The sequence below is a fragment of the Homo sapiens genome, chromosome 7 (genome assembly GCF_000001405.40).
Source record: "Homo sapiens chromosome 7, GRCh38.p14 Primary Assembly".
Lineage (NCBI taxonomy): Eukaryota > Metazoa > Chordata > Mammalia > Primates > Hominidae > Homo > Homo sapiens.
In genome coordinates, this window is record NC_000007.14 from 13288401 (window position 1) to 13865116 (window position 576716).

Consider the following 576716-nt stretch of genomic DNA (forward strand, 5'->3'; position numbering starts at 1 on the left):
ACTCATATGGGGAAGCTAAAAAAAATGATCCCATGGAGGTAGTGAATAGAATGGTTGTTACTGGGAAAGACAGTGGGGAGGAGGATAAGAAGGAGTTGGTTAATGGGTACAAAAGTACTATCTATGCATACATATATATGTGTGTGCTCATAGTTCACCAGTAAGTGAAATGTTTAAAGAGCTAGATATAGGAAAAAAACAGGCAGGCATATTTAATAGTAATTTCATAGCAAGTTACCCTCAATAGTGCTTTAACATATTTAAGTGTTTATCTTTCCATAATTAAACCATTTCAACATATCCTGATTGCTACTGTCTGAATCATTTGCCTAAATGATGATGTCAGCACTTTATTTAACCACCTTCAATGCCTCCTCACTTATTTTCCAATAAATCCATATTCCATAACTCAAACATTTAGGTTCTTCTTAAGTTTATATTAACCTATATGACCAGCCTTACACTTTCCCAGTACAAATCTTCTGGGAAACTCAAGGTAGCATATCCACAGTTGCAGAACATGACATGCTTTCTTGCTTACTCTGTGCTTATGCTCATATAGTTTTTTCTGCCAGGAGTTCTTTTGCCATCCTCACCTTGGCATTTGGAGTTTTATCCATTTGGCCACCCACAAATGAAGTGACTACTAGCAAAATAACTACTTAATTTACCCCCAGATGATCCTTCACAATTCTGCTGTTTTTGTCAGAAAATCCCAAATGAAGGAGTCTCTGAGCCTACTCTGGCTTAGGAGGCTGCTCTCCCCCCACAAAATAAATCCTCAAACGATACCTTAATTGTCTTAATTTATGTAACTCAGTTTATATGTGGTACCAAAGAGCTTTTTAGAGAATGATACGTAAAAGTTTGAAAAAGAAAAAAATTGGCTGTCCCAAAGCCATAGTCTTTTATTATTTGTGAATACATTTTAGGAGTTTCTTTTATGAATGACATTAGGCCTAGAACTACATAGTATGTGTGCATGCATGCATGTGCACACGCACACATTTGTGTGTGCTTTGTTACATATGTTGGACAAGTATCTCCTAATATTAAATTTTGGAACAAAAATCCTATGTAAAACATCATTAGTAGAAAATAAATATCTTCAGATTGTCTACCCTAACATTTAAAAGATATGCTCAATGATTATTACCACTGTCCTTACTATCCATAATCAACTGGATCCCTACATACCCTGCTTCAGCCATCAGGATTTTCATATCCTACAAAATCTAAGTGTTCTTCCTGGCTGTTGGATCCATGCTCTACTCGTTTAGTGGGGAAGCTCTGGCCATATTGAATGTTAAAGTACCTGAAGGCAGTGAACTCTCCATCACTAAAATTCAAAAACAGTCTTTGGCCGGACACGGTGGCTCACGCCTGTAATCCCAGCATTTTGGGAGGCCAAGGCGGGTGGATCACGAGGTGAGGAGATCAAGACCATCCTGGCTAACATAGTGAAACCTCGTCTCTACTAAAAATACAAAAACAAAAAATTAGCCGGTCGTGGTGGCAGGCACCTGTAGTCCCAGCTACTTGGGAAGCTGAGACGGGAGAACGGCGTGAACTCGGGAGGCAGAACTGGCAGTGAGTTGAGATTGCGCCACTGCACTCCAGCCTGGACGACAGAGCGAGACTCCATCTCAAAAAAAAAAAAAAAAGAAAACCAACAACAAAACAGTCTTTTGTTTCCTAGTAGTTCTATAAAATTAGCTTTTCTTATAACAGTGGCTAAAATGTAGAATTATGAGGAAAATACTGCAAAAGTGAGAGATTCTTGGCCACCTGACAATCAACTTAATTTTGGTGATAAACAAGAGCAGTGGGTCTGGGGGAAATCACCAAAAAAAGACTGTTGCATTGAATCAGTGGCATTCTCATTTCCCCTATGTATAAGAAGCCTCCAATAATCAAGTAACTAGAGATTTTGGTCTATATCAGCACCATCTTTTTGCTAATGAGTTATAATTCTTCTTTCATAATACAAATATTAATTGAGGATCTGTTTGAACTAATTGCTAGACATTAAAGATATTAACATAAAATATTATTTGTGTAGTCCTTGATTTTTAGTCACTAACATTTCAGGGTTGTGTATGTAATTTATATCATTTTTATGATGCCCTAATAATTGGATACATGGAGGCAAGAATTTTCTCTCTCTCTCTCTTTTTTTTTTCGCTCCCAACACGTTTACTGGTGCCTGACGCATGGAAAGCCTTTGATGTGTGTTTATTGAATTGAATTGAGTGGATTCAATGTCTGTTTAACAGGGGGATTAAAATGTTTAAAGAAACAAACTGCTATCTATTGAAATATGTTTCTACAAATCTCTGTCAGTTTTCCATATCTTTGTTAGTGCAACCATAGAGATAGTACTAAAAAGTAGCAGAATTTAATTTTAATTATCATCTTCATATTATAACTAAATCTCTGTCTGTGTGAATATTTTCTTTTGAGGCTAAATTGTGTGTTTATTCTTTTTAAATATATCAGCTCCTAGTATTTGGCCAACTCTTTAATCTGGTTTATTGAAGCTTACTTTATTCCGTATGTGCATTTTCATAAAGACAAAGTAATCACCACTAAGGCACATTTCCTGGTTGACTACTTCAGAGATGCTTGGGGCAGCATGTACACTGAAGTAAAGTGTTTCTCAGAATATGAACATTGTATTTCAAATCAGTTTCCAGCTGTTTTATTGTTTTCTTGTTCATAGCCACATAAGGGAAAGTGAATAATACTGAACCAATTATGAAATCATGTGTCACTCTGCTAGTGATGAAAAATGGGCTAGACACAGAATGTCATCAACTTCCCTAAGTACAGACATTCCATCAACCTTAGAAACTGAGTGAGTATTTCTAGGCAGCCAGACTTGCTTAATGGCTGTCAGGTGTCCACTGAAAATTTGGTACTCCCTTAGGGGATTGGTAATAATCCATCAAGGTTTAAGCTGGCATACCTTTCAACATGCATAGATCATTTGGCAACATCTTCAGCCTGGTACACTATCAGTTGTATATTCAGTGGATTACAATGATTAAGCAAGGCTTTACTTCTGGACTTTATGGGTTGTTGTTTTTTTGGTTTTTTTTTTGTTTTTTTTTTGCACTCATCAAATTTTTTCATAGTGGAACAATTAAAAGAATAAGCAAATGGTTACAGCAGGAACAAAATTATATCATACTCATATGGATAAAAGCCTATAGATACTTAAAATAAAAACACCATCAAAAAGCCTCTATCCCCAGCATAAAAGACAAAAAGATGTCTTTGGAAATGTCTGTGGTATCTAAACTTTAAACTACATTTTAATCCTCATATATCTCTCTGGAAGTCAGAATGCCTTCTTTTTTCCATTTATATCTGGGGGAAAAGAAATGGAGGATTTCAGTTATCAAGGTGAGTAGTAGCAATAGGGAAAGAATTTCAGATCTGGTAACACATGTAATTGTATTTTTAAAATGAAGATAGTGAAATAAACAATGTTTGCAGAAAAGCTTATTCTAATGTGCACATATGCAATAAATATTTGTTGAAAAGCTTATGACAAAATTTGAATTCTGCCTTGATTGTATCTAATCGGTCTGTTTTGTAATTCTTTGTTGCGTATAATCTAAAATTGTAAACCTAAATAGAAAAAATTATCACAGTGACAAACCTATGCAAACATGTAATTTATTAGCAAATCAGTAGTATACATAATAGCAGTTCCTTGAATACATATTATTGTGTTTCAGGCTCTATAACTACTGTCATTATATTTTATATTATTAATTCTCACAATATCTTATGAAATGGATACTGTTTTTATCCCTGTATTTTATGGAAGGAAACTGAGGTTCAGAGGATATAAGTAATTTGCCCAAGTTGTAAAGCCATCTGAGTAAAGATGGATTTTGGACCGCGGTCATGTAAGTTCAGAGGCTCTGCTACATTCTTAAAATATATAAAACATAATTCTACCTTTCTATTTATGTGGAGACACAAAAATTGATGACTGTAAAACAAGTATACATAATCAATTTCTTTTCTTTGAAATAGGGTTAGTATCTATACTAAATTTATGAAGTTTTGCAACTATGATTAAAAAGTGTGTTATTGTTTTTATTTCATACACTCACTTAATAAGTAGTTATTGAATGGAAAGCAATGTAACAAATGTTAGAGAAACACTGATGAAGTAAGCATAGCCCAACAGTCATGAAATCTGATGGGAAGGCAGACAAAAACACAAATTTATATAAGTATTTTACAGAAAAAGATCTTTGAGATAGTGTGGCACTTGAACAAATTTAAATTAAAGGTTCTGCAAGGAAGTCCTCTCTTTCTTTATAATTTAACAAATTCTGTCAATTTATAACATGAAGCTAAAATTTTTCTAATATTATAAAGGTTGAATTGTCCTCATAAAACAGAGTCCAATAAACTGCAGGCAAAATTGGGTACACTGACTATTTTTGTTTTTACAATTTTAAATAGTTATGTTTTAAATATATATTTATCTATATAATATCCTTGATGTTCTCTCTTGTCTTCAGAAGCCTGAAATATTTGCTGTATCATCCTTAAGAAAGAGTTTTATGACTTTGTCTTATTAGTTAATACAAAATTGAGAATTAGAATTCAGCAAACTTTTAGAAGGCTGGTTACAATGACTACTAAAGTCCCTTTTATCTTTCAGTTTATGATTTTTTAATTCACCTTAAATTATATTGGAAGTCTTGTAAATCAAAGTATGAAAGCAACAAGGAAATAGTAATTGTTCTCTAAAGCAGTGGTTCTGAAACTTTCTGCATCATAGATCTTTTTGGAAATCTGGAATTTCTCTGCAGATAAATGCATGTATGTGAGCAAACCCACTGAATTTTCATATATTTCCACCAGAATCTGGCCTCCTGGCTTCCTATCAATGGGTGATGTAGAGATTCAAGAACCACAGATTCAGAACTTCTTTTTCTTTTGCCAAAAGTTTGGTTGTTTACTTAGATTAGCAATGACTCTAAAATCCATAGAGACATAATTTTTCTATTTGCATTATCTGTCTGCATTCCTTTTAGATAGAGGAAATGAGCTGTCCTTGAATAATAAATTGGCTGATAGACATTACTGATGCCCCTCACCACCCCCCCACCCCCTGCTGTTTGACTCTAAAGTTGATTTTGGTTGCTCTTCTTTCTTCAATAGCTAGGAGATGTTTTAAAAAGTAAATTGTAAATACAGGGTGTATAGGAAGCTACATTATGCTATTCCAATTGGATTGCTATCCCTCACCTTTCATTTGGATATTAAGAAAGCAAAATATTCGTGTCAAAGCAAAACTCTTGGTAAAGCTTTTAGGACTTTACTAATGCATTCCAACCTCATAGGTTTGGCTTCATTCTCTGAAGCTGAAAATAGCTAACAAATGGCTTTCCAGTACTGCCTGAGTTGTATCGTATTTCTGTTCTGCTTGTTGGCATACATGATATAGGGAGATGACATCATATATATCAAATCTTTCCCTCATTAAGAAACTTAGTTCAGGTTTTTCTTAGAGATACCTTTGTTTCATTTTATCCACAATGGGGATATTGCAGGATTAAAGTACAAATTAAAATCCCTTCAAAAGTGAAAATAGTAAAAAGGCAAAATATTCTGAATACATGTTTAAAGTCTAATACAGACACATATAGCTGAAGCACAGGAATATGTTGAGATGTATGTGGACATGCCCTGGTGGATATATATGTATGTCTCCCAGTATTAATATCAATTTTAACATCTACCTTAGGGAATGGTGGGAATTCCAGAGGAACCTTCCAAAACAAAATTTACATTGAATCTTCTCTGTCCTGTGGAAGAACTCAGAAAGATGAATTTTTACATGGAATAATGTTCTAGATATGAGAAAAAAAAATCTTCATTTTGCACTACTTTGGACCGGGAGAAATTTGTGGAAACAGGATTTCTGAGAGCCACAAGATGGTTAGTAAACATCAGGCCTGGGTGGAAAGCAGAACAGGAGGCCTGGGGAAGGCACAAGACTGTGCCTCTGTAGGAGTGACCACTCGCTCCCTGTACATTTCAAAATAGCTAGAAGGGAATAATTTTAATATTTCTAGCATAAAGAAAAGATAAATATTTAAGATTATAGATATCCCAATTACCCTGATTTGCTTATATGAATGTATTAAATTATTACATTTACCCTAAATAGGTACATCTAATATGTATCAACAAAAAAAAAGATTAAACAAAAGAAAGCTATTAAATTTTTTTCTCTAAACTTCGGTGCCTTTAATATAAACAGTAAGTGGTTATTGTCGTAGCATGTATCTTATTGTCAAGGTAAAGAACTGCTTATACATATAATTGAAACATTCATGTTGAAAAACAAAGTGCTTTTTGAGCATCAGTGAACATTGAGTGAAGACACATTCCAAACTTGAGGACACCTGTAGTGTTGTCTTCCCAAAAAGCATTTTAAAACTTTTGACTGTTGCTAAGTTTACAGCTTTAGCTGTACCTGAAAAATTGACTTCAGGCTAAAATAAGGTCAGTGTCTTGTCATTATTTAAATACAGTTGTCCTTTTTTTTTTTTTTTTTTGAGATGGAGTCTCGCTCTGTCGCCCAGGCTGGAGTGCAGTGGTGCGATCTTGGCTCACTGCAAGCTCTGCCTCCGGGGTTCACGCCATCCTCCAGTCTCAGCCTCCCAAGTAGCTGGGACTACAACTGCCCGCCACCAAGCCCAGTTAATTTTTTTTTTTTTTTTTTGTATTTTTAGTAGAGATAGAGTTTCACCATGTTAGCCAGGATGGTTTTGATCTCCTAACCTCGTGATCCACCCACCTCAACCTCCCAAAGTGCTGGGATTACAGGTGTGAGTCACCACGCCTGACCCAGATATCATTTTTATAATTGATAAATGTAATTAATAAGTATATAAGATATACTATCTTATAGTAATTAAATAATATATATCAAATAAATACATATGCAGATAAACACATCACGCATTGTTCTTCAGGCTGGCTACAATATTTAGGTACCACAAAAATGTGATGAAGGTATAAACAAATAAAATCTGTGTCTCATTTTTAAAAAGTATTTTTGCAATCATTTATATCTCTTCAAACAGAGCCTTTTTCATTGGCTTCTGCATTTATACTGTGATAAGTATGAGTGTACACAGACACACAACAAGCTCTCAGTAGGCATGTATGTGCCTGTTAAAATGTGATGCTACTTGAATATATTCTATGTGTATATATGTTTTTGATGGAAGAATGTTTGAAAAATCTCAATGGTAAATATCAGTTTTATATAAAAACCAGCATATGTTTAAAAACTACTCTACCCTTCTCAAGTATTTTTCCCTGCAATCCTATCCCCCCCATCTTCTATCTCACTTTTAGATCATCTTAACTAGAAAACAATTTGACAGTTTCTTATAAGCATATATGTACCATATAACCTAGTAATTCCATGCCTGGATATTTACCATAAAGAATGAAAACTTACATTCACACAAAATTTTTCATTGTCCATTGTAATTTTATTTGTAATAGCCCAAAAAAGCAGCTCATATGTTCTTCAATGGGTAAATGAATAAACAAACTGTCCTTTATCCATATAGTGGAATACTGTTGAGCAACAAAAAAGAACAAACAATTGTTAAATGTGACAACTGGGATGGATCTCAAGGGCATTGTGCTGAGTGGAAAAACAATCTCAAAAGGTTTTCTATTGTATAAGTTTATTTATATAACAGTGTTAATAAGAAAAAATTGTAGTAATGAAGAAAAGATGAGTGATTGCCAGGAACTAGGTTGGAGGGTGGTTGCTGGGACTACAAGGGGGAGGTTGAGAAAGTTTTTTTGGGGTGATGGCTCAGTTCTGTGTCCTGGTTTATGGTGGTAGTGTTCACATGAATCTACACATATGATTAAATTCGAATAAACTAGACAACAATTGGTAAAATCTGAATATAGCCCATATTTTAGTTAATAATATTGTGCCAATGCCAGTTTTCGGATTTTAATCATTGTACTTTGGTTATATAAGACATTATCAGTAATGTAGATGGAACAGGAGGTCATTATGTTAAGTGAAATAAGCCAAGAACAAAAAGACAAACATCACATGTTCTCACTCATATGTGGGAAGAAAAAAAAAACAGAATCCCATGAAGATAGAAGATTTGTAGTGCAAATATAAGGTCTGATGGAAGAAATAAGACCTAGTGTTGGATTAATCAGTACTATAACTACAGTTTATAATAACCTATTACGTATTTTAAAATAGAAGAGAATCGTTTAAATGGTTCAGCATAAAGAAAATACATATTTAAGATGATGGATACTGTAAATACATTGATTTGATATTTACAAATTATATGAATGTATTAACTTATTACATGCACTCTGAAACTGCATACACCTATCATGCATCAATAGAAAATAATTAAAAGAATATAAAGCACAGTAAAAAGATTTTTTGGTAACTACTGTGTGATTGTACCATTATTTCAAAATAAAAATATAAAAAATAGAGGTCTTCACATAACACTCTCAAAAGGCTCACTAGAAAGGAAAGGATACTACAAGCCTCCTGACACCTTCACCCATACTAATTTCCTTCTATCCTGCTAAATACAGGAGCACCTCTCCTCCCATCTAAGACCAAACTCGTCAATTAGGTTTTCTAGCCTATCTCTTTACAACTTATCAGCAATCCTATCTATTATTGTAGGTATCTCCTCTATCTCTCAGCTGTGTTCTTTCTATGAGTTTGTAAACTTCCTCAGATTACATGCCATTTTTTAAAAAAAAGTAGTAATTCCTTCCTTTGATCTAATATTCCCTTCTGCCTGCTGCTGTCATTTTTCTTCCCATTCTTAAATCCAAACCTTTCAAAAAGGTGCATATGTATATATACGTACAGAAACCACCTCTTCACCTACTACCTTTACTTCAGCCTACACCAATGCTTTTGGAGAGTTTCAGTGATCATCGGGGGAGGAATTTGTGAAGGGTGATCATCAATAACATTAACCCCACTAAATCCAATGGACTGCTTCACAGTTCTTATCACAGGTCTTTACACTTATTTGTGTGAATATTTGATTAATAGCTATCTCCTCACTAGACTGAGACCAGAGAATAACTTTAAAATTATTGCTCTACTCTTGAACAGAGTGGATGTTCAACTGTGTAAGCCTAAAATTAACAACTGTACATAATCGTTTAAAAATACAATTCTCTAGCTAAGAGGAACTTGTTATTCCGGTGACTTATGTACCATTATTTATTTGAAATAGCCACTTGGTAATCTCAGATGCATCTCCAGATTATCATGTTCAAAACTGAACTCAAGATCTTTTTCCTACAACTTATTTACACCCAGTATTCTCCATTTTAAGAAATGGCACGTCTATGCATTCAGTTATACAAGCCTGAAATGTAGAAGTAATTCTTAACTTTTGTGAACTTTCATATCCAAAACATTCTCCATTTTGCAGATTTTATCTCCCAACTATTACTTGAATGAAACTTCCCTTTCTCTTCTTGAAATGCTAAATACTATCCCACTTATTATCTCTCATTCAAATGGCACATTCCTCGTAATTGGTCTTTATACTTCTACATATTAATATATATAAATATGTAAATACACATATGTATATTAATATAGTATTACATGGCATGTTAGATATATAACTATCATATATCATATATTTAAAAATTGTAAATATTAATATATATTTCTTAATATGATATACTGATGTATTGATATATTAATATAGAAAGAAAAATTATTATTTATAAATACATTGATATATGAACAGTTACCCAAATGAATCCTGAGTTTACTTGGACTCGACACATCCAACGAGCAACAGCAGAGTGCCTATTCTGTGTCAGGCACTCTGAGCTATTTGAGATTCCAAAAATGTCCATGTATGGCTCCTGCCTTCAAGTCTTTCAGTCCTAAACTGTGCTTCAGGTTGTCTGAGTGACCTTGTAGGGAATCGGTAACCAGTTTACTTGCCATTTTCCTTTATCCTGATAATCCTGAAAGTCATTGTTATGAGCAAAATGTTGTCATGTCTCCCTGCAAGACTCCTCAAATTCATATGTTGAAATCCTAACCACCAGTACTTTAGAATGTGACTGCACATGGAAATAGGATCTTTAGAGAGGTAATTAAGTTAAAATGAGGTCATGAGGATGGACCCTAATCCAATATGACAGGTATTCTTATAATACATAGGGATAAGACCCTAATCCTTATGAGAGGTATCCTTATAGGACATAGACAGGTAGACACAGAGGGAAGATCATATGAGGACACAATGAAAGGTGGTCATCTATGAGTTGAGGACAGAGGCCTTACCAACCGTACTAGCACCTCGATCTTGGAATTCTATCCCCAGATCTGTGAAGAAATAAGTTTCTGTTGGTTAAGTCTCCTAGTCTGTGCTACTTTGTTATGGCAGTCCTGGCAAACAGATACTTTCTCCCTTCTCTATAGGTACATACTTTTGAAATCTCAGCATACTTTCCAACAAAGCTGACAAGACTTTTAATAACAATAACTAAAACTTTTATAGGGCTTCAAAATTTAAATAACTGTGTACATGATGCCTTATTTAATCTTTACACCAACCTGAGAGTATCAGTGTTATTTCTCTTTCTAGTTTTTTTTGTGCAATTTACTTCCTCCTAAACTCTCCCTGTAAGTGATAGAGCCTGGATTAAAACCCAGTGTTTTGATTTTCAAGCTTATGGGTGTTTAAACAATTGCCTGAATATTCCACGAACTGTACAATGAGCAATGCAGAATTAACTGTAATTGGCTTTCTTCATAAAAAGTGGTTAACACAATAGGATTCTTTTATCTCTTCTCATCAGGGAGTTCAGATGTGCATGTGTGGAGCTGTGTGTGAGTCTGTAGCCTCTGGTGACTAGCTGAAACATTGACAGTCAATCGGAATCAAACACCTCACAATGGTATTCTCCAAATGATGTTCATTAAGTGAAGCTTTTCTTCTCTCACAACCTAAAATAATCTTGTTTTGCAGAAATAAACAATAACAGTGGCCTGGGGATATTCAGGGAAGATTCCACCACAGAAAACAGAATGTGGAAGTTGTTAGTCTTTTTTGCCTCTATGAGCTGTTATGAAACCTTGTGTTTCAAATCACAGCATGGCAAACTCAGTTTATCAATATCTGGATACTGAATTCAAGATCTTGGTACCTTACTGAGCTGCTATGAAAAGCTATACAGGAATAACTTGAAATTTTTAAATATTCTATTGGTTATTAATGCATTTTTATCTAGTCAGAGCAGGGCTTCTGCTTGGGAATCTACTTAAGTAAAAACTACATTTCTAAGGTATTTTTATATAAGTGGTTTCTTGCTAATTAGTAGAAGATATTCTTTCCAAAGAGAGGCCTTCTTTACTCTTCATCTCTGCATGTTAAGCTGTTTATGAAAAATACTTAATATTTCAAAGATTTCTCAAAGTCTCAGAAATAAAGGTCATCATGAAAATCAACAAAAGTAATTATGGTCCTTATCAAACACATCAAATGTCCGTGCTTGCTTTTTTGTCCATGTTCTGGAATATTAAAAATGTTAGTCGGCTGGGTGCGGTGGCTCACGCCTGTAATCCCAGCACTTTGGGAGGCTGAGGCGAGTGGATCACCTGAGGTCAGGAGTTCGAGACCAGCCTGGCCAACATGGTGAAACCCTGTCTCTACTAAAAATACAAAAATTAGCTGGGCGTGATGGCAGACACCTGTAATCACAGCTACTTGGGAGGCTGAGGCCGGAGAATCTCATGAACCCAGGAGGCGGAAGTGGCAGTGAGCCGAGATCGTGCCATTGCACTCCAGCCTGGGCGTCAAGAGCGAAACTCCGTCTCAAAAAATAAAAAATAAAAAATGTTGGTCAACAATGTCATTATCTATATTTGTTAACAAGTTATGGAGGCATTATCATATGTATTAGGTTTGTTGTGTAGTGGAAAAATGAAGCAGTTCAGCAAGTCCTCAAAGAGCTTATAGTGATTTGAAAAAGCAGAACAGGTATGAGTGTAAATGGTTTGAAATTATTAAATATACCACCTCTGAGGTAAGACAAATAGAGATACTTCTACCTATTGTTTTTTAAATCTATGTCTTTAACTTCATTTATTGTCAAATTTTAATGACTAGTAAATGCAAGATAAGATCAATTGGTAGTAGAGACAATACCATATTGCATTGTTTCTTATTTTACTGGAAATGCCTTTTTTTCTACATTAAATGGAACGTTTACTTACTGCAGGGCTGAGGTATATTTATTATATTATTCTGTTAAGACTTATCAATCAATTCTTATTTAATTCAGGGTTTTTTGACACAAGTGGATGTTGGATTTTGTCAAGCAAAAGGTCTGCTGCTGTAAAAATTATCAGATGGTTTTTCTTGGTTCTATTAATGTGAAAGATTTTATTAAAATACTTTATAATAGAGGATTAATTCTATTAATGTGCTGTTGATTCTTCTTTTTTTTAATATTTGCATAAATATTCATAAGTGGGGTTGGGCTGTAAATATTATTTTTTTGTTTGTTTTTGGTTTTTGTATTGTTGTTTTTTTTCTTTTTTGTTTGTTTTGAGATGGAGTCTTGCTCTGTCGCCCAGACGGATCACTAGGTCAGGACTTTGAGATCAGCTTGGCCAATGTGGTGAAACCCCGTCTCTACTAAAAATGCAAGAAAATTATCTTGGTGTGGTGGCCCAGGGTGGAGTGCACTGGCACAATCTCTGCTCACTGCACCTTCCGCCTCCTGGGTTCAAGCAATTCTCTGCCTCAGACTCCGGAGTAGCTGGGATTACAGGCACCCACCACCATGCCCGGCTAATTTTTGTATTTTTAGCAGAAACAGGGTTTCACCATCTTTGCCAGGCTTGTCTTGAACTCCACCTCATGCAGTGTTGACCAGGCTGGTCTCCAACTCCTGCGTTCAAAGGATGCTCCCACCTCAGCCTCCCAAGTGGCTGGGATTATAGACATGTGCCGCTATGTCTGGCTTCCTCTGTTTTAGTGTCTATGTTGTTGTTACTTCTAAATTTGTATGTTTGTGGTTTTACTTTTTTCCCTTACTTAGCTTATCATGTCAGTTTCGTTGATTTTATTGAAGATCAATATGTGAGATTTATTTGTTGGTTTCATAGCTTTTTGTTGGTTTATTTTTTTGCCTCAATTTTTATTTCTCATCTCTCTACATTTATTTAATTGTACATTTTTGGTTTCAATAATTGTTCTAATTTTTTTTACTTTTATAGTTTTTATTGATATAGGTATTTGATGTTATCAGTCTTACTCTATAACTGCCTTTCTTGTAAGCCAAAATTCTAAAATATCCTGTTTTTAGTAAGATAAAATAAAATGTCCTGTTTTTATTATTATTTAAGCAATTTCATAATTTTGTTTTGTATTTCCCTTTTAACCTGAGATTTATTTAGCACACTTTCAGTTTCTATATTAAAATCTCTTTTGAAAATAATTTTATGATTTCTAGCAGAAAATATTATTTATTAGCATATTTTGTGGGTTAACATATGGCCATATTTTGTACATGCTTCATATTTACTTGAACATAATTTATCCTCTTTTATTGAGGTTCCTACTTGGATATATATCACTGATGAACTTATTGAAAAGTAAAAGGAATGGCAAAAACTGCAATTACTTTTGCACCGACCTAATTATTTGTTAGTTCTTTTACATATTTTCTAACTCTTTATCCACTTAATCAGTCTTGGATTGTAAGAGTTGGGTTAAATTCTACTGTTATTAATATATATCTGCTTATTTCTTTCATAACTATAGTTTTAGCCTCCTAAAATTTGTTGCTGTACAAATATCAATAACTGTTATCATTATAATCTGTAACTTTTAGCATCATGAGATGTCATTTTTGTTTCTTTTATGCTTTCACGACAGTATTTCACCTCATCAAATATCAGCATCAAAATTCTGTCTTTCTTTCTATTTGTGTGTATGTGTGTGTTTTTGGTTTACTTTTTAAGTATAATGGTGCTGAATCTCTTTGTATTATGATGTTTCATGTATAATGTTAAAATTTGATTTTTTAGCCAATCTGAAAAGCTGTGTTTTTAGTAGGTTAAGTTCTCTGATATTTGCTGATATTACCAATATGTTTAGTCTTAGTTTTGTAATATTATTTCATGTTGTATTTATATATACTCAAATACTTCATAATCATCCTTTGTTAGCAAATAATCTGAATTTCAAACATATAAGAACTATTTCAACCTGGCATATGCACCCCTACAAAATCTCTACACTTCCTTAACAGAAAATAAGAAATTTCAAGGAGATATATATATATATCTAGATATATATATATATCTATATATATATATCTAGATATATATATATATAGTAAAACTATTGATATTTGAGGTTAAAAAATTGTGATTCAATGTAATATCATTGATATTCCCATTTGCCATCAATTACCGTATAACTAACTTTGTGAGTCTTCGCAGATTTTTATAAGTCAAACACTTGCTGCTTTGCGCCTGATTATTTTTTAATCTGATTATTCACAGCTTGCTAATTTGTAATTGGGTTTTTACAACTAGAAAACCTCCAGATTTCAGAAAAACTAATTTATTTTTTTCTTTGCTTAATTGTAGTGTTCACACTCAAAACAGTGGAGTGAGATGACTTCTAGTGGGTTTTCTGCAGTGTTCTGGAACCAATAAAATATATTATTGATTGCCTAATGAAAAGCACCATGTTCATACAAATTTACTGAGTCTGGGCAGGGATACAACTGCTACTTTTATTCTGTTTAGAGAATCACCTGCCATTTTACCAGGGTCTATTGCTACATATCAAGTGTGCTTTAAATTAGGTTGGGGTTACCTACAGGGAACTTTGTTAGGTGCTCTTATCCTTTTCCTTTCCTGCAGAGCTACCCATTGCTTCTCATTTAGCCAAAAATCATCAAAATTAATTAAGATTGAGTGGTATAAAAGTTGAAACAAAGTACAAGTTAAGTCCCTTTGAGTCTCTCGAAATTACAGAGTAGAATTTTATATTGTATTTACCACATTACTATGTAAGGTTTAGGCAAACTGACAGGGTGGGCCGATTAAATTTGCTGATTTAAAAATCAGAATTTCAAGAAAACACCTAGAAAAAAGATAGTGCAAAGAGAGCCATGCTTACCAGGATCAAGTGAAAAATTACGAAAATATTTTCATTTCATTAGTCCTTTTGACTAATGTTCTCAAAATATGGTCAATGCAGAGATGTCACAATTGGAAGAATAAAAACAAAGTGAGAAATTTTGTCATTGACTCTCATGAATATATAATCTAGTATGTCTTATATGACATTAGATAGTATCAAGTAATACTGCAAAATAGCATTTGTATTCGTCAGAAAAGTTTATGGTAACAAATATCACCTGAATCTCTGTTCTATTAAACAACAAAGGTTTATTGCTCACCTACACTACACCTTTAATGCATGTTGGCAAGAAGTTATATTCAGATAAAAAGGAGCTCTAGACAGTATTATATGGGCAATTAAATATTCCAGTCTACAAGTGACGCACGTCTCTTCTGCTCACAACTCATTGAAATGGCCATACCCGTAAAGGGCCAGTAATTTCAATCTTTCTATGTGCCAGAAGTTGGGAGAACAATTAATAGTTATCAAAGAACCCTAATGATCACCACAGTACCCAAGAATTAAATTGAGTGGAGCACATAACCGCTATTTGGGAAAAGACATAATAGAAACATTAAAATCTCTAGTCACTTTTCAGCAAACAAACTGATCTGCATCTAAGTTGTCCCAGATACTGCCTTCAAATACCTTAAATGACTAGGAAGAAGATAAAAATAGACATCTATCTATCTATCTGTCTATCTATGCAATTGCAATACAATGTGTCACTTATATTATGGAAACTAAAACACCACAGTATATTGTGCTATTCGTGCCTAGACTAGCTCAGAAGTATTGTTGAAAGTAAAATGATCTTGAATTATAAAACCATAGTGATGCTTTCATGGGCAATGCCATTCACTATTCTAGTCTGTGCTGCCAATAACATATCTCCCCATGCACTAGATTTGGGAAGAAGCACACAAAGAGTTTTGCATAGTTTGATGTCTATCATAAGAGGCTTCTATCATGGATGTGATGAATATGAGAGGGATAAAAATTTAAAAATGAAGTTTCCAGAGAAGAGTTAATTTTTAAAATCTTTTTCTAGCATTACATTGAAAAGTAACATCTGTCATAGAATTCTAACTGGTGAAAACTCAATTGGTGTTTTTTAGAGATCAGCTTGAGAATACATTACACACTATTACAGTTGCTTGACATGTAGTCACTTAGATGTATTGGTGTATATGTTTGTGTATTTGATTGCTTTTAAATAAATAAATGCTATTTTCATCCTCGGGCACAATTCCTTTCAACTGCCACTATCTGGTATTGCAATCAGTGTTCCTCTCTCTCTGTGATCAGTACAGAAGATTTATGGATCTTTGAGCAGTTTTTCAAATTAGCTCATGTTGAAGAGTAGGATAAGGTCTCCAGAGTTGTTGAGACATGAAAAAAGATGAATTTGTGGAAAGTAAAGAAGTAAATGATATGGTTTGGCTGTGTCCCCACCCAAAGCTCATCTTGAATTGTAACTCCCACAATTCCCACATGTCATGGGAGGAACCCGGTGAGAGGTGACTGAATTATGGGGGCAGGTCTTTCCTGAGCTGTTCTAGTAATAGTGAGTGAGTCTCATGAGATCTGATGGTTTTAAAAACAGAAGTTTTGATGTTTTTTTTTTCTTGTAAATTTGTTTAAGTTCCTTGTAGATTCTGGATATTAGACCTTTGTCAGATGGATAGATTGCAAAAATTTTCTCCCATTCTATAAGTTGCCTATTCACTCTGATGATAGTTTCATTGGATGAGCTGAAGCTCTTTAGTTTAATTAGATCCCATTTGTCAATTTTGTCTTTTGTTGTAATTGCTTTTGGTGTTTTAGTCATGAAGTCTTTGCCCATGCCTATGTCCTGAATGGTACTGGCTAGGTTTTCTTCTAGGCTTTTTAGAGTTTTATGTTTTCTGTTTAAATCTTTAATCCATCTTGAGTTAATTTTTGTATAAGGTGTAAAGAAGGGGTCCAGTTTGAGTTTTCTGCATATGGCTAGCCATTTATTAAACAGAGAATCCTTTCCCCATGCTTATTTTTGTCAGGATTGTTGAAGATCAGATGGTTGTAGATGTGTGGCATTATTTCTGAGGCCTCTGTTCTGTTCCATTGGTCTATATTTCTGTTTTGGTACCAGTACCATGCTGTTTTGGTTACTGTAGCATTGTAGTATAGATTGAAGTCAGGTAGCGTGATGCCTCCAGCTTTGTCCTTTTTGCTTAGGATTGTCTTGGCTATATGGGCTCTTTTTGGGTTTCATGAAATTTAAAGTACTTTTTTCTAGTTCAGAAAGTGGGCAAAGGATATGAGCAGACAGTTCTCAAAAGAAGACACTTATGTGCCAACAAACATATGAAAAAAAGCTTATTATCACTGGTCATTAGAGAAATGCAAATCAAAACCACAATGAGATATCATCTCACACCAGTTAGAATGGCAATCATTAAAAAGTCTGGAAATAATAGATGCTGGTGAGGATGCGGAGAAAAAAAGGAATGCTTTTACATTGTTATTGGGAGTGTAAATTAGTTCAACCATTATGGAAGATAGTGTGGTGACTCCTCAAGGATCTAGAACCAGAAATACCATTTGACTCAGCAATCCCATTACTGGGTATATACCCAAAGGATTACAAATCATTCTACCGTAAAGACACATGGGCCAGATGCAGCGGCTCACACCTGTAATCCCAGCATTTTGGGAGGCTGAGGTGGGCGGATCACGAGGTCAGGAGATCGAGACCATCCTGGCTAATATGGTGAAACCCCGTCTCTACTGAAAATACAAAAATATAGCTGGGTGTGGTGGCGGGCGCCTATAGTCGCAGCTACTTGGGAGGCTGAGGCAGGAGAATGGCTTGAACCCAGGAGGCGGAGCTTTCAGTGAGCCAAGATCGCGCCACTGCACTCCAGCCTGGGCGACAGAGCGAGACTCCATCTCAGGAAAAAAAAAAAAAAGACACATGCACCTGTATGTTTACTGCAGCACTATTTACAATAGCAAAGACTTGGAACCAACCCAAATGCCCACCAATGATAGACTGGATAAAGAAAATGTGGCATATATACACCATGGAATAATATACAGCCATAAAAAAGAATGAGTTCATGTCCTTTGCAGGGACATGGATGAAGCTGGAAACCATCATCCTCAGCAAACTAACACAGGAACAGAAAATGAGACACCGCATGTTCTCACTCTTAGGTGGGAACTTATGAGTGAGAACAGGGGGAACACATGGACATAGGGAGGGGAACATCACACAGTGGGGCCAGTTGGGGGATGGGGAGAAGGGGGAGGGAGCGCATTAGAGCAAATACGTAATGCACGTGGGTCTTAAAACCTAGATGACGGGCTGATGGGTGCAGCTAACCACCATGACACATGTATACCTATGTAACAAACCTGCATGTTCAGACATGTATTCCAGCACTTGAAGTAAAATTAAAAAAAAAAAAGTAAAAAAAAGGAAGCTTTTTCTGTACCAGCTCTCTGTTTGCCTGTCACCATTCATGTAAGATATGACTTGCTCCTCCTTCCCTTCTGCCATGATAATTATGAGGGCTCCCCAGCTGTGTGGATTTGCAAGTCCATTAAACCTCTTTCTTTTGTAAATTGCCAAGTCTGGGGTATGTCTTTATCAGCAGCCAGAAAACAAACTATTACAGTAAAGATTTAAAATGGACTGTGATGAGCCAACAATTAAGTTGTGCTACCAAAACCAGTTGTTCCTCTTCCTTCTCTGTTGTCCTTTACCTATGATGCTTAGTACATCTACATAACACCCTAGATCAAGTAAGATTAAAAAGAACTCTATAATGTATGAGAGTTCCAATGGCTTCTGAAATAAAGGAAAAAAGGAAGTCTTCCTGTGTAGTATTGTGGAAGGAAGAGGAGATTTCTATAGGTAGCTGGTGAGGGTATCCTCTCAAATTTCAGGTCCACCTGGAACTTCAGAATGTGATCTTATTTGGAAATAAAGTATTTGCAGATGTAATTAGTTAGAATTAAGTCATAAGAGATTAGAATGTGCCTTAAATCCAGTATGATTGTTGTTTTTATACTAAGAGAAGCTCCAAATATGTAGAGACACACAGGGAAGAATCTTACATGACAAGAGAGGCAAGGATTGGAGTTATATTGCCACAAGCCTGAAATCACCTGAAGCTAGGAAGAGGCAGGGGAGGATTTTTTTCTAGACCATTCAGATGGAGCATGGCTCTGCTAACACCTTGATTTTGGACTTCTGGCCTCTACCACTGTGCGAAATTAAATTCCTACGTTTTAGATTACCTGGTTTAATGGTACCTTGTTATAGCAGTCCTAGGAAACTTAATACAAATAAGTATTTTCTGGTTATATGGTGTGTGCAAATCCATGGCAAATTCTATTTTATAATAATCCCTTTGATTATGTTAACTTTTAAGTTCTAATGCTAATTAGATCCACTTATTGACTTATTGATATAGTAAATGAACTACTACTGTATGTTTGTATTGCCTGTGCATGTGTGAAAAGCAAGGTATGAATTTGCATAGTACATCTAATAAGTGGCTTTATGTATTACTAGGAAACAATCCACGAATGGTACAAATGAAGATTACAAAAATTAAGATTTAAATTCTTAAAAATAAAAGCAGGATGGCATAGCAGAAGAGGTGTAAGGATAAAAATCAAAACACTTGAGTTCCAGTGTTGCTGCTACAATTTAAATGTGCATGACTTTATGCAAGCCATTACATTTTTCTACATCTGTAGTCAGAAAATAAAAATGTCAGACTTCCCATTTCACAGGATTGTTTGAGAAATGAACATACTTATACTACTTTATTAAAGTGTATAGTAATATGAAGTTTATTATATTTGTTAATTAAGAAGGTACTTGAATGAAATGTATATAACTCACATTTGCAAGCCATATGTTCTGGTATAATGGAAAATCACTGTTCATTCAATGTGCTTATCTTAATGGCTTAGAGAGAAGCTTATCAGAGTCAAAATTATTTTCATAATTCAGGTTGTCATTTTTGGAAGGTTATCTAGAGCCATTTTGCAAACCTGAGAACAAGTGGATGAGTGGCATCTGCAATTTGTAACTTTGGCTTTTTAGTGCACAAACACAGGACCAATAATTTACAAAATCTACAAGTCTTTTTTTCACACTTCACAGAAATATTTCTGAAAAGTTTTATGCCAACAATTGGACCTCATCTTTCTAATCAGCTTTTTAGCAAAAATGAAAACAGTGGTGCTGTTATCCAGGGATTTCCTAGAAGAACTGATGAAATGTCAGGCTAGTCATTTGCTTGCTTTGTTGATTGCAGAGAGGACATTTTTTCTTGTTCAGTTTTTGACTTTTATCAGTTAACACAGACAACATGATAAAGGGGAAGAAAGCCAATGATATCTTCGCGCATGCAGAAATAAGAAAAATTTATGAACATTGGTACTTTTCAAAAGATAATTTGTCTTCATTTCCATCATTTTGTGTGTACTACTGGCATTTTGACACCTGCAGATTTTGGCTTGGCCTGTATTGAACAGATGCACACTCCATCACACGTGGGTATGGTTTTTAGGCAATGCATTTTTCCTTCACAAGCATGTCGCCCACCCACCGGAAAGAGCTGAATACCTCCATTGATTCTGTATATTTCTTTCAAATGATACTTTGTATTTTATTTCTGCTCATTAGTATGATAGTTAAAAATCTTATCTTCTGTACCCTACCTTTTAAAAATCTAGGTTTCAATATTATTTACTTCCTTTTTTTTCTCTCAGTTACTTCTTTTTATTTTCATTGGTAAGAAATTGTAAAGTGTAACAGAATGAGTGGAAAATCAATGAATACCCCGTTGGTTAAAATCTCTGTTATGGCTTTTTAATATATTTAATAACATGGGGATAATTAAGTGCCACTTAATGTCAACTGATTTTATTTAAGAAGAAATTGTTTATATTTTTCATAATTTGGTTTTAACTTTGTAGACACCATTTGCTTTATGTTTTATGAATTTTGAGGACATACTTAAAACTAACAATAACATTATTAAAATATGAAAATATTGACACCATTAGCTAAAGCTTATCCACTAGGAGGAGCTGAGTGCTTTATCAAGTATATGTGAAATTTATGTCTAAAAACATTTAGTAAAATATTATCAGTATGTTGAGGTTAATACTGATAAAAGTAACATTAAGCTGAGATAAATTGAATGCCATTATGGTTATATAATAACTTAGAAGCAAAAAGTACAGAGTAAATTTTATTGTATGCTTCCAGCTAATTAGATTACTGAGTGGTTTGAAGTAACTAAAATAAAATTCTACATGTGATTTTTTTAACATCAAAGATCCTTGTAAATTTTTTGTATGTTTACACAATTAAACTGCTTTATAACCAATTTAGTATAAACTAGATCTAAAGGTAGGATATCAAAAAATGCAGGGCAGGGAGTCTGTCTGGATCTGCTGTGATTCTGGGGGCTGCCCAATTCGTGAATCATTCATTGCTCAGTTAAACTCCTTTAAATGTAATTTGATTGAAGTTTCTCTTTTAACAGATGGTGTCAGAAGCGGGGTTCAAAGTAGAGCTTTAATGACCCCCAGAAGTGCTGAGTGAACAAGCAAGGTACCTGCAAGGACCCACTTGTGTCCTTTGATCTCTCAGAGCAGTGGGTAAGTTCTCTCTCAGATTTTGGAGTGCCACAGATTTGTGTTTTGAGCTTTCTGATTTTCTTTGAGCAAATTTCTGTTCTAAACTGGGTTTGGAAGTAACAACAGAAACTGGACTGAGTCCAGGGTCAGATTTGATCTAGTAATTAACTGGCTTGGATCTAGTTAGAGGCCTCTTACATCTGACTGGGTCAGAAAGAAACTGGTAGTAAATGGTAATGTTGTTGGGGTTGTAAAGTTTGGCTTTCGAAAATTTGCAGGGATTTTTGTGTTCTACCCCTTTGTTTCATAGAAAAATCACTGGCTAAGGCAATCAAGGGAACCTGAGAGTAAAGCCAATATTTTAGGTAAAAATGGGATCCTTAATTTCTAAAAGACTGATTTCCTTTCAACTTAAACATTAGGCTCAGGAAGCAACAAAGTCTTACGGAAATGGTGAAGTCTTACCAAAGATAACTTACAGTGGAACACTCTGAATGAACAACGATGTATTGAAGTGAATTTAAAAACGAGGGCTCCCCAAAATTACATCTACTGACTTTTTAGCTTAGTTACTATTCCGATCCAAAGGAAATAGACTGCAACACCAATTGGCTGACTTTGGATAAGTATTGCCGTACATTTCACCTGAGTAAAGGATGGGATTGGGTTAGAGGCCCTCTCCTCAGTAAAGTCCCTCTTGGTTAAAATGGATTAAAGGTGACAGGGCCCAACCAGGGGCAAATTTGACCTTTTCCAGTTCAATATTGGGTGCTAACCAGAGTGGCTAATGTCTATGTTTTGTCACACATATTTTGCTCTGGCCAGAATGGAAAATGTTAATTTGGTTACTACATAAAGCTCCTTGGGCAGCATCTTGCAAAATGAGGAGGATTTTGCCTGTGGTTCCATGATTTTCCATTGTGATGCAGCTTGGTCCCCAGAGGTATGGTATGGCAAACAGGATTGCTAGGGCTGCTCATGGAAGAGGAACCCAGAAACCTGACATGCTGGCAAAAGGGTAAGAATTTCCTACCAGTCAGGCTTCTGGTCTCTCTTTCTCTGTGCAAACCAGTTGAATGAATGACAAAAATCACTGTTTATCTCCTCTGTAAAGTTCTGATTAATGTGAAAAAGGATTCTGAGGCTAGTCTTAAACTGTGGTGAATCTGGTGTATTTTTGCTATGAATTTGTCTTTCTGTGTCATTCTGTCATGAATAGGGGTACCTTAGGATACCTTAGGATACATGGGCTTAGGATCCCATAAGCTCACTATTCAAGGTGGCCCAGCAAGCTGGTCAGTTACAAACTTTGCTGCAGGTCTCTGAAAAAAGCAAAAGAAAAACTGGATGAGGTCTGCATCTTGTTTTATGTCCTTGGGAGCTTAACCTTGTAACCATATGTCAGTACTTTCTTTTGGTTTCTGCCATTTTACAGTGGTGGCCCAGGTTCAATCCTGGCTTAGGAAATGAGTACTTTCTGGTTGGTATCTGTGTGACATTTACCATTTGATAGTTCTCTTCCCCTCCATGAACAACTTCTGTCTTCCCTTCTTGAATTTTTCTGTCTTCAAGCTACCTTCAAAGATTCTATATATTGTAAAAACTACCTGTGTTCTCAGCCCTATTTCTTGAAGGAGGCACCCTAAAGCAAGTAATCCAATTAAGAAACTTCAAAACTGGCAAGTGAAAAATCTTACAACTACCGGATCTTCTTCTGTCTGCCTGTGTAGTTATGTATGTGTTGTGTGTGTGATGTTTATACAAAAGAACTCTAATTAACTGGCTTAAAGAAAAATAAGTGCTTAAATGAGATATTTTGAAAGAAAAATAAAAACTAATTCTTTTTAGTTCACATAACTTTAGTAATCTTTGGGAAATAAAAAGTTTTAAAGATTATTGGTAAAATAAGGACATTTAGTCTAAATTAGGCAGGTCAGATATTAGGTATTCCAAAGACTTTAAGGTCATAAACTGCTGTGACTTTTGAAAATTGTTCAGTTTACCTACCATGAACACATTAGATTCTAGATAAGGCCTTGGGACGTGTTGAATTAGCCATGCCCCCTAGCTATGCCAAGAAGGTTATAAAGAAAAGAGTTTATATAAGAGAGGATCCCATATGGTAAATTCATGTCCTAAATTAAAATAACTGGTTGTTTAAAAAGAGGAATGTTTAGGACAAGCCAGAAAATCCAAGCATGTCGTAGACGGTCTGTGTAAGTCGTGAAATGATTGATGAAAGGAAATTTATGCACCAAAAGTAAAAGTTCCTAAGAGTTACCATTATAACATGAAATTAAGACTACTAAAAAAATAGTTTTATTAATACATGCAAGGTGTATGAGGAGCGTGAAATGTGTTTTTGGTTAAAGATTATAAGAAGGCAGCCAGGCACTATGTCTCAAACCTTAATCCCAGCACTTTGGGAAGCTGAGGTGGGAGGATCACTTGAGGTCAGGAGTTCAAGACTAGCCTGGTCAACAAGGTGAAACCCCATCTCTACAAGAAGTACAAAAATTAGCCCAGTGTGATGGCACACACCTGTAATTCCAGATACTTGGGAGGCTGAGGCAGGAGAATCTCTTGAACTCCGGAGGTGGAGGTTGCAGTGAGCCAAGATTGCACCACTGAACTCCAAGATTGCACCAGTGACATAGTGAGACTCTGTCTTAAAAAAAAAAAAAAAAAAGATTATAGGAAGTCATGGGGAAGTAAATCTTTGCCAGAGGGTTAGAAGATTGTTTTAACTTAGATAAATCTAAAAATTTGAACAAGTTGTGGAAGAGTTGTAAAAATTAACCTTGTAAAAGAAATTCTCTGTGTGGTAATTCTGTCTGGGATAAGTTTCACGTGGTCATGATGTGTAATATTTTTAATATGTTGCTGAGTTTGGGCTGCAAATATTTTGTTGACTTTTTGTCTATACTCAGAGAAATATTGATACGTGGTTTTCTTTTTTGTGATATTTTTGTCTGGAGTTAGCATTGGGGCAACTCACAATGAATTGAAAATTGTTGCAGCTTCTGAAATCTGTAACACTTTATGAATGTTTTATGTCACCTCTTTTTAAAGTACTTGATAGAATTTACCTGTAAAATCACCTGAATCTGAATTTTTCTTTCTTGGAATCATTTTAATTACCAGTTTAACTCCTTTACTTGGTATACATGTATTCACCTTTTCTATTTCTTTTCTTCTCAGTATATATAATTTGTTTTTTTATTTTAATCTTTGTCCATTTATTTAAGTTGTCTAATTTTTCAGCATAAACTTGCTTTTATTCCCTTATGTACATTTTAATTTCTGTAAAATCTATAATAATACACTACTTTTCATTTTGGATTTCAAAAATTTGTGTCTCTTTTTTCTTGTTCAATATATATAAGTTTTTGTCAATTTTGCTAATTTTTCCAGTGAAACTGATTGTGGTTTCATTGATTTCCTCTTTTCTCAGTTTTACTAATTCTGTTCTAATCTTTATTTTTTTCTCTGCTTTGAGTTGATTTTTTTCTCATTTTACTAGTTAAGTCTTAAGGTAGAAATATATTTATTTGAGATTTTATTTAACATTGGCATTTAAAGCTAATTTTTTTTTTTCTAAATACAGCTTTGCCTACGTTGCTTAATTTTTTTTAATGGTGTGATTCAATTTTCAGTCATTTTAAAGTATTCTCTAATTTCCTCTGTAAGTTATCTTTTGGTCCATGGGTTATTTAGTAGTGTGTGGTTTATTTTCTGAAGACTAAAATTTCCATAGTTTTGTTGATTTCTAATTTATTATCTTTGTTTTGATAATATACTTTATTTTATTCTTTTTAAAGCTGATTATTGATTAGTATGTTATGGCCTAGCATACGGTTTATCATAGTATATTTTCCATATGCCCTTGGAAAGAATGTGTATTCTGTTGCTGTTAGATGGACTGTTCCATAGATTTCAGTTAGGTACAGGTCTTTGGGGAACAGGCAAGGATTGTCTGTATTTTTATTCTCATTTTGAAGGGTAGTTTTATTGGTCATTGAATTAATCTTCATTTATTTAGATATATAAGTATGTCACTTCACTGCATTCTAGCCTCCATTAATTCTGAGATGTTAATTTTATTATAATTCCCTTTTATGTGCTAAATAGCTTTTAATCTCATTGGTGGCTTTATTTTTTATTTTTTGATGTTGTTTATTTGTTTGTTTGTTGGTTTTGAGACAGAGTCTCCCTCTGTTGCCCAGGCTGGAGTGCAGTAGCAAGATCTCTGCTTACTGCAACCTCCGACTCCCAGGCTCAGGCGATTCTCCTGCCTCAACCTCCTGAGTAGCTGGGACTATAGGTGCAAGCCACCATGCCCAACCAATTTTTGTGTTTTTAGTAGAGGCAAGGTTTGGCAATGTTGGCCAGGCTGGCCGCAAACGCCTGGCCTCAAGTAATCTGCCCACCTCGACCTCCCAAAGTTCTGGGATTACAGGTATGAGCCACTGGGCCTGGCTTGTTTTTTCTTGTTTGTTTGTTTGTTGTGTTTTTGTTCTTGAGACAGCATCTTGCTCTGTCACCCAGGCTAGAGTGCAGTGACACAATCTTGGCTCACTGCAAACCTCTTTGGCGCACTGCAACCCTGCTGGGTTCAGGTGATTCTCATGGCTCAGCTTCCCAAGTAGCTGGGATTACAGGTGCGCGACACCACGCCTGGCTAATTTTTGGCATTTTTAGTAGGACAGGGTTTCAGCATGTTGGCCAGGCTGGTCTCCCACTCCTGGCCTCTAGTGATCTGACCTCCTTGGCCTCCCAAAGTGCTGGGATTAGAGGTGTGAGCCACTGTGCCTGGCCTCTGCTTAGTTTTGGCTGTCAAAGTTTGACTATGATACATCTACATGCAAATCTTTTTGTATTTATCCAATGTGGAATTTAATGAGCTTAATGGATATATACATAAATGTTTTTCATCAAATTTGACATGTGTTTAGTCATTCCTTACTAACAAATGTTTTCACTCCTTTTATTCTGTCTCCTCTATTCTATGATAGCACATAGTTGAACTAAGCAACTACTCTGCCAGAGACAATCAAGAATGAACTTACATACTTACTGTCATGTGGATTAAGCCAAACTTTAATATGCTTGGTGCTCGTTGATACTTATTAAAGAAGAGTGCTGAAACCTACTGTTAGAAAACTAATAATTTACTCAGAAAAACAAGTGAAAACTACAGAAATTGCAAAGAAAATCCAAGGGACGTAACACATTGACTAAGAGTGAATGAGAGAAATAGAAGAAATCTTCAGTGAGGCAGAATTTCAATAGGAAAACCAATGAAATATTTACATTAAAAAGATACACTATATCTATGACATTTTGTGAAATTCAGACTTATTAAGTACACATAAACGTATATTTGCTTAGGTTCATAATGAGCTTCTCTGATACACAGTATTTTATTAAAAACGTTAATTCTGACGATAGATGTTTACTCCAAACACTAGTTGAAGAGTTTCCAAATTACCCTTTCCTGTTGTAGATTAGAATGTATCATAATCTGAACATTGCCTCATATATATAAATAAGCAGATATACTCTAAATCAGCAGTCCCCAACCTTTTTGGCACCAGGGACCGGTTTTATGGAAGACAAGTTTTCCATCGGCTGGGTTTGGGGGGGTGCTTTCAGGATGATTCAAGCATATTACATTTACTGTGCACATTATTTTTATTATCATTACATTAGAATATATAATAAAATAATTATACAACTCACTGTAATGTAGAATCAGTGGGAGCCGTGAGCTTGTTTTCCTGCAACTAGATGGTCCCATGTGGGGGTGATGGGAGACAATGACACATCATCCGGCATTAGATGCTCATAAGTAGCATGCAACCTCGATTCCTCACATGTGCAGTTCACAATAAGATTCATGCTTCTGTGAAAATCTAATGCCATCACTGATCTGACAGGAGGCAGAACTCAGGTGGTAATGTGAACAATGGGGAGCTGCTGTAAATACAGATGAAGCTTTGCTTGCTTGCCCTCTGCTTAGTTCCTGCTGTGCGGCCTGGTTCCTAAGAGGCCATGGACTGATACCAGTGTATGGCTGGGGGGTTAGGGACCCCTGCTCTAAATAAAAGTATCCATTTATGTGTTTGTACATTATTTTTTTTCTTAAAAGAGCTTCTAAGTTTCACAACGTACTGTCACCTTGGTTCCTGACTATGAGTAGAATTAAAATGTTCCCAGGATCTACTAAAAATGAGGAAGAAATAATTTTTGCACACCTTAGAGATAATGAATCAGTAAGATAACCAGATTCTTAATTTCAATTCAATATATCAGAACATCCTTCTTGATTTTTATTTAGTCTGAAATGTAATTTCACTCTTGGTTATTTGAGAAGTTAATGTTTCTCATCTTAAGGAAACCATATAATAAGCCTTCCCATTCTCTCCCAGTCTTAATGCCACACTGACCTATGTAATTTCAGGTAACAGACAAGCTGTCAAAAGGAATATATTTGCCAAAAATCACAGATTCAGTTTTTAAATGTAGCAAATGCCAAATATAGTTTCCAACTTTGTCAAGTTTTATGAAATTATTATACCCCATTTAACATTTTCTTATGCTTTTAAAAAATGAAATAATTCCTTGACCATGATTACACCAAATCTGACTTATGAACATGAATCAACATGATGTCATAAAGTACTGAGGACTCAAAAGTAGAATGACATAGTATAGGTGTAACATTAGCACTACCTGTTTCAGCTTTCAATATATTATTCCTCTTAACATTTTCCTTTAAGATGAACACATGTTGATTTCAAAAATTAAATGAAAATTCTTATTGACGCTTTGATGTTTATTATGTAGTCCACTGTAGATTTTCAGAATAATGAAACTGGATTCACCCTTGATGGAATGAATCCACCAAACTTATTGTGATTAATTTCTGTCTCAAGAAAATAGAGTGCTGATCATAAATCAAGTTACATCTTAATGAAGTAAACAGAGGAAGGGAGGCAGTTAGATTCAGGTGTTTGATTTGAGCAAAATGGCATTCTAGTTTACTAAACAGAAATGAAGGATGACTTCAAATCTTCCAGAGAAAGATTGCTTACATAAAGATTCAAACTCTACACAACAATATTTGGTTCTGAGGCAAGTGGATGCTTTGAACACTAATACACATAAGCTCCCCTAGGCAGGTTAATTTGTTAAGATGTCTATAGATGTCAAAAGTATGTTTGTAATACCAGGTCTTTCATAATAAATCTTCAAGAGAAGGTCATAAAAGGCATTTAGAAGATATTGTCAGATACAGAAAACCAATTTTACATAAACATCTAATTCTAATAATGTCCTCCAAAAGAGGCTCCAGAAAACTGCTTTTAAAATTCTAGTACTTTGGAAATGTTCTACATTCAATGGTATTGCAAACTACACGGAGGAGAAATCATATCTTTAATTAAATTGATAGACCAGTCATGAAAATTTGGCTTTATAAGGAGGGGACAAGATGTATAAGAATTCAATGAAACAAAATTAATTACATCAGCAACACATAAAATATAGTATCTAGTCTTTTACAAACCAAATCATATTAATATATATGAAGTTTCTCTTAAAAATATACTAGGTGCAGTGATGGGAACACACTGTCACAGCTGCTAAATAATTTTTGATGGCAATCATTCAGATATTAATTTCCATATCTCCAAATTACTATATACTCTAACATACGGTAGGATTAGTAAATATTTATATTAATAGGATGAATTAGTAAACTACTTACTAAAAAAGTTAAAGTATTTTTATCACTCATAGATTAAAAATCCTTCAATAATAATAAGACAAAGTTATTACTAGAGATTCGTACAAATTTTTATAGAATTATATTCATTCATTTATTCACTAATTCAGAGAAAAGTTATTTAACATCTACCATGTGCTAAATTTTGCAGAATTTGTGTGGAAATAAATTATATTTTCCTCTTAAAGGCCTTGGGTTAGCCTATTTAGGCTCATAGTTTACGTCAAACCTGGATTATTTTTATATTTCTTGAGGACAAAATTATTTGTGAGATCTATTTTTAGATTTTCTTCTGATTCCAGTTAATTATTTTGCTAAAGTCATCCTATATTCTGTGTACTAATGATGAGTGATTATGAAAAGTTCAGGTACATCAAATAAATGATAATATCTTAAAGGGATAGAAGCCACGAATGTGCTACATATAGCCATAGGGGAAGTGCTTTAAAATAACAGCAGACTCATAATAAATTTGCCAGGGTTTCCATCACATAATTCCATAGAATAGTCCTTAGCTACAGATTAACATTTAATTCAACACAATTTAATTAAATAAAGAAATATTTTTGTATCTCATGTCTCTCCTTTGTACAGAACCCTCTTCTATATACTGTATGTCACATCTTGCAAAGTCCTTAATGTTGAGCAGTTAAGAAAAACTAACATTATTTGAAAACAAAACTATTATCAAGAACTGTTCTAGATATGTTACCCTTATTATCTCTGAAACCCCACCATAGTCACGAAAGATGAATGCTTTCATCCCTGATTTACAGATGACAATTACTGTTCACTCATTGAGACTCAAATCTAGACTGACTCCAATATCCACCTTCCCAAACCTCATGGAAGCACAAGAATCCTATATAGAACAAACATAATATTTAAAAATCAAATAATAGCAAGAGAAACAAAACATGAGGCAGCATTTTAACAAATAATAAAATGAGTAGTAATTACTGCTATGGAAGAAATCAGTAAAAATTGGTGTGGTCAAGAGACTTCAAGGAAAAATTAATGGAGAAGTATTTAGATTACAGATCGGGATTGGAAATCCGTAAAGTCTAAGCAGGCATGATAATAAGCGTGGATTGTTTGGGATATTGCAAGAGGCTAACTTTTGAGAGTTCAAAAAATGTTGTCGATAGATTTCGTGGACAACTTGAGTGACAGAGCATGGAATTCAGAGTTATTCTTACAGCTAAAGGAAGTTGATTAAGGGTTGTTAAACAAACAACTAAGAGAGTGCTGGCAGCTAATGAGACACTGTTATTTAAAATCATGAAAACTGAGACAGGCAGACCAGTTAGAAGACAACTGCAATACTTCAGGCATGGGTTTGTGAGGGCAGGTTGAGCACACAAAAAAAATTTTAAAAAGAGAAAAATGTCTGTGAAAGGATCAATTGTACTTGGGACTGGGAGTTGGGTGGGAGGAGTATGATATGGTTCAAGATCTGTTCATCTAATGTGGTTATCAGTCCGAAATCTTCCAAAAGGATATTAAATGCTTTTTTTTTTTCACTAATCGGCTATGACATCCTGCCAGGTATTCCCTAGCTAGACAGGAAATCTGCCAAAATTCCTGTCTACTGAAGAAGCATCCATAAATTTGTCCCAGGTGTTGGTGGAGTATGATGGGGAGGGTGTAGAAGTGCATAAAATGTTACCTAGAAATGATCTTTGTGGTTTTAATTTGATAGGAAGCCTTCCTTTGACTGGAAATGGAGTATAATAGATAGAGGTGAACTTCAGCTAAATGCTAGCTGAATGAATGTCCATCAGGGATGCTAAAATATTGTCTAGAATCTATGCCTATATACAGATTCTATTGCTTGAAAGGATGGGAGCAAAGACAAATGTGATTAAATTTCCCCCTCCTTTGCTATGATGATTATTCAGATATTCGGTGTGATTGATGTTGAAGTTAGGAAGATATGCTACTGGGAACTTGATGCACCACTTGTTTGGGTCATCCCTAGGGATGCAGTTATGTTTTCCCTTTTTTCTAATGATGCCATAATGTTCTTATGTGCTTCTGCCTCTGATTTTACGTTCTTGCTCTTTCTCCCCATGCATACACACACACACACACACACACACACAAATAACATACACCATGGAAGACATTATCATATCTAAGAAGGAGATGGTGGAGGTCTTATGTAGCCCATCATGCAGCCTCCACAAGTTATACTAGAACCAGGTGGCTGATGACAATCATTACTCATCATAAGGGCTGGACTAGGGTTCTTTGAGGCCTGACTGCAAGTTAATCAACCTCCTTGCATGTTGAGGTTGGAAATATTTAACTAGTTCTGAAAATTGGTGTTATTCAGTGGAGAATGGCTCCACCCCATGTCATCTACACTTTTGCCTCTCAAAGTGTGATCCATGGACAAGCTGCTTAACATCCTCACATCAAAACTTGTGGAAATCAGAGCCTCAGGCCCCACCCCAGAACTACTACATCAGAATCTACATTTGACATGATCTCTGGTGATTCATGTGCATATTAAAAACAGAGAAATATTCTTTCAGTTACTTTGATCATCACTTTTCATCTTACATATTCAACCAGTTCTGGGTGATATAATTCTAATCCCTAATATAGCTTGCTTCTCACTCACTCAGGACACTTCTTGAGGCAATGTAGACACTTGTATGACAGATGTTATAGCACCATTGCTTGTGGTAAATCCATACTCTCAAGTAAAATGTATTAGCTGCCTTTCTTCACCCCTTAAAAGGTAACCCAAATCACCATGACAAGAAAGAAAACTAGGCACACATGGTATAAGATGTTCAAAAGATTTTACTCGCAAATCCAGATCTTCAACATAGTACATTATCATGGCTATACGGGCAGAAATTTATTTGTCATAACTGCTATTTTTAGTGAAGTCCACCTATGCATTGCTTCAGAAATGTGTCTCAAAGGTGAGACACTTAATCTAAAAATATGTATAAAATATATATTCTTATGGGGCTAGGTGGATATTGATTCTGACCAAATTAAGCCTCTCAACTACTGTGGGAAAAATACTTAAACATTGCTTGTGACATCACATTAACAATGAATAATTCAGCTGAATTCAGTGTAAGAAAGATGTTTAATTTGAAGCTTTTGCCACATGAAATAAAAATATGTGTTAAGAAACTTACTTTCGAGTAGCAAACATCAAACATTATCTTTATCCCTGAATCAAAAACTAGTGGAATTAGAAGAAAATGCATAAGATATTGAACTATATCAAATATTTCATTATACATATCTATTACACATATTTTCCCTGTATAAGCTGTTAAAATGCTTGAGTTTTACATCAAATTGCATGATGAATCAGTGTATAAAGAAATATGTAGGTCACAGAATGACCAACTGTAGAACAAGATTCCAAATTGTAATACCTCACATTTCAAAACCGGCTGCTGATAATTTGACTAGTTTATATTTCTTTGGCATCAGCAGCAGTTCTGCTAAGGCAAAGTAAATGTCATAAAATGTTTTGTTTTCCAGCAGCCATAGGCAAATAATTGGCATCTGTTTTCTGTTGTCTAGCTGCAGTCGTGATTTCTGAAACAGAAGCTTCCATTCCTCATCTAATAACTTGTTGATTTGGGACCCTCAAGGGACCAAAAAACAAATCAAAAAAAAAAAAAAGGAAAAAGGAAACTTGTTTGAGGGAAGAAAAAATCAAACCCTGAAAACATTTGGGTTTCATAGTGCATTCCATCATAGAATGTTTGGACTCATCTGTGTCTCCAAAAATAAATAGGAACAGGAAATAAGTAGCTCTTCTTGTTAAACCTGAAACAATGAAGTTTCTATATTGCAAAGTTTAAAAGAGACAAAAGGTCCTCTTAAAATAATTTCGTTCGAATTCACCTTCAAATACTTCTTGACAAGAACAAAATGTGTTAGTTGTTATAAGAAAAGGAAGAGAGCTAAAGCCTCCAGAGTGGAGAAATTGGGTTTGCCTTGAATTTCAACATTTTTAAAAGCTCAGTTAAGTGGGGGATGTGATTATTTGTAGAGCAGGAAAGGCACTTACAAATGCAACTGTAGGAGGCTCTCTCTTTTTAATGTTTAAGAGCAGATAAAACGCCACTTTCACTGACTTCAGGCGTTCTTCTGGCTCAGGACTAGGCCATTAATAGTCATTAACACTCTTTCAAATGTATTGCCAGAGTGGTAATGAAATCAACACCTTCTCATTTTTATACTGAAGCTCTGCCAAAGAGCATTTGGTCTTGTCACTACATATCGATGTGCTGTGCGATGTGCTTGCTACTTAAGATATCAACATAAACACTGAATAAAAACATAAATCTTTTATGATGTTGGGGCATGTTGCCATTATATTGTAAATCAATGTAGATCAATTATTCAAACCTAGCCCATTGTTTAACGGATGGAGGGCAGACAAGCCAGTTGCAGTGTAAACTGGGTCTATTTTCCTATTCAGAGTTGAACATCAATTTAGGTTTTTCAAACAAATCATTAGCTGAAAAGCTATCCTTAGAAATTTGATTCCATGCCATGTTCCCACCATTTGTCATTTAGGGAAATGTCTCAAAGAATCAGTTAATATGATGAGTACCTTTTTTTTTTCCCATAAAAGAAGACCTAATCTAATCTTAAGTGTTGATGGTCTACAAGTTTTAGTTTAAATTAGATGCACAGGTTTAGCAGTTGCTGCTCCACCTCACCTTCCTTTATAATTATTCAAGATGAATAATTTATGCTGAATTTGGTAATATAGGATACTATTTCTGCAAAGGGAAGGACAGACTGACAGACGATAGAAAGGAAAGAAAGGAGGGAGGGAGGGAGAGAAGAGGAAAGGAAAGAAAGAAAGAAGCCTTCCTTTTAACCTACTTTATTTAGAATTTCATTTTCTTTCCTTTTCTTCCTGATTTTCCTTCATTATTGGAACATATTTGTAGGTTGGAAAAATACGTTCCCTTCCTAAGTCCCCCAAAGCTATAACATGGAAAAAAGAAACAAGTTAGTAAGGGGAGTGAAGACATCTGTGTTCACCCCTTTCCAGCACAGACCACAACTGCTTACTCCATAACCAAGTTGTGGTAAACCTGCCCTACTTAATCTTATTCCTTTCTGGCCTCTTCTTCCTTTGAGCCCTATCATGAGAGAACCATCCACCTCCTTTCAGCCACAAATGTCTAGGAGGTTCCATGTATTTGTGTTGTCCTCAGAAGTATTTTTTATATCTAAACTCTATATGTTTTCAAAACCTAATTATTATAATTTACGAGGGCATCATGCTTTCTCACAGAGGGTCTAAGTATATAATAGAAGAGATTGAGGGGCATGAAATAAACTTTTCTAGCCTAATCTATGATTTATTTTAGCTATTACCAATGGCTTCAAGAGAATTGCTCACTCATTTTATGGGCTAGTAAGATTGAGAAACTCTATGTACTCGTTCTGTTTTGCTTTAGCACAAGAACATAACATATGTATTCTGTTGTTCCTGAGTCCCAAGCAGTACAATAGATACTAGATCAACAGGGAAGAGGCCTTGTCCTGTGGAATTCATGGTTCTAGAGGAACAAAGAAAATGCTTACATAAGCAATAGACTATAATATATTTTGAAATTAAGTGATGTGACATGCGGTATGATTAAAGTACTATAGGAGCAGTAAGAGGTAAAAGGCCTCATTTGGCCAAATGCCATCTACCTATTTTTCTACTGTAGCTATCCAAATACATGCTTATATTGGCAGAGAGAATGCAGATGGAGAGCAGTCAGCTTTAGAGTGGGAAGAAAACTGGTGAATTGGAGACTTAGAGCCAGCATTTTGAGGAATGTCATTTGAGAAAAGCATAGCCTTCCATGCAGAGAATCTGAGGGAGATCCTGAATCACGTGCTGTACTTTGAAAATGTACACAAAGACTCTGCTCCATGAAGCCAGCAACCAAGCCAAGGGGATGTTAAAACCAAGAATTCAAAGAAAGATGATTTTAAGAGTTGCCAGCAACTATTCACTCCAGACAGACTGGAGATGGATGTCAAAAAGCACCCCCTATCTTTACCTCATGGAAAGCCTGCAGTCACTACCATGTGTTGTATATCTTTAGGATTTATCAACTTTGAAACCATGAGTGATTAAATATTAAATATGATATTTCAGGATCTATGCTAAGATGAACTAATTTCCAGATGGATTGCATAAATGACCATAAAATTAATTGGTTAATTAATTTTACTTAAAATTAATTATATAAAATTAATTATATAAGCTCTTAAAATATTATTGACAATATTTGAAGATCTCATATAAAGGTCTGTCCATTTAAACGTTTTCAAAGTCTGTGTCCTCTGGCCATAGATAATATTTGTAAAATCTCTTATACAATTGCCATTTTCATATGAAGAGCTCACATTTTCAGAAACGCTTAGCTTCTCATACTAAAATGTCTTTCATCTTTACTCTGAAAGAAAAATCCCCCCCCCCGAATTTTTCCTTGTTCTGTATAGAAGTGATACACAATGTTTTGCTTTGATTATTAGAGAAGAAAATGGTAATATTTAAAAATAACCTAATTACCGTTAGAGCCTTGCTCGGACACAAAAATTATAAGGGATATGCAGGCAGAAATAATATAATTTACTATATTATGAAATTTTTGTTTCCCTGTTAAATAAAATATATTTGACCTAATGAGCCCTCTTACAGACATTTCTCCTGACTCCTCTTACCTTTGATTTCAAGTATGCACACTCTACCTTGGAGTTCTTCCTTTTCTTGAGCTGCCTAAGTGAACAAATTTCAAAGAAGAGAAGAGTCCTCCAGGGTAATCTTAGAGGATATCTACTTAAGTATGAAAAAGAGAATACGGAAACTCTAAGATGTTTCCTGTAATTATTAATAAATAACTGAAAACTCAAGGATTGGCATAAAGACGCTCCTCGAGTCATAATATTATTGCATGAATATTGGGTATATTGTATAATGAAATGTATATTAAACAGTGTCTGTGGTGAGAAAGCATGTGTATATAACCACTCTGAGTTTTGTATATGTCTGTTTTTCTACAACATTACTTTCTGGGTACATATTAAAATTTGTCAGCAAAAACTGTATTTTAATTTCACAAGCATATTTGCCTTACAGCTTGTCATATTAAAGGGGGTCGTTACAGTGAAAACATTCATTTTTTTTAGAATACACTTAGGTACATTTAGAAAAGACATTTGGGTTTTTAATAATTCCCTGTGAAAGATGTTAAATATTAAGACCTACCTAAACACAGCAATCATGTATCAGAAGCTGATAGTATATTTAAATATAATCAAAATACAAAATAGCTATTTTTCTAAAAAATGTGACTACCAAATTATCCGAGCACAATTTTCTGGGAGGCTCTCTACCCTCATTTTATAGTTAGGAGCATTAAGTGCCAAGAAAGACTGTAGGACTCCCGTGGCCACATAGCCAGTTAATGGGGGGGCGGCAGTAAAACATGGTTTAATGGTTTTCTTTCTACAGCTACCCATCTCTAAATAAATGCTGAGGCTACCAGAAACTACTCATTTCAACATTTATCTTGTATATTAACATACTTAGGCATTTTACAATTTCCATGCAAAATTATTTTTAATAGTATTATAAGCAAAAAAACCCCAGGAAAACTAGGCTGAGGATATTATATAATTTATTAAGAAAATGTATACATCGTGTAAACTAATTAAATATATTAGAATTTTTATACAATATCTGTTGAGTTTTAGGAGTCAATCTAACTTTGAAAATTTCAAGTCTTCTATATGAACTTCTTGGAGCTGATTTTAGTTTTGGTGTCATTATTTCTCATAAAATCCAAGCAGATATGTAATCCTGATAAGTCTGAATAAATTTGAAAGTATAATGGTAATTATGCATGCCATAGAAAAATTAGGGATCTATATCAAATTTTGGTTCCAGAAATAAAAGAATATTTTATGACTAATGCCAGTATTTCTAAGAGAGGGTCTGAGAATTCCACATTTAAAATAGGGTCAGAGACTTTATCAAAATTAGAAAGAAAAGAAAGCTGCTTTTCAATAGTCCTGTTTAAGAAAATGGAAAAGTAACACAGCAACTGGAAAAAAAAATTTGTAATACATATATCTGACAAGACTTAACTAGGATATATAAAGAACTACTACAATGACAACAACAATAAACAGCTCAATAAAAAATAATCAGAGGACTTGAAGAAAAGGTATAGGAATGACCAATAAGCATATCAGAAATGCTCAGTAATATTAGTCAGTATACCAGGGAAATGCAAATTAAAACACAATGCCAAAAAATGCAAATAAAAACCACTGAGCTTATTTTCTCAAAAAGCTAAAACACACCAAAAAAAAAAGACACTATGAAGTGTTGGTGAGGATGTAGAGAAACTGGAACTCTTATAAGTTTCTGCTGGGAACATAATATAGTACAATCACTTTGAAACAAAGGTTTGAGATTTTCTTACATAGTGAAACATAAACCTACCATATGACTCACAAATTTCACTCTTTGGTTTTTACTTAAGATAAATGTTAACATATGTTCACACCAAATACACAGAAATTCACAGTAACTTTATTTGTAATAGTTCCAACTGGGAACAACCTATATGTCTCTCAATGGGTGAATGGATAAATAATGGAATGCCAAATAGTAATAAAAAGAAAAACTACTCTTATGAAGAACATCATAGATGAATCTTAAAAATACTATGTTACATGAAAGAGTACATGCACAGAGTATATGCAAAGAATAGTACAAAAACATACATACTCTATGGTTTAATTTAGATAAGTTTCTAGAACAAATTAAACTGTATGCTAGAAACTAGAACTGTGATTACCTAGAGCTGAAAATAGGAGTGGGGTCACGAGAAAGAGGCACAAGAAAACTTCTTGGGTTGGTAGAAACATTCTATACCTTAACAAGGGTAAATCCATTTATCAAAACTCATTAATCTGTGCACTTATAATCCCAGTATGTAAATTAAACCTCAATGTACTTCCCCCAAAAAAGGAACAGAAATACAATGTAAGAAAAAAAGGTAAAGTCAAAGGAACATTTTGAATATTTTTTTCTGTATGTGTTGATTAGGTTTTAGTAATGGCAAACGCACACTTTTGAAATCGTGACTTCTGTAACTTGTTTGTTGATATTGATATGTAAAATCAAATAGCATTTTTGACACCTAAAAGAGTAATTACAACTTTAATACAGATTTTAAGGTTGTGCTATGATTTATATGGATGTTAGATTTTTTATCTCCTACCTTCTACTTTTGTTTTTTATGTCTTCTCATTCTGCAGGAATTATATGAAATAAGAATGCTGAGGAAAACTAAATGACAATTTTTTTCTTCCCATTTAATGCCCTCATCTCTTCCTGTGATGTTAAGTACAAAGTATTTGATCATATTCCAGAATAAGATACATGCATTCCTTTCAACAGGGTACACATTTACTGAGGCAAATAAGCTAATAGCAAATTATAACCTCATAAGTGATGTGCTCACATTAAATAAAAGATGCTTTGTTGACGGAATGAATTATAAAGCTGATGTCAGAAATTGTAGAGTCACCTGCAAAGCCATGTTGACTAGTAAGGGCTTTATTCTGAGATCGTTGGCAGACTGTTGATGGGTTGTAATTAGAATTTAAGATGATTTAGTGTGTATTTAGAAATATCTCTGCTGTCAACTTGTTAAGAATGAATTGACTGAATCACTACTGCAAGCCAACAATGTGGTGTCCTGGGCAGTTCTCCAGGCATAGATAACAATGGCATGTAGCTATGGTAGTGATAGATAGAGTAGGGAAAAAGAAAAAATAAATGATAAATAGTTTGGATGTGACTTGTGTATATCTGAAATACTTCATCTGGAAAACAAGGATTCTGATACTATGATAAAGGTGTCTTGGGAATGGGCTAACCAAGTATTACTCTATAGACTTAGTTTCTGAGAAAGTACATTCTACCCTTATTGATCTCATCCTCTTTAAAAAAAAATTTAGTGTTAATAGAAATTTACATACCAAATTTCAGGGATTCGAACTTTTTTATAGGAGCAATACATTCCCCAAACATGAGTGTTTTAGCTTAAGATTTTTATAGTCAATGATCCAATTTCACATTTTTATTTAATACTAAACTCAAAGCCTTGGTGGTTGCTTCTCTTAAGTTTTATGGGAAAAAAGCATGAATCATTGGAAATATTGCCTCCAAAAAAAGTAAAGTTCTGTTGCTTTACTGTACAAGAAAGACTTTTTAATGCAGTTTTCTCAGTATTTCTGGAAAACATCTCTTTAAATGCAGTTGTAATTTTACCTAAATGTTATGTTCTAGAAGTCCCACTATATTTTACAGTTTTGAGTATTTCTTTTAAATGTGGTATTTCAGCTTTTTATTTTACTTCAATATTGTATTTTAATTTTTCCACATATTTTCAAGATCTATGAATCTGGGGATTTATAATTTGTTCTTGAATAATAACTTAGGAAGGTTGCATACTTCTTATAACTCTAGAAATATTGTAAACTAAATAGAAATGGAGGGATATGATGCTTAGGATTTTTTTTTCTTTTGGTAGGAAATTCAATGTTTTGTTTTAATTATTTCTTCACTAGATTCAAACCTGATTTATAAATAATATGTTTGACTCTCAAAGGGTCCCCTAATTATCTTTTTCTCAGTATTTTAACCTAAACAACTCCTCTGTACCAGTACTTTAAAACTCAGATAAAATACTTACTGTTTTATAGAATATTTTTCAAATTTGCATACCAATTATTTTTTATTATGTATAATTCATTTGTGTCTCATAAAATAAACTTATTTATTTACCTATTATTTTATTTGCTAATTCAACACACTGCTGGAGCATCTACTATTTGTGAGGCACTGCAATAGGCACTAGCTACATACTGCTGAGTAAAGTAGTGCTTTTGCTTCCAGGCAGCTTATGCTCTTATCTATCACATTTTACTAGAATTCTTTCCTTCTGTTAACAAATATTTATTGAGCGACTTCTATGCACTAGGCTGTTTTGGCACTTTGAATACTTACTGGAAAAAACATGAATATTTTGCCATCACAGGGCTCACATTCTAGCAGAAGGAGACAGTCAATAAACAATAAACAGAATAACACTATAAATTATACTGTGCTACATGGTGATAAGTTCTATGGAATAAAGAAAATGTAGAACAGGTTAGGAGGACTTGAGTGTACCTGGTGATTGGGCAGGAAGAGAGGGCAGGATACTGTATTAAAGTGTAATCAGTGTGCTGGGATAACATTTGAACAGATACTTGAAAGATGTAAGAGAATTGGGAAGTAAATATCTGAGGAAGATCATCCCAGGCAGGGGGAATTACCAGTGCAAAAGTCCTAATAAAGGAACATGTGGCATGTTAAGAGTTACAGCAAGGAAATCATATGCCTGGAAAACAGTAAGCAAGAAAAAGAGCCTGCCAGCAATGTAAAAAACTTATAGGTAAATATGTAACTGCTTCTCCTCTAGAATATTCTAGAAAATTCTAGAATATATCAGGATGACTTGATAGCTGTTATCTCTATGCCTCATGTTCAGCAAAAGTTCTGTCTTACATTGTGTTCTGTGTTCTGTTTTCTCCTTTGTCCTAAATAGATGTGCATAACTAATCTCTTTAAAAATAATATATTTGAATGAATTTCCAAATTTTCTCTGGTCCATAATAAAGTGAGGATATAAAGTCAGCATTCCAATAGTGTATACCTCCTGGGTAAATCAGAGAAAATCAGTAAGAAGGAAATTAAATCCGTATGATTAACTTTTAGTGTTGCTCTAAGGGCAAAATAGATGTTGAGCCTTAGGCTGATCCTGCTGTTTTTGGTGTTTTTTATTTGTTTGTTTGTTTGTTTGATTTTTCCCAGTTCCATGGATCTGTAGAGAGGCTTGCAAAGGACCAGCAGCTTTCAATTAGTTATAAAACAAGGCAGATAATTGCTTTTTAAGACCAATGTCTTTAGATCCTTGCTTTTAGCCTAAGCCAACAGAAAACAGATACAAAAGATATGATCTGGAAACCTAAGTAACTTACTTCTTTTGTTGTGCTTGAGAGAAAATTTAAACTATTTGTGAGAATAAAATAATAATTGTAGACTTGATATTTCTAAAAAACAAAAAGAAAACCAAAACAACAACAACAACAACAAATAACAGGGTCTTGCTCTGTTCCCTGTGCCGTAATGCCATGGTGAGATCTTGGCTCACTGCAACCTCTGTATCCTGGACACACTTATATCTCATACATATACATACACACACACACACACACACACACACACACACACACACACTTACATATATACTTATCTCTCTCTCTCTCTACATATATATGTATATATATCTACATATATATATATCTACATATATATGTATATATATCTACATATATATATATCTACATATATATGTATATATATCTACATATATATATATCTACATATATATGTATATATATCTACATATATATATATCTCTACATAAATATATGTAGAGAGAGAGAGAGTGAGAGAGAGAGAGCGAGAGAGAGATAAAGATAAGAGAGAGATGGGGTCTAGCTATGTTCCTCAGGCTTGTCTTGAATTCCTGGCCTCAAGCAATCATCCTACCTTGGTCTCCCAATGTGCTGGGGTTACAGGTGTGAGCCACTTTGCCCAGCCAATATATTTATTACATTTTTATATAGTATCATTTTCCCTGTAGCTATCAGGAGACCTACTAGCAACAATGCTCATGGATCAAAGCTCTAAGTATATAACCTATTCCCTCTTACATTTAGTAAAGTAGAATAATACACTGGAGAAAATAAAACTGGTTTTCATTCCAAACTCTAAATCTGGCTCTGATTGCCATCAGTTTATGTTTAAGGGTTGACCATGCCTGCTTTTAGTTGTGACTTCCTCATGAACTCTTCAACCTGACTTCTTCTTTTGTGGCATACTGCTATTGTTTTCTGAGTCCCTGGCATTTCCAGTGAGGGTCACTGTATTTATTCAGTGCCAATAACCGAGGAATCAATTATTACGTGTGGGGTAGGGTTGCTACTGTTTTTTTTGCAAATTAACTGACTGAAAATAGTGATAATGTGTTATTATGGTTAAGGTTAAGCAGCTGCTGATTACCTGTAGATGATACAACTGCAGACACACTATTTAAAAGGCCTATTTTGTTGAACTGACTGATAAATGAGCAAAACATTTATGTGCATCATATATTAACACAAGCATGGAATTTTGAGTCAGGTAGAGCTCGTTTAATTTCTGTCTGATTCTTCTGTCTCTCCCCAGAATTAGCTTCACCCTAAGGTTGAGTCTCTGTATTGTTATAGACTGTCTGTCACTTATAATCCACAAGATACACAGCAAGTTACTTTACTTCTGTGAGGCTCGGTCAACTTATTGACACAGTTTGATAGTGTCCATTTGCCATTGCTTACAGGAGAGGTTGCTATTTGAAAGGCTTTTTCCCTATCTGAGATCAAGTGTGATTATTTTCCTGCTATCCTGCGCCATTTGCAAATGATAATCTTTATTCCTTTTCACTATAAGCAAGTAATTATAAAAGATGATCATTAAGTCCTCTTGGTTTAGTCTTAACCAAAATAATATTGTTGCAAGAAGAATACTATCTGTTAAATGTAGTCAAGGTATTACTTGGAAGCTGTCGTGGCCTTCCTTGGATTTTCTATTTTATTGTATTATACATCCATTCACTGATCTATTCCTTGGGAATGCAACACTATAATGGGTTAGATACCTGGTCTTTACCAGGTGAGAAATGTATGCTTCAATTCTCCTCAAAATAGTGACTTTGTGTACTTAGATAAATCCAATTTTATACCTATTGAAAAACTGGCTTGACATTGACACATTCAAAATTGCCAGCAACTCTCATTAACGGGCTGTTTTCAATCCCTGATGCCATTGCTGATCCAATAACTAATGAGCAAATGATTTAAAATCTATGAATGTAAGTGTTAAAAGTGCATGTCTGGCATTGACTAGCAACAGGCTTTAGCAGACCAAGATATAGAAAAGGATACTAGTGATTTAGAAGTATGTGTAAATGTCAATTTGGCTTCCCCATTGTGTAGGAATATTCAGTAGCCTAAGAAGACGCTGGAAGAAAATGTTGTATTTCTGGAAGTAGGCACGATGCCTTAAAGCAAGCAGCAGGTTCCATTCCCTTGGACATAGTCATTTCATCAAGGACCTACGTGGTCCAATGAGGGTGATTCTAGGACTTCGTCCTTGGTATTCTGGGGGTTGTTATTCTTTCTATGAGAACCAAAGAAAAGAATATATAGCTCCAGTCACTATTGGAAGAGAGTCTTAACCAACACAAAAAACCAACATGAGGCAGAAATAAATACTGAGGAAAGCATAAAAAAGATTGGAATGGAAACTGAGTTCCTGATACTTTCTTGAGCCTCTGGATCAGACCAGCTTGAAACATACTAGACTTTGGAATTCCAGCTGGAAAATGTTTTTAAATTGCTTTGCAATATCTGGATGCATTTACCGATGCAAGAAATGTACACCTCTGTGTGTGTATGTGCTTGTTCATGTGTGTGCATGTGCGCGTGTTGAGAGGGTGGAACTACGAAGGTGGAAGGGGCGTGCAGTTTAGATGCTTAAACAGACTTCTCATAAATCTATACTACCCATGGTTTAGGGGGAATCAATTTGGAAAAAGTATGGTGATTCATAGAAATCCCAAATGCTTCTCCTGGAAGTTTCCACATGAAGAGGTACAATGAATCCTAAGAATATTTTACATAATTTTCCAAATCACTGGAGTGATACTATTCACTCAATAGTCATTTAATTCTGATTAACCTATATGGCATCAATGATTATGGTCTTCATTGAAATGCTTATAAAAATAAGTGATTGCTTTGTGGCCCTTTGATTAGAGTCTGTTTTATCAACAAATTTCTTATCCCCAAAATGTAGAGACCATTGTTTAAAAATATTCACCATTAGCTTCCTAAATCTTAGCGCGATGTATGGCATTTACTAAACTCAACATATGTTGAGTGTATTGGGATTGGAAAGGCATATATTGAAGTAGGAGACAGTCAAATGATAAAAAAAAAAAAAATGCCAAAAAGCAAGACTCAAGTGATAGCCACATATCTTAAAACCTGAGTGATTTTTGTTTAGTGATTATTACAAAAGCCAACATTGTAAGGGAATACATTTTAATTCATAATTAGGTACAATTTGGAGGTAGTAAATAAATCCAGTTAATGTATTTAAAAATTTTTAAGCACACTTTTCATGAAGATTCTGGTTTTTTTATTTCATGTGTAAATCACTTCAAATATTGGATCCAGATGGTGCAGTCTCAAAGGTTTCATATTTACACACAGTCCAATATTCTTTTCCAAATCAAATGTGAAAGCAGCATTTCCTACAACCAGTCCTGAAACTGTGAGCAAAAATATGACAGTCCTCTAACACAGAGACTGCCAAGGCTTTTCTTGTTCCTTAGAAAATACACACGGCCTCTAATTCTGTGAATATTTTATCCATCTTGTGAAGGTTCTGTCTTTGTCTCTCCTTCCCTTACCCTCCCATCAGAAAGAGACAAAACTAGATAATGAGATAAAAGGGAAAAGTTTTCTCATACTAATTCATCATTCACTGCCCCCTTGCCCCACCTACACACACACACACACACACACACACACACACACACAGAGAGAGAGAGAAATGTGAAATGAGTTTTGAAATGTGATAAACAATAATCAAAAAATATTTTATTTCTTGTTTTACTCATGGTGATTACTATCTGTGTGCATGAAGTGGTGCTCAAAAAACCAATTAATGTCCAATATTCTTAAAAACACTATACAGAAGAGACTTGCTGTTTGATTTGAGGCAGAAGCTTTTGTTTTGCAGAAGCTATCTTGTGTGCAGTTCTGCTTCTTATACATTTTGGAAGCCCACAGACTTTATTCAAAAAAAGTTACAGCTAATTCCTGACATCCTCATGCCATATTCTCTTGCTACTGTCTTTCTCTTGATACAGTCTGTAGCTGCATTACAGGAAGCTGAATTCTAAAACATCCTTTTGGTTCCAAATTTCACCTAGTCCACTAACTGTCATTACTATTATGTGAGAATGCTCAGCTCCAAATTTTGTATGTTTTTAAAAATAAAATGTTACTTCTACATTTGATTCAAGTGCCTAACCCATTTATATTTATTGTCATATTTTATATGTTTTCTCTTAACTCTGTTAAGACTTTTATTTGTCTAATGTTTCCGTATTGTTTCTTATCCTATCTGTTTTTAATTTAAGTTGGAATAAACAGAGACTTGATTTCTTCAAATAATGAAGGAAATTCATTAGTTCAAGATAAAACAATCTGATGCACTGCAAGATGAGAACAAAAATAGAGAGGGACCTTGCAGATGGTTTTTCAGGGTTCAAGGCAATTCTCAAATATCAGAACTTTGTGACTTCACTTTAGGGTTCCAACATCTATATATTTAAGTGAAAAGAAATTTTCACCCTTATCTGTCATGTCTAATTAATGATCTTACCTGCCGGTTTTCTTTTCTGCTTCTCTTCTCACTACCTATAGGCCTATACTTTCTTTACTCCTGAAATAAGTATTCTGATGGATTCAGCAAATTATTATCATCATGACTTTTTATGTCAGGCCTTTTTATGAGCAGCTGATTAGTATGTGGATTGACTTCTTTTGTGCCTCATCCTCACCCATAACCCAAAGTGCTATAAGCATTTCAGGCTCACGTGGCTTCTTTAGGCTGATCTTTCAGAGAAGATTGTAAACAGGACTTTTTTGCTTGGAATGAACTTTTGCATGATTGACATATCCAGCACAACTGTCTTTGACATGTAGTGTTTAAACCCTTATATCTAAGTATACAATTGCCATGATAATCGAAATAATCCAATTAATAAAAATCAGAAGTGTTAACATTTGTAAAGTGTGTAAAGCTGTTCTCAGCACAGAGCAAATACTATATAAATGTTTGCTAAATAAATAAAACAAATAATGACTAAACCCAAATGCAGAGTATTTGAAAATATTAATGAGATATATAAATACTTATTGATGTTTGTTTTTTTAAAAAGGAGAGAGGAAAACACAAATTTTGGAATATAAAAGTAAACACCTCTAATATAGAGAAGCTTAAATGAATTATTCATGAATATTACTTGCAAACCCATGGTAATTTGAATGCCACAAGGAATTAGCAATTTCTGTTCAAGTGTAAATTATCAATATTGACCTAATAAGAAGTTGAAAATCTGAATGGATCAATTACCACAGTACAAACTGGTGAAAGGCACCAAGATTAGATGGATTTTCAGTTAAGTTCTACTTAAATTTAAAAGACAGGTAATTTTAAATTATTGCAATTATTTCAGGCCCAAGCTAGAAAGTCTTAAATGTATTTTATGAAGGCAATATAACTTAAAATTAGAACCTGATTTAAAAAGAATAAAATAGAAAATGAACCCAATCTCATTACTGATGAAAATATTCAAAATAAAATAAATAGAACTCAACCCGAACATTAAGGTCAATGGGTTTTCTACCAAGAATGGCAAGAGTGGCTCAAAATCAAGACACTGGAGTTACATAAATATTAAGTAACATGCCTAACATTACTCATCTAGTGAGAAATGAAAGAATTCGCACCCTTACTTGTCAACTCATGATAATAATGATAATGAAAATGGCACCATTAAAACAGCTTTTATGAAACTGTTCTGTGTTATGTTTCATTCCTTAGAAGTTAAAAGATGTACCTTATACTTTTGCCATTAAATATTATAATGTAAGATGAAACAGGAATTATCATGTCACAAATGGAGCTATTTTTGAGGTTAAATGTAAAAATTAAACATTTGCTATTGATGTAGAAGAGTAAGTGAGAAACAAAACAAAGAGGCACAGACGTTTTAGATTTTGCCTTCACTAAGTCTAGGTAGGATACTCACGATCTACTCTCTGCAAAAGTTATAGAGGAAGAAAATATACAGAAAAAGGTTTCCTGAAAAGTCAAGGGCTGGGCTAAAGAGAAGCAGAAGTGGCAGTATTATCACTGTGGAAGACGAATGTAGTGGCACTTCTGATTTATTTAGTATTCAGGATTTCAACCTTAATTAGGATTCCTTTGTCACATCATTCATCAAATATACTTGAAGAAATGGAAATTAACCTCAAAGTTTCTGTCGCCTCAGGCATGCTTTTAATACTTATACTCATTTCAGTGTATTGTGAAATACAGTGAGTCGACTTGGAAATATTTTAGTTGGAAAAAGTAACATCCAAATGGAGAAGTCCCACATTATAAGCAATTCTGGCAGGGATATAAAAAAGCAACCATTTAAATGGTTACTAACTGTAACCATTTGTTGTTGGTGTTTCTTTTTTTCTTTCTTTTTTTTTTTGAGACAAAGTCTTGCTCTGTCGCCCAGGCTGGAGTGCAGAGGTTGCTCACTGCAACCTCTGCCTCTACCTGCCGGGTTCAAGCTATTTCCCTGCCTCAGCCTCCCAAGTAGCTGGGACTCAAAATCAAGACACTGGATGCACCACCACTTGCCACTGTGCCCAGCTAATTTGTGTATTTTTAGTGGAGATGGGGTTTCATCATGTTGGCCAGGATGGTCTCAATCTCCTGACCTCGTGATCCGCCCACCTCAGCCTTCCACAGTGCTGAGATTACAGGCGTGAACCACCGCGCCTGGCCTGTTGTTGGTGTTTCTTTCAGCCAGTGCTGAGAACATTATGGGTTTTATTTTTTTCCCAAAATGTTCTCCAAAATCTACCCTGATGATTCAGTTTGCAAAGATCCTTTTAAAAAAATCACTTTAAAAAAGATTTTTGCTTATGATATTTCATATTTGTTAGTAATGTTACTGTACTCCTGAGGGAATCTGTATATTTATGATTATAATTTATCAAGTTGAATATAGAAAATATAGAATTATTAATTCAATAAGTATGTTTAGCATGTGCAGAACTACTCCAGGCACCAAGATATATACCTTTTTCAACTTCATCTTTCTAACAAATTTCCAGCTATAACTCAAAATCTAAAATCTATGCCATACCTTCTTTGATAACTCTGACGCAGGTACCATGGATTATTTTCTCTACTTTGCGCCTGTAGCCCTTGGCACACACACATCACATGAATTATCTATATGCATAAATGTTAATACATACATGCAATGTACATCACTTTATAGAATATAAGCATTTAAAAGACAGCGACAGTGTTTTATATTTTATATGTATGTATATTTGCATTTGCAAAAATTAGAACTCAGGCAATTAAAATATTAGTCTTTTAATTTCGTAAAATAAATACATGAATAAATGAGTAAACTTTAAGTCACAGTTTAATCATTATCAGTTATAGTAACACCATAATTGTTTTATTTGGTAATTGCAAGATCAAATTCTTCGCAAATTTCTCTAAAGTGATATAGAATGTGACATTTTGTTGTTGGTCTTACCATAGATATTCTTGAATTTGTATCCTACTAGTATAATTAATATAATTGCTCTATTTGGATTAAGCACCAGGCTTAGAAACTACTTTGAGCCCCTGCTTTACAACTCACCAGCTGTAGGGGGATCCTGGCTAAGGTTTTAAACTTCTCTACACGTGGTTACCTCATCTGAAAAATGTGAATAATAATGTAATGTTTTTTACAGAACTATTTGATAAATTAAATGAGGTATATTAGTAACATGCTTAAAAATGTCATAGAGAAAGTCCTCAACAACTGTTAGTTGTTACTGTTATTAATATTGTTTGACATATTTATGAAGACTTAGCTAATTCCACTAGGCAGATCCTTCTTTTTCCACCTATATTTTAAAATAAGAAACTGGATTCCTAATGCCTGAATTGAACACATTTTTCGTACTATTTTAGGAATATAGACCCTCTTTCCTTAGTGAATTCCTGTATTTTCCCCAAAATATTAATGTAATCATATGGACAAAGAATTTCATTAACTTTCTTGAAAGAGTTCTATGAGAACATATAGTACTCTTGAAAATAGAATAAAACCTTCCTATACATGAATATTTGGTAAGAAAATCTTTGTGCGTTTCTTGAACCAAATTTGAGTGTTGGCTTAAGAAACTGAGAATATTCTCACTCCTTTGAGAATTTTCTCTGTGTCTTATACTTCAGAGCTGTCAGTCAGTATTTTTGATCATTAGCCATCTGTGATTATTTTAATTTTTGCCAGCAGGAGAAGGAACTCTTTTCCACCCAGGAGCTCTGTTATTACAATATCATTTATATGTAAAGAGCTCATTTCATCAGTGAGAGAAACTTTTACCCATTTTTTTAAGGTTTGAAAGAAATTCATGGCATCTTCTTTTTCTTCTTTCTCCAACTCTATATCCCTGTTTCTCTGTTACATTTATCCTAGTTTCTTTCTATATAAAAATTCTGCAGCAACCAGCTGATGCTTTTAATAACAGGATTGAAATTAAGCTGATATCCATATATTTTAAATACAAAATCTCAAATGTATTGTAGCTGCTATTTTAAAATTTAAAACTCATAGAGAAAAATATAATTTTACATTGCAGTGATGTTTAGTATTGAAGAGGAAGGCTCTATTTGAGGTTTCCATATTAACAGTTTATTAAAATGGCATAATGACATTTTAGCTATAATTATGTAATAAGGGCAAATTTTAAAAGAGGAAAAAAAAGAATTTGAAAATTAAAAAGGCCTTTCTAAGTGACACGGTGATTTAGGACTTAGAGTCATGGAATCACTTTCATACCTCCTCCTACTTCTGCTTCTCATTTCAGTTTGACCTTCAGCAAGTCAAAGGCTCCCCTCAATCACTTACCCTATAATCTAGGATAATAATGTTAACTGAATATAGTTATTGCAAAGATTAATAAATATTGGTCATAAAATGTAATCCATGTATTAAAAGTCTCTTCAGGAAAACAAGACTGAATACCTGAATCATTATTGTAGACTGGTTTGATGAAACGAAATTATTCATCAACTACACAAAATTTGAGATCTTGAACTTTATGAAGCAAGTTTCAAATCTCAGGATAGATGCTCCTAGAAATTAGTGCTTTTCAAGATCCCATGTCATTTCTTGAAGAATCAGAAAATATATTGTTGTTTTCTTTCCTGGAGAACAGGTATATTATATTTTCAGCAGAGTTGGCTTCGGAGGAAATTTCTGTTGATGCAAGGACATTCCCATATTTTTTATTTTTCATTTACTTTCTCCTCTCCCATTCTCTAACCATAATTCTTTCTCTGTCTGTGCTTTCTTTGAGAAAGAAACCTGGAGTTCTTATTCACATAGCTGAAACAGAAGAAGCAAGCAATCTCAATGTGGTAGGAGGAAAACTGAGCAACAGCAGAAACAGCAAACAATAGCACAATACTTTCTCTCTCTGGGTACTTAGCTAGTTTAAAAATAATTCAAAAGTGACATCCTGTGTTTATTTAGACAATTTTTATTGAGACATTTAAAGACGATGCCAAGAATAAATGTAAAAATTTCTTTGTTATTTGCTGTTATCTTGGAGTAGGGATTGGGAAGGAGGGTGTGTAAATACACACACGCACACACATACACACACACACACACAGTGGAGATATGGGGAAAGTTACTTCCTGAAATAATGATCAGCTTGGTGAAGGAGCAGCAGCATATTCTGAGAAACAGCAGGAAAAGTAGCCAAGTGCCCACATAACTCTGAGTCAATATATCTGATCCCATTGAAAACTAACCCAATATGTGTCCAATTTAACATTTCAACTTTTATATTGGCTCTAATCAACCCAGAGTATCTTCTGCATAGAAGACTAGAGATGAGTTACGATATCCAAAAATGTCTGCAGAAATGACAGATAATTGTCACATATACCATCATACAACTTACCTCTTAGAGGTGGTTTCTTAATTAAAAACGAGCATGCATCTGTAGTCCCAGCTACTTGGGAGGCTAAGCGGGGGAGGATTGCTTGAACCCAGGAGATCAAGGCTGCAGTGAGCCAAGATTACACCATTGCACTCCAGCCTGGATGACAGAGTGAGACCCTGTTTACAAAACAAACAAACAGACAACAAAAAAAACCCAAACCAAAAAAATCCAACTCCAAAGCATAGAGCTTTATGATGTAGACACAGTGTGTGTCTATATGGCAATCGTTTTTTAAATTTTTTTTTTATTTCAATAGCTTTTGGGGTACAAGTGGTTTTCGGTTACATGGATGAATTACATAGTAGTGAATTCTCAGATTTTAGTGCACAGGTCACCTGAGTAGTATACACTGTAGCCAATATGCAGTTTTTTTAATCGTACTCCTTCCTGACCATCTCCCCGTTCCGAGTCTCCAAAGTTCATTGCATCACTCTGTATGCCTTTGGGCACTCAAGGCTTAGTCCCTACATAAAAGTGAGAATATATGGTGTTTGGTTTTTGAGTTAATTCACTTAGAATAATAGTTTCCAGCTTCATCCAAACCACTGCAAAAGACATTATTTCATACCTTTTTATGGCTGAGTTATATTTCATGGTTATATTTTTATGGCTGAGTTACATTCCATGGTGTATTTATACCACATTATCTTTGTCCACTCATTGGTGGATGGGCACTTAAGTTAGTTCCCTATCTTTGCAATTATGAATTTGGCTGCAATAAACGTTAAGTGTGCATGTGTCTTTTTCATATAATTACTGGTTTTTTTTTCCTTTAGGTAGATACTCAGTGGTGGGATTGCTGGATCAAATAGTAGATCTACTTTTAGTTCCTTAAGGAATCTCCATGCTGTTTTCTATAGAGTTTGTACTAATTTATATTCCCATCAGCAGTGTATAAAAGCATTCCTCTTTCATCACATCCACACCAACATGTGTTGTTTTTTTGACTTTTTCATACCGGCCATTCTTGCAGGATTAAGGTGGTATCTCACTGTGGTTTGAATTTGCATTTCTCTGATGGTTAGTAATGGTGAACATTTTTTCATATGTATTTTGGCCATTTGTATATCTTCTTTTGAGAAATATCTTTTCATGTCATTTGCACAGTTTTTGATGGGATTATTTGTTGTTTTCTTGCTGATACTGTTTGAGTTCCTTGTAGATTCTGGATACTAGTCCTTTGTCAGATGCAGAGTTTGGAAATATTTTCTCCCATTCTGTGGGTTGTCTGTTTACTCTGATGATTCTTTCTTTTTCCATGCAGAAGCTTTTTAATTTAATCAGGTCCCATTTGTATATTTTTGTTTTTCTTGCATTTGCTTTTGGGTTTTATCCATGAATTCTTTGCCTAGGCCAATATCCAGAAGAGTTTTTCCAAAATTATCTTCTAGAATTTTTATGGTTTTGGGTCTTAGATTTAAGGTTTTGATCTGTCTTGAGTGGATTTTTGTGTAAGGTGAGAGACAGGGATCCAGTTTTATGCTTCTACATGCAGCTAGCAGTTATACCAGCACCATTTAGTAAATTGGATGTCCTTTCCCCAGTTTATGTTTTTGTATATACTTTGTTAGAGGTCAGTTAGTTGTAAGTATTTGTCTTTATTTCTGGGTTCTCTGTACTTTTACACTGGTCTGTGTGCCAACTTTTATACCAGCACCATGGTGTTTTGGTAACTATAGTCTTGTAGTATAACTTGAAATCTGGAAGTGTGATGCCCCCATATTTGTTCTTTTGCTTAGGAATTATTTGGCTATTTGGATTATTTGTTGGTTCCATACAAATTTTCGGAGTCTTTTTTTTCTAATTCTGTGAAAAATAATATTGCTATTTTCATGGAAATTGCATTGAATCTGTAGATTGCTTTGGGCAATATGATCATTTTTATAACACAGTATGGTCAGTTTTACAATAAGCAGTTATTCTGTTTAAGGAGGCTAAAGGTAGGACTCTGATCCATTCTGGATTGTAGGGTTTTTGCTGAGACATCTGCTGTTAGTCTGATAGATTTTCCTTTATAGGTGAATTGATGCTTTTTTTCTCACTGCACTTAGAATAATTTCCTTCATGATGTATTTACATAGTCTGATGACTATATGCCTTGGTGATGACCTTTTTGCAATGAATTTTTCAGGAGATTTTTTATCTTCTTGTATTTGGATATGTAAGTCTCTAGGAAGGCTAAGGCCTCCAAACCATGAGCATGGTATGTGTTTCCATTTGTCCGTATCATCTATGATTTCTTTCAGCAGTGTTTTGTAGTTCTCCTTGTAGAGATCTTTCACCTACTTGGTTAAGTATGTTTCTAAGTATTTTATTTTTTATTATTTGCAGCTGTTGTAAAAGGGGTTTGAGTTCTTGATTTAATTCTCAGCTTGGTGGTTGTTGGTGTATAGCAGTGCTACTGATTTGTGTACATTGATTTTGTAACCTGAGACTTTATGGAATTTTTTTTTATCAAATATAGGAGTCTTTTGGAGGTGCCTAGGGTTTCCTAGGAATACAATCATATCATCAGCAAACAGTGGTAGTTTGACTTCCTCTTTTTTAAAATCTGGATGCCCTTTCTTTCTCTTGCCTCATTGCACTGGCTAGGAATTCCAGTACAATGTTGAATAGAAGTGGTGAAAGTAGGCATCCTTGTCTTGTTTTAGTTCTTAGGGGTAATGCTTTCAACTTTTTCCCATTCAGTATGATGTTGGTGGTGGTTTTGTCATAGATGGCCCTTATTAATTTGAGGTTTGGCCCCTGTACGCCTATTTTTGTTGAAGGGTTTATCATAAAGTGATGCTGGATTTTATTGAATGCTTTTTTGCATCTATTGAGATTATAATATAGTTTTTGTTTTTAATTCTGTTTATGTGATGTACCACATTTATTGACTTGTGTATGCTAAATCATCCCTGCATCCTTGGGATGAAACCCATTTGATCATGGTGTATTATCTTTTTTGATGTGCTGTTGGATTCAGTTAGCTAATATTTTCTTGAGGATTTTTGCATCTATGTTCCTTAGAGATATTGGTCTATATTTTTCTTTATTTGTTATGTTCTTTCATGGTTTCGGTATCACAGTGATACTGTCCTCATAGAATGATTCAGGGAGGATTCCCTCTTTCTCAATCTTTTGGAATAGTTTCTGTAGGATTGGGACAATTTCATCTTTGAATATCTTGTAGAATTCAACTGTGAATCCATTCGGTCCTGGACTGTTTTTTAATTGGCCTTTTTTTTTTATTATTACTGATTCAATCTCGCTGCTTATTATTGGTCTGTTAGGGTTCCTATTTCTTCCTGGTTTAATCTAAGAGGGCTATATGTTTCCAGGAATTTATCCATTTCCTCTAGACTTTCTGGTTTGTGTGCACAGAGGTGTTCATAGTAGTCTCAAACGATCTTTTGTATTTTTGTGGTATCAGTTGTAAATACCTCCAGTTTCATTTCTAATTGAGCTTATTTGAAGCTTCTCTCTTCTCTTCTTGGTTAATCTAGCTAATGGTCTATCAATTTTGTTTATCTTTTCAAAGAATCAGCTTTTTGTTTCATTGACGTTTTGTATTTTTTGTTTCAATTTCAATTAATTCTACTCTGATTCTTGTTATTTCTTTTCTTCTGCTAGCTTTGGGTTAAGTTTGTTCTTGTTTCTCTAGTTTCTTGAGTTATAACATTAAGTTGTCAATTTGTGATCTTTCAAACTTTTTGATGTAGGCATTTTGTGCTATAATCTTTCCCCTTAGAACTGCTTTTGCTTTATCCCAAAGGTGTTGACAACTTGTGTCACAATTATTCATTTCAAAGAATTTTTAAAATTTTTCATCTTAATTTCATTGGTAACCCAAAAATCATTTAGGAGCACATTGCTTAATTTCATTTATTTGTATAGTTTTGGTGGTACCTTTTGGAGTTGATTTCTAGATTTATTCCACTGTGCTCTGAGAAGCTACTTGATATAATTTCAATTTTTTAGAATTAATTGAGACTTGTTTTGTAGCCTATAATATGGTCTATCTTGGAGAATATACCATGTGCTGATGAGAATAATGTATATTCTTCAGTTCTTGGGTAGAACATTCAGTAAATATTTGTTAGTTTATTTGCTCAAGAGTGTAGTTTAAGTCCATTGTTTCTTTTCTTTATTCTTTTCTTTTCTTTTTTTTTTGAGATGGAGTTTAATTCTTGTTGCCCAGGCTGGAATGCAATGGCAGGCACAATCTCAGCTCACTGCAACCTCCACCTCCGAGGTTCAAGCAATTCTCCTGCCTCAGCCTTCCGAGTACCTAGGATTACAGGCGCCCACCACCATGCCTGGCTAATTTTTTTGTTTTGTTTTGTTTTGAAATGGAGTCTCCCTCTGTTGCCCAGGCTGGAGTGCAGTAGTGCAATCACTGCAACCTCTGCTTCCTGGGTTCAAGTGATTCTCCTGCCTCAGCCTCCTGAGTAGCTGAGACCACAGGTGCACACCACCATGCCTGGCTAGTTTGTTTGTTTGTTTGTTTGTTTGTTTTTGTATTTTTAGTAGAAATGGGGTTTTACCATATTGGCCAGGCTGGTCTAGAACTCCTGACCTTGTGACCTTGTGATCTGCCCGCCTCGGCCTCCCAAAGTGCTGGGATTACAGGCATGAGCCACCACGCCTGGCCCAAGTCCATTGTTTCTTTATTGACTTTCTGTCTTGATGATCTGTCTAGTGCTATCAGTGAAGTATTGAACTCCCTCACCATTATTGTGTTGTTATCTCATTTCTTAGGTCAAGTAGTAACTGCTTTATGAATCTGGTCGCTCTAGTGTTAGGTGCAGATAAATTTTGGATTGTAATATCTTCTTGTTGGCTTGAATTTTTTTATAATTATGTAATGAGGTTCTTTGTCATTTTTTTTTACTGTTGTTGCTTTAAAGTCTGTTTTATCTGATACAAGAATAGCTACTCCTGCTTGTTTTTATTTCCATTTTTGTGGAATACCTTTTCCCACCTTTTTACTTTGATTTTATATAAAATATTATGTGTTAGGAGGGTCTCTTGAAGACAGCAGATATTTGATTTGTGACTTTTTATTCATTTTGCCAATCTTTATCATTAAATGGAGCATTTAGCCCACTTGGGTTCAATGTTAGTATTGAGATGTGACATACAGTTCCATTCATCATGTTAATTGTTCCCTATATACTTTGTTTTCTGTTGTTGTATTATTGTTTTATAGGCCCTCTGAGTTTTATATTTTCTAGAAGTTCTATTTTGGTGCTTTTCCAACCTTGATTTCAGGATTTAGAACTTTTAGCATTTCTTGTAGGGTTGGTCTGGTAGTAACCAATTTCCTCAGCAATTGTTTGTCTGAAAATGACTATTTCTTCTTCATTTATGAAACAGTTTTTCTGTATACAACATGCATTGCTGGCAGTTATTCTGTTTAAGGAGGCTAGAGATAGGACCCTAATCCCTTCTGGCTTGTAAGGTTTCTGCTGAGAAGCCTGTTGTTAGTCTGATAGATTTTCCTTTAGAGGTGAATTGATGATTTTTTTTTCACTGCTCTTAAATTTTTTTTTTCATGTTGAATTTAGATAATCTGATGACTATAAGCCTTGGTGATGGCCCTTTTGCAATGAATCTTTTTTTTTTTTGAGACAGGGTCTTGCTCTGTTGCCAGGCTGGAGTATAGTGGCACAATCTCAGCTCATTGCAACCTCCGCCTCCCGGGTTCAAGCAATTCCCCTGCCTCAGCCTTCTGAGTAGCTGGGACTACATGCCTGGCTAATTTTTTATATTTTTTAGTAGAAATGGGGTTTCATCATGTTGGACAGGATGGTCTCGATTTCTTGACCTTGTGATCCTCCCCACTTGGCCTCCCAAAGTGCTGGGATTACAGGCATGAGCCACCACACCTGGCCTTTGCAATCAATCTTTTAGGAGATGTTTTATCTTCTTGTATTTGGATGTCTAAATCTCTAGCAAGGCCAGGGAAGGTTTCCTCAATTAAATTTTCCAAGATTTTTTCTGCTCTCTCTTCTCCCTCAGGAACACTAATTATTCTTAGTTTGGCCCTTTTATATAATCCCATATTTCTTGGAGACTGCTCATTTCTTTAGATTCTTTTTTCTTATTTTTGTCTGGTTGGGTTAATGCAAAAGCCTTGTCTTCAAGTTCTGACATTCTTTCTTCTACGTCTTCAAGTTCGCATTCTTTCTTCTACTTATTCTAGTCTATTGTTGAAAAATTTCACTGTAGTTTAGAATTTCCTAAGTGTGTCTTTTATTACCAGAAGTTCTGACTGATTTTTCTTTAAGATACCTCTTCCTTTAGAAAATTTTGTTCATTGGGTTTTTGTTTTTGTTTTTGTTTTTTACATTTGTTTATGTTGGTTTTACCTTTCTGTGGTATCTCTTTGAGTACCTTAATAATCAGCCTTTTGAATTCTTCTTCTGGTATGTCAACAATTTTATGTTGGTTTGGATCCATTGCTGGAGAGCTAGTGTGATCTTTTGGGGGTGTTTTAGAATCCCATATTGTCATATTACCAGAATTATTTTTCTGGTTCCTTCTAATTTGGTAAGACTAATTATTGTTGAAATTATTTTTGACTGCTTTTTTTTCTTTTCCCCCCTTAAGGATGTGATTTTAATGCTTATGGTTTATTGTAGTCTAATTGAGCTCTTGGTATTTTCAGGAGTGCAGACTGCATGAGTTCCTTGACTATAGAGAGGCTGATTCTGGGGAATATCTGCAAGGAATGCACAGATGTGACCTGTCCACAAGTCTCCCAGCAGTGGGTACTGGCACCAGCTACGTTGGGAATGACAGGGGAGTCACATAGACTCGGAGATTTCTTGGATATAGGTGGTCTTAGTGTATTGGCATTCTCAAATACCAGTTGTGATAGTAATGAACAGTCACATGGACAGACTCAGGACCTCCTGGTTAGCCAGAGTGGTATAGGCGATGGTGATAGCTGAGGTCATGAACAAGTTTTCTCCTTCCTGGGTGCAGTGTTATTTTACCTGAATGCTGTAATGGACTGTGTCAGCTGGCCTCCACCCAGGAGGTGTTGGTTGCAAAACAGCACTAGCTGTGGTAGTAGTAGCAGGATTTGTGCCTGTTTTTTTGCAGTACTCTGGTTTCTCGGGAGATGGATGGGGCCATAAAGCTCCCCAAAGTTTTCATCCATTGTGTTAAGCTACATTTCCCACTCACCCCCTGATTCTGGCCAAGAGAGTTCTTCCCAACTTGAGGTTATATTGCTAAATTCAGTTGGGAGCTTCTTTTAACCTGCCACTGCTGCCTTAGTTGGCAAACTTCCACAAGGGTCCCAGTGAGGCAAAATAAGGAATGACTTCCTTCAGTCCACGCTGTAGACTGAGAATGCACACCAGGCTCCTCCCACTGCCATTCCTAGTTCCTACTTTTCTATTTCTCACTGCTCCCTAAACCAGTTCCAGTGCTGGGTAGGGTTAAGGCCTTCTGCATGGGCTGGATTGCCAGGTTCCCCAGTGGGGATGTATGTCCTAGAGGCAGTGTCTTCCCCTCTCATACTCTCAGTACTTAGAGTTTTTTGCCTGGCTCATGGTATAGCCTGCAGCCTGCTGTTTCTTTCAAAGAATCTGTGGATTTCAGTTTTCCTTTAAGTTTCTGTATTGTTTCTTGAAAATGATGTTCACAGTATGAATCTACACACTATTTTGCCTTTCCAAGTGGGAGAGGCATGCTAAAATTGCCTCCAATCCACCTTCTTGGAGCCAATCATCTTTTTAAAGAATGGTGGGGCTGGGTGCGGTGGCTCACGCCTGCAAATGTCAGCATCTTGGGAGGCTGAGGCAGGTGGATCACGAGGTCAGGCGATCGAGACCATTCTGGCCAACATGGTGAAACCCCATCTTTACTAAAAATACAAAAAGTAGCTGGCCGTGGTGGCACGTGCCTGTAGTCCCAGTTACTCGGGAGGCTGAGGCAATAGAATCACCTGAGTCTGGGAGGCGGAGGTTGCAGTGAGCCGAGATCATGCCACTACACTCCAGCCTGGCGACAGAGCGAGAGTCCATCTCAAAAAAAATAAATAAATAAAAATAAAAAGAAAAGAAAAAGATTGGTGGAGTGTGGTCAATATTCCTTGTAGACACTATATTGTCCCAATATCTAAAGAGTTATTATTTATATTTTTTTAAAAAACTACCACTTACACATTGTAGCTGCTAAAAGATAGAGATAGAGATACTTTTACTAACTCTTACATGAGTTTTTATGTCCCTGTCCAGGTCTGCTGAAATCATATGGTGCTCATAAATATCTAGTTATATAGCCAAGAAACAAAAATTGCTGTCTCTTATAACTTGGGTCTGGAAAGCTATTCCACCTACAAATTGTCAGAATTCTCAGATAACTCTATTAAACCCGTCCTCCTACACAGAGGTAAGATAAATCAGGTAAAATAACAAAAAAACCATAATTAAACTCTGGAAGATTTAAAAAACAAATGATTAATAATTTTATTTTTATGCAAATAACAAATCTTTGGGACAGATCAAATGCATTTTTTACTTCCATGTTGCCAAACTTTGATTTGATTGATACTATATTTATCCCCATGTGGTAGCTGGAGCACTCACTTTAGAGAGAAACTTTCTTAATTCTAGCCTATCAAGGAGAATCTGCAAGTTAAAAACTCACTTTTATCAGCAGGCATTCCAAGAATGGCAGGTGGCAAATAAACCTCTTGGTGGATTATTCTAATTGTGTTTTCTTTGGCCTTCGTAACTTAAAAAGTGGTAAAAGAAGGAAGAGGGAGACTTGCGATGGTTTTGACAGTTGTGTTTACATCTTTTTCTAGTGAACACTGTATGTGAAGTTTTCACTGACTCTAAGTATGAAGCTAGTTTGAGGGGGTCTATAACTTACATAATGGATATATGGAAAGAAGAACTAGGAATAACTGGTTGCATTAAGTATATCAAAGTATTGACTAATGTTATTACTAATTATTTTTATGCCTTTCTCCACTTTTATTAATTTTCACAATTTTTTATGAATTTATTTATGTTGAGAACAAGAGTAAATTACAAAATACTAAAACATAAAATTTAAATAAAAGAATGCAAAAATAAGATAAGGCAAAAATACAAGGTCTAATCTAAATGAAGCCATAATGATATTAATCTGCATTTTTTTTTTTTTTAAGAGACAGTCTTGCTCTGTCACCCAGGCTGGAGTGCAGTGGCACGATCTTGGCTCACTGCAACCTCCATCTCCTGAGTTCTAGCAATTCTCCTGCCTCAGACTCCTGAGTATCTGGGATTATAGGTGCACGCCACCACACCAGGCTAATTTTTTGTATTTTAGTAGAGATGGGGTTTCACTATGTTGCCCAGGCTGGTCTCAAACTCCTGAGCTCAGGCAATCCACCTGCCTCGGCCTCCCAAAGTACTAGGATTACAGGTGTTAGCCACCGCACCCAGCCTGCATCTTCTTTTGATAACAACATCTATTTTAATTATAAATCTAAACCATCAAATATCAGTTTAAACTGTTACTGTATATTTTACAAAATATATCTAAAAGGAATTTTATCACAAATATTAGTTAATTGGTTGAGTATCTGGATATTTCTGATAACCTTGTTTCAATATAACACAATGATAGTATTTTCCTAACAATTTCATTTTTTAGATAATTGAAGCAAAGAATCAAGTTTATTTTAAGTGACAAACTTCACAGTAACTGCCTACTTAGTAAATGTTTTTTTAATTTGGATTTTTTGAAAGGAAATATGCATGTATTGTGTCTTCAGAAATATGCAGACACTTATTTTTCTCACTAGCTGGAAGAACCCATAAAAGAAATGAGTTCATATGAGAGGTCAAAGTAAGAAGTGGAATTCCAGCAAGAACATATACTTCTCACTTGATCTTTCCAACTATCTCACATTGAATTATGTCTTTATATATTTACACTGTCTTCTCAATAGGACACCTTACATTTACTTAGAGTTTCAGCATTCATTTTTCAGCAAAAACCTACCACCTATAGTTGCAGGTTTTAAAAATTTTTTCTTATAATCCTCATGGACATTTATCCAAAACAATATTACTTTTCTTAAAAAGTTACACAGCAAGACTGCTGCAATGGTAATTGTATTAGTCTGTTCTCACATTGCTATAAATAAATAATGAGACGGGATAATTTCTAAAGAAAAGAGAGCTTAGTTGTTGGCTCATGGTTCTGCAGGCTGTACAGGAAGCATGATACTGGCATATGCTCAGCTTCTGGGGAAGCCTCAGGAAACTTATAATCAAGGTGGAAGGTGAAGGGGGAGCACACACATCACATGGGCAGAGTAGGAGCAGGAGAGGAAGTGGGGAGGTGTGACACACTTTTAAACAACCAGATGTCATGAGAACTCACTGTTGCAATGACAGCACCAAAGGGGATGGAGTTAAACCATGAGAAGCTGCTCCTGTGATCCAGTCACCTCCCACCAGGCCCCACTTCTAACACTGGGGATTACAATTCAACATGAGATTTGGGCAGGGACACAGATGCAAACCATATCATTGATAAATACAGAATGTGATGGACATATAAAAAAGAGCTCCCACATCTGTCTGAATGAAGAACAGCTTCCAAAGAGGTTGCATTTTTGCTGAGACTTGATAGTAAATTTAAATGTTGACAGAAAGGCTCATGTGAAAAATATATAGAAAGATGATGAGTATGATATGTTCTGGGAACTATGATTAGTTCTTTATTATTGGATGTACTTTATTTTTTATTATTTTTGAGATGGAGTTTCGCTCTTGTTGCCCAGTCTGGAGTACAATGGCACCATCTCGGCTCACCACAACCTCTGCCTCCCGGGTTCAAGTGATTCTCCTGCCTCAGCCTCCCGAGGAGTTGGGATTACAGGCATGTGCCGCCATGCCTGGCTAATTTTGTATTTTTAGTAGAGACGGGGTTTCTCCATGTTGGTCAGGCTGGTCTCAAACTCCTGACCTCAGGTGATCCGCCCGCCTCAGCCTCCCAAAGCACTGGGATTACAAGCATGAGCCATCGTGCCCGGCCTTGGATGTACTTTAAAATATTCTATTTGTCTTCACTAAGTCTCTTGAAATCTTGCAAAAATGTGTAAGGAAGTTAGTGGCCAGGAGTGAGCTTAAACAGCTAGATAGGAGGTATGTGAAAATGGCCTTGTGTAATTGGTAAAGGGATCTAAATTTGTCTATTCTTGTTTCAGTTCTTTCACTGTATCACTCTATTCTTGTTTCAATTATTTAAATTTTTCCTCATATTTAAAAATTAACAAAGTTTCCCTATCAGTCAAGTCTCATTCAAGTGACTCAAAGTCTGTCTTTTCAACAATTAACTTGTTAAATAAATACGCAATTTTTATTTGCTTCTTTTCTAGACAAATAGCACAATAATTATAATCCTTTAATGTAAATATCAAACCAGTGTTTTTAAATTTATAAACTGCTTTTTTAGATTGCATGTGGGCCAGGTGCGGTGGCACACTTGTAATCCCAGCACTTTGGGAGACTGGGGTGGGAGGATCATTTGAGGCCATGAGTTTGAGACCAGCCTCATGAGGCCATGAGGAAGGATCGTTTGAGCACAGAGATTTGAGGGCTGCAGTGGACTATGATCATGCCACTGCACTCAGGCTTGGGCAGCAGAACGAGATCCCAACTCTCCAAAAAAAAAGAATGCACACGTGCAGATGGTATCATCTAGCTCAAGTCACTAAAACATTTTTCTCCTACTTTAGCTAAGTTTCACCATCATGGGAGATGCCTTTTTATAATCCCAGAGATATCAATTTAGACCTTTCAGACCTATCTCTACAGTATCATGCCTTTTTGGAAGTAATTAATATAAATTTTCAGTAAAATAGGTGCTATTAGGATTGATACATAAAGACCACCTTTCAATACTATTGATTATTATTTTATTTTATTTTATTATTTTATTTTTTGATATGGAGTCTCGCCCTGTTGCCCAGGCTGGAGTGCAGTAGCATGATCTTGGCTCACTGCAACCTCCGTCTCCTGGGTTCAAGCAGTTCTCTGCCTCAGCCTCCCAAGTAGCTGGGATTACAGGCTCCCGCCAACACGCCCGGCTAATTTGTTTTGTATTTTTAGTAGAGACGGGGTTTCACCATCTTGGCCAGGCTGGTCTTGAACTCCTGACCTTGTGATCCACCCGCCTTGGCCTCCCAAAGTGCTGGGATTACAGGCATGAGGCACTGCTCCCGGCCCCATTATTTTCTTCTTAAGGGTACTAAAAAAGCCCCCATACATTATTTGCTATAAGCAGAGGGCAGAAATAACAGAAATTACATGAAATTATCTTGACAGACATCTATCCTCCGAGTGTGCTTGACAGTTTGTGCCATTTGTGTCTGTCTTGTGTGAGTATATTGTTATTAGGACATGTAAAATTCTTAAAGAGAGGCAAGCACCAGTTGGTATTAGTGAAAGATAAGGCAGCACACTGCAACGTCTGGAGTTGGGTGTATGTGTATGGAAAAAAGGAAACTTACAAAGAGGAAACAACATCCTTCCAGCAGGAAAATATGTAGCAGTCCAGGGGATACCTTAAATAGATAACAAAGGAATTGACTAATGTGTGAATATTGCTAGATTCTAAACATAGACCATGAAAGGTGCTAAACTGATTTGATGGGAAAATGAACACAAAGGAGCATATCCCTTCTTCCACCAGTTTTCGAGGCTCTTTCTAGTGCCCTCTATTGACAGAGCCAAAGGGGAGTCTGGTGTCAAAGGAGAAACAGGGTTTTTAGAGTTCCAGCCTTAGCATCACAAAGGAAAGTATAGCTGGGTGGATTGGAAACTGGCATCAAAAGCTTAGTAATTGGCACATCTACCAAATATATAACTGTCTGGTTTTTAAATAAATGACTATGAGTCTAATCATAGTGTGTGTGTGTGTGTATGTGTGCATATATATATATACACACATATATGTGCATATATATATACACATATGCATATATACACACACATATGTATGCATATATACACACACATATATACACATAGCATGTGTGTATATATACACACACACAGTATATATATGTATATGTGTATATATATGTGTATATATATGTGTGCGTGTGTGTATGTATCTATATATACACACTCACATACATAGTGTGTGTGTGTAATCTCAACACTTTAGGAGGCCGAGGAGGGTGGATTGCTTGAGCTCAGTTCAAGACCAGTTCGGGAAACATAATGAAATCCCATCTCTACCAAAAATACAAAATTTAGCTGGGCATAGTGGTGTGTGCCTGTGGTCGCAGCTACTAGGGAGGCTGATGTGGGAGGATTGCTGGAGCCTGAGCAGTAGAGGTTGTAGTAAGTGAGCCCAGGTTGTGCCACTGTACTCCAGCCTGGTGAAAAAGTGAAACCCTGTCTCAAAAAAAAAATGCAGCATGAATTAGAAGGCTCAGTATTATAAAGCTATCAATTTTCTGTAAATTGATCTAAAAATTTACTGTTGTTGCAACCAAATAATTTCAAAATGGTTTACAAAAACGTTTTTTTAAAGTTCAAAAAATTTGTAGGATAAAGAAAAACTTTGATAATTTTTTGAGGAAGAAAACAAGATGGGAAAACTTGCTTTATCAAATATCAAGATATATTTTAAGACAGTTATTAAGATATTATAACATATAAGTAGACAAATAGAACGTAAATTTCAAAATCAGATCCATGCATATTTGAAAAATTGATATATGCCAGAGGGATGATTAAAAATGAGAAGGGAATGGATTTTTTATGAAATAAATGCTATTAGGGCAACTGATTGTTCACATGAGGAAAAACTGAACTTGAATTACTATTTCAGCATATATATAATGACTAGTTTTAGATGGATTAAGGACTAAGTTTGAAATGTACAGTTTTAACACCTTCAATAAAATATTGAATAATATTTTCATGATATCAAATCAAGGGAAAACAAAATTATGTAAAATATTGATGTATTTGATTATATTAGGAGAGAAATTTATTAACACAAATTAACATTAAAGGTTAAAGGTCAAATAATTTTATATTTGAAAAAATGTAATGATATTAATTAAAGAAATACCTTGAATATCAAATAATGACAAAAAAGAATAATCCTATAGATATATAGGCAAAATATATCAACCATAAATACACAGAGGATATAACACATATAGCCACTGTATACATGGAAAGATATTCAATAATTCCATGTCCATGAAACACAGTTTTTAAGAAATAAAGTATTATATATTGCTGACCACGTGCAGTAGTGAAAACTCACATAGCCTCATGGTGAAATGGTAAATTATTACATCCATCTTTGAAAATAATATTCCAATATCAAATACTATTCAGCATATTTATTTATACACTGAAATCCAGACTTTCCATTTTTATGCACATACCATAGACAGACATTGCACATGTGCACAAGAAAACATGCACAGAAACACTGCTTACCACATTTGTATTTACTGAAAAAATTGTAAACAACCTAAATAAGTATTTGTCAATAGGAGGATGAATAAATAAATTGTGGTACAGCAGTACAAAGAAAGCAGTAGGTCTACATATATAAGCATAATTAAATCTCGTTTGTTGACCAAAATAAATGAACATTGCAGAATAACGATGGTGTAATATGACATTGAATCTTAAAGTATGCAAAAGAGTATTTTTTATAAATATATATTTTTATAAAATATTTCTTAAACATTTATTAGAATTGATTAAAAAACAGATTCAGAAAGTAACCATTTCTCAGGGAATGGGATTCATAAGGGAAAATAGTGGTCTCATGCATAATCTGTAAAATATACATCTTTAGTAAATAAAGTCGCTGAAACAGATATTACATGTGGTTAAGAGATGCTAAACCTGGATTGTGAGAATAGGAATTCAGTTATTTGTTATACATGTTTATTCCTTTTTCTCTGTACTTTTGAAAAATTTAACTACCTACTCGATTGAATATTTGTACTGATAAAAATGCAACCCAATCCATACCTCACCCTTAATACAAAAATTAACTTAAAATGTAAATTTTACAATGTAAAACCTAAAAGTATGAAACTTATAGAAAAAGATAGAAGAAAATTATGACTTTAGGTCAAATGTTTCTTACATATGAGACAAAAAAATACATTTTATTAAAGAAAAATGATAAATCAAACTACATAAAATTTATTAATGACAAGTGATTATTAACAGAATACAGATGAGCCACAGGTTAGGAAAGAAGATGTGCAAATCACATATCACGAAAAATCTTATATCCAGAATATAGAAAGAATTCTCAAAACTCAACAGCTAAGAAACAACCCAATAAAATATAGGCAATATTTTAGACAATAGGCATGAATAGACTCTTTACCAAGCAAGAGTTACAGATGATCAATAAATACGTGAAAAGATAGTCAATATCATTAGTCATTAGGTACATGGAAGTACAACTGCAATGAGATACCACTTTGCAACTATTATAACGAAAAAGAAGAAAACTGACAATGCCAAGTGTTGACATGGATGGGGAACAACTGGAGCTTTCATACATTGCTGGTTGGAATGTAAAATGGCACAGCAAAACTTTCACTTTTTATAAAGTTAGGCACATGATTATGATATAATACAATATTCCCTCTCCTAGGTATTTACCTAGGAGACTAGGAGATATGAAAATATTTGTTCACACAAAAACTAGTACAAGTATATTTATAGCAGCTCTATTTTAATCATCAAAAACTAGAAAAAACTTAGATGTCCCTCAATAAATAAAATGATAAATAGTGGAACATACATACGATGGAATATTACTCAGTGATTTAAAAAAAAGCAATTAACTAGGCTTCATCTACATAATATGAACCTTGGTCTCCACAACCCCTTATCTTAACCCAGACACTCCCTTCTATTGATTTCAGGTCTTCAGCTACCTATCCCCTGGAAGCCCCGGCTTCAAGCTGTCCTTCCTTTCCAGATCAAATCAATGTACATCTTACATGTATTGATTGATGTCTTATGTCTTCCTAAAATGTAAGCTGTAGTCTGACCACCTTGGGCACATGTTCTCAGGATCTCCTGGGGCTGTTTCATGAGCCATGGTCACTCATATTTGGCTTAATAAATTTCTTCAAATACTAAAAAACATAATTAACTGTTGATATGTGCAATAACATAAATGAATATCAAGTATACTGTGCTAGGTAAAAGAAGGCTGACTCAAAGGCTACACACTTTACTATTCCCTTTACATGACACTGTGGGAAAGGCAAAATTATGGAAACAGAAAACAGATTAGTGGTGGCCAGGAGCTGAGCAAGAAAGGGGCTTATTTAAAACGAGCAGCAACACAACAGTTTTTTAAGTGGTGATAGACCTCTTTGGAATTGTAATGTTTGTCATGTGTGCCTTTGTCTATACTCAGAACTGAACACCAAAGAGGTAAATGTTATTATTGTGTGTAAAATAAAAATTGACTAAGCAATAATATAAATATATAGGTATATATGCACATATATGTACAAATATATTTTACAAATAATGTAAAACTTCATTTAATAATTTTCAGTACCTGTATTCTGAGTTTCCCTATTACAAAGACTACTTGTCTGCCAATTCAGGGAGAAAAATTATGTTGTGAATAATTGAAATCTGTTAAAATTATTGAGATTTTCAGACAATTTTCAGAATAGAAAAGAAAGAAAATTTGTAAAATTTTCCATATGATTCTCTTGTCTTTATTCTATACTATTTCTAAAATACAGGTTTTTATGGGGCTTTAGGTTCAATGTTTTCAAGCAACCATCACAAAACCCTGGACAATTTTAGAGGTAGGGGTGAAAACAAAGGAAAGTGGTTGTTAACCAAATGGCAGAAGCTAAGCAAGCCATGGAATGGATGAATACTAAATGTTAATGAATAGCTGTTCTATGCCTCCAGACTCTTCTGTTTGTATTAATGAATAGAACTAATTAAAAGTAGATATAATATGATGATGAATTTTTTTAAAAAAGAATACTGCATATTTTTCTTTGTAACATTCCCCATAGTCTACTTTCTTGGAAATGTTACTTTTTATTTGTTCTTTTTTAAAAAACAAACACTGTTTTTGATAGACATTCAAACATCTTTCATAAAAGACAGAGACTACTTCTTCAAATGCAAACCAAAAGGGAATTTGGAATAATTTTCTTGCCCTGTAGGAAGATTTTCCTTAGGGAAAGCTTATTTAATAGAGAAAATGTGTTGATTTCAGTAATCACAGATGTTTATTCCAGTCTATTTATATTTGGCTCTATATTTTTTATGACATAAATAAATTTCTTAAGTTTGGTGCTAATAAGAGTTTGTGATGCTGATAATCCTGACTACAGTTAGGAAAAATGCATATGGCTATTCTCCAGGCTTGTTCACACAGATCTACCCACACACATCTTCATAGCAAATCTGTAATGCCACTGCTACTTAATTACTTGGCATCTATTGTGCAAAGACTGACAACCTTACTACATAGTTGGGAAGAAAGACAAATTTCTATTAAGGAATAGACTGAGGTCACTGTGTTTATAACCTGTTACAGATTTGTTTACTTTCTTTACAAAGGTAAAATGTATCAGTGGCAAGTCATGATTATATTTCTAATGTTGATTTACATCAGATTCCATTATGTGGAATCTGAAAAATTTTAGCTAGAATTGCATAAATCCATTTTAAACCTTGAAATTTCTTAAGCAGCTAAGGCATACATTTTGTAGAAATTTTGAAATGGGAACTCTGATGTGTATGAGTGTGTGTGTGTGTGTATAGTCGTATATAATCATATACATTATAAACCCCTCCCATCACACACACAAACATTCCCTTAAAGGAGTACTAGCATGGAAGACAGAGGAAAGCTAGTATTTATTAAGCATCCATTTAGTAAGACTCTTAGCTGTTATTAATTACTATTATTTTTTATTTCTTTCTTTCTTCCCTTTTTTTTTTTTTCTTTTTGAGACTGGGACTTACTTCTGTGGCCTGGGCTGGAGTGTAGTGACCTGATCTTGGCTCACTGCAACCTCGCCCTCCCAGGTTCAAGTGATTCTCCTGGCTCAGCCTCCCGGGTAGCTGGGACTACAAGCACGCAGCACCATGCCTGACTAATTTTTGTATTTTTAGTAGAGACGAGGTTTCACCATGTTGGTCAGACTGGCCTCCAACTCCTGACCTCGTGATCCACCTGCCTCAGCCTCCCAAAGTGCTGGGATTACAGGCGTGAGCCACTGCATCCAGCCGGCTATGATTATTTTTCTAAGCTTTGATCATAAGAAATCTCTAAGATACATGTTTAAACAGAAAATTGTGTCTTCCTCAAGGCCTACCAAATCAGACCCTAGGAGTAGAGGTCTAGGAATGTGTAATTTAGCAATTGCCAGAGGCGAGTCTTTTGACCAACAGAGTTTGAGAAAAACTGAGAAGAGTTCATTTAAACTTCAAGTTATGCTGTAGACATTGTATCATTTTATAAAGAAACTAAAACAAATATTTATCAATAAACTTGGGCAATGTTGATTTATGATAAATGAGATCTAGAATGTGAAATAAATCTTTGAATTCAAAAGTCTACATTTTCCTACCCTTGCGGTACTTGCTTTTTTCTTTTAACAGCTTTACTGATATGTAACTTACATATCATAAAATTTACCCAGGAATTCGAGGCTGCAGTGAGCTATGATTACACCACTACATTCCAGCCTGGGCAACAAAGTGAGACCATATCTATCTAACTATCAATCAATCAATAAAGCCATCGATTTTTACTATATTCACAAAGCTGTGCAACCATCACTATTAGCACATTGTAGAACACTTTCATTACCCCTAAAATAAACCCAGACACATTAGCAGTTATTCCCCATTTCTTCCTTTCCTCACACCTGGCAATTACTAATTTACTTTTATTTTCTCTGTGGATTTGCCTATTATGAATATTTCTTTTAAATGAAATCACACAGCATGTTGCCTTTTGTGTTTGGCTTCTTAATGTTATAATATTTTCAAGGCTCGTCCACATTGTAGCTTGTATCAGTTCTTCTATACTTTGTGTGAAAGTTTTTCTATGAATATATATTTTCAATTATGTTGAATATGAGTAGAATTGTCAAATGATAAGGTAGCTCTATGTTTAACATTTTGTGGAATTCCCAAATGTTTTTGAAAGTTTTTGTACAATGTTACAATTCCACCACCAACTTTCCTCTATATCTATCAACACTTTTTATTTTTGATCTTGTCATTTTGCCATCTTAATGAGTGCAAAATGCTATCTCATTGTAGGTTTTTTTATTTTATTTTATTTTATTTTTTGAGATGGAATCTTGCACTGTCGCCCAGGCTGGAGTGCAGTGGCGCAATCTCCACTCACTGCAAGCTCCACCTCACCAGTTCACGTCATTCTCCTGCCTTAGCCTCCTGAGTAGCTGGGCTACAGGCGCCAGCCACCAAGCCCGGCTAATTTTTGTGTGTGTGTATTTTTAATAGAGACGGGGTTTCATCGTGTTAGCTGGGATGGTCTCAATCTCCTGACCTCGTGATCTGCCCGCCTCGGCCTGGCAAAGTGCTGGGATTACAGGCTGGGATTATGGCCACGGCACCTGGCCTAGGTTTTTTTTTTTTTTTCTTTTGAGACAGCCTTGCTCTGTCGCCCAGGCTGGAGTGCAATGGTGCCATCTCCTGGGCTCAAGTGATCCTCTTGGCTCAGCCTCCTGAGTAGCTGGGACTCCAGGCACGCACCACCACACTTAGCCAATTGTGTGTTTGAGTGTGCACGCACGCATGTGTTTTGTAGATATGGGTTTTGCCATGTTGCTCAGGCTGGTCTCAAACTCCTGAGGTCAAGCAATCTGCCCACCTCAGCCTCCCAAAGTGCTGGGATTACAGGTATGAGCCAGTGCGCCCGGCCTCATTGTAGTTTTGACCTGCAATTTCTTAATGACTTACGATGATTCCTATCATTTCTTATGCTTACTGGGTATTTATAGATCTGATCTGGAGTTATGTCTGTTTAAATTCTCTGACCATTTTAAAAATCAGTTCGTATTTTTATTAAGTTATAAATATTATTTATTTATTTATTTATTTATTTATTTATTTATTTATTTTTGAGACGGAGTCTTGCTCTGTTGCCAGGCTGGAGTGCGGTGGCGCGATCTCGGCTCACTGCAACCTCCGCCTCCAGGGTTCAAGCAGTTCTCCTGCCTCACACTCCCAAGTAGCTGGGACTACAAGCACACACCACCATGCCCAGCTAATTTTTTGTATTTTTAGTAGAGACGGGGTTTCACCATGTTGGCTAGGATGGTCTCGATCTCTTGACCTCATGATCTGCCCGCCTTGGCCTCCCAAAGTGCTGGGATTACAGGCGTGAGCCACTGCCCCTGGCCTATGTCCTTTATAAATTCTGGCCATAATGCCCTATCAGATATATAATTTGCAAATATTTTCTCTCAATGGATTGCTTTTTCACTTTCTCAGTCATATGCTTTGAAGCATAAAAGTTTTTAATTTTGATAAAGGTCAATTATTTTCTTAGTCACTGTGCTTTTATTGTCATATCTAAGAAACCATTCCCTAATCTAAAGTCTTGATGATTTACTCTTATATTTTCTTCTTAGAGTATTACAGTTTAAATTCTTATTTAAATTAAATCCCCCTGATTCATTTTGAGTTAATTTGTATAAATGGTGTGAGGTAGGGTCCAACTTCATAACTGTGTATGTGTATATCCAGTTGTTCAAATACCATTTGTTCAAAAGACTATTTTACCCCATCAAATTATTTTAACAATTTTATTAAAAATCATTAGAGCATAAATTTATATGTTTATTTCTGGAGTTTCAGTTGTATTCCATTGATCTACATGTCTATCCTATGCCAGTACCACTCTGTCTAATCAATTCTGTGCTGATCACTATAGCTGTGTACAGTACTTACAGAAAATGTGAGTCCTCCAAGTTTGTTTTTCATATTTAATATTGTTTTGACTATTTCAGATCCCTTGCATTTCTATATAAATGTCATAATCAGTTTGTTAAGTTCTACAAAATAGGCATTGTGAAAGGAAAATATCTTGGGCACCCAAAATCACCCAGCTAAAAGGAAAATTCAAACTGGGAATTGCTGAGGGCAAACGTGCCTCCAGTTCTATTCAAAATCATCCATCTGCTCACTGAAATAAATACATATCTGATTGCCCCCTATGGAAAGGCTAATCAGAAACTCAAAAGAATGCAAACATTTGTCTCTCACCTGTGACCTGGAAGCCTCCTCTTGCTTCAAGTTGTCTCCCTTTTGCTTTGAGTTGTCCCACTTTTCCAGACCAAACCAATGTTCATTTTGCATATGTTGATTGAATGTCTCATGTCTTCCTAAAATGTATAAAACCAAACTGCTCTGACCACTTTGAGCACATATCGTCAGGACCTCCTGAGGCTGTGTCACAGGTGCACATCCTCAACCTTGGAAAAATAAACTTTCTAAATTAACTGAGACCTGTCTCAAATTTTGGGGGTCCACCGCATCTAAAATTTTCATGGGGATCTCATTGAATCTATAGATCACCTTGGGAAGTGTTGACACCCTAACATTATTAAGTGGCCAATCAATGAACCTGACTAGTCCTTGCACCCCCTTCATCTTGTTTTACCTTTCTGGGCTGTTACATAGGATTTCTGTCTTTTCATTTTATCCAAAAATACTTGGTTTTAAATTGTCTAATATTCAGTTTATAACACAAGTAGTACAGGCTCACTGTAAAAGATATAAAACAGTTTTAGACATATAAGATATTATAACTTTATAATGAAGAACAGGAATATGCAGTAAAAATCTGGGCGTAAGTCAGGAGTAAAAGCATTATATAATTTAAAATTCATGGTAAGAGCGTTAACATTTATAAAAAATATATTTTGTTGTCTAAAATTCCTAGGTTATTAAAAATCAAAAAATCTACATTTAAAATGAAAATCACTATAACTTATAATAAAAAAGACATTTTTAAAAGATCTTCCATTCTTATGTACTGCATTTGTCCTTTTTAAATATTTATCTTTAAAACTAATCACAAGCCCCAATTTAAAGGGAAAATTAGTCTGGGAAAGATTAAATAATATATACGAGGTTCTATGATTATGAAATGTAGATCTGAAATTTCAATGTAATTCTGATTCAAAGATCACACTCATTTTACTATAACAAGCAATAGTAAAATGAGCATAAAATTAAGAAACGGATGTATGTTTTTGTACTCTCTCTCAAACACTAACTGGTAAATCATTTCATATCCTTGATCTCAATTTTTACTTTTGTGAAATGAGATAAATAATACTTCACAACTGAATATATATTTAAGAAATGTAATGTTGGTTAAACTTTCAAAATTAATAAAAACAGTTATTCACATTAACCAAATAAAGGAGAAAGTCATATACAACATCTTAAGAGATGTAGAAAAAAAATTTCATAAAGCCAATATCTTTCATGCAAAGCCTCTTACTAAACTAGGAATAGAAGGGAACTATAGATAAAAAGGATTTTTAGAGGCCATGTCATCAACATAAATAATTCCAAATTATTGAAATCTTTCCTTTGAGATTAAGCAAAGGGCAACAATATCTGCTATTATCACTTCCATGTAACATTGTATTGGACATGCTACCCAATGTAATATGGCAAGAATAAAGAAAAATAATAATAAAATGGAAAAGGAATAAGCAGGATTGATATCATTTGAATAAAATGCTGTCATTCACATAAAATGCTAAAAGTATCAACAGAGAAAGTACTGAAATTGAGCATATTTATCATAATTGAAGGTTACAAATTCATTATAAAAATATCAATTGAATTTGTATCTACTTGTAACAGAAAATTGCATTAAAAAAATGCATGTTCTCACTCATAGGTGGGAATTGAACAATGAGAACACTTGGACACAGGAAGGGGAACATCACACACTGGGGCCTGTGGTGGGGTGTGGGGGGAGGGGAGGGATAGCATTAGGAGATATACCTAATGTAACTGATGAGTTAATGGGTGCAGCACACCAGCATGTCACATGTATATATATGTAACAAACCTGCATGTTGTGCACATGTACTTAAAGTATAAAAAAAACTAATACTTAAAATAGCATGCAAATATATACTATACATGAAAATTGAATAAATAATACATAAGATATATGAATAAATATATAAAATATTAAGAGTAATAAAGACCCATGTAAGTGATAGAACATGCCATGTTTGTAGATTTAAAGAAGCAATATTGTCTTCAAACATTTTTGAACTTAAGAAGTGAATTTAATATATAGATAGATAGATAGATAGATAGATAAATTAAAATCACTGAGAACACCAAGTTTTTGAACAAAACAAGGTGAGAGGTCTTGATCTATCAAATAACAAAACTTTTTTATTTTATTTTATTTTTTTTGAGACAGAGTCTCACTGTGTCACCAGGCTGGAGTGCAGTGGCGTGATCTCGGCTCACTTCAACCTCTGCCTCCCAGGTTCAAGCAATTCTCCTGCCTCAGCCTCCCAAGTAGCTGGGACTACAGGCATGCACCACCACGGCCCAGCTAATTTTTGTATTTTTAGTAGAGACGGGCTTTCACCATGCTGGCCAGGATGGTCTCCATCTCTTGATTTCGTGATCTGCCCACCTTAGCCTCCCAAAGTGCTGGGATTACAGGCATGAGCCACCACACCCGGCCAAGACTTTTTATAATTACTGTGGTAGGAGTTTTTAAGAAATTATTTTAGGCAGATAAAGAGGAAACGTTTTGGTTTCTTTTAAAGCAGCTCCAAAAACGTTTCTTGTCTAGAAGCAAAGTCCAGGCTCTTAAAGCCATGGAGGCAACCTTTAATAGGCGAATGTCGGCCATTAGAGACTGGGTCCACCCAAAAATGGCAATTCCCATGGCCTTCTTGCCCTTGCCCCACATGTGCCTGGCAACATGGCTGTCCCCACATATCCCCACATATGTAAAACATCATGGTGCCTTGTGTTTGTATATTAAAAGGCTAGGGTGGGAGGGCTAGTTTTTTAGAAGCTATGTGAAAAACAGGCCTGGTCAAAGCAATCCCCTGAGTCCTATGCAAATCCAACACCGCCTCCTCCAGCCTCTTCTTATACCTGGCTGGTATCTGTGGGACGTGGAGTCTCCTCTTTTAGCTTTGGAGCCCCCCTCCCTCTGTGTCTTTATTGGGGAGCCTCTTCCTTTTGCCTTCTCTTTTCTTTCTTGCTTATTAAACTCTGCTCCACTCCACATGTGTCCATGTTGTTTTATCTAAATCGTGCGAGACAAGAACCTGGTGTTCCTCCATTCATTAGAGCTGTATCACTACAACAATAAGGATAATAAAAGATTAGAAAGATAGGTCATGGAAATAGAAGAAAGAGTTTGAAAACAGACCCCAGATATAATCACTTTTGACTTATGACAAAGGTAGTATTGCAGATTAGTGGGGAATTATGGTATTTTCAATATATGCTACTGAAGAATTTGGATATTCATATGAAAAATGTGAAGCATAATCTCTTCTATATATCAGAGAAAATTTAATTATAGTGAGATTGTTAATTACAGTGTGAAAGAAAAAACTAGGTGTCTGGAAGAAAATATAAAATAAAAATTTTTACAAGCTTAATATAGAGAAAGACTTCCAAAATGTAACATAAAAACATTTATCTAAAGGAAAAGACTGATTAATTACATTTCAATAAAGCCAAGAATTTCTGTTCACAATATATACCATTAAAATAATCAAAAGACATACAGCTGACATGCTTAAGATATTGCCAAAATGTATACCTAGCAGAGTATTTTTGTTGAGAATACATGGAAATCACCTACAAATTAATAAGAAAAAGAGGTTAGTCAATGGAAAAATGGCAAAGGTCTTGATCAGACACTTCACAAAAGATGATATCAATATGGACAATAAACATGAGAAGGTTTAACAGCATTAGTTATTAGGAAAATAATAAATAAACTACAATGAAATACTGCAACAGAGTTATTTGAGTGGCTAAATTAATATGCCACAGCATCAGATATTAGAAAACATCTGGCACAAACATAACTGCTCTATCTTTTGGTGGAAGTACAAATAGGCACAGTCACTCTTTAAAATTCTTTTGGTCTCATATATTGAGTATAACATATGCATTCCTTATGCCTAGCAATTCATTTTTATAAACAACAGAAATGTTGTTTATTTGTACCCAAAGACAAGGAGTTTCAAAACTTTATCATTCATAATAATCAAATATTAGAAACAATTTTAAAGTCTGCAAATGGTATAATGGATACTTTATTATATAATATATTCATATAAGAAATTCAGTGAAGCAATTTAAAAAAACAAATTACATCTCCATTAAGTAACATAGCTGTTCTTAAAATATTGGATGAATAAAACCTATACAAAATAATACATATAGTGAGGTGTCAGGTATATAAAATGTGAACAGTGGCAAAATTGAACAGGAGAATACTGTTTAATTTCCATGTGTTTGTATAGTTTCCATAGTGTTTAGAAATGTATATTTTCCTGTAAACCTATAATCTATAGAAAGTTACACAGTATATGATTTATTGGTCTTGGTGGTGGTTCAAAGGTATTCTCCTTGTGAAAATTTATTGAACCATACATTTTATTTTGTTTCCTTTCATTTATGAGTGAAATATTTCATAATAAAAATGTTTTATGAGAAGAAAATTACAGAGTACTAAAATCTTCTTTTTTTCCTGTCTATTTTTATTTTAGGTTCAGAGGGTACATGTGCAGGTTTGTTACATGGGTAAATTGCATGTTGCTGAAGTTTGGTGTACGAATGATCCCTTCACCTAGGTAGTGAGTGAAGTATCCTATAGGCAGTTTCTCAACCTACATTCCTCTCCTACCCTCCCCCATCAAGTAGTCCCCAGTGTCTATGTTCCCATCTTTGTGTCCCTATGTATTCAGTGTTTACTTCCTACTTATAAGTAAGAATTTGCAGTATTCGGTTTTCTGTTTCTGCCTTAGTTCACTTAGGATAACAGCCTCCAGCTGCATCCATGTTGCTGCAAAAGACAAGATTTTGTTCCCTTTTATGGTTGCATCGTATTCCGTGCTGTATATGTGAAATATTAATTTCTAAAATAATAAAATTCAGATATTAAGACAAAAATTATTTTAATTTTATATAGTTTGTATTGCATCTTCATTAATACAATATAAAGTATTTACTTTTTACTTTAGTTTTTCAATTTTTAATTTTTGTGAGTACAGATTTGGAGTTTGGTTTGTTCTTATCTTTCTAATTTTTCAAGATGCATTATTAGCTTATTTGAAGATATTCTACTTTTTTCATGGAGACAGTGCTATAAAATTTCATCTTAGTACTGCTTTTTCTATATCTCCTAGGTTTTGGTATGTTATGTTTCCATTTTCTTTGTTTTAAAAATAATTTTATTTTATTTTTAATTGCTTATTTGACCTGCTGGTCATTCAGGAGCGTATTGTTTAATTTTCCTGTGTTTGTATGGTTTCCAAAGTTCCTCTTGTTATTGATTTCTAGTTTTATTCCATGTGATCAGAGATGATACTTGATATAATTTCATCTTTTAAAATTTTTAAGACTTGTGGCCTAATGTATGGGCTATCTCTGAGAATAATCTATGGGCTGAGGAAAAGAATATGTATACTGTAGACATTGGATGAAATGTTCTGTAAACATCTACTAGGTTCATCTGGTCTGTGCCACAGATTAAGTCTCATGTTTCTTTGTGGATTTTCTGAATGGATGATCTGTCCAGTGCTAAAAGTGGAGTGTTGAAGTCTCCAGCCCTTATTGTATTGAGATCTATTTCTCTTTTTAGCTCTAATAATATTTGCTTTGTATATCTGGGTGCTCCACTGTTGGGTGCATATATATTTACAATTGTAATATCCTCTTGCTTAATTGACCCCTTTATCATTATATAATGCCATTTTTGTCTCTTTTTACACTTTTTGCCTTGAAATCTATTTTGTCTGATATAAGTATAGCTCCTTCTATTCTTTTTTGGCTTACATTTGCATGGAATATCTTTTCCATTCCTTTATTTTCAGTATTTGTGTCTTTATATGTGAAGCATGTTTCTTGTAGACAACAGATCATTGGCCTTGTTTTTAAAAACCCATTCAGCCACTCTGTGTTTTGATTGGAGAGGTTAGTGCGTTTACTTTCAATGTTATTGTTGATAAAGGCTTACTACTGCCATTTTGTTATTTGTTTTCTGGTTGTTTCGCCTTCCTTCCTCTCTCCCTTCCTCCCTCCCACCTTCTCCCCTCCCTCCTTCTCCCCTTCCCCTTCCCTTCCTTCCTTCCTTCCTTCCTTCCTTTCCTTGTCATCCTTCCTTCCTTGTCATCCTTTTTGTGAAGTTTATTTTTTTATGGTGGTATGTTTTAATTTCTTGCTTTTTATTTTTTTGGATATCTGTTGTAGATTTCTTGATTTGAGGTTACCATGAGGCCTGCAAATCACATCTTATAAGCCATTATTTTAAACTGATGTCGACTTAACACTGATTGCAAAAACAAGCAAAGAGAAAACTAATAAAAATGCTACACTTTAACTTCATTTCCCCTTTTTGACTTTTTATTGTTCATATTGATATATTATTGTCTATGCATCGAAATGTTGCTGTAGTTATTCTTTTTGATAGATTCATCTTTTAGTCATTCTACTCAAGATTATGAGTAGTTTACACAGCACAATTACGGTGTTGCAATACTCTGTTTGTACGTATACTTACTATTACCAATGACTTTTGTACCTTCAGATAATTTCTTATTGCTTGTTAACATCCTTTTCTTTCAGACTGAAGAACTCCATTTAGCATTTCTTGCAGGATAGGTCTGGTATTGATGAAATCCCTCAGCTTTTGCTTTTGTTTGTCTGAAAAAGTCATTATTTCTTCTTCATGTTTGAATGACGTTTTCATTGGATATGCTATTCTAGGATAAAACTTTTTTTTCCTTCAACACTTTAAATATGTCATGCCACTCCCTCCTGGCCTGTAAAGTTTCCACTGAGAAGTCTGCTACCACATGTACTGGATCTCTTTGGATGTTATTTGTTTCTTTTTTCTTGCTGCTTTTAGACTCCTTTCTTTATTCTCTTCTTTTGGGAGCTCGTTTATTAAATGTCTTGAAGTTGTCTTACATGGTTTAAATCCTCTGGGTGTTGTATAATCTTCTTGTACTTGAATATTGACATCTTTCTCTAGGTACAGAGAGTTCTCTGTTATCCCTTTGAATAAACTTTCTACCCTGAACTCTCACTCTACCTCCTCTTTAAGGGAGATAACTTAAATTTTCTTGATCTTGTAGGCTTGCTTTATTCTTTTTCTTTTGTCTCCTTCAATTGTATATTTTCAAATAGCCTGTCTTTAAGCTCACTAATTCTTTTTTCTTCTTGATCAATCCTGCTGTTTACTCTGTTGCATTCTTCTATATGTCAATTGTTATGTTTCAGCTCCAGAATTTCGGTTCATTTTTTAAAAAATCATTCATATCTTTATGTTAAATTTATCTGATGGAATTCTGAATTCTTTCTCTATATTGTTTTAAATTTTAAATTTTAATCTATAAAATTAAGAAATTTATAGCTTTCTTAAACCAGCTATTTTGAATTTTCTATCTGAAAAGTCACATATCTCCATCACTCTGGGATTGGCCACTGGTGCCTTATTTAGTTTGTTTAGTGAAGTCATGTTCCTAGATAGTCTTGATACTTGTGGATGTTTTTCAATGCCTGGACATTGAAGAGTTAGGTATTTATTGTAGTCTTTGCAGTCTAGGCTTGTTTGTGCCCATCCTTTTTTAAGAAGGCTTTCCAGGTATTCCAAAGGAATTAAGTGTTGTAATCTAAGTCTTTGATCACTGCAGCTGTATCTGCATCAGGGGGCCCTTCAAACCCAGTAACATTGTTTCTCTTACCCACTCATAGAGATACCACCATGGTGGTCTTTGGTAAGATCTGGAAGAATTCACTGGATTATTACCAAGCAGAATGTCTGGTCTTTTCCCTTACTTTTCGCAGAATAAATGGAGTCTCTCTTTCTGTGCTCAGATGCGTGGAGCTTGGGGAAGGGTGACACAAGCACCCTGTAGCCACCACACTGAGACTTAGCTGGGTCAGGCCTTCCTATCCATATTTTAAAAAGATACTCTTTTCCGATTTTTTTCTGAATATTTTTCCCGGCTGACACTGTGTGTTCTCTATTTACTTATATAAATGTAATTTGATGAGCCCCAAAGAGAAAGATAGATGAAAATTATTTTAGAAAGAATAGAAAAAAGAAAATATGCCTTAAAAGGCCATACTTAAAGATTCATCTTCAATTTATTTGTCATCATATGCAATAGCAGAAAATGTTTACAACATAAACTATGTATTCTAAAAAATTTTACTTTATCATGTGTTGTCAGTAAGACAGTAGGTCAACAGTGGGTGTATTTTTTTCTGCTTTGATTGTATTTTATTTAATTATTAATTTTGGCTTAATAGAGTCTTCCTTTGGCAGGCTGGACAAATGTCATGGCCCCTAGCCCTTTCCAACTCATAATGAAAATAGACCTATTTCCAGCTTCACCTTGCTGATTGCTTCTACCTGCTGCTCAGGATAATTTGTTCAGTGTAAATGAAGACTTCAGTAGTTATTGAAGGAAAAAGGTACAAAAAGAGACTGTTGTGCAGCATCTACATAAAGCGGCTTGTGCAAAACAGTCCTGATTAAATGAAAGTGTCTTAAGATTATGAGATCTTCAGTGTTTCACAATTACAATTAAAGCAGTCATAAATAATTACTGTAAACTAGAAAATCAACCATATCTGGCAAATTAGAATTCATTTAATTTGCCTTACTTAATGTGGTTTTCACTTTCTTCTCTAACTTTATTTATGAAGAAACTATAATGCTATTCATTTTTATGACAACACTGATGATTTTAATGTACTTTTATTTAAAAAAATTCTAAAACTGACCTAAAACTTAAATCAGACGGTTTTTCATTAAGTTAATAAATTCTTGACAGTATCAGAAAAATAATATCAGAATCAGAAAAAGTTGTTAAAGCAGTAAACAGCATATTATTTAGGCAAATTCCATTAAATGTACATCATATGAGCATCATTAAATGTTCATAAATTCATTAAATGTATCATCAGTATCTCAATATGGAAAAGATATTCTCATTCCTTTTTAAAATTTTATATATAATGTATATTATATAATATTTATATTTATATATAATATATATTATATAATATTTATATTTATATGTATTATATATAATATTTATATTTATATTTATATATATTATATATAATATTTATATTTATATATATTATATATAATATTTATATTTATATATATTATATATAATATTTATATTTATATATGTTATATATAATATTTATATTTATATATATTATATATAATATTTATATCTATATATCTTATACATAATATTTATTATTATATGTGATATTTTATATTTATCTATTATATATTGTATTTATATTATATCAATATATTATATAATATCATATATGTGTACATTATATATATATGTATATATAATATATGTATATATATATTATGTATATTAATTTTATGTATATATAGTTATGTGTGTATATAATATATAATTACATATAATATATAATATATGTAATATATGATATATCATATATATAATATTATGTATATATGTATATCATATACATATATATAATATATATGTATATATAATGTATATATAATATATTTATGTATATATAGTTATGTATATATAATATATATTGTATATTATATATAGTATATTCTATATTATATATGATTTTATATATAATATATAATATATAATATGTAATATATAATTTAAAATATATATTATATCATATAATATATAAATATATAATTATATACTATAATCATTATATATAAATATATAATTATATACTATAATCATTTTATAATTATATACTATAATCATTTTACAATTATATACTATATTTTATAATTATATACTATAATCATTTTATAATTATATACTATATTTTATAATTATATACTATAATCATTTTGTAATTATATACTATATTTTATAATTATATACTATAATCATTTTATAATTATATACTATATTTTATAATTATATACTATAATCATTTTATAATTATATACTATAATCATTTTATAATTATATACTATAATCATTTTATAATTATATACTATAATCATTTTATAATTATAAGTATAATATATAATTTTTTCTTCCTTCAACTTTTATTTTAAGTTCTGGGGTACATGTGCCAGATGTGAAGGGTTGTTACATGTGTAAACATGTGCCATGGTCATTTGCTGCACAGATCATCCCATTATCTAGGTATTAAGCCCAGCATCCGTTAGCTATTCTTCCTGATGCTTCTCCTTCCCCATCCCCAACAGGGCCCATTCTGTCTGTCTCTCTTCTCTCTGTGTTTTCCCTCTATTCTCTCTATCTCTATCCTCAGGAAGTAAATAACTGATGATGTGATGAAAACATACATAAAGACATGATTCCAGCATAGAAAATGTTTTTTCAGCCCATAAAACACTACTTAAATGATATTATTTTAAAAGGACAGTTGTGATGTCAATTTGGCTTTCATTTTAGTAATCAATAATATTTAGTATATGAAAAATTAAAAGAAATATAATTTTGAAAAATCATTTTAAATAAAATCAATGTAATCGGAAAGCCAGAAAACATATGCTATCTGGATTGAGTAAATAGTTTAAATTGAGAACTCGTAGGTCCTATATGGAGTTATGCCATCATATTTGAGACCCAATAGAAAGACTAAACTATTCTTAACCTAAATCCACTGACACTGATTGTGAACTTGAAAGTGGGAAGGGTTCTCCTTCACATATACATAATAAATTTTCTACTTAACTCTCAACATATTTGAGTTTATGTGAGAGAGAACATGTAAGTACTTCTTAATAGTGAAGCTGAGGACTATGTAGATTTTTCTTATGCTAAAGAATGTCTTTTCTGATAAAATTAAACTTTTGTCTATGCAGTGCCTCACCAAGAGCACAACTGTGTTATTTTGTCCTGGTGTTTATTTGACTATATGATGAATCAAACATTAAATAGCTAACTTCCTCCCAGTCCCCTGGTTCAGTATCTTTCCTATATTATTTAAAAGACATGACTCAAGCACAATATACTTAATTATTTTTAAAGAAAAAATAATATAGCCATTAATGGGATTTATTTTCTAGTATTATTCGGAATAGTATAGTTATAATGTTTTATAGAAAAATATAATTAACCCAGTGTTAAAACTCAAAAATAGGATATAGTCTTTATCTACTTCTAGGATAGCAAACTTAATGCCTATTGACAGAATGTTTTTAAAGAGCATTTTTTGACTGTACATTATTTTTCCATTTATTCTTGGTTCCTTTTCTGATGTACCATCTCCTCCCATAGTTATCTTGTGTGTGTGTGTATGTGTGTGTGTGTATGGTGAGTTCACAAGATCTACACTTTTGGTAAATTTCAAGTACATAGTATAATATTAACTATGGTTACTCTGCTGTACGTAGATCTCTAGAACTATTCATCCTACGTAATTGAAACTCTGTTCCCCCTTTAGTAACATTTCATCTTTTTTCCCACTCCCACCTGATCACATCTGGTAACTACCATTCTAATTCCTTCTCTTATGATATTGATTTTTTAAGATTCTTATGTTCTTGGCATCAAGCAGTACTTATTTTTTATATGTCTGGCTTATTTCTCTTAGCATAATAAATAATGTCATTTGTTCTCACGAATGAAATGATTTCCTTATTTTTTTAAGGATAAGTAACATTCCATTGTGTAAGTATACCACAATTTCTTCATTCGTTGATAGTCACTTAGGTTGTGTCTATGTTTTTGCTATTGTGAATAATACTGCAATGAACATGAGAGTGCTGACATCTCTTTGACATTCATGTTTTTTGGATATATAGCCATTAATGGGATTGCTGAATCATAATATAGTTTTATTTGAATTTTTTTTAGGAATGCCTATACTGTTTTCCATCATGACTGTACCAATTTACATCCCCACCAACATTGTTCCAGAGTTCCCTTTTCATTACATCCTTGCTAGTAGGTCCAGGGCTTTTTTTTGTTGGGAGGTTTTGGATTATTGTTTCAATTCCCTTTATACTTACTGGTCTTTTCAGGCTTCATATTTCTTCTTGATTGAGTCTTGGTAGGGTGTATGTTTCTAGGAATTGATCCAGTTCTTCTAGGTTTTGCAATTTGTTCACATATATTTGCTTGTAATAATCACTTATGATCTTCTTTCCCCTGAGACACCTATTGATGTCTCTCCTATTTCATTTCTGATTTTATTTGAGTCATCTCTCTTTTTTTCTTAGTCAATTTAAATGTTTTCAATTTTGTGTACTTTTCAAAATACAACTTGTAATTTGGGAATAGTTTGCTCTTCTTTTTCTAGTTTTCTGAAGTGAGAAGTTAGGCTCTTTAATGATATCTTTCTTCTGTTTAATGTAGGCATTTAACACTGTCATTTCCCCCTAAGTACTGTTTTTGCTTTTGGCCACACGTATTGGTATGTTGTGTTTTTGTTTTTATCTTGTTATTTTTAAAATTCTTTTTTGATTTACTATTTGACCTAATGATTGGTCAAGAGTATATTGTTTAGTTTCCATAACAGTTTGAATTTTCTCGTTTTCTTGCTGTTAATGATTTCTAGTTTCATTCCATTGTAGTTAGAACAGGTACTTGGTATGATTTTGATTTTAAATTTGCTAAGACTTGTTTTGTGGCTTACTATCTTAGAGAGTAGTCTATGTGCACTTGAGAAGAATGTATATTCTTCTGCTATTGGGTGGAACGTGCTGTATATGTCTGTTAGATGTATTTGGACTATAGTGTTGTCCACGTTCTTTATTTATTGATTTTCTGCCTGGATGCATTATGCATTATTGAAAGTGGGGTATTGAAATCTCTTACTATTGTTGTATGACTGGCAAGTTCTCCTTTCAGAGCTAACAATATTAGCTTTATATAATTTGATGTTCTAATATTGGGTACATACACACATATGTTTACAATTGTTATATCTTCTGATTGAATTGACACTTTTATCATTATATAATGAGTCTTTTGTCATTAGAGAGAGTTTTTGGCTTAAAGTCTATACTCTCTGATATAAGTATAGCCAATCCTGCTCTCTTTTGTTTACCATTTACCTCTATATCTTTTTCTATCTTTTCACTTTTAGCCTACGTGTGTCCTTGAATCTAAGTGAGGTTTTTGTAAATATCATAGATATTACTTTTTTATCCATTCAGTCACTCTATCCATTTTTTGATTGAGGAGTTTAATCCACTTTCATTAAAAGTGGTTTATGATAGGTAAGGATTTACTACAGGTATTTTGTTAACTGTCTTCTGTTTGGTTTGTTGTTTTGCCTCTCTTTTATTCTCTTGCTAACTTTCTTTGTGTTTTGTTTTTGATTGTATTTATTAACTTTGGTTCATTTATTTTTTTTCTCATGTGTAACTACTGTGGGTGTTTTCTTTATGGTTACCATGGGGCTTGCATAAAATTTCTTATAATTAAAATTGTCTATTTAAGCTGATAAAAATTTAATTTCACTTGCATACAAAAACTCTGTAATCATACATCTCCCTCCTTCACATGATATGCTATGACATCACAATTTACATCTATTTATGTTGTGTACCCTTTAACATAATTTAGTCTTAGTTATTCTAATATTTTTTATGTTTTAATTTTTACACTAAAGTTAACAGCAATTTACCCACCATCATTATAGTAATACAGTATTCTGGTTTTATCTATCTATTTACCTTTACAAAGAGTTTCATACTTCTTATGCTCTTATATTGCTGTTTAACATTTTTTTGTTCCAACTTGAATACTTGCTTTAGCATTTTTGGTAAAGCAGGTCCAGTGGTGATGAAATCATTTAGTTTTTGTTTGGAAAAGCCTTTATGTTTCCTTCATTTTTGAAGAATAGATTTGTTGTGTATAGTATTCTTGGTTGACAGTTTGCTATCGCACTTTGAATATACCATCTCAGTCACTTTTAGCCTGCAAGATTTCTTGGGAAAAATCTGCTGATAGTCTTATAGTCATTTTATTGTATGTAAAAAGTCTCTTTCTCTTGCTTCTTTCATAATTCCATGTATTTAACTTTTGACAATTTGATTATAATGTATCTCAGTGTGGGTTTCTTTAGATTTTTCTTATTTGGCATCATTTGGGCTTACTAGATCTGCCTATGTATTTTCTTCTGCATATTTAGGAAATATTCAGATGTAACTTATTTGAGTAAACTTTTCATCTGTTTTTCTCGTTTTCTTCTGGCATGGTCATTATTCCTATTTCAGTCTTATTGATGGTATCCTATAAAAACTGGGGTATTTTTTAGTGATATATCTTCAAGTTTGATGACTCTCTCTGCTACTTAATCTAGTCTGCGGATTAACCACTTTATTGGTTCGTGTACTTCAGTTATTGTATTCTTTACCTCTATGACTTCTGCTTGGTACTTCTGTTATGTTTTCTGTCTTTTTGTTGAAATCTCACTTTGTTCTAAAATTGTTCTCCTGGCATCTGTGATCATCTTTATGACTGTCATTTTAAATTATTTTTCTAGTAACTTATCTCTTCTGGAGATTTAGTTTGTTTTTTATTTGTACTATATTTCCCTTTTTCTTTATTTTCCTTGGCTCTCTGTATTGGTGTCTGCACATTAAATAAAGCAACCACTTTTCCTGCTCTTCACAGTCTGGTCTTGTGTAGGAGATAAGACTTAACAATGATCCCAGCCAGAGATTCTAGGTGTCTCTCAAACCTTTGTGCTCATTCAGACTGCTGTCTTTGTTCTTAACGGCTCCCAGAAGACTAGAATGTGCCAAATCCCATCAGTGCTCCAAGACTGGAGAGCTTGAAGCCTGTCCCTTGGGTATCAGCTGAAAAAGTTGGATCACTGGATGTGTAGCCCAATTCCTTCTCTCATCAGGGAGAAACTGGGAGCCAGAGTTGTCACCTACTTGTTCTGCACTGATCCAGGGAGAGAAGTTGTGACAAAAGCCTGCACACTCATTCAGAGTGCATGTCATTTTGGATTATTGCTTTGCTCTCCATTACCCATAGATATCTAGAGAATGCTGGGCTTCATCATCTCTCAAAGAGAGGGGGATTAATGGTCAGCCCCTTGAATAGCAGCTAGAAAAGTCAGGGTGCTAGATGTCTAGTCCACCTCCTTCTGAGGGAAATTTGAAGGATTGGTTTTATCACTAGAGAAAGCTGGAGCAGGAGACACAAGAAGAGCTAACATTCAGAAAACCAAATCAGTTCCTAGAGACAGGGAAGTTAGAAGCCAGACCCTTGGGCTGCAGCCAGAAAAGTTGGGAGATTAGATGTGCAATCTAACTCCTTCTGGGGAGAATCTGAGAAGTGTGCTTTATGGCCTGTATTCACTGTTTACTGATCTGAGGGGTAGAGCCATAATGTGCTTGTGTGTCCATTTAAAAACACTTGTTCTCTGTTGTTCCAGGGGACTAGCAAATGCCGGGCCCTATCAGCTCCCCGGGATAGGCAATTTAGGAGGCAGTCCTTCAGGCTGCAGCTATTAAACTTAGGGATCTCCTACCAGGAAGAAGCCGAAGGCTTGTTTTTATCACTGAATCAAACCAGGAAGGAAAAGCCAAGGGAAATGCCCACATACCTGGTCAAGTTCCTAGAGGACTTATGATTGCCTGCTCTTTTAGCTCTGAGTTGCAAGCTAGTTACAAGCCAGACCCTTGGACGGCAGCTGGACATGTTAGGTTAGATGTATAATCTAACCTGTTCCAGGGAGAAGTTGGGAGCTTGCTTTAATTGTTTTAGCTCTGCCCTGAGACAGGGTAAGAGGTGTTGGAATTGCTCAGGTGCCTATTTAAAAATACCTCTTTGTTTTTTTGTGGTCCTGGAGGACTGGCAAATGCAGGTCCCCTTCCACTCCCAGAGACAGGCAAGTTAGGGGCCAATCTTTTCCATAGAAACCATAATAATTGGGGTACCAGACGTATAATCCAAACCATATTGGATCTTCAGAGAAAAGCTGTGAGTTAGGGGTTCTCTCCCAATTTCATAGTACTGTGAGGTGCATGAGGTTTATTGCAAGAGTATGTCAATTTTTTCTACCTGTTTAAATGTGTGCGTTTAATTAGTTTCCTTATGCAGAAATCTCTCAGCTAGTTTCTGGATTTCTCTCGGAAGAAATTGATCTGTGTGTAGCTGTTTATTTGGTGTGTTTGTAGGTGGAGGAAAAGGTTGGGGCCTCCTGATCTACCATCTTGCGGATGTCATTTCTATATGCTTGCTTATTGTTTCATTGTGATTTTGAGGGCCTGCAGATAGGACATATATTTCCAAATATCATATTTTACAGTCCTCTATTACTACACATCTTTTAATTTTTAACCATTGATCTAATCCAACTTCTTCACTGTGAAATTAAAGAAACTAAAGGCAGGGAGATTAAATAATCTATCCAATGCTACACAGGGAGTGGTGATGGTAGAAAAACATCAGTGTCTTACTTCCCCACCAATGTATGTGTCATATAATGAAGAAATAAAGAGAGCAGAAGCAGGCTGGAGGCCCACACACAGTTGGGAAGGCAGGTAGGGGGGAAGGAGTGGACGGACCCTCTTCCGATATTACTTTATCACCACATTTTTCTCATTGACCTTGGCATATTTGCTTTAATAAGTCTCTGCATCTATCTGTTCTTACTCTCCTTCAAAAGACAAAACTAGCTAAGTCTAAATTTATATTAGGATAATATTTACTAAGAATTTCCAATTTGGAGAAAAGAGGTGACTCAAATTTGAAACAATACTTAAATAAGAACAAGTGACTATAATAATAATTTTTTTAGGATTTATGTCACTTTGAATAATCTACTTTAGGAGAAAACAATGAAAAAGTTAGGGTCAGAAATTAATTTGTATGAAAAGAAAAAAAAAGTGGTAAAATATTTGATATGGTTAGGCTGTGTCCCCACCCAAGTCTCATCTTGAATTATAATCCCTATAATCCCCACACGTCAAGGGTGGGGCCAGCTGGAGGTAATTGAATCATGGGAGTGGTTTCCCCCATACTGTTCTGGTGACTGTGAGTGAGTTCTCATGAGATCTGATAGTTTTATAAGCACCTGGCATTTCCCCTCCTGGCACTCATTGTCTCTTCTGCCGCCCTGTGAAGAGGTGCCTTCCACCATGATTGTAAGTTTCCTGAGGCCTCCCCAGCTATGCAGAACTGTGAGTCAATAAACTTTTTTCTTTTTTATAAATTAGTCAGTCTCAGGTGTTTCTTTATGGCAGCATGAAAATGAACTAATACAATATCAACTTTTTTGATTCAACAAAAGGAGTCCATTATAAAGTCTTACTGCACAGTTCAGTATGCTGGCCAGTTGCCACATGGGACATTTTAAATTTTAAGTAATTAAAATTTAATATCTCACACCAGTTAGAATGGCAATCATTAAAAAGTCAGGGAAAAACAGGTGCTGGAGAGGATACGGAGAAATAGGATCACTTTTACACTGTTGGTGGGACTGTAAACTAGTTCAACCATTGTGGAAGTCAGTGTGGCGATTCCTCAGGGATCTAGAACTAGAAATACCATTTGACCCAGCCATCCCATTACTGGATATATACCCAAACGATTATAAATCATGCTGCTATAAAGTCGCATGCACACATTATGTTTATTGCGGCACTATTCACAATAGCAAAGACTTGGAACCAAGCCAAATGTCCAACAATGATAGACTGGATTAAGAAAATGTGGCACATGTACACCATGGAATACTGTGCAGCCATAAAAAAGGATGAGTTCATGTCCTTTGTAGGGACATGGATGAAGCTGGAAACCATCATTCTCAGCAAACTATCGCAAGGACAAAAAAACAAACACCGCATGTTCTCACTCATAGGTGGAAATTGAACAGTGAGAACACATGGACACAGGAAGGGGAACATCACACACCGGGGCCTGTTGTGGGGTGGGGGGAGAGGGGAGGGGGATAGCATTAGGAGATATACCTAACGTAAATGACGAGTTAATGTGTGCAGCCCACCAACATGGCACATGTATACATATGTAACAAACCTGCACGTTGTGCATATGTACCCTAAAACTTAAAGTACAATAAAAAAAAAAAACCATGAAGAAAAAAATATGGCCTTAATGAAATGATGAAATAACAGAAAAAAGAAAAAAAATTTAATAATATTTAAAATGTTATGTTTCCAACACACTGGCCACATTTTAAATGCTTAATAGCTACATATAAGCAGATGCTATCATATCAGGCAGAGCTGAAATGAAGGAACAATCTATTGCAGTGAGCAAACCTAAGGAAGAAAAAATTTAATTGCTTTTTCTTAGCATTGTTAATTCAGGTGTCTAAGGACTTTCTTAGTCTTTTAGCGGCCTATATACTGTGAGAGATAGCAAATAACCAACTGTTCCAAAAGTTTTATTCTATTAACCCTGCTGTTCTTTTGGGTTTTGTGACACATATGGTTTCCCCTATGTATTTTAACAGCCCATGTTCATTTTTGATAAGTAACATATAAACCCACTTTTCTTTTTTATTTTTATCTTCTTAACTAGAGTGCTGAGAATTTGTATGTATTTTGAAAACATTGACACTCATTTTGCTGAAATGTGCCTTTGCTTTAGGTTATTTTTATTTCTTGCTATTCTTTTCAGCATAGGCTTGGCCTGCATAAATTTAATTACAAAATTTCTTCTGTATGTTCATTTTGCAGTCTTCAAAATATCTAAAATACAAGCTTTATTTTTGCAATGCTTCCTGAAGTCATTCCAAATTAAGAAAATTCAACTTCTTTCTAATTTTTCAGTCTTCTCTCATTCAGTTGATGACATTGTCCTGTCTTGTCAAAGGTGTGAGAATAATCCATTCCATCAAGGAAAGACATTTAATCTTATTTCTTCACACAATAGTGTACAGTGATTGGCAGATGGTATAAATTATTAGAATCTCTCCCATTTTAATGAATACCTTTTCTTGTTTGTCCTTCTGGGATTAAGGATTTGCTAAAGTAAGCATTGTCAAGCTTCCTGCAAATGATGTGTTGAAGAATATTTTTATTAATAAATTCATGTGAGATCTATAATTTAATAAATTATATGTTCCAAAAACACAAAATATTGGATCTTCATCCTCAAATTTAAGAACAGTTCTATTTTACCTGATGTGCAGCAAATCTGGAAGATTGTGAAGAATTCTGGAATGACACTGACATCATAAACCTGCATTTTCATTTACAGTGAGTCAATTGGATTTATAGTCTCAACCTAGAGACAATATTTAAAAGTTCAATGTTATTAATTGTTTTAACTGACTGACTTATAGAAAAATGTGGCAATCCAAATTCCTTACTGGCAAAATTATATACATCATTAAACCGAATTATCTGCTAAATCTTATATTTAACATCTTTTTCTGAGAAAAAGTATGAATCAAATTTTAAACTTCCAGAGTTAAGTTTTTGATCTTTCAAGTGGACCTTAATGAGTCAGTTTCCATCACAATGACTCATTTTCTCTTTATCAAAAATATATATAAGTACTTACACAATCTATATCTCGAAATGTGAAAGGACTTTAAAAGCTAACAATATAATAATCTGTTAAAGTACTCTGTGTACTAAAATAAATGACCATTGATGACACACTTTTGGCCTGAAACAATTACTGAACTTTTAAAAGTGTTGTGGGCACATAGTAGGTGTGTATATTTAGGGGTACATGAGATGTTTTGATATAGGCATACGATGTATAATAATCACAACATGAAGAATGGGGCACCCATCCCCTTAAGCATTTACCCTTTTAGTTACTAACAATCCAGTTATTTTCTTTAAGTTATTTTAAAATATACAGTTATGATATTAATGGCTATAGTCACCATATTGTACTACCAAATAGTAAGTCTTACTCATTCTTTCTAATTTTTTTCTTTTTTTGGTAGCCATTAACCATTCCCACCTCCGTCAACCCCACCCCACCATTACCCTTCCCAGCTTCTGGTAATCATCTTTCTACTTTCTATGTCCATGAGTTCAATTGTTTCGATTTTTATATCACACAAATAAATGAGACCATGCGATGTTTGTCTTTTGTGCTTGGCTTATTTATCACTTAAAATAATAATCTCCAGTTCCATCCATGTTGTTGCAAATGACTGAATCTCATTCTTTTTATGGCTTAAGAGTATTTCGTTGTTTATATGTACCACATTTTCTTTATTGATTCATCTGTTGATGGACAGTTAGGTTGCTTCCAAATCTAAACTATTGTAAACAATGCTGCAACAAATATGGGAGTGCAGATATCTCTTCATTATACTTATTTCCTCTCTTTGGGGTATATATCCAGCAGTGGGATTGCTGAATCATATTGTAGTTCAATATTTAGTTTTTTGAGAAACCTGGAAACTGTTCTCCATAGTGGTTGTACTAATTTACATTTCCACCAACAGTGTAGAAGTGTTCCCTTTTCTCCATATCCTCGCCAGCGTTTGTTATTGCCTGTGTTTTGGGTATAGCCATTTTAACTGAGGTGAGATGATATCTCGTTGTAGTTTTGATTTGCATTTCTCTGATGATCATGATGTTGAGCACCTTTTCATATGCCTGTTTACCATTTGTATGTCTTCTTTTGAGAAATGTCTATTCAAATCCTTTGCCAATTTCTTGATCATATTGTTAGATTTTTTTGCTATAGAGTTGTTTGAGCTCCTTATATATTCTGGTTAGTAATCCCTTGTCAGCTGGGTAATTATTGAATTTTATTTAACAAACAGCATAAGTGTTTCCAAACTATTCTAAATAAAAAGTAGACTTTAGATTTTAAAGTGAGGCAATATTTTACAAAAACTCTAATTCATGAGTCACTGTTCTATAAAATCATCCTTCAACTTTGTACCTAATTAATCAAATGATAGACACTAAACCGTTTATTCACTTGAGTATTTCCTTGCTATCAGATCTGGTCACCCAAAGGAGACATAAAGGAGAAAATTTTACTCTAGTAATTTGCAAACAAAGCTTCCTGGGACTAATGATAATAAATGGAGTGTGAGAAGCTACCCTACCCTTTAAGGAGCATCAAGGTTAGGAGTGTGAGCATGGAGGTGGGGAAACAGATATGAACCACATTCCGAGATCCTAACTGATGATACTATCAAGCAAACCAGCAGGGCAAAACACATTTTGAAAGCTTAAAGAACTATTTTACCATCAACTCCAAGTCATTTAAAGCTAGACTTAATCACTGGCTGCAAGTGTAACTAACATAACTAGGCTAATGTCTCCCAATATTTCCAAAGATTCCTTGAATTGCTATGAAGAATGAAAATTGGGAAACATGATTTTTCAAGATAGCATTTTAAAATATCTATACACTGGTCATAAGAGAGAGCCCTCTGAGCTTTGATGATTTTCAGAAGATCTGTAAAGTTGGAGGGTACAATGCTTGAATTTGTTAGCGAAATTCCAATTAGCTTTCAAAGTTAGGGTTGGCTACCTGCTCTGCACACCGTGGTCCATTTTGCTGTACAGTTTCTCATGTTTATAAAATGAAGTTACAATTTTTTATATCAAATATAATCAGTATTTTTTCCTATGAAATGCACATATATATTCTTATGAAAATCCTAAATTGTTATCTAAAATAATGAGAATGTTTTTCTTTATTTTAAAGCAGGGTTTGCTAAACTTTATAAAGAGGCAGATGATAAATACTTTAGACTTTTTGGGCCATATTTTATTTTTATCCATGTTTCTTCTCCTTCTCTTTCCTTTTTCTCTTTTCCTCCTCCTCTTCTTTTTTTTCTTTAACTTTAAAAATCTAGAAACCATTCCCTGCCAATCTCTATTTTAAAGGTTCGGTAAAGGCCTCAGTATGACTGGCTGATTGTCTTCTGTCTACAAATATTTTCAATTCTTATCTCTTAAGAGTTTAACGGATTCTGTATCCAATTGGTAAAATGTATGCATTTGTATAGCCACTAGGTAGACTCTGATTTACGGCATTTCATGTATATTTAAGCACGATATATATATATATATATATATGTGTATATATATATATATACACATATATATATACACATATATATATACACACACACACACACATATGTATATATGTGTGTGTGTATGTATATATGTATATGTGTGTGTGTGTTTGTGTGTATCAAGGATAAATGCCAGTCCATAAATTCAGCTATACCAGAAATACAACACTGAAGTAATGTCATTCATAGTACGTTTTATCTGGGACATGAAAATTATTTAGAAGAACTTGTACAATGTCACAGGACATGGGCAAGGCTTTAGCTCTATTAGGGAAAAAGAAAACTCATAAGGTGAAGTTCAGAAAAACAGAGTTCCATCAAAACTCCAGCCTGTTGTTTTTCATAGGGAGCCAGTCAGACCTAGATCAAGCACGGATTTTGTTCCAAGAATTAGAGTCCTTCACTTTTGCTCTTTTCTCTTTCCTAATGCAAGCATAATAACAACCTTGTTAGTGCAAGAATGATCAGATTGCCACTGCCAGGGTTTGTGTTACCAGGTATTTATAATAGTTGTCTGGAAAAGCTAGTTGCTCTGTATTTGATAAATTTGGGGGAAATTAGAGGTTATTGGATGAAGTGGCACCTCTTCCAGTAGGTGTATGTCATAGGTTCCATGAGAAGCTGAGCTGAAGTGCCTACACCTTCATATGGGAAAAAGGAAAGCATCACTCCCAGGTCCGTCCTCAATCATTTTGCAGAAAACGTGAACTGAGTGCCTAGGGTCATTGCCAGAAAATTTTACTTCTTGCATAACAAGCTTTTTCTTTAAATCTAGTGAAATGGGATTTTGAGCAGCCTCAGATGCTGACAAGTTATTCTGTTTTCACTGAAGCTTCCCTTAGGGTTATGCCAAAGTGTCAGGATATTAGGCAGCGCTGAAAGTCAAGCAGGCTCTTTGGTGGGCAGTTATCAGTAGTTGATGATAAAGTGTCTATCATCACAGTTGAAAATTTTGGTGGCAATGTACCCTAACTGGTTTTTGAGACTATGGTTTATCTCAGGGTTCATCCCCCTTGCTTTATTCTGCCATCTTCTCTGAGTTCTTTCTAATTGCCCAAAGTGCTATGACAGAGTAGAATGTGGTCTTCCCCAATCATGAACACTGGTCCCTGAAAACATTCTCTTGCTTCCTTCTTCAAGGCATATTTTCTCATTACATGTCATTTGCATTCCCGTACACACCAGGTGTGATCTTTTTCATGAGTTTAGGCTTTTATGAAATTAAAACGTATCTTTTTGTAAAATAAACCCTGCAAAATCATCCATAAGGCAAATAAATGCAGAAGGCAGAGCTATCCAGGAAAAACATTTTTGCTTATCTCAATAAAGTATCCTACCACTCATGGAAGCAGGTACCAAGAAGGTCTGAATTGAGAGCTCCATCCTGTACAGAAGCAACTGACCTTTCTTTTCCAAAGAAAATACAACGGTACATAACTATGTTACGTAATAAAGATGTAAAGGTAGAGATAAGAACGGTGTAATAAAAATGGTTATGGATAGCTAAAATCAGTTCTGTTCCCAGGTGTGGTTACCTTAAATTAGTTTTATAGCTTGTCCAGGGAATTCAGAGCTGAGAAAAATGCAGTTTTGAGTTTCACATAGCCATCTAGCAGATGACTGGAATCCAATCTGTTTATAACATCAGGGCATCCAGTCAACATGTGGGTAGGTAAACAAAAGCACAAAAAAACTTTTATTTACTTTTCCTGCTTGTGAAGCTGTTTCTTTTAAGAAATGTATCGTTCAAATGCCATAATTCCTGTGGAGAGTGATATCACATTAAGTACTTAGGTATAGAAAAGTATGTTCAGAGCAAGGAAATGAGGGAAGGAGAAAAACAAAAGAGATGGAGGAAGGAAGAATATAACTAAAAATCAAATAACTACACCTAATTAAGTGATTACATCCAAACAGACTTAACAAATTGTTTCTGTAAATATAGGGGACTTTTATATAGAATCTTTTTTTAAAAAATTAAAAATATAAAAGGAGGGTGGTAAATTTATGAAAACACTTTGTTTCCAAAAGAATAATCAGGGAAGCAAAACTTTAAAGAATTATTTTATTTGTTTTTCACTCAATTTAAAATAGGTAATATACTATAATAAAATAGGTATAGTATATGACTTAAGGATAGTGAGATATTTGAGTAGAAACATCACTAAAAGAAAAAAATAGTTAATCATAAGTTAAAATAGTAATCATTTGCATGTTTTCTGTAGTCAGTTTTTTTTTTCTTTTCAATGTTTATGCTATTGATAAAACAATAAAAATTGACACACAAATATAAAGGTCTAAACCTTCTTAGCTACTCCATTTTCATGAGCTAAATTCTCTTCTTGGATGAGTTTTAAATGTTCCTTTTCAAGTCAGTAGGGGTGATGAATGCCCAGCCAAAGAGTTGGCCCCTTGATTCTACGGTAAAGCAGATGTCCATGTTAGACATCAAGAAAAATAACATTGGTTGGGAATGTTGTAACATTTATATAAATTATATGGGTTAAACATACTGGAAAAAATGAGGCATATAATTTATGTACAGTGTGATTATTGTAAAAGCAGACTATGCATATTTATAGATAGTTAAAAATAAATAATAGCAGAAAAGGAAAAGAATTGAAGAGTCATAGATTAGTGGCATATGTGTAAAGGCCTTATTGGAAGCCAAGACAATGAAATTAGTTGATATTAAAATAGTACCAGAAAATATTTTTGTACCAGTAAAATTTAGCTGCAGTTGATAATTACTGATTAATTTATAAAATGATGTTTCTAAACATTTATTATTCTTTGCTAGAGCTCCTACTAGAATAAAAATGCTACTGGTAGAAGAAGGAAAAAAGAGTTTTAAAGATATTTAAAGGTCATATCACAGCCTCTTATATAAATTAATCTCTACCAGAATCTAATTACCATATAGCAAAATATATTCTATTTGTTCCTTTATCTTATTCTGCTATTGTCAGAAATAGAGAGCAGCCAATTAGTATGGACTGATTAATACTAATCAAGTACAAATTCTTGAATTTAAGCACTTAAATGTTTTTGTACCTTGTTTTTACATGCTGAGATATATTTTAATAAATAATGATTAATGTATAATGTGAGCCATTTGGTATAATTAACTTTGAAAATTTCCAAATAAACAGATTTACAAAGCAAAAAAATAAGAGGATTTATCTAGTAAGATGGTAAATTAAAAAAATTAACTGAAATTGACAAAAGAAAAAATAGAATAATCATAGAAAAGAAAATGCAACTAGGGAAAATATTTGGGTTTTATTCTTACTACAAATCAAAGGAATGTAAATTTAAAAGTTACTCTTTAGGCCTATTGGATGTGTCATATCCCTTCCTGTTTTGTCAGTCTCAGCTGGCTTGTGTCTATTGAAATAAACACTTTCATAATTCACTGATAGGAAGGCTATACACTAATAAAACTCTTTTGCAATGTAATATCATTTTTCCAGAGACCTAAAAATGTTCATCGTTGTTAATTCTATAATTCTGTCTCCAGCACCTAATTAAAAAAATTATATGTGTAAGAGAAGAAGATGATGAAGAAACAGCAGCAGCATTTTGTGAAACTATCTGGGGTCCCTCTACTGAAGTCTGATATCTAGCCAGCTTCTGTGTGTGTTGCTCCATAAGGCAATAAGTCATAGATGATCTATATCTGGTATTGTTCCTGTTGCCATGAGTTTTTCTCAGGAAATGCTATTTCAGAGGGCTTGGTGGACATGTTCTTGGGTCACCTGAACCTTGACAGTTGATACAGCAAGCAGAGTTTCTCTTTTAGCACCAGAGGGTCTTATAAACGTTTACCTACATAACAAACCTGCACATGTACCCCTGAACTTAAAATAAAAGTTAATAAAAATAAAACAATTTGTTCAGAATTGAAAAAAAAGGCTTTGAGGTGATGGATGTGTTAATTAGATTGATTTAATTATCTTACATTGTACTTATAAATTATAACACCATACATATATGCAACTATAATTAAAACATAAAAAACATACAACTATAATTTGTCCATTTACAATTTAAAAATAACCAAAGACAGAACTTCTCGAATGATGGCTTAAGTAGCTCAGTAAATCCTCTCTCAAAAAAGCAACAATTAAAAAAACTGTCACAAGCAGCCATTTCAGGACTCTGGATATTGATCAAAAGCATAGACGTAGCTGAAAAGCATTTATGTAAGAATATCTACTAAACTTCATGTACTAACTATGAGATTTTGTGGGATTTTAGCATAGTGCTATTCCTATTTGCCTCCCCATTCACCCTACCTCTGTGAAGTGCAACAAAATGTACCCTACCCGGTAGGGCAAGCCCTTAATATTAGAACATTACCGCAGAGGGAGTGGATATGATTTTAGGCAAAGCATAGAAAAACCTAGGTATTGTCAGAGCCAGTAGCAATTTCAGCAGCAAATGAACAGAGAAAGCCAATATTACAGGCACTCTGTCACTGAAAACCTTGGTAGGGAAAACCACAAACTGGTAGACCATCTAGACCTTAACCAGGTTATCTGGAAAAGGAGGCCAACAAAGTGGGATTTGATACTTCCCAAATATCTCTAGTGGTCTGGAAAACTATATGGCATACCTAGTAGAGAATGGAGAGGGCCCTAGCTATCCATACATCCCTAGATAAATGTGATACACTCTGCATTTGCATATGAAATATGAAAGAATTCAGTGCAATGTGAAAAGTTGGGAAGACTTGCAAATTGCTTGAACTCTAATTGTGCTCCTCAACTTGCATACAGATTCATCAGCAAAGAGTGAATGCCTGAATATATAAGGATATGTATTTAATACTAATAATAATCCAGGTATTGAACACTAAGCTATGCTGACAGAGGAATAACTCCTGAGAATATAGGCTTAAAACTAAAACTAAGAATAAAAAAAAAAATTGAACAGAGACTTCAGATGCTACACAACATCACAGAGAATTAGTCTAGGCAATTTAGCATAAAACAAACTGAAATAGAAAACAGCTCAACAATCTCCCTGAGCAATCAGAATCTAGAGTTGCTATAATATTTTATATAAAAGTTTCAGTTTTCAAAAAAATATCATAAGACCTATTACAAAGAAGTATATCCTATACCAAGGGAAAAGAGCAAACATAGAAACTGTCTCTGAGTGAACCCAATTGTTAGATTTAGCAAACAAAGATTTCAAAGAAGCTTTTATAAATATGTTCAAGAACTAAAGAAAGTCATTTTTAAGTAATTAAATGAAAGTATGAAAATGAGACATCAAATAGAAAGTCTCAATAAAGGAGTATAAATTATAAAACAAAGTCAAATGCAAACTCGGGAGTACTTTGAATCCAGGAGCTTGAGACAAGCCTGGGCAACAAAGAGAGACTCTGTGTTATAAAATTGCAATAAGGCCCTCACCAGATGTCAGTACCATGCTCTTGGACTTCCCAGCTTCCAGAACTGTAAGAAATAAACCTCTTTTCCTTATTAATTACCCAGTCTCAAGTACTCAGTTACAGCAACAGAAAACAGACTAAGACAACCACCCTGATCATGGTGCCCCTGAGCCTTCTGATGTACTCTATTGAGCAACTCTATCAAATATCCACTAATGAAGCTAACTGATATTAATAGACTCTAGGATCTGTAATTGAATAAGCCATGGAGAACTGTTCTTCCTCTTTTTCCAGGTTCCCTGTACCTCCAGGCTCTCTAGTCATTGAAAGAGGTATTGGAGCAATACTGCATGTCTTGATTAGCACTTTCTTGATCATTGCATTATAGTCATAGTATCAGCCACAGTCAACTCCACACAAAGTTTATACTCACCAGAAGGGAGAATAGCCAATGACATTTTTTTTGTCCTGGGAGGGATAAAATACCCCTCCCAGGCTGCTTTTCTTTCAGCCTAATGTTTAAGACAATCAGTTCCAATGGAATGCTGAGGTGACAGATCAATCTACAGGTCTGCCATGGCAAATAAAACACGGCTTTGGCCCAGTCCTCTGGTATTCCCACAACCAAGAAGGCTAAAGTTGCAGAAAAGACTGGGGGCCAATTTTTTTTAAAGCTTTACATTGCTGTATCTGTACAGATTGGACCTACGTCCCCTGATGAAGGCAGGGGTGAGGATAAGACAAAAACACATGCTGAGGTAGCAGAACATGGCAGCAGTTGGGATTCATTGCGACACAAAGGACTGGTATCCACTACCCCTCTTCCTTCCCCTCCAGTGAGAGAGGAACAAGAAGCCTTGGCTGTGTCAGTTCATAAATTGTTGTCCATGTAAATCTCATCATGATAAGTAAGAAAACAAATACAATATTGAACATGTAATATTTGTTTTGACTGTCCATGTCTCCTTTGCTGTATTGTTCTCTAGGTTCTGATATAAAATAATAAAAGTAATATAAGTGAAAACTGAGACCATTGTTCAATAGAATCTCCAGACGGTTTATTTACCACATGTAATTCCCCATACCATGGAAATCTGACAGAACTTCAGACCAAGATCTCCTCAGAAATACGAGGTTTGACATAGGCTATATAGGTTCCAATCTTGAGATAATTTACCAAGTGTACTCCCAGCATTTCTATGTTAATATTTTAGCCACTTTCACAAAAATGATAAGAGAAGGGTTTGAGCACTCACACATGATCAGGAGCAAGCACTAGCAATCTTCATCTTTTGTCCTAGCAGTTCTCAGATCCCATCTAGCCCCTCTGAACTCTTGTTATCTTAGGATTTTCCAAATGTGTACTTTAATCTTAAGTATCTCAAAAGTTTAAATGGTAGATTTTTTTATACTATTGAGTAGAAAACAGAATTTTTCAACTTTCCCATCATAAGACTTCTTTTTGTAGAGACTTCATCCTATTCTAGTTCTGAAAGGATATTAATCTGAAATGTTTTTATTCAACTAGAAAATGTAAAAGAAAAGATATATAGACCAATGGAACGGAACAGAGGCCTCAGAAATATCGCCACATCTACAACCATCTGATCTTTGACAAACCTGACAAAAAAAAAGCGATGGGGAAAGGATTCCCTATTTAATAAATGGTGTTGGGAAAACTGGCTAGCCATATGTAGAAAGCTGAAACTGGACCCCTTCCTTACACCTTATACAAAAAATAACTCAAGATGGATTAGAGACTTAAACATAAGACCCCAAACTATAAAAACCCTAGAAGAAAACCTAGGCAGTACCATTCAGGACATAGGCATGGGCAACGACTTCATGACTAAAACACCAAAAGCAATAGCAACAAAAGCCAAAATTGGCAAATGAGATCTAATTAAACTAAAGAGCTTCTGCAGAGCAAAAGAAACTAGCATCTGAGTGAACAGGCAACCTACAGAATGGAAGAAAATTTTTGCAATCTACCCATCTGACAAAGGTCTAATATCCAGAATCTATAAGGAACTTAAATTTACAAGAAAAAAAGCAACCCCATCAAAAAGTGGGCAAAGGGTATGAAAAGACATTTCTCAAGAGGACATTTATGTGGACAACAAACATAATGGAAAAAAAGCTGATCATCACTAGTCATTAGAGAAATGCAAATCAAAACCCCAAGGAGATACCACCTCACACCAGTTAGAATGGTGATCATTAAAAAGTCAGGAAACAACAGATGCTGGAGAGGATGTGGACAAATAGGAACGCTTTTACACTGTTGGTGGGACTGTAAATTAGTTCAACCATTGTGGAAGACAGTGTGGCGATTCCTCAAGGATCTAGAACCAGAAATACCATTTGACCTAGCAATCCCATTATTGGGTGTATACCCAAAGGATTATAAATCATTCTATAAAGACACATGCACACGTATGTTTATTGCAGCACTATTCACAATAGCAAAGACTTGGAACCAACCCAAATGCCCATCAATGATAGAATGGATAAAGAAAATGTGACACATATATACCATGAAATATTATGCAGCCATAAAAAAGTATGAGTTCATGTCCTTTGCAGGGACATGGTTCAAGCTGGAAACCATCATTCTCAGCAAACTAACACGGAAACAGAAAACCAAACAGCTCATGTTCTCACTCATAAGTGGGAGTTGAACAGTGAGAGCACACGGACACAGGGAGGGGAACATCACACACCGGGGCCTGTGAGGGGGTGGGGTACTAGGGGAGGGATAGCATTAGGAGAAATACCTAATGTAGATGGTGGATTGATGGGTGCAGCAAATCACCATGGCATGTGTATACCTATGTAACAAACCTGCACATTCTGCACTTGTGCCCCAAAGCTTTAAGTATAATAAAAAAAGAAAATATAAGACTTACAAGATTCAAAAGAAAAAAAAATAAATCTGTGCAGTAGCAGGAAAAACTCTGAAGGAGAACCTTGGGGACAATACATTCGCTCTTACTCTACCTATTAGAATGAGTGATCTTTGTAAGTCACTTGATTCTATAGACACACGTGAAGAAAGGGGGTATTCTTATTTCTTACGGGTTTTGTATGAAGAATAAATAAGTCAAAATGAAAAAAAAAAGAAAATGTAAAACCATTATTCAAATGTACTGTGGTACTCAATGAGGCAGGAAAGTTTAACATTTTCTGCAGCCTGGAATATCTCTGGTAAGTGTAGTTAATATTTAAGCTCTCTATAATTAAACATAATGTAACTCAAACATATAATGAACCTTTGGGTGGGCAGAAAGTAACTATGTAAAAATATCAAGACAAATATGCATAGAAAATAATTAATGGATTAGATATAACAAAAGTGTTAACAGTAATTGCTTTTGTGTGGTCAGAATATAGGCATTTTTTACATTGTATTTCTTTGAATTTTCTAAGTTTTCTACAGTAAGCACACCATATTATTAAGAAATATATTTTGGACTTGATAAGCCATATTTTACAAAGTTTTTATTTTCCACATAGATCATTCTGTGCAATAAGCATTCCAGAAAGTTTGACAAGTAATGAAAGCTCTAAGAGTCACTTCACAAATCTTAACCTACATGATGTTATTTCTACCTTGATTATTGTATTTAGAAAATACATTACACAGTAATACTTCAACTTTCAACTTTGTAAACATTGTATGACGTTTCCCTAGTTGTTTTGTGTTTGCTTTTACTGCTTGTTTTTGGCAGAAATCTCACCTCATGTTATTTTTGGAGTACAGATTCATTTAACAACCTGTACTTATCCTTTGTTTAATTCTTTCATGTGTAGGGCTTCTCTGGAAGGCATAATTCTACTGTGGAGGAAAAAATAACCTATTTTGAGGCAGAGAGAAAAAGGAACATGAAAATATGCTTACTTGGTAGGAGTATGCAGGGGGGGACACCTGCAGCTCGTTTGTAGCATATGTGTGTTCTGATTGCTTGGGAATTCCCTGAGTCCATTAGAAGCAATTTCACAACACTGGGGCTGTCCTGCTCACTTCTAGGTCACTAGTATGATCGTTTTATCTTTATTGTTCTATATAGTTACAATACACTTCTTCACCAAGAACAAGATTTAGTCTATGTTTGGATTTATCAGGTGCAGTGAGCCTAGTAGAGTGTCTGACATAGCAGGAGCCCACTGGTTATTAGAATGATGGAATTTTAAATAGTTCAACATTAAGGCACTACATTTTGGTGCTAGAACTGAAAATCTTGCAATGTAAAAAATGGAGCCCAAATTCTAACTGAGGAGCTAGGTAAGCACAACACTTATGGTAAACACTGTGAAGACATAGGTCAGCTATGTTGTGATAGGAGAATACATGTCATACTACAGGCACGCATACAAACTAATTTACTATAGTCTGTCTCACGAGAGCATGCTTCCCAGGTGAGGTGATACCTCAGCCAAACTGAAGGGTAAGTCAGAGTTGGCCTAAGAAGAAAAGGGAGAAAGCATCAAGGCAAAGGGAATGACATGCATAAAGGATTCCCACTTTAATGCCCCATGACTCCAAACTTGTAACCTTCTCCTAACAACAATAACTTCCATTTATACCAAATTCCATTTCTTCAGGGCACTGATTCAGCTACAAAATGACCGTTAAGTTAGACGTAAAAATAATGACCTGTATCTCCCCACCAGCCCCTCAACCAAATCCTATGAGGTAAAAATGTTTAATTCAATTTCACAGGTGATGAAACTGAAATTAGAAAACTGTCAGAAAGCACTCGTATTATACAAGTCCCCTTTTGGAATTGTTCTGAGAACCTTAGAGGTTTACTTCTAAAATATTTGTAGTAGTTAACTAATATTCATTACTAATATTCATTTTTCAAAATTGAATTTTCTTGAACTATTTAAGATCATTTGCAAAGAATATTCTTTTTTTTTCTTTTTTTTTTTTTTTTAATATGGTGTCTCACTCCGTCGCCCAGGCTGGAGTGCAGTGGCGCAGTCTCGGCTCACTGCAAGCTCCGTCTCCTGGGTTGATGCCATTCTCCTGCCTCAGCCTCCCGAGTAGCTGGGACTACAGGCGCCCGCCACCACGCCTGGCTTATTTTTTTTTTATATTTTTAGTAGAGATGGGCTTTCACCCTGTTAGCCAGGATGGTCTTTATCTCCTGACTTTGTGATCTGCCCGCCTCAGCCTCCCAAAGTGCTGGGATTACAGGCGTGAGCCACTGCGCCCGGCCACAAAGAATATTCTTTATACTCAATTTGATACCTTTAGTATCTCAAGAACAAAGTAAATTTAGTTTGAAAAATTATTAAATTTAAAAATATAACAAAAGACAACATACAGAGATGAGGAAGAAATAAAAGCATTTTGAAGTAAAGTTATTTTATATATTATATGTATAATTTAGAAAAAGTATAAACACATTATATGTGGTACTGCTGCATAAAAATTATGTTTGAAGCAGCTCTGCTGAGACTAACACACAAATTAGCATCATGTATATAAATTTAATAGTGTCCTGTAAGTCTGAAATTATATGTAAATAAAATATCAAAATGTATATATATAGAAAAAGAGAAAATTATAATTTTTGTGTTTTAATTCTGCTCCAAGAAAAGAAGTTGTAGCTTTGGTTTTCTCAACCTTTCATTAATTAAACATCAATATATCAAAATTTACTTTTGTAAAAATTTTCTTATTGCCTTATGATATCTGAAAGGAACTTTCATTATTTAATTAATTCTGTTTTAACCAAATAGCGAAGACGTTAATTCAAATGACCAGTTGCCCATTTATAATTATGCAAGGGCTACATTAATGAGTTACTTAATCATGGATGATATAGAGCAGTGTAGGAGTCACCCTGATTCTCCCAGAAGTTTCTAAATATGTACAATTCTCATTGAGAAACTCCTAAAGAGTAAAAGAGCAACCTCAAAGTCTTGGAAAAGTAAATTAAAATACTCCCATGGAAATTGCTGAGTGTTTTTGAGATTGTATGCCCTATTTTAAGCCTGATGTAATTTTGACATTTTCTGCTACATGCTTTGGCGACTGACACACTGTATGAAATCAGGCTCTTCTATTCTCACATATATTGCCCCAAGAAACACCTTTAAAATTGATGTATCAAATTAACTTAAACTTTAATTCTTCCTCTTCAAACTTCCCTGTTAGCTATTATGAAAATTGGGTCCATTTTTCTTAGGACACTTCTGTTGGCCCTGCACCCCTTTCAGTCTCCTGTCTGCCACAGAATGAATCGTCTCCCTGCTTATAAGCCACTGAGGAAGAGGAAGCAACATAAAGGCTCTAGAAATGCGGTGACGAGAGGTCTCCTACTTCACTGTTACCATAGTCTTCTAGATACCAGTTTCTGACTGGTCACTCTAAAGGGAAAAGCAGAGATGCCAAAATAAATCTTCCTAATCTCATCAGTGGAGGTCACAGGAAACTCCCAGAGGCTTGGCCATGTCCAATTTCTCCTTTCTTAGGGATGACTAAAGTCAGAGTTGCACCAAATTTTTAAAGAGAGGAGGAGTGAAAACAGGACAAGGCTGCACAGAACCTGAGTAATTATTTTATTATAAAACACCACAGGGCTGCCTCAGTCATGAAGAGAACTTTATTACTTATTCACATTATGCATACCTGATGTCCTGTTTGGTGATGGTATTTCAGTAATCCACTTGTGGGCATCATATCTTTGCTAATTTTTATTTTTAATAGTATTTTAAAGATTACCAATAAAATTACCCAGTTTTCCATAAATTTTATTTTCCTCATTCTCCCAAGGTGCATCCCACATTTACACCATGGTTCTGTATATGTTTCTGCAAAATACTGCATATCCCTTGGGATACGTATATCCCAGGTTTATAAGCATGAATCAAGTTAACCCAATTTTGAAGGAGATTTTTCAAATATTTACACATTGATATCTATGACCCCTGTGCTGTTTTCATCCTGCTCTCAGCTTAGCTCCGGTTTTCTTTCTCAGTTAAAATGTGTATTTTTGTTTGTTTGTTTGTTTTTCTGGGAGTGAAAAAGACTTCTTTCCAGAAGCAGTAGGACTAATTTAGTAGAAGCCAAAACATAACATGAAACTTTCCATCCATTCCCATCATAGGACATGGAAATAGCTGGGAAATGAAAGTAAACAGATATACGTCTGGTCACCTTGTGTTTTCTCATCAGTTGAACCAGTTTGTGAAAGATGTATTCCCTTTGCACTGTCAAATTGAAGGACATTTCCTATATGGTTTGACCTCTGCCTCATTATCTGCATGTAAAAGTTGAAGGCCTTAAAGCAAGCTGATTGCTGTTGCTGTTTTTCACAGTACCTGTGCATATTTAGGGGGTGAACATTTGACCATTGTTTAAGAAATGGGCAAAACCAGTAGACAGTTTGCAGGTAGTAGTGTCAGTCAATTCTCAGAAAACACACACAAAATTATATAAAAGAGCCAGTTTTGTGCTATTTTTGGCATAATGTAGCTAGATTAGGTGATAGTAGGAAAGAGAAATAAGAGTAGGAGGAGCTGCTTTAGTGAATAAGTGCGGACCAAATTAGCACAAAAAAATGAAGTAGCGCATGAAGCCTTAAATAATAAATGAATCACCTTTGAAACCAAAATTGGTCTTCTTAAACTAAAGCTAAAACATGGAATGGTTTTGGTGGGCATAGTGCAAAAGAAGGGAGTTGTGAGCAGATTTAGTTGTGGGTCTTTTGTTTTGAGTTATGTTGTTTTGCTTTTTGTAAACTGATCTTCCCAGAAGTCTGTGTTATATATATACTTTAAGTTATGGGATATATGTACAGAACATGCAGGTTTGTTACATAGGTATACATGTGCCATGGTGGTTTGCTGCAGCCATCAACCTGTCATCTACATTAGGTATTTCTCCTAATGAAATCCCTCCCCTAGCCCCCCAACCCCCAACAGGCCCCAGTGTGTGATGTTCCCCTCCCTGTGTCCATGTGATCTCATTGTTCAACTCCCACCTATCAGTGAGAACATATGGTGTTTGATTTTCTGTTCCTGTGTTAGTTTGCTGAGAATGATGTTTTCCAGCTTCATGTGCCTGCAGAGGACATGAACTCATCCTTTTTTATGGCTGCATAGTATTCCATGGTGTATATGTGCCACATTTTCTTTATCTAGTCTATCATGGATGGGCATTTGGGTTAGTTCAAGTCTTTGCTATTGTGAATAGTGCTGCAATCAACAAATGTGTGCATGTTTCTTTATAGTGGAATGATTTATAATCCTTTGGGTATATACCCAGTAATGGGATTGCTGAGTCAAATGGTATTTCTGGTGTTAGATCGTTGAGGAATCACCACACTGTCTTCCACAATGGTTGAACTAATTTACAGTCCCACCAACAGTGTAAAAGCGTTCCTATTTCTCCACATCCTCTCCAACATCTGTTGTTTCCTGATTTTTTAATGATCTCCATTCTAACTGGCATGAGGTGGTATCCCATTGTGGTTTTGAATTGCATTTCTCTAATGACCAGTGATAATGAGCTTTTTTTCATGTTTTTTGGCCACATAAATGTCTTCTTTTCAGAAGTGTCTGTTCATATCTTTTACCCACTTTTTGATGGGGTTGTTTTTTCTTGTAAGTTTGTTTTTTTGTAGGTTCTGGATATTAGCCCTTTGTCTAATGGATAGATTGCAAAAATTTTCTCCCATTCTGTAGGTTGCCTGTTCACTCTGATGATATTTTCTTTTGCTGTGCAGAACCTCTTTACCTAGGAATACAACTTAAAAGGGATATGACGGACCTCTTCAAGGAGAACTACAAACCACTGCTCAAGGAAATAAGAGAGGACACAAACAAATGGGAAAAGATTCCATGCTCATGTATAGGAAGAATCACTATTGTGAAAATGGCCATACTGCCCAAAGTAATGTATAGATTCAATGCTATCCCCATCAAGCTACCATTAACTTTTTTCACAGAATTAGAGAAAACTACTTTAAATTTCATATGGAACCAAAAAAGAGCCCATATACCCAAGACAATCCTAAGCAAAAAGAACAAAGCTGTGGGCATCACACTACCTGACTTCAAAGTATACTACAAGGCTAGAGTAATCAAAACAGCATGGTACTGGTACCAAAACAGATGTGTAGACCAATGGAACATAACAGAAGCCTCAGAAATAACGCCACACATCTACAACCATCTGATCTTTGACAAACCTGACACACACAAGCAATGGGAAAAGGATTCCCTGTTTAATAAATGGTGTTGGGAAAACTGGCTAGCCATATGCAGAAAACTGAAACTGGACCCCTTCCTTACAGACTTATACAAAATTAACTGAAGGTGGATTAAAGACTTAAACGTAAGTCTGTGTTTGTTTTAGGGAACATGGTTCCTCATTGTAGTTATACCTAGAATAAATTCTCGTAGTCTCCACGTCGTAGACATTAACAAGGTGAAAAGACTTTATGCCAAATTCCTCATTTAAAAAAAGTGAGCATGATGAAAAAATAAGATATCATTTTTGTAAATAAAAAACGTATTAAAATCTTAGAATCCATGCAATATATATATTTCTAAGGGGACATACTAAGCTACATACAGGAAGCCTCAAAGGAACATTAAACAAAGAGATTTACTTTAGATGAAGGCATACTCTGAATATTTTTAATACAAACATTTTTTGAACATTTTTTATGAAAGATAAAAGAGGAAATGTAAATACACATTTGCTTTAGTATAATAAATTATCTGATTATTTCTCAGTGTATTTACTTGAGCCCTAAGTACACCACTATACTTGTAAATAATATTGTTATACTTCTGCATTACATTTCCTAATTGACTCTGGTATGTATATACTACAAAAATGCTCTGTTTAAAAATAGGCAGGAGAAAAGGTATGTTACTAAACCAATGCAGAATTTTGATCTCATATGCTTGATAAGATATTGTTTTATTGGAGAATAAAAAATAATTTTCTAATTCATTTTAAAATTGCAATTATTTTTATTATGAGGAACAAAAAATAAGCTATAATAAATTTCAGATAAAAGGAAAAAAAGCCATTTAAGTGAAGAGATTTGAATTCTCTCCGGATTCTGTGATTCCCGAATAACATATTTGAAGAATAAGAAAGATCTTCAGTTCTTTGAGGACACAAGGAGGAATCTAAAGCAGTACCCAAAGTGACTTAAATCTCACCAAGATCAGGTCAAAATTCTTTCAAAGCAAAAAGATCTTTATCTTTCTTTTTCTACCCATGAGTAATTTTTGAACAAGTGTTACTTGCAAGCTAGTGTAGTTAGTGCTTTGGATAAAAATAAAAAATAATAAAAAAGAGTACTTGTCTTCTAGAGAGAAAGAAGATGTAAAAACAGTTTTAAAAATTGAAAATATTTAAAACAGAAAAAAATGATTTGGGATGTAGGTAAAGAAACAAGATAATATAACACATATTTTGAGAGGAGAAGTTTTCAGTGAAAATAGGAAGGTAGCCATATCAAGCTTCAGATAGATTTTGGAGGGTAATGGCTGGAGATTCATTTCCTTTGGTATTTAAGACCTTTAAACTTATTATTAGGACTATAAGCAGCATAAATTTAATAGTTGGTTAGAATACATGAAACTAAAAGCATTAAAGAATGAATAGATAGTGACTAAATAAACATAGTGATTGTAGACATCTTTTAAGGAAAATTTATAAATTAAAAAAGAGCTACCCTTGACATAATGATATCTAGTTAACAGGTCTGCAAATCAGATGCATCAGTTCTACGTATTTTTCATTTTAATCTGACAATTCTGAACAGTTCTAATAGATTTCTTATTACTTGCAGCAATTACGTTGACTTCAACATAAGATTTAAAAAAATAAGCCTCAGGTTTCCCTGTTCACATTACTGAAATTATTTTAAGATCTGATTTTAAAAGGATATTTATTTTAACACATGTATATTAACTCATACTAGTTTGCATTAATTTATATTATATTTACAATTGGCAATTAATTTCTCTTATTTTATAAATATTTTTAAACTAAAAATATTATTCTTGTTATTTTTTTTTTTTTTCTGAGACAAGAGTCTTGCTCTGTCACCCAGGCTGTAGTGCAGTGGTGTGATCTCGGCTCACTGCAACCTCTGCCTCCTGGGTTTAAGCAATTTTCCTGCCTCAGCCTCCCGAGTAGCTGTGATTACAGGCACCCACCACTGTGCCTGGCTAATTTTTGTATTTTTAGTAGAGATGGGATTTCACCATGTTGGCCAGGCTGTTCTCAAACTCCTGACCTTGTGATCCGCCTGCCTTGGCCTCCCAAAGTGCTGGGATTACAGGCATGAGGCACCGTGCCTGGCCAAAAATATTAATTTTTAGAAAATGCTGTGAATTATTGAATTGTGATAAAATATTATATACTTTTATTCTATCTGAAATAAGACATGTAAAGTATTGTGAATTTAACCCTGCATAATGCACTATTTTTTCCTCCATGCAGCACCAGAAACAACACATCATAGGTCATGCCTAGCACTCATTTAAATGCAACCTCAGAGTCACACTGCATGTTACAAATATCTGGGAGCTGTGTGATTAGTTAACATCTTGTGCATAACCCTTAAAATTATAGCAAGTTCTCATGAGATAATTAGCTTACTCTGTTTCTATAATAAAATGAACCATGTTTTAGCAGTGACTCTTAGGAATAGTAGCAGGAAAATATGTTTAAATCAGATAAATTCAAGAATCTCAGAAGAAAAAATGGAAACAAATAAACATATTGTAATCAAAAATGTTCTTTTCCTAATCCAAATGGACTCTAAGGTAGCAGAGAAGCAGACTGTTGAATATGGAACTTGCCCCTCACTGCCACCAATCCATCCATGACTCCACTGCAGTATCTTATGCTCCAAGATGAGAAAGCTAAGAAATACATAAGAGCTTAAATATCTCTTCTCTCTGTGGAACTCAACAAATGTTAGGTTTCTGCATGGGACAGCAACCTCAAAGCTGAATGATGCTTTTAAGTTCACACAAGTTCATTCAAATCAGAATGAAGCAGGATTTCCAGAGAAAACATGCTTCAGGTTTCACTCCATTGCTACATCCTGAGAGCAATCCAGAGACAGTCTTGTTATGAGTTGAAACAATACTTGAAAGTGCAAAGAAAACAGGTGACTATTCACCTGCCATTCTTACCAACATCTTGTGTTGTTAGTTTGGGACTTCAAAATCTCATGACCCAGAAGTCACACACGGCAACAACAACATAAACACACAAAGGAAAAACCAGACAAGTTTTTAATGTGATATATTATGCAAGTACGTATGAAAAGCATGTAAGGCTAAGAGGAGATATTTGTGCATATCTTCTTGGCCTTTGTGACTCAAGAATTTGTGCCTCTTCCTTTTTTCCCAGGTTAAATCCCCTAAAAAAACAGAGTGTTTGGCATAAAATGCATGTATTGAAGGCTGTGTACAATGATTCTTAGTTTAGTTTCTCATTTTTAAATAAGAAGCAAGAATTCATAATACTGTCTTTTAGCATGGGAAGGGTGAATAAAATTTAAACTTAATGGCATAACACACTTGATAGTGTGATGTTTATCCACAACAAACAAGCAAGTAGGCAACGCTAACCTAATGGCTTAAGTTACATGAGAAACCAAGCTACTACTTAGTCTAATTGCAGAAGTCTTATTCAGGGGACAAAATTCTCTGGATACAGGGCACTTAATTTCTAATTAAAAGCATGCTATTTGTTGACCTTCATACTTCCAAAAAGAACTGGGGCTACCTTACTATTAAATATATACCTAATATATGAAAACAAAAGAAAACCAACAACTGCTAGTAAGTAGTTAAGGAAAAAGAAGATAGAACTGTGTCCCCAAACTCAGACTAGAGAAAGTTGTCAATGTGCAGTAAAAATTAACTTTAAACTTCTTAAAAATAAAGGCAAAAACTGACTTTTTTCATGTAAAAAATTGAGAGAAATATTATGACAGAATTTTAAGCATATTGACGCCATAGTAGGCAATGCACTTGATAGTAATTTGATAATAATACACAAGATCCTGCATTATGCAATAAAAAGACTAATTAAAGATTAGTTAAGATTATTCTATAGCTGGCCAGAGTAGTACGTTCATATGCTTAGCTTTCTGATAATGAGGTTTAATAGAAAGAGAACTATTTAAGAATTTTGACCAATGACTATCATGTCCCTTGGTCTGATGTTTTCCCCAGTCATTTAAAGAGTGTGTCTTCATGATCATCTTTTTAATCATCTGCATCATCTGAAAAAAAAATGACAGTTTATTATTTTCTCAAAGTTGTAATCTATTTAAGAGGATATTTTACTTTGAGACTATGACCTAAATAATTTACATTGAAATGTCTTTTTGTTGTTGGATTATGGTGGTAAGAAACCATAATTTTGTTTTTTGTTTGCTTTGTTTTCAAATGTGCCTTCTTGAAAAAACATTGAAGAACACCCCAATTTTATAAGAAGAATAGCATGTGACTTAATTTTACTCAAAAATTGCTTTGGTTGTATTCAAGTATTATATTAATTCTCTATTTAAATTCCAAAATTTAGTTTTATGTGGTAGGAAAACAGTATCTTGATGATTATAAGGTCTTTAAAAGAGTGAAAATTGTTGTTAACATTAGTGATATAAAATTCAATTTTGGACATAACTAAAAAGTAAATAATAATAACAACAACACTTATAATAACAACTTCTCCTTATCTTAGTGACAAATTTAAGTCTTATATAACCAAATGTAAGAACGTATTGGGTGTGTATGTTTAGCATATTTCATCTGAACACTAGGATCTATTTTTCTAAAAGTAGTGCTTTTGGCTTGAATAAAAGTAATGTCTAACTCTCTTTTATAATGTCCCATTATGTTTAGTTGCTTCCTAAGGCTCATTCTAGAATACAGTTTGGAACACATGAAAACATACTTGCTTCTGGGCTGCTATGGACCAGACTAAAAATAACTGCGTAATGTTGGACAAGTGTTGTTTAAACAGTGTAGTAAGAATACTAGGATACTAGCACCATCAGATTATTCCTGAACACCATGATCCTTAGGACAATAATGTAATAACATTATTCCAAAAGAATGTTTAAAGATTCAGATCAATATTGAGATTCCACAACTTGGCTTATGTATAAAGACAAAATCAGTTGAGTAAAAATGGCAGATTTTCAAGTTCTTGAACACTATTTTATTATGTAATACAGACAACAAAAATGGAGAATAATAGTTGAAACTAAAATCTTATTCCTCAAGTAGGATACTTGATTAAAATTCTATGAAATTTAATAAAGATTAAGTTGATACTGAGTTTTAAAGAGTCAGATAAAAGATTGCTGTTTCTACAACTTAAGGTTATGATGCACTACTATTTTGGCTGATGGCTAAAGCCTTGCTTCCATGTCAGACCTCCAAGGGACATGCAAGTGATAAAAGGATTTTGAAAACAATATATTTAAGCTGAGTGAATCCTAAGGCTATTGCTACCCATAATTCCTGATATCAAAATTCCTTTTTCATTGAAATATTCTCCTTTTCCTCAATGATTGGCTTTATCTGTAAACAGTAGAAAAACTGTTTCTTAGAAATCAGAAGGAATGGAAAGTGGTAAATACTCCAGAAGCATCATCAGCGATTAGTGTATTCTGTCTAACAGAAACTTTCAAACTGCTAAATCCACTCATGACCTGTGTTGAAAAATGTAAGGCAGATATAATCTATGATAACTAAGGAACTAAATAATTTATAGTCCAAAACAAACTTTTTTTCAGAGTAAAAGGAGACACTATAAATAATTACACAGGGCAGCAGGCAAAAACCAGGAGTTTCCTAGGCCAACCAACAGTCTAGGTCACTCTATTTGTACTTATTTTTTGATCAGTGAGATGGTGATAATCACAAAATATGCAATTTCTAAACAACAAATTATCCACTAATAATTACTTGGGAAAAAATCATTGTCGGTAAATCAACATTAATTAAGTGAAATGGATGATTTTCAATGAATATACTCCTTTGTATTGTGATTATTCTAAAGGGTATGTTTTCTTAATAAGTCTTGTCCCAAAGAAAAATCTACATAAACAGTGTTTTAACAAGATTATGCGAAATACTAGTATTATGATAGCTAAACTACAAAGATTAATCAAAAGGTATGCAGAATAATTTTTAATAGCCTGCATATTTAGGCAACCAATAACAGCAACTCCTTTTTGGTGTGTAGCCTCAAATGGTCAATAAAATGTGAATGTCCAGTTTGCCCAAATTTTCTTCTTCAGTGTGCAATGAGTAAATATGAATTTAGTAGGATGGTATTTTGAAACATTAACTTTTTTGCCCTTTACATTTGCTTAGTGCTTTTCCCACTTAGGAAGCTAGATCATGAGATATTCACTTTCAGCGAAACTTTTTAGATCTTAGACTATCACAAGTGCTTCTTGTTATCAATAGCTTAGATCCCAGATGATACTCAAAATAAAGAGAATGCATGGTAACTTAGGCACCAGCCTAGATAAAGACTAAGCAAAATGGGTAGAGAAATACAGCCATATGGAATGAAGAGTGAATCCATGAAAAAATTGGGGTTGGATTTCATCCATACTGTAGTAGGGATATAAGACATAAAAACTCAAATAGCAATGAATTTTAACCTGAAGATTACTTGCACTCCAATTTTCTGAGAAAAGCCCAGAAAACTGCCACGACAAAAGAACAATAAAGGTTGCCTGTTGTGTAAAGGCAGATAGCCTGAAACAACATCACATGATTTGTTCATACCCCAGACATGGCATGATAACAGTGAAATACTTTTTATGTGCTGAAGAGTAGCATAGGGGCTCTCATGATGCCCTTAGGATCAAGGATGTGAAAGTGTTTGACTCAGAAAATAGAACATGGGTGGACAATGAGAGAGACTTATAACTGAAGGAGTGCACAGGTTGATGTAACTGGGACCTGTGTGTGAGGTAACTGTAGTAGACTGGTGTAAGGACTGTGATCATGGTCAACAGTCATTGACTGAGGCTAAATATTCCATCCTCATCCCAGTAAGCTGGTACCAAGTAACTTTTACCTACCTCGTAATAATCCTTTGGAAAGATGTTGAGGACCTTTAAGTTGATTGAAATTGAATTTCAGTCATGTGGGAAATGAAGATTTTTAATGAAAATGAGCATCAGTAATAGAAAAAATATTTTTATGGTATAAGATTTATCTGTACCACCTAGGAAATGTAAAATAAAAGAGTGCATATAGAGACAATGATGGTGGCATGATGTCCAGCTAACAGTCATACGTTATAGTCAACTCAGACAGAAGAAAATCACCTAACGGTACAGAAAACCAAAGCCTCCATAATGTATCAGTTATGGGAAGCATCAATTCCAGCTATCAACTAAATGTAGAGACAATAGACATTTTATATTTTTATTTTTAACTATAAAATTTTCCTTGAAATCAACTCTTCAAATTCTCAAATTTACAAGTGCAAAAAGTGAGGCTAACAAATGATGAAAATAACTTACCCTAAAATTAACTTTCAAAGTGTTCAAAGTGGGATACTCATTTTCTAGGCTGCTTTTTAGTTTCTAACAGTATCAGTCACTTACTAGGCTAAATTCAGCAACATTTACACCTCTTGTTTGAAATGAAAAGATAGTTTCTAATGAGTCCCTAATGAGTAAGAAATACCATTATTTATACCTATACAACTTGACAGAAGACTTGGACTTAATCCTGTTTCTGACATGTATTAGCTTTGTGCAAATCTGAGTCTTAACTCATGTTATTAAAATGAGGGAGCTCAAGAATTGTTTGCCCATATTCCATTACTTTCATTCTGAGAACACATAACTAAATATATTTTGTTACATATGGACATTAAATGAACTAAATAAGGAAGTTTATAATAATGCCTTAAAACTTACTTGATGTTCAATAGTTTTTGTTGATCAATTAAGGTGATTAATCATTACCTTTCCCCAAACATGGTTCATCGCTTGATGTATCTGGCCAATGAACTGCCATTCTATGTTCACAAATATATATTGAAAGTATGTTTGGAAGGTTCTAAAAGCAGAAATTTTTAACACATTGAAGAAAAAAATTGAATTAATCATAAAAGTTGGCCTCTTCCATAGCATTTCAAGTTTTAAAGTCTGGCATATTGCCCTATTAAAATTCTTGGCTCTTGTGGTTTAGAGTACATTGCTATATTGTTGCCTTATAAGTGATTTAATGTAAATAAAATATTCAATGCATCAATATACATAGTTTTAGAAAACTAAATTTTTTGGCAATACTATTTATATGCTTGACCTATGTCTTTGTTAAAAAATGCATGCTCACTGATTTACTTCTTCTTATGGCTAATTGTATTTTTAAAAACCAGATAGAAAAGTTTGACATTTGAAGGGTCATTCTTCCCTCAGAATTCATACTTTAGAGTACAGTCTTAATCTATTATTTTGAACCATAATTTTAAAAGAATATCCATGACCAATATTTTACTTTATTTTCTCAAATATCATTTTGTGGCAAACTCTATGTTAAATACTAGCTTACTTTAAATATAAATAAATGTTATTAGAAAACAATAAAAAATTATAGACTTTGCTATGAAAAATAGACCAAACATCTACAAAATGTAATCTTTCTGTTTTTTGTGTTTTCATCCTCATTCCTTCAAAGAAATTTGAGTTGACAACTAATTGGGATAAAAGAGCTATCAATTATTTATTTAAAGGGAAGGCCCAATTTTTACACAGTTGAGTAGAATTGAGAGGTCTTACCTCCCCAATCCCTTGGTAAAATGAATAGGAATTTTAATCCTTCAGTCTATTGCACTGCAACGGTTAACAATGGATCAGTGCAACTGGGTGATTCATCATTTTTTTATTTAGACTTAGGAAATACTTTCGGCAAAAGATTACCTCTCAACAAAATATTTCTGTTGTGTTTGTGTTTGGCGGAGTTTTTCTTTTTTCTTTTTAAATAGGTGAAACATAATTTTAAAATACTGTACAGAAATATATAGGATCATTTCCATGATTATTCTACCCTTGAAATTCCAATTCTCCCACCCTCAAACAGAAAAGCTTTTGATTATGATATGTCGCAGAGTCCATGATCAAAGAGGCTGGGGTTTTGCTAACCTCTGGAAGAGAAATCACATCTGGAAAGAGGCTAATAGTTAAAAGGACAAGACCACTGGGAGAGGGAGAGTGATGGGAAGATGGCAGCACTTTTCCCAGCTAGAAGTTTGATGAGGAAGCCCGCATTCCTTGTAAGAGTAAGATCGGTTTGAATGACTAGTAAAGAATATTCCCGTACATGGCACTCCACTTTTCTCTTATTCACTTTAAGTAAATTGGACTTCATTATTGGGAATGCCATATAAAGTTCTCATTAGAGTTGTTTACATAAATTCTATCCATATGCAAGGAAAACTGTCCCACTCCCAAGATTTCTACTTGTTCAAAGTGTGCTGAGATAATTTTGTGTTTCATTTTGTGGTAAACGTATCACTCACAAGTGTGGTTCACCACATAGAAAAGAACCATAAAGAAGATTGCTTTTTTTTTTTTTTTTTTTGAAAGGAGAATCAGAGATCCTCCCTGAGGTCCAAGGAATAGGTGTCAAGAATCCAGGTAACATAGGTAAATTATTCACTTTCTCCCCTTAAGCATCCAACATTCCCAATCATCAATATTTCCCTTAGTAAGTTATCAAAATTCAAGACAGCCTCCACTTGCTAAGCTTGCTATTACACATTATTTAGAAGCATTTCCATATGCTTTGCATCATTAAATCATTTTACAAACCCCAGGATAAATGCATCATGTTTCCATCTTTAAGTGGCCATAAGAGGAAAAATAGATTGACAACAGTCTGCAAAAACCGGGAATAGTACCAGACAGAGGTAGAACAAGATGCACTGGTCATTGTTAAAAAACTAAATCAAATTCATTAAGAAAAAATAATATGAGAAAAGTCCATACTCATCAATAATACATTCATATGTAAACATTATGCAAATGATTTACTGGTAAACAATGTCTAGTTCTATCACTGATCATTTTGTATTTCTTTGCTGTGATTCTTGTCTCGGAAATGAATTTCAAGACGTTCTGGTCTTTGAATGTATTCCACCCTGTAATCAGCCTCAATGAAGAAAGGAGAAGGAGAATTTGCCCTTTTGTCAGTTTTTTTCTGAACCATGTGACATTTCTTTACTAAGAGGCTTTTGTTTGAAAAAGGACTGGTTGACCCATGTAATCAGAATTCCTTAGTATGTGCTTAAAGCAAAGCAGAGCTGAGATATTCCTAGTGAGGGGTACAAATGCATCTGCTTGTTTTAAAATGCATCCTGATATATTTGTGGCCAAGCCCATTTGGGGAAATATCACTGACCTTTATTTTCTAGATCTGCAAAATCAGTCTAATGGCTTTTCAACATTCACTTTTTAGCCTGTATTGAGGAAGTTGCTTAACTCTTGTCTTCTGTTTTGTTTGTTTGCTTTGTTTTTTAAACGTGTTAAACAGTCATCCCTTACCTCCATTTTTACTTTTAACATTTTAAAATAATGTTTTTGCCTCCCTTACCAAATAAACTTTTTAATTTATGAGGAAAATAGACCATTGGAGGGACTGGGAATCCTGCCCAAATCTATCTATAAGAGTCATACACATTCAGATAAATATTATGGTCATATTTTGTGGTTGAGTATATATAGCTAAAATATCTGGGTAGTTGATTTTTTGACAAATAAAAATGATAAATACTTACTATGTACAACGGGTTGTTTTGAAGTATATATGCATCATGGAATGATTAAATTGAGCTAACATATGTAGTACCTTACATACTTATCATTTTTTTGTGGTGACAAAACTTAAAACTCACTCAGCAATTTTCACAAATACAATATATTGTTATTAACTATAGTCACCATGTGATAGAATAGATATCTGGAATTGATTCCTCTTATATAACCAGAATTTTGTATTTTTTACCATCTGGGTAATTGATATTTAGATTTTCATTGAAGAATGGGTTGTACAGTTATTTAGATTAATATTAAAAATACATATGTTAATCTTTTACCTTGCCCAATGTTCACATGATCGACTAAACTTATGCAAATGGTTTACTGTCCTCAAATCTTTGAATTTTTGAGTAAAAGAGGCCCAGAGATTTTATTCAGCATGTAATAATAACAACTACAATAATAATAAGCACTTGGCATTTACTGATCATTTCCTATATTCCAACCTACTAAGGTACTTTCTTGAACTATCTCTTTCATTTTATTTCAGCAATGGCTAAGTGAATTAGGTTCTATTACTCATTTCCCTAAAATAAAACCAGTTTACATCTATTTAATAATTTGTTCAAGGTCCCATTGTTATGATGACAGTAGCAATTAAAGATTTTACAAAATGGGTTGGAACAAAATTTCTGATCACTGTATTTTGTGGAATAGTGTGGAAATAATTTAATACATATTAGATCTAAAATATTACAGAGAAAGAACTCAAATATTATACATACACATACACAGAGAAAAACACAATATTAAAGGCATGAATGTTTGTTACAAACACTTTAGAAAACAATGCAGCATTACTTTGTCAAGTTGACTATTCACCTACACTGTGAGTCAGGTAATTCATTTGTAGGTATGTACTTTAGTGAAATTGTTGCACGTTTGAACTAAGATATGCATAAAATGTTCATACCAGCACTGGTTATAATTTTTGAAAATCATTAGAAATCTTGAATTTCTATCATAAACAATAGAAAAATAAACTGTGGCACATTAGGACAAGGAAATGTTATGTAGCAGTAAAAATGAATAAACTCTATCTCTATGTAATCACATGAATGAGTCAGATACATAATATTGATGGAAAAAAGTTCAAGAAGACTAATAAAGTATGATAACTTTAAAAATCTCTATAAAGAATTACATATTCTTTATGAGTATTTATACACTAAATAAAATAATAAATACAAGCTTCAAAATAGTGGTTACCTTGGAGGTGAAAGCAGAATGATGGGATATAGGATATAGAAAACCTATAGGATAGGTTTTCTATAGATGGGTAGATGGGTTTTCTATATAGGGTTTTCTATATGGGTTTCTATAGATGGGTAGATGGGTTTTCTATATAGGGTAGATGTAACCCTATCTATAACTGGCCAGCTCTGAAGGTGAATCTTAAATTCAGGGTGATTGTTCTATTTGTCTGATTCATAACTTTTCATCTATTCTTTTTGTGAATCAAACATAATATTGCAAAGTGGGATAGGTGTGCACCAGGACACAAAAATTCTGCAATTTATAGGGAGAAATGTCAAGAAATTTTGGGTAAAAAAGAGACCATGCAAGGAATAAGGGACTTGTTCTGCTGTGTATTAAATATATCATAAATCTTCAGAAATACAAGTTTAAAATATTGGCAGAAAAATAACAAATAGGTGAGAAAAACAAGATAGAGAACTCAGAAACAGATAAATGCATGCATGCGTATGGAATATATGATGATATTTGCATATAAATCTAGTGAGAAATGCATATAATAAGGTGTTGAAAAATTTGTTTATACATTAAATGTATCAAAATATTATGTACCCCATGAACATGTACAACTATTAGTTGTAAAAAAGTCTGAAAAAAATTGCTCTCTATTTAAAAGAATATAAAACTAGATCCCTACTTCTCTATTTTTTTAAATCCAAATGGAGTAAGCCTATAAATATTAAAATGGAAACCATAAAGCATTGAAGAAAATGAAAGTAATAGTTTCATAACCTCCGTGTGGGGGAAGAACTAAGAAATCTAGAAATTTAGCAGCTATTGAAGACAGTAAAATAATTAATTACATAACATTTTAAAAAATTTCTACTGACAAAATAAAAGTCAGAGATGTAGTATAGAGAAGTTTAAGCAAATATTTTTGTTTTAGAAATGAAAACAAATGGCAGAAAATAGCAACTCTAATGAAATATCTCAAAATAATGGCTAATGCAAACTTAGAAGTTTTTTCCTATTAATACATGCATAAGTAAGTTTATTGATCTAATTAATTAATGGGAATTTTAAGCCACAAACAATCATTTTTGGTATTTAGTGGGAACATTTTAGGGTGTGAGAATTTGTCATTTCTACTGATTAGAATGTATAGTTATCTGCAGTTTTATAGATCTAGTCAACTTAGCTTTTAGGGTAGTTTTAAAAATTATGTAATGTACAGCATATCCCAAACTGGGTACCAACTGGATCTGTCATAAAAGAGACCATTTACCAGCAAATAATTATCTGCAATGTTGAGGAAAAGTGTAAGAAAATGAGGATAGATGTCTCATATTAGAATAATGAAAGTTTTCAACTAGAAATTACCACTTGATTTTGGGGGGCAGCATAAGAACAAAGTAAGAAAGTAGACAGTGCCACCATCAGTTCATGCTGTGCTCTGAAAAGGAATACCCAAATTTCTAACACCTTCTTTTTCACATGTCAGCTGTTTAAGAATGAGGATTGAAGTCTTTTACTTACAATGATTTTGCTGTTGTAAATTAATGACCAAAGTGATCTATTATTCAGTTGCTCAACTGCTGCTTTATTTCTGTTGATCTTTGTTTTTCTGCTTAATTTCTATAAATTACTGTACAGTTTCCCATAAGGTATAATTAAGCAGAATTGCTTAAGTTTTAATTATTGTGTATTATAGATGTTGAAAGCAACATTAGCACTTGGCTTTTAAAAATGTGATCGTATATTTATAAGAGAGCATTTATAAACACATTTACATATAGTTAAGATGAAAAAGGTATTTGAATTGCAGTCATTAGCATTTCTTCAAACATATGGCAGAGCAGCGGAGGCCATGGGCCATGCCTTCATTAACTGAACACTGTTTCATCAGTGTTTCAGCTTCCTGCTGTGCCACCCTGTGGCGTCCCCTTCTGTCCCTGAGGTTTCAGTAACAAGGGACAATATGTCCCCAAGGTGAAAATCTGGAAAATATAGCAGATTAGCCCTTAGAGGAGTTCTTATGATTATTTAATCATACTTAGAGAAGAAACACACAGCACTGTTAAACCAGTTTTAATGTTTTCTTGTCAGTTTCCATTTCTCAGTTGCTGTAGCCGGGTTTGTCTGCAATGCACAGTGAACATAAGCGAGGTGAAATGGGACACCTTTATGCTGCCATCGTAAGGCCGATTTGTTACACATTTGCTGGCATAATGGTCGAGGCCGACATAGGTACTTACAAATATCTTAGGTTAATTATAATTTGTTGATTATAATGTTATCAGATAATAGATCAGCAGGAAACTTTCTTTAATGATGTCACATATGATAATTTTACCGTATTCCCTTTTAAAAAATAAACAAGAAAAATGAGTAAGAACATTGTCTTATAAGTAGCATGGCCATGTTTTAATTGTATCCTTCTCTGGTACATGAAGATTATTAAATCTTGGCGACAAAGGCATATGTCTCAAGATGTTAGTCACCTTTATGTTAGTTACATCTGCTAAATACCTCACATTAATATAGAAATAGTACCTATAGTATCGCTGTAATTATATATATGTAAACATTTTTATTAGCTTTTTAGTCTGAGATTAAAATTGTTAATAATAAACTCCTGTGATACCTGAAAAAGATGTATTTAAACATGAACATTTTTGGTCAAATTTTATATAATTAAGTAATTGTCATTAGTTTCTAATAATTGAGATGTGAAATCTTAGAAAAATCTTCAAAGCAGATAAACTAACCAAATATATGATATCTACTTCTCTTTGCTGAATGACTATGGATATTACACTTGGGAGATTCTTGGAAAAATTAAAATAATATCAATAAATGGAATAATTCAGAGGTATTCCAATGGTTGGAGCCATTAAAACAAGAAAAAGAGAAAACGTGTTGATTATTTGACTATGTAGGTTTTTTTAAAACAAGAATTACTACTATATCTAATATTAAATTCAGGAAACTTTTTAGTTCATTTTAATTAATAGTCCCATCAATTGTATATACAGTATATGCAGAACCTCAATGAAATAATAATGTCTTATAGGAAATTATCACATTCTTAAAGGAATTATTAAGTGCTGTTGTTTTGACCTTTTCCTTTTTCTTATACACACTAGCAAATTCGCAATTTTTTTTTTTCTGAATTGTCCTTCAATTTGTAAAATCACTTCCTTACTGTTATGGTCATTGCTCGTATTTAATTTATTTTTTAAGGTAACCACGTTAAGCATTCTGTGTAAGAAACAAAAGAGACAAAAGATATAATCATTTTCTTCAATGAGGTATGTTTTTGTATAAACGAAATATGTATTTGTTGATAGAAGTCAGGCTCTAAAATTACTACTCTGCCTTTCCTTCCACAGATGACTTTTGTGCTTTCTTGTCTCTAGCATAAGAGTTAGAACACAGACTCTAGAGCCAAACCATCTCAGCTTGTAACCCAACTCCACCACAAAGCAGCTCAAAGACCTTGAGAAAGTTTTTTTAAGTTCTTTGTGCCTCAGTTTTCTCACAGAAACAACATAAGCTCCTACCTCAGTGGTTTGTTCAGATGATTAAATAAGTTAACTTATGTAAAGTGCCCAGAAGAGTTCTTGAAAATAGTAAACATTTCATTATTAAAGACCCTTCTCCCATTAAAAAAATTTAAAAATTTCATATCCTTTCCTCCTCTAGTGTCCCCACTATGCATCCTAGTTTTGACCCCATATTCTTCCTCCTTTTCAAAAGCAAAAGTTTTTTTTTTTAATTTTATTATTATTATACTTTAAGTTTTAGGGCACATGTAAAAAAGAAGATTAGTACAATTACATTAACATTTTCATAACATGAAAAATAAAATTATCTTGAAAAAGAAAAATAAAAAGTTTTGACACATGCCACTTAGTGGCTACAGGCAGCATAAAGGAAAGGGAATGTAGAGAGAAAAGTATAGTAATGGACCATTTTCAGCAATAACAAAATCTGTAATATAGGACCAAGTAATAAGGGTGACTTTAGACTCATCAGATGAGAACTTCATAAAAGTCAACTTTTTTTCACAGCACACTCCCAGTCTTTTCATTGCTATAAACTGATCATTGTTGGTATAATTGAGGGTACAGTTACTAGTACTAAGAGACTGCTCTGTCTGCATATACTAGACAAATATAGGGACAACGAAAATGTAAACAACCTTATGATATTGTAAACTACCAGAATTCAAAAAATAAGATCAAGGGCATTGTTAATATTTACCAGAATATGTTTCAATAAAACATTAATTAAATGGGATATATATCTTTGTATGATGGATTAGTAAAATATGGTGTCAAATCATATAAATATATTTGCTTTGGGGAATTCCCTTTTGGACCCTTTTATTTTTTATCATCTCATAGCATATCACAAGTCCCCAGAAATATGCCATGCTAATATTGCCAACTGAGTTTTTCCAAGCAAAGATGACATCAGCCATCTGTCACACAGTACTAATGCTGAGAAGCAAAGCCAACTATAGAGAAAATAAATACCTTTCATATTGATTAGCCAAATATTTATGTTGAGAATGAAATGATTAAAATCTCACTATTCAAGCTAATTACTGTAAGTGAATATTTGCCTCCAAGTGAATGACATACCAGCAGTGTATTTTCTTTATTGCTTTCCTAAAACCAAATTTCATTGTGAACCTGTGTGCTGCATGAGGGGCTTGTGCTAGACTTTGCAAGGTGTTGCAATACACTGCCATAGCGATCTTTCAGCCTGCAGGTGTATCTCCTGCTGCCTTGGTAGATTTGATATACACTGTGCTGCACTGGTTTCCAGATGGCTGCACTCTTGTTCTATTTTAAGTTACTCTGTCTCTTAAAGTCTGTTACACTGGAGCCGGTCATTGCAGGGTCAAACAATCGGTGTTTGCTAACTTTGACTTGATGCTGAAACATCTATTTTTTCTGGAAGTGTTTAAAGATTGGCTAAATAGCTACCTGGCTTGATCACAGTAGATGATTACATTGTTTCCTAAATCAGGTAGCCCTATTCGGAGACATGAGAAGTTTTTCCAAATTCAGTCACGGCTATTGTGGTTACACTGAGTCATTCCATGTCAGTAGGAGAGATGTTGGCTGAACTTGCTATGTCAGCTGTTTTAGAATACAGATCTATATATAATCAGAGGACTGAATTTTTTCTACATTATAGCTAGGTCTATAGAACAACGAGCTATTTTATAATAGTGTTGTATATTTTCTTTCTGGGAAAGAAGTGAAATTTAGAGGTTTATAATTTGATTAAGCAGTAAAAGGTGCTTTGAGCCCTCTTCCAGGTGACTTAAAGGTCATAGTATAGAATGCTTCTGTAAACTCAGGCATTTCCATTTAGTTTGGCTTGGTGCAGCATACTTTTCTAAAATAAATGAAACATGATGATACAAAAATATTTTGGGCAAGTCTGCAGCTTTATATAGTAACCAAAGTCAAAGGGTTATGTAAGCAATCTAAAAGATCAATTACACTTAAATCACTCTAGATGGCTATTCTGTGGGGTTTCCAAGGGAGCCCAAAATACAATTGAAATGAATAAACACATTTTATCTGTTGTTTCTTTCTAAATATCAAATTATCCAGACGTATAAAAAAGTGTGAGCAAATGGATTACCCTTTTAGACATTTGACCTGGTCATTGAAAATTTCAGAGAAAACTTAAGGCCAGGCGCGATGGCTCATGCCTGTAATCCCAGCACTTTAGGAGGCCGAGGCGGGCGGATCACCTGAGGTTGGGAGTTCGAGACCACCCTGACCAACATGGAGAAACCCCGTCTCTACTAAAAATACAAAATTAGCCGGGCGTGGTGGCGCATGCCTGTAATCCCAGATACTCAGGAGGCTGAGGCAGGAGAATCGCTTGAACCCGGGAGGCAGAGGTTGCCATGAGCCAAGATCGTGCCACTGCACTCCAGCCTGAACGACAAGAGCAAAACTCTGTCTCAAAAAAAGATTTTTTAAGACCTATGTAGATATATTTGAAAAATCAGTTTAACAAAATATCATACCACTTTGCCTAGCAGGATACTAATTCTTTTCGTAGCTATGACATTAATCTATCCTAGAACACATCTTCAAACTATGCAATTTTCAGTTATATTATTCTACAATGTTTGTTACAACAAAATAATACATATTTCTGAACCAATTGAGAAAGAAAGTGATATCACAATGGGGGACCATTATTATCATTACAGAATGTGGCTTTTCTATATTGAGCCATCGCACTAGGCAAATCCACCTATGTAGTCATGTGAGTATGACCATAGCAGATTTCCCCACATCCTGCTCTGTTATTCAGAGAAGAGAATCGGCCCTTGCTGTGCAATAGGTAAAGGGGCTGCTGCTGTGAGTCAACAAACTTCAAAGATGGAAAGTGGAAGTGGTCTGGCAAGCCAACCAATTTATTCTCCAGAAAACTTTTATTACATCCCCTAATGTGGAATGAGTAAATAGGAGGCAAAAGAGGGTCCCACAATTTGAGCACTTTTACATAGAAGCAAGGAGCAAAACTGGCCAATAAGCATTTGCTCCTGACATAAAGCTTTTTTTAAAAAAAATAATTTATTCTTCCTTTAATTAACTAGTATAAAATTTGATGTGTTTATTTTCTTCTCCTTCTCCAGGCAAATATAAATTTATATTGTAGCAGCTATCTTTTGCTGCATAATAAACTACACCAAAACTTTGCTGCTTAAATAAATAACCATTTCTATGTTCATAATTCTATGGATTAGCAATTTGGGTAGGAATTGTCTGGGTTAACTCCTCTGTGTATCACGTGATGCTGGATGGCCTCAGTCATGCATTTTTTGATTAGTTGTAACAGCACCTTGAGCCTGATTGTCCTGGATAGCCTCCTGCACATGCCTGGTAAAGCTCTGGGGGCTGTTGGTCAGGTGACCTTGGTTCTCCACCACCTGATTTCTCATAGGCCAAAAGTTGTAATAGGCATCTTTCCATGATGATGGAAGCACTCTAAGAAGGTGAAAACAGAAGCTGCAAAGTCTGTAGGGCCCAATCTTAGAAGTCACATTCTATTATTATGAATTTTATTAGTTATAGGAAGTCACAAAAATCAAGGAATTCGGTGAGAGCCATTATAAAAATTTACTATTCAAATAAATATAAGTAATATAAATGTAAATACACACACACACAGAGAAAGATTGGTATACCACTTAAGATTTGAGATTGCAGACTCTGAAGACACCCTGACAAAGCTTGTGTTTTAGCTCTGATGGTTACTTGATGTATCATATCTTAGACAAGTTATTTAACTTCTCTGTTTTTCAGTATTATTATCAGTAAAGCGATAATAAGAATAGCTATACTGTAGGTTTGTTTTAAGCATAAATAATTAAGGCATGTAAGATTGAGATCAGTACCTAGCATATTGAAATTCATAATAATATCTTTTTTGGATACTTTCAGATATATAAAAAAGGGAATCTTACTGAAGACATTTCTCTAAAACTTGCATTTTTGTCTTAGCAAAATGTAAAGATCAACCCTTACAGTGAAAATATGTTAATCTAACTGTTTTAATGGGCACCTGGTGATCCAGACAAGAAATCTAAACATGGAAGGAGGTACCCAACAATTTTTCTTACTCCCTTTATTTTGAATCCAGGTTTGTGGCTTGCTTCTCTATGTAGAATGTGGTTAATTTCACTTTAAGTCAGAGATGAATTTTCATTTTATAGCCCAGAATTAACATTTTCTAAAGGTACTGCTTCTGAAAGAAAGAAAATGATGAGCTTTGGAAGCCATCAGTCTCTCTTATAAAAGGACAGCCAATAATGAGAGAAGGGAATCAGGTAGATAATATAAGAGCTATAGATGAACCAAAGTAAGCTATGCTAATAAAAAGCATAAGCCCCTGGTAAAGGAACTCATAAGTCTACCCTGAGCATTCTTCTACCCAGGTACCAGGAGCCTCACCATTAACAGATAATCTGGACCAATTCAACTTTCAAATATAAAAAGCAAGTTTCAAATATAAAACTGTAGCATCCATGTAACAATTATTAAAGGAAGAGACAATAATAATAAAATAAATTGGCAGTTGCAATCATATCATGAAGGAAAAGGGAGCAAAAAAAATTCAACATGAGTTAAAATAAATTGATAAGAATTAAAAATGTGAAAGAAATTTATTAAATAAAAATATAAATGAAAAGCAAAGACCAGATAGACAAGTAAGCAGAAAATGAGAAACAAGAAACTATAAAACTCTTGAAAGAAACGACTGCATAATACATTGTAGAATATAGAATTTTCTGAGCAAAGGTTAAGTAAGTTATAGTAAGGAACATAGAAAAGCAAATTGAAACAAGCCAAAATAAAAAGAGAAGTATAAAGAGAAAATATAAATAAAATGACCCACTAAATATAACATTTACTTTTTTCCTGAGTTAGAATATTTGTTTTCATAAATAAGAAAATTAAAACAGTAAAACAGAAGTAACAGTTAACATTAAAAACAAAAACGGACCCAAAAAACCTGAAAAAGCAAACAAACTAAAAAAGTCACTAAAAAAGTCACTAAACTCTCTGCTGATTGAACTGATCAATTCTGCATAGATGTATGGTATAAGTTATACTTGAAAAATTGACCTGGTCAACTTGAGAAATAGTTCAGTAAAATTAGAGTTTGAAGAAAAAGAAAAATCTCCCATGCTTTTAAACATAAAGAGTAAGTCACTTATAAAGCAAGAAAATAATATTTGACATCAAACATTTCTGTAGCAAAATCGAGTTTCAGCAAAGAGTGAAGCACTGGTTTTTTTTTTAAAGATATTCAAGAAAAAAACAAAGTATAGTACCAGGATTTTATACCCAACCAAACTATCACTTCAGTGGTCAGGTGTACACATACACATGACTGTTGAACATGTACCTTTCAAGGAAAATTTTATGCATGAGTATTCTTGAAAAATTTACAAATGACTTCCCAATAAAAAGATGATTGGAAAATTTTACAAAAGACTGGTGGTCTTTTAATTATTAATTACATTTAAAAATAAATGTATTAGTGAACAGTGTTGGCATAAGGATGAGAAGCTATTATTTTTATGCTGTTGACTTCTTAATGTTAAATTATTAAGATAAACCTCTAAAAGAATGTCTGTATATCTTTCAGATGTATGAAAATGAAGAGGTTTTTTAGATATATATGAATTAATGGAGCATGTATGCACATTTAGAGTATGTATTACATATTTTAAAATATTTTATAAGTAATTACAAAAATTGTCAAAAAAAATCTTTTAAAATAGAAATATAATATTTGGTTTTTATGCCAAATAGGCTAAAAGATTTATAAGTTGCTAAAAATCAACACTGTCAGAGATCTATAGCAATTAAATTCTAAAAGGCTGTGGTGAAATCCTCTTCTCTATACAATTTCAAAGAAAGAAAACTATTAAAATGAGAGAAAAGTGGGAGAGAGAGTTTATATTTCTCATAAAAGCCATATAGTACAGCAATATAGAATAGACTAATAACATAATTATTAATTTACCTACTTAAAAAAATTTGACATATTTTATTTAAATAAATTATCTTTTCAATTAATCTAGTTAAATTCCAGTGTCTCACACAGAATAGAGTTCTGATATGTTTTTAATTTTTTTTGTTGTTGTTGTTGTTGAGACGGAGTCTCGCTCCTGGGAGGCGGAGGTTGCAGTGAGCTGAGATCACGCCACTGCACTCCAGCCAGGGCGACAAGAGCAAAACTCTGTCTCAAAAAAAAAAAGAATTTACTCTTAACATAGTATAAACCTCCGCCTCCCGGGTTCACGCCATTCTCCTTCCTCAGCCTCCCAAGTGGCTGGGACTACAGCACACGCCACCACGCCGGCTAATTTTTTGTATTTTTAGTAGAGACGGGGCTCCACCGTGTTAGCCAGGGTGGTCTCGATCTCCTGACCTCGTGATCCGCCCACCTCGGCCTCCCAAAGTGCTGGGATTACAGGCGTGAGCTACTGCGCCCGGCCTGTTTTTTGATTTTTAAAATATGACTCTCAATAGCTAATAAAAATATCTGAACAGTTCTGTATGCCTTTCAGATCCAATATTACTAGGCTATGGTACTTACGTATTCTTAAAGTGAGTATTTAGGACTTTTTCTTTTGCCTTTTCTTTGACTTTGGCTTTTCTTCCTTGATATTCTGAATCTGACTTCAAGAACTGAAAGCCAAGGTAGCAGGCAATGTATTGTCTTATCTAACTTTTACTATCTCGTAAAAGAAAGCAAACATTTTTGCCTGCAAATAAAAACTTTTTCTGTAATTAATCTCAAATAATAATTACAAAGTCCTTACACAAGGAATTATTATGCACAACACATTCCTTTGAAAGAAGTGAATGCATAAAATAGAAAAATCGTGTCTTATGAATTTTTCATTGATCTGTAAAGACAGAGAAATTTATACTAAACTAAGCCTTGGGACACTGAACTAGTCTTCCAGGTACCAAGATAACAGAGTCCCAGGCATTTAGTTTCATAAGAAGAGGAAGAAAAAGCTTGGAAAAGCCAGATATTTTTTACATAGCATATCTTTGTCAACAATGTTTTAAGCCAGTTACTGGATTATGATCTGTTTGTCAATTATTTATATTACAGGTAACTGTAAAATAAACAGTTTATCTTTCTTGGTTAAAATGATTGCTACATATTTTAAATATTATAAGTGGCCAGGCTTTGAATCCAGGTTCTCATTGACGACCTAAAGATAATTACACTACATACCCTCATGGTGATTCTGCTTCCACATCCAAAAAATAGCGATAATTTATTCATTTATTCAATACATTTTTATAGATTATTACATCTGCCAAGATAGGTTGGGTTATGCCATGGTCAGATAAACTCCCTTTCAGTGGCTGCATACCAGAAATTTACTTTCCTGTTGTAAAAATCCATTCTAGGTCTGGGCAGCTCTCCATAACAGTTGTCCTCCAAATGTACACTCAGCATTGCAGGCTGCTTCAATTGTTTGGCACCGCCATATGAACATGAGATTCCAAGATTTTCACACAAGGGGGAAGTGATGGCTGAAAATTTGAGTCAACAATTAGATTCAAGTATCTATAAGTAACATGCAGCATTTTCTCTCCCATTTCTTGAAAAAGTGTGCTATATGTCCACATCTAACTTTAGAATGTTAGGAAAGAACATTGTGTCCAAATAAATTGGCTCTCATTGAGCAGTAAAAGTGCTTACCCAGTCACCATCAAAGTGTCAAGCATTATTCCTAATTGAGCAATTAAAGCAGTAAGCAGAAAATTCCAACTTTCTGGACTTCATGGATCTTAAACTGCAGTGATGGTGATAAGGTGGGTATAGAGACAACAAAAAGGCAGGAAATATATAATACATCATAGAGTGGTAGGTGTTGTTAGGAAAACGGGAATTAGGCTAACTGGAATAGTACATAAAATGATGAAGGTGGCAATAGTTGCTTATGATTTTTTAAAAAATATATTTGGAAAGTGTAGAATATTGTACTGATAAGATGATATTTGAGTAGAAACCTAAAGGAAGTGAGGCAGAAAACTACAGATATTTGGAAGAGGGAACAGCGAATGTGAAGGTCATGAGTCAGGTAAGGGTGTAGCTTAGCATATCAAGAGGCAAGTAGATGAGTGACTTCAGCAAGATGGCAGAATAAGAAGTCCCGGCCCTTGATATTTGACAAAAACACAGATTTAACAATTTTATATGTATCAGAATGCCTTTATGAGAGGTCCAGAATCCAGTTAAGAAGATGTAGTACTCCAGATGGGCACAAAAGTGAGAACGGCCACATTGAAACTGGTAAGAGCAGTTTTGCTTTCCCTGTGTCAGCCCCTCTTCCAAGCTGCCATAGTTCAGCACCTAGAGAAATTGTCTTAGCCTCAAGGCGAAAAACAGAGTGGAGCATGCCTCTAAGTTCCTAGCCTTCTAGTTCGTTGCCCAAGGGGACAGTTTCTGCCTCACTTCACATGTGATGCTAATGGGACTGGTATTGCGCAAATGGCTGGGGGCATTTACAAATAAAGGAAAAGGGGCAGACAGCTTGCTGCAGCCAGCACAGCTCTGTCAGATTGAGAGAAAGTACAAAACCAAAGTCTCCTCCCTTAGGTGGAATGGAGAGAAGCGGAGCATGCTTCCAGTGTCCTGCCATTTCAGTGGACTGTTTAACAGGTTGGCTGCCATTTTTTTCTCACTTAGAATGCTGACAAAACTGGTATAGTTTGGAGGGACAGCTAAGAATGAAGGAAAAAGAACTTGCAGCTTTCTACACCCCGCATGGCTCTGTAAAATTTGGAGAAAGTGCAGAGGTTATATATTCTCCACACAGAAGGAAGGAAAGGAGTGGAGTGTGCTGCCAATGTCTTGACCTACGGTTTACAGTCTCATAAAAGAAGAAGCGAGAGCTTACAGGCCTTTGAAAAAGCAAAGGGCAGCAAATTCCTGTAATTAAGAACCTACACACACAAGTTCAGAGAATACACATCCGTAGGAAAGGTTACAGAACTTCCTAGAATTTCGTTCTGGGTTAATTGGTTAAAGTTTTTCCCCATTAAAGCCAATCTTTACACAGACTGAACAAATTGACCTTTATTAACATGTGCAGAAACCAACACAAGCTACAAGGAACCTGAAGACTCAGGAAACATGACACAATAAAAGGACCAAAATAAATCCCCAGTACCCAGCAACAAAAGAAATGAAGATCTATGAATTTCATGATGAAGAATTCAAAATAATTACTTTTAAAGAATCTCAGTAAATTACAAGAGAACACAGACAGCTGACTGAAATCAGGAAAGTAATATGTGAACCAAAGGAGAATATCAATAAATAAAAATTCTACAAAAAAACCCACAAAAATTCTGGAGCTGAAAAAATACAATAACTTAAGTTAAAAATTCATCAGAGTGCTTTAATATCGGCTCTGAGGAAGACAAAGAATCAGAAAACTCAAAAGCAGGTCATTTGAAATTATTCAGTCAGGGGAGCAAAAAGAAAAAAGAATAAGTAGCACGGGAGAAAGTCTAAGTGAATTATAAAACACTATCAAGAGAAAAATATATATTATGAAAGTCCCAAAAGTGGAAGAGAGAAAGGAAAAGAAATCTTATTTTACAAAAGAATGGCTGAGAAGTTCCCAATCTAAGGAATATAGATATCTAGATACATGAAACTCAAAGACACCTAGTAAGATGAACCCAAAAAAGTATATACTGAGACACATTGTAATCAAATTGTTAAATGTCAAAGATAAAGAATTTTGAAAGCAGCAAAATAAAAGTGACTTGTCGTGTACAGGTGAGATCCAATTAGACTATTCATGGCTATCTCAGCAGAAATTTCGTAGGCCAGAAGACAGTGAAATGATATACTTAAATTGCTACAAGAAAAAAAAAATCTGTCAAACAAGAATATAATGCCTGGGAAAACTGACCTTCAAAATGAAAGAGAGGTAAAGGCTTTCCAAGACATGCAAAAGTTGAGGAAATTTGTCACCACTATACCTACCTTTGTTCTTCAAATTTAACAAAAGGACACTAGGCAGCAACACAAGCATATGAAAGTAAAATACTCACTGGTAAGGGTAAATATATAAACAAATAGTGTGTATCGTACTGTAGTGACAGTGTGTAAATCACTTTTAATTGTAATATAAAAGTTAAAAGACAAAATTATTAGGAATAACTATAACTACAATAATTTGTTAATAGATACACAATATCAAAACATGTAAATTGCAACTTCAATAACATGAAAGTGTGAGTATGGTGAGTAAAAGTGTAGAGTGTTTTGTTTTGAAAATTGGAGTTGTTACCAGCTTAGAGTGTTACGACTATGTTTTATGTAAGCCTCGTGATAATAACAAAATACATATAGAATATACACACACGCACAAAAAGAGAAAGGAATAAAAACATTTCAGTATAAAAAATCCACAAATAAAAAAACAGATAGTAAGAAAGGAAATGAAGATAATAGTTAACAGATTCTGCAAAACAGACAGAAGACAATTAATCAAATGGCAATTGTAAGTTCTTACCTATCAAATTACTTTCAACATGAATAGATTAAACACAGCAATCAAAAGACAAACAGAGTTTGGATTAAAAAAAAAAACAAGATCCAACTACAAACTGTCTACAAGAGACTTAATTTACATTTTAAAGAACAGACATAGACTGAAAGTGAAAGAATAGAAAAAGGTAGAGATACAAATCATAACCAAAAAAGAACAGCAGTGGCTATACTTATATCAAACCAAATAGACATTAAGTCAAAAACTGTCAGAAGAGACACAAAAGGATATTATATAATAAAAATATGTCAGTTTACCAGGAAGATATGACAGTTATAAGTACATATACACCAACTTCAGAGCACCTAAATATGTAAAGCAAATATTGATAATACTGAAAGGAGAAATAGATAGCAATATAGTTATAGCAGAAGACTTTAATATGCCAATTTCAATAATGGCTAGAACATTCTGACAGAAAATCAATAAAGAAACAATGAACTTTAACAATACTGTAGACCAAATAGACATAAGAGACACATATGGAACATTCTACCCAATAGCAGCAGATTACACATTCTTCTCCAGCATACACAAAAATGTCTGCACGATAAATAAATGACACACTAGGTTACAAAACAAATCTTAACAAGAAGTCTTAACATTTCAGTCTTTAAGAAGACTGAAATCACTTCAAATATATTTCCCAATAACAATGGAAAGAAACTAGAAATTAATTACCGAAGAAAAGCTGGGAAATGCACAAATATGTCGAAATTTTAAAAAATATTCTTGAGTAACCAATGGGTCATAAAAGAAATGCAAAGGGAAATTTAAAATTGTTTGAAAACAAAAACACAACATAATAAAAATTACAAGTTGCAACAAAAGCAGTACCAAAATAAAAGTTTACAGCAATAAACATGTACATTAAAAAAGGAAGATCTTAAACAACCTAGCTGTACATATCAAGAAACTAGAAAAAGAGCCACAAAAGCCCAAAATTAGCATGGTGGAGGAAATAATAGAAGATTATAGCAGTAACAAATAAAATAGAGACTAAAAAGACAATATAAATGAATGAGACCTAGACGTTTTCTTCAAAAAATAAACAAAATTGACAACTCCTTGGCTAGAATAGCTATGAAAAAAATGGAAAATGTTTAAAAATCAGAAAGAGAAGGCATTACCACAGGTTACACAGGAATAAAAAAGACTGCTATGAACAATTATACACCAACAATTGGATAATCTAAACTAAATGGATAAATGCCTAAAAACATCCAGCCTACCAAGAATAACTCGTAAGTAAATAGAAAATCTGAATAGAACAATAATGAATAGGAGATTGATTCATAAATCAAAACCTTCCAATAAAACAACAACTACAACAACCCGGGGTTAGATGTCTTCACTGATGAATTTTACCAAACATTACAAAAATAATTAGCACTAATCCTTCTTCATCTCTTTCAACATATACAAAAAGAAAGAATACTTTCAAACTTATTTTATGAGGCCAGCGTTACCCTACTACCAAGTCAGACAATGACACTACAAGAAAAGAGAACTACAAGCCAATATCCCAATGAAAATACATTTAAACATACTCAACAAAATATTAATACTAACAGCCCTAATTCTGAATTGCACAGCAAATTAAAAATATCACACACCATGATAAAGTGGGATTTATCTCTGGGATGAAAGGATGGCTGAACATATGCAAGTCAATTAATGTATACACCACATTAACAGAATGAGAAGGAAAAAAAATCACATAATCTCAATAGATGCAGAAAAAGCATTTGATAAAATTTGACGCCATTTCACAATAGAAAACAAAAACCCTCAACAAACTAAACATAGAAGGAACTCAATTCAACGTAGGAGGGGCCACCTATGAAAAGCCCACAGCTAACATTATAGGCTAAGATTATAAACAAGAGAAGGGTACCTACTCTGTCAATTTCTATCCAAAATAGTATTGCAGTCTTAGCCAGGGTAATTAGGCAAGAAAAAAAAGAAAGACATCCAAATTGAAAGGAAGAAGTAAACTTATCTGTTTGTAGATTACATGATTAAATATGTAGAAAACCCTAAAGACTCCACCAAAAAACTGTTAGAACTAATAAATTCAGCAAAGGTACAGAATAAACTATCAATATATAAAAATTGATTATGTTTTTCTACACTAACAATGAACTATCTGTAAATGAAATAATCTCATTTAAAATAATCTCGAGAAGAATAAAATACTTGGAAACAAACGTAACCAAGAAGATAAAATCCTTATACACTGAAAACTTTAAAACATTGATGAAAGAAATTAAAGAATACACAAATGAGTGAAAATACATTCTGTTCATGTATTGGAAGATTTAAAATTGTTAGAATGTCAACACTACCTAAATAATCTACACTTTCAATGCAATTCCTATCAAAATTCTAACAGCTTTTTTTTTACAGAGATAAAAAATAAACAATCCTAAAATTCATATGGAACCACCAACAACCCCAAATAGCCAAAGCAATTCTGAGAAAGAACAAAGATAAAGTAATCACATTTTCTGATTTCAAAATATATTACCAAGCTATACTAATTAATATGGTTTGATTCTGACATAAAAACAAACATACAGACCAACGAAACAGAAAACGGAGTCCAGAAATAAACTGACACATATAGAGTCAACAGATGTTTAACATAGGTGCCAAGAATCCACAGTCAGAAAAAGTCTGTCCAGCAAATTTACATGAGAAAAACAACCCCATTAAAAAGTGGGCAAAGGACATGAACAGACATTTCTCAAAAGAAGACATACATATGGCCAACCAGCATATGGATAAAAGCTCAATATTACTGATCATCAGAGAAATGCTAATTGAAAGCACAATGAGATACCATCTCACACCAGTCAGAATGCCTATTATTACGCAGTCAAAAAATAGCGGATGCTGGTGAGGTTGTGGAGAAAAAGGAATGCTTATACACTGTTGGTGGGGGTGCGAATCAGTTCAACCATTGTGGAAGACAGTGTGGCAATTCCTCAAAGACCAAAACACAGAAATACCACTCGACTCAGAAATCTCATTACTGGGTATATACGTATATATGCAAAAGAGTATAAATTGTAACACTGTGAAGACACATGTACATGTATGTTCATTGCAACATTATTCACAATAGCAAAGACATGGAATCAACCTAAATGCCCATCAATAATAGACTGGATAAAGAAAATGTGCTACATATACAACATGGAATGCTATGCAGCTGTAAAAAATAATATATCCTTTGCAGGAACATGGATGGTCCTGGAGGCCATTATTTTTAGCTAAATGATGAGAACATATGGAGACATAGAAGGAAACAACACACACTGGGGCCTATCGGAGAGGGAAGTGGGAAGGAGGGAGGGAGTCAGGAAAAATATTTAATGGGTATTAGGCTTAATACCTGGGTGATAAAATAATCTGTACAACAAACCTCCATGACACAAGTTTACCTGTGTAACGAAGCTGCACATGCACCCTTGAACTTAAGATATTAATACAAGTTAAAAAAATAAAATCTGTGATGCACCAAAACAAAGGATGCTCTTTGGTCTCTTAAAACAAGTATCGTCTCATTATAAACTAATTATCCCTAGATTATTTGGTTTGGGATCCTTGGAGAAGACAGGCTTTATTAAAAGTGGTTTTTGAACACTGAGTTTCAGTCCTCTTGGGCTACTGTTGCAAAAGTTTAGATGTGCATTCCAGAAAGTCAGGGATCTTTTAAGTGTCAGCACATACTTCTCTTTCCCCACCAACCACTCCCTTGAGAGTTTTCTATTTTACAAAGCATTTTTTTTAAAAGCAAACTTACACTTCTGGACCAATTCACCTACAATTTACTATACTTCATAGGGCTCAAAGCCTCTATGGGCTTAAACTACTAGGAAAGATTTCTGGATGCATAAATAAAAGTATCTTAATGAACAACAGCTGCAAAGAACGTGGCTTTAAATAAATTGATTCCAAATTAAACAAAAAATGTTAGTTGTATAGATCTCATGTTAAGTGTTCTTACCACAATTTATAAAACAATATATGCATTTTGTATTCAAGTTTTATATTTAACATTATCATACTTTTACATACTATTACTTATTTTAAATAACTGCAAAATGATTTACATATTTCATAAAATAATTTTCTATGTTGGCCATTTAATTGGTATTAATGTGGACAATATAAATTATCTGTCTATAATAATTTCTGTGCACATTGAATTACTAGAAAAGTTCACTAAACATTCACTGAGTTAAGTAAAATACGATCAGAAACAATTGTTTCAAATAATTTTAAATGTGCTTTTTTCAGTACATTTTGTTTAAGCAATATTTGGTATTATTGGGCAATGGAAATTGTTAGCTTTAACTTTAAAGGAGATAGATTTTATTCAGGGAACAGATTGTGGCAATAAAAAATAACTTTGGCACGTAGCTGGTGAATTTTTTTTCTATGTTGGACAAAATATTAGAGTCAAAAGACATCAGTAATTAATGGGATCTGAAAGCTGCTAAATTTTATAAATAATTTGAATGTGTATTACATTTTATGGCTATATATTAACACATTGAAAACTGGAGAGTCTAGGAAATAAATACTGGGAACTCTGAGGAGAAGGAGGAGAAAAAGTGGGAAGAGCAGGAGGAAGAGGTTCAGGAGCAGGAGGAGACAGCGGATGATGTGGCTAAAAGCGAGTGAGTAAGAGAATAAAAGATAGAGGTTAGAGTGTCAGGGAGGAGTTGAGATTTGTATATCCTTCCAGTCCTTGGCAAGTAACATTGCTTTCACTTTAAATATAATGGAGAATTTTGAGTAAAGAAAAGATATTATTTCACTTAAATTTTAAAAGAATCACTCTGGCTGTTCTGTGGAGTATGTATTTTGGGGGCAAAAGTAGAAGCTGGAAGATCAATTAAGAAATTGTAATAACTCAGAGAAGTGATAGAGGGTTATTGTAAGACGTGCAGTGAAAATAGGTGATGGGCAGTGGACTGATTCAGAATTTATTCGGAGGCAATTGACCACAAAATTTCCAGATGCATTGGTGTATTCAAGTAAGCCAATAATGAAAGATGATTCTAAGTCCTGTGATCAAAGAAACTGGGAAAATGAAGTTGTCTTTTATTGAAATGGACAAGACTATAGAAGGAGTAGATTAAGAGGGTTGGAAATAAAAAACATTTGTTTTAGGACGTGTAGTTTGAGATATCTGTTAGATATCAAAATGTAGAATTTGAGTAGGTTGTTGCATTTACAAATCTTAAATTAAAAAGGAAGGTATATGCATGGAAGTCAATAGCATTTTAGGTATGTTTAAAGCCATGAAACTGAACAAGATCACCTAGGAAATGATTGAAAGTAGAGAAAATATTTAGAAGCAAGTTCTTGTACATTTCAATGCATAGGAATAAATATAAGAAAGAAATAGCAGAGAGAGAGACAATATGTTTCCATAAGGAAGGGATGGAATCAACAGATAGTGGCATCTGGAAATCGAATGAAAAAAGCAGTGCTTCAAGAAGGAGATTGTAATCAACGGTGCTAAAATGCTGCTGGATAATTAATATAAAGGCAAACAGAGGTAATCAGTGAAAACAGTGGCCAGTTTATAAATACTCTTGTGGGATAACTGACATGACGTATGCAAACTACTAAGCCTAGTATTTCATTAGAATTCAGTAAGTGTTTATAAATATTAATATTTTGAGGCTATTATTCTGTTGTGAAAGTTAATTCATTAGCTGTGAGTGATCTTAATGACATTCAATTAAATAAGATCCATGGAACTCAACAACTAGTGGAAGAGACAGAAGAAACAAATCCAGAGGGTGTGCCTGTCTCAGCCTGTCATCCAAGTGTTGCAGGTACTTCGAAGGAGAAGAGAAGCTATCCAGTGGTCTTCGATAGAGAACAGATAATGAATAAAGGCATCAAAGATAAGAGAAGACATATATTAAGATCTAAATGGGTTGTTACAACTAAAAGAAAGAAAGGTATATAGTGATGATAGGAGAGGAAGCTAGAATGTTAGGCATGGGCTTTTTTATATGACATCACAAAATATTCCTAAGTTTGTCCTTAATCCAAGGGAAGGCAACTGAAGGATTTTGTGTAAGGGAGAAACATAACCTCTCCCAATTAGTTATTAAAAATTTGCTGTAGTAAAAACATAAAATATGGCTATGAAACAGAAAAAAATGGAATCTAAAAGTTAACTAGAATTTATTCTAATAATCAAGGTTAAAATATTTAGTATTTTAGGTGAATGACAACAAAATTGAAAAAGATAAGAGGAATCAGAAAAATGTTTAATCAATTTGATTTGATTAATTGGATATAGGTTGAATATGAAAAAAGATGAGTCTCAGATAACTTCCACATTTCTAAATGTGACCTGTTCTACTCACTAATACAAAAATACCAGGAGAAATTAGATTTAAAAAGAAGTAGATGAATTTTCTTTCTGGTTTATTGACTTGAAAGAGCCTGGGGCATTGATAGGACACCATTGAAGGCATAGGTTTCAAGTCCAGGAAAACATACAGCTTTGATTATGTAATTAGAAAAACACTTACAGAAAAGTAGTAATTGAAGCCAAATTTTTTGGTAGAGCTTTCCTAGTACACATAGGATGAGAATGGAATAATGCCAGGGATAGACTCCATTGTTAAAGTCTTGGTAAGGCAGGCATGTCAATTTGCATATTACTTATTGACTGACTCAACATCATTCTGAGAAAACAATTTAAATTCTTTTAAAGCTTCTAATAATTCTTAAACAATAATTGAATATTTTACTTAATGAAAGATGGTCAAAAGAAAGGTATTAACATATAAATGCTTTATTTAATTAAAAAGCTGTGTGTAGCATGAAATTTAGGTGAACGATAAATCACCCTACAAATGAATGAGGGTGGGGGGTCTTATTCAAGACGGTATGTTTTAAAATTTGGGAATGTCTTCAAATATAACAATATTCAATTTGTATACAATTATATGAAATTTATCTCTGCAGGAACTAGGAAGCATATTCATATATTTTTCAACACTTGTCTTAGGTATTGATATGCTCATTTTAGATGTATAAAACTGGATGTGTATTTTCTTGTTGGCTAAGGTAGGAAGAGAGGTATTCAATCCGCTGCACAATCATGCTAGATACACAGAGTATCACCAATGTAGGAATAGCTATTTGGGCTTAAAGAATAAGACAGTAACAAATGAGATAACTGTGTTTTTAGCTGTTGTAGTGACTTTTTAAAAATTATATTGAACAGTCACTTTTGGAAATGCAAATATGTAAAAGAGTTTAAAAGAATGTTGAACAGTCGAAGTGCAGTGTATTGGACAATTCTGTCTCTCTCTCTCTCTCTTGCTCTCTCTCTCTTCAAAGCAATAAAAATATTAGTTCATGCAAGAGAGCAAAATATGCCATGAATTAAACCCATGGCACACATTTCTCCAGAATTTTGACTATGATGTAAACATAAAAGAAGCAGTTGCCTTTCAGGTGCAGACCAGTCATCACATATGCAAGTTTCTCATTAAACTGTTGGTTCTATAAAATCATAGTTGTGGTTTAAGCCGACTAAGCTTCCAGATATATACTGTGCCTTGATCTTTTTTTAAGTAAATTGACAATTTATAATTGTATATATTTATAGTGTACAACGTGATGTTATAATTTATGCATACAATGTGGAATAATTAAATGAAGCTAATTAGCATATCCATCATCTCAATAGTTAACATTTTTTTGTGGTGAGAATATTTGAAATTTACTCTCAGCAATTTGAAATGCTCTATTATTAAGTATATTGACCATTTCTTAACTTGGGGTCTAATTAATTTGTGAGCCACCTAAAATCCTACTAAGTTTCCTTTGCTTAAGTTAGTTGGTGTTATTTTCTCTTCTATGGAATTAAGACTTAAAGCTGAAATATTACATAACTATACATTTAAGTTACTTGACATTATTATAAATTAAAATGTTACATAATCTAGTATTAAAAATCATGTTTAAAATTAAATGCATTCTGAAAAATCACATTTCTTAAAATTCCTTTCAGCAAAATTTCCTTCAGTTTAAATATCAGTATCCTGATATGGTTATTTTGCTGTTCTCTAAGAAATTTGGCTAAATTTGCTTCAATGTGGAAAAAACAAAAAGGAAAGGACCCCTTACATTTTGTTATCTAAATAGAGCTTGCTTGTTTATTTTTACCGTTACAGAAAATAAATATGTAATAAAATAAATGGGCTTGCCTTTACTATTCAATTGTGAAGAAGCTATGGTTTCAAAACCAGTATCCTGATATTAATTGTAATTCTACAATTCTCTAGGAAGTTCTGCTTCATTTGGAATGATTTGCATAGCTGAGGTTGTGATTGCTTTGGAGCATCAGAGGTTCCTCGGCTATTTACAGAAGTCTCAGAGTGTTTACCTTGGAAAGCTAGGCAAATTCAGTAAAAAGAATGTATCCAAATCCAAATGACTTTCTACAGACTTTTCAGAACTTTCCCTTTGTACAAGGATTGTTTTCACCATTTTTTTTATAGCTAAAATGAATACAAAGTAATTAAATGGTATTTCATTAGTTGTCACTCCTAGCAGTTGGTTTTAAATTCTGAATATTTCTTATAGAGACAATTAGTTGTTTGGTTTCCTCATAGGTCTCAGATTTAAAAGCTCCAACGATATACTTCATGTTTCTACAGAGAAACTTTTTGCTTTGGTGCCAAGGGAATTTTCTCTCATGTCTTTAAGCTTAAAACTTTTACTTTCTGGGGTGGATTTTGCTGTTTTCACCTGGAAGCAACATTTTTTCACAATGAAGTAAAATGATTACCTTTTTTATCTTCAAGTACAACTAGTAATACTACACCTTTTGGAAACATTTTGTTTTTAAATAGCAAGAATTATTCCACACAGCTTTGGTACTCACATCAGAAAATTGCTAATAGCATCTTATGTGCAATTGAAGATAAGCTTCTTCATTTACTGATTATTCAGAGAATAAAGCTCATCGTAGAGTACACTTAGATCTACATTTAGTTGGAGAAGACAATTCATCCTAAGTCGGAAAGAACTAGTATATACAGAGTTCCTTTCTGCTGTGATAATCAGCGCTCAGTTTGGGCATTCTAGAGAACTTTAGCAGGTATCTGAGCATGAAGGCACTGTATGTGGAGGTCACTTTCGAATGAAACCGTCTTTATTGATAATTGAGAATAAATTTTAAAAATATTTCACCCTTCATTATATTTTTAACTCATGTATTACTTGTGTTTTAATAAAAGTGTGATTTACATACAATTAACTACAATCTGAATGATACTAAAATTAGTCTTTAGATGGTTTATACAATTTGTTAGCTTCTCAAAAATATAAATTTTACCATCCTGAGGTGATTTTTTTGTATATAGTGTAAGGAAGGGGTCCAGTTTCAACCTTCTGCATATGGCAAACCTGCACATGTACCCCTGAACCTAAAATAAAAGTCAGTGTGAGAGTGTGCGTGTGTATATAAACATGTAGAAACATATATAATAGATAATATAAAACTTAATATATAAATATGTGTTATATTTTACATATAAATTATATTTTATTTTATTAAATAAAAATATTTTATGTGTATAAATATATAATATACAAATTATATATTATATCTATAATTAGAAACTTAAATATTATAACCATATAATTATATATTTTAAATTTATATAAAATTTAATTTATATTAATATATAGATTATATTTATTTTAATTTATATATTTAAAAACATTAATCTATATATTAATCAATTTAATATATATTAAATCTATTAATCATATAAATTTTATTTATTTTTATTTTTATATTTTAATTTATATATTAATATATATTTACACATATAAAAGTTAATATATGTATATAAATTTTTTTAACAGCCAAGCCACTGTTTAAATCAGGGTAGCTAGCTGCCACAATTAATTAAATTCTGAAATCTCAGAGGCTCATCTTCTCATTTGAGATGACGTCTAATGTGGTCAACTGGTCCTCCTTCAGCCTTTAGCCATGACATTTGAAACCCGTGTTCTCTAGAGTCACTACAGCAGCAGAAAGGCAAAGGAAGCACAGTAACTCTTTGTTGACTCTGTCCAGTAGTGACACCTATCCCTTCTGCTCACTCCTCATTGGCCAGAAGTACTTATAGGGTTCTAACATAACACTGAGATTGCTGGAAAATACAAGGTTGCAAATACAATTTTTGGTGAGGACACCAGCATTAAGCCAATCTTTCTCTCCACCAAAGCTGTACCATTGATTGAGAAATTTTTATCAAAAAAGCGTTTGGTACGTAAGTCTATAAATGCAACTAAGACATTGTCAATTACTTGGGTAAATATCAGAAATGAAAATATTGAATTCAAAATTTTGAACATATTGCAATGAATAGTTTGTGTACATCAGAGTGGAAGAGCAGTCTTTCAGTCCTTAAAGCCAATACATGACTGCTTATACAAATATCAGTTTATATAACAAAGCTCAGCTCTTTTAGAATTTGACATGCTACCCAATCAGTTACAGACACTATGAAATAAGATAGTAATATTCGGAAACTATTAAAAAAATACTTTGGAAAACTTGGCAAAACTTTGCTTTTTCTTAATATATTTGGCTTCCCTTAGGAAGAAACTATTACCTCCATGCTATGAAATGTATTGCAAATCAGGCTGAAAACAGTGATTTTCCCAAAGCAGGAATTTCATGATTTGGGCAATTTTGATTAATTTGTAATTTGTTGTGTAGACATGGTTCTAATTACCTCCACCTTCTCCAAATACTTCTAATAAAGGAGAGTTAATGAAAATAAATATGTAGAAGTCACAATTTTCTCAAACGGAGAGAAAAACAAACATTTACTGGAGTCTTACTGTATGTTAAGCACAAAACACAAATGTTCTCACATAAACGTCACAGTAACTAGTACTGTTTCCATCATTTTTTTTTATTAATTTTTTTTTTTTTTTGAGACAGAGTCTCACTCTGTCACCCAGGCTAGAGTGCAGTGGCAGGATCTTGGCTCACTGCAACCTCTGTCTCCCAGGTTTAAACGATTCTTCTGCCTCAGCCTCCTGAGTAGCTGGGATTACAGGCACGCGCCACTACACCTGGCTAATTTTTATATTTTTAGTAGAGATGGGGTTTCGCCATTTTGGCCAGGCTGGTCTCAAACTCCTGACCTCAGGTGATCCACCTGCCTCGGCCTCCCAAAGTGCTGGGATTACAGGCGTGAGCCAACACTCCTGGCCCATCTTTTTTTTTTTTTTTTTTGTAAATGAGGAAACTGAGACTTACAGAAATTAAGTAATCTGTCTTGCATCATTTAGTTAATCAGTGAAAGGGCCTGGATTACAACACAAATTATGTTCCAAATTTGGCTCTAAAGTATATTCTCTTTCCACCATAACTTTAAACCAGAAGTTTTCACAGCATATCTATAATGGTAAAAAATAATTTTACTCCAGAATCCTCAATATATATATACTTTCAAATATATATGTATTATAATACATTACATACATTATAAAACAACATAAAAATAGAAACTTTGAAAGGATGAAAAATGCCAGATTTTAAAATTTATTTTTTATTGATACATAATCGTTGTGCACATTTATGTGTTTTTTGGAACATGCGTGCAATATGCAATGATCAAATAAGGATGATAGGAATATCCATCACCTCAAATATTTATTATTTCTTTTTGTTGGAATCATTCTAAATCTTCTAGCTATTTTGAAATACATTATAAGTTACTGTTAACTATAGTCATGCTATTGTACTATTGAACACTAAAACTTATTCCTTCTCTCCAATTTTATTTTTGTGCCCATTCATCAATCTCTCTTCATTATTCCCCCCACCCCCACTTTCTAGCCTCTGGTAACCATCATTCTACTCTCTACCTCCATGAGCTCAATTTCTTTTAGCTCCCACATATGAATAAGAAAATGTGATATTTATCTTTCTGTGCCTGGCTTATTTTACTTAACATAGTGTCCTCCAGTTTCATATGTGTTGCTGCAAATGACAAGATTTTATTCTCTTTTATTGCTGAGTAATATTTCCTTGTGTACAAATAACACATTTTCCTCATCCATTCATCCACTGATGGTCACTTAGGCTGATTCTATATCTTGACTATTGTGAAAAGTGCTGCAATAAATATGGGAGTGCAGATGTCTCTCCAGTATACTGATTTCCTTTCTTTTAGATATATACTCAGAAATGGGATTGCAGAATTATATGTTAGTTCTAGGTTTAATTTTTTGAGGAACCTCTGTGGTGTTTTTCACAGTAGATATACTAATTTATACACTCCATCAACAGTGTACAACTGTTCTCCTTTCTCTGCATCCTAGCTAGCATCTGTTATTTTCTGTCTTTTTAATAATAACCATTTTAGCTGGTGTGAGATATCTCATTGTGGTTTTGATTTGCATTTTCCTGATGATTAGTGATGTTGAGCATTTTTTCATATACCTGGGGGACATTTGTTTGTTGTCTTTGGAGAAATGTCTATTTAGATCTTTGCCCATTTTAAAATCAGATTTTTTTTTTTTTTTGGTGATTGAGTTGTTTGAGTTTTTCACGTATTCTGGTTATTAATCCCTTGTCATCAGATGAATAGTTTAAAAATATTTTCTTCCATTCTGTAAATTGTCTCTTTACTTTGTTGATGGTTTTCTTTTCCGTGCAGAAGCTTTCTAATTTGATGTAATCCCATTTGCCAATGTTTGTTTTTGTTGCATGTGCTTTTGATACAGGGTAGGCAAGTCCCTAAATTGGGTCTTAGCCTGGGAGGGTTGTTGGCTGTGCCCAGGGAAGAATTCAAAGATTAGCTAGTGATGTCAGAAAGCAACTTTTATTAAAGTGGCAGTTTACAGCAGCCGCAGAGGTACTGCTCCTTGCAGAACAGGGCTACCTCATAGGCAATGCGCCCCGAGCAGGAGCTCAGATGCAGTTCTGTCATCATACTTATACCCAATTTTAATTACATACAAATCAAGAGGCAGGTTATTCAGAATTTTCTAGGAAAAGGGTGGTACTTCTGGGTCATTGCTATGGGAAGAGGCAGTAACTTTTTAGATGTTGCTATGACAATGCTCAACTGACATGGCACTGGTGGCTGTGTCTTATAGAGAGGTGCTTTTACCCCTTCCCTGTTTCAGCTAGTCTTCAATCTGGTCCAGAATTTATGTCCCACCTCTGGAGACAAGTCCCACCTTCTACCTTAGAATCTTTAGATTTTTCCAAATATAAGATCGATCATGTTGTCTGCAAATGAGGACAATTTGACTTCTTTCATTACAATTTCAATGCCCTTTATTTCCTTTTCTTGCCTGATTGACCTGGCTAGGACTTCTAGTACTATGCAGAACAAAAGTGGTGAAAGTGGGCATCCTTTTTTTGTTCCAGTTCTTACAGAAAATGCTTTCAGCTTTTCCCTGTTCAGTATGATGTAGGCTGTGGGTTTGTAATTTATGGCTACAACATATCAAAACCTAGAGGATATAGCAAAAACAGTACTAAGGAGAAAGTTTGTAACAATAAACACCTACATCAGAAAAGTAGAAAAACTTCAATTAAACCACATAACCATGCACCTTAAAAAACTAGAAAAGCAAGAACCAACCAAACTCAAAATTAGTAGAAAAAATAATAAAGCTTAGAGCAGAAATAAATGAAAATAAGATGTAAAAATAAGAAAACAAAAAGTTGGTGTTTTAAAAACATAAAAAATTGGCTTATCTTTAGCTAGACTAAATAAAAGGGAGATGACTCAAACAAAATCAGAGATGGCAAAGGAGATACTGCAAATGTTACCATAGAAATACAAAGGATCATTAGAAAATATTATGAACAACTATACGGCAACGAATTGGAAACCCTGGAAGAAATAAATAAGTTCCTGGACATCTACCAAGATTGTACCATAAATAAACAGAAAACCTGAACAAACCAACAATGAGTAATGAGATAGAAGTAATAATAAAAAGTCTCCCATCAGAGAAAAGCCCAAGACCTGATGGCTTTACTCCTCTATTCTACCAAACATTTAAAGACCTAATACCAATCCTACTCAAACTATTCCAAAAAATTGAAGAGGAACGAATACTTCCAAACTCATTCTATGAAGCTAGCATTGCCCTGATACCAAAAACAAAGACACAACAAAAAGAAAACTACAGGCCAATAAAACATAGATGAAATGATCCTCAACAAAATACTAGCAAGCCAAAGTCACCAGCACGTTAAAAAGATCATTCACCATGATCAGTGGGATTCATCCTAGGGATGCAAGGATGGCTCCACATATGCAAATCAATAATCCAGATACATCACATTAACATAATGAAGAACAACCATACGATCATTTCAATAGGTGCTAAAAAAAAAACCTGATAAAATTCAATATCCCTTCATGATAAAAATTCTCAACAAAATGAGTATTTAAGGAACATACCTCAAAATAATAGAAATAGAGATTTTAATTTTTTATGTCATAATGAAACATCTTGTGCACTTTCCATAGAGACACTGTAGGAAAGATCCATTCTTATTTAGACATTTTTATGTTTAAATATTTATAAAGTTACAAGATATAAAAATAGCTGAGAGAGGTTCAACGTACTCTTCATCCAACTTCTTCTAATTTTGTGGTCATACATATCAAAACTAGGAAATGACACTGACACACTAGATTAACTAGACTAGATACTTTACTCAGATTTCCCGAAAAAAAATATAGACTTTTAGGAACAAAATGATCTTATCACTTGGAGAAATAGTAAAATAATCTATGATACATTTGGAAGGTGCTTTTTAATTCACTGAGACCTTTCTGATTCACAAAGTCCCTAACATGCATAAGCAACCAGCAAGTGAAAGTTAACGGCTCAGCTAAGGAGTCAGTAGTTCATAGCGTTTAAGAGCACCTGTTATGACTTGATTTGAAACCCTGTGTCAACATTTAATCTATGCCTCTTATAATGGGCCTAATAACAGTATCTACTTTATGGGATATTAGCTATTCTAAGCTGCATTATTTTCCTAGTTACAGGAAAATAAATATACTTAGTTCAATCTTGACTTACCTGAAGTCAACTTACTAATTTAGCACAAAGTTGGACTTAAATTCAGTTCTTTCTATCCCGATGCTTTTCCTCCCATGTTATGTGTCTCCTATCCAGGGAAGGAGGAGAGAATAGAGAATACTACAGCATGCTGCTCATTGCACACTACTCTGAATGCTTTTAGACCTTCTATTCATAGTTTACTGCTTATTTTTGTTAATTATCCCTATGCCTTGAAAACAACAAGATTTCTTCAATCATTTAAAGATCAATTTAACCTTAGTCAATGATTAATAAAAATGCATTATTGTTAATAGCATCCTGCTGGCCAAAAATCACAGATATTACAGAAATGATCAGATATCGAAAGTGTTTTAGTTTCTGGGACTAATAGTATCACAACACATTTGGTTTTTCCATTGAGGTAAAAGATACCAAACTGTAACTGTAATTTATATTATCATTTGATTTTTTATTCTAATCTTATAAAGACTTCCTGCTAGTCTTTAACAACAATGAAAAATTACACATACAAAAACAAAACATACAAACAAAACACCCTCATTATTATTTATCTAAGGTGTTGCTTAAGGCTGCCAGGGTAATAGTAGATGATAGGTCTCAGCTAAAGACAAATTTGTTGCTACAGATCAACATGTAAACCAGATTATTTAGCACAATTTTTCTTGTACAAATGTACCCAATCCCAGGTTTTAGAAAAACATCCAAATTTAACATAGGCTTGTTCTGTTTAAAGCCATGATGTGAAAGTGCAGCCAATTTCAGCACAACATCACATGTTGAATATTCTTTTCCTGTCATATGGGAAATTTTTATTTAATTTTCTAACTTTTTAAAGTAATCTTCACATGTCCTTCAATAAATGTAAACATTAACTGTTGCTATTATCCTAGTTCTGTTTTAGAAGAATCATATTTACTATACCTATTAATAGTTCACATGAAGCAAGAAACCTAATATTTATATTTTACAATAAATATTATGAATATCTCTCTCAGGGAAAGAAACTGTTTAGATAATCTGCTTTTCACATAGAAAAATCTTGTTTCTAAATCTTAGAGACTACAGTTTTTGTCTTAACTTTCTCATGTTAGAGACAGTTTTTACTGTAAAAGTAAAATAGTGCCTTGTAGCTATAGTTAGCAACCCTTTTTTTGCTTTGTTTTTGCAAAAGGGGGAAATTATGGAAGCTATAAATAAGTAATGATTGCCAAAGATCAGAGGAATTTTACATAAGACCAAAGCAATTTAATCTGGTGCTTTGATACAAGTATTTAATAATTCAGCACAACGACAATAATGGCATCTTGAGAATTTCCAACAACTGATTTCCCCTCCAAGGTATTAGAAGATGATTAGAAATTGAATGGTTCTAAGTCATAAATTAATTTTTGAACCTTTTCTAGATGTGGGGTGAAGTGTATTCTTTTAAATAGTTGCTATCCAATCTCTTTAGTGAAAATACAAAAAAAAAAAAATGTTAATACATTGGTCCTCTGTGTAGTAGAATCCACTAAGCCAGAGGCAGAATAGCATTTTTATTTCCCTAGGTCGAACATTCAAAATCTGTAGATTGAAAAAATATATTTCACACATATCATCTTCATGTAATTTTTCCTCATATCTTTATGAATATGCCTACAGATGTGATCCAAAATGGCCTGATTCTCAGACTAGAGTGAGCCAGTTCTTACTCAGTGGGTCACTTTTGCCTCCTTCTAACCAGTTGCATCTTAGACAGTTTTTTTCTGAGTTTAAATTTTCTCATGGGTAAGATAAAGAAATTGGACTCTGTAATCTCAATAATCTCCTCTAGTTCTGAAGTGTTCTGAGCATGTTACTCTGTAAATAATTCCTAAAAGGAGAAGGCCCTTCATGATTCAGCCTCATCTCATTTGTCCAGCTAGCCATAGTTACTGACAGTTTTGTAAATCCCAGGTTGCTTCATGAGTCCATGTTGATTCTTGTATAAATGGAAAGTCCTTTCTGCCTTACGTTACAAGGAGACACCTATATATTCTTCAACACCATGTTCAATTATCTTTACTCTAAAATGTTCTTTATTTCAGTCTTACAGAGTTCATTATGTTCTCCTTAAGCCATCACTTTTATTGTCATATTTTTCTCTATTTTCATACCAATCATTCTAAATGATAATATTCTTTTAAACATCCATGTCAGTAAATAAACTATGATTTCTTTGAAGATAAGAATCATGTTTTGTGTTTGTGCCTCCACAAGAGATGCATTTTACATTCTGAATACCCAATAAATGAGTGATAAATAAGAGTCAATTAAACAGTTAATAATTCAAGAGTATATTAATGAAAAGAATATTGGGGACATAAGCTTGACATTATGGTATCAATTCTGTTAATTATTAATTTCTCATTCTTGTATGAATCATTTCAATTTACTGAGCCTCTTTGGTCAAGTATCAATAATAATGCAAACATTGTCTTATTGGACAGGTTTTATGATCATATGTTACGGTAATTCATAGCAAGTTACATGAATATATGTTATTAAAATTATATGTAAAGCATCATGTCACACAGCATAAATAGATGCAATTTTGTCTATTAAAATAACTTAAAAATATATGTAAAACTACTTTAAACTACAAAGAGATCTAATTGTAAAGGATTATTGTGTGTTATTAACTACCACAATCCAATATAATAATGAAAATTCCATGTTCTTGATCTATCAGTTATAGGTTTTTTCTTTAATCCTCAAAAATGCCTTTTAAACATCTAGATGGCAACGGCAGATTCAAAGTTCCAGCTAACAGATGAGCCAGAAGTACCTGAAAAACCGTAATAGTTTTCCAAACATCAAAATGTCTTCTACATTGTACTTTCCAGCTGTGTCAATTAACATAGTTTAGTTTTTACTTAAAAAAATCTTCTACACAACACAAAATTGAGCTGTAGAAATACCTGAGTTTACATTACTAATGAGTTTTATGCCATTAACTTTTTAGTTTGTTCCTTTTTTATTTTTATATTTAACTCCAAAAAATGTATTTATATGAGAAAGTGATGCTTTCCTCTGTTACAAAAAGTTGAAGAATATAAAATTTGAACATGATTTCTACAGTTGTCTCACATGAAATAATGAAGCATATACAACTCCACAATAGACTTTCTTGTTAATAGTAAGCAGTAGAAGTGGTCACAATGCCAGTTGCCCAGGAGGTCCAGCCAGAAGACATCTGTGCCTTAGGGTGCAAGACTCACTATGTTGACTAATCATGCAATGTGTTTGCAATTAAAATAGCACCTCTGAAACTCTGCCAGTGTGTTACATACGTGACCTGACAAGTATTTTTAAAAAAGTAATGGTGCTTCATATTGAGGTAAATTGCAAAGATATGTTTAGGACCAAATTAAAATTGTTTCTATATATATATATAAAATGAATTGAACCAGATGATTTTAATACTGTTGTCAGTAAAAATCTTCAAGAAAATATTAATAGCCTGAACTATAAGAACAACTAGAGAGTTACATAAATCCATGTGTTCTGCTGAAAAAGGGAAATATATGCCATTTGGAGGTAATAATTTTCCTCATTCAGATGCAGAATATTATGCAAATTTAAAAAATGCTTCATGGACGTGTAACTTTGTAGCTGATAAAAAAATTCTCATAGTGCTATCTGAGATGAATGTACAAAAACGTTTAACATTCAATTAGGAAATATAGCAGATATGTGCACAAGTATAGATATATAGATAAATTGCTATGCATGTAGACATAGACATAGTTACGGAAATGAATATGGGCATAGACATGCAACCAAGTATGCATTACTAAATCAACACATAACTTTAGAAATAGTAATAAGTGCCAAGCTCCTTCTCTTCTAACACTCTACAGATTCTCAAAAACGTTGTGATTTTCCAGTAATGCCTTCCTACTCAACGTGGGCCTCTGTTTCCACTTCGATTGCACTTGTCTAGTCCCTCATAGACAACACTCTTTATTATATATTCTAGGTCTTCATTTTCTCTAGTATTGTTAAACTAATGGTGGATTATAGCCCAAGAACAGTGTCATTTCTCTTGACTCTGTCTGAAAGCCTATTCAACCTTTATTTTCTTCTTCTTGAAAACTTTTATAGGCTGTGTAGATTTTCTGAATGCCCAGACTTAAGTTCTAAAATTACTACGTGGCCATCTTACTCACTACATAAGAAATGCTGTATGTGAAAGAAAATCACTTTTTTATTTATACTTCACTGAAATTTTACAAGATCTACATTACAACGATAAACTGTTTCAAGGTATTTTTCATCACATCCTGCTATTTCTGTTGATGGTCTGAGAAAACTCCAGGTTTTTTAAAATTTACCTGAGGAGGACATATCCATGCTTATTCTCATTTAATAATAAAACATTTTAACCAACAACACTGTCTATTCTAAATTGTTAAAAAGAATAAAAGCCAGATACAGAACAACAAATGAAAAGACAGTAAATGAATGAAATTGTTTTTAACTTTGTACTCAGTGTATTGTTACAGCAAATTTTGTCTCCCTAATTAGGAACTGCTTGGGTTAAAATTAAGCCCAATTTCTCTCTTTGAGAGGAAACTGACATAGTAGGGGACAACTAATGAAATATACTCATATGCTTTTGAATACCTTATTTGTCATAGAATGTATGTGCATGCACATATGGGATAATAATATTAGGACCATGAGCAGCTAAGCATATGAATCATACATTCATTCCAATCATTTAAAGTCCACAAATAAGAATACATTAGTGTGTGTTTGTGGGTTGGGTGAGGGCAGAGAACACTTTTTCTCTTTTGATAGTTCCCTCGATGTTGTATAAGTTCTCCTTGCTTAATCTTCCAGGTCATCCTCAAGTCTCCTTACTTCCATCTCTCCAGGGAAGGATCTGTGACTTAAAGTGATTGGCTAGTTTGGAAGGAGAAACAAGGATATCAGCCTAGCCTTTTCTTTCTCTCCTTTTTTGCAGAGAGGGCACATATTCTACTCTGCTTTTCCATGTCATCATGCTGGAGAGCCCACGTTAGGCCAGGGTAGATAAGTCTTTCCAGTTCTGTGTTAAGAGTACTGGGAAATTCTGTTGCCTCCAGATATAAACAGCATCTCCCAAGGCCTCACCTTTCCTCTTATCTGCGTTATGTGTTTTCCTTATTTTTCCCAGGTAGCTCAGACTCAGATGTGGAGACGAAGGGTTATAAAAATTATCTCCAAGTTCATTGTTATAACTAAAAGAGGCTTCATTTCTTTTCTAAAAGGACTCTTATTCATTCTGCCACTGATATCAATGTGCCTAACCAACATATCTTACTCTAAAATTGAGACGATTGTGTGGTCTCCCTCTCTCAACCTTATTATATAAAATAAGTATACAAATTCTGCCCATACACTTTGAAAGCCATACAGAATTAAAGACTTAGAGAATAAAAATAAACATAATAACAGTTTTCAATGGTATTTGAAAATAAGAAATTAACAGCACAGAGAAAGAGTACTGGGTGGAGATTGAAAGATCTTGTTTCCAATTCTGATGTTGGTAGAACAATGAGACCTCAAATGAATCACTTTACCTCTGTAGACCTCTTTGAGTTCTATCACTATTTTATAATTTAATTTTGGAGAACTGTAAATGAAGGATTTTAAATACTTACATTTTGTACGGATGTATTGAGCAAAAAATATGTGTGTGTACATATTTAATACAATATTTACTCACATTTAAAAAATATATTGAGCATAACATTATATATGCATGTAGATATGTATATATACACACATACACATATTATGTACCTAGGCAGAAAGGCTGTTTGTGTTTATTTAAAATGAAATAAAAATTTTCATTTTGAAGATTTTTTTAAAAATTTTTTCTTATTAAATTAAATTTTTGTATTATAGAAAAAAATCAGAAAGTAAAAATCACCCATTTTATATACACAGACACACACCCATATATAAAATCACCCATAGTCTTAAAATGTTGGTGCATATCCTGTCATCTCTCTATCGCTTCACTCTCTTCCTCTTTCTCTTCACTCTCTTACTCTTCACCTGTATCTCTATAATTATATAACATAGAATTAATGTTTTATATATTTCCAAAAAATGTTGTTACTGGATATTTTATATAGTTTATTTTAAAAACTGTCTTATTGTCTACCTTGAAAGTATCTGAAAAAACGTTTGTTGATGTGCTCTGTACACCAAAGGCAGCAAATTGGTGTTATTCTTTTTAGTAACCTTAAAGCAATATAATTCAGAGAATGAAGTATATGAAGTACCCTTGACAAATTTTGCTAAAAATCATTCTATATTCAAGGACAAAAAATAATTTGATAAGAAGAAAGATCTCCCCTTCTCATATATTTTTCTAAACAGCAGTATTCACAGTAACTTATAGAATATTGGACTAAGTATTCCTTCCTTGAAATTATAGCCACATTCAAGGTAGACTAAAAAGAATCCAAGCCAAAACAAATAACTACAAGCTCTGCAAGACTACTCTGCACTACAAGGTTTTTATTCTCAATTTAATCAGAATTTTACAGATTGCACTCTGAAACTCACAATCTTATTTTCCAATCACAGCTGCTGGTTACAAATATTTGCAAATTCTTTGATTAGAAATAATTCTCTGTTCATGGAGAAGCTTATAATTTAATCACTACCGAATTTGTAAAAGACCAATGAATTCGAGTTACAAGCAAGGATCCTTTCACTGAGATGCTATAGGTTAATTTGTTCTATTCTCTAATTTTATATTTTCATTTGCATAGAGAATTAAGAAATATTTTAAGCTAAAACTTATAATATTAATCTTGATTAAGTGTCATACAATTTTTTTCTTTGTAAATTTATAAAGAACATGTGTTGATGTAAATGTTTTCTCTGGAAATGCATTTCAACATAATCCTACATGAGTTACAGGAGATTTAGATTGTCGTGTGAACCTGTAGTGCAATCATAGATTTCGGAGATAAACATGATTTCTTAGGTGGTTATTTTCACTATGACATATTTTATATACATAAGTGGACAAATTCAAGTCACTTCCAGGAATCTATAAAGAATTATCCTGTGATATGTTTTAAAGTTTTAAACTAAGTTCATGATGTGTTTAATATTTGGAATGGAGGATACAGGAGATTAATTATAGCACCAAAATCCAAATTCTTGAATGGATATCTTTAAGAACTCAGTGCTAACGCTTGTTATGATTTGCTAAGCCTTTAATAAACCTGTTTTTCATTTTTCAACAGAAAGAGCAATCAGCTTCCAATTACTTAAAAATACATTTTATGTATATTGAGGGTGTACTAGATAGTTTGATTTTGTTTTTTCACTGCTTAGCACATCCTCTAAGGAAAATAAAAGCAGCTGAACTTCACGTCAATCAAACAAATTTTATATGAACATTATCTGTCTGAAGCATTTGCTGCCCAACTGGTAACCCTGTTATTTTGTCTGATTTGCCTGCTTTGCCCAATACGGTATATGATATTTTTCAAAAGCTATCTGGTCAGCCAAACATGATGATGTTTAGAACATAAAAATATAAATTTTTGATCGAAGCAAAAATTAGTTATTCTTCTGTACTGGAAAAAATTATATACATACAGGCTAATCTTTTAATACATTCAGGACTCTTCAGTGTAACAGAGGTACTCATGAAATCATGGGACTGCCCAAAAGAAGATATCCTAAAAGTATGCCATTAACACAGTGCTTACTTCAAGTTGACCTCTTTGACCAGGTCAGACTTCAAAGAGATCTCTTGAAACAGGTACTATATCACACCCGCGTGACTCCTAAATACACATTTTTGTGTTCAATACCCAAATTAATTGAGAACAAAATAAAAGCCTCCCAATTTGGGGGATATAGTAAGAAGAGCAAGGTAGACGAGAGAAAAACAGACATCAAGGAAAGAGAAAAACAGCTGCCAGGAGTTTGGAGTTTTCTAGTTATTCTTCCTACCTTCCATCTCTGCCTCCTACTCTGTCCCCTGTCCACTTTATATACCTGGAGTTGAGGTCAGACAGAAACTGGGAAGTGTTTAGAACCATCCAGGTACATGAAAGCCAAGAAGATCTTGCTCTTTCATGTTTGATCATCTTTTAGGCAATCAGCCTGAGGCATCGCTTGTTAGAAAACCTAGCAAGTAGTAGGGGTGGCAGAAGGAGACATTTTTTGTAGTTTTTTGGGACATCCTTAGTTCTGGTGGGCTTGCACAGAACCCAGATGAAGCTAAATCTGGCTGAAGAGATAGCCAAGAGAGTGTTATATGAGATTTAAGGATTGTTTTGATGGTAGGACACAATATACTGACTTTCAGATAAATGAAAGTCAGAAGTCTTCGTTACTTAACAACGTTGAGCTAGAGAATGCTGCCACGTAGAGGATTGTACTCAGGGACACGGTAACAGTAAACTGGAATTGTGGAAGGCAGCTAACTTATGGCAAATAAGTAGTAACCCTAGATTTCCCAGGATTCCTGTGGCTTGGCTAATTTGAATCATTTTGTGGCTCTGAGACATAATAGGTGTCCCTTTTGTTTGGGATCTGGTCCCAGGGCCACTAGGGCAGGTGCATAGTGGCCTGGAATGCAAGAGCCTCATAACAGAAGTGTTTGGGGTGTGTATTTAATCAACTGCTCAAGATAGGAAACTGATAAGCTTGTAGCCAGGCCTTACAACTGGGTTAAGATGGCACTTCAAAAAACAAAATGAAACAAAATATATTATAATTAACTCCTTGATGGCTTGACATCAGTTTTGAGCTTGATTATTTGGGGTATTTGAGTGGCCCAAGTAGTAGAGGAAATTTTTACGGTGTAGGACTTAAGTTACCCTAAATAACGTAGAAAGAATTTTGTTATGAGAGTAGAAAGGAACGAAAAGTCTAAGGACTCCCTGTAGGCTGGCCCCATATCTAAGGTCCCATATATATGGCATTAGTCAAGAAAACAAATTTAAAATGCTTAGAGTCTCTAACAATATTTTGGTGAGGTTGTAAAGTGTGTTACAGCATTAGTTATTTATGACAATAATATTTTGGTGTACTTATCGAGTCAATTGAAGGTGGCAGGTCCAACAGTTATATTACTGGATTATATGGACTCATAATTCTGTAAGGTATTTAAAAGTGAGTAGTATTTGTTTCTGACCAAGTGGTAGTCATGGTTACAGACACACAGTTCGAGCTTGTGGTGGCACATCAGAAGGGGAAGTAGGAAAACGCTCTGGGGGTAGGAAGTCTAGTTAAATGGTACACCAGTATGAGGCAGTTACCTACTGAAGCAAGCAATAATCTCCATTAATTTTTAGAATGGCAATTATAGTAGTAACCTCCACAAGATTCTCCTTTAGAGACCCCTTGTACACTGTTGGTGGGCGTGTTAGATAGGATAGCCATTTATGGAAAATGGATCAAGGTTCTTCAAAAAACTAAAAATATAACAACCATATGATCCAGCAATCCCACTTCTGGGTATATATCCAAAGGAATTGAAGTCAGTATATAGAAGAGGTATATGTTCTTTCACATTAATTGCAGCATTGTTCACAATAGCCAAGATGTGGAAGCAACCTTAATGTCCAGTGATGCATGAATGGATAAAGAAAATATGGTATATATACTCAATGGAATACTATTCATTCTTTAAAAAAAAAACTATAAAATTCTGTTATTTGAAACAACATGGATGAACCTGGGGAACATTAAGTTAAATAAACCAGGCACCGAAAGATAAATACTGCATGATCGCACTCATATGTGGAATTTTTAAAAGTCAAATGAACAGAAGTTGAGAGTACAATGGTGATTACCAGAGGCTCTCGGTTGGAGCTGGGGATGGGGAGGGGAGAATGGTGAGACGCACTTCCAGTGGCACTAAGTTTTAGTTAGATGGGAGGAATAAGTTTTTGAGATCTTTTACACAACATAATGACCATAGTTAATATAAATGTGTATTTCAAAATTGCCAAGAGAGTAGATTTTAAATGTCTTACCGCAAAATAAATAAATAAATAAGTAAGTAAAGTGCTGGGTATGTTAATCAGCTTGTGTTAACTATTCCACATTGTATACATATATTAAATGATCCCATTGTATCTCACAAATATATACAATTATAGTTTCCCAATTAGAAATTACAATAATAATAACAAAAGGTTTTCCTTTAGTAATGAGAGTGTAGTGATATAAGTCTTGCAGAAAGTAAGAAGTATACTGGCATCATGGGCCAAGCAAATAGCAAGCTCAGGAAATGTAGTAGAATCCCTAATATCAAAGGAACAAAAGCAATAAGTATCCCATGTCTAATTTGCTAGTGCCCTAGGAGGGGCAGTCCATGGACATTGCTGGGGCAGTAGTCTCAGTGTCTGGAGTTAAGCCACATCCAATGCAGCAATGAAAGCATCTCCAACAGCAAAGTCTTGGGCTGAGGTGATGTCATCTGGGAAGTGGATACCCACTTGAGTTGATGTGGGTTATTTTTAGGTGGCTCTATGTTATTTTATGAGGCTGAGCTAGTCATGGAATTTGAAGGCAACACTGGGCATGAGAGATTAACTTGCAAATATTTTTATTTTATTTATTTATTTTTAAATTTTTATTTATTTATTCATTTATTTTTTTGAGATGGAGTCTTGCTCGTCGCCCAGGCTGGAGTGCAGTGGCGCAATCTCGGCTCACTGCAAGCTCCGCTTCCCGGGTTCACGCCATTCTCCTGCCTCAGCCTCCCGAGTAGCTGGGACTACAGATGCACACCACCACGGCCGGCTAATTTTTTGTATTTTTAGTAGAGACCGGGTTTTGCCGCGTTAGCCAGGATGGTCTTGATTTCCTGACCTCGTGATCCGCCTGCCTCGGCCTCCCAAAGTGCTGGGATTACAGGCGTGAGCCACCGCGTCCAGCCTATTTTCATTTTTATTTATGTTTTTTGACATGGAGTCTCGCTGTGTCCCCATGGCTGGAGTGCAGTGGCGCGATCTCGGCTCACTGCAACCTCGGCCTCGCGGGTTCAAGCGATTCTCCTGCCTCAGCTTCCCGAGTAGCTGGGACTACGGGCGCGCGCCACAACGCCCGGCTAATTTTTTGTATTTTTAGTAGAGATGGGGTTTCACCATGTTGGCCAGGATGGTCTCAATCTTCTGACCTCGTGATCCGCCCGCCTCGGCCTCCCAAAGTGCTGGGATTACAGGCATGAGCCACTGCGCCCTGCCCAACTTGCAAATATTTTTATGGTCAGGGGATTTGGTGGGTACAAAGCAAATAAAGATGATGCCAGCATCAATGATACTGCCGTAATTGGACTAAAGCTTCAGAATACTACTGGGACAATGAAAGCTCTAATTAAGGGTTGCCAAATCTAAAAGCTCCTAATAGTCCAAAGTTTTGCCCATGTAGATAATGAGAGGAATTTTGCTAGCAGATAGGTTTTAAATCATATGGCCTGATATGTTGTCAATAGAGTACCAGTTTATTTACCAATTAAAATATCTGTGGCTGAGAGTAGAGTTCCAGCATTAATCTGTAGGCAAGCCCTCCAATTTCACCAATTACTAGGAGCTGTTTGCCTCAGCTGTTGGTTCAGTTGATGACAGACAAGCTATATTAGTCCATTTTCACACTGCTATAAAAAAACTACCCAAGACTGGGTAATTTATAAAAGAAAAAGGTTCAATTTATTTACAGTTCCACATGGCTGAGGAGGCTTCAGGAAACTGACAATCATGGCAGAAGGCGAAGGGAAGGCAAGGCACGTCTTCTCATGGTGGCAGGAGAGAGAGAATGAGCGAAGGGGAAGTGCCACTTTTAAAGCATCAGATCTTGTGAGAATTCACTCACTATCATGAGAGTGAAGGGAAGGCAAGGCATGTCTTCTCATGGTGGCAGGAGAGAGAGAGTGAGCGAAGGGGAAGTGCCACTTTTAAAGCATCAGATCTTGTGAGAACTCACTCACTATCATGAGAACAGCATCGGGGAAATTGCCTCCATGATTCAATCACATCCGACCAGGTCCCTCCCTTGACAGGTAGGAGTTACAATTAGACATGGGATTTGGGTGGGGACACAGAGCCAAACCGTATCACCAGCCATTGAGGTCTTTGGGGTCCCCAGCCTGTATTAGCCCAACTCAGCGAATGCAGGCCTCAAGATTTGCCACATTTGACTGAAAAATGGCCTACTTGGAGGGTTTGGGGCCTCTGGGTTGCAAACAAGTGAACGCACCCAGACCAACAGTAACAAGACCAAGAGTCAACAGAATATTACGTAGATGCATTCAGCAGGTCTTTCTTGTCTGATGTTGATTTTCCTCCACCTTTTATTATTGCCAAGTGAGGGTTTTCTGGTGTCTTCATTATGAGACATAGTGTTGATTTTATTATCTCCAAATGTAATTTTTAATTTACTAAGTGGAGTTTTATATCTCCCTTTTTGGTAGTCCACACTAAGTAGGAATGGCCCTGGACAACTAATGTAGTTTCCTAGAGGAGATTGGAAGGAGAGTCTGGATTAGTTATCCACCCTCTTATAATGCAAATTTTGGGAAGGTTTTCTTGGATGGTAGGAATTCAGGCTCAAATGGGTCCTACACTAGATGAAAAAGTGCCCGGCCCATGGGGCAGTCTATGGTGAATGGGTAGCAGGGAAGTAAATGCCCAATTTGGCTTACCTTTATGGGATGGGGGTAAGTTAAAAATATCCATGAAGATATCAAAAAATATCCATTTGATATGCTTTGGCTCTGTGTCCCCACCCAAACCTAATCTCAAATAGTAATCCCCACGAGTCAGGGGAGGGACTTGGTGGGATGGGATTAGATCATGGGGGCAGCTTCCCCTCTGCTGTTCTTGTGATAGTGAGGGAGTTCTTATGAAATCTGAAGATTTTAAGAATGGCAGTTTCCCTTGTGTGTGCTCTCTCTCTCCTGCCGCCTTGAAAAGGTACTTGCTTTTCCTTTGCCTTCTGCCATGACTGTAAATTTTCTAAGGCCTATTCAGCCACGCAGAACTATGAGTCAGTTAAACCTCTTTTGTTTATAAATTACCCAGCCTCTGGTAGTAGCTTTATAGTACTGTGAAAACAGACAAATAAAACATTTTTAAATGGCCTCATGTATTATGAGTCCTTATATACATGGAGGCAAGACATGTACATAGGAAAGGATGATGGGAAATTTTTTCAAATTTAGTATGAGGTATAAGTCAGCCAAGTGACCTTGAATTAAGAGAGGGTAAGAACTAGGGCAAAATAAAGATGCATTTAGGGGTACCTTGGTCATTTTGTAAAATAAATAGGGGCTCATGGAAGGGCTTCTTAGGTTCTAAATTACACCAGCTGTCTGGAACCTATTGGAGAGGTAAAAGTTCCATTGAATGAGCCCAACACTGGATTCTAAGAGGTGAAGTGTGTTCATTGATCACGACAAGTAGTGTGTAGAACTCGAAAAGGGATAAGGAGTGTCTGGGAAGCCTTTTAGTATGGCATTAATATATGTAGAAATGTCTATGACCTTGATTTATAGTTTGGGTATCCATGAGGCAAACTATTTCCAGAATTCTTTATCCTGAAGGGGACAACTTTTCAGCAATGGCCCAAGAGTTTGTAAAAATGTGCAGATGGAGCCATTTGTAGTTCAGGGCATCCAGTGTTAAGAAGACTGCCTGAAGTTTGGCAATTGTGCTGAACCTTTGGGTCCTACCCTTTATCAGGAGCATCCCAGTTGGCGGATAGAAACCAGCCACATTCCACTGAGTTCCATCACTTATGATGGTGACAGTGTCATCCATGTATAGTCTATGAACTCCCACTGTTACTTTCAGCTCCAAACCAGGGAAGGCCACCACACAAGGTTTGCACCTGAGGACACGGTAACAGAAAACTGGAGCTGTAGGTGACAGTTTATGTGTAGCAAATGGGGTGAGGTTAGCTAGGTTTCCAGGCTCCTTGTGGATTGGCTAATTGGAATTATTTTATGGACTCTGGAGCATAAGGGCTCTCCCTAGTTGTCTGGTATTATTAGCTCAGGTACTTAGTGGCCCACAGTGTGACAGCCCAACAAGAGAACTAGTTGGGATGTATACTTAACTGCTCAAGAAAGGGAACCGACTGGCCTACAGTCAGGGCCCCAAGACTAGGTTAAGACAGTGTTCCAAAAGAAAAATAAACAAAAAATATAGATATATTAAAGGGGGCTACAAAAGAGGAGCTGGAATGGCCTTAGCTGCAGGAGTAGACATCCTAGGACAGACAAATGGAAATCGTGGTCAGACCCCAGGCAGGTATTCAGCACTGGAGTGACTAGTTCACTGTTGATGCTTTTTGGCTGAGTTCATCCTCAAATGCCAACAGAGCAGACAGCACCTGGACTAAAATTGTCCCAATCATGGAGGTGAGAAGAGTCAGACAACACTGCAGAGATGAGAACTGCTACCCAATGTGCCAGAAGATCATATACATTCTACCTTCCTCCTCTCCAGCCCCCAACTGAGACCCAGATTGAGAGGGATATAAGAGAAGGATGAAGAACTCTCGAAAAATATAATTTTATATTAAAAAGCCAAGGAAAGACAAAATTACATAAGACACCTTTTAAATTATTGGATTGAATTGAATTTACAGGTTAGGACTAAATGATGTATTTTTTTTCTACACTCTGTATTGGTGAATTTTGGCCAACCCAAACAAAATAGACAGACAGGCTGATTTGAGTTTGCAGACAGCTGGGTCACATTCAATCTCTGGCTCAATTTATATTCATGAAGTTGATTGTTTTCCAATTGCTTTTAGTCAGTCTCCAGTACTTTCTAGACCCAAAAGATACATGTACACCCACCTGATGCTTCCTCATGGTTGCTAGGTAGACGTAGTTCCTTTAACCTAAATTCTCTGGGACTCACATAGTATAGATGGAGAACTTGTAAATATTGCCTGCAACACTTTGCTAACTACTGTACCTGTTTTGCCTTATCAGCCTTTCCCTCTCCAGTGGATGATATGTCTCATGCTATTGGAAATACCATCCCTTGATGCCATAACTCCCTAGAGTTACAACTACGTTCCTCTGCTCATTCTTAGAGCTGAATTCCATTGAGATTATGTCAATATTTATATCTATGTCTTCAGCTTCTATTATAAACTTATTTTTAAATATATCATCTTATAAATATATGTGCAGAAAGTATGTATAAAGTATGTATATAGCTTGCAGAATAAAATAGGAGAAATGCTAATATACTCACTGTCTAGCCTAAAAACTCAAATATTAGTAGTTGAAGCCTCCTCATACAGTTCTCTCAAATTCATTCTTTTTCCTCTCTCAATTATATTTTTAAACATTCTCTTTTTAACGTTTTCACTTTAGTGCCTACGCATCTACATATTCACTATATTGTTTAGTTGCTTTGTTTTTATTTTCTATAAATTAAATTATGCATATGCTTCTATGACTTGGTTTTGTTATCCAACATTATCCTTTTTGGAAATTCATCCATGCCAGTATGTTTAGTTCATGCCAGTATCTTTAGTTGATTTTTTTTTTTTAATTTGTTCTTACTAGAATAAGACTGCTATAGTAATTAGGATTAAGTTATGCTGAAAGTGACAGAAAACTGTCTGACAGAAAAGTGACAGAAAATAAATTTGCCTAAACAAAATAGAAATTTATGTCTCCTCCATATAAAAACCAAATAGGCAGTTCAGGGCCTATATTGTGCTCCACGTTATCAAGAACCCAGGCTTCCTTTATCATATTGTTTCATCATGTCGGGCCTCCAATCCCAATTTCAGCTTCATATTCACAATTGCACACGCAGTTTCAGCCATCATGTTGGCAGCCCAGCCATCAGGAAGAAAAAAAGGAAAGAGACAGCACACGTCATCCTTTAAAGAACACTAACCAGAAGTTACACACACTACTTCTGCTCAAATCCCACTGCATAAAACTAAGCCTCTCACCATGCCTACCTGTAGTCTTTATTCTGGTTGACTGTGGGCACAGCCAATAATCTGAGGTTTTAGTATTTTAAAAAGAGATGAGAACAGATCATGGGAAACAGCTAAAAATCTCTGCTAACCCTGCTGTGGATATTCTTATACAGGAATTATGGTGAATACATGCAAGGATTTCTCTGAGAGAGGAATGGCTAGGTCAAAGCATATGCACATATTTAAGACTATGGATAGGCCCAGTGCAGTGGCTCACGCCTATAATCCCAGCAGTATGGGAGGCCGAGGCAGGCTTGACCAACATGGTGAAACTCCATCTCTACTAAATACAAAAAATTAGCTGGGCATGGTGGGGTGCACACCTGTAATCCCAGCTACTTAGGAGGATGAGGCAGGAGAATCGCTTGAACCTGCGAGATGGAGGTTGCAGTGAGTCAAGATTGCACCACTGCACACCAGCCTGGGCAGCAAAAGTGAAACTCCATCTTAAAAAAAAACAAAACAAAACAAAAGATGACGGGTAAAGCAAATTTTCTCTACAGTGATTACTTAGTTTATACTTACACTTGAAATGCTCTTTATCTTCCCTGATACGTGGTAATTTGTTTTCTTTCTTCTTTTTTTTGGCAACCTGTTGTGAAATGTTATCAAATTGTAGTTTTAATGGCATCTCCTAATGATTAATGAAGTTGAATATCTTTTTTGTGATTTATGGGTAATTAATGTTTCCTCTTCTAGGTAAATATTTGCTCACATCTTTTGCCCATTTTTCTATTTGTTTGTCTTGTTAAAATTCTTATATTGGAATTATTTATATATTCTCTGTACTAATCCTTTATTGGTTACCTGTGTTACAAATATCTTCTTTTACTTAAGGGCTTTGCTTCTCACCCTTGTCTTGTAATTAAATGTTTGTAATGTCAAATTTTCTAGCTAAAATATCCTTTTTATCAACAGAGTCATAAGGTTATATTTTTAATACTTTAAAATTCTGTGAGGTAGGTGGATCACGAGGTCAGGAGTTCAAGACCAACCTGGCCAGCATGGTGAAACCCGTTCTCTACCAAAAAATAAAAAATACAAAATACAAAAATTAGCCGGGCGTGGTGGCGGACACCTGCAATCCCAGCTACTCGGGAGGCTGAGGTAGGAGAATCACTTGTCCCCAGGAGGTGGAAGTTGCAGTGAGCCGAGATTGTGCCACTGCACTCCAGTCTGGGTGACAGAGTACAAAAAAGAAAAACAAAAACAACAACAACAAAAAAATTCTGGGCTTCATGTTTAAGTCTCTATTGCATCTGAAATTACTTTTATGGCACAATAAAAATTAAGAATACTTTCTCAACATTTTTTTCTTTATGGAAAGCCACTGTCCCACACCATATATTGTACATATCCCTACAGATCAACAATTAGAGCTTTGTTATATTTGTGGGTGTGGGTGTAGGTGTGTGTGGTGTGTGGTGTGTGTGTGTTTGTGTGTGTATGTATGTGTGTGTATGAGAATGAAAGCGAGAGTTTGCTCTGGGTTCCTTGTTTGGTTTCAATGCTCTATTTATCTATCTGCGTCAATACCACATTATCTGAAGACTTCTGTTTGATCCTGATATGGCGTAAAGCAAATTAGCTCTATATGGTTCTTCTTCAGAAGTGTCACTTTTTAATTTTTGGTCCTTTGCTCTTGAATATAAATTTTATAATCAGCATAACGAGTTCCACAAAAAATTTTATTGAAATTGCATCGAGGCCAATTATCTATTGCTTCATAGAAAATTATTCTAAAACTTAGATGTTTAAAATAAGCACTAATTGTATTTTAAGCTCACAATTACGTGGGCCAGGCATTCAAGCAGGACTGAATTAGATGATACATCTGCTCCATGTGGCTTTGACATGCCACCTGTGGTATTCTGCTGTGGATGGACTGGCAGAGCATCCAAGATGGCTTCACTCATGTCAGGCATCTTGGTGGAGATGTCTGAAAGGCTGAATTTAGCCATTACTAAAGTGCCTGTATGGGGCTTCTTCAGCATATGTGTCCCAAGATAGTTGAATTTCTTACATGGCAGATTAGGGTGTATGTCAGACTAGGATACTCACAGGGAATATTTCAAGAGAGTAGCAGTGGAAGCTGTAAGTTTCTTAAGACCTGATCCCAGAAGGATCAGTGTTGCTTCCACCATACCTGATCAGACAAGGCAGCCATAAAGCTGACCCAGATTTAAAGTGAGGGGACATAGTCTTCACCTATCTGTGGAAGGAAAGTCAGAGAATGCATGGCTATCTTTAATCTGCCACAAATCTAAAGATTGAGAATAGACATCCTTGTAACATTGAGTCATCCTATTTAAGAACATATTTCTGCATTCACTAGGTCTTATATAATGTCATTTAAAATAAAGTTAAAAATCATTAATAAGGACCTTTGGCTTTTTCATTTGCTTTATAGATTTGATATCTTATTAGCTCCTCTACAAATAAATGCTCATGTTCTCATCAAAATTAGGGAAACCAGACCAAACCACGAATTTATTCAAATAAGAAACACATTTCCTGATTTCCAAAAAATACTAACTAAAGTTTAATAATTTTTCAAGTTTTATTCCAAATGTTCAATACTAATGAAACAATTTTTAATATACTAAAAATAATAACATTGGTTCATAACAAGAAGCATATATGTGTTTCCCTGATGTGTGTGAAGACTAGAACTAGTGATGATAGTAGCCAATGCACGTGTATTTGAGAGACTGGCCTGTGACGTATAATCTTTTCCACACAGTGTGCATGGGTTTGCAGCTGCAGCTGTTATTTGCAGAGCCTGGCACTATTTATGCCTCTGCTTCGTGTTCTCTTCAGAGCCCTTGTTCTCAAACAGTCACCCACCACTGATTGCCAAATACCAGGTTGAGCTGTCTGCCACTGCTGTTTTTCCTAGCCACTCACATCTTTGCCTTGTCTTTGAAGGCATACTTCAGTGTGCCTTGGAAAAAGTTTTGTCCCTAACCTCGTTTCTGTAGTGACTCTTCAACTCATCATGCAGTGTTTGCCAGATCTTCTTGCTATCATCTGTTCCCTACATTTGTCCAGCCCACTCCAATGAAGTAACAGCATTTTATTTAATATTATATATGGAATAACTATGTCATCCCTTCAGATAGTACGTTATACTGTACAAAGTGTTTTCAAATATATTATTATTTTAGTTGGATTCTTACAAATTTGTAATGTTACTGGGGAGTGGTAAGTTTATTTGTTGTTAACTTTTATTGCATCATAGCCAGATGCTGTGGCAGGTAATTTCTATGTAATATAATATTATATTACATTTAATTTTCCCCATACATTATCCCCCAGTTAACTGATAAAAAGCAAAGATGATAATGAGACTTATCTAAGTTCACACAAGAAGCTGAGACCTAGACATTCTGCCTCCTATTTCAGGGCTTTCCTACTACTCCATACCATCTTCTATGTCCTGTGGGTGATTTGCTTAAATAAGTGAGCTATAAAACTTCTGGCCAGGCATGGTGGCTAACGCCTGTAATCCCAGCACTTTGGGAGGCTGAGGCAGACGGATCATGAGGTCAGGAGTTCGAGACCAGCCTGACCAATATGGTGAAACCTCGCCTCTACTAAAAATACAAAAATTAGCCAGGTGTGGTGGGGCGCACCTGTAATCCCAGCTACTCGGGAGGCTGAGCCAGGAGAATCGCTTGAACCCAGGAGGCAGAGGTTGCAGTGAGCTGAGATCACGCACTCCAGCCTGGGTGACGAAGCGAGACTGTCAAAAAAAAAAAAAACAAAAAAACTTATATCACTGAGTTGTATAGCAATTTGCATGCCTTTTCTGCAGTACTTATCACACCACATAATTGTTATTTTGGGGTAAACCCAGACCCTTATTTGAGTTTAGGAGTATATCATAATTAATATCTTTTATCTGCAGCACTTAGAATGTGCACAATAAATATTTGATGAGTAAATCAAAGGATGAATATGACACTTAGAACAACACAACAACAATGTGTATACTTATTTAGAAATGGCATTTAAAGCCACATTGACATTCTAATTAAAAAAAAATACGTTGTTCTCTGTATTAGTGTAAGTCAAATCAGGAGAGAGAAACCACACAGGAATTTCCATAAGGAAAGTTTAATAAAAATAATTATTGACTAGTGCAGAGGATCGAAATATTGAGAGATTGCCTAGTAAGAAGTAAGGAGAACTCTAAGGAACATAATGAGTGCAGATATAAGAAGACATTTTCCTTAGGAAGAGGCATCTCCCACTCTGCTCCAGGGTTGAAATTAAGACCTTGCTGTGGAGGGCACAGCTGTAGCTCACTGGTGGACAAACCAGTTGTTACAGTGTCCTGCCCACAGAACTTGCTGGAAATCAGCCCTCTCGGATACTGGGAAGTGTTCACAGGAAGGTATTTCACCAGAGGCACTGGGCAACGAAGCCTTCTGAAGATGACCAGGGAAACTTCTGGATGCTGGCATTGCTGGCTGCTATGCACTTCAGGAGCCGGGCTCTGGGGAAGCTGTGGGAGCCAAGGCTGGAGAATCTCCCTACCTTAAAAGAGCTTGGTGTTGGAGAAGCCAAGCTCTGTGGGGCCTTGCTACTGAACACACCAGAGCCAAAAAGAAAACTTTTTTTTTCCCATTAGTGATAAAGCTTAATTCATATTGTGCCAGCTGGTAATAGAAAAATATTTAAAGGGCCCAAATTTATTTTCACAGAGTAGGCAAAAAGGATACATTTGGAGCTGAGAGGCAATAAATTGATCATTTATTCCTGATATCATTTTCAAGTCTCATCACATATTGTTGCTTTAATGGAAGACTGGATGGTTTTCTGTTCTTATAGAAAAAAGAAGAATGAATGATGGGAAAGTCTTCCACTCTATTATCCTAGTCCTAATATAGCTTATTTCATAAAGTGGTAAAAAGAGAAGCTTATGTGATTCAAACTCAAGGAAACACATTTCTTCTTGACTTACTATCTACAATATTTTTGACCCTGTATCAATTAACCTCACTGAATCATAAATAATTTATGTAATGGCTAAAAATGTCCTCATAGTGTGTTGGGAGATTTAAATGAAATAATCTTTATAATGCTCATGGCTAATTCCTGGCACACGTAATATTCTCTTTTCTAAGTGGTTTATACAGGTTAAATATCTTTTATCAGAAATACTTGAGACCAGAATTATTTCAGATATTTGATTTTTTTTTTTAATTTTGGAACATATTTACATTGTATTTACTGGTTCAACATTTGTAATCCAAAAATCCGAAATCCAAAATGCTTCAATGAATGTTTACTTTGGACATCATGTCAGTGCTGTTTCAAATATTGGAGCATTTGGGTTTCGGAATTTTGGATTACAAATGCTCTTACATCATGTTTACAGTATAAGATGGCCAGGCGCAGTCACTCACGCCTGTAATCCCAGCACTTTGGGAGGCAGAGGCGGGTGGATCACCTGAGGTCGGGAGTTCAAGACCAGCCTAACCAACATGGAGAAACCCCATCTCTACTAAAAATAGAAAATTACCCTGGCATGGTGGTACATGCCTGTAATCCCAGCTACTTGGGAGGCTGAGGAAGAAGAATCACTTGAATCTGGGAGGTGGAAGTTGCGGTGAGCCGAGATTACACCCTTGTACTCCAGCCTGGGCAATAAGAGAAACTCCATCTCAAAAAAAAAAAAAAAAAGTACAAGATAAGAGAACTAGTCTTCTGGTTAGTTTTTCAATGACTTTTAAAATCTGCTTGTGCTGTTTACCATGAGGAGTACTCAAGATGCATTTATTACCAAATTGTTATATTCTGCACAAAAATGGATCAACCTAAATTGGATAAACCTAGTTTCTTTCATTCCCTTAGTCATAAGACATAATCAAAGATATTTTGGGATCATGGCTACATCAGGTCAGCCAAATCTGTTAGGTAACTGGCAGTGTTCGCATATTAATAGGCCTATGTGCTCAGTGATTGTACCTCTGAGGTTATGTTGTTCTTTGCACCTTTGTTGTAATTGACATAAAACATGTCTATGATATCACTTTGTTCCCTAAAGTCATATCACAACCACATCAACAGTGGGTGATTTATGCTGCTTAGAAACTCTTCCGGAAGGGAACAAATTGAAATATTTGCAACTAGTAAAAAAAAGGATACAATACTATTTGCGTATGGGTTGGGTCAGATAAATCTGACTTTGAGAAATGTATTTGGAATGAACATGTGACTTTAGAATCTGCTTGCACTCTCTATGTCTGAGCTTTCTCATTTGTAAAATAAGGATAACAATACTACCTCATGGTATCACTATGATATATACATGAAATAACTTGTGTGAGGCATTTGTCGATTGGCTGTCAGGTGATGGCAGTTCAATAAATGGAATTTATATGTGATCTTTCTCTTCTTAGTTTTTAAAATGCTTGAAATTCTCTGTGTGCCTCTCTGTCTGTCTCTTTCTCATTCTCTCTGTCTCCCCCTACATATATATGTATACGTCATCTGTATAAGTATATATTATATAATCATGTAAATTTCATATAAACTGATTACTGCCTATCTCTTTTTATCTCATGTCATCCAACACTCCAAATCACTAATTTTCTCCGGCAATGATATTGACTTCCTGTTGCTTCACAGACCGAATTTATTCTCCCCTTCAAGTCTGTGCTCTTACTGTTCCCTCTGAATCCAATCATCCCCAGATAATCCACAGCTACCTTCTTTTTCAGCTATTCAGATATAAATTCAAAGTTTGCCTCTTCAAAAACACCTCCCCTGACCATGCGAACTTACCTACTTTTTCCTCATTCCCCAACCACCCTAGATTTAGTCACTTTATTTCCTTCATGGAAGTTACCACTATCTGAAATTACCTCAATCTCGTGTTCTTTCATTTTTTAAAATGTCTACCTAACCCACTAAAATGTGACGTCTCATTCACTATGCCTATATCATGTGAAATAAAATCACTGATTGTGTAAAATATCTCAAATGAGTGAAGGATTGGGACATCCTGAAATCTTGTAAAATTTCCTCACAGGCCTTCTAAAAGAGGGCATCTATTTGGACATTTGTGGAGGGTTAGCAATTTATGGGAAGAGATGAGACACATGTGTGCACTGAAAGTTCTGAGCCTCCATATGCTTTCTTTTCTTTTCAGTCTCAGTGTAGTCCCTATACTAGAATGTCTGATCTTGCTGCCTTGTATAGATCATATTCTCATTCTACATGAATAGTTTTGCACATTTAGTTTATGCCACCTGAACTAGATGTTTTTTCCCCCTGTTAATCCTTATAAGGATAAAAACAATCACTAGCCTTTATTGAGTGTTAACCACTTGCCAGCCACTATGCTAACAGCCTTAATGCCTCAGCACCTTTAATCCTTGAAACAACTTTATGAGGTAGGTATTTTATTTTTTCTGTTTTATTGATCAGGAAATTGAGACAAGAGATATTTGATAACTAGTCCAAGGTTAGCCAGCATGCATGTAGCACAGCTAGTGTAAGCTTAGGCAGGACTGTCTCAAAGCCCTTTGTTCTTCCCCACTGTGCTCCCAACTTTCAAAGATCAACCCGAAGCCCACCTTCCCTTTGAAATTTAGTCCACACTAGTATGGTTTCTTTTTTTCATCTTCTTTCCTAGTGCCAAAAGGCTCTGTGTATCTCATAGCCTAAAAATAATCACCCACTTCCTGGGTTATTAATACAATTCTACCAGAGTTGAATCTTGATTCCCACAGCATTTTGTGGGCAAAATTACGAGTCTTGAAGAATCACCTCAAATTTGTGCAAATGTTAACAAGAAAAGTGACAAAGATATATAGATAGACAGAAAAAAAACTTACAGTGTTCGAACATAATGTACTTATTGACTCTCAGTCTTTCTAGTAAAAATTTATAATTCCACGAAGGCAATATAAGAGTAGGAAGAGCCTTCTTGTCACTGGATCCTGATTTAGATGATTTTCCCATAGAGTCTCCATTGTTATTGTGACATAGCATTGTAACATTCAGCATTGCGCTCCCCTGTCAATCCTCTGCAGTGAACTAGAACATTAAAATGTTGTGTAAATTCTATCTTTCATTTTCTTCCCTCTCTATCACTTGGTTGACTGACCTTGAGATTTATTAAATCTGTTTTCATGTGCTTTTCCCATACAGGACTCCTTGGGTTGGCCTCTTATTTGCTTTTGGATGCTTTTCTGGGACTCTTCCCCAGCTTCCACCCCTTTCTGCATGTGCCTTTTATTGCTAGATTCTCACTTGGAACACAACTCTGACATTTCCTCAAGCAGTGCTTAGGAACTTAGCTGGATCAGCAAGATCAGTTCATGTGGGAATCATGAACATATTTTAAGCAAATTTAGGCAGGTGTTAGTTGTCTTTGTATCGTCGTTATTCCTTTACATATCTGTCTCCTAAACTATACTGGAAACCCCTCAAGAATAGGAAAAAAAATCACTTATTTCCCTTTACTTTCTGTACCTGCTACATAATAGGTAAATGCATAATGGCATGAAAAAAACATAGCATAAACTAAAAAATTATTTGTCTTTGTCAGTGCAGTAACAATTATTCCATTGGATTAATAGATTATATTGAAAAAGAAAGAAAACCACTACTTTTTCTAAACCTTCGGTGGAATTGGATTCCTTGTTCAGGCAATCTTTTGAGTTTCCTTTGTTGGAAGTTTTAGAGCATGAGAAGGTCTATTTTCTGCCTTAAATAAATAAATATTTTATGGTTAGCCTACAGGTATTGCCAAAAGTTAAAGAATATTACCAAATATACCAATAAAATAATTTTGAAATACTCGTTTATGTCTATATAAAGAAAATAAAAACAGGGTTTAGCTCAAGAATGATTCTCATATGTCTAAACACTACCCAACATAAGCATTAAAGTATATTAAAGAGTATCGGTTTCTGCAGTCAGAAGTTGGTTTAAATCCTAGCTCCTTCCTTTACTAACTTTATAAATCTGCCTAAGTTATAGGACCTTCTTGTGTCTCTATTTCTGCATAAGAAATGGGTACTAGGCTTAATACCTGGGTGATGAAATAATCTGTACAATAAACCCCGATGACATAAGTTTACCTGTGTAACAAACCAGCACATGTACCCCTGAACTGAAAATAAGTTAAAAAAAAAAAAAGAAATTGAGAGATAATACATCTATCTGAAAGGATGTTATAAAGATCAAATCAGATCTTTACATAAATAAATAAAGCATTTAGCACAATCCTTGGCAAATAATAAGCATTGGTATTGATATTAATGGATATCATTCAAATTAATACTATGTTCCCTCAGATAATTTGACATAAACTTGCCTTTTATAATTCCAGGCACTAGAGGTTGACTTCTAACCCTGACACCTTTTATTTCTGTTCTTTTCCTTTCCAGTCCTGTTGTATATAAGAAGTATCCTATGTCCACTAGCTGACTCTGTTATTAATAGTGAGGACCTGTTCAGCATGGTTTTCCTAAAAGGAAACTATCCAGCTTTCATTTGCATTTATATGACATGGTAGGTCTAATGCTTCTTTCAAATCAAAATGACTGTTTTTTTTCTGTGTAGGGTGTGTGTGTTTTGTTTGTTTCTTTGCTACTTTCAACTGGATTCTTTTCCTAAAAATCTTATGCAACAGTAGATCTGATTTTATCTTAAGTAACTTTGAGAGTAGTTTATGATTTTTGTGTTTGCTCCCTTTCCTTTCCCCCTCCGTGACCATCATCGTGTACAAACCTGCCCTTTGAAGAAAACAGACACCTTTACGTAGCCATACTGTTGGCCCCTCCACCACCAAGATTTTTTGCTAATATTGTGCAGGTAGTCATCACATGTCTGCAACTGTAATGTTATGGAAGTCATTTTAGAAACAATTGAAGAAATGTAAAAATGTAAATATCATTCTTGCTTTTATGGAGGTCACAATCTACTTGAGGTGACAAAATTGACACAGACGATTAATCTTACTGCATATCTGTAGTAATTCTGTGTGGTGGAGTAATTGTGTTCACTAATGCTCTTCTTTGTCATCTTTATGGGAGACAAGTCTCTGCACCCCCAGATGAGGACTGTGAGTATAAATTATTCTCTGATGTCACATGTGCATTAACTTTATATAAATTTATCCATGTATTTATTTAGCAAGTATTTATTGAGCCTTTCTAGGGTTGTTTCAGGAAGACCTTTCTGTCACATCACTTTACGTTTCTTTGATAAGAAGGTTTTTCTGTAACAGCTTTTTTCAATTTCTCACACATTCTGAAGAAAAGTGAAGCCTTCTATAGACTCTAACAAATGTTTACCACCCACCTTTGATGTTATCTTCTCTAGGAACTTTTCCCTAATAGCCGCCTCTACCTTTTTTCAAAGTCTGGATTCGGTTTTTCCACCTGTAAATTCTCACAGCCCCTTACTTGCCTCATGGCACTCTACAGTGAATGTTGCTGATTTATCTTTCTCCTCCACCAGACTTTTACTTTCTTAATGGCAATTTCTGTGTCTATTATCATTGTTTTCCCAGTACTTAGCACAGAGTCCAGAATGTAGTAGGAAACTTCCATAAATGCTTGATAAATTATACTTAGTGATACCTTTATCTTTCTGAAAGTAGATTCTGGGTCGGGCACTACATTTTCTTCCAACTAACAGATAACAGTTAAAGCCAGCATTCATCTCAGCTACATCTGAGGCAACCAAAGAAATTCCAAATGATGGAATGTGGCTGCATAAACTATATTTATGTGTTTAAATTCTACATCTACTTTACCACTTTAAAGCTAATTCCTTGATTTTAGGTTGCATTTTATTTTCTCAGGTTATACTCCAGAATATATATGCTCTTGTAGTTTTTGATAATTTGAAGTGACAGTGACACAAAAGTCTTGTATCTATGTGTCTGAAAGAAATGGTACATTTCTGTCTTTTCTAAACCATAGTTGACCTTGCTAAAGCTTTTGGTCTCATTGATGATTCAAGATAAAAAGCCAACCTATTTTTTGTATGGTTGTGTCTGACAAACTCCTGTATAACCCTCATATTTAGTTAACAAATCAATCAATACTTTAAGTTTTTAGCCTTATATCAATTTTTATGATATTCCTTTTACATATATCTTAAGTGATAAAGAGAAAAAAATGAGCAGTTTTTGAATAATCCTAATGTGCTTTAAAGTTTGCAAATGCTGATCTCGAGGCAGGAAAAAAATCACTTCACACAGACATTTTTTAATTGTTTTTAAAACTTCATCCTCCCCTCTTTTTATTAATCTCAGAGATACTAAAGAGACAAACCTTTTAGGACAAAAAAAGAAAAAACAAAAAAAACCCAAAAACACCTCACGGTTTTTCTCTGAGTTTTGGCTGTGACTTTAGCCATTGCTTTGTTTTATTGTAATCAGATACATTGGCATGAAACTACTTGTAACAGATTCCAAAAGTATATGCTGGGCTTTTTATTGGCATATCAAACAGGGAAGCATTCAGGCCATACATTAGCAAGCAGCCAAGTAATTAATAATAACACACGTGAAAGAAAATGAATATTTTGGTTGAGAATCAGAATGAGAAGTAAGACAAAGGCCTGGGATTCGTGTCCTTGCCCTCAGCAGCAGCAAAAATAATGTTATGAATAGCATTTAACTTGAATTTGCAGCAAACTGCTGCTTTTATCATAAACAATTGCCAGATGGTATACATTATCTTTCTTTTTTCTCCTTTCACAAAAGCAGCATTAATTGCAGAGCAGCCCAGGGCTCCACTCAGCTCATCAGTGTGATAACACTTCATGACCCTGATTAGCCGTCAGTCTACTCAATTAAAAAGATCATTTAGACATTCACCCAATCATTTGCCTATCGAGCCACCTGGGCCTCAACCAGGGGCTCCATTTTTAACATTCTCCTGCCCTCTCTCATCTTGCCTAGCTTTTTTACATATCTCCAAAAGACGTAATTGAATTAAATAAAGCGTCTCAGGGGCAGCTGCAACATCTGCTGTTTGTGGTATGTCAAGCCTTCAGCATTAAAAACAGTTACATATGCTCTAAATTAGCAGGTCGCAGAGATGAAACAGTCGATGATAGTGTTTTTGTGCCAGCGTGAGAAGCAGCTCACAGCTGTGTGCAATTTACAATTAAAGGCTTTATCAGAGCTCAATTGTACTAGTGAATCAAGTGGTGAGAGGTCAGTTAGTGAATTAGACCAATTAGAGCTTGTACAGTTAAATTATCTGTCTTATTACCTACTGATAAACAGCCTTGTCATATCTTTGCTGGAATGATGAAGCTGAATGAGTTTTATGAAGTGATAATACAAGTTCACTGTAGTGGAACTTAGTGATATGTGAATTCAAAATCTATAGCAACAAAATGGTTTTATATAACCTTTTAAAATAGCTATATAACAGGGAACTTTGAATTGGTTAAAACACTTCAGATTAAGTTCATCGTATCTACTTGTGAATGCATCTTCAAGTACAAGACTTTAAAAAAATACTTTGCAGCAGAATGACATGGATCTCCTAACTTTATTTTTACTTAATATCAATTTTTAAGTTTAAGAATTAATTTCAGTTAGAAGAATAGAGCAAAACTATGTCTGGAAAATTTAAGGACCACGCATTTCAAAATAATCCAAGAAAAGCATATAGTTTCATGGATATAGTGTTTTACTTTTTTGGAAAATACAAAATCGTCAGTCATTCTCATAATCAAAAAAAATATGCACAGTTCAGAAGTTGCAAATCCTATATATAGAACAAGCCACACCCGTTTTCATCCTTCTATACATACATGGATGGGAATTGATGAAAAGACTGTGTTTAAACATTCGATAATAAAGTCATTGGTGAATTATTTGTATTACAACTTTCCACTGAATGAATGCTCATTTTTCATTTAAACAGTCTCACGATTAGCAAATAACAAGAGGTATCCATTAGTACAGGTCTCATTGACTAGGCTGATCACCGATACCAATCGGACTAAAAAAGCTACACTCAGAATCATTCCTCAATCACTCATCAGAAAGTAGTATGGAGAATACATCTTAAATAAAGCATATTTAGGTCTCCTAACATACTTTTTCTTAGAGCAAAAATCCAAATTTTTAGTATTAGAAAAAACTCACGACAGAGATTTTAAATAATATTTGTTCATTGATTTACTCTTTATTTAACAATAACGTTTGAGTCCTTGGATTTATTTTATTAACCAAACTTTAGTTTTCTTAGACAGAAACAGTTATATTTCTCAAAAAACTGGGACTATCTTTTGCTTTCTAACAGGTTTCTGTTTGGAAACAAAATTTACTAAATCCAGTATTAAGGACTATAGTGAATCATACTCAATAATATACATGGGTCAAAAATGTACCTCTCTTTATATAAAAGTATTCCAAAGTTATTTAGTAACTAATATCCAATATTCTAGTAGTAAAATATGTTTAGAAAAGCATAATCAATATTCTCCTTTGAGAAGACACAACATTATCACAATATCAGTTTATCTCAAGTAAATGTATAAATATAATACTGGTTAAGATCATCAAAAAATACATTCATGAAATGTATTAGAATAACTTTCAAATGTACCTAGAAGGGGGAAAAAGCTGCAAAAGCATCAAATAAATTTTGAAGAAGATAATTGAGAAGGAACATATCCTGGAAGCTATAAGAATGAAAATAGTATATATATGGCATAGGCACAGATAAAGCAAAAGACTACACTAAGAAGTATATAATTAGATGTAAATTAATTTAAATATTTTATAAAACAATGTGGTCTTCCAAATGGATGGGATAATATGATTTTTATATGGTATTAGAATTAAGGACATTTTTAAAATTAGAATCATAGTCATACCATAGAATTAAGGGCATTTTTAAAGTTAAAATCATATTCATACCAAAAAATGTTTAAGTAGATGACGATTTAAATATTCGTAAGGAAATAACTTACTAGAAAATATGTAGAGAACTTAAATATCTTGGATAGATTAGATGGTGCCTTTCAAGTGTGACAGTAAAGGCACTGTTACACTTACTGTTGTAAGAAAATAGAAGCAGATTTGGCCACATAAAGTATACTCATGCTTTTACACTTAAAATTTTTTAAGTCACAAGGATAATGAAAAACTACACTGCAAAACAATTTTCAATATTATTACATACACAGATGAATTTTAAATCATATATATTTACCATTGGAAAATAAGCTAATGGAAAGAAAAAATTAATTTGAAAGTAAATACATATACAAACACATACAAATAAATATGTAAAACATCCTCAATATTCACAGAAATGCAAATTAAGACAAAGATTAGATGTTATATTTGACATACTAATTTGTCAGAGATTTTAAAAATAATAGTAATACTCGACAAAGGCAGAAAAACAGGAAATTACCTTCCTTCAATAAATGCAGAATCACTTCTGTAAAATAATTTAGTAAAGTTTAACAAACAAAAGGTTTTGATTTTTTGATAACTTATGGTTCAGCGTCCCACTTTTGGTCATTTTTCTTGAGTAAATTATATTAATCATGAGGCAAGAATACATCACATTGTCATAGAGTAGAACTTTGGAAATATCTTGGTCTCCCACAAATTAGAGATCAAGTTTAATAGGTAAGTGTGTAAGTATTTCTATAGCACAAAATTATATCCATACATTGTTATATTTTAAACAAATATGCTAAAATATGGAAAATATTATTGGTAGATATTATCTTTTAAAAGAAAATAGGGTAAGAAAAAAATGTTAAAATATTTAGACTATAAACAAAATATTCTGGTAGGATATATACCTATCAGACTTATGCTAGGTCTCATACCTACATTTTAATAGTATTTGAATGGTGGCAGAATATATGGTTAAATTTTCCTCTCATATTATAATTTTCTAAATGTTTTAGGTAAGCACTTATTTCTTTTTTAATAAGAAAAATAGTTGTGCGAAAATGACTTAAGCAGTTTGGGTTTCCAAGAGGTAGTAAACCTAGTAATGAGAATTTAGGTCTTACATGATAGAAAACAAAAAGTTATATTTTAATAGAAACAATACATTTAATATAAATCTTTTAAATTGTTAATTGTCTTACAAAATGTTATATTACTTTCCACTGAAAATATTAAACATTATTTATTATATCCATCTGAAATTTTGAGCAATATACAAATGATTGAAATTCCTTACTCTGTTTTGATTTTATTTTTATTTTAAATACTTATTTTTAAGTGAGATTCAGTTCTAGAACTGTTTTTGACTTGATGTGACTATGCTTGGCTTACCAGATGCCATTTTTCATATTTCCAATATGAAATTACTTATCATCAAAAAATTTTTATTAAAAGGGACATATAGTTTGCAGAAAGGAAATGTAAGACTTTAACATTAAACCAATGTTAATTATCAAACTAACTGGGACACATATATTTAAATTTACAAGTAAATAACAAACAGTGACCATTTTAGTTAGCCCAGATGAAAAGTTTAATTGTTTTAGGGAAATCAGTAACTTGAGAATGAACAGAAATACTATATATTTTCAAATACTTTGAGCTCTTCAAGAGACCACAAATGAATGCATTATCACTTTAATTGTGAGAAGATATGGCTTTAATTTGGTAAAATACTTTATAAGTTGGGAAATGCTGGAATCTAAGCTGAAAGACTGTGGATGAACTTTCAAAGTAAATGCCATATTCGATAAGGCACTACAAGATGAATTTTTCAGTCATTAGTGCAGTTGAACAGTGACTGAGAGAAAAACAGTGAATTAAGAAGAGATCTATAGGTTTAAAATGGGGTATTAAAGTTCCTTACTATTGCTTTACATATTTAGGTGCTGCAGTACAATAATTGTACATATACATGTGTGTATGTTTATTCCCAACATTTTACATATGTGTGTTTATATATAATTGCACATATATATGTGCAATTATATAAGATATATATAATTGCACATATATATACCATTATTACAACTTACAATGAATTGAACCTTTTATCATCATATAGTGATTGTCTTTGCCTCTTGTAACAGATTTTCAGTGCAAATCTGTTTTGTTTGCTTATAAATATAGCTACCTTCACTCTCTTTTGGTTACTATGTGCATGGAATAACTTTTTTCATCACTTTATTTTCAGCCTGTATACAACTTTAAGGCTAAAGTGGGCTGTTGTAGGCAGCATATTGTTGGATCTTGTGATTTTTTTTTTTTTTAATCCACATAACCACTGTGTGTCTTTTGATTGAATAATTCATTTACATATAAAGTAATTATTGATATGTAAAGATTTACTATTCTTATTTTTCTAATTGTTTACTGACTGCTTTATAGTTCTGTTATTTCTTTCTTCCAATCTCTCTGTATTCCTTTGTGATTTATTTAATTCTTATAGTGATAGATTTTAATTCTTCTCTCCTTATCTGCTTTTTACAAGTGTAATGATCAAATCAGAGTAAGTGGGAAATATACACTAAATTATTGTTAAATATAGTCACTCTATGTTCTACTGAACACTAGATCTTATTCCATCTCTCTAACTTAATTTTGAAGTCAAAACCAGAGAAGCACAGTAAGAGAGAAAAACTGCCGGCTATCTATCTCACTAGTAACCATACATGAATAATCTAAAATAAAATAATGACAAACGCAAAATGTCAGTTTAGAGCAGGGTTCCTCAAGCTACATGGCACTCAGGCCAAATGTCACCAGTGGAGCCTGTTTTTGAATGGCCTACAGGCTAAGAATGGTTATATTTTTTGAGAATTTTTTTTAAAAAAGAAGATGCCATGATACCAAATGATACCTACAAGGCCTAAAGTATTTATGATCTAACTTTACAGAAAAAATTATCAATCCCTGATTTAAATAAAAATTATAAAAGTTATATTCTTGTACATAATTCAGTATTCTTGGAGTTCTTATAAAAAGAGAAATATTTGATACAGAGACAGGAACACAGGTAGAACACCTTGCGAAAAGGAAATCAGAGATTGAGTGATGCTTTTGCAAGTCTAGAAACACCAAACAAAGACTGCCAATAAACCACCAGAAACCAAGGGGGAAACACATGGAACAGGTTCTTCCTCACCTCCCTCAGAAAGAACCAATCCTACCATCTGATCTCAGTCTTCTAACCTCTGGATCTAAGACAATTCTCCTCTTAACAAACAAACAAACTTCACACCAAAGAAAAGACATGATCCTGATGGCTATACTGCTAAATTTTTCCAAACATTTAAACTAAATTTTTAATTGATAACCTAATGTCAGTCCTTCTCAAACTCTTCCAAAAATTGAAGAAGTGTCTTAGGTCAATTGGTGTTACTGTAAAAGAACACTTATAGCTGGGTAGTAAAGAAAAGATGAGGCTGGGCGTGGTGGCTCTCTCCTGTAATCCTAGCACTTTGAGAGGCTGCGATGGATGGATCACCTGAGGTCAGGAATTTGAGACTAGCCTGGCCAACATGGCAAAACCCCGTCTCTACTAAAAATCCAAACAAAAAAAAAAAAAAAGAAAAAGAAAAATTAGCCAGGCATGGTGGCAGGAGCCTGTAATCCCAGCTTCTTGGGAGGCTGAGGCAGTAGAATTGCTTGAACCTGGGAGGCGGAGGTTGCAGTGAGCCGAGATTGTGCCGATGCACTCTAGGCTGGGTGACAGAGTGAGACTCTGTCTCAGAAGGAAAAAAAAAAAAAAGATCTTTATTTGACTCACAGTTCTGCAGCCTGTATACGAAGCATGGTGCTGGCATCTGCTTCTGGCAAAAGTCTCACACTACTTCTATTCATGGAGGAAGGCAAAGGAAAGCATTTATGTACAGAGATTACAAAGTAAGAGAGAAACCAAGATAAAGGTGGGGAGGTGTGAGACTCCTTTTAAAAATTTACATGTATACATATGTAACTAACCTGCACAATGTGCACATGTACCCTAAAACTTAAAGTATAATAATAAAAAAAATAAAGTAAAAAATAATAATAATAAAAAAATAAAAAAAAAATTTACTATTTTGAGAACTAATCCATTTCCTCCAAAGAACCAATCCAGTCTCGTGAGAGTAAGAATTTACTACCTCAAGAATGGCAACAAACCATATATGAGGAATCCATCATCATGATCCAAACACTTCCAACCAAGCTCTGCCTCCTAACACTGCCATACTGGGGATTACAATTCAACATGAGGTTTGAAGGGTCTAACATTCAAACTATAGCAAAAAGAGAACACTTCCAAACTGATTTTTATGAGGCCAGCATTACCCTCAAAGCACAGCCAGGTAATGAAACTATACAGGAAAATTACAGGACAGTATCCCATATGAGCATAGATTTAAAAAAATGGTGAATAAAATACTAACAAAATTCAACAGCATATTCAAAGTATCATACACCATGATTAAGTGGGACTTATTCCTGGGAATCAAGGATGGTTCAGTATATGCAAATCAATAAATATGATAGAACATATTAACAGAATGAAGTATAAAAATTATATGATCATCTCAATAGACTCAGAAAAAGCATTTGACATAATTCAACATCCTTTCATAATAAAAATGTTTAACAAATTATCGATAGAAGAATGTACCTCAACATAATAAAGGCTATATGTAACAAGCCGACATCTATCATCACACTCAGTGGTGAAAGCTGAAAAATTTTTCCAGCGTCAGAAATAAGACAAGGGTGCCCACTCTCATCACTTTCACTCAACATAGTACTGAAAGTCCCAGCCAGAACAATTATGCAAGAGAAATAAAAGGTATCCAAATTGAAAAAGGAGTTAAATTGCTTGTTTGCAGATGACATAATCTTATATATAAAATCCCTAAAGAGTCCATCAAAAAACTGTTAGAACTAATAAAATCAGGAAGTTTCAGGTAAAAAAATCAATATGGCCGGGCGCGGTGGCTCACGCCTGTATCCCAGCACTTTGGGAGGCTGAGGCGGGCAGATCACAAGGTCAAGAGATCGAGACCATCCTGGCCAACATGGTGAAACCCTGTCTCTATTAAAAATACAAAAATTAGCTGGACATGGTAGTTTGCACCTGTAGTCCCAGCTACTCGGGAGGCTGAGGCAGGAGAATCGCTTGAAGCCAGGAGGTGGAGGTTGCAGTGAGCTGAGATCACACCACTGCACTCCTGCCTGAGGACAGAGCGAGACTCCATCTCAAAATAAATAAATAAATAAAAATCAATATACAAAAAGCACTTTTGTTTCCATACACTAACAATGAACTCTCTGAAAAAGTAATAAAGATTAAAAATTCCATTTATAATGACATCAAAAATAATGAAATCCTTAGAAGTAAATTTAATTGGAGGAGAAAGCTCTGTACACTAACTATGAGACATTGATTAAAAAGAAATTGGGGAAGACTCAAATAAATGGAAAACTATGCCATAAACATGGGCTAGAAGAAATCATACTGTTAAAATTTCCATAATACCTAAAGGAGTCTTCAGATCAATACAATCCATATTAAAATTCCAGTGACACTTTTAACAGATTAGAAAGAATACTAAAATTATTTTGAAACCATGAAAGACACCAAATAGGCAAATACATTTTGAGGAAAAAGAACAAAGTTTGGGCTATCTCCTCAAACATAGTAGGATGGCTATTATCAAGAAAACAAGAGATAATAAGTGCTGGTGGAGGTGTGGATAAAAATAAATTCTTATACACTGTTTATGGGAGTGTACATTGGTACAGCCATTATGGAAACAGTATAGAGATTTCTCAAAAATTAAAAATAGAGCTACCATACAATTCAGCAATCCCACTACTGGGTATATATACAAAGAAAATGAAATCAGTATCTTGAAGAGATATCTGCAACACCTTTTTCATTGCAGCATTATTCACAATAGCCAAGATATGGAAACAAGTAGCCACCAATGTATGAATGGGTAAAGAAATTGTAGTACATATATAGGCATACTTTGGCGATATCATGGGTTTAGTTCCAGACCACCATAATAAAGTGAGTTACACAAAGTTTTTGGTTTCTAGTTCATATAAAAGTTATGCTTACACTATACTGCAGTCTATTAAGTGTGCAGTAGCATTATGTCTAAGAATAATGTACATATTTTAATTATAAAATACATTATTACTAAAAATGCTAATGACCATCTAAGCCGTTAGTGAGTCAAAATATTTTTGCTGGCGAAGTGTCTTGCCTCTGTGTTGATTGCTGCTGACTGATCAGGATGGTGGTTGCTGAAGGTTGGGGTGGCTGTGGAAATTTCTTAAAATAAGACAGCAATGAAGTTTGCCACATCAATTGACTCTTCCTTTCACAAAATATTTCTCCCTGGCATGTGATGCTGTTTGATAGCATTTTACCAACAGTCGATCTTCTTTTAAAATTAGAGTTAATCCTCTCAAACCTGGCTGCTGTTTCATCAACTAAGTTTATGTAATATTCTAAATCCTTTGTTCTAAATTTCAACAATATTCACAGTATCTTCACTGGGAGTACATTTTATCTCAAGAAACCACTTTCTTTGCTCATCCATCAAACGAAATTCCTTATCCATTCAAATTTTGTTATGAGATTGCAGCAATTCAGTCACATTTTCACAGCTCACTCCTAATCCTGGTTTTCTTGCCATTTCCACCACATTTGCAGTGACTTCCTTCACTAATCTTGAGCCCCTCAGAGTCATCCATGTGAGTTGGAATCAACTTCTTCCAAATTTTATTAATGATATTTTGACCTTCCCCCTTGAATCACAAATGTTCTTAAATGATATTTAAAATATATTTTAGATATCATGAATCCTCTCTGGAAGGCTTTCAATTTGTTTTGCCAGTTTCATCAGACAACTCACTATCTATGGCAGCTGTAGCCCTATAAAACTGATTTTTTTTTTTTTGACTTGAGGGTCAAAATCACTTCTCACTCCGCGGACTCCAGAATGAATACTGTGTTTGCAGGCATGAAAACAACAATGATCTCCTTGTACATTTTCATCACAGTTCTTGGTTCTCTCATTGCATTGTCAATGAGCATACTATTTTGAAAGGAATCTCTTTTTTTTTTGTTAGAGCAGTAGGTCTTAACAGTGAGTTTAAAATATTTAGTAAACCATGATATAAGCAGATGTACTGTCATCCAGGCTTTGTTCTTGCATTTACAGAGCACTAGCAGAGTAGATTTAGCATAACTATTAAGGGCCCTAGAATTTTTGGAATGGTAAATGGGTATTGCCTTCAACTTAAAGTCACCAGTTGCATTAATCCCTAATGAAAGAGTCAGCCTGTTTTTTGAAGCTTTGAAGCCAGGTATTGACTTCTCCTCTCTAACTACAAATGTCCTAGATGGCATCTTCTTCCCATATAAGGTTGTTTTATCTACAACAAAAAAATCTGTTATTTAGTGGTTACCTTCATCTATTATACTAGCAAGATCTTCTTGATAACTTGCTGCAGCTTCTGCATCTACCCTTGGAACTTCACATTGCACTCTCATGTTATGAAAATGGCTTATTTTCCTAAATGCCATGAACCAGTCTCTGCTACCTTCAAACATTTTTTCTGAAGCTTCTTCATGTCTCTTAGCCTTCAGAGAATTAAAGGAAGTTAAGGCTTTGTATTGGGCCTTGGCTTAAGGGAATGTTGTAGCTGGTTTGATCTTTTATCTACACCACTAAAACTTTCTCCACATCAGCAATAAAGCTGTTTCACTTTCTTATTATTCATCTGCTCACTGGAGTAGCACTTCTAATTTCCTTCACAAATTGTGCGTTTGCACTCACAGTTTGGCTAAAGTTTTGTCACAGAAGGCTTTACTTTTGGCCTGTCTTGGCTTTTGACATGCCTTTCTCATTAAGCTTAATCATTTCTAGCTTTAGACTGAAAGTGAGAGATGTACAGCTCTTTCTTTCACTTGAACACTTAGAGGCCATTGTAGGGTTATTAATTGGCCTAATTTCAATATTGTTGTGTCTCAGAGTATAGGGAGGCCCAGGGAGGGAAGAGAGACAGGGAAATGGCCACTTGGTGGAGCAATCAGAACACACACATATATTGATTAAGCTTGCCATCTTTAATGGAAGTGGTTTCTGGCATCCCAAAGCAATTATTATAGTAACATCAAGATCACTGATTATAGATCATCATAATAGATATAATATTAATGAAAATCTTGAAATATTTCAAGAATTACCAAAATATAACGCAGAGACACAAAGTGAATACATGCTCTTGGAATTATGTTTATTAATCCTTTTCATGATTTGCCTCCACATTTCATAGAAAACTGATAGGATTTTCTGTGTTCCCATTAATACCACCTCTTGTCTACAGCAGAGGTCAAGTCACAGCACATTCCCTATCATGCTTCAGACCCTCTCTCAATTTAATATAGCCTGTCAAATTCAACAGGAGCTGAAAGAATTTTAGCCCAATAATCTGAAACTCAGCTACCACTTGTTAAACAGTCTTTAAATTTATGCCTTAGTCCTCATAATAAAATGTTATCTGTTCACAAGATACTTTTACCCCAATTCTGATAACTCGATTCCCATTTCATTCACTGTGCCTGAATCACTGGATGATCTATGGATATAGAGAAACCATATAAACAACAGTATAAAACAAAAAACTCTAAACAAGTAGAATAGAAGCCAGTGAGCCTTTACTCTAATATTTTTTATAATATCATGTATCGACCCAGTTTGTAAGTGAAGTATAAGTATTCCTTTCTAAATAAATATCCAGATTTTAAACTTCCAAAAGCGTTATGGAACACAAATAATATAATATGAAATAAAAGTTATTAACTATTTAAATAACAACACTGCAAAGGGAAAGTCTTCTCACCATTATATAATCCTCATTGCTAGATGATTGTGGGATCAATCATGGCATTCTCACATTTCTCCTGTGCACTATCCAGGTGCTTACCTGTACATCTATTTTCTCTCTCTTTTCCCTCTAACTATTATCTGAGTTTAGGAAAATCACAATCAGAAAATGGTTATTCTGTCCATCACAGCTCTTCATCTACTCCTGCCTCGGTTTTTTCTTCTGGAAGAGGAGACAAACAGTCTGCATTTTCAGGCAGTTAAAGGAAGTCCGTGCAGAGGGAACATTAACATTAGCAATGTCCATCATGCTGAATGGGAATTCTAGTAGAGAAAAGAGGGAAGCATAACTTGAACTTAAAATCATAAGAGTTCAAAAGCAGAAATCAGAAGCTAGGATACAGAATCAGCAATATGAGAGAAGAGAATCAGTGGGTGCGTGTCTACCTAAAGCAATTTCGTAGACAGTCCATGCTGTCCACCATACATGACTGTTGAAGATGCCATCTATGGTGTTGTCCGTAGACAACTCTTCTGAGTCTAGGAAGACAGAGCTAGCACACTTGTTCTGCCTAGTAGTTCAATGGGGGACTCGGCACAGAACACATTCGTGACCTTCTCTATGTGACCCTTATTTTTGAATGCTCTTGGAAATTCAGGCATATATCCTGCTTCTAAATATTTATTCTGCTGTTAAGGAGCAAAAGACATGATGCATTAGGCCTAGCATATAAAACTTGAAAATGTGTAGTACTATGACCATACATAAAGGTGGTAGGGGGAGAATGAGAGACAGGCACTTATTTCATTATTGAGAAAATATGAAAATGTGCTCAGGACAATCTAAATGCATTTGAGTGGATGGTGTGTAATGTATTGTTTCAATATTCTGGAAGCCAGTTGGACATACTACTTACTGTCTGGTTTTATGAAAATTCATGTTTGGAATTGTCATATAAAACTTATCACCATGGGCAAAGAAAAAGGAAAATGGCAGAAGCATTTCTAATTTCTGTTTGACAACTGGACAAGGTGCATGGCATGTATTATTTCACCCTCTCAACAATCCTATAAAACTGTATACTAGTAATTAGTATCCACACTTTACAAATGAGGAAACTGAGACCCTAAAATGTTAAATGATAGCTTGTTTCAAATATACACAAATCTGCACTCTCAAGTGATATGGAAAGATTTTAATAATAACTATTGCAATAGAAAAAATTGTCCAGTATAGACTGAACTCAGCTTTAATTTGTATAGAAGAAAAAGTCTCCAGTGTAGACTGAACTCAGCTTCAATTTGTATAGAAATTAGTGAGTATTTAAATTAAGAATGAGGGAATAGGGAGAGGAGAGAGTTAGGGATCAGTTGAATCAGGGAAGTGAAAAATTACAAAGGGTCACCCAGAGTAAATGGTATTAAGCTAGCTCTGTCTGCCAGCAAGCAATTATCAAAGTTAGTATTCTATCCTCACACAGAGACGGGAAGACAGAGGCCCTATCCTCAGGTGTTGGCTGAAATCAACTGTAAAATTTTGGGGCCAGACTTGAGTCTTCTCAGGCAGGCACGTTAACGGGGGCTTGAATTATGTTAGGGATGTGGCCTTGAGCTGTTAGAACCTATGTTAATGTTTTTTCAAGTCTTTATAGCAAACGTGGAGGCCTAGTCAAGAAAAGGGCTCAGAAGAGCCTGGCTTACGTTTGGTCAAGGAGAGAAATTTCTCGCTTAAGAGTACATATCATAACTAGCCAGTGACAAATCTACTCTCGAATTAAGTATTAAGGCACTTTCCAAAATATATGCATTTAAACAGTACAAAGTGTTCAAGACAAGTGATTTCTACATGAACCACAACTCAAAAATTTATTTCTTAGAAAAATCATTGCATGACTCTTCTGGATAACATAACTTTTCCAAAAAGAGTATTAGTGTTATATATATAGTGGGTCAAACAAAAATGATGAAAACTCAATGCTCTTTGGTTTTCAGCTGTTTGCATCCAAATGAAGACACATTTGGCAACATTAATTGAATCCTTATAAAGGGCCTAGATCATACCACTCATTCTTCAAAGCACTGGGAACATATGACACAGCCAACAGAAAGCCTTAGCTTTTCATGGATCCTGTGGTTCTTGCTGCCATATAGGAAACATTCTAAAGTTTGCGCTTGGAAGCAGCAGTGTGCTCTCTCTAAAAATTATTTACATATACATATGTATGTAGATGAGGATTGTGTTTCCCGTGTGTGTGTGTGTGTGTGTATTTTTTTTATTTTTTTTGAAAATAGAAATCTCAGTTCAATAAAGAAAATGTGAACTATGTTTCAAGAACCCTCCCATCGTGGTGATTTCGGGGATATCACATATATTCCTATGCTTTCTTATGGGTAAAGAATGGAGACAAGGGTTTGCAAGATACTATAATGCTAAGCATTAATTTTTATCAAAATAAGACTTTAAAACAGCAAGCAACTGTCTAGTTGTAAATATTTGAACTTCTTGCAACATCTTAATTGCCTCCTTTAAGAACTTTGGGAAATGGACCCTACATTGTAAAGACAGGATTCAACAAAGCAGAATGTTGCTCAAAAGCTGCTCAAAAAGCAAACCAGTGTTAAGGTGATGATTCCTTCGTGCGTATTGTTCTATTCACTATACATTTGTAAGTGTCATTATTGTTCTGAACCATTTCAGTAAGTTGATTTCACTAAGAAATTGTTTGAAATTAGATTCCATGTTTTTATCATTTTTGCATCCAATCTCTTGGCTGGTTTAGAAAATTTCATTTGCTTCTCGTGAAGTACAAGACTGAAGATTCATATTGCACATAAAAAATTAATTCTTGGTCCATTATTATTTTCAACCTGTGTTAATAATGTATTAGATGAGTTTATTGCATAGATGTGAATGTATAGATGGGCACATTTTGGGTTAGACTGGTCAGATGTGATTCTGAGATCACTCTTATTCCAAACCAAATTTAATGCTATTGGTTTAATGTTTTAAGAAATATGACTCTCAGTTCATAAGAGGGGTTTATTCAAAGTGTATGTTGTTTTAGTAAAGGCTATATTTCTGATATTGATTAAGCCATCTTCCACTGGTGTACGAATGATTAATTCACTATTAAATCTTAGGACATGAGCAAGCCACAGGACCAACATTTTAAAAACTACCAAAGTACAAGTACAACTGTATAAAAAGGACATAAAAGCCTAATATACAGCTTTCCTAATATTATGTCTATTTTAACAGTATATAAAATAAATACTTTTTAAGATTTAAAAAATTGCACTTAAATAATTATATTCAAGGAAACATTTATCACCCCTAGTGTATCTACTGTATACAACAGTACTCCAATTTTTTTCAAGGAAATATAAATCTTTTATTCCAAGAAATAAAGTCATGGGCTACAAATAAATAAAGTAAAAGCATAAGATAATCTTCTTTAGAAGTTCTTAAGTTCTTTAATAATAAACTTCTCATTCCTAAACATCTATTTAAAATAAATGGTGTGAAAGCCTGACAAGGACTCTGTACCTTTATATTTGAGTCCTTGTGGATGAACTGTAACCTAGCTTAATAGGCAGACAAGATTGAAAACCTAACTTAGAAGTATGTGCCTGTAACAATAGCTGAGTCTTGGCCAATAGCAGCAGCCATACTTCAACCACTCATACATTGCTAAGTGTTCAAATAAGGCAAATGCCAACCTCTAACCAATCCAGCTGTTTCTATATCTCACTTCCAATTTCTGTATGTCTCTTCCCTTCTTTCATCTATAAATCTTCTTCCACCACATGGCTGCATGGGAGTCTGGCTGAATCTGCTGTAATTCTGGGGGCTACTCAATTCGTGAATGGTTCATTGATCAATTAAACTTCTTTAAATGTAATTCACCAGAAGTTTTTCTTTTAACAATTGTTTACAAAGAAGTATTTTACTTTTCTACTGAATTATTTTATAATTTTACCAATCTAAAATACACACTATTGATATCATATTTTCAAATTTAAATACCTCTGGTAATCACTTCTTAGAATTTTGAAATGGAAACAGTATTAGAACAAATTTGAATCATTTGAATATAACTCTCTTTTCCATATCTAGGCTACTGGGTATTGTGAGGAAAAGTCATACATCTATGAAGATTGGTACATTTTCATACTCACTATCTCCATAAGCCCTCCATACTAGCACAGTGGCACCAAGTGTTCTGTTTTACACTGAACCTCTCTTTTTTCTTCTGTAGGGTTTATTGCAAACGTATTTTCCTCTCCTGAAATGTCCAAGACCACTAGAACTGTACTAATCTCACAATTCCCTCTGTATTTACTGTCCCTCAGCTCCAGAAATTTACCAATAGTTTATTTTTTGACAGAGGGCTCAAAATCTCCTACTTATCTTTTCAATTTCAACTTAATTTCATTTATAAGGTCTTTGATTTATTCATTCATTCAACAATTATTTTCTGAGTCCTTATAATATGCTGGGTATTGATTTAGGTACTAGTTATAAGATGGTGGTCAAAGTTTCCACAGTCTCTAGCCTCAGTGAGTTTTATCATCTAGTAAAAAATATAGCAGAGTTCCAATTTGCCAGTCTTACAGTTTTCTGGGACTACTATCTCATAAAGCCCGATTTGACTGTCTGTGGACTTCATTTGCAGGGAATTCAACTTGCTAGTAATCAACAGGATAGTGGTAGGCAGGTATGCCCTTTGAATCATTGTTCTGCCAAGCTATCTCTTTTTTTTTTTTTTTTTTTTTTTTTTTTTTTTTTTTTTGAGATGGAGTCTCCTTCTGTCACCCAGGCTGGAGTACAATGGCATGATCACGGCTCACTGCAACCTCCGTCTCCCAGGTTCAAGCGATTCTCCTGCCTTAGCCTTCTGAGTAGCTGGGATTACAGGTGCCCACCACCATGCCTGGCTAATTTTTTGTATTTTTAGTAGAGATGGTATTTCACCATGTTGGCCAGGCTAGTCTCGAACTCCTGACCTCAGGCTATCCACCTGCCTCAGCCTCCCAAAGTGCTGGGATTACAGGTGTGAGCCACTGCTGCCAGCCAGCTATCTCCTTTTTTATCAGCCATGACCAAGTGTTCTCTTTCCTTAGCTATAAGATTAAGAACCTCCACTTCAATGCAACTAAGTTTATAACAACAGATGGCTAGGATATGGTGTTATAGGTGGATAACAACCAGATTTCCAAAGTGGAAGTTTTTCAATAATTTTGATTTTCCCACTAATCACAACTAATGTGTAAAGGCCTTTTAGACCTACCCAAGATTATCAGTCAAGTCTTATGTTCCACTAAACTCTGCTTAGAACTTTACCTTCCAACAGTATGGAAGCTTTTTATTTCACTGCATCACATGGAAATTATGCAACATCTTTCACTGGTGTACAAATGATTAATTCACTCTTAAATCTGACGACACATTAGGCATCTAAACATGTTATTACCATTTCCTAGAATACCCTTTTCTTCTTTGTTGATTTATGTTTCAAGGCTAGTGTTTTGTTCTGTAATATTATCTCAAACCTTGTACATTTTCTGTTGTGTTCACTATTCCAGGATATCTTCTGTGACCCCTCCATATATGTTGATTGTTATTCAAGACAACCAAACTCTTGTTTTGGTACTTGCTGCACAGTAGTTAAATAATCCCTTTTGAAACAGCTTCCCAGAAAAAGGACATGACATTATTTACCTCCTTAACCTCGATGCTTGGAACAGTGGATGCTAAGTAAATATGTGGTGAACTAAAATTAGCATATATAACCAAAGACAGACTCACTGAGTTTTGGCCATATAATTGGATCAGCTTCTGTAGTGTATATATTGTGTATTTTCAGTACTATAATATGGAGAGTTGGTCCTTTCCAAAGTGTGATTGGTGTGCCAGAATTTAAAAGTATTCCCTTGATTAGAAAATGTGTTTAGTTTCTGTAACCAAAACATAGGAACCCACTTCTCAGCATGACTATAGGTTTTTCAAATGTGAATAAGTCATTATCCTGTATCTAGAATATTGAATTTCTTTATCTTCCCCTCCTGGGGCAACAGTTGATGTAATTATTCACGATGGAAAAATGCATCCTCCTCAGCAGATTTGCAGAAACTCTTACTTTGGTCACACCTGTCTGGGAAGAGTGGTATCCTGCTGAATCAGTCAATTTCACTGTTATTCTCAGCTTTGAGTGGCTTAATTGTCAAGGTATTCTAGGGCACCTTTACAGCAGGGTTGACAACTTTTTGTCTGATTTTCAAGGACAGGTTGAAAAGAAACAGTGAGCCTCTGTTTGTCTCAATATCATTGTTTTGCACAGGGATATGCAGCTTTAATTTCACATATTTGGAAAATCTAGGTGACATTTTAGAAATACGGGATTATAATTACCAGTGAGTTTCTCTCTTGTCTTAGGCAGACAATAAATACACTGAAAACTTTGTGACATTTTATAGCCAGTGAAAGGCTATTTCTTCTTATGTCATTGATGAACCAGGGTAACTTAACTGTATTTTTTTAAATGAAGCACAGATTATATGAAAATTAAAATTAATTTACATTGTTTTGTATAGTTATAGTCTATAAGATTTCCAAAGTTATGTTAAAAGTCCAATTTGATCCAGTATTTAAATTCAGAAATGCCTACTTATATTTGGTTATTCACGAAAAGAACACCTTTTTTTTTTTTTTTTTTTTTTTTTTTTACTATTAAGCTAGGGATGGCTCTGGCCTCTGAGGATGTATCAGTGAATAAGTTTCAGCATTCATAGAACTTGCACTTTATATGGAAGGGAGATTAACACAATATTTTTTTAAAGGCTGGAGATGATGACAAGTGCCATAAAGATAATATTCTGTTTAAATGAATAAAGGGGAACTAGGATACAGGATGGTCAAAAATCCCTTTAAACAGATGACATTTGAGCAGAGACATGAAAGAATAATGAATAGCTTCCAACCATTTAAATAGCTGAGAAAAACAAATCCAAGTAGAGAAAAATAGCAAATGGAAATTCCCTAAAAATAAATGGGTTTGGTCTGTCAGAGGAACAACAAGAATGCCAGAATTGCTAGAGAGTAGATGTGAAGCAGCAGAATTAGAGATGAAATCAGGGGAACACATGGGAAGTTGTAAACCATGGAAAGAAGTTTGAAATTTATTTAAGTAAAGTAAGAAAATAGTTGAAGAATTTTAAGGGAGGGAGTGTTGTGATATGGTTTGGCTGTAAAAGGTAACTTTTCATAGCATTCGTTGATGTATATATACCACATTTTCTTTATCCAGACTATCATTGATGGGCATCTAGGTTGACTTCATGTTTTTTCTATTGTAAATAGTGCAGTGATGAATATACAAGTGCATGTGTCTTTTCTTTTGGGTATATATCCAGTAATGAGATTGCTGAGTCAAAAGGTAGCTCTGTTTTAAGTTCTTTGAGAAATCTCCAAGCTGCTTTCCACAGTGACTAGAAATTTTTAAGCATCCCCTTTCCTCTGCAGCCTTCCCTTTCCTCTGTAGCCTGGCTATTACCAGAAAGTCAAAAAACAGCATTTGAATTTTTAATAGTGTCCATAATAATGAGAGACTTCAACATTCCAATGACAGTATTAGAAAGATCATCGAGGCAGAAAATTAACAAAAATATTCAGAGCCTGAACTCAAGATAAGACCAAATGGATCTGATAGACTTCTACAAACTCTCCACCCCAAAACAACAGAATATACATTATTCTCATCTAAAATCAACCACATAAGGCCAGGTGTGGTAGCTTATGCCTGTAATCCCATCACATTGGGAGGGCAAGACGGGCAGATTGCTTGAGCTCAGGAGTTCGAGACCAGACTAGGCAACATGGGGAGACCCTGTCTCTACTAAAAATACAAAAAAATACCTGGGTGTAATGGTGTGTGCCTATGGTCTCAGCTACTTCAGGAGGCTGAGGTGAGAGCATCACATGAGCCTGGGGAGCAAAGATTACAGTGAGCCAAGACTGCACCAGTGAACTCCAGCCTGGGTGACAGAATGAGACCTTGTCTCAAAATAAATAAATAAATACATAAACACAATAACAAATAAATTCATAAATAAAATTGGCCACATAAATGAACATAAAACAATCCTCAGCAAATACAAAAGAACCAAAATCATACCAAACACACTCTTGAACCACAGCCCAATAATAATAGAAGTCAAGGGTATGAAAATCACTCAAAACCATGCAATTACATGGAGATCAAACAACATGCTCCTAAATGACTTTTCCACAAATAATGAAATTAAGGCAGAAATCAAGAGGTTCTTTGAAAATAATGATAACAAAGGTACGTACAACATACTAGAATCCCTGGGACACAGCTAAGGCAGTGTTAAGTGGGAAATTCATAGCACCAGATACCCATATCAAAAAGTTAGAAAGTTCTCAAATTAACAACTTAACATCACAACTGAAAGAATTAGTGAAACAATAAGAAGTCAACCCCAAAGCTAGCAGAATACAAGAAATAACAAAAATCAGAGTTGAACTGAAGAAAATCGAGACATAAAAAAGCATTCAAAAGATCAACAAATCCAGGGGTTCCTGTTTTGAAAACAATAAGGTAGATAGGCCACTATCTAGACTAATAAGAAAAGAGAGAAGAATCAAATAAATATAATTAGAAATAACAAAGGGAATGCTACCACTGACCCAAAAGAAATAAAAACAGCCATCAGAAACTAGTACGAACACCTCTATGAACACAAACTAGAAAACGAAGAGATGGATAAATTCCTGGACACATGCACCTTCCCAAGACTGAACCAAAAAGAAATATATTCCCTGAACAGACAATAATGAACTCCAAACTTGAATCAGTTATACATACTTTAGCAGCCAAAGAAAGACCAGGAAATGATGAGTTCACAGCCAAATCCTACTGGATGTACAAAGAAGAGTGGGTAGCATTCCAACTGAAACAATTCCAAAGAATTGAAGAGGAGGAACTCCTCCCCAACTCATTCTATGAGGCCTGCATCATCCTGATACCAAAACATGACAGAGACACAACAAAAAAAGAAAACTTCAGGCCAATATTCTTGATGAACATCAATGCAAAAATCCTCAACAAAATTCTTGCAAACCAAAATCAGCAGCACATCAAACAGCTGATCCACCATGATCAAGTAGACTTCATCTGTGGATGCAAGGTTGCTTCAACATATGCAAATCAATATATGTAATTCATCACATAAACAGAACAAAAAAAGAAAAACCACATGGTTATCTCAATAGATGCAGAAAAGGCTTTTTATAAAATTCATCACCACTTCATGTTAAAAACTCTCGACAAACTAGGTATTGAAGGAATATACCTCAAAATAACAAGAGATATCTATGACAAACGCACAGCCAACATCATACTGAATGGCTAAAAGTTTTCATTTGCCTTGAAAACTGGCACAAGACAAGGAGACCCTCTCTCACCACTTTTATTCAACAGAGTATTGGATGTCCTAGCTAGAGCAATCAGGCAAGAGAAAGAAATAAAGGGCATCCAAATAGCAAGAGAGGAATTCAAACTACCTGTTTACAGAAGACATGATTCCATATGTAGAAAACCCCATTGTCTCAGCCCAAAAGCTCCTTCAGCTGATAAACAACTTTGGCAAAGTTGCAGGATACAAAATCAATGTATAAAAATCACTAGCATTCCTATACCCCAACAACAGTCAAGCTGAGAGCCGAATCAGGAAAACAATCCATTCATGATTGCCACAAAAAGAATAAAATACTTAGGAATACAGCTAACCATGGAGGTGAAAGATCTCTGCAATGAGGATTACAATACACTGCTCAAAGAAATCACAGAAGACACAAACAAATGGAAAAACATTCCATGCTTATTAATAGAAAGAATCAGTATCATTAAGATGGAGGTACTATTGAGAGCAATTTTACAGATTCAGTGCTGTCTCTAACAAACTAATAGGGAAATTATTTATAGAACTAGAAAAAAAAAACCCTATTTTTAAATTCATATCGAACCCAAGAGCCCAAATAGCCAAAGCAATCCTAAGCAAAAAGAACAAAGCTGGAAGCATCACATTATCCAACTTCAAACTATACTACAGAGCTACCATAACCAAAATATCATGGTACTGGTACAAAAACAGGCACATAGATCAATGGAACAGAACAGAGAGCCCAGAAATAAGACTGCATACCTATGATCATCTGATCTTCAACAAAACTGACAAAAACAAGCAATGGGGAAAAACTTCCCTATTCAATAAATAATGTTGGGATAACTGGCTAGCCATATGGAGAAGATTGAAGCTGGGCCCCTTCCTTACACCATGTACAAAAATCAACTCAAGATGAATTAAAACCTTAAATGTAAAACCCCAAACTATAAAAACCCTGGAAGACAACCTAGACAATACCATCCTGGACATAGAAACGGGCAAATATTGCATGACGAAGACACCAAAAGCAATCACAACAAAACCAAAAATTGACAAGTGGGATTTAATTAAACGTATGAGCTTCTGCACTGCAAAATAAACTATCAATAGAGTAAACAGACAACCTACAGAATTGGAGAAACTTTTTGCAAACTATGCATCTGATAGTGGTCTGATATTGAACATTTATAAGGAACTTAAACAAATTTACAAGGAAAGAATGAATAACCCCATTAAAAAGTGAGCAAAGGGGAGCTCCAGACAGAGCATCATACAGAGGCTCGCGTCGTGAAGTTTAGCTCCAGATCAACTGCAAGAACAAACCAGCAATCCTGAGAGGACCCACAGACCCCCTGAAGGAAGCAGACTGCTCCTGCAGGACCCAGGAGACACCCTAAATACTGTGAGTGCCCAACTGCAGAAGTGGGAAAGGGAGACCCTCCTCTCCCAAACACACACCCCACTGGAGAAACTAAAGGTCTGTTTGCAGGAAAAGTTTCTGACCTTACCTGGGGCTGAATCAATTTAGACAGCCGAGTGAAATACAGGGGTAGAGAAAGCAGCAGAAAGGCCCTTGGAGCTTGCTGGGTCCCCAAGCAGGCCATTCCTGTCTGGCACCACAGGGATCCATCAGGAGGGTGGCCAGAGGTAAAACTCCACAGGGAGAAGGAAATCTCTAGATGAACTTCCTAACAATTTGAAGGGGGCAAGAAGCCACCTGGCCAGAACTCAAGGGAGGGTGCAAATCTGGTGTCCAGACTCCACAGGCAGGGGAAGAACCAAGCCCTTTTCTTTCACAGCTGGGAGGCGGGTAGCCTGGGGCAAGTTTTCAAGCCTGTCTTGCCCACTGCCTAGAAACAGACTCAGGGCTGTTGGTGGGGGGCATGGTGGGAGTGAGACCAGCCCTTCAGTTTCTGTGGGAGCTGAGTGGAACCTGTGACTGCCAGCTTTCTCTGACAGTCTACACGACTCAGCAGAGACAGCTATAATCCTCCTAGGTACAGAACTCCAGTGACCTCACCGCCATCCCCCACAGCAGCTGCAGCAAGATTCGCCCAAAGAGAGTCTGAGCTCAGACATGCCTAGCTCCGCCCCGACCTGATGGTCCTTCCCTACCCACCCCGGTAGCAGAAGACAAAGGGCATATAAACTTGGGAGTTCTAGGGCCCTGCCCACCACAGTCCCTCTCCATACTACTATAGCTGATGCTCTCTGGAAATCACCACCTCCCAGCAGGAAGCCAACCACCACAAAAATAGAGCATTAAACCACCTAAGTGAAGAACCCTCATGGAGTCCATTGCATGCACCGGCACCGCCTCCACCAGAACAGGTGCTGGTATCCATGGCTGAGAAACCCATAGATGGTTCACATCACAGGACTCTGTGCAGACAATCCCCAGTACCAGCGTACCAGCCCAGGGCTGGGTAGACTTGCTGGGTGGCTAGATCCAGAAGAGAGACAACGATCACTGCAGTTCGGCTCTCAGGAAGCCACATCCATAGGAAAATGGGAGAGTACTACATCAAGGGAACGCCCCGTAGGACAAAAGAATCTGAACAACAGCCTTCAGCCCTAGACCTTCCCTCTGACAGAGCCCACCCAAATGCGAAGGAACCAGAAAACCAACCCTGGTAATATGACAAAACAAGGCTCTTCACTCCCCAAAAATCACACTAGTTCACCAGCAATGGATCCAGACAAAGAAGAAATCCCTTATTTACCTGAAAAAGAATTCAGCAGGTTAGTTTTTAAGCCAATCTGGGAGACACCAGAGAAAGGCGAAGCCCAATGCAAGGAAATCCAAAAAATGATACAAGAAGTGAAGGGAGAAATATTCAAGGAAATAGAGAGCTTAAAGAAAAAACAATAAAAATTTCAGGAAATTTTGGACACACTTTTAGAAATGTGAAATGCTCTGGAAAGTCTCAGCAATAGAATTGAACAAGTAGAAGAAAGAAATTCAGAGCTCAAAGACAAGGTAACCCAATCCAACAAAGACAAAGATGAAATAATAAGAAAATATGAACAGAGCCTCTGAGAAGTCTGGGATTATGTTAAATGACCAAACCTAAGAATAATCGGTGTTCCTGAGGAAAAAGATAATTCTAAAAGCTTGGAAAACATATTTGGGGGAATAATCAAGGAAAACTTCCCTGGCCTTGCTAGAGACCTAGACATCCAAATACAAGAAACGCAAAGAACGCCTGGGAAATTCATCACAAAAAGAGCATCAGTTAGGCACATTGTCATCAGGCCATCCAAAGTTAAGACACAGGAAAGAATCTTAAGAGCTGTGAGACAGTAGCACCAGGTAACCTATAAAGGAAAACCTATCAGATTAACAGCAGATTTCTCAGCAGAAGCCCTCCAAGCAAGAAGGGACTGGGGCCGTATATTCAGCCTCCTCAAACAAAACAATTATCAGCCAAGAATTTTGTATCCAGCGAAACTAAGCATCATATATGAAGGAAAGATATAGTCTTCTTCAAACAAACAAATGCTGAGAGAATTTGTCATTACCAAGCCACCATTACCAGAACTACTAATAGGAGCTGTAAATCTTGAAACAATTCCTGGAAACACATCAAACAGAACCTCTTTAAAGCATAAATCACACAGGACCTATAAAACAAAAACACAAGTTAAAAAGCAAAAACAGAAAACAAAAGAACCAAAGTACACAGGCAACAAAGAGCACAATGAATGCACGGTGCCTCACATTTCAATACTATCCTTGAATGTGAATGACATAAGTGCTCCACTTAAAAGATACAGAACCGCAGAATGGATAAGAACTCACCAACCAAGTATCTGCTGCCAGTGAGAGAATCACCTAACATATAAAGACTCACATAAACTTAAGTAAAGAAGTGGAAAAAGGCATTTCATGCAAATGGACACCAAAAGCAAGCAGGTGTCCATTCTTATATCAGACAAAACAAACTTTAAGGCAACTGCAGTTAAAAGAGGCCAAGAAGGACATTATATAATGGTAAAAGGCTGTGTCCAACAGGAAAATATCACAATCCTAAACATACATTCACCTAACACTAGAGCTCCCAAGTTTATAAAACAGTTACTAATAGACCTAAGAAATAAGATAGACAGCAACACAGTAATAGTAGGGGACTTCAGTACTTCATCGACAGGACTAGACAGGTCGTCAAGACAAAGTCAACAAGGAAACAATGGATTTAGACTATACGTTGGAACAAATGGACTTAACAGATATACATAGAACATTTCATCTAACAGCTGCAGAATACACGTTCTATTCAATAGCCCCTGAAACTTTCTTCAAGATAGACTGTATGATAGGTCATAAAACAAGCCTCAATAAATTTAAGAAAATTGAAATTATATCAAGCACTCTCTCCGACCACAGGGGAATAAAACTGGAAATCAACTCCACAAGGAACCTTCAAAATCATGCAAATACATAGAAATTAAGTAACCTGCTCCTGAGTAAGCATTGGGCCAAAAATGAAATCAAGATGGAAATTTAAAAATTCTTCGAACTGAGTGACAACACAACCTAACAAAACCTCTGGGATACAGCCAAGGCGGTGCTAAAAGGAAAGTTCATAGCCCTAAACGCCTACATCAAAAAGACTGAAAGAGCACAAACTGACATTCTAAGGTCACACCTCAAGGAACTAGAGAAAGAAGAACAAACCAAACCCAAACCCAGCAGAAGAAAGGAAATAGCCAAGATCAGAGCAGAGCTAAATGAAATTGAAACAACAACAACAACAAAAATCAGTACAAATGATAAATGAAAGAAAAAGCTGGTTCTTTGAAAAGATAAATAAAAGTGATAGACCATTAGCAAGATTAACCAAGAAAATGAGAGAAAATTCAGATAACTTCACTAAGAAACAAAACGAGATATTACAACTGACACCACTGAAATACAAAAGATCATTCAAGGCCACTATGAACACCTTTACACACACAAACTGGAAAACCCAGAAGAGATGGATCAATTCCTGAAAAAAATACAACCCTCCTAGCTTACATCAGGAAGAATTAGATACCCTAAACAGACCAATAACAAGCAGTGTGATTGAAATGCTAATTTTAAAATTACCAACAAAAGTCCAGGACCAGATGGATTCACAGCAGAATTCTACCAGACATTCAAAGAAGAAGTGGTACCAATCCTTTTGACACTATTCCACAAGATAGAAAAAGAAGGAACCATCCCTAATCTACACTATGAAGCTAGCATCACCCTAATACCAAAGCCAGGAAAGGACATAACCAAAAAAGAAAACTACAGACTGATACCCTTGATGAACATAGATGCTAAAATTTTTAACAAAACGCTAGCTAACTGAATCCAACAACATATCAAAAAGATAATTCACCGTGATCAAGAGGGTTTTATACCAGGGATGCAGGGATGGTTTAACATATGCAAGTTAGTAAATGTGATACACCACATAAACAGAATTAAAAAACAAAAATTACATGATCATCTCATTCCCTTTATGATTAAAACTCTCAGCAAAATCAGCATACAAGGGACATATGTCAATGTAATAAAAGCCGGCTATGACAAACCCACAGCCAACATAATACTGAATGGGGAAAAGTTGAAAGCATTCCATCTGAGAACTGGAGCAAGACAAGGATGCTCATTTTCACCACTCCTCTTCAACATAATACTGGAAGTCCTGGCCAGAGCAATCAGACAAGAGAAAGAAAGAAAAGGCAGCCAAATCAGTAGAGAGGAAGTCAGACTGTCACTGTCTGCTGATAATATGATTATTTACCTTGAAAACTCTAAAGACTCCTCCAGAAAGCTCCTAGAACTGATAAAAGAATTTAGCAAAGTTTCCAGATACAAGATTAACGTACACAAGTCAGTAGCTCCTCTGTTCACTAACAGACACCAAGCAGAGAATCAAATCAAGAACTCAACCCCTTTTACAATAGTTGCAGTAAAATAAAATAAAATACTTAGGGATACACCTAACCAAGGAGTCAAAAGACCTCTACAAGGAAAACTACAAAACACTGCTGAAAGAAATCATAGATGACACAAACAGTGGAAACACATCCCATGCTCCTGGATGGGTAGAATCAATATTGTAAAAATGACCATAGTGCCAAAAGCCATCTACAAAATCAATGCAGTCCCCATCAAAATACCACCATCATTCTTCACAGAATTAGAAAAAACAATTCTAAAATTTATATGGAATGAAAAAAGAGCCCACGTAGCCAAAGCAAGACTAAGCAAAAAGAAGAAATCTGGAGGCATCACACTACCAGATTTTAAGCTATGCTATAAGGCCATAGTCACCAAAACAGTGTGGTACTGGTATAAAAACAGGCAAATAGACTAATGGAGCAGAATAGAAAACCCAGAAATAAACCCAAATACTTATAGCTAACTAATCTCCAGCAAAGCAAACAAAAACATAAAGTAGGGGAAAGGACACCCTTTTCAACAAATAGTCTGGGATAATTGGCTAGCTACATGTGGGAGAATGAAACTGGATCGTCATCTCTCACCTTATACAAATATCAACCAAGGTGGATTAAAGACTTAAAACTAAGACCTGAAACTATAAAATTCTAGAAGATAACGTTGGAAAAAAACCTTCTAGGCATTGGCTTCGGCAAGGATTTCATGACTAAGAACCCCAAAGCGAATGCAATAAAAACAGATAAATAGCTGAGACCTAATTAAACTGAAGAGCTTTTTCACAGCAAAAAGAACAGTCAGCAGAGTAAATAGACAACCCACGGAGTGGGAGAAAATCTTCACAATCTATACATCGGACAAAGAACTAATACCCAGAATCTACAACAAACTCAAACAAATCAGTAAGAAAAAGACAAACAAGCCCATCAAAAAGTGGGCTAAAGACATGAACAGAAAATCCACAAAATAAGATATACAGATGGCCACAAACATATGAAAAAATGCTCAACATCACTAATGATCAGGGAAATTCAAATCAAAACCACAGTGCAATACCACCTTACTCCAGCAACAAAGGCCACGATTTAAAAAAATTAAAAAAAAAATAGATGTTGGTGGGATGCTGTGATCAGGGAACATTTCTACACTGCTGGTGGGAATGTAAACTAGTATAGCCACTATGGAAAACAGTGTGGAGATTCCTTAAAGAACTTAAGGTAGAACTACCATTTGATCCAGCAATACTGCTACCTGGTATGCACCCAGAGGAAAAGAAGTCATTGTTCGAAAAAGATGCTTGTACAGGCATGTTTATAGCAGCACAATTCACAATTGCAAAATTGTGGAACCAACCCAAATGCCCATCAATCAACAAGTGGATAAAGAAACTGTGGCATATATATATACGATGGAATACTACTCAGCCATAAAAATGAATGAATTAACAGCATTTGCAATGACCTGGATGAGATTGGAGACTCCTAGTCTAAGTAAATCAGGAATGGAAAACCAAACATCGCATGTTCTCAGTGATATGTGGGAGCTAAGTTATGAGGACGCACAGGCATTAGAATGATACAATGGACTTTGGGGACCAAGGGGAAGAATGGGAGAGGTCAAGGGATAAAAGACTACAGATAAAGGTACAGTGTACACTGCTCGAGGGATGGGTGCACCAAAATCTCAAAAATAACCACTGAAGAACTTACTCATGCAACCAAATACCACCTGTACCCCAATAACTTATGAAAAAATAAAATAATGTATGGGTTATCCTGGTAAACAATTATTTCAAAAATTTATTTTAGTAATAGGAATCTGGCTATTGTACTGGTAATAAAACTACTAAATGAGACCCCCCTCAAAAAAAGTGGGCAAAGAACATGAACAGACTCTTTTCAAAAGAAGACATTCATGTGGCCAATATGCATATGAAAAAAGCTCAATATCACCTATCATTAGAAAAATGCAAATCAAAACCACAATGAGATACTATCTCACAACAGTCAGAGTGGCCATTATCAAAATGTCAAAAAATAATAGATGCTGGTGAGGTTGTGGAGAAAATGGAACACATATACACTGTTGGTGGGAGTGTAAATTAGTTCAGCCCTGTGGAAGGAATTATAGCAATTCCTCAAAGAGCTAAATGCAGAACTATCATTTTACCCAGCAATCACACTACTGGCTATATAGCCGGAGAAATATAAATAATTCTACCATAAAGACACATGCACGTGAATATTTTTTGCAGCACTATTCACAATAGCAAAGGCATGGAATCAACCTAAATTTCCATCATTGACAGATTGGATAAAGAAAAAGTGGTACATATATACTATGGAATACTATGCTGCCATAAAAAGAATGAGATCATGTCTTTTGTGGGAACACAGATGGAGCTGGATGCTATTATCTTTAGCAAACTAACACAGGAACAGGAAATCAAATACTGCATGTTCTCACTTAAAAGTGGGAGCTAATTAATGAGAACTTATAAATGCAAAGAAGGAAACGAGATACTGGGGTCTACTTGAGGGTGGAGGGTGGGAGGAGGAGAAGAGCAGAAAAGATAACTGTTGGGTACTGGGCTTAATATCTGGGTGTTGAAATAATCTGTACAACAAACCCTGTGACACAAGTTTACCTTTGTAACAAACTTCCACGTGTATCTCAAAACCTAAAATAAAACTTAAAAAAATAAAAGCAAATGGATCTTTTTAAGCAAAACAAAACAAAAAACTTCCTTTTTCCACAGCCACCTTCAGCAAGCAATTGCATCTTCAAAACTCCAAAAGTTCCCTTTTATTTATTATTTTGATAAAAGTGAAAGAAGGTTCTTATGATTTTGCTTGTCATTCTTGGGTTCAAAAATAAATCCTATGATTACTTCAGTACTTCAGACATGCGCACACTCTGTCTCTCTCTCTCTCTCTCTCTCTCTCTCTGTCTCTCTCTCTCTCTCAGCATAATAACCCAAACTGTAAATGTCCATCAAACCTGTAACTTCTTGTTCCCCCAAATCAGCCCAGCAATGGGAGAACAAATGAATAGTTGCCATCTGCCTTTCCATCACTCACTTCTCTCTACCCTGGACTAGTTGTGGCTTCTGACATATTCAAGACAATAGCAAAGCCATTTTAGCACTTATCACCTCTCATAAATATAATCTTCTGGATGGCCAACCAACAGCCAACAAACCTGCTGACCTCTTTCACTTCTTCTCTTTTAAGTCCTCTGTGGGACCGAAGTATTAAGGGGGCCCAAAACTAGTTCCTGCATAGTTTGTCATAAGGGGGCCCAAAACTAGTTCCTGCATATTTTGTCATTACCACATGGTTAGCTAGCTCCTTATTTTGCAGTGAGGGGGGTAGTGGTGCCAAAAATAGGTTTTCTTGAGAGTTCACAAAAGTAAAATGGAAACATCCCTATTTTAACATCCTACTACATCCAGTGGGCTCTCAAGTTTAATAAATGAGCAGCAGCAGCAGAAAGGTAAAGTTGAGTTTCCTCATATCTTGACTATTCTGCACTTTGGCCCTGATGATAGTCCCTTCCCAATTCCTATTGGCTTTGCTTCACCAAGCCTTACAATATAAGCATCTAGAAAACATTACATTAAGTGTCAAGAGGTATGAATGCTACTTTGGTTTTACTGCTTCCTAGCACTGTAACCATAGAAGGATTGTTTGGTATTTCTTATCTGGTTTCCTTGCTGGTACTCCAGGGCAATAAGCCCTTCCTTCCTCAAAATGTTACTCAGATCAAGATTAAGTCTATGAAAGCACTAAATATGAAGTGTTACTCACATACAAGCATACTAGATTTCTTTGGTTCCCTTCACTCAGAGCATAATCTTGCTATAGAAAGCAGCTATGCTTTTCTGTTTACCTGTTAAGTATAATTGTGTTTCATATTTTTGCCAACTCATGGCTGGCAATTAGTTCTTCATGCAGTTTTCAAATCATGACCTTCACTGTTGCTTTCTTATAGTAAGATCAATTTAATGCCACAGCAGTCATTAAAGCATTTTAAATAAGATGTTTCAGCCAAAAAATTATTGTTTTTCATATGTTTCCATATTGAATTGTTTGGTTTGCCACAAACAAGGAAGGTACTTTTTTCTCACCAAAAGGAGGTACAATGAATGTGCAGTTGGTTGTTGCTATCTGAAAATATTCAAATTCTATGATTTAATTACCTGATGTTCAGTTTAATAGACAATGTAGAGAATGGGTAGCTGCAAGCTAAAACATATAATTATACATATCTTAAGAGGTCTAGTTACATAGAGTTTCCTACTAGAAATTTTAATTATTGTGTTTTCCTCAGGTTAATATGCTTAGTTTTATCCAGAGACCCCAGGGAGGTCTGTGAACCATGGTGTAAAACCACTAGACTAAAGGGGTTTAAGTTCAGCCTCTTTCTCCATTTTTAAAATTTGGTTTCTTTACATTTAGCCTTATTTCTTCACTTTGTTTTTACTAATCTTCCTAAAACCATCTAGAGGTAGTTTGATATTCACTTGACTGTCATATAAAATAGAGCAGTATTTCCATACAACGGAGGAAGCTTACACGGTAGTTCTAGTCTGTTTCAATGCAAGGTTTGAAGATATAAACCACTGAATTTTTACTTGACTTGCAAGATCACAGAATAATTATTTTTATTTATTACGCATTAGTATTCATAGAATAATAACTTTGACTTGATTTTAAAGTTTATAGAATAATAGGAAATATACAAAAAAGTATTATTTTATGTTTTTACAAGCAATGATTTACATGTATATGTTTTGTTGTTTTGTTTGTATAAAAAATATCAATGAATACATTCTTTTTTAATAAAGATGTAAAGAATAAAAATGTATATGAAGCATAACCCTATTTTTCCTTTGACTGTCCATGTCCCCATGCAAAAGAAAGCCGCAGTCAGTACTTTGTAGTTCATTCTTCCAGTATCCTTGTATAAATATAGAATTTTTTTAAAGAAATGAAGAAAAAAGAAGCAATCTCATAGGGCTTTATGGATTATTTCTAGCACCATTTCAAGGAATTTTTTTAAAAAATCTCTAAGTATAAATGTCTATAGCATAGAAAAGATGACTATTTATCCTCTTAGTATAACCCCTATTTAGAAAGAAACTGCAAACACATTAGTATCTATCTAATCTAAATATAATGACGAAATTGTAAATAAAGTACTACCAAATGAAAATCAGTGGTGCACAAAAATAGTAGTATGGTTTGCTACTACCATAGCCATACTACTTTCACTACTTACATACATCAAGCAATAAATTGCATGTGTTTTCTAGTCTTAAATTTTCCCTCCTTCATGAGGCTAGAGAGCACATCTGCATAACCTGAGCTCCAGCCTCCTGCAAGACTCTAAAATTCCTAGAGGCTTCAAAGGTAACATTTCAAACTTGCCATTTTGGCTTTCCTTATTCCTCAATTCTTTAATCCAAGTGTTCCTTATTTTTGTAAACTTTTATAGACATACTATATTTTCTATAATATTTCTCTATAATATTAAAAGGGGATTGAAGAGATGCCTATATCAGTTAGCTTAGTCCACTGGAATTGCCAAAAATTCATGATTTATTTTTTAAAAAGTGCATCCAGTAACATCCCCAGAAATGTACAATAATATATGTGAACTACTGTAAAATGATCATCATGATCTTAAAGATTCTTAACTACTTTCTGAAAAGATCAAATTTTAATTAGGAGAGATATTACCTTATATTTTACTGTGATTTAATTCTCAAAATTTTGATTTCTATATGTAAAATATAAAGTAACTTGTATTTAATCAAAAATCATTGCAAATTCCCCCTTCATTCAATCTGGGAAACAGAGATGTGTAATTTGTATTTCTGTCATCCATTTAGCCACAATTTAGTCTATTACAAGACTCAACTTTACAAAAGTAAAAAATGATAGATATTACAAATAGGACAAAGTTATATTCTCTTTCCACAAGATTTGAAACACATATAAAAGCCATATGAAATATTATATACTAGGATATACTAGGATATGGGTCTCTTTTTAGAAGTAAAAAGTGTCAAAATCCCATTTTCAAAGCTTGGAAACTAATGAGTTACAGCTGTGAGATAGTGAAAGCTTACTTTTTATAATTATGCTAACAAATTTTAGGATATATCTCTGGCTCTGGTACCTCATCATTAGCTGAGTCTAAGGGAAATAACAGAATGTCAGCAGGAGAAATGACTCCTCTGCTTGAGATTTTACTAGATAAAGCATGTTACTTTGATTAGAATGATTTATGAGTAAAACTGAGAAAAGTTAGATGATGTTTAAAAGGCACAAATAAGCACATTCAACTTAACTCTTAAGTTCTACTCACTAGAAATATTCCAGAATATTGATCTCTTCTATTTCTCATGCCTGTATGTAAAACTGAAGCTAGTTTTGCATGATATCCAAAATTTTAATGGAAATCCCTCTCTCCATAAATTTTTTCTGCTCCTCTATATCAAATTAATTTCTCTTATGCACTCACTGAGCAACTTATTAATGATTGTCATTGCATATTCCATAGATTTATGTTTGTCTGCCTTTCCATCTAGAGGTCCTTGCAAACAGTGACTCCTCTTTGCTCATCTTTCCCTCCTTTGTAGCAATTTCCAATTGCATAAACACAGTAAGAGGTCTTTTTTAAATTAAAATGTGATTTAACATGGTTGCATAATGTATCCCCTGATTACAGATTTCTTTTATTTTTATAATTTGCTAAGCTGCTAGAAGATCATTACTAAATAAAATTAGGGAAAGGAACAATTACTTTATTGTTGCTTATAATATAAACATTAAGGGCAGGCTTAGTATACTAAATTGCTATAATTCTGAAGATAAATCTATGAGTTATACTCTTGGCATCAAGATAAACATGCTTGCAAGTATTAACTCTTGAATTCAAATGCTATGTTGAACTCATAAGAACAGTGAATGGCACCACAAGTTAGATTAAAAAGTTACATTTTTATAAATGTGGAATATTGATAAAAGAAAGAGTAACAAATTGCAAGAGAATTTGTGTGCTTCCTTTCTATGTGAGTCACCTGGAAATATCTTCATGTTCTTTGAGTGACGGCAAAAAAACACATCAACCTTTTATTTAAGCTCTTATACTGTGCCGCGTGTTGAAACAGAAGTCAGTGAATAATACTTATTTTTAACTGCCTTAGAAATTAAGAAAGTATCTAATTTAGATAAGAAAAACTCCATGTATTTCAAAATAAGAGAAAACATAAAGCTTTTGACAAAAATGTATATAGGAATCTGTGTGTCTATAGACAAAATACACTATATCTTTACTGCAATCATTACGTAAGAAATCTATACTTTTTAATAACCAAGGAAAACCCTAAAATACTAAAGTGGACTTTTCTTCACAGGTAAAATGCTATTAATTAGACAAATGCATTTACTCAGGCACACCCAAACTTATACATACGTAGCTTTTGCATGAAATTTAAATATTTAGCACTTCATGAAACTGAAATGTTTAGCACCTCTAAAGTGTAGAATGACCCTTGGAATCAGGATGAAGAAAAGGGCATGCCACAAATAATGTTTTTCCTGTGGGAAAACATGCTGATGTATCACAATATTTCCATTCATTGGAAAAGAAAACATATGAAAGCATGTGAAAGAATTAGAAATGATAATTCCCACTATCAATATTCCAACACTTACTTTGGTCCTTATTGGATGAAAAACTTAATTACCAAAATCCAGATATAAATCATTTATTTAGTCATGTAAAACCAAAAATTCTTAGTAATTTTATAAGTTCCTTAAGGTTAGTGGAGTCTTGAGTCCAGATATAAATCATTAATTTTATAAGTTCCTTAAGATTAGTGGAGTCTTGAGTCTTATGAAGATTCAATATAATTTAGAGATTCAAATTTAGGTTCAAATGAGCAATGCTCACTTATCCTGGGCTGATATTATAATCTAATTTTGAAATAAAGGAAGTTTTACAAATGTAGCTTCAGAACAAAATGATTTTAAGTCTAGAAGTGTTTCTTTCAAAGTTACAATACATTATATGAAACCATTTCATAAACTGACCCTGATTTTGAAGCTCATCTCCTAGGAGGTAACCTGAAAAATCAATTTTAATATAGAATAATTATTAAACCTTTATTCTAAGATCTCAGGTATATCTAATCATGGTCTATTTGAACAGTAGTGTCAGATCCAAAAGTATCCTCTAATAACAAATAAGATAATTCTCTCCTAGAAACTTCAAATTGAATACAACAGTAAGACATATATTCCTTGTACTGAGAATTCTGTATTCAATAAATCAAGCTTATAATTTTGCTTATCTTATCCATATCTTTACTAATTTTGGTCTTATTAATCTATCAGTGACTGTAAGAAATGTGTTGGAATCTCCTTCCTTGGTAGAGAATTTGTCCATTTCGTTTTGTAATTCTTTCCAATTTTTCTTGTATACTTTGAGGTTATTTTTATTAGTGACTTATAAGTTTATAATTGTTATTATAATATTACCAAATCAAGCCCTTTACATGATGGGACTCTGTATATAATAATGCTTTTAAGTTGAAGTCTATTTTGTCTTACTTAATATAGTTAACTCAGCTTTCTTTAGATTATTATTTACCTAGTGTATCTTGTTAATCCTTTACTTCAAACCTTGCCATGCCGTATGTTTTAGAAGTGTCTTTTATAAATACCATATAGGTAGATTCGTATGAACCCAATCTGAAAATTCAATCTTTTAAAAAATCACTTACTTTTCTGGGATACTTCAAAGAAAATAGCAAACAGCATACTCCACCACAAAATTCCTTAAATCTCAAAAAACATTCTTTATATGCAAAAAAAAATTATTACCTGTTATGGACTGAACTTTTGTGTGCCTCCCAAATTCATACATTAATTTCTTAACCCTCAATGCAATGGTATTAGGAGGTAGAGCCTTTGGCAAGTAATTAGGTCATGAGGATGGGGTGCTTATGCATGGGACTAGTGCTCCTATAAAAGGGTCCTCAGAGGCCCCTCTCACCCTCTTTCTTCCATGTTAGGATACAATGGGAAGCTGGCAGTCTGTAACCTAGAGGAGGGCCCTCGCCAGAATTCAACCGTGCTGGCACCTTGATCTCAGACTTTCAGCATCTGGAATTATGGCAAATATATTTCTGTTGTTCATAAGACACCCAGTTTATGGTATTTTGGTATAGTAGTGTTGACTAGGACAACACCTGCGATGCTTAATTTTTTGTGTCAATTTGGGTAAACTGTAGTGCACAGTTGTTTTGTCAAACACTAGTCTAGATGTTACTGTGAAGGTATTTTTTTAGATGTGATTAAGATTTACAATCAATTGACTTTATGTAAAAGCAGATCACCTCTCATAATGTGTGTAGGCCATATTCAATCCGTGAAGGTCTACACAAAGACAGCTTTCCTGAATAAGAAAGAATTCTGCCTCAAGACTGCAATATAGAAATCTTGCAGCAGGGCACAGTGGCTCACGCCTGTAATTCCAATACTTTGGGAGGCTGAGGTGGGTGGATCACCTGAGGTTAGGAGTTTGAGACCAGCCTGGCCAATGTGGCGAAACTCCATCTCTATTAAAAACACAAAAAATTAGCTGGGCATGGTGGCAGGCGCCTGTCATCCCAGCTACTTAGGAGGCGGGAGAATTGCTTGAACCCGGGAGGCAGAGGTTGCAGTGAGTGAAATCACACCATTGCACTCCAACCTGGGCGACAGAGCGAGAATCTGTCTCAAAAAAAAAAAAAAAGAGAGAAAGAAATCTTGCTTGAGTTTCGGCCTGCTGGCCTACCATTCAGATTTCAGACTCAAGACTGTAACATCAACTCTTTCCAGAATTTTCAGCCTGCCAGCCTGCCCTACAGAATTCAGACTTGTCAGCCTCCACAATCAGGTAAGACAATTCCTTAAGAAAAAAACCTCAATCTCTCTCTGTTTTCCTTCTTCTCACTCTCTGTTTTTTCTACCTCAATATAGATATAGATATAGATGACATAGATATACATACAGATATAGATAATATAGATATAGCTGTATCTTTAATTAGTTCTATTTCTGTGGTGAAGCCTGACTAAAAGAACATGTAATACATTTAATAAAATATAGCCGGGCGCGGTGGCTCATGCATGTAATCCCAGGCATGGGCGGTCGAGGTGAGTGGATCACTTGAGGCCATTCAAGACCAGCCTGGCCAACATGGTGAAACCCCATCTCTACTAAAAACACAAAAACTAGCCAGGCATGATGGCGCACGCCTGTAATTCCAGCTACTCGGGAGACTGAGGCAGGAGGATGGCTTGAACCTGGGAGGCGGAGGTTGCAGTGAGCCCTAAGTGGTGCCACTCTACTCCAGCCTGGGTGACAGAGTGAAATTCTGTCTTTAAAAAAAAAACAAACAAAAAAAAAAAAAAAAAAACAACAACAACAATTATATATTACCTCACATCCAGTTCTTAGCCAAATGTCCCTGATTCCTTTAAATGTTTAAGTCACTGTCTACTTCAGGAGTATACATTGCATCAGGCTGTTATGTCCCTCAGCCCTCTTTAATCTAGAGTAATCTTTTCTATGATACCAATTTGCTGAATAAATATTAACAGTTGTCCTGTACAATGTGCCACATTCGAGAATCAATAGATTACTTTCTGATGATCTTCCTATATGCCTGTTATGTCCTGGATGTTAGAGATAAAGTGTTCATTCAATTGAAGATCAACAGTTTTGGCAAGAATTTATCAGAGCTAATGTTTAAAATTTTGTATGGCATCGTATCAGGAGACATATAACGTTTGGGTCCTGCGATTAGGTACTTACTGGTTAGGATAGCAACAGACTAATCTTTTTTATGTAAAGTTGCACTTTTCCTCTTGTAATCAGAAAATAATCTGTGTGGTGTCATGATGCCACTTTGGCACTATAGGAATGTCCCATTCTCTTTCATTCTTTTATCACTGTTAGCATATTTATTAGCTTGACATTCTTCTGTAAACTAGAACATTTGCTCATTAGTTGCAGCTATTTATTTACTGTGAAATGTAATTCTTATAGCAAATTTACATTGATTATAATTCATTATATTAATTCAACTAATCTGTTATATTTTATTTCTATTTATTGATTTCTATGACTTTGTTGCCTCTTTTATGTTGATTTTTATTTTTTAATCTTAACTCCCGCCATATATTTTTTTAATGTATATATTCTGTTATTTCAGTAATTGGTTAGCCTTTAATTTTACCAACTGTCTTTAACTCAAGAAAGTCTAAAGTTATTACAACCCTCTCCCCAAAAGTTCAAGTACCTCAGACCACTTTAACAGCATCACCTTGTCTCTCAATTTACCTGCTATGATCATCTGATGTTTTTATCTGCCTTCTGCTGTTGTAAAATCCTACAGATAAGTAACCATTGTCATTATTATTTTATGCAGCAATGGTATGTTTAGATTACAGACTTTCATATTTCTTTACTCAACATTTCTATTTGGATCTCTGATCTTTTTCTGAAATCATTTTATTTCTGCCTCAAGAATAACATTCAAAAATTTCTTAAATCTGTTATTACTGGTAATCTCTTAATTTTAATTTTGTGTTTGCCTTAAACTTTCTTTTTTCAAAATAAGATTTTCAGGATACAATTTTTTTTTTTTTTTTTTTTTTTTTTTTTTTTGAGAGAGAGAGTTTCATTCTTGTTGCCCAAGCCGGAGTGCAATGGCATGGTCTCCGCTCACTGCAACTTCTGCCTCCCAGGTTCAAGTGATTCTCCTGTCTCAGCCTCCCAAAAAGCTGGGATTACAGGTGCGTACCACCATGCCAAGCTAATTTTTGTACTTTTAGTAGAGATGGGGTTTCACTATGTTGGCCGGGTTGGCCTGTAACTCCTGACCTCAGGTGATCTGCCCACCTCGGCCTCCCAAAGTGCTGGGAATACAGGTGTGAGCCACCGTGCCTGGCCTGGATACACAATTCTAAGTAGACAGTTGTTTTCTTAGAATGAAACTGTTATTCCAGTGACTTCTAGCTACTCTTGAAAAGTCAACTGTTAATTTATTGTAGTTTGTTTGAAAATCATCTGTATTTTCTCTCTGGAGCTTGCTAAAGTCATCTCTTTGCATCAATATTCTGTACTTTCACAAAATTCTACCTAATATGGATTTTATTTATTTGACTTTTGCTTCAATATCTATGGATTCTTTTGAACAAATCCCAGAAAATTATCTTTTTTTTTTTTTTTTTTTTTTTTCCCTAAAGAGACAGGATCTCACCCTGCCACTCAGATTGGAGGCAGTGGCAAGATCATGGCTTACTCCAGACTTAAACTCCTGGTCTGAAGCGATCCTTGCACCTCAGTCTTCCAAAGTGCTGGAATTATGGTTGTGAGCCACCATGCCCAGTTTGTATGTTGTTTTCTGTTCAAATTTGCCTCTCCTCATTTTCTCTATTCTCTTCTTTTGGTGCCATGATTAGATATACAATACAACTTCATATCTCTTTAAACATTTTATTTTTCCGTCTAGTGATTCTTTGTATTACTTTCTGGATCACTCTGGTCTATCTTCCAGATAACTCATTCTCTCTTAAGTTGCATCTCATTTGCTCTTTAATCCATTCATTGCTGCCCCACTCAATCTTCATTTTGGGGGAGTGGAGGTTTAATATTATTTGATTTTAATATTATTTGCTTAGTCTAAATAATGTTGATTTTCCCTTGGGTACTTGATGACTTTCTTTAATCAGTAAGAATCCTGGGAGCCTATCTTAAAGATGTTTCACACCAAAATTTATTTACATTTTTTTCCACCAGGGACCAGGAAGTATCTATCAGTAAAATGGCCTTTCTTTGGCCGCTCTCAGGATCCACAGCTAAATGTTGAAATTTTTATGTTAGGAGCCAGCTGCAGATTGGCACCACATAGGCCCTTAGGAGAAACTGAACTTCACAGGAATTCACAGCTTGTATTTAGTCTATTATTTTCTCTGTCTTATTTTATAGGGAAGAATGAAGAGGCTCTTTTATATTACCCTTACCATTTATAAGCAGGTCGGCAGCAGAATGCAAACTGTTACTTTAATTTTATGTAAATACTAGTTATTTGTATATGAAATAATTTGTTACAATATCTAATTTGCTTTACTGCCAGTGGCCCAAACTAAATTAACATTTTGATTTAAAAATTATTCAAATATTGCAATCTCAAAATAAAGTACTTTGATACTAATTATTTCTACCAATATCTAAAATTACTATAAATTATCTTATCCTATTATGATTTATATGTTTCCTGGAATTTTATTTACTTTTTGAAAACACTATCTTTTCCCCTGTGGAATTATAAATGGGAATATCCTTGGGCAATTTAACAGTTATAAAAATTTTTTTAACTATACATAGTAAAGGCAAATAATCTTTAAACAGCTAAACCTATATTGACACCTCAAAAGTTTGCATTTAATTACTTCTTTTACACTAGCAGTTTTATCTATGCCAATAAGTACTACTGTAAAAAAATGGCAATGAGCTCTTACTATGGAAGATCGTGAGGACATAAACCATTTCTGTCTCTCTCATTGTTTTGTTTTTTAATTGAGATATAGTCAAGAGTTATTTTGAGGTTACAGAAGGCAATTGAGATATTTTTTGGATCTTTAGTTATTTTTAGTTCCACCAAGTGAGTAAAGCATCAGTCTTTTGGCATTAAAAGAATTAGAGTTCTGTGGAAAGAGAATGTGTCCTTACCATCAGTAGAATTAATTACAAGGAATAACAAAGAGAATCAGTGTCAGAATTTGGGCTCCGTCTATTAATAGTCTTGAAATACATTTTAAACAACTGATTTTCCTCTTTCTGAATTTTTGCACAATGAGATTTTTTTGAGGCCAAAATCCGCTGGCTTTCACATTTATTTCATTGCTACTTGACTGAACTAGCTGAAATTTTAAGTGTGTTTCTTGTTAAAGGGAAACTTAAGTCAGGCACATTTGAGCAGATTTATTTTAAAAAGGATATTTTCACCTCTTCCTAAAGCAATATTCCAAGCTCAGTAACTGACATTCAACAGATGACTAATGAAGGTCTTATAGTAGAAATTAGCCTCTTCCCTACCTCCTGGATTCAGTTACCCTACTGAGACTCTCTCAATCTGCCCTTTCCCCTCAACTGGCTCCCTGGAGAAAGCTGGAAGCAGGTGCTAGGAATCTTGTCATTAATTCAGATCAACAATGTCAGTTAATTAAGTGGAAGTTCTTTTACCCAGACTCTAAAGGCAAAGATGACTAAGAATCCAAAATGATTAAAATAAAAAATAGTTTTCTTTCCACCTCTGAAGTCAATGTCCTTCTTCGTAACCATATTCATTACATTTTCTTAGGTTTAACTCTTTAAACATAAATAAGTATGGCCAAATATATTTGATGAGATACTTTAAATCTATACATAGATTTTACATATATAATCTGTATTCTTATATGTAGAATTTCATGAAAACAGTGCTTTCCAACACAAATTCCCCACATCATTTCTTCCACAGGATGTGACTAGGTGGATCTTTGGAGGAAAAAGATATTGTAGAGCAAAATAATGTCAGAAATACTGGGTTTATTAAGGATGTCATTGTTGCAGACCTTTACAAAGCCTATAATATGCCATATAATGTGTATTACAGTATATCATAGGAGATGGATACATTGCATGGTGTTTCATCTATATATGATATACATATAACAATAGTATTATTTAAACATAGACTATTTTTTAAATTTTTAAGCATTTTTCAGCAACAGTCTTTATAAGACAAGAAAATTCTGAAATGTCCTTTTTCAGAAGGTTTTTATGCAACATTTTTGCCCAATACATATTGTTAACTCTATTTCTTTCTTTTTAATTTTTTTTCTTGATTATTATTCTGTGAATGCCACATTAAAAGGCTGGAGAGGTTTCAATTTCCACATTTCCCTTGGTGCTAAGACAAACTCTTTTCTGATATGTGTGCTTGTCAAGGCTGAACTGTCCACTTTATTTTCCAATCTGTTTTCAAGTTTTTATCAATTTGACATCAAAGCAAAAATAATAAAAGGAAAAATTTCCCGTAGCATTTAATTGAATACTATGAAATTCCTTTGAAGAGTAACCTGGGGCTTATGTGCAAAATAAAAATAAGCATCCCTTCCTCCAAACACTACTTCCATCTGTTGAAATGCAGTGATGTGCTGAAACATGAAACCTCACTGCTGTCTTCTGGAAAAGTGTCCTGTGAAGTGAATCATGCAAAGTGAATGGTGCCCCTAGGGTTGTGCAGTGCACAACCTGCAATGCTATGGAATGCTATGGAACAAAATTAAAAGCAGTGTGAAGTGTCCACAGGATTCTAACAAAGGTTTTACTTAAGCTCACAGTCTCCTCTGTTGTGAGAGAGTACTGCACACACACAGAAATCCAAAGTCTGATTGTCCAAATTTGTCATTTTTAGCTTTTACTTTATATTTACTCTTAACCAGTCCTTTCACTTTGAGCCCCATATTATCATCTATACCATTTAGAATACAAACCTTTTATTTGTTGGTTAGTGCTGTCTGATTTTATTCTACAAACTCATTCTACAAACTCTACTCTACAGACTCATTCCCTGGAGTCCAGTAAAAGGGAGCTTATTGTTTTCCTTGATGAACCCTTTCAGTTTAGAGCTTGAGGCTCATGATAATCACATGCCAACGGACAATTTACCTATGAAAAATTACACTTTATAGCACTTTTTAAAAAAGATATGTCTATTCGATTTTGAGCCTGTCACAGTATTAAAAACATATTTTGCAATGCACTCCATGTCATCAGTCAGAATTCATCTGATCAAATTAACACAGGCTTAGAAAGTTCTTACTATCATACCTTTAGACCACGTGCTGCTGACCTAGTCTAAATTACAGGTACAGAATGTTTTCAGAGTTGCATGGTATAGCTATGTTTTGAGGGGTGGATGGAAAGAATTCCCATGGTAATTTCCATTGTGTGTTTTAACTTGAGCTGTGTACTCCTAAAATGTTACCATTTGCTTCTCTGAGTTACTTCATCTCTGTGCCCCGCTTTCCATTATAGTATTAGTAAGATTCTAATATGATTGTTTGTTTTCATCTCTTTCTTTCTCCACTCTCCATGATCTGAACTTTTAAAAGTAAGCCCTTTTATTTTTCTTTGTACCTTCACAGTGCCTCACATAAATGCACGTTAGATGGGTCACTGAGGGCACAGCAGTTCAAAGGTGAGCTCTCATCTTTGAGAGTAGAGTTCTAGATACTTTTAAAGAATCCAGAGAAAACATCCCTACTGTCAACTGACCTATCTTTTTCTGTACTTTTAAGTCCTTTTTAAAGCGTTTTAAGTTTGTTATCTATAAAATATTTATGTTATCTTCATGAGACCTCTGAAGAGAAATTAATTTAAAAGTTATTAATATAACTAATATATCTGAAAAACAGAAACACTACACAATAATGCATTTTGTTTCATCAAATTTGCTTCATACAAACCACTGATGGGATTCTTTGGGAAATTTATGTTTTCTATCTGCTGAATAATTTAAAATACTTTCTGATTGTGTTAAGCCAAAGGATTTTGTTCAGTTCAAAATAATTCAGCAGTTAAATAATCAACAGCATTTACCTAGAGGTACTACTGTCAACCTGCCTCTTCTCAAAGTATTGAAAATCATGTTTTCAGGTTGTAATATAAGTAACTGTTTACTTAAAGCCAATGACTAAAAATAACAAAATCCTTCACCTTCTCCTTATCATTTATATAAAATCTCTTTGATGATTTACATTTAAGACAGATATTGATTTTGTCCTCCTCCTTTGCCCTATAAATGACACTCTTCCTTCAGTCAAGTGTGATGGGCAGTAGGTCAGCCCAAGGATGGGATAAATAAACCAAAGTAACTTACTTTTAAGGAAGCAAAGCAGAGCATCTTCAAAGCACCAGTAGTTTTCTATAATCTATCTTTTGACAGCCAATTGATGAAACTACAAAATCCAGACTCATATCAAGCTTAGTTGTTTTTATATTTCTAAGCAAGTCTACATCATTTAAAATTTTATGCTTTCTTAAGCTCCAATTAAATTTTTTGTTTTTGTGTCATTTGGGGGAAAATATTTCTAGGACCAATTAAAATCATCATAATTTCTAACGTTCCAGAAAAAAATAATACAGGATGTGGAGACTAAGGGAAATTAGTCCCTAAAATTTCTTTTAAGACATGGCCCATTATTCATGCTAAGATTTGATTTGCTGATTTTGTAGACGCCAAAGCCAAGTGTTCTGCCCTGAGGTGTCATGATCAAGCAACTCAGTTACAGCTAACACACTGGTAGCTGTTTTGCTACTGAAAAGTATATGCTCTGTTTGAAGGAAAAAAGTGACTGAAATAATTAAATATACATTTGAGAAGTGCATACAGGAAGGTCATAGCACTGACTTACGAAGAACGAAAATGTTAGCTAGGTAACACTAAGTGGATTGACTAGGAAAATGATGTAATATAAGAAACAGACCTCAGTCCTTCACAACAAACTCATACCCCTCTGCTCTCATTCTAAAACTAGTTTAACTTTAATTTTAAGTTTGGGGGTGCACATGAAGGCTTTTTATATAGGTAAACATATGTCATGAGAGTTTGTGTTGCTGTTTATTTCATCATCCAGGTATTAAGCACAGTACCAAATAGTTATCTTTTGTGCTACTCTCTTTCCTTGCACCCTCCTCCCTCAAGTAGATCCCAGTGTCTGTTATTCATTCTTCATGTTCATAAGTTCTTATCATTTAGCTCCCACTTATAGGAACATGCAGTATTGGGTTTTCTGTTCCTGTATTAGTTTGCTAAGAATAATAGCCTCCAGCTCCATCCATATTCCTGCAAAAGACACTATCTCATTCTTTTTTATGGCTGCATAGTATTCCATAGTGTATATGTACCACATCTTCTTAATCCAGTCTGTCATTGATGGACATTTAGGTTGATTCCATGCCTTTGCTATTGTTAATACTGCTGTAACGAACATTCACACACATGTGTCTTTATGGTGGAATGATTTATATTACTTTGGGGATATACCCAGTAATGGGATTGTGAGTCAAATGGTAGTTCTGCTTTTAGCTCTTTGAGGAATTGCCATACTGTGTTCCACAATGGTTGATTTAATTTACAGTCTGACCAAGAGTGTATAAGTGTTCTGTTTTCTCCACCACCTGACAGGCATCTGTTATTTTTTGACTTTTTAATAATAGCCCTTCTCACTGGAGTGAAATGATATCTTGTGGTTTGGTTTGTATTTCTCAGTGATCAGTGATGTTGAGCTTCTTTTTCATATGCTTCTCGGCTGCATGTATGTCTTCTTTTGAGAAGTGTCTGTTCAAAAAAGCACAGAGTGGCAAGCTGCATAAAAAAGCAAGACCCAGTGTATGCTGTCTTCAAGAGACCCATCTCACATGTAATGATACTCATAAGCTCAAAATAAAGGGATGGAGGAAAAGCTACCAAGAAAATGGTGAACAAAAAAAGCAGAGGTTCCAATTCTAATTTTAGACAAAATAGGTTTTAAAACAACCAAGACGGGGTGTGGTGGCTCATGCCTGTAATCCCAGCATTTTGGGAGGCCAAGGTGGGTGGGTCACCTAAGGTCAGGAGTTCAAGACCAGTCTGACCAATATGGTGAAACCGTATCTCTACTAAAAGTACAAAAATTATCCAGGCTTGATGGTGTGTGCCTAGAGTCCCAGGTACTCAGGAAGCTGAGACAGGGGAATTGCTTGAACCCAGAAGACGGAGGTTGCAGTGAGCCAAGATCGCACCACTGCACTCCAGCCTGGGCAACAGAGTGAGACTCCATCTCAAAAAATAAAAATAAATAAATAAATAAATAACAAAGATCAACAAAGAGAAAGAAGAGCATTACACAATGGTAAAGGATTCAATTCCATGGGAAGACTTAACTATCCTAAATATATATGCACCCAACACATGAGCACCCAGATTCATAAAGCAAGTTCTTAGAGAGCTACAAAGAGATGTAGACTCTCACACAATAATAGTGGGAGACTTTAACACTCCACTTAGTATTAGACAGATCATCAAGGCAGAAAATTAACAAACATATTCATGACCTAAACTCAACGTTGGCCCAAATGGATCCTGTAGACCTTTACAGAACTTTCCATCAAAAAACAACAAAATATGCATTCTTCTAATCACTGCATGGCACATGCTTTAAAGTCAACCACATAAATGGACATAAAACAATCCCCAACAAATGTAAAAGAACAAAAACCATACCAAGCACACTCTTGGACTACAATACAATAAAAATAGAAGTCAAGACTATGAAAATCCCTCAAAACCATGCAATTACGTGGAAATTAAACATATGCTCCTGAATTACTTTTGGATAAATAATGAAATTAAGGCAGAAATCAAGAAGTTATTGAAAAACAATGAAAACAAAGATACAACATACCAGAATCTCTGGGACACATCTAAGGCAGTGTTCAGAGGGAAATTCATAGCACTAAATGCCCACATTAAAAAGTTAGGAAGATCTCAAATTAACAACCTAACTTCGTGACTGAAAGAATTAGAGAGGCAAAAACAAATCAACCCCAAAGCTAACAGAAAATGATAAATAACACTAATCAGAGCTGAACTGAAGAAAACTGAGACACGAAAAACCATTTGAAAGATTAACAAATCTAGGATTTTCTTTTTTGAAAAAAATAATAATGTAGGCTACTAGCTAGACTAATAAAGAAGAAAAGATAGCAGGTCAAAATAAACACAATTAGAAATAATAAAGGGAACGTATCACTGACCCCACAGAAATAAAAACAATCATAAGAAATTATGAACATCTCTATGAACATTAACTAGAAAACCTAGACGAGATGAATAAATTCCTGGAAACATACACCCTCCCAAGACTGAGCCAGGAAGAAATTGTTTCCCTGAACAGACCAATAACAAGTCGAATTGAATCACTAATAAATACACTAGCAAGCAAAAAAAAAGTCCAGGACCTGATGGATTCATAGCCGAATACTACCAAATGTTCAAAGGAATGCTGGTACCATTCCTACTGAAACTATTCCAAAAAATTGAGGAGGAGGAACTGCTCCCCAACTCAATTAATAAGGTAAGCATCATCTTGATACCAAAAGCTGGCAGAGATATGACAAAATGAAAACTACAGGCCAATATCCTTGATGAACATCAATGCAAAAATCCTCAACAAAATTATTGAAAACCAAATCCGGTAGCACATCAAAATGCTAATCCACCATAATCAAGTAGGCTTCATCCATGGATTCAAGATTGTTTCAACATATGCAAACCAATATATGTGATTAATCACATAAACAGAATGAAAAAGAAAAACACATGTTTATCTCAATAGATGCAGAAAAGGCTTTTGATAAAATTCAACACCTTTTCATGTTAAAAACTCTCAATAAACTAGGTGTTGAAGAAACCTACCTCAAAATAATAAGAGCCATCTATGACAGACCCACAGCCAACATCACACTGAATGGGCAAAAGCTGGAAGCATTCCCCTTGAAAACCAGCACAAGATAAGGATGACCTCTCTCACCAGTCCCATTCAATGTAATATCAGAAGTCCTAGCCAGAGCAAGCAGGCAAGAGAAAGAAATAAAGAGCATTCAAAAAGGAAGAGAGGAAGTCAAACTATCTCTTTTTGCTTGATTGTATATCTAGAAAACCCCATAGTCTCAGCCCAAAAGCTCCTCCAGCTGATAAATTAAGCAAAGTTGCAGGATATAAAATCAATGTACAAAAATCACTAGCATTCCTATACAACAACAGTCAAACTGAGAGCCAAATCAGAAAGGCAATCCCATTCACAATTGCCACAAAAAGAATAAAATACCCAGGAATACAGGTAACCAGGGAGGTGAAAGATCTCTACAATGAGAAACAATGAGAATTATAAAACACTACTCAAGGAAATCAGAGAAGATACACATGCACACAAATTCCATGCTCATGGATAGAAAGAATCAATATCATTAACATGGCTATACTGCCCAAAGCAACTTTCAGATTTAATATTATTCCTATCAAGCTACCAATGCCATTTTTCACATAACTAGAAAAAACTATTTTAAAATTCATAAGGAACCAAAAAAGAGCCTGAATAGCCAGGGCAACTCTAAGCAAAAAGAACAAAGTTGAAGGCATCACGTTACCCGACTTTATACTAAAGGACTACAGTAACAAAGCATGGTAGTGGTACAAAAACAAGCACATGTATCAATGGAACAGAATAGAGATCCCAGAAATAAACCACATATCTGTGACCATCTGATCTTTGACAAAGCTGACAAAAACAATCAATGGGAAAAAGAGTCCCTGTTCAATAAATGGTGCTGGGATAAACTGGTTAGCCATATGCAGAAGATTGAAGTTGGACCCCTTCCTTATAGCACACACAAAAACCAACTCAAGATGGATTAAAGACAAATGTAAAGGAGAAAACTACAAAAACCCTGGAAGACAATCTAGGCAATACCACTCTAGACACAGGAATGGGCAAAGATTTAATAACAAAAACACCAAAAGCAATCACAACAAAAGCAAAAATTGACAAGTGGTATCTAATTAAACTTAAGAGCTTCTGCACTGCAAAAGAAACCATCAACAGAGTAAACAATCTACAGAATCTACAGAGAATTACTCAACAGACTAAACAATCTACAGAGAAACATTTTGCAAACTATGCATCTAACAAAGGTCTAATATCCAGTGCCTATAAAGAACTTAAAGAAATTTACAGGAGAGAAATTATCAACCCCATTAAAAAGCGGGCAAAGGACATGAATAAAACTTGTCCACAACTATTAACACAGTGATTTCTACGACCAAATGTGTGGGATTTTTTTCCCCATCCACTAAACAATCAATCAATTCTGCAGTGGACACCAACTGGGTGTCCTCCAATTCGATTCCAATACTATCTATCTAGAGATACTGTCAGATCACACAGGTTGAGGACTCAACTCCACAAGACTGCCTCCCACTTCTGATGCCAATCTCAAGCCCCGGATTGTTTTTGTTGTGGTTCTGACTGACCAGCTATAAATCGGGGTTTCCATGACCCCTCTTGGGGTTTCTTTGATTTGCTAGAGTCATTCACAGAACTCAGGGAAATATTTGATGTTTACTGGTTTGTTATAAAGAATATTGCACAGGATAAAGATAGAAAAATGCATAATAAGCAAGGCATGTGGAAGGGATTAGCCATCTTCCAAGGATCTTCATATGCTTAGCTATCAGAAATTCCTCCAATTCTGTCCTTTTGGGTTCTTATGGAGGCTTCATTAAATAGGCATGATTGATTAAACCATTGGCCCCTGGTGATCAATTTAACCTTCAGTCTCTCTTTCCTTTTCTCTCCCAAGAGGTAGATGGGCAGCGCTGAAAGTCCTAACCTTCTAATCAGGCCTTGGTCTTTCTTGTGAACAGCCCCCATCCTGAAACTACCTAGGGGCTGCCAGACATCAGTCAACTCATTAGCATACGAACAAACATAACATTGGAGATTATAAGGATTTTTTTTTTTTTGAGATGGAATCTCACTCTATCACCCAGGCTGGAGTACAGTGGCACCATCTTGGCTCACTGCAAGCTCCACCTCCTGGGTTCAAGTGATTCTCCTGCCTCAGCCTCTGGAGTAGCTGGGATTACAGGTGTCTGCCACCACGCCTGGCTAATTTTTGTATTTTTAGTGGAAATGGGGTTTCGCCATGTTGGCCAGACTGGTCCCAAACTCCTGATCTCAGGTGATCCACCCACCTTGGTCTCCCAAAGTGCTGGGATTACAGGTGTGAGCCACAGTGCCCGGCCTGGAGATTATAAGAATCTTAGAAGTTGTATGACAGGAAAGGGGTGTGTATCAAAGATAAAATATATATTTCATAATATCACACTATCAGATAGCAAATGGAAGCATATCATTTTATTTTATCAAGTACTGCTTGAATCACTGTGACTATGCTATGGTAGGCAGAAAAATGGCTTCTTCAAAGATCTCCACGTCCTGATGCCTGGAACTTGTGACTGTGTTAACATACATCCAAAGAAGAATTAAAGTTACTGATGGAATTTGGTTGTTAATCAACTGACCTCAAGGTGGGGAGATTATCCTGGACCATGCAAATAATGGGCTCAGTGTAATCTGAAGAGTCTTTATAAATGCAAGAGGAAGACAGAAGAAAGAAAACCAGAGAGATAGCAGCATGCAAATGATGTAGCCTGATCTCGCTAGTTTTGAAGGTAGAGAAATAGGGGTCATGAGCCAAGGAAAGCAAGCAGCTTCTAAAAAGAGGAAAAGGCAAGAAAACTGATTTTCCCCTATAACCCCCAGCAAGGGATGCAAAGCAGCTCTCCCAACACCTTGATTTTAGCCCATCAAAACCCATTTTGGATGTCTCACCCTCTAGAAATAAAAGATAATAATTTTGTGTTGTTGTAAGACACTAAGTTTGCAGTAATTTGTGACAGTACCAATCGGAAGCTAATACAGAGTCTAAGAGCAAAAATGATGTCAGAACAAACCTAAAAAATCAGTCAAGTATCAATGAAATTTCAATTATTCTCAGTGAAATGTACTATTATTCAATGAATCCATTTTTTCTTCATTTCATTTGTTGGCACCTAAAGACTTGCCTACATGATCTAAAAATCTAGATCATGCAAACAGCTAAGAAGTTAACTTAATTTTTCTTTCTCTCCTGGATAAAAAGTCTCTAGAGTCAATACTTCCTTTCATATATACCATCACATTTTTAATATCATTGCTTGGTGATTAATAGGTGGGCTAAGAAAGGTTCAAACAATTACTCGCTATTATGGATGAGTATGATGCTACTATGAAGAGAAAATCACTGTTTTATAGATGAATGGTTTGTGAACATTATTCATATAACTGTTGTAAAATTAATGTAAAATTTTTCAATGTTTAGATGTAACATAAATCTCATGTCGTCAGAACTGAGTATCTAAGGAACTTGTGTATATGTGTAAAATTAGAAACCTACCAAGAGTTAAAGTCATGGCTTTTCCCTGAACTCCACTGAAGTTTCCTAAACTTGAAAAAAAAAAAATCCTCTTCTCTCAGTGGTTTGAGGAATTATCTACTGAACTGCATTGGGACAGTAAAGAACAGCAGCAGAGACAAAAAGCAAAAGCAAAAAAGCAGGAGACAAACTCCCACCTTAGGGCCTTTGCACTTTGTGTTGTGTTTGTCCAGAAAGAAATTTCTCAGCCACTTACATGGCTTGCTTTCTCATTGTTTTTAGGTCTTTCTTGTTAGTGAGGCTTTTGCTGTTTACCCTCTAAAAGTTTAATGCCCCACTGTGACTTCCCATATTCCCTTTCCCTGCTATGTTTGTCCTCTTTAGCCCTTGATACTATATAGTATGCTACTTTTTTCTTATCTTGCTTATTGTTTTTTTGTGCCTACTGACCTGTTCACTATGCACTCTGTTCAACCAGCAGGAATAATATTGCATTCAAAATCACAAGACACAGCAGGCTTTACCCAACACCATGCTCACTTAGATTCTGGAAAAATAGAGGATGGGTAAATTACCATGTACAATAATAAGATAGAAACAGTTTCTTGTCACTCAGGCTCAGTTTCCAAATAACTTGTCATTTTACATGAAATGTGAAAGGTCATGAGAGATGATACTGAATGATGTGAACCAACTCAGTTCAGGAAAGCCATGGTTCAGAGCCCTTTTCAGTTTTTATAGCTAGCTAATCACAGTCCCATAGGGGTACATGATTAATTCCTACACTCTAGAGAACCTACATCTGTCAATTAGATTATTAAATAAACCAAATGTGTACATTAAGTTACAGATTTGGTGTTGCCACTTAGAATTTAAGTTACATCCTGTATACTTCTAAAAATTCCATCAGTTACTGTTGCAAGGGACATTAGACTAAAGGTCATATTCTGAGGCTAAAGGAAAGACCACAGAGCTAGTTTCAAACATGTTCAGTGACTAAGAAGCTAATAACCTCAAACTCTTTGGTACTGGGGCATTGGTAGTTTATAATTAGCAGAAATATATCAAGAATGTTGAGACCAAGAACTGATATTAAAGAATATTTTAATGAAAGTATATGCGGAAAGACCTATAAGTGACCCATTGGGCCTTTTGTAGGAATCTATCTCAATTAATCTAATACAGAATAATTTCCAAGTATATTTACGTTAGTTCTATGTTGTAAGGTTTTTAATGAAATGCTTTTTACCTTAGTCAATTTTTTTTCTGCATGAATAATTTGGTAAATCTTTTGTCTATAAAATTTAAATAATCTTCAAGATTGCACAACTTTCCAAATTTCACAATTTATTTCACAAAGTTTCCAGCTATTATGTTATAATGGGTTTTCCTTACTTTTATACATATTATTTTCAACATATGTATCATTTTTACAACAAATTCTAAGTGTTCTTAACTCTCTTTTGTTTTACTGCACACACAATAAGACTACATTTCTTAGCTTTTCTAGTAGACATTTTGGTATTGTGTAACTGAGTTTCAAGAAGATAAGGGGAAATGATACGTCATATCAAATGTAAAACAATCAAGAGCAGTGTGGTTTTACCATATGCTTTTTCCTGTCTATTTGATTGAAAATGAAGGATTCTGAGATGGCAGGATTGCAAGATGGGGGGCGGGTGGGGGGGCGGTCACCCAGGGTTCCTGAATGCGGATTGGAGGAAAGCTGTGCAAGAAGAATCCTATTGGCTGTTAAAAGTCACTGGCATTATGACATATGCATGTTTTGGCAGTTTGTATTAATTACCCTGATTAACAGAGGAAATAATAGCAAAGGAGCAGCTGACGTAGAGGTTTCAGAGAGAGAATAAATTTGTCATTAAATATCCAAAGAGAATATTTAATGATAAATCTATTACCTATAGAGAAAAGATTTTTGAAGGATTTCAACATTATTACATATAATCATGGTATCAAAACACTGAATAAAAGTTTTATAAAAGTCAGGGTTTTTAAGGTTCATGCTTATCATTTGACTATATATAATTGATATCATATTTATTTACCTATTATATAATATGCACTATGCAACTAACAAAATACATATAAAAATAAATACATTAATTCCTTCATGTAATCTTTAAAATAATACTATTTCATAGAAGAGAAAACTAAAGTTAAATGATGATTAATAACTTGGCCAAGATCACAAATAATTAGAGTAATAGAATTATGATTCTAGCTTTGGTCTCTACAATTACGAAAATCCTCATTGTCTCTAATGAGCCATAATATTTCCCAACCACAAATATGCTTACACACACACATATACAAACATGCACGTACTCCTAGAGGGGACATTTATTATTATTCTTTTTTAAAAAAATTTGAGTCAAGATTTTGGTCTGTTGCCCAGGCTGGAGTGCAGTGGCACAATTATAGCTTACTGCAGCCTCAGACTCCTGATTCAAGCATTCCTCCCATCTCAGCCTCCTGAGTAGCTGGGACTACAGGCACATGCCACCGTGCCCAGCTAGTTTATTTTTTATTGGTTTTTTTTTTTTTTTTTTCTGTAGAGATGAGATCTTGCTATATTGCTCAGGCTGGTCTCAAACTCCCGAGTTCAAGTGATCCTCCAGCTTTGGCCTCCCAAAATGCTAAAATTACAAGCATGAGCCACCATGCTCTGCTAATTATTTTTTCTTGATTATGAATTCAATGTATCAAGGACAAATATATTTCACACCAGGAATATTGTGTTTACGTCTTTCTTTGGGGATATTAATAGCACCACAATATGTGAATGACAGGAGATTTTTATGTTGACTGTTGCTATCCTTCTATCATGGTATGTCTGTACAATTGTGAAAAAAAAAAGTAGATACCTGTCAATTCTATGTAATAGTAAACATTTTCTAATCCTGCATTTGAGATAGATTTCACCAGGTCTTTGAAATGGCATTCATATCAGTGATTGTGTATTGGTTCATACTGCAGTCAAATGGTAATGTTGAAAAGATAAATTGGATACCAATGACAATGCCTTAATAAGAATCTATGTCATTTGAATTTTTATTGATTAAATTAGGGTTTAATCATGGCCAGTGGATTGTCTCCATTTTTTAATTAAATTTTTATTGGAACACAGACACCCCATTCATTTATGTATTGTCTAAGCTGCTGTTGAGTTATAGCATTAAAGGTAATAGTCACAGTGACATATGTATGGCCTATCAGCCTAAAACCTTTATGATCTAGCCCTTTAAGAAGAAGTTTGTTGACTCTGGTGTAAAGGAAGAAAATTTTCTGAAATGTTTGTAGCAGAGTGATGGCAAAATAAGAGCAGTGCTTCCAAAAACAAACTTTGACAATCATGTGAGATGTGGAAAGAGACGGGGAACAACAACTTAGAGTACTAGCATAATAGTTATCTGAGGAAAGGTAAAAAAATAAAGCCTGAACTTTGTGTTGAAAAAATAATTAAAAAGAAAACAAATTAATAATAGAAGTACAGGGCTGCAGTATAGTAGGTCCCTCAGCTTCTTCCTTGGCACATATTCCTAAATGGCAGCTCACTAATTTGAGGCACCCTGTAAGAGAGCTCTAACTCCTCACTAGGTGTTTCTTTTACCACCACTCTTCAGATTCCTTCTTTTGGTTGCTTCATTCTTTGTGTATCCATATCACGTACTCCTTCCCATGCACCAGTCCTCATATATTGAAGTTATCTATTAGGCTTCCTTTTCTCCAGTTGGTTTTTCTTCAATAAGACACCCTTCTTCCCACAAATGTCTTATGACAGAATTTCCCAGCACCTCATCATTTCACCATTTAAATGCTCTCTCTCTTTTTCCCTTTCCTTCTCCTCCACTCCCATGTGTCTTTTTTGCTCCCTCTCCTCCTCTCCCTCTCTCTCTCTCTTTGTCTCTCTCCCCCTCTGTCTCTTAATATCTCTCTAGTATCTTCCAGGATTGGAAATAATACTGACATAAACTAAATTTAGTTTTTTTAAAACATGCATGCTATTTTCCTCAATATTACACATTTGACATATAGATTATTTTAGAATAAATAATCCTACCATTAAAATTGCCTTCATCTCTTTCATGTCATCAATGTTTTTCTCTTTACTGGTACATCCTCATTAACATGCAAACATTGCAATTTAATGCAACTATCCAATCTTAAAACAGACATACAGACAAAAATCTTTGGTCTCATTACTCTCTCTGCTATTTCATTTCTCTCTTTTGTTTTACAAAAAAAAAATCCTTAAAATACTTGACTATGAATTCTGTTTGACTTATTTTTTCTTCCATTCTCTCTTGAACCCAACCTAATCAGTTTTAGCATATGCAGAAGGAGCACTTACGAAACCACCAATGAACTTCACATTGCCCAATCATGATGTCCAGCCCAGCCCTCATTTTACTCAGCCCATCATCAACAGTTGGAAGAGGTTCTCTTTCTCCTTCCTTTTTGAATCACATTTTTCTCTTATTTTCTGAAGCTGCTCTCAGATTTTCCACTTATCCATTCAGTTACCATTCTGAGTCTCTTTACCACCTCCTTCGTAGCTCCCTGACTGCTAAACATGGAATCACAAAGGGCTCTTATTTTTGTCATTGTCAACTCGCTGTAGATGATCTCAACCAGTCTTATAGCTTAGAAGTCTATGCTAAACACTGCTACGTTTATATGTTCAGGCAGACAGTTTTGCTACAGTTCACATTCATAAACTCACCTGCCTATTGGACATCACTGCCTACATGTGGTTTTGTATTATACTATATCAATTCAGCTAAACTGGGGCTACACCTCCCAGAATTCCCTTACCTGTATGATTCTGAGTTTGGGTTGGACTCAAGAGAAATTTTTGTGAGATTTGTGAGGTCTGTGTGTGGTACCAACACAGTCCTTACAAGTATAAAGGCTGTCACCCCTTTTTCATATAGCCCTGCCTCATCTTGTTTGTCTGCAGAAGAAACCAGGGCCACTGAATCTAGCTCCCCGACTTGTACTCTGTTGCTATGGCTTTTAGATATTCTTTGTGTCCTGGGCTAGACAGGAGTACAGTTCCATGGGGAAGAGTGTGACCTTCTCCAGCTGGTGATCTCCTGCTGGTGATCAAGGCTGAAGGTACTGAGAGACAAACTCTGATTCTAGTATGTTTTTTTGAGTTCCAGTGTGTCCTTGCTTCCTCCTGCTTAAATTCCATATTTTCTTCCCAACTGCTAGCACTGAAGACCAACAGAAACTTCAGGCCCACCACCAGATGCAAAGGCAACAGCCTTGAACAGATCCTTTATCAGCTTCTGCAATTCCATTAGGTCAATTATTGTGTTAAGTTCCTATTATAAGCTCCTATATTCTGTATCATTCATAGTGGTTCTGCTTTCTTGCTTGAGTCCTAACAGATATCCTCTGCTTTATTTTTTCCTAATAAGAGCTAGAACCACTTGACATGGTAAGGATTTAATGCTTAAATATTTATTTTCTGACCACCTCCAGTAGAAAGTAAGTTCTCTGTGGACAGGAAGTTTTTCTGTTTTGTTCAGGGGCATATCCATAGCATGTATAATGGTGCCTGACTCACAGTAAGTACTCAATACATATTTATTTTATGAATAAATAATAATTATATGTTTTGCAAGAGACATTTTTGGTTAATCATAATATCAATATATAAAGAGGAACAATGATCAGGGATAAATAAAAATCCTTGAACTATGGCTTAGAAATACTAGCATTAAGAAAATAAGCCAGTGAGGTAGTTGAAAGCGGAGGAAAGGGATTTTTTTTTCTCTCTACTAACAGGTTAAATAACAGAGTCCAGTTCTATATATTACCAGGTACTTGTCAGGTTATTTTCTGAATGTGCACATAGTTTTGTCAACTGTTAAAGACTAATCAACAGTGGTTCGCAGTCAGTGACTGAAATTGCTAGAAAAAAAAAAAAAGCCTGTCAATTATGCAGCTATGTTCCACTTCAAAAATGCTGTGTAGTTGCAAACAGACATTTGGCAAAAGAGTTGAACAAAAAACAAGACATGACATTCTAGGCATACAATTTTTCTTTTTCTTTTCCGTAGCACGATGGGTTCTGCCTGAAATTTGTTTGTTTTGTGAGATAAATCCTCTTCTCAAAAAAGCCAATGGTGTTATTAATTACACAAAGGAAGAGGCAACTGAGGTGGGATCATGCTCAGCTGAAATTGTTAAATGAATACGAGCTCTCATACACAAAACTTCCCCAGTGGTTAACTAAGCTGTCACCATTTTAGTGCATCTGAGGAAATGTGCTCCGAGATTTATGTTAGTGTTGGCAAAGAAATGAACTAATTTTAATTCTCTCACCTCCTAAATTTGACATCAGTCCAGAAACTTTGCAACTAAATTTATGTACGTTTGCTGCACAGCAAATACTTACATTAAGAATGTCACATGGGAAGACAGCAGTCTACCTGGTATAAGTGCAAGAAAGTGAAATTTAGAAAAAACCTTATTTTTACTTTTAAAAATGTTCAAGTCTTTCAAAAGTTCTCATTCCTAGAAGGTCATAAAAGGACTCACAGAAGATTTGTTTTTTCTGGTTGCCCAACTGGTTACAAAACTAGATTACTTCCTTCTACTTCTGCCAAAATAAATGTTATTAAAATACTATATTCCTCATCTGCCAGTCAGAATCAAAGATCCATGAAAGATGATGTTTATTTGTACATGTGCACCTTTCCCACCATAGAACACACATTAAATGCAACACTCAAGATAGTTTCAGCTGCTTTGTGAAGCTGGTTTTCTTACATCTTCTTTCTCAATCATAATATGGAAAATATTATTGCCTGTCCTAAAATGAAAATTCTTTTTCTCAGCAATTTATTTGGAGTAAATTTTTCTTCTGCAGATGACCAAATATTTATTTGTCATGGTGATAATAAAGGTTTGATTAATTGCTGATTTTGGAAATAGTAAAAGACTTAAAAATGTCAATTTTCAGCAGGGTGCGGTGGCTCACCCCTGTAACCCCAGCACTTTGGAAGGCTGAGGTGGGCGGATCACAAGGTCAGGAGTTTGAGACCAGCCTGGCCAATGTGGTGAAACCCCGTCTCTACTAAAAATACAAAAATTAGCCGGGCGTGGTGGCAACGCACCTGTAGTCCCAGCTACTCAGGAGGCTGAGGCAGGAGAATTGCTTGAACCCGGGAGGCGGAGGTTGCAGTGAGCTGAGATCGCGCCACTGCACTCCAGCCTGGGTGACAGAGTGAGACTCCATCTCAGGAGGAAAAAAAAAAAAAAAAAATCTCAATTTGCTTGGAGACTGTTGCTTCAAAGAGGAGGATTCATACTGGGAACAAGGAAAAGATCCAACTGATTCTGTACTGAAAAGATGGATATGATCAAGTAGGTTTCCAGTGAGGAAGAAAAGATTAGTGCTCTGTAGTTTGGTGCTGTAAAAAAGCCCCAATTCACATAACACTAGTTTAAGTAATTTTAAGTAGCTAGGTTTTAAAAGTATGTTTTAAATTGTAATTGTAAAAAAAAAGTTTTTGAAATATTTGATAATGTTAAACTGGTGACCCAATATACTACTATGGTTTGAAAACGAAACAAAGCAAAAGCAAACAAGCACAGTCTATCTCTGTTTTTATTGCTTCTATCTTTTGGATTATGCCAAAAATTGATTTTGCCAATAGAGGGCAGTAGTCAAACTAGGATAGGCTGCATCTATCATTTCTGCAACCTCTAATGAGGTAAAAGGACACATAGAATCCTCATCTGCTTTTATGGATATTGCTGTGTAATTGCAGTGTAATTATGGCCCACAACAGCTTCAGAAAATTATCTTTCAAGAAAACAGCTGGTTCTCTTTCACAAACCGAGATGAAAGCTAGTCAATTACAAAAAAAAAAAAAAAAAAAAAGTCCAAAGAAAATATTCCCACAATATATGCTGATATAATAAACAAATGACAAAAAAAGAAATATCATAAAAATTTTAAATGTATAAATCACAGCTACTGATATGAAAAATAACACAAGGTACAAACATAAGAAAATTAGAAAGGTAGGAGATACTTCTGACACATTGTTTCATATTACAATCTAAATGGACTTCTTAGAAAGATTTTCAAATATGTTTTTTCATTTTTTGTTTTCATTTATTTGTATAATTATGTAAATGCATGGATGTATACTTTATGAAATACATGCACAAACATGCAAAGAGATTTAAAGTATAAGATTTTTTAAGCCAGTGCTCAGGAAAAATTTTAAAAATGACTAAATTTGGGCACTTACTCTAAATTTATAATTGTATTAAGCTTTGTGATATGTCAGTAAGCCAATACATGAGTGTCTCATTCTATAAAAACTCTATATACAAAAATTTGAAGGTTCTAAAATCATTAACAGAACGATCAATTATAGATAATCCATTTTGACAAATGGTTTATTTCAATGTTACTTTAAAAGTCAAGCCTTTTAGAATGGCATAGAGGTGTCTGGATTTATGAAAAAATGAAATTCCCAAGGTCAGAAACATAAATACTAGCATTTAAATTTTCTCATCTTCCACCTGATTGATATTTTCAGGCAGTCAGTTATATTTAAACTCTTGGTATGAAGAATAAGAATTGGTGTTTTCTTGACTCACTGAATGGCATGTCATGGCAGTTCCATGTCATTGACGGCCAAGTACCTCTTATGACCCTTACATTCAGAAATTATTTTAATTAACAACAAACATTAACTGAAGGTATATTTTTTAACCTCAGGGGAATTGGTCCCTGAGTGGTTAAAATAGAAACAAATAAGTACAATATATAAAATTATAAATACAAATATGTATGCATATGTATATAGTATATCTATATGTATATATGGCATGCACCTGTATTAAAATAGATACAGAGAGAGGAAATCAAATAATAATTGTATTCTAAGTTTATTTTTTTTTGTTTTTAATTGCACAAAGTAAGTTGAGAACCTACCAGTAATACTCAGTGGTTCTCAAGTGTGGATCCTGGACCATTAACATCATTTACCCCTGGGAACTTGTTAGTTCCTAGTCTGTCTCCATCCCCCCCACCGCCTGAATCAAAATTTCTGACAATGGTCTCCAGCAATCTGTGTTTAAACCAGCCTCCATGTGATTCTGATGCACGTTAAAGTCTAACAACCACTTCTCTGAGTAAATATAAGTTATTTTCATAAGTATTATAATTTGGACACTATGAATTCCTGATTTCATCCTGGCTCCAGGCTTCTTTTTGGGCAAGTTCTGAATTTGGGTATAGTTAAAATGTTTTTATCAGATAGGTTGGTTCTTTATTACTATTGACCAGATCTTTCCAAAACTGGGTTTGTAATCGAGTCTTTACAGAAGCGTTCTTACATTAGCTATGGAATCTAGGCCTCATTAGTTCTTAATAATAATCTAGCATTCGGAAAATTAGAAGACTTGAAACCAAAAAGGTTAAAAAAATTTACCAAATATTAAAAGGGAGTCTGAGAATAAACTCGAGTTTAAAATCCAAATCTTCTAACTTCTATTTGGAATTTTAATCTTAGTAGATTGGAAGCTGTGGATTTTAACTAATTTTCTGTATCAGTGATAAGATAGCTGTCAAATAACTCATAACAGACATTTGTATTCTAAACACATTTTCAAACTTGCTGAGTATTTCACAGAATACATTTTTCAGGCTGAGTACTTCCACGTTTCCCTGTCGTTGTCTGCATGTGAGAATAGTTTCTCCCAAAGTCAAAATTAGGTCTTTTTTTCGCATTTGAGATGCCCAATAGCTGTGGCAGAGGTGCACCCTTTACATATTTTCCGACATTAGGAAGCAAAGGATGCTTAAGCATCAAGTGCAGATCTTTCCTGCCTGTCTGCTTGCTTATTTCTTCTAAGAGCTGTTGTTCACCAACACGTGTTGCTGTCCTCAGCTGCTAGCCAGGAGAACGTGAAATTTAAGACCACTTGTTAACTTTTCTCAGTTACTAGCAGATCCTTTGGAGACAATTATAATTGTATGATTTCCCTCTGCCTAATTAACTGCATCCCTAGTATAAACTTGTTGAATTCAAGTATTCGTCTTTTCTGTTTAATTTATTTTTTATTTACTTATTTATTTTTGTCCTCAGAGCCTGGCACATTGATAGGTGCCTAACGTTAGTGTCAAATAAATAAAACAATTGAATGAGAAAAAAAAAGATACTCAGTTTTGCAGAATTAACTCTATAATGAAAAGATGTTTTTCACATAAAATGTACACATGCTTTGTGATAATATAATAAAATAAAGATGCATCTGTGCATATTATTATGTGTTTATAACAAAATTATCTCAATGCTTGTGACTGCATCCACAGTGCTAAATGTTTATTTGCTATTATCAGTGAAACCTGTGTTGCTATGGACCACATAAGCTTTATAGGAAATAAAGGGCCATGATAAAATTAACAGTTAGTGTTGTTTACCTCCTAAATTTCAATTGCCAACCGCTGACTGCTAGTTGTTTTTTGTATGTATGAACTATTTCTTCAGCATAGCATATGATGTAAATTTTTCTTCTCTTTTGTCTGACTTCCGGTATACAAGATCCTGTATGTTCATAATATGGCTGCAAAAGCCACGGATTTAGATCACTGAAATCACAAAGGAATACTGCCTACTTTCCCTACAGATTCTGCTGAAAGCAGCTTCATCTCAATCTGTTCATTGTCTTAATGAATTTACATCAAACCTCATTCAGCAATGTACCTTTTGTTTTCTATCAGCAGCATTCTTAGCTGTTTGATATTCTTAATCTTGACCACGGCTCCTCAAACTTTTCTACTAACACATTCCTGCAACCAGAGGCAAGTAACAACTACAATTTCTGTGGACTTTGCTTTATCTTAAAATCTATGCAAAGTTTATTCTATTCCATGAAAGAGTAATGCTTTCATATGAAAATAATGGACTTTTTTCTTTTTTTTATTATTATACTTTAAGTTCTAGGGTACATGTGCACAACATGCAGGTTTGCTACATATGTATACCTGTGCCATGTCGGTGTGCTGCACCCATTAACTCATCAGTTACATTAGGTGTATTTCCTAATGCTATCCCTCCCCGCTCACCCTATCCCACGACAGGCCCTGGTGTGCGATGTTCCTCTTCCAGCAACCAAGTGTTCTCATTGTTCAATTCCCACCTATGAGTGAGAACACGCGGTGTTTGGTTTTCTGTTCTTGCGATAGTTTGCTGAGAATGATGGTTGCCAGCTTTAAGTCAGGTGAAAATTGTTTCCTCCAAACAGGTATGCTACATGTTTCCTGTACTATTTTAATAACTAGGAGACACACAATAGCATAATGTTGTAAGTAGTCATGCCCAGTTTCAGGAGCTTAGCCTTGCTTAAATTTTAGTCAAAGAGTTCATTAATTTTTTTCTCATGGTTTATTGGAGATTTCTACATTAGAAGTCAGCTATCAATGGAAGCTTAAGTGTGGGACAATCTGAATAGTAAACATCTTGCAGTATCGAATATTGTCCCCCACTCCCACCAATTCTGAATCTTTATCCTTGAAAATAGCAATTTACCATTAATTAAGAAGCTTATTATCTTGTGAGAAACTTTCAGAATACCTATGCTGCCAATTCTCAATATATATTCAGATTTGTTTGAATTTCAAAGTAAATTTGACTTAGATTCTTAAACAAGGATTCATCAAATACCAAGAACACATATTGAGGCTGCAGTTTTCCAGCCAAAGATGCATCTAAACTTTGGCTATGAGTGTAATACTCCATGCATTTGAACAGTCATTGTACTTGTTGAATTTAACTCTGCTATCTAATCATGAGACAATAAATATCACAACAATCTTGATAGTTTTGTCTTAAATTTTTAATAAAATATTATAATTACTATTTATATCAGCAGAACTATGTTTTCAATGCATGCACGATTAATTCCATCTTAAAGGGTAAATGTACATTTAATTACATGAAATCTGTTAATATTTGAGTAATCTAACAAAAAATGAGAATATATTCAAACAGATGGCTATAATAAATTATATAAAACATAATAACATATTCTTAAACTACAAAGTTATAAAATTATCAGAAAATTATTGTGAAGAAGTATTCAATTGTCAAGACTTTATCAACATTACATAGGCAAAAGAACATGGTTATGTATTATGACTTGTTGCATAATACTGGAAAGAGTTTATGAGAGATTTCTGAGAAACAGGTAGGCATTGCTATAACCTTACATATCCTTTCTGAGAATGCAAGTTAACTGAAATATCAAGTGGATAAATATTTAATTCTTGTCTAGAAGACAAGATAAATTAACTAGAATAATAGCTATATGAAAATGCACTTGGAATGATGCACAGCAGTGGTTAATACCACATGAGGGAATATAGGCAAATGGTTTAATTGAACCAAAAAAATAAAATTGCATCAAAGTTCACAGTTCTAGAATGTCTAAACCAAAGTCAACTTTTATTGATATTTAAAGCAGTGAAACCACTTTCATCGATCAATTTTGTGCGGTAGATGATGCACTATGAGAGACACATCCATAATGTGCTGTACAAAGCATTCTAAGTAGTGTTAGCAATATATTAAAAATAACGTTGATGTTCCAAACAAGTTTTGACTGATAGTTAAATTTTGAAACAGATGACTTTAAATAGTTTCTGAAGTTATTACATGGTGGATTTGACATTAAAAGCAGAACTTGCATTCCTAAAAATTGATTTAATTTTTAGATAAAAAGTTCCTTTTGATGTAGATTATTGAAAGTAAAATTTGCTAATACTATGTGGACCAACATTTGAGTTCCTTCTGTGTATAGAACACTGAATTATTTGAGAATTTAGACAAGAAATATTCAATGTAGCCTTACTGAATTACACTTAGAAGTTTTAAAAAGTATATACATATACATGTACATATACATACACATTATACATAAACATACATGTAGATAAACACTAAAAATGTTGCTAATTGCTCTTCTTCATGTTTCAAAAAATTAATAGTAGCACTAAATTATAATACTAGTTTTTGATGGGAAAATACGAGTCATAACCAGATTATTTTTGTTTTATCCAAACTTGTATATTGTTACAGATTACTGTAATTTTGATTAAATATAGAATCATAACATAAATTTTCTTTCTCACCATCAAAAAATCACACCTTCAAAAACATTAAGCTGTATTCATACTAAATAAGAAATTTAGGAACCTCAACCAAATGAACAATGCAAACACACTAAAAAGCTAGAAAACTCTTTTCACTGTGGTTAGTATTATTATTAATTTGAAGGTAATCATGTTGGGTATGGGAATATAGAAAAAAGATGAAAATTAATATAGTTATTTGTGCTTCTTTTCTTCTTCTTTCTCTTGCCTCCTCCCCCTATTTTTAACGAGAATTTTTGTGAGTTTGATTTCTTATACTGACTAACACCATATAGAGTGACATAAGTAGCACTAAGGGTACTGAATTATAAGAAGAATTTTCCAGAAAATGACAGGAGAAATAAGGATGAGGGAAAAACAAGTCTGGGGAAGGAGAGACTTATTAAAGGATGTTGATGGTTAAGTAGTGTGTGCTTAGCTGCATGCCACACAGTGTAGGACTTTAGGAAAACAGGGGGAAATCATTGTTTTAGAAAGTTTTGCTGAGTTTGGCTCTACATACACATTTTCTGACTTGTTCAGTTGTCAGCCTGTCCTCCAGCCTCTACCACCTCTCCTTCCTTCTTTTCTCTACTAATATTTCCCTTCTTATACTTTCTTTTCTCCTACTTGTATTGCATACAATTCGCATGTAAACTAAGGTTCCATTGCTGTTTGAGAATAACTTTTGTGGAGGAAAAAGAAAGTGTAGCTTAAGGGAAAGCAAAATGTGAAAATGGGAAGATGGAGCATGTCAGAGCACAAAGGGCCATCGGGCTTTATAAAGGCAATGGGTTTCCAGAATGCCTTTATGCAGAGAGTGCTTTTTCTTGTTGAAGTTTCCTTTACAAGCCCCTTTCTCTATTGTTTCCTCCATCTTCAGTTCTGCAGATGTCTTCATTGGTGAAGCCTGTCATCTTGGTAATGTTTGCATTAATAAAGGGCTATGGCAATTTCTTAGAGTTCTGAAGCCCAGGTAGCACATTTGAATTCTGACCTTTGTTTCCCTGAAAACAATGAATTAATCTGATGGTTGGTGTTTAAGCCACTGAAGTAGGCCTGTGGGGGCAAATTGGACTTTTCTATTGCTTTCGATCAGAGTTTTATGCAATTTCCTCTCTTTCTAATCACATCTATTCACATTCACTGGGGCTGTTGTACCTACTGTCTTCCAAGCACTGCACTGTGTGTTTTACATAATAATCACATTTAAACCTTAGCATGTAAAATTGCATGCATACAATACCAGCCTGCTGTATCTTCCACTTTGGGTCTTCATCTGACAGGGGATTACATGTACCACCCATTTCTACCTACATTTGCTTTCTCATTTTTTTTCCACCCTGCAAGTATCTCAGGTTTGATCAGTGCTTTATAAAGTCAGTGATTTGTCTTCTCATTCAAAACGGCATAATCATGTGATCTACTAAAAGCTCTTCTGTGGTAATTGATTTATCACTCTTATCATTTAATTCAATGCATAGAGCTGAAATTTTGGTTTAATAGCTAAGTGCACTCGAGGATTTCCCACATTAATGCAGGGCTATGGCAATTTCTTACAGTTCTGAACTTATAAAATTGACAGAATACAATGTAGTCATTACATGGTGTGAGTTTTCCGATGGAAATATGTTAATGAAGGTTAATATATGGCGTTTGGTTTATTATACTTTGTAAATGTATACAAATGAAATAAAAGCAGAAATGAAACAAAAGAGAAAGTACCTAGTTCTGAAGGCAATGAAGACATTTTTTGGCCTTAGGCCAAAAAAGTGCTATGTGAGGAAGATTAAGTGTCAAAAAAATGCTATGAAGTGTCAACACGCATTTGAGGGTGGGGTAGACAAAGTACAATATTCTTCTGTAAGTATTTAAGAAAATAGACAATTTCTTTCATCTCTCTATTCCTTGAACTGGATATAGCCATAATACTAGGCAAATACAATTCATCCAATATAATAAATATTTAAGACAAACTGTTTTGTGAATTTTGTGGAATTGTTTTCTTTTTCTTCTCTCTCTCCATTCTTTATTTTTTTTTGATATGGGTTGGGATTTGCTATTATGAGACATGCAAAAGCTTATATTTTCAAAAGTTTAATATATTTCGCCATTTACAAGGAGTCAGGAAAAGTAGTTTGATAGAACCACTATTTAGGTTGCATGTTAAATGTAATAATTCATAAAAGACATTCTAACTTGATCAATTATTTTAAAAGTAGTTATAACTTGGTAGAAACAGTTTTCTGTGCTATATGTTTGGCAACATAATCTAAATAGACTTTGGGGGGAACTGTATTATAGTATGAAGGCTTCTCTTACTGGCTCAGAAAAGCAAGGTAAAAATAGAGACATTTATTATTTTACTCTCCTGATTCCATTTTAGTATTTGTCAGTTATGAAACTGCTGTCTTCATTATAAATATCAGAGTCACAGGAAGAAATATGTGCCTTGGGTGACCTAATAGATAAAGATGAAAAAACATAGCTTTGAAGTTTTACTCATAATATTTTACATATACTTGTTGGAGATCAAACTAGTTAGCTTTTCAAATAGTTATAGAAATCATTCCTCAAAGGGGAATGTTCACTGATGGAGTTCAGGACATGCTACCCCAAAATATGATACCTTAGCATACTGAATATTTTAAGCCAAAGGAAGTTGAGAAAACTGCAGGAGCAGGAAAGTCTTTCTGACATGTTTTCCATCCTTTTCTCCTTTTTATTTTTTTTCTTAGATACAGGGTCTCACTCTGTCACCCAGGCTGCAGTGTCATAGCACAATTATGCCTCACTAGGCTCAAGCAATCCTCCCATCCTCAGCCTCTGAAGTAGCTGAGGTATAGACACATGCCATCACACCCACCTAGTTTTTTGGGTAGAGCTGGGTTCTTGCTACATTGCTCAGGCTAGTCTCAACTCCTGACCTCAAGCGATCCTCCCACCTCAGCCTCCCAAAGTACTGGGATTACAGGCATGAGCCACCACTCTCAATCAACCACTTTTCTTTCCTGAAGCAGGCAATAAAAACTGACTGACCTTTTTCTGAACTAGTTCATCCCAGAGAGTCCCTCTCTATACCCAGAGGAAAAGAATACTCTTATCTCTGAAGACACTGGGACAGGGAGAAGAGAATCGCAACAAACAAGATTTCTTAAATGCCCCTGCATTTCATTACCATTAGATCATACCATTGTCCTGCAATCATGTTGCACAAATATCTATAAAAATACAGTTTTCCCTCTTTCTTTGGTGTTTTCATTTTTAAAGCCTCCTGTGTAATATAAAATTTATACTAAATAAATTCATGTGCTTTTCTCTTGTTAATGTGTCTTCTGTTATAGACATCTCAGCCATGAGATTTGTGATGGGTGAGAAGATATTTCTTGTCAACTCCTTTATCACAAACAAAAATAATTCTCTCAATAAGTGTTTCTTATTTTACACAATTTCTTTAAAGTTTAACCCTACTTACTGCAACATGCACTGTTTTTAAATTTATAAAATCAAAATATTTCTCTAGATATGCTAGCCAAGCAAAATAAACAGCTATTTTAAAAATATTCCTAAATACATGATGATACTATAATAATAATAATGACCTTAGTATGCTTGAAATTTAAATACAAAGAATAAAATTATAATTGTAGTGCTGTGTCACTAAAGAGTTGAATGGTTAAGACACATTAAAGAAAGAGGAATAATACATTTTCTTTGTTTTTTAAAATATCATTGATTAGAAGATGTGACAATTTAGTAACAGCTGTTTATAGAAGAAATTACAGTAAGTGAATTTATAACTGGTATATTAGAATTTCATAACTATTAAAATGTAGACATATGTATACATTATATTCACATATGTATGTATAAATACACATATGCAAGCACACACACATACATACATATAGAATTATTTCAAAGAATCCCTTGCATGTTATGGATTCTTGGCATCATGAAGAAGGAGAAAAATAGCTTAGTGTGAGAGTTCTCCAGGTGTAGTTTTTGTACTTTCAGATGTAAAATACAAAGGCAACCATATCTGCATAGAAATGTTCTGCACATTTGCTATTTCAAAGAAACACTGTAATTAACACTATGGTTAACATGACTTATGCATGTTTAAATCAAAAGAAAAATAATATATTTAAAGTAAGGGGAAAAGTAAAAATATTCTGCCCTAATTGGCAGCTTTTTTTCTATATTAGTGTGGCCTTCTATGAAGGTTCCCACAACTCATAGAAGACTGTCAGCTTCTGCACGAACTCAGTAGAGTTCTTGTCTTTTTATTTGATGTGCTTTTGATGTTCAAGTTTGTTCTGTAGCTATTAATGTCTCCCCTGGCCTAGCTACTTTTTTTCTCTTTTCCAGAAATTTGTAGTCCTAACATGTCTTAACTCTGTTTCTGATGCCTGAAGCATTTGCATCAGGCAAATGCTTTCTTGTTAGTGGAAGGAATGATACAAAATCAGCAAGCCTGTTGTTGAATGGCTCCACAAAAGTCAAAGTAATATTCTCAGATAAGTGAAGCTAACAATTCTAGCAAGATGTTCTTTCCATCCAGAAGCAGTTTTCTTGCTTGCCATGGATGTTATCATATCTTTTGTGATTAATTAATTCAAAAAATTCCCAGTAGTTTGGGAGGCCGAGGCAGGCAGATCACTTGAGATCAGGAGCTCGAGACCAGTCTGGCCGGCATGGTGAGACCCTATCTCTACTAAAAATACAAAAATTAGCTATGCCTGGTGGGGTGCACCTGTAATCCCAGCTATTCAGGAGGCTGAGGTAGGAGAATTGATTGAACCTGGGAGGCGGAGGTTGCAGTGAACCAAGGTCACGCCACTGCACTCCAGCCTGGGCAACAGAGCAAGACCTTGTCTCAAAAAAAAAAAAAAAACAAAAAAAAAACAAAAAAAAACTCCTGTGTGATTCACAGGCTACTCATACTCTATATTATTTTTGTTTGAGGCCTGAAGATTTGTTTTCAGGGTATACTCTCTGAACAGAGGTTTTGATAGTTCAGTTTTTTCAAAAAAGTTTGTACAAGTTGAACCTAGACAAATCAATAAAGACAACCCTACCTACAAAATAACCACAGTCAAACCTACTTAAGAAAAAGCCACCACTAATTTAACAATAATTATAGTTTCTTCCAAAAGTTAGAAATGACATGTCAATGAAATAGCATTCTTATTCTATGGATAGTATAACAGGGTTTTTGTGAAATAATTATAATCCAGCTTCTCAATCATTAAACTTCCTTGAAAATATCTATAAACTGAATAAGAAACAAAACAATTAGATATCTATCTCTCTGCAAAAATAGTTGACAATGTGCCCATATCTACTTAGGCTAATAACCTATATTATTTATACCATTTTCCAGTTTCCATGGTGTACATACTTGTACCATGGGTAATTTCAAGTTACCAAATCCTCATAATTGGAAGGAGATATGTACACCTGGGTCTTAGGAGGTAGCACTAGCTAGTGCCAGCACATCACAGATCTAAGTGATTGTTGTTGAATTTCCCATAATGTGTAAAATAATATGAAAATGTCAGTGCAAAAAAGTTGAACTTAGGACTAAGAACTTTTAGTAATATAAGTTAAAGGTTTCCCAGTGTTCTCAATTAAAATCTTAATACATGATACCCTTTTATTTTCATAGCACTTTTTAATGTCTGAAATTATCAATTTTATTTATTGATGTTTGTCTGTCTCCTCATAACTAACGGTGGAACTCCATAAAATTGGGATTACATATGTTTTGTAGAATGTTTATCTAGTAACAACAAATATACATAGCATGTATTGGGCCCTTCATTAACATGTTAAATAAATAAGTCAACCTTTAAGTTAAAGTGTTATACATTTGGTTCTAAGTTACATTAATGTTTCATTTTTTAACTAATTAATAATTTTATTTAAAAATTGTGGTAATGTGGATTTGGGTGGATACTGTTAATCTTTACTCCCACTTTTTATGCAGGTATCTCTTTTGTAAAAAAATAGCTTTATATTGAATTTTAAAAACTCCTTTCATAGGCTACAGATGCTAATTTGTAAGCATACTCTGATGCCTATCTAAATAATAATGTTTTGACAGTTATTAAAGTCCTACAGAAAATAAGCTGGACCATGTAGCTTTACAACACAGATACAGGAGGGGAAAAAAGAATTGAAAATCATTTATATTGCTACTTTAACATAAAGTTAATTGGGGCTTATTTAAAAATTCCTTAATATTTCAATTTTAATTCCAAACTGCGATATTTATTTATTTCATTCATTTTAAATATTAATTTAGCATTTACTATGTGCTAGCATTTAATGTGTAGGTACCACAGTGAAAAACACAGAATACTAATCTTAGAGGAAAAATGTTTTAAGAAAGATATGGAATATAAACAAGAAAATGAACAACTAAATAACAATAATATGGACCCTGTGGAAAATATATAAAAGATAGGAACAATTCTATATGATTTATATTGGCCGATCAGGGAAGTTTTCTTTGTAGAGTGACATTTCAGAAGAGACATGAAAAATATAAAGAAGTAGAAAGGCAGGTGGATCAGCAGGTAGAGCACCTTTGGTTGGAATTAGTTTGGATTTTTTAGGGAACAATATGAATTCCACAGTACCTCGAGAACTGTGAGAATAGAAAAGAGTGATGGGAGTTGATCCAAAGAGTAGGCTGGGTGATTTCATTTTGGCTCCTGTGGGTTTTGTTAAGGAGCTTGGATTTTATTGTAAATGTAATGGAGAAGTACTGGAGACTTACAAAGCGAGGAGTGATGAGATTTGAAGTAGAATTTTTGGAGATTTGTCTGGCTACTATATGGAGATATGAAGAGTAAGTTCTAGGGATACATGTAGAACCTGCAAGCTCTTACAGATGAAAGATGATGGACATGTCAGAAATCATTTGAAAGTAGTAGCCCGGACTTGGTAATATATTATTATGGGTGATGAAGGAAAGGGCAGTTAAGAATCACTTCTAAATCTGGCCTGAGCAAGTAGAAGAATAGTGCTGTTTACCGAATTAGGAAGACTGGAGTAAATTATGCCCACTAGGTATTTACTGTATGAGTCTGCAGCTCAAGGTGGAAAATTGGGGCTAAAGATGTGTTCTTTGGAGTCAATGATGATGACATTCGATGGTATTTATAGCCTTAAAGCTAGATGAGATCACTAGTAAGTATATACAGTTAGAGAAGAGAAAAAAACTCAAGAACTGAGCCCAGGAGCACTCCAACCTTTAGTGACCCAAACTAGTAAGAAGGTCTAGCAAAAGATAAGAAGTTGCAGCCAGGAAGAAAACCAGAGTATGATATAAAAGCCAAGCAAAAACACAATACAACATAACAACAACCACAACAACAAAAACGTGTTTCAAGAAGTAGTGAACTGAACTGCATCTGTTAAGTCATATTAGAAGAAACACAGATTGAATTTTCAATTACATTGGAGGAATTTTATTAGAGTAGTGGAGAGGAAAATCTAATTCACCAAACTTAAGAGAAAGTGAAGGAAAATAAGTAAACAGGCAGTGTATAAAATTATCTTAAGGAGTTTTGCTAAAAAGAGGATTAGATAAATGGGCAAGAGCTGGAAAGAATTTAGACAAACGGGTTCGGGAAAGTTTTGTGGGTTTTGTTTTTTAGTAATAAGATATATTGAAATGTATTTGTATTTTGATGAAATAATCTAGCAGGACAGGAAGAAGTGAAAAAAATGATAAGGAAAATCTTTGATGAGACAAGAAGAAATTTAATTTAGTACAGAAGTGGCTAGAGATGGAAGCAGAAAGAATTTATTCATTAGAACAAGAGGAATGGAAAGTTGAACTGGAGTTGGAAAAGATAAGATATGTCTCTTCTGCTTACTGCTATTTTATCATTGAAATAAAAAGTGAAGTTATCAGCTGACAATGGGAAAATTGAAAGGGTTGATGCAGAAGGTTAAAGAAACAACTACAAAACAGTCAACTCAAGCGTTTAAGAATAAATGACGGCAGAATTACTAAGCACAGTTAGAGACAGCGTGGGATTTGCTGTCATGAATGAAAATGAGATGAGAAAGCATGGGGTGGGCGGGCGTGTATGTGTGTGTTTTGCAACTTTAAATACTCACATGAAGTCAAGGATAATATTTAAACTCTATAGGGCGGAATCCTTTCTAAATAGTCATAACATATTAAATAGTTGTGAAATATTTTTACTAATATTCCTGGATACATGCATACTATAGGTAAAGAGCTTGTTAAATGTGAGTTTGGATTTCCTAGGAATGTATGCCTGAGGGAGAGATTCACAAAGCATTTGAACATGGATCAAAGGGCATGCTTTCAGTAACAAATCTATAAGCACAAGAATAGAAGTGAGGAGATGAAGAAATAATAAATAGTGAAAGAATAAGCTGATGTCAGTCACTTCTTAGAATGAGATTATGGTAGTTTATTTGCAAATATGGCCATATAAATTATTCCCAGCTATGTGTGCACACTCATTTTCAATATGTTTTTTATCACACCCATGAAAAGCAGAATCTATTATTTCACCCCTTACATCTGGATTATGCCTGTGACTAGCCTTGGCCGACTGAATGCAGAGGAAGTGACGCTGTGTAACTTCTGAGCCTAGGCCTCAAGATATCTCACAGCTTCTTCATCTGCCGTCTTGAAACGCTGCTACCACCATGTAGAAAACTAGGGCATGAGAGATCATGTATATATGAGACAGAGAGAGAGAAAGAGAGAGAGAGAGACCTAGCTGACACCTAGCAATAACCACCAGAAATTGCCAAAACACAAACTCATGAGCTAATAAATTGTTATTTGAAGCTATTACATCTTAATGGTTTGTAATGTAGCAATAAACAATTGATACAGGGACATTAGAGTATACGAGCTAGAAAAATAAATTATAATGAGCTGTGTTAATTACTGCCCCATCTCAGTCCTGGACTCATCCAAATATCCTATCATATAAAGAACAAATTTCAGTGCTTTCAGTTTAATTTGAATGAAATAAAAAAGAGAAGAATGAAAAGAATATAGTTAATATATACAATACAAATACACAGATTAAACACTGAAGCTTTTTATTTTATATTTGTAAATACTCGAGAGAGCTCAGACAAAACCATTACACACAATGATCTTCACATTCATCAGTACAAACTAACACACTCAGGGATAGGAGCCACTCACTCCCCAGAAACTCCTGCATCAGTTGGCATTTCAGTACAATCCACTACAAGAAGTGGTTTGTTTAATACTACCGTGGATAAATAACAGCCAATTTCCCCTTGGAAAGGAGCTCAACCCACTTTCAAGCCCAATAACATGAACAACCATATCCTACAACTTCATATTTGCATCTCTTTGTTGGGGCAACTCCTAATACCAATTTCTATATTAGGTCCATTCAGCAAACAGAAACCATACCAGTTATTTGAAAAGAGAAAACTTAATATAAATAATCGTTAACTGGTTATCTGAAAGCCTAAAATGAGATCTCTAAAGTATCATAATTGTAGCAATTACAAAGAATAGTTAACAAATATGGAGTTGAAAGGATAGATAAATTATATTTAAGTTATTAAAGTTTATAGGAAAGGACCCTAAGAAGCCAAGACTAAAACCTCTGATGAAGAGGTCCTGCACAGCTAATGTTGGTGTCTCCAATCTTGGAATCTTATAAGCCTGGAATCCTGACTTCTAAAAATAGGACACCAAGTTAGTTAGTGTTGGTCTCTCTAGGAGTGAGACAAAATGAAACTGATTATGCAAGGGTTGGAAAAATGGCAAACCAGATGTAGCTGCTGGTGTAAGAAGAAATTTTTCCTGCTTGGGTAAAGAAACATTGCTGCAGTGACTCAATGTTACAAGCAGATAAGGAGCTCACAGGATGCCGCAAAAACAGGAACAAGAAAGTCCCTCTTCTTCCTCCAGGCTTGTAGTCTTTCTCTAGAGCATCTTTTGGGAAGAGCCAGTTATTGAGGCAGGTAGCAGGGCAGAAATGTGTTTTGCAGATATCTAATTTCAATATCACAAAACAGAGTCTAGAAGAGGGAGTATAGAGATGAAGACAATACCTTACTAAGCTGAATACAACCCAGAGAATAAGAAAGAAACAGATTAGTGTAGGTAAGACAAATCTGAGAGTTTAGGTCCCATATTAGAGAGGATTTAGTGGTGCAACCCTTTTGGTTTAGGGTGAAACCCTCTACTGCAACAACATCAATGACAAAAGATTATTTCCAGCAGGCACTGTAGCCCAGTTTAGAATCATCTTGTTCTATAGAATGGCATTAAATCGTTTTCAGATTGCAACAGCCCAAAGTATTAATAGAGAACAAATAGAAATTGTGTCTGTAATAAGGTAATATCATCATTGGCATTTAATTATTTCTACAACAATTTTTGAAGAAAATACTTTTCAAAACATAAATATTAATCAGGGTATGACTGAGCACTGGCAGGAAGAATATAAAATATATGACTCAACAAGACAAACCACACAATTTTTTTAAATGGCATATATACTATAAATAAAAACATGTAAGAGTGATTAACATCATTAATTATCAAGCAAATGCCAATTAAAACTGCAGTTGAATACCACAATATATCCACAGGGATGAATAAAAATAAAGACTGTAGACACCAACTGTTGGTGATGATATGAAGCAACTAGGATTTTCATATAAACATTTGTGGGAATGCAAAATGATACAAACTCTCCTGAAAAAGGCTTGGTAATTTCTTATAAACCAAAGCACATGATTCCAAGTCTAGGAATTTACCCAAGAAAAATGAAAACATGTGCACAGAAAAACATGAGACAAATGTTCACACAAATTTTTTTCATAATTTCCAAAACCTTAATTATATCAAGGTATCTGTCAATAGGAGAGCAGATTAACTAATATACACCTATGCAATGGACTACTACTCAGTAATAAAAAGGAAGACACTACTGATATATGTAAAAACATGTATGAAACTCAAAAACTTTGAGTGATATAAGCCTTCTAACACAAAATACACATACTATATGGCTCTATTTTTATACAGTTCCAAAAAAGCTACAACAAATGTATTATGAATAAAAACAAAATATGATTTTAGATTTAAAATGGGGTCAGAGATTGATTTGGAAGGGTCATGAATGCACTCTGGGGAGATGACAGTGTTACGTATCTTGATATGGGCTTAAGTCATGTGGGACACTTTTTAAAAAAATCTCAAAATCTAATTTATTATGTTAGAGTCTTATCAAAAAGAATATAAAATCTATAAATATTGAACTATAGTTAATCTTATGTGTGTCAAAAATATAATGGAGTAGAATATTGATATTTTCAACTTTATAATTGATAGTAAATAAGCTATGGGCATAAGAGGAATGTATAAAACGATAGATATGTGATAGTAATCAAGTAAACATATTAAAATGTTAATAGTGAAATATAGGTAGCGTGTATATGCATATTTACTGTAACAATCTTTTAACATGGCCTGTGCTGAAAACTTTATTTTTAGTTTTTTATTTATTTACTTTTTGAGACAGGGTCTCACTCTGTTGCCCAGGCTGGAGTACAGTGGTGCAATCTTGGCTCACTGCAACCTCCGCCTCCCAGGTTCAAGCGATTCTCCCACCTCAGCCTCCCAAGTAGCTGGGACTACAGGCATTCGCCACCATGACCAGCTAATTTTTTTATATTTTTTTTGGTAGAGACAGGGTTTCATCATTTTGGTCAAGCTGGTCTCCAACACCTGACCTCAAGTAATCTGTCCACCTCAGCCTCCCAAAGTGCTGGCATTACAGGCATGAGCCACCACACCAAGCCCCGAAAACTTTGCATAACAAGAACTGTAGAAAAAAAGAATACTATGCACAGCAGGAGACCAGTCACCACGAACACTAACTAGAAGAACAAGCGAGTAATAAACACAGGCCAACAAGATTTTAAGATGGGAGTTAGTCAAAAACTGGAAAATTTATTCTTAAAATATTTAAAGAGATAAGCAAGACTGATAATTTTATTAGAGAACTGGAAATTATTTTTTGAGAAGACCTTAGCATGTTTGAAAGAAAACCAAACATACATTCAAGAAATAAAATTGAAATAAGAACTCAGAAAATGGATTCAATGGCAGATTTAAATTCCCTGAAGGGAAAGTTGATGTGCTGCACAATATATCAGAAGAAAACTCTGAATTTAGCATAGCAATAAAATGAATAGGAAATACAGAAAACAATCAGAGAAAAAAGTAAGCTTTCATGTGTATAATTGGTGTTTCAAACTAAGAGGAGACATCTGAGCAAAAACAATTGTTAAAAAAATACATGGCTGGAAAATTTCCAAAGTAGATGAAAGACATCAAACCACACCTGCAAGGAAATCTTTAAGCCCCAAACAGAGTAAATGCAAAGAAAACCACACTTAAGCACATCTTACCACAACTACTGAAAATACAATGACAAAGGACATGTAAAAAGTAATGAAAGGAAAACAAGGAAAATTGCCTTCATAAAAGATTTGACTTCTCAACAATATAACCTGAAAATTATCCTTAATTAAGTTTTAAAAAGCCAACAGAAAATAGACACCCAGAGTTATTTCTAAAAGTAGAAAAAATTACCCCCAAAATATAACTAAATGTTATATTTTGAATATTCCTTGAGAAAGGAATGCGGTGTAATGAGGATGTTAATTGTAATCATAAATATGAATAAATACTGGCTTTATCAAGCAATAATAGTAATATAATCAAAATTAGTAGCCCCAACATAAGTAATAAGTCAAAGGAAATAAACGGATTATAATGTTCTAGGATCTCTTACTGTCAGAAAAGAGGCAAATGTACCAATTAACACAGTTAACAAGAGACATTTATATGTCAGTGACACATATTGTAATTCCAGAGTAAACATACAAAGACCATCAAAAGTTCTTAAGTAGCAAACAGAGAATATTGAGAATAATAAAATCATCAAATAAAATGAGGCTAGAAAAAAATGGAAAAGAAATAAAAACAAAGCAGAAACTCCAGAAATAGTGTACTAAGATATATATTTAAAGAAAAGTTATCAGTATTTATATTACGTGAGTGAGTTAAAATGTCCAATTAAAATGAAGCATTATCACACTGAAAAAATGTATACATTGTTTAGAAAGGAAATAAACAAAATATTCAAACACATAAAAGTAGGAAACTCTCTGGAAAAAAAAATACACCATATAAAAAAGTAAACAAAACAGGGCTTGTAGCTATACTAATATTCAACAAAGTGAACTTTAAGCTAAAAAGATTTCCAAAGATAAAAATTAATATTTTACAATAACAAATATCAATTAATTCAGGATGTTAAATTAATTACTCTTAAAATATATAAAACAAGTAAAAAGATACATGCTTGTTGGTCAGAGTCTAGAAAATTTCAATTTGATAGAAGGAATAAGTTCAAGAGATGTGCTGTGCAAGATGTTGACTATAGTAAATAACAATGTATTGTATTCTTGAAAATCTTTAAGAGAGAAAAAATACATATCAAAGAGTTACATAAATGTATAATTATACCAGGAGATTTTTCCCACATTTCTGTCAGTATAACTGACTGACACAGAAAACAGTAAGGCTGTAAAAAATTTGAACATCATTGAATACATGGATCATAAAGCTATATAGAATACTCAGCTAACATGTAGAGAAAACACATGCTTCCTAATGGACATGGAACATTACCAAATGCTGGCCCATAAAGAAAATCTCAACAAATTTTATATGATTTAAATTGTGTTCTTTGACGTCAGAGGAATTAAGTTAGAAATCAGTAACAAAAAGAAAACTAGAAATTAAAAATTAAGCAACATACTTCTAAGTAATCTAAATCTAAAAAATATGTCCAGTATTATCATTGGAAAAATGCAAATTATATTTGTAATGAGATACCACCACACCCCATCAGAATTGCTGAAGTTAAAGATTGACAATATTTAATTTGAAGGCGACGTGCAGTAACTGGAATTTTCATACATACTGTTAGGAGTGTAAATGAGTGTAATGTTGGTCCTCTGTTTGGCAGTAAGCACTAAAGCTCAAAATACATGGCTTTTCACTCAACGATTCTAATTCTGGGTATAGAAGACTGCATAAGTGCACCAAAAAAGATAGACAAGAATGTACACTATAGCATTGTTCATAATAGCAAAATTTAAAACAAAATTATATATCCCTATGACTACATAGTGTACTTATAGAAAGGAAACTGAGCAAATGATAACTATACACAAAATGTGGATGAATCTTACAAACATAAAGTTGAGCAAGATATTTCAGACACAACAGAGTATACGATATCGGATCTCATTTATATTAATATAAAGTTCAAACACAGTGAAAACTTGACTATAGTTGTAGAAGTCACGATAGGAATTACACTGTGAGTGAAGCGGAGGGATTAAGATGGAATGTAGGGACTGGGAGATAGTATGGAGAGAGAGACTTCTGGAGTACTAGATATGCTCTATTTTCTGATTTGAGTGATTGTTACGTGGCCTTGTTCACCGTATGAAACTTCATCTATGTGACAGTCTTTATGTACCTATGTTTACTTATGTTATACCTAATTTAAATAGTTTTCTTTTTTAAAAAAGTCAAGTTGAGGAGAAAATAGTGGAACATGAGAACAACAGTGGATATATACATCCTGCCAAAAAATTAAATTAAACCATGCGGTAAAGTTCTCTGCCCTCCAGCCAGCCCTTTACCTGTAATATGCAGGCCATCTAAATGTAGCTGAACAACATTGGCATACTCAAAAGTACTGAAATGAACAGTATATCCAGAAAGCCAGGGAATCGGGATAAAAAAGTGGCATAGTCTGAGACATAATGTCTTTGTGACTAATGGTGACAGCAGTGGATATCAGAAAGAGATAGTAGCATTGTTCTCCAAATTAACAGCTTGGCCTTGTTTAGGACTTACTCTATCAGCAGAGAATAGGTTGGACTTAGACCATAGTTTAGGGCAATAAAGACCAAAAAAAAACAAACAAACAAGGCAGCAGTTGTTACCTTATGTGTTTGTATTCTTATGTCATCATTATGTCCCTAACACATAAAATTTTGATGAAAATAATCTTTCAACAAATGTTTGCTCATTTGAGTTGTTTATAATTAACAGAAATAACAGTTCTTACTAGAATTTGGGGGCCCTTGGTAGTTGATGTATTCAATCAACTAGTTGATGTATTCCATCTTAGAAGAGGAAAATCAAGTTGTCCAAACAAGACTCCACTGATTGACAACCCTGTCCCTTGGAGGATCACTAAATTTAACAACAATCTACACAAAACAAAAGCACCTTTATAAAAAACAAAAATTAGGTGAGCACTCACAGTACTTGGCTTTAACTTTATATCACTGAAAAAGGCACTGAAGAGGATAGGAAAGATAGCCCTGAATTGCCTACAGTACCGTTCTCCCATCCCCAGGCAGTGGCTACATGGTGCTGACAGAGAATCTCTGTGCCTGAGACAGGGAGAGTGCAATAATTGTGAGATTCTGCACTGAACTCAGTGCTGTCCTATCACAAGCAAAACCAAGCTGAATTCAGCTAATGCCTACCCACAGAGGGAGCATTTAGTCCAGACCTATCTAATATGTCTGGCAACAGACTTTTCAGTGGAAACTTTATAAGTCAGGAGAGAGTGGCATCACATATTTATTGTGCTGAAGGAAAAAACCTTTTACCAATGAATAGCATATCTGATTAAAGTAATCCTTCACACATGAAGGAGAAATAAAGACTTTCACAGACAAACAAGAGCTGAGGGATTTTATCAACACCAAACCTGTCCTACAAGAAATGCTAAAGGGAATACTTCAATCAGAAAGAAAAAAAAAAAAAGGTTAATGAGCAATAAGAAATAATCTGTAGGTTCAAAACTCCCTGGTAATAGTAAGTACACAGAAAAACACAGAATATTATAACACTGTAACTGTGGTGAGTAAACTACTCTTATCTTAGATAGAAAGACTAAAAGATGAACCAATACAAAATAAATAACTACAACAACTTTTCAAGACGTGGAAAGTAAAACGAGATATAAATAGAAATTATAAAAAGTTAAAACGCAGGAGGAAGAAGTTCAGTTGTCAAGTTTCTGTTAGCTTTCTTTTTGCTGGTTTGCTTATGCAAACAGTGTTAAGTTGTTATCAGCTGAAATAGTGAGTTATAACATAGTATTTGAAAGCCTCATGATAACCTCAAATCAAAAATTATACAACAAATATACAAAGAACAAAAAACAAGAAATTAAATCATACCACCAGAGAAAGTCACCTTCAATAAAAAAGAAGACAAGAAGAAAGAGAACACCTCAAAACAACCAGGAAACAAATAACAAAATGGCAGAAATCCTCAATTATCAATAATAACACTGAATGTAAATGAACTAAACTCTCCAATCAAATTACATTTAGTGGTTGAATGATTCCAAAAAATAAGACCTAATGATCTGTTTCCAACAAGAAAAACACTTCACTTATAAAGACACATGTAGACTGAAAATACAGAGATGAAGATATTCCATGCCAAAGGAAACCAAGACAAAGCAGAAGTAGCTGTACTTATATCAGAAAACATAAATTTCAAGATAAAAACCATAAGAAGAGACAAAAAAGGTCATTATATAATGATAAAGGGGTCAATTTAGCAAGAGGATATAACAATTGTAAATATATATATGCACCCAACACTGGAGCACCAAATATATGAAGCAAATATTATTAGAGCTAAAGATAAAGATAAATCCCTATACAATAATAGCTGGAGACTTCAACACACCACTTTCAGAATTGGAAAGGTTTTCCAGACAGAATATCAAAACAGAAACATCAGTCTTAATCTGCACTGTAGACAAAATGGACCTAATAGATATTTACAGAACATTTTATCCAATGACTACAGAAGACATTCTTTTCCTCAGCACATGGATTATTCCCAATAACAGATCATATGTTAGGTTACAAAACAAATCTTACAACATTCAATAAAATTGAAATAATATCAAGCATCTTCTCTGACAACAATGGAATAAAACTAAAAGTCAATAACAAGAAGAATTTTGGGAACTATACACATACATGGAAATTAAACAATATGCTCCTGACTGACCAGTCAATGAAGAAATTAAGAAGGGAATTGAAATTGTCTTGAAACAAATGATAAATGGAAACACAACATACCAAAACCTATGGGATACAGCAAAAGCAGTACTAACAGGAAAGTTTACAGTTATAAGCACCTACATCAAAAAAGAAATATTTATGCAAAATCCTCAACAAAATACTAGCAAACCAAAATCAACGACACGTTAAAAAATTATTCATCCTGAACAAGTGGGATTTATCCCAGGCATGCAAGAATAGCTCAACATACACAAATCAATGTGATAGAGCATATCAACACAATGAAGAACAAAATCCATATGATGATTTCAACTGACGCAGAAAATTCAGTATTCCTTCATGACAAAAAAAAAGAAGAAAAACCCTAAAAACCCTTGGTGTAGAAAGAACATACTTCAACATAATAAAAGCCACATGCAACAGACCCATAGCTAGTATCATACTGAATGAGAAAAATCTGAAGCCTGTCTTCTAAGATCTGGAACATGACAAGTATGCCCACTTTTATCACTGTTATTCAACATAGCAGTGGAAGTCTCAGCTAGAGCAATCAGACTTAAAAAAGAAATAAGGGACATTCGAGCTGGAAAGGACGAAATCAAATTATCCTTGTTTGCAGAGGTTATGATCTTGTATTTGGAAAAATCCTATGACACCACCTAGCAATTGTTGAAACTGATAAACAAATTCAGTAAAATTGCAGGATATAAAATCAACATAAATCAGTAGCATTTCTCAATGCCAATAGCAAACAATCTGAAAAAGAAATCAATAAAATAATCCCATTTACAATAGCTATGGATAAAATAAAATACCTAGGAATTAACTGAACCAAAGACATGAAAGATCTCCACAATAAAAAGTATAAAACATTGATGCAAAAAATTGAAGAGGACACAAAAAAGGAAAGATATTCCATGTTCATGGATTGGAATAATTAATATTATTTAAATGTCCATATGACCCAAAGCAATCTACAGATTCAATACAATTCCTACAAAAAACTAATTACATTCTTCACAGAAATAAAAAAATTCTAAAATTTATATAGAGACCCAGAATAGCCAAGACTATCCTAAGCAAAAAGAATAAAACTAGAGGAGTCACATACGTAACTTCAAATTATTCTGCAGAGCTACAATATCAAAAAAGGCCTGGTAATGCCATAAAAATAGACACACAGATGAGGGGAAAAGAATAGAGAACCCAGAAATAAATTCATACATCTAAGGTGGACTCATTTTTGACAAAAGTGCCAAGAACATACATTGGGGAAAGGACAGTTTCTTCAACAAATGGGAAAACTGCATATCCATATGCCGAAGAATGAAACTAGACCCCTATCTCTCACCATATGTAAAAATCAAATGATAATGGATTAGAGACTTAAATCTAAGGCTGAAAACTATGAAACTACTGAAAGAAAACATTGGGGAAACTCTCCAGGACATTGGACTGGCCTTGTAGAGTATTCTTGAGTAATACTTTACAAGCACAGGCAACCAAAACCAAAATGGAAAAAATGGGAGCACATGAAGTTTAAAAAAAACTTCGTATGGCAAAGGAAACAATCAACAAAGTGAAGAGACAACCCACAGAATGGGAGGAAATATTTGCAAACTACCTATGTGGCAAAGGATTAATAGCCAGAATATATAAGGAGTTTAAACAACTGTATAGGAAAAAAATCTAATAATCCAATTCTAATTAATAAATGGGTAAAAGATCTGAATAGACATTTCTCAAAAGAAGACATACAATTGGCAAACAAGTACATGACAAGGTATTCAACATCACTGGTCATCAGAGAGATGCAAATTACAACTACAGTGAAATATCATATTATCCCATTTAAAATGTCTTTTATCCAAAAGACAGGCAGTAACAAATGTTGACAAGGATGTAGAGAAAAGAGAACCCTAGTACACTGTTGGTGGGAATGTAAATTAGTATAACTATGGAGAGGAATTTAGAGGTTCCTCAAAAAACTAAGAATAGAACTACCATATGATCCAGCAATCCCATGGCTGAATATATACCCAAAAGAAAGGAAATCAGAATATTAAAGAGGTATCTGCACTCTCATATATATTGCAGCACTATTCAAAATAGCCAAGATTTGAAGTCAACCTGCGTGTTCATCAACAGAAGAATGGATAAAGAAAATGTGGCACTTATACACAATGGAGTACTACTCAGCCATAGAAGGAATAAGATCATGTCATTTGCAACAACATGGATGGAACTGGAGGTCATCATGTTAATTCAGGCACAGAAAGACAAACTTTGCATGTTCTTGCTTATTTGTGGGAGCTAAACATTAAACTCATGGAGACAGAGAGTAGAAGGATGTTTGCCAGAGGCTGTGAGGTGGGTAGGGAAGAAGGTGGGGACCGTTAACAAGTGAAAAAAAAAATAGAAAGAATGGATATGACCTAGTATTTGCTAGCACAACAGGGTGACTATAGTCAAAAATAATTTAATTGTACATTTAAAAATAACTGAAAGAGTATAACTAGATTGTTGGTAACACAAAGGATAAATGTTTGAGGTGATGAATATCCCCATTTACCCTAATGTGATTATTAAACATGCCTGTATCAAAATATCTCATATAACCCGTAAATATATACACCTATTATGTACCCAGAAAAATTAAAAATTAAAAAAAAGTTTAGATAGACAGTTATCCTTCTTGGTAGCAGAGAGTCTAACAAAGTGTTTAATTGATTTGATGATGTGGTACATTTTGCATTGCACATATACACACCTATGAAGAGATTGTAAGCATTCAATTACCTGTAGAAAAACTAATGTTATTCTCTATACGTTTAGAGACAACTGCTTTTCATTTAAAACCATTGATTAAATCTTTTGCAATTACCTAGCTTTATTCTAGAGGTTTCTTAGGCTGACATTTAAAAACTTTTCTGCCATTATTGTCCTATCAGCAACAAAGCAGCTTTGAACCAATACGTTCTATGATAGTCACAATTGTCTATCGTCTGTTCCCTGTCAATGCTGTTGTTTCCCTGGCAGTATCTGCTACTGCAAAAGCCTTCCCATCTACTTCCTTCTTATCTACCAAGGCCCACATGTGCTTCCAGAATTTGTCTCCATCCTTGCAGTCCTAGGTCACATTTTGCCTGCTCTAAGAAGTTTCCTCACTCCTCCAGCCTCTACTCCTCCCCACCTAACACAATCATAATTGATCCCTTACTTCCAGACTTTCCTCTAGGATCTTAAGTGGCACATTATTGTTAAACATTTTTCATAGCCCTCCTATCGTTTACCTATGTTTGTGGTTATCTGCCTTTCTAAATTGTGAGACGCTAAGTCCTTGTCTTAGTTAATTTTGAGTTTCCCTCTGCATCAGAGCACGTTTTATGTGTGCCATAAAATTTGGTCTAATGTCTTTGGCTTAGCTTGTTTGAACTTCTTATAGTTCCAAACACATATTTTGGATTACTCCGGGAAGTATAATGCCTTATACCTATATCTGCCATAAATATCTCCATTCAATTTTCCCCCCATTTCTTCACTGGACAACGTTCACAGTTGGCCAGGAGCCCAACTACTGAGAGATCTTCTTTACCAACATATGGCTGAACTGAATGATTGCGCTGGACTTGAGTATGCTCATTTAAGTCTAATGAGGTCCATAGAGGTGACTGTATGACTCATAACATGAAGTCATTTTTCCAATTAGCATTCTGACAAATGCATTAGAAAGAGAGCCCTTTCAATAGATTTCCACAGCTGCTGAAGGGATCAGGTGTCAGAAGATTTTCAGCTTTGTTCGGCTGTTCTGGTCAAATAACTTATTTTTACCCAGACTTTGCCACTTGATGCAGCTGGCAGTGATCATATGTCATCTGAGCCTGAGCCCAGTTTAAAAATGGTCCTGTTACAGTGATAGAACTTAAGAAATTTCAGGAGGGATCAGCTGTAACTTTTGATTGACTCATTAGTCTTTTTTAAAAATGAGGTTATTTCCAGATAGTATAATACAAAAAAAATTTTTAAAAACAACCCCATTCATGAGGATTAGCACTTGGTATAGAACATGTATTTCCAAGCATAATAAAAAGGACTACAGACCCTGATATTACCCTACAATAACACCTAATTCAACTTTGGCCTTCCACCACCTTTGTATTCAAAGTCAACACATAACATCTCATTTGCATACAAAGAAGAAAGGATTTTAAAATCAACAGCCCTTCTCCAAGCCAATCAACTGCACTGATTTATAGGGATTCTCTTTTGAGTGAGTCACTGAGGTACTGGCCTCCATTCAACAATATTTGATATTCAAGAATGTATGTTAGTATCTTAGAGAAACTTGGATTATGTACATTTAAAAATAAAGATAATCCTTAGATGGAAGTTTTCTAAACAATTAGGACATTCTAGATTATCTGCAGAAGTTCGGATATCATCTCTCAAGAAATTGGATGTTGCTCTATTTGTTACAGGACTATTAAAATGTATTTATTTTATCTTGAATGACAAGTATAATTACAAAATTAAAATGGAGTCTTTTTTAATAATAGGAATTTTTGACTATGATATTATAGTTGGAAAATTAAACTTCACTCAGTATCAGAGATAATTTTGTAAAGCATTTAGTAGAGTGCCTGACAGTTAATACATACAATAGAAAGAAACTACTGTTATTATGTTATGATTTGTTACTGTTAAAATAAGTTTTCTAAGTAATTCGAATATAAATTACAAAACAAGTCAACATTGTTTTCTTCCTCTCTTTTAGTTCATCAAAGTGAAGTTCTTATGTTTTCCAGAATATTTTTAGCAACTTTGCTATTTACTGTGTTTTTCTCATTCATGTCAGGAACTTCATATTTATGTTATTTTTAGGTTTATTTTGAAGTATTTTGATATTTTAATTTTTTAAACTTAATTCTACTTAAATTGACAAACAAAACTGCATTTATTTATCACATACAACATGATGTTTTGACATATATACACATTATGAAATGGCTAAATCAAGCTGATTAGTATATGCATTACCTTATTACTTAGCATTTTTGTCAGGAGAACACTTAAAATCTACTCTCTTAGCATTTGTAAAGAAGGCAGTATATTGTTATTAACTATAGTCACCATGGTTGTACAATAGATCTCTTGAACTTATTCCTCCTATCCGACTGAAATTTTGTATCTTTTGACCAGCATTTTCCCAAGCCCAACTCAGCAACCCCTGCCCCTCAGCCCCTGATAACCACCATTCTACTCTCTACATCTATGAATTCAATTTTTTTAGATTCCATGCATAAATAAGATGGTGCAGTATTTGTCTTGTTATGCCTGGCTTATTTCACTTAGCAGTATCTGCCAGGTTCATCCATGTTGAAGCAAATGACAAGACTGCATTTTGTTTTAGCCTGAATAACATTGTATTGTGTATACATACCACATTTTCTTTACTCATCCATCCATCAATGGACACTTAGGTTGATTCCATATCTCAGCTATTGTTAATAATGCTATAATTAACATGAGTGCAGATATCTTTTAAAAATATTTAATTCATTTCCTTCAGGTATATATCCAGTAGTAGGATTGCTAGATCATATGGTTGTTCTACTTTTCAATTTTTTGGAGAACTCCCATATTCAGTTGATTTTAAGTAGCGTTCAGTATTTTCATGAACCTGTATGGGTTGCTTTACAAGAACATTCTCCCAAAAGAAAAAAAAAATTTAATCTTTTTAAATTTTTAAACTTTTAAAAATTCAAGCTAACTAAATTTTATTTATTATTTCACTCACAAAAATACATGGCTCATTCATAAAACTTTAGAGAGAATTATGACTGCATTTTATATTCTAAAAGAAGTAAATTCAAAAATTATGGTAATTTTATTGGCATGACAGATAAGAATAAATACAAAAGATGGGTAAATAACTTTTTAAAAGATGTGATACTCAAAAACCAGAAAACTTATTTCCTTGAGTATAATTCAACAAGAAAATGGCTTCCAGTACTCTTTTTCAGGATAAAAATCTCCACATTAAATTTAACCCCATCACCGGTAATATCATTTAGACATTTGTTTTCAGGCATTTCTGTTCCTTAGTTTGATTTTGTTTTGTCACTAAAATCACATTTCTAAATATTTAATGCATTTTACCTGCCTGAATCATGTTCCCTTTTCTCAGGATTTACAGCAGAGTGCTATAGATATTTATTAATTTTTCAAAGAATACCTATGTGTGGGAAAGAAAAATCAAATTAATCAGTATATTTCTCATAAAATGATGTGTGTTCTCTAGAATTAAATATGGGATTGAAACTTAAGACTACTGTTCCTATGAATATCAAAATACTCCAATCTGCTACCATTTTGCCTCCCCCAGAATAAAACATTTTAATCAATTATAATGTTTAAAAATCTGTTTATGAATAATTTTAGGATGATTATTTATCTGGCCCTATTATGCATAAGAAAATGAGTAAGTCTACTGGGAACAGAAAAGAGGAAATGGAATAAATATGAAGCAAAAATAATTTGTTTTAAAGAAAGGATAAGGCAAAATTTGATCTCTATGTTTCAAAAGTTCATTCAGCACAGACTTCATTTAATTTTAAAAATACAAAAATGTGGTTGTCACACTTCAATTCGCATTTAAGACAAATGGTTATTCACATCAAAATACATAATGATGAGCTGAAAGTGAATTTTCTTTTGCCTCTTATGGAATCTAAACTGTTTCAGGTACAACAGAATACCTATGAAGCTATACTGACAATGTTGAAACATTTTTCTGATGACAATATCAGCTACATTGAGGCCCACTTCAATGTACTATGGCCCTCCTACCACCTCCAGCCCATGTCTGCTTGTTTAAATAAAGCTTTATTGGGAAACAGCCACATCCACTCCATTATGTATTATATATCGCTGTTTTCTTGCTACAAAAGAAAAGTTAAGTAGTTACAACAGAAACCGTATAGCCTACAGAGTTGAAAATATTTACTGTCTGGCTCTTTACAGAAAAAGTTTGTTGACCTCCTGAAATATATCTTCAATTTGCCTAATTGCCTTGTTTTACAGCTATTATAATCTTTTAAAGTTAATTAGACCTAATACTTAAAGGACTATGGTTACAAATGTAAAAACTTTGTCTACTTTTGTAGGCACCCATGTGAATAGCTAATTCATTCATACCATCTAAGACAAGTGGGAAAATTTTGTTACAAGAAAAGTTAAAAATGGGAAGACATTGTCTACTATGATTCTTACTTTATGAGAAAACTTCCTAGTACCTTCCTGTACTAAAGATAATAATGGAATATAAGTTTGGAAATATTTGAAAGATTATCTAGTTTCCTTCTAGTTATTCTATACCAGATATGCACATATGTATTTTATTCTTTTCATTGGTATTTACTCTTCAAGAATGCTAGGTTTTAAACAAATTTGTACACAATTAAGTTAAACATTTTTGAAGTGTGAATGCTTTGGATGGTGAGGTAAATACTTGGATAAAGACAGTGCCTAGAGGAAAACAAACTGAAGTAATAAGCTTCCGGGTCTCTCTGTGACCCAAAATAGACATATAGAAATTTGCCCTTGCCTAGGTCTTAAAAGAAAAATGTACACGGCTTGCTTTTTACTAAAGACATATAAAGCACAAAATATAACTTCAGGCCTGCGAGCATTAATCATCTGGAAGATTTTTTAGAGTGAAGTTACTAGTTACTTCAGATATTATTTGAAATGAGAACAGCAAGGCCTCTGGGAAACTGTTATATTGAGGATTTTAATCTTTATGAGAAAGGGGGAAAAAAGGTAATTTTTTCCCCAAAAGTGGTGAGTTTAGAGCGTTAGTGAAAAAAAAAAATAGATTAGTGAAGTACCAGAAAAGATAACTCAATTTGGCCTGTTTAAAAACAAAACAAAAGAAAATACAATCATACTTTTAATTCTGCCTAGAACCCAGATCTCATTACTTGGGGGAAAATGAAGCTAATTCAGCTGATGTGTTATCACGGGACCCCCATGGTCCATACAGTCAGCGTCCCCAGGCAATGCTCAGAGTCTCTTCAATCCAGCAGCCACTTTGAACTTCCAGGAAAACACCGAAGCTATAAAAATTTTTGTACCTACATCCCTGAGCCACATTTAGTAAGCTTCCTTCCACTACTGAGGAAAAAGCTTGCTCACCCTCTTTGCCTCAATGCCTTCATCCCAGTCTCCTACGTCCGTAGCCAAACACATGACCCTCACTCACTGAAGAAGTATGGTAATTTTGTTTTTGTCTAAGGCAGAGGGAGTAGGGAACAGGAGGGCATTTATCTTTGCTCTGGGCCCGTTTTTACTGGTCACAACATATTGTTTCTTATTTTCCTAATGAATGTAAGTTGATTAATATTCATATTGGCTTGCATAGCAAACTATAATTGTATAAAGAAACTGAATAGTAATTATTCTACCTATAACCAAAAAGAATAACAAACTGTCTAGTTTTGTGTTCCAAGAGTACTGTCCTAATTTGTGGTCTTCCTCAAACAGAATTGGCAAGATATCAGGAATAAAAGTTCACAAATGCCTCCCTACCTATTTAACCCTTCTTTAAGTCTTTAGCCCTGACTGAAAAACTTAATTTTAGATCAAGGTCCTGAGCCTATCAGGACCACATTTACAAGGAATAAAAAAGTAATGTACAATCTCACTTTCGATGAGCAGTAAATGCCCCAGAAATACCTTATTAATGCTTCCTAAGTACAAGCCACATTAAATCAGATATGAGATAAATGGGCCAGGTGCAGTGGCTCACACCTACAGTGCCAACACTTTGGGAGGCTGAGGTGGGCAGATCACCTGAGGTCAGGAGTTCAAGACCAGCCTGACCAACATGGTGAAACCCCATCTCTACTTAAAAAAAAAAAAAAAAGAAAGAAAGAAATACAAAACTTAGCCGGGCATGGTGGCACACGCCTGTAGTCCCAGCTACTTGGGAGGCTGAGACAGGAGAATTGCTTGAACCTGGGAGGTGGAGGTTGCAGTGAGCCGAGATCATGTCACTGCACTCCAGCATGGGCGACCGAGCCAGATTCTGTCTCAAAAAAAAAAAAAAAAAAAAAAAGAGAGATAAATGGTTTAGTGAGAACCTATAAAAAAGAGGGGTTTTAGAAAGTTCATAGTAACCCATCTGAATGATAGGACTGCAGAAAATCACGTTATAATGCAACGATGCTCTTAATTATAATGAGGTAGCTAGAAAATGAAGCTGATATTATACTTGATATCATAATGCACATTTAAAATATCCCATTTACATATTTCTGATAACACATTTAGAAACTAATATAACAAAATAGAGCAAGTGTAGTGAACAATGATGTGGCAAGTATAGTGGATAATGAAGAAAATATTAAAAAGAATTCTATGTCAGGAAAGTTCGAAAAAACGGGGAATATTTAGCCTGATCAATAAAACATTTATAGGGGATGCAAAAGTTGTTTTTAAACTCCTAAAAGTATGTGTTTGAAAAAGGGATTAAATTTATTTTTTGAGACTCCAAGTGAAAGAACAAGATTCATTGCATAAAAGTTTCAGATTATTTTGCAGCATAAGAAAATACATTTACTTATAATTAGGGATGTTCAAAATAGGGGCTGGGTGTCCCAGTAGAGTTTGAGAAGTAGTTTCACGAGTTAGATGGATTTCAAGATTACCTAGACTTGCCCGTTTATCTCAAAAGTTATTCTTCAATCTGATAGAATAGACAAACATGTTCAAAATGAGCAATGCAAAATATTAAAATATAAATCTCAAGACTCCTAGTGTGAATGTTATGTTTGTTAATTCCATACAAAACAGGGATTGAAAAAAAGATGAGTAAATTTCTTTATATGAACCAGTTCAACTGAAAAATATGAACTGAACACTGCAATGTTGTAAATTAGATTGGATAATAAGAATGTATTTATTTTCACTAGCAGTATATATGCATTTAAAAAATAATAACTTTCTGTCAAAACAGAGTAACTTTTACATAGCTTTATGATAGATAGCACTTTCACACACACACACACACACACACACACACACACACACACACACACACACAAAAACCTATCTCTGGGAACCTAAAACAACAAATGTGCTTTAATTAGCCACAAAGCCACTCCTTTATATTTCATGTAGAAAAAATGATACCTCCATCAGATATAAAAACAAAAACTAAGAAGAAAATAATTTTAAAAGAACAATTGATTAGAGAAACAAATATCTACTCTGCTCAGGAAGTTACTAAATGAAAGCCAGGGAAGCTTAGGTCCTTTCATTTTGCTCAACATGTGGTGTAGACACTTCCTCCCCATCACCTCAATCCCATCTACAGCATTACATTAGACCAGGCAGCAAGACTAGAATTATTGAGTGGTTTCGTGTTTGAGATTCTGGTTGTTTCACTAAATGCCTTTTTAATGAATACCTTAATGCACTTCTTAATCTATAGTTTCTCCATTTTTCTTTATTTTTCTCCCTAGAGATTAATATTTAGGTAAAAAGTAATACAATTCTTTTTAACTGCCAGGTTTCATTTGTAGTTCTTTTATTTATCTATTACTCTTTTAAAATAACTATTCTTGGATTATTAAAGCAAGATTCTTAGAGTCAACATTCCTGTACAATGATGACTTATTAGAGGAAGCAATTGCATACAAATATACTACCACATTAAAGCAGGTATGAATTTTGAAATGGGTTTTACTTATGTCAGGAATACAATGCAAATGCAAATATTCCCCTGTGTAAAATAACAGCAAATGAAAGGAAATGAACATAAACTACTGATTCAACTGATTTCAATCAATGCTAGTAAGGATGTAGAAATAGATGGTTTAGAAATTTTCAAGAAGGTTACAGATACTAATCCACTTCTTGAGTTATTTAATATGTCTTCAATAGAATCACATGCTGATGGATCTTTATTTATATCCAATAATTAATGTCTTGCTTACATATTTTATTCATTCACTAATTGTGAAAAAAGTTAGAACACTAGCAAAATAATTTTTAAACCTCTCATTTTTATTTCATTGCTGTCTTCTGCTTTATTTCTACAGCCCTCCTCTCACTTATTAAAAATTGAAGTTGACATCTGAAAATTAGTGGAATAACATACTTTTGACAAATTTATTTAATAGATGATTGTGTTCTTTAAAAAATCCATCTATACTACATTTTTTACAATCACAGTATTAATAAGAAAAGATAATTTATTTGGGGTGGTATAATTATTATTGATTTACTTTCACTTTTAAATATACTTTCAGTGTAACACAGTGCTCTAGTGCTACTACTTTATCAGGTTTACAGTCATTTTTGCAAAATGATTTTGATCTTAGTACTGTTCAAATAAAGTGGATTGATAATCAATGAAATAAAATTCTATACAAATTGTTTTGATCTATATACATTGGTTTAAGTAGTTTTCCTAATGGCACATGCTCAAGGAGAATATTCTAAAGCCCATGTTTCATTTTTCAAAACTGTACATTATGAAAGTAAAAGAGACTGTGATATATTTATGTTGTGCATAACTTCATACTGAGTTGTAAATATTGCTTGCATCTGGCTTCAGAATTCCTTACTTAATTATATTAGATACATTCTTAATGATGTATACCCAGTTATGAATGCCACAAACACTGAAAGATATTAAAAAAAGTTTTCCTTATCTAGTAAGTATTGGCAGATGTGTTTTTGCAAATGTGACCAAATTAAACCAGAATAATATTTAAACAATTGAAGATGATGAGAGGATAGGAAAATTATTTCTACCACTTGAAAATTTGACTGCATTTGCTTAACATATTTGAGTAATTGACAATTTAAGATTTGTATACATTTTCCTATTTCTGGGAGCATTCATTAAAATATGGCTTCATTTTTCAGTGGGACGTAGTTTACTTTTCTTACAACATGTTCCAAATCACAATTGTATATTACTACCTGGGCTCCACTAACTTCAAATTTACCTTACTTTCACCAAATATAGGTAGTGGGATAAACTTCTAAAATATTACTAGAAATGCTTTCCCTCTTGCATTTTATTTATCTCTAAAAATGCAGTTTATGTCAGTGTTATAGGGCCCTGTACAAAGGAAATGAAGAGATCTGAGTGGGCTGGAATCTGGTCCCTACCCTACTCACCAAGCCACTCACCAATCCTCTGCTGTGGCCGCAATGACTGGGAGGAAGGGAATTTTTCCTTGCTAAAAGCTAAGGAATACCACTAATATTTATTCATATATATGACTACATGAACTTTTAAATTAATTCTAAGTAACAATTGGCTATTAAAAATTAAGCAGCAAATGCACAGACCTTATTTTCTCAGAATAATAAAAGTTTTCACTTTTGGTAATGTATTTATTCATCTAAATGATAGATACTATGATGTTTAAAAAATGAAATAAATATAATAGTGGCCTTCCATTTCCTGACATATATAACTAAAACTATTAAGAAATTAAAACCTTCACTGTATTAAAAAAAAAAAAAAAAAGCTAGTGTCCCATTGCCAAGCATTGCACATAGAAGGCCAGTCTACCCAGATGTTGTGTGGTTTCTACTGCATCCACCCAGAGGTGATGTCTTTTTCTGAGTCACACAAGTTTGAAGTATAGATCATGGTTATCACAGACTCCTCCAGTGATTCAGCATAGTGCACAGACAAAGGAAAAGAAGGAAGGCACACAGAAATCCAGAGAGAAGTAAGAAGTCAAATTATTTGATTTTGGATTCAAAAACAATCTTTGAAAGTCAAGAAAGATACTAAAGCTTTGAGAGGAAATGCTTTGATTTACAGGAAACTAGTTCTTTTGAGTTTCAAAAGGCTGAGACCTGAAAGATATAAAAAGAGATAGAAAACAGTAGATGGAAAGCTGAACTTACCCAGAAAAGAGGTAAATGTTCTCATGTTGGGAGAGAAGGGACTATTTGAAGGGAAGAATAAAACCTAGACAATGGCAGGGCCTTGATAAGAGACCTCTAATTTTCTCTTCCCTCCAGGCTCAAGTTTTCAGAGAGGATAGAAAATGGAATCCTCAAATATTTGGAATCCTAAAAAAGAATGAAACTTGTTTTTTGACTTCCAGAACAAGTCTAGGGTTCATGACAAGCCTTACAGAGTTCCCAGGACTCAAATGGAGTACAACAGCTATAGAGTTGACATGGGGATAATGTACCTCATCAGAGATGGATAGAAATAGAACACGCTGCTTTCCTGTAGCTCCCAAACAGCTCTGCAGACTATGAAAAAAAAAAAAAATTTGTGGCTCTGAGAAAGAAATCAAAAGGGAACAAAGAGATCTGGTGACATGAAGAGGTTGGGTAGACTAAGGAAAAGGTAGTAACCTACAGGGACCTAATAAATGGATCCCAGGCCAACGGATGCAAATAGCTCCAGCAATTCTAGCTAAGGTAACTCAGCAGGTGCTTCTCTGAACTACTACCTGGGCTCTCTTTCAGGTAAGAAAAATGGGGGTGGACATAGGCAAACCTGTTTGATGGAAAAAACTCTACATTGATAAAAACATTTCCTCTACTTGGGCTTGTATGATCTTAATTTGGTTATGGATTTCAATAAAGACAGTTGCATTTTCTATATGGCCATGTTTATAGCCTATGAAAATTCATAGTGTATATCACATTATGTTTAAATGGCCATTAAAGTATGATTGCATTTTCAAAGTTCCATTTATTTACAATTTTGGGGGGACTTGGTTGTCACCACAGTTTACTCATTCATGATTGCAATTTGAAGGACCTTATGAATTACCCAGAGATATCTTTGCATCTAAGGTGAGAAAAATGATTTGAGACAGATGAAGTAACTTGCTCCATATGTGACTGAGCAGGGTCACAATTTAAACCTCTAGACTTTTCCCCAGTAATGCTTTTTCTAGGTTTGTTTTTCCACTCTCCCATGTACAGTAGTAGAGACCCATCTTAAGTTTCTATCAAATATTCCTACCTTAAAGTAACTATCAAGTAAACGCATTGACAAAACTAAATCATTTGCCTGAAAACTAGAGTCATTGTTTTATTAATATCAAATTAACACAAAGGAATTAACCCATATTAATTTATATGTGGATATAATTACATGAATATTTATCTGTATACTATGGATGTGTGAGCAGGAAATAGGTTTTGCAGGTTCAGAAATATTTATGCCTGTTGATCAACTTTAGAAATATTTCTTTAAGGCTAGGTATTGGTTAAAAAGCAAATGATTCTAATCTTCGATAAATTACACTGTCACAGCAAATAGACCCAGATAAAGGAACTAAATTTAGTTATCACGGTGTCCCAATGTGTGAAATGAAACATGGCCTTAGGTATCATCACTGCATATTTTAGAAAACATAATCTTTTTTCCTGAATGTATTTGCGTAGTAAAATCATTTAATTATAATGTGTGAATGTGTATATAAAGACTTCAGTGAGAACACAAAGTCTCTCAGAAATTTCACTTAGAATAAGATTGTAGATAAAATACGAGGCATTTTTATGCCGGGTGTGAAAAAGCTGACTAAAATATTTACGTATTAATATCTCATTGCAAAGATCACTGTTAGCTCATTGGCCTTAAATTATTCACTAAGTTCAATGGTTATTATTTTTGGCTGCTGCAGTCAGACCTTATAAATACATTTCTAAGGTCACACACTCTACTTTTCATCTAAATCTTTCTCCACCTTTCCTCTTTTAAAAGTGAACATTAAATGAAATTACCTGACATTCAACCTTAGTGAGTCAAACACTTTTTTCAACCGCAAATGAAACTACAAGGATATTATTTTTTATATTATTTAAGAGTGATGCAGAAGCCAGGAAATATGGGATTTTAGTATCAACTTTAATAAATGTTATTTTTTTAAATGGCAAGCACAACAGTACATCTCTTGTTTAAGAACAAAAATTATCATATCAAAATAATTTCCAACTTTATTTTTGTTAATACATTAGCCATAGTTATCTTAAATAGATCATTTATCCTTCTTGTTAGCATCTTTGCACAATAGATATTTTTAAGAATTTTGCCTATGTGTTTTATCACATATTGACTTAGTTATGGCATGTAGTAGTCTGAAAAGTAGGAATCTCAAATCACTGTGGGGCTGGAAGGACCTTTTTATTTTTTACCACTCAAATTTCACTTTGCTTTGAATTCAAACACAGTAAAGGATACATTTTCTCATAGTGGGGGTGCAAGGACCTGCTGAGAACAGCCTGATTCAGATCAAAGAGTCAATGTAGAATTTAGACACAAGTGTACCTTTTGTTAAGAATAAGTTTGGGAACCCAGAAGATGCAACTACACTCTTGACCTGTGGTTGATCTTGTGAAGTCAGTTCCCATTATGCGTCGGTCGGGTTGCCTGTGATGTCAAGTAACCACACATTACCAACCACAAGTACCAGTGAACTATATTTCATTCTATATAATGTACAACATACTTTTCAACTCTTGGTATTTTGGGCATTCTCTCTGAGTCAAATGCTGTGTCATTTTCCTCTGCTTCCCCATGCCTCTCAATGTTTCTGCCTGATTGTGATGCACTTTCTTTCATGTCTAACTATCCAATTCATATCAAAACATGAATTTATAAGACAAATATTTGTGAAAGTCAACTAGGGAGTAAGCATTGTATTAACAATGCTTCTAAAGTCTCTCTGACCTAGAACTCGGCCCCCAGGCTTCCAGAAATGTCTATCTGGTTCAACACCATTTCTCTTCTGAATGCATAGCTCTGCTGTACTGCTTCCAGCCAGACCTCACACTGACCTCTTCCCCTGTGTTCTCAACTCCCCATGGCCATTCTGTCAAACTTTTTTCTTGGCGCATGAATGTCCTTTCCATTTCCTCTTCAGTTCTCTAAGGAACACTATGACTCTGGCTGCCAAATGGATAGGATGCTTTTTAAGGCACAGCTTTGAAAAAATGGCCACTTGGTGAATGACAATAACCAAATCTTAAAAGAAAATTCATTAGCGTGTTCTTGGGAAGCTTGGAGGACAGCTACGTCTACGTCTATGCAAGGTAATAGTAGCAGATCACCTGGAAGCAAAACAGGATTTTGATTGTTATTAAAAAAAATTAAAGCTGATCATCAAGATATGGTTCCCACTAGGAAAACAAATGTATTATGAAGGAAAGAGCAATAGATGAAGAGATGGAGAGACAAGTCTCCATTAAATCTGAAACTCTAACTATAGGGTGACAAGAGGAAGAGCATGGGTGTTTGTTCATAGTTATGGAGTACCTACTATATGCTAGGCTCTGTGTTGTGTCCTAGAGATACAGAATGAACAGTCAGAAAATGTAACCTTGAGTATAAGCAAATGTTTCTTTGAGTACTTGACCTTGAAGCTAAAATTCTGTCAATACACAGATACTTTGAAAAGCACTGCAGTGAATGGAGTGATGTTCTCTATCAGTAGATCTTTCACCTAGTCATTGATGGCATGGGTGGAGTATCCCTCAATAATATCTATCTGCATTCACTCTGATTTCATGATCACCAAACAACCACATAATTACTAATTATCTTCCAAGGTATCATAAAACTGGAAAGCAGACACTTTAGCTACAAAAAAATCCTAGATACTGAAATTAAATATTTATATAGTCAGTATTGCCTTACACGGAGAGATTTTTGTGACATTAGTTGGATAAGAACCTTAAACCTGTGATGCAGAGAAATATTCCAGGTAGAGACTCAGAACAACTGTCTAAGCATGCATTATGGCTCACACTGACACTCTGCATTCTCTAATTTAGCTATTGAAAACTTTGGTAGCATAGGGACTGAGTACTCCTTTGAGAGGCAAAAAGAGGAGGTGAACAGAGTAGACTCTGGAATCAGACCACCTGAGTTCTCATTCTTGTTTTACTACCTAAATGTGATATATTCCTAGGCAAGTTATTTGACCTTTCTTTGCTTCTGTTACCTCATCTGGGAATGTAAGTAAACTAATACCTGCTTCTTTGGGCTGCTGAAAAGATTAAGTGATACATAGCTCATATATTAGAAAAATGTTTATAATAAATTTCAATTGTTGGCTTTATTGCAAATATTTGTTTACAAGTGTGGCTCCAACTTTCATTTAGCTAACTCTTGTTTATCCTTCAATATCTTAGCTCACATTGTAAATATACCATAGGAAAAAAAGTGAATAATACACACTTATATAGTTTAATAAATAATTAACAGTAATACAAACACCAATATAGATAACGTTGAATCTATACTTGACAAAGTGGTTGTACAAATTTATGTCCCCACTAGCAATGTATGAGAACCCTTATTTATTCATGTCCTTATCAACAGTTTATAGAGTCCAAATTAAGGTTTTCAAAACAGGTGGGTGTGTAATACTAATATATTGCAGTTTTTACTTGCATTTCTCTGATTTCTAAAAATTAGATTTGAATGGCATTCCTAAAATTATTTATCATTCATAGTTCTTCAAGATTCCTATTTGTATGTTTTGACCAATATACTTTTAGTTGTTTTTTTTTTTAATTTATTTTCCTATTGGTTGTTGGGAAATCTTTACATGTTCTAGATACTAATCTTTTGTTGATTACTATAAAGAATATCTTCTAAGTGGTGGCTTCTCTTTTATTCTCTTCATCGTGTCTTTCAATTAGCTAAGAGCTTAACTAATATGTATAGATTTTATTTAGTGAATATACAGCACCAACCTTTTGCTTTATGGATTGGGATTTTTTGTATCTTTTTAAAAACATACTTCGTATCTTAATGTTATAAAGATCCTCTCATATATTCTCTTGTACTAATTTCCACATAGATGTTCTTAATATTTTGAACATTTTTCTATGGTACGATACAAGGATCCTATTTCCTTTTTATTGGTTTATTTTTTCAAGAAGGACAAACAAGAATAACAAGCACCTGCCAGGCGTGGTGGTTCACGCCTGTAATCCCAACACTTTGGGAGGCTGAGACAGGCAGATTGCTTGAGTTCATGAGCTCGAGTTCAACCTGGGCAACATGGTGAAACCCTGTCTGTACCAAAAGTACCAAACATTAGCTGGGAGTGGTGGCGTGTGCCTGTGGTCCCAGCTACTTGGGAGGCTGAGGAGGGAGGATCGCCTGAGCTCAGGAGGCAGTTTGCAGTGAGCTGAGAGTGCCACTGCACTCCAGCCTGGGCAACAGAGGTGGACTCTGTCTCAAAAAAACAAACAAACAAACAAACAAAACAATAACAAGCATCGAAGCTCCTTTTACTGAATTCTTATTTAATGCATTTATCATATTTTCACTTATGATCTGAAATGTCAGTTTTATATACGTATGTGTGCATGTGAATGTGTGTTTGTATGTATATACAGAGAGACACAGAGTGTGTATACATGTGTGTATATATCTAGATATATATAGAGAGAGAGAGAGGGCAAGGCTGAAAGTCATTTATAGTGTCTCATTATTTTGATGGTCTAAATAATTGTGAATAATTTCCATTGTGATTTCTTCTTTGTTATTGACTTACTAAGAATTGTATGTTTAAATTTCCAAATATTTAGAGTATTTTATTTTACTGATTTATAATTAAATTATGCTGTAATATAGGAATGTCAGCTTTGAAATTTGCTGAGACTTGCTCTATGGACTATTCTGCAGTCAATGCTGGTAAAGTACTCTGTGTTTTAAGAAATATATTCTCCATTTAAGTGCAGGGTTTATATGGGACTTTTGGATTAAGATTAATATTTCCAATATTAAAATCTTTCTTCTTTTGAGTTTAATATATTGAGTAGGAAGAGAGTTGCATTAAATTATATGCTCTGATAGTGAATTTTTCAAATTCTTTTTGTACATTTGTCACTTTTTTATATGATTTGAACCTATGTTATTGGGCACATACCAGTTTAGAATTGTTATATCTTCTCAATGAATTCAAGCTTCCATTAATATATACTAATACCCTTTTGTCATGCTGTTTTAGCTATAAAATATTTTGGTCTAATTGCTACACCAGTAATTGTATTAATATTAGCCTGGCCTTTACTTTTCAACACTTCTTTCAGCCTGCCTATTTTGTAAATTTATGTATTATAAACACAATATGATCAAATATTTGAGACCAAACTGACAATCTTTAAAGTCAATATTTTATTTTAAAAAAAATCATTGTCATTACTTTCTATTATTTCCCCACTTAAATTTTGGTTTTAGTTATTCACATTTATTTTCCTTACTAGATTTTCCCCCCTGTATTAGGTAGAAAGTTCGGCAATCTATTTCTGTGTTCTTACGAATTTCTCTAGAAATTGTAAGGTGGTTGTTTTAATCAAATAAACCTTTACCCTCCTCTAAGGACTTTAATGTAATCTAACGGAATTTTCTGCTTTAGACTGTACTATTTCAAGATTTTTAGATCTCATTTTTAACTGAACAAGATAAACATCTAGTTATGATGTTACAACCAATATTTAAACTTCACAGCTTGTTTAACATTTATTTGCTTAGTATTCCCTCTTCCATCTGATACTTTCTGCACCCATTTTTTCTTGAAATACATCATTGAGAAATTTCTATAACTAAGAATAAGTTGATAATTATTTAGTTTATGTTTGTGTTTTTGAATTTTTCTTAAACATGGTTTTATTTTATATATAATTTTATATTGATACTTTTCTCTAAGGTCTGTGGAGAGAGAGTTCCACTGCCAAATGGTTTCCATTACTGCTATTGAGAAGTATTCTGTAAATTTACTTGTAACTTCTTTCTGGTCATCTCTTTATTCTTTCTTGACACTTCTAAGATTTTTCTCTTTTTTTGTCTTAAAGATTTCTGCAGTTTTACTACAAGGTATCCATGAATGAATTCGTTTGTCTTAATCATCTTGAATATTTTGCATACTGTATCTGTGATATCTTTTGTTAACATCTGGAAAGTATTAATGGTTATTTCTTCAAATAGTCTACTGTCTTTCCCCCTCCATTGACTCTACTATCTCCTCCGGAATGATGACGATGAATATGTTAGTCCTTCTCGTTCTTAATTTCACTTTGGTTATGTCCCAACACATTGTAAGTCTTGATTTTCTTTTCAGCTGTCTGATCTGCAGCTGATCTTATTTTAAGACTTTTTTCAGTTATTAAATAACTGCTATAAAAATTGCATTTTCTATTCTAAAAGTTTGAAGCCATTCCACTTCAAATCTACCTGGTCATTTTATATATTGCCATTTTTTGTTCATTTTTGTGACTCCATCTTATATTTTAAAATATTTATTTATTTATTTATTTATTTATTTATTTATTTTAGAGATGGGGTCTTGCTTTGTTGCCCAGGTTGGTCTCAGAATACTGGGCTCAAGGGAGCCTCCTGCCTCAGCCTCCTGAGCAGTGGGGACTTCAGGCATGCGCCACTAAGCTCAGCTTCTACTTAGACATTATTTTTTCTATTATGTGTTAATTTCAGCATATGAAATCTTTAAGGGTATAACTACCATATCCTTACTGTGTGTTTGCTAATTTTTTAAATAAGCTTTATTTTTTAGAGCAGTTTTAGGTTCATAGCAAAATTGAGCAGAAGTACTGAGAATTCCCATACTCCCTCTGCCCCATACAAATGCATAGCCTCCCTCATTATCAACATCCCCCACCTGAGTGGTACCTTTGTTACAACTGATGAACCTACACTGACACACGATTATCATCAAAAGTTCATAATTTACATTAGGGTTCAAGCTCAGCGTTGTAAATTCTACAGGTTTAGACGAATGTTTAATTACATGTTATAAATAGCATCATACAGAGTATTTTGACTGCCCCCAAATCCTCTGTTTTGCCTATTTAATCCTCTCTCCTTGCTAATCTCTGGGAACTACTGACCTTTTTGTGTGTTTTCTGATGTTTTAATGTGAGCTTTTAATTATTTATGTATGTTTGTATGTTTGTTTAAACCCTCAGAAATTCTCAAGGCAAATTAGGAATGCTTTCTTGAAGAAACGACTTGCATTTACTTCTGTCAGGAACCAAAAGAATATTGCCAATTTGGGAACATTCTGGCTCTCTTCCAGGGCAATGGCTTGCTGTGGGTGTCTCACTTTAGCTCTTCTTCCTTTTTTTAAAAAAAAAAATCTCTTTTATTTTTATTTCAATAGGTTTTTGGAGAACAGGTGGTGTTTGGTTACATGAATAAGTTCTTTAATGGTGATTTCTGAGATTTTGGTGTACCCATCACCCAAGCAGTATACACTGTACCCAATGTGTAGTCTTTTATCCCTTCCCACCCTACACCCATTCGCCCATCCCCAAAGTCCAATGTATCATTCTTATGCCTTTGCATCCTCATAGCTTAGCTCCCACATGAGTGAGAACACGCAATCTTTGGTTTTCCAGTCCTGAGTTACTTCACTTAGAATAATAGTCTCCAATTTCATCCAAGTTGCTGCGAATGATGTTACTTCATTCCTTTTTATGGCTGAGTAGTATTCCATCATACATATATACCACAGTTTCTTTATCCACTTGTTTGATGGGCATTTGGGCTGGTTCCATATTTTGCAATTGCAAATTGTGCTGCTATAAATGTGTACGTGCAAGTGTATTTTTCATACAGTAACTTCTTTTCTGTGGGTAGTAACTAGTAGTGGGATAGCTGGAGCACATGGTAGATCTACTTTTAGCACTTTAAGGACCCTCCACACTGTTTTCCATAGTGGCTGTACTAGTTTGCATTCCTACTAATAATGTAAAAGTGTTCCTTTATCATCACATCCACATCAACATCTTTTTTTTTATATTTTTTTGATGATGGCCATTCTTGCAGGAGTGACGTGGTATCGCACTGTGGTTTTGATTTTTGTTTCCCTGGTAATTAGTGATATTGAGCATTTTTCCATATTCTTGTTGGCCATTTGTATATCTTCTTTTGAAAATTGTCTATCAATGTCCTTGGCCCATGTTTTCAGGGGATTGTTTGTTTTCTTCTTGCTGATTTGTTTGAGGTCTTTCTAGACTCTGGATATTAGTGTTTATATAGAGAGAGAGAGACTGTGAAGATTTTCTCCCACTCTGTGGGTTTTCTGTTAACTCTGCTGATTATTTCTTTGGCTGTGCGGAAGCTTTTTAACTTAATTAAGTCTCATCTATCTTTGTGTTGCATTTGCTTTTGGGTTCTTAGTAATGAAGTCTTTGCCTAAGCCAATGTCTTGGAAGGGTTTTTCTGGCATTATCTTCTAGAATCTTCATGGTTTCAGGTCTTAGATTTAAGTATTTGATTTATTTTGAGTTGATTTTTATATAAGGTGAGAGATGAGGATCCAGTTTCATTCTTCTATATGTGGCTTGCCAATTATCCCAGTACCATTTGATGAGTAGGGTGTCTTTTTCCCACTTTATGTTTTGTTTGCTTTGTGGAAGATCAGTTGGCTGTACGTATTTGGCTTTATTTCTGGGTTCTCTATTCTGTTCCATTGGTCTATGTGGGTATTTTTATACCAATATCAAGCTGTTTTGATGACTCTGGCCTTATAGTTTGATGTGGGGTAATGTGATGTTTCCAGATTTGTTCTTTTTGCTTAGTCCTTCTTTGGCTATGTGGGCTCTTTTGTGGTTCCATATAAATTTTAGGATTTTTTAAATAGTTCTGTGAACATTGATGGTGGTGTTTTGATGGGAATTGCATTTAATTTGTAGATTGCTTTTGGCAGCATGGTCATTTTCACAATATTGATTCTACCCTTCCATGATCATGAACTGTGTTTCCATTCGTTTGTGTTGTCTATGACTTCCTTCAGCAGTGTTTTGTAGTTTTCCTTGTAGAGGTCTTTCACGGCCATGGTTAGGTATACTCCTAAGTATTTTATTTTTTTTATTTTATTTTTTGCAGCTATTATGAAAGGGGTTAAGTTTTAATTTGATTCTCAGCTTGGTCACTGTGTTGTGTAGCAGAGCTACTGATTTGTGTACATTATGTTTGTATCCTGAAACCTTGCTGAATTTATTTACCAGTTCCAGCAGCTTATTGGGGAATTCTTTAGGGCTTTCTAGGTGTATGATTATATCGGCAAACAGCAACTGTTTGACTTCCTCTTTACTAATTTAGATGTCCCTTATTTCTTTCTCTTTTCTGATTGATCTGGTTAGGACCTCCAGTACTATGCTGAATAGAAGTGGTAAAAGTGGGCATATTTGTTCTTCTCCAGTTCTCAGGGGAAATGCTTTCAACTATTCCCCATTCAGTACAATGTTGGCTCTGGGTTTGTCGTAGATGGATTTTATAACCTTAAGGTATGTCCCTTCTGTACGGATTTTGCTGAGGGTTTTAACATAAAGGGATGCTGGATTTTGTCAAATGCTTTTTCTGCATCTATTGAGATGACCATGTGATTTTTGTTTTTAATTCTGTTTGTGTGGCGTACCACATTTATTGACTTGCGTACATTAAAACATCCCTGCATCCCTGGTATGAAACCCACTTGATCGTGGTGGGAATATCTTTTGGATATGCTGTTGGATTCGATTCACTAGTATTTTGTTGAGGATTTTTTGCATCTATGTTCATCAGGGATATTGGTCTGTAGTTTTCTTTTTTTGTTATGTCCTTCCCTGTTTTTGATATTAGGGTGATACTTGCCTCATAGAATGATTTAGGGAGGATTCCCTCTTTCTCTATCTTTTGGAATAGTGTCAGTATAATTGGTACAATTCTTCTTTGAAGGACTGATGGAATTCAGCTGTGAATCCATCTGGTCCTGGACATTTTTTGTTGGCAGTTGTTTCACTGACATTTCAATCTCACTGCCTGTTATTGGTCTGTTCAGAGATTCTACATCTTCCTGGTTTAATCTAGGATAGTTATATATTTCCACAAATTTATCCATCTCCTCTAGGTTTTCTAGTTTATGTGCATAAAGGTGTTTATAGTAGCCTTGAATAATATTTTGTATTTCTGTGATATCAATAGTAATATCTACTATTCCATTTATAATTGAGCTTATTTGAATCTTCTCTCTTCTTCGTTAATCTCACTAATGGTCTATCAATTTCATTTATTTTATCAAAGAAAAATCATCTTTATGTTTCATTTATCTTTTGTTTCATTTTTTGTTTGTTTGTTTGTTTCCCTTTCATTTAGTTCTGCTCTGATCTTCATTATTTGTTTACTCCTGCTGCATTTGGGCTTGGATTGTTCTTGTTTTTCCATTTCTGTGAGGTGTGACCTTAGATTGTCTATTTGTGTTTTTCCAATTTTTTGATGTAGGAATTTAATGCTGTAAACTGTCCTTTCAGCACCACTTTTGCTGTATCCCAGTGGTTTTGATAGGTTGTGTCACTATTATTGTTCAATTCAAATAATTTTTTAATTTCCATCTTGATTTCATTATTGACCCAATAATCATTCAGGAGCAGGATATTTAATTTCCATGTATTTGCTTGGTTTTTAGGGTTCCTTTTGGAGTTGTTTTCCAATTTAATTCCACTGTGGGCTCAGAGAGTACTTGATATAATTTCAATTTTCTTAAATGTGCTGAAACTTGTTTTGTGGCCTATCATATGGTCTATCTTGGAGAATGTTCCATGTGCTGATGAAAAGAATGTATGTTCTGCACTTGGGTAAAATATTCTGTAAATATCTGTTAAGTCCACTTGTTGTAGGGTATAGTTTAAGTCCATTGTTTATTTGTTGACTTTCTGTCTTGATGACCTGTCTAGTGCTGTCAGTGGCATATTTAAGTCCCCCACTATTCTGTTGCTATCTATCTCATTTCTTAGTTATAGCAGTAATTGTTTTATAAATTTGGGAGCTCCAGTGTTAGGTGCGTATATATTTAGAATTGTGATGTTTTCGTGTTGGACTAGTCCTTTTATCATTATATGATGTCCCTCTTTGTCTTTTTTAACTGTTGTTGCTTTAAAGTTTGTTTTAGCTGATAAAATAATAGCTACTCCTGCTCGCTTTTGGTGTCCATTTGCATAGAATATCTTTTTCAACTCCTTTACCTTAAGTTTATGTGACTTCTTATGTATTAGGCAAGTCTCCTGAAGACTGCAGAAACATGGTGGGTTAATTCTTATCCATTCTGTCATTCTGTATCTTTTAAGTATAGCATTTAGGCCATTGACATTCAATGTTAGTATTGCCATGTTAGGTACTGTTCTATTCATCATGCTGTTTGTTGCCTGAATACCTTGTTTGTTTGTTTGTTTGTTTGTTTGTTAATTGTGTTATTGTTTTATAGGCCCTGTGACATTTATCCTTTAAGAAGGTTCTATTTTGGTGTATTTCAAGGAATTGTTTCAAGATTTAGAGTCCTTTTAGCAGTTCTTGTAGTGCTGGCTTGGTAGTGGCAAATTCTTTCAGCATTTGTTTGTCTGGAAAAGGGTGTGTCTTCCTTTTTACAGCTGAATCAAGGCTTACTCTCCATGATGGAGATGCTTGCATGGGCTCTTCTCTCCAGCAGCCTTGCCTTTCACATCTATTCATAGCTCTACATCTATGTTCTAGTGTCAGCTCAGGATTTTGTATAGTTGAGATATTTTGGGAGATTTTCTTACTTATTTCAAGCCCAGAAATTCATTAAATGTGTGTGTGTGTGTTTTTTAATCAAGGCTACTGTAATTTTTGTTTAAGGTCGTCTTCAGAGAATTTATTCAAAGTCCACTAAATCTTTTTTCAGTAATGTCTAATCTGCTGTTCAACTCATCTTTTGCATTTCAATGATTGTATTTTTTTCATTTGGGGTTTTATAGATGGATCTTTTAAAAAAATCTGCTGGCATATTTTTGATAATCACTTGTCTTTCGTAACACTACCAATGCCTCCTTTTATTTCTTTACTTATACATAAAAATATATTTATGCTATTTTCTATATTTGGTAATTCAAACTGTCCACATGATTTGTATGTTTGGATATACAGCTTGAAGAAGTTTGCTGACTCTCACTTATGTGGCTTGGGGCCTTATGCTTTGCCAAATTGTAATCCCCCGTGTTGGGAGTGGGGCCTGGTGGAATGTGAATGGATCATGGGGGTGGAGTTCTTACAGATGGTTTAGCACCATCCGCCTTGTTACTGAATAGGGCGTTCTCTAGAGATCTGGTTGTTTAAAAGTGTGTGGCACCTCCCCTCTCTTCCTCCTGCTCCTGCCATGTAAAACATGGCCTGCTTCCCCTTTGTCTTCCTCTATGATTGTGAGTTTCTTGAGGGCTCCCCAGAAGCTGATGCCACCATGCTTCCTGTACAGCCTGCAGAACTGTGAGCCAATTCAGCCTCTTTTCTTTATAAGTTACCCAGTCTCAGGAATTTTTTCATAGCCAAGTGAGACTGGACTAATACACTTAGCTTCCTTACCATGCCAAACATATATTTTAAAATTCTTTTCCTTGGTGTCATATCCCTGGTTTTCATTTGCCATAAATAAGATTTTTTTCTGCAACTTCTTTAGGAAGACTTCCCTAAGACCAAGATTAGGCAAGACTTTTTATTCCTCTGCAATTTACTTAGTTGTATATGGCACAGTTGAAATTACTTTCACATATAGATTATTAGCCAATATAAGTTTCAGAACTCTGTCTGTCTGTATAGTTTTATTTATGTGAATTATAAAATGATATTTATTCTCTAACATTCATTTCACATGTTATTTCCATGAAATCTTTTCTGAAACTCTCTAAACTCCTTTAAACCCTCGGTATAAGACATTTTAATAATTTTCTCCACCTGGACCCAGTTTTTAGTAATAATGCCTTAGCAGAGCCCCCAAAGAGATAGTCCACGAGATCATGTGATCTATCCCTTCATCACATTTGAGTGGATCACTCAATTATGGACACATAGCATGAGCCTAGCAATCACATTCTATTTCTGAAAAAATAGAAATTTGGATGCAGAGAAATTCTGAAAAGTGCAAAGAAGGGAATTGTAATTATTCAGGAATAAACTGTCACATTTTTAAATTAAATTAACGTCTATTCTATTCATTCACCATCATTTTCAAAAAAAAGAAAAAAAAGATCAAGAAAGTCTACTGATTAATCAATGTTAAAAGAAAATCCTTAGTGAAATTAAATTTAACATAGTTTAATTGAACAAAGAATGAGTCACAAATTGAGCAGCCTCCCCAGCCAGAGTAGGCTCAGAGAGACTCCACCACAGCCACATAGTTGAAAAAGATTTATAGACAGAAAAAGAAAGTGACGTACAGAAAACAGAAGTGAGGTACAGAAACAGCCGGACGGGTTACAGCTCAGCATTTGCCTTCTTTGAACGTGGTTTGAGTAGTTGGCCCCCTTTGATTGGCCAAAACTCAGTGATTGGCACAAGGGTAGGTTACAGTCTGTTTACACTTCCATTTAGGTTATAGTTCACTATTTTCAGAGAAACTTAAAATATGTAAGGAGGCAACTTTAGAGTAAATTTGATTTAACATCATGTAGGTCACAACCAGAACTTGCATCTAATCCCAGCTACACCATACACTGAACTTTAGACAAGCAATTTAACCCCTTTCCTTTGGTTTACTCAAAGGCATAAAGGGATAGTAAATAACATTCTAACCACTGAATTGTGAGAACTAATTGCTGAAAACATGAAATGCTTGAAACAGGAACCAACATATATTAAGCATTCAGTAAATATTAGGTATTTTGTTATTATTGGTATATGTATCAAGTGTCTAGCAGAAGACCTGGTCCATAATTCATGGCCCCGAATTGTAAATAACTTTCTCTTCCCCTCTCAGAGCTAATTACCACTGTTGGTAAATGTTTATGAATCTGTATTTTTTATATATATATATATATATATATATATATATATATATATATATGTATATATATATATATATATATATATGTATATATATACACACACACACACACACACACATACATATATATATGATTTTTTATATCAATCTTTGATTTCCTATATCTCCATTTACTTACTGTTTTTATTTAAAACTTTCCTATGAAAACCAGATGTAGCAGATTGACCAGACTAAAGAGAACATCTAACCATATGAACTTCATATGGATTCTACATATTCAACATTCTGTTCATGTAATTTCTAACATTTGTCTACATTAATAATGTAAACAATAATAATGTTTAAAATATTATAGCTATATAACAAGTCTTTGTGGGTTTAATGACTATACTTCCTCTTAGATTATAAGCCTGAATATTTCTTTGAGAATTTTATGTGGCTTTTTTCACATTGGCAAAGTGATTGGAACTTTTCTTCTTAAAATACACTAGAGAACCATGGAGCAGATATGGACCAAGTGGAAATAATGCATTGAGTAGTAATTTAAACCAGTTAAGCATATATTTTCTAACTGGGGTATAGTTTTCTGCAATTAGGTTATGCTAAAGCTCATATTAACAACTTTGTAGACCTACATATCTAGGATTCAAAATTTTATGTGTCCATGAAAATAAAGGCTAAGATGGAAACACATCAATCCTAGATGATTTTCCTGTTGATAGGTTTTACTATACCTCCTAGCTATACGTTTACATTTTATTTCACTGCTCTTACATATATTTTAATACATATGTATTTTCAACACCATAAAATTACTTAACATTCTTTTTTTTTAAATAAACTCCAGCTGAATTACAGCAAAGCAGAGAAAGATTGAGTATTGTATCTTTCTTTAAGAAGAATGCTAGAGTATACTAGAGTATATACATCAGCCACATTCTCCATCACTGGCTGCAGCTACTCTGTCTTGAGGCAGCATGGCCAGTCTCTCCATTAATCATGCCAGATCTGGATTCAAAATGTCACAGCAACAGCTATAAAAGAAAAATTAAGATCACCACAGAAATAATATCATACAAATTTATGCAACTGCTAGTATGTTTTAATTCTTCAAAACGTACAATAAGTAAACAAAAACATGAATAGAGTTTTCTGTGTTTTGTTTTTGAGAAATGTAAAAGAATAATATCTAGCCTATGTTAAATATCTACTGTAAAACTTCACTGGATCTTTATTCACTTACAGATAATAGGCCATCAAACCCTTTGAATCTAACTTACTGTTGAATTGTTGGTTGATACAAGAAACAAGAAAATAGAAGCTGAAACTTACATTTATATTGTTCAGGTAATTTGAATAAGATTTCTTTCTCCTAGAATAAAGACAGGATTTCTACTAATCAAAATGTATTATCTACTCAGATTTGTAAGGTATGATTTTAGAATATGAATTCAAAAGCATAATTTGGAGAATTCTATGACTCAGCTCTAAGACACTTTGTTACACAGAAGCCATGGATTGTCATTTTAAATGTGGAAGTGATACGATAAAACTCTCACTCTTCTAAGAATAAAGCTATTGCTGGACCCTGTTATCTCACAACCCCAAGGTACAATATGATAATGATATCACTTAACATCATTGCTGAAGTAGGAAAAACAAAAGGGAAAAGCTGCAAGCATTTTAACTAGAAAGAACTCAAATTAAAATATTAATTTACTGATTAATATAACATTAGCTGACCTATTTTCTCCAGCTTGTTAAACAACAAAGACTTGTGAAGCTAAATAACTGCTTAAAAGATAAATGTTTTCAGAATTCCCAGGGAGATGTTTAGCTCCTTTTTAAACACCGTTAAAGATATGCCTTGCATATATCAGGCAATTTTATGCCTTCTGTGCTGAAACATCCTGTTTACATTTATTAATGCATTCTAAAGAATTGGGATTTGCTTAGGGGATCCCCCTTTTTCCAAAACTATGACCAATAGATGTCAGGGTTTTTTTATGCTTAGTGACTCATTGTAGAATTTATGAAAATTCAAACTCTTTCAAGAGAGTGAAACAGGTCACACTTGGAAATTTATTTTCTTAAACCTTTCATAATTTGAGATAATGTTGATTTTAAAGATAAAAACCAGCAAGCTGCTGTCCACATACTCAGCCCCACGACCTCAGAAGTTCAAGCTGGTCTTCAAAGAATTGTACTGAAAGCAAAGAGGGCTGGCTGGCTTTTGTGTTAAGAAAGTCAAGTTTCTACTACAATTCTGTTACTAATACCATGGACCGCTACACCATATTTTTCTTTAAAAAGTGAAAGTTTTTGAACAACATTTCTGTCTTTCTTGAGTTGCAAACTGCTAGCAATGTGGTCATCCAAGACATAAAATAAAACTCACTTTGATTTGGTGCATTCTGATACATGGTCTAAAGAAAGAGGAATGGTTTTCTTGGGAGAATACAGAATTCAGTGAAGTAATGTAAATAGTTAAATGGGGTGTAGTTAGTAAAACAGAGATCCTAAAGGTTTTGGTAAGGAGTTGAAGTAGGGATAGACACAAGGGATAGACAGACAGACAGATTGTTGAAAGTAGTGAAAAGAAAAACTTTAAATAATCTTCTTAGCTCTTCAGAATAGTTTGTTGATGAATGACTCATTCTTAACGTAATTTAGAAGATAATGCTGACTTTTTGCTCAACATGGGTATTGAACCCTTATCTTTTAGCATAAGAATAATGTGATTTGTTAAAATCCAGTTTCTACTATTAGGGACTCTTCCAAAAATGTCTTCAAGGGTTAGTGGAGCCTCAGGGTCTACCTGTGAGGTTAGTGACAGCATTAAACCATGTGACCTACAGAGTTGCCAGTTTTCTTAATTGCTTTCTTTTTAATTTGGTCTTTCTAAATTTTAGTTCTATAATGTATGTTTTGAAAATAACATTTTTGTTTTTCTCAGCTTCCAAAGCAGTTCGTTGCTTTCTAAGAAACTATTCCATTCAAAGTCTTTGTTCTTTTGGTTCAGCCTACAGAATATTCCTTGAGACCCTCTGAGATGCAGTTTTGTGTCAGTTGTTAAGCTGTTTGACTGGAACTTCCCCTCCCTTATTCTTTCTCTGGCTCTCTCTCTCTCTCACACACACACACTCACAGAGATTCTTTGAAAATTGGTTAGAATTAGTACGTATTATTAAATACATCATCCCCAAACTACTGTCTTAAAAAAGCAATAACACATATAGTGGTACGGTGGTATGCTGGTAAATGTTTAACAACCAGTTCTCTGGGAATAATAAGAAAGCTCTGATATTTAATTTTAATGGTATCCCTGGTGTAAGCACTCTCACCATGGCTCATCTCAAGCCACTGAGATAATCTCCCTGAATGTGGATTTGGGACAAATTTGCACATTTGGCTCTTGTGAACTGGTAGAAGTAGAATGACTACTTTTTAACCTAGGCCTCTTCTGAAGAGGTCCATGTAGTTGGTAACCTTAAAATATATGTGAACATCTCCTTCCACAATCCCTCCCCACCAACAAAGATCAGGCTTTCTTATTTCATAATAAAAGGGATAGATGTCCCAAGGTTAGTGTTCCATGAGTTATAACAGAAATCCACTGTGCATATAGTATTCATCTGGGCCACATCATGTTACCCATGTGGAACTTGAGGCAAGAAGAACCAATGCAAATATGTTGATGATCATGTTGACTTCAGTGCCATGAATAATAAAATATTTCTCTCTTAGCCTGAAGTTTCATGCCTCTATCAGCATACATGAAACAGCTACAGGCTAACTTACTAGTCTGTAAGTAAGATAAAATCAAATTTCATACCCAACAAATATCCTGTATTGAAACTGATAGAAACACACATGTTCACATATATGCAAAAGTAGTCTTTATATGTTGGCAATATATAGGAACTTATTTTCATTGATCAGAAATATTGGAATAGCATGAAATAATTTAGATAAAAAATCATTGTTAGGAAATTTCAGCTTCTAATACTATACAGTGAATTTTTCACTATGAAGCATTCATTGACTATTTATATGTCAAATTATTCCACTGGAATTTTTTTTACCTGCTGTTTTGCATTGTCATTTTGTTTTATAAAATGTAACTGCCAATACTGATGCAAAGAATATTAGAATATTCAATTTTATGTCACAGTCTTCAGTCAAAATGAAAGTTTTAACAAAGCTTGAACTACTCACTCTGTTAATATATGCAGACATATTTCCACCAGGTTTTGTGTTCCTATATGTAATTTCCAGAGTCATATTTGCAATACTGATAATCAGTTATTATAGATATTTTCTAGTTATAATAAATTCTGGATTTTCTTGATTTGAATATACACAAATGCAATAGGAAAAAGGAAGATTAAATTAAAATCAGTATCAGAAATGTAAACTTGCTTCTACTGTCCTCCTAGGCGTCATCTGAATGCAGACTCCTAGGGACCACCAAAAAAAAAAATAAAACCCAAAATACCATTTCTTCCTCTTTCCTTTTCCTTCACTTCTCTTTTTTCAGATTTCCTTTCCCAACAAATTATTATGTAACATATATATGTTGTATACCATAAGTATATGCAATTTTAATTTATCAACTAAAATAAATAAAACTGTAAAGGGTCAAAAATTAAAATGACATTACTATGTAACAGATTTAAGGTTTGAGGTTTGGTTATCATTGTTTATCACATCATACTCTAGAGTGAATGAATAAATATTTGTTAAGTTTTCAATCAATATTACAATTCTGAAGATGTCTCTAAAGACATTAATATAGTGTAGTGTACAATACTAGGTTATATTTTAATACAGTTTTAAACATCAAGATCTTGATAAAACAGTTCCAAGCAGACATTTAATATGCAATAAAATTTTGCACATATTAAATTCTAAATGCTACTTGATTAAGACTAACAAAAATTATTGTTAATAAAGTAATGTTAGTTGATGACTATGAAAACTCTTCATTTATCTCACATTACCAGAAGTAAATATAACTAATTATATTAAAATAATACAATTTAAAACTTATTAGCTATAACATATTAGAATTTTATCTAGTTTTCTTAATATCGTGTATTATCCTGATCAAAAGTAGTAATGTCATTTTAAATGGCATTATCCCAAACAAGGAACATGAAAGGAACCCAAAAAAATTAAGAATTTTAAAGATAAATGTTGACCTATTTTTAACTCCTTGATGAATGCACAGAAAGTAAATTCTTCATTTTGTTTCGTGGCTGACAACATCCTCCTCACTCACACTCAAATCCTACTTGAGCTCCATCCCAGTGCTATGAAAACATCTTATGGTATTCTAATAGGGCCATGCCCTGTACCCATTAGAGATAACAAATGGAGAAACAGTGCCAAAAATGTGCCAAATAAAACTCTAATATTTATTTCAGTTACTTATACTGCATATGAAAAATGCTAGCTTTTAGTGTCCTCTTTATCAGGGTCTTTGTCCTAATACTCACTCTAAGGCTAATTCACTCTCTTTCTTTTACTCTTTCCAGCTCTATTAGAATCACACTCCCACATATTTTAATAGCAGTTAGCCTGATGGTTATCATATGCTGTCATAATCCACATGCAGGCTGGGATCTCCCATGGAAGGAATTTTTGTACCAAGACTTTAGGAATAAGCTATAGTAAGGATATGCCAGAAGCCAATTTTGAGGAATTATTCAAAAAGTAATGTAATTCAGAAATTTAAGACTTTCCATCATTTGACCATTTACATACTTAGGCATTGTCATGATACCTCTTTTAATCTGTAGAAAAACCTGCAAGTTTGCTACTGTTAATCTCATTTTAGAGATGAAAGACTCTGGGATCAAGTTCACGCAGTTAAAAGTCATAAAGTAAGAATTTACAAATACTATAGGCTTTTTCTGTATGTATATATTTCATTATAATTAACAAGGTTAAAAAGAGGGGTTATTAAATTTCCTAATTGTGCTTGTTTGTTTTTAGAAACAGATAAGTACCACTACAGGAGATTCATACTTAATTTTAACAAAACCACATATTGGATACTGAACATAAATATTTGGTGGAATAGCACAATGTTGAATGATATCACACCTTACTGTCCAAAAAGGTCGTTAAAATTTAGAAACATAGAATTAAAATGTTGGATATAAAAGTTTATAGTATACCAATACCATACTTTAAACCTGTCAGTTTTTGAAATACTGCATAGACATGGTGAATCATACTACACAGGAGAACAACATTTGAAGTAAGGTACAAACTGAGATAAATTTACCATTAAGCAAGAACATCTGTATGTTACATTTTTTACTTGCTCTTTAAATTTTCTGGATAATAACATTTATCTATTTTTACTTCATCTAGTTGTGATTTTATCCATGTATTCTTAGTTAAAATTCCAATATATGTTTTTATTTCATGTGTATTTTGGAATATAATGAGGAGAAGTCCTGTGTTTCATTAATATTCTATTTAAAGATGTAATCCGTATAGGTAGCTTTGTGTGGCTTTTCTGGAAGAAGATATGAAACATGTAAATCCAAGCTCATTATAGCTGCTAAAAAAGTTATATTCTTTTTTTTTGTTCTTTATTTTTAATACATCTTTTCAGTTTCAAAAGTAGAAGGACTTACAACATCTAGTTTTAGCAAACACAATTCTTAAGGGCACTCTATTTGAGGCTATATGATTTTATATCAAATTTTTCAAATATTACAAAACTGAAGATTTGAATCTACCTATTGCATATGGATTTGTGAGGTTCATATTTTCCCACCAAACTTTTGATCGAAAATTAAAATAGGATCCATATAGCTCCGTGGATTTTTCACCTTTACTATAAATCCTAAAACTGGAGGAATAACAACAGATGTGACGAGTTTTCATGGCAACTTTATTATAAAACCAAAGCAGGACAAAGTTCAGGGGCATCAAGACATATCACATAATAACTCAGGTGAAGAGTCTTAAGAGAACCAGCGTATATTTAGATATATCTTCCTGGCTTATCAATGAAACAATTTTTCATCAAGTTTTGTATAAAAATCAAATGGAGTAAATACACTTGGCTTATCAACAGAAAAGAAAGAGCTTGTGAAAAGCATAGTGAGCAAAAATGAAGATTTTCAGAACTTCTTTCTGTTATACAAGCTGGGATGCTCTCTTGAACATCGCTGCCTTTCATTGTTACTTCTCCTCCTTCTCCTGCTCCATTTTCTTCTTACTTTCCCCCTTTTTAATGCCTATAGCTTTTTGCCAAAAAAGTTAGCTTTTTACAATAATAAAGTACTGCTTTGTTAAGTTCTACTCATCACTTACCTACATTGCCCCTACCAACGTAACAATTTCATATCATTTTCCTATTAGATAGGTTCAAAGATAGACTAAAATCCTAAATGTATTTTGAGATACATTTAAAAATCAACTTAAAAATGAATTTTGTGACATGTGAGAAGGAGCATTTGTGCATGTATTTTAAATATTACATTCTGGATATTTTGACATGGTGTTAGCACAAAGAATTTTCCCTTCAAAATCAACTTAGTTAAAAAGACAAACTGTTGTGCTCCTAGAATAATAATCCTTTTTTGTTACTATTCCCACATCCCCTTCTCTTTCCTTCTCTCTCCTATGCCTCCTTCCATCTTCAGAAGTTCTAAGCATTTATTAAGTGACTATTACTATTATTATTATTATTTGAGATGAGGTCTCACTCTGTCATCTAGGCTGGAGTGCAGAGGCACTATGATGGCTCACTGCAACCTCTACCTCTTAGGTTCAACAGATTTTCATACCTCAGCCTGCCAAGTAGCTGGGATTACAGGTGTGTGCCACCAAGCCTGGTTAATTTTTGTATTTTTAGTGGAGATGGGGTTTCACCATGTTGGCCAGGCTGGTCTCCAACTCCTGACTTCAGTGATCCACCAGCCTTGGCCTCCCAAAGTGCTGGGATTACAGGCGTGAGCCACTGCGGCCGGCCTAAGTGACTATTATTTGCCAGTTATTTTACTGGGTAATTTATATGTGACTATATATAGTCCATGCAATAATCCTCTGAAATTGATTTTGTAATCCTTATTTTAAAGTTGAGCCATATAAAGCTATAAGAAGCTGAGCCACTAAGAAATGGAGCTAGAATGTACCAAATGAAGAACAGATAAAATGGAGATAGGCAAAGGAGGTAAAACTGTCAAAATGTTATCATATCAAAGGCTTTCATAGACTTAAAGATAAGGACAACCAGATTTCTCTTGTGCTCAGCCCTAATGTAGTGTATTTTAGTGTTGAATGTGCACATGGTTGAAGCCAAAGACATGTAGGGAAAGGTGCTCAGTATATTGTCTTGACATCCCAGAAAGCTATCTGAAACCTAATAAATGCAATAAAATGAATAGGGATAAAGATGAAAAACATTGCTCCATAGCCTTAGGATCAACATCCATTACTTAACTAGCATAGCAATAAATTCATCATCAAAGGAATCTCAAAGCAGTGGAACAATATCAATCAGGTAACACTTCATACTTTTCAGCTAGAAAGGAGCTTACTTTTGTCTCATTTTATTTCTACTTTCATTGGGTAAGAAAACTGAAGATTATATAAATGAAATGAGCTGCCTGTTGTATAAGTAACAATGTTGAAACTGATCCCTAATGTAGTATTCTGGACATTTCAACCCATCATTACCACCACCTTCAAGGCCACCCTTGAAGTATGGCCCACTCTTCAAGGAACTAAAATGCAAATAACAGATTAAAGCAGGATAGGAAACCCAATATGCTCAGACGTTTCCAACGACAGGAAGGTAAGTTTTTAAAATCTAGAATTGTTTTCTGAACTGCAGCTCAGATTAAAAAATAAAGTCAAAGTCAGTAATTTTTGTCTTAAAATCCAAATAAAAAATTATTTTTCTAAAAATAGCTAAATTGAGTCTGAACCTTAGAATCTAACCAACCAGGATCTAATGAAAATTTGACATGATTCATTGCTAACAGTGAAAAAGGTAGCTAACCGATGATAAACAATACTTCAGAATAACATCTAAATTCTCAGAGGAATGCATGAGATATTCAACTGTATGAGTTGACCAGTGATGCTCCAGAACGTATCCTCAGAGGAGAGCATTATCATGATAGTCTGTCTGTGTTATTTATATAGTTATTGGAATTTTGCTTCAAGACACTGGTTTTTAAAAAACAAACTGATTATTTAAAGTAGTTTACTGAACATTATTCCACATTAATTTTTTTCACAAACTCAATGTTATATCAAAAAAGTGTATGTAAGTCAGTTTGATTCATGAAGGTTACATAAATTTCATGTAACCTTGAGCATGTATTTTTCAAAATAATGAGCTATGCTTACTGAAAAATGTGTCAGTTTTTAAAAAACAGATCTTTGTTTATCTTTTAAACTTCTAGAGGTTAGTGGAATGGGAAAAAAATGACAGGAGAAGGCAAAAAAAGGTGTTCTGTAGTTGTTTATATATAAATAATGAATGTCAATGATAAAACTGTTATTTAGACATTGTAGTGATCATGAAAAACCAAGGCCCATAATCTTTACTGTATGATAGATTTTCAGTTTACAAGAAGATGCTTGGCTTGTAAGTCAGACAAGTTATTCCCAGGTGGAGAGCAATAATTCTGTGAAGAATGTCAATGGTAGTTTACTGGGAATAGCGTTGAAACTATGAATTACTTTGGGCAGTATGGCCATCTTCACAATATTGATTCTTCCTATCCATGAGCATGGAATATTTTTCCATTTGTTTGTGTCCTCTCTGAATTCCTTGGGCGGTGCTTTGTAGTTCTACTTGAAGAAGTCCTTCACTTCCTTTGTTAGCTGTACTCCTAGGTATTTTATTTTCTTTGTAGCAATTGTGAGTGGGAGTTCATTCATGACTTTTTAATAATTGCTGTTCTGACTGGCATGAGATGGTATCTTATTGTGGTTTTGATTTGCATTTCTCTAATAACCAATGGTATTGAGCTTTTTTTCATATGTTTGTTGGCCACATGTATATCTTCTTTTAGAAGTGTCTGTTCATGTCCTTTGTCTGCTTTTTAATGGGGTTGTTTGGTTTCTTTCTTGTAAATTTGCTTAAGTTCCTTGTAGATTCTAGAGAATAGAACTATGTCAGAGGGATAGATTGTAAAAATTTTCTCCGATTCTGTAGGTTGTCTGTTCGCTCTGATGATAGTTTCTCTTGCTGTGCAGAAGCTCTTTCGTTTGATTAGATCCCATTTGTCAATTTTTGCTTTTGTTGCAAATTGCTTTTGGTGATTTCATCATAAAATCTTTGCCCATGCCTATGTCCAGAATGGTATTGCCTAGATTTTCTTCTAGGTTTTTTATAGTTTTGGGTTTTACATTTAAGTCTCTAATCCATCTTGAGTTAATTTTTATAAGGTGTAAAGAAAGGGTCCACTTTCAATTTCTGCATATGGATAGCCAGTTCTCCCAGTACTATTTATTGAATAGGGAATCCTTTCCCAATTGCTTGTTTTTGTCAGGTTTGTCGAAGATCAGATGAATGTAGATGCGTGGTTTTACTTCTGAGCTCTCTATTCTGTTACATTGGTCTATGTGGCTGCTTTTGTACAAATACCATGCTGTTTTGGTTATTGTAGCCTTGCAGTATAGTTTGAAGTCAGGTAGCATGATGCCTCCAGCTTTGTTCTTTTTGCTTAGGATTATCCTGATTATACAAACTCTTTTTTTTTTGGTTCCATAAGAATCTTTAAATAGTTTTTTCTAATTCTGTGAAGAATTCAATGGTAGTTTTATGTGAATAGCATTGAATCTGTAAGTTTCTTTGGGCAGTATGGCCATTTTCATGATTATTTATTCCTCCTATCCATGAGCATGGAATGTTTTTCCATCTGTTTGTGTCCCCTCTGATTTCCTTAAGCGCTGGTTTGTATTTCTCCTTGAAGAGGTCCTTCACTTCCCTTGTTAGCTATATTCCTAGGTATTTTATTCTCTTTGTAGCAATTGTGAGCTTTCATTCATGATTTGGCTCTCTGCTTCTCTATTGTTGGTGTATAGAAATGCTTGTGATTTCTGTACACCGAATTTGTATCCTGAGACTTTGCTGAAGTTGCTTATCAGCTTAAGAGGCTTTTGGGCTGAGACGATGGTGTTTTCTAGATATAGGATTATGTCATCTACAAACAAAGACAATTTGACTTTCTCTTTTCCCATTTGAATAACCTTTATTTCTTTCTCTTGCCTGATTGGTAGGCTATTTAATGCTGCCTCCATTTCAGAAGTGGTTATTAGTCTATTCAGGGATTCAACTTTTTCCTGGTTCAGTCTTGGGAGGGTGTATGTGTCCAGGAACTTATCCATTTCTTCCAGATTTTCTAGTTTATTTGCATAGAGGTTTTATAGTATTCTCTGATGGTTGTTTGTATTTCTGTGGGGTCAGTGATGGTATCCCCCTTTTCATTTCTGATTGCGTTTATTTGAATCTTCTCTCTTTTCTTCTTTATTAGACTAGCTAGTGGTGTATCTATTTTATTGATTTTTTCAAAAAAAGCTCCTGGATTTGTTGATTTTTTCTTTAAGGGTTTTTTTCTGTGTGTCTCTATTTCCTTAAGTTCTGCTCTGAGCTTGGTTATTTCTTGTCTTCTGCTGGCTTTAGGGTTTGGTTTAGTACTATAAATTTGCCTCTTAACACTGCTTCAGCTGCATTCCAGAGATTCTAGTACATTGTCTCTTTGTTCTCATTAGTTTCAAATAACTTCTTGATTTATGACTTAATTTCATTATTTACCCAGGAGCCATTCAGGAGCAGGTTGCTCAATTTCTATGTAGTTGTGTGGTTTTGAGTGAGTTTCTTTTTCTTTCTTACTTTTTTTTTTTTTTTTTTAAATACAGATGGAGTCTCGCTCTGTCACCGAGGGTAGAGTACAGTGGTGCACTCTTGGCTCACTGCAACCTCCACCTCCCGGGTTCAAGCAGTTCTCCTGCCTCAGCCTCCCGAGTAGCTGGGACTACAGGCACATGCCACTACACCCGGCTAATTTCTTTTTGTATTTTAGTAGAGATGGGGTTTCACCATGTTGCCCAGGCTGGTCTCAAAACTCCTGAGCTCAGGCAATCCGCCTGCCTTGGCCTCCCAAAGTGCTAGGATTATAGGCGTGAGCCACCACACCCGACTTTGAGTGGGTTTCTTAATCTTGAATTCTAATTTGAATGCACTGTGGTCTGAGGGACTGTTATGATTTCAGTACTTTTGCATTTGATGAGGAGTGTTTTACTTCCAATTATGTGATCAGTTTTAGACTGGGTGCCATGTTATGATGAGAAGAATGTATATTCTGTTGTTTGGGGGTGGACAGTACTGTAAATATCTATCAGATACACTTGATCCACAGCTGATTTCAAGTCCTGAATGTCTCTGTTAATTTTTTGTCTCAATGATCTGTCTAATATTGACAGTGGAGTATAAAAGTAACCCCTATTATTCTGTGGGGGTCTACATCTCTTTGTCGGTCTTTACAAACTTGTTTTATGAATCTGGTGCTCCTGTATTGGGTGCATAAATATTTTAAATAGCTCTTCTTGTTGAATTGAACCCTTTACCATTATGTCATGCCCCTCTTTGTCTTTTTTGACCTTTGCTGGTTTAAAGTTCATTTTGTCAGAAACTAGGATTGCAACCCCTACTTTTTTCTGCTTTCCATTTGCTTGGAAAATTTTCCTTCATCCCTTTATTTGAGCCTATGTGTGTCTTTGCACATGAGATGGGTCTCTTGAATACAGCACACCAATGAACGTTGTCTTTTTACCCAGCTTTCTGTTCTCTCTTTTAATTGGGGCATTTAACCCATTACATTTAAGGTTAATATTATTAAGTGTGGATTTGATCTTGTCATTGTGATTCTAGCTGGTTAATTTTGCAGACTTGTTATTGGAGTTGCTTCATAGTGTCATTGGTCTGTGTAATTCACTGTGTTGTGTAGTAGGTGATAACAGTTTTTCCTTTATGTGTTGAGGCTTCCTCCAGGAGCTCTTTCAAGGCAGGCCTGCTGGTGACGAAATCCCTCAAGAATGGCTTGTCTGAAAGGAATTTTATTTTTCCTTCACTTATGAAGCTTAGTTCATCTGGATATGAAATTCTGGGCTGGAATTTCTTTTCTTTAAGAATGTTGAATATTGGCCCTCAATCTCTTCTGGCTTGTATGGCTTCCACTGAGAGATCCACTGTGACCTGACCTTTCTCTCTGGCTGCCCTTAACGTTTTTACCTTCATTTCAACCTTGGAGAATATGACAATTATGTGTCTTGGGGTTGATCTTCTCATGAAGTATCTCTGGATTTCCTGAATTTGAATTTTGTCCTGTCTTGCTTGGTTGAGGAAGTTCTCCTGGATGATACACTGAAGTATGTTTTCTAACTTGCTTCCATTCTCTCCATCTCTTTCATGTACCCTGATCAGTTGTAGTTTTGGTCTTTTTACATAATCCCATATTTCCAGAGATTTTATTCATACATTTTCATTCTCTTTTCCCTATTCTTATCTGCCTGTCTTATTTTAGAAAGATAGTCTTCAAGCTCAGATATTCTTTCTTCCACTTGGTCTATTCTGCTGTCAATACTTGTGATTGCATTGTGAAGTTCTTCTGTTGTGTTTTTCGGCTCTATAAGGTCATTTATGTTCCTCTCTAAACTGGCTATTCTGGTTATCAGCTTCTGTTATGTTTTATCATGGTTCTTCACTTCTTTGCATTGGGTCAGAACATGGTTCTTTAGCTCAGCAAAGTTCATTATTACCCACATTCTGAAGCCCACTTCTGTTAATTCAGCCATCTCACCATCATCCCAGTTCTGTGGCCTTGCTAGAGAGGTGTTGTGATTGTTTGGAGAAGAGGCACTCTGGCTTTTTTAGTTTTCAACTATATATATATATATATATATATATATTTTTTTTTTTTTTTTTTTTTTGAAACAGTGTCTCACTCTGTCACCCAGGCTAGAGTGCAGTGGCGCAAACTCAGCTCACTGCAGCCTCCACCTCCCAGGTTGAAGCGATTCTCCTGTCTCAGCCTCCTGAGTAGCTGGGATTACAAGTGTGTGCCACCATGCCTGGGTAATTTTTTTGTATTTTTATGTTTTATTTATTTATTTATTTTGAGACGGAGTCTCTGTCTGTCACCAGGCTGGGGTGCAGTGGCGCAACCTCTGCCTCCCAGGTTCAAGAGATTCTCCTGCCTCAGCCTCCCAAGTAGCTGGGACTATGGGTGTGTGCCACCACACCCAGTTAATTTTTGTATTTTTAGTAGAGACGGGGGTTGTTGGCCAGGATGGTCTCGATCTCTTGACCTTATTATCCGCCCACCTCAGCCTCCCAAATTGCTGGGATTACAGGTGTGAGCCACCACACCCGGCCAGTTTTCAGCATTTTCGCATTGATTGCTTCTCATCTTTGTGGGCTTATCTACCTTCAATCTTTGACGTTGCTTACCTTTGAATGGGGTTTTGGTGGGGCCTTTTTTGTTGATGTTGTTGTTGTTGCTTTCTGTATGTTTGTTTTTCTTTTATCAGTTAGGCACCTCTTCCATAGAGCTGTTGTGGATTGCTGCAGGTCCACTCCAGACCCTAATCGCCTGGTACCCCTCCTGCACCTGGAGGTATCACCAGTGAGGGCTACAAAACAGCAGTGATGACAGCCTGCTCCTTCCTCTGGGAGCTCCATCCCAGTGGAGCACCAACCTGATGCTGGCCCAAACACTCCTTTAGGAAATGTCTGGAGACCCCCATTGGAAGATCTTACCCAGTCAGTAGGAACGGGTTCAGGGACCCACTTGAAGAAGCAGTCTGGCTGCCCCTTTCTGGAGCAGATGCATTGCACTGGGGGGAACCCCCCCTTGTCAACCCCCTGGACTCTCCAGAGCCAGCAGGCAGGAAAGGCTAAGTCAGCTGCACCTCAGGGACCAAGGCTGCCATACCCCCCAGGGACTCTGTCCCAGGGAGATCAGAGTTCTGTTCCTAAAACCCTGGCTAGAGTTGCTGAAATTCCCATGGGGAGGCCCTGCCCAGTGAGGAGGGATGGATTAGGGTCCCACTTAAAGAAGCAGTCTGACCATGATCTGCCACAGCAGCTGTGCTGCACTGTGGGGAATTCCTCCTGGTCCTGAACACCCAGACTCCTTGGTGCTGACAAGGTAGAAGGGCTGACTTGAGCTGCCAAGATGGTAGCCACCCCTCCCACCTGGGAAGTCAGTCATCTCAGGCAGTCTCCAGCCTGCTACCACTGGCCGGCTGGAATTCCAGGCCAGTGAGTCTTAACTTGTGAGGTGCCATGGCAGAGGGACCTACTGAACCTCGCCACTTGGCTCCCTGGCATGGGCCCCTCTTCTAGGGAAATGGATAGATCTCCTGCCTCACAGGAATTCCCAGGGTGGGAGTATGTAAAAACTCCTGGGTTTCCGTGCATGTCCACATGGCTGCTGAGAGTCCTCAGAGCTCTGTGCTTTGGACCCAAGGCCCTGATGGTGTGGGCTCCTGAGGGGATCTCCTGATCTGCGGGTTGCAAAGATCCATAGGAAAATCGTGCTTTCCTGGGCAGGATCGCACAATCGCTTGCTGCCTCCCTTGGCTGGGGGTAGGGGCTCTCCTGACTCCATGCTGCTCCTGGATGGGCCATCACCCCATCCTGCTTTTCCTCACTCTCCCTGGGTCCCACCAACCACCTAGTCAGTTCCAATGTGAGAACCTGGATTTTTCAGTTGAAGGTGTAGAATTCACTCGCCATTTTTGTTCTTCTTGGTGAGCATCGTGGATCACCCTTGCTTCTAATCAGCCATCTTGGCTTGCTAAAGCCTCTTTCTTCTTATACTATCTCGATTTTTAACATTATTGTATGATTTTGCTCATTTTTAAAATGTATGTAAAAGGAAACCATATGTTATGTGCCATTTGTGCTGGCTTATTTCCCTCAAAATTATGTTCGTAAATTTCATCCATTTTTGTTGTGAGTGGCTATATAGTATTTTATTACCACACTGAATTTATTGCATAAATATATTACTATTTACCCATGCTATATAATGGACACATTGGTTACAGTTTGGTGCTACTATGATAATGCTTGTACATTTCTTTTAGTGCAATGTCCACATACTGATGTTGAGTGAAATTGCTTTGACACTGTATCAATCCTGTTAAAAAGCATAATTTCCCATAAAGTGGTTTTTTTTTTTGTTTTGTTTTGTTTTTTTGAGACGGAGCCTACGTCAGTCGCCCAGCCTGGAGTGCAGTGGTGCAATCTCGGCTCACTGCAAGCTCCGCCTCCCGGGTTCACTCCATTCTCCTGCCTCAGCCTCATGAATAGCTGGGACTACAGGCGCCCACCACCACGCCCGGCTAATTTGTTTGTATTTTTAGTAGAGACGGGGTTTCACCATGTTAGCCAGGATGGTCTCGATCACCTGACCTCATGATCCACCCGCCTCGGCCTCCCAAAGTGCTGGGTGTCTCCCAAAGGCGTGAGCCACCGCGCCCGGCCCTCCCATAAAGTTTTTAAATAAATATTTACTAGTCAGTTGGTGCTTCTTGAATTTCTGTAAGTAATTTTTGTGTGCAACAGTTGAGTCAAAGGAAGCATGAAAAATTGTTTTGAAGCTTGACTCTCACAGCTATTTAAATAAGTTGAGAAAATAAAATTTATTCCCCTCTCAGAATCAGATAAGACAATTGGAAATTGGTGGGCAAGAGGGGTGAATGCTAAAGACTGACTCCCTTCAGCCAAATGGGGCTAACACTGAGGTCCACGCCATGATTTTGGGGATTCTGATACTGCATGTCAGACAGACGTTGCGATTCTATAGTTGTCTCTTTAAAAAAAAAAAAAAAAAAAAAAAAAACAAAACAAAACAAAACAAAAAAACAGCTTTATTGAAATACAGTGAATATGTAAAGAACAGCATATATGATAAGATTTATGTGCATGCACCTATGAAACAATCACCGAAACCAAGAGAGTGAGCATATTCACCACTTCCAGAAGTTTCCCTGTGCCCATTTGCAATCTATTCCTCCAAGCTCTTTCCAAATCCCCCATGCCCCCTCTCCCAACTTTTCCCCATGAAACCACTAATATACATTCTGCCACTATCCATAAGTTTGCATTTTCCAAACGTTTGGTAAATAAAATCACGTAGGATATGTTCTCTTTTAGGAAGTTTTCTTTAATTCAGCATGTTTATTTTAATATTCATGTATGAATTAAGTGTTTATTTTTATTTGGGAGCAGTATTTCATTGTATGGATATGGATATAACAGGATGTGTAGGCATTTACATTTTTTCGGTGAACTTTTTAAATCATTTGTTAATATTGTAAATCACATTGATTTTTGAATGTTAAACCCAATCCACATTCCTGACAGAAAACTCACCTAGCCACCATGGATTATTTCTCTCATCTAATGTTAGATTTGAGTTGTTTAAAATTTGTGCACAATTAGTGCATCTATGTTCAGAGGGTTATTGGTCTGTGGTTGTCTTTTCTTGTAAAGTCTTCTTCAGATTTTGGTATCAGGATAGTACTGCTTCATAGAATAAGTTAGGAAATAATTTTTTCACAGTTTTCTGAAAGATTTTACACATATTCAGTATTATTTCTTTTTAAAATATTTGCTAGAATTTGTCAGTTAAGCCAGCTGGGCCTAGAGTCGCCATTGTAGAATTTCTAACCATAAACTTAATCTCTTTAGTAGTTGTAAGGCTACTCAGGTTATCCATTTTATCTTCAGTAGGCTTTAGTAGTATGTGTATTTCAAGGAATTTGTGTATTTCAGCTAAACTGGAGATTTTCTTGATATAAAATTATTTGTAATTTTTTAATTCTAATATCTATGGAATCTGTAGTGACATCATAATCTCTCTCATATCTGATATTGGTATGTTGTATCCTTTCCATTTTCTTCTCAGCAGTCTGGCTAGAGGTGTACAAATTCTGTTAATTTCATTAAGAATCAATATTTGATTTATTTTTTCTATTGTCTTTCTGCTTTCTATTTTATTAATGTTGCTCTGATATTATGTTCTTTGTTTGCTTTATTTTGAGTTCTTTTGTTCTTTCTCTAGTTTTTTAAGGTGAAAGCTGGAGCTCTTGATTTGAGACCTTCCTTCTTTTCTATTTCTGGCATTAAGCGTTTTAAATTTTTTTGTAAGTACTGCTTTTATTGCATTCCACAAATTTTTATGTGTTGTAATTTCATTTTCATTTACTTACAAAAACGTTTTTAATTTTCCTCTTTAACTTATAGATTTATGTGTATTTGGAACTTTTTAGATATCATTCTATTTTTAATTTCTAGTTTAATTTCATTATAACTACAGAGCATTCTTTATATAACTTGATTGTTCTGAAATATGAGACTAGTTTTATGTCTTACAGTACAGCTTATCTTAGTAAATTGTCCATGTGCTCTTTCCAAAAATGAATGTTCTGCTCTTGTTGAGTAAACTCTTCTAAAAATGTCCATTAGGTCAAATTGATTGACAGTGATGTTCAATTTCTTCATATCCTTACTGATTTTTTGTCTACTTTTATCATTTATGAGAGAGGGATATTGATCAGCTATAATTGTGATTTTGTCTATTCTTCTTGCAGTTCTATCAGTGTTTGCTTCCTGTATCTTGAAGACTTTTGTTTGATACATACATAAATGCTTTAAATTTGTATATTCCTTTGATTAATTGACCGCTTTATCATCATAAAATGACCCTTTTGTTCCTAGTAATAATCTTTGCTCTAAAGTCTACTTTGTGTGATGTTAGAATTTTTCTACTTTTCTTCTATTGGTGTTAGCTTGGTATTTATTTTTCCTTCCTTTTACTTTTAACCTCTTTGTGTCTTTGTATTTCATTTGTTTTCTTTTTAAGCATCCTATTTTTGGGTGTTGCTTCTTTATTCCATCTGACAATCTCTATATTTTAATTTTGAGAATTTAGACCATTTACATTTCATGTGATTACTGATATGGTTAGGGTTCAATCTGTCAACTTGCTATTTGTTTTTTATTTTTTGGCCTGTTCTTCCTTTTTTCCTCTCTTTCTGCTTAGTTAGAATTTACTGGGTTTATTTATTGTTAATTTTCTCCCTATGTTTGCTTGTTAGCTAAAGGTTCTTACTTTGTTACCTTAGCGATTATTTTAGAATTTGTAGCACACATCTTTACCTTATTACAGTCTACTTTCAAGCAATATTATATATGATATAAGCCCCTTAAAATGACATTATTTTTTTCTCCTTTCCTAGTTTTTGCATTGTCATACATTTTACTTCTACATGTTATAAACCCCATACCACATTGTCTTTATTTTTTTACAAGCAGCCAGTTATCTACTAAGAAATGTATATATTTTTTAAGTATATTTTTTCCCATGTGATTACCATTTTTATGTTCTTCATTCCTTTTATTGATCTATGTGTCAATTTTCTTCCTGCTTGAAGGACTTCCATTTATATTTTATATAATGCATTTCTGCTATTTATGAATTCTTTCCGTTTTTGTGTGTCTGATAAATACTTTATCTTTGTATTTAAAGGTATTATTGATGGGTAACAAATTGTAGGTTCACAACCCCTTTTTTTTTTCTTTTTTAGTACTTCAAAAACGTTGCTCCACTGTCTTCTCACTTGCATTACTTTGATGAGAAATTTGTTCCTCTCTATATAATGCATCTTATTACACGTATCACTCTGGCTGCTTTTATGATGTCTCTCTTTAATGCTTGTTTTATACAATTTGATAATGGCTTCTTTTCCTGTACTTTTCTTCATGTTTCTTATGATTGAGGTTCATTGAGCTTTTCAATCCATGTGTTTGTAGGTTTTATCAAAATTGGAAAATTTTCAGCAATTATCATTTCAAATACTTTTCTGCTGCCTTTTGATCTTCTGTCTTCCAAGGACTCCAAATACCATATCAGGCCACATAAAACTTTCCTGCAGCTTACTGATGCTCTCTTGATGTGTTTCATTTTGGATAGTTTCTATCATAATGTCTTTTCATTGTGGGTCATATTTTCTTGCTTCTTTGCATGCCCCTTGATGTTATATTATAACAACCATGGCAAATTTTACCTTGTATTAATAGCTGCTGGATAGTTTCGAACTTCTAAAAAAATCATTGATCCATTTTGTAAGACACAGTTAAGTTACTTAGAAATAATTTGATCCTTTAGTGCCTTGTTTTTAAGATTTTTTAGAAGATGAATCAGAGCATTAATCCATGGCTACTTTATTTCCCACTACTGAGGGACTCTTTTGGTTCCTTATCCAATGCTTCATGAATTATGCTTTTTCGTGTGGCTAATGAGAAAAGCTGTTGTTTTCAGCCCTGTATAAACTCCTAGTGTTGTTCTGTCTAATCCTTTGAGTGATTCTTTACCCAGCCTTTCATACATATATGCCCTGATCAAGGGGCCTTTTCCAAATCCCTGGAATTCTTTCTATACGCATTTCTCTCCTCTCTGGTACTCTGTCCTGTGAACGTTAGCTATCTTTGCTGAACTTTTAGCATCATCAGTTCAACTCAGAGAGTCCACCAGACTCTGCCTGGATCCTCCTCTTTGTCAGAAAACTCTCTGAGGATATTAAGCTGGGACACCCCCATTTGTGTCCTTTATTTCAGGGATCATTTTTCTTAATCATCTGATGTTCAATTCCTTAAAAACTATTTTTTAAAATATATTTTGTCCTATATTACAGATGTTTCAGAAAGGAAGACTAATCCAGGTCCTGTTATTCTATCTTTGCCATAAGTGTATAGCCCCACATGTTTACAGTTTATATTTTCCATGAGTGTCTTATTGGATAGCCAGGGTTGAACCACTGTTTCAGAAGTCCAACAGTGAGTTTTCATGGACTGGGATAATTTATATAGTTAATTAAATGAATCTGGGCTTTATGAGATTAAATAAAAGAGGCTATATAAAGTTCCTGATGCACACTTAAAACTCAATAGCTAGTATTAACCTTGCGTCTTCTTCAGTGTATCCTTGAATTTAAAAAGACATTGTTTTATAATGGAAACAGACATAAACAGGACTTCAATAACCTGAATTCTGGTCATTGGTTTCCAACCTATCAGTATTGGTGAGCCATTTAAACTCGTGAAGTCTTGTTCTTCTAATCCTCTCAATGATGGCTGAAATATTTTTCCTTTATGTCTTATGGAATTGTTGGCAAGATAAAGATATCGAAGGTGAAAGTTCTTTTGTAAATTGAAAAGTATTACATATATGTGATAATACTCTCAAATTTTGCCTGGTGATTTTTTGTTTGGTTCAGTTTTAAATTACACTTCACTATGTGTTCTATTTTTCCCAAATGGGCCATTTGTACATAGAAAGCCTTTGAAGAAAGGCCCTTAAAGATAAATTTTTTGACAGATTTTTAAAACTTTACTTAACACAGAAAATTTTCCAAGCATCTTTGTAAGGTTAATAAAGAAGTGTATTTTTAAAAATAACCTAGAAAGTACAAAAACACAGAAAAAAATTTAAAATAATGCCCTTATGTTAATTTATAAAAATAAATTGATATTGTCACCCTATTACTATAAAAATAAAAAATAGGTTTCTATATTATGCATATGGATTCAAGATACATTGGGATATTTAAATTCATTATTCCAATGGGACTCAATAATGTTTATGTAAGGTAGAAGTACTCTGTGTTTTGTGGTGATCAAGACAGTTATGGTTCAAGAGACTTAATTCTGGTTCTAGAATTAAAATCACCCAACCACAAGAGCAAATGCTTATTTAAGGTATAGTCCCACTTGTATTCAAAATGCTTCACAGATAACTATAGCTAGACTAAATTGCTGTGTAAATACCAGATGCAGATCTGCAGGTACAGCACTCCTTAAGACCGTCTATCAGAAATGTTAAATGTCATAGTGCATAATTTATCAATGCTAATAGCCCTCGGCACAGATCTGAGGGAATTAACCTATACAGTCAAACTATTTATCACATCACAATATATAAAATATACTTTTAATTAATAAATGGACAATCTATCGCCTTCATGGATGCAGCTGATCAATCCTTTTTTATCTTCTGTCTACAGTTTGGGTCTTTTTAATGGGTTTTAATGGGTTTTTCTGTACACTTGCACAGCCGAGTTTATGCACTTACTTCCTGGAACAGTTTCTGTACTTTGTGGTATAATCTCACAACCTCTTTGGTGTTTTTCCACGGCAGTATCAGTATGAAAATAATCATGCTTCTTGGTATTTTAAAATGGCATTCATTACTCTTGAGCTGACCTCTCTGGCACTAGCCTATCTGAAAGTCATAAAATTAGTATAATGCAGTTCCCATCAATACACTAAGTCTTTAAGGACCTGAGTTAATAGTTTACATGAGCAAAGATTGTTAAAAGTACAGTGATTCACTACACTCATGAAAAGTGAAGCAAACAGCTACAGTTGGAAAACAGTTTTATACAGATGTTAACAAAGCATCTAAGTTATTACTTCATCTGTTACGGCAACTACTGAATTTAATTGTCTAGTTACATTTGGCATCAAATCAACTTTTAAAAATTTGATGGTACAGAACGCTTCTTCCAGATTTACAAACAGGATGTATTTTATGGGAATTTGAGTGAAAAATTTAAGGTTATAAAATAAACTATTTTGAAGTAATTGATGGTTTCAGCACTTTATACTTAGTCAATCAGAAATATTTCTACTTCAAATTTTAAAAAGAATTAAGATCAATGAAAGCAATGAGTTAAAATGCATGAGGACACTATGAGTATTCTATTTTTAGTGTTCTGTATTCCTAATATTTTCTAAAACATGTTGTTTTGATTCAGGATTTTACACTTCTGGAAACATTATTTTAAACTTCTCCTCTTATGTGTAACATGGGTTTTAGTAAAAGACTGAATAATTAAAAGGCAAAAATATTTTATTCATAAATAATCATATTGTTATAATCACTTGGTTTCATAAGGAGATTATTCCTTCTTATGGTGCCCTATCATGTCCTTAAACCTTAATATTCCAGTTTTCAAATCCAAATACCAAGGAAGACAGAACATCTTACAATGAGCTCCATTTTCCAGATTAATGCACCTGAGAAACATTTTTCCTTATTTAATATCCCTTACTCATTTCCTCTCCTGTTATAGGGATAGCACAGCTGTTTATCTGGCAATTATCTTTGAATCTATTAGTGAAAATGCCTAAATTAATCATAAAAAGACAAGTACATCACAGAGTGTGCTATGAATACAGGACCTCCTTGTATTCTTTCTGTCATTTTCACTTGTTCCATATGGCAGCATTTGTTTCTTGATACTGTAAACCGTAAGTTTGTTTCAGATAGAGAACTTATATAGATTTATTAGACTGTACTACTTAGTTCTAGTAAGAATACTGGTTACCCCCAGCAATTCAAATGTTCTTAGTTATAGCTACAGAATAGTTCTGTGCAGTCAACAAAAAGATATCTGGGAATTGTGGGGGATGTGCGTATTTGACTTAAATAACTCATCCAGAAGTTTGACAGATTCAATATTTGGATCAATGATTAGAAAATAGCTTCCATTTAATTTAATGAACATTTGCTTGTTGTTTTTAAAATATATATGCTATGGAAAATCTAAAGATAGGGTGGTGACATGTAAACTGTCATTTAGAGAACTGAAATAAAAGGTGGAATATGGACTGTCATAGAATATAGGTAGACACCCCAGGTTGTGCCCCTAATTCATTCATTTAATCAAAGAATATTAGAATCTACAAAATGAAATTTGTGTTTTTCAACTCGTACAAATATGAGCAAGACATGTTTTTTGATTTTCTTTTTTTTGTTTTTTTTTGTTTTTTTTTTTTGCCCGCAGGAAGTTCAGTGTCTACTAGAGGCAACAGACATATAAAGATATAAATTATAATAGAAGATTAAATGATATCATTGTGACAAGAAGAAAGTCTCATTTTGTAAGGGCACAAAATGAAAAACTCTTATTAATGCCAGAACTAACTTCATAGATAAATAACAGTAAATTTTCTAGTATAACTGATAAGGTCACACATAGATCAATGTAAAGGAAAAAACAAACAACAAATAGAACATAAGAATTATTCTCCTCAAAGGAAAAGCCTAATGCTTTTCCCAGCAGTCAGAGAAAGGGAATAAAATAAGGTCTTCAGACATGGGGATGTGTTTAGTCACAACTCACTAACAAAAATTGGTTAAGACAAAATGTCTTTCACAGTTGAGAATTCTTCTCTAGGCTCAGCCCTTAACTGATGTGAGCTGAGAAATGGTTATTATGTGTCTTGTATATTCAGGGATCCCTAATGTTACAGAGAAAGTGGAAGAAGTCCAGCCACTCATGTTTTTGCACACATTATTTTGATTAACTATCTTTGTTTCTCACATTTACTTTATAATTGTGTTTTTTCTATGCAGGTCTGATTGATAAATTCAGTTGTGCCTGTATTGTTAGAGGTTAAGAGTGATGGAGAACAACATACAGATGGCAAAATGGTTTTACTCACAATACAAAGGGTATTGCCTACCTAGAGCCCTGTGTTGAAAAGGACTCTGAGGACATGTGGCATAACCAATCTGCAATGAGTGAAAGAGGAGAGTAGCAGTGCAAGGGCCCCACATTTACTTTCTCTAGAAAAGAAACTGCGAGTGAAGATTTAAAAGTCAGGCAGACTCGGATTCCAACCTGGACTCTGTCACTTATTAGTTGTTCTTCTTTAAATAAATTGCTTAATCTCACAAAACCACTATTTCCTTTCCTGTGAAACAGAAATAAAAAATCATGGCACCTACTCCATATATGCTTATAGTAATAATTAAATGAGATAATACAGAGAAAGTATTTACAACAGTACCTAGCACATATAATCACTCTATCAATATTAACTAGATTAAATGAAATATTGTTCCTAACGTGTTAGCCTACTATAAAGAAAAATTATTAATAGTCTTAGTATTATGTACAGAAATTAAAAAACAAACATCCTTCTTCTCCCAAGGAAAAACTTTTAGGTATAGATGTAGTGGTATGAGAGTAATTCACTCATTTATCCATTCATGCAATAAATACTTATTAAATACCTACTGTATCATCTTTCTAAATACTGTGGGTGAAATTGTGGCCACATTTTTGCCCTTGCGGTGCTTCTATACTCATAGAACCTTCGTCCCACAATTTTAACCAAGTTACATATAATCATTTCCAGTGCAGAAAAACATAAGTAGCTGTTTATATATTATTCTGATATTATGGGCCTATCCATCCCGTTGCACCAAAGGTATTTTAAAAGCAGTAATAAATGTCTTCAACATTTTGAAATTCACCTCCACAGTAATCAGTTCTATGCCAGAATGCCTGGACAAAGAGTTCTAATGTCTTCTAAGCTTTCTAATTCCCTAGAAGGACCTGACAAACCACAGTGAACTGTTTCTGCAATTTAAGTAGCAATCAGAGAGATTTGCTGAAGGAGGTCTTGAGGAGGTTCAAAACTGAATCCAAACAAGGTCCTACATGTGTACATGGCTCTTTTTTTGGGAGGTAATTCTGAAGGCTGCTAGAGTTATAATTTCTAATGGCTTCAAAGTGTATTAATTCATCTAAACAGGAAGATTAAAGCTTTATTTTTTCTCACCCCTACATGCAGCTGATAACCACCAGATGCATGAGTTTCTAAGAAACAGACTAATGATATAGAATGTAATTTTAAATTTAGCTTTATACCTAGTTTCTGAAGACAATACAATGGATCGCTAGATGATTCACTGTAAATCCACGTTATTAAAAATTATTTTCATTTAATAGAAGATAGAATAGTTTAAACCACACAGATTTGCTCCTAGCAAAATAGCTGTTCTGATTTTCTCTAATTTGAAAAGGACTATTTCAGAAATAATTTGTACAGATATTGTTTCCCCACAACTGATGATATCCAGGTATTGATATTAACTTTGTAAATTCTATTTATTAAGGAGTACTATTTGAATTCTATCAAGAGAAAATATAGATTTCAAAATTTGTTATGCACTGTTTATAAAAGAATAAATTCAGTTATTACAGAAGAAAATCAGGTACAAAGCAGAAAAGATTCATTTGAGTATGTTTCTAATAAAATTATAAATGCTTATATTATTAACTTGAAAGTGTGGATTAAGACTACTATAGATGAACCCTCCCTTGTAAATCAATATCAATTAAAAATAATCACCATCAGACAACCAAACCAAAGTCTGCATTGCTGTAAAAAAGGTTTGCCCTAGTGACAGATCATTGCTACAACCTCTCACGCTATTGGGTGATGTTTACCATATGTCCCATGATTGATAGTCGAATTTAATGAGTTCTTACAAGCAATTAAATAATCAAGAGTTCCTGCTGTTACATGGCATAGCTTGATAGAACAGTGACAAATGAGAGAATATCTACAACCTAATCAAAGGGACATATTTCCTTGGGAACAAAATAATATTATCCACCAGTGCAATCAAAGGACAAAAGAACATAGAAAGGACACCAACAGAATGAGATAAATTATGTCCTCTTTTCATTATTCTGACTGCACAGTTTCCATTTATTGTGTCTTATTAAATCAGAAAGAAAATTAGGCTTGTTAAATATGTTTCACTTATCATATGTTGTTGGATGGTTCATATATATGTATACTTAATCCTTCAAGAGAAGACTATTGTTGAAAATCACTAACAAACGGTACAATGTATTACTCTTCGCCCTCCTAAGAAAAACATATCAAGAATAAAGACTAACATGCATGCCAAAAAGTGCAAGGCAGCCTTAGGTGGTTTTCCTCAGGCCTTCCATGTTAAATGTTATTTTACTGCCCCCCCTTGGTGTTCAACCCAGGTAAATGTAACACAATTTTGTTTTTGTCAGTTCATCTGTAAGTGTAGAGTTACAATAAAAAGATCCACTGTCTTTGAAGATTCTCCACTTTAGTATTAGTTTTCCACAGTAATTTCCTATAAATTTCAAATAAAATGTCTCTAATGCATATAATATTTCATGATACAATCGTATTCATTTCCCACATTGTTAGGAAAGTAGAGGATTATTGTTCTGTTAAATCCTGATGAAATATGAATTTTTATATCTATTCATGATATCCCAGGTGGTGTACATTTTATGCTTCTCATGTTTGCTTTCTGATACTTAAGTAAATAAGTAAAATAATAAGAATAATGACAAATGTTTTTTTAAAAACTACATGTTGGAAGGATACGTTTGCATATTTTATCTAAAAAAATCACATCACATGCACTGGATTGCCATCCATTTTAGCAGATTGAGACACAGCTTTTAAGAGAAGTCAAATAAAGCCTTATTTTGGCAAGAGGCAGAGTTGGGATTTGAATTCTTACACTTTTAATATAGCTCTATAGTAAAGACAAATATTCTGGAAGTAGATATGCCTGATGCTGAATCTGGCTCTGTCACCTACTAGCTGTTTGGCTTTGGGCAAATTATTTATACTTTCTGAGCCTCAGTTTCTTCAGCCAAAAAAGGAGATAATATGCAATAACTCATCCAATATATGTAGCAAATTACTTGGTCAGTGAATGTGACTATTAGTTATTAGCTTATTCAAATACATATTGGCCACGTATGGGCCTGAATATACATATAAGGCTGCTCCAGCCATGGAGGAATTTAAAATTTAAATGAGAATGATGCATAATAAATAGCAGATTAGAATACAGACTACCTAGCTGTCTTCTTTGATTATTGTAGGCACAGTGCAATGTAGGCAAACAAATTAAAACAAAAATGCAAGAAGAATGAATGAACAAATCTGAGTTGGACACAGGACCATTAAGGTGGGACCGGTTAAAAAAAAATAGATCTTAAAGAATCAATAACCATGAGTGTGGTAAAGAGTGAAGTTCATGTTGGTTCATGCAAAAGGAATCACAAAGACTTGAAGGTGAGTCAGAGTGTGGTAGATTCAGGGAACTGAATATCATTTAATTTGACTGCGGCTCAGAACAAGTCTCTGGGAATAGTGGATGAATGAGATAAATCATTAAGCAAAAAGCAAGTCATGTAAAAACAGGCCAAAAGGTTTGCAGGTTTGCTCTTCTTCCTTAAGGCCATGGGGAACAATTGAACAATGTTTAGAATTGGAGTAAGAAGGGATCCTAGGCCAGGTGAAGTGGCTCATACCCGTAATCAAAGCACTTTGGGAGGCTAAGGGAGGGGGATAGGTTGAGGCCATGAGTTCCAGGCAATCCTGGGCAACATACCATGACCTCATCTCTAAAAAATAAATTCACACACACACACACACACACACACACACACACACACACACACACACACAAACAAAATAATTAGCTGGGCATGGTAGCTCCCACCTATAGTCCCAGCTACTCAGGAGTCTGAGGCAAGAGGATTACTTGAACCCAGCAGTTCCATATTGTAGTGAGCTATGATCATGTCACTGCATTCCAGCCTGGGCAAGAGAGCGAGTCCCTCAAAAATGGAAAAGAAAGAAGGATGCTAAAAGAAAGTCATTCAATTAGAAGTCTCTGGCAGTAATACCAGCTGGACATGATGGTGACTCACATAGGCTGTGGTACTGAGGGTGGAAGGAACTAAACAGATTCTAGAAATTTTAAAAAATTATCATCTCGACTACATGAAGACTGGATGGGGCTGGTGTAGACTGATGATGTGTTAAGAAATACAAGAGAAACAGATCTTCAGGGAAGGGAGACAGTATGTTAAACCTAAAAAATGCTGAATTTCTAGTAAACATCCATGCAACAATAGGCAGTGGGCAATTAGATATATAGGTCTGCAACTCCATAAAGAGATATGAACAGGAGATACAAGTTGCAGGCATGAGCATATAGATGTCCACTGACAATATGAGTAGATGAGATCATCAGAAAGAAGTAAATGTGAGAAGAAAAGATGGCTAAAGGTCGTAGCCCAAGCAATATTTAAGTGATATATAAAGGAAAAGTGGTATGAAGAATACAGGCAGTCACAGAGAGAAGGGCAGAGACAATAAAGATTGTTTTCCTAGAAGTCAGGGCAATAATGAATTTCAAAAACAACATGTTCACCACCCTCATAAAGGAGCAGAAGTGACAGGGAAGATAATATTCTACAATGAACAGTATTATAGACCCTGTCATTAACCACTTCAGATTCTTTTGTCCTAAACTGTCTGTTGGGCATTTGGCCATTTGTATTCTTATCAGCCATTAGGAATAGCCTATTTCTCCATGAGCTTTCTGTGGCACAAAGAACAGTAGTCCTGGGGCCTGGGGTTTCCTTACTGACAATAGCACAGGGTCACTGAAACCTTTGGTGATCTCATGTGCACAATTAGGGAGTGTAGAGGAACTTAATTCCCTGTGGGCTCACTTTGACCAGTGGCAGAAAGGAGCTGATGATTATATTATTTTTCCTTCCTCTGCTTTTTTCTTGACTTCCCTGAAAATTAGTCATGTATGAGACCTCTCAGAAGATGGTGTCAGGAGACTGAGAATTTGTGCTTGATACCCACATGGTGGTCAGGATGAAAACACATTGTCTTACTTGCTCTCACGTTTTGGGCAACATTTACTTTTTCCCCCCTTTTCTGCTCCTGGGGCAGCATTCTGGTATTCCATAATGAAGGAGTAACACTTTCTCTTGCTTCAGGCTCTGCTTTCTGAGGAAACCAGGATAAGACAAGTACATATACAGTTGTAATGAAAAAGTGTAGGTCTTTCCTTTGATTTGATACCAAAAAAAAATAATATTTCTTCTCAGCTTAACATCTAGGAACCTATAGTTAAGAACATAGTTTGAAATGATAGAAGTAATACAAACTGTCATTAGAAAAAAATTACAAAAATATGTGAGTAAATTGAAAAACAAAACCAAAAGAGGACTAATGTCACAATTCAAGAGAGTTCGAAGTAAAGACTCAGTTTTGTGGATATGACAGAGAAGAAAAATAGAAATGAGTTAGGAGACCATTTGAGAATATTAAGCCTAAATTTTCCTCAGGAACTAAAATTAGATAATATAGTCTAAAATATATAAAAGATAGACTTCATTGTCTATTTTTATGCTAATGGTCCTCAAAGTGTGGCAGCCAGATGTTCAGTATCAGCATCATTTGGAAAATTGATAAAAAAGTAAATTCTTAGATTTCTACTCCAAACCTACTGAATAACAAGTTTTAGGAGTATAGCCCAGTAATCTGTGTTTTAAAAAGCCCTCTAGGGGACTCTTAACGCATAACGATTAGAACCACTGCTTTTTATATCATGATCTGTTTCATTTAGAGTAAGACAAACTAAATTAAACATTAATAGGCTACCTCCTCCATGAAGTATTCTCTGGTTTCCCAAAATTGAAATAGCCTTTCCTGCCTCTGAATTCCCAAAGCTCTTATGTATTCATCTTTTTTGCATCATTAAAAGAAAACAAATTTTGGAACAATTAATACACTATACATGACACACTTGAGTGGTCATTATGAATTCTAACCTATCAGTTTCCCAAAAGAATCTAGGTAACTAAAGACATCTGATGTGGTTTGGCTGTGTCTCCACCCACATCTCATCTTGGATTGTATCTCCCATAATCCCCATGTGTTATGGAAGGGACCGAGTCAGAAGTAATTGAATCATGGGGTACAGGTTTTTCCTGTGCTGTTCTCGTGATAGAAAGTCTCACGAGATCTGATGGTTTTATAAAGGACAGTTCCCCTGCACATGCTGTCTTGTCTGCCACCATGTGAGACATGCCTTTCCTCCTCCTTTGCCTTGTGCCATGATTGTAAGGCCTTCCTAGCCATGCGCAACTGTGAGTAGTACATTAAACCTCTTTTTCCTTATAAATTACCCACTGTCAGGTATGTCTTTATTAGCAGTGTGAGAACAGATGAATACAGTAAATTGGTGCCGGTAGACTGGGGTGCTGCTGTAAAGATAACCTGAAAATGTGGAAGCAACTTTGGAACTGGGTAACAGGCAGAGGTTGGAACAGGTTGGAGGGCTCAGAAGAATACAGGAAAATGTGGGACAGTTTGGAACGTCCTAGAAACTTGGAGGGCTCAGAACACAGGAAGATGTGGGAAAGTTTGGAACTTCCTAGAGACTTATTGAATGGCTTTGACCAAAATGCTGATAGCGATATGGACAATAAAGTCCAGGCTGAGGTGGTCTCAGATGGAGATGAGGAACTTACTGAGAACTGGAGAAAAGGTGATTCTTGCTATGTTTAGCAAAGAGACTGGCAGCATTTTGCCCCACACTAGGAATCTGTAGAACTTTGAACTTGAGAGAGGTGATTTATGGTATCTGGCAGAAGAAATTTCTAAGCAACAAAGCATGACTTGCATTCTCTTAAATACATTCAGTTTTATTCATTCACAAATATATGGTTTGGAATTGAAACTTATATTTAAAAGGCAAGCAGAGCACAAAAGTGAGGAAAATTTGGAGCCTGACAGTGTGATAGAAAAGAAAAACCCATTTGCTGAGAAGAAAGTAAAGCCAGCTGTAGAAATTTGCATAAGTAACAAGGAGCCAAATGTTAATTGCCAAGACAATCAAGGCATGTCAGAGGTCTTCATGGCAGCCATGAAGGCTTGGAGGCCTAGGAGGAAAAAAATGATTTCGTTAGGCCCATGGTCTTGATATTTTATGCAGTCTTAGGACTTGGTGCCCTACATCCCAGCTGCGGCTAAAAGGGGCCAAGTTATAGCTCGGGCCTTGGCTTCTGAGGGTGCAAGCCCAAAGTCTTGGCAGCTTCCACGTGGTGTTGAGCATGCAGGTGCAGAGAAGTCAGGAATTTTGGTTTGGCATCCTCTGCCTAGCTTTCAGATGGTGTATGGAAACACCTGGATGTCCAAGCAGAAATTTGCTGCAGGGGTGAAGCCCTCATGAAGAACCTTTGTTTGGGCAGTGCTGAAGGGGAATGTGGGGTGCAAGCCCCCACACAGAGTCCTCATTGGGGCACTGCCTAGTGAAGCTGTGAGAAGAGGGCCACTGTCTTCCACACCCCAAAATGGTAGATCCACCTACAGCTTGCACAGTGCACCTGGAAAAGCCTCAGACAGTCAATGCCAGCCTGTGAAGGAAGCTGGGAGAGGGTCTGTACCCTGCACAGCCACAGGGGAGGAGCTTCCCAAGGCTGTGGGAGCCCACCTCTTGCATTAGCATGACTTGGATGTGAGACATGTAGTCAAAGGAGATCATTTTGGAGCTTTAATATTTGACTGCCCTGCTGGAGTTTGGACTTGCATGGGGCCTGTAGTTCCTTTGTTTTGGCCAATTTCTCCCATTTAGAATGGCTGTATTTACCCAATACCTGTACCCCCTCTGTATCTAGAAAGTAACTAACTTGCTTTTAATTTTATAGGCTCATAGGCGGAAGGAACTTGCCTTGTCTCAAATGAGACTTTGGACTATGGACTTTTGAGTTAATTCTGAAATGAGTTCAGATTTTGGGGGAATGTTGGGAAGGCATGATTGGTTTTGAGATGTGAGGACTTGAGATTTGATAGGGGCCAGAGGTGAAACAATATGGTTTGCCTGTGTCCTCACCGAAATCTCATCTTAAATTGTAGCTCCCACAATCCCCACATGCTGTGGGAGGAACCTGATGGGAACCAATTGAATCATAGGGGTGGGTTTTTCCTGTGCTGTTCTTGGGAATTAGTGAATAAATCTCATGAGATATGATAGTTTCATAAAGGGCAGTTTCCCTGCACATGCTCTCTTGCCTGCCACCTTGTAAGATATACCTTTGGGCCTTTACTTTCTGCCATGATTGTGAGGCCTCCCCAGCCATGTGGAACTATGAGTCCATTAAACAATGATGAGTAAGAGTACATAATGCTTGTTAAAAATATATATATAATCTAATTTCTTTAAGAAAAAATATACTTAAAGAATATTGAAAAATTGTACAATTGGACACATGAAGAATGAAAAGTAGCTGCAATTTTCTCTGACTTTTGAAATGCCTTAGACAAGATCCTAGACTAACGGTTATTGATCATATTGAGTCAATATGAAATAGAGGGCAGTGTTTGGTTATAAGTAGGAAACAAACATAAAAACCATCAACTCTCCATTAGACACATGTGGGTTTTTCAGTTTGCTGGCCATCTGTATCTAAGTATGCATTCTGGACTACTTACTCTACCTTTAATTTATGGATCCTCAAGGAATCAAAATAGGTATCAATATTTGCAAATCCAAAGGTTTTCAAACCTTTTAAGCAAGAAAACAGCCTTTGCTCTACCTTGTTTTTTCCTTAAAATAAAAATTTACCCGGAATCCATCTATGTAAAAGTTAAATAAATAAAATCAAGATTATTCTGGTTTCTGCCTTTCTTTCAGCAGTCTCTTCTCATTAGAGACTTCTAAGGTTAGCATAATAAGTGGGTGCTATGCAGCCACTAAGTTTAATTTTGGACAGCCTGTGAATGAGAATTTCTGTAGCCTTTCCTCAAATAATTTAAGTATATATATTAATGGGGGTTATAGATATGGAAATATCATAGATATTATCTTCCTACATTCAAATATCTGTTATAAAACAAAGCAAATGCTACCAAAATAATATAGTTTGCACTGGAAAAATTACCATTAAATACTGTGCTGTGGCTTATTACAATTTACAATATGCAGTGCCCTATAACTGTTTTGAGATTACATGAGAGATTTATTTTTAATATAATTTATTGACATATTCCACTATATCAGACCTCTTAGATTACCAAAAATAATAGAGTATAATGGTTTGTGCTATTTAGTTGGGTGCATCTTAAATGGCTCAGAAACACTCCTAACATTCCAGAGCACAAAAATACTGTCAAGAGGCAAGATATGTGGTTCTTGCACAGCAAAAATAAGACATAATGATCTAAACGCAAATCTAGGAGTACTCAATGATGTAACTCAAAAGAAAAAATTAATTGGAACTATGATATATCTGAAGATAGAAGTATGGAGAAGAGTTTTAACAGGGAGAGGAGCAAACTCCATTGTCTAATCTTCCAAAGATATTTTCCATGTACATTAGAGAAAAGTAGTTCATGTATAGTAAGAGCAGTACAAAGGGATCAACAGCTGGCACTAAAATATAATTCTCTTTATCTAAGATAAATGAAAGGTGAAAATACCAAAGTTCAGTAGCATTAAAATTTTTGAATCCCTCAGAATCAATAAGTTCACAAAAATTACACACCTCATTAAATTCTACACAGATTGCAAAGCTAGCTATAATGTAAAAACAGGCAGACAGTCTGTCTCAATATTATTACAGGAAGGGTTGGTTAAATTAATAGCTTCTCATTGATTAAAAAATCTTGCATTTTACATGTTCTTAAGTTGGTTCCCACCATTATCTTTCAATAATAGAATGAGTCTTTGGAGAAATGTGGTTATATTGAACTATTAAAATACAAAGGTAGGCAAAAGATGTTTACAATATGCTATCATTGTTTCCTGTCATAAAATGCTAACTACGTGAAAAGAAAATATGTTTGCTTCCTATATTCTTAGTGATTTTTTATGCTTAAAATCTCCTACTGTTAAAAGTATAATTAGTCTATAATGTTAAGTAAGCATAAAACAGTATTACTGCATCATAATTTTCCTAGGCAAGACATCATTTTGTTCAGGTAATACAGTATCTGACATTGCATGTGACAATGCCACTGAAACCTTGTCCATTTGTACTCACTGTGAATTAGGAAATGCTCTCTTATTGGACTACCAGTCATCTGCATTTTGCATATATTCATTTATCTCATTTCCACTTTTGCTCATTTAATAAAACATGGTAATCACATGACTCACCTAGAAAGATTTTATTATAAATGTAGATTCTTATTCAACTTACATGTTTATTTCTGTTCTGTAGAAGTCTACATTTTTTTTTTTTCTGAGACAGAGTCTTGCTGTGTCACCCAGGCTGGGGTGCAGTGGCATGATCTCAGCTCACTGCAACCTCTGTCTCCCGGGTTCAAGCAATACTCCTGCCTCAGCCTCATGAGTAGCTGGGATTGCAGGTGCCCACCACAACAACCGGGTAATTTTTATATTTTTAGTAGAGACAGGGTTTCACCATGTTGGCCAGGCTGGTCTCAAACTCCTGACCTTGTGATCTGCCCGCCTCAGCCTCCCAAAGTGCTGGGATTACAGGTATGAGCCACTGTGCCCAGCCAAGTCTACATTTTTTAATACATATAATCCTTTATTAATTCAGTCTCCTTCTTCTCTTAAAGGTTAACAGTAGGTAATTTACCTTTCTTATTGTCAAGTTTACTGAAACACATATATTTATGATGTATTACTAAGTTCATTTAAATTTCAGAAGATTTATTCAATCAAAATTCAGTTGATGATATTATTATTGACAGTATTGGTCTTGTTAGTTATTCCCTTTCACTAATATCTTCAGTTAAATATGTTGCCATGTCAAAATTAATTTACTGACACTGAAGCAGCATTAAATTGCACTTTTTTTTTTTTTTGAGATGGAGTTTCACTCTTGTTGCCCAGGCTGGAGTGCAGTGGTACAATCTCCGCTCACCTCAAACTCCACCTCCTGGGTTCAAGCGATTCTCTTGCCTCAGCCTCTCTAGTAGCTGGGATTACAGGCATGTGCCACCATGCCCAGCTAATTTTGTATTTTTAGTAAAGATGGGGTTTCTCCATGTTGGTCATGCTGGTCTCGAATTCCCGACCTCAGGTGATTCGCCCACCTCAGCCTCCCAAAGTACTGGGATTACAGGTGTGAGGCACCACACCTGGCCTAAATTGCACTTTTATTTGATCATACTATATATACATATTAAATACCCTTTAAATATATATTATAAATTAATGTATTATACAACTGATATGTTAATGTAAGATTATATGAATATAACTTTTTTTTTTTTTTTTTGAGATAGAGCCTCGCTCTGTCACCGAGGCTGGAGTGCAGTGGCGCGATCTCGGCTCACTGCAAGCTCTGCCTCCCGGGTTCATGCCATTCTCCTGCCTCAGCCTCCTGAGTAGCTGGGACTACAGGCGCCTGCCACCTCGCCTGGCTAATTTTTTGTATTTTTAGTAGAGATGGGATTTCACTGTGTTAGCCAGAATGGTCACGATCTTCTGACCTTGTGATCCACCCACCTCAGCCTCCCAAAAGTGCTGGGATTACAGGCGTAAGCCACCTCGCCCCGCAGTATAACGTTATTTATGTGTTACATCATGATATATTATATATTTTTTATATATGTGTATATACATATATTAAAACACTTATTTAGGGTAATTGAAAACGCAGTCTCTTAAGTTGAGATACATTTCAGCTAAAAACAATCTATTCCTTAGTTATTAAATAATAAAATTCAGTTATGAAAGATATATATATTAAATATATTTGTGCAAAGTTATGAAATGATACACTATATTTCAGTATAATTAGAAACATTTACATAAGCAAAGTCATTAAATAGAGAAGATTTAGGTAGATTAAGATTAGCTTTCTTATTCCTATTTGTAATTATGCTATACATTTGAAAAACGCATTTTAGAAACTGTAATCTTAAAAACTATAGAATTATAAAAACTGTAATTAGATCTCAAAAAATCATCTTCTTAATGTGGACATATTTATCCATAACCAGATGTTAACGTATTAAGTTTTCACATTTCTTGAATATGGAAAAAATCTATATCATCCCCTTTTTTAAGCTAAAGGAAAAAATAATGTGTTGTATGTAAAGATGTTCTATGATCTTTGACACCACTGCTTTAGTGAGGTCATTTCTCATCTACTGTGGTGTTATTGAGTTTCATGTTTTGGATTGAATAACGTCCACTCAAATTTATATAATATTTGAGTATTATACAAGAAAACTCATTATTGCAGCCCAATAATATTTGGGTTTAGTGATAATTATTACAGCTAATGTGATTGGAGCACATGTCAAATTCTTAATAACAGCTAAAGGCCACCAAATTCATGGTGACATTGAGAACACATGGACACAGAGAGGGGAACAACACACACAACAGCCTGTTGGGAGTGGAGGGTGAGGGAAGGGAACTTAGAGGATGGGTCAAAAGGTGCAGCAAACCACCATGGCACACGTATACCTATGTAACAAACCTCCACGTTCTGCAAAAAATAAAAATAAAAAAATTTAAAAATTAAAAGTAACGAACTTCCAAAAAAAATTCAGGTGTCTGACCTAAGTGTCTATCAATGGTTGATTGTATAAAGATAATGTGATATATATACACATTGATATACTATTCAGCCATAAAAAATATCAAAATTGACCAGCCACAGTGGCTCACGCTGTAATCCCAGCACTCTGGGAGGCCGAGGTAGGAGGATTGCTTGAACCCAGGAGTTCAAGACCAGCCTGGGCAACATATTGAGACCTCATCTCTATAAAAAAATAAACAAAATTAGCTGGGTGTGGTGGTATGCACATGTAGTCCCAGCTACTCGAGAGGCTGAGGTCGGAGGATTGCTTGAGCCCAGGAGGTTGAGGCTGCAGTGAGCCAAGGTTGCAACACTGCCCTTCAGCCTGGGTGACAGACCAAGACTTTGTCTCAAAAAAAAGAAAGAAAGAAATTATGTCTTTTGCAGCAGCATGGATGAAACTGGATATCATTATCTCAAGTAAAATAAGCCAGACCCAGAAAGTCATATATCACGTGTTCTGACTCATAAGTGGGTGCTAAAAAAAAAAAAAATGTTTACGCATGGAGATACAGATTGGAATGATAGAAAATGGAGACTTGGAAGGGTGAAGACGTGAGGGAAGGGATGATGAGAAATTACTTAATGAGTATTATTCAGGTGATGGATACCCTAAAAATTCTGAGTTGACCACTATGCAACCTATGCCTGTAACAAAATTCCATGGTACCATCATAAATTTATACAAATTAAAAAAAACTTTAAAACAAATTCATGGTGACTATGTCTTTTCAAATTACAAATAGCTGTATGCATACTTGACATTGCCATTACAGCAAATAAAAATAAAAACCTGACAAGTCCACAGGACTTGTGAGCTTGATTAGTCCATCACAAAATTTGAGTCTATTTTATTTTTGCTTACTTTTATATCTCCACATCTAATTTCTAAGACTGTTATTATAGCTGTGGAAATTATGGCATGACCTTCATTACATCATGGTGGAAACTTAGAGACTACTGACATTTCAAAATATTTGAATCATAAAAGAGATGAATCTGCAAACTTAACATTTATAAACTTAGTTCACCTCAATGGGAAGTTTTTATGCTTGTTGTTTTAAACAGACTAGAGAGCAGGAAGTGAACCACAGGCATAAAACGCATAATTTAGGAATTATTTAATTTTTCAGATTCTACTCAGGTAACCACTGTAATAACTAAAAATATCTACAAAAAAGTAAAGATTTAATAGGCTAAAGAGAGAAAAAAACTATACCAAGTACCTATATCTGCATGTGGTTTTTTCTCATAATATTGAATGTAGGTTATGTAAAAAAGCTTTACTAAATAAAAAAAAGGCAAACAAATTAGCAAAAAATGAGATAATTATCTGTCATTATTTGAAGTTAATTTCAATTTTTTTGCAGTGAATAATCCTTTTTTGTGCTCTAGTGTTTAAGACAACTTATATGTCTATATTTCTGTACAAGAAATAATTTTCTAATTTGCAGTGAAAGTTAATGAGTAACAAAATAATGAATGGGAACAATGCCTGTCAAAGATTGTGCTATGTATGTATTACTGAAGCACTGGAAATATTACCGTGGCATACTGTTTCTGTTAGAGTATTAATAAAATAACTGTCACACACTGTGTTCAATGTAAGTCAGACACTGGATAAACACTTCTATATTATCAGTATTAACCCCACCCAAAGCATTTAACGTGACATTATGACACCCAGAATACATATGGAGGAATTGAGAAACAGAGGTGAAACAACTTTCCTCCACACCACACAGCTAGTAAGTATAGGAACTGGAAATTTGAACATATTCTCATTCCAAGTAAATGCACTTAACCACTACCCTGTGGAAAGGAGATTCTAAAAGGATGAAATGATCAAACAAAAAATCTTCTACACAGCAAAGGAAACAATTAACAGTGTAAAGAAACAACCTATAGATTGGGAGAAAATATTTGCAAGCCATACATATGATAAGGGGTTAATAACCAAAATGTATAAGGAACTCAAACAACAGCAAGAAAACACATTACCCAATTGAAAAATGAAGGGACTTAAATAGATATTTCTCAAAAGAAGACATACAAATGGCCAAAAGAGACATGAAAAATGTCACCACTCATTAGGAAAATGCAAATTAAAATCTCAATAGGATATCATCTCACACCTCTCAGAATGGTTATCATCAAAAGAGGAAACATTGGGGTTGGCATGAATGTAGAGAAAAGGAAACCCTTATACACTGTATGCAAGTTCCTCAAAAAACTGAAAAATAGAGTTATCATCTGATCCAGCTATCCCACTATTCAATATTTACCAAGAGAATTTAAACTAATTTTGTTGAAGAGATATTTAGATTCCCATATTCACTGCAGCACCATTTATAATAGCCAAGTTATGGAATCAACTCAAGTGTCCGATCAACCTAAGTGTCCATCCAGATAAATGATTAAAGAAAACAATATATAATATACATACACAAAGAAACATTATACAGTCTTTAAAAAGAAGGAAATATTGTCAGTTGCAACAACATGGATGGAATTGAAAAGCTTTGTTCTAAAAGAAAACCAGTGTCATGGAAAGACAAATATTCCCAGTTATTTGCAGAATCTAAAACAACCTCATAGAAGTGGAGAGTAGAATGGTAGTAGCAGAAGTTGAGGGTTGGGAAAATTGGGACATGATGGTCAAAGGTAACAAAATCTCAGTTACCGGAAGAAAGGGTTTTTTTTTTTTCCTCAGTTCTATTGCACAGAGTGGTGAATACAGTTAATAATATTGTATTAAAAAATTTCCAAATTGCTGAGACAGCAAATTTCAGGTATTTTCACCACACAAAAAATAAGCATTTGAGGTGATGAATATATTGACTGGCTTTATTTATTTGTTCCACATTGCATTCATAAATGTAACATCACTTTGTACTCAATAGATATATATAAATATTAAATTACTATAAGATAAAATTTAAAAAGAAAACAGTATGGTATGAGGTCAGGTTGCAGCCTCCTAATGTCCTGCAAACTTTTGTTTAACAGAACTTTATTTTTTTGAAGCTTAATAACACAAAATGCCATAGCTTTTTACTCTTCACTTACTCAAAAAGCCTATCTACTACTAACATGCTAAAATAAGTTAATAGTGTGGGTTACTAGTATTAAATATTCATAAATGGAGATTTGTGCTCTACTAGATTTAACTGAGAAGCCTGTTTCTACCTGAGTGAGGTTATTACAGAAGGGTTGCCAGATGTATTTTTTTACTTCTGTTTCTGTTATTTGGGCTAGCATCCCTGCACAGCGCTAACATATCCTCCTCTGCATGTAAATGAAATCCCTCAATTTTTGAGAGAAATGCATTATTTTTGTTCTATCAATTACGTTCTGAATTCTCATTTCCAATTGATGTTTTATTTGCCTTGAAAGAATTTTATTGAGGTATAACTGAAAAAATGATTGCATATATTTAAAGTGTACAATCTGATATGTTTTGACGTAAATACATCTCATGTAATCATCAACACAATCAAATCAATGAACATCACTCTCGAAAGAAGTTTCTCCATTCCCACTGGTAATTTCTCTCCATTATCTCCATCCTCTATTCCTGATGTACACAGAACATGACTGATCTACTTTCTGTCGCTGTAGATGAGTTTACACTTTCTAAAATCAATGGACCCAAGCCATACATACCCTTTTGTCTGGCTCTTTTCGTGAGTTTTGCTTTGTGTACAAATAGTTGATTCATTTTTATTGCTGCGTTGTATTCCATATTTACCTATTGATGGAAATTCAGATTATTAGCCAATTTTTTTACTATTATAAATAAACTGCTATAAATATTCTTATAAAAGTCTTTGTACCTATGGATGCATGCTTTCATTTATCTCGGTAAACATGTAGGAGTGAAATACCTGGGTCATATGGTAGTTTTATGTTTCACTCTGTAAAACACAATCAAACAATGTCTGTTGTCCCATGTCAAGTACTACTTTGCATCCTATCAGCAATTTTTGAGGGCTGAATTACTCAGCATTCTCACCAACACTTCGTTTTATCACTGTTTTTATTTTAGACATGCTAATAGGTATGAAGAAATGTCCAAGGTGGTTTTACTTTGCATTTTCCTAATGACTAGTGAGGTTGAGCATCTTTTCTTGAGCTTATGTGATATCTATGCATCTTCCCTGGTGAAAGATCTGTTTAAATCTTTCATTCATTTTATTATGCAGTGTTTCTTTTCTTATTATGAAGTTTTGATCACCCTTTATATATTCTGAATAAAGTCTTTATTAAATATGTGATTTGCAACTATCTTCTCCTAGTCTCACTTGTCCTTTCACTCTATTAGCTGCTTCTAGTTGATATTGTTTGGCTGTGTCCCCATCCAAATCTCATCCTGAATTCCCACATGTTGTGGGAGGGATCCAATGGAAGGTAAGTGAGTCATAGGAGCAAGTCTTTCCCATGTTGTTCTCATGATAGTGAATAAGTCTCATGAGATCTGATGGTTTTGTAAAGAGGAGTTCTTGTACACAAGCTCTCTGTCTTTGCCATCTGCCATCCATTTAAGACATAACTTGCTCCTCCTTGCCTACCACTATGATTGTAAGGCTTCCCCAGCCATGTGGAACTCTAAGTCCGTTAAAACTCTTTCTTTTGTAAATTGCCCAGTCTCAGGTATATCTTTATCAGCAGCACGAAAATGGACAAATATACTCATGAAAAGAAAATTTTTTAAATTTTGTTGTAGTCCAATTCATCAAATTTTGTTTTATAGATTGTGGTTTTGGATTGACTGATAACCAAATAGATTTTCTGCTTGCTTCTATAATTTTTTTTGGCTTTAGATTTTACACTTAGGTCTGTGAGTAATTTAATGAATTTTTGTATGTTCTGTAGGGTATGAACCAAACTTTCTTTTTAGACTTACAAAAATATAACTATTTCACAATACATTTTACTGAGAAAAATTATTCTTTTTTCCACCAAATTAGCTTTGAATATTTGTTGAAAATCAATAGACCATATACATGTGTGTTTATTTCTCAACACTGTATTCTGAGATATTGATCAACTTAGCTATCTCCATGCTGACACTACAATGTTTTGAATATTGTAACTTTGATATGTCTTCAAATTAAATATTTCAAGTTTTCCAAACCTACTTTGTTTTTCAGGATTGTTTTTGGCTATTTTAGGTCCATTTTATTTCCCTATTGATTTTACAATGAGTTCGTCAATATCCACAAAAAAAAAACCCTCCTGAGACTTGAATAAAAATCAGTTGAATTCATGTATCAATTTGGGGAGAAATGACATAAACAATATTGAGTCTTTCTACATACAAACACAGTATTTCTCTTCATTTATTTTTCTTTATATTCTCAGCAATATTTTCAGTTTCCGTGTACAGCTTGAACCTTTACTCATATTTTCCTGAGGTGTTTTAGGTTTTCATGGTATTGTTTCCCAATTTTAATTTCAGTTCCTATTGCTAGTATATAAAAATGCAATTAATTTTTTATACATTAATCTTATATCCTTCAACTCTGCTGAAAGTTGAAATGTATATGCTTAAGTTGCTTTTTTTATAGTTTCAAGCAGATTTTTTACAGAAATGATCATATTGCTGTAAAAATAAGACAGTTTTACTTTCCCTATCCAATTCAGATACTTTCTTTTTTTTTACTTGCCTTATTGCACAGGCTAGAAACTCCAGTGAAATATTGAACAGAGTGAGGAGAACAGATAACCTTGTCTTAGTCCTCATGTTATGGGGCAAGCAATGAGTCTTTTGTCATTAAATATAATGTTACCTGTAGGATTTTTGTTGATATGCTTTATCATGTTGAGGAAGCTTCCCATATTCTTAGTTTGCTGAGAGTTTTTCTTGGAATTAATGTTGGATTTTGCCAGATGTTTTTCTGCACCTATTGAAGTAATCTTTTAAAAAATTTATTCTGTTAATATGGAGGCTTACATTGATTTTTGAATGTTGATCCAGTATTGTATTTATAAATTAAGCCCCATGGTGTATTAATCGTGTGTGTGTGTGTGTGTGTGTGTGTGTGTGTGTGTGTGTGAATTTAATTTGCTAAAGTATTTTTAGGAAATTCTGTATCACTGTTTTAGATACACAGGTCTGAAGTTTTCTGTTCACATCTTTAATCTTGGTATCAGAATATGGTCAGACTTATATACTAAGTATAAACTAATCTCTTCCTAAATTTTCTGGAAAATTTTGTATACATTTGGTATCATTTATTCCCATTAACATAATGGTTTAAATGTTTTGCATTTTTAATTCTTTTTTGTGCTTTATTCTGGATTATTTCTATTGCTGTATTTTTCCAGATCATATTTTTTCTTCTGCAAAGTCTAATCTGCCTTTAATTCTATCCAATGTATATTTGATCAAAGACATTGTTGTTGTTTCATCTTTATAAATTTTTTTGAAACTTGTTTATATCTGTCACCCATATCATTTTTTATATCTGTCACCCATTTATGTCATGTTGAATTTTATCTTGTGGAGTGCTTGCTAATTTTGTATTTCTATAAATATACTTGAACTTTTTTATGCAATGGGGTTGTTACTCAGAAATATTTTGTTCTTTCCCAATCTTTTTTTTAAAGGAAGAACCAGAATACCTTTTGGTTTAAGTTTGGTTTTTCCCTACTCTTCAGATAAGATATTTCTGAGTACTGCATTCAACACCCCCAAAATTTTCTTTTTTGATTGTCAGTTTCTAGTACACATTCAATTATGAATACTGAAATTTGAATTTTATATAATTTTTATGTCATAAAATGCTATTGTTATTTCCATTTTTACTAATATTTTAAAATGTAAAAAACTATTCTTAACTTACGGGTTATAGACATTGGGGACTCCCAGTTCTAGGCAAAATACATTTAACGCATTCTTCCCTGTTTCTCCTTTAGCTAAGAAAAACTAAAAATCTTGGACATTATATATAAAACAAGTATAATAAGACTCTGAAAGTTAGAGAGAAGGCAGAATACTAGCTAAAGAACTCAGACCCAAGAAATGACATGGTGGTTTTACAGGGTTTTGTTTGTTTGTTTGTCTGTTTGTTTGTTTTTTGACCATATATATACCCTGAACTGGGTATTCAAGAGACTGGCAAGTCAGAAACACCAGCGAGGGTTGGGCACAGTGGCTCATGCCCATAATCCCAGCACTTTGGGAGGCCAAGGTGGGCAGATTACCTGAGGTGGGAGTTTGAGACCAGCCTGGTCAGCATGGTGAAACCCTGTCTCTACTAAAAATGCAAAAACTAGCTAGACATGGTGGCAGACACCTGTAATCCCAGCTACTCAGGAAGCTGAGGCAGGAGAATCACTTTAACCTGGGAGGCGGAGGTTTCAGGATTGTGCCATTGCACTCCAGCCTGGGCAACAGAGCAAGACTGCGTCTCAAAAAAAAAAAAAAAAAAAAGGAAGAGAAAAACAAATAAGAAGTCCCAAGAAATCCTGGTCTTTTAAGTCAATGCACAAGGAAAGAGGCAGTCTAGCAATAAATAATAAATGCTCTACTCTAGGCAACACCATGGAAAATACTGCAGCCCTCAAACTCATCTCTGCATCTCTGCTAGCAAAGGACAAATGGAGAGCCTAGTCTTCCAACCTCCCCCAGTTGTAATGAGACACACTTTCTGCTTGCAAAAGAGGTGTCAGAGAAGGCTAGTGGAGAGACAGTTCTTCTGTCCCTGCCTGAAAGTAATGAGGCCTCCTTAGTAGTGGAGGCCATATAAAAACTAGCAATGAGTTACATACTCCTCTACAGAGTATCAATGGAGAGTAACTGGGGAAACTGGATTTTTACTCCCGTTGAGCATTAATGAAGCAATGGCATTCTTCTTTAACCGGAGTGATGTCAGAAACATCCTGCTTAAACAGAGGATCCAGAATCTCATAACAAAATGCCCAAAATATCCCCCAGATACAATAAAAAATATTCATTACACCAAAAATTAGAAAAATCACAACTTCAGTAAGAAACAACAATAAAATACAGCACCAGTAAGATGGCATAGATTTTGGAAATATCTGACAAAGATTTTAGAGCAGCCATCATAAAAATTCTTCAATGACCAATCAAATATTATTAAAAAAAGAATAGGAAGTCTCAGAAAAAAAAAAGTGAGATATAAAGAAGAACCAACTAGAACTTTTAGAATTGAAAAACACAATAACCAAAATTAAAAACTCAATGGAAGAGCTAAACAGCAGAATGAAGAGAACAAAAGAAGGAATTGGTGAATTTGAAGAGACAACAATAGAAATTACTCAACCTAAACAATAAAGATAACATACAGTGGAGTAACACTCACTTTTCTCAACTTCCTCTCTCACATAGTTCTTCAGCAGACTTAGTTTTTGGGGTATATACCCAAAGGACTATAAATCATGCTGCTATAAAGACACATGCACACGTATGTTTATTGCGGCACTATTCACAATAGCAAAGACTTGGAACCAACCCAAATGTCCAACAATGATAGACTGGATTAAGAAAATGTGGCACATATGCACCATGGAATACTATGCAGCCATAAAAATGATGAGTTCATGTCCTTTGTAGGGACATGGATGAAATTGGAAATCATCATTCTCAGTAAACTATCGCAAGGACAAAAAACCAAACACCACATGTTCTCACTCATAGATGGGAATTGAACAATGAGAACACATGGACACAGGAAGGGGAACACCACACTCTGGGGACTGTTGTGGGGTGGGGGGAGGAGGGAGGGATAGCATTAGGAGATATACCTAATGGTAAATGGCGAGTTAGTGGGTGCAGCACACCAGCATGGCACATGTGTACATATGTAACTAACCTGCACATTGTGCACATGTACCCTAAAACTTAAAATATAATAATAATAAAAAAAAGAAGAAATATGAAGAGTAGTTCCCTGAAAACAAATTTTTTGTAGGTTGGTGGAAAAACACTCTCCTGCCATCCACATATATCTACTTACATATACACACACAAGCAAACATATACACACACCCAGCCCCATCCCACCATAACAACCTCAAAGAAACAAAAGATATTGATACTTTCATAAAAGGAGCTGGAACTGGCGAGGTGATTAAGAAAAAATAATACTAAGACCTAAACATGTGGAGGAAAGGGAACCCTTGCACACTTTTGGTGGTATTGTAAATTAGTATATCCATTTGGGAAAACAGCATAAAGTTTCCTTGAAAATCTAAAAATAGAACAACTGTATGAACCAGCAATTTCATTTCTGGGTGTCTATCCAAAGAAATTGAAATCAATGTGCCAAAAAGATATCTGCACTGCTTTGTTCATTGCGGCACTGTTCACAATAGCCAAGATATGAAAATTATCAAAGTTCCCATGAATGGATGAATAGATTTTTTAAAATGTGGTGTATATATACACAATAGAATATTATTCAGCTTTTAAAAAGCAGGATATTCTGTCAGTTGCAACAACATGGGTCAACCTAGAGGACAACCTAATGAAGTAAGCCAGGCTCAAACAGACAAGTACTGCATGATCTTGCTTATATGTGGAATCTAAAAAAGTCAAACTCATAGAAGTAGAGAGTAGAATAGTGGTTACCAGGGGCTGGGGGAGAGGGTTGGCAGGGAAAGGGGAAATATTGGTCAAAGAGGACAAAGTTTCACTTAGATAAGAGGAATGAAAGTCTAGGTGATCTACTGCACAGCTTGGGTGCCATAGTTAATAATAATAATGTATATCTCAAAATAGCTAAATGAATTGATTTTAAATATTCGCATCACAAAGAAATGATTGGTATTTGAGGTGATAGATGTGCTAATTAGCCTGATTTGATCATTTCACACTGTATGCATGTATGGAAACATCACATTCTACCCCATAAATATATGCAATTATTATTTGTCAATTAAAAAATTTAAAAAGCAAGAACAATTATGTCGTGGCATGGGATATGTGTTTGGAGAAGAAAGAAAGCATTATAAAGGGAACAAAGAGCGCTAAGAAGTAAAAAGGGAGGTAAAGAAAAAGGAGAAGACCATAAATAGGAGAGGACTTAAGCAAAGTGTGAAACTGACCCTCCTTGTTATTATTATTCTAAGATGTATTAGTCCTGGCTCTTTGTGTTCCTAATTGGTTTCTAGTGTCCCCACAACAGGAAAATAATTAATAACAATCAACATGTTCTTTTTCTCAAGACCCAAGAAACATAAATTAAAAACTTAATCAAAAGAATATTAGGCCAGAGGTGATAATGACCTGGATTTATGACATCTGTTTTCCTAGTCATACAACATCAGCCACTAATTAGTTATGTCACTTAACCAAGTACCTTTTTCTTGTAGGATTGACATCCCTCAAGTGGGATTTAGAAGTTACTTATGAATAGAAATGTCGAAAAATATATATATCTATTGTGGTCTTTCAGAAATCAATTTTATGATTGAAAGATAACAATAATGTTGAATGAAATGCCGAGGCGGGCGGATCACGAGGTCAGGAGATCGAGACCATCCCGGCTAAAACGGTGAAACCCCGTCTCTACTAAAAATACAAAAAAATTAGCCGGGCGTAGTGGCGGGCGCCTGTCGTCCCAGCTACTTGGGAGGCTGAGGCAGGAGAATGGCGTGAACCCGGGAGGCGGAGCTTGCAGTGAGCCGAGATCCCGCCACTGCACTCCAGCCTGGGCGACAGAGCGAGACTCCGTCTCAAAAAAAAAAAAAAAAAAAAAAAAAAAATTTCCAATGATAATTTTGTATGAGAGTTACTGGTTCAGTTGAAATTACACCATTATTGTGACTAGTCCATTTTCCAAAAAAGGCTGAGCACAGATTTTGGTGTTGTCAATAAATACGGAACCATCAGCATCATGATATGAAGAAAAAAATACAAAGGGCAAAAATGTATCTCCAATTACTCACAGTGATGGGGGTTAATCAAAGCCTACTCAGTGTTAGTTGAAGACTTGGAATTTATTTTTCAATGAAAAAAGTTATTATTAATATGTGAATTCGAATAACAATAGCTATCATTTGTCAAGCATTTATTATGAAGTGTTTTGCTAACTGTTTCACATGAGTTCTCTCATTTAATTCTCAAATAATGCCATGGGACATCTCCAATAATTTGTCCCATTTTTGGGTGAGGAAAGTGCAAGTTAGCAAAGTTAAATAGCATGCCAAAAAATATGCGTCTGGAAAAGAGCAAAGTCATAGCAGAAATTTAGGTCAGCTGATTTTAGAATCTATGATCTTAACAATAGCATATATTCTTCCTAAAAAAGTGTTCTCACTAGAATTTTGGTATTGTCACTTTGAATAGAAAAGGTACTGGGGAACAAAAGGAAGATATCATCTCATGCTTTTCAGGCAAACCTGTCACTGAACTACTTGGAATCAAGCCAAACACTGCTCCAGAAATGATGTATTTATTAGGGTATTCAGAAGCCTCACATTTGGTTCACCTTTTCAAACACTGATTTCACTTTTACCACAACTTCTGTGGCCTGGAACAAAGCCACTCATAGTATCACTAGAGGCAATCATTGTTTTCAGTGCAAGGGCCCCCATTATATATAATGCATTGAACTAAATATACTTTAAAAAATAAATAGAAGAACTCTTTTCCAGAAAGCAGATTATGATGAACAGTGAGGAGCAAGGAGTAAACACAGAGAGAGGGCTGTACCCACAGTTGGGGAAGTAAAATAAGAAAAGGGGGGCCGAGCGCGGTGGCTCACGCCTGTAATCCCAGCACTTTGGGAGGCCGAGGCGGGTGGATCATGAGGTCAGGAGATCGAGACCATCCTGGCTAACAAGGTGAAACCCCGTCTCTACTAAAAATACAAAAAATTAGCCGGGCGCGGTGGCGGGCGCCTGTAGTCCCAGCTACTCGGGAGGCTGAGGCAGGAGAATGGCGTGAACCCGGGAAGCGGAGCTTGCAGTGAGCCGAGATTGCGCCACTGCAGTCCGCAGTCCGGCCTGGGCGACAGAGCGAGACTCCGTCTCAAAAAAAAAAAAAAAAAGAAAAGGGGAAGACAGTGTTCTCATTGTTCAATTCCCACCTGTGAGTGACAACATGTGGTGTTTGGTTTTCTGTCCTTGCGATAGTTTGCTCAGAATGATGGTTTCCAGCTTCATGCATGACCCTACAAAGGACATGAACTCATCCTTTTTTATGACTGCATAGTATTCCATGGTGTATATGTGCCACATTTTCTTAATCCAGTCTATCATTGATGGACATTTGGGTTGGTTCCAAGTCCTTGCTATTGTGAATAGTGCCGCAATAAACATACGCGTGCATGTGTCTTTATAGTAGCATGATTTATAATCCTTTGGGTGTATACCCAGTAATGGGATCACTGGGTCAAATGGTATTTCTAGTTCTAGATCCTTGAGGAATCGCCACACTGTCTTCCACAATGGTTGAACTAGTTTACGGTCCCACCAACAGTGTAAAAGTGTTCCTATTTCTCCACATCCTTTCCAGCACCTGTCGTTTCCTGACTTTTTAATGATTCCCTTTGTAACTGGTGTGAGATGGTATATCACACTGAGGCCTGTCATGGGATTGGGGGTGGGGGGAGGGATAGCATTAGGAGAAATACCTAATGTAAATGATGAGTTAATGGGTGCAGCACACCAACATGGCACATGTATACATATGTAACAAAGCTGCAATTTGTGCACATGTACCCTAGAACTTAAAGTATAATAAAAAAAAAAAAAAGAAAGAAAGAAAAGGAGAAGGCAGGTGTACCCAAGATAAACTAAATGTGCATTGCAATTGAGCTCAGGGCCAATCCTGTAAGGAACAAATCCATTATGAGAATCAAACACAAAGGCAAATTCAGTAAAAACTACCTGTGTGTTTTTGGAACTATGATTTAAAAGAGCTTGGGAATTGATGTGTTGGATGGTTATTCAGATATAAGCAACAAAAGAACATTATATGTGCTTTAGCTATGCAGCCACTTCTGATTTATTTCAAAAAAGCTTGCTGGGGAATATTGTGATGTTCTCTGACTGGCTTTGCAGTTATACCAGTCAGCAGGCCAAGAATAAAGACCACTTAAGTATTATTTGGAAATGAAATCACTACTAAAAAGGATATAGTTGTATGTTAAAGAGACACCAAACCATTATGAGTCAACTAACTTAGCTCTAGGGTCAAGAATAAATGAATACAAATGTGAGACAATATTCTGATAGATACAGTACTTTCACAGAGTCTTGTGTCTGAGAGTATGGAAAGGCCAATGAGGAGACAGTGAGCTATCAAACATCTGTCATAAATATATATCTAAGTAACTTTTAAGTTGCCTGATACTTGAATACATCAAGGGAAAGATAGCATTTTAGGGTCAATTAAACAAAAGTATGTGTACTGTAATAGTTTGACACAAAGAAGAATGGATAGAGAAAGAAAAACAGTCAAAGTGGTAAGCTTTATCAAAATAGAGTTTTTGACCTTGTACGGATAAAGAAAGAGAGTTTAGAAATATGAATTGGCTTACCCATGCAAGTTAAAAAAATAAATAAATTAGGCAGAGAGAGTGGAAGAGGAAAAATGAATACAGACATCTGTAACTTTTGTACATGAAAAGCAGCATGTACAATGAAAAAAATAGAAGGAAATAAAAGCAGAATTGATTCCCCAAATTTTCTTTACAAGAAGAGCAATAAAATTTTAAGGATATTTTACTAAACATACTCTAAACTTAATTTCCAATTCTTGAAGTCATATGTTTAAAGTTTAAGGAATCTTCCTATATTAGTAATGCTTCTCCAGAGAGAAACAACCAATAGCAGATAATAGATACATGAATGGATACACATACATACAGACAGACAGACAGATAGACAGACAGAAAGACAGAAGATAGATAGAGAGATTAATAGATAGATAGAGATTTATTAAGGAAGTTGGCTCACATGATATATGGAGGCTGAGAAGTCCCATGACAGGCTGGAGAACCAGGAAAGGTGTTAGCATGGCTCAGTCCAAGTCTAAATGCCTCAGAACAAGGGAAACTGATGGTTTAGCCTTCAGTCTCAGACTGAAGGCTTGAGAAACTGGGGAGCCACCAGTAAACGCAGAGTCCAAAGGCCAAAGAATCTGGATTCTGATGTCCAAGGGCAAATGAAGAAGGATGTCCCAGCTAGAGGACAGAGAGAAATAGAAAGAGGGAGAGAGAAATTTGTCATTTCTTTGCCTTTTTGTTCTATCCAGGCCCTCGCTGATTAGGTGTGTCCTTCCACATCAGATGAAGATAGATCTTCCTTATTCAGTCCACTGATTCAAACCCCAGTCTCTTCTGAATACACCCTCACAGACATACACAGCTATCTATCTGTGTATCCCTTAAGCCAGGCAACTTGACACCGATAATTAACTACCACAAATCTTCTCCTTGTCAACTTGGCTCCCATATGCATCTCCTTAAATCATACTTAATCACCAAATAAAAACAATAACAAGGTCATAGTCCTGCCTAGCATAACACCACTATTTTGCATACAACCCCAAATACTCTAAATCCCTTCCCCAGAACACTAGGTGAAGTCCATGAGTCATGTTTACTCTTAACCTGATATCCTGTAACAAATATGAAGACATAAAATCAACAGCAATTAAATAGTGACATAAACTCAATATATCTTATATTACATGATTAAAAAATAAGACAGGAAAGGAAACAAAGATATATGCTTAATACACGTATATACACACTGAAATATATTCTTAACAAAAGAAGAAGAAAATGCTAATGACAAAAACAGTCATTATTTCTGTAACTGGTCACATGGTCTTAGCTAGAATTTATCTTCCTCTGTCCATTTTGTATTCCCTTTGCCTTCAGAAAGCACCTCAGCTGGTCATGATTCTTTACCTGGAAAAGTGACCCAAACCTTCATTCCTACAAAACTCTGGACTATTCACAGTCCTTTCTGGATTGAGTTGAGTTGTAGTTTCCCACTGACCTTAATCACAGGGCAGGGTAATGCTAACAGATGACCTAAGGGATCACCTGTATTCCAGACATACTATTTTCTTTCTTTCGTTGTGAGGTAGTAATTCAGTTTCCCCTTGGTAGCCCAGATCATCCCAACCAACATGGTAACTGCTTTCCTGACCTTTTGATTCAAAGGCATGAGGAGGCCAAGGTTGCCAGGTGGAAGTCTCAAATTCCATTTAATGGGATCATTGTCGTGTTTCCTGGTAGGATCATTCCTCCTTCTGGGACTAAAATATCTAGGCTAGAAGAGCACAAAGTCACAAAACAAAAAGCAAAATGTTTGCTAGAGGGTTACTATGGGTAACGGTGAGTGATACTACTCTTTGTTTCTGGACTTGTGAATCCTGGCAATAGGAGAAATAGTACCATCTATTGGACGCTGATTCAGAGCATATACAGCCTTCTGGAGAACGCTGTCCCAGCCCTGCATGGTATTGTCACCTAGCTGGTATCGTATTTGCACCTTCAAAAAGCCATTTTACCATTCTATGGAGCCCGCTACTTCAGAATAGTGAGGAAACATGGAAATACCAGTACATTTTATGAGCATGATTCATTGTTTTACTTCTTTGACTATGAAGTGAGTTTCTTAATCAAAAGCAATGCTGTGTGGAATACCATGATGGTGGATAAATCATCTGTAACTTCACAGATGGTGGTGTAGACAGAAGCATTTTATGCAGAGAAGGGAAATCCATATCCAGATAAAGTGTCTATTCCCATAAGAATAAAATGTGACTCCTTCCAGGATGAAAGTTGTCCAGTGTAATCTGCCTGCCCCCAGGAAGTTCCTGCATTACTCAGCATTCTGCCTCTGAGACCACAGAGCCACCAGCATGCAACATCAGGCTGAGAGAGCCCCAAGCATAAAACTCCCATCAGAGAGAGCTTCTGTATGGGCTGTGTCCACCAAAACCATTGGAGTGGAGCCACCTGAGGTCTTGGAAAGCAGGACATAGAGTCAAAGATTGTTCTCAAGTCCCAAGATTTAAAGTTTGCTTTCTTGGGTTTTGGAATTACTTGGGACCTGTTAGCCACTTTCTTCTTTCCTATTGCTCTCTTTCAGAATAGGAATGTCTATCTTGTGCCTATTACAGCATTTTATTTTGGAAGCACATAAGTGGTTTGATTTCATAGCCTCACAGCTGGAGGGAATTGGTCTCAGGATGTCACACCTTTGAGTCTCACTCATATCTGATTTAGATGATATTTAAATGAGATATTGGGCTTTTTAGACATTTGAGTTGATGCTGGAATGAGCTAATACTGTTCAGGCTATTAAGATGAAATAAATGTATTTGGCATGTGAAAAGGACATAAATTTTCAGGGGTCAGGGACTGCATTCTATGGTTTCTATGTTTGTGTCCCCTCTGAAATTCATGGCCTAGAAGTGAAGTCCTATTTTGACTTTTAAAAAATTACTTCCTCAAAAGAGTAGATCAATTAGACTGTCTTTTGTCTACTTTCCTACTTATCATTATTTAAACATTCTAAATTATTCTTATCTGAGTGGAAGTTTCACAACGGGGACTTTGACCAAGTAAATGTGGAAACCCCTGGGTTAAACCAGATTTAAAAATTTCCTTAATAATCAATGACACCCCAAAGTGAAGTTACAGAATGCATTATATTCACACCTATTGGGCAAGGCAACATTATCTATATAATGGGACATCTCACAGTATTAGTATTTAGTAGACATAATGTGGGTGACACTTGTCACTGTACCCCATTGCATTAAAGTCAAAGATGAGGTGTGCTGCTATTTAAGAGCCACAGATTGAGTAATTAATAAATAATACGAAATTATTTGTCTCAGTTCTAGAGACTAGGTGCAAGATTGAGAGATCATGGCAGGCTTAGTGCCTGATGAGAGGATTCTTGCTTTGTCCTCTCACGTGGAGGAAGAAGAGAAGGGCAGAAAAGGCCTAGCTAGTTCCCTCAAGCCCTTTTATAAAGTCAATAATCCCCTTAATGCAGGCTCTATCCTCACTATTTAACATCTCCTAAAGGTCCCACCTCTTAATACTATACATTGGAGTTTAAGTTCCAACATCAGTTTTCCTAAATAAACATATAGAAAACTAGAAAATTTTTCATCCTGGCTTTCTGCCCAGAGACAATTTCTGAACTCTTTCGTAAAAACTAGAGTCCGAACACAACATAGCACTTTTATGTATTTCAGGAGACATATGCTACAATTTGGACAGGAGAAATTGGCTATAATTTTTAGAGCACTTTTATCTGCATTAAAAACCTGTTCAGGCAGATACTCTTTCTCCTCAACAGTTTTCTTAATGGCATCTGGGAACTTGTCTGTCGCCTCTTGGTTGGCAGAAGCTGCCTCTCCTGTTATCTTGATATTTTTTAAACCAAACTTTTTTCTAAAATCATCAAACCATCCTTTGCTGGTGTTAAATTTTTCAGCTTTAGATCTTTACCTTCCTTTTGTTTTGTCATGTAATGACTTTGTTGTTTCTTAAATCATATTTGAGTCTATAGGTATGCCTTTCTTACAGCAATCCTGCACTCATATAAAAGCTGCATTTTCTTTTTTTTTTATATTATACTTTAAGTTTTAGGGTACATGTGCACATTGTGCAGGTTAGTTACATATGTATACATGTGCCATGCTGGTGCGCTGCACCCACTAACTCGTCATCTAACATTAGGTATATCTCCCAATGCTATCCCTCCCCCCTCCCCCCACCCCACCACAGTCCCCAGAGTGTGATATTCCCCTTCCTGTGTCCATGTGATCTCATTGTTCAATTCCCACCTATGAGTGAGAATATGCGGTGTTTGGTTTTTTGTTCTTGCGATAGTTTACTGAGAATGATGGTTTCCAATTTCATCCATGTCCCTACAAAGGACATGAACTCATCATTTTTTATGGCTGCATAGTATTCCATGGTGTATATGTGCCACATTTTCTTAATCCAGTCTATCATTGTTGGACATTTGGGTTGGTTCCAAGTCTTTGCTATCGTGAATAATGCCGCAATAAACATACGTGTGCATGTGTCTTTATAGCAGCATGATTTATAGTCATTTGGGTATATACCCAGCAATGGGATGGCTGGGTCAAATGGTATTTCTAGTTCTAGATCCCTGAGGAATCGCCACACTGACTTCCACAATGGTTGAACTAGTTTACAGTCCCACCAACAGTGTAAAAGTGTTCCTATTTCTCCACATCCTCTCCAGCACCTGTTGTTTCCTGACATTTTAATGATTGATTGCCATTCTAACTGGTGTGAGATGATATCTCATAGTGGTTTTGATTTGCATTTCTCTGATGGCCAGTGATGATGAGCATTTTTTCATGTGTTTTTTGGCTGCATAAATGTCTTCTTTCAATATGATTAAAAAGTGTTTATCAAAAAGTGCAAGGTTCTCATGCCTGCTGGTGTAGCTGCATTAATTTTCTTTTCTTTTTTTTTAACAATTGTCCTTCTTTTATAACAACTGTTGTCTTGAAATAGCAGGCAACCACAGCTGCAGACCTCGATCTACAGTACATATCAAGAAGTTCATTTTTTATTGTATTACAACTTTCATCTGCTTCTTGGAAGTACTTTCAGAATCACTACTGGCACTTAGTATGTATCTCTTGGTGTTATTCAAAGTTTATGGTCTTGCACTAAATATGATAAAAATATATGAGAACCATGAGAGATTACTTTTTATTGCTATATTTCATTTACTACAGACATGAATTGCTCACATGGAGATAATTAGTAACATATGGTTTTAGCAGATACTTATAATACTTAAGCTCACTACAGTAGCACTAGGAAGTGGCAACCAAGTTATAACAGTAGTACAGTATGTACTACTGTTAATGCAGTTATGATTTAATATTACACCTTTAAATTTGCTTATACTACAAATGATGCCATATTTGGTCTGTAATTGTATGTGTGTAAGTTTTGATAAATTTTAACTTTTTATAATAAGTTTGTATACATTTTATAATAGTAAATGACAAAAAAATCTACATATAGTTTATTCATTCATGACATATCTTTTTCATACCTACCTTTTTCTTAATTTTATTGATATTTCTAGGCTATATGGTTTATCTACAAATTTTTTCAAATTGTTACAAATCTCAAAAAAAAATTCCAATATACTTATTCAAACAAATAAGCGGACCCGTGCAGTTCAAACTTTTGTTGTTAAAGGGCCAATTGTATATCTACATCTCCTTTCATTTCTCTTTCTCTGGAAAACCGTGACTAATACAAATACTTAAATAGAAATGTTGATGAATTGCTGGAAAGTAAGGGTGCACTAGAGCAAGTGTGAGAAACTCCTGGGGGCTGAAGTTCTCAGAAGAATTTATATACAGTAACTTCATCAGGTTCTCACATTGAAGAGCCAAGAAAGATCCCTTCATGACTCTGGCAGTAGAGAGGAAGGGTAATCATTGTGAAATATGCACACAGACTTCTCCATCAGAAAATGCCTACTCTTCAGTAGGAAAGGCTACACCAGAGCCTTGTCCCAAAGCCATGAGGGAAGTTTATTTTCTGACTCTGGCCACCTCTACCCTTCTTGTTTCACCTACAGAGTAGAGAAAGCTGTACAAGAAGAAATAGTAGTACAGATCACAAGCCAGAAACACAGATCCATTAAAAGACTGAGATTTTATCATAAGATTATACACTCTCCCCCCAACTTCATATTTGCTACTAAAAAGTGAGTAGTGGGGGATCAGTCCTTGATGGTTTCACAAGCAAATTTTACCAAAACATTTAAGAGAGAAATGATATCAGTTCTCCACAATCTCTTTCAGAAAACAGAAGCAAAGATGACCCTTCCTATCTCATTCTATGAAGCCAGCAATACCCTAATATCCAAACCAAATAAAAACATTACATAAAGAAAAACTCTGTAGACAATTCTGTCTCTTGAAAATAGATGTAAAAATTATTAACAAATTTTAGCAAATTGATTCCAACATTGTGTAAAAACATACATATACACATAATCAAGTAGAATTTATTCTGTGTCTTCAGGGCTTCTTCAATATTTGAAAATAGATCAATGCACTCACCACATCAATACCAAACAAAAGAAACATCATACGATCATGTGTTTTGATGCAGAAAAAGCATTTGATAAAGTTTAACACTCGTTTAAGATAATTCTTAATCTCAAGGAACAGAGAGGAAACATGTTCAAATGGATAAAGAATGACAACAAAAACTTACAGCTAATTGTGAAAAACTGGATGATTTTCCCCTAAAATCAGAATAAGGCAAAGATGTCCCCTCTCACCACTCCTATTCAACATTGTACTAAAAGTTCTAGCCAATACAATAAGAAACAAAGGAATTTAAAAAAAGGGAAGAAAAAAAAATAAGCCATGAAAAGACATAGATGAAAAGGCTATATATAATTCTAATTAATAAACTTCTGTTAAATTGAAAGTCTACAGAGATGTAAAAAATCAGTGGTTGCTAGAGCTCAAGGGAAGGAAAGGAGGTTTTAGTAGGTGGAACATAGAGGATTATTTTAGGACAATGAAATTTTTCTGTATGATACTGTAATAGTATATACCTGATACCACCCATTTGTCAAAATCCATAGAGCATCACAGAACAAAGATTAAATCTTAATGAATGCAATTTTTTCCTGAGAATTATTAAAGAGGTCCAGAGATCTCAGACAGAATGCAGAATTTGACAAAAGAATCTAAATATATTACAACTATATGAAACCTCCTCAAAAAAAGTTTAGGGTATTAGGGTGCAGATTTAAGTTACCTTGGAAATAAGTATAGCTTGCAACACTATAGACAAAAGCATTTTTACGTAAACACTCTACTTTAATTGATAACATTGTTTCCCTTTCAGATAAGGTTTAATAATTGTAGAACCACTATGCACGTATACCAGAATTAAGCAATGAAGCAAATGGTTGTCAGAGGGCATGAGTCAGGTTTCTTACTGTTGGAGTGGGAATTTATAGATAAATAAGAAGAGGACACCAGGAAGAACCATGTGGTAATGGATTAGAGTTGGAGACATAAGTATGGACTTATGTGTAGTTCGATATAGACACAAAGACAGATGGTTACATCTAGAAATAATTATTGATATGTGCATATCTGTGGGTTAGCATATATACATATATTTAATATAGACATCTGAAATGTCAGCTGAAAGGACCTAGACGCAATGATACCCAGTAGCAATAAGCATACCTAGTGTTCAGATCTTGCTTTCTATTACTCTTATCCAACAAAGAAACCAGGATGCATGGTAGAAATAGCTGGCAGTAGAGCTAGAGCACAAAATTATACTAGATGAGCCTGGAGAATGTTGTAGTGCCAGAAAGGGCAACATGCACAAAAAGCGCCACAAATGGGTAAAGAATGACAACAAAACCCAGAGGATATGTTGAAGGGATACAGGAGTCAACTGAAGGAGCTATCAGTATATTTCAACAAAATAAGTAGAAATCAGCAAAGGCATGATATGTGGAATATCTTCAGACCAATCAATATCATACACGATATTAACAGGATAAAAGGAAAACCATATGATTACCACGTGACTAAATTCATTATCATTTATGAAAATAATTTTCAGCAATATGGGAATAAAAGAACATATTCAACCTGATTATGGACATCTGTAAATTACCTACATATCACATTATGCTTAATAGTAGAAGTCCTAACATTGAAAATAAGACAAGGATGCCCATTCTTGCCACTTCTATTCAATATCACATTGAAGATCCTTATCATTGCAATAAGGCAAAAAATAAAAATAAATAAAAGGGAAGAAAATAACTTCAGTGGTACTCAACAACATACAAATTAATTAAATTTAAATAGGCCGTAGACATAAATGTACATGCTGAACCATAAAACTTCTAGAAGAAAAAAAACTTATAAACTAAAACTGTCTTTTTTCCACAACGAGACCATACATAAAAAATGTTAGGGAATCTACAATAACAATACTAGAATTAGTAAATGAGTTAAGCAGACTGAAGTATAAAAAGGCAATATGTAAAAATAAATTGTGTTCCTATGTAGTAGCAATTAATTATTGAAAATTGAACTAAATTTTCAATAATTATGTAATTTACAAAAAGAAACAAAAAGCATGAAATATTTAGAATACACTTAGGAACATTGGTACAGTATCTACAAAGACACCTGTAAATCATTGCTGGTCAAAAGTGAAGTCCTAAATTAATAGAAATACATACTATGTTCGTTGACTGAACACTCAGTTCGTCAGTTTCCACTGACGAACTATTTCTGCAACTTATATGAGAGGAAATTGATCTATAAGAGTCAAAAGACATTTTTAAACAATAAAGTTGAAAAACTTACAGTACCTTATGCCATAATTTTATATAAAGCTATAACAATCAATACAGTGTAGTGTTTACATATAGATATATAGATTAGTGCAACAAAATAAAGAAATCACAGAAAGACCCACACATACATCATCAATTCATTTTTAACAGAGGTGCCATGATAATTATATGGGGGAATAATATTATTTTCAAGTAATGGTGCTGGAACAAGTGAATATCTACTTGAAAATGAATTGTGAAATGATGCCACAACCTACCCATAAGTTAACTTGAGATAGGCCATAGATTTAACCTTGAAAGCTAAAAATATAAAACTTGTAAAAAATAGGAGTAAATCTTGCAATCTTGGTGTAGGCAAAGATTTATTAAAAAGATTCAAAAACCTTTTAAGATAAAAATATTTTTATAAATTAGACTTCATAAAAATTAAAAACTGCCTTTTTTAGAGAATCCATTAAGTGATTGAAAGAGCAAGACACACACTGAGGGAAAATATTTGAAATGTATAAACCTGAGAAAGGACTTGAGTTTAGAATACTTCAAACATTCTTACAACTCAGTAATAAAAAAGCAAACTACTCAATCAAAAATTGGACAAAAAATACAGAGATGTCACAAAAGGAAATATATGAATGGCAAATAACCACATCAGATGGTGTTCACTATTTTTATCATCAGGGAAATGTAAATTAAAATCAATAAGTTAACACTACACAATGATTAGAAATGGCTAAAAGTAAAAAGGCTGATAATATCAAGCTTTGGTGAGACTGGAGCATATGAAATTGTCATACACTGCTGATGGTAACGTAATGATAAAACTACTGTGGAAAGCAGTTTGGCAATTTCTTAAAAAGTTTAACATATACTTACCATATAAACAAATAATTCCACTTCTAGGTTTGTACATGAATGTTTATAGATTTATTCATAATAGCCTCAAACTGGAGAAAATCCACATGTTCATCAGTAGCTGAGTGCCTGATAGGGTTTGGCTCTGTGTCCCCACCAAAATCTCATTTTGAATTGTAATCCCCAGTGTTGGGGGTGGGATGTGATGGGAGGTGATTAGATTTTCTTCTAGCTATTCTCATGATAGTGAGTGAGTTCTCACAAGATCTGGTTGTTTGAAAGTGTGTTCTCCCTTCACTCTCTCTGTTTCCTGCTGCCATGTGAAGATCTGCTTGCTTCCCCTTTGCCTTCTGCCATGATTGTAAGTTTCCTGAGGCCTCCTACATCATGCCTCCTGTATAGCCTGCAGAACTGTGAGTCAATTAAACCTCTTTTCTTTACAAACTATCTGGTCTTAGATAGTTCTTTATATCAATGCAGAACTGACTAATATAGTGCCTAAGTAAATTCTGATACATTAATACATTTGGATACTGCTAAGTATTAAAAGGGAACAAATTATATGTACATACATGTATTCTTGTCAAAAATACTATACCAGGTAAAAGAAACAAGACATGAAACAATTAATACTATAAGATGTCATTCCTATGAAATTATAGGAAAGCCAAGTCTAATCTACAGTACCAGAAAGCAGATCCATGCATGTTTTAAACTAGGGTTTGGAAGGAGCATAAAGGGGACATTTTGGAGTAATGGAAATGTGGTATGTATTGTGATTTGGCAATGATCACTTGTGTAAATATGTCGAAACTTATCAAACAGTACAGTTAAAATGGGTTCATTTTATTGTATGTAAATATAAAATATCACTCATCTTTAATAAAATTGATTTAAAGAAGTCAAGGATAGCAAGCTTTCAATAAGGCACTTATTCCTTGATGACAATGTTGTGGGTTTTTAAAATATAATTGACAGCTCACACCCCATCAACTACTGCTATTAAACTGTATAATACAGCTCAGCTATCCACAAGAAACAAATAAAAACAAAAAAAACTCACACCCCATCAACTACTGCTATTAAACTGTATAATACAGCTCAGCTATCCACAAGAAACAAATAAAAACAAAAAAAACTATCAACGAATTATAATGCTGCCTGGAAAACATGAGAAAATGCACTCATCAATCCTACTTCATACTCCCCATCCAGTCCCACACATAAACAAACAACTGCTTAGCTATCTAGTTAAAGTCTCTTAGGGGCCTAACAATGTGTCAAATGTCACATGCTTTTACCTGGGACATCAAAGCATTTATTACAGTGATCAACAAATTATAGTCCATGGGCCAATACAGACTATTGACTGTTTTTGTAGATAAAGTTTTATTGGAACACAACTACATCAATTTTGTTACATATTATCCATCTTTAGTTTTGCAATGAAAGAAAGTGCAAGGTCCTCAAAGCTGAAAATATTTTCTATCTGGAAATTAACAAAAAGAGCTTGCCCATCTCTATTCTATAAAGAACTTTGAAGGCATGATTAGGGTACATAGATAATAATTCTCAAACAATGTAGGCAGGACATTAATGTGTATAAAGTGCCAGTTATGTGCTAGGCATTGCGTTTGGCATTTTCACAAAATCATAACGTTTAAATGAAGTATTTTAAATACCGTTCGACGTAATTAAAGTGGTACAGAGTGCGTATTTCTAGTAAATACTTATGTTGGGATTTGAAATAACTTCCCTCAACAAATAATGAACAGTTTGCCAAAAGCAGAGTCTAAGCAAGGGCAAAGAAAGAGGAGGCTTTGGAGACTAGAATGATGTTATTCTGAGCAACTTTCTAGGGCAGCTCCGTGAAGTTGAAAGAACACTATCTTCCAGAGATAGGAAAATCTTTATGTCTCAGTGGAGAGTCTCAACTGTTGTGGTCTTCGGGGTGCTAATGTTACATTTGGTTTGTCAACAGCAGATAATGAATTGGCATTGGAGCAGGTCAACAAGGGACCGCAGATCATCAGATAGGTGGGAAAAAAGGAGGTGGTAACAAAACATGTTTGTTTTTCTTATAATAACATGATATAATTCATCCCAAATACTGGGAACAAAGGAGGTAATCAGATTGGGTCATTGAAGACAGCAGGCCAAGGAAACTGTTAGCCTCTCTCCTTTCTCCACCCTTACCAAAAATATCTGATTCCTTCTTGATTCTGCTTTGTTCTTTAATTGCCACATCAAGTCACTTAGTAGATACTGACTTTTCTACTGCTAAATTTCTTCTTCGTATTACCCTTGCCTTTTCCTGTCTTCATAATTTCCTACCTATGTGGATGCATTTTTAAATTTATTCATTCAATATTTATTAACCACCTACCTCTTGCTAGAACCCATGCTCATCATGGGAGAAACACCCTGGTAAAAAAGGGAGACCATCTCTTCCCCATGTTTATGTGTTGTGGTTAGTAATGTCAAGTGTTTAAGCGACGGTGAGTACAATGGCAAGGAAGAGCCAAGTTTTAGAAGGCCCCAAAAGAGAAATTTATTCTTAACTTAGGATACTGGACTTCCTGAAAGAAGAGTTTTAAACTAAAATCAATAGAGTGAGAATGAGTTAGCCAGAGCAAATGAAAATACTTGGATGTAAAAACATAAAAAAGACCAACGAACTGAAAATTCTTTTATAATATATGTCAGAATGAAACACTTAAAAACGAAGCACTTATAAGAAAAAGATGATAATCTTTTTACTAAGAATGTGTATGTGTGATTTTATTTATATGACATACATGTATATGTATATATACACATATATGATTATAGCCATTTACTTCTTTAGAAATACATTTATTTAGAACATATAGTTCTAAATATGCAGAAAGATTTATAAACTATAGATACAAAATATTATATACATATGTATTTCTCAAGAATCAGACAACCATCTGCTCTTTAATGTAGCTGTGATATTTCCTTATATCTAGAAATAATGCAAATTATCCCCTTTCGGGGACAATTCAGAACCTTATGGAAAATAAACAGGGTAACTATGACAGAGTCCTTCCTGTGTTTGCTGACGAGTAAGAGAGCAGCACCATATGCTTTCATGTACATTACCCCAGGAGGGCAGTGCCATATGTTGACACGTATGTCACCTGTCTTGGTCTTTTGTATAAGGCAGTGTCCCAAGGGGTATGCCAAATAGGGAAAGAGAAGGCAGCCACATGAGTATGAGGATGTGGCATGTTTCCCTTGTTGACAGATTTTGCTAGACCATCACTTCAGTTGGCAAGCACCCAGAACAGCTGCTTTACCCTGGAGCAAAGGTCTTTGTGATCCCACAAACGCTCCCCAGTGAGTGAGACAGTGGAGGGAAGGTGTTGTGCCCTTTGGGAGTGGACTTTTCCTCCTACTGTGAGATGTGAAAAAGGGAGTAATTACCATGAAAGACTTTTCACGGATTTTGTACTAACTCTCACCTTTGCCAGTAAGTTCCGAGAAAATGGGTGAGCATCTATTTATACATAATTGAAATCCTTCATATTAAAAACAGAGAGACCAATATAATAATGTAAAAGACTTTGTTGATCAAAATTTGCTTCATTATGATTTAGTGATTTCATTCACATGTTATTTAAAGATCAGTGTTGATTTCTCACCTCTTAGGTATCTTTCAAGGCTGTACATACATAATACTTCAGGCCATAATTCCATTCTATCATCTCAGAAGTGGCAAAATGAGAAAAAAGTTTTCACAAACTCATTCACAAAGTAATTCAAATATATTTAAAGTAATAAAATACTATCTATGTTTATATTTACAAATCCATGTGCATGTTGAAAATAAATCCAGTTTGTACCGTTGCGGTTAAATGTCATTATTTAACGCCATTTTTCAATGCTTTCCTTTGCGTTCCTGCTTCTATTAAAGATATATAAGATAAACTAGTAAAACAGTTAGTAGCTGTGTTCAACAACTGAATTTCAGTTTTGTCTCACGAGAGAGGTTTGAGTCTCAAAAGATTTTTCTCTTTGCTATTTTTAGACAAAAATAATTTGAGATAAAAGTTTGGAAGAATTATTGAAAAATTCTGAGGTAATTTATCAGGGTTTTTACCAGAAAAATAGGCAATATTACTCCGTCTTTTACAGATATAAGATAAAATTTTCAGGAAGGTATTACAATGATCCCATGTAGCTAGTAAGTAGGCAGTACCAAGATACAAAAGCCGTTCCATTTGACTCCAAAACTGAGATATACTTTCCCCACACACTGTGTTGTGTGCTAGGTTAATGAATCAATGTTTATCCATTTGATTTTCTAGAGAGATAAATGGACAGTTCTGAGATGTGTTTCAGAAGGGTCCTCAGAAGATCCTGAGGTAGTGAGTCCTAGCCATTCATAACCATGGCCACCTTAATCAATGTTTGTATTGGTTTTTTTCCACCTTCCCCTTTCACACCCAATGTCCTTCACTCCTGTTTCCTATGATCACTTGTCCAACAAAATACCTGCAAGCAAGTCTTAGTCTCTCACTTTGCTGCCTTAAATGCCCCTTCTCCCCTTTCTCTCACCCCATTTTCCTTCCAGTGCCTCCCAAATTATTGCCCATCAAATCAACTACTTGCACTTCAACTGTTATCTCAGAGTCTGTTTCAGGGGAAACCCTAAATAAAATACTTATTCTTTTTTTTTTTTTTTAAAGAAGCAGCCTTTCTTCCATTTCTTTCTTCCTCCTCCAATCTTCCTGGCCCACTTATCCCACTCCTATTTTTCTTGACACCCTTTCAGTTCTTAATAGACACTCTGGGTTCTCACGGTCTCTCTACATTCCCTTTCTGTCAGAACCTTCACTCATAAAGGACAGAATAATGTGATTTACTCTAGAGAGTAAATTACTAATAACAATTTGGATTTTGTGCTTTTCTGGGGTATTTGCACTTTAGCACAGGGCCTAGACTGTACACAATGTCATAAAATTTCCATAAAATTTTAGTTATTTTTAATACTGGATATAGAAGTGTTTAAATTTTGGTAATGAAACTAGGAGCTTGTCTAGTAAATGGTTATCTAGTCTGCCTTCTTGAAAAATTTATGAGGTAATAGAAAATATTAATTTATATCCAAACAGCTTTCATCAACACACATATACATATACTATTATTTTGAGCACTCAAAAAATTCAGGAACTAAAAATTTTATAAACTACATTTTTTTCTTACGGTTCTAGTACCATAGTTTCACAGCTAATGTGGAAAGTTTTGTTCTGAGTGGTTGTAATTTCTGTTAGGTAAAGTGAGTTCCTTTGTGGCACATGCCCAAACCACGTACCATAATATCATTTAAAAAATGATATTAATGACAAGTGCTGAGTGCAACTCACTCAGGTGGACAAAAAAACAGATTTTTTAATATACTCAATATGATTAAATAGCCATAAAAAGATTATTGCAATTCACATGAGAAAACTCAGATGGCCAATGTGATACCACAGTTTGTACAGTGTGTCACAGCTCAAATACTGAGCAGTAAACATGGCATCAGCTTCACTGTTGGCAAAAGTATGAGAACAGGGAAGAAGCTGTTAGATCACACAGCCTGCGATGTTTCCCCACTGAAGTCTGAACTGCTCAGATATCACTGTGCCAGAGTAAACAGGAAATCACTCCAGACACATACCATCAGAGCATTTGGTTCCTAAAATGCCTAGTGAAGTTTAGTAAATAAAAACAATGCTTGATAGGTTACAACCATTGAAAGTCAAAAGGTTATAACAATCACTCTCTCATTTCTATCTAGTCTTTCAATAAATTAAATGGAAATCAATTTTCAAAGTTAGAATTTGCTCTGAGAGTTCAAAGAGATATATGATACAGATGTTTAGAAACCAACTGCAAAAGAGGAAAAGGAAATTTAAAGTAACTTGAAGATTAATAGGTTCAAATCCTTAATGTAATTTACTGTGGCAAATTAAGTTTTTATAAAATTAAACACACACGTGGCAAAATTGAGAACATCTTCTATATCCTCACTTTGACTCTGACAAAGAACAGAAATGCTAGGGGGTCAAAATTTCTTCTGAATTTTTGTTCCAGCCCTCCTGTCTGTCTCTCTTTGTTTCTCCTTTCTTTCTCTTTCTTTGTTTCTTTTTTCTCTTTCTTTCCTTCCTTCTTTTTTTCTGTCTCTCTTTCTTCTTTTCTTTCTTTTTACAAATTCTCAGTTGTTTCCCTCTGACTCTCAAGACAAAAACCAACTAACCGATGCTGTAATAGGAGGATCATTTGAGTCTAAGAGTTTAAGACCACATCTCTAATAATAATAATAATAACCAATACACAAGGAAAGGATAAAAGTAAACACTTGAAATTCCACCAACTTGGAATCCCACTCCCCAGAGTTTATTAACATAATATGTGAGTGGTCAAACATCTAGAACACTTACTATGTATACATAAATGGTTCTACATATATTTCTACAGGTATAGAATATCTAATATTCTATATAACTTTTTGCATTCAGCAGTAACATACCCTGGACATTTTTCTATGATATAGGATCAATTTCCATTCTACTTTAGTTTAATTGGTCTACTTATTCAGTTTCTATTTTCATACTGTTTTATTTCCTTTAGCTTTATGCATTATTTTTAATATATCCAGAAAAACAAGCTGCTTCTCATTATTTACTTCTGTTTTGAACAATTTTAATAAGCATCACTCTTTTGATATAATTAAAAACAATGTGATCACTAGCTTAAAATAACTTGAATGGCTAATATAACTATCTGCAGTTTATGGGTCCTTATATAGTAAGTACTTCTTAAAAATAAATTCTTCTTGATAAAAGGGGGATGATAAAAATGATATAATTTATATTATTTTATACTATCATTTAGATTTACCAAAGTTTCTGATTTTAAACAAGTAAACCATTGATTGATTATCATTTCTTTGAGAGATGAATAAAGAAGTTATTTTTGCCCAAATTATTGACAATAATATGATTTTGTCATGTAAATGCATTTTTTAGAATTCCTTTTCCAACCTTTTCTCTAAAAATGGTAGCACATTGGAAATTAATCAATGAGGGATATCTACATTTCTTCAAACTGTATTATAATGTGCAACCAGATTAAGCTATCTCTAGAATGGGTATAGGAGTTTTAGTGCAACTCAACTAATGGGGAGTGGAGTGGGGGAATGCGTAGTTTGCCCAACAAAATCTTATGTAAAAGAGATCACTTTTGCAGAATATCTCATAAGCTTCTTGAGATAACTTTAAAGATGGAAATTTCAAAATTAATGTTAATGATATGTTCAAAAAAAGAAAGCTAAAGTCTTCATTCCTACAAAAAAAAAAATAGTTTCAGAGCGATGACTCCATTTACCCAACTCAAGAGACAAATATGAGTCCAAATTCTTGTGAGTAAATTAGACAAAGAAGCAAAACAGCAATGTTTGGTGTTAAAAATTAGGTCAGAAAAGGCTGGGCACAGTGTCTCATGCCTGTAATCCTAGCACTTTGAGAGGCCGAGGGGGGTGGATTGCCTGAGCTCAAGAGTTTGAGACCAGCCTAGGCAACACAGTGAACCCCCGTCTCTGCTAAAATACAAAAGAAATTAGCCGGACGTGGCAGCGTGCACCTGTAGTCCCAGCTACTTGGGAGGCTGAGGCAGGAGAATTGCTTGAACCCTGGAGGCGGAGGTTGCAGTGAGCTGAGATCATGCCACTGCACTCCAGCCTGGGTGACAGTGAGACTCCATCTCTTAAAAAAAAAAAAAAAGGCTAAAAAAAAGTAAATTGCTTTTTTTCTGAAGTATACTTAATTTTAAGAAAAGAAGCCAGAAAGGTATTTTCATAAATGTTTGGAGCAATTACTATACCATCAGAATAAATATCTTGCCTCCTAGGGAGACTTCCTACATTGAGCATGTCTATTCTAATAACTAAATCGCAGATTTATTTTATTTAAAAAAAGTACTCATTTTTTACATTCATTTTTTACAATAAATCCTCACAGCTTTCTATAATGTTACAATTACTAAAACATTGCCACATCCTGGTTAACTAGTCATAAACATCTATATTTCCACTTAGGGAAAGTGAAAACAAAACAATCATCACTCGTAAATATTTACAAAATGGTGTATAGGAATAGTTGTTTTGGTGATATCAAAATCCCAGTTGAGGAGCTAAAGAGGGAATTCATTAATTGAGTAACATAATATCTCCCGAAACTCAAGTTCAGGAATGCAATTTATCCTCAAGACATGTTTGGAACCAAAAGCTCAGGAACTCCAGAATGCTTGATCTCCCAGCCCTGTTCTTCTCTGTGTGTGTCCTTTAACTCTCTGCAGGTGAGTTTCCTCTACTATCCCACCACACCCGTGAGAAAACGTGGCTACCATGAGTACCTGGATTCACTTGCGACCATTTCTTCTCTCTGTAGAGAACTTCATCTTTCATCTGTCTCAGCCATCGTCTTAAAGAAAAATGCTGATTAGTCCAGTCTGGGTTACATGTCCTCCCACTCCCTGGGACCGACTCATCCATGGTAGCCAGGGGAAACTGTGCCAAGGAAGAAAAAAGGAGGCCAAGAATTGACCACTTTAAAAAAGGCAGGTTGTTTTTAGAGAAAAAGTGATGGGCAATTAGATTACTGTCCAAGACAGTTATCTACTTTATTCTTGGCCTTAAATGTGTTACAGGAGGAAATAAAGAGTAGCGGCCGCGTGCGGTGGTTCACGCCTGTAATCCCAGCACTTTGGGAGGCCGAGGCGGGTGGATCACAAGGTCAGGAGATCGAGACCATCCTGGCCAACATGGTGAAACCCCATCTCTACTAAAAACACAAAAATTAGCTGGGTGTGAGGAGCACGCCTGTAATCCCAGTTACTCGGGAGCCTGAGGCAGGAGAATTGCTTGAACCCGGGAGACGGAGATTGCAGTAAACCGAGATCGGACCACTGCACTCTAGCCTGGCGACAGAGCATGACTCTGTCTCAAAAAAAAAAAAAAAAAAAGAAAAGAAAAGAAAAAGAAAAGAAAGAGTGGCATACATTCTTTTTAATGAAGCTTGTAATCTGATGGGGAAAGAATAACATTTGTTTAGTATGATCAGAATTCACATCTAAATAATTAGATTTTTATAAAGGGCTCTAAAAATAAACTTTTATGCAATAATTACCTGGTATTTTATTATATGTAACAACCTCATTAGAATATTGAAATGGCAGATCTTAAAATTTCCTTTATCAATAATATTCAAGGAAATATGTACAGATTTTCTAAGCATAACTTTCTAATTTTAATGGAAACTGCATAAATAAGTAATTAGCTGTCTAATAAAATTAAATGGTTCTGATATTTGTAGCTATAAAGTTGTAGATATGTGAAAGGATATTTCTTTGATGGCCTTCATATTAAATGTGCTAAAGACTGAAGCAGTATGACCACTTATTAATCAATTTCTTAGCCAGCGACATAAAAATTTAACATTATACAGCCTTTAATGTTTTCTTTGGTTTTGAGTAACTATTATACAAGCTTACTTTGTATATAACCTCAACTCCAATACAGAGCACGATAACTATCCTGAGAAAAAAAGAAAGGCAGCTGAAAATAAATTATAAAATCTCTGTCCTGAAGCTGGACCATCATCTTATAGAACAGAAGTGTCTGAAGTAGTTTGGACTAAACTCATATATGTTCTCCATATACAGAACTGGTCTCTTACCACAGTGAGTTGTACACATACAAAGAAAGCTAGCACTGTTTTACTTCCAGTACACTGGAAATAGCTTGACAGTTGGATCTTTTTCTTCTGTTAATCTCAGTGTCTGGCATAAGTGTTGCTCATTATTTGAGCAAAAATCCATAAATGATTTTTGAATTTCTAATAAATCTGCCAGCATACATTCAATGAACATCAATAATCTCTATTGATGATTTTGTGAAATATCACCTTTGTTACCAATTGGTTCCATATTTGCTTTTCTTCTTCTTTTTTAGTGTAAAAGTATCAAGAAGTTGTTATCAGTATTAGGCAAAAAGATAAAGATTAACCTGGATTTTCTGAGTAAATGCATAGCCCTGCAAATCATAAATTTATACTAGGGAAAGGAAACATAGAGACACTTTAAAAGCATTGATTATGGATACTCAAAAATTTTTAGAAGCAGGGAAAAACTAGTAGGTTTACATGGCTGGCAAATTGGATGGTAAAGTAACACTCAAACTATGATTTGTGTATACTTTATTAAAAATCTCCAGAAAAGTTTTAGTACATTTATCTACCAAATAAATGAACTAGATTAATTTTTGTTGGTACACTCAAATGTGGTGAGGTACTTTAGAATGAACGGCTGTTTCATCGGTCACCTATGGTAACATAATACTTTGTATTTTCTAAATTTTCTTCCATAAATGTTGAAACTTTATTTTTAAGAATCAGAATTTCCCAGTTATAGTAACTAGGAATCATAAACCAATCTCCAGCTTGCCAACACTGAATTGTTCAATTTCAAATTGATTTACATTCAGTTTTCCACTCTCAGTGAACTGATATTGAATTAACTAATGGATTACTTATGCCAATTAAATATGAAAATTTGATTATGATCTTAATTGTTATAAACCAGTATTCTGTGAAGCATAGCAGAAGACATAACCTAACCCCACTTAAAGGACACTATGTTGTAACTTTACTGAAGCATCAAGAAATTAATCATTTTATTATATCAAACAAACCTTTCTGCTTCCCAAAGAGGTAACAATCATTTACAATTAATAAAGTTGAGAAAGTAGGCAAGTCCATTTTTCAGAACCTGATATTCTAGTAATAAGGCAGTGATAATCTAATGAGGTTCTAGTGATGAAATAGGTTGAAGATGTTGGGGGACTTTACAGGTGCAATTCCCAGCTGGCAACATAAGAAGAGCAAAGGAAACAATCCTCTCTTGTAACTGCATCTGTTGCTAAATCTTGTTTGTTTCACTTTTAGAAAAAACAAAAAATCCCTTCCTCAATATTTTAGTTCATATTCTAATCAAGGCCATGATAATCTTTTAGTTTAAATATTAAGTAGCCTATCAGCAAAGTGAACCTTTGTTGTCAATCCGTCAAAGCAGTTTTCAGTGTTATTCTAGAAAAACCTCAAATAATGTATGATAAGAGTATATGTCACATTAGACACTCTGTAAAGGCAAAGTTCAGATTCATGGAATTTAGTGAGAGTTGTGATACCAGCAGACCCCATTTCTATCTTCAGCATTTACTGACACTGGTAATACTGGTGATAAAATTCAATACCCTTAGCATAGCACAGAGGGTGAGAGCCAGACTCTGACATTAGGCCTCCTGGGTTAAAATTATGGCACCTTCACTTACTAGCTGGTAAACTTGTGGAATCAGTTACCCTCTCAGTTACTCAGTTTCTTAATAGGAGTTATATTATACACTTAATATTGTTTTATTAGATTAAATAAATTAATCCATGGTAGGCACTTAGAACAGTGCCAGCCATATGGTAGGTACTAAGTAACGAAGTATTCAATAAAATAAGAAGTTATTTTCCTCTAAATTGTTACTATTTGTTCTACTTTAATTTCTATAAAATAGTTGTTAAATTCTTGGCTCATATGACCATTAATAATCAGTTGTAAGTATTTTAATTTGGAGTTAACATAGCCAGTATTTTATCTGTATTTTTAGGCATTTTTGAATTTTAACAAAATGAAATTATAATAATGGCTCTGACTCACCCCTACAGAAGTATAATTTCTTGAACTTTTATGTAAATCCAGTTGTCACCTAAATTTGAATATCAGTATTCCTTACAATTTTGGGGGGTGATTCTTTACTTATTTTTCATTTATTCGTTGCCAAGTTATAAACCTCAAAACTTGGTGGCTCAAAACAACAATTTATTATTTCTTATGTTTTCATTTGGCTTGGCAATCTCTCCTGCTAGTCTTTTCTGGAACATTTTGGAAGCTGCAGTCATCTGACAGCTCAACTGTGGTGGGAGGATCCCAGATGGCCTCACTCACATGTCTACTGCTGCAGGTGTAATTGCTGAAGTTGCTCGAGACTAGCAGGTTTTCTCTTTCCCTGCTTTCTCTCTTTTTTCTTTTATCATCCAGGTTCTTTTTTCTGTGTGGCCTCTCATCTTCTCAAGGCAGTTTCAGTCATTTCTGCACATTTATTCATTAAAACAAGTCACAAGGCCAGCCCAAATTCAAGAGAAGGGGAAATAGGTCCTACCTCTTAATAAGAATGGTAAAGTCCTATTAGAAAGGAGCATGGGATGGTTATTACTGCCATTTACAAAACAATCTATCACAGTCTGCCTGTTGTGCAAAGCAATTTGCATCCAATCCATTTGCAAAATACACTCTGTTCCTTTAGTATACAGTCTCTGGTCACTTTTTATCCAATTATGGCATTAATCTCCATGGTTAGAGTCTTGTGTTCTGAATCAGGTCTGAATGTGGATGAACATTCTCAGGTACCATTCCTCCCTGTGGCTCCTCTTGATCTGGAGACTTGTGAATTTAAAAGACACCTTATCTGCCTCTCACGCACCAAACGTACAATGAGAAACAAAAAGAATATAAGCTCAATAACACTGAATTCAAAAGAAGATGTAATAAAAAGCCTAGAGTAACCACTAGTTCATAGCAATCCTGACATCCACACAGGCCATGTTTTCAGGTTTCTCTATTCCAAAAGCAACAGTTTATTTCCTCCAATCTAGGAAGGCTTTTTCCGCCACCAGGGCCCTACACTTGCAGGTCCCTCTGCCTAAAGAATTCCTCTCAAAGGTCTTCATGTGAATGTTCCTTATCATTCTAGTCTTAGGTCAAATGTTACCTTTGCTTAGAGGCTGACACTGAACTCTAACTAGAATTGATCTCCCTTTCTCGTATTTCCTTCATGGAACTTACCACATTCTATAATAGTTATCTTCTGTGTTGATTTATTCACTTATATATGAATGCTTCTTTCCAATATAATACAGACTCACAAGGGCATAGACTTTGTTTCTTTCTTATTCGTACGTTATTCCCCAGGCTTAACACAGAGCCTAGCACTTGACAGATGATCAATAAATATTTGCTAAATAAATGAATGAATGAGCTCTTATAGCCACCTTGTAAAACAGATGCTTCCGTTTTAAATGTAAAGAGATGGAATGAAGCTCAAACAGGTAAGTAACTTGCCAAAGGTCACACATATCTAGTCAAGAGCAGAACCCAGATTCATCCCAGCAATCATGTTACTCTCACAATTTCCCTTTCTTTATAAATAGAAAAAAAAAGTACATGTCCTTCAGAAGGTTGACATTGTTTCAGAATCTTCTCTTCTTGTATCACTTCACCATTTCATGTAACATCAGGTCACATTATATCAGACAACTCAAGAAGAATGCCAGTGACTTTCACCTTGTCTTCCTTTCTGTTTATAACTTTTGCGGACACCATGTATTCTTTAATAAGTAAGCAAATGAAAACTGGCAGATGGACCTACCCCATGATGAGGAAAAAGAGTGAACACATGTTCTCTGCCTAACTTCCAATGGATCAGAGTCAGTTCATGTTGCCCTCTTGGAAAGAGTATCTTTCTTTATTATTTCTGTTTATCCTTAGAGAATGTTTACTCATTTATGTAACATCTCTATTTCGATTTCCCAGCCTATGCAGCCACAAGGTATAAAGAATAAGGACAATTTTAAATGTAAAAACAAAATTTTATATTAGTTTCTCCTTACAGGGGCATTACTGTTTAAAAACTCAATACTGAAATATTATTTATTAGTACAATTCAAGATTTTTTTTTTTTTTTTGAGACAGTGTCTCGCTGTGTCACCCAGGCTGGAGTGCAGTGGCGCTATCTTGGCTCACTGCAACCTCTGCCTCCCGGGTTTAAGTGATTCTCCTGCCTCAGCCTCCCAGGTAGCTTGGACTACAGGCACCTGCCACCATGTCCAGCTAATTTTTTTTGTATTTTTAGTAGAGACGGGGTTTCACTATGTTGGCCAGGCTGGTCTTGAACTCCTGACTTTGTGATCCACCCACCTCAGCCTCCCAAAGTGCTGGGATTACAGGCGTGACCCACTGTGCCCGGCCAAAAAAATATTTTAAAAACTAAAATTCTATCTTTCCAGGATTATCTGTTCAAGTGAGGCAAATAACCTCACTTAAACATACACACACACACACACACACACACACACACACACACAGACAGACAGAGGCATGCACATACTCCTATGGATGCAAAAAGGAGAATCCAAATGTATTCAAATCTATTCTAATCATTAATAAGTACGAATGAGTACCTACTATTATACCAGCACTGATCTTGGTGATTCTTATTGTTTACTTAACCTTGAAACAAATCCCCCAGATAGATGTTTGCGGTCCTGTTTCCCAAATGAGGACTCTGTGTCTCAAGGGCTGATAAATAGTAGCTATTCCAACCCAGTTTTGTATTTTTCTGTTGTATACATATACCAGCTCCAGTATAGGAGATCAAACCTTTGTTCTTTCTTTGCAATGTGTTTGTTTTTTTCTCTTCCTCCTCCTCCTTCCTTCCTTCCTCTTCATTGTCCTCCACCTCTTCCTTCTTCTTCTTCACTTTATTTTTTCTTTCTTTGTTTTTTTGTCTCCCTGAAGAAAGCAGTGACAAAGTCCACTCTCCTTAAACCATGCTAAACATGCTCACCCTAAAGGTAATTATTAATTAGATAATAAAGTCGTTTGACAAATGCTTGCTGTAACTATCAATAGCTAAACTTCTATTAGATCACTGAAACACTAAACATACAATTTAACAGAAATAACAGATCTTATTGTTCTGCTTCATCTAAATACTGGAAGAATTTTCACCATTAATAAAAACCGCATAGTACCAGATAGGATGGTTTTAGCAGAAATTCACAGAATTACCAACTTAAATTGCTTTTTTAAATGAAAGGAAATATCCTATTACATACCAGAATGTCCAGAGAATGGTTTGTAATGGAGCTACAGGTATTATGCAATCAGCTGCTCAAAGATGTTACTAAGAAACATTGGAAAATTATTTGCTTTGACTTTAATTGAATGTTATAATTTAGTTTGAGTAATTTCTATGTGGTATAAATGACCACACATTTAGGAAGTATATACATTCTTAGCTATATCACTGAGTACTTGCATGACATTGAGAAATTTGCATTAACTTTCTGCCTATTACTTTCCTCATCTCTAAAAACTAACAGTACCTACTATATTAGTCCATTCTCACACTGCTATGAAGAAATATCTGAGACTGGGTAATTTATAAAGAAAAGAGGTTTCATTGACTCATAGTTCCACAAGGCTGGGGAGGCCTCAGGAAACTTACAATCATGGTGGAAGGGGAAGCAAACACATCCTTCTTCACATGGTGGCAGGAGAGAGATGAGTGCCAGCAGGGGAAATGGCAGATGCTTATAAAACCATCAGATCGTGTGAGACTCACTCTTTATCACGAGAACAGCATGGAAGTAACTTTCCCCATGATTCACTTACTTTTCACCGGGTCCCTCCCACAACACATGGGTATTACAAGAACTATAATTCAAGATGAGATTTGGGTGGGGACACAGCCAAACCATATCACCTACCTTAGAGATTATTATGAGTAATTTATAAGATGATTCATAAAGAGTATCACAGTTTCTGGGAAATTATCAACAGAAAATAGATGAGAATTATTCTCATAATGACTACCAATTCAGTTTCCAAAAAAACTTTGTTGCTGTATGTTTTACACATGTAAAACTTACCTATCTCAAATGATTCCATGATTTTAATAACAACATTGAGTGAGTGCAACAATCATCACAATTTATTCAGTTTTAACATTTTTATCTGAAAGTTTTTACTCACTTAAAAAATATATAAAATAAAAAGATTGCCAATATTAAATAAAATTTAATGTATATGTATGTTTATATATAATTAAATCAATAGATACAAAACACACATAACTATTACCCAGTACCTAGAAATAATTAGGTAAAGTTTAGTCTTACTCTGTTATATTTAAATCGAATTTGTGAAACAATCACTGATTTCTTCAATAATTTAGGAATTAATATTTATTTCATAAAATTATAAATGTAATTTTCACAAATATATTGAAAATTGTGTGTGTGTGTGTGTGTGTGCATTTGTATGTATTTGCAGCAACAGCAACCAACATTTCTTTTCAAAGTGAATTAATATATTTCACATAGAAGATGCCAGGCTTTGATTCTTTTCATGGCAGAGAAGCCTCAAAATTATTATTTTCCCTTGCTTACCTGTATGTCCTTATCTATTGATAGTCAAAAACATAAAGAATTCTGAGAAGCAGGAATAGAAATAGAGAAGAAGTTTACATTTTAAGTTAAATATACACATGCATTATTCATTATATATTATTATCATATTAATATATGCAGTATGGTATGTACATATTATATGTGTGTGTGTATATATATATATAAATATATATATTATATATATATAAAACCATTATTTGGAAAATTAAGAAAAAAAACTGGAAAAGTATTCATTCAGGACCCCAAATTTACAAAATCCTCTTTAAAGTACAGCTGTTTACTCTGTTTTTCAAGGTTAATAATTCTTACTATTCTATGAGACATGATTGATCTTTGATAGCATTATTATTGGTACAAAAACATTGAAGAAACTACATTCAGTGTCTTGTTTCCAGTAAATAATACAACATTAAGTCCTGAAAGATATTAAATATAATAGTAAAACAAGTGGAAATTTAACACACACCACTATTTTCTCCTGGTGCTATGGTCAGAGTCACTGGTCATATTTCAAATCATCTTGCTCCAGCAAAGATTCTAATTATAACTTCCAGTATGTAAAGTAAATACTAATTACATGCTAAGGGCCAAGGTCTGCCCTTGAATTTAAACAAAGAATTTACAGTTACTTCAATTAAACCTGAATATCTAACAGATTTATTACCAAAAAATTTTAATGTAGAGGACCATACACACATAAAATGATGTAATTGTCGAGGGAAATAAAACATTTAGCTAAGTACAATTTGAACTAGGCAATAGATGTCACCAAAAACTATTCCATGAGCATCTTTCTATTTTATACTGAGCCTCTCAAAGGCAAATGGAATTTATTATAGAGGTCAAAAATATCATAAATATCAACATTTTTTGTTTTGGAAATATTTTCCTTTTTTTTGTTTCCTGTCTTGAGATTCCTTCAAAATTCCTTTAGAGTAAGAGATGAATCCCATGAAGAGAAAGGGTAGAAAGATTTTACCAAGGGAAATTCGTGTCTTCATTGGAAATTTTAGCCAACTATATTTTGGGGGAGATGTAACAACAAATATCTTGCAATTTTAGCAAATAAAGTTTAAGTAACTGCCTGTTGATGGTAGTCTCCTGGAAAGAAATTTATGTAAGAAAACAGGTTTTTGTTTTGTGTTGTTCTTGTATACAAAAGTTTCACATAGAATGAAAGATTCTCTCTTTTTCCCACAAAATTTATGAGTTTGAAAAGAGATAGAGATTCAAGAGAAGTAAAAACATATGCATACACAAAAACATGTATACTAATGCTCATAGCAGCATTAATCACAATAGCCAAAATGTGGAAACAACCCAAATGTTTACCAACTGATGAATGAATGAGCAAATGTGGCTTATCCATACAATGGAATATTATTTGGCCATGGAAAGGAATGAAGTTCTAATACATGCTATCTTGACATCATTAGTCTAAGTAAAAGACCAGTTTCAAAAGTCCACATATAGGATTGCATTAATATGAATGTTAAGAATAGAGAATCTATAGAGACAGAAAGTAGAAAGCAGGTTGGTTGTTGCTTAGGGTTGGTGGATGAGGATGGGCAATAAGGGATGGGGTTTCTTTTTAAGGTAACAAAAATAAATTTGACTGTGGTGGTGATCATACATATCTGTGAATATACTAAAAACCATTAAATTAATTTTAAACAGATGAATTCCATGTTATATGAATAATATCTCAATAGAGCTGTTAAAAAATGTTTAAAAGAATAAGAAAAAAAGGTTACATAACAGCAGTATAATCCAAGTCTGATTTATAGGAATGTCTCAGAGGATTGAATGAATGTTGCACTAGAGATTGTACGTGTGTGTGTCTGTGTGTGCATGTGTGTCCGTGCACACACACACACGTGTTTAATTTAGCTGTTGTTTTCCAGAAGTCTAATACTTTGAATTATTGTTATTAATATAGAGTTTCGTTTTATAGCCCTTTATTTTTAGACTAGAATCCATTGAAAAATGACTTTGATGTTGAATTACATTAAAATGGCCTAAAATTGCTTTTTATATATAAATATTATTTGTCAACATGTTCTGCATTCCATGTAATAAATTATCAGAATCTGATGCTCTGATCAGTTAGACTACACCATGCTATTTAAAGCTTGAAGCACAATTTTTTTAATTTAGTATAATTTTAAACATTACAAAAATAGTTATCTTGCAGCTCCTCTGCTGTGTCTTAGATTGTTGCCAAAGTTTTTTGTAATATGTTATCACTAGAGTAACATCCTCCTATAAATATTGCATCCTTGATTCTAATGTCACCCAAAATAGCGATGTGGTATAAAGAATACAGAAAAAAGAAATGTAAAGAGAGAACTGTGATTTAATTTTATTTTTCTTTATTTTATAGTCATTACAGCTTCCATATCATCATGCTTTCTCACTTATCTGTATATTTTCCAAATATGAAAGTCTCCCTTGGGTCTCAGGATATTTTTTTTCAAGCCCAGAACAATTTTCCATATAACATTCAGCTCAGTTGAATGATTGATACATGAAAAGAAAGGCATTGAACTTTGTGGAATACTTTGTAAAAAACCCACTAAGTCTCAACTGCTTGCAGAGTTCTCATTTCAATGACCCATCCTATGAAGCAATTTCTCCATTGTGTAAGTTTTAAAGACAGAAATCAAAAATGTTGTGGGTATAATCTGAATCTTGACATGAATTCTAAAAATAATGGAGTTGACATAGTTTGCTTTACTTTTTATTTACTCTGAAATGTTGATCTTTTATGTATTTATTAGGAGGAAAATTTCTTCCATATGTGACTAATTGTCAATTGTGTTTTATTCATCAAACTATATTTGAGAGAATCTTGAGGTTCTAATTCAAATAGCTTTTGAAATAGACTTTGTAAGTTGTTTTTCAATAAGCTACTAAAATATTGTTTTTGAAAAAGAGGAAGTCATTATTCTAAGCCCATAGTAACAAAAGACCCAGCAGACTCAAGTTATATTTTAAATATTAAACCCCAAATGCTCAGTAATTTTTACGTCTAATAAAACAAATTTGAGCATCTCATTCTAACAGTCTGCCTGTATATGGAACAGATCTAAGCACATGTGGCTATGGTAGCTGTCAACTTTGTATGACAAGAAGAGTTCCACAGTGACAACAGGCTGACTCCTAATTCCAAGATAATAACCCACTCTTTGTATCAGCTTGATTATGGCGGATACATAGGCCAAAAATATTGGGAGATTTTTGTAGCCCCCAACAACTCATCAGCAAAATTAACTGAAATCATACATCCAGAAATTAATTCTCAAATAACATCATTATTCATTTGTTACCTGGTGTATTGCCTATGTAACATAGCTGAATTTCTAGCCCACCCTAACTCTGCTTTTCTTTAAAAACAGGATGCCTCCTATAAAATGTTCCCTTTGTAAAAATCAGACCAGCTGAGATTGGTTAGAACGAAGACAGCCAAAGAAAGGACTGCAAAAAGACTTCCGGCTTCATTATAATCTCATTTCCATGCTAAATGACACTCTTGCCAGTGCTGCCTTGACAATCACTATGATAATGACCAGAAGAAGTCATAAAAAGACTAAAAGAAAGGTGGCACTACTGGCTTTGGAAAGTTCACTGCCTGTCCCAGGAAACATGTAAATATTCCTGCCCTCACTTCTAAGGTCCAACCCCTTCATTAGAGAAACCCTATATTTTAAACCTCTCACCCCTTGGTTTGTCAGCCATGTTACTGCTTCTCAGTTCCATGGCCATCAAATAAAGCCTGTACTACTTGATGCTCATTTTTGGTTTTGCATTTTGGCTTCATGTCATGGAAAAGGAAAATACCCTATTTTGCTGAATCGGCTTTGTCAGTAACAAATTTATAACATTAGATTGAATCCTATGATCAATTGTATGCTGTTTGAAGCTCTATACCACCACACTTCTAAACCTTATGAAGCAAAACAACAAAAGAATGGCAATACTTAAAATGTAGGAATTGAAGGCATGGGGACAGGGGAGAATTAAGGGAGAGAGAGGGTAGTGTTGAAAACAAGTTTGTGATTTCAAATAAACTCAATTGTAGGCATAGAAATAATCTAGCATCACAAAGTTATAGATATATTACCCACTGGAGAATATCTGATAATTAATAGCTTACCGATAAAAGTAAAGAAGAATGTTTCTTGGTTATGGATATAATTCATCTCTGAAGGATCGAATCTAATCTTGCACATAAAAGCAGCAAATCCAGTTTCCTATATTTGCTCATACCATATTCTACTTTCTTGCTCAAACGATTATCCCCATACATCTTAAGGGTCTTAAATCTCATGGCATTAAAGTAGGGTTTTTTTTCTTTTCTTTTCTTTTTGTCTTTTTTTTTTTTTTTTGGTTGTTTAGTTTGTTCTTTCTTTTGGGACCTTGCTATTTTATATCTTCTACCATCTACTAACTTTAGCTACCTGGAACTCTCATCTCTAAATATCCCTCAGTTCCAGTAACAGATATTTCCTCTGCATTTCTGCATTCCATAGAACCTACACTGGAGAGGCACCCTGGCACCCCCTTGTGAGCATGGAATTGAACATGGTTTCTAAAATCTACCATGACTTTCCCATGTTAGTATCAATATCTCAAGGCTTAACTTAATTCCAATAGCTACCTCCAACATTTACTTCCAGAATATTTAAATAAATATCTAAAGTATGGGGAAAATACTAATGCTATTTGTATTAGTCCATTTTCATGCTGCTGATAACAACTTACCCAAGACTGGATAATTTACAAAAGAAAGAGGTTTAATGGAGAACTCACAGTTCCACGCGGCTGGGTAAGCCTCACAATCGTGGTGGAAGGCAAGGAGGAGCAAGTCACATCTTATGTGGATAGTGGCAGGCAAAGAGAGAGAGCTTGTGCAGAGAAACTCTTGTTTTTAAAACCATCACATCTTGTGAGACTTATTCACTATCGCAAGAACAGCACAGAAAAGACCTGCCTCATGATTCAATTACGTCCTACCAGGTTTCTCCGATAACATGTGGGAATTGTGGAAAGTACAATTCAAGATGAGATTTGGGTGGGGACACAGCCAAGCCATATCACTATTGAAATTATGTTTAAGTTTTCTTGCATGTTTTTGAAGAGTGACACTTCACAAAATTAGTTTGTATTTAGGAAAACTGTATCTTCCAGAGTTACTGTTTAGAGATGTGAAAATGTTGAAATTGCAAAATATGAATTATGGAAATTTAAGATACATTTTTTGGATATAACTTTTTTCTCCACATTATATGCAGTAATTGTATCTTAGCCCAGTTTCTCCAAATCCTGAGGCAAAAATCAAATACTTTTATGGAGAATTTGTAACCCCAGAGAAACAAAGATGGAAGAAAAGGGAAATGAAGAAAAACAAAAAATGAAACATCAAGAAACTGACACAGCTTCCACAGAAAGCACAGTTGGCTGCTCCATTACACTGACGTCTACAGTAAGGTGGTATGGAAAAGCTGCTGATTCTCATAATTCTCTGTTAGGCAAGAAAGAGGGAGCATATATTTAACTCACCTTTCTATTGCTGGTCTTTCACTGATGAAAGTTGTCACTGGGGTGTTAACTCACCCACACCCTCCATTATGTTACCTGGCTTCTTTGAGCTGTGGAGGCGACATCCATTGAGAACCACAGTACCATCTTCTTTGATGTGAGTCTTACTTCTGCAGGATGTCCCAGCAAGTGGCCATGAACCAGAAACCCTACTAGCCTAACTGAAGATCGAAATTTTGAATTAATGGCAAAGTACTGTGGCTAAAGGCAAGACAGTATGAGGTCATGATTTGAGAGACCTAGAGCAGCTGCTGAAGCATGCCTGATAGACTAAGCAGGCAAGATATGGTCTCCTCCATGAAGATGATCATGCTTTTCAATGAGTTTCTCTAACAAAGATCAACAAATACCAGTACCTCTTCTCTATGGACTACAAGAAAGTGGTTTATCCCAAGTGAACTTCCTAGAAGGCCATCAGTAGAACTTTGCAGAAAAACATTGCCAAAAATATGAGATTCACAGAGATCTTTTAGGAAAAATATTAGAAACAAAATATAAGGAATAAAAATATTTACATCAATTATATTCTTTAAATGAAAAGAAGAAAAAGCTCAAATCATCAACTTAAGTTTAGAATGTAAGAAAGTAGAAAAAGAAGAAAAATTAAAGTTAGCAGAAGGAAGAAAAAAATAATAAATTATAAAAAATAAAAAAATAAAGAATAGAGCAGAGATTCTTAAAAACAGAGAGTAGAAAAACAATAGAGAAAATCAATGAATCCAAAAGTTGGTTCTTTAAAAATATTAACAAAACTGATGAACTTTTAACTAGGTGAACTGCAAAAAAAGATAGAGATACAAATTGGTAAAATAAGAAATTAAACTGTGTGTGTGGGGAGCATTGCTATTGACTCTACAGAGCACTGTGAGAAATTGTACAATTTGTATAGTACAAATTATATCCAAACTGGATAACTTGGATGAAATAAATTTCTAGGAAAACAAAACCTGTGAAGATTAAATTATGAAGTAATAGAAAATCTATTTACAATTATGACTAGCAAAGAGATTAAGTCAGTAATCAAAAATCTCTTAACAAAGAAAAGCCTTGATGTGACAGCTTCACAGGCAAATTATACCAAACATTTAAAAAACTAACACAAATTCTTCTCAAACTTTTCCAAAAAAAATTAAGAGAAGGAAATACTTCTTAAGTAATTCTATGAGGCTAGCACTACCCTGATACCAAAGCCAGAAAAAGATATTATAAGCAAAGGAAACTACAGACCAGTATCTATTAAGCACACTGATGCAAAAAAAAAAAAATCCTCATTAAAATAATTCAGCAGATATATATATATATGAGGATTTTTAATGAGGATTTTTATATACACATATATATGTACATATATATGTGTGTGTATATATATATATATATATATATATAGAGAGAGAGAGAGAGAGAGAGAGAGAGATCATGGATATATTTATATCCAGGACCAAATGAGATTTATTACTGGAATGTAAGGATGGTTCAATATATAAATATTGATCAATATAATACATAATGTTTACAAAAGGAAGAAAAAAGTCATGAGTATATTAATTGTGGTAAAAGAAGTATTTGAAAAAATCGAACAATCTTCCATGATAAAAAACACTCAGCAAACTAGGAATAGAAGAAAACTATCTCATAATAAAAGGCATGTATGAAAAATACACTGTGAGTAACATAATGGTGAAAGACTGAAAGCTTTTCCTCAAAGAAAAAAAATTGCAAGAATGCCCATTTTCACCACTTCTATTCAACATAGTATTGGAAATTCTAGCCAGAGCAGTTAGGTAAGAAAAAGAAATAAAACTATCCCAAATTTAAAAGACAGTAGTGAAAGTATCTCTTTTCACAGATGACATGATCCTATATGTTGAAAACCCTACAGATTCCACAATAAAAACTGTTAGAACTAATAAGCAAATTCAGCAAAGTGGCAGGACACCAAATGAGCTCATAAAATAAGTTGCATTTCTATACACTAACACTAAACATTCTGAAAAGGAAAATATGAAAACAATTCAATTTACTATAGCATCAAAAAAAAATACCTAGGAACTAACTTAATGAAGAAGTGAAATATTTTACAATGAAAATACAAAACATTGCAGAAAGAAATTAAATACATAAATACATGGCAACATATCTCATGTTCAAGGATTGGAAGACTTAATATTATTAAGATATCCATACTATCTAAAGTAATCTACAAAATAATGTAATCCCTATCAAAATCCCAATGACTTTTTTTTTTTGTAGAAATAGAAAAACCTATCCTAAAATTCACATGGAATCCCAAGGGACTCCAAATAGCTGAAACATTCTTTAAAAAGAACAAAACTGGAGGACTCATACTTCCTGATTTTAAAATTTAACTGCAAAGTTAACCAAACTGTGGTACTGGCATAAACACAAACATATATACCAGTGAAATAGAACAAAACAGTGGTACTAGCATAAACACAGAAATATATACCAATTAAATAGAATAGAAAGCATACAAATAAATGCTGACATACATGGTCAAATGATTTTTGACAAGAGTGACAAGATCATTCAATGGAGAAAGGAGAGACATTTCAACATATGGTGGTTAGAAAACTGGACTGTCACATGTAAAATAATTTAGACTCTTAACACCACATACAAAAAATAACTCTAAGTGAATCAAAGATCTACCTTTAAGGCCTCAAACTATGCAACTCTTAGAAGAAGACATAGGACAAAAACTTTAGAACATTGGATTTTGCAATGTTTTATTAGAAATGACACCAAAGTCAGAGGCAACTGAAGATGAAATAGACAAATTGAACTCCGTGAAAACTTTAAAAATTTGTACACTAAAAGATAATGTCAACAGAGTAAAAAAAAAAAAAAAGGCAGCCCATGGGATAAGAGGAAATATTTGAAAAGTATATATCTGATAAGGGATTAATATCCAGAATATACAGAGAACAGCTAAAACTCAAAAAAAAAGAACAACCTGATTCAAAAATGGACAAAAAGCTTGAATAGACCTTTCTCCAAAAAAGATATACAAATAACAAATAAGCACATGAAAAGATGCTCAACATCACTAATCATTAGGGCAATGCATATCAAAGCTGCAAAGAGATACCACCTCACACTCTTGATGACTACCATCAAAACAAACAAACAAACAAACAAAAAACCAGAAAATAACAAGACTTGCCAAAATGTGGAGAAATTGGAACCCTTGAGAACTGTTGGTGGGAATGTAAAGCCACTGTAGAAAACATTAAGGTCATTCCTCAAAATATTAAAAATAAAATTACTATATGATCCAATGATTCCACTTCTCAGTATATACAGCAAAGAATTGAAAGCAGAGACTTGAAGAGATATATGTAGACCCATATATTACAGTAGCTAAGGTGTTTATTAAAAAATGAGTGGACCAGGCGTGGTGGCTCACACATGTAATCCCAGCACTTTGGGAGGCTGAGGCAGGTGGATCACAAGGTCAGGAGATTGAGACCATCCTGGCTACCATGGTGAAACCCTGTCTCTACTAAAACTACAAAAAATTAGCCAGGCATTTTGGCAGGCGCCTGTACTCCCAGCTACTCAGGTAGCTGAAGCAGGAGAATGGCGTGAAACCAGGAGGTGGAGCTTGCAGTGAGCCAAGATCACGCCATTGCACTCCAGCCTGGGTGACAGAGCAAGACTGTCTCAAAAAAAAAAAAAAAAAAAGAGTGGATATACAAAGTATGGTATATACATACAATAGAATATAATTCTAAAATGTAAAAAAGGAAAAACATTTTGATATGCTATTACATGGATGAAACTTGAGGACATTGTGCTAAGTGAAATAAGCTAGTCACAAAAAGACACATATGGTATCATTTTATTTACATGATGTACTTAGAGTCATCAAAATTATAAAGACAGAAAGTAGAATGATGATTGCCAGGGGCTGAGAGGAGAGGAAAATGAGTTATTACGGGCATAGAGTTTCAGTTTTACCAGATGAAAAGGGTTATGGAGATGAATGGTGGTGCTGGTTGCACAACATTATGAATGTATTTAATACCACTGAACTGTACACTTAACAATAGTTAAGACGTTAAATTTTATGTTACATGTATTTTACTACAATAAAAAATGAAAAACAACATAAGCTAGAGGTTCTCAGGGCAGAAAGTGGAGCAGAAGCGGACTACAAAAAGGCACAGTGATCGACGTGTTCTAGATATTGGATTTGATGGCACTTACAAAACTATGTGTGTTTCTCAAATTGTGCATTAAAAAGAGTGAATTTACAATTTTTTTTTCTGAGAAATCCACTGCAAAAAGATCATCACCAAGGCACATAGTCATCAGGTTATCTAAAATCAAGACAAAAGAAAAAAACTTAAGAGCTGTAAGGCAAAAGCATCAGGTAACCTACAAAGGAAAATCTATCAGATTAACAGCAGATTTCAGGGCAGAAACCCTACAAGCCAGAGGGATTGGGGTCCTACCTTTAACCTTTTCAAACAAAATAATTGCCAGTCAAAAATTCTGTATCCAGTGAAACTAAGCTTCATAAATGAAGGAGAGATAAAGTCTTTTTCAGACAAATGCTGAGAATTTGCCACTACCAAGCCAGCACTACAAGAAGTGCTAAAAGGAGTTCTAAATATTAAAACGAAACCTCAAAATATGCTAAAATAGAATCCCCTGAATGCATAAATTTCACAGGGCCTATAAAACAGTAACACAATTTAAAAACAAACAAAATGTATTCAGACAACTAACATGATGAACGGAACAGTACCTCACATCTCAATACTACAATTGAATGTAAATGGCCTAAATGCTTCACTTAAAAGATACAGAATAGCAGAATGAATAAAAATCCACCAACCAAGTATCTGCTGTCTTCAAAAGACTTACCTAAAACATAAGGACTCCCGTAAATGTAAGGTAAAGGGGTAGAAAAAGACATTCCATGCAAATGGAAACCAAAAGCAAGCAGGAGTAGCTATTCTTATATCAGACAAAATAGACTTTAAAGCAACAACAGTTTACAAAGACAAAGTGGGACATTATATAATAAAAGGATTAGCCCAAGTCCAACAGGGAAATAATACAATCCTAAACATATATGCACTTAATACTGGAGCTCTCAAATTTATAAAACAATTTCTACTAGATGTAAGGAATAAGATAGACAGCAATACAATCTTTAAATCATATAACTCTGACTTTAGATTTTTTCAAAAAAACCTTCAAATGAAGAAAAATAATTACTTTCACCACTCTATAAAATTACAACCTGATAACTTGCTGCCCTCCACTGTCATACAGCATCCTCAATCTACCTTCCTCAGTTTCTTATTTTACCATGACAGGTATTATTCTCCATTTTATTAAATTATTTACTTATGTATCATTTTTATTGTTTATTGCCTACCTTGCCCCATGTACTAAAAATCCACAAGGCAATAAATTTTTGTCTATTTTTGTTGACTGACTAATCCAAGAAACCATAATGGTGCCTTTAGCATAGTAAGCATTCCAATAAATATTCATTCATTAATAAATTAATGTGCAGAAGAAAAATGTGTTGCATAAAATCAGACTTATTTTCAGCTGAAAGAAAAAAAAATCCTATCTAGACTATTTTTAAAGATGGAGAATCATTTTTTCCTACAACAAAAAAATCCACAACAAGCTCAGCTCCATGTACAGATTATAAGGAGAACTTTAAAAGCTGTCACCAGGCTCTGTTTCTTCCATCAATGTCTTCATCCCCTCTTTTCTTCATTTCTCATAGTCATAAGATGGCTGCAATAACACCTCACAACTTTCCAGATTGCTCCATTGTGAAAGAAAAAATACTGCTTTCCAGATGCTCAAAAGTCGTGGGATCAGCTGTGATTTGGGCTTACTCCAGTCCCTTGGGGCCTGGATGGTAGAATATGTTGATGGACAGAGGCCTTGGTCACTCAGCCTGCATGACAGGTCAGCAGCATCCAAAATGTAGGAGTTAAGGGTGGTGCTTTAAAGTCTTGTACATTTCAAATGTATTAAATAAAGTCATAGTTAAGAACGTAATGATATAAAAATCACCTCCTTAGTTAAAACAAAGCAGATTATTTCAGAGATTGAGCAGAAATAACTTTGGAGAATGGTATGTAAATAGGGTGTCCTCAGCCAGCCACAATCTACCATACCTGGTGGTCTCACTTTTGATCCATAATGTCATCATGTATATGTGAATGCAAAGCATTATACATGCATTATCAAAATGCAAAGGAAATTGTAGAACATAAGATTAACAATTGTGAAACAAATTTAAAAAATCTATCCAGCCCAGAAACCTGCTTGAGTATATAAATGAGAATTTTAATAGACTATTGTTTGCATTCCAAAGTATAAATATATGTTCCCAAATACACTGGCTTATATTTATTTCCCTCAAGTGCTAAGACCTTCTTATAACTGTCAATCTAGTATTTATTAAAATAATTCTTAATCATTTAAATATATCCTAAATACTTGGTAAAAATACATATGTATAAATAAAACATGTTAACCTTTCCCCAATTCACATTTAGTTCATTTACTATGTTCATCTTTCCTAATAAAGACCTCAAACCATTTTTGAAATAAAGCAAGAGTAAACAAATATCATGGACAATACCAAATTTCCTGTATGATTCCCCCATTCCTTTTGTCCCTTCTGAATGTTTACAAGTAAGTATGCATGCACAGTTGGAATTTCACCTAATGGTATTCTATTTTAAGTTTATGTAACCTGAAACAGATTGCATCTAAATATATAGAACAGCTCTATTTTCTTTACTTTATCTTTAAAACTATCAATCAAATTAGTCTTATACATCAGTTTATTTATCTTAAAGTAATATCATATGTCAGCTAAAGAGTTTTTTCCTATATAATTATCACATTATAATCAGTTAAATGAGTATTAATTATTTTGGCATTATCTCCCACAGAGTGAACACTTAAATAGAAGCCTCTGTTAAAACGTACTGCTCTGTCAAAGTTCTCTGTATATATCAGTCATAGCACATTAGCCTTGGAAGGGACCCACAGTCAAAGTTCTCTGTGTATATCAATCAATCAGAGCACATTAGCCTTGGAAGAGACTCACAGATCATATAATTGGAAAGTATTCATTTGACAGATAAGGTATATTCACCTCTGACAGAACTACCACTAGAGATGAATGCTGGTAAACCAATACTATTTTCCAATTACCCATGTTTTCTTCTATTCTTATGCTCTGTCACTTTATAAATAAGTGTAAAACCTATACAGTATGCTGAAGTTCCCTGCTAAATTTGGTTAGTAATGTAAAAACAAAAGTTTCAACTTGATTGATATATAATTTAATACAACTGAGGGTTTTTCTCAGCCTAAATCAAGTATTTTAATGAGACATTCTTCCAGGTACATAACATTGGACATCCACTTGCCTTAAAATCTCACCCAGTTATTACTGGGAGTGTCCCTAGGGTGTCACATAAAGGTTGTTAAGAGTTTGTATACAACAAGATGTGAATATCCCAATGTGAAGACCACTGTGCTAAATTACGCCCCCCCCCCCCCACACACACACAATATACTTCCCCACCTTGCCATACTATCAGGACATTTAAAATTTTTGGTTAAATAAATATCGAAAATTCCTTTTGTTATGCCTGTGTAAACATTACACACCCAAGGCAAGTAGCATATTATGATGATACTTTCTTTTAGGTACTAATTTACTTGAGACATGATTTTTAAAAAATATTTTTTAATTGAAGAAGAATAGACATACAGAAAGAAATGCAAATTGCATTTATCTCAGTAATTTTTTTTACTAGGTGAGTGCACTTGAAAACACAGAATTTAAGTCAAGAATTGTAATATTACTAGTTTGCAAGAAAACCCCTCAGGCTTGCTCCCAGTCATTACTACCTTGGAAAGGGTAATTGTCATCCTGAATTCTAACACCATTAATTAATTTGACATTTTTTAACTTTATACAAATAGATTTATATAAGTATTATTTTGTCTCTGGCTTTTTTCACTCAACATTAGCTATGTGAAATTCATATGCTGTATAACATTTCATCATATGCATATACCACAATTCACTCTATTGTTGATGAATTTGTGAATTGTTTTCAGCTTTTGGCTATAAGGAAATAATGCTCTTCAGTTACACACCCAGGATGAAAATTGCTGGAGTAACAGAGTTTGTTGTATGCTTGGTTTTATAAACACTATCAAATAGATTTCTAAGTGGCTGCAACAGTTTTATCTATTTATCTATTTATTTACTTTAATAATTGCAAATATTTTATGGGATAAAATGTGATGTTATGATGCATGTATACATTGTAGAATGATTAAGTCAGGATAATTAACATATCCATCACCTCACCTACTTACACTTTCTTTCTAGTGAGAACATTTTAAATCAACTCTCTTAGCAACTTAGAAATATGTACTACATTATTTTTAACTATAGTCATCATGCTGTGCAAATAAATCACTAGAACTTATTCCCCCAGTCCAGATGAAACTTCCTATGCTTTGACTAACATCTCCCCTTTAATGTCCTTCTCCCCACAGTTTTCTTCCCCCACAACCCATACTCTAGTCTCTGGTCACCACCATTCTATTCTCTACTTCTAGGAGTTCCAGTCTTTTTGATTCCACATATAAGTGAAATCAAGCAGTAATTGTCTTTCTGGGCCTGACTTATTTCATTTAGCATAATGTTCTCGAGATTCATACATGTTGTTATAAATGACAAAATTTTCTTCCTTTTAAATGCTGAGTAGTATTCCATTGTGTATATGTGCCGCATTTTCTTTATCTATTCATGCATTGATGGGCACACTTGTGTTGTTTCCATATCTTGGCTGCAGCAGTGTAGAGTTCATTTAGCAACATCTGATAGTTTTCATTTTCTCCATATGCTGACCAGCGATTACTCATATTTTTCTGTCTTTTTAATTTTATTCATTCTGGTACATTTATAGATGTATCTAATTGTGGTGGTGGTGGTGTTCTGTTTTGTTTTATGGAGTACTATGTTTGATTCATTCAAAACAATAGAATACAGTAAATCAAAGCTAACAATTGAATGCCCCACAAAATTAAGAATTTACAAATTAAAAGTGGAAAGAAATTTTACAGCTACTGCAACTATATAACTTGTCATTCAAAAGTAGACAATAGGCAATAAGCCACAATTAACCCAGACATTTATCACCCACAGCTCCTAATTAGATCTTTTCTTGCAACACCTCACAATGTAGTGCTTTGAATCTGGAAAAGTATAATATGTAAACCAACACTGAAGTTTTATAAAATTTCCTTAGAATGCATTGCAGTTAATTCTAGAAGCCACAGTTCTGAGTATTGGATCAATAGCAATAGGGAAGTTATAAAAAACTGAAAAAACATTTTCAGATAAATGTACAATACTTGTGGTTTTAATGTACATTTCCATGATGACAAATTATTTTGAGCATATTTTCTTGTTTATTGGTTATTTAGAAAACCTCTTTACATAATGCCAACTCTAGTGTTTTGGATTTGAACAAGCAAAATCCAAAATTGAATGCATTTTTTATCTCTCTTTTTTTTAATGGCTGATCACAACAAACACTTCTCTTTCTTTTTCTTTTAATTTTTCTTTTTCTTTTAATTTTAATAGCTTTCGGGGTACAAGAGGTTTTTGGTTACATGGATGAATTATGTGGTGGTGAATTCTGCTATTTTAATGAACTCGTCACCTGGTAGTGTACATTATACCCAATACGTATTTTTTTAAAATAGTTTAAGTTCTGGGATACATGTACAGAATGTGCAGGTTTGTTATATAGCTATATACATGCCATGATGGTTTGCTGCACCCATCAACCCATCATCTACATTAGGTATTTCTCCTAATGCTATCCCTTCCCTAGCCCCCCACCACCCAGCAGGCCCTGGTGTGTGATGTTCCCCTCCCTGTGTCCCTGTGTTCTCATTGTTCGACTCCCACTTATGAGTGAGAACAGGTGGTGTTTGGTTTTCTATTCCTGTGTTAGTTTGCTGAGAATGATGGTTTCCAGGTTCATCCATGTCCCTGAAAAGGACATGAGCTCATCCTTTATTATGGCTGCATAGTATTCCATGGTGTATATGTGCTACATTTTCTTTATCCAGTCTATCACTGATGGATATTTGGGTTGGTTCCAAGTCTTTGCTGTTGTGAACAGTGCTGCAGTAAACATACGTATGCATGTGTCTTTATAGTAGAATGATTTATAATTCTATGTGTATATATCCAGTAATGGGATTGCTGGGTTAAATGGTATTTCAGGTTATAGATCCTTAAGGAATCGCCACACTGTCTTCCACAATGGTTGAACTAATTTACACTCCCAACAACAGTGTAAAGGCATTCCTATTTCTTTAAATCCTCTGTAGCATCTGTTGTTTCCTGACTTTTTAATGATCGCCATTCTAACTGGTGTGAGGTGGTATCTCATTGTGGTTTTGATTTGCATTTCTCTAATGACCAGTGATGATGAGCTTTCTTTCATATGTTTGTTGGCTGCGTAAATGTCTTCTTTTGAGAAATGTCTGTTCATATCCTTTGCCCACTTTTTGATGGAGTTGTTTGATTTTTTTCTTGTAAATTTGTTTAAGTTGCTTGTAGATTCTGGATATTATCCCTTTGTCAGATAGATAGATTGCAAAAATTTTCTCCCATTCTGGAGGTTGCCTGTTCACTCTGACGATAGTTTATTTTGCTGGGCAGAAGCTCTTTAGTTTAATTAGATCCCATTTGTCAATTTTGGCTTTTGTTGCCAGTGCTTTTGGTGTTTTAGTCATGAAGACTTTGCTCATGCCCATGTCCTGAATAGTATTGCTTAGGTTTTCTTCTAGGGTTTTTATAGTTTTAGGTCTTACGTTTATGTCTTAATCCACCTTGAGTTAATTTTTGTATAAGGTGTAAGGAAGGGGTCCAGTTTCAGATTTCTGCATATGGCTAGCCAGTTTTCCCAACACCATTTATTAAATACAGAATCATTTCCCCATTGCTTGTTCGTGTCAGGTTTGTCAAAGATCAGATGGTTGTAGATGTGTGGCATTATTTCTGAGGCCTCTGTTTTGTTCCATTGGTCAATATATCTGTTTTGGTACCAGTACCATGCTGTTTTGGTTACTGTAGCCTTGTAGTATAGTTTGAAGTCAGGTGGTGTGATGCTTCCAGCTTTGTTCTTTTTGCTTAGGATTGTTTTGGCTATACAGGCTCTTTTTTGGTGCCATATGAAATTTAAAGTAGTTATTTCTAATTCTGTGAAGAAGGTCAATGGTAATTTGATGGGGATAGCATTGAATCTATAAATTACTTTGGGCAGTCTGGCCATTTTCATGATATTGATTCTTCCTATCCAAGAGCATGGAGTCTTTTTCCATTTGTTTGTGTCCTCTTTTATTTCCTTGAGCAGTGGTTTGTAGTTCTCCTTGAAGAGGCCCTTCACATCCCCTGTAAGTTATATTCCTAGGTATTTTATTCTCCTTGTAGCAATTGTGAATGGGAGTTCACTCATGATTTGGCTCTCTGTCTATTATTGGTGCATAGGAATGCTTGTGATTTTTGCACATTGATTTTGTATAATGAGACTTTGCTGAAGTTGCTTATCAGCTTAAGGAGATTTTGGGCTGAGATGATGGGGTTTTCTAAATATACAATCATGTCCTCTGCAAACAGAGACAATTTGGCTTCCTCTCTTTCTATTTGAATACCCTTTATTCCTTTCTCTTGCCTGATTGCCCTGGCCAGAACTTCCAATATTATGTTGAATAGGAGTGGTGAGAGAGGGCATCCTTGTCTTGTGCCGGTTTTCAAAGGGAATGCTTCCAGCTTTTACCCATTCAGTATGATATTGGCTGTGGGTTTGTCATAAATAGCTCTTCTTATTTTGAGATATGTTCCATCAATACCTAGTTTATTGAGAGTTTTTAGCATGAAGAGGTGTTGAATTTTATCAAAGGCCTTTTCTGCATCTATTGAAATAATCATGTGGTTTTTGTCATTGGTTCTGTTTATGTGATGGATTATGTTTATTGATTTGCATATGTTGAACCAGCCTTGCATCACAGGGATGAAGCCAACTTAATTGTGGTGGACAAGCTTTTTGTTATGCTGCTGGATTCAGTTTGCCAGTATTTTGTTGAGGATTTTCATGATGTTCATCAGGATATTGGCCTGAACTTGTCTTTGTTTGTTGTGTCTCTGCGAAGTTTTGATATCAGGTTGATGCTGACCTCATAAAATGAGTTAGGGAGGATTCCCTCTTTTTCTATTGTTTGGAATAATTTCAGAAGGAATGATACCAGCTCCCCTTTGTACCTCTGGTAGAATTCGGCTGTGAATCTGTCTGGTCCTGGACTTTTGTTGGTTGGTAGGCTATTAATTACTGCCTCAATTTTAGAAGTTGTTATTGGTATATTCATGGATTCGAATTCTTCCTGGTTTAGTCCTGAGAAGGTTTATTTGTCCCGGAATATATCAATTTCTTTTATATTTTCCAGTTTATTTGCGTAGAGGTGTTTATAGTATTTTCTGATGGTAGTTTGTGTTTCTTTGGGATCAGTGGTGATATCCCCTTTGTCATTTTTTATTGTGTCTATTTGATTCTTCTCTCTTCTTTATTAGTATGGATAGTGTTCTATGTATTTTGTTTATCTTTAAAAAAAATCAGCTCCTGGATTCATTAATTTTTTGAAGGGTTTTTCATGTCTCTATCTCCTTCAGTTCTGCTCTGATCTTAGTCATTTCTTGTCTTCTCCTAGCTGCTGAATTTGTTTGCTGTTGCTTCTCTACTTCTTTTAATTGTGATGTTAGGGTGTCAAGTTTACATCTTTCCCGCTTTCTCCTGTGGGTATTTAATGCTATAAATTTCCCTCCAAACACTACTTCAGCTATGTCCCAGAGATACTGGTACATTGTGTATTTGTTCTCATTGGTTTCAAATAACTTATTTATTTCTGCCTTAATTTCATTATTTACCCAGTATTCATTCAGGAGCAGATTTTTCAGTTTCCATATAGTTGTGCAGTTTTGAGTGAGTTTCTTAATCCTGAGTTCTTATTTGATTGCACTGTGGTCTGAGAGACTGTTATGATTTCTATTCTTTTGAATTTGTTGAAGAGTGTGTTACTTCCAATTATGTGGTCAATTTTAGATTAAGTGTGATGTAGTGCTGAGAATAATGTATATTCTGTTGATTTTTGGTGGAGAGTTCTGTAGATATCTAGTAGGTCTGCTTGGTCCAGAGCTGAGTTCAAGTCCTGAATATCCTTGTTAATTTTCTGTTTCGTTGATCTGTCTAATATTGACAGTGGGGTGTTAAAGTCTCCCACTATTATTGTGTGGGAGTCTAAGTCTCTTTGTAGGTCTCTAAGAACTTGCTTTATGAATCTGAGTGCTCCTGTATTGGTTGCATATATATTTAGGAGAGTTAGCTCTTCTTGTGGCATTGATCACTTTGCCATTATGTAATGCCCTTTCTGTCTTTTTTGATCTTTGTTGGTTTAAAGTCTGTTTTATCAGAGACTATCATTGCAACCCCTGCTTTTTTGTTTTGTTTTGTATTTCCATTTACTTGGAAAATATTCCTCCATCCCTTTATTTTGAGCCTATATGTGTCTTTGCAAGTGAGAATGGGTCTCCTGAATACAGCAAACTGATGGGTCTTGACTCTTTATCCAGTTACTAGTCTGTGTCTTTTAATTGGGGCATTTAGCCCATTTACATTTAAGGTTAATTTTGTTATGTGTGAATTTGATCCTGTCATTATGATTCTAGCTGGTTATTTTGCCCGTTAGTTGATGCAGTTTCTTCATAGCGTTGATGGTCTTTACAATTTGGTATGTTTGTACAGTGGATATTTAGTGCTTCCTTCAGGAGCTCTTGTAAGGCAGGCCTGGTGGTGACAAAAATCTCTCAGCACTTGCTCGTTTGTAAATGATTTTATTTCTCCTTCACTTATCAAGCTTGAAAAATCTTTTATTTAAGAGTGTTGAATATCAGCCCCCACTCTCTTCTGGCTTGTAGGGTTTTGCAGACAGATCTGCTGTTAGTCTGATGGGCTTCCCTTTGTGGGTAATCTGACCTTTCTCTCTGGCTGCCCTTAACATTTTTTTCCTTCATTTCAGCCTTGGTGAATCTGATGATTATGTGTCTTGGGGTTACTCTTCTCAAGGAGTATCTTTGTGGTATTCTATGTATTTTCTGAATTTGAATGTTGGCCTGTCTTGCTAGGTTGGGGGAGTTCTCCTGGATAATATCCTGAAGAGTGTTTTCCAATTGATTCTATTCTCCCTGTCACTTTCAGGTACACCAGTCAAACGTAGGTTTGGTCTTTTCACCTAGTCCCATATTTCTTGGAGGCTTTGATTGTTCCTTTTCATTCTTTTTTCTCTAATTTTGTCTTCATGCTTTATTTCATTAAGTTGATCTTCAATCTCTGATATCCTTTCTTCTACTTCATCAATTTGGCTACTGATACTTGTGTATTCTTCACGAAGTTCTTGTGCTGTGTTTTTCAGCTCCATCAGGTCATTTGTTCTTCTCTACACTGGTTATTCTAGTTAGAAATTTCTCTAACCTTTTTTCAAGGTTCTTAGCTTCCTTGTATTTGGTTAGAACATGCTCCTTTAGCTCAGAGGAGTTTGTTATCACCCACCTTCCGAAGTCTACTTCTGTCAAATCGTCAAACTCATTCTCCATCCAGTTTTGTTCCCTTGTTGGTGAGGAGTTGTGATCCTTTGGAGGAGAAGAGACATTCTGGTTTTTGGAATTTTCAGCCTTTTTGTGCTGGTTTTTCCTCATCTTCATGGATTTATCTACCTTTGGTCTTTGATGTTGGTGACCTTCAGATGGGGTTTTTGTGTGGATGTCCTTTTTGTTGATGTTGATGCTGTTCCTTCTGTGTGTTAGTCTTCCTTCTAACAGTCAGGCCCCTCTCCTGCAGGTCTGCTGGAGTGTGCTGGGGGCCCACTACAGACCCTGTTGGCCTGGGTATCACCAGCAGAGGCTACAGAACAGCAAAGACTGCTGCCTGTTCTTTCCTCTGGAAGCTTTGTCCCAGAGTGGCACCTGCCATATGCCAGCCAGAGCTCTCCTCTATGAGGTGTCTGTCGACCCCGGCCAGGAGGTGTCTCCCAATCAGGAGGCACGGCAGTCAGGGAGCCACTTGAGGAGGAGATCTGTCCCTTAGCAGAGCTCAAGCGCTGTGATGTGAGATCCACTGCTCTCTTCAGAGCCAGCAGGCAGGAACGTTTAAGTCTGCTGAAGCGTGCCCACAGCCACCCCCTGCCCCAGGTGCTCTATCCCAGGGAGATAGGAATTTTATCTATAAGCCCCTGACTGGGGCTGCTGCCTTTCTTTCAGAGATGCCCTGTCCAGAGATGAGGAATCTAGAGAGGCAGTCTGGCTACAGCAGCTTTGCCGAGCTGTGGTGGGCTCCGCCCAGTTCAAACTTCCTGGCAGCTTTGTTTACACTGTGAGGGGAATACCACCTACTCAAGCCTCAGTAATGGTGGACACCCCTCCCCCAGCTAAGCTGAAGCATCCCAGGTGGACTTCACACTTCCGTGCTGGCAGCAAGAATTTCAAGCCAGTGGATCTTAGCTTGCTGGGCTTCATGGGGGTGGGATCCACTGAGCTAGACCACTTGGCTCCCTGGCTTCAGCCCCCCTTTCCACAGGAGTGAATAGCTCTGTCTCACTGGCGTTCCAGGCGCCATGGGGGTATGAAAAAAAAACTGCAGCTATCTTGGTGTCTGCCCAAATGGCTGTCCAGTTTTTTGCTTGAAACCCAGAGCCCTGGTGGTGTATGCACCCGAGGGAATCTCCTGGTCTGTGGGTTGCAAAGACCATGGGAAAAGCTTAGTATCTGGGCTGGAATGCACCATCCCTTACAGCACAGTCCCTCACAGCTTCCTTTGGCTAGGGGAGGGAGTTCCCCAACCCGTTGCACTTCCTGGTGATGTGATGTCCCACCTTGCTTCTGCTTGCCCTCTGTGGGCTGCACCCACTGTCTAACCAATCCCAGTGAGACGAGCCAGGTACCTCAGTTGGAAATACAGAAATCACCCACCTTCTGTGTTGATCTCACTGGGAGTTGCAGACCAGAGCTGTTCCTATTCAGCCATCCCACTTATAAGTGAGAATGTACAGTTTTTGGTTTTCTTTAATTTTGTTTCTTTTTATGACTGAGTAATATTGCATGGTGCATATATGCCACATTTTCTTTATCCACTCATGGGTCAATGGGCAATTAGGTTTGTTCCATATCTTTGCAATCATGAATTGTACTGCTATAAACATATATGTCCATGTATCTTTTTCATATAATAACTTCTTTTCCTTTGGGTAGATACCTAGTAATGAGATTTCTGGATCAAATGGTAGGTCTTCTTTTAGTTCCTAAAACAATCTCCATACTGTTTCCCACACAGGTGGTACTAATTTACATTCCAACTAGCAGTGTATAAGTGTTTCTTTGTCACTACATCCATGCCAACATCTATTATTTTTTGACTTTTTAATAATGGCCATTCTTGTAGGAGTAAGATGATGTATCTCATTGTGGTTTTAATTTGCATTTCCCTGATGATTAGTGATGTTTTGATGATTTTTTAATGTTTCTTGGCCATTTGTATATCTTCTTTTGTGAAATGTCTATTCATGCCCTTTGCCCACTTTTTGAAGAAGTTATTTGTTTTTTTCTGGCTAAGTTTGTTGAGTTCCTTGTAGATTCTGGATACTAGTCCTTTGTTGAATGCACAGTTTGCAAATATATTTAACCAAGGAGGTAAAAGTTCTCTACTAGGATAACTACAAAACGCTACCAAAAGATATTATAGATGACACAAACAAATGGAAATACATCCCATGCTCATGGATTAGAAGAATCAATGTTGTGAAAATGAACATACATCCAGGAATACATGAAAAAGGAAATATCCCAAACCAATCTATAGATTCAAAACAATTCCAATCAAAATACAAACATCATTTTTTACAGAATTAGAAAAAACAATTTTAAAATTCATATGGAACCAAAAAAGAGCCCAAATTGCCAAACCAATCCTAAGCACAAAGAACAAATATGGAGGCATCACATTACCAGAATTCAAATTATAGTACAAGGCTATAGTTACCAAAACAGCATGGTACTGGCATAAAAGTAGGCACATAGACCAACAGAAGAGAATAGAGAACTCAGAAATAAAGCCAAATACAGCCAACTGATCTTTGACAAAGTATACAAAAACATAAACTGGGAAAGGACACTCTATTTAATAAATGATGCTGGGAAAACCAGCAAGCCACATGTAGAAAAATGAAACTGAATCCCTATATCTCACCTTATACAAAAATCAACTCAAGATGGATCAAAGACTGAAATCTAAGATCTGAAACCACAAAAATTCTAGAAGATAACCTTAGAAATTATTCTCAGTATTTGCATAAGCAAAGATTTCATGACTAAGACTGCAAAGCAAATGCAACAAAAGCAAAAATAAATAAATGGAACCTAATTAAACTAAAAAGCTTCTGCACAGAAAAAGAAATAATCAGAGTAAACAGACAACCTACAGAATGGAAATTTTTTTATCTTTTTGTTATTGATTTACAGGAATTCTTTATATTTTTATGAGTTATCAACTATATGTATTTCCAATATTTTCTTCCACAATGTGGTATGTTGTTTCACTCTTTAAAAGTATCTTGATTAACAAAAGTTTGTATCTTAATACAGTCCAATTTGTCCACTTTTTCTTTATGATTAATGCTGCTTGTTTCTGATTTTAAAAAATCTTTCCACATTCAAAGGTCAGGTATCTTTTTTTTTTTTTCTAAAATCTCTATTGTTTTACCTTTCAGGTTTAGATTGTAATCCATCCAAAACTGACTTCGTTTATGAAATGACAGAGGAATCAAGATTTTGCTTTTGTCACATGTATATCCAATTGACATTGCACCATTTATTAAACAGACCATCTGTCCCCTCCCTGTGTTATGGTGCCAGCTTTATTCTAAATAAGAGAGAGTGTAAATACAGATTTACTTCTATTTCATTGATTTATTAGTATAGTCAGTGCTGTGTCACGCTTTCCTCGTCATTGTAGTTTTATAAGTTTAAAAAATGCCCGCCCGTGCATGTCCTCCCCCTTTCTTTATCTTCTTGATGATTTCATTTCTGCTTTTCATTTCCATATAAATTTTAGAATCATCCTGTTAACTTCAAAAAGAAAGCTTTCTAATATTTTTATAGAGATTTTGCTGAACCTAAGAACCAATTTAAACAGTACTGACATCTTTTCAAAACTGAGTTGCTCTTCTCGAGGAGTATCTTTGTGGCATTCTCTGTATTTCCTGAATTTGAAAGTTGGCCTGCCTTGCTAGATTGGGAAAGTTCTCCTGTATAATATCCTGCAGAGTGTTTTCCAACTTGGTTCCATTCACCCCGTCACTTTCAGGTACACCAATCAGACGTAGATTTGGTCTTTTCACATAGTCCCATATTTCTTGGAGGCTTTGCTCGTTTCTTTTTATTCTTTTTTCTCTAAACTTCTCTTCTCGCTTCATTTCATTCATTTGATCTTCCATCACTGATACCCTTTCTTCCAGTTGATCGAATCGGCTACTGAGGCTTGTGCATTCGTCATGTAGTTCTCATGCCTTGGTTTTCAGCTCCATCAGGTCCTTTAAGGACTTCTCTGCATTGGTTATTCTAGTTAGCCATTCATCTAATTTTTTTTCAAGGTTTTTAACTTATTTGCCATGGGTTCGAACTTCCTCCTTTAGCTCGGAGTAGTTTGATCATCTGAAGCCTTCTTCTCTCAACTCGTCAAAGTCATTCTCCGTCCAGCTTTGTTCCGTTGCTGGTGAGGAGTTGCATTCCTTTGGAGGAGGAGAGGCACTCTAATTTCTAGAGTTTCCACTTTTTCTGCTCTGTTTTTTCCCCATCTTTGTGGTTTTATCTACCTTTGGTCTTTGATGATAGTGACGTACAGATGGGGTTTTGGTGTGGATGTCCTTTCTGTTTGTTAGTTTTCCTTCTAATAGTCAGGACCCTCAGCTGCAGGTCTGTTGGAGTTTGCTGGAGGTCCACTCCAGACCGTTTTCCTGGGTGTCAGCAGCAGAGGCTGCAGAACAGCGGATATTGGTGAACAGCAAATGTTGCTGCCTGGTTGTTCCTCTGGAAGTTTTGTCTCAGAGGAGGACCTGGCCGTGTGAGGTGTCAGTCTGCCCCTACTGGAGGGTGCCTCCCAGTTAGGCTACTTGGGGGTCAGGGACCCACTTGAGGAGGCACTCTGTCCATTTGCAGATCTCCAGCTGTGTGCTGGGAGAACCGCTACTCTCTTCAAAGCTGTCAGACAGGGACATTTAAGTCTGCAGAGGATTCTGCTGCTTTTTGTTTGGCTATGCCCTGCCCCCAGAGGTGGAGTCTACAGAGGCAGGCAGGCCTCCTTGAGCTGAGGTGGGCTCCACCCAGTTCGAGCTTCCCGCCACTTAGTTTACCTACTCAAGCCTCGGCAATGGCGGGCGCCCCTCCTCCAGCCTCGCTGCCACCTTGCAGTTTGATCTCAGACTGCTGTGCTAGCAATAAAGCACGGCTCCATGGGCGTAGGACCCTCTAAGCCAAGTGCGGGATATAATCTCCTCGTGTGCTGTTTGCTAAGACCGTTGGAAAAGCGCAGTATTAGGGTGGGAGTGACCCGATTTTCCAGGTGCCGTCTGTCACCCCTTTCTTTGACTAGGAAAGGGAATTCCCTGACCCCTGTGCTTCCTGGGTGAGGCAATGCCTCACCCTGCTTCGGCTCATGCTCAGTGCACTGCACCCACTTTCCGACACTCCCCAGTGAGATGAACCCGGTACCTCAGTTGGAAATGCGGAAATCACCCATCTTCTGCATCGCTCACACTGGGAGCTGTAGACTGGAGCTGTTCCTATTCGGCCATCTTGGCTCCACCCCCTCATCAGCTTCTTAAAAAAAAAAAACTCTTCTTCCAAACACTGTAATAGTTATTTTAATTCTTGGACAAACATCTACTTTCATCTGTATTACAGAACATTAAAATATTGAGGAATTCTATTCTTCTTAATAATGCCTGCCCCCAGAAGAACCTATTTTACCAGAGCCTAACCTCCTGGGGTTTTATCAGAGCATGGCACACCTGAGGGAAGGGAAATACACACTTCAGTCCAATCTAGCCATCCTGTCTCACCTCAGGGTGAAGGGAAGTGGTGAGAAGCACTTGTGAAGTTCACAGTCCAGAGGCATAGACTCACTAAAGACTGAGCCCTAGTTATAGGTCTATAGAATGCTTCACCTCAGGCTACAACCTACTATTACATTACTAAAGACCCATTAACATTATGTCTTGCTACCAAAAAAAAAAAAAAATTTACAAGGCACACTAAATGGCAAAAACAAAAACAAAAACAAAACCTACAGTATGAAGTGGCAGAATAAGTAGCAAAACCAGACATGGCAGAGATGCTGAAATTATCAGACCAGGAATTTAAAACAACTATGCCAAGGGATCTAAATGATAAAGCAGATAGCATGCAAATAACAGTTGGGCAATGCAAGCAGAAAGAGGATAATCCTAAGGAAGAACCCCCACCAAAAAAAACCTTGCTAGAAATAAAAAACACTGTAGCAAAAATGAAGAATCCTTATCAGTAGACTGAATATGGCTGAGGATCTCTGAGCTTGAGGATGTATCAATAGAAACCTCTCAAACTGGAAAACAAAGAAAACAAAGACTGGAAAAAAAAAAAAAAAGAAGAAAAAAAACACAACAACCAAGAACTGTGACTGGAACAACTACAAAAGTTGTAACATAAGCATAATGGGGATGAATAAAGAAGAGACAAAGACACAGAAGAAATAACTTGAAACAACCATGACTGAGAATTTTCCCAAATTAATGTCAGACACCAAACCACAGATCTAGGAAGCATAAAGAATACCAAGCAGAATAAATGACAGAAAGCCAAAAATGTTACACCTAGGAATATCATATTCCAACTACAGAAAATTAAAGAAAAAATCCTTAAACAGCCTGGAGGGTGGGATGGGGGGAGAAACTTACTTAGAGAGGAGCAAAGATAAGAATTATGTACAACTTTTCTTCAGAAACCATGCTAGCAAGGAGAGAGTGGAGTAAAATATTTATAAAGTATTCAGAGAAATAAAAAGTGATGGGAATTCTGTACCCTATGAAATTATCTTCCAGAAGTAAAGGGAAAATAAAGACTTCCTCAAACAAACAAAAATAGAGGAAGTTTGTTGCTAGCAGACCCACCTTGTGAAAAATGTTAAAAGAATTTATTTAGAGAAGAAGAAAATACTGTAGGGAAAGAACTCGGATCTATATAAAAAAATAAAGAGCATTAAAGAAAAAATAAATGAAGGTAAAAAAAATTTTCTTGTTCTTAATTGATCTAACAGAAAACAGTTTGTTAAAAATAATAGCAACTACGTATTCGATTGTGTATGCTTAAGTATATATTATATGTATATGGGTATCCTTATGTATGCTTATGAAATGAATGACAGCAATAATACAAAGAGCCAGAGGGAGGAATTAGGATTGTTTTGTTATTACAAGGACCTCACACTACCTGTGAAGCAGTTCAGTGATATTTGAAAGTAGACTTGGATTAGTTGTAAATGTATATTACAAACTCTAGGGCAACCACTAAAGTAAGTAAACTGTGTGTGTGTGTGTGTATATATATATATATATATATATATATATATATATATGTAAATATGTATATGTTTTACATGTATATAGTTTATATATATGTTTTACTTATATATATGTTTACTTATATATATGTTTACTTATATATGTTTACTTATATATATGTTTTACTTATATGTTATATATGTTTTACTTATATGTTATATATGTTTTACTTATATATAAGTATATATACTATAAAGTATGTATAGTATATATATAATATGTATACACTATATAAATACTTATATATATTATATATACTATATATAAGTGTATATATGTATATATGTACTTATATATAAGTACTTATATATGTGTGTATATACTTATATATATAAACATATATATGTAAAACATATATAAGTACTTATATATATAAGTAAAACATATATATAAACTATATATATATATAACTGATATGCTAAGAAAAGAGAGAAAACAGAACAATATAAAATGATCAGTTAAAACCACAAAGGAAAAAAAAGATTGAAAAACAGAAATAGGTAAAAACAAGGGCATCAAATAGAACACAGTAACAAATACAGTAGATATTAATCCAACTACATCAGTGTGTACTTTGAACTTTGATGGTCTAAAAACACCAACTAAAAAGCAGAGATTAATAGAGTTCATCAAAAAACAAGACTCTGCAACATGTTTTCTAGAAGAAACCAACCATAAATATAAAGCTAGTGGGAATGCAAAAATCTGATAGCCACTTAGGAAAATAGTTTGGCAGTTTCTAATAAAATTAACATACTCTTACTATACAATGCAGCAATCATGCCCTTTGGTAGAAACCCACATGGTTGAGTATTTATATTCACACAAAAACCTATAATGGATATTTATAGCAGCTTTATTGATAATTACCAAGATGTTTTTCAGTACATGAAGAGATAAATAGTAGTATATCCAGACAATGAAATAATATTCAGCACTAAAAACAATTAGCTATCAAGTTATTATATAAAAAGACATAGAGGAACCTTTAATGCATATTATTAAGTGAAAGAAACTGATACGGTTTGGCTCTGTCCCCACCCAAATCTCATCTTGAATTGTAGCTCCCATAATTACCACGTGTCATGGAAGGGACCTGGTGGGAGGTAATTTAATAATGGATGCAGTTACCCCCATGCTGCTGTTCTTGTGAAAGTGAGTGAGTTCTCAGAAGATCTGATCTGTTGATTTTATAAGGGGCATTTCCCTCTTTGCTCAGCACTTCCCCTTCCTGCCATCCTGTGAAGAAGGACAGGTTTGCTTCCCCTTGCGCCATGATTCTAAGTTTCCTGAGGCCTCCTCAGCCATGTGGAAGAAGACTTGAATGGATCAATTAAACTTCTTTCCTTTATAAATTACCCAGTCTTGGGCAGTTCATTATAGCAGCATGAGAATGGACTAATACAGAAACCAATCTGAAAAGGCTACCTACTGGATGATTTCTACTATTTGACATTCTGGAAAAGGCAAAATTACAAAGAGAATAAAAATAACAATGATTGTCAAGACTTAAGGAGAAGTTTCTAAATAGGTGGAGCACAGAGGATTTTTAGAAAAGTGAAACTATTCTGTAAGATACTAGAATGGTAGATGCATGTCATTATATGTTTGTCCAAACCCATAGAATGTTCAGCACCAAGGGTGAATCTTAATGTAAACTATGGACTGGGTGATAATGAAGTGTCAGTGTAAGTTTATCAGTTGAAAGAAATGTACCACTCTGATGGGGGATGTTGATAATGGGGGAGGCTATGCATCTGTTGGGGCAGGAGGTATATGAAAAATCTCTGTACCTTCCTTTCAATTAAGCTATGGACCAGAAACTGCTCTAAAAAGTTATCCTTAATTTTTTAAAATGTATTACGGAAACATGCTTATATCAAGAAATTTTTAACATGTAAAAAATGTAAGCATAATGTAAGGTACAATTTTTGTAAGTATTTTGTTATAAATTCAGTATAAATTTTTGTTTAATAATTAGGAATTAAAAGGGCTCCAAAAGCAAAAATTGTATAGGAAAGACTGATAAATATTTTTTCACTACAAGTTGTTTAAAATGTTCTTATAGTTAAAATTTTTTTAAGAAGAATAAATGTCAAAGGCAAATGACACACTGACAGAAAATATTGCCAACATATGTTACAGTGAAAAAGTAAATATTACTTCTAAATAGTTTTTATTCATTTAATAAGAATAAAAAAACCGATAAAATGAATCAGTAAGACACAAAATAAGAAATATAAATAATTAATAGATGTATGTAATATACTTTTAGTCATCAAACAAATATAAGCCAAGAAAATGAAATATCATTTTTCAGCTGAGCAAAAAAATTGTAATTTGTGCTATTGACAAATAGAAAAGAAAAATGAGCATGTTTAAATTCTTCTGATATAGATATTAATGTAAGTACATTTTTTAAGCAATTGTGGCAATTTGAATAGAAAACCTTAAAATTTTTATGGATACATCTCTACTCAAGTAATTTCGTTTATAGAAATTGTTTATAAAAAGAAATTTTATTGAGACTTACAGAGGATGATATGAAACTTAACAATAACGTAGCAGAGGTATAAAGTGGAAAACTAGAAATGCTATATTATTGCATTAAAAACAACATACTATATTAGTTTTCTATTACTGTGTAACAACTATCACAAATTTAACAGCTTAAAACAATGCCCATTTATTGGCTCAGGATTTTGTAGGTCAGAAATCTGGCAAAGTGTCACTGGATTAGCCTGATATCAGAGTGTTGGCTGGAGGCTCTAAGGAACTACTTAGTATATTTCCAAACTCATTCTTGTTAGTAGCAGAACTCATTTTTTGTGACTGCAGCACTGAGTCCCCCTGTTTTGCTGGGGACACTCTCAGCTCCTGGAAGGAGCCCTTCAATCTTCCAGCCATGTTTTGAATCTCTGACTTCTCCCATCTCTGACTTCTAGATTCAGATTTAAAGGGATATGATTAGGACAAATTCCCTACCTTAAGATCAACTGATTTGGGACCTTACTTACATCTATAAAACCCCTTCACAGCAGTAACTAAATGAGTATTTTACTGAATATCTGAGAGGCGAAGGTACCAGTGGCAAAAATCTTGAGGGTTATCCTAGGATTGTAACTACCACAGAGCCAAAACAGAATGTATTATGGCCTCCAATTATATAGAGATGAAGGAATACATATAAATTTACACATATATGCATGCTTTCTGTAAAGATAGATACAACACAGCAGTATATAGATGATAGGTAGATAGAGATAGTTATATATCATATATATTATGTATACATATGTATATGTATGTATGTGGGTGGGGAATAATTTTATATGTGATTTAATGTTCACCTTCTATTTATCAGCTTTAGAATTTTTATACAATGTATGTTTTTGTTTGTTTGTTTTGTTTTTGTTTTTGTTTTTGTTTTTGAGATGGCGTCTGGCTCTGTCACCCAGTCTGGAGTGCAATGGCACAGTCTCGGCTCACTGCAACCTCCACCTCCTGGGTTCAAGCAATTCTCCTGCCTCAGCCTCCCGAGTAGCTGGGACTACAGGCGCGTGCCACCACACTTGGCTAATTTTTGTATTTTTAGTAGAGACGGGGTTTCGCTATGTTGGCCAGGCTGGTCTTGAACTCCTGAGCTCGTGATCCACCTACCTTGGCCTCCCAAAGTGCTGGAATTACAGGTGTGAACCACTGCGCCCGGCCCAATTTATGTTTTTATAATTTTTAAAGAAATAAACATATTTTGGAGCCTGTCAAAAAAGATCATATTTTCAGAAAAAAAGAGAACCTCTGATTTTAACATATTTACCTATCAAACGGTGTTACCAATGTTAGGCTTCTAAGCCAGAGACCAGAGACCACAGTGACAGTACCAGAGGGAGCTTATACAGACGCATGCAAATACACTTAGAAATTTTGCAGTTACTTTGAGCAGTTAAAATACCCTTTTGATGCATGCTCAATTGAGAATTAAAAGTTCAAATATTGATTTGCATAGGAAATTAGTAATTAAGTACCCATAAAATTAACTTGCACCTGCCAATTGATGTACCAATTAACTTTGCAGATACCTTAAAAGAAACTTCTTGAAAATAAAGTTTCTGATATTATTTGACAATAATATGTTGTACATGTTTAAAAATACACAATGCTGCAGAAAGGTACATATGGTGGCCATGAGAATGTATGCTGCAGATAGCCAATTACAGAGAACATAATTTACCAAGGATCCAGCTGCCATGCTCTGAAATTCATCACCAGGTTAGCACAGAGGCCAGACTTCCCACAGGCTGCTCACTGGCCAGTGATTGAATGCAATAGGGACACTCATGGACATCTGTGCTTGGGAGAACCAGGATCTCAGCTGCTGGATTTGGCTCAAGAATTACTCAGTGATTACCTTGCCACTTCTCTTTGTTTGGACTGCATCCCCCCAAAAGATATGTTGAGTTTCTATCCCTGGATACCTGTTAATGTGACCTTATTTGGAAATAGATTCTATGCTGATGCATCAGGTTAAAATGAGGTCATGCTCATTATAGTGTACCATAACTGCAATTAGTGATGTCCTCATAGAGAGACAGATTTTTGGACACACTGACACACACAAGGGAAAGACAATCATGTGATGATGGAGACAGAAATTAGAATGGTGCAGCTACAAACCAAGGATTGTCAAAGATTGCCAGCAACCACCCAAAGCTAGGAAGAGCTCTCCCTACAGCCTTCAGAGAGAGCATGACCCTGCTGATACCTTTGTTCTGGACTTCAGGCCCCCAGAACTGAGAGAGAATATATTTTTGCTGTTTCAAGACACTCAGTTTGTGATAATTTGTCATGACAGTCCTAGGAAACTAGTATACCACCTAACCTTGCTTTCTTCCCCATGTGATTCAGAGTCAGAAATATATAGTGGTTTGACAACACTCCCAGCCTTACTCAAGAGACTGCCCATTTTTTCCACACACAAGTATTTTCCCTAATATAACCCTTATGTGTTTAATCTTATTATGACCTTTGCTTCTCAGAGATCCTAGACTAACACAGTACACTATACAGAAAATGAAGCAAGCCATATTTAAGTGTGCATTTTAAAACATGTATTAATAACATGGATGTGGGACAACTGAACTGGATTTGAAATATTTTATTTGCAGTTTTCTGCTTGTTACTGAGTTTGAGTTTATCTACCTATGCTGATGGGCCATCAGTGTATCTGGTAGCAATACAGTAGTCCCCCATTTCCTGCTGTTTCCCTTTCTGTGGTTTCAGTTACCTGCAGTCAACCATGGTCCAAAAAGATTAAGTGGAAAACTCCAGAAATAAACAATTGGTAAGTTTCAAATTGTGCACTGTTCTGAGTAGCATGAGGATATCTCACGCCACCCAAAACCTGAACACTCCCCTTGTTCAGTGTATCCACACTGTAGAGGCTCCCTGCCCATTAGTCACTTAGTAGCCGGGAAGGTTATCAGATTAAAAAAAAAAAACATGGTGTTTATAGGGTTCAGTACTATCCATGGTTTCAGGCATCCTCCGGGGGTCTCAGAATGCATCCCCAATGCATTATGGGGGACTACTATATACAGAAGCCAGGGCTATCTATCAGCAGCTTCAATCAGGATGTAAGCTACCTGTCAGGAGAAGTGGAGATACACCTTTTAATGGAAAACACTAAAGAAGGAGGAATATCTGAAGCCTTCATCTCTTCTCATCAGCAATCTTCTACCAATGCCTTGGATTAGCCAACATACCTATATATTATCCTGATATAAGGGTGCATGGGAAGCATAGTTTGCAGCAGAAAGACAAGGAATGAATTGGTACAAACAAGAAATAGCCAGACCCTTTGCCTATTTTTATATGGAATCATTAGTCTTTTTGCTCTAATATTTTGCATAAAATATTTACACGCTCCACAAATTTTACATTATAAAATTCAGATGTCCATGTCTGTCTTTTCATAAATATTTTCATGAAATCCAAATTTTTTTACCTGAAAGTCTTCAGAGTCCATATTTTACTTAAGAATGTTGTCCTGACATCAAAATTCTGAAAATATTCTCCTTTGTTTACATGTATAGTCATGTGCCACATAATGATGGTTCTGGTCAATGAGGGACTGCACATCAGATAGTGGTTCCCTAAGATTTAGATACAGCTGAAAAATTCCTATCACCCAATATTTAGTATACTGTAACTGTAATCATTATTTTAGAGTATGCAGCATCTACTTATTTTTAAAAATGTATTAACTGTAAAACAGCCTCAGGCAGGTCCATAAGTACACTCTACGATGTTCACAGAATGATGGAATTGCCTAATGATGCATTTCTCAGATCGAATCCCTATTGTTAAGAGACACCTGATTGTAGTTACTTTAATAATTGATCATTTTTAGTTCACCAGGATTTTAGAACACACACACATGCATGTATGCATGCACATGCAAGCATGGGGATATTTCTTTGAAGAAAGAAAGTCAATTTGATAAATTTAGCTTAGCCTAAGTGTACAGTGTTTATAAAGTCTACAGTAGGGTACAGTAATGTCCTAGGCCTTCACGTTCACTCACCACTCACTCACTGACTCACCCAGAGCAACTTCCAATCCTGCAAGCTCTATTAATTGTAAGTGCCCTATACAGGTATACCTTTTTTATCTTATTTTAACTGTACCTTTCCCATGTTTAGATATACAAATGCTTACCATAGTGTTACAGTTACCTACAGTATATTATACAGCATGGTAACACGCTGTATAGGTTTGTAGCCAATATAGACTGGGTGTGTGGTAAACTACCATCTTGGTTTCTGTAAGTACACTCTATGATGTAAACACAATGATGGAATTGCCTAATGACTCATTTCTCAGATTGTATCCCCATTGTTAAGTGACATCTGACTGTAATTACTTTAATACTTGATAATTTTTACTTCACCAGGATTGTAGAACACACACACATGCATGTATGCATGCACATGTGCACACACACAAAGCTTTAACTTACTGTTTAAAAAGGACTGCTATGGCAAAGACAGTGGGGCTTAAATATCTTCTGTCCTGTGCTGTACTCCCCAGTCTCTGTGCATTCAGTTTTGGCCAACAGACAATGAGAAGAAATGGCATGTTATTTAGTCCTGTCACTTAGGACTAGTAAGCAGAGGTCCTCTATGCACTCTTGTTTGTTTTTCTTTCTGCAATACAGGGACTTATAAGTCATGTTATGACTTACGTTAGTCAGTTAAGATAGTGTTGTCACAAATTGGTGGAAGCCTGAATTCCGGAGGCACCAAATAGAAATGAGCCTCTGTCAAATCACATTTGGCATTTTATAAGTGAGAAATAACCTCTCGCTATATTAGGCCATTTTAGGTCAGGTTCCTGAGAATCAGAGCCTTTAGTGAGGATGCTTGTAGAAGGAATTATTGAGTGAGTGCCTTGGAGTAAAAACTCTAAGAGAGGGAAGGAAGCATAGCATAGAGAAGTCACCTGAGCAAAGATGCAGTTAGTTGACATATACACTCAGCTTGAAGTGCTTAATGGAAACATCCAAGGTGCCTCTTATCTGCTGAGAGGGTGCAGTTGAGAGCCGTTAAGCAACCAACATTCACAGTATCAGGGAAAGAGCACATTATTGGAAAGAATATCTAGGCTGGGCCCCAACAGAGTTGATTACAGTACCTAAGATATTAGGGATAATTTTCTACTGCAGTGTATCCTGGCCTATCCTATGTTGGCCAACAAAATTGCAAGATGTCCTCAATGCAGTAATTGAATAGCCCTTTCTATCCACCATGACTTGAAAAGCCACCATTAGTATACACTGAATTTCACTTATAAGGGACTGTTTCTGGGCTATTTTTGGTTATTAATAGATACCCTTTTTCTTCTTTTGCCAAAAACATATTGCCTTAATTGCTGCGCGTTTAAAGTAAGTTTTTCTTATCTAGTGAGGAATTATACAGTAATCTATCTTTTTAACAAAATATTGGCTGCTATTATGCATTTTAACTTATATAAACTTTAAACTCAAACTGTTAAGTTATACCCAAAAAACCCATATATGTTGTATTGAATTTATAAATTAATATGTGCAAAAGGAACATTCTTAAAACACTTAGTAACCCTACCCAAAAATATATTCTATTTTGTGACTTCGTGTTGTGGTGTCTTATTGTTACTTTAATTGTTTTTATATGGTTGTTTCAATTTCCATTAACTTTCTAGTCCTCATTACTATCTCATATGCAACATTTTGCCCCTCTGTATTTTTAATTTGTTATTGCCAGATGATGGCAATTCTGACACTTGTACATGTACTTTCTCCAGCACTTTCTAAAATCTCATAAGAAACGGAATAATTTTATCATTGACATTTTTTAGTTCTAGGTCATATGGTAACATGTACAATAAATTGTATTGTTCAAAAAAATAAAATTAATAAGTTCATTTACTGTAAACCTTGGGGAAAATGAACAGAGGGCTAGACAGAGTTAAAGGACTGCCTAGGATACATAAAGAATAGAAAAGCTGTTCAAGTGAGATACCACTAAGTAATGGGTGAGTAAAATACTTAGAAGAAAAAATTTCAATGTTGCCACTGCAAACATGTATATGTTTGCATATCTGCTTGGTGTCAGTGTTCGGAGGAGGGAGGAAATAGAATATCTTTTACAAATATTAACAATATTTACTAATTTTGAGAAGTTATCTGTGTGTACTTAATCCAATAAAATACTGTTGAGTTGAATAAATGACCAAACAATTTTCTCATCGATTTAAGCATGATTTGGGGGTCCTCCTTGATACTCTACACTCAGTACAGAGTTGACAAGGTCAGTGTTGGGCAGCCCCTAATGCTTGTTTAGAATTTGACAATTTGCAAAGCTCCAGGGCAATCGGCTTCACATTGCTCTCCATCCCACCTCCATCCTCTTTCCGGGAGATGTTTAAAAAGGCAAACCTGACACTATCACTTTTTTAAAACTTGTTCATTCTTCATTGCCCTCAAGATAAAATGTAACCTTTTTATGATGGCATAAAAGAGCCTTCAAAACTTAGTCCCAAATGATCTTTACAGCTTCATTTTCCACTATAAACTTCCCTTCTGTATACATCATATTCCAAGTTTTCTGAAGGAACTATATACATTTTAACACCTCTGGCTTTTTAATTTGACTGCTCTGTATGCCTAAAATTCTCTTCCCATCCCTCATCAAAAACTTAAGCCCATCTTTAGAGACCCAAGTGGGCTGTTACCTCCTCAAAGTAACTCTCTCTAATACCTAGAAAAGTATATTAACATAGCCTTTTGTAAATGTCTACACCAAGAGATGATTTGCAATGCATTATTATCTCTTTGTGTGTCTATCTGTTCCATTGGGCTATGATTTTCCTAAGGTGAGTCACTATGTTTTTATATCTTTTGTATCACCATTCAAATACAAAAGGATGGATGATGCTTACTCTTATGATTTGGACTTTGAAGCATGGGAGGGAAGTATGACTTGGTTTCTCATCCCATTTTAACACCATGAAGTGAAAAAAACAGAGAGTCCCTGAGTATGTGCCCATCCTCTGCCTAGAAGAAGCTTTATGTAACACTGATGACTGGCATTTTGCTGACTTGGAAAGTAATGATAGAAGAAAGGATAATGACTGGCATCAGACCATGATCCCCTAAACATCCAGACATCCTTTGGTTTGAAGGGAAGTAAATATTCCTAAGAAGTAGAAATTCCTACTAAATTATTGGATATGGTCATGGTTACCAATTCTATTTGAATAAGAAATTACTTAAAAGAATATAAATCTTCAAGTATGCTAATAATCCCCTTATTCTTGGAGCCGGGGACTGTAAAAGTCCCTATGCCTTTCTATTTGCCTTTGAAATTGAGGCACAACTCCAACAGAAAGCTTTCCTTGACCACCCTGGGCTGTCAAGGAAAGTAATCTCTTCGTGTTGCTCTGCCATCACGATATTCATTCACATTGCTATCTCTATCCTTATTACTTTGTATTCTAATTGTTGTTTATAGGTTGTGGGTTTCTCAAAAGAGGCTGGATCTTGGTCCTCATTTGTCTCTACTTCCTAACAGAACTCCAGAAAAATTATCAGCATTCATCAATATGTGTTGGATGAAAGAATCAATCCATCAGTATTATAAAATGTAAGCTTATAGACCAGGGATTTTAAAGTCTACCTAGCTAAATTTTCATAAGAAGTTTTCTATACCCTTTGCTCATATCTAGGATTTTAAAAACATTTAGAAAATTAGAATTCCTAAATGTAAGAGAGAAAATTTTTATCTTCAGGCTCTGCACAAGCATGTTAGTTATATTCTCAGGCATTGACTAGAGTGCTTGAGTGGGTCAAGACACTGTCATTAGGAACAGAAATATTAAAAATAATAACATATGAAGAAAATCTGTAATAGGGCAAAACCCACAATGTGTAAGCCACGCTCCTTTTTTAAAATCTGAAACAAAGTCACAGACCCGGAAATATTTTTACAGTTTGCTACATTATTATTTTGGACTGGGTGCACAGTTTAGTTTCTATTTTTATTTCTAAGTTTAAAAAAAACTGTAAAAAAAAACTGGGTTCTCTAACAACTAGAATAACCTTTTGGAGCTGTTCATATACCACACTTGGACTTTATAGAGAAATCTGGCTAACTTACTTTTGGAGAACAAGAGTCTTACAACAGAGAAGTAGTTTCTACGAATGCAGCTAGAAGTATATATATTTTTTAATACTGAATATTCTTGAGAAATGAAAATGACATGGATTTGATACCTTTGGGGCTTTAGAACCAACAGAATAATGCAGGCAGTTTGTGCTTGTATAATCCTCTTGGAAGATTCCAAAAAAGTAATGACCTAGAATTGAAAGACATGTGTGAAGCACCATAGGAATACCATGAGTGCATGAAAACAAGATTCCCCTGTTCTAAAGGTCTTGGTGGCTTATGAGTGGGGTATACAAAATAAGGAGCTGCTTTCTTTCCAACTAAGAGGAACAAGACCTCTTCCAGGATAGTTTTGAGCTAGCTAGTGGATCTGGCAGTGAATTTACACTTTCTAAATAGATATTCCAGCTTTCTCTGACCCTTTTCCCTCTTAGGCTCTCATCTAGCAAAGAAAACCAGCTTATTTTCTCTTTGAAGGTTAGTGCTGTGTGATGTATCTCAGATCTTGCTCCAGATGCAGTTACTCCCATGCTTTGAATACAGTAAATGCTTATCCTTCGTATCTTTAAAACAAAAAGGGTATAGATTCGGGTTTAAAAGGACCTGAATTTGAGGCCTGGCTCTCTCATCAATGAGCAATTATGTTTAGATGGTTGGAATAAGAACAAATTTTATTATAACATTATCAAGTTTAACTAAAATTATGGCAATGTCTATTTTATAGGTTTGTATAGACTAAATGGAGCATACGTATAAAGAGTCACACACCTAAGGAATGGTAGATTCTTGTTTTGGTTGATATTCTAGAGAAGGCTTTTGTTGATCACTTTGAACGTAGAGCAGGAATACAATCTGTGATGGTTAATATTGAGTGTCAGCTTGATTGGATTGAAGGATACACAGTATTGTTCTTGGGTGTGTCTATGAGGATGTTGCCAAAGGAGGTTAACATTTGAGTCAGTGGACTAGGAGAGGCAGACCCACCCTCAATCTTGATGGGCACCATCTAATCAGCTGCCAGTGTGGCTAGCATAAAGCAAGCAAACATGGAAGGACTAGACTGGCTGAGTCTTCCAGCCTCTGTCTTTCTCCCGTGTTAGATGCTTCCTGCCATCGAACATTGGACTCCAAGTATTTCAGCTTTTGGGCTCCTGGACTACACCAGTGGTTTGCCAGGGGCTCTTAGGCCTTTGGCCACAGACTGAAGGCTGTCCTGTCAGTTTCCCTACTTTTGAGGTTTTGGGAATCGAACTGGCTTCCTTGCTCCTCAGCTTGCAGAGGGCCTATTGTGGGACTTCCCCTTGTGATCCTGTGAGTCACTTGTCCTTAATAAACTCCCTTTCATATATGCATCTATCCTATTAGTTCTGTTTCTCTAGAGAACCCTAACTAATACGCAATCCCCGTAGGAGAGTTCTGTAGAAATAGAGATGAAAAGGGCAAGGCTAAAGTCTTTCCTTGCATACATGAGACATACTTGGGTAGCATTTCTGTAGAGCCCAGTAATCACTTGTGTTGCTTGGTTTACTCTGACATGAATTTGGAAGCTTGCACTCTCAGTTTTAAAGTGGATGTGAAGTACAGAGATGAATGGTTCTTTTTGAACTGAATGGCTTTAAAGATATCTTTGCACAGGATAAACTCATCAGGAGTGGCAAGTGATAAATGAGGGTTATAAAAATTTAGGAATCTTTTACTTATCCTAATTGATGGCTCTCACAAGAGGATTCACAACTTTTTTGTTAGTTGCTCTTTACTTTCTCCAATGTCTGAAGTCTTAAAACAGCAGAGAGTTTGAGGGGTTTTCGTAAAGTTAATTAATGTTAATTGTGTCATGAATTACTTTAAGGAGTCTGTTGAGTGATGGACCCAGAGAAGAGGGTCGATACCATTTAATGTTCAATAGGGGATAATGCTGGTCTTTGGCACCGTTTTACGATCATTAGGGCCATGCTAAAGCTTGTCAGGAACAGCTCTAAAGATCAGTTGCTCATGGCAATTAAAACAATTGAAAATGACCTGGTATTACATTATACATGATGCAACACTGCTCCCAGTATGAACAAACTTTCATTCCATTAGTGATTTTCAATTTCATACCAAGCACTGCAATTTATTTTTCTTAGTTACCTAACTATGGCTGTCTCTGTACTTCTAGCAGGATATTATTAATATTTATCCTATTATCTCATACAACATTTCATACTTAAAGCACTTTGCAATCTTAACTAATTAATCTTTATATCCTGCCTAAAAGGATGGTAAAATACCCTTTTAGAGTTAGGGAAACTGGGTTGAGAGTGGTTAAGAATTGGCCATCAAGAAAATGATCTGATGGGTTCGAAGGGCTACATTTGGGCCTTTTTTCTCTCCCCTTGCAACGAAAATTAATGAACCTTTGTCTTGAAAGATCATACCCTGAAGTATAAATGGCCTCTTACCCCCTAAGAGAGGCAAATGGAATTATTTTTAATAGAATCTATTCTCCAAGCAAAAAAGAATTTAAAAAATTTGTCACCAATAAATACAGAGAATAGAAAGAGGTTTAGTGATTTTTTTTCATGTTAAAACTGTTACCTATTTTGAGGAACTAGAGAACTAAATTTTATTCAAAGTACATAAAGTATATACAAATTTTTCAAAAACAATATGTTTTAGAGATATAATAATAGAAAGAATACCTAATAAATATTAGACAGATATCAGGGATGGTAAGAACATGACTAAGCTGTAACAATGAACTGGTAAATTTTATATTTCCTCTAATTTGCTGATCAGGCAACTGAAGCTTGGAGAGTTTGACTTACTTATGAATACATATTTGATAAACAACAATGCTTAAACCAAAACACAAGTCTGTCTGAATCAGAAGTCCTTAGTTTTTAGGTTACAAAAATACCACTTCCCTGGTAGTGAACAGAAACTAACTAATTTCCAATTTACAAATCCCGTACTTGACACAACAATGATCTGTTTTATTCTGATGCATTGTCTTATTAGACTCATTACTAAAGACCACTCTGCATGCCCCAAATGTGCTGTCTTTCCTTCACCACTCCCACCCCTCAGCAGAGTTTGTGCCCCCAACCCAACCAAAACTTCTACCTTCTGCCTCCCTGCATCCCTTCCTCTCCTCAGGGGTCATGAAAGAACTGATGTCACAGCCCCCGCTCCTACAAATCTGATTCTTTCACTATCAAACGAGGCCTTACCCTAATCTGAATAAGTTTGATACCTTCTGCCCATACTTTTCTCTTACTTTTATGGAGAAAGGTGTCCACATTTTAAACAATGGATTTAAATACCATTTTGAAACTAACCTTGTTATGAACCGAAGACACACACATATAACTGTCTTTTTCTTTTGACTTCTTTTTCTTCTTCCTCTTGTCCTCCCCATGCCCTCATCTCCTCCTCCCAACCTGTTCCTCATTCTCTTTCTCTTCATCTTCCTTATCACATAGTTCTAAGCTTTTAATGCATGTTGGAATAATAGTAAATGTATTTTATATAGTCAGAGATATTAGTTTAAATCAATTTTGTCTGGGTGACTGAAATGTATTCTAAAATGATTTCATTTTATATCCATTTTGGAAATGCTAAATTATGTGCAGTGGACATGGAAAGGAATGTATTGATACTATAGGGATTTGTCATGGGAAACCACTGTGCTAACAACAAATATGTTTACAAGATACATATTTAACTCAGGTGAAAGTGAGACAACAAAAGAAAACTAATAAACCAATAGAAACTGCTTCTACAGAGGATGATTTATGTTACCTAAAGATCTCTATTCCACCTGGATTCAGTTATTTAGAAATTATGACAAAACCGAACGATTCTGCAAGATAAAGCATTGAAAATTTTGAGGTAATGGGGAAAATCCAAATGGATAGGGGAAAATTCATAGGGATAGGGGAAAACCAGCAAGGTTGGGTGGTATATAGAAACAGTAAAAACACTGCATAAGTACATAAATGATCCTTATGGCTATTAACCAAGGAGGAATTGCAAAGAATAAAAATATAGGTTAGAGTATCTATATGAAATCCTGCGCATTGTAAGATATTAAAATCTATAAAGACTACAAAAATAAATAAAAATCTTGTTCTGACTTTTTTTCCTATTCATCAAAGTTCATTTTGGCTACACCTATGAAAGGTCAAAAATAAAAAGTAAGAGGTAAAAAATGTAACCAATAATACAAATGTTTTGAAACATACACTTTACTCATATGCATTAAACTGTACTTTTTCAGTCTTCTCTGTTCTTTTCTGATAATGCAATTCTGTTTGTCTTACTTGTTACTCGAATTTTTTTCACCTGTGGAATACTGTTTGCACATTTATTTTTGTGATTTTTTAGCAAGAAAGAAGGGAAAGCTGATGAGTCATTTTCAACTTTTTTATTCTAAAAAAATTGGAGAAATTAACCTCTTATTGAGACCTACAATGTGCATAACCTGTGTGACAAGCTCAAAGAAGGATTTCAATCAAGTAAGGCTATGGTTAAGCTTGTTAACCAGCTTCATGCTTATTATCTAATCAAGACAGTGACACATGAAAACATAAAACTGTAAAGAATAATTTTGGTAAATAAGTGTCCCAAATGAATAAATATTACAATCAGGGACTACTGTAGAAATCCTGAAGAGGCAACATTACTTTCAACAGTCATGCCACACGTACATTTATACTTTTAAGTTGAATTTAAGAAAAAATAACAATTTAAATGTGTTTTTAGTTTGGTGCCATTGGGGTAGTGATCCAACTTTTAGAATCACAGTTTATATACTTTCTGGGAGCAAATATAAACATATTATCATATCCATGTCCAGTTAAATGATAAGGAAAGTCGTGGGTCTGATGTGAATGGAAGATATACAATTTGGGGATTCACATTTACTCTCTCCATCTCTTAGGCTTGTGCAGCAAGTATGCACCACAGCATTCTAAAACCTGTGATAGCTACTCCATAGTATAACTTGGGTGAGTCTTGTGTAAAACCAGTGCATTATGGCTGTCTTAATATTAGAGTAACTATGTCAAAGTGATTTTTCCTATGTTGTGGATATCTAATGATAGTGACAGGAAGTAATTGTGAAAAGCGAGAGCTCAGACTGGTTTGTGGTTTAGGTTACTTTTTGGATATTAGTGGACAATATTTGGCATAAGACACTATATTATTGAGCCTGAATTATTAAATCTAATATACAGTACAGTGTGACTCTGGTTTTTAGTGGAGCTGAGGTTGGATGTTGCTTTCCTGGGGACACTGTTGACATATAAAAAGACATGTACACATCCCATACATAATGCTCTTTCAGCACATCATACAAAGAAGACATTGTTTGAGACTTTTAACACCACCAAAAATCATGCCAGCTAAAGAAAAAGGAAATAAATCCCAAAAGCCTTCTCTTTTTCAAAATCTTCTAGTTTCCATTTTATATGAAATTATTCCTATATTCTTTCTATGAGTATTCTTCCATTCAAATACATTTTATAATGTATATTAAAATATTAAGCTAATGTTCTCTATAAACGGATTTATATTTGACATCCTACAGTGTACTGAAATACTAGCTTTCTGCTGTTAAATATGTTGCTTCTTATAAAGCTCTGCTTTTTTTGTGGAAAGAACCAAATAGTTTAAAAAATTATGTCACAGAATAGCATGTAAATGACTGAGAACAAACTAGTAGAACTCATCTTCTGAGTGAATTTGGAACTGCCTATTTTTTCCTTCAGCAATACCCAGTAATGCACAAACAGTTCTGTATTAGATTATTTGTCAATGTTATTTTATGAAGAAATTTAATAAAATTTACTACTCTGCAATCCATTGAGCACTTCCTAACTTAATTGTCATATTCTGCATTTCCTGAGATTTACAATTAAAATTGTGATGAGCCAGACATACAAACTATTCCTTTTGTGACAAGACAGGTTATTTGTGTTTTACCAAAATTACCTGAGATTTTTATTTATGAAATAAAAATCTATTAAAATCAATTTCACCCATCTATAAGTATCTATATGTAATATATTTTGTCTGAATATTTTTTCAACCTGTTTCTCTCCATTCCCACCACAAAAAAGATAGTTCAATTTACTATTTATGTCCATGCCAGATCCAGTTAATAAAAAATAATGGCCCTGACATTTTATATTTTCCGAGGATGATCAAATAAGAAATGGTCTCCAGACCAGAGTAAACATTTATTGTGATTAAGAAATGTTTAGTCTTCCTTATATCATTGTCACTAGTCACCAGTATTACTTTCTAAATCTTTAAAAAAAACACACATATTAGTTTATATTATTATTGTGTCTTTTTTAAAAACTTAAGTTTAATTGGTAGAAAGACCAATACAAATATGAGAAACCACATTACTAATATTGCTCTTTCTGTGGTAATTAATGTGCTTGTAAATAGAAAACAGCATAGGATCAAAAATTAAGATTTTATTTTTATTACATTTTCTAGGTGATAAATTTAAATACTTGTAACAATTTGCCACTGGATTTAAAAATATATAGGATATTCCTTACTAAACAGGGATACAAAAGTCCATCTTTCTTTATGCCAGTTCCCTTGTTTGTTCTTTCTAGTATCTTGGCTGGCGGCAGTGGGAATGAAGTATCATATTGATTAATGACTTTGTATGTGATTTTATATAGGCATTAAATGAGAGAATCAACTTTAAGAAAACCATTTACTTATTCATTTCACCACACTCTCAACAACTACTGATTAATTTCCAGATATTGGACTTGATGACAGGCCGATTAGGAAAATAATAGCCTTGTTAATTGAGGAATTTGAGAAAAGGAGACCATTGGCAGGTAACATTGACAACACTCCAAATTCCATTTTAGAAGTGTCTTGACCAGTTTTGGACTGCTTGGAGAAGTTCTGAACAAGTTTAAATAGCTCTCTGGTTGATATCTGAGTATTTCTTGCTTCCATACCTAATTTTATGGCTTGAAAAATTGACCTCTTTGAGGGTCAGCATCCTACAAGTAAAATGGAATTAATACCACCAACCTTATAGTATTGGGTGGAAAAACTGCACAGTGTATATATGAAGATACTTTGTCAACTATAGAAAGTTATGCAATGAATTATATTGCTGGAAAGACATTTAACTAAAAAAATCTAGAGGGCATTTGTGTAAGTGTAACTTAAGTATACAGGACTATAGATTTATATATTGCAGTTTAAAAAAAGAATTTTAATAAAAATCTTAGAAGCAAATGACCTTTCCTAGCACATCAAAAAGATAATTTGCCATGATGAAGTGGGCTTTATTCCAGGGATGCAAGGATGGTTTGACATATGCAAATCAATAAATGTAATCCACTGCATAAACAGAACTAAGAACGAAAACCATATTATCATCTCAATAGATGCAGAAAAAGTATTTGATAAAATCCAACATCACTTCATGATAAAAACCCTCAACAAGCTAGGCATAGAGAGAATATACCTCAGAATAATGAGAGCCATCTCTGGCAAACCCACAACTAACATCACATTGAATGGGGAAAAATGGAAAGCATGTCCTCTAAGAACAGGAACAAGGCAGACTGGGAGTAAAGATTTACAAATTATGCCTCTGACAAAGGATTAATTTTGACAATCTATAAGGAACTGAAAAAACTCAACAAGAAAAGCAAACAACCCCATTAAAACCTGGGCAAAGGACATGAACAGGTATTTCTAAAAAGAAGAAATACAAGCAGCCAAAAAACACAAGAAAAAATTCTCGACATCACTAATTATCAGAGAAATGCAAATTAAAACCACAATGAGATACCATCTTAGAACATTCAGGGTGGCTTTTACTAAAAAGTCAAAAAACAACATGTTTTTTGGTGTCCACCAATAGCTGATTGGATAAAGAAAATTTTGTATATATACTTTATGGAATAGTATGCAGCCATAAAAAGGATGAAATTATGTCCTTTGCAGCAACATAAATGGAGCTGGAGGTCATTGTCCTAAGTGAACTAACACAGAAGCACAAAATCAAATATTGCATGTTCTCACTTACAAGTGGAAGCTAAACAAAGGATACATATAGACATAAACTTGGGGAAAACAGAATCTGGGGACTCCAGGGAGGGAGGGAGGGATGTGATGGTTGAAAAATTACCTACTGGGCGCAATATTCAATATTTGGGTGATGGGTAGACTAGAAGTCCATCCCCCACCATTTCTCATGTAATATCCATGTAACAAAAAATGACACATACCCTCTGAATCTAAAATTTAAAAAAAATAAAATAAACAAAATACGCAGAACAGCTAACACAGAGTAGTGAGCCAAGAACGCTTAATCATTTGACTAGGGAGCAAAGACAAAAGACCAGTATACTCCAGAGGACATCATAGACAATCACAAGATATTACAGATGTTTTTTGTTAAACAAAAATTTGTAAGATTTGTATCTATTTTCTCTGTTAATGACCAATTCTACTTTGTTTACAGTTAGCTATCATCCATTGAAATGAAACCAATATTAAATATTATTAAGGCAATAAAAATACTTAAGCTAAAATAAAAGGAATCAGATTAAAAAAAAGGTGGGGGTGGGGGGAGGCAATGCCCAAGATTTGAAAGAGAAATAGGACAGTGCAGTCACAGAAGCCAGAAACACCAAGCCTAATCGATGCTAGGTCCATGATAGAAAAACCACATACCTCACTGACAGATACACAGGTGCTTCATTATATTAAAGAGGATGTTTTCAGCAAATAATTATGAAGATTAAGAACTACAGATGAAATAAGAGGTGTTGTCTTTACCAAGTCTCTCTCCTTTATCTCTCAAGCCAATCACATGCCAAATCCAGTTCTTTCTGTCTGCACAAATATCTCTTTAAATTCCTCCTCACTTTCATCACCCCTACTGTGAGAAGTTGAGTGGAATTATATTCTAATAGAAGCTTCCTAATTTCTCAGACCTCAAACTTAGACGGCCAGATCCCTAAGAGAGAATAAAGAGGACATATGGAACTTGATGACGAGAGGATTTTACTCCAAACCTGTTAGTTTGCTCTGACTATCATAATGGAATACCACAGGCTGGGTGGCTTCAACAGCAGAAATGAATTTTCTCACACTTCCGGAGGCTGGAAGTCCAAGATCAAGGTGCCATCAGGTTTGGTTTCTGATGATGCCTCTCTTCCTGGCTTGTAGATGACCACCTTCTTGCTGTATCCTCACATGGCCTTTCCTTTGACCATATATGAGAAAAAGATCTGTGCTGTCTCTTCCTCTTCTTATAAGGACATTGGTCCTATCAGACTGGGGCCTCCTTTTATTACCTCACTTTGCCTTACTTTCTTCCCTAAAGCATCTTCAAATACAGTCACATTGAGGGTCAGGGCTTAATGTCCCATGCTTTCATTTTTAGGACATGATGCTTCTGCTAAAACTGTCGCCTCGGCTTGCAATGTCTTGTCTCTCAAGGCTCACTTCTAATTTCCAGGGCTTCTGTGACAGGGGGAAGAAATCATTCCCAAAACTCCTTGAGCAGAAGTTAGTTGCTGACTTGTCTGTCTTTATCAAATATTCTGAGCTTGTTAAGGCCGAGAATGTTTGTTCATATTTTAACTAACATAGCCAAAACAACAGAGAAGCAGCCCTTTCACATAGTAGGTGCTCAGTAATTGCTCTATCAATAAATGAATATATTGTGAGAAAATGAGAGAGGTTATGTAGAAGAGTTCTTAGAAATGTGTGTTAGGCAAAGAAAGGTGAAAAACAGAATATGTCCTTAAGAAGAATAAAAGCTATTATTTTTCTCAAAAGGGAGAAACTATCTTCATTTTATAAAAAGAAGCTAAGAACATGCTTCCTCTGACCACTTAGATGAAACCGCCACATAAATGACAGACAACGCAAATCTAATTTGCTAGGCATCACGAAACGCAGCTTGATTGAAAAGGATGCATATGTCATTTTCCTGGTGTAGCAACAAGAAAAACGACCAAAGAGGTGGATATGAGCAGAAACAATTAAAATATGCCCTTTATAACACATAAAGTAAAAAAAAAAAAAAATCCCTGTACCTCACTTCATAACCTAAGGAAGAGTAGAAAAGTGTCCATGGAAAAATGGTCTATTGTGGTAAAAAAAAAAAAAAAAAAAAAAAAAAGAGTCTTGTTCAGAGTTCACACTGAGTATCTTTTCGTAAGAAATTATATAGCAGCGCAATTAAAATGAAATACTAATTGTAACAAGAAAAGATGGTGACTGCAGAACATAACTCAGCCTTAATAGATTTTCTAATGCCTTTCTTTATACCAAAGGGGAGTACCCCTTTAGCCAATAAAGTAAATTTTCTGATCTCCAAATGGATACTTTATCCTCATTCAGGCTGATATTGCAGCGACATCATGAATTTCTCAGACAGCTTTGTGAATCAGCAGAGTATTTCAGAGGGGAACACTGAGTGCTAAAAGCAAAGTCATTTTTTAAAGAGCCTTTAAATAAGTAGATGAAACATTTCATTTTGGGTCAAGGATGCATTTACTCCAGCAACCTGGAAGAGCAGAGAGGGCCGAATCAGTTGGGAAGAAATCGAATAATGTTACCGTATCAGCCAAACCTCAAATTACATAGTTTTGCAGGTCAAACATTTTTGACTTTTCCTTTTTCGCATCCATGTCTATAATTCTTATTTTCAAAAAGCTTAAGTATTTATATTTGATGAACTATCACCCTGTGTTTCTAAAGTATCTTTGAAAAGCCATTAACTAATTTGCTCATAATAAACTTTCAGGTCTAGAAGAAACTGGTTTTCTTTCTAGTTAAATAATCTGTTGAAAAGAAAAAGAAGGCAAGAAAAATGGAAACATCCTAATGCAACCACTTAGCAAATGTTCTGAGTGCCACCACGTGTCAATACTGTCTTAGGTGCTAGGAATACTGAAGCAGGCAGGCAAAGTCCTTTTCCTCACTTCTAGTTATACTAAAGAACAGTGACTCCTACCATAGATAGTGATCAAAGGTCAAGTTAACTGGACCCGAGGTAGGGATTTTTCTCTCCTTTGCTCTGGAGCATTTATGAGTGTTTATGAATAATTAAAATTGAGATTTAAGCTTAACTCAATCTTGAATTGCTTAATATAGACTTAGGTTTTAATAAAAACTTGCATATATTTTACCTCCCATTCTTTATTGATATAAATATACCTTAGCTTGGAAATTCTGAGTAGATCAGGTAATACCTTTAAAATGTTATATTGCCTACAGAATCGGGTTGAGAGTATAGCCTAGGATATTTATAAAAATATATAATGCTGAAACTATGTGTGTTCAGAAAAAAACATTTTCCTACACAAAATAATATTTATATATTACTGACAAATTTCTTTCTTTTTTCCTCCCCTCCCTCCGTTCCTCCCCTCCTCCCTCCCTCCCTTCCTTTCCTTCCTTCCTTCCTTCCCTCCTTCCCCCCTTTCTTCCTTTCTTCTTTTTTTCTATATCTATGTGTATTCTTCAGTATTTACACACAGATGCTCCATGATGGGTCACATCCAAACTTATCATAAAGTCAAAAAATTGTAAGTCAGACTATCACAAGTCAGAAACCATCTGTATGTACATTCTTGTGTCTAGTCACTTGTGTGGGAATGAAGGAGGGAGGAGGGAAGAAGGAGGAGAGGTGTATCTGGTGTAGATAGTTTAAATTCCAGATTTCCCCTCAAGAGGAAATTTTGGTCTTCAAATTATAATTCTGTGGTTTTCCTGTTGTCTGCTGACAAGTTTTTAACTAATGTAGAATCAAGGGATTTTACGCTACAGAAAGTTTATTCCTAAGATGAGTGTCTCGATCTAATCTTATTTCATAGTTGTTACATCTGTGTATGAAATGTATCATTATTTATGTATGTTTTCAACTCATATTTATTCTTAAATATATTTAGCCTTATCCCAAACAATAATAAATTGAAATCACAGTTTGGTATTACATATGTATGTGTGAGATACACACACACACACACACACACAGAGATTCCATTAAACAATAAAATTAATATATAGTCATAAATATGTGTTACTTAAGCCAGGGATCAACAAACTTTTCCTGTAAAGAGCCTGGCAACAAATGATTTAGGGTTTTTTTAGACCCAGAGTAGTTTATGTCACAGCTACTCAACTCTGCTGTTCTAGTACAACAGCCATAGACAAATAAATGGATGGGCATGGTTGTGTTCCAGTAAAACTTTATTTATAAAAACAGGCTAGATGTGGCCCATGGGCTATATATTTTAGTTCCATGATCTAGATATATCCCACATCACCAATGATAGGCATACCATTCTTTGCGAAATAATGCTTTAACATAATTTTTGAGTTATGATGCTAGTGTATATCCAGCCCTTTTGTACTTCTTAGATAGCATTCCTGGCCCCAAAAGTGTGGTGGGTTTCTGTCAAGATCTGCACAACAATGGAGAGATTGAAAGAACCTATGCTGGTATTCCTGCTTAGAAAAGAATAAAACACGCTCCTATGCTGGTATTCCTGCTTAGAAAAGAATAAAACACGCTGTGCCGATTAGTATTTTAAGTTTTCTAAGTGTTCTCGGTGGTAGGTTGAAAAAAAGTAATATGAGTTAGCAGGCTTAAAAATCTTAAAGTACAAAAATTTTTATAACACACTCACATTTATTACTTCAGTAATAAGATGTGTATGTCAACTACATATCATATCTTTACTATTAAAATGTAAATTCATTGAGGGAGAGGACCTTGAATATTTATTCTTGTTTCCCATACATTTCTGCATGCAATAATATCCTAATAATTATTTACTGAATGAAGAGTGATAGATGAATAATGAATAAATAAGAAAATAGAGCAAGTATAAAATTAGAGGAAAAGAAATAGTTAAGTAAATAGCATGTTAATTTATTTGCAGAAGTAGGATTTCTTGTTAAGAATATAAAAATCAGCTATGGCATTACAGATGGACTGTAAGTACTTAAAAAGCAATAGATTAACTGTTGAATTAGATAGCAAAATATAGATAGTAGATAATATGCGTTCTCATAAAAATAAACAACATCTAACAGGAGACTTCTCATAAATAATTTGATACAATTTGAACAAACCTTAATTTTCAATAGAATAAGAATATTTGAAAAATGAAGAATGTTGAAGTTTTACTGTTCTTTTAATTCATTTTTTAACATGGCATGTAATGTTCTTATTAAATTAACTAACATCTTATTCTTTTCTCTGTAGCAAGAATTAAATTTGAAAGACCATATGAAGAAGCACAGTATTTATCCAACCAACATTAAAATGTCACTCTGGGAGATTATTTCAAATTACTTTTATAGTTTTGAATGATTTTTAATATTATCATTGATAAACCATCTAAGTTATAAGTAAAATATTTCAAGTTTAGAAAAAAGACTGTTGGGCCAGGTGTGGTGGCTCACACCTGTAATCCCAGCACTTTGGAAGGCCGAGGCAGGCGGATCACCTGAGGTCAGGAGTTCAAGACCACCCTGGCCAGCATAGTGAAACCTCATCTCTACAAAGATACAGAACTTAGCCGGGCATATTGGCGGGTGCCTGTAATCCCAGCTACTCAGGAGGCTGAGGCGGGAGAATGGCTTGAACCCAGGAGGCGGAGGTTGTAGTGAGCCGAGATCACGCCACTGCACTTCAGCCTGGGCGACAGAGCGAGATTCCATGTCAAAAAAAAAAAAAAAAAAGACTGTTGAAGATTTTATGTCATTTTTCACAATACACTCAAGGTTCTTACTACTCTAAAAGTGCTTTTACAGTTTGTTAGGCAACTAACATACCATTTAAAATAGATTGAACTCTCTATTTACTCAATATACCATATCAGTTTCAAATGGTTATGAGTAGTGGTTTAAGAAAGTACCATACTTTAAATGTAGCTTTGATAAATATTTACAAGAATGGCTCTAATGCATCTGACAGATACTTCCATTAAAGGATATATATTTGTGTGGGGTGGCTTTATCTGAGGAAAAAAGCTTACACTAAAAATAAGATAGGGAATATATTGACAAACACATTAGAACATATTGCCTTCTATAGTTTAATATCACATTTGATGTTTAAAGAGTTGACCCTCATTTAGCTTGAAGTTACAAAATATCACTTGGACTAAGTGGCTAGAAAATAGAGCATCAGAAATAGTAATCATCTTTATTACCTAGAAAATACAGAAATGCCAAAAACTTATTAAATCACAAAATATTATGTCTAAGATTTAAAATAGCAATAGCAATAATTTAAAAAGATATTTTTAATGAGGAAAATATATTACTATTCTTATTAGTGAAATAGTTCTAATTTATCTACCATGATGAAATCATATATGGGAGATAAATTATAAGTATATGCATATACATAATCACTCTAATTATTTCAAGACTTTTGAGCAGCAGTATCTTTTTTAAGTAAGCTATATATTACTATTAATTCACTGGGCAGTGCAATTACAGGGAATTTTCTTCATTTTTGTTTAATCTATCTTTTCTAAATATTCTGCACAGAAAATGCATTACTATATAATAAAATTATTTATATTTAAATACACACAATGTAAAAAAGTTCCACTGGCCGCTTTTTAAAAGCATTGTTTTTTAAACATTATTAACTATATCTAGTTATATTTTTATATTATAGTTACTAAATATATGACTGAAGTATTAGTAATAAGATTTATACATTCTTTTGTGCCAGTAACACTTAAACTGTCCTCAAATCTATAATGTATGCTTATTAGAATTAAACATCTAAATATTATATAATTATTGATATACAATTTTCCTTAAAAAATCCATTGATCTAAGTTAAATAACAGGCAACCAGAATCCAAAAGTATTACTAGGCAGGTGGTGAATACTAATAAAGTTTTTAAAAAGATCTTTGCTAAAAAGCTCAAATGAGTGATACTTGAAGAGTAAGCTGGTTGCATTTGAACCGAGGATCTACGTGTGCAAAATCCACTTATAGAAGTTCAGAGTTCAGCTGTGCAGCTGCATGTTCAAGTGAAAGATAAACTCATCTCCAAATTGTTGCATGGCTATTTGTTTTAAGTTTGCATTTGCAAAAACTCTTAAGTAGACAGTTTAAATACCTTTGTTAGCTATACCTTTTGTTAGAAGACACCTGGAGTATAAAAATAAAGATTTAATTAGAAAAATGTGTGAGGTACTTGGGAAAGAAAATGAAAAACAAACTAACAAAAAAAAACCAGGCCTTAGCTTCTGGGTAGCCCCAGGCCCCTGCAGCATCCTGCCATTAGCTGTGCATCCTTGGGTGAGTCACTTTATCACCCTGGGTCTCCATTTCCTCATCTGCAAAGTGAGACATTTGGATTTCATACTAAATTGTTTCCAGTTAGAAAATTCAATAATTTGATAAATTATAACAGTTTGTCACTGAAAAATGTTCCTCTACCAGTAACATAAAAACATTGAAGTTACTCTGAAAACCTTGTCTCAGACACCTTTTTCTACTTCTTGGAAATTAGAATGCACACTGTAGATGGTCCTTTTCGGATTACATGTTAACTTGAATGAGAAGAAAAATATTATCCTTGAAGATTTATGCAATTATTTTATCAAACCTTCTAGCTTCACTCTTGATAAAGGCAAATCCAACTACACTAAGTCATCTGCCCGGTTCGTGAGCCATCAGTGAACACGTGATTATGCTTTCTCATTCATCTTATGCCATTGCTTTCTCCAATACTGCAGACTGGATTAGAAAGGGTGAATTTAACAAGAACTTGTAAAATAAAATAGTAAATCTTTATAACAAGTTTGCTTTGTGTTAAGTATGTGACAAACAATTATTTATAACTTTAGCTAAGGCCAAACCTGTACAAGTATAAAATATCAAGTAGCTTTTGTCATAAAGTTTCTATGATTTAGAGAATTTTTAAATTCACATCTTAAGAATTTTACAAAAAATGTTTTGTTTATTTTCAAGCAGTTATTAATACTAGAATTTTTGTTTTTGTATTCAAATCAAGTCCTCCTCTGTAAAAAAATGTACCAAAGAAAGTTGGAATACATACATCAAAAAACTATCTTTTTCTTGAAGATTTCTACTTTTTCATTATATAATACATGCTCATTGTCAAGAGTAGAAAGTAAAGAAGTGTTTAAGAAAAAAAACTTCAATTATTTATTCTACTACCATTTTTAAAATATTTTCCCATCCTTTTGAAACATATTTGAATAGTATACCTTCTGAAATAAAGCATATGTACACATTATTAAATGCAAACATTTGCATCCATACTATACTTATCATTTTATAGCTTGTGTTTATATTTATAACATTTTTCATATTTAATAGCCTTTAATTATATATCTAAATATTAAAAATAAGCTATATAACACCTCTTGTTCATTAAATGCTTATGATATGCACTTAATGAACAATGTTAAAGACATATATATATATATATATATATACACACACACATATTTTGTTCTTACTCATCTAAACGATCTTTTATACTTCAGGGATCTAAAGCTTTGAATTGACTTGCTGAAGGTCAAAGTCAAAAGATGATGAAGTTGGAGTTCAAACCTATGCTTATCTTCAGAGTCTACATTCTAAAGCCATCTTTACATTACCTCCATTTTTAAAACTTGCCTCTATAATTTTCCACCATACAAATTTTAAAACTTAACTGATTTCCATTTTTCAATGTTTAGCTTATCTCCTTATTTCTTTTACTTGTCTCACAATGTGTTTAAAAACATTTTATGCACAAATGATTATGTCAATCACCGATATTTTCTAAGAATGCATTTCTATGCCATGCATACATTTGCAGTTATTTATATATAATTGTCTACCAATTTGCACTTCCACAAATGATTTTATGTTTCAGAATTCTGAATGATGCTTTCCCCTTACCTGAAAACTTGTGACTATATAGGTCAGTAGTTTTTAAAATTACTATTAGTTTTAAAATTAGACAAAACTATACAATAAGTAACTTCGAAACATTATAATGTCAAAGTCATGGGTTTATACTCATAAATCAACAGGAAAGATTTAACTACCACACAGGAGTATGCCATTTTCTATGGAAAATTTAATTCTGGCTCTTTGGTATGAGTGCATTAGCACATTCTTCAATTAAGCATGAACACAGAACTTCTAACATTACGATCCATGAGTTATAGCAGGCTTCTCCTACAGGAAAAACTTCTAACCAAACCATACACACAAATACAAACACAAACACATACCACACATGAGGAAATGAATGCCGAAAAGCATCCAAACACACCGCACGTAGCTCCAAGGATCCACGTAGTCATAGAACTAACTAAAAAAATACTGCTATCAATAAACAAAATTTACTACGCTTAAGAAAATTTCAAAGCTTTTTTTCCTGAACAAAGCATACATAGTTTCAGAACTATATAGTTTTCACAGATCACCTATGTTAGACCTTTATTTCCATTATATAGCCAATGTTGTTGTTGGAAATGACATCCCTATTGCTACTGTATTTAAGGTTATCAGCCAGCCTTAAATCTTAATTCTGTAATATGAAACAATTAACAAACTTATAATTTCTCTTTAGAAACTTTAAAACATGGCATTGTTTGCATGCAGAAGGAAAGAAACGTACAGGTGCCTAAGAAAATTTTTGACAAAATATTTTTAAAGTCTAGAAAATTTTTCTCTCCATTGCTTGAGTAGTGGCCTTGTTTTGTTTGGTTTTCTCCAGCCATCATTGAGTGAGAAGGTTCTACCAATATCTTGCTATAAATTTCATTAGAATTTACTTTGAAAGATTCTAAGCATAACGAAGATACTATATTTTACTGTCAGTGACAGAGTATGCATCTATTGTACCTGCTAGTCAGTTCTAATGATGGTAAATGTATTATACTTGGCTCTCTGGGGTGGCAGAGAAGCCTTATTTATAGCTTTTGCTTATATCCATGGTGAAAATATTCCCATGATGACCTTTATACTGCATACAACGTGTGGAAGAGATGTTCATGATTATATCCAACAGGAGACAGCTTCAGCGTCACTGTTGCTAACCAAATTACTGACCAGTTACAAAACCAGCTGGAGGTGTTTAGAGTTTTTAAAGAAAAGCCTAAAATTAACTGTTACATATAGAAAGAATATTAGAGATCAGAGAAATTATATGCTACTTTTCATATAGTTCAAGTCTTACCATAAATTAAAATATTTGAGATTACTCTAGTAGGTAATTTTTTATTCCCTGAAATTAGGTATGGCAGCAGCTTATTTTCTCTCTTACTTTGCCTCTTTTCCTTTCTCATAGGTCCGTTTATTTGTAACTTCAAAAGATCTTTACATTAAAGCACTCTAATTTCCATTTAATCTGTTACTTTCACTTTGATGTTGCTTAGTTGATTAAAGTAATTTGGAATCTCAGTGCTATGGAATGTGATTAGGAATGTCATATTTCTAAAGGTTATTTTGTTAACATTTTGCACATTGAATTTTGATCAAATAGTAGATAAAAATATCATTTATCCATCTTATTCTATGGTAATTGTCATAAAAATATAGCTCTAGTTTAAATTAATAATTGGTCTAGCAATTGGAAAAATAGCAAATCATTTTATTTAATTAGATCTTTTCATGAAAACTGATTTGAAGAAATCTTAAAATATGCTTCATATTTCAGGAAATGATAAGATACTTTAAGCTTTGCCTATTGATTTTCTACTGGAGGATGGTAGACTGGGGAAGGGTAACTTTAATGTGAAACTTCCATATAAAATGTGTTAATGTATTCTCTGAGATCCCACCCATAGAAAATAGACTATTTTAATTCTATGCCCTTTTCTATTTTCTTCTAAACAGGGAATCTGGTGTCACTAGGTTACTGCAGTTTAAGACAGATTGCCTTTGTCCAACCTTTCCGTGTTTGCCAAGTAAATAGTAAATAACTGGACAGTATCTTTGTGATTAAAATGATCTTCCAAAATAGTTTCCTCCACAAGATACTCCAATATGTTTCTGCATATTTAAGTAAGCTAGACTGTGTCTCTAGGATAATTTATTTTAGACACCTGAAGAGTTCATAAAGTGCTACAGAGTGAAATTATTATTTGAGTTGTATCATGTATCAAATTCCATATGAAACTGCTTTTCTTCTAAGACTGAACCAGGAAGAAATTGAATACCTGAACAGACCAATAATGAGCTCCAAAACTGAATCAGTAATAAGTAGCCTACCCACAAAAAAAAAAAAAAAAAAAAAAAGCCCTGAAACAGATTCACAGCTGAATTTCACCAGATGTACAAAGAAGAGCGGTTACCATTTCTACTGAAACTATGTGTTAAGAATTGAGGTAGAGTGATTCTTCCATAACTCATTATACGAGGCCAGCATCATCCAGTTACCATACCTGCAGAAACACACACACACAAAAGAAAACTTCAGGCCAATGTCCTTGACGAACATTGATGCAAAAATTCTCAACAAAATACTAGCAAACCGAATCCAGCAGAACAGAAAAACTTATCTACCACAATCAAGTAGGCTTTATCCCTGGGATGCAAGGTTGGTTCAACATACGTAAATCAATAAATGTGATTCATCACATAAACAGAACTAAAGACAAGAAGCACATGATTATCTCAACAGATGTTGAAAAGGCTTTTATTAAAATTCAACATCCTTCATGTTAAAAACTCTCAACAAACTAGATATTGAAGGAACATACCTCAAAATAATAAGAGCTATCTATGACACACCCACAGCCAACATTATACTTAATAGACAAAAGCTGGAAAACTGGCACAAGACAAGCATGCCCTCTCTAACCCTCATTTTCAACATAGTATTAGAAGGCCTCGACAGGGCAGTCAGGCAAGAGAAAGAAATTAAGGGCATCCAAACAGGAAGAGAGGAAGTCAAACTATCCCTGTTTGCAGACAATATGATTCCATATCTAGAAAACCCCATAGTCTTAGCCCAGAAGCTTATTTAACTGATAAGCAACTTCAACAAAGTTTTAGTCCAGAAGCTTATTTAACTGATAAACAACTTCAACAAAGTTTTAAGATGCAAAATTAATCTACAAAAATCACTAGCATTCCTATACAGAAACAACAGCCAAGCCAAGAGCCAAATCAGGAATGCAAACTCATTCACAATTGCCATTAAAAGAATAAAATATTACGGAATACAGCTAACCAGGAAAGTAAAAATCTCTACAATGAGAATTACAAAACACTGCTCAAAGAAATCAGAGGTGAAACAAACAAATGAAAAATCATCCCATGCTCATGGATAGAAAGAATCAATATTGTTAAAATTGCCATACTGCCCAAAGCAATTTATAGATTCAGTGTTATTCCTATCAAACTACAAGTGACATTCTTTACAGTACTAGAAAAAACTATTTTAAAATTCATGTGGAATAAAAAAATAGCACAAATAGCCCACACAATCCTAAGCAAAAAGAACAAAGCAGAAAGCATCACACTATCCAACTTCAAACTATACTATAGGGCTACAATAACCAAAACATGGTACTAGTACAGAAATAGACACATAGACCAATGGAATAGAATAGAGAGCTCAGAAATAAGGCTGCATATCTACAGTCATCTGATCTTTAACAAAACTGACAAAAACAAGCAATAGGGAAGGACTTCCTATTCAATAAATGGTGCTGGGATAACTGGCTAGCCATATGCAGAAGATTGAAATTGGACCCCTTCCTTCTACCATCTACAAAAATCAACTCAAGATGGATTAAGCACTTAAATGTAAAACCCAAAACTATAAAAACCCTGGAAGACAACCTAGGCAATACCATTCTGGACATAGGAACTGGCAAAGATTACATGACAAAGACACCAAAAGCAGTTGCAACAAAAGCAAAAATTGGCAAATGAATCTAAAGAGCTTCTACACAGTAAAATAAACTACCATCAGAGTAAACAGACAACCTACAGAATGGGAGAAAATATTTGCAAACTATGCATCTGACAAAGGTCTAATAACCAGAATCCATAACGAACTAAAACAAATTTAGAAGAAGAAAAACAACTCCATTAAAAAGTGGGCAAAAGAAATAAACAGACACTTTTCAAAAGAAGACAGGCACACTGCCAACAAGCATGTAATAAAAAGGTCCATATCACTGATCATTAGAGAAATGCAAATCAAAACCACAATACCATCTAACACCAGTCAGAATGACTGTTATTAAAAAGTCAAAAAACAGCAGATATTGGCAAAGTTGTGGAGAAACAGGGAACACTTATACACTGTTGGTGGGAGTGTAAATTAATTCAACCATTGTGGAAAGCAGTGTGGTGATTCCACAAAGACCTGAAAACAGAACTACCATTACTGGACATATACCCAAAGGAATATAGATTGTGCTATCATAAAGACACATGCACACTTAGGTTCATTACAGCATGGTTCACAATAGCAGAGACATGGAATCAACCTAAATGCCCAACAATGTTAGACTGGATAAAGGAAATATGATACATATACACCATGGAATACTATGTAGCCATAAAAAGGAATGAGGTTATGTCCATTACAGGAACATGGATAGAGCTGAAGGCCATTATCCTTAGCAAACTAACACAGAAATAGAAAAGTGAATGCCACATGTTCTCACTTATAAGTGGTAGCTCAATGATGAGAATACATGGACACAAAGAGGAGAACAACAGACACTGGGCCTACCTGAGGGTGGAGGAAGGGAGGAGGCAGAGCATCAGAAAAAATAACTATTGGGTACTAGGCTTAGTACCTGGGTAATGAAATAATCTGTACAACAAACACCTATGACACGAGTTTACCGATATAACAAACCTGCACATGCACCCCGAACCTAAAAGTTAAAAAAATAATAAACTGCTTTTCTTTGACAAATAAAGAAACTACAGTATGCAGTCCATGTTTATTTATATTATGCTAGTTGCCTATTCCTTGCATATCTACATAAATTCACATAATTTTAGAAGTTTGCATTTCTAAATTTAAATCAAATTTAGAAATTTGAAGCTACGAAATTAAGTTTGAATATGGAAAGCATTGGGACGTTTATCTCCTTACAATCAGATGTAAACACTAGTTATGAATATACTTTTTTCAGTCATACACCAATCATAATAAAATATTCTTTTTAAAATTATTTTTTCGAGGATCATGCTGAAGTATTTCACTGATATCCTACATATGGACACAAGGGAGAGAAAGAAAGCTAAAATGGGAAGCATCAAATATTTAGAAAGTATGGACCATCTTTAGTGAATTCCAAAAAGCAACACAGCATTAGGAACTCTGTCCTCTGGAAAATCTTGGAGAGATGAAGATGTCCCAATGTGAACAGTCTTATTCTCTTTTAAGTGTCCTACCATACAGAACTTTAACTTAGGCCATTTATTTATTTTACTTAATTAAATTAGTCAATCAGATGTTTCCACATGAGCCTTACCAGAGCCCTACTTATCATCAGGAAAACTTCTAAAGAATGGGACAGAACAAAACTCATGTTATGTACAGAAGAAGGTAGCATGTATCCAAAGGAAGAAAGAAAGAAAGTAAAAGAGAGAGAAAGAGGATAGAAATAGAGAGAGAGAGACAGAAAGAAGGTTGAGACAGAGGGAGGGAGGGAGGGAAGGGGGAAGGGAAGGAAGGGGGAAGGGAAGGAAGGGGGAAGGGAGGGAAGGAGGAAGCAAAGCTGACCACGACTCAGTATATTTAACATCAGGAAATCAAAACTGAGGATAGAAAAATGCGCAAAGTGAAGGAGGTTTTTTCAAGATTACGTGGTTTATGATAAACTAAAGAATGAAAGTTGAAGAATTAAAAGACATAAACCGAACTTTATTTTTTATTCTAATGGTAATGATGGAATTTCTGATCAAAAACAATCTTAAAGAGAGTCAAATGACATATGGGCTTATAAAGCTTTAGCATACCATAACCTACCACCCTTTTCAGGCACAATGAAAAAAGAAGTTGGAAAAGCATCCACCTATTGCCTGCATGTAACAGAGCTCTGAGAAATCAGCCTTTTAATAAAAAGTACAGTCCTCAAAGTCTAAATGCCTATCTAGCCCTTTCATATTATGATACGTTCTGTTAGAAATCAGTTTTCTTTCTTGCCTTTCATGCATTATTACTTCACATTAGTTCAATTTTCCTTTGTCTTGCTTCTAGGTTTTTCAGTCACCCAACCTTTTCTTTTATGAAGGCCTCTATTGTTTTTTATAATTATCACTGTAATAATACAAATGAGTTTATCAAACTTGTTTCTCAGTCTCCTTTTCTCCATGAGTTGGTAATTAATTTGTTAACATGTTGGCATCATGTTTTCCATGAATCTGGCTCCATCCATGAACCACTGAATATCCTCCTGCATTTATGATGCTTGCCTCAAATCACTGTTTCCTGACTTAGTATTTTCTGGCATCAAGACATGAAACAAAAAGTATCGGCTGGGCGCGGTGGCTCACGCCTGTAATCCCAGCACTTTGGGAGGCCGAGGCAGGCGGACCACGAGGTCAGGAGATCGAGACCGTCCTGGCTAACACGGTGAAACCCCCTCTCTACTAAAAATACAAAAAAATAACTGGGCGTGGTGGTGGGCGCCTGTAGTCCCAGCTACTCGGGAGGCTGAGGTGGAAGAATGGCATGAACCTGGGAGGTGGAGCTTGCAGTGAGCCAAGATCGTGCCACTGCACTCCAGCCTGGATGACAGAGCGAGACTCCGTCTCAAAAAAAGAAAAAATTAATAGTATCATAACTATATCCCACATCTTTATGAAATAAGCTGGTTTCCCTCAGAGCCACCAGTGCTGCTGTGTCATAAAATCTGATAGATACTGCCCTTATCATTATTTCTGAAAACACCACAAACTTATTTCAGTTATACAATCTATGTGACTTGTGTTTTTATCTCAAGGGTAATCTCCCTTACTTAAAATCTGACACATTTTTAATTAATTTATTTGTTTCTACATTCATTCAAAACATACCAAGATTTTTATATTGCCAGGTTCTTTATAAATGCTGCAAATATGACATGAATAGAGTAAAGAGGTCCTTTGCCTCATGAGATGATAAATCTATTTTCTAGAAATGACAAATTTTTAACAAGTAATTCTATGTGTGATAAATGCAATAACCAAGAGTGCTCTAAGTGCTTTGCAAGCAAAAGTTAAGAAGTCAAATTTGGTCTTGAATTTTATATTGAGGATATTTATTCCTATTTAATTAGATAAGGAACACTGAAGAAAGAAGAGGTTGCCTTAAAGATAGCAGTCAGGATTGGCTACCTAAGAGGGCCAGTAGAAGATAAAAATCAGAGCTCCTTATACAAAAATTATTATGAATTTTAAGACTGCAATAGCAGATCATTAAACCAAGTGTGTGATCCCCAAAACGTGAGGTCCTGTGCGACTGCACATGTCACATGCCATGAAGTCAGCCCTCACGCCTATGAAGCATCCAGGAATATATGTCAAGCAGGCAGTAGAGTATACCAGTCTGGAGCTCAAGAGAAATATTTTGTTATAGACATTTGCAAGTTGTGACAGATTAAAGATAGCCATAAATTGTCACTCTAAAAAATCAAGAAATGGAGTTTATTTATCTTCCTCCTTGAATGTTAGCTGGCCCTATGATGGTTTAATCAATACAGTGATGTAAAAGTGATGTTGTGGTAGTTCTAGGCCCAGCCTTTAAAAGCACTGCTGCTTCTCTCTTGAAATGCTCACACTTGGGACACTTTCCTCCAGAACCCAGAGGCTAAATGGATGTTCACTTTTAGATGACAGCCCCAGCTGTCCCAGCGAATAGGCAGCATCAAGTATCAGCCATTTGAGTGAACCATTTAGATGTTCCAGTGCAATTGAGCAGAAGAACCACCCAGCTGAACCTAGTCAATCCACAGAACCATGAGAGATAATGAAATGGTTGTTGTTTTAGGCCATGAATTTTGCAGTAATACACAGCAATAATAACCAAAACAGAAATTAGTGAGGTGCTGAAACAACAAAAAGCTAAAACATTTGGCATTGGCTTTGGACCTAGAAAGCAGATAGAAGGTAGTCCAAAGCAGACTGCTAGTGAAAAATGGAATGATAGGGAGAAAAATGTTTTTGATGCTGGAAAGGAGGAAGAGGGCTTATGTTTTTTGTGGACACAAAAAACAGAAAATAAAGCAAATGAAAATTTTTTTTATTTTATTGAGCAGCAGAATAGTGAAAGTGCCAACTGTTTTTCCTGAATAAAATAAGGTATATGTAGAGAGAGGAACTTAAAAAAATAGCTTTCAAACAGGATCTAGAGGGAGTATTTCTTAACCAAGACTTGTTGGGAATTTTTCTTATTCCCAGTCTCCCTCAACAAAAGTCTCTCAAAGTAAGAAATTACTTTAGGACAAAGATCAAATCCAAGGCACTGTCAGTAAATGTGCAGTTTCAAAGTCAAGATCTCAGATATGTGGCTATAAGAACTTTTTGTTAAAAACTCAGAAGGATTTGACATTTGTAAAAAACTCAGGTGTGCCTCTTTGAAACTTTCTTCTAGACAATGAGGCTTCTATAACTCTCTGTTCAAAGTAGGGAAAGGCCTTTTATAAAGAAACTTTGGTGTCGCTTTTGTCCAGGAAAATGGCTTATATTTTTATACTCAGGAAAACCACAAAGTATCTATAGGAAGTGTACCAATTTGTACTAAACAAACAAAGAAAAACAGTGACAGTTCAAAAATTAAGAGATCTTTGAGACACTCAATTTTCAACAAAAAGAACACAGCCTGAGAAAGTCACTCAGCTACACATGTGGGCTGTTTCTTAGGGAAAAGAGAGACATATGGAAGAGCCAGAAGCCCAGAGGAAAAAGCTAAGAGGCAGAGAGAATCAACCCAAGAAAGCTGGAGGAAACCCTAACCAAGGAACCCACATCTGCTCACCTAAATTTCAGGATGTTTATGAACCAGTGGCTGCTATTTGCCACTGTACTTTTGGAATGCGTGTCTATCAAATTCTATTGTCCTTGTCTCACTATTACATACTGAGTTTGTGGGGGCCAGATAACTTGTTTTCTAGTTCATAGCTCTTCATCTCAAGAGTAGCCTGAGGTGCCTTATTCACACCTGGATCTGATTTAGATAATGGAATGCTGAACATTGAACCTAATTCAGTCACAAATTGAGACTTTGAGGGTCATGGGGAATGGTCAGGGTATTTTGCATGTAGAATGAATTTAAATAATTTATGACTGAGGGATCACTGTTGTGGGCTAAAAATGACCAAACACGTTTTATTACTCTTTCCATCAACATGTGGCATTTATTTTCATTCCCTCTTGAATCTGGGTTGGCCCTGTGACAGCTTAAATAGAATGTGGTGGAAGTGATGATATACCAGTTACAGACACACTTTTTAAGAGGATTGCAGCATCCAGGTCCCCCTCTAAGGTTTCTCATTCTTGGAACAATTCTTGGAACTCACCCATCATACTGTGAGAAACCCAAGCCACATGTATAGGACACATGTTGATGATCCAATTGACAGTCTCAAGCGAACTCTTTGCCAATAACCAGCATCAAATGCTGCCAGGTAAATGGGAAATCTTGGCTGTCCCAGCACAATTGAGCCCATAGATGATGCAGCCAAATCCAATTTATAAGAAACAAGCAACCCCATTTAGTCCAGTCAACACTAAAAATAGCGTGAAATAATGAAATAGTTAAGCCAGTAACTTTTGGAGTGGTTTGTTATAAAATAATAGATAATTAAAATAGGAGTCAGCTGTGTATAGAGGTTAATGAAGCCATGAGATGGTTAAGACAATCAATATGTGACATGAAAGAAAAAAGGCTATCTTAGTCTGTTTTCTGTTACCTGAATTCCATAAACTGAGTAATTTATAAAGAAAATAAATGTATTTATTTCTTACAGTTCTAGAGGCTGATAAGTCCAAGCATATGGTGCCAGCATCTGGTGAGGCCTTCTTGCTGTGTAATCTCATGGCAGAAGAGTGGAAGGACAAGTGAGCACATGCAAAAGGGATTGTACAAGGTGCTGAGCTGGCTTTATTACAACTTGCTCTTGAGATAACTACCAACTCTGATGATAGGACCTTAATCTATTCATAAGGGTGCTGCCTATGATTTGATTACCTCTTAAAGGCCCCACATCTTAATACTTTTACAATGGCAATTAAATGTCAACATGAGTTTCAGTGGAGACAAACATTCAAACCATAGCAAAGGCTTAGAATAGAATCCTAGGAATTCCAAAATTGCCAGACAGAGAAAAAGATGACAGCTACAGAATCTGTGAAATATGTTCATCAAAGTAAAAAGAAATCCAGACAGTCAGTGACCTGTGAGCCAATGGAAGAGAGAGACCACACAGGTGAGTGCCAATGAGAGATCAAATGAGATATAGGTCATAGTTACTTGTTCTATTAAATGACATAGAAGATAAAGGTGGCCTTAGCAAAAATAGAATTTCAAACTGTTAGGGAGGAAGCCAGACTGGAATTAGAGAGGTAGCTGAAGAATGACAGGGAATGAGTAGAGAGGAACAGAGAGTATAGGTTCTTTTGAAGAGCCAGGAAAGTTGGCATGAAGAAGCTCAATATCTCTTTCTGTCTCTCATTCTCACTCTGTGTGTGTATGTGTGTGTGTGTGTGTGTGTGGTGGGGAGAAGGAATAAGAGACAGAAATCTTGAAACATTAAAATTATCATTAAATGATGGTGAGAAGGAAAGAAATATAAAAGTTATGGTAAGAGAAAAATATGAGTAATATTTAACTCTTTCCAGAAAGGATCCTCAAACCAAAGAACATCCATTTAGGCACTATGGCTAGTGTTCAAACACACAATAACCTCAAAATAACACTTGCTGTCAAGCAGAATTTGTAAAACTGAGCTGAATAATCATGGATTCAAAGGAATTTATTTCCTGACATATCAAAATGGCCTTGTTTAAATCATGTAATCGAGTCTATAATAAAAATTTAATCTTAAGGTTTTATAGCTCAAAAAAATCTGTATTTTAAATTTTTAGGCAGTTTCTTCTAAGGTGAACAATGGTATTTACCTTTTGGGTAGAACATGACTTATTTTTGGAAGTATTGCTTGAGTAATATTAAGAATTAGGAAATATCTACTTGCTGATATGAGAGTATACAAAAATGTTTGCTTGACAAGCTTCCGAGGGCTCTGTAAGATTGTGGTGATATCAGATAATGCCCTTCCCAAATGTGTCTGCTCATCAATGAATTTACACACATGCATAACAGCTTCCTGGGAGCAGAATGGCTTGTACCTGGTTCTGTCTCTGAGTGTTTCAAAGATATGGAAGCATGTTTGATGAAAGATCATGGAATAGCAAAGAAAAATAGCACCAAAAAGGCAAACAAGGCAGGGAAAGATTCTAGACTAGTGATTTGGGATCAACACAGGACAGGATGATTAGAGAGAATAGCTTCCTGTGCACACTATGTAGTTTGATGCAGAAGCCATCCTGATCCAGATGCCCTGGTACTGTGGGGCGGGACCTTGGAAAAATTACCCAGAGGATGTGAAGTGAAAGTTTTGTTACACCATTCTTCAGAGTGAAGGCAGTTTTCCTACAGAAACCTTCAAAAAAGGAGATGCATCCTTCCTTGTTCCTGGCAGTCTTGCATTTGAGGAAATCAGTATGCTCCAACTTAGGTGAGTTAGGCCACTGGCCAATTTTTTTTTTTTTCTGTAGCCCTCCTCTACTCTGAGTTCCTAATTCCACTTGTTCTGAATTTTTTTTGGTGACGCATTGTCTCCATTATTGAACTTAGTCCTTTCAAAAATTAGCAAAGCTGGGAATTTTCATCCTATTCTTTTCCTACTTTCAGAACTTTGAACTTTGAATTTTCAGGAAGCCATGAAGAATGGAGTAAGATTCTAGGACCAGTTAACAAGAACATGTAAAATAATTTGTTTGTAAAATAATCTTATGAGGCTAAAGCACAAGCCAGAGCAGATTTTTTTCAAAATGCATAAGCAACACTTGTTCAATTCCACCTGCTGCAGTTAAAGAAAAGTAAGCAAAAGGGAACACTGACAAAGTAATTATTTCTAGCTATCAAATGTCCATTCATTGATTTCTAGCCAAAGCAGAGAGAATCAGGAAGTTTCTATAAAGGGCAATGAGTTTCCACAATACAGAATGTCTGTGTTGGCTCAACTCCTACCAGTTACCAAACTCCCTAATCATCCTCAATACTTTCACAATAAGTGCAAATGCTTTCAAAGTTTAAATAGATGCATCAAAAAATATGTGCCAGATAGCAATATTTGAACACTTTTCACTAAGTGCTAAAAGATTTTAGTTTTGTATACTAACTGTTAACATGGATTAAAACCAACAAATAAAAACACAATTGCAATGCTACTTGTGCTACTGGCCAACTTAGCACCAAATCACTAATAACAATAAAATTTTTCAAAATCTTAATCAAAATTTCCCCAAATTAAAAGAAAGCCAATCAATCTACAAATTGTAAAGACTGTAAAATTAGATCAATTAAACTCAACTGGGGAGAGATTTTATTTTCCAAGGCACATTTGGCAGTATCTAAAGACATTTTTGTTTGTCACAAATGAAGGAGGGGGTGCTACCGGTGTCTAGTGGGTAGAGAACAGGGATGCTGCGAAACATCCTCTTATACCTAGGCCAGCCCCCTACAACAAAAAATTATTGGCATAAAGTGTCAATGGTGCCAGATTTTAGAAATCCTGAGTTGGAGTTACCATAAAGTCCAATTTATTTTCCTTTATTTACAGAGCACCCTCTGGTTTATAACGATAACATCATAGCATCAGTATGTAGGAAGAAATGTATTTTCTAATCCATTATGGTTTTCAGGGATGAAGAGAATTATTATTGCTGTATCTGAAAATAATACCACACCATTAAGAATGTAAGTGAAAAGGAAGTGTCTAAGGCACTGGAATCTTTGTACAACTTAATCGTTTAGATAAATTTGAAATTTAAAAATGCTTTAAAATAGGGATAAACTCTCCAAGATTCTGAGTTTACAAAAAAATTTCCAGTGTTTTAAGCAATTACTTTTCTTATGTAAATCCCAGATAAGATGTAGAGGTACTTATCAACAAACTGACTCCAGATTTCTATCAATGAGCCTAATAATATTATAATGATAGTTTAAATACTAGGCTGAAGGACATTAATAATGGAGATTAAAGTAAAAGATGTATATTTAAATTAATTCAGTTAAATTTTGTTAATTGATACTCATTTCCATTAATTCTGTTTTTGCAACCTTTCAGACTTATCTTTTAGTCTCCAGAGGCAGAAAAAAAGCAGAAAAGGTTGTTGAAATTCTTCACATTGATTTCAGGGCAATGATCTCAAACGGCGCAGTGGGAACCCGCAAATTTAAGAGGTAAGGGAAGCAAATGGACTCACTGGGAACTTTATCAGGTAAGAGGCAGCCAGACTTAAAGAATAGCCCTGCTGCTAAAGAGAAGGAAAATCTTCTCTGGCAACATCTTTCATTCTCCATCCTTTTCATTAAGAGAAAACACAGGGCGGGCGCGGTGGCTCACACCTGTAATCCCAGCACTTTGGGAGGCCGAGGCGGGCGGATCACGAGGTCAGGAAATCGAGACCATCCTGGCTAACACGGTGAAACCCCGTCTCCATTTAAAAAAAAGAAAAATACAAAAATTAGCCGGGCGTGGTGGCGGGCGCCTGTAGTCCCAGCTAGTCGAGAGGCTGAGGCAGGAGAATGGCGTGAACCCGGGAGGCGGAGCTTGCAGTGAGCCGAGATCCCGCCACTGCACTCCAGCCTGGGCGACAGAGCCAGACTCCCTCTCAAAAAAAAAAAAAAAAAAGAGAAAACACTATGGAATCTTGGGAACAACATGGATGACCTACGTGTTTTCTCACAGTCAGACACCTACTTTAGGAATCCAAATGTTAACGCACATGGGGCTTTAGCAAGGAAGAAATCAGAGTACAGAACTTTAATTCAAGTTGTATTTTTGAATTGTGACACTTTTACAATAAAATAATTTTTTTGAAATTTATTAAAATCTCCATTATTGGAGATTAATTTCTTCTGGTCAAAGTCCTGTTACTTTAATGTTATATTAAAGTAAAAATATTCCAAAATGTTTAGCACACTGTTCTACCAACAGCTATTAAAATCTTAACCTGAATTAATTTCTTTAATCAGCTCTAGTATCAGATTTCTCATTTAGAGAGACAGGGTAATGATTTTTAAACTAGTATGATGAATCGACACAAAATTTTCTTTCCTAAAGTAGATTCCATGGAACACGATTTTCTGAAGTAGCCACATGGGAGAAAAATGGTTCAAAGTTTTAAGAAGTGCAGGACATACTGCCTGTATTGATCCTTTTTAGAGGTTCACCATGCATATTAGAAAAGTCTTTGAGAAACTGATTTAACTAGTTACAGAAAGTCACAAATTTCCTCATTTGCCCAGTGTGATCCGCAACATTAATTGACATACCGTGATATTAATACCCTGAGTAAAACTTGGGAACTAGATGTCGAGGACATGAATAGTATCATTGGGTATATTAATTATCTGTTGCCATGCAGTAAATTTTATTATATCAGAGTTTTCCAGGGTCAGGAGTCCAGGCAATGGCTTAGCTTATCTGGGTTTACTGCTCATGGTAAAAGGCTGAAATCATGAAATCAGTGAGGTCTGCAGCTTGGAAGATTCTCTTCCAAGCTCAACTGGTTGTTGGCACAATTCATTTCCTTGTTGCTGTAGGACTCACAGGGCTTGCTTCTGCAAGCCCAGAGAGAGAATCTCTGTGACTTTAAGTTTCTGACCTGTAGATCCCCTTTTAAAGGGCTCACCTGATTAGAATAGGCCTATCTAGAATAACCTTTATTTTAATTAAGTCAACTGATTAGGAAACTTAATTGCATCTGCAAAATCCCATCACCTTTGTCTTATAATCTAACCACTGGTGTAACACTTGTTATAGTCACAAATCCCATCTCCACCCAAGGGCATGGGATTATACAAAGGTTTGGATACCAGGGGAAGGGAATCACAAGGACATCTGGGGACTCAATAAACCATATTGGGGAACTTTAAAGAAAGGAATATACATAGTAGAGAGCTGAAAGGAGAAGAGAAAATGTTAATATCATAAAAGAACTTTAAACCCACAATTATCCTAGCTCCCAAAGGCCAACCCAAAGCCACTATCTCAATAAAAATAATTACCATGTCACTGACTGAATTCTTCACACTGTTTTAACTAAAAGACAAATTAATCAATTTTAGTAAGACCTATGGCAAAATGTATCATATTTTCATTTAGGTACCTATTGCTGAAACTTTTAATCCAGACTTAAAGTAAACATACAAGAACATAAGCATTATTTTCTGGCACCTATTCCCCTTTCTTAACATAATGCCATTCTAGCATTTTCTTCCCGTAGACATTTAGGCCCATTATCACAGCACAACAGAGTAAAAATACATTGCCAGAAGCCTGAAAAAATAACATGCTTTTCTTAAGAAATGGAAAAAGATAGATAAATAATCATCCATAAGCAAAAAGTTCAATAAAATTTAAATTAAAATTCTAATAACTAGAATCTAGATTTCCAAGGTTATATTTTATCAAAATTATCTTCACTAAAACATTGCAAAATTTTTCTGATTAAATATAATCACCATTTAAAATTTTTTCCTATTTGGCATTTATTAAATTTTCCTTTTAAAACAATTTGTTTAACCTTTACATTATGTTTAAACTTAAGAAAAAGAAAGAATACCATGAAAAAAGAAAGTAAGGAGAGGATAAAATATTATTTTTATCATAATTAATTTTCTGAAATAAATTAATATTTTTAATTTAGAAATACACACCACAGAAAATAACATACACTAAAATCTTTTGCTGTCTTTATTATTGTATTAAATTGTACCTAATATACTTTTTAAGTGAAAGTAGAGTCTCATTCCTCTATTTACAATGATGGTCTTTTGTCTATCGATTAAAAAAAATTTTTTTGCTTCTCTTTTCAACAGGAAGCATGAGATCACAGATAAAGCTTAAGCTCATATGTCTGGATAGAGCACTATTCTTTGTACCAGTTATACACTGTACACATTGCATATTTTAAATTATTTATGTTTCAGAGGAAAGGGTTAGCTAGGTGATTTACGTACTACTGGTAAAATCCCAGTCCACAAAACTAGCTGTACAGAAGACAATTGAAACTTACTCCTGAATATTTATAAATCATTCCAGAGTTAAGATAATAATGTAATTCTCAAAAATAACAGTGAAAAGCAAGAAAAGTTCCTTTTGGAGAAATAAAACAATAGATCCAAGTTTCAAATCCCTCTGGGTTAGGCCGTAAATCAGGTAAAAAGATATAATTTCATGCCAAGCCAATTCTCTATTAGAAAGGGAATGTGGGTTCTGGGAGGCATGCACTTAATCTGACTTATGCACACCACAGTGTTGTCCATAGAATGTACAAATAACCCCATAAGAAAGGTTAATCAAATGTGCACTGTGACTTAGGATAAAATGCCTGGGACGGCTGACCAATTCGATTCATATCTCCTAGTGGAGATCCATAATGTCTCAATTCTTAATTATCTAGTCTTTTGTGCATTAAAAAAAAATGGCCAATAAAATGTCAGCCAAGAAACACACTGTTCATTCCTTTCAGGTTTATTTTAAACCTATTGCACTTAGGCTAGAGCTAAATCAATTTTTCATGAATATCTACCCCGGTAGATTGCACCTCTAGCCAATTCAGATCCCCAGAGAATTTTAAAAAAGAGATTTATCAAGTAACAAGTAACACCTCAGGAAAAAGAAACAGGGTTTTTAATTGCTTTGTGTGCTCCGTAATTGAAGGCAGGCACCTTCTTGAGGCGCTCGCTGCCAGGAGGAGTGAGACTCCACTTGGCCCTGCCTAATTAATCCTGTGATACAAACCTTCTGGCTTCAATTTTCACATTTCTGTCTCTTTTTAGAGGTGATAATAAAACTAAAAATTTATGTTGGTTACTGTATGACTATAACTGTGCCAGCAGAACGCAAATAAAACCATATGGGCTAAGGAGACCTTGTCTCCATATTTCTGGTTTCCCTGTGGCACGAGGTACCAGGGCAAGCTTTGTGCTAACAAGAAAAGGTAGGGAAAACTCAGTAGCGGGGTGGAAGTGCAGGTCAACCCGTTCTTATGAGTTTGCTCTGTTAAGATGACTCATTGAAACATATGCCTTTTTTATTGACAAAATTTTTCTCAAAATAGAATCGTACACTCTGAAAGCTCAATGGCTCAGTGACTGCATATCACTAAACAGTACTAGAGCTTTTAATGAAAGACAAATTGGGCAGCTTAGCCTTTAAAAAAAGCTGTCAGAGTGACAAGTGCAGGGTCTATTATCTTAATAGCTTACATATTAAGATGAGTAAAACACATCCTTTAGAACTTTGTCCATGACACCAGCAACATCGTAGCTGAGCTGTGATGCATAATGCATCCCACATCGTGAATTGGCTCCATTGCTGACACAGGTCAAAATTATTTTGCTTTTATGGAGAACCTTGATTTGTAATGTGACATTATTGTTATATGTCTGGTGGAATGATACTTAAAGAGGAGGCAAACAAATGGGGAGAATAATAGCACCTATGGGGTAGTAGTTTACACAGAAAAATAGTAGTTTCAAAGATTGGCATAAATTCGAAGGGTATATTGTGCCTGCTGTTCACAAATAATGGATTTTTTTTTAAGAGAAAGAAATTTCTAAAAATTATGTTACTTAAATTATTTTTATAGGTGGTTAAAACTTTCACAGGTTATATCATTTTCTTTACCTTTGTTTCTTTGAAATCTGTTTATTTTGAACAGTTTCCACTCTTTCTGCTGAATTTTTAAAAATATGGGAGCCATCTGGTGGTCAACAATTATAATTTTTCTTAAAAATTAAATAATGTTTTATTATAAAATAAAGTGCTGTCTAATTTTAAAATTTGGTAAGATCTTCTTTTTTTCCCCAGTAGAATTATTTTTTACAAAGGCACTAATTCAATACTCTCATAGGCTTAGTCAAATAAATTCTGCGCATGAAACTTTTAAAATATACTGTTTTCACGGTACATTCCATTCATTTTTTACAAATATCAAATGGACTCTTCTTTCCATATTGTTCATGTATTTACCAAGAAGTAATTTAAATCATGCAAGGAGTTGAGAAAAATACAAATATGTCCTTGAAAGTTTTATAATATGTGAGTTTTTATACTTTTTAAAATAAAGCAAGTGATTTTTATAGAATATTCTGCATAAAGGGGAAGCTTTGGGAACAAGGTCCAGGATTCCATAAATATACATGGATATGGAAGATAATTTTAAAAGGAAAGACTTAAATGCAAAACCTTAACTATAAAAGTTCAAGTTCTGGCCAGTGATATGTGAAACATCAAAACAGAACTGACATTAATAGCAATTGTTGAAGTTCTACATACCTTGTTCACATGACTTAAAATAAGCTGCTCACCTTCTAAACTAGTATATTGAATGTATGTATATATGTGTGTATCTATAATACACACATATAAAATGTGGTCTGTTGTGAGTATATTAAAACTGACCATTTCACTCTAATCTCTACCTCATGATTAAACTGTAGAATTCTTTTTGTTGTTGTTGTTAGGTTCTGTTAACTGCTTTTATTGCTATTTAACACACACTGAATATTTACTCTATGGCAGGTTTTTGATTACAAGCTTTTATAAATAATCTCTTTAGGCTGGGGATAGTGGTAAGCACCTGTATTCCCAGCAAATCCAGAGGCTAAAGTGGGTGGAACACTTGAGTCCAGGAGTTTGAGGTCAACCTGTGCAACATAATGAAACCCCTTCTGTAATAAAATAAAATAAAATGATTTTGTTGAATCTATGTAAAATACTACCCAATGGGTACCATTATTCTCCCATTTATTTTCTGAAGCATATGCGGCTCAGAGAAGTTATGAAACATCAATACAAGTGAGTGGCCTTGGCTTTACCCCAATTCTAACTCCAATTTCTGTACGTTTATCTACCATTCAAAACTAAAATGGCCACTAGACACTCTAATCACTTGTAGTTTGTCTGTTCAACAACATAATTACGTCCTCAATCAGCTTTGAATTGGAAGGGAAAGCACCAGCCTTATAAGCCAAATCTGTTACTTATCTATCAGGTTCCATGGGAGGTAAAGTAATAAGGAGAAATGAAATATCATTGTAATTGTCACTGAGTGTTTAGTTCATTAGGCACTCTTTCTTCCTTCTCTTCTGGAGCAAACTCTTTCCCTTCCACTCAGGGTTGGCTTTCTTCTGCTTCAACTCTGGAGGGAATGCCAATCGCGAAACTCTGGGGATTGGGCATGTAGTGCAGGCCTGGCCACTGTGACATGTCCAGGAGAGAGCAGGGGACCTAAGCCAGAACAAGCAAAGGCATTCCCTGGTATTCTTTACCCTTCTGGGAAGAAGGGTGGTGAGAGCTCCTTCCTTCAGATCTCCAAGTTGAAATGATATAGGCATGAAGCTTCACTCAACCCCTGGGCCTCTTGCCAGAACCCTCCACATGCACTCCTCAGTACTTGGGGAACAGAAAGGAATGAGATGAATGCACATGGCTACAAGAAACGAGAACTAACAGAAAATAAAAAGCCTCGAGACTTTCACTTGATCTAGCTAAGAGCTCTAAAGCAGTGTTATTTCTTCAGAACTTCCTTCAGTGTTTGAGCTACCCAGGAATTCTTCCAGTAAACTTGTTTGCTGGGTTTTGTTTTTGCTGTGGTTGTTTTGCCTTGAGCTAGTTTGAGTTGGATTTTTGTCACTTGAACACAGGAAGCCATTAGACTGTACAATTACAAAATATTAGGTTCTCCTATGGTAGAAAACAGAGATAACCACTGTTACCGAATAGTATCTTTCGGGTGGGTTTTAAAATAAACAGTTTCCCTAGGAAAAGAGCCAGCCTGCCTGCATATGGCAGGGAAGTGTGACACAAAGCACCAGACTGGTTTTGGCAAACACAGGGAGGAGCCAATTTCCAAAAGCTCTACAGTTTTAATCCCCACTGGCATGCAATGTTTGTTTGTATCTCACCCTTCTATGTGTAAAACTGGACTCAAAATTTGCACACTTAAGGAATCTCTCTCTCTCTTCCTCTCTCTCTCTCTCTCACACACACACACACACCCCTCTTCCTGATTTTCTTGATTTTGATATGATCTCATTTGGGCCAGAAGTAATGCCTCCTAGAACTCTATCTTCCTGGTCTACTAAGAAAATAAAGTGGTACACATATTGTAAGGAAAGTGTAAATGTGGATGAAAGCAGAACAAATTTAGCTATTGTGACTAGAGACACAGGATTCATTAAGCCAAAAATCATACGCTTTTGAGGTGAAGCCCTCTAGCTTGGTATCCCAGCTTTGCCACTTATGTGCTGTGTAAGCCAGTTGCTCTGGATGGCCATTTTCTTTTCAATACAAGGGGTGAATATCAAGGTCAATGATATAGCTTGACTGTGTCCCCACCCAAATCTCATCTTGAATTTTCACGTGTTGTGGGAGGGACCCGGTGGGAGGTAATTAAGTAATGGGGGCAGGTCTTTCCCATGCTGTTCTCATGATAGTGAATAAGTCTCATGAGATCTGATGGTTTTATACAGGGTAGTTTCCCTGCACAAGCCCTTTTTTTGCCTGCTGCCATCCGTGTAAGATGTGACTTGCTCCTCCTTGTCTTCTACCATGATTGTGAGGCCTCCCCAGTTATGTGGAACTGTAAGTTCATTAAACCTCTTTTTCTTCCTGGTCTCTGGTATGCATTTATCAGTAGCGTAAAAATGGACTAATACAGTCAATTTCAAGATTGGCAATAATTCATAAAAGGAACCTAAAATAGATGCTCAATAAATGGCCAGTGTATTGGTGATTATAAATATTATTATTAATATTTGTATTATCATATTATATTATTAATATTTGTGTGATTGTATTAACTCAGCATATACTTTTGTTAACCAAAACACTGGAATGAAACATATAGCAAAGAGAAAAAAATAGTTTGATTCCTTGTTTACCAATTTTGCTTTTTCTGGGTATTCTCAATAAGCTTCTTTTGAAAAATAGAATGAAAACTAATAGTTCACAATCAAAACTAATAGTTGGAAAACATTAGTGCTGAAGTCTAACAGAGTATTGCCATTATTGAAAACACATTAAATATTCTATTGTTAACTCTGTATTTTTTCCAGTAACCTTATCATTTAAACTAAGATATGTTTCTGCAAATAGTCTGTTTTTGTCTTCTTTCCCCTAACGTATAGTGAGAGAAATTTAAGTCTCAGAACCTAGACCTATAACATTTATGCATAAGATACACAGTGTATTATATAATCTCTACTCAATCATTGTTATGTATATATTTGAACAAAACTATTACATAAAAATATTTAATCTAAGAAGGATTTATTTTAAACAGAATAAAGCCAAGTTTAAAAGTGATGCCCATTACATATGATAAAATAGCTCATTGGGTTCCTAACTTGCCTGCTTGTTGCAATCATGGGGGAACTTCAACAAATACTGACACCTTTGACTTACTACCCACCCACCGGCTAGAAAATCATTCCATTATCTGCATTACGGTCTTGACTTTGAAATTTTTTAAAGACTTCCTGGTGAGTCTAGTGTGCAGCAAGTTTAGGAAGCACTGGATTTGCTTCCTCACTATGTTTCTTTTCTTAGTGCTCAAGCAGTTTCTACCTGTTCTGTTTATTTTCTCTAAGAACAAGTACATTCATTACAGAAACTTTTATTTTATAATAGAAAATGAAAACACACCAAAGGAAACACATTTTTCCAATCATTTAATTAAATTAACGTGTTCCACTTCTCCAGTGTTCAACACATTCTGATAGGGACTGATGAAGAAAATTTTTTAAAAAGATACAGGGCACAGATTCTGCTTTAAAAATGTTAAAAGAGGCCAGGCATGGTGGCTCCTCATGCCTATAATCCCAGCACTTTGGGAGGTCGAGGCCTGCGGATTACTTGACGTCAGGGGTCTGAGGCCAGCTTGGCCACCATGGTGAAAACCAGGCTCTACTAAAAATACAAAAAGTAGGCCGGGCATGGTGGCTCACACCTGTAATCCCAACACTTTGGGAGGCGAAGGATGGGGGCGGTGGATCACAAGGTCAGGAGTTCAAGACCGGCCGGCCCAATATGGTGAAACCCTGTCTCTACTAAAAATACAAAAATATGCTTGGTGTGGTGGCACGTGCCTGTAATCCCAGCTACTCACGAGGCTGAGGCAGGAGAATTGTTTGAACCCAAGAGGCAGAGGTTGCAGTAAGCCAAGATCACACCACTGCACTCCAGCCTGGGTGACAGAGCAAGAGTCCATCTCAAAAAAAAAGTAGCTGCCATGATGGCATGTGCCTGTAGTCCCAGCTACTCAGGAGGCTGAGGCATGAGAATTGCTTGAACCCAGGATGCAGAGGTTGCAGTGAACCGAGATTGCGCCACTGCACTCCAGCCTGGGCGATGGAGTGAGACTCTGTCTCAAAAAAAAAAAAAAAATTAAAAGATTGTTCACCTGATAGAACAATGATTAAAATTCTAAGTGTCTCTCTTCAGCAATAATAATCTTGAGAGAACTTAACCACTTGAAAACAGTGAAAATATTTTTTAAATGCAAGTGAACCACAATAACTGCAGCGACCAGAGAAGAAGCCCCTCCTTCTTTTTCTTATACACACCAACATTTTCTTTTGCAAATGTCATTGAAGTGAGTCTATTTCTTCATCTGATGTCTAGAAACTACTTGACTGATTTTCATCAACATTGGAGGTGACAAGACGGCTTCATATATGCAGCCATTCTCTAATTCATGTGAATACTTTGTTCATTCCTTGAATCTACCATCTACTCCTATCAGTGCGAACACCATTAAATACCTATGCTGAGATTTTCACAGTTGAGAGGCATTAATATGTCTATAGGATTCATATTCTTTATATCATATGAACAGTGGAGGAAAGGTCTACATTTATACAGATGTCTTTACTCACTTCTAAAAATCCCAACTAATACCACAGCTTGGCATTAATCAAAGATTTCCAAGTTTTATGTCCCAAAAATGCAATCTTTATCTCAGGCCTATAATGAGGATTAAAGGTGATAATGAAAAAAAGAGTACTTAGCACGGTTCCTGAGACATAGTAGCCACTCAATAAATGTTAGTTCTCAAAACAAAGATGACGTCCAATTTCACTCTCTTGAAATGATTGTGTTAATTTTAAGAGTGCTTATAAAAAATTCCTTGAAGTCATTTAAAAGAGAAGCACTATCTCACTTTATTGACATTATTGTCACCTACTCCCAAACTTACTGATATTTTTAAAACTTGGAGTAGGCTTCCCTTAATTGGAGTTATTAGTATTTTAACAATAAGTAGTTGTAGATTCCTAAATGGTGGCCTAAAGCAGGTTGAGAAAGGGATGCATAGTTAGAAGTAGAATAATAGTTTACTGATGACCTTCATTAAGTCTTTACTCTTTTCTCAGCAAAGCTAGAGGAAACCAAAGTCATAGAACATCTGAACTCTGTCCAAACATCGGTCGTATTTCAAAATTTCAGGTTAGTATGCATAATATATTAATGCTATACAACTTCATTGTGTTCACTTTAAAATTTGTATTAAGTAGATTGCTACATTATGGTAATGTACTAAATTACCTAAAGCAAAGTAATACAATGATTAACTGACTATAAACATTGGTTTATGGTCAGTTTATAAAGTATTACAATGATTAATATTATGCATTTTCAAAACAGTAGAAAATTGCAGGATGAAATATCTGTGGATTGACTCAGTGCCATTAGGAATAATAAAACAGTGGTATAACTCAGTCTCAAGTTACATCTTGAGAGTAAACTTTGTTTTAAATCTTCTCCCTAAGTGGTCAGGAAATTCATTAATTTAAAATGCCCAATGCTTGCCAGACACAACATTGAGAATACAAGTGTTCATACAAATATATCAGGCAAACTAGGGCTTAACTAAAGTTTTTTAAGCATTTTTCTTCAATGTTTTGTGGAAGAACAATGAGAAAACATCAGTTTTATTTGTTATGTTCTCTTAATGATTACAAAAGTAAGTAAAATGGTTATATTCAAGATTTAGGTTTTGCCTTCTTTCAAAAATAGGTTTGAATGAGTTGCAACTTTCAAAAATAATCTCTCAGATCTAGAGAAGCCTAGCTCATCTGTTCTACAACATAATGTACTAGACTGAGTCTTTGTGGAGAAACCAGACAACACCAAGAAAAAAGAAAGTTATAAGTTTATATTGTTCTATTGCGGCAAAGGGTTGGAATGTAGGTAGGCACCAATCAAAGGATTTGGGCCTCAGGGAGGAGGAAGTCTATAGAATTACGCTGAAGAATGCTGCAGCAGAATTGTCTAGGTTTGACTTCTCACCTTGCCAGAGAACTGCTGTATAATCTTAGGCCGATTACCTTACTTTCCTCATCTCTAAAATGGATATAATATCTCTGTTTTGAATGGATTAAATAAAAATTGTGAAGTGACTGGCCCATAATAGACAATCAATAAATCACAGTTATTTTTATGAACATTATCATTATATTTATTACTAGTTGATTGTAACTAGTTGGTTATTACTGAATTCTAATGTCCCAGTAGAAAAAGAAGGAAAGTGAAAATTGGTATGGGCCCAGTCTAAGAATGCTGGCTGGCGAAAATGATACGACCTTGAGAAATTGTGCAAGAGCCTTAAATACATATGTTGATCATTTTATATTGCAGAGCCTCAGACTTCCATGATAATATCTGCCTAGTCTTTAGAAGAGTGTATGGAAGTGTTCAAGAACCTTTCCTGAAACAACTTCTATTACAGACACTGCTTCTTCATGGTTATTCCATCAGATTGCAATCACTTATATGTTTTTTTCCACTCTTCCTTATATTATGAGCACTTTTCACGTAGGGGTTCATCTCTTTAATAATCATAGCTCCCAACACAATTGTAGGCTTATATTAGATGCTCGATAAAGATGAGTTGAGTTAACATGTAAAGTAATGAATGAGTAAGGAAAAATAGAATAGTTTCGAATTAATGCATGTTACTGCTACTGTAAATTTAATGTTTTCATTTCTATTACTATTTATATATAAATTTAATTAATTGTTAACTTTCTTTGCCATCCATACATCTATTTATCTGCTCATTTGAAAATCTCTTTCCTGTTTCCTATTATTCAAAATATTAAAAGCAAATATTACTTAAATATTTAAATCACTCTTTTTCCATGTTAAGTTTCTCAGGATGCAGAATGTTGCTGTACACTGAGAAATATTAGGCGATACAAAATGGCTACTATAACGTAATGTTCTAGAAAATGATAAAAGTCAAACCCATTGGTTTTTGCTGCCAACACAAGTTTGTCAATGTAATTAATGCCCTTTAGCCTGGGAGGGTTGTATGACAGGAAAAATGGCATCAAAGCCATTTTTATTTAAAAAATAAATTTAATATTACTTGATAATAAGGGAGCTATATAAGCAAAAATCTTAGAATTTTCTTTTTCTTTTTTTTCCTTAGTTTCACATCTTTCTACATAGTATCCAAATCCCAGTTGTTGATACTAATTTTCTTGCCTTCTTACCCTTAACAAGTTTGGAGACAAAGTTAATATCATTAGTAGTATGTAAACTAATTCCTAAAGCAAAAGTCTCTAAAAGTGTGATCCATGTCCCATTTTTTATTGGTCTGCAATGAGGTAAGCACAGAAATTTTAATCACCTCCACGCATACCTTCAATGAGCAACATGTACAGTTTTTTGAGACTCTTCTCTCTTTTCCTGTTATTTTCTGATTGCATTTATAAAAATGCAATTTTGTGTTTGTTGAATCTGATGATAAAAAATGAGGAAACACCGCATATTCTCACTCATAGGTGGGAATTGAACAATGAGATCACATGGACACAGGAAGGGGAATATCACACTCTGGGGACTGTTGTGGGGTGGGGGAGGGGGGAGGGATAGCATCGGGAGATATACCTAATGCTAGATGACGAGTTAGTGGGTGCAGCGCACCAGCATGGCACATGTATACATATGTAACTAACCTGCACAATGTGCACATGTACCCTAAAACTTAAATAAAAAAAAAATGAGGTTCGTATTTTGTATATCTGTTCTTTTAAAGTTTATTTTCTAAGTAATTCATCTTCATTGTATTTCATAAAAGTGTCAGTCTGTGACAGATTGGAAACAACAGAGAGAAGAAAAAGAAAGCTAGTCCTCCACCACAGATAGTTTGAGAACCACCATCCTAGAGCATGGTGGCCTTTTCCCCACATTATATATTTTCTTTAAAAAATATTTTTAACTTATTAAATAATATGCAATGCTCTTTTTTTTTTTTTTTTTTTTAACTTCTCCAGGTGCTGCATTCCATTTGTTATTTGTGTGGTCTTTACAGGTGTTTCTTTAACAAATTGTAAAGCATCAAGACTGAATTTAACAGCAACAACAACCAAAAAAACAAATATGACAATATTATGTCCTGCTTAAAATGCATGAGTAGCATCTCCTTACACATATCTTTAATGCTTCTGAAGGCTTAAAGTTCCCTCCAGTAACTGCTTCTGATTTTTGTTTTTGTTTGTTTTTTTTTTTGAGATGGAGTCTCGCTCTGTCACCCAGGCTGGAGTGCAGTGGTGCGATCTCGGCTCACCACAACCTCTGCCCCTGGGTTCAAGTGATTTTCCTACCTCAGCCTCCTGAGTAGCTGGGATTACAGGCATGCGCCACCACACCCGGCTAATTTTTTCTATTTTTAGTAGAGATGGGGTTTCTCCATGTTGGTCAGGCTGGTCTTGAACTCCTGACCTCAGGTGATCTGCCCACCTTGGCCTCCGAAATTGCTGGGATTACAAGCGTGATCCACCGCGCCCAGCCTGTTTCTGATTACTTTTTAACCTGATCTCTAGCTTTCCACTCCAGACCATAGACATGTGCTCTCATCTCCAGGTCTCTGAACATATACTTTACTCTGTCATGGAACCCTCGTCTGTCTCTCTCTTTCTAAACACACACACACACACACACACACACACACACACGCACACACGTGCATATATATATATATACATATATATATATATACACACACACACATGATTCACACTGCTGATACCCACTCTCTCGAGGTCTTTAGGTTTCACACTACGGGGAACTTTATCCCGTGTCTTTGATCTCTTACTTGTGCTATTAGTACTGTTTTCTTTTCATCAAACTTACTATATTTGTAAAATATTTTAATAGCTCTTTTTCCCTGGATTATAGTTTTGGTAGGTCAACAAACCAGTTTTTGCCTTTGCTTTCATATTCCCAGAACTGAGGACACTGTGTGACACACAGTGGGTTCTCTGTATTTAGAAAAGCAAAAAGTGTATAAAAGAATGTGTGAAGTGGTAATTTATAATGACAAATTCTCATAAGTGCTTTTGTTGCTTCATATCCCTCTGCAATACCCCACATAAAAAGCCATTATAATAATATTAGTAACTCACAGAAAGAATACCATAACCAAGGGGTCTTATTTTGTCTTATCATTATTAATACTTAGATCTTCTCTCTCTCTATAGTACTTGCTGTACAAATAAGTCTATTAAAAAATTCAGTTTGTCATTTGTGACATTTTATTTTTCCAACTTATTAAGTGTATTGAAAATTTAAATTCTGTTCCTCAATATGGTACAAAAACTTACTTATTAAGGCCAACATCAATGGAAAGGTTTAATAAAACCTCTGGAATTCAGGGTAGTTTGATCTTAATTTAAAATTGAACTCTGTGTAACTCCATTATTTCAGGTTCATTTACACTAACTTCAACTGCAGTTTAATCCTCAGTGCATCGCTTTTTTTTGCATTGGTCTTTTAAAATAATGCCTATTTTCTTTTTTTTTTTTTTTTTTTTTTTTTTTTTTTGAGACGGAGTCTCGCTCTGTCGCCCAGGCTGGAGTGCAGTGGCGGGATCTCGGCTCACTGCAAGCTCCGCCTCCCGGGTTCACGCCATTCTCCTGCCTCAGCCTCCCGAGTAGCTGGGACTACAGGCGCCCGCCACTACGCCCGGCTAATTTTTTGTATTTTTAGTAGAGACGGGGTTTCACCGTTTTAGCCGGGATGGTCTCGATCTCCTGACCTCGTGATCCACCCGCCTCGGCCTCCCAAAGTGCTGGGATGCCTATTTTCTTTAATTCAGTTATTAATTTAACAATTAACTCAAAAATATGTTTTTATTGCCCATCTACCAGGGGCAAGACACTTTAATAAGGATTTTCACATAAACTTCATGCTCATGGTTCTCCTCTAAGGCTGTTTCTATTATTTCTGAGAGCTAAATCCTAGAATGATTAAGTAATTTGTATGAAAACAAGTAGCTAAACTCTGGGAGAGTCACAATTCAAACACAAGTTGTCTGACTTCATACCTAATACTGTTTCAAGTGCTCTTCTTATCATCATCACTGATATTTTCTAAAAATGCATATGACTTTTTCAGAAGTTCTTTTGAGATTATAAGAATCTGAAGTAATCGCCCTCACATTATAATCTAAAAATCACTCAGCACATTCAGTAAACCAATTGGAAATCAATTGAAAGCAAAACATAAAAGAAAATGATTTGTACATAGGTAATTTTTTGGTAAAAAATTAATAATGGCTGACTGAGTCACATGTTAGCATGGCTGGCTTGATGGAAAGGAGCAATAGTTTAACTTACTCATAAGTCAAGTAAGTTGGCTTAATGACAGTGGGGAACAGCATACCCATACAATTTAAATTCAAACTTATGTTAATAGTTCTCAAAGCAGGACATCTAGAAACCTCCATATTTCTTCCAAGTGTAGTAGTATACCAAATGTGAGACACAGATGGATTTACTTGGTTTACTTTCCTATCCTATGTGACATTAATATTAGTCTTTGTGACAGGCCCATCAACTCTATTCCCGCTTCTACTTGAGTATAAAGGAAAAGAAAGGCACCTGTAGGGAATGCGCTTTCCTGTTACATGGAGGCCACTTACAAAGAAAGATTTCCAAAGAAAGTGTTGTCCCTGCCCACAGAAATTGATATAACTCAAGTTCTATAATCTAAGAATGTTTGTTCAGTTGCTTAGAACTTATTGCAAAGGTGACCAAATTAAGTATCTAATCATTCCTCCACCCATCAAGTTTTATCTTGCACAGCCTATTAGGTGGCCAGCTGTGTCACCAATGTGTGTTACTGACCACAGGTAGGGTTAGATAGGAGAGTCTAGTTGGTCACAAATAATAGTTTAAATATGTAGCCTTCAGTTATTTGCCATTACACATGAAAGAAACTCTCATAACACATCTGTAGAAACCCTAATCATTTAAGCCAGCAATTATGGATAGTCTCTTAAACAAAAATCTATTAATTTCATTACATTTGCTCATATAGATTAATCACCACTCACCTTTATATCAAATAAAAATGATGGTGTTAAAATCAATAAATGAAATACCCCTCAAACTATCAAGTAGATGCCTAATTTAGAATATATTTTTTCCTCTCGTTACATGTCTTTTTGTCCGTAAGAATAAAAATCCTCTTATAAGGAAACCTCACAATATATAAACAAATAACCAGAAATTTCAACTAAGTTATGTTGTAATAAGGCAGAATGGCTGTTGCAAAAGGTACAAATGTTCTTCAGAATAACATTTACACGAAGTGGGTTTTGATTGTTGCTTTGATCACAGGGTTAGAAGTGATGAAGGAGGAAATCTTATCCACTACACAGACTGAGTGTGGAAACCTGTATTAAGCAATCTGATAAGCCTAAGTACAGAACATTAAGTCTCTAGAAATACCTTGCACATATACCTGAAATAGCAGAAAACAGAAATCTTCAGCCTTGCATAAATATATTTCCACTTTCAATTTATAAGAGCAATTACTACTATAGGAAAAGATATTTCATAAGGATTAATGACAAGCTAAAGGTAATGATTCCTGCCCTCGTGTTAGGCTATCAGCTCCCTTCAGAGATGAAACCTAATCAATCTATCATTATTGAACTGATGTTACATACATAATTCTAAAAAAAAAAGCTACCTCATTTTGATGCCAATAAACTCCTGAAGATACAAAAATACAATCCTCTTCGGCAGGACCACTCTGATTGACTTTGCCCCAAAAATCTGCGGAGAGAAATTTAACAGGCTGACTATAAAGCTAAAATACTTGTTTGTAGCCACATTCACATTAAAACACTGATTGAATTGTAAAAGCCACAACTTCTCTGTGACTGGGGTTGTTGTTTGTAACATGGGGTAACAACTGCCTTCATCCACTCAATAAACATTATTTTGGGAGATAATTAAGCACAAGGCACCATCTAAATGCTGAAAATACAACTTTGACTAAGGCACAGTCACCATCTTCAGGGATTTTAATCCACTGGGGAAGATATCCAAGTAAGGAAGAAATTACAAAAAGGTCTCAAAACTCTCCCACAATGGGGCAGGGTAGGTGACAGGGAGCATATAACCTTGCCTTTAGAGTAGGTGTGAGAGGTGACCAGAAAAGCTTATCCATAGGAAATGACCTCAGAATAGAAAGTAATCAGGCTAATATGCTGGTCTCCCTGGCAGAAGTGATAATACATGCAAATGCTTGGAGGTAATTAAAGAAAAAAGCAACACACTCAAGCCACTGCAAGTTGTCCTGTGTGGCCCATTAATTCAGGGCCTGCATGAAGAGAGATGAGGCTAGAGACATAAGGAGAGACTACAGCATAAAAGTCTCCTGTAAACAATATGAATAGGTCTTCTTCCGAGAGCAATGGAAAATCATTTGTGGGTTTCAAGAGGAACTGACCTGATCAGATTTTAGGAAGTTAATTTTGGCAGGAGGGAAAGATGGACCCAGCCTCAGCTAAGCCTGCTGGAAAACCAGTACTGCAGCACAGGAAAAATAGAATAGTGGCAAGGGAGATGGAGAGACATTGATAATATCAAAGGATAACAAGGCAGTAAGATTTAAAATGTAATGGACATGGAAAAATGGGGAAGAAGGTGCCACTCCCTAAGAGAAGGTGAACAGGAAAAACACAGATTTATAAAGGTAGGTAAGATTTTCACTATGGAACTTGTGAAGTTTTAGGGCAGGACATCCAAATAGAGATGTCTTTTAGATAGATAGACAGGGCTCCTCCTGAGGAGAGAATGCTGGTATAGAAATAAATATTTGATATGTATATATTCTGATTGAGGCATTCAAAGTGGATCAAGTTGCCTAAGGGATATAGTCAGATAAGCAGAGACAAAAAGGGAATGCACTGAAAACATAGCTATGTATTTAAAACCACTGAAGTCATGGGAAGAGATAGGAAGTACATGAGGGTATGTAGATGAGATAGGAAGACATTAAGGAGAGTGTGTTGTCATAAAAGTTCTAGTGGAATTTGTTAGTTTTTATTCCCAGCAGTCATTTCTTCTTCTTATGGTGTTACTACATGAACTTTGATATGAGTAAACTCTTCATTCCATTCTCAATCATGCTTTTTAGACTTCACCCCTAGGGTCTAGGAGTTGAATACACGAAATAGGCAAAACCTATTGAAGTTGAATACATGAAATATAAAGTTGAATATATGAAGTTGTTGAATACATGAAACGTGAAGTTGAATACATGAATACCTATTGGATTTGAATACATGAAATAGGCAAAACCAGTCAGCTCATTCTCTCCTGTCTACAAGACATGTCTACAAAACATGTCTACAAGCTCATTCCCTCCTGGCTCAAGAGTGGGCACAGGACTCAAATCAAGTCAATCGGTGTCAACACAGTTCAATTACAGAATTCTGAGTTACTGGGGAAACAGATTCTTCTGAACTGGTGTTGCAGTTCTGTGAGCCTGAAGTATATAACTTTCCTCCATCGAGTCTGAGAAGAAAGTCAAGACAAAACGTAACCAAGGGGGATAGATCTTACTGACATCACTTGAACCCTTTATCAGCAGGAGGTTACAATTTGAAGATGCTGAAGATGTTCATTCTCCCAAGTTCCTACCAAGAGTCACTATCCCAAATAGCTTCATGTTTCCTTACTTTTCTAACTCAAATCTACCTAGAAAACTGCTGCCATATTGATTTTCTTATTTTCATTATTTTAAACACTTTCTTCTGGCTATAAGATAAATATAAAATTAGGGGGAAATTGAATATTGAAGAAATAACAATAAAAAGCATAAAAATTAATTAGTACAAACTCCACTACTCAAGAATGCTGTTAAAAGTCCAATATAAAAATAGTATTTTAAATTGTATACAATAGTATGATGTAACTAATTTTTTAAAAAAACAGATACACACTTCTGCCAAAAACAGAAAAAGACCATAAGGAAATGTGTTAAAATGTCAGTTTAGGCTGTTTTGAATGATAAGAATGTAGATGAATTTTCTTTTTGCTATAAGAGTTAATATGTCTTCTCTGCATATTACATTAAGAATGAATTTCAGGGTTTTCTTCCTTCTCAATATGCAGTGGTTCAGTTCAGCTCTTTCTCTCAGAAACTGGGGAGATCCAAAAATGAGTGTCAGCGTCTATAATTCTCCCTCTGTCTCTAAAAAGGCATAAATTTTATGGTTGAAGTTACAAGTACTTCAAGACAAAGTTGGTGTTATAAAAATAAAAAAGTACATAGATATGTATTTACATATGAGATATACATATATATCAATCATACAACAGAACAGTCTCATGCCATTATTAGGTAGGTGTGTGGGATTTAGAAATCTCCAGCCACAAGAGGTAGGTTATGACAACAGACCATGCGTTTCAAAATGTTGTTTTAAACAAGTGAGTGTGTATAAATGTATTGAGGGTTGGATGGTGACATACGGAATTATCTATGTGATTTGAAAAATGAATACTCGGTCAGAGGTTGCAGCTCTAGAAATTGTGAGACTAACACCAAGCAGCTTAGGCAAGTAATTTTTGTCTATTTTTGTAAAGTAAGGCGGTTTTTTTTTCCTGTTCCTAAAATTAGGAGGAAATAATATTTTGCAGAGCTTAAAATTAGTTCTCTGTTCGAAGCTTTCAATATTTTTCAATGAGAGGAAATTTTTAAATAAATTACATTCTGTAAAATTAAAAATAAACTTCATAGAAAAGTACACTGAAACAAGCCCCAACATCGTTTTTAAATAAGAAGTTGAACTGTTAATGCAATGACATCTTAATTTACACACAATTCTCCATTTAGCTGTTTGAAACCTAATAATAACATTTGAGCAATAAATTATGTATCAAATATTTCCTCTTCTGATAGCCCACCAAAATATAGATTCAATGTGTACTACTGCTGAAAGTCCAAGTGAGATTTAAGATGACTCCCAGATATTTTAATTCCATGATATAAATTATTGGCTTCAGCATATATTCTAACATTACACTTCTCTTTACAAGAGTTCTTGCAACAGTTCATGACTTCTAACCAGGGCTGATATTAAATTCATGCTCTGGAGAAACATAATTTTAACCTGTCAAATGCTTCAGATTCTTTCCAAGATAGAACAAGGATTAATTTCATGTAAAGCAATAAAATTTACTGCATAAACCAAAACTTTGTAGAAATTCTTTGAGATTCACTGACTGACTCTTGAATCAGGATGCCCTTAGCATGAAGGGTGTATGCTACCCTTCTTTTCAGTCTACTTCAGTCCCTCCCACAATCCAGAGACCAGCTTTCCACCAGGTGTCTCAGGATGTTCTCCCCTTTATATATGGGCTTGTCTCAAAAACCAAAGGAAAGTGAGAGTTTTGTTTTGCCTTTTAATGAACACATGATTAAACTATTAGTTATTATTCAGTATGTATATTGTGATTTCAAGACTCCCCCAGTAAATAATTCACAATATTTCTTATGCTGCTGTGGAGTAGCTCATTTACAAAAGAGGTGCCTGTAGTGCTTTAGACAGCATTGACTGAAGTACAGCCTTGTGCAATTTTAGGGGGTCCTAGGAAGGGGCTAAGATTACTTTTTTTCAGGCTCTCCTTTCTCTTTAAAGCCTCTGGGTATATTGATCATGTTCAGGCCTCAAATATCAGTGGGGTGTGGAAGGAGGTGAGAGGAAGGTTATTCTACCTTGTAACATAGTTATCCCAAACCTCATTCTGGAATTTGACTCCTGTTTGAACTTAGGGAGCAATTAAAATACAGTCATGCCAACTCAGCCCCAGCCAAATGCTTTACACTTTTCTACTACAGGAATGCTCATCTCTTAAGCCAAGATTCCAATCCTTGTTTGTCCCTAGGCTGGAAAGCCACATCACTGACACAGCTGTTGAGATGAAGCCGAGATAGTGGAGTGGAGTCTTGACCTTTTACTCACCCTCTAGCACAGCCCATAAAGGGCCTGCATGAAACTTTGGAACTTTCTGAAGCACTGGGTGAAAACCACTAATCTAAAATGTTCTTCCAAAGTCCTTCCGGGTCCTAAATATTTGCATTCTATATAACACCATACTACTGGTTTTTATGAGCAACGTGTTCTTCCTTATTTAGTTTGGCCCCTCACATTCAAATATATGGGAGCTGCATTAGGAACCACATTTCCAATATATTCACTCTGGTTTGGGGACACAATTGTACAGCAGATTGTGGCACCAGATCTCTGATACATCAAAATGTCAAAAATTTGGTTACCTCTTATGGGATAAAGTAGAAGATTATGGTAACAGGTAAATATAAGTAACTCTCAGAAAGCAAAGTTTGAAGGTGTTTTATCTATTGAATATGCTAGCAAATTTTCACTTTCTTTTAAATGAAGATTAGGAAGGCCCCCACCAATATGCTACAGTGCCCTGATGCCTACGTCTACTGCTGAGTAAATACTCAGCTTTGCTCATGTAACTGGACCAGCATATTTGTCTGGAGCTGATGCTGCCCTCTGGCTGCCAATGTGAATTAAATCCTTACAGAAATAACTAAGCTTCATCACAAACAAGCAAGTTCAGTTTTGGAACTGAATCTTTGATAAGGTTCTCTGAGAAGCCCTCATTCTGGATCATGAAGTCAATACTCACTTCATACTCTCTTAACAGTATAGCACTTCTAAAGGGCAACATCTCAGCTCCCTCTGTTTCTAGCACTCAATATTGCCAATGAAAGGAAATTTTTTAAAAAACCATGTTCTGTAAGAATAAAAATAAACAAACTTCATAGAAAATCACAATGAGACAAATTCTTTTACCAGTGTCTCTGGCTTTCACATGTTTTTGCATAATGAAAGGGCTAATATAACATAACAAATCCTAAACTGTTTTCACAAGGAGTGGAAAAAAGATGTGTAAAAGTATGCTCTGTCTTGCTTCCTTCTGTTCACAATGTATCTAAATAAAACAAATGGTGTTCTTGCTCTTTCTGTCTGTTTCCCAATCTGTTTGGATAGTAGCCACCATCCCGCAGCCAACGATAATATCTGACACTTCCTGACATCATGAAAGCCACCATCTGTCTATCACCAAAACCCTGTACTTTTTAAAGACTACTTGGCTTGATCCTTAATGAAGCTTCAAGTTGAATGCACAGATCGCTTTAGAAGGAATACAAGGAATAATTGACACAAGGTATCTGTATAAAATCACGTTCTCATTAGATTCCATTTGAAAACATAAAATGAAATATTAAGGCCCCTTTCAGGCAGAAAAAGCATGGTTTACTTTCAATTGTGTTTCATTTCCGATTTGCCTGTGAAAGTTTAGACAGTGTTGAACACCAGGAATAAACCTAAACTAAAGCCTAAGCTTTAAATTCAATATTTTCCAGTCTTGTAAAATTAAACAGTTAGACATGACTTTGCAGTTTGTATACTTGAGCTATGAAAAAAGAAGAAAATCCATCAATTATTTTTCCAAGGCTTGAGAAAATCATGCCATTTAAAACTGAATCAACTTCTTTAACACCTGAACGATTATCCAGGAAACAAAAGAAGGTTCTGTATGTCTTCACTTGTAAATGTCACAGGTGAACACAAACAACCCTGTGCTGGCAATGTCAAGTCACTCTTTGTTTTATTAAACTGTTGTACCTCTATGTGTGCAACAAGGGAATTAGTTAACAGGGGAGACTGCGGAAAAATATAATAATTCCTAGGTGATATTAAGTTCTCTCAGAAAAAGTAAAGCTTTCCAGGGAGAAGACGGATTAACAAGTTTCATACACAACTTTCTTGACTGCACTCCAGTGTTGTGATTTGTGACATTGATTTCACACTAATGTCTTTCTTTTCTCTCCTTACTCCAATGTTGTCCTGTGGTTCCTTTTAACAACCTCATAAATCCAAATTTTGTGAAGTCATAGATATTTATCTGATAGTCAAAAACGTGTATGTATGTAGAATACACACTATATTCACTTATATATGTATATGTGTGTATGTGTGCATGTATGTATACAGGAAAGAGAATGAGAGCGCTATAGAGGCAGACACAGAGAAACGACGTGTGTGTGTGTCTGTGTGTCTGTGTGTGAATGTTTAGATCAGCCATAAGTTTATATCTTAAACTGGGGGAAAGATACGTATACAGTTCTGTTACAAAGTCCTTATGAGAGTTGAAGTTGCATTTCTCCAGAAAAAAATAGCTTGGTAAAATAAGATTTATCATGTGCTTATGCTATGCTAGGTACATGGTCATGCGCTTCATAATTGTCATTTCATTTGATTATATTTGTTGGGCACTATTACTATCCCACTGTTTTGAAGAGGTAATTAAGGCTTATAGATGGTAACTTAACTTGCTGAAGATCCCACAGCTAGTAAGTAATAGATACTGGATTCAAATCAAAATGGTGTGATTCAATGCCTGTGCTCTCTCCCACCACGACTGTACAGTATCCCTTGCTTAGACTGTGTACCCTCATACAGTCTCTAGCTATGAGATTATAAAACTTGGCACAGTAGGGAAAAGGGGGAAAGTGGACATCAAAATATTTTCATCCACATGAGTGACAGCCTTCCAAATCATCATCATGAAAGTCTAAGCACTTATTTTTCCAATTTAGTTGATATTTTGGAAGGGCAAGTGACTCTAAGCCATTTTATCAGCTTTAAAAGAAAAGATCATGTTGCATTTTGCCCCCATATTGGATTTATAGAACAAGCCCCACCTTAGCTGAAAAGCAGCCTCATTGCTATTCTTTGTCTGTCCACTCTACATCACTACGTTTTCAGATGGACAGTGAAGAATGAATTATCCACTTGAAATAACAGTGAGGGAGGCAGAATGGTTCACTTGAGTAGATAGTCTATCATAACACTAGACTCTTACTCCACTCAACGCACCGTGATCCTTAAAACCAACAGATGCCTGGGGAGCTGTATTCGACATGTTATCCAAGGTTCTTCCTAAGAACCTTGTCATGGAAATAGCTGTCATTTTTTTCTCCCAAACTAATTCAGAGTAAAGGGTATATCTTCATATCACTGAGTCTTCTACTTTCTGCTTGTCACCTAACCTATTGAAAAAAGAAACATAAAAATATACACCCTTGAGCTGAAACATTAGCAAAACCTGCAGCTAGTCCTTTTACTGTGTGTGTGTCTTGAATTGTACTGGGACTCTCCATAGACATTTGATTTTATTCATTAGTTTAATAACATTTAATTGCTCCTCATTTGTTACATGCAAACACATTCATTTCATGTTACACTTCCCTCTACTAGAGAATTCAGGCTCATGTTTCGCAACCTGGAGATGGGGCATTGTAGTTTTTAGAATAGAAATAACACATCAGAAAAAAATGAGAGCAGGTTGTTTAAATAAAAAGTGAATAAATTATTCAGACCAGCTGTTTGGATTTGGAAAGAACTTTTCTGTGTTGATTAAAACCTCTTAATTTGTTTTGTGCTGCTGTGAAAGAGCAGGGTGTAAATAAGTTGGGACCAGAATGCCCTTCTCTGTCAGAAGTACTTGGTCCAGCCCAAAAAAATATGGCCACCTCAGAATGTCTTAATCTTTAGAATAATGTAGGAAAGTGGGGGTTTTTTTACTTTAAAAAGATTCATAATGTTAATGAAAAATATAGTTGACATTTTTAAACAATAAAAAAATTTCCAGAGATTACAACATACATATCCTACAGTTAAAAAGAAAGAAAAGAAATGAAATGAAGCTAAACTAATAATTAAATAACACCATAAGGAAATAAATAAAAAGTGACTGCTAATATTTGCCCATCATCATCCTTTATATCCTCACCCTTCAAATCTTAATGCTTCTTTCTACATAGATTTATTATGTTTAGGTTTTTATTAATTCTAGTCTACAAAATGTCTTCAAATAAATGTATTAAATACTAGTCCCTAAGTATTTATTATAAGAAGTATCTTAAGAGATTCTCATTTATATATCTAATATCATAAACTTGACCTTTCTAGCATTCTTTTAAAAAATAACACATAACGGAAGACATTTAAATAAAGTTTTTGTGAGTATAAACTGAAAGCAATAACCTTTCTTTATACTAAATTACTATAGAGTTATCATTCATAGAGCATGACTTTAATTTACTTGTTTAAAATTTTTTTAAAACATAAAAAGCAGAATGATTTTTTAGCCTATTGATGAAAATGGTTTTAAACTTTATACCATAGTAATTATTGTCAATTTTTGCTTCTATAACATTTTTCAATGGTATGCTCACAAGATAAAACACAAAAATTGGTTTCCACAGAGATCTCCTGGAAAAAGCCTTATACCTAATATTCTTGTTTGGAGGAAGAAACTGGGAAAAACATCTGTCATCTCCTCACCAGGTTGTTTTTTGTTTTTTGTTTTTCTACTGAGCTGTTGTACAGAAGCCATTTATTGAGTATGCAGGCTATTTTAACAGTGCCTTGCAGTATAAGCGTGGGCTAGAGAAAAGAAGAAAGAGAGAAAAAGCATTCATAATTCATAAATATTATTCAACATAAACAGCCTCAAAGATATTTATAGAAATACCTAGGGTATAGGGAGCTGTGTTGTGGGCTGTATAACTTTCATTAGTTATGCAAATTTACCCAGGCAAGTTAAATGAAAAAAAAAAAGAGTGCATTAAGAATGTTAATCACATTTGAAAATATGACCTAGCTTTAATATAGTACAGTACTCTTCTGGACATCTATACTTAGACTTCTTAATCACAGGTAGCAAGTAGAAAAGTAAGTACTTTATAGAAAAATACAAGTGCTAGTTTCACTGCTTTCACGGAACCCAGATAAATGTGACAACGTTAAAGGTAAAAAAATAAAAAATGTACACTGTTGTACAATATATACATGTTTATTGCTGGGCATTTAAGAAAATATAGACGACCAAAAGGATAACAGAAAAAGGCTCATAAAACATAAAATATAGGTTTTAGTGTATATTCTTCTAGTGTTTTTCTTTTCTGTAAATTCTCTGAAAAAAGATATATGATCTTAATGGAACATAAATCACAAGGATATGCATCTGTCTGTATATATCTGCTTGACCCAATGTGTCCAAAGAAAGCTGTTAATTTTGTCTCTGGATAGGCAACTTATCTTTACCATGTTCAATAATTTTATCCTTTATTGAAATTAATGCATATTTCAGTGATTCTAAAGAAAATGTCAATAGTAGAGCATTGATTCAATAGTTCTTTATCATTATTTTCTAATTGAAATTTTCTTATTTTTCTCATTGGAATATCTGTCTTCATTTCTCTACTCAAAAATCACAGCATTCTGTCAAAACTCAATTTAAGTCACATATCCTCTATAAAACCTTTCTTTAAGCATTGTCCTAGTTTCCTGTGACATCTTGATTTGTGTGTGTGTGTGTGTGTGTGTGTGTGTGTGTGTGTGTGTGTGTGTGTGTGTCTGTGTGTATTTTTGTTGTTTTGTTTTGTCTTTTGGCTTCCCAGCATGTGGTAAGGACTCTGACAATGTTACTGTTAATGCCACGATGACAATTTCAGGGTTTTTTTCTAGGTTCCCAATTATTTTATCCTTTCTCAGCCTCATAGTCTTAGGTTTATTTGCCCACAGAATGACTAATTTCTACTTGTAGGTTTTTTTATTTTCAAAATTTTAAGAAAAAATGTCTCTTTTACAACCAAATCAGTTACAATGTTTAAGTTATGTGGTAACATATAGTTTAAATCTATCATGCAAAAGTTTATTGGCTTTCTTAGCCTAACAGGTTTCTGTCACCCTTGTTTTAATACTCTTTATCCAGAGCTATACATAATAAACAGTAGTAAAAAAAAATTCAAAGACATTATATATTTAGCCTGTCCCCAAATAAGGAAAATCTGAAAGATAGAAGAGCATAATGACTCTTTTGACATTTCCTCATTAACCTTATAAAAATATAAGCTTTATACACTTTTGAATTGATTTCACAACTTATCAATGATTTTCTAAATATAGCCATGTATGTTTTCCATGGAACTGTATTAAAAACCCCTTGCTATTTTAATCTAAATAATTCAATAACCTTGTAACACTACAAAATAAACAGATAACTTATTATAATGAGATGATGATGACTTTTATAGGTTGTGGAATGATCATTTTAGAAATTATTACACTTTATACCTTACGCCTTACTGCTAAGAAATTTAAAACAGAAACTAGAATACAAAGTAAAATGTGATAATTTAACTTAAATGTATTCAAAGATGGAATAAATAAATAATGTATATATGTCTATACAATCTTTGGCATTTTTTTAAAAAAATCTTCTTTTCAACAAGTAGATTGAATATCAGAGGTTTTTAATCATGTGTATGCAACAGGTGTCTGTGCTATTATTCTTAAAGAGATAAATGAAACTGATTTCAGTGCTGCAGTCAAAATACTGCATCTTGCAAAGTGCATATCACAATTTTAAGTTTCTACAATGTTTTATATTACTTGATTTAATCTGTTTAAGCAGTGAAGTACATGGGGGAAGTTCCTTTCCAAATTTTACCTCTCCTAGTATTTTTCTTCCTCAAATACTGTTCCATTTTACAAATCAAAACAATTGCAATGTGGACATCTGAATGCAGACACTCTGATTTGCAAGAAACTACATTTACAAAAACAAAACGCCAGGAAATGTGAGAGGGAAAAGAGCTGCCACCCAGAATCCTGTAGCTAAGCAACGGGATGTCTTCTCTTCAGTAACCAAATTATCCAATCACCCCCTGTGGGCCCCAGAGCTCTATAGGATTTCCATCGTTTGACTTTAACTTAAGCCGTTTCTGGGCTCTTTAACCTCAGGCAATCAACCGTATGTTGTCAAGTTTATGGGGTATGAATTTCCATCTCAAAATTGGTCACAGCAGTCCTTCTGGAGGTTCTAGTCTCTAACAATCCATCTTACGGAATACTTAGTAGAACTGATCAAAATAACATGAATGAAACAATATAGGTATTCATGAATAAGAGCAGCTACAATGAATGAGGATTGATTATAAGTAAAATGAGTTATTATTCAAAGTCCCAATGAATTTCTTTCCACATGGAGATTTTCCAGTGTTAAACATAAGAAAGGGTGCTTATTCCTAAATGTATGTATTAGTGACATAATTGCTTGTAATAGCCCACCAATGAAACTATTTTCTAAGAGAAAGCACCCTAACTAAGCTCTCATGGTTTGTTTTTTGGTTTTTTGTTTGTGGTGTTGTTGTTGTTGTTGTTTTTAGTTCTGGAAAATACCTTTAGAAATGTATACATATGCCAGACACCTAGGACTTCTGGAACCTGGCAAACCACCTTTTTTTAGGAACAATGCCATCATAACAGATGGGTGTTAGTGTAGGCATGCCAGGGAATCAAAATGTACATCACGTTCCACTACAAGGGGGCAGAATCTCATCCAGAAATACCCGTCTGTGCCACTGGCTAAAGGAATATTCCATTGCAACTCTACCTTAGAGCCAGCACTTAAAACGATAATTTCTAAAGCCATAAAACAGATTCCCCTCCCCCACACTTTTTTGGCTTTTGAGTGTAAGGATTCACATTCTACTGGGAAAAGTAGCATGGGAGCCATTGAAATGAAAGTTTAAGCAGTAAAAATGCTATTATGGCCCATTTCATTTTTCAGCTGAATGGCTCACCTAAATAGAAAATCCATTTTTGTGGAAGCAGGCATATAATTTCTGTTAAATAGAACCCGGGAGGTCCTTTCTGACTTAACAATTATTTCGAAGTATTTTTTTCCACTTTTTGGAACCTGTAGAAATCCATTTTAAAGTGAGAATAGTTTCACCAGAACTGCCCTACTGAACAGAGTTATACTGACAGCCATAACTAAATTGATTGCACAGAACCCATCCTTTGATGCAAGGATGTTCACCAACTGCAGTCTTAAATAAGCTATTTGCAGAGGTTCTGGCTTTGACTGGAGTATAACAGAAACATTTCGTGAAATAATAGAAATTTTGAGCCTTTATGTTGTTGGTTTCCTGTCTGCCTTGAATATATGAATTCGTAACAACTACCAAAGCAATCTTTCATTTTTTTTTTCTTTTTTTCAGACCGAGTCTCGTTCTGTAGTCCAGGCTGGAGTGCAGTGGCGGGATCTCCACTCACTGCAAGCTCCACCTCCCAGGTTAAAGCCATTCTCCTGCCTCAGCCTCCTGAGTAGCTGAGACTACAGGCACTCACCACCACACCCGGCTTATTTTTTGTATTTTTAGTAGAGACGGGGTTTCACCGTGTTAGCCAGGATGGTCTCGATCTCCTGACCTCGTGATCTGCCTGCCTCGGCCTCCCAAAGTGCTGGTATTACAGGCGTGAGCCACCACGCCAGGCCACAATCTTTCATTTTTATAATAAATCATTCATGTGTAATTGGTTTTATTCTGATCATGATGCTGAAACTAAATGTTTTGGTCTTGGGTGATAATGGAAGCTTAAAGGTAATATCAACTACAAAGAGAGTTTTTAAATGTTTGGCCTGAATATTATCAGCTTAAAATTTGCACTATTCTATACCTGTTTCCCTTACATATCAATTACTACTATATCACATTTCATTGGGTAGGAATAATAAATATTTTCATTAAATTACTTTAAGAGATCATCAATTAATATACATTTTCTAATAATTATTAACATAAACACTTTAAGATGTATTTTAATGCAAACTAAAGAGATTTAGATACATTCTGAGTCACAGAATAATATCAAGAAGCATAATTTTATGTCAATCCCCACAAATCATATAGCCTTAAAGATGACTTTTTAAATTTGTGATTTTTTTTTCTTTTAGTTCTGCAGGATTTTTTTTTTGTTCTTATTGTTGTTAACAAGGAATAACATCTCTTTTCATAATTATAGCAACAAAGTTTAGTTAAACAAATTCATCAGATTTTAGTAAATGATAGCATTCTAACTCTCAAAACAGTTATACCTAAATATATTTGGTACATGTTGTAAAACTATATTTATTGTCTCAAGAGAAAATGAAATCTGGTTATTAAGATATATCAAGACTCTCCACTTTTTAAATTAAGAATAAATCAATTATTGCTGGTGGAATTTCCAAAACTAATACTTCACCCATCAGCCTAATTAGTAATTAAATATATCAATAGCATTGAAAAGAAGAGTGGCATATTAGTTAAGATGCATGAACTATATAAAGGTACAATTCTCTTTTTAAATGCACATATCCCAACAAAATTTCTTTCACAATATGGCTATAAAATCATATGGTGATTAACAACTGTAAAACTAGACAAAATTTTTTCACTGTTTTCAGAATATATTACTCCTTTTGGTAAACTGCTGTGGAAAAAAAAGTGCAGCTGTTACATACACAAAGTTATCTCCCATTGGCTATGAGAATTATCTAAATGTTGCTAGCTTTCATTTGCTCTTGTCATTTGCAAATGTGCCAAGTCGACTAGCCTTTCTATTAAAATAAAGACTACCTTAGCCAAACAAGAAATTGGACAGATTCTCAGCTTTGTCTGAAAACATGTAGAGGAAAAATACACTAATGGAAGCAGCATGATTCTTCATTATGGACCCCTCCAGGTCTTGAAAATCATCCAAGGAGCTATGTCATCAAATGTTGAAAATCTTCCAAGGATCCCTTCACACACACCCTTTTTAAGTGGTGAGTTCCAATCAAATGTTTTCTCCATTGAACATGGAGAGAGGGGTTTCTGAAATTAGGCCCATTTTCTAAATCTTGCCCAAGTTCTATCCGAGCATTGACAAAAGATCCAATATAATATTGTTGTCACTTTTTAAGGATGGAAGAACACCTCCAAGGAAGAAGCAACTTATTGCCATGATTTTCAAGGACACATCTTGCCTATTATTTGATGGTGAATTCTGTCTTTGTTTATGTGTATGTGTGTGTGTATACACACATATATACACACGTATGTATATTTATATATTTCCTTCAGCCTTGAGGAATGGGAATATTCCAAGGTCTCTTTCTGTCAAGCATCCCTTCACACTTACACAGACATCATAGACGTCACCTTTTTTACTACAAATATATTTCCAAATAGGAGCCTTCAGGATATGAAAAAATTCTGCCAACAAGGCATAACTCCCAATTTTATTGCTTTTATTTTGAAGTTGCATTTATGTTTCAAGTACTGTAATGCATTTTAAGCACCAGATAAATAATATAGTATTTATCCATATACAGCAGAATATTATGAACCATCCATTATAATGTTTATTTATATACATTCAGATAGTTTCTACTTATTCCTTACTTTTCTAAATGAAATCAATCAAATAATAAAAATTGGAATAGGAAAGGAAAATTATGAAATTATACACCATAAGTTAAAAAATTGAACTTGAGATAAAGTCGCTGGACACAAAAGAGCAGTTTGCAAGGTGTCCTGAGATCATAGCAAGAGAACCTAGGCTCTGGACAGACCCAAAAGTGCTGATGTCAATAATGTCAGAATACATATTCTCAAGGAAAGAGTAAAGCCATCAGTATTGTCTCAAAGTCACTTCCAGAACCACAGTGTGCCTCCCGTTTGGTTGCCTTTGTTTTTTGGTAACAATTTGCTCTTCAGAATCTAAAACCACGGCAGTACTTTGAATTTGCGTAAGTTGCTTTTCTGCTCCTATGTAAGAGTGTCCAGGTAACAAGTTTTGACAGAGGTTTTAGAGCATCCAGCTGAACACAGGTAAATTAATCAATTTTGCATGAGGTGACATTTGGAAGATGAAAGTATTCAAGATTGACAAGAATGAAGCAAATATAGTATCCAAGACAAAAGACTAAGCCATTGGTGGAATAAGGTTATCTTTAAGATACCTGCTAAAATTGGTGATTAAAAACTTTTTCTTTAAAATTTGGGAAGTCATGGTAAGATATCTTTTTTTCTTTAACATGGCTTAATTCATATCCTTAGTAGTATAATTAGTCATTTGGAGCTTCTATTTCACCTTTGAGGATTATTCAGAGTAAAAGCTATGGAAATTTAGAAAATTGTGACAAAAAGAAAATATGAGTCAGAATCCCACTGCCCCGGCACGACTACTTTGATATACTTGCTTTCATTCTCATGTTTTATATGGTTGTAATCATATTATGTTGCTGTCTGAATCTTTTTTTCTACTTACTATCAAAATCATTTAACATTTTGCTCATTTTTCGCAATGATACTTTTTAATTACTGCCTAATATTCTATTAAGTGAATATGCCACTGGATATTAAATGATCGCTTTTTCATATTGTTTAACATTTAGCTTTTATAAGTAACAGACTTGTCAGTAATTCAATTTCCTTCCTCATTTTTTAAAAATACAATTTTGTTTGGAAATAATTTTAAATTTATAGAAAAATGGCAAAGAGAGTAGAAAGAGCTCCCTACCCACTCCTCACCTGAACTTCAGGTACTCCTAATATTATCGTATTACATTTTCAGGGTTCACTTGTCAAAACTAAAAAAAACCAACATTGGGACATTAATATTAACATTAAACTCCATACATTATTAGAATTTCACCAGTTTCTCCAAATAATTTATTTTTAATGGTGCTGTACATTGGTAAGGAAGAAAAAGTAACTAGACCATGACTATATAAAGCTACCAGAAGACAAAAATGGCCTTTCAGGTTATTTTGATCAGTTTTTATGTTGCTTATCAAAAGATCAATAATCGCCATTACTTTTTAAGACCAGATATTTTTATTCTAAAAATCTAATAATTAGTAAAAAGAAATAGGTACTATTAAATAAACTTTAAAAGTACAGATATGTTCCTATTCAAATTCAAATTTCTAAAATGTTATCTAGGAAAAAATATTCAGCGATATGTGAATACATTTTGGTGTATGTTTATGCAGATAGGCAATCTTTATTAAACCCCAATTACTTGCTCAACCCTTTTCCAGGCACTGCAAAAGGAAAATAAAATATATCTAAAATACTTGACTCTTCTCTCAGAAGCTTAAAAATCTGAAAGACATTAAACAATACTATGCTCAAAGATATATACTAAAAAAGATGTACACAAAGTATCTTACAGAAAAAGGAAAATTTTTACCAGAATTTCTGAACTTTCTTTGGAGTTATGTTAACAATTTCTAATAATTATCAAGTTATCGAATGCTTACTGTGTGACATCAACTGCTGGGCAATTTATTTACTCTCCAAACAACTGACAACATATAGCTCTACAAAAACAGCTAATTCAGTCCCCCCAGTTCAATAAATTGCAGGCCTTGGTGCAAATTTCTGGATCAGAATGAAAACTGGTGGGCCCCAGGAAGATGCATCTCACAGAAAAATAATAATGACTATTATTTATTGAGCACTTATTCTGTCCCAGGCATGTTTTTATGTACTTCACATGTATTTACTAATATAATCCTCTTGACAATCCTATGATGCAAGATCTACCATTTGCTTCATTTAAAGTTGAAGAAACTGTATCACAGAAAGTTACGTAATTGTCCAAGGATGCTACAGTATTAAGTAGAGGAGTCGGAATTCAAACCAAGGCTGTCTGATTCTAGAGACTGGGCCCATGACTATCCCTCATGCTGGAGAGTAGAAACTGGGAGGTGGGGGAACTTAGAGGGAAGAAGCCAACAGACAAAAGGGAAATGAAATTAATTGACTAAGTTCAAGAGATCTATTGTACAACACGGTGACTACCATTAATAACAATGTGAGAAATTAATTGGCTGGAATGAAGTGGATGCCTTTGAAATGTAGGTAAGAATGATTAGATTTGAGACAATTGTATACCAAATTGTATCTAATTTTCACAATAATATAATAATCAATAGAAAATTAGAATGCTACTTTGATCATGTAAAGCCTTGGGTTTAAAATTACATGGATTCTCCTTCTGTTTCATATGTCTCCTCTTGATTTAGCCTGTTTTTTGTTTCTCTTAAAGAGATGGGGGTCCTGCTATGTTGCGCAGACTGGCCTTGAACTTCTGGCCTCAAAGAGATCCTTCCACCTCAGCCTCCAGAATAGCTGGGACTATAGGAATGCACCACTGCACCTGGCCTGGCCTGTTTTTATAGTATTAACAAACAAAAGATATACACTGTACCATTTTCACTTGTAGCCAAATAATGTAACAGCAATTACAGACAGTAATTTAACTAACCTTAGATCTAGTTTCACATGTTCATAACATCTTTCCTTTTGTTTTTAATGTGTTTTCCAGGCCATTTTGAAAATACTCACTATATCTATGTTTTAAATTCCGTCCATTTGGTCAGAATCTAAATAGTTGTTTTTGGAGCCCCCTTCCCCTTGGAACATTCTTCACCATTTAATCTTTCAGTGCCTATGCAGTGCTAGCCATTTCTGTGGCTCCACAAGGCAAGTAGTTAAACGTATGATCCTATCACTTGCCCAGGTTTACCCAGAGCAGTTTGCCACTTGACAATTCTCATGATATAAAAAACAAAGGAAGCTTTAAAGCACCAGGCTCCACTATCAAGGCACTCTGTTTTCTTTTTGTTTTTAATTTAAATTTCGATTTTCTGATCTGGCTGTTTAGGTTTGCAATAGTAATCAGGTATTTGTCAAAGTTTTTTTTAGTATTATGCTAATTTCAAATAATTTTTAGTTATGTTCAATGTTTTTCCTATTATTTTTATTAAGAAGCTGAAAGGGGATGTTTTTAATAGTATCTAATGTTTAAATAGCCCAAATTTTATTTTCTTGTCTCTGCAATGTTCAGAAAAGTAGAACACATCATTATGCATGCAATGTAATCATCATCAGTATCACTGAAGCTCACATTTACTGAGCAGGTAAAATATGTTTTACAGATACTAATTCAATCCTCACAATAACCCTTTCAGGCAACTACTATTTTCATCGCATTTTTCAGATTAAGCTATAAACTGAGGTACTGAGGTAAAGTGCCAAAAATTACACATCTATTACCTTATAGAGCCAGACTTTAACGCAAGCATTTTGATTCCACAGCCCAATAGTTAAATGTATCACAATCATTTTACTCAATGTGTAATAGAAGGAAGTTCCTTGACTAATATATTGATTATTGAAACAATTTACAAAAGTATACAAACAGTAAACATTATGCACACATTTAGAGAGAGAGTGGGAGAGTTCAAACTTTTCCGAAAGTCACAGATGTTGAAACTTGACTTGATTCATAGCCAACGTTATATTTTTTCAATTGCCCGGTTGTTTGTCTAACCTAGCATCCCTGTAAAGCCACTGTCATAGGAACCACTGTGAAAGGTGTTATCCAAACGCATCAATGGGTTTATAATGCTCTCAGTGTTTACTTAAAAATGATAAACAAATTTGATTCCATAAGTACGATCTCATCTGTTAATATTTCACTTTTAGTGGTCTTTATAGGGGCACATTTATTGCTTGAGTATTTGTGAAATAATATATTGCATGTAAGTTAAAGTGTCGTCTACTGTGCATATTGCTTCAAAGACATCAAATGCTGCTTGTGTGTATGTGAAACACATCTGGGATTTATTGATAGTTTATTTTTTTTTTCAGGTAACTGTCATCCTATATGCTGTTCTACTTATTTTTATTGATAGATTCTGAGGTTAAAATAAAATAAAATCTGTTTACTATTTAGAACATGGTTCAATGAATGAATATATTATTCTGTTGTATTTTAATGTAATCAGCCAAAAACTACAAGTCAAAAAGTGTTTGCTCGTGGGGTATTGTTTTGCTTCTAAATTTCCCAGTAATCTAGATACAGGCAATAGGCAGCTGTAATAAAAATTAATAGTAAAAGATAGTTTTCAGAGTTGAACTAACTAGGACACTGTATTTGGGTTGACTTTCACACCAGGTCCCTGGAGGCGGGACTTCCACAGAATAGATGATCTACAATAAAAGTCTTTAGAGTATTCTTGCTAGTGACAGTACAAGGAGATGCTTTAATAAACCCTTGAAATCAAATTTTTTTGGCTTGGACAATAAGCAGTTGTAAAAAACTGGGCAAATCATTGAGTATTTTAAAACCTTCATGATTCTTTTAAATCTTAGTTTCTTATTTATATAATGGTAATAAAACTGAAAGGCAGGTGTAAAGATGTAATGAAATCATACATGTGAAATGCCTAGCCAAATGTTATTTCCTGGAAATTAGGAAATATTCCACATCCTGGAAATTCCCAAATGTTCAATATCCTGCAAATTAAGAGTTGGGGTATTAAAATAAAGATCACAATATTAGCTGCCGTTGCTTGAGCTTAAATTATTGCTCTGTTCTTTCTTAGCTGTGTGACCTCAGGATTTTATAGCCCTCAGAAGAGTGTTCAATAAGATCAACACCCAACAATGTCACTACTTCTCTGCATTTTACTCATTACCAACAAACCCATCCCAACATCTCCTGTCCTTCTCCCTGTCCTCTCGCCAGTTTTTTCTTCTTCTCCCTTTCCAGAACAGCAACAAAAAGATACAAACTAAAACACAGAAAATTGCCCTATTCCCCCAAACACAGTCCAACCCTGGCACTTGTGCCTTATCAACAAAAGTTGTGCAATTGTAATCTCCTGTAATTCATTCTCTTCTGGCCAGATGTTTTATTTGGTGTCACCACTGGACAGATCAAGTAAAAACAATACTTACAATCCAGGCTGATGGCCTAGGAAACAAACATCACATGACTTACAATTAGAGAGTTTAACAATTGGAAAACTGATGCCAACTTGTAAAGAAATGCATACCTACTGAATACTACTTGACAATACATTCTTTAAAACAAATCTTTCCAAATCTGTCCACTTCAGCTTCAGCTTTTATTTTTCAAAGCACAATATTCTTACACATAACCTTGAAAAAGAAAAGATGGGCCACAGTATCTGCTTACTTAAGAGAAGTTAAATGGTGCATGTAACATCTCCGTTACACAGTATACAACAGTGACTGACTTTAGCCTTTAAATTACATTTATCATTTGTTTTGACTGCAAAGTGATCTATACTTATTTACGGTGGTTTACAGCAGATTACGCCCTTCAGTTTTTAACTAACACCAAAAAATAAAGACATTGCAGTAAAACAAAGAACGCCTCCATTAGCCAAATACCAAAGAGAGAGTTAGCCTACAACTTCTAGCATTACAAACATTTACAGAGAACATAACGCTAAAAGGTGACTGCTGGATTTTTCCATTACTTGCTCTCTTTCTTTCTTCATACTTATTGGAAAAAGTGTAAGCTTTGATTCAGCTTGTGTAAGTACAAATCCCAGCTCCGTTGCTTAATAATTTTGTGGCCGTTGGCTAAATAACCTGTCTATGCCTCAGATTCCTTATCTATAAAACGGAAATAGCAATTATAGTAACTTTCTGAGAAAACTGTGTAGAGGATTAAATGAGACAATACATGTAAAGTTTTTAAACAATAATTGAGATACAGTAAGTGCTCAATAGATGTTAGTTATTAACACCTTAAATAATAGTTCTTTTAAAAAATGTGTGCTGTCTATTCAACACGGAAACTTACCTACCTTGCAAGGGCAAGAGAAGAGCAATGAATTTAACCACCAGGAAACGTCAACAATGTAATTCTTGGTACTCTTCACCAAAAGTTCAATTAGTTCTCTATTCTAAAGTCATAACGGAGTGGCAGGAGTCAAATGAATAACTCAGAAAGATCCCTCTGGTGGTATTTGAACAACAATATGAAATAAATCTCATAAATAAATATAAAATTATGTCAACAATAAAAAAGAAAGATGATGAGCATCTAAATGCAGACAGCAGCCTTAATTATGGAAAGAATGGGAGAAATATGAGAAGAATAAAAGGGACAGACTACACAAGTATATCACTAATATAACATGGGTGGTACCAAATAAATTCAATTATATTGTTATTTTTAAAGCTTTCCAGAGCAGGAACCCATCTTATTTGCTCTAGTGCATTAATTCATACAATAATAATTATTAGTCCAAAATGTATCTCAATTCACACTTTTTGAAGACTTATCATATGTTGCATTACAGAGGGTGCAAAGGATGCTTACAGCTGGTAAAATATGATTAGCTTTATTAGTATATCAGGCTAAACTACCCATAAGTTAATCAATATATTTATGCTAATTGCTAATTTTCATGTCTTGCAACAAAGGTGCAAATTGTGGCATCATCTGACCTTCAAGGCACACATAATACCAGTGATGCTTTTTTTTTTCTTACTAAGTTGTGTAACTGCTAAAATTAATTGTACCCCAGGGCTATTATATTATTCATGAATTGTCACCCAAATGAATGACAATGTTTGAGAGGGAGTGGAAGAATAGGGATTTAGATGTGTTCTCAGTGAATGCTGCCAGCTACATGACAACTGACATAATACCCAATTACAAGATCACTAATTAAAGCTATCAAACCAAGCCTGTGCAATTTTTGCCCATCACTAGGATTTTCAACTTTAGCTTCTGAATTTTCCTTCAACAATTAGAAAAAAATCCTTTTCTAAGTGGTTTTTCCCAATACTCTGAAACTAGGATTTATCATTTGATGAGTCAGAAAATATTGTAATTTTGCTATGCCCAATTCTAACATGTAACGACATAGCAACAATATGCTTTGATTTTATTTTTCCTGTTTCAGAACTCAAAAAGAGCTAAGAAAGTCAGATACATGTTTCCTCTTTTAAGACTGAAGCAATGAAAGTGAAATCTCTAAAGTCTGATTTCATGAGGAATGCAAGGACATATTATGGAGGAAAGAGCCTTACCAGTATACTACTTATTATCTTCTTTATTGGAAAAAAAATTAGTTAAAAGTATAGCTTTGTATCTATTTTGTTCAGAAACTAGATAAACATGATGGCTCAAGTTTTTCCGTATGCAAAGTAGAGTCAACTTTTATTCCACAAGATAATATTCAGTGAATATCTTAATCATTTGGATGAAAATTTTAGAAATGTGTATAAAAATATATATACATATACAGCATCATATATATTTACTTTAGTACATATATAGATATACATATTATATATTGTGTGTATATGTATATATTTGTGTGTGTGTGTGTGTGTAAGGTTTTCACCAAAGAGACCTACAAATTTGTTGAATATTATCTTTGGTTAAAAAAAAATTAGAAAAATTAAATTTAACAGAGATTCACTGAGCAAAAAACAATTTGAAAATGGGGCAGCCCACGGAACCAGAATAGGCTCAAAGTGACTCCAGGGTTGCCACATGATTGGATGACATTTACAGACGGAAAAAGGAAAGTAACATACACAAAGTGGGAGCAATGTACAGAAACATCTGGATTGGCTACATCTGGGTGTTTGCCTTAGTTGAGCCTGGTTTATACAGTTGGCTGCCTGTAGTTGACTGAAGTTCAGCTGCTGTGATTGGCTGAGGCTCAGCTACTTGTGACAAGAGTAGGTTGCAATCTGTTTACACATCAAGTTGGGTTACAGTTTATTGTGTATTGAAAAACCTTTTGGCCAAGCGTAATTTAACAATTTCCCATTTTGTCAACTTCTTAATTGAAAAAGATTAAAGAAAACCTTAGGCATTGATGTCACCATTGTAAATGGACTTATTTAGTCTCAAATCGCTTTGGAGAATGGCAGAACAATGGGTTTCGTAGGTGGGAACAAGGAAACCGAACAGCAGGAAAAAACGCTGGGGAGCATCAGGTCTCTTCAGATTTCTTTTTTGTAAGAGAGCAGAGGAGGCTTCCTTACTATCCTAAAATCTGTTTGAGAGAGGAAAACAAAAATGGGCCTGTTTTGAGATTTATTTCCTTAAAGTTTTATTTTATGATGTGGCACTTAGCGTGAGTGACTTCATTTTCATTTGGTCTAGTCTGTTGGGGCCTAGTGCAGCAGCTCAGTCCAAAATAATGACCTCCAATAATTTTGTTTAAAAATTTCTCCCTTTTGATCAGGATCTCATCTAGGTGAGAGTGATCAAAACTTAGGGCATTAGCACTAGTCTCAGTTACCATCATTTTAGCTTGCCAGTCTCACTATGTCATTCATAGGTTATGGTCTCCTCATGAACGCACATTTCTTTAACTTTTTATCTTCCAATCAAAGAATGTCTATTTAACATTCTACAGATGGCTGCATGCAAACATTTAAAACTTTTGAGAGAATACAGTGCACCAGAGAGACTATTATTATAACTATCAGAAGGACAATACCAAATATGCTGCTTAGCCAGGCTCCCCATAAACCAAACCAACTAAAATGAAATAGATGAAAGAATGTGCCAGATGAAAAGTCTACCCATTTTAACCAAGCAGCCTGTTTGTTAATCCCTTGCAACCAGGTCTCTAATACCTGATGTATTCCTCCATGTGTAACAAGAAGTCTGAGCAATTGCAGATTCTTTCCTGTTCAGCTAACAGGTAATTTAGAGCAATTCTATTATTTAGTACAACTTTAACAAGAGAATGTAAAGAAGTCTGCTCTGCAATTATAGCCTTTGCAGTAGAATCTGCTATAGAACCTATTATGAAGGATACATCTCTAATTATTGCCTCACTTATTATATATTTACTCCAAGCCATGGAAAAGGAGGCCTGACAAATGATGCCTATCCGGAAGGGTGAAGACCTCCTGACAATGTTCTCTTTAATGTATGATGTAAGATAAGAGGAGTGGACCAGTACTCTGTTTCTACTGATTTGGAGCAGCAGAGATGAATTTGAAACCCACATTGACCCTTCATCTTCAATCCAACAAGACATAACGTTGCCCATGGATTAGATAGGCTGTGAAATCCTCCATAAATAAAAGTATAACCCTTGAGTGGACACAAAGACCTATTGCTCACATATACGTTATAACAGCTTCTGGCCAAGAGTCTGAGACAGAATTATTACAGGTTAAAATAACATTGTGGTATCATGGCATATAGCTAATTTGCAAAAAAAAAACTCCATTTAAGTAAGTCTGTTTTGTGATATACTCATTGGTCCTGGCTCTGCATACCATTAAAACAGAGAATGCCAACAAGTTGGTTGAGAAATCTTACCACTGGTACAATTCAAACAACAGTTACATTAAGGATGTTACTAAAGTAACCCACAAAGTAAATTACAGGATCCCTTAAGTCATATAAAGACCTGGGTTTGATATGACATATTCAACACTCTGTCAAGTTACTCACAGATATTACTGATTGTGAAATTTTAATTACAGCATTCTTCTGCTGCTTTGGTTTTGATGTTTGTCTCCCTTCAAATCTCATATTGAAATTTAATCCCCAACTTTAGAGGTGCGCTTAATGGGAGGCGTTTGGGTCATAGGAGTGGATCCCTCATGAATAGATTAATGTCCTCTTGGAGGGTGTGAGAGGGAGAAATGTGATTGAGTTCTTGCTCTATTGTTCTCATGAGTTCTGGTTGTTAAAAACAAAAAGAAAACTAAAGAAAAAAAAAAAAAAGCCTGGCATCTCCCCTCTACCTCTCTCCAGCAACCCCTCTTGCCATGTGATCCCTGCAGATGCTCTACTTCACTTCCTACCATGAATGGAAGCAGCTTGAGGCCTTCACCAGGAACAGATGCTGCTGTCAAGCTTTCTCTCCAGCCTACAGAACTGTGAATCAAATAAACCCTTTTTGTTTATAAATTACTCAGTCTTGGGTATTTTTTATAGCAACACAAAATGGACCAAGACAGAAAATTGATACCTGTAGTGGGGTATTTAAATAAAGATACCTGAAAATGTGGAAGCAGCTTTAGAACTGGGTAATGGGCAGAGGTTGGAAGAGCTCGGAGGGCTCAGAAGAAAAGAGAAAGTTTGGCACTTCTTAGAGATTGGGTAAGTGGTTGTGACCAAAGTGGTGATAGAAATATAGATGGTAAAGAGAATGCTGAGAAGATCTCAGATAGAAATGAGAAAACGGGAACTGGAGCAAAGGTCAACCTCTTATGCCATCACAAAGAACTTGACTGCATTGTGTCCATGCTCTAGACCTTGTGGAAGGCTGTGATGACCCAGGGTGTCTGGCAGATGACATTTCTAAGCAGCAAAGTGTTCAAGAAGTGGTGTGGCTGCTTTTTACAGCTTCCAGTTAGATATGGTAGCAAAGAAATGTGTTAAAGGTGAAATTTACAATTAAAAGCAAAGCAGAGCGAAAAAAATTTTGGAAAATTTGCAGCCTGGCCATGTGGTAAAGAAGAAAATGTCATCTTCAAGAGAAGCATCCAAGGGTGCTGTAGAGCAACCATTTTCTAAAGAGGTTACTGTGGATAAAAGGGAGCCAGGTGCTAATAATCAAGACGGGGGAAAAAGGCCCCAAAGGCATTTCAGAAATCTTCTGAATTCTGAAGGCCACCCCTTCTATCACAGGCCCAAAGGCCTAGGAGTACAGAAGATATTCCTGGGACAGGTCTGGGACACTACTGCCCTGTGTCACCTCAGATGCTGCTCCTGCATCCCAACAACTCTGGCTCCAGCCACAACTTGGACAGCCTCAGCTACTGCTCTGGCTGACACTCTGGAGAATGCAAGCAGTAGCCTTGGCAGCAACCATGTGGTGCAGAGTCTTCAGGTGCCCAGAATGCAAGAGCCATTCTTGCATTGGCTTGGTGGCTTAAGGGATAGATATATTGAAAAACCTGGATACACTGGAAGAAGGCTGCTGCCACATCAGAGCAACCAAAGAGAGTCCCAACTAGGGCAGTGCCTAGTAGGGTAATAGGAGCAGTACTGCCACCCTTCAGATCCCAGAATTATAGAACCACTGCCAGCATAAAACCCTAGCCTAGGAAAGCTGTAGGCACCAGGCTCCAAACCATTAGAACAGCCACATAGACTACACCCAGCAAAGGTAGGTGCAGGGCTGCCAGAAGCCTTAAAAACCTACCCCGCATACCAGTATGCCCAAGATGCAGGACGCGAAGTCAGTGAAGATTATTTTGGAGCTTTACAATTTAATGTCTGCCCTGCTAATTTCTGGACTTGTGTGGGGCCTTGTTACACCTTTCTTTTGGCTGATTTCTCTGTTTCAAGATAGAAATGTTTATTCAATGCCTGTACAACCATTATATCTTAGTAGTAAATAGCTTGCTTTCTATTTTCCAGGCTGGTAGCAGGAAGAAACTTGCATAGAGTCTCAGATAAGACTTTGGACTTAGAGTTACTTACAGAACAAGTTAAGACTTTTGGGGACTATTGGGAAAGGCTGATTGCATTTTGCAATGTGAGAAAGGCATGAGATTTAGGGGTCAAGGAGCAGAATGCTACAGTTTAGATGTTTGTCCCCTTCAAATCTCATATTGAAATTTGATCCTCAGTGTAGGAGATGGGGTCTAATAGGAAGTGTTTGGGTCATGGGGGTGGATCACTCATGAATAGATTAAGGTCCTCTTTGGAGGGGAGGGGGTGAGTAACTTCTCACTCTGTTCGTTCCTGTGAGAGCTGGTTGTTACAAAGAGCCTGGCACTTCCCCTCTTCCTCTCTTTTGCTTACTCCCTCACCATGCAATCTCTGCACATGATTCCCCTTCACCTTCTGCCATGAGTGGAAGCAGCCTGAGGCCCTCACCAGGAGCAGATGCTGGTGCCATGCTTCCTGTACAGCCTATAGAACCATGCATGAGCCAAATAAAACTTCTTTCTTTACTTATTACCAAGTATCAGGTATGTCTCTATAGCAACACTAAATGAACTAAGATACCTGCCAAGCAAAAGAGGTAGGCATAAGCAAAAAATTAAAAATTAAGAGAACTAAGAGTTTCATGATAGCAGAGAAGTCTTGATTCATGATCTTGGGACAGCTCCTCATGCCTAAGCTGCCTCTGTTTCTGGAAACTTCCCTGACTAGCTTTATCGTAAGGTCTCCAGTGAGTGTACAGTTCCAAGAGTCTGCAGAGGGCCTTTTGACTTGTGAGATGTGCACTGAAGGTTTGAGGCCCTGATATTTTGCTGCAGTGTGGATGGCAGGAGCAGTCTTTCTCTGAATATGTTTTTAGATGACCCAGTCTCTGGGTTCTAGATCATGAAGAGCTTATTTTCCTCAGTTGGTGGATCAGGAAAAGCGTTCCTTACCTTGTGAAAGCACACATTAGTATAATGTATTAAAGCCTTGTAGCATTTCGTGATTTTAGCGTTTAGGAGAGCAGGAAATACATGAGGTTCTATTATTAGAAACATGGGCCTTTCAGTGACTATGTCATAAGCGGTCAACTTACATGTTCTGGCATTCTTGGGAGGAGCCAAGACGGCCGAATAGGACCAGCTCCGGTCTACAGCTCCCAGCGTGAGCGACGCAGAAGACGGGTGATTTCTGCATTTCCATCTGAGGTACCGGGTTCATCTCACTAGGGAGTGCCAGACAGTGGGCGCAGGTCAGTGGGTGCGCTCACCGTGCGCGAGCCGAAGCAGGGCGAGGCATTGCCTCACTTGGGAAGCGCAAGGGGCCAGGGAGTTCCCTTTCCCAGTCAAAGAAAGGGGTGACGGACAGCACCTGGAGAATCGGGTCACTCCCACCCGAATACTGCGCTTTTCCGACAGGCTTAAAAAACGGCGCACCACGAGATTATATCCCGCACCTGGCTCGGAGGGTCCTACGCCCACGGAGTCTCGCTGATTGCTAGCACAGCAGTCTGACATCAAACCGCAAGGCAGCAGCGAGGCTGGGGGAGGGGCACACGCCATTGCCCAGGCTTGATTAGGTAAACAAAGCAGCTGGGAAGCTGGAACTGGGTGGAGCCCACCACAGCTCAAGGAGCCCTGCCTGCCTCTGTAGGCTCCACCTCTGGGGGCAGGGCACAGACAACCAAAAGACAGCAGTAACCTCTGCAGACTTAAATGTCCCCGTCTGAGGGCTTTGAAGAGAGCAGTGCTTCTCCCAGCACGCAGCTGGAGATCTGAGAACCGGCAGACTACCTCCTCAAGTGGCTCCCTGACCCCCGAGCAGCCTAACTGGGAGGCACCCCCCAGCAGGGGCAGACTGACACCTCACACGGCAGGGTATTCCAACAGACCTGCAGCTGAGGGTCCTGTCTGTTAGAAGGAAAACTAACAAACAGAAAGGACATCCACACCAAAAACCCATCTGTACATCACCATCATCAAAGACCAAAAGTAGATAAAACCACAAAGATGGGGAAAAAACAGAACAGAAAAACTGGAAACTCTAAAAAGCAGAGCGCCTCTCCTTCTCCAAAAGAACGCAGTTCCTCATCAGCAACGGAACAAAGCTGGATGGAGAATGACTTTGACGAGCTGAGAGAAGAAGGCTTCAGACGATCAAATTACTCTGAGCTACAGGAGGACATTCAAACCAAAGGCAAAGAAGTTGAAAACTTTGAAAAAAATTTACAAGAATGTATAACTAGAATAACCAATACAGAGAAATGCTTAAAGGAGCTGATGGAGCTGAAAACCAAGGCTCGAGAACTACGTGAAGAATGCAGAAGCCTCAGGAGCTGATGCGATCAACTGGAAGAAAGGGTATCAGTGATGGAAGATGAAATGAATGAAATGAAGCGAGAAGGGAAGTTTAGAGAAAAAAGAATAAAAAGAAATGAGCAAAGCCTCCAAGAAATATGGGACTATGTGAAAAGACCAAATCTACGTCTGATTGGTGTACCTGAAAGTGATGGGGAGAATGGAACCAAGCTGGAAAACATTCTGCAGGATCAACAAAATTGATAGACCGCTAGCAAGACTAATAAAGAAAAAAAGAGAGAAGAATCAAATAGACGCAATAATAAATGATAAAGGGGATATCACCACCGATCCCACAGAAATACAAACTACCATCAGAGAATACTACAAACACCTCTACGCAAATAAACTAGAAAATCTAGAAGAAATGGATAAATTCCTGGACACATACACTCTCCCAAGACTAAACCAGGAAGAAGTTGAATCTCTGAATAGACCAATAATGGGAGCTGAAATTGTGGCAATAATCAATAGCTTACCAACCAAAAACAGTCCAGGACCAGATGGATTCATAGCCGAATTCTACCAGAGGTACAAGGAGGAATTGGTACCATTCCTTCTGAAACTATTCCAATCAATAGAAAAAGAGGGAATCCTCCCTAACTCATTTGATGAGGCCAGCATCATTCTGATACCAAAGCCAGGCAGAGACACAACAAAAAAAGAGAATTTTAGACCCATATCCTTGATGAACATTGATGCAAAAATCCTCAATAAAATACTGGCAAAACGAATCCAGCAGCACATCAAAAAGCTTATCCACCATGATCAAGTGGGCTTCATCCCTGAGATGCAAGGCTGGTTCGATATACGCAAATCAATAAATGTAATCCAGCATATAAACAGAGCCAAAGACAAAAACCACATGATTATCTCAATAGATGCAGAAAAAGCCTTTGACAAAATTCAACAACCCTTCATGCTAAAAACTCTCAATAAATTAGGTATTGATGGGACGTATTTCAAAATAATAAGAGCTATCTATGACAAACCCACAGCCAATATCATACTGAATGGGCAAAAACTGGAAGCATTCCCTTTGAAAATTGGCACAAGACAGGGATGCCCTCTCTCACCACTCCTATTCAACATAGTGTTGGAAGTTCTGGCCAGGGCAATTAGGCAGGAGAAGGAAATAAAGGGTATTCAATTAGGAAAAGAGGAAGTCAAATTGTCCCTGTTTGCAGACGTCATGATTGTATATCTAGAAAACCCCATTGTCTCAGCCCAAAATCTCCTTAAGCTGATAAGCAACTTCAGCAAAGTCTCAGCATACAAAATCAATGTACAAAAATCACAAACATTCTTATACACCAACAACAGACAAACAGAGAGCCAAATCATGAGTGAACTCCCATTCACAATTGCTTCAAAGAGAATAAAATACCTAGGAATCCAACTTACAAGGGCTGTGAAGGACCTCTTCAAGGAGAACTACAAACCACTGCTCAAGGAAATAAAAGAGGATACAAACAAATGGAAGAACATTCCATGCTCATGGGTAGGAAGAATCAATATTGTGAAAATGGCCATACTGCCCAAGGTAATTTACAGATTCAATGCCATCCCCATCAAGCTACCAATGCCTTTCTTCACAGAATTGGAAAAAACTACTTTAAAGTTCATATGGAAGCAAAAAAGAGCCCGCATCACCAAGTCAATCCTAAGCCAAAAGAACAAAGCTGGAGGCATCACACTACCTGACTTCAAACTATACTACAAGGCTACAGTAACCAAAACAGCATGGTACTGGTACCAAAACAGAGATATAGATCAATGGAACAGAACAGAGCCCTCAGAAATAATGCCGCATATCTACAACTATCTGATCTTTGACAAACCTGAGAAAAACAAGCAATGGGGAAAGGATTCCCTATTTAATAAATGGTGCTGGGAAAACTGGCTAGCCATATGTAGAAAGCTGAAACTGGATCCCTTCCTTACACCTTATACAAAAATCAATTCAAGATGGATTAAAGACTTAAATGTTAGACCTAAAACCATAAGAACCCTAGAAGAAAACCTAGGCATTACCATTCAGGACATAGGCATGGGCAAGGACTTCATGTCTAAAACACCAAAAGCAATGGCAACAAAAGCCAAAATTGACAAATGGGATCTAATTAAACTAAAGAGCTTCTGCACAGCAAAAGAAACTACCATCAGAGTGAACAGGCAACCTACAAAATGAGAGAAAATTTTCGCAACCTGCTCATCTGACAAAGGGCTAATATCCAGAATCTACAATGAACTCAAACAAATTTACAAGAAAAAAACAAACAACCCCATCAAAAAGTGGGTGAAGAACATGAACAGACACTTCTCAAAAGAAGACATTTATGCAGCCAAAAAACACATGAAAAAATGCTCATCATCACTGGCCATCAGAGAAATGCAAATCAAAACCACAATGAGATACCATCTCACACCAGTTAGAATGGCAATCATTAAAAAGTCAGGAAACAACAGGTGCTGGAGAGGATGTGGAGAAATAGGAACACTTTTACACTGTTGGTGGGACTGTAAACTAGTTCAACCATTGTGGAAGTCAGTGTGGCGATTCCTCAGGGATCTAGAACTGGAAATACCATTTGACCCAGCCATCCCATTACTGGGTATATACCCAAAGGACTATAAATCATGCTGCTATAAAGACACATGCACACGTATGTTTATTGCGGCATTATTCACGATAGCAAAGACCTGGAACCAACCCAAATGTCCAACAATGATAGACTGGATTAAGAAAATGTGGCACATATACACCATGGAATACTATGCAGCCATAAAAAATGATGAGTTCATGTCCTTTGTAGGGACATGGATGAAATTGGAAATCATCATTCTCAGTAAACTATCGCAAGAACAAAAAACCAAACACCGCATATTCTCACTCATAGGTGGGAATTGAACAATGAGATCACATGGACACAGGAAGGGGAATATCACACTCTGGGGACTGTGGTGGGGTGGGGGGAGGGGGGAGGGATAGCATCGGGAGATATACCTAATGCTAGATGACGAGTTAGTGGGTGCAGTGCACCAGCATGGCACATGTATACATATGTAACTAACCTGCACAATGTGCACATGTACCCTAAAACTTAAAGTATAATAAAAAAAAAAAAAAAAAAAAAAAAAAAACTTACACGTTCTACTGAAAGTGGATCTTATTGTCATCAATCTGAAGTACCTTTGACCAAGACAATCTAGTTGATTCAGTTAGTGTTACCTAATGCTATTCTATCTGTAATATCTTGTTTCTTTTCCAACTTGTCCAGTAAAATAAGTACCTCTGTTGTTGGAAATTTCTCCAAGAATATCCCATGAGGGAAGCACATTTTCTAATAACAGTTTTAATTATTGTTATACCATCAGCCTTCTTTCATGGAAAAGCTTCTATCTAACCAGAAAACATGGATTGAAAATCACAATTGAAAAAAATTCCTCTATAAATGTTCAAACAGATCATTAGGCAGCAGAAATGTACCTGAACTTGTGAATGTCTTCACAAAATGAAGGGTTTGAGTAACCAAACGTTAGTCATAGTAATTTTGCCAATTTTAGAACAGTCACCACACCATATTTTTTAATGTAATTTGGATCATTTTGTCTCTTTATGATGAGTCATCATGAAGTGCATAGTTTTTAATAATGGAAGCTTTAAGTACTCAGAAGGGACCAGGTGGCTGTCCAGGCTCTCCATGAGTCCATGCTTAACACTGGATTTACACTCTCTAAAATATCAACATTGTTTCTGTAATTCAGGTTCATAGCACTGTTTATTAAATGGGTTAACACAGGTAATTTGACTTGATCACGAAGTTCACTCAAATTGCCTGTCTTAGCAATTTTAGTACTGGCTGACTTAGCATGAAAATCTGCCACAGTATTTCCTTGGTAATTAATTAGTTCTTATACTGCTTGAGTTAGCAGTTTTATGAGCCAGTCAGTCTTCCTCATTAGAGTTCTGGGAGTTCTTACTGAGTCCAGTGGTATGAACTTAAGGTTATCAGCAACCTGTGCTTGTCAGAGTCATTTCCAGTCTCTCCATGAACCTCCTTGAAGACATAACACTTTAAGATCGTAATTGTTTATAAAGAGCTTTCAGAAAAAACATCGGAATTAACAATTAACTACAGACAACAAGACTTGAAATGGTTATGGTTAAAAAGGCATTTGGCAAGGAAATTTGGTTATTTGTATGGCCCACAGTAATTTAATGTAATAAAAATAATTATGACTGATAACATATCCTGAGCTTATACAATTTTGGAACATGTATTAATAACATATCTATACAACTATAACTCAAACCAAAAAGGTTAAGTATCATTTCTTATTTGATAATACTTTCCATTTAAGTTAACATAGCATATAAATGGTTTTCATATATCTCTTTTGGATGCTCCCGGGGCCCTCTGGAACATCTCAAAGTTAGTTTGAGATCAAAAAGACTTAATTTTGATTTTAAAATTTGATTTTTGGAAGTCTACCAAATATATTAAGGGTTTAAAATACCTAACCAAAATAGGATCACATGTCACCGAAAATAATAGTCATTTAACCAAAGTGATAATTAAAACATCTTAAAAAATAAAAACTTTTACTCTTTGATAAAGAGGAGACTCGGTTTTCCAAATAATCAAAAGACCTAATAAAGTCAGAATAAGGCACAGAATATTTGTTTCTCTTTCTCTTTTATTCTCTCTCTCTCTCTCCGTTTTTGCAGTTTACTCAAAAGGTGAATAAAAATCTTTTATTATCTCTTATTAATACAACACAAAAATCTTGCTTAAAACAGAAAGCTAAATTTTATTTTCACCCTAATTTTCTTTTGATATTAAGGCTCAGTTTTTAAAACTCTTACAATGAATTTATTTATCCTTAGTTTAGCCACACAATATTTTTAACTTTTTTTCCTTTTTTAAACTTTCTATGTCCATTCAGTTTTATCTATATCATTTTTTATTTGTTTATTTTGAAGCAATGTTTAAATAATGTCTGAGATAAAATTACTTTAAAAGAAAATACACTTTTATATCTCCTTTATAACCTTTCTCACCAAAAACATATTTTTCCTTTTTTATTATATATTTTGCATAGAGAATTGTTACCCTTATTTTTAGTAGTTTTAATTGTATACATTAATTACAATTTTAACTCTTAGTAACTAATTTCCAGTGAAGAACCTAGAAAATAAGCAATTTGAACTGTTTTGTAACAGTATTTGTAGATGAAAGCTATTACATAATTTTGAGAAATATATGTTTAATCAGTGTTTTATGTTGATTAATAAACCCAAATATATTTAGCTTCTCTATATCATATAAAAAATGTTAAAATATATAAACTTAAAGTTATTCTTAATAATTAATGTTTCAGTATTTTAACTTACTTAGAAATGACTTAGATATTTAATGAGTATTACTTAATTTAACATGACTTTAAGATTTTAAATTACTGAAAAATATTTTTGAAACCATGACAAGTTCATTTATAAACTTTTATGCCATTTACACTCAGATAATTTACTCATTCCTAAGAATTATGCATGGATTGCTCATTAAACTAAGCTAGTCATTGAAGAAGCTCTGGAAATACCACCCTAAAATACGTCATTTTATCATACTATTGCTATGAATAGGTAAGCAAAGCAAGGCTTTTTTAATTCCCTGTACCTATCTAAAGACAGATTTTCCAAAGAAACTCAGTTGTCATTAATTCTCTTTCCAGGGAGATCCAGCAATGAGGAAAGATTAACTTTTATCACTGGAAAGGAGACTTTGTCATACCCAGACAGATATTGTCACAAACCGTCACCCATTTTTCTAAGGGCCCATTCATCTTTTCCAAACACCGCTTTCTACCTAAAGCCTAAATACCATCATTTGCCAAAGCCAAGGAAGGAGGGCATAGGTAAAGACCTAGTTAAAACAAGATGCCACGAAAGCAACTTAAACAAGGATAAGGCTTGTTATGTAAATTTAAATCAATGCCTTTTCCACTGTAAGAGTTTCTAGTTACTCAATCCTTCCTCTCTTCCTAATGCACAGAGATATAAACTCTTACAAATAGAGATTTTCTTTATAGAAGTAATTTTTTTTTTTACACAAGGGTTTCAAAATAGCCAGCTAAATGCCAGAAAGCTGTATAATTGTACAGAAGGGCAGTGTACGTAAGGACAGTGTACAATGCCATATAAGGACATTTTGGTCAATGATGGATTGCATGTATGATGGTGGTTCCATAATATTATAATACTATATTTTAACTGTACCTTTTCTATACATAGATGCACAAATACTCAGCATTGTATTACATCAGAACAATAGCATGCTATACAGGTTTGTAGCCAAGAAGCAATAGGCTACACTATACAGCGTAGGTGTGTAGTAAGCTATACCATCCAGGTTTGTGTAAGTACACTCTATGATGTTCACACAATGACAGGATTGTCTAATGACACATTTTTCAAAATGTATCCCTATCATTAAGCAGCACATGACTGTATTTTGATGACTGATTTAGTTCAGCAGGAGAGCTTTTTGACTTAGCTTTTATTTCTTAACTAAAATTACATAGTTCAGGGTGGAGGCCATTAACAAATAGGACCAAAAACTGTCTTCTATGCCTGGACTCAGCGTGGATACCTCTGAAAAAGAAGAAAGCCTACTTTACCTGAGAGCCACCTTCTATAAATACTTTATGCAGTTTTCTTTTCACCTTTGGGATGGGATAGTAGCTAAGCCAAACGTTAGCAGATTCTACTTTTTTTTTTAACAATTAGTCATTTAAGCTTTTTATTTGTCTTTTGAAACAGTTTTTAAAGGAGGCAATAAAAACTCTGAAATTTTTGTAGAAGTTTTTGTAGCGGTCCCTGGGTGATCCAAATTTGGGAGCCCTCATTTCTAAATTCACTTTTAAAGTACAGTGCTGTTCATTCTGAATGTTCCACTGTAATTTTAAATTATTTTCTTTAGTAAGATTATGCCATTTTTGTAAGTATTATCTGCTTCTGAGGCCTAATAACTATACACGTAAAGGTAGGCTTGGCTGGAAGGTGGAGCACTCAGTTCTTCAGAAATTACGGATCCCATTTTTATGCTGAACCTTGGCATTGGTTCTGAGATCCCCTTGATCAACACTGTCAGGGATTTTTCTCTACCTAGACTTGCAAGTGAAAAAAAACAAAGAGACTAGAACACAAAATTCCTGCAAATTTGCAAAAGCAGGAGTTCGTACCCTCTGCAGTGACTGCCATTTACTGCCTGTTTCTGCCTGGTCTGGTCAGACATCTGAGGCCTCTAACTGGATCCAATCTAGTTAGTTATTGTATCTGATCCAGTCCTGGACCCATTCCAGTTTTTGTGCCCACTTCCTAACTCAATTTAGATCCAAAATTTGCCTAAACAAACTCAGCTCAAAACACAAATCCATGAAACTTCAGAATCTGAGAAATAACTTATCCATGATCCCCAGTTGCTGCAAGTGACCAATGGACATGATGACCCTGGAAGGTGTCTCACCTGGTCAGTCAGTGCTCCTGGGGGTCCCAGGAAGCTCTACTTTGAATCCCACTTCTGATGCCATCTGTTAAATGAAAAACTGTAGACAAATTAAATTTGATAGGGCTTAATTGATCAAAAAACAATTCCAGAATGGGGTGGACCTCAGAACCAGAATAGGTTCAGAGCAACTCCAAGGCTGGTTGGATAATATTTATGGATAGGAAAAGGAAAGTGTTGTATAGAAAATGGAAGTACGGTACAGAACCAGCTCTATTAGTTACAGCTGGGCATTTGCCTTATTTGATCCTGCTTTGAACAGCCGGCTTCTTGTGAGTGGTTGACTGAAGTTTGGCTGTTGTGATTGGCTGAGGCTCGGCTACTCTTTACAAGAGAGGGTTAGAGTCTACTTTACACAACAAGTTAGGTTACAATTCATTATGTGTGAAGAAACCTTTAGGTGGAATACCTACATTACAGGAGAGTATTGATTACCAGTTGGAAGCTATGCTGCTCTTAATGGTAACTCTGGACTTGTCCTTCCTATACGTGACTCTGATTTTGACCTTGACACGCAGCTTGCTGCAGAAATCAGCCATGCCACTGCAGACCAGATTACTGCCCAGCAGACCTGCTGAATCATGAAAAATAACAAATTTCTCTGGTAACTCACTGAACTTGGAGTGGCTGAGTAATCAGCAATAGAGAACTCATCCATTGCATTAATCCACTGAGATTATTAAGTCGATCCAGCAACTGGATTTTCTTTTGCCGATAAACACAACTAGTAACACAACTGATTCAGCAAAAAATCACAATTCCATGGGTAAGAATTGCTGGCCTAGGTGACTGGTGATAACTCTAGAGATGAAAGTACTGTTAGAAGCTTTTCATTTTGGTAGTATTAAAACTGTTTTGTGGATGCCCTGGTTTTCAGGAAGAGCTCCAAAGTCTGTCTGAAAAGAAAGGCCAGCATTCTGCTCTACTTCTGCTGGACCACATGTGTTCAATACAGGGCTTTTCAGAAAAAAAAAAAAAAAATTCCATTTTCTAAAAAGGGTCAGCCTGAAAAAACACTGTTATAAAGATTCAAATATCACTAATCTTGTCCAACTGTATCAAGAATTATTACAACAGACCCAGAGAAGTAAGGTGGTTAGTTCAAGTTCATGTAACTGAAAGTGACAAAGCAGAAATATAACTCCCTTCTCTATCCACCTAACTTGGGCTTTTGACTCCTACAACATCCTGAGACTTTCAATATGAAGGGTAAGGGTGGCGTCTGCAACCGCAAATGGCTGGATAGCACCCCATAAATCAAGAAATGCCTTAGCATCTGTGGTTATTCAGTTCATCAACAAGTATTTATTAAACAACTGTCACCATCAAGTAGGTCCTACATAGGCGTGTTCCTCCCTGAAGGAGCAGGACTCCTAAAGTTATAAAGATCCATAGCAGGACAGATGTAGCCTTTTTACAAAGTTCTAAACCTCATTCTCCACTGCGTGTTTATTAGGACAAATAAAAATCCATTTTCCTTCCCCACCTCCTTTATCTGAAAAGAAAGTTCAGTCCTTTCTTTAAGTCTGATACTTTACATATATATTTAGTGTTTTAATATTTAAATTTTTCAAGTTTATTTTTAATACTTAGTGTTATCTTTACGTTATTGAATAGAAAGAATAGGCACTTGAGCCCCAATACCAAGTCATCATTGTACTGGATTGCCCACAAACTAAAGTCCAGTTTGAGTATTGTAGATGAGCCCCATTAGTTTTGCCAACCAAGAACAAGTCAACAGTTTTTGCTTCCAAGTTCAGTACCAATGAGTGCACTGTATTTTTCTCTGTCTTCCACTCTGTAGCAAATAGTGAAGTCTTAGACTATTTTCAGGGAAATAACTTGTACATTGTAAAATCATGATAAAAATAAAAGCATTTTGTTATTAGATAAGGACATTCCTGTTTCGTTGTGAATTCTATATTTGTATTTACCCAAAGTGCATCATTAACAAGTAGTCTTTATTCAGTATTACCTTGTCCATTTCCCTATGCAGGATAAATGAATATGCATATAAATAAAAAATATTTACAAACAAGTAAATAGCCCCTTGGTTACATCAGAATTGTTAATAAAGAGCTTACTATATTTTAGATACAGTTTGTAAAATGTGGTCTCCTCCCTGGTACCAATGAGGATCTCACACATTTTGTACTCAAATAAAAGTGATACAAAATTAAGAACACTTATTTCACAGTTAAGAATAATCATATTCCTGCCTTGGAGGAAGAAGGTATAGAAAGAGAGTGATAGCCATTAGATTCAGCTTCAGCTACCATTCGGGGGACCATATGCCAGATACTTTCACTACAGTCATTTAAACCTCCAAGCAGTCTGGATGAGGGAAACATGATTATCACCTCTTTTCCACAGATAAGGAAACTGAGAATCAAAAATATATATGAGAAAAATAGTTACTTTACTGTAGAAAAACCTTGCAGACACTACCTGTGGTTGGCAGACTAATTCTCCCCTAAGATATTCATGTCCTAATCCCTAGACCTGTGATTATATTATGTTACTTGGCAAAGAAGAATTAAGGTTGCTAATCAGATAATCTTAAAATAGGGAAATGATCTTGGATTAGCTAGGTGGGCCCAATATAATCACAAAGGTTCTTAAAGGGGAAGAGGGAAGTGGATGAAGAGATCAATCAGGGAGAGATCTGAAGAGGCTTTGAATCTGGTTTTGAAGATGGAGGTAAATGAGCTAGTGAAATGCAGACAGCCTCTAGAAACTAGGAAAGGCAAAGAAACAGAGCCCACAAAAAGGAACACAGCTGTGCTGACACCTTGATTTTAGCCGTGTGATAACCATGTTGTACTTCTAACCTATAGAACTATCAGATAATAAATGTGTGTCATTTTAAACCATTAAACTTGTGGTAATTTGTTACAGCAGAACTAGGGAACAACTACATCGCCTTTATCAAGTGACAAATTTCACATCACCAGGGATGTCATATTGATGTCATGTGCCACCTGATATGATGCAATGAGGGGGACATATCTTCTCTGTGGTTTTCTTCCCAAAAACCCATCGTTTCAACCCCAATGGAGGGACATTCTAGAAAATAACTAAAAAGTATTCTTCAAAACTTTAAAGCTCATGAAAAACCAGGAGAGACTGAGAAGCTATCACAAATCTAAAGAGTAAGAAGACAAGACAATTGACTAAGATCAATATTGTATTCTTAATTGGATCTTGGAACTAAAACTAACAAGAGTGAAATAACTGGTGAAATATGAATAATGTCTCTAGTTTAGTGGATAGTATTGTGGCAAACTTAATTTTTTACTTTTGACAAATGTACTGTGGTTGTGAACACTAGAATAAAACAGAGTGAAGGGAACTTGGGCGCTCTGTACTTTGTGACTTTTCTGTAAACCAAAAATTATTCCAAAGTAAAAATTTATTTAAAAATAAGTAAAACAAAAGTTTCTAAAGCAAAGTTTTTCATGAAAGACACATGCCTGAGAGAGTCAACTTTAGATCCAAGTTTTGTAGTCCTAAGTTCTCGTCCCCTGTTTCCTCCCAGTATACTATTCTGTCCCAGGACTTAGAATCTACTCAAGCTGGCAGGGTGCCATGGCTCACGCCTATAATCCCATCACTTTGGGAGGCAAAGGGGCGGATCACCTGAGGTCAGGAGTTCAATACCAGACTGGCCAACATGGTGAAACCCTGACTCTACTAAAAATACAAAAAAAAATTAGCCAGGTGTGGTGGTGTGCACCTGTAATTCCAGCTACTCGGGAGGCTGAGGCAGGGGAATGGCGTGAACCCGGGAGGCGGAGCTTGCAGTAAGCCTAGATCATGCCACTGCAGTCCAGCCTGGGTGACAGAGAGCGAGACTCCATCTCAAAAAAAAAAAAAAAAAAAAAAAAAAAGAAATAATCTATCTAGGATAGTTTCTAGAGTTGATGTCTCAAACTCTAGGTGTCCTGAAGTGAGTGCTATGGCAGAGACATCTTGTTACATTATTGGGGCTAAGTAGAGAACAATGATTATAGGAGTTATAATAATAGTTAGCATTCATTGAATTTCCTGTGATCCAGGCACTGTTCTAAGCCCTTTACATGTAGTTATCTCATTGAACCCACAAAATAACTTTGTAATGTGGAATTATCTTTATTCATTTCCAAATGAAGAAACTGAGACACAGGAAAGTGAAGCAAATTATGACATGGCCAATAAGTGACAGAATCAGATTTCAACCCTCACCAATCTGATACTAAGATAGAGCATCTGACTGTAACTGTAAAAGCATTTGGGCTGAAAGTACAGCTCAATACATCCTTATTAATAATGATGATATTAGCAGGTAACATTTATTAAGATTTTCCCTTATTTAAACCTCACTGCTATCCCTATGAGGTAAGTACTGCTACAGATCAGGTACCCTGGGAAGTAAACTTCGAGACAGGTATTAGAATACAGGAAGTTTATTGGGAAGAGCTCTCCGGATTAACATCTGTAATGGAAGGGGGGGTTAGCAAGATAGGAAAAAGTTGTATTGTGGTATGATCACAAGTCTCAGCCCTTTCTAATTGGATGGAGCACTGGAGCTGGGAGAGCACTGCAGAGCTGTGCAAATTGTGGCAAAGTGGCTGGGGGCATATACACCCTCAGTGGTAGTTCCTGGATGTGGGTGGCACCAAGGGAGGGTTGAGGCCTTGCGTGAGGGCAGGGGCAGTCTCCGGAAGGGGACTCATCTGTGAGTCAGCAGCAGCCACCCTGCCAGGCAACTTCAGGATAAGCACTTCAGTTCTGGAGTGTGGGCAGAGTGCTAGGCAGATTTTGAGTGGTATACCACATATTTATGATTCAAAAAACTGAAGACTAAAGAAAAAGCTACATGCCACAAATAAAATAAATGGTCATTGTATTAGTCAGTGTTCTCCAGAGAAACAAAGCCATTAGGATGTGTGGATCAATTAGCAAATGATTGATAGGTAGCTAGATAGATTATTGATTTATTATAAGGAACTGGCTTATACAATTATGGAGGCTAAGAATTTTAGTCCTAGGAGAGCCAATATAATTCCAGTATGAGTGTGAAGATCTAAAATGCAACAGAGCCAGTGGTGTAAGTTCTGGTCAGAGTCCTAGTTTGAAGGCAAGTGAAGACAGATATCCCAGCTCCCATACAGGCACACAGAGAGAATTCTTTCTTACTCAGCCTTTCTTGTTCTATTCAGGCCTTCAACAGATTGAATGAGGCCCGTCTACACTGAGGAGGACAATCTGCTTTACTCCTTCTACAGATTCAGGTGTTATTCTCATCCAGAAACATCCTCAAAGATATACTACAATAAGGTTCAACCAAATGTCTGGGTGTCCCATGATCCTGTGAGGTTGACATATAAAGTCCACTGTTACAGTAAGTGACATAAGTAAAGCATGGCTTCAAGTCTGTTGGAGTCCATTGTGAATCCTAACCAGTGTGCTATGCTGTCTCAAAATATGCAGGAGCTACTGGGGACCAAAGGAGAGTTTAGGGAGAGTGTGATGGGAGCAAATACACTGATACAATTGCAAGGGCAGCTTCCTAGTTCACTCCAGGAAGTCAAATGCTCCCTGAGAAGTGACATAAGGCAGTTATAAATTGAATCATATTTTGATGTAGTTATAGTGACTCTTAACCACCTATTTAAAACGATAATACAAAATATCTTTATTAAGTGAATAAGGCATTAAATTACTTCTAAAAATTTTACATGCAAAAAATATGAAAGATTAAAAAGGGATGTTCAGATGCATTAGTAGTATAAGAATAGAACTCCCAAACCAGCAATCTCTGACGTTCTGGTACATTGGGCTTTCTTCAACTAGAACTCACATATGTGTAATTAACTCTGCTCATAGTGGCAAGGAAATATAATTCTATGTGCAAACATATTTGTGAAAATTGATATGCTGATATATTTTTATATATTTACTCTAGCTCAAATAATTGAATGGTTAATTTAACTATTGTGAATAACACTCCAAAAAATGTTTCACTTTTTTGGCTAATTTAACAGCAATTAAATGAACTGTTAATCTCTTTTTTTCAAAATTACAGAACTTGTCTTATAATGCATTTGAAAGCCTCTAATTTCCTGTGTATCAAAGAGTGAAGTTTACTCTTTCCATTTTAGATTTAACAAAAGTAGTTAACTGGGAAGATCTAAAGAGAAGTAATTCCAAACAGGATTTCCATTTTACATGGAAATGTGACAAGAAGAATTAAAAGGAGCAGAATGAGGTAATGAAGGGAGAGGTGAAGAAGGACAAGAAGGAAGTGGGAGAGATAGAGGAGCTTGTTTAAGGTTTAATGATAAGAATAGTAAATAACCATGAGGTCATTAGAAATAAAAACAATTTTAGATACTTTGTAATCCACTGCTATTCCAGATTCATATACCCCTGTAAAACTGCTAACAAGGCCTGCTCTTCCCATAGTTCTACTTTCAACTCGTCTTTAAATATAAAGATGAGAAAATGTCAAATGCTTTTCCAAAATCAAGCTATAATATATCTAGAGTAGAGCACTCCCCAGATTTTCTAGTCAAATAAACACTGCCTAAAAAGGAACTGAGTCTGATCTGGCATTAGTTTCTAGTAAATTTATTCTATAATCACTGCATTCTTTTCTTAGATTCATAAAGTGTCTGTTTATTAATCCATTTAAGAACTTGACCAGAGTTTGTCATAGTCACATGTCAATTCTATGGCTTGGAGTTTTTCTGCTCTTTGATATTTGCAAGATTTCAACTTTGACACCATGTTAATAATATAATAATTAATTATAATAATAATTAATAATATAATTATAATAATAATTAATATAATTATAATAATTAATAATATAATTATAAAATATAATCCCCAATGGTAAACAATCATAAAACCTATTTTTATATAACTTTTTCACTGTACTGCAATATGAAGATTATTCTCCTTGATGAAAATGACATTAGCCAATAGCAGAACTCCCATCCACAGAATTGTTCAAGTAAACACTAGCTGATTCCATGTGATAAAGTACTGCCACTTTCTTTCCTTTTACCACTTAGGATTTTACATTCTTTTCAAGGTAGTGTACATCCACCACACAAATGTAATATATTCATTTATTCAACAAATGGTTATTAAGGAAAGTTTTTGTTTGATTACTATGAGCTAAATGCTGAATTGAACACTGAGAAGACAAAGAAAAATACAACAAAATCTGAGGCTTTAGAGCTGGCACTCTTCTTACCATCACCAAACACCTTTGAATTAAGTAGAAGCCCCATTGTCCTAGTGCATTTTGTGCTGCTGTAAGTGAATACCTGAAACTGGGTAATTTGTAAAGAATAGAAATTTAGTTCTCACAGCTGTAGAGGCTGGGCAGTTCAAGATCAAGATACCAGCAGGTTCAGTGTCTGGTGAGGGCTGCTCTCTGCTTCCATGATGGCCTTTGAATGCTATATTCTCTGGAGGGGCAGTGCACTGTGTTCTCACACGGTAGTAGGTTGAGGGGCAAAAAGCCCTTTTATCATGGCATTAATCCATCATAAGGGAAGAGTCTCGTGACCTAAACATCTCCCAAAAGGCCCCACCTGCCCACACTGTTGCATTGGAGATTACGTTTTCAACATAAGAATTGAGGGGGACACACTGAGACCGTTAACACCCATTAAACACAAATGTTTCCTAAAAATGTATTTTTAAGTTAATCAGAATGAAATTATGGTGACCAAGGATCAGATATTTTACAACAGTGTTTCTCAGAGCCTTTTAACATGCTGATATGCATTGTGAATATGTCAGAGCAGAAAAGAATATATAATGCTTGCCAAACTTACATGGCCTTAAAATCCCCCTTTCCTCCTTGAGACTTATTAAAAGGGTAGGATTTTGCAGAAAGAATTGTTTCCAATATGGCTGGGAAATGATGGGAATAAGGAGAAATGTGTCTTTAGCACTACCCTATCTCTTATTCTGTCATCATCACAGTGGAACTCAAAGGTAATTCCAAGGCAAACAGTGAATAAGTGAATGAGTGAACAATATAGACCATATGCAAGAGGGAACCGACTTTACATAAAGATCTTATAGAAGAAACAGAAATATGTTTTTTATACTTATATGAGTAGCCTAGAATGTACCCTCCACATATGCACAGTGATTCTCAGACTCAGGAGTGCCTGTATACAAACTGGATGGAGAAATTTTGCATCTATATGACCTAAGTTTTCCATTGCTCAGACAGCTCTTTTTCCTTCATAAAATCCTTTTGAACTCTTCAAACAAAGCTCAGTGCCATTCTTTAAAGCAGTGATTCTCAAACTTTAATCTACAGATCATCTATATCAAAACTCTTGGGATGCTCATTAAAAATTGTGAATTTCTTAACCCTACAAAAATTGTACCCTAAAATATGCATTTTTTAAAAAGGATTATTTTAGTGATTCATATGCACAATAGAATTGGAGAAGCATGGAATTAGAATCCAATCTCTCCAACTCTTTTTCCCTTATTTTAAGAAACATCTTCCTATAACTCATCACTTTGAATCTCCAGGGCAATGGGACAGATTGTCACCATAGGTAACAGGAATGCACAGGTGACTCAGAAACACTATTGTGTCAAAAATGGTAACCTCACTAAAATTCAAACATTTTAATGGGGTACAATAATAAGAAAAAACAAGGATGGCTAGTTTGGGATTAATTTCCATCTCATTATTGCACATTGGGAAAGCTCAGAAGTCAGAGGAAAGCAGATAATGAGCCTGAAGATAATGAGATAATATATTTCTAGGCACCTTTAATACATATTTATTTCATAAAAATTTGAAATCAGGATATGGAGTAGAGGGTTCTGGGAAAATGGCCACTGGAGCTCACATCCCCAGCCCCATCCTCCACAGCTCCTTGTTAAAGAGGTTTAACAAATAAATTAATCTTGCTGTTAAATACTCCAGAGAAAAGCACAGTTAGGTATTTCATTTTGGTAACACCTGGGAGACAATCAATAGACCAACAGACTTGGGGTTAAGGCTACTGAGAGTTTTGGTGGCAGACACTGATGGAATCTCTGTTGTGGAGTGGAAACGTGGTTTTCGCACTTTGCTTTTCTCTGGGAGTACCCTATTTAATAAGCCAAATCTTGAAGAAGGTGTACTCATAAACTGACTTATTTGTGACCCAATGGTCAAGAAGAGCCATTTCTCTTCTGCTTGGTACTAAAGAGGGCTAACCCGAGAGGAGTTTTTCCCTATTGCCCAGTAGAATATTCTGTTTTTCCTACCTGAACAACCTACAGAAAGCTCTCCAGGACCCCACAGCCTGAAAGGTTCCAAAACCTATCTGTGCTATGCTGAGATTAATTATACCTACGGGTAGGCAAAGAAAAATCACAAACCATTGATGTAAACACCATAAACACATTAACTAGAAGAAAAAATATTCCATGTAAACAATGAAGGACTAGTATCTAAAAATATAAAGAACATTTACAAAACAAGAAGAAAAAGTTAAACCCAAAGAAAAAGTTAATACAAAATGTGGGCAAAGATTATAGAAAAGCAATACAGAAACACTCAACGTAAGAAAAACCCATGCACATATCTATAAAGAGACATGTACAGGAATATGTATTTCAAAATTACAGAAAAAATTTAAACAGCCTATTTTTAAATTGCTATTTATTCATGTAGCTCAATATTGAATTAAAATGAATGAAATACTGACACATGAATCGACATGGATAAATCTCAAAAACCTAATATTATATGAAAAAAGCAAGTATATGGATTATAAATATACAATAATACTATGCACACAAATTTTTTAAACCATAAAATACTACGTTTCTATTATGTATACATAACATACATAATATACAGACAGACTAAACCCACATAGGAATAACAAACAACAAATTGAGGATAACAATTACTTCTCTCAAAAAGGGGAAGAAAATAACAGTGTCGCTACTGAATCTCTAATGTGTTACTTCTAAACAAGCCAAAACAGGAGGAAGAAAATAAAGCAAAATCATATGTTCAAAATTTTACTAGTTTTTTCTATGTTTCTATATGCTTTAAATATTGTATTTGATGTAAGAACACTATAGTAAGACCTCAGCATAGCTGAGTATCAACTCGAGTTTTCAATTTGGAAAAAAATTACCAAATCTAAATTATAATAAATAAAAAAGATACATCTAGACACAACTTATGAAATAACTGAACTCTAAAGATAAAGCTGATTTTACAGGCTTTCAGACACAAAGAACTAAAAACAAACTCTTAGCAAAGATATAACTCTTACATAAAAGCAAAATAGATATGTTAAAACTACAAATTAGCATACATTATTGTGTATATACAATATTCATACAAAAAGCACTCTCTCTACAGACACCTGATAATGCAATTAAAATTTTAAAATAAGGTTAATTATAATACTGTTTCATAAGTCTTTCCTGCTCCATAGTCATGATCAATTTCTTTTTCTAAATATTAAATAACTATATTCTAGCAATACGCTTTAGAAGTTTTTGTTTAGAAGAAATTTCAGATGTATTTGTCTATAGTTTCTATATTATAGATGTATGTGTTTTGGCATGGCTCCAAGACTTCACATTAACTTGGTAATTATTGAAGTGATTCTGTTATCACATGTTCTAGTTTTTCCAGTACACAAAGTTAAACAGTGTCTAGGCCTGAGACAGGAACGCAGTGAGAGCTGCGAAATGGCTTCATAATTACTCCTCGGCAAACTTGAGTCTCAATTTAACCTTAAGCAAGTAAATATCAGATTATAACTTTATACATATATATATATATATATTTTTTTTTTTTTTTTTTTTTTTTGAGACAACGTCTCCCTTTGTTTCCCAGGCTGGAGTGAAGTGATGCAATCTCTGCTCACTGCAACCTCCACCTCCCCGGTTCAAGCGAGTCTCCTGCCTCAGCCTCTCCAGTAGCTGGGATTACAGGCGCCTGCCACCGCGACTGGCCAATTTTTCTATTTGCAGTATAGATGGGGTTTCACCATGTTGGCCAGGCTGGTCTCAAACTCCTGACCTCAAGTGATCCGCCCACCTCGGCCTCTCAAAGTGCTGGGATTACAGGTGTGAGCCATGGCGCCTGGCAAATCATCTCATTTGAAGACTGTTTTCCATGAAGAAAAAGATGACAGGAAAAAAAAATTCAAATGGGTCTGCCTTTTCTGCTGTGGTTAACTTTATCCCGTCATCTCCAAACAGAGATGTTACTCTTATTTTTCTTATTACTATAAAGATAGAGGCTTTACAATTCTTATTATCATAAGGATAACTATTTCTAATGTGTCAGAATTTTTTTAAAACCTCAGCTCATTTCCCATCCTTGCTTCCCAGATCTCATTTTTATCAGTAGCACAACTTTTACCTATTCACCCTAAGATTTATACTTCTGTTCATATTTTTTAAATATGCTATAAAATCTAAAGACAAAGGAGGAAAAGGTTGTGTTTTATTTTCTCTATAATCACTGTATTTTTTATAAAAAGTCAAATAAAGAGCCGGGCACGGTGGCTCACGCCTGTAATCCCAGCACTTTGGGAGGCCGAGGCGGGCGGATCATGAGGTCAGGAGATCGAGACCATCCTGGCTAACACGATGAAACCCATTAGCCGGGCGTGGTGTCGGGCGCCTGTAGTCCCAGCTACTCGGGAGGCTGAGACAGGAGAATGGCGTGAACCCAGGAGGCGGAGCTTGCAATGAGCCGAAATCGCGCCACTGCACTCCAGCCTGGGCAACAGAGAGAGACTCTGTCTCAAAAAAAAAAAAAAAAAAAAAAAAAAAAAAAGGTCAAATAAAACTGTTTTTTACGTCAAAAAAGAAAAAAAGACATTCTGACATGCAGGAAATAATGTATATACCTTCTGTAATTATTCATAACTCTTGAGGAAAATACTAGACATGCTCCTACCAAATGACAAATTAATAAGAACAAAGTTTCAGAATAAGACAAAAAAATTAAATGAAAAAGTGGAGAGCAATATATATATATATGTGTGTATATAGCAATGTGTAATGTGTATATGTATACACACACACATATATACACACACATATATACACACATATATGTGTATGTATACATATATATTTAAATTTGAGGATATATATAAACCGGTATGACTGTGAATTATAACAAAAGTATTAAATAAAGATTCTCAAAGACTTTTCATAGTTCAAAAATAAAAATTCCTTAAACCTAGAAATTGTGGTAGCATTAAATAAATGCATCCCTGGCCGGGCGCGGTGGCTCACGCCTGTAATCCCAGCACTTTGGGAGGCTGAGACGGGCGGATCACGAGGTCAGGAGATCGAGACCATCCTGGCTAACACGGTGAAACCCCGTCTCTACTAAAAATACAAAAATTAGCCGGGCATGGTGGCGCGTGCCTGTAGTCCCAGCTACACGGGAGGCTGAGGCAGGAGAACGGCGTGAACCCGGGAGGCGGAGCTTGCAGTGAGTCGAGATCGCGCCACTGCACTCCAACCTGGGCGACAGAGCGAAACTCCGTCTCAAAAAAATAAAATAAAATAAAATAAAATAAAATAAAATAAAATAAAATAAATAAATAAATGCATCCCTAACATCTTCCTCAGTAGAGATTTTGGTCATGTAAAATGTCCTGTGCAGGCTAGTAATTATTTAATGTTGCTCAGATGGTGGATATATATTTACATATATGGTTACAACGGGAATCTAACTAGTAATAGAATGTGCAATACAATCGTATTTCTAAGTTAAAATAGGGAGAAAAGGAGGAACAGAAAGAAACTCAGTCAAGTCAGCATAAGAAAAAAAAGTTGGAAATGAAGGGAATAAAACAAAATTCACTCAATAATCAGCTTAAAATATAATAAAAATATTTTAAGTATTATTTATCACAGTAAATATGAAGCGTTGAATTTAGGCAATGGCAAATACTGTAAGATTGAATAAAATAAGGAACTCTAGCAGCATTCATTTAGAATTCTCACATGTAAAACAATATATCAAAGACCAGTTGAAAACAAGAAAATGAACAAATTATAGAAGTACAAACAAAAGGAAAATGGAGTGCAATATTAACATCAGGTAGAGAGCAATTCAAGGTCAAAGACAGGAAAAGAGACTCATCATACCTAATGGTTATTTCGTACTTGCTATTTAGGTTGAACCATATAAAATTGTCATTTTTAGATCAAAAGTAGTCAAATATTGGCAACTTCAAGAATGTCAAAATAAAGTTATTAAAGTCTTTAAAAATTAAATCAAACCCATCACTGATTATAATTCTAGTAAAGCAAGCATTATTCAACACTGGGCAATGTCTAACATTATTAGAAAAAAGAAAAGATTTTTAAAAACCATAAGATTATATTAATAGATGCCAAAATACATTTGCTAAAATTTAGTATTAACCATTTCTAACAAAACCTCTAAGAAAAATAAGACTAAGAAAAAAAACTAAGATGCAAAAACTATAAAAATTAATATTAAATATTTTTATACTATGAAATGATAAAGACAATCCAAAGAAAATCAGAAATAATATGAATATGATTATTGCCACTGTATTCATTCACCTTGCTTTTAATAAAATAAGGGCAGGATTTCTTTTTAATAAGCATAAATATATGAAATTGAGAAAAAACCAGTATTTTTATTTCCCAATTATATGATTAGCTTTGGGAAAAAAATCCAGCAGATTCTTCTGAAAAATTTTAGACTTAATAGAAGAGATTAGCACTATAGGTGAATAACTCAATAGCTTTTAAAAATATTCTTATTAGGCAGTTAAAAATGGAAATAGGGAAGAAAACCACAATAACTGTTGACTGTCAACTGGCCAACCAGTCTGTTAAAATAATTTTCATCAAGTAAAGCCAAGTTAATTGTTTACTGCATTAAGAGAGACCACAACCTCCACAGACTCTTAGTAGAATCATCATATAATGGTTTAGGATTGATGGAAAAAGCAAAATGACAGTTTTGAAGCAAATCGTAAAGAGTAAAACCCAACTAAGTAAACTAATTTTTCTGAAAAGAAGGCTGTTTATCCTAATGAGACCAAGTTGCATAGAATTTGAACAAATGAAATTTCTGGAAATCTCTGAAACAAATAACATAATTATTCTCAATGTTATTATCTTGAGCAAAAATTTCCTGGAATAATAATGTTCTGTTAGTGCAGATGATCAAACAGTAAAGTCACCTTAATAGACAGTCTTAGTCTTAATCTTATTAACCTATGGCTGTTAGTAGGTGGTCCTGTATCTGATGTAGAATCTGTTGTTCTGTATCTCATGGCCAAAATTATAAAATCCATAAGACTAAATGTAAGAAGATAGATATAATACATATAAAAACTTGTAAAAATATAATATAAAACAGATTTGAATGGGAAACAGAATAACTGAAATGTGTTCTAACTATTACATAAATTTAATGCAATTTTAATCAAAATCCTTAGAGAAATTCCAGGGAAAGGAGTTTCTAAAAACTGATTTTACATTTGTTATAAGCAAGTATATTTGAAAAATTGCTTTACAATTTTGAAAAAAATGAGGTATAATTAACTCTACAATATGGTAACATTTATTATAAATCTTTATTCAAAGCTATATGGAATTAACCCAAGAATAAATAGCTAAATTAGTGAACGTACTAGAGATTATAGAAACGTATTTTAGAGAAATAGACTTATCTGGGAAGTTAATATATTATATATTTGGCATTTTAATGAGTACTAAAAAGAACTTTAATTTGTTGTATAGTTTTATGTAATTGCCATCCACCCAAAAATAAAATATATGAGTCACTTCTTCACAATATAAACAAACATAAATTCTAAATGAAATAAAGTTCTAAATGATAAAAACAGTTAATTGTAAAATTTTTAAAAAAGTTAGGAAAATATTTGCCTAACATTAAGATGAATATGAACTTTTGCCAGGCAGAAAAACAAAAACTGAAAGACATGAAAATTATACATTTGACTGTTTTAAAAAATCATGTAAAAACACAAGTATCAAAGTCAAAGGCAAGAAATGGACTAAAAGAAAATTGTTTTAACAATATGAAAATAAAAATATTAATATTTATGATAAGATGAGGACAAGACAAATCATCCAACAGAAAAACAGACACAGAATATAAGCAGGTCTTTCGAAAAACAGAAATGGCAAATAGACAATAAATGTAAAAGAATGCTTATCATAGCTAGTTGTCAAAGAAATGCAGTGATGTGCCATTTTGCACACATCAAATTTGCATAGGCGGAAAGAAAACACCTAATAGGCTACATATGGAAATAAGTACTCACATTCTGTGGGTAAGATTATATATTGCCATAGCTTTCTAAGTCTACTAAAATTAAAAAGACACATATTTTGAGCCAGCAAATCTTGTTTTGAGGATTCATCACACAGATACAAATGTACCAGGTTACAAGTAATTTGTAGCTGTATTTATAGTAATAATTAAGCATAATATATATTTATATAAAATAAATTAGATATAATTTAATCATCTTTATTTACATCTTATTTTTATTTACTGTGGTTTCCTTACCAGTTTAAAAAATAGGGACATAAACAGAACAATCATCAAATGGTGAATAGTTGTCATGATTTTAACTCTTTCTATAATCATTTAAAGTTTATCATTTTTCAAGATAGAAATTTAAAAACAACTACACTAAGCTAAATTTCAAGACAATTGTACAACACTATTACTTCATATTCAATTTATCCTAGAATTTATCTACAACTACTTTTCACTTGTGAGGTATCATTCTTTTCTTAAATTGTACAATTGCTAAATTATGTAAGGATTGTAACAAATTAGCAGACATTAGAAAAAAAAGCATAAATATTCCTTTTTCAACCTAAAATTCCATATATTCAAAGTGTAGCAGTAACTTCACCAAATTGCCTCTTTTTCCAAATATTTATGTGACTCTTCTTAACCAAACTTGAAAAAAAAAAATCATCTTCAATACTTCACTCTATTTGTATGCACTCTTTCTAGGCCCTACTACTTATCAGTTGAACAATGTTTTGTATTTATCTCTTCCATTTCATTCTAACAGTCGTTATTGTTGTCAAAATATTTATCATCTTACACCTAAATAAATGACATAATTTAAAACCCGTCTCCTTATAGCTATTCTCTGTCTTGGCATCCCCTCTGCCCAAGTTCTTTTTCAAACTACTACTCTGCTCTCCGTCCAAGTGCCTATCATCATTGCTTAATATGACAAATACCAACAACTCATTTTGCCCGGCTTTTAAGTTCTTCTGTATCATACATTCCTTCTCCCTTAATAGTCTCGGTCTTTGCAATAGTGGCCTTCCACATTCATCCAGAATAGCATCAAGATCAAAGCATGCACAATGACAAACTGTGGTTGCCCCAATCATGCTAGAAATTTAATAACCTCATAAAATAGTAGACTGTGACTTTTATCCAGAGCAGAAACCAGGTGCACTTTAAGAGAAGAGCGGAAAAAGACTCTTTTCTATTGTCCCAAGCAACTTAGCTCCATCTCAAACTTACAATCCCACTCCCACAAACAAGCCCTGACACCTACCAAATCTATCCTCTGAAGAACTAAGTTTAAGGATCATTCATAGCAACTCCAGTTCTTATTAAAATACTCTTCTAGGAACATAGAGTATTCATTCTCTCCGAAAGAAAGTCTAGAAAAAATCAGCTTTCTCCATCTTTTTGTATTTCAATGGTGTTTTTCCTCCTGAGTGTTGTTTCAACTCCACTTAGGCAAAGGTTCCCAGGATGACTGCCTGTTTGTCCTACTGCTTAAACTGTCCTTACACACAGTTCTTTATCACTACATACTTCTGCTCTCCCAGACATAGAAGGTTTCCCTCTTTCCTGCCTGCCTACAGAAATAAAATTTACTCAGAAGTACTGACTTGAATTTCGCTCTGGCTTAAAGCCTTTTCTAACTAAATCAGAATATATATTTTCCCTTTGGCAAATTATTGTTCTGTTACTGTCTTACCTATGCTAGTTTTGTCTCCTGGCAGGAATTTCAAGTTACCAGTGATCAGGCACCCCATGTTTTCTTTATTTCTTTTGTATCTCTCTAATCACATAGCACAAGCACAGTGACCAGTACGTACCTGTTTATCAATTGAATACTGAAAGCCCTAACAATTGATTTAACAGATCAATGTAAAAACATACTTATAACCAAGAGTAAGTTGAATTGCTAACTGATTATTTTTTGTTATTTTCAATCATCTCTTGCAATATCACAAAAAGTCCGCACCAAATAGTGTATAAATCAAGAATAATCTGTTCACCACTTACCCAATATATTTGACAGTATCACAGGGTTTTGGAATTTTTATTTTTTGGAATTTCCTCCCCCAAAGATTGTACCTGCAAACACCAAAAGCCAATCACTGTGTTTCAATTACAATAAAATGATACACCATGGGGAAATGCAGGAGTCCAAGAAATACTCAGAAAGAAGAGAAGCAAGACAAAGTTTCTGTGGACCAAAATGAAGGCTGTTGAGGCAGAAAAAAATTGATAAAAGTTTAGCTAAATGTGAAGATTGAACCAGGAAGACACACCAACAAAATTAGGCATGTTCCAAAATCTGTTACAAGTTGAAATATTTTTATAAGAAAGTATAGGAAAAGGAAGGGGGACTCCTCATACCAAAGTTGTCCTTTTTTATTGGAGGGCACAATACAGAGGTGACAGTCATTGGCTACAGATGACAACACACAGGCTAAAATGTTTCACGTGCAAGATAATCAGCAAAACTTTATGATTCAGAAAAAAGCCAGTGTCTTATTCCGTGTCAATAGGTTACGTATTCGTCAGTATAACAGTTTGAGGGACTCACAATAAGATTTTTTACTCAGGAACAGGATGTCAGCTACTAATCACAAGACCATCTCCATGTTGTTAATTTGGAAACCGGCCAAATGGGATCTGTAGGTTATCATGTCTATTAAGATGCTCTCTGGTAAGTGTTTTCTATGTTTTCCAGTGTGAATCGTAATCACAAAAGACACAATCCTGAATGCCATAATCCCAGATCTTGAAGTTCTAAAAAATTAAAATCCCTAAAGTCTAAAATTTCTAAAGTCTGAAATCCTGAAAATCACAATCACAGTATAGTGGCATCATATTAGGTGGAACTATTGCCTTATTATAGTCTGTATTAGGAAGTTAAGCATGGTTTGAGGAGATGGGTATGGGTGCTAAATTGAAAAGGGGTGGCTTTGTGGACTTAATTTTAGGTGTCAATTGGACTGGGTTAAAGGATACCTCAAAATCTGATAAAGCATTATTTTGGGTGTGTCTGTGAGAGTGTTTCCAGGTATTAGTGTGTGAGTCTGAGTGGAATGTGTGAGGAAGATCTGTCCTCAATGTTAGAGGGATGGTATCATCCAGTCCACCGGGTCCTGGAAAGAACAAACACAAAAGGTGAGTTTGACCCTCTCTGAGAGCCAGGACAGACTTTTTTTCTGCTGCCTTGGACATCAGAACTCCAAGCTCACGAGGCTTCGGCCTCCAAAACTTACACCAGTAGCTGCCCCGGATTCCAAGACTTTAGGCCTGAGCCACACTCCTGGCATCCCCAGAGTCTCCAGCTTGAAGATGGCTTGTCATGGGCTTAACATATTGTAGCTACCATAATTGTGTGAACCAATTCCCCTAATAAGTCTTATCCCATATATTTATGTGTGTATGTCCTATTGGTTTTGTCTCTCTGGGGAACCCTATCTAATACAGATTTGGTATTGGGGAAGATGAATATCATTCCTGATTGTATTTCTTACAACACAATGGAGAGATTTGTGAAAATTGTTCCCTTGCAAAAAGGCTATGATAAGTGTACAAGGCTATTTAACAGTGAAAGACAAAAGTTTAAAAGATAATTATTATTGGTGCTGGGAAGGCAGAAAATTGCTTACTTGTGACAGCCAAGCAATAACCAGACTTTCATAGGGTGTGTTAGTCTGGGTTCTCTAGAGGGACAAAACTATATATATAAAGGGGAGTTTATTAAGTATTAACTTACACGATCACAAGGTCCCACAGTAGGCTGTCTGCAGGCTGAGGAGCAAGGAGAGCCAGTCTGACTCCCAAAACTGAAGAACTTGGAGCCTGATGTTCAAAGGCAGGAAGCATTCAGCACAGGAGAAAGATGTAGGCTGGGAGGCTAGGCCAGTCTCTCCTTTTCACATTTCTCTGCCTGCTTTATATTCGCTGGCAGCTGATTAGATTGTGCCCACCAGATTAAAGGTGGATCTGCCTTCCCCAGCCCACTGACTCAAATGTGAATCTCTTTTGGCAATGCCCTCACAGACACACCCAGGATCAATATTTTGTATCCTTCAATCCAATCAAGTTGACACTCACTATTAACCATCACATAGGAACAGCATATACTTACAAAATTGGTAAGCCAGAACCACCCTCCAAATACAAGTGCAGCTAGTTTTTTGAAGATCACAGAAGTTAAAAGTGAGGAGAAATGTACAAGAAATCTTCCCCTGACAAATCAATCATATTCAGCTTCTGCCCCAACACGCATAGTGTCATGCTTGCCCTCAAAAATGCCCCTTTGGAGAAGAAAAACGATTTGACGAACTCAGCAATTTTCCGAACCAAAGACACTTGCTGATATTGAGCTTTCTCCAGTGTTATAAAACACATTAAATGGTGAAGTATTCTTGATTGGAGATTTGACTATCAAAGAAAATACACTTCTTATATTTACCACTAAGTCTAATGCAGAAAAACTAGCAAATGTTTCACTTTGGCTAATGGATGACACTTTCAAAATTGTCCCTACTGTTTTCATCAGCTATATACAATTCATACCCCTGTTGGTTTCAAAAATTCTAGAACTTATCTCCTTTATGTATTAATGACTGAAAAAAGTGAAGCACTATATAAACACTTATTTGAAGATTTGGTGAACTTTACAGAAGAAAATGGATTTCAACTGAATCCCCAAACTGTAACAACAGATTTGGAATTAAGTGCAATCAAGGCTTTTAAAAATGAATTTCAAAGTATTACCAATAAAGTTTGTTTTTTTCCTTTCAACGCAATCCATTTGGTGAAAACTGTAGATAAGTAGATTGGCCATGTAATACAGCAACAACAAAAACTTTAGCTTTAAAATGCATCATTTGCCTAAATTGGCATTCCTTCCAGCTGATGACATTCTGGGAGCTTTTAATGAATTAAAGCTTCATTTGCCTGAAGAAGCCAGTGCAGTTGCTGACTGGTTTGAAAATTACGTGCATGGTAGCATCAGAAGTCACACAGCACTGTTGCTGTTGGATCACTAGTATCGTTTCCACCAATTTTGTGGTCAGTATACTAGTGTGTTTGGAATTTACTTCCATATACCCAAAACAGCATAGAAGCATGGCACAGAAGGTGGGAAACTTTAATAGAGAATGCTTATGTCAGTGCATATAGAATCAGAGAAGAATTTCAAAAAGAACCGTGCCACATAGAAAATGAATGTGGGCTGGGCACAGTGGCTCAGGCCTGTAATCCCAGCACTTTGGGAGGCCGATGTGGGCGGATCACGAGGTCAAGAGACAGAGACCATCCTGGCCAACATGGCGAAAACCCTGTCGCTACTAAAAAAAAAAAAAAAAAAAAAAAAAAATTAGCTGGGTGTGGTGGCAGGCGCCTGTAATCCCAGCTACTCAGGAGGCTGAGGCAGGAGAATCACTTGAACCCAGGAGGTGGAGGTTGCAGTGAGCCGAGATGGTGCCATTGCACTCCAGCCTGGACAAGAGCGAAACTCCATCTCAAAAAAAAAAGAAAGAAAGAGAAAGAAAGAAAAAAGAGAAGGAAAGAAAGAGAGAGAGAAGAAAGAGAAGAAAAAAGAAAAGGCTTTCCTAAAGTCCAAGATGTAAAAATGCAAGCAGCAAGATGTGTATTAAACATGTTTTGTTCCTTTTCCACAATAGAACTCCCCTTTCCTTCCCCATCATCTGTTAATGAAAACTTGTTTGAAACTTTCTGTAGGTCATTTTTAGATATAAATTTTAGAATTAAATATTTACCATATTTTCCTGCCAAAATTGAAATCAGTTGTCTTATTTCTGATTTTGTATGAGACAAATACCTGTTAAAGCCATCACCCAATTACTGAGGATACTTTTATGATTTTAGTTAACTTAATGAGCTCTCCATCACATTTTATGTAAGAATTGTTTGAATTTGAAGCTAAGACAAATGGAGCTTTTATGTTGGTACTTATTATATTTTAAGTATAAATATACTTATAAAATTATAAAAATTATTTAAAATTAATATATTTTAAAAGTAAATTTTAATATATTTAAATTTTTGAAAATTATATTTTAAATGTAAAGTACTTTATTAAAATATTATTTTTCTTTAAGACCTCTATTCTACTTTTTCTTTCTAATGATATATATTTAATTTTGCAAAAGTATTTCCAAATGATGCCAGGGAGGTGGAAATTTATGCCAGTCCTAACTACCTTTCAGTAATTAGAATCCAAGAATTATTAAAACCTTTTTTTCTGAAATTAATCAGCAGCTCTACCATTGCCTGCTAATTGATCATAACGTGAAAAAGGGCAGAAGTAAAGATGAATTACCATGCAGGGGTATTCATAACATAAGGATAACTGCAATGAGGAACCTCTAAAAAACAGATCAGTCAGTTTGTTCTCTTCTCTTTTCAATGACCAACCATGAAATTTTCCTTCCAAAATCATGCAACAATTGCTTCTAAAAGTGACTTCAGTGAAATGAAGCATTGGCTGAGTTTAATGCATGTGCTTCACAATCTAAAACTAGCTTCACTTGATTGCTGAATTCTGTGGTTCTATGGAAACTTTGGTTCTCTTTTCAATGGCATAATGAAACTCATAACCAACCTTGGAGACATACTTAAGAGAAGATATTTCTCATATAATTTTTACAAACATTTTCTCATAAAAATTTTTCTCACCACCTGCCAGATTGTGACTCCTGATAACTATTCACTCAATCAATGCCCAATAATTCACTCTAGTGAATTAGGTTAAAAGGAACTTTACTAGGGGGACTATAAATGGTGGCACAGGAAATCTAATTTACTAAAATTTACTAAAAAGAAAAAAAATACATAACATCCCCTCGCAGTTGTTTATTTATTACTTCAGAAAACGTCTTTACTGAAAGCAATTTGCTCATATTAACTAAGGTCTAACTTTAGCATTCTCCCCTTTACATACAGAGAAACACATAGAAAATTAAATATAATTATATTTGAGGAATGTAATTTAAGTAGAACCCCAATTTTTTAATGCTAAATATAAAATCTCAGAAAATATTATAATCAGAAATACAGAGAGAATAATCTTGGATTGAAATTATTTAGTATTTTAATAAAATACTTAATAAAAGATATGCTTATAGGTACTTTGAAAGAGTAGCACTAACAAAAATGGAAAATTTAGGATTTAAAAAATTACAGAAATGATCTAGGCAAGCTAAATTTTCTGTAGAAATAAACATATTTCTGTTGACCTGTTGTCTCTATTTTCTGAATCATGGAACTTTAAAAATTTCCATATACTTCCAGACATGGAGAATATGTCACAGTTTGATCAATGAACCGGTTTGGATGATGGATTGACAATAAGAATGGGCAAAGGTCTTGAGTTTAGCTAATATCGAGGGATTGGACATGTATATTGATATAGCTATGCAAGAATTAGTCAGCCAAAATAAGATAAAATCATGATTTGGTATGTCCATGTTAAACTCATGGTAGACAGGATTCAAAGGTCAAAAAGACCAAAGAATAAACACATGACCTCTCATTTTACTTTCTTCCTGGAGTGGGAATCCCTGTGCCTACAAATACTCATCATGGCCAGAAATTGCTCAGAAACCTACAGTTAAACCCTGTCCCTCACTGGGGCAGGATAATGATACTTAGATTCGTTGAATATTATATATTGAACACCATGTGCATGGCACTCTGTGAGGTACTGTATATATAAGAAGGGCAAAACACACATAATTCCTTCCCTTATGAGCTTACAATATAGAGGCCAACACAAAAATCAAAGACACAAATATACATATAAAGGACTGAATAGTGTAATAAGGAAAAATGTAGAGTGCTGCCTTACGTTGAGGTCTCTAGAAACAGAGCCTGAAATCAGGATTCTTGTGTGAGTAAGTAATTGAGGAAGTGTTCTCAGGAAATCAGGATAAGCAGGGAAGAAAGCTAAGCAAGAATGTGGTCTCAGCTGGAAACTGACTTGAACTTCACCCCATGGGGAGCTCTGGAGAACATGAATTATACCACTGAATTATGCCACATTGAGGCCAGGATATGTCCTTTTTGTAATCCTGGTCATTTAGTCACTGGGTGAGGGCCACCAGATAGAGTGGGGTTGACAGGAGGAAGCAATTTTTTTGTAATGCTATCCGAGTTAAGATCTGAAGGTTTTATAGCATTTACCTTGGAAAAGAAAAGGAGTAAGAACATTCAAGGTAGCAAAGAGGTCTCTGGTCACCAAAGATCATGAGAAGATGATGCCAGCCAGTGCAGTACAGACAGCCCGAGAAGTGGTAGATTGTGCAGAATCATAGAGGCCAAGTCAAAAATTTTGGTTTTAATCCTAAGCGGATTGGGCAGCTTTCAAGCGTTAACAGTAGGGGAGGCACTTAAACATACATGAATTTTTAAAAGAGTATTAGAGAAAAAGAATCAGAGTGGGTTAAGAGTAGGTCTTGGAATATCATCTGCTGACAATTATAGGAATAGAAAAAGAAATAATGGTGGTTTTAACTAGAATAGTGATTGCACACATGAATATAAATGGATGCAAGAGATAATTACCATGTTAAACTGATGGAATATGGTAGTGAATGGAAATCATGGAAGGTATAAGGAGGTATAACCATACCATATCAGTCTATTATCTTGTATTATTTTCTTTAGCTATGCTCTGCTACCCAGGAACTGGCACAGATAAAGAGGTCAGTTGATTATTTGCCTGAATATAATGAAAAGGCAAGAGAGCTTATGTCACTGGAGGAGAGTTACTCAAAGCGTGGACCATAGAATTCAAACTGGACCAAAAAGAAATGAAGAAAAGATGAGGTTACTAGTAAGAAGAGATAGAGGCACCAACAGGCAGCCTGGAGCTACTGACTGAGGAGCACAGAGGTTCGCTCTAACTGCTGTGTAGAGCTAGTCCAATAATTCCAACTGTGAAATTGTCCAAATTAAATTTATTTGTAATAAGTTTAGGGAAGTATGCATAAAGGAATTATAGATGATTTTTACAAAGGAAGAAAAATTCTGGCTATAACTACCAAATCTAGCATGATTCAACAATGTAAAGCAATTGTACTCAAAGCAAACCCATCGCTAAGAAGATAGACGAGGAAGCAGTGTGTACTTGTCAGGTACCAGTTAGGCAAATATACGCACTGTGGTACTTACTAGGACAGGACAGTGAATTCTTCATCTCAACACTAAAACAGATGCAAAGAAATTCAAAAAACCAGTTGAGACCCACAAGAAGTCAAAAATCATCTTAGGATGTACTGAGATATGAATCCTGAGGTCACAGTTATTTTGCTGTTTGACTTGCTCGAAAATTGCTTCAGTTCTTCATTTTTGAATCTTTATGCACAACATTTGTGAGTTTTGTGTACATTTTGGAGTCCTCGAATTCCACTAATATCAAGCAAATGGAAACATGAGTGGAATCAGGAAGCAAAATCTGCAATGTGTTCTCCTGGAATGGGTTGGAAGTGCCTGACAAGCTGCTCCAATTGGCAATGTGGATCTTGGATCCATGAAAAACACAGCTGTGTAGACCAGGGTGGAGATCAAAGGTTGGAAAACCTATTTTTCTTTTAATGTTGTGAAAAACCCTATGGTCCAAGAACCACGTATATTTTTGACATAAAGACTGCATAGAGAGAAGTCAAAGGCCTTCAGTTCATAAGTCCCTCGGAAGGACCACATATTAGTGAAAAGATGGAAATGAAAGTGCTTAGATATTTTTAATCACATAAAATTTCAACATGAATTTTGGAAGTCTAAAAATACCTTCAACACAGGCAGAATGGATTTTAACATGCTCCACACTAAACTTTCAGTTCTGAAAATAAATAGCATGCTGTTTATAGCAACACTGGGTTGTTGTTCTGTATTTCTTAAAGGTGATTATAAACGTGTCAAGATTACATTTGGGGTTCCAGAAGTAGAGCTATTCCCATTATCAGAAATGTTTTTTGCTGAGCTTGGACTGCATCTGTATTAATTCTAGTTATGAAAAGGCAAAGTAGAAAAATATGGTAAGGCTATGATCAATCATACTAAAATAATATTTTTTTAAAGTGGCAGTGCTCCATTAACTCATCCTTTCCCTTTTTCTCTAACATGACATCACATTTTCTTTACCTCTTGCTGCTCCAAATAGTCCAATTTTTGTCTCAAAATATCTCTTCCTGAAGCCAAGAAAATCTACAAAACTGTCTCTGATGACTAGACACCTATTCTTCTATGTCCTCAACAGTGTCTACCCTCTCATAATCTCCTGAAATTGAATAAACCACCATTGCTTGATACTCTTTCAAATACGAACTGAAATTGTTAAGTTTTGCCTTCAAGTATGATACCAGATGTGCCAGGGTTGATACTGAAAGGAGGCGCCTTCAGCAATTGAATAAAACAGAACTTTCCACTCCCTGGTGATTCCACAGACTTCGGAAGGGGACAGCCAGCAGTTTATAGAGTTAACCTAAGTAGCTTTCTGTGTCATTTATTTTTATAGGTTCCTCAGTTTTTTACAATTTCTTGGCAGTGTTTTAGATTCCTACTGAATGCCAGTTCTTAAAAATATCTAGTAAGAACTAAAGCAGTGCAGGATGATCAATGAATTATTTTAAATACTTTCTAAAAGTATGCTATTTTTTTTCTGTAATCAACATAATATATTTAGGGAAGTCATTATGGCATATTGAGGACCTGTGTGACCCTAATGAGGTGGGCCTTTAATGCTTTAATTCATGACAGACATATGTTTTAATAATGTTAGCGTATACCATGCGTTTAAACTGATGAGTGTATTATGAAAGTGATTTGCTTTTAATTTGAATAAAGTACTACCAGGGCAATGTATAGTTAAAAGAGTTTCATCTATAGTTAATTATTTAGCTCGGGGATTTAAAGCTGTGCGGTAATGGGCTTCTCATGTTCTTAACAGAAGTTTAGTTCAACCTTTTAAATGCTATCACAGGTTGGCAGCCAGATCTGGTTGGCCTTCATTCTTTCAATTTGTTATAGGCTACCTGCTATCAGCTTCAATACCTAGGTTTGCCAGCTGCTCTCGTGTATTCTGGGTAGCCTCATGCAATGCAGCTCTTATGTACAATTACACAACCATTCCCAACCACTTAAATCTAACATCACCCCAGAACAACAAAGGCAAGTAGGTTCAAACCTATCCCATCCTATGAGTGTACTAATGTGTAAAATAATTTTTATAAAGGTTTTATGTCAAATGTATTCGATGAGTGTGAGAAAAATAAACTTCTACCCTGCCTAAAATCAGAATTGTCTCCCTCTCTCTTGCTATGTAAATATGAATATTCTGCTAAAAACTGGGGTAGCTGTTGCTTTCTGTTGCTCTGTGTTACTCATGTTTTCCAGGCCTGGGAACAGATGGTGCACCACCTGACTCAGAAGAGTCTAATGTAAGATTCATTGTGCTTCACAGGAAATCAAAGATCAAGCAACAATACAGAAGGTGACGCAGCACCTCCTCAACCAGTAACACAGTATGATACAGTCAAGCGGCAAAGGGAGAGGGGAGGGGAGAGAGAAACTTAAAAAAAAAAAAAGAAAAAAGAAAAAAACAAAGAAAGAGCAAAGTAAGTCCACCTGCTTGGAAAACAAAACCTTTAGCCCTTGAAGATTATTATTTGAAAATACAATCAACCTCCATCCCAAACCTTTGTCTAAGATAATAATAACTAACTTTCTCTCCAAAGGACTTTACTTGAATTTGTCAGCACTAAAAGATTTTTCTGATGTCCTTCAAGAAATGTTTTAAATTCAAATCACTTGTAATGCACAGAAGTGGAGGTTGATAGTGATAAGTGTATGAAATTTGTAATTTTAACAAAGCTGTGGAGAAGGGGCCTAGGACAGAATAACTTAGATTATATGGGGTAAGGAATCTTCACAGCTATTTTAAAGAGTAGCAAGTGCATTGTGTAAGCGTTTCAAACACCCTTCTTCACTTAACCTAGAACAAGAGTTGGCAAACTATGGCCTTATGGACCAAATGTGGCCAACTGCCTGTTTTTATAAATAAAGTTTTATTGGAACACAGTCATGTTCTTCAACTTGTGCATTGTATATGGCTGCTTTTGCACTACAGTAGCAGAGATGAGTCATTATAAGAGATCATATGGCCAAGAAAGTTGAAATGTTTATGATCTTCTACAGAGAAAGCATACTGAACTCTGGGCTAGAACATAAACCCCTCTAACAATTGACATATGGACATGAACTTTCATTCCATCTGAGAAGTCAGTAAGAACCCCTATAATAACAGTATCTAACATACTTGACTCACATTTTTTACCTTTTGGAAAGAAACAGTTTCTGGCTTTCTCACCCACTATCACCCACCATCACCAGTTCACAACAGTATTAGCAGAAAAGATATTAAAATGGTTTCTTAATGTTCAGATGCCATCTTCTGACTTCCTTATTAAAAAAATAAAACCCTACATATATAATGCCTGTGGGCAACTATATGCTAATTTGTAGCCTCCCTACCCTTCTGCTGCTAAATTTTTTCAAATCATTTGTTCCTGTCAGGCTGTCACAACAAAAAAAGTTTCAGGCCCTAGACAAATACCACGTGAGGATGTATTCCTAACCTTGTTATCTCTATAACTGGTTGTAACAGAGACTCACCCCCAGAGACAGAGTGGCATTAAAGTACAGTCAAGACATTTACAAATAAATTACTGCCTGAAAAAATCATAATAAGTGAAACAGCATTTCATCCACAAAGAGCACACTTGAAAATCCGTTATCAAAGTCGATTTGCTATTTCCACCCTACATTAGCCTAATGTGATGCACACAAGGCACAGCCGGTGGTGTTCCAGCACAGACTCTCCACAAAATAAGGATTTAAGGATTTCAAACTATCTGAGAAACTGCATTACTGGTCAAGATAATGGCATTTTTATAATAAATGAAAAATAGCAGCTGAAATGCACAAGGGCATGAGATTGGGCATGAACAATCTGGTTTAAACAGAATCCCACCATCTGCCACTACAGGCATCATTCTGAAGCAGGTCAGTGCTGCACCTATTTTAGGTTTTAAATCAGTATCAGCTACAGTGACAGCCATGAGACAGAGGGATAACTTTTCTAACTGTCCTTTTCCATTATTGCATTGACAATAAAAACACCACCTTCCTTGCCAAAAGCTAATTTTGCCCCAACCCAAAAGACACTTTACTCCCAAAAGAACACAATCACAGTAGTTGGAATAGATGACTAGTTGGAAACAATGAGGACACCTTCAGTCTACATTAAACCCTTTATACAGGTGTGGCCGGCAAGATGGACGAATAGAAAGAGCTCTTGTCTGCAGCTTCCGGAGAGATCAATGCAGAAGGCAGGTAATTTCTGCATTTCCAACTGAGGTATCTGTCTCATCTCATTGGGACTGGTTAGGCAGTGGATGCAGCCCATGGAGAGTGAGCAGAGGCAGGGTAGGGCGTTGCCTCACCTGGGAAGTACAAGAGGTTGGGGAACTCCCTCCCCTAGCCAAGGAAAGCCCTGAGGGACTGTGTCGTGAGGAACGGGGCATTCCAGGCCAGATACTACGCTTTTCCCATGGTCTTTGCAACCCACAGACGCCTACACCACCAGGGCCCTGGGTTTCAAGAACAAAACTGGGCGGCTGTTTGGGCAGACACAGACCTAGCTGCAGGTGTTTTTTTTATTTGTACCCCAGTGGCACCTGGAATGCCAGTGAGACAGAACCGTTCACTCCCCTGGAAAGGGGGCTGAGGCCAAGGAACCAAGTGGTCTAAGTCAGCAGATCCCACCCCCAGAGAGCCCAGCAAGCTAGGATCCATTGGCTTGAAATTCTCGTGCCGGCACAGCGATCTGAAGTCAACCTAGAATGCTTGAGACTGATGGCGGGAGGGGCGTCTGCCATTACTGAGGCTCGAGTAGGCCGTTGTCCCCTCAGAGTGTAAAAAAAAGCCTCCTGGAAGTTCGAGCTGGGTGGAGCCCACCACAGCTCAGCAAAGCTGCTGTAGCCAGACTGCCTCTCTAGATTTTTCCTCTCTGGGCAGGGCATCTCTAAAAGAAGGCAGCAGCCCCAGTCACGAGCTTATAGATAAAACTCCCATCTCCCTGGGACAGAGGACCTGGGGGAAGGGGCGGCTGTGGGTGCAGCTTCAGCAGACTCAAATATTCCTGCCTGCCCACTCTGAAGAGAACAGCAGAGATCCCAGCACAGCACTCCAGCTCTGCTAAGAGACAGACTGCCTCCTCAAGTGGGTCTCTGACCCCCGTGTCTCCTGACTGGGACACACCTCCAAGCAGGGGTCGACAGACACCTCATAGAGGAGAGCTCTGGCTGGCATGTGGTGAGTGCCCCTTTGGGAAGAAACTTCCAGAGGAATGAGCAGGCAGCAATCTTTGCTGTTCTGCAGGCTCCGCTGTTGATACCCAGGCAAACGGGGTCTGGAGTGGACCTCCAGCAAACTCCAGCAGACCTGCGGCAGAGGGTCCTGACTGTTAGAAGGAAAACTAACAAATGGAAAGGAATAGCATCAACATCAACAAAAAGGACATCCACACAAAAACCCCATCCGAAGGTCACCAACATCAATGACCAAAGGCAGATAAATCCACAAAGATGAGGAAAAACCAGTGCAAAAAGGCTGAAAATTCCAAAAACCAGAACACCTCTTCTCCTCCAAAGGATTACAACTCTTCACCAGCAAGGGAACAAAACTGGACGGAGAATGAGTTTGACAAATTGACAGAAGTAGGCTTCAGATGGTGGGTAATAATAAATTCCTCCAAGGAAAAGGACATGTTCTAACTGAATGCAAGGAAGCTAAGAACCTTGAAAAAAAATTAGAGGAATGGCTAACTAGAACGACCAGTTTAGAGAAGAATATAAATGACCTGACAGAGCTGAAAAACACAGCATGAGAACTTTGTGAATCATACACGGGTATCAATAACTGAATCGATCAAGCAGAAGAAAGGATATCAGAGATTGAAGATCAACTTAATAAAATAAAGCATGAAGACAAGATTAGAGAAAAAAGAATGAAAAGGAACAAACAAAGTCTCTAAGAAATATGGGACTATGTGAAAAGACCAAACCTACATTTGATTGGTGTACCTGAAAGTGATGGGGAGAATGGAACCAAGTTGGAAAACACTCTTCAGGATATTATCCAGAAGAACTTTCCCAACCTAGCAAGACAGGCCAACATTCAAATTCAGGAAATACAGAGCACACCACAAAGATACTCCCCGAGAAGAGCAACCCCAAGACATAATCGTCAGATTCAGCAAGGTTGAAATGAAGGAAAAAATGTTAAGGGCAGCCAGAGAGAAACGTCCGGTTACCGACAAAGGGAAGTCCACCAGACTAGCAGCAGATCTCTTGGGAGAAACCCTACAAGCCAGAAGAGAGTGAGGGCCAATATTCAACATTCTTAAAGAAAAGAATTTTCAACCCAGAATTTCATATCTAGCGAAACTAAGTTTCATAAGCGAAGGAGAAATAAAATCCTTTACAGACAAACAAATGCTGAGAGATTTGTCACCACCAGGCCTGCCTTACAAGAGCTCCTGAAGGAAGCACTAAATATGGAAAGGAAAAAACCAGTACCAGCCACTGCAAAAATATACCAAATTGTAAAGACCATCCACACCACGAATTAACTGCAACAACTAACAGGCAATATAACCAGCTAGCATCATAATGACAGGATCAAATTCACACATAGAAATATTAACCTTAACTGTAAATGGGCTAAATGCCCCAATTAAAAGACACAGACTGGCAAATTGCATAAACAGTCAAGACCCATCACTGTGCTGTATTGAGGAGACCCATTTCACGTGCAAAGACACACATAGGCTCAAAATAAAGAGATGAAGGAATATTTTCCAAGCAAATGGAAAGCAAAAAAAAAAGCAGGGTTTGCAATCATAGTCTGTCATACAACAGACTTTAAACCAACAAAGATCAAAAAAGACAAAAAAGGGCATTACATAATGTTAAAGGAATCAATGCAACAAGAAGAGCTAACTATCCTAAATATAGATGCACCCAAAACAGGAGCACCCAGATTCATAAAGCAAGTTCTTACAGACCTACAAAGAGACTTAGACTCCCATGCAATAATAGTGGGAGACTTTAACACCCCACTGTCAATATTAGACAGATCAACGAGACAGAAAATTAAGAAAGATATTCAGGACTTGAACTCAGCTCTGCACCAAGCAGACCTAATAGACATCTACAGAATTCTCCACCCCAAATAAACAAAATATACATTCTTCTCACCACCACATCACACTTATTCTAAAATTGACCACATAATTGGAAGTAAAACACTCCTCAGCAAATGCAAAAGAACAGAACTCATAACAAACAGTCTCTCAGGCCACAGTGCAATCAAATTAGAACTCAGGACTAAGAAACTCACTCAGGATCGAGGAGCCAAGATGGCCGAATAGGAACAGCTCCGGTCTACAGCTCCCAGCGTGAGCGACGCAGACGACAGGTGATTTCTGCATTTCCATCTGAAGTACCGGGTTCATCTCACTAGGGAGTGCCAGACAGTGGGCGCAGGTCAGTGGGTGCGCGCACCTTGTGCGAGCCGAAGCAGGGCGAAGCATTGCCTCACTTGGGAAGCCCAAGGGGTCAGGGAGTTCCCTTTCCCAGTCAAAGAAAGGGGTGACGGACGGCACCTGGAAAATCGGGTCACTCCCACCCGAATACTGCGCTTTTCCGACGGGCTTAAAAAACGGCGCACCACGAGATTATATCGCGCACCTGGCTCGGAGGGTCCTACGCCCACGGAGTCTCGCTGATTGCTAGCACAGCAGTCTGAGATCAAACTGCAAGGCGGCAGCGAGGCTGGGGGAGGGGCACATGCCATTGCCCAGGCTTGATTAGGTAAACAAAGCAGCTGGGAAGCTCGAACTGGGTGGAGCCCACCACAGCTCAAGGAGGCCTGCCTGCCTCTGTAGGCTCCACCTCTGGGGGCAGGGCACAGACAAACAAAAAGACAGCAGTAACTTCTGCAGACTTAAATGTCCCCGTCTGAGGGCTTTGAAGAGAGCAGTGGTTCTCCCAGCACGCAGCTGGAGATCTGAGAACGGGCAGACTGCCTCCTCAAGTGGGTCCCTGACCCCTGACCCCCGAGCAGCCTAACTGGGAGGCACCCCCCAGCAGGGGCACACTGACACCTCACACGGCAGGGTATTCCAATAGACCTGCAGCTGAGGGTCCTGTCTGTTAGAAGGAAAACTAACAAACAGAAAGGACATCCACACCAAAAACCCATCTGTACATCACCATCATCAAAGACCAAAAGTAGATAAAACCACAAAGATGGGGAAAAAACAGAACAGAAAAACTGGAAACTCTAAAAAGCAGAGCGCCTCTCCTCCTCCAAAGGAACGCAGTTCCTCACCAGCAACGGAACAAAGCTGGATGGAGAATGACTTTGACGAGCTGAGAGAAGAAGGCTTCAGATGATCAAATTACTCTGAGCTACGGGAGGACATTCAAACCAAAGGCAAAGAAGTTGAAAACTTTGAAAAAAATTTAGAATGTATAACTAGAATAACCAATACAGAGAAATGCTTAAAGGAGCTGATGGAGCTGAAAACCAAGGCTCGAGAACTACGTGAGAATGCAGAAGCCTCAGGAGCCAATGCGATCAACTGGAAGAAAGGGTATCAGCGATGGAAGATGAAATGAATGAAATGAAGTGAGAAGGGAAGTTTAGAGAGAAAAGAATGAAAAGAAATGAGCAAAGCCTCCAAGAAATATGGGACTATGTGAAAAGACCAAATCTACGTCTGATTGGTGTACCTGAAAGTGATGGGGAGAATGGAACCAAGTTGGAAAACATGCTGCAGGATATTATCCAGGAGAACTTCCCCAATCTAGCAAGGCAGGCCAACGTTCAGATTCAGGAAATACAGAGAACGCCACAAAGATACTCCTCGAGAAGAGCAACTCCAAGACACACAATTGTCAGATTCACCAAAGTTGAAATGAAGGAAAAAATGTTAAGGGCAGCCAGAGAGAAAGGTCGGGTTGCCCTCAAAGGGAAGCCCATCAGACTAACAGCGGATCTCTCGGCAGAAACCCTACAAGCCAGAAGAGAGTGGGGGCCAATATTCAACATTCTTAAAGAAAAGAATTTTCAACCCAGAATTTCATATCCAGCCAAACTAAGCTTCATAAGTGAAGGAGAAATAAAATACTTTACAGACAAGCAAATGCTGAGAGATTTTGTCACCACCAGGCCTGCCCGAAAAGAGCTCCTGAAGGAAGCGCTAAATATGGAAAGGAACAACCGGTACCAGCCGCTGCAAAGTCATGCCAAAATGTAAAGACCGTCGAGACTAGGAAGAAACTGCATCAACTAACGAGCAAAATAACCAGCTAACATCATAATGACAGGATCAAATTCACACATAACAATATTAACTTTAAATGTAAATGGACTAAATGCTCCAGTGAAAAGACACAGACTGGCAAATTGGATAAAGAGTCAAGACCCATCAGTGTGCTGTATTCAGGAAACCCATCTCATGTGCAGAGACACACATAGGCTCAAAATAAAAGGATGGAGGAAGATCTACCAAGCAAATGGAAAACAAAAAAAGGCAGGGGTTGCAATCCTAGTCTCTGATAAAACAGACTTTAAACCAACAAAGATCAAAAGAGACAAAGAAGGCCATTACATAATGGTAAAGGGATCAATTCAACAAGAAGAGCTAACTATCCTAAATATATATACACCCAATACAGGAGCACCCAGATTCATAAAGCAAGTCCTGAGTGACCTACAAAGAGACTTAGACTCCCACACATTAATAATGGGAGACTTTAACACCCCACTGTCAACGTTAGACAGATCAACAAGACAGAAAGTCAACAAGGATACCCAGGAATTGAACTCAGCTCTGCACCAAACAGACCTAATAGACATCTACAGAACTCTCCACCCCAAATCAACAGAATATACATTTTTTTCAGCACCACACCAAACCTATTCCAAAATTGACCACATACTTGGAAGTAAAGCTCTCCTCGGCAAGTGTAAAAGAACAGAAATTATAACAAACTATCTCTCAGACCACAGTGCAATCAAACTAGAACTCAGGATTAAGAATCTCACTCAAAACCGCTCAACTACATGGAAACTGAACAACCTGCTCCTGAATGACTGTTGGGTACATAATGAAATGAAGGCAGAAATACAGATGTTCTTTGAAACCGACGAGAACAAAGACACAACATACCAGAATCTCTGGGACGCATTCAAAGCAGTGTGTAGAGGGAAATTCATAGCACTAAATGCCCACAAGAGAAAGCAGGAAAGATCCAAAATTGACACCCTAACATCACATTAAAAGAACTAGAAAAGCAAGAGCAAACATATTCAAAAGCTAGCAGAAGGCAAGAAATAACTAAAATCAGAGCAGAACTGAAGGAAATAGAGACACAAAAAACCCTTCAAAAAATTAATGAATCCAGGAGCTGGTTTTTTGAAAGGATCAACAAAATTGATAGACTGCTAGCAAGACTAATAAAGAAAAAAAGAGAGAAGATTCAAATAGACACAATAAAAAATGATAAAGGGGATATCACCACCGATCCCACAGAAATACAAACTACCATCAGAGAATACTACAAACACCTCTACGCAAATAAACTAGAAAATCTAGAAGAAATGGATAAACTCCTCGACACATACACTCTCTCAAGACTAAACCAGGAAGAAGTTGAATCTCTGAATAGACCAATGACAGGAGCTGAAATTGTGGCAATAATCAATAGCTTACCAACCAAAAAGAGTCCAGGACCAGATGGATTCACAGCCGAATTCTACCAGAGGTACAAGGAGGAATTGGTACCATTCCTTCTGAAACTATTCCAATCAATAGAAAAAGAGGGAATCCTCCCTAACTCATTTTATGAGGCCAGCATCATTCTGATACCAAAGCCAGGCAGAGACACAACAAAAAAAAGAGAATTTTAGACCAATATCCTTGATGAATATTGATGCAAAAATCCTCAATAAAATACTGGCAAAACGAATCCAGCAGCACATCAAAAAGCTTATCCACCATGATCAAGTGGGCTTCATCCCTGGGATGCAAGGCTGCTTCAATATACGCAAATCAATAAATGTAATCCAGCATGTAAACAGAGGCAAAGACAAAAACCACATGATTATCTCAATAGATGCAGAAAAAGCCTTTGACAATATTCAACAACGCTTCATGCTAAAAACTCTCAATAAATTAGGTATTGATGGGACGTATTTCAAAATAATAAGAGCTATCTATGACAAACCCACAGCCAATATCATACTGAATGGGCAAAAACTGGAAGCATTCCCTTTGAAAACTGGCACAAGACAGGGATGCCCTCTCTCACCACTCCTATTCAACATAGTGTTGGAAGTTCTGGCCAGGGCAATCAGGCAGGAGAAGGAAATAAAGGGTATTCAATTAGGAAAAGAGGAAGTCAAATTGTCCCTGTTTGCAGACGACATGACTGTATCTCTAGAAAACCCCATTGTCTCAGCCCAAAATCTCCTTAAGCTGATAAGCAACTTCAGCAAAGTCTCAGCATACAAAATCAATGTACAAAAATCACAAACATTCTTATACACCAACAACAGACAAACAGAGAGCCAAATCATGAGTGAACTCCCATTCACAACTGCTTCAAAGAGAATAAAATACCTAGGAATCCAACTTACAAGGGATGTGAAGGACCTCTTCAAGGAGAACTACAAACCACTGCTCAAGGAAATAAAAGAGGATACAAACAAATGGAAGAACATTCCATGCTCATGGGTAGGAAGAATCAATATCATGAAAATGGCCATACTGCCCAAGGTAATTTACAGATTCAATGCCATCCCCATCAAGCTACCAATGCCTTTCTTCACAGAATTGGAAAAAACTACTTTAAAGTTCATATGGAACCAAAAAAGAGCCCACATCGCCAAGTCAGTCCTCAGCCAAAAGAACAAAGCTGGAGGCATCACACTACCTGACTTCAAACTATACTACAAGGCTACAGTAGCCAAAACAGCATGGTACTGGTACCAAAACAGAGATATAGATCAATGGAACAGAACAGAACCCTCAGAAATAACGCTGCATATCTACAGCTATCTGATCTTTGACAAACCTGAGAAAAACAAGCAATGGGGAAAGGATTCCCTATTTAATAAATGGTGCTGGGAAAACTGGCTAGCCATATGTAGAAAGCTGAAACTGGATCCCTTCCTTACACCTTATACAAAAATCAATTCAAGATGGATTAAAGACTTAAACGTTAGACCTAAAACCATAAGAACCCTAGAAGAAAACCTAGGCATTACCATTCAGGACATAGGCATGGGCAAGGACTTCATGTCTAAAACACCAAAAGCAATGGCAACAAAAGCCAAAATTGACAAATGGGATCTAATTAAACTAAAGAGCTTCTGCACAGCAAAAGAAACTACCATCAGAGTGAACAGGCAACCTACAAAATGGGAGAAAATTTTCACAACCTGCTCATCTGACAAAGGGCTAATATCCAGAATCGACAATGAACTCAAACAAATTTACAAGAAAAAAACAAACAACCCCATCAAAAAGTGGGCAAAGGACATGAACAGACACTGCTCAAAAGAAGACATTTATGCAGCCAAAAAACACATGAAAAAATGCTCATCATCACTGGCCATCAGAGAAATGCAAATCAAAACCACAATGAGATACCATCTCACACCAGTTAGCATGGCAATCATTAAAAAGTCAGGAAACAACAGGTGCTGGAGAGGATGTGGAGAAATAGGAACACTTTTACACTGTTGGTGGAACTGTAAACTAGTTCAACCATTGTGGAAGTCAGTGTGGTGATTCCTCAGGGACCTAGAACTGGAAATACCATTTGACCCAGCCATCCCATTACTGGGTATATACCCAAAGGACTATAAATCATGCTGCTATAAAGACACATGCACACGTATGTTTATTGAGGCATTATTCACGATAGCAAGGCTTGGAACCAACCCAAATGTCCAACAATGATAGACTGGATTAAGAAAATGTGGCACATATACACCATGGAATACTATGCAGCCATAAAAAAGGATGAGTTCATGTCCTTTGTAGGGACATGGATGAAATTGGAAATCATCATTCTCAGTAAACTATCGCAAGAACAAAAAACCAAACACCGCATATTCTCACTCATAGGTGGGAATTGAACAGTGAGATCACATGGACACAGGAAGGGGAATATCACACTCTGGGGACTGTGGTGGGGTGGGGGGAGGGGGGAGGGATAGCAATGGGAGATCTACCTAATGCTAGATGACGAGATAGTGGGTGCAGCGCACCAGCATGGCACATGTATACATATGTAACTAACCTGCAGAATGTGCACATGTACCCTAAAACTTAAAGTATAATAATAAAAAAAAATTAATAAATAAATAAATAAAAAAGAAACTCACTCAGAGCCACACAACTACATGGAAACTGAACAACCTGCTCCTGAAGGACTACTGGGTAAATAACGGAATTAAGGCACAAGTAAATAAGTTCTTTGAAACCAATGAGAACAAAGATACAACGTACTAGAATCTCTGGGACACGGCTAAAGCAGTGGTTAGAGGGAAATTTATAGCACTAAAAGCCCACAGGAGAAAGCAGGAAAGATCTAGAGAAGCAGGAGCAAACAAATTCGAAAGCTAGATCCTTGAGGAATTGCCACACATGAGAAAGTGGGAAAGATCTAAAATCAACACCCTAACATCACAATTAAAAGAACTAGAGAAGCAGGAGCAAACCTATTCAAAAGCTAGCAGATGACAAGAAATAACTAAGATGAGAGCAGAACTGAAGGAGATAGAGACATGAAAAACCTCTCAAAAAAATCAATGAATCCAGGAGCTGGTTTTTTTGAAAAGATTAACAAAATAGATAGACCGCTAGCCAGACTAATAAAGAAGAAAAGAGAGAAGAGTCAAATAGACACAATAAAGAATGATAAAGCGGATATCACCACTGATCCCACAGAAATACAAACTAGTATCAGAGAATACTATAAACACCTCTACACAAATAAACTAGAAAATCTAGAAGAAATGGATAAATTCCTGGACACATGCACCCTCCCAAGACTAAACCAGGAATAAGTCAAATCCCTGAATAGACAAATAGCAAGTTCTGAAATTGAGGCAGTAATTAATAGCCTACCAACAAAAAAAAAGCCTAGGACCAGATTGATTCACAGCCGAATTCTATCAGAGGTACAAAGAGGAGCTGGTACCATTCTTTCTGAAAGGGTTCCAAACAATAGAAAAAGAGGGAATCCTCCCTAACTCATTTTATGAGGCCAGCATCATCCTGATACCAAAACCTGGCAGAGACACGAAAAAAAAAAAAAGACAATTTCAGGCCAATATGCCTGATGAACATTGATGTGAAAATCCTCAGTAAAATACTGGCAAACTGAATCCAGCAGCCCATCAAAAAGCTTATCCACCATGATCAAGTCAGCTTCATCCCTGGGATGCAAGGCTGGTTCAACATATGCAAATCAATAAATGTAATCCAGCATATAAACAGAACCAATGACAAAAACCACATGATTACCTCAACAGATGCAGAAAAGACCTTTGATAAAATTCGACACCCCTTCATGCTAAAAACTCTCAATAAACTAGGTATTGATGGAACGTATCTCAAAATAATAAGAGCTATTTATGACAAACCCACAGCCAATATTATACTGAATGGGCAAAAGCTGGAAGCGTTCTCTTTGAAAACTGGCACAGGACAAGGATGTCCTCTCTCATCACTCCTATTCAACATAGTATTGGAAGTTCTGGCCAGGGCAATCAGGCAAGAGAAGGAAATAAATGGTATTCAAATAGGAAGAGAGGAAGTCAAATTATCTCCGTTTGCAGATGACATGATTGTATATTTAGAAAACCCCATCCTCTCAGCCCCAAATCTCCTTAAGCTGATAAGCAACTTCAGCAAAGTCTCAGGATACAAAATCAGTGTGCAAAAATCATAACCATTTCTATACACCAATAACAGACAAACAGTGAGCCAAATCATGAGTGAACCCTCATTCACAATTGCTACAAAGAGAATAAAGTACCTAGGAATCCAACTTACAAGGGATGTGAAGGACCTCTTTAAGGAGAACTACAAACCACCGCCAAGGAAATAAGAGAAGACACAAACAAATGGAAAAACATTCCATGCTCATGGATAGGAAGAATCAATATTGTAAAAATGGCCATTCTGTCCAAAGTAATTTGTAGATTCAATGCTATCCCCATCAAGCTACCAATGACTTTCTTCACAGAATTAGAAAAAACTACTTTAAATTTCATATGGAACCCAAAAAGAGTCCATATAGCCAAGACAGTCCTATGGAAAAAGAACAAAACTGGAGGCATCACACTACGTGACTTCAAACTATACTACAACCAAAACAGCATGGTACTGGTACCAAAACAGATATATCAACCAATGGAACAGAACAGAGGCCTCAGAAATAATGCCACACATCTACAACCATCTGGTCTTTGACAAACCTGACAAAAACAAGAAATGGGGAAAGGATTCCCTATTTAATAAATGGTGTGGCTAGCCATATGCATAAAACTGAAACTGGACCACTTCCTTACACCTCATACAAAAATTAACTCAAGATGGATTAAAGATATAAATGTAAGACCTAAAACCATAAAAACTATAGAAGAAAATCTAGGCAATACCATTCAGGACAAAGTCATGGGCAAAGACTTCATAACTAAAACACCACAAGCAATGGCAACAAAAGCCAAAATTGACAAATGGGATCTTATTAAACTAAAGAGCTTCTGCACAGCAAAAGAAACTATCATCAGCGTGAACAGGCAACCTACAGAATGGGAGAACATTTTGCAATCTATCCATCTGACAAAGGGATAATATCCACAATCTACAGGGAACTTACACAAATTTACAAGAAAAAAACAACCCCATCAGAAAGTAGGTGAAGGATATGAACAGACATTTCTCAAAAGAAGACATTTATGCGGCCAACAAACTTATGAAAAAAAGCTCAAAACCACAATGAGATACCATCTCACGCCAGTCAGAATGGCGATCATTAAAAAGTCAGGAAACAACAGATGCTGGAGAGGATATGGAGAAATAGGGATACTTTTACCCTGTTGGTGGGAGTGTAATTTAGTTCAAGCATTGTGCAAGACAGTGTGGTGATTCCTCAAGGATCTAGAACCAGAAATATCATTTGACCCAGCAATCCCATTACTGGGTATACACCCAAAGGATTATAAATCATTCTCCTATAAAGACACATGCACATGTATGTTTATTGCAGCACTGTTCAGAATAGCAAAGACTTGGAGCCAACCCATATCCACGTCAATGATAGACTGGATAAGGAAAATGTGATACATACACACCATGGAATACAATGCAGCCATAAAAAAGGATGAGTTTATGTCCTTTGCAGGGACATGCATGAAGCTGGAAACCATTCTCAGCAAACAAACACAGGAACAGAACACCAAACATTGCATGTTCTCACTCATAATTGGGAGTTGAACAATAAGAACACGTAGACACAGAGAGGGGAACATCACACATCAGGGCCTGTCAGGAGGTGTAGGGCTAAGGGAGGGATAGCATTAGGAGAAATGCCTAGTGTAGGTGATGGTTGATGGGTGCAGCAAACCACCATGGCACGTATACACCTATGTAACAAACCTGCATATTCTGCACATGTATCCCAGAACTTAAAGTATAATGATTTTAAAAAACCCTTTAGGCCGGGCGCGGTGGCTCACTCCTGTAATCCCAGCACTTTGGGAGGCCAAGGCGGGCGGATCACGAGGTCAGGAGATCAAGACCATCCTGGCTAACACGGTGAAACCCTGTCTCTACCAAAAATACAAAAAAATTAGCCAGGCGTGGTGGCTGGGGCCTACAGTTCCAGCTACTCAGGAGGCTGAGGCAGGAGAATGGCATGAACCCGGGAGGCGGAGTTTGCAGTGAGCCAAGATAGCGCCACTGCAGTCCAACCTGGGCCAAAGAGTGCGACTCCGTCTCAAAACAAAACAAAACAAACAAACAAAAAAACCCTTTATACAGCAGGACAAAGAAAAAGTAAGAAATTAATTGAATGATTTGCACACATATTTCTCTCTGCCAGTTTAGTATTACTCATACTAGATAAAAAGAAGACAAATGTCAGTGAAAAAAATGGCTACTCCCTGAGTTTCTCCCATTGACCCTTTTTTACAGTTTCAATATTAATTGAAGTGGCTCACTGTACTGCTTCTGTGGAATTAGGATTGGCATTAAGAGGGTGTTCTTTTTTATGAACTTTTATTATTATTTTACCTTTATGTTTATTTTTTTTTAGAGAGAGACTTTGAGATTTATTTTAAGGAACTGGTTCACATGATTGTTGGAACTGCGGGTCTGAAACCTGTAGGACAGACCAGGAGGCTGAAATCTCAGGCAGGTGTTGATGCTGCAGCTTGAGACAGTCTTGAGACAGAATTTCCTCTCCTGGAAACTTCAGTTCTGCTCTTATGGCCTTCGACTAATTGGATGAGGCCCACCCACATCATCATGTGCAATCTCCTTAATTTAAAGTGGATTGATTATAGATGTTAATCACATCTATAAAATGCCTTAATGGAAACCCCTAAATAAGTGTTTGATTAGATAACCAGGTACTATAGCTTGGGCAACTTGATGCATAAAGCCAGCCGTCGCAAGTATCCTTTGGGGATTTTTATGTTGTTGTTGTTGTTGTTGTTATTTTGATTGTTATTATTATTTTAATTTATTATTATTATTATCAACTTTTATTTGAGATTCCAGGGGTAGATGTACAGGTTTGTTACCTGGGTGTATTGTTTGTTGCTGAGGTTTGTATGAAGGATCCGGTCACCCAAGTTCTGAGCATAGAACCCAAGTGTTAGTTTTTCAACCACTGCCCTCTTCTCTCCTTCCCCTGATAGTAGTCTTGCATCAGTGTGACCTGGATATGAGACATGAAGTCAAAGGAGATTATTTTGGAGCTTTAAGATTTGACCGCCCTGCTGGATTTTGGACTTGCATGGAGCCTGTAGCCCCTTTGTCTCAGCTAATCTCTTCCATTTGGAATGGCTGTATTTATCCAATGCCTATACTCCCATTGTATCTAGGAGGTAACTAACTTGCTTTTGACTTTAAAGGCTCGGACTTACCTTGTCTCAGATAAGACTTTGGACTGTGGACTTTTGAGTTAATGCTGAAATGAGTTAAGTCTTTGGGGGAATGTTAGGAAAGCATGAATGGTTTTGAAATGTGAGGACATGAGATTTGGGTGGGGCCAGAGGTGGAATTAAATGTTTTGGCTGTGTCCCCACCCAAATTTCATTTTTAATTCTGACATGTTGTGGGAGGGACCTGGTGGGAGGTAATTGAATCATGGGGGCAGGTCTTTCCTGTGCTGCTCTTATGGTAGTGAATATGTCTCATGATATCTGATGGCTTTATAAGGCAGAGTTTTCCTGCACAAGCTGTCTCTGCCTGCTGCCATCCATGTAAAATGTGACTTGCTCCTCCTTGCCTTCTGCCATGATTGTGAGGCTTCCCCAGCAATGTGGAACTGTAAGCCTATTAAACCTCTTTCTTTTGTAAATTGTCCAGTCTTGGGTATGTCTTCATCAGCAGCATGAAAACAGACTAATAGGCCATCTTTATGTTCATGAGTACCCAACATTTAGTTTCCATTAAGAGGATTTTCTTACCAATGAGAATCACTCTGTCAGTGATTATCACTTTAGTAATATGCTCCATGAATTACATGTATACATTGCATGTATTCTTTTGTGTATCTAATATTCCATTCCATTAAAAATAGTGAAAAGACATAATTGTGTTTAAAAATCCTTTGAGAAGTGATGATTCTCAAATCATCACATGACAGGAAAGACCTGCCCCTGACTCTGTTAACTCATTGATCTAATTGAAATGGCAGGAATAAATCTCAGGGAATTACTTCAGCATCACTATCCTCGCTAAAGTGGCCATAGTCTTTGCTTTTGTTCTTAGGAGAATCTCAATCTACGAACCTTTCAGGTAGGTCTCCTTAGATCTAAGAACTTCAAGGATACAATCCAATAGGTAAACTAAATAAGGTTAATTATAATTCAAGTGTCCCACCGGTATTGTCTTCTATGGTAAGAAAATATACTGTTATCAATATAATTAGGAATTAGTGGAAAGAGCTATTAGTATCTCTATCACTACCTCCATGACGCATTATAGTTTTGTTTTAACACTGAGCCTGCTGGAAATGTTATTAACGTGCCTGTCAAAACTGAAGAATAAACATTTAGATTATAGCTTATAGACAGAGTTTAATATTTGATTCCCCAATCCTAAACAAAGACATATAATTTGTATATTTTGTAGAAATTTTATACAAATATTTTCTGCTTACTCAAATAATAGCACATGATGCTATAAACTATGATGCTATAAAGAGAAAATAATTATACAAAGGTTAAGAGAACAATTTTTCCAAAAGTAGAGAAGAGCTCAGTCTCACTTTCATAGCTCCACATGGAATAAGTCAATGCAGGGGATACACATTTTACATTGACCTGAAAATTAGTATTAGTAGTTCTAATATTATGTTGATATGTTTTTAGATTGTTCACCACTTAGATCAACAAAATGAAGTGGAGTAATTCCTTCAACAAATATTTACTGAATACTGCTATACCCTGTGGAGAACAGAGGACGGTTTGCAATGAAAGGTGTCTGGAAAAAAGTGACACCTGAGTGAGTTCTCAAAAGTTAGCTAGGTCACGGGGGGGAAGGAAAGTCTTCCAAATAGCAAAAGCAAAGATGCAGCACAGAGGAGCTAACGGTGTCTGACAAAGATGCAAGCAGTTTGGCATTGCTGAGGCATAAAGTGCAAGGGAGCAGCTAGCTGGAGGTGCCGCTGGAGATACAGGCAAGGATCAGAGAAGAGAGCTTTTGCTCTGAGTTAAGCAGTTTGAGATATATCTCCTAAATTACAAGAAGACGTTGAAAGACTTTAAGCACAGGGTTCCATGTGTTTAAATCTGCATTTCTGAAGAATCATTCTAGCAGCTGGGTTGAAGATGGATTTGACTGGGACGAGAAAGGGAAAATAAGACCGATTAATAAACTAATGAAGAAGCAGCAGATGGATAAGGGATAATGAGAATGTAAACTAAGCTGATGACTGTAGGGATGGATTAGAAAGGATGGATTAGGATTTTAAAATTATCTATATTCGGCCGGGCGCGGTGGCTCACGCCTGTAATCCCAGCACTTTGCGAGGCCGAGGCGGGCGGATCACGAGGTCAGGAGATCGAGACCATCCCGGCTAAAACGGTGAAACCCCGTCTCTACTAAAAATACAAAAAATTAGCCGGGCATGGTGGCGGGCGCCTGTGGTCCCAGCTACTTGGGAGGCTGAGGCAGGAGAATGGCGTGAACCCGGGAGGCGGAGCTTGCAGTGAGCCGAGATCCCGCCACTGCACTCCAGCCTGGGCGACAGAGCGAGACTCCGTCTCAAAAAAAAAAAAAAAAAAATTATCTATATTCTGTGATTAATTATATATGGTTGGTATACACGAGAGAGGGGTAAATTTATTACAAATTTTTGCCCACATTTCCTGGCCATGATTCTATCAACTGAGATAAAAAATATAGGATGAGGAAAGAAATTTGGTAGGGGGAGATAATTTTGCTTTTCAACATATTGTTTGTAAATTTTCTATGGGACGGTCATTTGTTGATGTCCAGTAGACTGTAGGATATGTATCTGGGGAGGGGTTTGGACCATGCATTTAAGCTTAGAAGATGAAACTGTGTGAGTAGATTAGATAACCCAGTAAGCATGAGAAACTGAGGTGGATGAAAAGAAGATAGAGACAAAGAAAAAACAGTAAGAAAGATTAAGACCCAGGAGAATGCCGTATCACAAAAGCCAAGTGAAGGAGAAATAGAAATGGCAAATACAGAAGAGAGGACTAGGAAAAAAAAAGACTAGGAAAGGCCTCAGTTAGCTATTAGGAAAAATTAGAAGCCATATTATAGTGGAAAAATAAATAAATAAGAGGTGAATGTGTTACTATGGTCAGGCAAAATAATTGGGCAGGTTCTCAAATATCAATAATAAGAAAATAAAACCCGATACTAATTTTTGTTATTTCATCAGGGACCTAGTACTATATGACAATTTTTCTAAATCTCTGACTCTATACTTTATGTGCATTAGATTATAATAGAACCATTTTTTTTTTTTTTTTTTTTTGAGACGGAGTCCTGCTCTGTTGCTCAGGCTGTAGTACAATGGCCCGATCTCGGCTCACTGCAACCTCCGCCTCCCGGGTTGAAGCGATTCTCCTGCTTCAGCCTCCTGAGTAGCTGGGATTACAGGCGCGTGCCAACATGCCCGGCTAATTTTTGTATTTTTAGTAGAGACGGGGTTTCACTAAGTTGGTCAGGCTGGTCTGGATCTCCTGACCTCGTGATCCGCCCGCCTCGGCCTCCCAAAGTGCTGGGATTACAAGGGTAAGCCACCGCGCCCAGCCAATAGAACAAATTTTAAAAGATGGAGTAATACCAACATTAAAAGGCAGACAAAATTGCCGCATGATACAAACAGTATCTAAGAATAATAGGAGTGGAAAGGAGAAATAAACAAGGTAGATTTGGGGTGTGAAGAGTAGTTAATGATACATTATAATTCTTAAGTCCTTTGAAAGCAATTCTCCATGAGGACATTCTCACAAAGGGCCAATTTCTTTTTCTTTCTTTCTTTCTTTCTTTCTTTCTAAGGACCAATTTCTCTTTCTTCCTTCCTTCCTTCCTTCCTTCCTTCCTTCCTTTCTTTCTTTCTTTTCTTTCTTTCTCTCTTTCTTTTTTGAGACGGCGTCTCTCTCTGTTGCCCCAGCTGGAGTGCAGTGGCAGGATCTCAGCTCACTGCAAGCTCCACCTCCCATGTGTATGCCATTCTCCTGCCTCAATCTCCCGACAGGCGCCCGCCACCGTGCCCGGCTAATTTTTTTGTATTTTTAGTAGAGACGGGGTTTCACCATGTTAGCCAGGATGGTCTCGATCTCCTGACCTCATGATCCGCCCACCTCGGCCTCCCAAAGTGCTGGGATTACAGGCGTGAGCCACCGCGCCCGGCCCTACAAAGGGCCAATTTCTATCCATCCTCATGTTAGTAGAAAGTGCCTCATATTTATATAGCGATTAAGGACAGCACCTGGCTTGCTTTGGGGACATGTAATATTATCAAGCCACATTATATGCTGAGCAAATGTGTTCTCTAAAACATGACCGTAAATTGTGAGTCACCGTATTTTCTGCCTATTTCCATTTTGTATTGAAGAGTAGTAGAAGGCAATAGTAGTTTAAAATCTGATTCATAGGCAAAAACTGCTTCCCTAGAAAAGAACCAATTTTACAAAACCACTGATGAAGTTCAGATGATTCAATCATCAGCCTCAAGTTTTAAGTCAGACTCGTACTTTTCCCCTCACTTTGACCAGAACATATTGCTGCTGCAAAGCAATTTGCACTTTAAAACTTTAAAGAGAGCAGAAAGGACTAGACTTGCCAGAAGGCAGTTGGGCAATTGTCACAGGCAGATTGTTTATTCCACCCAGAGGTTTATGATTATTTTCATAGTATTCTGCAAAGATCAAGATAAAGTGCTAACAGGCTATGGTTTTTATAAAGGTGGAGTTTAAAGTATTATAAAGCAATAAACCATCAAATTGCTTGACAGTTTATACAGGTAGGTTGTTCATATAACTATATGAGCAAGGAATACACTTTATTTTTATTAGTTCCAAAACTGTGTGGCCCACAATCAGTTCAATCAGAACAGATTGAACAATCTGAACAATCAGAAGAGATTTTCTTAATTTTTGTCTGATTTTTTAACAAAATTCTGCAAGTGATTCATTGTTTGACTGCAGTAAACCAGTAATGTTTGAAACAAGAATCAATGTTGGCACCAGAAATCATAAGTCTGTTCTTTTTCAACTTCAAATACAATTAATTAATAAGAATTGCAAAAATTCAATGATGAAAGCAAAAATCTCAGGACTTATGAGGGAAGCAAGAAAAAACAAAAGGCTCTCCCTTTTTAATGACACATAAAGGGAAGAAATCAGGGTCCTATTATGTTTCCTACTCTGAAATAAAATTGCCCAAGCTGGGAACCTGACAATCGTGTGTATTATTTCCCTATGGGTGCCATAACAAAGTATCGCCAGCTGGATTTTTTAAGCCACCCAGAAATTTGTCTCACGGTTCTAGAGGCTAGAAGTTCACAATCAAAGTGCTGGCAGGGTTGGTTCCTGATGAGAGTTGTGAAGCAGAATCTGTTCCATGTCTCTCCCCTGGCTTCTGGTGGTTTGCTGCCAATCTTTGGCATTCCTTGACTTGTAGACCTGTCACCCCAATCTCTGTCTTCATGTTCACATGGCGTACTCCCTGTGTGCATGTATCCAATTGTGATGGTTAATATTAAGTGTCGAATTGACTGGATTGAAGGACGCAAAATATTGTTTTTGGGTGTGTCTGGGAGGGTGTTACCAAAGGAGACAAACATTTGAGTCAGTGGACTGGGAGAGGCAGATCCACCCTCAATCCGGGTGGGCACCATCTAATCATCTGCCAGTGTAGCTAGGATAAAAGCAGGCAGAAGAACGTGGAAAGACTAGACTGGCTAAGTCTTTTGGCCTCTGTCTTTCTCCTGTGGTAGATGCTTACTGCCCTTGAACTCCAAATTCTTCAGCTTTTGGACTCTTGGACCTATACCAGTGATGTGACAGGGGATTGCAGGCTTTTGGCCACAGACTGAAGGCTGCACTGTCAGCTTCCCTACTTTTGAGGTTTTGGGACTCGGACTGGCTTCCTGGTTTATCAGCTTACAGATGGCCTATTGTGGGACTTCACCTTGTGATTGTGTGAGTCATGTCTCCTAATAAACTCCCCTTCATATCTAGATCTATCCTCTTAGTTCTGTCCCTCTGGAGAACCCTGACTAATACACCAATTTTCTTTTTTTTTTATATATATATATAAGAACACCAGTCATATCGGAATAGAGACCCACCCTACTCCGGCATGGCTTTATCTTAATTGCATCTACAACTACCCTTTTCCAAATAGAAACACATTCTGAAGTAGTAGGAGTTAGGACTTCAATTTATTAAATTTTTTTTATGGGGAACACAACTCAACCCATAAAAAATCTTAGATGTATCCATCTTTCCATGTACTATTGTCTCAAAGTTCAGTTTCATTCACCTTCACACTTCTCTAATGTTCAACTCTTTCTCCAGCTCCACTGCAACTGCCTTTGCAGTATCTTACTTCATCACTGAACCGTGATTCCACAAGGGTAGAGCCTGTGACCATTTTTGTTCCTCTATGTAGGCCCACTGACTGACTTCATACTGGATGTCTTTTTTTTTTTTTTTGAGACAGGGTCTCGTTCTGTCGCCCATGCTGGAGTGCAGTGGTGTGATCTCCGCTCACTGCAACCTCCGCCTCCTGGGCTTAAGCAATTCTCTGCCTCGGCCTCCCAAGTAGCTGGGATTACAGGCACGTGCCACCATGTGCAGCTAATTTTTGTATTTTTAGTAGAGACGGGGTTTCACCATCTTGGCCGGGCTGGTCTTGAACTCCTGACCTCGTGATCCACCCACCTCGGCCTCCCAAAGTGCTGGGATTACAGGCGAGAGCCACCATACCCAGCCCTGGCTATCGCTTAATGTAATATCTGTTTAGTGAGTTTTAAGTAAAAGACTCTTCATTGATTGGTAAAATGTATTTCTAACTACATTTCCTGTTTGTAAACTTAATCTTCACTTCAGTCCATTCTCCCCCACTGTTAACAGGTAGATCTTTGAAATATTTTTACCATGCTCCAAAATGTTCAATGGCTTTTCATGACTTACAAGATAAACATTCAAACACCTTAGGCTGGCACACAAGGAACTTTGTCTTGGCCTCAGTTTACCCCTTCAGTCTCATCTCTATTACTTCCTCCCAACCCCTGATCCCATAAATGCAGTAATTTTAGCTCCTTGATAACCTCATGCTCTCTTGTGCTTGCATGCCTTTGCAAATCTTCTCTTTGCCTAGAATATGTTTCTCACCCCATCAGCCCAAAGACAACCTTCTGGGTGAGTTATCAACGCTTTCATTGTGCATTTTGTGTATACCTATATCAGAATAGCCGGTATATTGTCTACTTAAATGAATGTTTTTGTGTCTTACTTTCGGTGAGACTGAAACAACCTGTGCTTCTTGAGGACCAAACACAAGGGTTTTGTTTCATCTTTGTATTCTCAGCTTATTATATAGGGCAAGGGCAGGCACCAAATAAACATTTGCAGAATAAACAAATGCATGGAAGAGAAACTATGTGGTCCAATGTTCATTTACAGAGCTTAGTTAGGACACATTTGTTGGAAATGCGATTTAAAGTGATTATAGCTCTTCCTCTAAATCTGTAGTCAGAGTCAACAGAACACATACTTCAATAATGGCCTCAATGTCAGCCTTCTATATACCTGTCAAAGCCAGGCACGCCAGTGAGGAAAGGGTACACCAAGGTACACCTTCGAACCCCGCTTTGTTCCTAATGCTTTACAAATATTTTCTGAGACTGATGGAGGGAGGAAAACTCAATATACTTTGGTTTATAATCTAATGATGCCTAGTAAAGGCCATAACTCTAACAAACATAAGGCAGGTGTGGGATAATATTTGTCCTTTGTTAAGCCATGTTAATTTAGCAGGCAGTTAACTAACTCTTGGCTCAGATAATAAAATCAAACCAAATATACTAAAATTAGCAATGAGGAAGACGTTTTAATTTGTATGTGTGTGTGTGTGAAGTAGCAGCCATCCTTTATCACCTGATCATGGCCCATATAGAGATTTTTCCCTTTAGGGCCTATGTTTGGGTGTTGAGGTTGAGTTTATTAAGGAATACAATAGGCTTCTTACTAGTGAGGGGAGTAGTGACATTAGCAAAAACCCTCTGAGGGGAAGCAGAATGTGAAGGTATGTAGCTATGAGGCATAGGCGTTATTACGATGGACATTTACTCGTCTATTTCTAGCTTTTGTCATTCGGGCATCATTTAATTATAGGGGCTGGTGGGTTAACGTTCCACAGCTCTGTTCATAGATGGTGCATGGTATTTACAAGATGATTTCCCTGGCACTGAAAATGAAAGGGTGGCTTCTTTACTCAGGAAGATCAAAACGTATTGAGGAAGGGACATCTTCAAGTGAGTAATGGATGTCACATGAAATGTGTGAAAATATTTTGTGTAAAGTGTGTTGTGATTGCAGAACAAGAAGTAGCTAACATTGTCTCCATAGTCCATTAACAAAATAAATAAATAAATCAGGGTGTTATATGAACCTTCCGCATGTCTGCATTGTATCACAAGAATACTTTCCAATGCAGAAGACAAGAAACGGGCAGAGGAAATCAATGGTGCTTCTGTTTGAGCATGGGTCAAGTTGGGCACTAGTGGGAAATTGGAGGGCAGAGGAAGATAGAAGCCAAGGTATCTCTGTCCTTCTCTCATTTCCTTGGATAGCATCTTCAGTAGTGGGTAAGTCTCATTAACTCTGGCACAGGCCAAGCCTCCTGGCAGGTTTCTAGATTCCACATCACCTCCATACCAGGAGGTCCTCCATACTACAGAATGGCAGCACTTCCTGCTGATACTAATCTCTGGCTTACCTAAACAACCTCTGTTTGGTTCCTTTGATCTTTCATCAAGTGCACAACCCATTCTAGGCATTTAATTCCCTCTGTTTAAAATAATTTGTGATTTTTACTTTCCTATTTGACTTTGATACACTATTACGTGTATCAGACAAATAAAATTAAGAATGGAAAATGTAAACCTTGTCTAAATCTGGGATCTTCTTTGTGCAAAGAATTGAGTAGTTAGAAATTACTAATAATTATCTCATTTCTTCTTTCATGTTTGTTTTATACTTTAAGATCAGCTTTTGAGTCCAAATTACTAATGTATTTTTTGAAAAATCAATGTCAGAAATTCCAAGATTTTTTTAAAAATATAGGCTATTACACAGCAGTCAAATAATTAGGATTTAAAGGCTATGCACAACACCTAGCACAATACCAAAAAAGAAAATAAACACTATCAAATCTTTATAAACAGAAAATGCCAGTAATCCCACTTTGCTTGACCTTTCATATCTGTAATAATGGCATAATTATTCTAAGAAGAGAAACTGAATTTTATTTTTTATTCCAATGTGATAACAATAAAAGATATACTATGAAACAAAAATGTAACACCAAAATGAATAAAAATAAATAATAATTTAAAACCATAAATACCAATAATAACAACATCAAACAAATATTGATAAATTGCCATTTTGTGTTAAACATCACACTACCGTTAAACACTTAGTGAAGGCATCAACTCTCTGGGCCTCAAGTTCCTTTTGGGGAAACCGAAGAGCTTAGATCACAATAGTTTTTCCCAACCATTGATCCTCAGGTCTACCAGTTTATGTAACTGAAGATCATACTGGCCGGGCACGGTGGCTTACACCTGTAATCCCAGCACTTTGGGAGGCTGAGGCGGGCGGATCACGAGGTCAGGAGATCGAAACCATCCTGGCTAACATGGTGAAACCCTGTCTCTACTAAAAATACAAAAAATTAGCTGGGCGTGGTGGCAGGCGCCTGTAGTCCTAGCTACTCGGGAGGCTGAGGCAGGAGAATGGCGTGAACCCAGGAGGCAGAGCTTGCAGTGAGCCGAGATCGTGGCACTGCACTCCAGCCTGGGCAGCAGAGCAAGACTCCGTCTCAAGAAAAAAAAAAAACAAAGATAATATTAATTTACCTATTGCAACATCCATTACTTAAATTAAAAATCAAATAATTATGTAGGAGATGTTTGCTTTAGAACAGACATCTTTCTGTTCTAAAGTTTATGGTCCTCTGAGAAGTCAGATGAGCTGGCTCATGACTCAGTTACCGTTTCTGACTCAGTTGATAACTCCTAGCTAGTACATTAGTTTTAAACAGCACATTGCTTTTTTAAATTCTAGGTCAAACGTTGTTTAATTTATATCCATAACTGACCATTTGTTAAAGACAGGAAACACAGGGAACACTGACGTTGAAATGCAATAAGGAAACTAGGGACATAATAATATAATTTTGCAAATTTTGTTCATTTTCTCTTCATCAGATCAAAATTCTTGTGTGTATTTAGTACTTCAAAAATCCATTTGAAAAGCATAAACTAATGTAATGATTATTAAACATGGCTTTGAATCATGAGAAATAAAAAAATTAACCCGCAAACAATGTGTTATTTGCAGACATTTCAAATACCAATTTGAATCTCTTCTTATCTATGCAGTCAGAAACAAAACATGATAATCATAAAGGTAAAAGAGTCCATTTTTTTTTTAAGTACGGAGCAAGAATTCTACACATCTGGTCATAATTGAGCACTTTTTTTCATATTATAACATGCATTTTAAATGTATATTTCAATTGCTATTTATTCACAAAACCAAATATGCCATACTATTAGATTGTTTCTTTTTCAACAAATTTTGGCCTTTAAAATAAAATTAAAATTTTCTTAGAAACTGATTTTTAATGGAAAAGGTGGAAATTTATATTGTTATGTATTATTTCTGTTCTTAAGGTTGCACTTAAATATTTTATATTTTTAAATAATTCATTTACCCAAAACTATATGTATATATTTACTTACTTAAAATATATTTATTACGTGTCACCCAAAAATTACTTTAAAAATTAAAATTCTACAGACTGTGTGGAGCTATATATTGGACCGAAAGCTTTTTTTCAAGTCAAAGGCGTTTGGGACATGCTTCCCTTAGCTAATCTCCAAGACGTCATGAATCCAGTGGCTTTGATGATCCAAATTAGACTATTCTGAAAGGAATTCTGATGTCATTGTTTGGATCCTTAAATGACTAACTCAAAGAGAAAACGGAAAAAAAATTGTCTGCAAAAGAACCATTCATTAAAAATCTTATCTCTGTCTTCTACTTTCCCCTCCCTCTCTTCTCTCATCATGCCCTCTTTGTGGCTGTATGATCCAGTTTTGTACAGTCAGAAACAAAATCAGCCCTCATAAAAACATTCATGTCATCTAAAAATGTTTTTATAGAAACTTACTTTTCCCACGTTGGGAAATAAGAAGGGTTTCTGTTTGTGGCATTTGAAAGTCTGGAGTCTGGTATTTAGGATATCTATTTACTCTTTTCCCCCTTTATTTCTTTTTATTTATTTATTTATTTATTTTTGAGATGAAGTTTCACTCTTGTTGCCCAGTCTAGAGTGCAATGGCATGATCTCTGCTCATTGCAGCCTCTGCCTCCCGGGTTCAAGCGATTCTTCTGCCTCAGCCTCCCGAGTAGCTGAGATTACAGGCACCCGTCACCATGCCCAGCTAATTTTTATATTTTTAGTAGAGACAGGGTTTCATCATGGTCAGGTTGGTCTCAAGCTCCTGATCTCAGGTAATCCACCCGCCTCGGCCTCCCAAAGTGCTGGGATTACAGGCATGAGCCACCGCGCCCGGCCTTCCCCTTTTATTTCTAACTTTACAAAACAAAAAGCCTGAGTCCTTAATCATAATGGGACTGAATTTTATGGAGGATGGTCTGTATATAGATGCGAAATGTTCTTGATTTGAATGTTTACATGGAATTCATAGGTTGCATAGAAAAAAAAACAAAGACTCTCAAAAGCGGCATGTTCACTTTTCAGATTCTGGTCATTGTGTGTAAATTACAGAAAGAAGAATTCTAGTGAATGCCTACTTAACGAATTTTCTAGTTTGCAATATCAAACACCAGTTCCTGAAAATTTTTTCAATGAAAATGTCTAATTCTGTGTTTCTACCCTGAAAGTCCCTGTAGCTTGGGATCACAGTTTAAATTACTATTCTCAACATAAATTCGTCACTTTTGGAGCTGAGTGGAGACTTACTCTGTCTCCTTCTTGGAGAATAATGAAGAAAGCAGCTTTATATCAGAAATGTTGCCCAGGTAGCTGAGACTGTAGTTTGAGTTTAACAGCAGGTGTCTTGCGTTTGATAATTATTACCAGCACCTAATCTGCTACCTGTCTTTTTTAGTGACTGGAAATTAGGGCAATGGTGTTTCAAGAGACTGCTGAGAATAAAGTTAAAGCTGCACAGAGATGAATTATTCTTCTAAAACGGGCCTCTGCACAGGGTACGTTAACACTGCCTAATGAATCTCATGGTGAAATTTTGAAATGCATAAAAATACCAACACTATACAAGGGGATAGGGTGTTCTTGTTATACAATACCAATTTTACAACGACATGTATTCTACTGATGGTGATTTCAAAGCATCTGGATGGAATAAAACACACTCAACACCAAGGCTATGTTGAACAACTTTTATAACTTGCAAGGCCTAGAGTCATCATGAGCATGTATAATGCATCTCTACCGATGTACAAAATTCATTGTATTTGTCATGCCTTTTATATGTCATGAGGAGAATATTTTTGTAGTGATTAGTTCAATACTGAATCATTGAAACATAGCCATAATTGAAAATAATAAAGCAGTGAATACTACAATATAGGCACTATTTTATAGAGACATAATCCATTGTATATTTCAAATCCCCATTGTATATTTATACTAAAGCTTTAGCTAACATTTATGTTTACGTATTTTAAGCTAGACAAAGCCATGGATTGATGTCTACATAAACATCATTTCATTTAATCTTCATAACAATCTTACAGAATAGAAATATTTTATGTGTATTATTACAAAATCACAAATCTTAACCTTTAGAATAAAAATCGAAAAGGCCACCAATAGTTCAAGCCTTACATTGTCCTTACTGGTGGCAAGTTCATAGAAATGAGCATGTTTTTCCAAGAGTTCCCTCCAATTACCCAGAGATAACTCTAGTCACTCTCTTTAGGTGTTGACATCCATCCTCGAACCAAGTACTATGTCAGGAGGATGGCACACTTTCCCTGGCCAAGCCTAGGTCTTTTGCCCATGCTTGAAACTGGAGGATAAGGGTGGGGTTTGCCAGTCTATCAAAATCACATGGACTAAGAATAGGGAAGGGGTTTTCCCCACAGAGATTCTGGGCAGCAGTCCAAAATAAAAATATGTTTTTATTATGTTCTGCTCCTTGGTTGCTAACATCCACTCACACTAGTCTCCCAAAATAAACATGCAAAACCGCCTGGCCTTATATGATGCAACGATCACATATACAACCAAAAATGTCTCCATCCCATCAAGAGACAATTCAAAATTTTGTTCAGTTGTTACATCCTAATATGCAATAAACCATGAAAAATAATGAAACTCCCTCAACACAATCAATATACCATGGTAGAGGGTAAACAGGATAACTTTGAAAACATCCATCTGAAAAAGGGGACAAAGGGCAACAATAATTATCAATCTGTCTTAGTCTGCTTGGGTGGCTATACTGAAATCCCCTGAACAGGGTGGCTTATAAACAAAAGAAACAGAGGAAGTTATTTCTCACAGTCCTGAGTCGAAGATCAAGGTGCCAGAAGATTTGGTGTCTGGTGAGGGTCCATTTCCTGATTCACAGATAGTATGTTTTTGTGGTGTTTTCACATGGTGGAAGGGGCGAGGGGCCTCTTTTAGAAGGACACTAATCCTATTTATGAGAGCTTTACCCTCATGACCTAATCACCTCTCATAATTCCTGCCTTGCAATACTATCACATTGGCATGAACATTCAGACTATAGCAAGGCTCAAAGCACAGCAACATCCAGGGATGGGAGGAGCATTGGCTGTCTGCCCTGACAATGAGAAAGTTGCTCAGTCAATTAATTGAGTTTCTCAAAATTCTGTTCTCTAGTAAATCTTCCTCGAATAAATTCCTCTTGACCAAATATGAGTTGTGCATTGGAGGAAGATTTTCTTTCTAACGGTTTGAGTCCTTCAGTAGCCCAGATTCTGTTGGGATAAGTAATGAGTTTTGCTTTAAATGCAGAATAACAACATACTTTGATTGTCAGTCTTGGGATTTCTCTAGCAATATACAGTTGGCCCTGCCTTTCAGCAGGTTCTGCATCTTTGAATTCAATCAACCCCAGATCAAAAATGTTTGAAAAAAAAATGAATGTTTGCATGTGTACTAAACATGTATAGACATTTTTTTCTTTGACATTATTCTCTAAATAGTACATTTAACAATTGTTTCCATAGTATTAGGTATTACAATTAATCTAGAAATGACTTAAAGTATACAAGAAGATGTGCATAGGTTATATGTAAATACTACATTTTCTATAAAGGACTTAAGCATCCAAAGATTTTGGTATCTGCTGGAATGCCTGTAATCAACTGCCCACAGACAGCGAGGGACAACTGTAATTCCTTTAACTTTTTAACTCTTTAACTGCTTGTTTCCAAATTCCTTATGTGTTGCATATTTAAGTTTATTGATGACAGTTTTTCATTTGCTTATATTATTCTTTGCAACTAAGGGTAACAGGGATATAAAAATTATGAGTTAAAATCACCAAGTCTGGGCGGGGCGCGGTGGCTCACGCCTGTAATCCCAGCACTTTGGGAGGCCAAGGTGGGCGGATCACGAGGTCAGGAGTTCAAGACCAGCCTGACCAACATGGTGAAACCCCGTCTCTACTAAAAATGCAAAAATTAGCTGGACGTGGTGGCACGTGCCTGTAAGCCCAGCTACTCGGGAGGTTGAGGCAGGAGAATCGCTTGAACCCGGGAGGTGCAGGTTGCAGTGAGCTGAGAGAGCGCCATTGCACTCCAGCCTGGGCGACAGAGTGAGACTCCATCTCAAAAAAAAAAAAAAAAAAATCACCAAGTCTCAAATCCCAGCACGTAAAAAGTAATTACAGAATAAAGGTTGAAAGAGATAATATAATAAAAGTTCCTATGTGCTGTTGTTATTATTTAAGTCCTTAATTATAAGTCACTTAAACAAGCAAACAAACCCTATGTGGCAATTAGTTGTAGTGTTTTCAAACCCTACATGCATCAAGTTATGTTTCTCATCTATCAATAGGAGATAGGAGACCGTGTAGTGGTAAGAATCGCAGAGAAAAATCAGGGAATGTGTAAATAGTCTTTGCTGAGTTACCTAACCTCTTTATCAGTAATGTGAGGATAATAAAGATTGTGGTGGATTGTGGTGATTATTAGGACTTTTCCAAATATATTATTACTTTTTTTTCCCTTAACACACAGTAAGGTTGTAATTCCCTGCCTCCTTTAAAGTTACATGTGGCCATATGATTTGGCCAATGACATGTGTCAATACTGGATGGGAAACTGAAGGGCAGTGGACAATTCTCTCTATTCTCTGTCTCTGTTATGATTATTGCAGCTAATATGAAGATGAGGACCTCCATCAGTCTAGGTCTCTGAATATATGCAGAGTCTTCCCCACTACCCCATTTTGGGTATGTAATGCAAATAAGAAATATCTTCTACTGGATTAAGCCACTGGGTTTCAGAGGTTGTTGTTCTAAGTATCAAATCAGATAACATAAAGGTTGCATAATTCATGACACATTAACAGAAGCACATAAATATGTTGACTTTATTCTAGACAGAACTATTTAGGCTTGTTCAAATAGTTTTCCCATCAGTAATATTGAGATAATAATAACCATACAACCTAATTTAAAGTTATACTGTGGAATTCTATTCAAGGTCTAAATAATATATTTATATGAAATTTATAAAATGAAAAATATTACTTTTTCTGACCCCCACTTTGTATTAGCAGTTGATTATTTCCATAAATTCAATTGTCTTAATTTCTATATTTTTTCTTCTCCAGTTTAGATCTTTCAAGGCCAGAGTGTATCACTGATAAATTATTTTCTTTAGCATATTTTAGAAACAAGAATATTTTATTTCATCATGTCCTTTTTTAGTTATTAGAAATTACTTATTACCTTTTTTTTTTTTTTCTTGAGGTGGAGTCTCGCTGTGTCGCCCAGGCTGGAGTGTAGTGGCGCGATCTCGGCTCACTGCAACCTCCGGATCTCGGGATCAAGTGACTCACCTGCCTCAGCCTCCTGAATAGCTGGGACTACAAGCGCGCGCCACCACACCCGGCTTTTTTGTATTTTTTAGTAGAGATGGGGTTTCACAGTGTTAGCCAGGATGCTCTCGATCTCCTGACCTTGTGATCCGCCTGCCTCGGCCCCCAAAGTGCTGGGATTACAGGCGTGAGCCACCACACCCGGCCAGAAATTACTTACTACTTTTAAAGAAATAAATCACTAAATTTAAATTGATATCTTCTCAGCTACTGTAAGGTAGCTCCAAGTCCCTGGAGCTACCTTACAGTACCTTTTCATTATTGAAAGCAACTGTTTTTTTTGTCTGTTGAGTTGGATTCTCACACTGTCATCCAGGCTGGAGTGCAGTGGTGCGATCTTGGCTCACTGCAACCTCCACCTTCTGGGTTTAAGCGATTCTCCTGCCTCAGCCTCCCAAGTAGCTGGGATTTACAGGCGCCTGTCACCACGCCTGGCAAATTTTTTGTATTTTCAGTACAGATGGGGTTTCGCTATGTCGGCCAGGCTGGTCTCAAACTCCTGACCTCGCGATCCGCCCTCCTCAGCCTCCCAGCTGGGATTACAGGCCTGAGCCACCGTGCCCGGCCTGAAATCAACATCTAAATACGAGCCTATTGAAAACAACAGAGAGAAAAGGATATGAAACAGCTAAGAACAAGAATTCATCCAGAGAGAGATTAGTTAAAATGAGAATGAATGAAAAGAAGTCAAAGTGTAATATGCAAATAAAGTTGAATCCTTGGAAGGATAATTTACACTTCTATTTAAAGATAGGCTATATTTGTGAAGTGGTTAGCTTATAATTCTAAACCTTATTATTTATTTCCCTGGCCTTTGTTTTTCCTCATTGTTTCAGTGTATATCCTGGACTTGTAAACATTCTACAATGAGCTGTTAAAATTCCATTTTTTGGCATGTAAATATAGTGTGTGAAATATTTCAGAGTTTTCTTCTATACACGAAACTGTTGCCTTGAGATAGTGGTGTGAAGGAGAAGGGAACACGGGAAAAAATAGAACAATCACCTATAAGTTGGCCAGAGACTGTGGTTCCCAAGGAGCCCTGCCTGACTGTATATAGTCAGATAGGAGACGCTACTAAGGTTTTCCCAACAGTAGAATGCAATTTGTCAAATGTTTGCATGTTCTGTTCCTCTTATATAAGAATTTTCATACCTTAGTTAATGAAATGTCAGTTGTATGATCCAATTGCCTCTCTTAAGCTTTTATTTCACCTTAGTTCTGTCTTTTCTCGCTGAAATTCCCTGTTTACAGGGACACAAAGAGCTGTTTTAAATCGGAAGCCAACGTTTGGGTGCCAGACAGCATGCTGGTGCCACATAGCATTCATTCCACAGTGAAACTGCAAACCAATACCTTTCTGTGCTAAATGGCACCGTATCTCCTCTCCTACTTCATTAGAATAGATTTCCTTCATGATGCCAGCTGCTTTTCTGGCACCAGACATGAAGACTCGGACTAAATTATCCCCACTAAAACCATTGCTGGTGTCATAGTGCCAGACACACCACTCTGACCTCTCTTCCACCAGACTAAGTTAGAAGGCATATCTCCTCCAGGCCTGTTTTAGATTTTCTTGTTTTCCCTGCATTTTGTACTTTTGCATCATTCTTGTGGGCACTGTGTTAGATGAACGAGTTGATTGCTGTTACTCACGAATGGATTTCACAGTTCTTCATGCAGAGGCTTGCTGCCTTTTTTTTCATGACATTTCTCATAATGAGAATGATATAGTTCAAAGAATCACAAAGAAATAGGAATTAATAGTATATACTCAGAGTGAGACAAATGTCGTTGTGTTGAAGGGAATCTACTTACAAATATCTATCTCTATGAATGATTTTCAACCAGTCTTCAGTGTAAATTATCGGTATACTGAAGTTACTCATATTCTTTTGAGCATATTTTATAACCCTTTTATCACAAATGGAAGGATTTCATGATGTTCACTTTTTTAACTTTAAAAACCTAATCACCTTCAGTGTCTTATAACGTTAAGATAAAGACAGAGAGCAAGTATTACCATTCTTCACCAAAGTTAAACAACAGGAAGGGGCATTTGGGCACAGGTTCAATGTATGCAAAGCAGTCTACACTCATCTGAATATAAAATGGGAGAAAAAGACCACATTAATATCTGGTGACTAGTTTTCATTTTACTAACTGTTTTTTTCTTTAAGAAACAGAGAATGAAAATCAAACTAGCTTAAGGAAAAAGAGATTGGCTTATATACGTGGATGATGCAGAGGTAGATCGGGCTTCAGATATTGGGTTGACTCAACAGCTCAAGGGTGTCATTTAAGATACTTATTGTCTCCATTAATATATTGATTTGCATAGTATTACCTTCATTCTAAGGCTACATAAATGGCTCCACAGTTTCAAAACCCATACCCACATACCATCCTATTCAGAAAGACAGAAATAGCTGGCTGTAGCCAGCTGTCTTAGAGGAGTGGGGAACTCTCTCCATTCACTCAGAAACATCCAGCCAAGTTTCTTTGTCTGAGGTTGCCAATTCCTAAATCAATTCCATTGGTAGAAGAACATCCTGGGAAGCAAGGCTCAGCGGTAAACTCTGTGAAACAATCATTGCAGTAGGAAGAAGGAGATTATCCTGATGAGGTCACTCAGGCTACAATTGCAGGTGGCATGGGCTCAGGGTCTCCTCTTTCCTACCCCCACTTCATTCTTACTTTGCAAGGGGGATTGACGGGAGGGAAATGTGAGAAGAATCCCAAGATCTACACTCTCAACAACTACTAAAGCATATTTTACTCCTTAGAGTGTCTGCCCAAGGCTTGCTTTTGGTGAAGTTGCCTGCCTTTAAGATTATGCAAACCTCACCTTTATCAATGAGCTCTCTCAGAACTGAAGAACTGAAAAGCTTCTGTTCAGTATTCAGAGAACACTTGAAATAGAATCACAAATTAACCTAAAATATTTTATTACCTTCAAAGTACAAGATCTCCTGAAAAGCTTACAAGCTCAAAAATTCCCTGTTGAAGAAACTATCTTGAGGAACTGATTTGAGAAAAATCCAGATATAAAATAAAAATTAGTATCATCTTTAGAATAAGAGAGTAAACTATATTCCTGGTTTTTTAAAAAAGTTGTTACCCAGGGAACATATAAATAGGAACACACACACACATATTCACATATGCATATAGATATGCATACATACGTACACATATACTTTAATCACCACATAACTTTTTTCTCCATTTATACAGAAGCAGAAGGGAAATCCTAAAGTCTTCTTTAACTAATGTGATTCTCAATAAATTCTTGTTTCAGTTTAAAAGTATCCATCAGAGATTATACACTGAGTTTGGCCCACAGATATGTCCTGTTTGACAGCTATCTAGGCAGAGCTGCCTCTCTCCAGTTTGACCAAAAGCCACAAATCCCCTTCCCCATCCAAAATTTACTCTTAATCCAATCTTTGAAAATATTAGAGAACACTTATTAGAGATGTGATCTAGTTGTGGTCATAGCCTGTCTTAACCAGGATACAAAGGTAAGCAAATTCAGGCAACTCCTTGGTAAGCAAGAAAAAAAATAAACAGGATGGACTATTCAGGCCAAAATGAGGACATTCAAAACTAGCCTTGCTTCACAACTGGAGATTTTTATGTCACTCTTTGTTTTTCTAGGTTCTCTTGTGATAACATACATTTTTTTACAGAAAGGGTCAAACAAAATTGAGTATATGATAGCTTTAGCGATGCTATGGCAGCCACCCAGCACCCTAGTCATGGAAATGTATTATTAGATGTTTCTAGACTCTTCAGCCATGGATTATTACTTTAGTTCAGTTATTTCTATAGATGGCTGATCTCAGTGGTTTCATGACAATTGTTCTAATTTCATTCTCGGAGGGAAACCTTAATTCCAAGAGCCAAGGATTCCTAGCTGTTACCACCTAGGTAGTAATTACAATTTTCACCGTGGGTGTTAAAGTCAAGATTTAAAAATATTGGTTCAGCATCACAACATGATATTAAATTGATATTGAGTTCCTCTCACTCTTTTAAACATTTCCCTACAGAGAGAGTTTGCTCTCTCTCTGTAGGGTTATGTTTTTTTCTTTACATAAGGTATGATAACACATTTTTAAAGAAAGGAATTTTCATACATCATATTTTCTCTGACAGTCTTGACATTAAAACAATCAGTGTTTGTCACATGCAGTAATCGGGTATGGCAGGTCATGCCTCACTTGCTATGCTAAGTAAAGGGGTTTGATAAATTTCAAAAACTCATACATCTTTGCAAGTTAAGTGGTAGTATAAAAGGTTTGTAGACCAAAGGAGTTTGAGCTACATTTCTTCAGGACCTTTTCTTGTTCAGCATTTTATTCTCAGAACCTAACACAATGCCTGGCTCACATGGGAGGTTTGATAAATATTTTTAAATAAGCTAATTAATGATAAAAGTTGGAAAAAAACTCAGAACAAACACATTTTCTTGCTAAGATACTTAAAACACAAGGAGATTTTTTCCCAAAGAGTCATATTAAAGATGAAAATATAGATACCAACAAAACAATGAAAAAACAACTGATTTCTTTATTCAAACAACCATACTTCCAAATTACTATTTAATAACCAACACTACTCTTCAAACTTCACAGGTAGAGCACTTGTTTTCTACGATTTCTCTGAAAACAAGGTCACAAATGTTTGTTTAAAGAATCTAAAATATTACAAAAAAATTATGAACTTAACTAATGAGAAAATATAGTCTCTTTTGAAGAGAAGAGGATTAGGGATGAAAATAAAACATATTTCCAAAAGTAGATATGGATGCCCAAGTATCACAGGATTATTTGTGCAGAAAAAGACTTTTAATTTATTTAACCATGGTATACATTCTAGGATAGTATATTTTATTTTACATATTATAAATATGTTTTTAATACATAGAGAAAATTAAGAATACTATTTTGGCTGTTACATATCAGATTCTCCAGGATTCTGGACTACAGACATTTCAATTCAAAGTGTTTATTAAAGTGCAAGTGTAGTAAATCTTTTGGGGTGGAGAAAGTTAGTTGAACACTTAGTTATACTATTCCAACATGAAAAACAGATGGCAGGCCATCACCAATACCACCTGTAACTTTCTTTGGTTTAAGCAATTTAGAATACAACTTTCTTTTACTTATAATTCCAGTTTGAATCAAGGCATCTACTACCCCAAGCATCAATGCTCTTCAATATCTAATTTCACAGTTTTCTTAACACGTATCTCATGTTATTTATTATAGTCAGAGGCATCCCAACACCTTTGTCTATCTTCGCTACCTTTTAAATGGTTTATCTGGCAAACCATCAATCACAAATCATGAAACATATTTTAGCTCAAGTAAGATCAGTTAAGAAAGAAAACAAGGCTTGTGTGGCCTAATTGGAAACATTATTCACATCAATAAGTGATAAATGCTTGTTCTGGGAAAGAATATTTATCCCCCAGATCTGTCTGTAATGTATAATATGGACAAGATTAAAATCTCCAATCACCTTCTAACTTCAGGCCATAAAGATATTGATAAAAGCAACTGAAAGCTTTTGTGAAAATAAAAGTTGTCAAAAAAAACCCCTCAATTTCAGGTTCAAAAGATTGCTTATATTACCAAAAACATAAATGCACGTATTCTATTTATAGTTTATTCTCTGGTTAAAACTACACCTTATGAACAACTTGAAAGAAAATGCCCAATAAATTTCTGTAAATGTTTTAGTATGTTTCAAAACCTTTAATGAATTAGCTTATTTGGCTTTATCCTGAATGACATGTGCTAGAAGTTTTCAATAATCTCTTATTTGATATTTGTACTATTAAATAACTTTTATTAATTATATGATAACATTTCTAATTCAAAATTATTGATAATACATATACTACTTTCTGTGTCTTGGAGGAGACACTAAACATATCCAAGTAAATATATTTCCAAAATAGAAAAAGACATGATGTTTCTTTTATAAAATTTTAATTTAAAGAACACAGATGCACTCACTTACTCCATGAGGTCAATTGCACCACCACGACCACATTAACCAAGTGATGTTCACTTACTTTACAGGTAATTTATTATAACTGCAGCACTGTCTCAGGAATGGTTCACACAAATAATTTAACTTAGGTAAACACCATTTTCCAGTAATGACAGGACAAAACAAACTTTGGGAGCATTTATGAACAGTAATGTCTCACTCTCAGTACACATTTGCCAACTGATCTCTGTTGTTTGCAAATGAATTAACTATGGCTTGAAAAATCATTAGAGCCATCTGCTTTGATGGTAAGAAAGAACTGCTATGATCATTTTTTTATAAGAGCAGAGACTAGGGACTATTTTAACATATTTTTAGCATCATTTGCCCTAAATTTGACATGCTATCTAAAAAATTAACAGTATTATTGATTCTTGTTGAGGCTACCTGTAAATCTGTTTACTGAGAAACTGCTTTTCACAGATAACCCTCTGTTCAGTTTTGTTAGTGATACTGAACGTGGAAAGTGTCCATTTTTCCTACATCCAAATTAGTCATTAGGTACCAAAATACTTGATTTTCCAATGATTCAATCCTTTAAGAACTGATGAATGAAATAAAAATTCAGTTAACAAATTAGTTCCTTTCATTGTTTTGAAAGAGTCAGTGGAATGAAAATGAACTTTTGTTTATTTCCTTATTCAAACAATTTAGATGAGTGTTATTTTCAATGCTACAAACATCTGAATAGCACATTTTTTCACTTGCTAGAAAAGTATCTATCTTTACTTTCTTATGAATATTTGATTCAGGAACATGTTTGTAATGTGATGATTAGTAACTCCTTGTATTTGTCAGGTCTTAAAAAAGCAAGTGTATACAAATACACACACACCCATACACACCCAGTGTAAACTCATTATTGCATGTTTATTTCTCAAGGATGCATACATTTTTCAAAAGAAAGGAAAGAGGAGAAAAGAAAGGAGGAAGGGACAAGGGAAGAAAATAGAGAGAGCTCACTGGTGTTTATTTTCTGTGGAAATTTGCCAATAACTATGTAGTTTAAATACTATTGAATTCATAATGTTAAGATATATTATTTACCCTTTGTTAAAAATCTTTTTTTTCTTCTATCTTTTAGGATGGTGGTGTTAGAGAGCTGACTGCAAAGGAGGACCTGTCCATTTACAAGTGCACTTGGATTCAGTTGACATCCAATAACCATATATATATTGAGCAAATAGATAGATGGATGGATGGATGACTGGATAGAAGATACATTAAACTTTATTCTGTCTAAACCTTAATTAAAATATAGAGGAAAAATCTCCTTAGGTGGTAAATAGCAGTCCTCTTCAAATCATAAGAGTATCTTCTTACCTGGCTGCACAGAATTGAAGGAGACAAATATATAGTTATAATCCATCAGATTAGTTGACTCAAATCTCTGAATCTACGGGATGAAAAACATGCTAAAAATAGCTTCACCATAACTGCATACAGAGTTGTATGTATCAATAGTATACAAAAAGAGATAAGCAGGTAGATTTCATGAAATGTCTCATAATCTTAAATGTAAATAGCAAAACAGCAAATATACTTCCTTAACACAGTGAATATAAAGGAATTTATTCTTAAAAACTTACATTTGTGTATTCAAAAAGAAATCTCACAATCTAATAACTGGGTTTCTTTCTTTCCTTCTGTTTTTGTTTTTGTTTGTTTGTTTGTTTGTTTGTTTTTTACATTCGGGAGAAAAACAGCATTACATACTAGTACAGGTTTAAGTCAGTGAGGCCAAGAGCTGGCCAGAGCACAGGCTGGTAGTAAATGCCTGACATGTTCTTCTAGTTGGGCAAGCAATCTGAAAGACAGCAAGAGAGAGAGCCCAAGATGGAAATGACTGTCTTTTATAATCTAACCCTAGAAGTAGCACCCCAGCATGTCTGTGATGTTTGATAGAAAGAAGTTATTAGGTTCTTCCCATACTCAAAGGAAGGGAGCTAAACAAGGCAATAAATATCATGAGATGAAGATCATTTGGGACCATCCTAAAGGCTGCTTACCCTAGCTCCTTAAACCATAAACAAACCTTTCTCCATTGATTCATTCCAAGGCATCCCTCTTCTCTGAATTTTAACAATTTCTTTTCAGTTTAAACCTGAAATCAATCAACCTATCTATAAATAAGCCATTCTTTCCTCCTTCCCATGAATCTTAGAGAAACGTCTCTTCTTCTCCCTACCCTCTGCCTTATAGGGTTATTGAAATATTAACTGTGAAAGCGAGTATCTAACATTTGCTAGAAAACCTGTAATGTGTTGTAGCCCTCACTGTACCAGCATGGTTTGTTGTTCAATGTTAATCCCCACACCTGAACTTTGAAACCTGTTTCCACAAGTTCTTGCATCATCACTTTCCTGTCTACTTCAACATCAGTTACAGATAATTTTAAGTCTCAACCATTTAATTTATCCATTTATTCACTTTAGTTTCAAATACTCCTTCTCATATTCTTCTTCTTTTGCAACTACTGTCCTATATTAATAGATGAATTTCTTAAAAAATAAACTGCCAGGTTCACTTTCTCACTTCTCAATAACCTCCCTGAACTCTAGTTCCACATCCCTGCTGTGCTTCTCTGTAAATATTGGCAGGGATATTCTGACTAAACCAATGGCTCTCCAAATGTGGTCCTTGACAGCATCAGAACCACCTGGGAATTTGTTAGAAATGCGCATTTTGGGTCCCTATCATAGGCCTACTGAAACTCTAGGGCTGAGGCTCAATCATCTTTTTTAATTAGCCCTGTTAGCTCATTCTGATGCTGGCTAAAATTTGAGAACTGTTGGCTTAGACCGTCATAAAAGAACTACTGTCCCAAACTAATGAACCACCTCTGGTCTTTATTTAACTTTGTGCAGCATTGAAAACTGATTCCTTGAAAGTTTCCTCACATACTCTCCCAAACATCCTCTTTTCTTTCTACCTCTCTGATAATTCATTCTTAGTATTCTTTTTAAACTTTTCTTGTCCTACCTATTCTGAGAATGATAGACTCATTCTCCATTTTCTTCTTTTATCTATATGCATGTTTATCCTGGGAATTTTACCTGTTCCATTAATTTATATCTGAAGCTACTAATACCTACCAAATTCATATCCCCTGCCCAGTCCACTTCTCTGGGTAGATAATCATATTTTCAACATCTAAATCAAGATCACTAAATGGGTATCTTCTGTAAGTACAAAATCAACACGTCCAAACCAGAAATCATAACCCCCACAACAGCACCCAGATATATTCCTCCTATTTCTTATCATGATAAAACGGAAGGTAATTTTTATAGTCATCACATTCAGAAAACTGCCATTCACATCACGGTCTACGCCCTTCCCGTATCTTCATGTAGTTAATCGGGAATTGCTCCAGATTTTGTCTCCTACTTTATCAGAGCCCTTCTCAGAATCTCTATTGTTATTTCTGGAATGGTAGTTTTCTCATTTTATCCTTAAAAGTAGTTATGAATCTTATGGCCATCTTTAGAGTAGGAAACTGAGACTAAATGGGGTTCAACAACTTCCCCAAAAGATACACAGCAACTAAGCATCTCAGCGAAGCTCTAAATCTAACTATATAGTTCTTTACTATATTGCCTTAGGATACTTTTATACTCTTAAAAGTCATTAAGGACCTATAAAAGCTTTGGCTTATTTGGGTCATACTTGAGAATACCTGGAAATTCTAAAATTACATGTGTTGACTTAAATTTCATCATTAAACAAAACAGTAGCCCCACATTTTGCTAATTACACTTTTTTTATGAAATATAACTAAATTTTCTAAAACAGAAATATTTAATGAGTACAGTGCTATTGTTTTAAATGTTTGTGAATCTCTTTATTGTCTGGCTTAATACAATCATATTCTCATATCTGCTTCTGCATTTAATCTGATAAAATATGTTGTACTGGTTGAAATGAATAAAGAAAACCGAGCCTCATACTGTTATATAATTACACATGGAAGAGTATCTTAATAATCTTTTCAGATAATTGTCAATATTCTTCTTTGATAGCACAGCAAAACTCAACATGCAGTAGCTTCTTAAAAATTTGCTACAATGTGGCTGGGTGCCGCGGCTCACGCCTGTAATCCCACCACTTTGGGAGGCCAAGGTGGGTGGATCACGAGGTCAGGAGTTCAAGACCAGCCTGGCCAGCATGGAGAAACCCTGTCTCTACTAAAAATACAAAAAATTAGCCAGGTGTGGTGGCACGGGCCTGTAATCCCAGCTATTCCGGAGGCTGAGGCAGAGAATTGCTTAAACCTAGAGGGGCGGAGGTTGCAGTGAGCCGAGATCGCACCACTGCACTCCAGCCTGGGCGACAGAGCGAGACTCCGTCTCAAAAAAAAAAAATATTTGTTACAATGTTGTATCTGAAATCATATCAATAACCTTTTGGGAATGTATTGCATTAACATTCATTCGTTTATCATGCTTTATAAATATATCTATTATCCACTCAAACCTTTGTAACATAATTTATTGGCCAGTTGGATCATACTAATTTATTGAATTAAGCAGATCTTTCAAATACTGACACAGTTCATTATACATTTTAGAAATCACATCTACTAATATCACTTCCAATCTTATCAGAAAAGACTTTAAGTACCAAAAAGTGGTGGATACAAGTTTTACAAAATATTATTATCTCTTGAACACTTAAACTTTATTATTGACAACAAACACCTGCCCATTATTTTCTCTGAAGTTACAAACTCACTTCTTCCATTTTCAAGAAAATGTGTCTACTGCCTAAGTGTGAATAGTCATAGTTTTTGTCTTTTAGCCACTTTCAAGTAAAACCAGTTTCCTACAATAATAATAATAATGTGGCAAGTTCAGCTTGCAACTGAAACAATCGTACCAGTGCATTTTCTTGAAATAACTATCCTATCTTGATATTTAGTAGATGTTCTTTATGAGTACTTCTTGTTTCTTCACAAACACTATTAAATAGGCATGAACTCAAAGATTGAGATTTAATAAAAAATTTGTATGTCTTTTCCCCCTCTCTGTGAATGAATGGTGGTAAAAAAATAATGACTGCCAGTAAGTTTGGTGCCATTGCCTTTATTTGTGTTAAGGCACCAGGAATGTTATCCACTATTGCTCTTGCAACATGAATGCAAATTTTAACACAGAGGGAATAAGCAGATACCTTTCTAGTACTAAAACAGATAACTTTCTGGTAGTATTAATAAAATATTTTCAACTTTGCAAACTTCCTAGAAGGATCTCCAGGACCACTTGGTCACCCTTAGGACTCCATTTTTTTTTTTTTGGAGACGGAGTCTCACTCTGTCACCCAGGCTGGAGTGCAGAGGCACGAACTTGGCTCACTGCAACCTCCGCCTCCCAGGTTCAAGCAATTCTCCTGCCTCAGCCTCCCAAGTGTCTGAGATTACAGGAGCACGCCACCATGGCCGGCTAATTTTTGTATTTTAGTAGAGACAGGGTTTCACCACGTTGGCCAGGCTGGTCTCAAACTCCTGAACTCAGGTGATCTGCCCACCTCAGCCTCCCAAAGTGCTGGGATTACAGGCATGAGCCACTGCGCCAGGCCAGGACTCCATTCTTAAAGCTATTCCATGCTTTTAAAATAGCACTTTCCCTCCAGAACTTATGCTCCCAACTTTATAATTTATACTATATTAATTATTCTACCACTATTTGGAAAGTTATTATTGTGATAACCCGATAATAAAGTTATTATCAGGTTTATGGTATCTGATGTTAAAATGCCAAGGTTTGAATATGACTGAGCTATCTATTGGCTATGCAACTCTAGGCAATAAATCTTAACAATATTTATTTTTCCAGATAAAGAAAATACAGGTAAGTTAATTAATTTGAATTTAAATCCAAGTTTGCCTCCTGGTGCCTATATATAAAATCTTAAGTTCTTTATGTGACACTGAGAACATACACTTCCTCCGCATAAGTTAATTGTCTCTACTTTTGCTCTCTGCTTCCTCTCATCTCACTCTACTCTCACAGAGCCACTCCCTAGAAGCACCAGTAGTAAATTGCGTGTAGTGTTGACATTTACAAACTTATCAGACAATGCATTTTACATCTACTTGACCTATGCATATCCTTTTGGTGGTCTCTCTGTCTCCAATACTAATCTCAGTACTAGAGCCCTACTTATTTTTATGAGAGCATTAGTGCATTTTATTCCACTTAAATGTCTATATAACTGGTTTCCCTGTCTCAGGTGCAGCCATGTTTTACAGTGGAATGAGTGAGATAATAATTATTTTTATAACTTTCAAAGATTTCAACACACAATGTAGGTTTAATTTAAAAGAGATTAAAGAAGGAGATTTATAGCAAAGTGCTCCCATAAATATGTTGGCTTTCAAAGGAAATTATGAGAAATTTTCTCACAAAGGGCTGGAAATTTTCACTTATTTAGATATCAATAAGTAGTCTTAAGTGAAATCTGGCTACATTACTGTATTTAAATCTGGCAAAGATTAAACTAAATTGCCACATGTAAAGAAAATGTGTGCAGCTATAGAAGGGATAAGGAGATAGAATGAGATCTTAATTGAAGGACTAAACCTGTCTAGAAATGATAACAATACTTTAATAACGGAAGTACATCACGTCCAAAATATTTTCTTTGGATGAGGGAAAGTACAGTCATGATGTTTTCATCATGTTTTTCTTTTCCCTCGAATTTTCTACATTGAAAATGTCACAAATATATGATTTGAAAAAAATGTTATTTTGAAAAATAAATAAGAAAAACAACACAGTTGCCCAGTTAATTAATTGCAACTTTAGAAGCTTTATGAAGTCATTGGTTTTAAGAAATACCATATAAATGATCTTAAGCACCAGAACAGAACATTGATTTTAGATAATGAGGAAACTCTTATTATTGATAGGGTTCCCGACATGATACCCCAAACACGATACCTCAGCATCTGAGAAAACAGCAGAAGCAGAAAGGCCACTCTCACATTCTCCCACACTTGTCCCCTGATGGAAGCCATAAAAGTATTATCTGGCCGAGCATGGTGGCCTGTAATCCCAGCACTCTGGGAGGCCGAGGTGGGCTGATCACCTGAGGTCAGGATTCAAGACCAGCCTGGCCAACATGGTGAAAAACCATCTCTACTAAAAATACAAAATTAGTCTGGTGTGGTGGTGCACACCTGTAATCCCAGCCACTCGGGAGGCTGAGGCAGGAGAATCATTTGAACCCGGGAGGTGGAGGTTGGAGTGAGCCAAGATCACGCCATTGCACTCCAGCCTGGGCAAAAAGAGTGGAACTCCGTCTCAAAAAAATAATAATTATTATTATCTAAACTTCCTCTGAGTGAATCATAAGATCCTCATTCCAGAGATGCCCTCCTTATTCCCAGAGGAAAGTAATGTCTTTACCTCTGAGGACACAGGGACATGAAGAAGAATCTGAAGCAGAAGATCTTGCGAAATTCCCCTACTTTATTACCATTAGATCATACTTTGTTCATTTATACTTCTAAGCAACTATTCACGCTTCATCAAACCTAGCATAAAAATATATAGGTTTTCCTGTTTCCTTGGGTCTTCATTTACAAAGGCTCCCATGTCATGTAAAACTTACATTAAATAAATTCACATGCTTTTTTCACATGAACCTAGCAATGGGTGAAAAAGAAATTACTTTTTTATCCCTTGCAGTTTCTGGCACCCAATAAATCTCTTCTCCCTAATACCATCCTTATTCTGCAATAGATAAAGGTCAAGGTTAGTAAAGAGATAATAAAGATCCAGAGAGGTTACCTGTTTAATTATAGGACTGAAAATAAAAACCACTTTATGAAAAACCAAAGGCAGGAAAGAATGTTCATTGACATTTAATACCGACTCTTGCCATGCTTAAACACACACATATACACACACAAACACATGCACTTTCAAGCACCTCTAATATTCATCAAGATACTCAACCAGGGCCCTGCGTGTCACTACCACACCTTGTCTCTATAATAATTGCACCTGGTCTCTATAACATCTACTGCAGAGAGTTCTTGTGTGCAAGATGATCTATGGAGTGTGGGTAGAAAAATTTAATATGTGTGTTTACACCTGCATTTTTCTCATTAATAAAAAAAGGATTAATAGTAGTATCTATTCCATATGGTTGTTTCAAAGGGTATATGAGTTAATTCACAAAAAGCATTTAAAATAGTTTGGAAGAAAGTTCCTTGATCAATACATGGTAGCAATTATTGTTATTACTATTATTATTGCTGTTGTTCATTTTTTAATTAGACACAGGTTGAGTTTTGCCTATATTTACAACAGTAACAGCAGTGATAACTACAGAAATACACTTATCTTGGGTATGCATATTCAAAAATGTTTAGATGCGTTTCATAATTGACATGCAGAAAAAAATAGCCAAATTAAATCATATCTCAACCTACTGGGTGCTTAAATTTAGCCAAGGTGAAATGCTCTTTCTATATCTTTGTGGAGTGTCTCCAGCCTGAATTCTCTTCTACCTTCTCTTTTCAGCTGAGTACTTTCTTCAATCCTCAATATAACCATCTGTGTATCTCCCTGATCCTACAATGTCCCTCTCTTCCATTTCATCTCTGTTCTCACAGGAATTATAAATATTTGTTTTATAGTACTTTTCCCATTGTATTTTAATTGGTTATAAATTTGTTTATAGTATTTGATTATAAAATACTTGAGGATAGCAACTGTGTCTTAGTGAACTTCATTTCTCTGGTGACTAACACAAAGCTAACAACTGTTTGCAGGAGAAATATTGAATGATCTCCCTTTTTATCTTGACATAGAAATTGATTAATTTCTTTCCCTGTAGGATGGTACAGGAAAAACAAAATTTTATGTATACAATTTACAAACATAGATTTCCTTTTCTTAGGTTATTAAAATCTGGCCAGAGATTCATTCCACAATGACATCTCCCTGGAGGCGACGACTTTAGTTTTCCTTCACTTCTATCTGACTTTGATGTTTGACCAAGATGTTCAAACTCTTAACCCAGAGAAGACACCTAAGGAAGCCACATGGTGTGGGAAAAAGTGACATATTTTAGTTTCATATAAAACTCCATTTTTTATGTTGGCTGTGCCATTTAGGAACAGAGATTTTGAGAAATATAAATAATTCTTTCTCTTCTTCTTTGACTTTATCAGTAAACTTAAAATTATAAAGTTTAACTCACAGCTTGCTCTTTTATTTCTTTTGAGAACATAAAATCACAGATATCTTATTTGATTAATTTCCTTATACAGGGTAGATATCACTACTGACAACCTCTATCAACTCCTTCTTCTAAAATGAGACTTGTGACTTGTGTTTTTAATTTTTTAACTGTTAGATAATTATATCATTCCTTTAAAATATAGTAAGCTCCTTGATGACACACTCAATCTCTCCCTTCTCCCAGAGTGCTTAATCAATATTTGTTTCTTGAATTGAATAGAACTGAGTGGTAAGATTTCCCTCCAATTTTGGTTATTTTCTAATATGAGAGTCTGGATGATCTACTCCCTCACGTACACAGTGCATGTGCCCTGGCGTGACTCGGCAGGCTCTGATCACCAGCCAATTTTCGGCAGCAAACCCGTATTTTTTTTTTATTCTGAGAAATTATAAAAATAACATTCCTGCCATCACTTCATCAATTCATAAAGTGACTTTAGTCTCTTGCTTTCTAATTCCTTTCATTTCTCCTTTATAAGCCTGCCAATAGCCTGGGCCTTTGCTGGCCTTACATATTTAATCAGAGTAACCAATGCTGAGGATTTTTACAGGGAATTAAGTTTGATTTGTTTTGAAACATTTATTTATTCCATATGGCATTTAAGTGACTGAATTATTTTTGGTGTTGGAATGAGGTTGCATAAACTGGATTCAAATTTAAAACAGACACACACACACACACACACACACACACACACAGCTAAAGCCCAGGAGTAGTTCTGTAGGAAATATCCACTGTAAAAGGAAAATGGACGTACAACTGAGGAATCAGATTAGGAGATTTGGCAAAATCACAAAGATAATTTTGCTAACATTGGAGTCACCAACATAAAGCTCCACAATTTAGGCCAATACTGGGTTGCACAGTATAGTGACATTGTGGCTTTCCTCCCTGGAATCACCATGTCACTGCCATGCTGTTGTGTCCTGGATTTAGCTGACTTTGGCAGGACAAGCCCTCTCTTATCTCTGGGGGGTGATGGGAGAGGGCTAAGCGGCCTCATCCAGTAAACTGCCTTTGCTTTCACAGGTTCAGGATGGTCAGGGGTACAGGCCTAAGCCCTACATTGTCCACAGTGATTAGTAGTTAGTTCAGAGGCAGGGATGTGAATGACCTAATTTTGTCTAATCAGTAAAGCCTAATACTTTTATTCAGTAGTTGAATAAAGATAAAAAGCTCTATTATTCCAGATCTTGTGGTTAGAGATAGGAACCCTGACACCACTGCGGCCATTTTCTTACTATGACAAAACAAGCAAACAGCAACAGTGAAAGAAAAGAAAAAGAGAAAGAAAGAAAGGAAGGAAGGAAGGAAGGAAGGAAGGAAGGAAGGAAGGAAGGAAGGAAAAGGAAAAGGAAAGAAAGGAAAGAAGGAAGGAAGGAAAGAAAAAAAGAAAGAAAGAGAAAAATGCCTGAGATAATTAGAGAATACAGAGCACAAGCCTGATCTTCAAATATTGTCTAAAGTCCACTAACGAAATATTAGCTGTATTGTTTAAGCCAATGTGAGGTGTATTTTTGTGGTGCTTGTGGTGGTGGTTGTTGTTTGGTTGTGGAGTTTTCTTGCATTTCGACTGGAAAAAGATCCTGATACATAAGCAGAGATGCAGAAAAATAAATCTATAATTATAAAATCCGTATGGTGGGGTTCTTCTGCCGGGCCCATTAGAACACGGTATGTTATTTCACACACTCTCTTATTGAAGTAAAATTACCCTTCAGCCCCTAACCATGCTCGGCAGGAGAGACTGTGCTGGGAAGACCACTGTTTCTAATGTATGTTACAAAGTTGATGCTAACAAGCATTTTAAACAAGTTAAGTGCATCACTGCTGTTTCGCCTTCTCGTGGTTAGAGGTGTGAGTCATGCTTCCTGTTAAGCCCAGAGACAGTGCCTGTTTGAGGTTTGATTATTTGGTAACAAAATGGAAAGCACACTGCTGCTGTGTCAGTGAGCTGGAAGCAATCAACATTTACTAGGCTTACACACATGAGAAATGCAAATAGGTTTCATTTGCTGGGATATGGGTTGGTGGCTTGACTCAAACATTTCATACCCCCAGGAAAAAGGAAGTTAAACCACAGGATTAATCCTTGACTAAATCTTGAGGCATTTTTAACCACAAATTAGAAAATTAAAACCAAAATGTATTCTGCCATTCCAAAACCAAAGAGCTAAGCTCTTACTTCAGAGGTTGGCAAACTCCACCATGTTGGCCCATTTCACTTGACTCTTACCTACCTACTGGTTTACTTTTACTGGCTTTCTGCCAGCCTCTCCAAGGCAGAGCCATGAAACCATGACTCCCAGCTGTGGAATCAGAGACTGGGTGGCAATTAGGCTTCAGAGGGCACCAGGAGCTTCCAGTGATACGTAATTGCTGAATTTCTGGGGATAATTACAGGGGGTCTTTGGGCTGTCTGGGGAAAAAAAAAATCAATCTGAAAACTCACAACGTATACGGTTACTGTATTACTGTAAGAATCATAACTTACAAAGTTAAAGATAGTTGTATTCCAACGGCATGATAATGCAGAAATGGTAAAGAAGAGGTAGCATCCATGCCATTCAAGATATAAAGTTCTCAGTTAATAGTAGTTGATAGCGATGATGCTTTTACTTTAAGAAAGCAAGAGAAGTAATAGTTCCTTGAACTCATCTTATAAACGCCTGATTTTATTCCACAGAGATCTTACCAGGAGAGTCAGAATCTTTTAAGGAAACTGCAGCTATCTGTGAGCATTATTAAGTTGAAATTCTTAATATAAAAAAAAAATCCAGACACCAGAGATTGCTTATAGTTTGTTTTAAAAAAATGAATGATTTGGAAATAAGGGATAGAGAAGTAGGTGATTAATATTGAGAACCTGTAACTTACAAGTTACTTCACAAAGTAACTTTCATTCTCACATTTAAAAAAATCAAAATTACAAAATCAGAATTTCAGAGATAAAGGATGTTAATCTATATTTCCACAGAGATTTTGTGGTATTCTAATGAATGTTTCAAGGTGTTGAAAGCAAGATGTATTCATACCTTTCATTAATTTATTCAGTAAATATTTAATGAGTGCTGATACAGTTGCAAAATATATAAAGCTATTGGGCTTACAAAAGTGGATAAAATAAAATCGAAATTTCTGTCTTCATGAAGCTCATCACCTAACAGAAAAAGAAAGCATGGAACTGGGTGCCCCTCTTTAGTATGTGAGATGCAAATTGTGTGCCCCAGTTGTCAGGTCTGGAATTTGATTTTATCCTGCTTAAAACTAATAAGTTTGCCTGTTTCTGCTTCATAGATACTGGCAGGAGACAGGAGACTCCTGGTTTTGAGACAAAGGACTTCATTAATCATGCATGGCACAGCAAGCAGCATAAGCATCAACATGTTTGTGTCGATTTCTCTTGCTGCCCCCTCCCAAGTCCATGGGGGTGGCGCACAATGCCCGGATAGATGCACAGTGGATTGTGTTACAGAGGAGGAATACTGCACCTAGGAGATCTACAATTTTCACAGTAAGCAGTAAGCAAGCCTGCTGCTTGTCATGAAGACATTACCTAATCCCCTGAGGATGCTCTCTGTAAACACAGCCCTGGGAAATGGTTCCCTTAAAGAGCAGTCAGTGCCTTGCATTCATGGCATACTGGCAAGACATGCAGGAGTCCAAGAGATCTGTGAAGGACATTCTCACAACATCAGTCAGGATCCAGAGTGCGATGCTAGAAATATCATGTTTTGACTGAAGCAAGAAGTCCAATATTTCTCCTTTCAATATTTTTCCCATCTGCTTTCAAGCCATCCAGGTATCTTCAGATTCTTATATGGGGATTCCCTTCTAGGGCAAGGGAAAATCCATTTTGCGATTGACACATTTCAGGATGCTAGCTATGAAGTGGGGTGCTGATTGCTGAGTAGAAAATATGGAAGACACAGACAGTGTATCCATAGCACAAATCACAGTAGTGGAGTCTCATTTCTGTACTTTTAAGGCCAACATATGTTAACCACTACGCTGAGAGATTCCAGCCAAAGTGTCAAATGTTCTCAAGGTTAAATTGACTTTGATTGCCTTACCCAGCAGCAAATGTGGTAACAATCTGCTTAGTCACAGAGAGGAGGTACAACGAGAGGTGTGGGTTGGCAAGAAGCTGGAATAGAACAAGCTGTACATTCAACAGAAATAGTTACTCCAATAGGACATCCTAATTCTAAATTATGAAAGATTCATGTAGCCATCAGAGTTCAGTTAATAAAAACAAAAGTTACCCCCTGCATTCTAAGTTTGAAGGATTTCAATCCACGAAACTAAAGATTTAAACAATCATAGGGAGGGGTGGGGAGCTAAGGTCAGGAAAATTGCTACGTTCAATCTCAAATGAAAGCACCGAAGGGATGGTTCTCAAAAACTCTCCCAAAAGGTGATGTAATTCTCAAGACTCTCTGGAATGTTCTCAGTCATCATCTCAGCTGCTATGGATGCGGTGTGTGCCCTCAAAATTCACATGTTGAAGACCTAACACCGCAATGTGATGGTTTTTAACGTAGGGCCTTTGGGAGATAACTAGGTTTAGATGAGATCTTGAGAGTGTGGCCCACATGATGGGATTAGTGTCCTAAGACAACAGAGCTCTCTGCCTCTCTTGCAAGCGAGGACGCAGTAAGAAGGCAGCCGGCCGGGCGCGGTGGCTCACACCTGTAATCCCAGCGCTTTGGGAGGCTGAGACGGGCGGATCACAAAGTCAGGAGATCAAGACCATCCTGGCTAACACGGTGAAGCCTCGTCTCTACTAAAAATACAAAAAATTAGCCGGCGTGATGGCGGGCGCCTGTAGTCCCAGCTACTCGGGAGGCTGAGGCAGGAGAATGGCGTGAACCTGGGAGGCGGAGCTTGCAGTGAGCCGAGATCTCGCCACGGCACTCCAGCCTGGGAGACAGAGTGAGACTCCATCTCAAAAAAAAGAAGGCAGCCATCTGTAAGCCAGGAAGAGGGCCCTCTCCAGAACTATGTGAAATAAATGCCTGTTGTTTAAGCCACCCAGTCTGTGACATTTTATTCTGGCAGTCCCAGCAAACTAAGACAATCATCCGAGCTTCAGGGCAAGTCACGTCTGTCCATATGTCTGGCTGCTTCTTCCTGAGAAGAATAACAGCCACTGCTCTTCACATTCTAAATTTCAGTCAAGTGTTTCATGTTGATGAACTCTAACCTGGCGCCTTACAGAAAAGGCAATTTTGAGAAATGTAGTTCCAACCTTCTTTCTGTGATAAAGAAAGCAATTACGATGCTGTGTTAATAGCAGATAATCCAACCAAGCCGGATGATTAAACTAGCAAACAGATAATAATAAGTGCCACATGAGTGTTACAGACTAAGTGATATGAGATTGATAATGAGATAAATGTACTTCTGATTCACCCAGGATTTGGGGTAAGCTGTGACATCCTAGAGCAGAGAACATAGTTCAAACTGTGACTGATACCACTCTCTAGGCCCTTTGCACCAGGAGGACAGCTCCTTTGGCAAATCTAAAGACTTTGGTGGAACCACAAAGATGGGAGAATCTTCCAAGTCACTCTCAGAAATATCAAGGGGACAGAAGAGAAGGAAAGTTTCCAGGAAACTTGGGTCCTTCACTGGCAGGTAGTGGCAAGCCCTGTCAAAGCATTCATTCAAAAGTAAAATAATCCAGTTAGATTTAGTGATCCATTTAATGAATTACTCCACTCAAAAAAAAATGAAATAAAATAACTTTATTGGAAATGATGCTAGAAAGATGGTTTGTGAGACGAGTAAATTTGGAGGAGCAATAAAGGGCTAGGTTAAGGAAAATAAACTTTAGTCTGTAGGAAAATGGGGAACAATTTAAGATTTCTGAACCAAGGAATGGCCCAAGCCAGGCAGTGTGCAATGTGAACTGAGAAAAGAACAGACTTGAGGCAGAGAAATGAGATAACAATTTGGCTATTATTTTATTAAAGTGCATGATAATCAATGTTTGACTGCAATGTTAACAAGAAAAGGGGTGAAGGGATTCTTGGTCAACATTGTGAAGGAAGCAACATAACTTAGTGATTTGAGAAGTGACTTTTTCTGAACTTTAGAATGTCCATCTTCTAGTCTTAGAAACTTGTATTCACCGAAAGCAGTCACTCCTGATCTTAGATTTCAAATCCTCTTAACCATGATAGTGGCTTCATTTTCAACAGGATTCTCCTTTAAACACAAGATAGAAGCAGACTAGACATTTAGCGTTTCCACACAGACGTTATCTCTGCTTGAGTAGGCTGAGCTTATCCTTGATCATCTCTAGATCTGAATAAGGCTAATAAATTATTTTGCAATTTCCCTAATATTTTTCTCTAATTACATATGTTCACGCATTTTTTTTTTTTTTGATGGAGTCTTGCTCCATCGCCCAGGCTGGAGTGCAATGGCACCATCACTGCTCAGTGCAACCTCTGTCTCCTGGGTTCAAGCGATTCTCTTGTCTTAGCCTCCCGAGTAGCTGGGACTACGGGCGCATGCCTCCACATCTGGCTAATTTTTGTACTTTTAGTAGAGACAGGGTTTCACCTTGTTGGTCAGGCTGCTCTCTAACTTCTGACCTCAAGCGATCCACCCACCTCGGCCTCTCAAAGTGCTGGGATTATAGGCGTGAGCCACAGTGCCCCACAAAGAAATTTTTTAAATTTCTTTTTTAAATGTATGGTGGTAAGAACCAAACATTAATTCTACTCTCTTAACAGATGTTTAAGTGTACAAAACAGTTTTGTTGTCTATAGGAACAATACCGTACAGCAGATCTCTAGCACTTATTCATCTTGAATAACACAATTTTACACCTATGTATTAGCAAATCCCCATTTTTTCTTTTACTCAGTCATTTGCAACCACTATTCCACTCCTTGATTCTGTGAGTTTGACTATTTTATATAACTTATACAAGCAGAATCATGCAGTTTTTGTCCTTTTGTGACTGGCTTATTTCACTTAACATAATGTTCTTAAGGTTCATCCATGTTGTTGCATATAGCAAATTTCCTTCTTTTTGAAGGAAAAGTTAATATTCTCTTGTATGTACATAGCATCGTTTGTTTCTTTTCATTCATCTGTCAATGTACATTTTGGTTGTTTCCACATCTTGGCTATTGTGAGTAGTGCTATAATGAACATGATAAGAGTGCTCATATCTCTTTGAGAGCCTGATTTCATTTCTTTTGGATACATAGTTAGAAGTGAGTTTGCTGAATCCTATGGTAGCTCAATTTTTAATTTTTGGAGGAACCTCCATGCTATTTTCCATAGCAGCTGCACCATTTTACATTCCCATCAACAGTGTACAAGGGCACTAATTTATTCACATCCTTGCCAAGACTTGTTAACTTTTGACTTTTGGATAGTAGCCATACTAACAGGTCTGAGGTGATATCTTGTAGTTTTTATTTGCATTTCCCTAGTGATTAATTGACGTTGAGCATCTTTTCATGTACCTGTATGGTCATTTTTATCTCATTTTAAAAAAATGTCTATTCAAGTCTTTAGCCCATTTTTAAATCAGTTTACAGTTTTTTTTTCTATGAAGTTGTAGAAATTTCTTATATATTTTGGAAATCAGCCTTTTATCAAATATGTAGTTTGCAAAAATTTTCTCTCATTGTATAGGTTAAGTATTCACTCTGTTAACTGTTCCCTTTGCTATGCAGAAGTCTTTTAGTTTGATGTAGTCCCACCCGTTTATTTTTGTTTTGGTTGTCTGGGCTGTAGGTGTCCATGGAACTCATTAATCAGTAAGTGGCTACTGTAGCCACTTAGCCAAACACTGTGCTAGGTGTTAGGTATGAAAACATAGAAGAGACCTGGCCCTGGCTTTGAGGGAGCCCACATTCTACAGCCAAGCACAAAAATATAATTCTTATAAATAATATAAAAGAAGTGCACTGTTAGCACAAAGATGAAAATTAGCAATGAGGGCTATGGGATAATAGCCTGGGGAGGCTTGACAGAGGAAGTGATTCTTAAGCTGTACCTCAGAGGAAGAATAGGATTTGTCAAGTAGATAAGGTCTGAATGAAAGAAAGCCAAGCAGCCACAGAGGCAAGAAGAAATAAAAGAGTATGGATTTAGATGCAGGGCATTTGCACACCTGATAATTCACACACTTCTTGCATACACAACTCCAATTTCCATAGCTAGATAGTCCATTTTTGGATTAACTAGGGTTTTTAAAAAAAAAAAGGTTTTTTAAATACATTAACATTTGTATGAATCTCTGAAAGCATCTGCATATTAGAAGTGTCTATTATTCAGAACCATATGAAAACCAATAGTAATTGGTTTGAGCCCACTGAAGAATTGGGACACCCTGATGCTCTATTCCAATATTTAGAAATAGGGAGACCAGCTGAGATGAGAAAGGTAACAATCATAACTATTTCAATAGAGAACAATTTTAGCTATTTTTCCATCAGACGATTTATAGTTACAGATCTAAATTATTGCTGTAGTTTTACTTTTATTCTTTTGGATGCCATTTCTATGATGCCACATGGGAATATTATTTTAAATTTGAGGTTTACATTAAATCCAAGCTTTATTTTGTTTTGGTCTTTAATTGTCTGTAATTTCCTCTCCCCAGTCACCACCACCAAACCCCTAAATATTAACCTTGTTCGCAATGAGTTATAAGTATTTATTTACTTTGGTTTTATATCCCTGCTTTCATTTTTTATGAATATCCTATTAAAATCAGATGTCACCAGAAATCTAGCGAACTCATTTTACAACCAGATTACTTTGTTTACTTTTTTCTTTCTTTTCTTTGTTTTTGGGTCTCCTGTTCTTCTTTTTCTTACTCAGTGTATTAGCGTTCTCTAGAGGGACGGAACAAATGGAATAGATATATACATAAAGGAGAGTTTATTAAATATTAACTCACGCAATCACAAGGTCCCACAATAGGCAGTCTGCAGGCTGAGGAGCAAGGAGAGCCAGTCTGAGTTCGAAAACTGAAGAAATTGGAATCCGATGTTGGAGGGCAGGAAACATCCAGCACACCGAAGAAAGATGTAGGCTGGGAGGCAAGGCCAGCCTCTCTTTTCACATTTTTTTTGCCTGCTTATATCCTAGCCTTGTTGGCAGCTGATTAGATTGTGCCCACTCAGATTAAGGGTGGGTCTGCCTTCCCCAGCCCACTGACTCAAATGTTAATCTCCTTTGGCAACACCCACACAGACACACCCAGGATCAATGCTTTGTATCCTTCAATCCAATCAAATTGACACTCAGTATTAACCATCACACTCACAAAGTTGTTTTATGTTTGGAGTCTCTCATTCCTCTTAGGCTATATTACATTTTAGATTCTCTGTTTATAGTATATCATCTTTTTTCTTAGAGTTTCTCTATTTATATGGCTGTACTGTTTTTCTAGGGCTGATGCAGAAAATTCCAGAAACTAGGTGGATTAAAACAACAGAAATTTATTTTCGCACAATTCTGGAGACTAGAAGTCCAAAATCAAGGTGTTGGCAGGACCATTCTGCCAATTTGCCAAGGCAAATTCTGAGGTGCTGGGGATTAGGACTTAAACATGTCATGTTTTGTGAGACACAATTCAACCCGTAACAATTACTGATATTGAGAAACAGTACAGGCTGTGCTCAAGGGCATGGGCATTGGAATGAAAAAGCCCTGGTTCAAGGCCTTGTTCCATCACGAACTGTGACTTCAGGCCATTTCTGTAATTTTTCTATTTATAAAGTAGAAATTATGACAATACCTCAGAATTTTTAGAGAATTAAATAAGGTAATACATCAGTGTGATTAGCATAGTACCTGGCTTATAGCAACTGTCCAGTAAATATTAGCAATTGGCATTATCTTAAGGATATAGGGGACTATTTCTAAATATATTCAGGAATCTCTATTTTGAGCAGTGTAAGAACTAAAACAGTAGGAAGTGGCAAAAGGGTCACCACCTTTAGCCTATGCTGTGTCATCTTTTGAAATTCTGATATTTTTGGTACCGTCTGCCAAAATGATAAAGAGTAACTAGGAAGACTCTTTGCATGGAGAACTGAGAATGTGCCACATGAAAACTCATTCCGAGAGAAGAGGGAGCTATCAATGACGAACTTGATTCCATACTACATTTTATTTTCAGAAGGAAAGAGTGATTCTTAGGATAGCCTCCTGTCAGACTGTCCCTGGCCCCACACTATGAATTTCTACCTAGGTCTTAATGGCTATAGATGACTCTGAGTTAATACCCAAAGAGCAATGTCACTGGAAAGGGGTACAATATACGTTCTTTGAGTGATGACTACCATAAAAGCCCTGACTTCACCACTATGCAATTTATACATGTAACAAAATTACACTTGTATCCTTTAAATGTATGCAAATTAAAAATAAATAAATAGAAATGAAAATTCGGAGCACAACTTGTAGTGTTTTGGTATGCACCTAACAAATTCTAAAACAATATGATGGTATGAGGCATTCTATTCTAAACTAGTACAAATACCTGGGGAACTTTGAGGATCCTTGTAATGCCTGGTGGTCACAAAAGTATCCCTGAAGTGTCAACTTGGTTGACGGAAACTGCAGTAGTCCCTGGGAGAAAAAACATGGAAACAAATCAGTAGTGTAAATAGACGTGGACTGAGCACAGTGGTGCTTAGAGTGCTTAGACTCTTTCATTGGTCCTAGCAAGAACTCTATTTCTGAAAGACTTTTATTATATCTGTTTTACACATGAGGAAAACTAAAAGTTGAAGAGTGGTAAATGTCAAGTCCAAGACCACAGAGCTAATAGGTAGGAAAAAAAAAAGTATTTTAACCCAAGCAGGAGCTCCAGGAGCTGAGAATTTTCTAAAAGGAATATTAGAAACCCTCTAGAGCAGTGGTCAGAAATCTTTTCCTGTAAAAGGCCAAATAGTAAGTATTTTCAGCTTTTGGAGCTGTATGGCTTCTTTTGCAACTACTTAACCATTTTTGCCATGGTAGTACAAAAGCAGCCATAGACATATGTACACAAATGGGCACGGCTGTGTTCCAATAAAAGTTTATTTCCAAAAACAGAAGTCAGCCAGATTTGGCCCACAGGCCCTAGTTTGCTAATCCCTGACTCCTTTTAACTGCTGTGGCAAATGATTTGTTCAGTCTTATTATAGCATCACTTAAGAAAATAGCATTTAAGGCTGCATCCCCACTTTCTCTTCTATTACTGTTAACCTCTCTTAAATTGGTAAGGTGTTAGTAATCTGCACTGATGTATTTCACTTAGTGCATCTAGTCTCCTCGGGTAACAGAGACAGAAACATACCCTTGATGTGACTTTTCCATAATAGATCACTCATTTTTCCACCTCCTGCTGCACCTGTTCATCACCTGCATGCCGCTTGCTTACACTGACCTTCATCGTTTCCTACACCTGTACCTTTTTCTTCTTAGCTACCCTCTATTTTTTTCTGAAAGGTTACTTGGTTTCTGAATTTTTTACTTTAAAAAAAAATTATGTGACTTGAACTTCATTTGCTGTCTTTCCCTTCTTCTGCTCTAATTTTAACACATTTATGTATGCTTATAGCATCTGGGACTATGGCCACACATAATTCTAAGAGCACTTCAAATGGTTAGGAAATTCAGATTTAGTGAGAAAACTCTTATGAGTTCAATTTTATTCAAAAGTTTAGTTGCACTAATACAGCATAGAAACACTGAGAAAGAGAAACAAGATGAAACAACGCACATCTAAAGTGGAAGTAAGCTTACTACATTCCTTAAGGCTTTATTAGAACTGGAAGGAATGTAACCACCAATATATTCACCATTTTCTTTTATGTTTTAAAAAAAAGAACACACACTGGGGCCTATTGGAAGGTGAAGAGTGGGAGGAGTGAGAGGATCAGGAAAAATAACTAATGGGTAGAAGGCTTAATAATAACTGGATGATGAAATAATCTGTACAACAAATCCCCATGACACAAGTTTACCTATGCAGCAAACCTGCACATGTACTCCTGAACTTAAAAGTTTAAAAAGAAAAAGGAAAACTGAAATCAGGAAATTCAGGGTCATTTATTTAACTGGTTATAGAGTTCTTTGGAGAGCTGATTCTAAAATCCAGATCCGCTGATTGACCATCTAAGGGCTCTTTCTAACTTCATGAGACCTAAACATGTGGAACAAGACAGAAGCATTTTCAAAGCGTTTTTTTCTTCTGTTGATCTAACATATTGCATCATTATTCTTGGTTCTGATCCCTCAGGTAAAATGACTGGAACCTGTTTTCTCATCTATTTTCCCGCCCCCCTCCAGTGGTTTACAAACATAAAGGTCAGAGTTGATTAGTTCTTTAAAGAAAGTTCAGTTTTAAAAATAATCTCAAATCAAGGATCCTTCCCTTCTTTTTCAGTAACTTGCAGCTACAGAACAGTCTCAAGGTGAGCTAAGTCTGCCTTTGCCGGTCTTCCTGTCTGTGATGTGTAACTTCACTAAAACCCAGTTCTGAAAATGCCACTCTGCTGCTTACTCATAAACATTCAGAGGCTCCTTACTGCCTCCTCAGACTACAAACATTTCCTTGTCTTCAAGTTTTCCTTGTTCTTTCCTTCACATAAAAACAAAACAAAACAAAGCTCTGTATCTCTCTCTCTACCATTATTCTTATCAAAACCCTCTCATTGGTTTGCTAGAGCTGCGGTAAGAGAGGACCACAAACTAGGTGGCTTCAAAACCAGAAATTTGTTGCTTCACAGTTCTAGAGATCAGAAGTCTGAAATCAAGGTTAGCAAATTTCCAGAAGTCTATTTGAAAGAGTTGGTTCCTTCTGAGGGTTGTGAAGGAGAATCTGTTCATACCTTTGCCTTAGTTCCTGGTGGTTTGCTGGTGACGTTTGGCATTCACTGGCTTGTGGCAACATATATCCAATCTTCACATGGTCTTCTCCCTGTGTCTCTCTGTCCAAATTTTCCCTTCTTATGAGGACACTAGTCAGATTAGATTAGAGCCCACCTTAATGACTTCTTAATTTGACTACATCTGCAAAGGCCTCTTCTCCAAATAAAATCACTTTCTCAGGCAAGAGGAGTTATCCTTTCAACATATGACACACATGTGACTTTGCTATGAATTTGTAGAGAGACAAAATTCAGCCCATAATAGCCCTCTTTGTATTTCCAGGCCTTATACAGAAGCAATATCTTCCATGAAACATTTCCTACCTCTAGGCTGACATGTTTTCCTCTGCTGAGCCTCTTAGTAACCATTCCTTCTTTCCACTTCATGACCAATTTCTTGAAATCAGGGATTGTGTATTTCTCAATTTGTTACTTTACCCCAAAGTCTATCATGTTGCCTGGTATTCAACAGACATCAAAAAATGTTTGCTGTAAGATGGGCAGTGTGGCTCATACCTGTAATCCCAGCCTTTTGGAAAGCCAAGAAAGGCGGATCACTGAGCTCAGGAGTCTGAAACCAGCCTAGCCAACATGGCAAAACCGCGTCTCTACAATAAAAGAAAAAAACAAATACAAAAAGTTATCCGGGCTTGGCAACGCAAGCCTGTAGTCTCAGCTACTTGAGAAGCAGAGGTGACAGGATGATCTGAGCCCAAGAGGTCGAGGCTGCAACGAGCTGAGATAGCGCCACTGCACCCCAGCCTGGGCAACAGAGACCCTGTCTCACCCAAAAAACCAAAAAAAAAAAAGGCCGGGCGCGGTGGCTCACGCCTTAATCCCAGCACTTTGGGAGGCCGAGGCGGGCGGATCACGAGGTCAGGAGATTGCGACCATTCTGGCTAACACGGTGAAACCCCGTGTCTACTAAAGATACAAAAAATTAGCCGGGCCTGGTGGCGGGCGCCTGTAGTCCCAGCTACTCGGGAGGCTGACGCAGGAGAATGGCGTGAACCCGGGAGGCGGAGCTTGCAGTGAGCCGGGATCGCGCCACTACACTCCAGCCTGGGAGAGAGCGAGACTCCGTCTCAAAAAAAAAAAAAAAAAAAAAAGTCTGCTGGGTTGAAGAGATTTTGTCTTCTTTTGTCTTCTATACTCTAGAGATGACAGGGATTTTCATGCAGGTTAAGATCCAAGCAAGGCCTCTACCCTTCTAGGTCATATTTTCACCATAGTGATGAGAAATAGTACAGTATTGATTAAGAGAATGGACTTGAGCCCTAATTCTGATTTTGTCACATATGTCCATATTTATATAACCTGATAACATTAGCCTCTCACAAATTTCCCTCAAATTTTCTAATTTATAAAGCATGACGTGTAAACCCCACCCTAAAGGATTTGACTGAAAGTTGATTAAGATAATATATGCAACGTCTTAACCAGCGATAGCTAATAATACTGTTGTCTAGGACACCTAGATAACCTATTGCTATTTATAGTGCTGACAAGCTTTTTAAAGGCTTTCAAGAAGTTTTTAAAGACTTTAACATGTTTATAGATCACAGAGAAGCCTCCATACACACAGAGAAACTATTTGAGCTTGATTCATGAAGAGGAAAAAAAAATAAGAGACACTTTATATAACCTTAAGGAAACAGTGGTCACTTCTGGTCAAGGAGAACAGATAGCAATTGTGCAGAATTAAACTACAGATCCTACCTTTGACTATTTAGTCACGCCTCACAATTAGCCAGAAGAGCCATTTTCAAATATCAAGGGCAATACAAATAGAGTTGTTATCATCATTCATTCTTCAAAGCAATGACCTTTACTTTGGGCTAGTTTCTTTGGCAAGGAAGTTTGGCATGAAGCTGCTAAAGTAACATTAAACGGCAAAAAATCTGTTCTTGTGACTATGCTATCTTAATGGCAATTTAACAAAACACCTAATTTCAGGCTCAGAGGTAAAAATGCTTAAGCAACCCACCTGAGACTCCCAAGCGGCATATTTATCAAAACAAGTTAAAGTCACCTTCTGAATAATTGTTGTGGAGGGGTTTTCACAGAGCAGAGAGGCACATTTTCTGTGGATTGAACGATTGATCACTAAGTTCTAGTAACAGGTGCATCTTGCTTCTGGGGCCTTGAAACATGACAGGCTGTAGAAAAACTATTAAAATCGCTTTGCTAACAAAGAAAAATCAATTGTTCTCCACAAGGAGGTGCCCTCTGGCGCAATCAATATACAATAGTACAATGCTGGGCTGTAAAGCCTGTGAGCAGATTTAAGCTTTTGATTAGGTAAAAGGTGGAGAGGGGAGCTGTTTTTCATCTCTGATGGACTCAGAAAGATAAAGATATATTTTGCTATAAGTTGCATTTGGTTTTTCTTCAGTAGATCAACTTGTTAAAAGCACAGCTGGGTTTTTTTGAGTATAGTGCTTTGTAAAGTAGCATCTTACCTGTTTTCAGGTCAAGGTATGTGGTAGAGAGCTGGAGTTGGAAAGGGGCATACTTATGAGACTAATCCAAGAATCAAAATGGAAGGACACATGGGAACAAGAACACTATCAGTTCCACTGTTATGAATTGAAAAGTATATAATGTCTGTTATTTTTCTGCTACATATAAAAAATATATGAGTTTATATGGCAGTCAGGTACTGGAACTTTTTGTGCATTTTTCTACCAACAAATCAATAATCATCTGTTATTTACAGACATATGTTTCAAGAATAGAAAAATGGCATTTACAACCTCTGTATTTTCATAAAGCTTTGCCTGTGTGCCAACAATATTTGAAGCAGATACAAAACTCAAAATAAAACTCAATTCAGGCTATTCAGACAGGGGAAAAGCACACTCTCAGTAACAAAGAACTTTATGCTGAGAACATGAAATGCTTTTTCACTCAAAGGAATGTTATAACTGAATAGTGTAGACAAAACCCATTGAACAATCGTCAGTAACTTTTTGTAGTTAGAATGTGTATACATGAACATATTTGAAATTCCATCTTTAAAAATGTTAAACGGTCTAGATTTTATAAAATGAGCAACATAATTCAGTATTTTCACAGCAAATTAATTATATGCATTAATGGAGCATACAACAGAAGTAAAGATGTTTTATAATTTGCATGGTGTTGGGGAATTCACATTATTTAGAAGGTAATTTTTGTTCAATATAAATCATCTCATAAGTATCGTTCACTAAAACTTCCAATTTCTTGAGTTTAACCAGATTAATCTTGTCCCTCTGAGTTTGTTTCAGCCACAGAGAAGTCAAGTAAATTGCCAGACATAAAGCCATGCAATTTTCATTCCAGGCATCCAAAATAAAGATCTGGGAGTCTGACAGGTAATATTAGGGACTGAGGCCAACATTCAAAGATAGCAGTGTAGTAGAAAGTCAAGAGCCAGAAGAGATTCGAAAGAGGGTTTGGCTGTGTACTGTTGTCCACTCTTCAACTGGAACAGCTTAGACATAGCTATCAATGATCCCTCATCTGCATCTCCAGAAGAGGGCTGTATTCACTTCTGACCAGACACCCTCAGAGTCCATACATTTTCCTAGTGAAATACTAAAGAAAGTTCTTAGGCAGATGAAACTGATGAAAGAGGGAAGCGTAGAAATGAAGAAAGAATATGTAGAAGAGCAGCAGTAAGGATAAAGCTGTAGGGAAACCTAAATGAAAGAAATCCAATGTTTAGGCGTGTGTGTGTGTGTGTCTTTGTGTGCACACATGCACATGCATGTGTGCAGTTTGGAAGTCATTGCATTGTCCGAAAATAGTAAAAGTCTTA

The 576716-nt window shown here is 35.3% G+C and overlaps 2 long non-coding RNA genes across 6 annotated transcripts, besides 11 other annotated features; both read left to right on the forward strand.

The window, feature by feature from the left end:
* Positions 1-6835: 6835 nt before the first annotated feature.
* LOC107986770 (uncharacterized) lies at positions 6836-414058 on the forward strand. The gene is made up of 3 exons (XR_001745097.2): positions 6836-6867; positions 21809-21923; positions 413916-414058. It is a non-coding gene; the product is annotated as an uncharacterized LOC107986770 (long non-coding RNA).
* Positions 18637-19152: an enhancer, noted in NCBI's record as "NANOG hESC enhancer chr7:13346662-13347177 (GRCh37/hg19 assembly coordinates)". NCBI's record gives its function as "activates a minimal SCP1, AML or CMV promoter by ChIP-STARR-seq in primed H9 embryonic stem cells {active_cell/tissue: H9 hESC(primed)}" and the evidence as "EXISTENCE:reporter gene assay evidence [ECO:0000049][PMID:30033119]".
* Positions 33563-34267: an enhancer, noted in NCBI's record as "OCT4-NANOG hESC enhancer chr7:13361588-13362292 (GRCh37/hg19 assembly coordinates)". NCBI's record gives its function as "activates a minimal SCP1, AML or CMV promoter by ChIP-STARR-seq in primed H9 embryonic stem cells {active_cell/tissue: H9 hESC(primed)}" and the evidence as "EXISTENCE:reporter gene assay evidence [ECO:0000049][PMID:30033119]".
* Positions 122895-123694: an enhancer, noted in NCBI's record as "VISTA enhancer hs749". NCBI's record gives its function as "enhancer in: hindbrain (rhombencephalon)[9/10] | midbrain (mesencephalon)[9/10]" and the evidence as "EXISTENCE:transgenic organism evidence [ECO:0001131][PMID:17130149]".
* Positions 178182-179251: an enhancer, noted in NCBI's record as "VISTA enhancer hs550". NCBI's record gives its function as "enhancer in: forebrain[3/5] | branchial arch[3/5]" and the evidence as "EXISTENCE:transgenic organism evidence [ECO:0001131][PMID:17130149]".
* Positions 272131-272331: a silencer, noted in NCBI's record as "peak6396 fragment used in MPRA reporter construct". NCBI's record gives its function as "represses an SCP1 promoter by STARR-seq MPRAs in K562 erythroleukemia cells {active_cell/tissue: K562}" and the evidence as "EXISTENCE:reporter gene assay evidence [ECO:0000049][PMID:32103011]".
* Positions 340441-340641: a silencer, noted in NCBI's record as "peak6397 fragment used in MPRA reporter construct". NCBI's record gives its function as "represses an SCP1 promoter by STARR-seq MPRAs in K562 erythroleukemia cells {active_cell/tissue: K562}" and the evidence as "EXISTENCE:reporter gene assay evidence [ECO:0000049][PMID:32103011]".
* A 10231-nt stretch (positions 414059-424289) lies between the features above and the next one.
* On the forward strand, positions 424290-462138 carry LOC105375161 (uncharacterized). 5 transcript variants are annotated; one of them, XR_007060214.1, is made up of 6 exons: positions 429371-429496; positions 431043-431143; positions 432758-432873; positions 440179-440290; positions 443080-443152; positions 444344-445518. It is a non-coding gene; the product is annotated as an uncharacterized LOC105375161 (long non-coding RNA). The 5 variants fall into 5 exon arrangements; XR_007060215.1 differs by having other exon boundaries at positions 424290-431143; positions 444344-445722; XR_007060216.1 differs by lacking the exon at positions 444344-445518 and adding an exon at positions 462122-462138 and having other exon boundaries at positions 424290-432873.
* Positions 476918-477496: an enhancer, noted in NCBI's record as "NANOG-H3K27ac-H3K4me1 hESC enhancer chr7:13804943-13805521 (GRCh37/hg19 assembly coordinates)". NCBI's record gives its function as "activates a minimal SCP1, AML or CMV promoter by ChIP-STARR-seq in primed H9 embryonic stem cells {active_cell/tissue: H9 hESC(primed)}" and the evidence as "EXISTENCE:reporter gene assay evidence [ECO:0000049][PMID:30033119]".
* Positions 477497-478074: an enhancer, noted in NCBI's record as "NANOG-H3K27ac-H3K4me1 hESC enhancer chr7:13805522-13806099 (GRCh37/hg19 assembly coordinates)". NCBI's record gives its function as "activates a minimal SCP1, AML or CMV promoter by ChIP-STARR-seq in naive and primed H9 embryonic stem cells {active_cell/tissue: H9 hESC(naive and primed)}" and the evidence as "EXISTENCE:reporter gene assay evidence [ECO:0000049][PMID:30033119]".
* Positions 490265-491464: an enhancer, noted in NCBI's record as "P300/CBP strongly-dependent group 1 enhancer chr7:13818290-13819489 (GRCh37/hg19 assembly coordinates)". NCBI's record gives its function as "activates an origin of replication core promoter dependent on BRD2, BRD4, P300/CBP, MED14 and CDK7 cofactors, with strong dependence on P300/CBP, by STARR-seq in HCT116 cells {active_cell/tissue: HCT116}" and the evidence as "EXISTENCE:reporter gene assay evidence [ECO:0000049][PMID:35650434]".
* Positions 517539-518303: an enhancer, noted in NCBI's record as "NANOG-H3K27ac-H3K4me1 hESC enhancer chr7:13845564-13846328 (GRCh37/hg19 assembly coordinates)". NCBI's record gives its function as "activates a minimal SCP1, AML or CMV promoter by ChIP-STARR-seq in naive H9 embryonic stem cells {active_cell/tissue: H9 hESC(naive)}" and the evidence as "EXISTENCE:reporter gene assay evidence [ECO:0000049][PMID:30033119]".
* Positions 518304-519066: an enhancer, noted in NCBI's record as "NANOG-H3K27ac-H3K4me1 hESC enhancer chr7:13846329-13847091 (GRCh37/hg19 assembly coordinates)". NCBI's record gives its function as "activates a minimal SCP1, AML or CMV promoter by ChIP-STARR-seq in naive H9 embryonic stem cells {active_cell/tissue: H9 hESC(naive)}" and the evidence as "EXISTENCE:reporter gene assay evidence [ECO:0000049][PMID:30033119]".